This window comes from Staurois parvus, unplaced genomic scaffold, assembly GCF_062004578.1.
Source record: "Staurois parvus isolate SC_StPar_1 unplaced genomic scaffold, SC_StPar_1.0 ptg000562l, whole genome shotgun sequence".
Classification (NCBI taxonomy): domain Eukaryota; kingdom Metazoa; phylum Chordata; class Amphibia; order Anura; family Ranidae; genus Staurois; species Staurois parvus.
This window is the reverse complement of record NW_028318358.1, coordinates 3,519,968-3,992,500: the sequence shown is the minus strand read 5'-3', so window position 1 is coordinate 3,992,500 and position 472,533 is coordinate 3,519,968. Positions and strand designations below refer to the sequence as shown.

The 472,533-nt window shown below is 42.2% G+C and overlaps 2 protein-coding genes and 1 long non-coding RNA gene across 6 annotated transcripts in view; 1 reads left to right on the top strand and 2 right to left on the bottom strand.

Moving 5' to 3' along the window:
• LOC149450770 (uncharacterized) overlaps positions 1–37,707 on the bottom strand; it is a 50,817-nt gene extending 13,110 nt beyond the window's left edge. The window contains exons 1-4 of the mRNA XM_089691350.1: positions 37,585–37,707; positions 30,633–30,737; positions 27,839–27,965; positions 8,185–8,277 (exon numbers count right to left, since the gene is read on the bottom strand). Coding sequence (XP_089547476.1) covers positions 8,185–8,277; positions 27,839–27,965; positions 30,633–30,725 — 313 coding nt within the window. The 5' untranslated portion in view covers positions 30,726–30,737; positions 37,585–37,707. The remainder of the gene's footprint in view (positions 1–8,184; positions 8,278–27,838; positions 27,966–30,632; positions 30,738–37,584) is intronic.
• Positions 37,708–47,238: 9,531 nt separating this feature from the next.
• Positions 47,239–341,776, top strand: NCKAP1L (NCK associated protein 1 like). Of its 2 annotated transcripts, XM_089691400.1 has the most exons (31): positions 47,239–47,590; positions 80,316–80,426; positions 84,156–84,248; positions 85,858–85,914; positions 89,820–89,962; positions 93,740–93,830; positions 103,139–103,276; positions 103,672–103,720; positions 110,879–111,035; positions 116,309–116,365; positions 133,423–133,519; positions 133,786–133,895; positions 134,744–134,876; positions 136,821–136,902; positions 137,433–137,491; positions 143,845–143,990; positions 145,487–145,619; positions 152,341–152,460; positions 158,898–159,037; positions 161,580–161,711; positions 167,929–168,147; positions 171,791–171,927; positions 188,288–188,385; positions 215,488–215,581; positions 217,068–217,150; positions 219,411–219,491; positions 272,432–272,525; positions 277,729–277,845; positions 286,160–286,269; positions 301,847–301,936; positions 340,872–341,776. In XM_089691400.1, exons 1-31 carry the CDS (start codon positions 47,489–47,491, stop codon positions 340,989–340,991), a joined length of 3,393 nt encoding a protein of 1,130 aa, XP_089547526.1. In that variant the 5' UTR covers positions 47,239–47,488; the 3' UTR covers positions 340,992–341,776. The 2 variants fall into 2 exon arrangements, with proteins under 2 accessions (XP_089547526.1, XP_089547527.1); XM_089691401.1 differs by lacking the exons at positions 286,160–286,269; positions 301,847–301,936; positions 340,872–341,776 and adding an exon at positions 283,842–284,120.
• Positions 289,082–307,171, bottom strand: LOC149450769 (uncharacterized). 3 transcript variants are annotated; one of them, XR_016315204.1, is made up of 3 exons: positions 306,769–307,171; positions 305,645–305,782; positions 289,082–290,209 (listed from the first exon to the last, which is right to left on the bottom strand). It is a non-coding gene; the product is annotated as an uncharacterized LOC149450769 (long non-coding RNA). The 3 variants fall into 3 exon arrangements; XR_016315206.1 differs by lacking the exon at positions 289,082–290,209 and adding an exon at positions 304,455–304,574; XR_016315205.1 differs by lacking the exon at positions 289,082–290,209 and having other exon boundaries at positions 305,478–305,782.
• Positions 341,777–472,533: the final 130,757 nt, after the last annotated feature.

The window sequence follows — 472,533 nt, the reverse complement described above, 5'->3', positions numbered from 1 at the left end:
TAGTGATTGTCACTGTTTTTCAAAGACTCACACTGCTATCCATCTGCCAAACCTTCAACTTGATATCCCTCTAACAGCTTAACTTGCACATCTTTGTAAGGTGGCACACAGATGATTCTTTCCTTTTACAACAGGTGGAGGGAAAGAATCACTCGATTTCACTGTCAGTGTTGATGGGGCAGTGCCTCCTGCAGCGCTCTTGCATCCTGCCAGCATCCTGCCAGCAAGGAGACAGCCTTCCGGGACAGCAGAATACACTAAACGATCAACTTGGGTACAATCAGCCTGCCCATCCATGGATTGAAATTCAGTCTCTGCTGAACTGGCTGAATTTCAATCCATGTATGGCTGGCTTTAGAATACTTGACTATTCCTAATCATCTGCTCTAGTGATTTACCTTTTATCAGACAGATGCAGCATTACAAACTCATTTTTGAGCAAAGGATTCTTAGAGAAATATGGGCAAAGCTTTGTTGGCTATACTTCTATGGATCATGGGGGGTGCAGTTCATTCTGCACTCCTGTGACCTATTTTCAGCCAACAGTCGGGATCCACCCAGATACCTGAACCAGCAGCTGGCTTGGTTTCAGATGTGCTGCTAGGAGACTTAGTCACCAGCTGTGCCCCTCCAGCACTCACTGGAGGTGGTGGAAGTAGCTTGCTGAGTCATGACTGTTCAGAGCAGAGGGAGAACTGAGTGATCAGCAGACCGACCTTATCAGTGTAGAGGTAAGTAACTTTTCTACAATGGCTAACATAGGGGAGACGGCTCACCTAATTGGACTGCAGTGGCTTTGTTAGGTAAGCATTCTACAGTATAGAAAGCATAGGTGTTAGAAGTGGGGGTTGTGGGCCTGTTCAGTTTGATAGTTATGATAGATACCAGTTTTCAAGTTTAAGACTACAGCAACCACCACATTTTCTTTGATAGTGAGGATACATCAGATATGTCCAGGATATAGTTGATCCTAAACATGTAAAAAAAAAAAAAAAAAAAAATCGGTTGATCCACATTTCAGGTCCAACAATGCTGGGCTTAATATAGCTGGAAACCATTGGTGTTTTGTATTTGTTAATTAAGGGTTTGTTATAGAACATACAATAATTCTTCTGTCTGGTAAAAAGTCACAAAATATATCTCCAAAGACTTGTGAAAAAGTAAAGCATTCCCACTACATATGACATGTTCTAACAAGGGATTAGACCATTGCAATATGCATGTACTTGTATTCTGTTTGGAGTGATTGGGAACACACACGAAAATTAAAACCAATCCAAGATTGGGTCTATGCATACATTCCTTCAATAAATGCATGCAATGGTGGTCCAGGCATGCAAGATTTCCTTTAGTGAATTGAGATACCAGAGGAACGGACTCCAGAATACATTACCATTGTTCCTTTGCCAGACAATATGGGGTAGGGTGTGCATTATCAGAAAAATGTTGACCTGACTTTACTTTAAAGGCCTCTAACAAAATAGTATGAGAGATACATGTTCAAAGTATTGATCTGTTGGAATAGATACTTTCTGGCAGCCCAGCTTCAACACCTAATTTGTGCCTCCAAAAAGGTAGTTCCAAGGGAGCTAGCCCCCCCCCCCCCCCCCCATCCTTGTGGAACTGGAATGTGTGGAGGTAGATCCTAGCCTGGCCCTTCCATACTGGGTCACTAAACAGATCTATCCTAAACCATACCCCAGCGATCCACACAAAGGAGTTATGGAGGATATACAGAAGCTGTGGTATTTAGATCCAGTTATGGTGATTTACAACAGATCGGAAGGCAACACCATACTATATTGGAATTTAAAATTATTAAGGAGAGGGACCAAATTCCAAGAGATTGGGAGGATTGAGCATCTCCAAGAAAAAGTAGGACAATCAGCATAAAATGCCATTTCCCCTCCCCAGCAAGCCTCTGAAAGCAATTGAGTCTCCAACTGCTATTGCCAGGGGCTCCATAGGAAGAGTGAAGAGCAAGGGTGACAGGACCCCTACCATGTCACCCTAGCCAGTGTAAAAAATTCTGAACATTCATTGAACATATTGACTCGTGCGCATTAGGGGTGAGTACAGCAATCTATACCAATTTGCAAATGATGGGCCAAACTGAAAAACTGCCCATCTGTGTGGGTATTCAGAATCATATTAAAGGCTACTACTAGTACCAGCACCCCAGGTTTATCAGCTATAAAAAGCAAAAAGGTGGTGCAGTACCTTAGCATTAAATGGAGATGGGATATGCAGATTCAGTAGGACAGTATGCTATACATAAAAAGTGGGTAACTGGTGCTGTCCTGAAAGACTCCTGGAAAAGGAGTTACCGTAAGTAACTTGGCTTTTCCCCCCTGCAGTCTCAGGATAGCACCCTTGATGGGATAAGTGAGAGCACTTACCCATAGGGTGGGACCATCACTTGCAAAACCTTGCATCTGAAGGCCTGCTCTTACCAAGACCAGGTCAAGACTAGTGCTCAAAAGGTAATTGGATCAGGTAGCTGCTTTGCATATCTGTTCTGGAGTTGCACAAGCCAGTTCAGCGTATGTGGCCACCATAGCCTGGGTGAAGCGAGCTCCAGTGCCTTCTGGGACTCCTAGACCTATGGCCAGATATGCCCATCTATTTGACAGTCTCATCCATCTAGCCAAGGTGTGCCTAGAAGCCTTATAGCCCTCTCGCCTCTAAAGATATCAGGAAGTCAGATTCCTTTTTGTAGTATTCTCAGTCTTATCTAAATAGATGAATACCTCTTACCATCTAAAGTGTGAAATTTACTCTCTTGGTCACATGAAGGACTAGAAACAAACTTGGGTAAAAAAATTCTTGTCTGATGAAAACTCAAGGCCATCTTGGGTAAGAAGGCCAGGTCCATTGTAAATTGCTCCCTTCCTCCCAGTTTTTTTTTTTTTCAGATAGGGAAACATTGAAAGGGCTTCTCTCCTTGCTGTGGTAATAGCCACCAAAAATACTGTCTTGAGGGTCCATTTTCAGGGAACCTGAATCCAAAGGCTCAAAAACAAAACAAAAAAAAAAAACAGGGAACTTGTCAGTGCATTGAGCACTGCTGTCAGGTCCCATTTTGGAAATTGACACTCCCTTACTGGCTTTTGTCTGGTAAAAAACTTTTACAAGCTCATCCCTGGTCAAGGGTGACTCCAGAAATACTCCAAGTGCTGAGACCTGGAATTTCAGCATACTCTGCTAGCCCCTTGTCAGCCCCAGCCTGCAGGAATTCCAAGACTGAGGAAGTTTGGGCACACCATCTGTTAAGTTTCCAAACCTTAAAGTAGATTGAATGGGTCTCTTCCTTTCTACTCTATTTAGGAGGGTGGATACCACCATAGCAAAAAATTTCCTCAGCAGCTGTTTTTCAGAAGCCAGGCCACTAGATTACACCTGTACCTAGGGACATAGGACTGGACCCTGAAAGAAGATCCTCTTGGCATGGCAACATCTAGGGAGGACAAGTTGCCAGGGCCACGAGGGTCGAAAACCAGGCTCGCCTGGGCCAGTGTGGGGCTACCCGGATCAGGGATGTTTGCTCAGATCTGAACTATCAGAACCGCTGGCAACAAGGACACTGGGACCTTGGCATTCTACCCTGATGCAAATAGGTCTACAGATGGAGTCTCCCACCTCTGAGGATCTGGTAAACCTCTTGACTGAGCACTCACTGAATCCCTCAGCTACCTCGTGCTGAGTCTGCCACCTGGTTCAAATCCCCCTTCAGGTGGAAAGGGAGGCTACACTGGCCTCAGCCCAGCTGAGCATTCTGAGGCAAGGGCCCACAGTGCTTCATGTCCCTCCTTGTCTGACATATGCCACAACTGAGGTGGGGTCCAAAAGCACCCACACGTTGCTCCCAGCTGCTCCTGAAAGGCCACAAGGGCCTGTGACACCGCTTTCAGTTCAAGATCTGCCCACCTCCTCTGGTAGCCAAGAGACTTGCACCTGCACTCGCATCTGTAGTAACCTCCCTGGGGCCCATAACAGCCCCTGAGCCAAGTTGGTTGACCAGAGTACCTTTCACCGGGGGGGGGGGGGGGGGAACCCATACCAAGCAATCCATAGACTCATGCTGGCAATCCCAACTGTTCAAAATGAAAAGTTGTAGGGGCCACACATGCAGCCCTGCCCACTGCTGGGATGGGTGAGGTTAGGGGACCTAACAGACATGGATTCTCTTAAGGACACAGCCCGACTCCCTAGTAGCTGGCTGATTCCCCTGTCCAACTTAAGAAAACCTTCCTACCCGAGAAGAAAATTCTGAAGGGTGGAATCCAGCTTGTAACCAGGGTTCACCATCCTATGTGCAGGGACCATATGCCCCTTTAAGCCCCTTCCTCTGCTAGCACAATTCAGCCACACCCATATTCTGGCATGGCACATGCTATCTATATCCATTAGTCCCAGGTACGCCAGTGCTCCCAGAACAAGGTTCTGACACCCAAGATTGAACACAGATCCCACCTGTATGTATAGTAGCCATACAGACAATGGGTGTAAAAATGGCAGATGCAGTACACCAGCCCTAGAGCCATCACCTTTAGGCCCATTGAGAACAAAATATGGGAAAATGCTGGAATGTGGTAAAGGTACACATTTCAGTACACACTGCAGCCTGTTTACTTATGTATTTAGCACTTATATTTGCTTTTTGGCCTAGTTTTTCATTTCTGTGCCTAGTTTTACTAGTATCAGAGGCCATCTTCCCCTCCACAGGGTACAGCTTGAGCACCTCCAATCTTGAGTCACATGAGATTTTGCTCAAAAGCACCCCATGCCTTCCATCCAATGTGCTTGATGCTAGATTTAGAATATAAGATTGTAAACAGGCCAGTCATATTAACACTGGTATGTATCACTAATCAGTAGGGAGCATGAGCTTTTCCAATTACACAGCTGTAGTGGTGATGAGGGGGGGGTCAGAGTCCATGTGGGGGCTAACATACAGGAAGCACTGTTCAAAGAAGTGGTTTTTAGCAGTAGCTTACAAACAAGATTTGTATTTATGGATAAACCCAGAGAGGGGGGAGAACCCTGTACAACAGTGGTTCTCAACCTTCCTAATGCCGCGACCCTTTAATACAGTTCATGTTGTGGTGACCCCCAGCCATAAAATTATTTTTGTTGCTACTTGATAACTAATTTTGCAGTGGGGGGAGGAATAGTGCCCCATCGTTGGGGTCAGTGACACCAATGATGGGGCACTATTCCTCCTACTGACACCAATGATACTTACCTTGCCGACTCCTGCTCCAGCCTGGGCTTGCTCCCTCCCTCTCCCATCTACAGCCAGCATACCTGGCTGCAGCAGCACCATCTGCACGCTACAGACACTTACCTGTCAGCTGTCTTCCTTCTCTGGCCGCTCCCTTGCTCGATCTTTGCGCTGCTGCTCGGCTTCCCCTCCTTCACTGGTGAGGAGGCGGAGCTGTTGAGTGATCCCAGGGATGTGGCCAGATGACAGGGGTGGCATGTCATCCTGTGCACACATCGCGTCCAGGGAAATGTGGACGTATCTGCATGTGGGCGGACCTGCCTGGAGACTGAGGGGAGCGGTGTCTCGGTTCCTAAGACCATCGGAAATATGTGTTTTCCGATGGTCTTAGGAGACCTCTGTGATAGGGTTGTTCGACCCCCAAAGGGGTCGCGACCCACAGGTTGAGAACTGCTGCTGTACAATATACACTTACAAAAACTGGGCATAAAGGATTTTTTGGCATAAAACTGTTTAACCACCTGAATTTCTCCTCTGAACAGCAGCACAGACTGGGGAGAGGGAAATGTACTAGGAATTAATTAGGCTCTGCTGTATTGGCATGTGTCAATAGAGAACCAAGACAGGGAGAGGCCAAAGTTAACCACTTGCCGCCTAGCCACTGTAGATATACGGTGGCAGGGCAGCACTCGCAGGCAAAACCACGTTTTAAAACAGTGTGTTTTGTAAACAAATAGGGGGCGACCGCGAGGCGCGCTGCCGCCCTATCTGTCCCACCGATCACCACCGCAGATGTGAGTCGCCGGGTCACAGCTGGTCCTTAGCGGCTGTTTCCCGGCGATCGGCGGCAAACAGTGACAGACAGCACAGCTGCAGTAGCTGTGCTGTTTGTCACTTCCTTGTCAGCTCGAGGATGACCTGATCGAGAAAACAGTTTCTCTCAATCAGCCTTGTCCCATCCAGTACACACCCCCGCCCCCTAGTAAAACAGTCCCCTCACTCCTATAACCCTTCCCAGAATAAAGTTAACCCCTTCCTCCCCATTGCCATTAATACAGTGTCAGTTTTTTGTACTGATCACTGTATTAGTGTTTTTGGGGATGTCAGTGACCCCAAGTCAGTACCCCCAATGTCAGAATGTCCGCCGCAGTCCCGCCACAAGTCCCTGATCGCTGCCATAATTAGTATAAAAAACCCCCTAAAAATCCCAGTTCTTTCCCGCCATTTGTAAACGCTATAACTTTCACGTAAACCAGTTAATTTACACGTATTGGGTTTTTTTTTTTTTTAAGCAGATATGTCGCAGAATGCATTTTGGCAGAAATTTATGACTAAATTTGATTTTTGCATTTTTTTTACTGGACATGTTTTATAGCAAAAAGTCCAAAATATTGTTTTTTCCTCAAAATGGTCAGCTTTTTTTATAGCGCAAAAAATAAAACCGCACAGGCGATCAAATACCACCGAAAGCTCAATTTGTGGGAAAAAAAAAATGTAAATTTCATTTATGTACCGTATTGCATGACCGTGCAATTGTCCGTTAAACTAGCGCAGCGCTGTTTAGCAGAAAAATGGTGTAAATTGCAGTATTTATACCATAGTTTGTAGATGCTATAACTTCCACACAAAGCAATCAATATACACTCATTGGGATTTTTTTTTACCAAAAACATGTAGCAGAATACATTTTGGCCTAAATTTATAACCAACTTTGAGTTTACTATATATTTTTTATAGCTGAAAGTAAAAATATTGTTTTTCTTCAAAATGTTTGGCCTTTGTTTATAGCGTGAAAAATAAAAAGCGCACAGGTGATCAAATTACACCGAAAGAAAGCTCTATTTGTGTGAAAAAAAGGAAGTAAATTTCGTTTGGGTGCAGCATTGCATGACCGCGCAATTATCAGTTGAATTAGTGCAGCGCCGAGTAGCAAAAAGAGGCCTGGTCATTAAGGGGTAAATCCTCTGGAGCTCAAGTGGTTAATACATTCCTGTATTGCCACTACTTTACTATACAATCAGCCAGCTAGGTTTACCCTGATGCCTAGGCTGGATTGAAGTTACAATACTAGTGAGATCCTGGGATTAAAAATATGCTTAACAGTCCTTGAGAAGAGATTGTGCCTAGTGCTCTGCTACAGCTCCTCCATAGGAACACTCAAATTGAGCTTCATCCTGAACTGGAGTTACAGCAGAAATAAACAGTGCTTTTAGCGCACAAGAGGTCTAAGGATCAGAATGGGACAAACTGCTCCCTGCACTTTGTCCTCTGGGAGGGATAAAAAAAAAAAAAAAATTATATAAAAAGGTGATTTTAGACCAGTGTTTTCAACCAATGCACCCTTTAAAATCTGGCAGAATCTCAGGGTACCCCAGTCGAAAACTTAGACAAAACCCACCACTATATAGTTACAGGCCCATCAATACCAATACAAATACACTATTACATGAAACACCAATTGCCATGCTTGCAATTAAACCAGTCATGCTAGAAATGACTACAATCATAACAATTGCTGTACCTCATATGCCTCTCCTCACACCTGCATGTGCCTCCCAGCTTCTGACAAAAGCGCACCACACCAAATCTCCCAGGAACCACTACAGCGCATCAAAGAAAGCTGTGCATGTCCGACTGGCCCTTAGCAACTCAAAGTCATCGGTTGGCAGGATGTGGTCAGGAGGCCCACGCAGCTTTCCAAGCTGCCCGTGGTAGCAAGATACAAGCTGGAAGCAGTGGATCGACACCACTAATTAAAAAAGCTTAACCAAGTGGTGAAAAGAATCACTAGAGATGCCTGCCTAAGTTAAGCAATTTCTGGGTCATTTTGCTCTGGCACCCAGTTGAGAAACATTGCTTTAGGCAACATGGTGGTTTTTTTTTTTTTTTTTTTTTTTTTAAGTATGCTGGCATGCACCATGTGCATTTTACTTTTCTTCATCTTTATACAAACACTTTACCTTCTTCCCAGTTCTCTTCACATGGAGGGCTCTGCCATGTTGAAAGACTCTCTACTTTATGTTTTACGTCAGTTTCATAGTTCTCTCCAAATACTAAAAATAAAAAACATTAGTTTAACATGCTTTGGCAAAAACCTTCTGAAAGACAGCACATTAGATGTCTACACATTAGACTATACATTGAATTCTACTTAAACTTTATAGAAGCAGCCTAGCTTTGAAAAATACATATCTGGAAAGACTTGTGTCTGGGGAAGGCAGCTAATTACTACAAGTTTGACTTGTTACATGCAGATATTCTGTAGCACTGGCTTCAACAGTTCTTTCCCTGCACAGGCCATTCATACAGACTGGCCATTAAAATTACACACTTCACCCAACATCACCATTACTAAATCTACTTAGAGTAAACAAAAAAAAAAAAAAGAAAAAAAAAGAAAAAAAAAGAAGAAAACCCCACACATCACCCTGTAGACTTACCAGTAACAGCATTTCTACAAACTTTCCATGATGGCACACCTGTAATGAGTCTCCTCCCTACAGGAAACAATTTACAGCTGTTACAAGTCCTCTCCCTTCTGTTTAATAAAGTAACTACCAAAACCAACCCACAAGGGGAATTCTACATCAGCACTCAATTACTAGCTTGGGAGTTTTTTCCCCCCGCCCCCCAATAGGGTGGGAAGTAGGAAGGTTCATAGAAATGCAGTTACTGGTAAGTCTAATGGTTGTTTTTCTCCTATCACCTTCCAGGACAGTACACCTGAGAGGATAAGTAACCACAGGCCTACGTTGGGGTGAGAGCACAGCCTGTAACACTTTCCACCCAAGGCCAAGACTTGCTCCGAAAGCATTTTAATCCGGTAATGTTTCAAGAAGGGGTCTTCACTGGATGTGGTGGCTGCACTGCAAATCGGTTCCCTGCAGGAGTCCGCTTTTTTCACCCAAGATGTGGCCATAGCCCTGGTTGAGTCTTTACCTTTGCTGGTGCAGGAAACCTGAACTCTCATAAGCCAAGGCAATAGTTTGTCTGATCCAACTGGAGACCAAAGCCTTAGAGGCTTGAAGTCCCTTCCTTGGTCCAACATAAGAAATTAGATTGTCAGACCTAAAATCTTTGGCCCTATGCAGATAAGTGAGTAGACAACCTCTGCACATCAAGACTGGAATGTCTTTTGCGTTCCAGGGATCACAGAAGGAAGGCAAAGTTATTTCCAGTGTCCTATTGGATAAGGAAACAATTTTGGGCAGGTACAGTTCCAAGAAAAAGTATGTGAACCCCTTGGGATTGTGGAGTTTTGCATGAATTGGGCATAAAATGCGCTCTGAACGTCACAATAGAAGAACAGTCTGCTGAACATAATACTACACAAAATATAGTTGCCATGGTTTAATTGCACATAACATGTAAACATTCACAGTGAAGGGAGGAAAAAGTATGGGAACCTTTTAATAACTGGTTGACCCTCCTTTGGCAGCAATAACCTCAACCAAAAAGTTTCCTGTAGTTGCAGATCAGACCTGCACAACAATCTGGAGTAATTTTGGACCACTCCTTCACAAAATTGTTTCAGTGTAGCAATATTCTTGGGATGTCTGGTGTGAATTGCTCTTAAGGTCATGCCACAGCATTTCAATTGGGTTGAGGTCAGGACTGACTGGGCCACTCCAGAAGGCGTATTCTGTGCTGTTGCAGCCATTGTTTTGTTGAATTACTTGTATGCTTTGGGTCATTGTCCTGTTGCATCACCCATCCTCTGCAGAGCTTCAGTTGGCAGACAGATGGTTGTAAGTTTTCCTGCAAAATGTCTTGATAAACTCTGGAATTCATTTTCCCATCAATGACAATCCGTCCAGGCCCTGAGGCAACAAAGCAGCCCCAAACCATGATGCTCTCTCCGCCATGTTTTACAGTGGGGATGAGGTTGATGGTGTGCTGTGCCTTTTTTTCTCCACACATAGTGTTGTGTGTTCTTCCCAAACAACTCAATCTTGGTTTCATCTGTCCACAGTATATTTTGCCAGTAGTGCTGTGGAACATCCAGGTGCTCTTTCAAACATGCTGCAATATTCTTTGGACAGCAATGGCTTCCTCCGTGGCGTCCTCCCATGTACTCCATTCTTGTTTAATGTTTTCCTTCTTGGCACATGCTAACATTTTTGTTGACACATCTAGAGATTTCTGTAGGTCTTTAGCAGACACTCTGGGATTCTTCTTTACCTCATGCAGCATTCTGTGCTGTGCTCTTACAGTCATTTTTAAAGGACGACCACGCCTAGGGAGTGTAGCAACAGCGCTAAACTTTTTCCATTTGTAGACAGTGTCTTACTGTGGACACATGAACATAAAGGCTTTTGGAGATACTTTTGTAACCCTTTAGTGCTTCATGCAAGTCAACAATTCTTGATCGTAGGTCTTCTGAGAGCTCTTTTCTGTGAGGCATGGGTCACATCAGACAGTGCTTCTTGAAACCAGTAAACCCAAAACAGCTGTGTTTAAGGGCAGGACAGCTGTCAGCAACACATCCAATATCACACTGATTGGAGTCAAGGCTGGCTCAAATTAGCTCTGGGAGAAGTCATTAAGCTAGGGCCTTATATACTTTTTCCTCCCTGCACTGTGAATGTTTACATGTTATGTGCAATTAATACTACACAAACATTAGATGTTGCCATGGTTTATGTTCAGACTGAATGTCATCTAAGACACAATAGAAGAACAGAGCACATTTTATGCCCAATTCATGCAAAACTCCACGTAACCCCAAGGGGTTCACATACTTTTCCTTGCAACTGTACATGGGATCTGGCCTAAGGATGACTATGTAGCAGGAACAAAAGGTTCTTTAACCAACAAAAGTTTGATGTCTCCAACTCTTCTAGCCATGGTGATTGCCAACAAAAAAAAATTTTAATGTCAAAACTTAAAATGAACCTCTATTTGTTCAAAATGGTGCTTCGATAAGGCTTTGAGCACTCTGGTCAGAAAAACCTCTTGTGGCTGGGGTAATTGTTTCCCTGGACAACAAAAACCATTTAAAAGTTCTCTAGCTAATCTAGTATCAAGAAAAATTGAAAGTGCAGCAATTTGTACTTTCAGGGTACCAACTGCCACTCCTCTCTCAACACCATCCTGGAGAAACACCAGGATTATAGGAACAGAGAGGATACTTGTTTGCACCATAAACAAAAGATTTTCCATGCTTTAAGTAAATTTTCCTGGTTACAGGCTTTCTGCTTAGGAGGGTGCCCAGCTGTTCTTTCATACATCTGTATGTTTATGGATGAAAAGCAGACCCCCATGTATTTCAATGGGCTTGTGGGTATAAGTGGAAGAAAATTTTTTACATCAGTTTATTTTTTTTGAATGGAAGAAAACCCCATTCTGCAAACCCCCCCCCCCCCCCCGGAACGGACAAAAAACAGATGTCAACAGATTGTATGCAGCCCAGCAGGTCAGACGGGGGGGGGGGGGTGGGAAACTATCGAGCGACCCCCCCCCCCCAAACCATACCAGGCCACATGCCCTCAACATGGGGGTGCTCCCCCTCAAAGCACCTTGTCCCTATGTTTGTGGACAAGGGCCTCTTCCCCACAACCCTGGGCTGTGGGAGTGCTGGCAGGGGGCTTATTGGAATCTAGAAGCCCCCTTAGCAAGGCGGCCCCCAGATCTCACCCCTCCCCTATGTGAATGAGTATGGGGTACATTGTACTGCTACTCATTCACAAAAAGTGAGGGAAAAAAAAAAAAACTCCACTCCCAACTGCTCTGCTGGCTTAACAGTTTTATATGCAAGGGGCAGGGCCATCATGTATGTGCCCCATGTAATGTCACTGGGTGGCCCCACCCCTTACATATATAAGAACTGTCAAGCTAGCAGTGCAGTCAACTGCAGGAGCAGAGCCTTTTCTTTTTGGGTAGAGACAGGCAGCATGATTGATGTTGGATCTACTTTGACAAGTCCTTAAAGTGTAGTGTGAAAAGACAATCTTTGGGGGATATTTTTTTGAGTATGGGGTACATGGTACCGCTACTCATTCACACATGGTGAGGTGGGATCTGGGGGCCCCCTTGCCCAGGGTTGTGGGGAAGAGGCCCTTGTCCTCGTCAACATGGGGACAAGGCACTTTTTGGGAGGGTTTGAGTCCAGGAGAGCTTCCCTCTTCAAGGAGTCCTGAGGAAGGCAAGTTAGGGTGATCATTTACGGGGGCCTTGATGAGAACTCCAAGCGATAGCCCTCTTGTACTAGTTGGCAGATTTAGGCATGGAGATTCTCCCCCACTGGGAGGCAAAATGTGACAGGCAACCCCCTACCCTGATATTTTGTTTTAGTGCTGGTGTGGAAAACAGCAAATTGCTCCTTTGTCTTCCCCTTTTGTTGCCCCATTACTTTGGTTCCTTTTTGGAACTCTGATGGTTCCACCCTGAAGGGCCAAGAAAAAAAAAAAAAAAAAAAAAAAAAAAAAAAAAAAAGTTTCTCTTGGGTTTAACTGGGAATTTCTTCCCTTTGAGGACTTGGACAACATTGTCCAACACTGGGTGGCACAGCAGGGGGCCTTCAAAGGGGACCACAGTTTACCTTTCAAAGTTAAGTCACCTTCCCATGCTTTAACACAGATAGCACTTCTTGCATGAGTGAATGTTTTCACTCCCCCCCTCATGAAAGGCACTCACTGAGCCCAGATTTAGACTTTCCCAGTCACAGGTGCTGCCATCCTCTGCTCCATGAGGTGGAGCAGCCCGGTCTGCCAGATGACTGCTGTGAGCCACCCTGCTGTCCTCTGGCACCACTCACTTCATCATGCAGCTAGAAGATCCTGCTGATGCCAGAACAAGGCTTCGAGTGCATGCCCTCCTTCCAGCAATCCACTGAGTGCTGGAACCACGTGCGGGAAGAGAGCAGCCGGACAGCATTTCAACACTACAGCAACGGTCACACTTTCCTAGCACTAGAGCCAACTGTGGGCAACCTGTGAGAAGGAAGGAGCCAGCAGGTTAGTTCAACCCGCCCCAGCCTCCCTATGCCTGCCTCACAGGAGTACCATCCAACTATCCCTGGTCTTCTGGTCAAAAACCACAAATGTTCCGTTGTAGGGAGACATGCAATCAATACTGGAGAGCAAGGGGAAGGGAGGGAACAGCTGTAAATTGATTGTTTCCTGTAGGAAGGAGCCTCATGTGTGCCATCCTGGAAGGTAATAAGGAGAAAAACCAGAGTGATTTACCTGTAACAGTTTCCAGAACTTGAGATGGAGTTCCTCTCCTCCAATCAGGAAACAAATTGCCACTTGGTCTTAAGGCAGTCCCTCAGGCCCATGAACAGTTATCCATGAGAACCAAAAGACAGATCTGAATGACATATCAAACAAAACCCCAAATAATTTTAAATCCTAGGGTAGCAACGTGCTGTCCTGGGAGACTACTGGAAAGAGTTACCGGTAAGGCTAACTTTTTTTTTCCCCCAGTCTTCCAGGGCAGCCTTTGAGAGGATAAAGTATTCACCAGATTAGGGGCAGGGGAACCACTGCTTGGAGGACCTACCTCCTAAAGGCCTGGTCCTGGCTAGAAATGAGGTCCAGACTAATGCTGGACAAACAGTTAAGAACCTTGACCAGGTTGCCACCCTGCAGATTTACTCTGGGGTAGCACCTGCTTTTTCTGCCCACGTAGCCACTGAACCCCTGGTGGAGTGCGACTTTAGAACCTTTGGTGGAAGAAGTTGCATAATTCCACAGCATTCAATGATTGCTTGATCCACCAAGGTGTTTTTGGGTGCCTGCTTCCCTTTAAAATAGCATGAAGGCTTCTGAAGACCTAAAATTTGCTTGTAACCTCAAGGTATGTTAAACATCACTGGTCATCCAGGAGGCTCAGGTCTTGCTCCCTACTGTTGGGTGTGTGTTACAGAAGGAGGGCAACACTGTCTTGGGATTTGTGAAAGGCCAAGGCAACCTTTGGTGCAAAGCCTGGGTCTGTCTGCAAATGATTTTGTCTAAAATTCTTAGGAAAGACTTCTTCCCCGAGAGCCTGGATTTTCCCTATCCTGCGGGCCATGGGTATGGCCACTAGGAAGACTTCAGAGTTAAGCTGCATAGTAAGGCTTCCTGCAGCAGCTCAAATTGAGGTTTGAGGATACCGCTCTGCACTACCAATAAGTCCTGATTGGGACATTTCCTGGACTCAGTTTGTTCTTACCCACTGCCTTACAAAGGCTTGAAATGATAGGATCATGCAGAGAGTGCTCAGGGTAAACTGAGAGCTGCTATTTGTACCTTTAGAGTACTCAGCACAAGTCTTATAACCCCTGCTGCAAGAAGTCCAGAATCACTGGAGTGTTCATACTCAGTTTTCACAGCACCACAAGTTGAACTTTGCACACCTTTGTAAATGGCTCTGGTATTCGGTTTCCTAACATTCCGTAAGGTTGCCACAACCTTGTCTGAAAGACCTTTTGCCTTTAACTCTTCAGAAGCCAGGCTGTCCACTTGAAGTTTCCTGGCTTGAGGTGGTAAAGCCCATTCCACTTCAGATCTTCCCTGAGGTGATGCAGCCAAGGTTATTCTGTTGAAAGTGGGAGTTGCAAAAACCACACCCTTTTGGGCCAGAATGGAGTGAACAGAATATCCTGTCTAGTAGGAATTTGTTCTGAACTCTGGGGATCAGGTGAACTGGGGGAAAGGCGTTGTACTTCCTGAAATTCCAGGGATTCTGGAGGGCATTGATTGCTAGGGCTGGATCTTGTGGATTTAGTGAAGATCCACTTTTGTATTTCTGGTTGATGCAAAAAGATCCATTTCTGGCACCACCCAACGATCTGTAAGTTCCGCAAACACGTCCGGATACAGCTCCCATTCCCCTTGTGACAATTCTTGGTGACTAGAGAAAATCCGACACCTGGTTGTGATCCCTTTTAGGTGAGCTACCAACAGGGATAAAAAAAAAAAAAAAAAGTTCATTGCCCGCCAGCAAATCAGAAATCTTGATTAGAGGAGGGCTTCTGGTGCCCCTGTTTAGATGTGACTAATTGAATTGCCAGATAGGATCATGAGGTGGTGACCGCTCACCTGATCCTGAAAATAGGAAATGGCTTTTGCTACTGCCACAAGTTCCCTCCAATTTGAAGAGACCTGGGCTTCTTCTGGGGTCCATTTTCCTTGGGCTGGCTGCCCTCCTAGGTGGGCTCCCTAGCCCCACCTGCTTGCATCCGTCAGCCTTTGCAAAATTGGAAACCAGAGTAATCCCTGACAAAAAGGCGTGCAGTCTCTCCACCACCATAGTGCCCTCTTCACTGCTATTGGCAGACGTACCTTCCTGTCCAGGTCCTCCTGCCCTTGTACTTACAAGTAAGGAATCTAGATGGAACATGGCCCACTGAACAGCTGGAATCACAGATGCCAAACCCAATACAGACATGAGTTTAGATACTGGCTGATTGTTCTGTAGAGACCCCACTCGTCTGATTAGATTTTGAGCTCTTCTGGAAGCACTGTCTTCTGGTCTACTGACTAGAGATAGTATCCTAGAAACAGTGTGTTGAGTGGGACAAAGATTTGACTTGTCCATGTTGAAAATACATCTCAGGGATTGCAACCACTGTTGTGCTTGAACCAGGATTTTCTGTCAGCTGTGCTACCGTGTGGGCCACAAACAGGAGGCTGTCCAGATATGAAACCACTATCATGGGCTTCAACCTCGACGATGCTAGAGTCTCTGCTAGTACCTTTGTAAATATCTGTGATGAAGAGGAAAGATCAAAACGGGAAGCACGCTGCTCTGGAAATTACACTTTCCAGATCTCCATTGCCAGCCTCAATTTCTGAGAGTCTTCTCGAATGGGGACATTGAGGTAGGCATCCCTCAAGTCCATGGTTTCCATGAACACTTTGATAAAGAATGTTTAGGGGGGGGGGGAAAAAAAATTTTTTTTAACAGCTTCTTGACCACGAACATGGAATAAAACGCCTTTCCCCTTTCTTCCCTTGGAACTGGGATAAGCACTTCTTGGTCTACCCCCAGGAGGAGAGAGTGAGTGCTTGAGCCTTTTCAGGATCTCTAAAGTTTTGTCGGAAGAAATCTCTTGAAGGATAGTGTTGAACTCCAGAGCATAACCCTCAGTGATGAGGACATTCATTGGCTGTAATCTTCTGCCAATGGGGAAGGAAGGTAGCCAGCCTTCCTCCCACTGGTGTCCCAAAGTCACCATTTTGGGATTATGCCAGAAGAGCCAAACAACATTCCTCTTTGGTTTCTCCTTGTGACCAGTCCAGTGCTTTTGGCTGTTCCCCTGCTTTCTTCCTGTGGATGGTCCTGAAAACCTTCTGGAAAGGTTTTTTGCTTTTCTGCAGGGAAGGCCTCTTGTCTGCTGTTCTCTCCAAGGCCACATCCAAACCTGGCCCAAACAGCAGGTTTCCTGAAAAGAGAATATTACATAATTTTAACTTTGGCTAAAAACCTGGTCTGTGGGTATGGCATCAGAGAGCACTGTTAGAGCCCCTGCTCTTGTAGAGACTCAGCAGATGTATCCGAGTGACTGCTTTGAAGAGACCTGGCATGGAATTCAGAATCCCCTCCGTCAGAGGCATTCTTGTGATCCTATAACAGTCAACCAGAAACCCAGATTTCTGGTGACAGGTTGTAGCTTAGGTAGGTTTTAGGCTACCACGTTAGTCTCCAAGGCTCTTAAGGATTATCGCCTCTTATCCAAGCAGTCCTTAAAATGCCCCATGCCTTCAGAGACAAGTGCCAACTTTAGTCCTTCACATCATCCAAGGACAACTTAAATTTAGGGCCTTTCCTTTTCCTGCTCCAATTTCAAACTGGAAGTGTTTGCATCACTAGGCACCAGGCTAATTGCCCTGTCCACCGACATCCTGAGACCCTGAAGCCATCAATCCTGGTGAGGACTGACTTGCTGGAGAAGCCGAAGTTCTGATATCTGCAATCAGCTTCTTAAACTTTAAAAAAGGTAGGACATTTCCTCCTAGACTGATCCAAAGAAATTTGCATAAAGGGTGTGACTTTAACAAACTGACACTTTACAAAGCAGTTCCATGTGCTCCGTATGGATCTTTAGCCTACATTTTTCACAGTACTTTTTACCAATGTGCTTGGGCTGCTTCACCTGCCAAGGCATAAAATACAGGGGGCCCTGGTGGTCAAACAACTCACTGCCAGAAATGTGCACCGGATAAACAACCCTGCTTCCTGCTGTGCCCCAGACTGCTAGGTTTTCCTAAACAACCCAGGCACCAGTGGGTGTTTTTTCTAGGATTTTGGGTCTACCTGCTTCACGCCAGTACTAGTTTCCCCTGGAGCCTGTGTGGATGGCAGCTCAGTCATCCCTCTTGGGCTGTGTGGTTCTCACTGTCCCATGCAGCAGCTTCCACAAGTAGAACCAGCTGGCCTCCTCTCCCTGTGCCTTTAAGGGGTTGGGACCACTTCCCCTGGGTGCATGGCAATTATGCCATCCCGCCCTGTGACATTTCTGGGTCAAGCAGCTCCACCACCTACCAGGGCCGCCAAGGGGATATTCCACCACTGTCTCCACCACACCTGGGCTCAGAGGGAGTGGGAACAGATCACTCGCCACAGCCAAGGAGGGAGCAACACGGCCACCCATGCCGACCACCTCCACCAACTTTGTCAGCAAATTAAGCTGACCTCCAGAGCAGAGCTCTTCCCCCACAGGCAGCTCTTGCAAGATTGAGCCTCAGGCAACATGTCCCCTCCAGAGGAGGAAACAACTGGTCATGGGCCTGAGGGATCGGCTTAAAAAATGAAGTGGCAACTGGGGAAAGTGCCTTTGTATACATCTCGAGCAAGATTACTGTTCCCAAGTCTCATATGACCTGAAGAGCACATCACATTGTCTCCAGCAACTTTGTGTGGGTGATTAATACCAGTGTTTTTAGACAGATCCTGTCTAACAGAATTGCAGTAAAAGAATTAGCCAGGCAAGAGGTAGAGCTAAAATGTAGTGAGCAAATATGTCTCACTGTATGTATGTACAGTTAAAGTGTCATTAAACCCACAACCGTAAAATCAGTCTGTATATGCAGTAAAGCATGCTTGATATACTCACTGTGGAACCTAAAGGGCTAATCCTCTGCATTGAGTAAAAATGCTGCTTAATCCAAATTTGTTTTTCTTCACACATGGTAATGATTGTTACTAAAATAGGTTTCTCTTCTGCTTGATACTATGTTGCAGATAGTGGCTAATGTTTAACTCTTACTGATATGTGCAGCTGTAAAATGGCATAGTAAATTGTACAGAAATAAGGGAAACATTACTTAATAGGAATAGATTTACCGATTTCATACAGTACACGTGTAAAGCACTACATTAACAGATTTAAAATGATTCAAAATTACAAACGCCAAGCAAAAAAAAAACCCAATGTATTTCTGATAATGTGGTTATTATGGATCTGTATGGGGATTATAACAGTTACACATCCCATACACATTAAATGTTACCTTTTAAAATTAAAAATATGGATAAAATTAAATCTGGAGATTAACGGGGCTAATACGGTAACTTAACCCATTTTGGATAAGCAAATGCATGTAATTTTTCTATGGTACATTTTGTTGATACATACCCATATTCTTTTCTGAAATGAAATAGGATCCTTGGCATGTGTATCCACAATCCACCCATAATCTCATGTAGAAAAATGGCTATTCTCTTATCATAAACAAAGTGTTCCTAGGCATGTTTAACCATAACATTCCACCCATAATCCCCATATAGAAAAATTAAATATACCCATAATCTTTTCTGAAATGAAATATGATCCTTGGCATATTTATTTTTCTGAAAGGATTAGGTGTATAGTTTTTTTCCCCCCATGGGAGATTATAGGTGGAATATCATGGTTAAACATGCATAGGAACACATTTGACCTGTTTCTGATAAGTATATGGGAATAGCCATTTTTCTACATGGGGATTGTGAATACACATGCCAGGGACCATATTAACCAATCTCTATAATTCTAGGTATAGTTATTTTTCTACATGTGTTAACAATGATATTCCACCTAATATTAAACATGTAGAAAAATAACTATACCCATATTCTTAGGAGAAACTTGTCAAATATAGTCATTGACATGTATCTGCAATCATCCACTCATAATCCCACCTAGAAAAATGGCTATTCTCCTATTCACAGGGAAGTGAAATGTGTTCCTAGACATGTTTAATATTAGGTGGAATATCATTGTTAACACATGTCTAGGAACACATTTCACTTCCCTGTGAATAGGAGAATAGCCATTTTTCCAGGTGGGATTATGAGTGGATGATTGCAGATACATGTCAATGACTATATTTGACAAGTTTCTCCTAAGAATATGGGTATAGTTATTTTTCTATGGGGATTATGGGTGGATTTTTTTTTTTTTTTTTAAACATACCTAGGAACACATTTGACCCCTTTCTGATACAAATATGACAAGTTATTTTTGTACATGGGATTATGGGTGTATTAAGGTTGACACACATGGAAAGAACTGTATTTTACCTATTCCTGAAAAGATGGGCATTTTTAACCATGATATTCCACCCATTATGCCCAAGAATACATTTGACCTGTTTCAGATAATATGAAAATAGTTTGACATGGGGATTATAGGTGGAAGATTACAGATACAAGTCAAGAATGATATTTGAATTGTTTCCCTTAATATGAGAATAGCCATTTTTCTACATGGGGGATTATGGGTGGATGATTGCAGGTACACATGCCAAGGACCACATTTGACCCATTTCTCTTGAGAATATGGGTATGGTTATTTTTTCCTATGGGGATTATGGGTGGAATATCATGGTTAAACATGCCTGGGAACACATTTGACCCCTTTCTGATGAGAATAGCTATTTTCTACATGGGGATTATGGGTGTATTGAGGATACACATGGCAAGAACCATATTTCACCTATTTCCAAAAAGATTATGGACAGTTTTTTCTACATGGGGATCAAGTGTGGAATATCATGGTGAAACATTGCTAGGAACACATTTGACCCCTGATAAGAATGAGAATAGTTCTATTTCTACATTGGGATTATGGGTGGAATATTGTTTTTTAAATTCCTAGGAACACATTAGATCCCTTTGTGATATGAGAATAGTTATTTCTACATGGGGATTTTGGGTGTATTCTTGTGGATACAGCTGGCAAGAACCGTATTTGACCCATTCCTGAAAAGATTATGGGCATAATTTTGGGGAAAAAAAAAATTGGCACCCCTGCATTTGTCAGAAAATGCACCACTTCACTCAGAAATTTGTTGCAATGACATTTTGGCACTTTTTGTCATACCAATACAAATATAAACAAAGTAGAGAAACAGAAAGCCAAATCTAACATTCCACACAAAAAAACTCAATTGACTGAACAAACATTGGCACCCTCAATTTAATATTTAGTAGCACACCCCTTGGAAAAAAAAATAACTGAACTCAATCTTTTCTCATAACCATCAATGAGTTTTACACCTCTACTGGAATTTTGGACCCCTCTTTTCACCAGCTGTGCCAGGTATCTCAGATTGGAAGCCTCCTCTCCCCCCCCCCCCCCAAAACTGCTGTTCTGAGATTTCTTCCCAGGTGCTCTATGGGATTAAGATCTGGACTCACTGCTGGCCAGATAATTATTCTCCAGGGGTCAAATGTGTTCCTGGGCCTGTTTATAATTTTCTACCCATAATCCCCATGTAGAAAATATATACCCATAATTTCAGAAATGGGTAATATGGTTCTTGCCATATGTATCCACAATACATCATAATCCCCATGTAGAAAAACACCATCATATTTTTATCAGAAAGGGGTCAAATGTGTTCCTAGGCATGCTTAGCCATGATATGTCACCCATAATACCCATGCAGAAAATAGCTACTCCCATATTTTTATCAGAAAAAAAAAAGTCAAAGTGTTTGGCATGTTTACCATATTCCACTCATATTACCCATGTAGAAAAGAACTATACCTATAATTTCAGAAATAGGTCAAATATGGTCCTTGGCATGTGTATTCACAATACATCCATAATCCCCATGTAGAAAAATCATCATCAGAAACAGGTCAAAATGTGTTCCTAGGCATCAGGGGTGGACTAACCATTTGGAAACTTGGCCACTGCCTGAGGTCAGTAGGGCCCCATGAGATGCCCCTGGTAACTTTCATAGCTTTTTGAGTTTGGGCAAGGACACAGGGGCCCCATGATCCTATTGCCCAGGGCCCCATGAATTGTCAATCCGCCCCTGCTAGGCATGTTTAACCATGATATTCCACCCATAATCACCATGTACAAAAATAACTATACCCATATTCTTAGGAGAAACATGTCAAATATGACGTGTATCTGCAATTATCCACCCATAATCCTCATTTTTATTGGAAAGGGGTCAGATGTGTTCCTTGGCATCTTTAAAAAAAAAAATATTCCACCCATAATCCCCATGTAGAAAAAAAAAAAAAAAACCAAGTCACACTTACGGTAATGTCTTTTCCAGTAGTCTTTCAGGACAGCACCTTGAGACCTTGGCTCCTCCCCCTGAGGAAACACCTCCACCCAAAATAAAAAGCTCTCCACTCTCCTCCAACCTCAGTTCTTAAGCAACCATACCTCCGGTCACCTGGGGAGACAACATGACCATAATAAGACACTCGAATAGCCAAATATCAACACTGGGTGGGTAATTGGTGCTGTCTAGGAAAGACTACTGGAAAAGAAGTTACCGCAAGTGTAACTTTATTTTTCCCCTTTCGTCTTTCAGGACAGCACTTTGAGAGGATAAGAGCGTACTCTCCCCTTGGGCGGGCTAACTGCTTGCAGTACCTTACGTCCAAAGGCCTGCTCCTGCACCGAGACCAAGTCGAGTCTCTAATGCCTTACAAAATGTATCGTAGCTGGACCAGGTTGCTGCCCTGCAGATTTGTCTTGGGGAAGCACCTGCCAGCTCAGCCTGGGTAGTTGCTACTGCTTTGGTGGAATGCACCCCAATTCCCTCTGGGGCCTCTAGGCCCTCCGCTTGGTATGCACCTGCAATTGCCAGCTTTAACCTTCTGGCCAGTGTCCTTCTAGAAGCTCTTGCCCTTCCTAATCCCAGCGAAAGAAAAAAAGCAAAAAGATTCCGTGCTCCTAAACCCCTTTGTCTTTTCAAGGTACAGCAGCACGCACCTTCTAACATCTAATGTAGTCTCTCCTGAATTTTCCCAACCAGGTCAGAAAAAAAAAATAAAAAAATAAAAAAAAAAAAAAGGAGGGGTAGCACTATATCCTGCTCCCTCTGGAACCTCTGGGCCACCTTCGGAATGAAGGATGGGTCCGTCCTAAATACCACTATCTGAAAAAAACCTGTAAATAGGGGGCTCTGACTGATAGGGCTTCTAGCTCGCACACCTTCCTCGTTGTGGTAATCGCCACTAAAAGTGGTGTCTTAATTGTAAAGTCTCTTATCGGGCAGGGATCTAAGGGCTCAAACGGGGCCTTAATCAGTACCCCAAGCACTTTTGCCAAGTCCCACATTGGGAAAGGTCTGGACCCTGGAGGTCTGCCTTCTCAGGGCCTTAAAAAAAAAAAAAAAACCACAACACAAATCTCACTACCAAAGCCTCCCTGGCTAAGGGCGTCTCCAAAAACATGCTGAGGGCTGAAACCTGGCCCTTGAGCATGCTGATAGCAAGTCCCTTATTGGCTCCTGCTTGCAGAAACCCCAAAACTGATACCACGCTATGGGTTGCTACCGACGCCTTATCGCACCAAGCTGGAAAGCAACCCCAAATCCTGCTATGAATGGCCTGGGTCTCCTTCCTGCTAGCCAGCAGCGTAGCTACCAACTTGGTCAAAAGCCCCCCCCCCCCCACTTCCTTACGATCGCCTGAAACACTTCTGCATTTAGGGCCCATTTCGACTCTGAGCAGCGTCCTGCTCAGGAAATCTGCTGTCTGATTCAGTTCCCCTTTCAGGTGCACTGGAGGCAGGGAAGCCAGGTTTCTCTGCCCAGGATAAAACTACTACTGCTAGGGACCTGAGAGCCTTGCTCCTTGTCACTCCCTGTTTATATAAGCTACTGCCATAGCATTGTCCGTCATGATCTGCACGTGCTGGCCCCTGATCCTGTCTTGGAAGGAGCGGAGAGCCTCCCATACTGCCCTCAACTCCTTCCAATTCGAGGATTCTCCTTAGGGACCACTCCCCCTGAGCCACTGAGTCTTCTATGTGGGCTCCCCACACAAGAGCGCTGGCATCTGTCATAACCTCCCTGGTTACCGAAAACCACCACAACAGCCCCTGGGTCATGTTGGCCGACAAGTAGGCTATAACCGCAATCCCTCTTAGATGGATTGGAACCAATGCTTCTGTCAGTATCTTGGTAAAAGCCCTTGGGGAGGAGGATAGACCAAATGGCAGGGCCCTGAACTGCCAATGGCATACTCCTGCTCCCCCTTGTACTGCCAACCTGAGAAAGTGCTGTGAGGGTTCTGCGATGGGTACATGAAGGTATGCACCCCTTAAATCTATAGAGGCCATAAATGCTCCAGGCGAGAGTAGGGCTCCGATTGTAAAAAATAGAGTCCATGCAGCATTTTTTGTATCGCAACGATTTGTTTAGGGGTTTCAGGTTCAGAATCAGCCTGAAGGCTCCTGACTGCTTCTGAACCACAAATACATGGGAATAGAAACCCTTTCCCTTTTCTGCTTCTGGGACCTTGGCTAAGACCCTGATCCTCCAAGTCCCTCAGCAAGTCCATTAGGGCTGAGGCCCTTGCTGGGCCCCTTGGCAGGGCTGTCACCAAAAATCTTTCTGGTGGCAGTTCCAAAAACTCCAGCTGATAACCCCTTCTCACAAGGTCTAAAATAAGGGGCTGGAAACTGCCACTTCCCACTGTGGGAGAAAGGCCGCCAATCTTCCTCCCGCCCCCCTCCCCTGCCTCTTCCTCTCTGCCCCCAAAACCTTCTCTGTCCCTCTGACCTGAGGTCCTGTCTCTTTGCCAGGCGCGATCTCCAAGTCCCCACTCCTGCAGCTTCCTTTTTAGGGGGGACGGAAGGACTTTCCTGTCTGCCGTACGGTCTAGGACTTCCTCCAACCCCGGCCCAAACAGGAAATCCCCTGCAAAGGGGATGCCACACAACTTACACCTTCGACATGATATCACCCTGCCATGTTTTCAACCACAAGGCCCTCCTAGCTGAGTTTGTTAGGGCTGCTGACCTGGCCCCCAGCTTCACCAACTCTGCAGAAGCATCCGCAATATACCCCACACCTTGTAATAAGTTCTCAAATGAAGCCAGAATTTTCTCTTTGGGGGAGTCTGGCCACAATATGGGCCTGCAACTGTTAACTAGTACAGTAGATTTCTGGCCACGACAGTTGTGGCCATGGAAGGTTTGGTTTCAGATTTGACAGGGTGGAATCCAAAGCCTTTAAGGAGGGATTCTGCTCTCCTGTCTAACAAATTCGGCAAGACCCCCATATCCTCGAACGCCAGGTCAGTTTTCCTCACTGTTTGTGAAAAGGCTGCGTCGAGCTTGGGGTTTATTCCACACGGCCCCGGGATCCTCACTAAATGGAAACCTAAGAGCTCTAGAAAAGGGCTTCCTTTCTGGGTTCTGCCACTCTTCCTGGTGCATGAGATCTTAGCTGATACTATCAGGAAAAACTGCTTTTGTTCCTCTAATCCCTGGTACATTTGATAATGGAAGGACAAGGTCTTAGCTTCCTCCTTAATGTCTAAGGTTTCATATATGGCCCCTAAAAGGTCATCCATCTCCTCTAGGGATAATTTTTACCGAGATGGGCCCCTGAACTCATCTGAGGGACCCTCCCCAGCTGACTCCTCTTCCGATTGGGAATCCACAGAGGGTTCCTCATCCTCCCCTGTTACGAGGAGTTCCCTGCTCTGACTTGCTGAGGCCGGGGGGGGGGGGGAGGGGCTGTCTGGGGAACAGCCAACCTTTCCATGAGACTCTTGAAAGAGTTGAAGGTAATGGTCAGCTCCTTTACTGACCTGGTCACCCTGTTCTGGCCTCTCCTCCTTTACTAACCCTTCAATGCAAGGGCTGCAAAGAAGCTTCCTCCAAGATTCCTTTAAAACAGACTTGCAGGACGGGCATCTGCACTTAGGCGCCTGATGCCTAAGCTTCTCCCGGTCCTTGCCCTAAAAGACAAAAGGGAGCCTATCACTCCCCTGCGCCCCCCCCCCCCCCACACTTTCACGGCAGGGCCTAACACCCTCCGACAGGACCCTCCCCCTGCCCAAGAAGATCCTCTCACCAGAGGGTCCGAGAATACCCTAGGAGCTAGGGGCCACTAGGTAGGGGAGGACTCCTGAGTTACCTTACCTGAGACTGGCTGGTGTTGGCATGCCCTGGCCCTGTTTCTTCTGCTCCCGACATCCTTCCCAGGAGGGTGGTTGCCTGATGTGGTAGCCTGTCCCCCAGGCTGTTCTGCTCCGCCCTTTGAAATTCGCGCGCTGCGGTGTCAAGAGCTGCGGCTGGAAGCCGTGACCCTGAGAGAAGCCCCACCCCTTCCGCCGGAACTGCCGTCCCTGACATCTGGCCCGGCAAGCTCCATTGACAGCCAGCATGGGAAGGAGCGGGACTCCTCCCTGATCCTCAGCAGATCCCACTGTGGCCACCCCAACTCAGAGGGGGGCGGAGAGCAGGTACGTGCTACCCCGTCCCCCAGGGTGCACGCTCGCTGCACGGCAGCAGGCCCGGGGAGGATCACAGCTGGACACTCCGGCCTTCACTCCCTGCTGCCCCGAGTCTCCCAGCCGGCTCTCCGACCCTTGGCTCAGACCTAACCTGTGCCTGACAGCACCTTGAGCTTCCTCATGCGTCTCCCCACCGGAGGAAACACCTGAACTGACGTCGGAGGGGAGAGCTTTTTATTTTGGGTGGAGGGGTTTCCTCAGGTGGGGAGGAGCCGAGGTCTCAAGGTGCTGTCCTGAAAGACGAAAGGGGAAAATGTCTATTCTTATTCTTATAAGAAAAGGGGTCAAATCTGTGTTCCTGTGCATGTTTAACTGATATTCCACCCATAATCCCCATACAGAAAAACTATACCTATATTCTTAGGAGAACATGTCCAGTGTGGTCCTTGGTATGTGTATCTGCAATCATCCACCCATAATCCCCATGTAGAATTATGCCCATAATCTTTTCAGAAACAGGTCCAATACTGTTTGCCATGTGTATCTACAATACACCCATAATTCCCATGTAGAAAAACAACTATACCCATAATCATTTCAGAAATTGGTAAACATGATCCTTGGCATGTGTATCAATCCACCAATAATCCCCATCTAGAAAATACACTTATCAGAAAGGGGTCAAATGTGTTCATAGGCATGTTTAACCATGATATTCTACCCATAATCCCCATGTAGAAAAACTATACCCATAATCTTGTCATAGACAGATTAAATATGATCCTTGGCATGTGTATCCACAAAAATGCACCCATAATCCCCATGTAGAAAGTGATATCCATTTGCTTATCCAAAATAGGTTAAGTGTTACCATGATATTCCTATAATCCCCATATATAAAAGTAATTTTAACCAAAATTTTTATCTAAAACAAAAGTGAAATTTAATTTATATGGGATGTGCAACCATTATATTCCAGCTATAATCCCCATGAGAATCATTAATCACATCAGAAATGCATACTTTATCTTCATTTTTTTAAAAACATTTTTCCAGGTTCCTAATAAAAAAAAACAGTTGAAATTTAGTGCTATACATGTACTGTATAAAATCATTAAATCTATTCCCATTAATATATTGAGTCAAGTCTCCATTATTTCTGTATAATTTACTATGATGCCATTTTACAGCTGCACATATATCAGTAAGTGAAAAAGGTAAACAGCCACTACTACTTGCAACATAGTATCAAGCACTGCAGAAAAGAAACATTTGAGTAACAAAATTACTACCATATATATATCTAAACATATACTGACCTAATGAGTGTTGAGCCTTGCAGCCCATCATCCCAATATGCAGTTTAGTACATCCATTTTAAAGGGTAAAAATCATAAATACATTTTTTTTCCAGGGCAAGCAGGTTAGATGTGCAGTGGACAACACCACTGAAAACATCTGCATCACATTTGAGACCTACTGTCTGGTACTTGAGCACCAGTCTGGTTTGTGGAAACCTCTCAAACCAGCTGCAGATTAATGCTGTGCAAATCCAATCATTATAACCCATTAATTTTAGAATCAACGTACACTGCTTTAAGTCTTAAGGGGAAGGGGGAACTTGTGTCATGGAATAAACTTCTATCCAGACCCAAATATTCTAGACTGACAAGGACAGGGCTGTTCCATGGTTGCTGGGGTTAAAAGGTACCAAAGGCCAGCAGGTCTCAAACAAGGGTTTATGGCAAAGCAAGTATGTAACCACATTTTAGTATACTTTCACACAAATCTCTCTGCTTCCCCTCCAACAAAATATACAAGCTCACCATCCTTTAAAGCTGTGCTACAATACTAGGTCATACAGGAGCAGAATCCCCCCTTATTACAACAGTAAGGCATCTTAACTCATGTCATTGTTCAGTCCTTCACATTTTACCAGCAAAAAAGCAAACAAAAAATTGCACTATAAAATTCCTTTACCAGGGAGAGGCTCCAGGGTACATTTGTTCTCACAGGTCTCCATATGCAACTCAAGCTCTTTTTTTGGTACTCTGTGACGAGCATTGAATGGACAGATGGCCAGTCCTTTTGCCACTTCTTTATTGTTCTAGAAGATACACACAATATATAACATTATAAAATGGTTCACTTTTCAGTGTTTACAAGACAACCATGGGTCCATAAACAAAGGTTTATGGATCTACATCCCTATAACCATAGGTTTGTTAAAGCAGTACATAAGGCAGAGTAAAGAGGCCATTAAAAGAAAAGCAGCCTTTGTTGCAATATTTGTTTTCAATCCAAAGTATTCCTCTGTAGTACTTTGCACCTTACGCTAATGGCCAGCATCATTAGATCAACTTCATCTGAGCCCAGACTTTCCTGCACCTGCCTCAACCTGTGACTGGACAGTGAAAGAAAAAAGATAGTGACTAGATCTCAGCTTTAATATTCCTAATGCAGCTATACAACACTGCATGTTCTTAAATACCCTGCCACTTGCCCACCAAAATTACTTCTAATGTGCTTTTTAATTATGTGCAGCTACCAGTTAAAGAATACTCAGGCACCAACCTCTGTCTTCCAACCCAACACTCATACTTCAGATGCTCTTGTCCACAAGGAGATCTGGCATTGTGTGCCATCTATGAAGGAGGGCATTTTACATGAAAAATGCCTGCTGAAATCTACTACTACAATTTCCCAGGAGGGTGCAGACAGGCTTTACTGGCATTATGAGTGTCTAGGCTAGAAGACCTGAGGTGAGTAATTTACTATTTAAAGTGAGTGGTCATAGGAAAAAGGGTTCTATGAGGACAAATACAGATTGGGACTACCCCTACCCAAAAAATGGGCCCCAGAACCTCAGTTGCCAGACAACTAGGATCATTTTCACAGACTGAAAGTACCCTGGTTTGGGTCCAGTCCAAAACTATACCCTACTTTTTAGGTGCAGAGGGTGCATCAACCAGCATATACAAAAAGTTCCTGTTTCAGGCAGTTAACCAATGAATTCCTGACATGGTAGCTTCATTTTATGGAAAAATAGAATTGGGTATTCTCACTGAATATCAGTTAGGGACACTTTACTGACCAGTAATTTAACTGAGCACTAATCTAATGAAGGCATTTATGCCAGCCACTAATGAAGCAGGAAAATACTGACCTCAACAGAAATACCCACCAATATAATAGGAGCATTTACTCCAACTACCAATGTAAACTCATTTACAGGGACCAAAGCAACAGGAGGAATTTATATAGTGACCACCAATGTAAAATCAGGAGTTCACACTGACTAGATTTAACAGTGTAAGTGCCTTGAAAAAGTATTACACCTTGACATTTTCCACATTGTCATGTTACAACTAAACAAAATTATTGGGATTTTGTGATAGACCAACACAAAGTGGTACATATTTGGGAAGTGTAAGGAAAATTAAATTAACATTTTGCACAAATAAATTCTAAAAAGTGTGGCATGCATTTGTATTGAGCTCCCCTGAGTCAATACTGTGTAGAACCACCTTTTGCTGCAATTATAGCTGAAAGTCTTTGGGTAGGTCTCTACCAGATTTGCACAAAAAGCGACATTTTTGCTCATTCTTTGCAAAATAGCTCAAGCTCTGTCAGATTGGATGGAGAGTTTCTGAACAGCAATGGTCAAGTCTTGCAGCAAATTGCCAATTGGATTTAGGTCTGGACTTTGACTGGGCCATTCTAACATGAATATGCTTTGATCTAAAACATTTTATTGTAGCTCTGGCTGTATGTTTAGGGTTGTTGTCCTGGTGGAAGGTGAAACTCTGCCCCAGTCTGATTAAGAAAAGCATCCCCACAACATTATGCTACCACCACTACATTTCACAGTGGGGATGGTGTGTTCAGGGTGATGTGCAGTTTTAGTTTTCCACCATACAGCATTTTGCTTTTAGGCCAAAGTTCAATTTTGGTCTCATCTGATCAGAGCACCTTCTTCCACATGTTTGCTGTGTCCCCAACAAGGCTTCTCACAAACTGCAAATGGGACTGCTTATCGCTTTCAGCAATGGCTTTCTTGCCACTCTTCCATAAAGGCCAGATTTGTGGAGTGCACAACTAATAGTTGTCCTGTGGACAGATTGTCCCACCTGAGCTGTAGATCTCTGCAGTTCCTCCAGAGTTACCATGGGCCACTTGGCAGCTTCTCAGATTAATGCTCTCCTGGCTTGGCCTGTCAGTTTAGGTGGATGGCCATGTCATGGTAGGTTTGCAGTTGTGCCATACCTTTTCCATTTTTGGATGGATGGAACAGTGCTTCATGAGATGTTCAAAGCTTGGAATGTTTTTTTTTTTACCCAACCATGCTTTAAATTTATCCACAACTTTAGCCCTGACCTGTGGTGTTTTCCTTGGCCTTCATGATGCTGTTTGTTCACAAACCTGAGGGCTTCACAAAACAGCTGAATTTATACTGATTAAATTTGGGCGACTTCTAAAGGCAATTGGTTCCACTAGATTTTAACCAGTGGTATCAGAGTAAAGAGGGCTGAACACAAATGCACAGCACACTTCAGATATTCATTTGTCAAAAATTTAAACCCATTTATCATTTTCTGTCCTTCACAATTATGTGCCACTTTTGTTGGTCTATCACATGAAATCCCAATAAAATACATTTATGTTTTTAGTTATTTAAAAAAAAAAAAAGTGGAATGCAAGCTCTGTCCACCACTAGACAACACATTCTGTTGTAATCTACTTTTACATGAAGAGCAGAAAGTTAGACACTCACCACTTTGCACTTTACAATATGGAATGGAAAGCGGCTAGGGCGAATCATGTGGCTTTTGTCATATGGGCACTGGAGGAGATCTTCTGAATCCATTTGGCTAAAAGACTTCAGGGATGAAGGTCAAAATTAGTGAACTTTGTAACCGAGTGTTAAACTTACCCTTATTTCAAACACTATATAAGAGTGGCAGTACAGACCATGGTTGTGCCACAACTTTGAGCAGAAAATGGGGGGGAAAAAAAAAAAAAAAAAAAAAAAATCACAGAACTGTCAAGGCAAGTGTACCTTAGAATTACTTAACTCTATGAAGCCAAAATATCTGCCTACCTTAGGGAAGGTGTAAAACCCCCAAGCTTTTTGCTATCCATGCAATAGTAAGGGAGAGGAAAACTAAGCAGTGGCATACCAAGCAGTTGACAAACTAAGGTTCATGCTTGTGCAGATCAGGCACACAGAAAACTGTATGCATTCCCAACCCACAGGGAATACATGCTCCCAAATTCTAAATAGCACCCTCATGCATCAGCAAAATACCTGTGTTTTTGTTCACACAAAACCACATGGTGCTACAGCACCATATGGTTCTGTGCAGCACATTTGTGGGTAAGGCAGCCTATTGAAATAAATGGGTTACCCTATCCGCAGAACATGGGTCACACAAATGAGAACCCAAGCTAAGTCACTTTAAGAGAACACTTGCAAACAGAATAAAGGTGGTGTAATATTCACAAGAACCAAATTTATGTTTTCAGATGTTTACCGACTCATCAACTGAGGTACCGACCCTTTGTACTTTGTTATGATTCGCAGGCAGGCGTTCAGGAGAGGATTGTGTTAATGGTTGTGAAAAAAAAAAAAAAAAGTCTCAGACTGGTGTGATTTGCATTGTGGGATAACATGATTGGCTATTTATACCATGAGACTTTAGGAAAGTCAGTTTGTTACGGTTTGCATTTTTTGTGAAAAAGTGAGGGTATATGTTCCTCTCTTTCACATGAAGCTGGCTTCTGGAAAGGGGGGGTTCTTTTACTGTTGAAGAGGGCTTTCAGATTCTGATTCTCCCCCCCCCCCCCCCCATTTGCAGATGCCCACAACCACCAGGGGGAAAGAGGCCCTTGTCCTCAGCATGACGACAAGATGCTTTGCAAGGGGCTTCCCCCTGGAAATGTACTCCCCATGTTGAGGGCATGTACCAAATATGGTTGGGGGAGAGGGCAGGGCATAAGCCCACTCCCCCATTCCTTGTATGAAAAGGTCTGGTGTGGATTTTTGGGAGGACATAATGCTACTCTCCCCCCCCCCCCCCTTGATTTCTGCATGAGGTCCCCCTTAACCGATTCCCTGCCACCCTACAGCACAAATGCTGTAGGGCTGAGCAAAATCACACATGAGATTTTGAAGTTCTAGGTGGGGGGCATGTGTGTGCCCCCTACCCAGCTAGAGATTCCCTGCCAGCATCTGGCAATTGCTGAAACACTGACGGGGGAGAGGTCTATATGTAAATACAGATCTCTTCCCTGTCAGTTCCAGCATGCCACTTTGCTCTGCATAGCAGAGCAATACAAAGCAGCATGCTTACACAGTAAATCACAGCATACATAGTAAAACAGCACAGTTAACCCTTTGATTGTCCCAGATATTAACCCCTTCCTGCATGGTGTCAGTGCTCATTATTAGCACTGATCACTGTTAGTGTCACTGGGGATGTCAGTGGCAGTGTCAGAATGCCCACTGCAGTCCCGCTATAAGTCATTGATCTCCACCATTACGAGTAGAAAAAAAACCCAAAAAAATCAACGTTGTATATATACTGCCATTTGTAGATGCTATAACTTTCACATAAACCAATTGACATTGGGATTTATTTTTTATTTTATTTATTTTTTTAAGTGGAGACATGTAGCAGAATACATTTTGGCCTAAATTTGATTAAAATTTTACTGGCTATGTTTTATAGCAATAAGTAAAATATTTCTCTTGTCAAAATTGTTTTTATAGAAAACACAAAAAACCAATTGAAAACTGCAGAGATTATCAAACACCACTGAAAGCAAGCTCTATTTGTGGGGAAATAGAAAGGAATGCATTTAATTTGTAGTTATGAAGTTTAAAGTAATGCAGCACCGTATTGCAAAAAAAAAAAATGGCCTGGTCAGGAAGGGGGGAAAAAATCTTATAGTGGGCAAGTGGTTAAAATCCATACCAGACCCAATGGAAATATCAGACTGGTGGAGCCTGGTGCCCATTAACAGAATGCACCCTTGAGTTACACATACTACTGAAAGTATGAACTGTCCATTCAGTAGCTATGAAGTAGCCAAAAAAAATATATCCCTCTACTTGTGGGAGACAGATTACAATGTCTCACAATTATACAATGTATTGAATACATTGTAACATTTTATGCATTGTGTTCCTGTTAATGTATGGGTTACTAGACTCCAAATCATGTAGAGTTGGGAATAGCCGACAGAGGATGAAACATGCAGGGGTGTTGCCAAGATTGTTTAACACATATGTGCAGCAGCAAATAGGGTGACCTTTAACACCCAAATGCTGCATGTATGTGTCCATGGGCAGTACAGGTTTCTGTACTGAAGAGTACTCACCGCAAGCTTCCAGCACAGACAGAACTATCAGACAGCTCCTGGTCTGTAGTAATGATTGGAAGCTGACGGGACCAGCTCATGATCAAGTGACCACTGACAGCCAATCACAATAGTCACATGATCAGGCAGACCTTCCCACCTCCTTGGCATAATCGCCTAGTTAAAGATGCTCAGGTTGGGTAGAAAGGAGTTACTGTGGCACTTCCTAGGCTTACACTTGCCCACTTGTGGATGCAGGAAATGCACCTGTTCCCGCACTTGCAACCACGTGCAGTCAAATTGTACTGCTCTTATGAAACTTGCAGGGCTGCTATTCATTCCAAATGGTACCTTCATGCATCTCAGCCTAGTGTGTTTGCAGGTAGGGGAACCACAGGGAAATCACATGAGAAAAGATCATGCAGTTTCCTTGCGGCCACATTTTAAAAAGGTGCAAAAACTTTTTTCTGCGGGAAACATGGGTCACGCGGCCTGCAATAGTGTGAACCAAGCCTTAAAGTGGAACGTTAGACAACAAATTACTTCAGGTATAGCCATGTAAAACATTAACCACTTGCCTAATGGGCACTTTTACCCCCTCCCTGCCCAGGGCGATTTTCAGCTTTCAGTGCTGTCGCACTCTGAATGACAATTGTGCGGTAATGCAACACTATCCATATGAAATGGATCTGTCACACAGCTTTCTTTGGTGGTATTTAATAGTCACTGGATGTTTTATTTTTTGCACTTTAAACAAAAAAAGAAAAAAAGAAATCTGAAAAAAAGTTTGTTCCTTTTATAAAATTTTGCAAACTGGTAACTTTTCTCCTTCACTGATGTGCGTTGATGAGGCTGCACTGATAAGGAGGTACTGATATGCAGTACTGGTCACCAGTGCCCAGGGGAGGACTGACCATTTGGAAACTCAGGCACTGCCCAAGGGCCCAGGTCAGTAGGGGGCCCCATGAGATGCCCCTGGTACCCTTCATAGGCTTTTTTGAGTTTGGGCAAGGACACAGGGGCCTCATGATCCCCTACTGCCCAGGGGCCCTATGAGTTGTCAGTCCACCCGTCAGTGCTAATCTTCTCTGACTGCTGCCGGTTATTGGCAATACTTTCCTCACGCTGGGACAGCGTGAGGAAAGTGCTGCTGATAACCGACAACTATTTACTCTGATCTGTCATTGGACACAGATGATCATGTGGTAAAAAGCCACTGATTAGCTTTTTACCTCATCACATGATCAACTGTGTCCATAGGACACAACTATCATGGAGAGCACCAGGTGTGCATCGCTAGGTGCTTTCTGGGAAGACACATTACACCCTCCCATAACTAGACAACTGCACTGTAGCAGCCATGCAGCTGTAGCGCTGTTAGCAAGTGGTTAAACCTATGAGACTAATGTTTAAAATCCAGTATTGCATTGTCTCACCCTGCTATGTGCAGCCTTGCTTGCTATATTTTCAGCACTGTGCTGAGAATAGAAAGCTGTACGTGAGTCACTAGAGGCCAAACTACTGAAAGCCTCAAGATTTAATGCTGCTGAGGGGAGAGGGGAGAGGAGGAGGAGGAAGCAACAGAAAGGACACAAGACTGGTGAATAAGGACAGACTAAGGAAAGAAAATAAAAGCAGGAGAGGTGAGGACAAACTACAGTATACTGCAGGGTAGACAAAAGAATTAAGCTTATGAGCAGTTCTTATCCCTTGATCTTCGCTTCGTCTCCCTTAGCACTCTGCAGCTAGCCTTCCTCTATAGCTGAGCCAAGACATGCTGTACAATCAAGGCTGGAAATGCACATATTTTAAATTGCAGAAAATGCCAGTTTGAGACTGAGGGGGAGAATTCTCAATAAGGAAGTGAGAGCTTGGGCAAGAACAGGAGTAATGCTGGGGGCACTTTACAACACTAATTTTGGTAGCAAAGTTTTTTTGTTAAATATTTCAGATTTCTATAATAAAGTTCCACTCATCTTACCTCTGCCATTAGTGGAAGTTTATAATTTTTCTGTGAGTGGGTACAAGTTTTTGACAGGTACCTACTTCCACTATGTTTGGCTAGGGGAGAAGAATGGAAGTCCTTCCCCCACCTTACCTCCTGGTCCTTCTGTATTGTAATTGTACTGTCCCCCTGTATATGGTTAAGAACTTCTTAAACTGGTGGTGCTGTATAAATCCTGTAGTATAATAACCCTCGCAACCTTCTAATACATGTCATGTCCCAGGAGACTGCGGGATCATTGAGAAAGCACAGCACATCTCATACGTGCGCAGTGGGGAGCCAGCAAGAAGTCACAGCCTGCTTCCCAATCAAGATGGTGACACGTGACCCAAAGACCAGTGAAAAAACAGCCTGGGTTATGACAGCACTGGATCCCTGGGCTAGTAAGTCTGTATATTAACCACTTTAGCACTGCCCACTGTAGTTATACTGCAGACAGGCAGCCCTGTCAGCCAGCATTTCCAGGTATGGGGGGGGGGCGCACACCCACTATCCGATCTATGATGGGATTTGGTACAGCACAAGATGGGCAGCAGGTCCCAGACAATGATTGATGGCCTGGACCTGCTGATCAGCTTAGCAAAAAACAGAACAGAGCTCTGTTTACTAACAGGGCTCTGTACACTGAGCAGCCACATCGTTAGTAAGTAGTAACCCTTTGCTTGTCCCTAGATGTTAACCCCTTTATACAGTATTAGCACTGATCACTGTATTAGGGTCTCTATTGAAGTCACTGACCCTCCCAGCCAACGTTAGCTAACACCAGATTGCCCACCACAGTATCAGTCCCTCTATAAGTCAGTGATCATTACCAGTATAGTGCCAAAGTCACACACACACACACCATAGTTTGTAGAAGCTATAACTTTCACACAAACCAATATACACTTAAAGATTTCTATTTTTAACCAAAGATATGTAGCAGAATACATTCTAGCCTAACCTAAAAAAAAAAATTATATATATATATATTTTTGATTTATTGGATTGGGTTTATAACAAAGGAAAATATAGTCTCAAAATGTTCTTCTCATGTATATAAAAAAAAGTGGTGATCAAATATAAAAAAAACAAACATAGGTTTGTGTACAGTGTTACATGATTTCACAGCTGCCAGTTAAAGTGGTGTAATGCCAAATAAAATGCTGTGGTCATGAAGGGGGGGGGGGGGGGGGGGGGTACAACCTTCCGGCGCTTAACGCAAACCTCTGGCCGACCCCCCCTTGCCTCTTTCACCCCCGCCTCATCTTTCGGTGGTAGCTGCACATTTTAGATACTCACCCAGCCAGTGGATCCAACATTGTCCCCCTGAGATCCTCATGACCGACCACACCTCTGTCCCATGCCAACATCTTTTTGACATCTTCAATAGGCCCACCAGCTCTTTCTAGTTCAACAGGTGGGTGCCCTGACGACATGCTGATAGGCCACCCCCCCTTCCTTTCCTCTATGGAAGGCTATGCCTCTTGGGAGGTGTAACATACAGATCTCAGGAGGCACAGTGGGCAGTGTATGCATCATACACCTAAGGTTTATGTGCAAAGGGACAAAAAACACATACAAGATATAAGGCATGGAGAGAGTGGAAGGAAGTTGTGGAAGAGGCCAAAGGTCCACTTTAAGCGGTGGAATAAGACTTCAGTATTTGTATTCGCTTTTATAAATGCAAAAGTTCCTCTTCATAAGAGAGGTTAGTCAGCAACCCACCACCTCAGTGGGTGTGGCTTAATTCAAGGGGTCAGGGGTACATCTCACATAGACAGGGATCACATGTGCGCATTGGCAGACTGACCATTTGGAAACTCAGGCACTGCCCAAGGGCCCGGGGTCAGTAGGGGGCCCCATGAGATGCCCCTGATAGCTTTTTTCATAAGCTTTTTTGAGTTTGGGCAAGGACACAAGGGCCCCATGATCCCCTATTGCCCAGGGGCCCCATGAGTTGTCAGTCCGCCCCTGCATGTGCGCAACGCACAGACCAGCATACTTTTCTTTGACCACAAAGGCCAAAAACTATGCCCCTCCCCAGTACACGTCTCCGTCACTGGAGCTCAGCTACCACTGCAGTTACTAGTCCAGCAACGGGGTCATGTGACACATCAGCGAACACGAGGAGCCTCCCGCTGACCTGAGCTCCCCTGGTGGCTGACATGGGAATTACAGAACACTGAACTTGAGATGACCAGCACCACACACACTCACAAACCATGGGAACTATATCAGAGGAAAGCATACAGATATTGGACAGACGATAGAGGCCACACCGCCTTGTGATAGGAGAACACAAGGAACTGCATCCTGCGCCGCCTCCCCGGCCGTTCACCCGCCACATTACACAGAACCGGACCGGAGGCGTCCTCACCGTGTACGTCGGAGGAACCGAATCCCTGGGCAGCTATAGAAAGAGAGAGGAGTAGACTGTTGACCTGCCAATTCCTCTACATATAGTCTCCACCCGGAGCTTGTTACTTTAATTGGCTTTCCGAGTGTTACCGTAATTCTCACAGTAGCCGGCCAGTGCTGTGCCGTTATTACCCCGTCAACCCGTCCCCCCTGTCCACACCGGCCTAGCATCTGAGTGGAAAGTTTACGACGTACTGTCATAATCAAAATCTACCACTAGATGTCGTCCTAGCACCACTGTATTCGTACTGAGGGCTGCCACATGCTATTCCCTTCAATTTCCTACATGTAGAAATCTAAATTTTTATATCTATCCATCTATCTTATCTATCTATCTTATCTATCTATCTATCCATCTATCCATCTATCCATCTATCTATCTATCCATCTATCCATCTATCCTATCTATCCATCCATCCATCCATCCATCCATCTATCCTATCTATCCTATCTATCTTATCTATCTATCTATCCATCTATCCATCTATCCATCCATCCATCCATCCTATCTATCCTATCTATCTTATCTATCTTATCTATCTTATCTATCTATCTATCTATCTATCTATCTATCTATCTATCTATCTATCTATCTATCTATCTATGGGTTACCACCTTACCCCTTTAAAACTGAACACATATTAAGGATACAGGTTCTGTAGTTGATTAAGATAGTAATTAAGCTAACTTACTGCCTTTCCTTGCATTAACCACTTGCCCTCCAGAGATTTACCCCCCTTCCTGACCAGGCCATATTTTTTTTGCGATACGGCGCTTTGTTACATTAACTGACAATTGCGCAGTCATGCAACACTGCACCCAAATGAAATTTACGTCCTTTTTTTCCCACAAATAGAGCTTTCTTTTGGTGGTATTTATAAGCAAAAAAAGACTGACAGTTTTGAAAAAAACGATTTTTGACTTTTTGCTATGAAATATGTCCAGTAAAAAAATTAAAAAAATCTAATTTCATCATAAATTTAGGCCAAAATGTATTCTGCTACATGTCTTTGCTAGAAAAAAATCCCAATATGTGTAAATTAGTTGGCTTACATGAAAGTTAAAGTGTTCACAAATGGCGGTATATATACTGGAATTTTTTCTTTCAACTAGTAATGGCTGCGATCAAAGACTTATCGCGGGACTGTGACAGGCAGTCTGACACTGGAGTGAACTGACTGGGTGTCACTGACATCCCCAGTGACACCAATACAGTTATCAGTGCTAATAAAAAGCACACACTGTACTAATGGCACTGGGCAGGAAGGGGTTAACATGTGGGACAATCAAAGGGTTAACTGTGTGCTGTTTTACTATGAGGCTGTGTGCTGTGTTTCACTGTAAGCACACTGCTTTGTATGGCTCTGCTATGCAGAGCCATGCAAAGCAGCTGCAGGAGCATACAGGGGAGACATCTGTGTTGTTTATACACAGGTCTCTCCCCCATCGGAGATACTCGGCGATCACTGGGTGTGATTGACAGCTGAGGCCTCAAATGGCAGTGCAGGTAGGGGTGCTCCTGCCCCCTACCCGGAACTGCAAATCACACATATATATATATATATATATATATATATATATATACATATATGATTTTGCACACCTTGTGGTTTTTCAAATTTTTTAGGGAAAAATACACTTTAATGAATTTTATTGCACACAAACACAATATAATACCCAATTTTTTGGAAAAATGCAAAAGATGAAATTACACTGAATTAACCACTTGCCTATCGGGCACTTATACCCCATTCCTGCCCAGGCCAATTTTCAGCTTTCAGCTCTGTTGCACTTTGACAATTGCGCGGTCATGCAACATTATACCCATATGCAATTTTTATAATTTTTTTCTCACAAATAGAGCTTTCTTTTGGTGGTATTTACTTGCCACTGGGTGTTTTACTTTTTGTGCTATAAACAAAAAAAGAGCAAAATATTTGAAAAAAAAAAGTTTCCTTGTTTCTATTATAAAATTTTGCAAACGGGTAATTTTTCTCCTTCGCTGATGTGCGTTGATGAGGCAGCACTGATGGGCACTGATAGGCGGTACTGATAAGCTGCACTGATGGGAACTGATAGGCGGCACTGATAGGCAGCACTGATAGGTGGCACTGATTGGCACTGTTAGGCAGCACTAATGAGGTGGCACGGATAGGCAGCACTAATAGGTGGCACTGATGATGGGTACTGATAGGCGGCACTGATTGGCACAACTGCTGGGCACTGACTGGTCGCACTGCTGGGCAGCACTGACTGGCGGCACTGTTGGGCTGCACTGATAGGCACTGCTGGGCACAGGTGGGTGGCACTGCTGGGCACAGGTGGGCAGCACTGCTGGGCACAGGTGGGTGGCATCGCTGGACACAGATGGGTTGGCACTGCTGTGCACTTGTGGGCAGTGGTGAGTGGCACTGATGGGCTCCGATCATCAGGGCACTGATCATCAGTGCCCTGTTGATCGGTGCTGATCTCTGCTCTGACAACTGCTGGTTCTTGGCAGTACTTTCCTCACGATCTGACAGCGTATGAAAAGTGCAGTCGAGAACTGGCAATTGCATTTCCCGGTGATCAGCGTGTCATTGGACACGGCTGATCATGTGGTAAAAGGCCGCTGTGATTGACCTTTTACCACATCACGTGATCAGCTGTGTCCGTAGGACACATCGATCACAGAGATCACCAGGTGCGCGCCCCGGGGGCGCGCAGAAGAGCGCATTCTGGGAGGACGTCATATGATGCCCTCCCAGAACTGGCCAGCCACAGTGCAGTCGTCATTTGGCTATCTGCGGTCGGCAACTAGTTAATAGATACCTAACATGTCACGCTTTAAAATTGCTTATGCAATGGTGGCAAACTACGATACTTAAAATTCTCCATAGGCGACGCTTTTTAAATTTTTTACAGGTTATCAGTTTAGAGTTACATAGGAGGTTTGGCACTAGAATTATTGCTCTTGCTCTCACATTCACGATGATACCTCACATGTGTGATGCAATCAGTGTTTACATATGTGGGCAAGACTTACGCATGCGTTCGCATTTGCGCATGGGGCAAATTTAAAAAATGTATTTTACACTTTTATTTTTTTTTTTGTATTAACGTTATTTTTAGCACAAGGGATGAACAACATCCCTTGTGACAGCATGGGCCGTGACATCTTTAAGGAGAGATCTGGGGTCTGTTAGACCCCAAATCAATCCTGTGGCCTCCAACTGGTCTGATCGCCTGCTTTCCTCTAACGGCCAGGTAAACAGAAAGGTACAACCGGAAGTGACAAAATCCTTGTTGTTTCCAGGGTCACAGAGAGGGTGGATCAACTTGAGTTCCTCTCTCTCTGTGCTCTGCAGCCATCACCGTTGGCCGCAGCACTCCCAGGCTCCGCAACTGGAGGAGAGAGCCCAGGAAAGGCGGCAGCAGAAGAGGGAGGCATTGGAGGCAGTAGTGAAGTGGCTGTTCATCCACTTAAATCACAGGAAAGCCGGCTGGACATTCTGATACCGGGATGATACCTATAGCTGCAGTCATCATCCCGATATAACCACTGCTAACCGAAGACATCACATGACAGCCTTCGGTCGGCAAGTGGTTACCACTTCTGCACTAGAGGAAATATTTTCATTTTTTTGTACACGTGAAAATGTGCATTTTTGGCCATGAAATGACCTAAACCCCCAAGAACATTATATATTTTTTCTAAAAACAGAGGCCCTATATGATAAGCTGTTGCAATTTTCTTTTTGTTATGTTTCACGATATTTGCGCAACTGTTTATCAAATGCTTATTTTCATTGAAAAAATATAATAAAATGAATGTTAGTGCATGCAAACACAATATAGTAACCGATTGTTTAGGTAAAATATAAAAGAGGAAGTTTCATCAGGTAAACAGATATCAAACATGGCAAGTTTTAAAATTGCATGTGCTTGTGATTTCGTGAAAAACTATGGTACCCAAAAATCTCCATAGGCAACACTTTAAAAGCCATTAGGGCCCTTTCACACTGATGTGTTTTTGCTGTGCTTTTACCTTGCTAAGAACACAAGAAAAACGCAATATAATAATTCCCTTGAAATTCTATGGTACTGTTCACACCACTTTACTGCAGGTGCGCCATCAGCGAGAGGCATAGGTAGAAACCAATCAGGCTTTGTTACAGGACATATGTTCTGCAGGAGAAGGGTAAACATGAGTGATGCCACCACTGAAGTGGAGGTCAAGAGGCTGGCTGTGCTTTCTGGAAAGCATATCTGAATCACAAAACTAACACGTATGAATTCTTCCCGACACATACAATAGCACCATCCTGTCTTTGGACAATCAGCATCTACAGGTTCCATGGTGCCTGGATAAAGTTGTCTTAAAGTGTGAATGCAAGTGCTGGGGTATCTTCCTGACACATTAGAACTGAAGACATAGTTTGGATAAGCTACAAAACATTTTCAAACTTGCACAAAAAGTCCAGATGAATGTGGCTAACTGCTACTCACTATACCATTACCTGGAAGAATGAGAACCTTCACAGGCATTTTACTTTAAATAATAGGCTAAGAAAATGAAGAAATTCAAAACAAATATTTTCTTATTTTTATTACATACTATCACCAGTGCAGTACAGTATCATCATATAACTGGTGTGGTGGTGATCAGGGGCACTGACTGGTGACAGTATGTGGGAAGAAACATTTATATATATTTTTTAATTTTTTGTAACTTCTTTTTCTTTTTTTTACATTTCTTTTGCTATTTTTTTTAGCACACTGTAACCAGAGCAATATAATGTTACAATATTAACATTGTACTACTCTGGAGAAGTGATTAGGATTTTTTTTTTGTACATATTATTGCTTATACCAGTGAATTTCACTGGTATAAGCACTCATTTTTACTGAATTAAATTGATTAATTCAGTGTTTAGTATTGTGGACTGTGATTGGCCCTGTCTTTACCATGTGATCACTGTAACCAATCACAGAGGTCAACTCAGTACACAATGGATGGCATCAATGAAAGCCATCCACTGTGTATAACTGTCATGTGATCTGCTGTGATTGGTCACAGCGATCACATGGAACCAGCAGCAGACACAGTAGGTGAGAGAATGCACCCTTACTTTAAGTGGATACCACTTAAAGTGATTGTAAACCGTCACCCTGTAAAACAACTCATTCAGTTTAAAATAGAAATGAAAAGCAAAACACTTGTGTATAGAGTTAAAAAAAACATTATAAATACCCTTTTCCTTTTTTTTTTTGTAAGTGATCACATTCCCTCAGTTTTCAGCTGCGTGAGAGCTTGGGGAGGAGAAACAGCAGCATACTGATCTTCCCAGTGAATGGCTGTGCAGGTGGGGTGTGTCTGGATACATCTTATCATTGGAGGAGCGCACACTGAGTTGCCAGCATAGCTAGAGAACTGACCATTGTGTATTTGCCTGCTTAGCGTGGTCAGTTTTTATTAGGAAAGCAGAGGGACTGGCAGGAACACCAGGGATTTCACACAAAGGAAATAATACAAGGAGAACAGGATACTTTTCAATACAAGTATGTGGTACAGCAGGCACATATCAAGAATATGAAATGTTGGGTTTTTATATTCTTTAACCACTTTCTGACTGTCCACAGTACTTTTACTGCAGGCAGGCAAGTTGCGAGGGCAGGCCAGATGATGTACATGTATATGAAGTTCATGCATGAAGGTAAAAACCTTTAGTGTGTAGTCCCCCCCCCCCCCCAGCTCCCCTTAATACTTACCTGAGTTCAATCTTGATCCAGCGATGTGCGCAAGAGCAGCGGCAGGTTTCTCCCTCCTCAATGGCTCTTACAAGCAAATGGCTCACGCTGCTGTCAGTCATAGCCAGTGAGGCAGGGGTGGGACTGATAAAGCATAAAATAGTGGCAAGCGAGCGCCTGATTAAACAAAAGCAGCTGGCATTCAGGGTGAACCTCTGTATCTTCAAAATGGCTTGATAAATAAATAATGCAGCGCTAGAAGTTCATAAAGTGACAAATGCATATATCGTGAAGCGCCATCTTTGTCCCTGTAAGTATGCTGACAGCTGTTTTTGGATTCTTTCTTTTTGCTTTAACAATAAAAATACTACGCTATCAGCACTTTTCGTTTTGTGGCTTGTGTTTGCGAGCCATTTAAGGTGGAGAACATCCTCTTTTTGGCTATTTTGTCCTGTGGTGGAGAAGTATTATGGAGCTGTTCCTGTGTACTGAGAGTGAGGTCTGGAGTTATTCCTTGTATGCTGTCAGTGTGCCAGATGATTCCTTTTCCTTACCTGAACCTAGATGACCACCAAGGATAAATTATATACATGCGCAATATTATTGTGCTTCTGGTGAGTGCAATCACACTACAGATCCTTATCACAGAAGTCACGTGTACGGATTTCACGGAACATATCGGACTGTTTTCTGCATCTCCATATTTATATTGATTCTATTTATTTTCATTTTCAGTACTTTTAGTAATTATACACCAGTGTCACTATTGCTATTAAAGCCACAATTTTTACGTCAATAAATGATGGTACACTTTATTTATGTTGCGATCACTTTAGCGCCACTTTGCACTTCACTATATATGCATTTTCAATTTACGGACTTCTAGCGCTGCATTATTTATCAAGGGGTGGGACTGAGCCACACTTTGTGTGTCATGAATACACAGAGCTGGCTCGGGACCAAGCGAGAGGGGCCAGAAGTACTGGAAGGAGAGGATCAGGGCTGCTCTGTACAAAGCCAGTGCACAGAGCAGGTACAGTGCCTTGAGAAAGTATTCAGTACATTTTCCACATTTTGTCATGTTACAACCAAAAACATAAATGTATTTTATTGGGATTGTATGTAATAGACCAACACAAAGTGGCACATAATTGTGAAGTTGAAGGAAAATGATAAATGGTTTTCAATGTTTTACAAATAAATATCTGAAAATTGTAGCGTGCATTTATATTCAGCCCCCTTTATTCTGATATGCCTGACTAAAATCCAGTGGAACCAATTGCCTTCAGAAGTCACCTAATTAGTAAATAGATTCCACCTGTGTGTAATAATCTCAGTATAAATACAGCTGTTCTTTGAAGCTCTCAGAGGTTTGTTAGAGGACAGTAGTGAACAAACAGCATCATAAAGGTCAAGAAACACCACACAGGTCAGGAATAAAGTTGTGGAGAAGTTTAAAGCAGGGTTAGGTTATAAAAAAATATCCCAAGCTTTAAACATCACACGGAGCACTATTCAATCCATCATTCAAAAATGGAAAGTGTATGGCACAACTGCAAACCTACCAAGATATGGCTGTCCACCTAAACTGACAGGCTGGGCATGGAGAACATCAATCAGAGAAGCAGCCAAGAGGCCCATGGTAATTCTGGAGGAGCTGCAGAGATCCACAGCTCAGGTGGGAGAATCTGTCCACAGGACAACTATTAGTCGTGCACTCCACAAATCTCGCCTTTATGGAAGAGTGGCAAGAAGAAAGCCATTGTTGAAAGAAAGCCATAAGAATTCTCATTTGCAGTTTGTGAGAAGCCATGTGGGGGATACAGATGAGATGATGATCAGATGAGACCAAACTTTAACTTTTTTGTCCTAAAAGCAAAATGCTATCTGTGGCAGTAAACTAACACTGCACATCACCATGAACACATCATCCCCATCGTGAAACGTGGTGGCAGCATCATGTTGTGGGGATGCTTTTCTTCAGCAGGGACAGGGAAGCTGGTCAGAGTTGAAGGGAAGATGGATGGAGCCAAATACAGGGCAATCTTTGAAGAAAACCTGTTAAAAGTCTGCAAAAGACTTGAGACTGGGGAGGAGGTTCACCTTCCAGCAGGACAACAACCCTAAACAGCCAGAGCTACAATGGAATGGTTTAGATCAAAGCATATTCATGTGTTAGAATGGCCCAGTCAACGTCCAGACCTAAATCCAATTGAGAATCTGTGGCAAGACTTAAAAATTGCTGTTCACACCCACATGGAAGAAAAATATATTTGAAATACATTTTAATAATATTCTTCCCAAATATAATGCCATATATTTGAAATGCTACAATTTTGGCCATATATGCAGTAAATTTGAAATGTATTTTTAAAAATATTTTTCATATATTTCGTAATAACGCATTTCAACATGCAGTATATATATATTTAAAAATATTTTGAAATATATTGAATATGGCCAAAATCGTAGCATTTCAAATATATTTGGCAATATATTTGGGAAGAATATTTTTAAAATATATTTCAAATATATTTTTCTTCCACGTGGTCAGGCACTCTCCATCCAATCTGACAGAGCTTGAGTTATTTTGCAAAAAAGAATGGGCAAAAATTTCACTCTCTAAATGTGCAAAGCTGGTAAAGACATCCCCAAAAAGACTTGCAGCTGTAATTCCAGCGAAAGGTGGTTCTACCAAGTATTGATTCAGGGGGGCTAAATACAAATGCACACCACACTTTTCACATATTTATTTGTAAAAATTTGAAAACCATCTATCATTTTCCTTCCTATTCACAATTATGTGCCACTTTGTGTTGGTGTATCACAGGGGTCTCCAAACCTTCTAAACAAAGGGTCAGTTAACTGTCTATCAGACTCTAGGGGGGCCAGACTGTGAAAGTCAGAGTAGAAAATGTCCTGGCTTCACTGGGAGTAAACAATGCCCGATCTTTGGAATTAAGGGAGGAATCATACCCCATCATTGGTGTCAGTGGAAGGAATAGTTCCTCATCATTGGTGTCAGTAGGAGGAATTGTGGCCCATTGTTGATGTCATTGGAAGGATTTCTATCCTAGCACTGGTGTCAGTGAGAGGAATTGTGCTCTACTGTAAGTGTCAGTGGAATGAATAGTGCCCAACTGCTGGTGTCAGTGGGAGCAAGTGTGCCCTATCATTTGTGTTTTTGGAAGGAATTGTGCCCCATTGTAGGTATCAGAAAGAGAAATAGTGATACATCGTTGATGTTATTGGGAGGACATCATTGTTGGTGATTTTTGGTGGAATTGTAAGCCATCATTCGTCTAAATGGGTAGATTTGTGCCCCATTGTTGGTGTCATTAGCAGGAATGATGTACCAATGTTGGAGTCAGTGGATGGAACAGTGCCCCAAGGGCCTGATAAAACTATGCAAAGGGCCACATCCAGCCCCCGAGCCACAGTTTGGAGACCAGTGGTCTATCACATAAAATCCTAATAAAATATATTTACGTTTTTGGTTATAACATGACAAAATGTGGAAAATTTCAAGGGGTATGAATACTTTTTCAAGGCACTGTAATTATGACATGTTTGTTATTTTAATAAACAAAATTTTAGCTTCACAATGTCTTTAAAAAAATCGCTTTTTTTGAAAGTTAAGAATGTGCACTTTCTTCTTGGTGAGCTAGAATGGCACATAGTGTAGGTTTGTTTTATTTGCTACTCTTTAGAGGATACTTTTTGTCCCACAATGACAAGGAGGATAAAAGCACAGTAACATAGTCAATAATGTAAGCTTCATACGCAAGCTAAAACTGAGACCACAGGCAGATACAAAGAGGAAGTGGTATGAGTGAGAGGTACTCCGTCAGCTTCTGCATTTTGTGTCACTCTGTAAGTTTCTGTGTCAGTAGGTGTCTGAGACATTGTAAGCTAATGTCTAGATGACTAGTTTCTGACAAAAAGCAGAAGTTCCCTTAGAAACTTACATTCTGGGGTCCATTTGGACATTCATGAGCCTTCGGACAGATTGTCCTCATCACCGATGCATGTGGAGTCTGTGGTGATTGCTGGATTTTAATATATGAAGTTTTCAGAAGAGAAAATAAGATCACCTACAGAACAGAAGATAAGATAACTTTCCTTTGCTCAAGATGGCTTTGAGTTCTACATATCAACACAAACTGGCTGAAAAGCTCATGATACTAAATGACAGGGGAAAAGGAGTATTGATCCGAATCTATAACATCAAAAAGGTAAGACAGCCTTAACTAAAGTACCTGCTACTTTATAACATCATTTTTATTCTTGGCTTTGATATGCAGGGGTGTGGTAGGCTCTTAGGTTAGGTTCAGACACATGCTTGAAGAGGGTTACTTGGTGAGCATTTGTGACTATTATCAAGGACTTCAGGACCTCTGTGTCCAAAGGGGTTTAGTGAGTCTAGTGCCCCTCTGATCATGCTGAACAATTCTTTACTTTCATCTACATTTGTGACTTAAGGGAATTCAGCTTCTTACAACAGCTATGAATTCAACCAATGGTTTTTTTTTGTCTGTTTACTATATCTGTAAGGTAGAGCTGACAAAAAACCCAACTATGAGTAATACAAACTCCATAAGCAATCTTTTTGTAAACTCCTACTAAACAAATAAAATCCTGCCTAAAAACAGCCGTATTCTGTTACTCCCTTATAAAAATAGGAATCAGCAATTTGGATTCCTCTTCTCCTTTACTTTTATTGATATTTAAGGGGAGGTGGCTTTGATTTTTGTGTGTATTTGGCAACTTGGACCGACAAAGCTGATTACCAACTGTATAGGGGTAAAAGTGATCCTTATTATATCCTACATCATAACAATACATTATAACAAAATAACAGTAATAAGAGTGTTCAATTAAGTTAACATATATATGAGTGTCTTAGAGTAAGGTCTATTGCATTAGAAATGGCTATTATTACTAGGTGTATATAGAGATATGCACTTTTATTCTAAAACATATATAATATATATGGTGTTCAGTTGTTTTTGTTTGATCAGCTACATTTGACATGTGTTGGTCCACTGTGCACCATTGGGTGTTGCAGACTGGTCCACTATACATCATGAGTGTTGTGAACTGATAAGGGGTGTAGCATGTGCTAAGAAAACCCTATAAAAATGTGAACTGTAATCGACTTAATCAGAGCATCTGATGTGCAGGACATAGGTGCTCTCATACAGCTGTATTCTCACTAATAAACATATCATTTGGAGCTCTCGTTTGCAAGGTTGTTTATTTCAGGTTTAAAGCTGTGAAGTCTCCTAAACACAACTATGGGTGGTTTTAGTAAACTTGTGCTTTCATGCATAAACTTATAATGAATGTAATTAACATCCAGATAACTCTAAAATACACTGTGTCTATTACCTGCTTTTAATAATCAGTAGAGATGAGCGAATCGAAGTATCCGAAGTGGAATTCGAGTCGAATATCGGAAAAATTTCGATTCGTGCCGAATCCGAAAAATAGCCTAATTCGGACGCGCGAATCGAAATTTTTCAGAAAATGGCGGTGACATGTGCGGCGACGGAGCGGGGATGTCTGGGAAGGCGCGCAGACAAGGCGCGCTGACCCATAATGCATTCCTCAACTACATGTGATCGCATCAGCCAATCAGCAGCCAGCCAGCCAGCACTGTGTAATGGTCGAGCTATAAATAGCGGCCATTTTGGAATTCTTCATTTGCCTGCAGTCATTGAACAGAGGCAGACCGCTCTGTACTAGGGACAGGGACAGAGTTAGGGCCACAGAAACGATAATTGGGGACAGAGAAAAGTTACTTAGGGACAGAGAACCATTACTCAGGGACACAGACTTGTTAATGAGGGCCACAGAATCGTTATTTAGGGACAAAGAAACACTAGTTAGGGCCACAGAATTCATAATCAGGGACAGACAGAATTGTTACTCAGTGCCAGAGAATTGTTACTTAGGGCCACAGAAACGTTATTAGGGCCACAGAATTGTTACTCAGGGACAGACAGAATTGTTACTGAGTGCCAGAGAATTGTTACTTAGGGCCACAGAAACTTTAATTAGGGCCACAGAATTTTTACTCAGGGACAGACAGAATTGTTACTGAGTGCCAGAGAATTGTTACTCAGGGACAGACAGAATTGTTACTGAGTGCCAGAGAATTGTTACTTAGGGCCACAGAAACTTTACTTAGGGCCACAGAATTTTTACTCAGGGACAGACAGAATTGTTACTGAGTGCCAGAGAATTGTTACTCAGGGACAGACAGAATTGTTACTGAGTGCCAGAGAATTGTTACTTAGGGCCACAGAAACTTTACTTAGGGCCACAGAATTGTTACTCGCACAGACACAGAATTGTTACTCGCACAGACACAGAATTGTTACTGAAGGCCACAGAACTGTTACTTAGGGCCACAGAATTGTTACTCACACAGACACAGAATTGTTACTCGCACAGACACAGAACTGTTACTGAGGGCCACAGAACTGTTACTTAGGGCCACAGAATTGTTACTCGCACAGACACAGAATTGTTACTCAGGGCCACAGAACTGTTACTTAGGGACAAAGAAACGCTAGTTAGGGCCACAGAATTCATACTCAGGGACAGACAGAATTGTTACGGAGTGCCAGAGAATTGTTACTCTGGGCCACAGAAACTTTACTTAGGGCCACAGAATTTTTACTCAGGGACAGACAGAATTGTTACTGAGTGCCAGAGAATTGTTACTCAGGGACAGACAGAATTGTTACGGAGTGCCAGAGAATTGTTACTCAGGGCCACAGAAACTTTACTTAGGGCCACAGAATTTTTACTCAGGGACAGACAGAATTGTTACTGAGTGCCAGAGAATTGTTACTCAGGGACAGACAGAATTGTTACGGAGTGCCAGAGAATTGTTACTTAGGGCCACAGAAACTTTACTTAGGGCCACAGAATTGTTACTCGCACAGACACAGAATTGTTACTCGCACAGACACAGAACTGTTACTGAGGGCCACATAAACTTTACTTAGGGACAAAGAAACGCTAGTTAGGGCCACGGAATTCATACTCAGGGACAGACAGAATTGTTACGGAGTGCCAGAGAATTGTTACTCAGGGCCACAGAAACTTTACTTAGGGCCACAGAATTTTTACTCAGGGACAGACAGAATTGTTACTGAGTGCCAGAGAATTGTTACTCAGGGACAGACAGAATTGTTACGGAGTGTCAGAGAATTGTTACTCAGGGACAGACAGAATTGTTACTGAGTGCCAGAGAATTGTTACTTAGGGCCACAGAAACTTTAATTAGGGCCACAGAATTTTTACTCAGGGACAGACAGAATTGTTACTGAGTGCCAGAGAATTGTTACTCAGGGACAGACAGAATTGTTACTGAGTGCCAGAGAATTGTTACTTAGGGCCACAGAATTTTTACTCAGGGACAGACAGAATTGTTACTGAGTGCCAGAGAATTGTTACTCAGGGACAGACAGAATTGTTACTGAGTGCCAGAGAATTGTTACTCAGGGCCCCAGAAACTTTACTTAGGGCCACAGAATTTTTACTCAGGGACAGACAGAATTGTTACTGAGTGCCAGAGAATTGTTACTCAGGGACAGACAGAATTGTTACTGAGTGCCAGAGAATTGTTACTTAGGGCCACAGAAACTTTACTTAGGGCCACAGAATTGTTACTCGCACAGACACAGAATTGTTACTGAAGGCCACAGAACTGTTACTTAGGGCCACAGAATTGTTACTCGCACAGACACAGAATTGTTACTCGCACAGACACAGAACTGTTACTGAGGGCCACAGAACTGTTACTTAGGGCCACAGAATTGTTACTCGCACAGACACAGAATTGTTACTCAGGGCCACAGAACTGTTACTTAGGGACAAAGAAACGCTAGTTAGGGCCACAGAATTCATACTCAGGGACAGACAGAATTGTTACGGAGTGCCAGAGAATTGTTACTCAGGGCCACAGAAACTTTACTTAGGGCCACAGAATTTTTACTCAGGGACAGACAGAATTGTTACTGAGTGCCAGAGAATTGTTACTCAGGGACAGACAGAATTGTTACGGAGTGCCAGAGAATTGTTACTCAGGGACAGACAGAATTGTTACTGAGTGCCAGAGAATTGTTACTTAGGGCCACAGAAACTTTAATTAGGGCCACAGAATTTTTACTCAGGGACAGACAGAATTGTTACTGAGTGCCAGAGAATTGTTACTCAGGGACAGACAGAATTGTTACGGAGTGCCAGAGAATTGTTACTCAGGGCCACAGAAACTTTACTTAGGGCCACAGAATTTTTACTCAGGGACAGACAGAATTGTTACTGAGTGCCAGAGAATTGTTACTCAGGGACAGACAGAATTGTTACTGAGTGCCAGAGAATTGTTACTCAGGGCCACAGAAACTTTACTTAGGGCCACAGAAATTTTACTCAGGGACAGACAGAATTGTTACTGAGTGCCAGAGAATTGTTACTCAGGGACAGACAGAATTGTTACGGAGTGCCAGAGAATTGTTACTCAGGGACAGACAGAATTGTTACTGAGTGCCAGAGAATTGTTACTTAGGGCCACAGAAACTTTAATTAGGGCCACAGAATTTTTACTCAGGGACAGACAGAATTGTTACTGAGTGCCAGAGAATTGTTACTCAGGGACAGACAGAATTGTTACCGAGTGCCAGAGAATTGTTACTCAGGGACAGACAGAATTGTTACTGAGTGCCAGAGAATTGTTACTTAGGGCCACAGAAACTTTAATTAGGGCCACAGAATTTTTACTCAGGGACAGACAGAATTGTTACTGAGTGCCAGAGAATTGTTACTCAGGGACAGACAGAATTGTTACGGAGTGCCAGAGAATTGTTACTCAGGGCCACAGAAACTTTACTTAGGGCCACAGAATTTTTACTCAGGGACAGACAGAATTGTTACTGAGTGCCAGAGAATTGTTACTCAGGGACAGACAGAATTGTTACGGAGTGCCAGAGAATTGTTACTCAGGGACAGACAGAATTGTTACTGAGTGCCAGAGAATTGTTACTTAGGGCCACAGAAACTTTAATTAGGGCCACAGAATTTTTACTCAGGGACAGACAGAATTGTTACTGAGTGCCAGAGAATTGTTACTCAGGGACAGACAGAATTGTTACCGAGTGCCAGAGAATTGTTACTCAGGGACAGACAGAATTGTTACTGAGTGCCAGAGAATTGTTACTTAGGGCCACAGAAACTTTAATTAGGGCCACAGAATTTTTACTCAGGGACAGACAGAATTGTTACTGAGTGCCAGAGAATTGTTACTCAGGGACAGACAGAATTGTTACGGAGTGCCAGAGAATTGTTACTCAGGGCCACAGAAACTTTACTTAGGGCCACAGAATTTTTACTCAGGGACAGACAGAATTGTTACTGAGTGCCAGAGAATTGTTACTCAGGGACAGACAGAATTGTTACTGAGTGCCAGATAATTGTTACTCAGGGCCCCAGAAACTTTACTTAGGGCCACAGAATTTTTACTCAGGGACAGACAGAATTGTTACTGAGTGCCAGAGAATTGTTACTCAGGGACAGACAGAATTGTTACTGAGTGCCAGAGAATTGTTACTTAGGGCCACAGAAACTTTACTTAGGGCCACAGAATTGTTACTCGCACAGACACAGAATTGTTACTCGCACAGACACAGAATTGTTACTGAGGGCCACAGAACTGTTACTTGGGGCCACAGAAACGTTAATCAGGGACACAGAATTGTTACTGAGGGCCACAGAACTGTTACTTAGGGCCACAGAATTGTTACTCGCACAGACACAGAATTGTTACTCAGGGACACAGAATTGTTACTCAGGGACACATAATCGTTTAATTAAAGAGTATGTCAGACAACATGCAGAGGAGTGGCAGAGGAGGCAATGTTTTAGGAGCGAGCAGACGTGGCAGCAGAGGAAGGGGTCGAGGCAGCACTATTCGCAGCCAGAGGCCAGTGCTCCCGGTGTCATCCAGTGGTCGTGTCTCCACCGACAACCCTGCCGTCGTCGATTGGTTGGCTCGGTCGTCTTCCTCTTCCCAGGTCACCTCTGACACCTACAGCCAACGGTCGGTGGGTACGTCAGACACAACCGTTAGTTGGCATGGCCCGGGACCAAGCCCACTGAAATCACGTGTCCTCTACCTGCCCCTGTCCTTTGGTGTTCCCTCACCAAGCGAAGTATCGCATGCTGTGGGCTCAGCCCCACTGTACAGTGAGGAAGAGCTAACAGAGGGCGGTCAGGAACGGGGGGAGACATCCGCCTTTTCAGCAGCTAGGCGAAGAAGTAGTGGCGAGGAGAGTGGCCCGGTAGCCGGTCTAGAGACAGGTCTGTCTCCTGACCCAGACGCAGCCGAGGGGGCTAGTAGTGAGGCGGAGACCCTACTTGATGATGAGGAGGTTGATCGCACTTGGCAGCCTCGTCGTCATCAGGCAATTTCTTCCGCATCATCAGGAGAAGAGGGTGGCAGCTTGGCAGTGAGCGAAACAGTCGGTGGGTTGCCCAGGAGACAGCAGCAGGGTCGCAGCAGTGTCAGTGGAAGCAGTGTCAGTGGAGCCAAACGGCCACGGAGTAGAGCACCAGCTCCACTGCAGCCTACCACCACGGCCAGTAGTGGTGCCGGTGTGCACGGAGGAAGCAGCAGTCAGCCAGTGAGGAGTATCGGGGGCAAAGTTTCCTACTCGGCGGTGTGGCAATTTTTCGTCAAGCCGCCCGAGGAAGTAAACGTAGCCGTATGTCGACTATGTGGCAAGAAAGTCAAGCGTGGCCAGGGGGCCCATGTTGGGACTATTTGGGCCATGTTGGGACAATGGGAGACCTCCCATTGCTGCTGTCTCCATCGCCACACTCTGCCATGTGCCACTTTCAGGTCTCCTCACACACTGCTGGTGTGTTCAGTTTTTTGACATAGGGTGCTGGCAGATTACGGGCCTCCCATAGCTGCTGCCAGGCCCCTAATCTGCCATAGGCCCCTATATACCGCCTCCTCATGCTGCTGCCAGGTCCAGAGTCTGTCATGGGTCCCTGTACGGCCTCCCATTGCTGCTGTCTCCATCGCCACACTCTGCCATGTGCCACTTTCAGGTCTCCTCACACACTGCTGGTGTGTAGAATTTTTTGACATAGGGTGCTGGCAGATTATGGGCCTCCTATAGCTGCTGCCAGGCCCCTAATCTGCCATAGGCCCCTATATACCGCCTCCTCATGCTGCTGCCAGGTCCACAGTGTCTCATGCCATGTGCCACTTTCAGGTCTCCTCATACTGCTGGTGTGTTGAATTTTTTGACATAGGGTGCTGGCAGATTATGGGCCTCCTATAGCTGCTGCCAGGCCCCTAATCTGCCATAGGCCCCTATATACCGCTTCCTCATGCTGCTGCCAGGTCCAGAGTCTGTCATGGGTCCCTGTACGGCCTCCCATTGCTGCTGTCTCCATCGCCACACTCTGCCATGTGCCACTTTCAGGTCTCCTCACACACTGCTGGTGTGTAGAATTTTTTGACATAGGGTGCTGGCAGATTACGGGCCTCCCATTGCTGCTGCCAGGCCCCTAATCTGCCATGGGCCCCTATATACCGCCTCCTCATGCTGCTGCCAGGTCCAGAGTCTGTCATGGGTCCCTGTACGGCCTCCCATTGCTGCTGTCTCCATCGCCACACTCTGCCATGTGCCACTTTCAGGTCTCCTCACACACTGCTGGTGTGTAGACTTTTTTGACATAGGGTGCTGGCAGATTATGGGCCTCCCATAGCTGCTGCCAGGCCCCTAATCTGCCATGGGCCCCTATATACCGCCTCCTCATGCTGCTGCCAGGTCCACAGTGTCTCATGCCATGTGCCACTTTCAGGTCTCCTCACACTGCTGGTGTGTTGAATTTTTTGACATAGGGTGCTGGCAGATTATGGGCCTCCTATAGCTGCTGCCAGGCCCCTAATCTGCCATAGGCCCCTATATACCGCTTCCTCATGCTGCTGCCAGGTCCAGAGTCTCTCATGGGTCCCTGTACGGCCTCCCATTGCTGCTGTCTCCATCGCCACACTCTGCCATGTGCCACTTTCAGGTCTCCTCACACACTGCTGGTGTGTAGAATTTTTTGACATAGGGTGCTGGCAGATTATGGGCCTCCTATAGCTGCTGCCAGGCCCCTAATCTGCCATAGGCCCCTATATACCGCCTCCTCATGCTGCTGCCAGGTCCACAGTGTCTCATGCCATGTGCCACTTTCAGGTCTCCTCACACTGCTGGTGTGTAGAATTTTTTGACATAGGGTGCTGGCAGATTACGGGCCTCCCATAGCTGCTGCCAGGCCCCTAATCTGCCATGGGCCCCTATATACCGCCTCCTCATGCTGCTGCCAGGTCCAGAGTCTGTCATGGGTCCCTGTACGGCCTCCCATTGCTGCTGTCTCCATCGCCACACTCTGCCATGTGCCACTTTCAGGTCTCCTCACACACTGCTGGTGTGTAGAATTTTTTGACATAGGGTGCTGGCAGATTATGGGCCTCCCATAGCTGCTGCCAGGCCCCTAATCTGCCATGGGCCCCTATATACCGCCTCCTCATGCTGCTGCCAGGTCCACAGTGTCTCATGCCATGTGCCACTTTCAGGTCTCCTCACACTGCTGGTGTGTAGAATTTTTTGACATAGGGTGCTGGCAGATTATGGGCCTCCTATAGCTGCTGCCAGGCCCCTAATCTGCCATAGGCCCCTATATACCGCTTCCTCATGCTGCTGCCAGGTCCAGAGTCTGTCATGGGTCCCTGTACGGCCTCCCATTGCTGCTGTCTCCATCGCCACACTCTGCCATGTGCCACTTTCAGGTCTCCTCACACACTGCTGGTGTGTAGAATTTTTTGACATAGGGTGTTGGCAGATTACGGGCCTCCCATTGCTGCTGCCAGGCCCCTAATCTGCCATGGGCCCCTATATACCGCCTCCTCATGCTGCTGCCAGGTCCAGAGTCTGTCATGGGTCCCTGTACGGCCTCCCATTGCTGCTGTCTCCATCGCCACACTCTGCCATGTGCCACTTTCAGGTCTCCTCACACACTGCTGGTGTGTAGAATTTTTTGACATAGGGTGCTGGCAGATTACGGGCCTCCCATTGCTGCTGCCAGGCCCCTAATCTGCCATGGGCCCCTATATACCGCCTCCTCATGCTGCTGCCAGGTCCAGAGTCTGTCATGGGTCCCTGTACGGCCTCCCATTGCTGCTGTCTCCATCGCCACACTCTGCCATGTGCCACTTTCAGGTCTCCTCACACACTGCTGGTGTGTAGAATTTTTTGACATAGGGTGCTGGCAGATTATGGGCCTCCTATAGCTGCTGCCAGGCCCCTAATCTGCCATAGGCCCCTATATACCGCCTCCTCATGCTGCTGCCAGGTCCACAGTGTCTCATGCCATGTGCCACTTTCAGGTCTCCTCACACTGCTGGTGTGTTGAATTTTTTGACATAGGGTGCTGGCAGATTATGGGCCTCCTATAGCTGCTGCCAGGCCCCTAATCTGCCATAGGCCCCTATATACCGCTTCCTCATGCTGCTGCCAGGTCCAGAGTCTGTCATGGGTCCCTGTACGGCCTCCCATTGCTGCTGTCTCCATCGCCACACTCTGCCATGTGCCACTTTCAGGTCTCCTCACACACTGCTGGTGTGTAGAATTTTTTGACATAGGGTGCTGGCAGATTATGGGCCTCCCATAGCTGCTGCCAGGCCCCTAATCTGCCATGGGCCCCTATATACCGCCTCCTCATGCTGCTGCCAGGTCCAGAGTCTGTCATGGGTCCCTGTACGGCCTCCCATTGCTGCTGTCTCCATCGCCACACTCTGCCATGTGCCACTTTCAGGTCTCCTCACACACTGCTGGTGTGTAGAATTTTTTGACATAGGGTGCTGGCAGATTATGGGCCTCCCATAGCTGCTGCCAGGCCCCTAATCTGCCATGGGCCCCTATATACCGCCTCCTCATGCTGCTGCCAGGTCCACAGTGTCTCATGCCATGTGCCACTTTCAGGTCTCCTCACACTGCTGGTGTGTTGAATTTTTTGACATAGGGTGCTGGCAGATTATGGGCCTCCTATAGCTGCTGCCAGGCCCCTAATCTGCCATAGGCCCCTATATACCGCTTCCTCATGCTGCTGCCAGGTCCAGAGTCTCTCATGGGTCCCTGTACGGCCTCCCATTGCTGCTGTCTCCATCGCCACACTCTGCCATGTGCCACTTTCAGGTCTCCTCACACACTGCTGGTGTGTAGAATTTTTTGACATAGGGTGCTGGCAGATTATGGGCCTCCTATAGCTGCTGCCAGGCCCCTAATCTGCCATAGGCCCCTATATACCGCCTCCTCATGCTGCTGCCAGGTCCACAGTGTCTCATGCCATGTGCCACTTTCAGGTCTCCTCACACTGCTGGTGTGTTGAATTTTTTGACATAGGGTGCTGGCAGATTATGGGCCTCCTATAGCTGCTGCCAGGCCCCTAATCTGCCATAGGCCCCTATATACCGCTTCCTCATGCTGCTGCCAGGTCCAGAGTCTGTCATGGGTCCCTGTACGGCCTCCCATTGCTGCTGTCTCCATCGCCACACTCTGCCATGTGCCACTTTCAGGTCTCCTCACACACTGCTGGTGTGTAGAATTTTTTGACATAGGGTGTTGGCAGATTACGGGCCTCCCATTGCTGCTGCCAGGCCCCTAATCTGCCATGGGCCCCTATATACCGCCTCCTCATGCTGCTGCCAGGTCCAGAGTCTGTCATGGGTCCCTGTACGGCCTCCCATTGCTGCTGTCTCCATCGCCACACTCTGCCATGTGCCACTTTCAGGTCTCCTCACACACTGCTGGTGTGTAGAATTTTTTGACATAGGGTGTTGGCAGATTACGGGCCTCCCATTGCTGCTGCCAGGCCCCTAATCTGCCATGGGCCCCTATATACCGCCTCCTCATGCTGCTGCCAGGTCCAGAGTCTGTCATGGGTCCCTGTACGGCCTCCCATTGCTGCTGTCTCCATCGCCACACTCTGCCATGTGCCACTTTCAGGTCTCCTCACACACTGCTGGTGTGTAGAATTTTTTGACATAGGGTGCTGGCAGATTACGGGCCTCCCATTGCTGCTGCCAGGCCCCTAATCTGCCATGGGCCCCTATATACCGCCTCCTCATGCTGCTGCCAGGTCCAGAGTCTGTCATGGGTCCCTGTACGGCCTCCCATTGCTGCTGTCTCCATCGCCACACTCTGCCATGTGCCACTTTCAGGTCTCCTCACACACTGCTGGTGTGTAGAATTTTTTGACATAGGGTGCTGGCAGATTATGGGCCTCCCATAGCTGCTGCCAGGCCCCTAATCTGCCATGGGCCCCTATATACCGCCTCCTCATGCTGCTGCCAGGTCCACAGTGTCTCATGCCATGTGCCACTTTCAGGTCTCCTCACACTGCTGGTGTGTTGAATTTTTTGACATAGGGTGCTGGCAGATTATGGGCCTCCTATAGCTGCTGCCAGGCCCCTAATCTGCCATAGGCCCCTATATACCGCTTCCTCATGCTGCTGCCAGGTCCAGAGTCTCTCATGGGTCCCTGTACGGCCTCCCATTGCTGCTGTCTCCATCGCCACACTCTGCCATGTGCCACTTTCAGGTCTCCTCACACACTGCTGGTGTGTAGAATTTTTTGACATAGGGTGCTGGCAGATTACGGGCCTCCCATTGCTGCTGCCAGGCCCCTAATCTGCCATGGGCCCCTATATACCGCCTCCTCATGCTGCTGCCAGGTCCAGAGTCTGTCATGGGTCCCTGTACGGCCTCCCATTGCTGCTGTCTCCATCGCCACACTCTGCCATGTGCCACTTTCAGGTCTCCTCACACACTGCTGGTGTGTAGAATTTTTTGACATAGGGTGCTGGCAGATTATGGGCCTCCCATAGCTGCTGCCAGGCCCCTAATCTGCCATGGGCCCCTATATACCGCCTCCTCATGCTGCTGCCAGGTCCAGAGTCTGTCATGGGTCCCTGTACGGCCTCCCATTGCTGCTGTCTCCATCGCCACACTCTGCCATGTGCCACTTTCAGGTCTCCTCACACACTGCTGGTGTGTAGAATTTTTTGACATAGGGTGTTGGCAGATTACGGGCCTCCCATTGCTGCTGCCAGGCACGTAATCTGCCATGGGCCCCCGTACCGACTCCTCATGCTGTGACGTTGCAACAAGGTGGAATTCAACCCTACATATGTTAGACCGCCTTTACGAACAGCGAAAGGCCATCACCGATTTCCTGATGTTAAAAGCGGATAAAGGTACTCCCTGTGTAACTTAGATGTCAGCCATTGGCAGCTCATGCGTGACACCTGCACTTGCTCAGGCCCTTTGAGGAGGCCACGCTATTCGTGAGTCGGCAGGACTATGGGATGAACGACGTCATTCCTCTGTTGCACGTCCTGGAACAAATGCTGTTAACAATGGCTGGTCAGGGTGCGGTAGACGTGGCGCACAGATCTCAACGCCACATGACCCCTGTGGGGGCAGGACAGGAAGAAGAGGAGGAGGTAGAGGAGGACATTGGTGCTCAGGAATTATTGAGTGAAATGGGTGGTTTTTCCACTCAGCGGACAGGAGTGGAGGAGCAGGAGCATCTGGTAGAGGAGGAGGAGGAGGAGGAGACAGAGGACCCAGACGCACCGTGGCAGTATGCTGTGGAGATGGAGGCAGGGAGTCCGTCGCATTCCTTGGCACAAATGGCCCATAGCATGCTCGCTTGCTTGCGTAGCGACAGCCGAATAATAACCATCAGACAGAGGGATGACTTTTGGCTGTCCACCTTGTTGGACCCTCGCTACCGTTCAAAAATGGTGGCCTTTTTCACACCTGCTGAGAGGGAGGCCAAAATAACGTACTATAAAAACCACCTATGTAGTCAGCTGGTCTCTGCCTGTCTGCGCCAACGTCCATCCTCAGACACTGTGGGCCCTGTGCGCTCGCGTTCCGCTGCCATGGCAGCAGGGGAGGGGTGGGGTGGTAGGAGCAGTGGCAGCTCCACCAGCAGCGGCTGCCTCAGTCTGCAGTCGATGATGAGTAGCTTTCTTCACCAGCGCAGTGAGGAAACTACTAACCAGCCGCAGCAGCAGCAGCATCAGGTGGACCTGGAGCAGGACCTCAAACAACAGGCTTAGGCCTACTTGGACAGCACCCTGCCAACCGAGGTAGACAATCCCCTTGACTACTGGGCAACGAAACTTGACCTTTGGCCCCAACTAGCTGAATTTGCCCTTGAAAGGCTGTCATGCCTGGCCAGTAGCGTGGCATCGGAGCGCGTGTTTAGTGCGGCAGGAGGTATTGCAACTCCGCGGAGGACACGACTGTCCACCCAAAGTGTGGAGAGACTGACGTTTGTGAAAATGAATCAGGCGTGGATTAGTCTGGATTTCAAACCACCAGTTCCTGACACAACTGACTAAATCCGCCATGAATCATGCCCCAAACATGTGCCACTTTCAGGTCTCCTCACACTGCTGGTGTGTTCCATTTTTTGTCATAGGGTGCTGGCAGATTACGGGCCTCCCATAGCTGCTGCCAGGCCCCTAATCTGCCATGGGCCCCTATACCGCCTCCTCATGCTGCTGCCAAGTCCAGAGTCTCTCATGGGTCCCTGTACGGCCTCCCATTGCTGCTGTCTCCATCGCCACACTCTGCCATGTGCCACTTTCAGGTATCCTCACACTGCTGGTGTATTCCATTTTTTGTCATAGGGTGCTGGCAGATTACGGGCCTCCCATAGCTGCTGCCAGGCCCCTAATCTGCCATGGGCCCCTATACCGCCTCCTCATGCTGCTGCCAGGTCCAGAGTCTGTCATGGGTCCCTGTACGGCCTCCCATTGCTGCTGTCTCCATCGCCACACTCTGCCATGTGCCACTTTCAGGTCTCCTCACACTGCTGGTGGGTTCCATTTTTTGTCATAGGGTGCTGGCAGATTACGGGCCTCCCATAGCTGCTGCCAGGCCCCTAATCTGCCATGGGCCCCCGTACCGACTCCTCATGCTGCTGCCAGGCCCGTAATCTGTCATGGGCCCCTGTTGTCGCTTGTTGGCATATTCCGCTCGTTCAGATGCTCCTTCTCCTGCTACTCCTCTTCACGGATTCCGTCAGCAGTCTTTCTTGGAATCCGTTTCCAAGAGACAACAGTTTGCGAGCACGCACCAGACGGTGCAGAAACTGAACGTCCTCCTGTCCAAGTTGCTGCTGCCAGGCTCGTAATCTGTCATGCGCCCCTGTACCGCCTCCTCATGCTGCTGCCAGGTCCAGAGTGTGTCATGGGCCCCCGTACCGACTCCAAATGCTGCTGCCAGGCCCGTAATCTGTCATGGGCCCCTGTACCGCCTCCCCATGCTGCTGCCAGGTCCAGATTGTGTCATGGGTCCCTGTACGGCCTCCCATTGCTGCTGCCAGGCCCGTAATCTGCCATGGGCCCCCGTACCGACTCCTCATGCTGCTGCCAGGCCCGTAATCTGCCATGGGCCCCTGTACCGCCTCCTCATGCTGCTGCCAGGTCCAGAGTGTGTCATGGGTCCCTGTACGGCCTCCCATTGCTGCTGTCTCTATCGCCACACTCTGCCATGTGCCACTTTCAGGTCTCCTCACACTGCTGGTGGTTTCCATTTTTGTCATAGGGTGCTGTATGGCCTCCCATTGCTGCTGCCTCCACCGCCACACTGTGGCTCCACACTCTGGTTTTGGCCCCGTGACTGCCCAAATGAGTGAAGTGTGCGGTGATTCTAAGATCGACGGCACTCATCTGCATGTCATACTGCCTGACAGTATTATTTCTCTTCCCCAGCAGACTCCAAGGGCATTTAAATTAAAGGTACAGTGTTCAGCACTAATATTAAGTCTCTCTGAAGCCTAGAAACACCCTTTTTTAAGTTAAATTCACAGCGAATATATTCGACTCGAATCGAAATTTTTCTACGAATTCGCCGAATCAGTCGAATCGAATTTTTGAATACTTCGCTCATCTCTAATAATCAGCATCACTGCTGCAGTTTACAGCTATGGGTTCAAAGCGATATAGGAATAATTTACAGTGCCTTGAAAAAGTATTCATGCCCCTTGAAATTTTCCACATTTTGTCATGTTACAACCAAAAACATAAATGTATTTTATTGGGATTTTATGTGTCAGACCAACACAAAGTGGCACATAATTATGAAGTGGAAGGAAAATGATAAATGGTTTTCACAATCTTTTACAAATAAATATCTGAAAAGTGTGGCATGCATTTTGTATTCAGTCCCCTGAGCTCTGATACCCCTAACTAAAATCTAGTGGAACCAATTGCCTTCAGAAGTCACTTAATTAGTAAATAGAATCCACTTGTGTGTAATTTAATCTTAGTATAAATACAGCTGTTCTGTGAAGCCCCCAGAGATTTGTTAGAGAACATTAGTGAACAAACAGCATCATGAAGGCCAAGGAACACACCAGACAGGACAGGGATAAAGTTGTGGAGACGTTTAAGGCAGGGTTAGGTTATTAAAAAAATATCCAAAGCTTTGAACATCTCATAGAGCACTGTTCAATCCATCATCCAAAAATGGAAAGAGTATGGCACAACTGCAAACCTACCAAGACATGGCCGTCCACCTAAACTGACAGGTCGGGCAAGGAGAGCCTTAATCAGAGAAGCAGCCAAGAGGCCCATGGTAATTCTGGAGGAACTGCAGAGTTCCACAGCTCAGGTGGGAGAATCTGTCCACAGGACAACTATTAGTCGTGCACTCCACAAATCTCGCCTTCATGGAAGAGTGGCAAGAAGAAAGCCATTGTTGAAAGAAAGCCATACGAATTCTCGTTTGTAGTTTGCAAGAAGCCATGTGGAGGACACAGCAAACATGTGGAAAAAGGTGCTCTGGTCAGATGAGACCAAAAGTGAACTTTTTGGCCTAAATGCAAAACACTATGTGTGGCAGAAAACTAACACTGCACATCAGTCTAAACACACCATCCTCACCATGAAAAATGGTGGCAGCATCATGTTGTGGGGATGATTTTCTTCAGCAGGGACTGGGAAGCTGGTCAGAGTTGAAGGGAAGATGGATGGAACCAAATACAGGGCAATCTTAGAAGAAAACCTGTTAGAGTCTGCAAAAGACTTGAGACTGGGGGGCTAGGTTCACCTTCCAGCAGGACCACGGTCGTAAACATAAAGTCAGAGCTACAGCGGAATGGTTTAGATCAAAGCATATTCATGTGTTAGAATGGTCCAGTCAAAGTCCAGACCTAAATCTAATTGAGAATCTGTGGCAAGACTTGAAAATTGCTGTTCACAGACACTCTCCATCCAATCTGACAAAGCTTGGGCTATATAAGAAGAATGGGCAAAACATGTCACTCTCTAGATGTGCAAAGCTGGTAGAAACATCCCCAAAAAGACTTGCAGCTGTGGTTCTACAAAGTATTGACTTGGGGGCTGAATACAAATGCAGGCCACACTTTTAAGATACTTAGTATTAAAAAAAATTTAAAAAACATTTATCATTTTCCTTCCACTTCCCAATTATGTGCCACTTTTTGTTGTTTCTGTCACATAAAATCCCAATAAAATACATTTACGTTTTTGGTTGTAACGTGACAAAATGTGGAACATTTCAAGGGGTATGAATACTTTTTCAAGGTACTGTAGTTTGATTTTCTTCAGACTTTACTGCAGTGGAAATGATATAGCAGCTATATACTATATGTTGGTATATAGCAATTAATTTGTCCTCATCTGTTCAGGTATGCAGACAGCTGCAGGTATCAGCAGCTGGGAGAATACAACAGCTGGCAGGGGGGGATTCACCCAACCACACTATGTAGTGTGGATGGTTGAATGTAGTAATTTCTCTGTATGTCTGGCTAGCCTAAGACAGAAATCCTGCTGCTGATAAGTGGGCCATAGGAACCCTTTATGTTTTTACAGGATCATCTAAGGGTTTTGTTGCTTATACTGGAATATCCTTCCAAAAAATCTATGCTTGGCCCATGCATGCCTGTGTGTTTTTTGTGTGGCAGCAGCAAGTAGGACCAGTGGATCTTTTACTTGAAGTCAACCACAGGTCTAAAATGACAACAGGTTACGCTCTTCGTTTTTAAATAATTGGATGACAAGCCTCTGTTTGTGGTGGTAACTGAAGTATGCAGGGTAGCAACCAGGGGCGGACTGACAACTCATGGGGCCCCCGGGCAATAGGGGATCATGGGGCCCCTGTGTCCTTGCCCAAACTCAAAAAAGCCTATGAAAAAGGTACCAGGGGCATCTCATGGGGCCCCCTACTGACCCTGGGCCCTCGGGCAGTGCCGGGTCTCCAAATGGTCAGTCCGCCCCTGGTAGCAACAGGTTTGCTTTAACACACCTCTGTTTGCCATCAATACCCTTTTCCAGAAGTATTGAGTATTTTCTTCCACCTCAAGGCTAAACAGAGTGATGGGGACAAATGATAGGTAAAAGTAGAACTATAGGCAAAACTTTTTTTTTAGTTTTGGATAGAGTAGAAAGGGATTAGAACACTTGGCAGTTTTTTTTATTGCTGTCTGTACCCCCATTAGGGAGATTCACCCTCTCTATTTGTCCTGTTTACTATCGTCATTGAAAGTGGAAGTAAAAGAAACTCCCAAATTTTGAGTTGTCCCCAGAAAAGTAATAGAGGGGAAATCTTCCAATGGGGACACTAGTTCTGGTGACCTGGGGGCAAGGAATTCTTTTAACCACTTGCCCTCCAGAGGATTTGCCTCCTTCCTGACTAGGCCATTTTTTGCGATATGTCACTGCTTTATTTTAACTGACAATTGTGCGGTCATACAATGCTACACCAAAATAAAATTTATGTCCTTTTTTCCCTACAAATAGAGCTTTTTTTTGGTGGTATTTGATCACCTGTGCGTTTTTTATTTTTTGCGCTATAAACAAAAAAAGACTGACAATTTTGAAAAAAAAACAATATTTTTGACTTTTTGCTATAAAAAATATCCAGTGAAAAGAAATTTAAAAATCTAATTTCATCATAAATTTAGGCCTTATACTTGTAATGGCGGCAATCAGCGACTTATAGCGGGACTGCAGCAGGCATTCTGACACTTAGTGGGAACTGACTAACTGCCATTGACATCTCAATGACACTAATACAGTGATCAGTGATAGTAAAAAGCACTGACACTGTACTAATGACACTGGGCAGGAAGGGGTTAACATCTGGGGTGATCAAAGGGTTCACTGTGTGCTGGTTTACTATGTGTGCTGTGTGTGTTTTAGCAGTGCTGTGCAGTGCAGAGAAATACACGGCAGCATGTTATTGCTGGCAGGAGAGAGGCCTGTGTTGTTTACATCCGTAGCCACCAACGGCATCATGGAACACCATTGGTGGAACAGAAGTATTTGAACGCCCTGTGATTTTGCAAGATCCCCCACTTAAAAATCATGGAGGGGTCTGTAATTCACATTGTAGGTGCATTCCCACTCTGAGAGACAGAATTAAAAAAAAAATTCAGGAAATCATAATGTATGATTTTTAAAGCATTTATTTGTCTTGCACTGCTGAACATAAGTATTTGAACACCTAAAAAACAGCAAGAATTCTGGCTCTCAAAGACCTGTTACTGTGCCTTTAGAAAGTCCACCTCTACTCCACTCATTAATCTAACTTAGTAGCACCTGTCTGAGCTCTTTAAAGACACCTGTCCACCCCACAGTCAGTCAGATGCCAACTACTACCATGGGCAAGACCAATGAGCTGTCAAAAGACACCAGAGACAAAATTGTGGACCTCCACAAGGCTGGAAAGGGCTACGGGGCAATTGCCAAGCAGCTTGGTGAAAATAGATCAACTGTTGGAGCAATTGTTAGAAAATGGAAGAGGCTAAAGACGACTGTCAGTCTCCCTCGTACTGGGGCTCCATGCAAGATCTCACCTTGTGGGGTATCACTAAAGATAAGAAAGGTGAGGAATCAGCCCAGAACTACAAGGGAGGAGCTGGTCAATGACATGAAGAGAGCTGGGACCACAGTTTCAAAGGTCACTGTTGGTAGAACAGTACGCCGTCATGGTTTCAAATCATGCATTGCACGGAAGGTTCCCCTGCTCAAGTCATCACATGTCCAGGCTCGTCTGAAGTTTGCCAATGACCATCTGGATGATCCAGAGGAGGCATGGGAGAAATTCATGTGGTCAGATGAGACCAAAGTAGAACTTTTTCGTCTAAACGTCACTCGTCGTGTTTGAAGGAACAAGAAGGATGAGTTGCATCCCAAGAACACCATCCCTACTGTGAAGCATGGGGGTGGTAACATCATGCTTTGGGGGTGCTTTTCTGCGAAGGGGACAGGACGACTTCACTGTATTAAGGAGAGGATGAATGGGGCCATTTATTGTGAGATTTTGAGCAACAACCTCCTTCCCTCTGTCAGAGCATTGAAGATGGGTCGTGGCTGGGTCTTCCAACATGACAACAACCCGAAGCACACAGCCAGGATAACCAAGGAGTGGCTCCGTAAGAAGCATATCAGGGTTCTGGAGTGGCCTAGTCAGTCTCCAGACCAAAATCCAATAGAACCTCTTTGGAGGGAGTTGAAACTCCGTGTTGCTCAGCGACAGCCCCGAAACCTGACAGATCTAGAGAAGATCTGTGTGGAGGAGTGGGCCAAAATCCCTGTTGCAGTGTGTGCAAACCTGGTCAAGAACTACAGGAAACGTTTGACCTCTGTAATTGCAAACAAAGGCTTCTGTACCAAATATTAACACTGATTTTCTCAGGTGTTCAAATACTTATGTTCAGCAGTGCAAGACAAATAAATTCTTTAAAAATCATACAATGTGATTTCCTGATTTTTTTTTAATTCTGTCTCCCAGAGTGGGAATGCACCTACAATGTGAATTTCAGACCCCTCCATGATTTCTAAGTGGGAGAACTTGCAAAATCGCAGGGTGTTCAAATACTTCTGTTCCTCACTGTATATATATATATATATATATATATATATATATATCTGTGACTTTGCGCAAGCCCTGCCATCCTGTAGCAGTATTTCTGCTATAGGGTGGAGGGCAACTGGTTAATTTGTCAGAATTTCCTCTCACTTCGTGTTTTGGCTATGGGTCGGAAAGTGAAGGGAAGTTCCCCCAGGGGACACAGGGGTATCCCGAGGAAGTCATGAGTTGTTAGTGACGTAACGCGTAGGTACGCTGATACGCAGCTTCCGGTACGCGGTGATGCACTTCCGGCGTCGGACGCCATCTTGGCACACCCAGGAAGTCCCATACACATGCAGTACACCCATACTTCGGAGAGGAAGGGGGACTGCACAGTATGTGAGTGGCACTAATTTATAATTTATAAATATATAAATATAAATAAATTAATGTATTAAATATACTTTTTGGCTTACTAAATACTGCACTATGGAGGATCTCTTTTGTGGCTCACTGTGCTGGTGAAATATTATTCTGCAGATTATCCTACCTGAGAGACCTGGATACTTGTAGGAGACCAACTACAGGTGCCAGCCAGGTACCAGCCAGGATTGTAAAGGATCCAGGGTGATCCTGAAGGCTTTTTGGCCCCTAGGGGTCACCAGAAGGAGGTGAGGAGGCATTCTAGCCACAGTGGAAGAAATGTGCTGACACTGTCACAGATCTTACAACACCATTTGCACATTGCATGAGCATATCAAGCACCCATTTTTTATTATGGACTATCAGATTATTTAGTGTGTTTATTTGTGTTTTGTAGTGTGGTCACATTTGGCACTTATCACTTATTTGTCTTTATCCCTTTTTCGTAAGGGTCTTTGTCATTGTTTTTTGTTGTGGATATCACGTTTATAGGTCACCTAGGTGACCGTGGCACATTGTTTTTGGCACTGCATTGTGTGTTTATTTATGTACGTATACATTTTTGTTTATTTATTTGAATTACTGGGAGAAGCGCTGCACTATTTTTCATTATTTGTAATCCAGATTTATCATAGTGACTGGGCCTGAGTTCACACAGGAGCAGTGCAGTAAACCTCCCTGCATGAAGGCTTCCACCAGCTCCGGGTCCCAATCCCACTGTGGCTTCAGCTTGGTCTCCTCCTGCCTCTCCTATGGCTCTCTCCCCCCATCCTCCAGCAGTTCCAGCCATCCACTGGACCCCCACCTAACTGTACCAGATTGTCGATCCCTGCTGTCTAACAATGAAAAGCCACATCTCCTTTCCTTGCAGTGCTGACAGTATGGGCTAGGCGATTTCTGATTGATCAGCACCATCACATGGATCGCACAGCATTCCTGTTCAAATCACACGCAAATCTTTGCAGTGCGGTTTGAGCCCATTCATTTGCTCCAGTTCGAGTACTTAGCATCAGCACCGATACCAATGTTGATACCGGTATCAGTGCAAACCTAGGTAATGTCATGATTCTCATACAGAACTTTTAGTGATTGCCCCATCCATAGGATCTTTATTACAGTCACATGGTCTGAACCAGAGAACCTACCTGTGGACCCCAGTAGGTCTCATTGGGATTGTGCTGGTGGATCTGATCAGCATATCAAGTGCCATAGTTGTGACATCTGTGTATAAGTATATGGTACAAATAGGGAAAAATGAACTTGACATGGCCCTAACTTACAATACTGCTAAAGTGCAGACGACACTTGAACTTTCTGCTTATTGTCCTACCTTTACCTTATATCTATTGTGAATGCTGCTGCTGGACTTACCTTACCAAGCACTCAGTTTCTGCCACCCCTCTATGCCAGTCCCCACACTGGCCTCCGATCGTCCAATGAAAAAAATTAAAAATACCAACAAAAACACACAAAGCATCCACAACTCTGCCCCCAGCTACATTACCAACCTCATCTCAAAATATCAACTAAACCATCCTCTCTGCTCCTACCAAGCCTTCCTGCTCTACCTTCCTTGTCATTTCCTTCTATGCTTGCCTTCAAGATTTCTCCAGAGCAGGGGCGGATTGACCATTTGGAAACTCGGGCACTGCCCAAGGGCGCGGGGTCATTAGGGGGCCCCATGAGATTCCCCTGATACCTTTTCATAGGCTTTTTTGGGTGTTGTTTGAGTGTGGGCGAGGACACAGGGGCCCCATGATCCCCTATTGCCCGGGGGCCCCAAGAGTTGTCAGTCCGCCCCTGCTCCAGAGGCTCTTCTTCCTCTGCAACTCCCTATCCCAATCTCCTACTCTGCTGCCTTTAGGCAGCCATTAAAAGATCATCCCTTCAGGGAAGCCTATCCCACCTTCCCCACAAATAAACTGTGCCTTTACTGTCTCCATCAGCTGATCTTACACATCCAAAGCCTTTTGTATCACTTGCCCCGCCTTGTCCCACTTTATTTTCTAAAGAGATACACAAACTGTTGTATAAATCTTGTATTCCATTAATTGATTAATTAACGTCTTAGTATGGTACTTGGATTAATTCTTGTGGAACCCCTGGGATTCTAGGTCCATGCTATATAGGAATACTCAACTGCTTTTTTGTATAGTCACATTTATATTAAATAAATGTCTATGAGCTTTGTGTTTTTTCTCAGCATTCAATGGGTGTGATGAACACATTCTCATTTCCTGTCAGTTACATTCTGATTGTAGCTATGAGGAAGAGGAAGTGAAAAGCCCTGTGCAGTCAAGATACAGTCACTTCTTTCTCTGTCAAAGTGACAACACTTATATTTGATAATAATAGAAAATGATTCTTAAAAATGAATGACATTCTTTAAAAAACACAGGGACATTGTCTCTCAGCCAGTGTGCTTGACCTCTTTGGAGTCAGTTTGCGGCATTCAGTAATATCATCATTTTGTACCATTTATGAAATTGTTAACTGAAAATTTTATTTTCAATTCACCATTTTTTTCTAGCATGAGGTATTATTTATTATTTGTTGCATGTCCTGTTTGTTAACTAGAAAACACAATGAAACTATCTGAGCTGGGGGAAAAATAAATAATTCATTAGAATCAATATAGAATCATAAAAAGGAACACGACCTATAGTTGAATAACAATTTCATGGCAAGAAATGAGAAATGACTGCTTACTTATGCAATATATAGGTACATAAATTGGACCTGATTGTTAGTTACAAAAAAAAATCACAATACATGTAATTAATTGGTTTATGTGAAAGTTATAGCATCTACAAACAGCGGTATAAATACTGGAATTCTTATTTTTATTTTTTTTATACTAGTAATAGCGGCGATCAGCGACTTATAGTGGGACTGCGGAGGGCATTCTGACACAGGGAGGAACTAACTATCACTGATATCTCAATGACACTAATATGATGATCAGTGCTAATAAAAAGCACTGACACTGTACTAATGGCACTGGGCAGGAAGGGGTTAACATCTGGGGCAATCAAAGGGTTAACTGTGTGCTGGTTTACTATGTGTGCTGTGTGTGTTTTATTTGGGAAACATGCTGCTGTGTATTTCTCTGCTGACAGGAGAGAGGCCTGTGTTGTTTACACACAGGTCTCTCCCCTGTCAGTGTTATATTAAACCCAAAGCAAACATTTATTATATTGCAGTTTACCATTTTTTAGATGTGATGGATGCATCAGTTTTCTTTTTTAGGCTATCGTTTATCTTTTATTGTCAGCTGGTAATCTAGACAGTAAGTCTGTTGTTTTTCAACAGAACATGTTGTCCTGCAAGATGTAGCAGTTAGAAGGTTGAGTCAAACCAATTACCCGACAGGAATGCTTACAAAGGTCAGATTTAATTAACTGTATTTATGTAAAAACTTTATCCCAAATGGAAATCACGTTCGGGGCAATCCTCCATTCTCATCCCATAGTATACTGTATATAAGCGATGTTGTGATGTTTAGGCTTCCAATAGATTCCATACAGAGTGTATATAGGTTATGCTGGGCTGGGGCTTGTAGCTTTTCAGTCATCAAAACATGAAAGTACATGGCACATTACACAGCAGGTAAAGAGATTTCCAGATTGCTGCTGTTTTATAGGGTTATTATTAATGCACATGTTTTTCTTGCTGTTGAGAAAGTGGGCTTGACCCAAGTAAAGCATAGAATATTTCTTCTTGTCCATGGTACATGCTGTGTGATCATCCCCTAATTTTGTCCACCTGCATGTTTCTCCACATGGTGGTAGAAAAATCATCAGGAAAAACATAGAAAAGGTTCTAGGGTTGGTTCACACTATAGAAACACAGTGCAGATGCATTCCGGATGCATTTCTGCATGTGCATTTTTGACACTTTTTCTTTGTGTTCTGGTGCATTTTTTTAATGCATTTTGTGTGTTCTGGTGCGTTAAATAGGAACATGTAAGTTTCAGTGCATTTTTGGAGCTTTCTGGTGCGTTTTTGATGCGTTTTGATGCATTCTAGTACAGTTCTGTGCAGCCTCTTCTACTTTTTTTTCTGCATCCGGAACACACTGGAACCACAAGCACTGTGAACTATGATATCGACTTTCTGTGTGTTTTGGATGTAGAAAAAAAGCACACTGAAACATATGTAGTGTGAACTGGCCCTTAATGTCCCCCTTCTCTATCTACAAACAAAAAAATTCCTGGTGTACCACTTTAATTATTTTTGCACAATTGCACAGGATGGTTTGGAAGAAGCACAGAATGCTTTGTTCTTTTTTTAGAGAAGGAATTAAGAATTTTCATCTGTAGCCTAGTCTGCAGTTCTGGCATGAAAAGGACTCTGGGATTGATTTACTAAAACTGGAGAATGTCAAATCTGGTACAGATGTGCATGATAACCAATCAGCGTCCAACTTCAGCTTGTTCAATTAAGCTTTGACCAAACAAACCTGGATGCTGATTGGTTTCTGTGCAGAGCTGCACCAGATTTTGCATTCTCCAATTTTAGTAAATCAACTCCTCTGTGTCTGTGCTGCAGAGAAGACTTTTACCCAGTCACGGCTGCAGGAGGGACTCCTATTGCAGAACATAGAGCCGCCAGTGTTACGTCTCAATCCACTGGGCAGGGGAGGGGGGGGGGGGGGGGCACTGAGGATTTGAACTGCTAGAGACTCTGAAGAGAAGTGTGGAGGATTGTGAGAGGTGTAGTTTTTACAGATTGAACTGGCTTTTGATTTTAAAAGGGAAAGACTTGAGCAACCAGCGCCCCAAGGAGAGGAAATAAGCACAACTTGCAGAACAATTAATCCTGTTGCTGTGAAAGAGAGACTCAGTGGCAGCCAGAATGTCGGAGGATGTCCTGAATGCTGACTGAGCCTGCTGCTTGATTTCGGAGCTGGACACTGAGGACACTGCTTGGGGTACACTTTGCCAGTGAGCAGAAGGGGATCCCCTGCTGAAATAGAGTGATGAGGGGCCACTGGCCAACCCTGCATTACACCTTGATAAAAAATGGACAGAGTTGTCTGCAAGAATCATGGTGGCAGTGCCTACATCAGCTCTTAAAGGGACACAACCTTGAGCCTGGCACCATAACAGATGGACCCCAATGAGCTAGACAGCAGAAGGAATCCGGTATATGGCAACTATGTGGCAAATGAGGATCAGTGTTGATAAATGTAAGGTTGTGCACTTGGAGGCTAAGAATATGCATGCTTCATACATACTAGGGGGGTACAACTGGGGAAATCAATGTTGGAGAAGGATCTGGGAGTTCTGGTAGATCACAAGCTTAATAATGGCATGCAATGCCAAGCTGCAGTTACTAAATCATCTCTTGTATTAGAAGAGGTATAGGCTCCAAAGAGAGAGATCATTCTACCCCTGTACAAATCATTAGTAACACCTCATCTGGAATATGCAGTTCAGTTTTGGGCACCAATTCACAAAAAGAACATTGGTGAACTGGAGAAAGTACAGAGAAGGGCAAACAAACTGATAGGAGGCACAGAGGAGCTCAGCTATGAGGAAAGATTAGAGGAACTGAATATATTCTCTCTTGAGAAGAGGAGATTAAGGGGGGATATGATCAACATGTATAAATACATCAGTGGTTCATATAGTGAACTCAATATAGAGCTATTCGCCCTGAGGTCATCACAGAAGACAAAGGGGCACTCTTTACGTCTGGAGGAAAAGAAATGTAATCTCCAAACACGGAAAGGTTTCTTCACAGTGAGAGCTGTGAAAATGTGGAATAGACTCCCTCAAGAGTTGGTTCTGGCCAGCTCAGTGGATTGCTTTAAAAAAGTCCTGGATTCTTTCTTAGATACACAGAATATAACTGGATACTAACATTTATAGGTAAAGTTGATCCAGGGAATGTTATTATTATTATTATTATTATACAGTATTTATAAAGCGCCGATAGTTCACTCAGCGCTGTACATTACAAAGGGGGACAGAACATGTGACAGAACAATACCAATACAATGCAAAACATGAGGGGATCGAGTGCCCTGCTCTTTCGAGCTTACAATCTAGAAGGGACAGGATAGTGGTACAGGAGGAGATAGCTGTGGAGGATGGAGTGGTAGGAAGAGTGGAGGAGATCGGTCAAGTTAGCAGGGGGTAGGCTTCCCTGAAGAGATGGGTTTTCAGGGTGCGCCTAAAGGAGAGGAGAGTAGGTGATAATCTGATGGGTTGGGGAAGGGAGTTCCAGAGGATGGGTGACACCCTGGAGAAGTCCTGGAGGCGGGCATGGGAGGAGGAGACCAGGGAACTAGAGAGAAGGAGGTCTTGTGAGGAGCGGAGTGTGCGTGCTGGGCAGTACTTGGATATTAGGTCGGTGATGTAGTTCGGGGCAGTATGGTGGACAGCTTTGTACGTCAGTGTTAGGATTTTAAATTTGATCCGTTGCGCAATCGGAAGCCAGTGGAGGGATTGGCAGAGGGGGGTGGCGGAAACAGAGCGGTTGGAAAGGTGAATGAGTCTGGCAGCCGTATTCAGGTTTGACTGAAGCGGGGATAGCCAGCGGCGAGGCAGGCCAGTGATGAGGGAGTTGCAGTAGTCGAGCCGTGATATGATGAGGGAGTGGATGAGCTGTTTAGTGGTTTCTGGGGTTAGGAACGTGCGTATATATCCGATTGCCTCTCTGGGGATCAGGAAGGAATTTTTTCCCATGCAGGAGCAAATTGGATCGTGCTTTGCTGGGTTTTTTGCCTTCCTCTGGATCAACTGTGTGTATAGGATTATAACTTTTTTTTTCCTTATGTTTGAACTGGATGGACTTTTGTCTTTTTTTCAGCCAGACTAACTATCTAACTATGTAGCTATCATATTACTGACAGCTGAACTGTTATGATATATATCTACAGTATATCTCCCTCTAGTTAGAGTTTCCCAGTACAGGGTTCAGGAGGGGTTGTGTTCTATAACAATTATTATTTCTGCAGCATATTATTGCTATTGCTCAATCATTGCTGCAGATTTCACTTACCATTTATTAATTACAGTATATTTCCTCTTTTGTATACCCTTTTGCAATACTTTTTGTTATTACACAACCAGCTGCTGGCAACTTAACCAGCCATCCCTGGTGTCTGTGCACCTTGAGCCTTTGGGGTGAAGATTCCCCAGTCAGTCAGCTGTGTCAGCTTGCATGGTGCTGTTCAAAGAGGCATGGGCACAGGAACAGGGGACACATCAGTTGTTTATTTTGAGTTGTATCTCTGCACAACACTTACAGACACTTTGAATAATATTTGTTCAGAGAGATTGTGGCAATAGCTCCAGATTTGATAGAAGAACAGCCAGTTCTGTCCCAGCAGACATACATGAATTAAGCAGCAAAATGCATGAAGGATTTTAATTTTTTTATTCATGGGAGAAGATTCATTGTGGGAATATACTGATTATGTGTAATCGGTTTGATATTTTTAATTTGTGGCTATCCATTTTCCTCTGTTACTGACAGCTACATCCAAAGCCTGATAGCCACCCAAAACCTCCACAATTGATGGTTACATCCCACCCCACCCCACTTCCTGGAAAGGCTAGCTCTACACCTTTCTCTCATTGGTTTGACATTAACCATAGAAATTAGGGAAATGTAATTTTACTTTCTATAGTTTTAACATTTATATTAAGCAAACTAATACAGGAGGACTCTTAATTGGGGGTCATATAATTCTGGTAAGCCTCCCATTGTTGTACACTGAGGTGCTGTCTGGTTCATCATTAAGAAGTTTTGGTGGCGTTTCACATCCACATTTGTCATTTCCCTCATAATAGAAGAACCACTGAATTCACAATTTTTGGCTTCACATTTGGATTCCTTTATTTTTTCAATTTGTGGTGACACATAATAGTTTGATATATTTTCACTGCACTATTGTATTGCACATATATTTTAATTTAATTTAGCGCTGCACTGTTGTTTTGTGATGTTTATTATACTATGTGTTATGGTATCATGCTAGCTGCTATGTTTTTTACATCCAACGGAGTCCTTGCATGTTTTTTTTCAGAGGGATCTCAGCTGTGTGACCTTGTTGACTCCACACAGCTCCTTGTCAAAATCTTCTCTGACAAGCCTGAGCACATACACTGCACTCTCCATTTAAAGTGGTTCTAAAGGCAGAATATTTTTTTACCTTAATTAATTCTCTGTATTAAGGTAAAAAAACTTCTGCATGGAGCACCCCACCCTCTTATACTTACCTGAGCCCAATCTTGATCCAGTGGTGTGCACAAGAACACCAGCTCTCTCGGCTCTGTGCCTCCTCATTGGCTCAGACACAGCAGCAGGAGCCATTGGCGTAGGCAGGCCAGATGACGTACATGTATGTGTATATGACATTCATGCATGAAGGTAAAAAACCTCAGTGTGCAGTGTCCCCCACAGCCCCTCTAATACATACCTGAGCCTGATCACGTGCCATTGGCCCCCACTGCTGTCAGTCACAGCCAGTGACTGGGGTCAATGGACACACAGAGCGGGGCTCAGGAGCGAGCACACACAAGTGCCCCCGTAGCAATTGGCTGGCTAAGGGGGGCACTCGGTGGGGGGGGCTGGACCCAAGAAGAAAAGGATCAGGGCTGCTCTGTGAGAAACCATTGCACAGAGTAGGTAAATGTAACATGTTTGTAATTTTAATTTTAAAAAATTTAAGTGTTTACAATCACTTTAATACTATGGAAAATGTATGCATCAGAGTTATGTAGTATTTATATTTACCAGAAACAGACTTTTCCAGGGATGTTCCAGCTCAGAGCCACACAGTGTCGGTTTGAAATCTTAGTCATCCGCTGCATCCCCCCCAGTCTCCATAAACTTCAATGTAACGTGTGTCAATAGGTTGATTAGTTGTGGACAGGGGTTTTAGGGAAGCATCTAACAACTGGAAAATCTGGGATCCTTGGATTATACATTATGTACAAATTTCAACCTTCTACTCACCCCTCTCCCTACCAGTTATTTATTTATGTTGTCTCTTCTTCCTTTAGTCTTTCTTACCCTTTTTCCTTTTTGTTTCCGCCTTACTCTTCCTTTTCTCTCCCATTTACTACCCCAATCCCTATCCCATTGCTTACACATGCCATCACCCCACCCTGCACCATGTAGTTCAGTAACTATAGGGTCAATTCACTAAGAGTTAAATAACGACTGAAAAAATGCTGTAAAATAATGCATGCCGTAAATTTTTTGCAAAAGTACAGTTCACTAAGAATTTTGTGGTAAATAACTCATGCGGTAAAATATCGTTATTGCAGTAATTACAGCATATTTTCATGCAGAAATTTATCACATGGTAGTTGGTTGTTAAGGAAGCCATCCGCCTTGTCCTTAACAAGGGATGACTCTTCAGCTGTCAGCGGGTGTCCCACTGACAGCTGATTGTAAAAAAAACATGGCAGCAATTACAAATGATGAAAAAAACAGTGTGGGGCTCCCCCCCATCCATACCAGGCCCTTTGGGCCAGTCAAGTTCCTCTACTCCAAACTCGCTCATCCATGTCTTTATGGACCTTTGTGCACTGGTGCTGTCATGCTGGAACAGGTAGGGGCCATCCCTAAACTGTTCCCACAAAGTTGGAAGCATGAAATTCTCCAAAATGTCTTGGTATGCTGACATCTTAAGAGTTCCCTTCACTGGAACTAAGGGGCCAAGCCCAACCTCTGAAAAACAACCTCACACTATAATCCCCCTTCCACCAAACTTTACCCTTGGCACAACGCAGTCAAGTAAGGACCGCCCAACCCAGACAGGTCCATCAAATTAAAATAAACTTATATATGAGAATATATAAAATCGAGCGCAAAGTATGGATGTAGGTAGGGTAGCTGCTGGCACAAAAGGTACCTCGTGAACCTCCAGAGTAAAAAATAAAGCATGAAAGTGCAGCGCTACTTAAAACAATGATTACACTATGTTAGATCACATATAATTGTGGATCAGTAAAATGACTGCGTAAAGTTCATTAGATGTGCTAAATATGCATACAGTCTCCAACGTGTAAGGAGCCAGAAATAGTGAATATCAGAAACGACAAAAAATAGCCAAGTAATGCACTAACCAGATAGCGCATGTTAAAGCGCATGGGACATTTAAGACCTGTCCCTGGTACTCAGCCACTGTATCACTGGAGCCAGGAGATGTCATCTATAGGGTGACCACTAGATGTCATCTGTCCGGATGGAAGCTGTATCCAGCCACTGTATTAATGGATCAGGCGGGTGTCATCTATAGAGTGACCACTAGATGTCATCGGTTCCAAGAGGAGCTGTATCACTGATCCAGGGATGTCACTTGCAGATGTGTTCTTGCTAGGCACAGCCCCAGGACCTTCTGGATTACAGGCTCCCCAGAAATAAAGAGCCCGTGGAAAAAGGCCTCAAATAGTGTGATAACGTTTATTAAGGTCAATAAGCAATCAAAAAAGAACTTACTAACAAAGGTTCAGCTGCTCATAAACGGCCAGACCGGAGGTACATGTACACAGGATAAACATAGCTTGGCACTTCCCTAACGCGTATCGTGTAAGTACACATGATGTGTACTTACACATCATGTGTACTTACACGATACGCCTTAGGGAAGTGCCAAGCTATGTTTATCCTGTGTACATGTACCTCCGGTCTGGCCGTTTATGAGCAGCTGAACCTTTGTTAGTAAGTTCTTTTTTGATTGCTTATTGACCTTAATAAACGTTATCACACTATTTGAGGCCTTTTTCCACGGGCTCTTTATTTCTGGGGAGCCTGTAATCCAGAAGGTCCTGGGGCTGTGCCTAGCAAGAACACATCTGCAAGTGACATCCCTGGATCAGTGATACAGCTCCTCTTGGAACCGATGACATCTAGTGGTCACTCTATAGATGACACCCGCCTGATCCATTAATACAGTGGCTGGATACAGCTTCCATCCGGACAGATGACATCTAGTGGTCACCCTATAGATGACACCTTCTTGTTCCAGTGATACAGTGGCTGAGTACCAGGGACAGGTCTTAAATGTCCCATGCGCTTTAACATGCGCTATCTGGTTAGTGCATTACTTGGCTATTTTTTGTCGTTTCTGATATTCACTATTTCTGGCTCCTTACACGTTGGAGACTGTATGCATATTTAGCACATCTAATGAACTTTACGCAGTCATTTTACTGATCCACAATTATATGTGATCTAACATTGTGTAATCATTGTTTTAAGTAGCGCTGCACTTTCATGCTTTATTAGGTCCATCAAATTGCCATACAGAGAAGCGTGATTCATCACTCTAGAGGACACGTCTCCACTGCTCTAGAGTCCAGCGGTGGCGTGCTTTACACCACTGCATCTGAGACTTTGCATTGTACTTGGTGATGTAAGGCTTGGATGCAGCTGCTCAGCCATGGAAACCCATTCCATGAAGCTCTCTACGCACCGTTGTTGTGCTAATCTGAAGGTCACATGAACTTTGGAGGTCTTTAGCTATTGCCACTGCAAACAGTTGGCGACATCTGCACATTCTGTGCTTCAGCATGGGCTGACCCCTCTCTATCATTTTACATGGCCTACTGCTTTGTGGCTGAGTTGCTGTTCCCAGTTGCTTCCACTTTGTTATAATGCTGCTGACCGTGGAAAATTTAGTAGCAAGGAGATTTCACGGATGGACTTATTGCACAGGTAGCAACCTATCTTGGTACCACGCTTGAATTCACTGCACTCCTGAGAGCGACCCATTCTTCACAATGTTTGTAGAAGCAGTCTACATGCCTAGGTGCTTGATTTTATATACCTGTGACCATGGAGGTGATTGGAACACCTGAATCCAATGATTTGGAAGGGTGTGCAAATACTTTTTGCAATATAGTGTTTATATATATATATATATATATATATATATATATATATATATATATAATATATCTTTCTAAATACTTTGTTTTTATCCTTTTTTTATAAGTTATCATATACCCTTTGTTTTCAGCTGCATATTGTAAGCGCGAAAGAGCAGGGCCCTCAATCCCCTCATGTTTTGCATTGTATTGGTATTGTTCTGTCACATGTTCTGTCCCCCTTTGTAATGTACAGCGCTGAGTGAACTATTGGCGCTTTATAAATACTGTATAATAATAATATACCTAGAGAGCAGGGGGAGGAGAAGCAGCAGTACACTAAACTTTCCAGTGAATGGCTGTGTGCATGTTTGTGTGTGTGTGTGTTTGGGGGGTACAAGTCTAACCAATGGAGGAGAGTGGGCTGAGTTCTCAGCACAGCTAGAGAACTGACTATGCTATGCTCCCATGCCTGGTGTCATCAGTTTTTTAATAGGAAAGCAGAGGGACTGGCAGGAACATCAGGTATATCGCACAAAGAAAACAGAAACTTGTTCATACAAGTACAAGGTGCAACAGGCACATATCAGGAATATGAAATGTTGGGTTAACATATTCTTTAATTAGCTGTCTCATTAAACTACCCGAGTTTTAATGAAAAATAACAATTGTTTACCAATTAGCTCTACAAAATAATTGAATTATAACTACAGTAAATGTATTTTCTATTTTTTACAGACATGCTCAGATGCCAAAACAAAACCCCCCTTCTTCACAGACAAGTCAATGGAGTCATCTCTGAAATACATCAACAAGAAGTTTCCAAATATCGATGTCCGCAGCAGTACGGTAAATGCTTAAAAAGCCTCTAAACCAGAACTCGTCTAGAATTCAAATGTTGCCTCTTGCCTTCAGTAGACCGCAGCCCTTTTTTGAATTTTATCACATACAGATATTTTGTGAAACATAATTTTATCCAGATGTGGCATTTGGTTTCCTAAATTATAAAACAGTTGCTTGTTAAGTTACTTATTCATGTACACAAATTGCCATGCCAGCCAAATATTTGCCATCAAATAGTATGACAATCTGACTGTGTACAAACTCATTGGAAAAGCATATAAATGAAAACCAAGAGAACTGCTGGTAAGGCTGGAAATTTCTTGGTAATTCTGCTGGCAAGTGTTTTAAAAGATCCCCAATACTTTATGCATTGCAGGCACACTACAATGTCTGTATAAAGCCCCCTCCCTGACCACCCTATACTCACCAATCTAGTGCACCCTCACCACTACTTCTTCAATGGTTTGCTGCTGCGGAGGGAGAAAGTCACCTAGTCCTAAGATGCATAGGGCATTTTGATGACCACTGTGAAATAGAAAGTTACAGCAGCAGAGAACTGGAGAGGTATAAGTTGAAAATATAAGGTGGTTGGAGATGGGCTGAGTGGAAAAGGTGACAGGGTCTCTTTAAATGGTTAGGCTCCAGGTCTGTATTAACTGGGAACAAGCATGCAAACAAGCATGCAGGACTGGAGTTAATGTTTGCATGCCTGTTCTACTGTAGGTCAAGAACTTATTTGGTAGTAAAACAAAGATCAGAAAACCCCACAGCTTGTTTCTTTAATACAGTTCCCATAGTTCTACCTTCACATATTAATTTAAAAGTATCATTATTCATTAAGGCCTTTGCATAGAGGTGCCATTAGTATGTAATGTAAGTGTTCTCCAGAAATCACTAGTAAAAAATCTAGAAGGAAAGATGAGACCCTCATTTTAAAAATTTGCCATGGACAGGGGATATTTGCCTGCTAGCTTATTATGTTCAGAAATGATAAATTACAAAGCTTATATAAAACAAATTGGGTATTTCTATCTAATTATGCATAATGTTATTAAATAGTTTGAAAATATTTACACATATTTAGGGGCTACTTTCAGTAATGTAAATCAAGGGTCTCCAAACTTTCTAAGTAAAGAGCCAGTTTACTGTCCTTAAGGCTTTAGGGGGACCGGACTGTGGCCAGTGGGAGTAAAAAATGCCCTAGCAACAGTGGGCATAAACAATGCCCCATCATTGGTTTTAAAGGGTTGAAGAAGGCCTCATTGTTGGTATCAATGTGAAGAATAGTGCCATCGATGGTGTCAGTGGGAGGAATAGTGTACCATCATTGATGTCAGTTGGTGGAATAATGCCCCAAGGGCCAGATAAAGGCAAGCAAAAGACCAATTTGGAGACCACTTTTGTAAATGTCAGAAGAGGTAGAATGTTGTATGTGAGTTAGGAAAACACACACCAGACTCTATTTGCTATTTTTTGTTGCTTTATATAGATTGAAATATTAGGATATTTGGTTTACCTGTAAAATCCTTTTCTTGGAGTATATCACAGGACAGGGAGGACACATGACTACTTGGTGTTATTTGACCCCTTTAGGTGAATGGGCAATGACCAAAAAGGCAGGATCCCCCACCCTGGTATAACCCCTCTGAAATTAGTTTAGTTTCAGTTTTGTAGAAAGCAAAGAGGAATACAAGCAATAGGGGAGGAATCTTAATGTCCTGTTATGTACTCCAAGTGGAGGGTAAACCAAAAATCCTAATTTCTTAATTGTACATAACAGGATACAGGAGACATCACATACATTATATTGCCAAAAGTATTGGGACGCCTGCCATTATACGCACATGAATTTTAATGGCAACCCAGTCTTATTCCGTAGGTTTCAGTATTGAGTTGGCCCACTCTTTGCACCTACAACAGCTTCAACTCTTCTGGGAAGGCTGTCTACAAGGTTTAGGAGTGTGTCAACACAATTATTACCTTATATAATGCCAACAATTACTTTGTGTATACCTGGTGTAGCTATTGCATTATTAGGAGCCCATGCAACAGGCATATAGGGAAGATAGCAGGATGTAGGCTACCATTACATTTCAGCCTGTTGTTGAACTGCAAATCTAAAGATTTGGAGGCCATACTGGGACATGCAGTCCTAAAACAACTGGTTAATCACACTAAAGTATATGTGAACCTTCACCTTGTAAAACAACCCAATTAGTTTAAAATAGAATGAAAATCAAAACATTTGTGTGTGTGTGTATATATATATATATATATATATGTATTGACAAAAGTAATGGGACACCTGCCTTTAAACGCACATGAACTTTAATGGCATCCCACTCTTAGTCCATAGAGTTCAATAATGAGTTGGCCCACTCTTTGCAGCTATAAAAGCTATAAAACCTGTACTCTTCTGGGAAGGCTGTCCACAAGCTTTAGGAGTGTGTCTATGGGAATGTTTGACCATTCTTCCAGAAGTGCATTTGTGAGGTTAGGCACTGATGTTGGCTCACAGTCTTCACTCTACTTCATCCCAAAGGTGTTCTGTTCAGTTTAGGTAAGGACTCTGTTCAGGCCAGTCAAGTTCCTCCACCCTAAACTCACTTATCCATGTCTTTATGGACCTTGCTTTGTGCATTGGTGCGCAGTCATGTTGGAACAGGAAGTGGCCATCCCTAAACTGTTCTCAAAATTGGAAGCATGAAATTGTTCAAAATGTCTTGGTATGCTGATGGCTTAAGAGTTCCCTTCACTGGAACTAAGGGGCCAAGCCCAACTCCTGAAAAACAACCCCACACCATAATCCCCCCTCCACCAAAATTTACATTTGGCACAATGCAGTCAGGCAAGTACTCTTCTCCTGGCAACCACCAAACCCAGACACGTCCATCGAATTACCAGACAGAGAAGCCTGATTTGTCACTCCAGAGAATACATCTCCACTGTCTCCACTGCTCTAGAGTCGAGTGGCAGCGTGCTTTACGCCACTGCATCCGATGCTTAGCATTGCACTTAGTGATGTAAGGCTTGAATACAGCGGCTAGGCCATGGAAACCCATTTCATGAAGCTCTCTACACACTGTACTAATCTGAAGGCCACATGAAGTTTGGAGGTCTTTAGCTATTGCAGGCAGTTGACGACTTCTGCGCACTGTGCACTTCAGCATACGCTGACCCTGCTCTGTCATTTTTTGTGGCCTACCGCTTCATAGCTGAGTTGCCGTTGTTCCCAGTTGCTTCTACTTTATTATAATACCACTAACAGTTGACTGTGGAATATTTAGTAGCAAGGAAATGTCACAGATGGACTTATTCCACAGGTGGCAATCTATCATGGTACCATGCTTGATTTCACTGAGCTCCTAAGAGCGACCCATTCTTTCACAAATGTTTGTAGAAGCAGTCTGCATGCCTAGGTCCTTGATTTTATACACCTGTGGCCATGGAGGTAATGGAACACTTGAATCCAATGATTTTGAGGGGTGTCCCAATACTTTTGGCAGTATAGTGTATATATGACTACTTAGGACATCCCAAACACTGAATATGAGGGGTGGGCAACACGGCAGCAAGGCCAAAGACATTTTGCCCAAAGTGGGCAGAGGCATTAACATCTACCTGGTAGAACGTAGTAAACATGTGAAGAGAATAACTTGCACATTAGTAAATTGGGATATGATACACATAATCAATGTTAACCTAAAAAGACTATTTTTTCACTTTTGAATCCAGCAACATCTGGGTCCAGTGCACAAAGATAAAGTGGAGATTGTGAAATATCTGACTGGCTATTACCTGACCTTTGTGGATGTCATGGAATTCAGAGTAAGTAGTGACTGATATGTAATATTTATTTATTTTATGTTTGTTTTTAATTGCTTTCCCGCCACCTTATAGAAGAAATACTACGCTGCCATTGGCGGCCTCAGCTGTAGATCACCTTGTCCCGGCTGGTGATTCCCCGCCGGCACCCGGCAATCGCTGAGTATCACTGATGGGGGAGAGACTTTTATGTAAACAATACAGATCTCTCCTCTGTCAGCTCCTGACACAGTGAAAGACACACACAGCACACAGTAAAACAGCACACAGTTAACCCTTTGATCACCCCAGATGTTAACCCCTTCCTGCCCAGTGGCATTAGTACGGTGTCAGTGCTGTTTATTAGCACTGATCACTGTATTAGTGTCATTGGGATGTTAGTGACAGTTAGTCAGTTCCCTCCCAGTGTCAGAATGCCCGCTGATGTCCCGCAGTCCTGCCATAAGTCACTGGTCGCCGCCATTACTAGTATAAAGAAAAAAAAATTCCAGTATATATACCGCCAATTGTAGACGCTATAACTTTCACGTAAACCAATTGATTTACATGTATTGAGATTTATTTTTTAGCAAAGATATAGCAGAATACATTTTGGCCTAAATTTATGACAAAATTTTATTTTTTTAATTTTTTTACTGGACATGTTTAATAGCAAAAAGTCAAAAATATATTTTTTTTCTCAAAATTGTTAATTTGTTTATAGCGCAAAATATAAAAAATACATAGGCGATCAAATACCACTGAAAGAAAGCTCTATTTGTGGGAAAAAGGGACAAATTTCATTTGGGTGCAGCGTTGTATGACCACGCAATTTTCAGTTAAAGTAATGTAGCGCCGCATGGCAAAAAATGGCCAGGTCAGGAACGGGGGTAAATCCTCTGGAGGGCAAGTGGTTAATCAAGTGCACAGTTTTAGACTACAGATTAGTAGTAGTAGTAGTAGTAGTAGTAGTAGTAGTAATAGTAGTAGTAGTAGTAGTAGTAGCAGTAAAGCCAAACTCCATGCAGGTAGCTAAATACACTAATGAAATAAACATTATGGAACTCTTTTAGCTGCCAAAAGGTTTGTATTGCTATCCATGCATTTTCTACCACATCTCAAATACCTGATTTTTCTCTGATGCAATTAGGTTACGTTTACAGGTTAAGAAGTACCAGACTGATAAGCTCATTTTACTGTCACTTTGCTCTTTCCTCCTGTCAGCATGTCCCTTGTTACCGCATGAGCACTGCAGAACAGTTGACTGGCTCCTAGAGCCATCTCTCCCTCTTGTACTCCGAACTCTACTATACAGAGACTTCAAGAGGCTTGTTCCAAGTCAAATTCATGTACATTTTGAAAAGTAAATTTGTATATTTTATATTTGACTGGAGTTTAATACTAAAATTATTGCACAGACTATAAACATTTCTTTTGCAGCAATTTTGTTTTTATTGTACCGTCACTTCAGAAGCAGGGAAGAAAAGCTGTTTCTAACTAGCATTCTTACAACATTATTACTCAATAGCCACCAAAATGCAGGTTCCAGTAAACTGGCAGCTTCCTAATTGTACCTATTTAATGTACTTTCATTGTTTGTTGGTATTTATAACAGGACTTCTTGTCCCTGCAGGATCATGTCTATGAATTGCTGAATACTATTGATGCCTGCCAGTGTTACTTTGACATTGTAAGTTCAAGTTTTTTACACACATCAGTATATGTGGTGTCTTACGTGCAAGTATACACAAGTTGATAACAATCCAGTTCTATAAACAGTTTTGCTTTGCATGGTACACAGCAATACATTGACCCGCCAAAGGCTCCAGTTTTGATCATGTCAAAGCTTTAGTGCAGCTGTTCTCTCAACTGTATAAAAGGGACATTATGTGTAAAGAAAAATGGTGTCCGTTTATTGAGCACATAATTTGAATTATAAAAGTAGTGCTTACATTAAAGTGCACTTGTCATGAGAGAAATAAGAAGGCTACCCTGAGGTGAATTGTAGGATGCTTCTCACAACTACTAATCAGATTCATGCCTAACCTGGGAATTTTACAGATTGTGGAATTTTCCTAGTGGTTCTTTCTGTAAGTATTTTTACAGTGATCCTGTTAGGTGCTCCCTGTATTCTTGCTGCAGAGGATTACAGAGATTTTAGATTACAGTATACCCCAACTCTGGGATCACTTTTTATGTTACAATATGGGCCCCCAGCTAGTTAAAAAAATTTCAGCTCTGCAATATTCACCTCACTGGCATCATTCAACTTTCTTCCTCTTGGTTCAAGGTATCACCGGACTGCCCTTGAGGGGATGCCAACAAAGAGCCCTGTACTGTCATTGAATAGGGCAGGGAAAGGTGTTGATGTAAATATGTCAGCACCTCTCTCTGCATCATTACCAACTGTCCTCTACTAGAGAAGAGGCAAAGAGTAAGTAGTTTCCATTGCACATCTGTAAAAAGCAGTAGTACAATTCAGAGTGCCGAAAAAGGGACCTTCATGGCAGGATCACCAGGCATCACTTCAATGAAAGAAGCCAATTAAAAAAGATCAAAAATGACTTTTGGAACCGCCATAGCCTAGGCAGCACATATATCCTTTCCCATATTATTTTCCTGGTGATCTCAAGCCTTTGTTCACACTTTATATATATAACTTGTGTCTTAAACACTCCAGTCTGCCCAAGGCTGGGTCAGACAAGGAGATTCAAAAAAAGTTTTAACTCTAACAAATAAAGATTTAAAGAAACAATGTCACTTTGGTCATTCAGACAAAAGTGACAGGGTCTGGGTAAAGCCGCTGGTTGAAAAAAAAAAATATGAATCATGTATGGCCTGCCATACTTAGGTAAGTTCTCACTCTAATAATTGTAGGTAATCTTATGATGGATATTAGAGGTATGTCTGTGTTTTAGTGGGCAAGGTTGAGAAATTATTCCAATCTCAAAGAATGAGAGACTCAGTCATATAGGGAGAATGTCAGCAGCACACCGAGGAGCACCAAGGAGCACCAATATAGGTGATGTCACATGCCTGATGAAGGGATCCTGCAAGACTCCGAAACGTTGCATTGCTGTAACTATGTGATCGTTTATTAAAACTTTTGGACCCATATTGGTGATCCTTGTGTGCTGGTGACATTCTCCCTTGCTGATTCTATTCTGTTCCAGCTGACGGTCGCTGCAGCACCCACTTAAACACACAGCCATTTTTAACGCAGGAACGTGTGCGTTTGGACTGTACACTTGCATTCAAATAGTCATATTAGACTGTGGCTGGTGACAGATCCCTGGCCACTGGTAAAAGAAGACTTCTCAGGTGGGCAGTGGTAATTGTAACTGCTTGAAAAAGTGTTTTACCTTTATGACTGGACAGCAGTTTTTGTATTTTTAATGTTGTCTATAAGCTGGCCATACACTTGTAGAAATTGGTTAGAAATGTTTAATTCTAAGATTGTTTGTTTGATTTTCTAATCATTAGTGTGGTCAGATCAATGTTTGTTTTCAACCATGGTGGCAAGAAAATTAAACGGAGCACTCTAAAATATTTCTCTTGAATTAACAAATTTCTAACAGTGAATGTGGTTTTCATTTGGGAAATATACAACCAAGAAATGCCTTATTGTCTATATAGAGATCCTACAGGGGCAATCAAATGATAAACTATACGAGGCTTTGTGTCCCTATGCACCAAAAAGCCCGCTATACTATATTACAACTTTTATTGAGGACTTTTATATAATTGGTATGTTTAGACCTGCCATTATTAAGAACCCATAGAGCAAGGAGGAGCACCTATTTATATCACAGCACATGCAATCCCTATTTCCATAAGTGATAACAATATTAGTTTGCGTCAACACATACATATAAATAACACAGAAATAGCTTGTAATGTATAAATACCATGTTCCTTGGTTATCTTATCTCAGAGGAAAAAGGAGTAGAACTGTTGATGTCATAAGTAAAACAGATATAAAATAAAATATACAGTAAGCGCTCATCAATAGTGGCAGCAGCTGAACATACAGGAAAACGCATATAAAGTCCCACAATTCATATATATAAAAAAATGCAGCGCTAGAAAAAAGTGATAATAAAACACAGTCCAGTGAAAAAAGGTGCTCCGTATATCCTAGTGCAAGTGGTAAGGATTTACACTAACCAGATAGCGTAAATATATACGCATGTGTATATATATCTTGTAGAGTCCCCTTCTCCCATCAGATCTGGTCAAGTGAGTAGCCGGAAAAGGTAGATATCCTACGCCCTCTTGTGGTAAAAGAGTGGTCCAGCAGATCAGAACGATATCAATCAGAGTAAGCCTTCCCCTTTCACAGGAGTTGATAAGGAAATCCCTTGGGGCTGTAAAAGTTGAGGAAGCTCCTCACAGGGGACACAGGGAGACACTCATAGTGTAGTAGGTAAGGCTTTATTATGAAAACATGAGTGCACAGTAAACATAGGGTATAGGCAGGTATGGATGAACACACTGACCCCTTGGTATTAAAGATGGCTGCGGCCATCTTTAATACCAAGGGGTCAGTGTGTTCATCCATACCTGCCTATACCCTATGTTTACTGTGCACTCATGTTTTCATAATAAAGCCTTACCTACTACACTATGAGTGTCTCCCTGTGTCCCCTGTGAGGAGCTTCCTCAACTTTTACAGCCCCAAGGGATTTCCTTATCAACTCCTGTGAAAGGGGAAGGCTTACTCTGATTGATATCGTTCTGATCTGCTGGACCACTCTTTTACCACAAGAGGGCGTAGGATATCTACCTTTTCCGGCTACTCACTTGACCAGATCTGATGGGAGAAGGGGACTCTACAAGATATATATACACATGCGTATATATTTACGCTATCTGGTTAGTGTAAATCCTTACCACTTGCACTAGGATATACGGAGCACCTTTTTTCACTGGACTGTGTTTTATTATCACTTTTTTCTAGCGCTGCATTTTTTTATATACATAAGTAAAACACATCCCAACTCTTCTATAATGTTTATATCTTCCTCAATAGTGTCAACATAACTACTTCTCTTGCTACAGATATGTTGTACGGGTACACCCATCCACGTGGCAATAACTTACACCACTAATGGACAGGCCCCACACATCACCATATCCACCAAAAAATTCCTGGCTGGCTAATGGGATCATCATATATTGCGAACACTTTGCAACCCTCCTTGCCCCACAAAAATATTCAGGGAAAAAGTGACCATGTGCTCCCAAAAAACAGTCCTGTAAAGAAAAGAACCATAAATAATATACCCTGCATGTTTCGCTCAAAAGTAGAGCTTCGTCAGGGGTAAAGTATAGCGAAAAAAGTGAGCAAATATATCTTGTGATGTAATCTCCTGGCCACAAAAATGGGAAACTCCATTCTTTTCAAACTCAAATGTTACATGCAAACAAAATTTTTAAGTACATTTGAATGACATTCATTAAGCCATGGAATGTATTGAGAATTTTAGTACAAATACTTGCACGTTTGTTCAAAAATCTCCTAGTGTATGACCATCTTTAGAGACAAGATTACAATTGGTAAATAACATTATTTCCTGTGTGACAAACTTGCAGAATATAAATTACAACTTCACGAAGAGCTACCTGGACCTAATAGTGACATACTTCTCTGTCATCATGCTGATCTCAAGGATTGATGATCGAAAGTTACTTGTTGCTCTTTACAACTGCGCCTCTGAGATGCTGCAGGGTCAGAGGTAGGTAACACACAGCACATAGACTAAACATAAAACATGAATTAGGAAGAGGCAGAAATATACTTAGACATACACTGGAACATTCCTTCTGTCTTCTCACCAGATACCTTAAAATAACAGATGTGTCAATTCAAAAAAATATTAGACTTTTTATTTTTTATAAAGGAATACTTTCATAAATAAGCATTTAATGACAGGCACTAAATAGGTGTTAATTTTCATATGATGTTTCTTGGGCTTCAGTAAGCCAGTGAAATAAGTAGTAACATACTGAGATTTACTTTCTCTAATAGTGTTTGTTAGTGGTTTAAGGATCGGAGGAAAAGAGACATAAATTGTGAACTGGTGTGAGTGTTTGCATAATTAGGCACCCTACATTTTGGGACTCTCGGACTTCCAGTCTTTGGGCCTATTCTTGAGGAATGTACTTTTCCTCACTACCATTTACCTCCTCCTCCAACTAATTACTAGGTTCAAAAAAGAGCTACCTAAAAGCCCCCTTTTACTTATCTAACCCCATGGTCACTTGAAGCAACGGGTCCTGAGTTTCCTATCTTTTTCATTAAAGAGGAGATGGGTCACGTGGAGGGGACTAGTTGGTGGTGGGGACAAACTGTAGCACGGAATCACCAGTCTCCACTCAAGGAAGAGATTCGGGTGAAGGGAACTGTGACAGCAATTTAGTTAAGGCAGTATTAAACCCAAAAACAAGCTTACCAATCCTAAAATGTGATGGCTGTGTACTTTTCTTTTTTAGGCTTTTTCTATCTAATTTCACATGGTGATATGGCCAATAACACATTTACTATCTGAGGGCGTCTCCACTCTTGATGGAGGGACAACAGAGCCACCTTTGGGAAGCAGCATTGTCAATCTGTGCTAGATGCACCAACAAATTTAGATAAACTTGACTAAAAAAAATTAAGATGAATCCAGCTACCACTTTTTAAGCAATTACAGCAACCATTTTTTTGCCTTTTGGGGTATAGGCTTTAAATAAATGCATAAAAACTGGCCATTGTAAGCACCCCTGTCAGTGTTAAATATTTTTAACTCTCTAACTGTCACTTTTGTTGGACAGCTTGTTCTGTTAAAGATGTTGAACAATTACAGACTTTACTGACAGGATCATCAGGTGAAAATAAAGGAAAAAAGGGAGGCAATTGCAGCCACCAAATCTAATAATTGGTAAGCTGCTGTGATACATTTTTGGGTTTAATACAATTTTAAGCAAAGTAAAGATTTTAGTTTTTTAAAATCAAGAATGACAGTTGCTCAATATTTACATCTCAGTCAAATGCCATCAATTTTGGATTGTATGTGATGTGCCCATGCATTTTTACACGACAGTTTGGATATAAATATCTGCTTTAAATGAACCTGTCACTAATAGATTAAAACTAAGTACAGTCTGAAAAAGAAGTATACTTGGAGCAGAACTAAACCCTTCAATTTCCTAAAAACTGTTACGTTCAAGGTATACCTTGAACAATGCTGTCACAGTTGCTTCTGCCCTTTGCGAACTGTCAAACCATCAACAAACTGGTGCCATAACTGACCACAGGCAACTACAGTTCAAGCAGAGGCTAAGATAGGCAGCTTCTTGGCTGTAATAAATAGGAGGGTTTAGTTCCACTTTAACTGTCCAGTGGCTGGCGACTCTAATCTTCACTACCTTGCAGAGCTACAGTATGACCACTGTTGATATCCAATGGTTCCAGTTGTATCCGGGTCCCTCCTGCCAGCTCAGGTGTTCTGTAGTGAAATAATCATAATGGAAAGCACCAGCAGAGAACTCAACATCTGACAGGAGCCATAATTCTCTTACAAAGCAAAGATTGGAATAGTTTCCTGACGGAAGTTAGTGTCAGGGTCACCATAGGCAGATATTTTAAAGCCAGATGGTAACTGTATACTGTTATGGAAAATACATGGGCACATAACATCCAAAATTGATGGCATGTTGATTGAGATTTAAAAATTCAGCAACTGTCAATCTTGATAAAAACATATTTCGTGTCATTTTCTTTTATTTCTTGTCATTTTCATTTATTTTATTGAATTTAAAAGTGTAACTTTTAAAAAGAGCAAAATGACTTTTCCATAAATACAGCTGACAGTGGCTTATTTTCAGTAAACCTAGCCTGCAGCCTGAGAGTTTAATTTTTAATTATTATTTGCCACTAGGTAGTTAATGTGAAGCAGCTTTTCTCAACCAGGTTGCCCAGGCACCCTGGGGTGCCTTGAGGCTTCTTCAGGGGTGCCTTGGCAAAATGTCTAAAAATTGCCCAAAACTTGTATACAGGCCAGCAGGTGGAAAAAGCCTACTTTTTAGTTACACAAAGTCGCAAATTTTCATTGCACACCATTTAGGACCTTCTAGCCATCAGTGTCCTGACAACCAATGGCATCATCAGCTGATAATGAGGATGTCAGCTGCATGCACAGCATCCTAGTTTGACCCTCCCCTGCCCCTCTCCATCAGTGCTGGGATCACATTAGCTCAGTGATGGGGAAATACTGAGGGGGAAGAGAAATATTGGAATACTAGTCAGTACCAGTGTGCAAAAGTGTGTTTGCTCTGGAAGAATAAATCGCCTAACGTTGGGTGTCCTACATGTGTGGACGTTGCTGCGTTATATAAAACTATTAGAATAGGTTTTCACATTTTAGAATGGGGTGCCTTTTTAAAATTATGGATAGTCACGAGGCACCCTTTAAAATTATGGACAGTCTTGAGGCACCCCATTCTAAAATGGGGTGCCTCAAGATTGACCATAATTTTAAAGGGTGCCACGGGACTGTCCATAATCTTAAAGGGTGCCTTGATTGAAAAAAGGTTGAGAAACACTGGTGTTAGGAATAGCATTCCAGTACAGTACCACACTCCCACAACTGCTGCCCTGTACCACTTCAAGGTTTGATTAAAGGAAATAATTTGTCTGTTTTCTGTGCTGTCTATTGAAATTTCTATTGAAATGATGGCCAACAAATGCCACAGAATGTTTCAAACTGCTTATGACAGCTGTACTGTGTTGAATTGTGCTAATTCTGATCTTTAGAAGCAAAGCTAATCACACAAAGACATTTTCCAAAAAGCTTGAGAACCTTTTTGCCAAGGACAGTGGATTTTTCTGTTTTTATTGGAGAAGGGAAACCAAACTGCTCTTATTTATCAGTAAAATTATCAGTTTATGAAAAAAATAAAAATACATAAATGCTGCAGAGTAGGTGTGATGCTACAGCTTTCCCACATCTGCTCTAAGCCCAAGAACTGAGCGATCACATGACTATTGATTGCTCAGTTCTCAGTCTGTCAGTCACTGCTCTCCACTCTGCTCCTCCAGGTCTCACCTAAGCATTGGGCTGGAGATGGGGCAGGTACAGGTGGCTTCAGCTGTCAGCTGCATGCTGAGAGCCAGAATCAGCTGTCAATCAGGCAGCTGGGTGGATCCCAACAATATTGTCAGGATCCTTCCAGAGCCTGGGGATGCCCACTATAAACTGACTCTGAGTCACAGGAGAGCCAGAGTGCACTCCTGCAACCCACAAGAGAGAAAAAACCTTTGGCTATACTACTCTTTTAAAATTAAACACCAGGCAAACAGCTAAAAGCACAGGTGAAATACATATAAGGGAGCTGTTTTATGTGCCAGAGGATTTCTTTTACTGTCTACATTTTCCTGAGATTTAAATAGCTCTGCCACACAGCACACATGCTGTACCAAGACGATCCATTAAAACTACTAATGAGTTTTGGAAATACTTTCTCTGCAGTGAACCTTCATATGCACGGCTGGGACAAATGTTACTGGAGTATGACAACCCACTAAAAAAGCTAAGTGAAGAATTTGGACCTCATACTAAGGTAAGTATTCTTCTCCACTCTACTATTCCCCTGTGATGGCACAGTTTACCTAATCCATTTTCATGTTTTGTTGTATAAATGTTCATATTAAACGTCTGTGCTGTCTACCTAGAAAGGTATAGCTCAAATAATAAATTCACTCTCATGTATATGTAACCAAACACTTAAAAAACCATCGCCCAAAATCAAGTACACTTTCTTTATGTAAAAGTGAATAACCGATTGGCAAATCATTAAACATAATTTAAACTAAAGTTAAATAATAAAAAAATACAGCTTTAGGATTTGTTCCTTTAATGATCTGCCATTCAGTTATTCACATGTATATGAAGTAGGTGCACTTGATTTTAGGTGCATGTTTTATATGTTTTCACACACTGTATGTGTATAAGAATGTATGTGTGTGTGTGTGTATATATATATATATATATATATATATATATCTCAAAAAAATTAAAGTAACACTTTTTAAGCAGAGTATAACATCAAGTCAATTAAACCCCCGGGATATTGATCTGATCGGTTAAGTAGCAGAGGGGGTTGTTAATCAGTTTCAGCTGCTTTGGTGTTTAGATGGGCAACAATGAGGCAACCGCCCAAAACAGGAATGGGTTTGCAGGTGGAGACTGTGACGGGCGTGGTGTCAGACCCCCAGCCCTTCTCACCAACTTGTGACCGAAGGACTAGCCAATCTAAAACTGCGCTGTCACATGCGTAACAATCTTAGCAGTAACACTGTGATGTTTGAATAAGCGTCTGTATACACACTGTCACCGTAGGCAGATGTATGGAGAAGTTCAAAACACACAGTAGCGCTCTTCAGAGACAGGGATTCTTAGTTTGCATTAAAGAGCTTTAGAAACAGTTCAACACTTTTCAGGAAATAGGATTTATTACTAAAAAGGTCAAAATGGTGCAATAAAAATACTTACAGAAAAAGATGTAGCCAATATACAGTAAGGCAAAAAAGGTATTTAGTCAGCCACCAATTGTGCAAGTTCTCCCACTTAAAAAGATGAGAGAGGCCTGTAATTGGCATCATAGGTAGACCTCAACTATGAGAGACAAAATGAGAAAAAAAATCCAGACAATCACATTGGCTGATTTGGAAAGAATTTATTTGCAAATTATGGTGGAAAATAAGTATTTGGTCAATATCAAAAGTTCATCTCAATACTTTGGTATATATCCTTTGTTGGCAATGACAGAGGTCAAACGTTTCCTGTAAGTCTTCACAAGGTTGGCACACACTGTTGCTGATATGTTGGCCCATTCCTCCATGCAGATCTCCTCTAGATCAGTGATGTTTTGGGGCTGTCACTCCCCCGAACTTTCAACTCCCTCCAAAGGTTTTCTATGGGGTTAAGATCTGGAGACTGGCTAGGCCACTCCAGGACCTTGAAATGCTTCTTACGAAGCCACTCCTTCGTTGCCCGGGCGGTAAGTTTGGGATCATTGTTATGTTGGAAGACCCAGCCATGTTTCATCTTCAATGCCCTTGCTGATGGAAGGAGGTTTGCACTCAAAATCTCACGATACATGGTCCCATTCATTCTGTCCTGTACATGAATCAGTCGTCCTTGTCCCTTTGTGGAGAAACAGCCCCAAAGCATGATGTTGCCATCCCCATGCTTCACAGTAGGTATGGTGTTCTTTGGATGCAACTCAGCATTCTCTCTCCTTCAAACACGACGAGTTGTGTTTCTACCAAACAGTTCTATTTTGGTTTCATCTGACCATATGACATTTTCCCAATCCTCTTCTGGATCATCCAAATGCTCTCTAGCAAACTTCAGACGGGCCCGGACATGTACTGGCTTAAGCAGGGGGACACGTCTGGCACTGCAGGATCTGAGTCCCTGGCGGCGTAGTGTGTTACTGATGGTAGCCTTTATTACGTTTGTCCAGCTCTCTGCAGGTCATTCACTAGGTCCCCCCATGTGGTCCTGGGATTTTTGCTCACTGTTCTTGTGGTCATTTTTACCCCACGGGGTGAGATCTTGCGTGGAGCCCCAGATCGAGGGAGATTATCAGTGGTCTTGAATGTCTTCCATTTTCTAATTATTGCTCCCACAGTTGATTTGTTCACTTCAAGCTGCTTGCCTATTGCAGATTCAGTCTTCCCAGCCTGGTGCAGGTCTACAATTTTGTTTCTGGTGTCCTTCGACAGCTCTTTGGTCTTCAACATAGTGGAGTTTGGAGTGTGACTGTTTGAGGTTGTGGACAGGTGTCTTTTATACTGATAACAAGTTCAAACAGATGCCATTGATACAGGTAATGAGTGCAGGACAGAGGAGCCTCTTAAAGAAGAAGGTACAGGTCTATGAGAGTCAGAAATCTTGCTTGTTTGTAGGTGACCAAATACTTATTTTCCACCATAATTTGCAAATATATTCTTTTCAAATCAGCCAATGTGATTGTCTGGATTTTTTTTCTCATTTTGTCTCTCATAGTTGCGGTCTACCTATGATGCCAGTTACAGGCCTCTCTCATCTTTTTAACTGGGAGAACTTGCACAATTGGAGGCTGACTAAATACTTTTTTGCCCCACTGTATATATATATATAAATACAGAGAGCAATAACACAGCAGCGAGATAAATAAAGAAGTTTAAGACGGTAGAATACTTGTAGAAGTCCTGGTTTAAGCAGCGTTCAAGTGTCCTGAACAAAAGGGTACCGTTGCTCCCAAAGTTGGTTCCTGATGTTAAAAGGGAGATCTCTTCATCATCCTTCCCCAGGCATAACAGCCTTTTTCTAGGAACCCATCAGGATGTCTCCTTAAAGCAGAGAACCAATCGCCTCATTTGGGGAGGGGTGCTTAGGCGGGGAACTCAGGCTATGACCAAATCCCTCGCAGTTTATATTATGGTCAATAACCTTCCATAGGTACAAGTAGCATCCTATCCACTAGTAGGATAATATGCAGAATGATATTCTGAACGTCCAAACACCAAATATGACATATTTGCTTGGGCCGGTTAAGGAGATGTTGCTTTCTGCTCTCGTAATCGGGTAGACGTAATCTAGGGATGTAAGGTATCAGGTGACTCGCATTAAACTGACCTGTCTGAATATATGTTTTGTTTTATTGTATGTATTTCCTACAAGAAGTTATGAGATTGTATGAAAAACTGGTTTCCAAATGAGATGTATGTTTTACTGCTATTCCGGAATGCTTTCAAGTCCAGTGACTGGGAGGGTTATAGCTTTACGAGCAGCTCAGAGCAAGAGTCGGACAGACACCATGGCATCAGCTAATTGGGTTTACAACTATGAAGTGTATCCAGATGTGCCCTGTGCACTCTTGAACTCAGCCACACCAGACCACATGCCATTCAACAAAAAGGGGAGGGGGGGACTGATTTGGAGTGAGAATGACACAAGATAGAGGATCTTTAGCAAAATGGATGTTCGCGTCCATATTTGTACGTACGATTGCTACAGAGGCCACTGACATATTTTTCCCTACTCATCTTTTTTTACTAGTTTTGCATTTGGCTAGGGTCAGTGTCACTACTGGTAGCATGATGATCCCCAGGTTGCACAGGCAGTCCAACTCCTCCAGGATGGCACATCAATACGTGTCATTGCCAGAAGGTTTTCTGTTTCTCCCAGCACAGACTCAAGAGCATGGAGGAGATTCTAGGAGACATGCAGTTACTCTAGTAGAGCTGGACAGGGCCGTAGAAGGTCCTTAACCCATCAGGACCGGTATCTGCTCCAATGTGCAAGGAGAAACAGAATGAGCACTGCCAGAGCCCTATAAAGTGACCTCCAGCAAGCAACTGATGTGAATGTCTCTGACCAAACAATGAGAAACAGACTTAATGAAGGTGGCCTGAGGGCCCGATGTCCTTTGGTGGGCCCTGTGCTCACTGCTAAGCGCCAATGAGCTCGATTGGAATTTGCCATTGAACACCAGAATTGGCAGGTCCACCACTGGTGCGCTGTGCTTTTCACAGATGACAGCAGTTTCACCCTGAGCACTTGTGACAGATGTGAAAGGGTCTGGAGATGCCGTGGAGAACATTATGCTGCCTGTAATATCGTTCAGGCAGTGGGTCAATGATGGCCTTGGGAGGCATGTCCATGGAGGGATGCACAGACCTCTACAGGCTAGACAATGGCATCCCGACTGCCATTAGGTATCAGGATGAAATCCTTGGACCCATTGTGAGACCCTTCACTGGTGCAGGGGTTCTGGATTCCTCCTGGTACATGACAATGCCCAAACTCATGTGGCTGGAGTATGCAGGCAGTTCCTGGAGGATAAAGGAATTGATACCATTGAATGGGCCCCACGCTTGCCTGACCGAAATTCAGTAGAACACCTCTGGGATATCATGTCTTTTGATACAGTGTTCTGACTGATAAGTGAAGCTTTGCTGATCTTCCAGCCTTCACCTTTCTTGTGTAAAGAAATTATTTTCTTTCTCAGGCCTTGTGACATTTTTCTTCCATGTGGTGCCATTGCTGACAGCATGAAATGGTAAGGGGTTTTCTTTGTTAAGTTATGACCTTCTACACCCCGGTCACACCAAACCCGACTATGAAATTGTGCGACTTACAGTGAAGTCACACAATTTCAAAGTCGGATGACATGCTGATTTCAGGTGCGATTTGCAAGACATCTGACACAGATATCTATACAGATCGCACCAAAAGTACTACTTTAGAAATCAGTGCGGCTGCGACCAAGTTGGAACCGATATGACCGCTGTAATTGCGGACAATAGGGTGCGACTTGGCATGCAATTTGCAAGTCGCATGGCATGTAAATTGCATGCCAATTCGCATTCCAGTATGACTGGGGACTTATAATCAACTGTCTGCTGGACACCTGTTTAATGAATAATTAGACTCACCTGTAGTTAAATTCTTGTTAATTTGGATTTTGTTTTCTAAAATTTAGCTTTGCTTCTAAGACTTTCATTGGGGTGTATTCATTTTACAACATGGTCTTGAATGAATTTGTTAGGAAAAATATTTTTTTCTGTGTGCAAATGAAGAAATCTTGTTTGCAATCAATGGCCCGCATTTGTGGGTGTATTTTGTAGTATAGTGTCCCATAGAAAATGTTGATTCTGAAAGGAAAGTTAAGGTTTTCTGACAAATCTGTTGGGGTGTACTTCTTATACTGAGCACTGTATATATATGTATATCTCAATGGGGAAAAATATGCTGGATATCTATACTTATAAGGACTGGGTAATGTGTTAGGAACATAAGGATGCCCCATTGTTTGATGGAAATGAAAATTATCAACCTACAGAGGACTGAATTCAAAGACACCCTGAAAATCAAAGTGAAAAGATGATTCAGCAGACTAGTCCATTTTAATGAAGTTTCATTGCAGCAAGTCAGTACTCAGTAGTTTGTATGGCCCCCACGTGCTGGTATGCATGCCTGACAACGTCGGGACATGTTCCTAATGAGACGATGTATGTGCCCTGGGGTATTTCCTCTGAGATCTGGACAAGGGCATGATTGAACTCCTGGACAGTCTGAGGTGCAACCTGGTGGCGTTGGATGGACCGAAACATGATATCCCAGAGGTGTTCTATTGGATTTAGGTCAGGCAAGCGTGGGGACCATTCAATGGTATTAATTCCTTCATCCTCCAGGAACTGCCTGCATACTCTCGCCACATGAGGCCGGACATTGTTGTGCACCATGAGGAACCCAGGACCCACTACACCATCGTAGGGTCTGACAATGAGTCCAAAGATTTCATCCCAATACCTAATGGCAGTCAGTGTGCCATTGTCTAGCCTGTAGAGGTCTGCGCATCCTTCCATGGATATGCCTCCCCAGACTATCACTGATCCATCATCAAAACAGTCATGCTGAACGATGTTACAGGCAGCATAACATTCTCCATGGCTTCTCCAGACCCTTTCACGTCTGTCACATGTGCTCAGGGTGAACTTGCTGTCATCTGTAAAAAGCACAGGGTGCCAGTGGTGGGCCTACCAATTCTGGTGTTCAATGGCAAATGCCGATCGAGCTCTATGGTGCTGGGCAGTGTCTGTTTCTGATTGTTTCAGAGACATTCACACCAGTGACCTGCTGGAGGTCATTTTGTAGGGCTCTGGCAGTGCTCATCCTGTTCCACCTTGCACAATGGAGCAGATACCGGTCCTGCTGATAGGTTAAGGACCTACGGCCCTGTCCAGCTCTCCTAGAGTAACTGCCTGTCTCCTGGAATCTCCTCCATGTTCTTGAGACTGTGCTGGGAGACACAGAAAACCTTCTGGCAATGGCACATATTGATGTGTCATCCTGGAGGAGTTGGATTTCCTGTGCAACCGCTGTAAGGTGCAGGTATCGCCTCATGCTACCAGTAGTGACATTGACCCTAGCCAAATGTAAAACTAGTGAAAAACAGTCAGAATAGATGACTAGGGAAAAAATGTCAGTGGCTTCCACCTACTGTATAAAAGCATTCCTGTTTTGGGGGGCCGTCTCATTGTTGCCTATCTAGTGCACCTGTTGTTAATTTAATAAATACCAAAGCAGCTGAAACTGATTAACAACCCCCTCTGCTACTTAACTGACCAGATCAATATCCCAGGAGTTTACTTGACTTGATGCTATACTTTGATAAAAATGTGTTCCTTTAATTTTTTTGAGCAGTGTATATACAGTATACACTATACTTCATATTTAAAAAGAAGGACATTTTAATTGGACAAAAACTGCTCTAAATCATCAAATTTCTCTACTGTTTGTTTAACTTTGGTTTATATGTTACCTGTTGTAGTATGTATTCTAATAAATGTATGCAGCGCTAAAAGAATGACACATGTAACATAAGCAAATAAAGTTGCGCTAAACAGCGCTAAAGTAATTCAAGTGCAATGAATGGCTGTGGACGTTAACTGTGCAAGTGTTGAACTTAGTAATGCAGTAATATATATAAGCACATAAGTCCCAAACTTTATAGGGGGTGAAGGAAACGTGACTCCAGCGATGTATAAATAAGTGTATATTGCACTAACCAGATAGCGCAATATTATGTGCATTTGAGTACTTAAACCACTCCTGGTCCCCTGGGTATGGAAAGATGAGTATCCAAGGGTCAACTGGCCAACCGACCGAAAGACATGTTATCATATGGTCATCAATCTCCATGGATCAGGAATCACTCAGCCATCCACCAGGGGGATCACTCTCCAGGTAACAGGTATCGTATCTAACCACTAGGGGGACCACTCACAATGGCAGATGCAGAGCAGAACAAGAATCCACCTTGAAGGGGGGGGGGCTTGCAATCAAACGAGCCCAAACAGAAATTGCTAATACTGTAGTATTTTATTAATGGTTGGTTGCCAAGCAGAAGTAGATGCAAAAATTCAAAGCACTCACATTGTGGTCAAACAGCATTTAAGATGGCCACCGGCCTAACACGTGGCCTGTGCGGCGTGACGTCACCACCCTGGCTCCTCCCTAGCGCGTTTCATGCACCAGCACGTTACCCTTTGATAACGTGCTGGTGCACAAAACGCATTCCCCCAACCATTTAATATATTTTTTTGTAGAATTTCCAATCTTTCCTAGATTAACTAAATTGTAATACAAGGACTTAACTACCTATTCAACCATTTTTTATCCAACCAGATAGGCCCTTGCACAACATAGATGAAGGGGATAGTCTGGTAAGGCACCATGAGCTGAAAACTGGCTGCAGCATGTAGACCATGGCTACCTATTATTTTCTAGAGTTTCTTTTAGAAAACCCTGTCCCACCCTCCACACTGCTGGTTGAAAAGTTGAGCTAAGCTGCAAATCTAGATTGGATGCTCTTTTACATCCAATGCAGTTTTAGCAAAGTCTTAAGCTGGTCATACACATAGATTTTTTTCTGCAGACTGAATGGGACAGGTCCAACAGATTCCTCATGCCACATTACACAGCATGGACAAATGAATCACCTGCTGTAACCATTGTCTTTGACAGATAGCTGGCTAAATCTCTATCTAAATACCTAAACAGTGCCTGCATCTGATTGGATGCAAATGCTATTTGACAAACAATTTTCTGCCCGACTTCTTCAATTTTTCAGTTGAAGGATGTCAGGCAGGAGGAGGCCAACAGGACCATCCAATGAGCAGATATAGGCTGGTTCATCATGAACTCCATGTATAGCCATCTTTAGATCTTTAGGCCAGATTTGAAAAGTATAGGAAATAAATAGGTACTTTTGTAGGTAAAAAGATACAAACAAATAACATTTGATTTTGGTATATGTACACAGAAAATAAGCCAGCATTTGTTTGGAGTGGAGGTGTAAAAAGGATACCAACTGACTCCAGCAGCTTCTTTTGTTGTGTTGTTTCATGTGTGTCTCTGCAAAGCAAATTTCCAGGCTACACAAACACGCCAAAGTTAAAAACACAGCTTGGTCTTTATTTATTGTCTGTTTATGTCGCTTTGTCATATATTAAAACCCCTCATTTCTTTGTAACCCATTTTTTCCTCTATGGTTTGAAGTAGATTCTGTGTGAGTGCACTTTGAATGGACAAAAAAAAAAAAAGGAAAAATGCAACGTTTTTTCTAATGCAGCACACCACAACATAGTGTAGTGCATTACTGTGCTTTGTGGTGCTCTGCAATGCATGGGTATCAGAACTGTATTGCCTTGGTGAGTTCTGGTGCCACATCAGTAAGGATTTTTTTTTTACCAGAAATTCTCGGAGGTTGATGTGGCTTTTGCTCTGCAGCATTCACATTTTATGGCACTCTGTTGGTCTACTACTACCAAGCCAGTGAGCCAAGGCCCTGTTCATATGAGCATACAGTTTTTTTCCATGTATTACAGTCATCCAAGCAGTATATTATTCATCCATGCTGTGAAACAGGCACCCGTTCTAGACATTACTTCCAGATCCTGCCTCCCTTTTTCCTCTCTGCAGTTTGGCAATACAGGATCCGTGACCTGTCCCAATCTATGATTGGACAGTGAAGTATCAGCAGTACACTGATGTTGTTATAACTCTGCTCTCTCCTACTATCAATGTAAGATGAATAGCACTGTGCAATGCAGTAATCTGATTGGCTCCTGTAACTGGCTTTCCACTTACAGCTCTAGTGATATGAATTATAAGAGGCTTATATCAAGACAGATAGAAGTACTGAGCTGTGTGTAAAAATACATTTGGTTAGTTTTAATGAATTATGACAGGATTCAATGTTTTAAAAACTTCAGAGTTCAATTGTTTATAAATTATTACATAATTCCAAATGTTGTAAAATATTTCAGGCTCAGTTCAGTTGACCATTGTGTTTGTTTAATTGCATTTTAGAGTGTGACAGATGCTTTGAAGTCCATGCACTTTCTCTTCTGTCGGAAATCACAATCCGCAGATCAATGGAGAGGCAGCCAGCTCTTAAGTTTCCTTAGCAATCCCGCCGCTATGATTTCTCCCTCCACCTCAGATACGGTAAGACTGAGAAGTTTTCTTTTTTAATGAAGCACCAATATGTTGTGCAGCACTGTGCAGTTAGTGGGTTTAGATTTAAAATTTAGTGCATAACTTTTTGGCGCAGAGTTAAAAAATAGGGTAGTAAAAATAAGGAGTAGAAAGGGGGCTATAGAATTAGAGGTAACAGATGTCAGGATGGTCATAAAAGCAACCAGAGAGGTTTGAAAATAAAATGCTGCCATACATGGCTCAACTTTTGCCAAAAGTAAAATCACGTTAACATTTTGTTATACAAATGTTAATGTAAACATGTATATGATATATACAATTTGAATTTTAGGTTTATTTTGATATTTATGATAAATCTCAAACATACAATACTCATCTACTCTACATTGCTATGTCTTTTTTAGATGCCCTGTGAATGTTTATCTGTTGAGACAATGGAAAAATGGATCATAAGTAAGTTATTTATAAGCACTCCCTAAAGGAACCAATAACTCCTAATTGATAAAGGTCAAAACAAATCTTTACATCTAAATGCAGGTTTTGTAACTTTGGCATATGTTAGTAAAACTGTACATATCTTTGCCACTGCTTAGTGCAGCCTTTCTCAACCTTTTTAACATGGAGGAGCCCTTGAAATAACCTTCAGGTCTCAGGGAACCCCTGCCAAAAATTGCTATATCTACAGCTCAAGGTGCATTAGCATAGTGGTCTTTGGGAAGAATGCTCTCCTTACAGTAAGCTACAAAGATCTCTGGTGGCATTGGTTATATATCTGAGAGGCAGGAATTGGACACTGTTCAAACAACCCTTCGTGACCTCTGGGGGAACCCCTAGTGACATCTGGAGGAACTCTGGTTAAGAAAGGCTGGCTTAGTGCATTCAGTTAAATTATACCTTGTTTTTTTTCAGTGTACATTGAGCCCTCGATGTTAATGTATATCCCCTGACTTTTATGTATGAAAAGAAAACTGGCCAAAAATAGTAAAATATACATTTTTTTTAATTTTAGCTGTACATTTCTTGCCGTGCCCCTGACCCTACTACCAAAGAATAACCCAAAATAGGTTCTGCTCCTGATATTTATGGCAATACCACATTTGTGATAATTATAAAGAACAATGTGCGCTACCACAAAAAATATAGTGTAAAATGAGTTGCTGCAAAAGCACTTATAAGTGATCCCACACTCCATAAAATTAAAATTAAATAGAATAGTGTTGCTCTACTTGTACAATACAATAATGAAAAATAAATAAATAAACAGTGCCCAAGTGTAAAAAAAAGTATTTCAGTGCTACAAAACATCTTATCCAGTTATTGGATACTGTTGAGATTGGAAGTTGTCCGTTAATGTTAGTTACAGCAGATGTAAATTCTTTATATTCGATCATTGGTCATCATGATGCAGGGAAAGCTGTTAAGTGGGCCTTAAAGGAATTTAGTACTCTTTCTTATACCCAGCGAAAGGTTTTGATCGATTGTCTTGAATATTACCTTACCCATAACTATTTCTGATATGAGAACACTTATTTTAAACAGATTAGAGTAATTGCTATGGGTGCCCGTTTGCACCTAGTATAGCTAATTTATTTATGACAAAATGGGAGAGAGAAGCTATTTACATGGATAAGCCTGGTACGTTGAAGATGTACAAAAGATTAATAGATGATGTTATTATGGTATGGAAAGGTGATAAAGATACATTACTACCATTTCTTGAATGTTCGAATATGAATGAAAAAAAAATTGTTTTTTCCTGGGAGATGAATGTTAAAAATTAAATTTTTTGGATCTGGAAATTATGGTGGAACGAGATCACATACAGATGAAGAACTATTTCAAGACAGTAGATCGTTATGAATACATTCCCCTGAGTAGTTGTCATCATGCTTCCTGGCTTATGAATGTTCCCAAAGGACAATTTGTTCGATTGAGGAGAAATTGTACCAACAAGGATGATTATCAAGATCAAGCTAAGATGATAGGCCAGAAGTTTATTGAAAAAGGCTATGATGAGTCCTTTATACAAGAGAAAATACATGAGTTGGAGCAGTTACATACAGAAGATCTACCGTATTTTTCGCCGTATAAGACGCACTTTTTGTTCCCCAAAACTGGGGGGGAAATATCAGTGTGTCTTATAAGGCGAATATGGAGCGGCCGGTCCGGTATTTCCACTGCGGCCGTGTCAGAATACCGGGCCGGCCGCTCAGCTCTGCAGCGGGACCTTACCTGTTCCTCTATCCAGCGGCGTGCTGTCTTCCCGGCTTCTGTAGTGTGGGCACTGGGCATGGCAGCCGGGTGCCCAGTGCGCATGCGCAAGAAGCGGTGCTTTTTGTGAATGGTAAGGCGGTACCTGGGACACATGACAGATCCCAGAAGCCGCCGGACCAATCACAAAGCGCAAGTGCTTCTCGCTCATGCGCACTGGGCACCCGGCTGTCATGCCGAGTGCCATTACAGAAGCCGGGAAGACAGCGCGCGGCTGGATCGAGGAACAGGTAAGATCAAACAAAAACTCTGCGGAAGTAAGAGCGGGTACCTGTCAAATTCAGGTACCCGCTCCCCACCTCCCCAAAGGTCAGCAGTCATCTGTACTGTCCGCAGTCTCTGGTCATCCCTGTGCTGTCCGCAGTCTCTGGTCATCCCTGTGCTGTCCGCAGTCTCTGGTCATCCCTGTGCTGTCCGCAGTCTCTGGTCATCCCTGTGCTGTCCGCAGTCTCTGGTCATCCCTGTGATGTCCGCAGTCTCTGGTCATCTCCTGTACTGTGTCTGCACTCCATTAGAATTTTTTTTTTCCTGTTTTCTGCCTCTAAAACCTAGGTGCGTCTTATGGTCAGGTGCGTCTTATACGGCGAAAAATACGGTAATTAGGGATAATCCTGGAAGAATTGAACAAAGAGATGATTGCCCAATAATTTTGGATTATGGTATGCGCAACATAAAAAGATTGAGAAGATTTTTAATAACTATTGGTCGATACTTTTGGCTGATAAACATTTATCAAAGATTTTACCAGTTAATTGAAGTTTATTTATCGGAGAGCTGTGAGATTACAAAATCATGTATCAAAGAATGTGGTGAATCCCCCAAAGAAAAGTGAATTTTCTTTTTTCACTGGGAAGGAGTTATTTCCATGTAAAAGGTGTTTTAGTTGTTAAAGAACAAAGGGGCTTACTCATAAATGAGCCAGTTTTTTAGCAACAACTAATGGGAAGCAATATCAGATTAATGATTTTATTATGTGTAAAACTGAATGGTAGCGTATGCATTGGAATGTAGTTGTGGTATTCAGTATATTGGACAAACTAAAAGGCCCCTCTGGAAGAGAATCTGGGAACATGTCCAAAATATATCCAAAGGTTTTAAAAATCATAGTATATCTAGGCATTTTGCTACGGTTCATAATAGGGATCCATCTTGTTTAAAATTCTGGGGAATAGAGAAATACCATCCATATTGGAGGGGTAGTAACAGAATTCGGTCCCTGAGTCAGCATGAATTCTACTGGATATATGAGTTGCAGACTTTATATCCACTGGGCCATAACGTTGAATTTGACATTAATTGTTTTATTAGTGAAAAAAAAATTGCCTCCCTCTTATATATAACTATAGATTTTATAATTTTAATATATTTTAAATAGTATTATTATTATCATAATATCTTAATTTACTAAATATATTTTGGTTATTATTTATCTCAGAAGAGGTTTAGCTAATTATTATTTAATAGAAGTGTAATTTACTTTTTCGCCACTAGATGGGGTCATTACCTGATTTATATATTGGTCATTTTTTATATATTATATGTATATTTTTATTTTAGATCATATTTATGTAGTAAAGTTAATATATTATTTTAAATGTGTATGTTATTGAATTTTATCTGTGAAACAGTATGCTTGGACTGTATAGAGCTATGGTATAGTTACCTATGTGTTTATATTGGATGAGCATCACTGGGCGCACTCTCCCTGACGAAGCCATGTGGGTTATTGGCGTAACACGTGGGGTGGAGCTTAGTGACACCACTTCCGGTTACGGACCTGGGAACCGGAAGTTCAGAGTTTTCATTGTGGTATGCTGATGACGTGAATTTATTCTGATACATTGTCAGTGCAAACTTTCTTTTTCACAATTCATTCTTATTAAATGGTTTTACACTATTGGAGGCAGTTCTCTCTTCCTATATGCTGAGGCTGAGTGGGGAGGAGGTTCTTGTGGGTGATCGTTTAGAACCATCCTTGTTAATGTATAGTACAAGATCTTTGCTGCCATCTGGAGTCCGTTTATGGAATGACCATGCTTGTTAGACCTATGTTCATACATAGGTCCATTATTTGTGGTGAGCGGTTATCCTATTTCAGGTGGAAGGGCACTGAATTCATTTTGCGGTGCAGCACTATCATTGGAAGCACAAGAGTGTATTGCCTTTGGGCTGATTGAGCACTGAAAGACTTTTTTTACACTTGGGCACTGTTTATTTATTTATTATTATTATACTGTTCGAGTAGCGCAACACTATTCTATTTAATTTTTATTACCACATGTGTGCTTTGTTTTTTGTTTGCACCAGTGTTAGGGCCCAAAAACAATCATGCACACTTCAGTTTGTTTTATTTTATTCCACCTAAAATACACTAACGATTACTGGCATTGACGGTGGCACTAAATCTAAACAAAAATGAGTATAAAACCTTCTTTTTTTAATCCTACCTAAATACACTTACACTAACACTAGTACTGATGATAATAACACGGCAACTAATACTAACCTAGCCCAAGCCCTGATAGAGTTATTTTGTCTTTATTTATTATTATTTTACAGACTTTTTTTAATCACAGACTTCTTCTAGAAGAAAAAAGGATACAGTGGGAGGATTTACTACAACTGGAGCAGCTGTGTATAGTAACTAATCAGCTTTTATCTTCAGCCGGTTCAGTTAAAGTGGAACTATACTCACCTAGGCTCCAGCAATGCTGCTTCAATGAGCAACCTGTCTCGATCACCAGCTGCTTTCATTGGCCAGGCGAGGATGACATCACTACCACACATGTGCATGAAATCAGTCAGATTCTGCATTGCTGAATTTGTACAGTGAGCTCACTGTACAGGGGTGGATAGGCAGGTAAGTAATTTTAATGCAGAGGAGACAAAGCATATCTCTTCTGCATTAAAATTCCTGCCTGTTTGCCCATTTTTAATTGTGGCCTAAAGTTTCACTTTAAGCTTTAAAAATGATAGCTAGAAGCTGATGGGTTACTATGCACAGCTCCTCCAGATTCTGTCTGATCCAGTTTTGATAAATTTCTCCTAATGTATCTTTTCTGCCTGAGCCTGAGATCACACATCTGCGGTTCAAAATTGCTCCGTTTTGTACTGCAATACTGCCAGCGTGAATCTCATGCGGTTCTCCTTTACACGTGGGTCCCGTTGAACTTGGTTGCAATGCAAATTCGGATTGCACTGCTAAAACTTTACTTTTACTTTATGCAACCCCTTTAACAAGCAGTAAGTACATTTTAAAACAGGCCACTTCTGACCTCTCTAGCTGCTTATATTGTAAATTAATGCATTATTGAAGAACCTCAATGATTACAGCCAAGATTCTAAAGTCCAGACTTCAGCCATTTCTAACTGCTTAGGTAGGCTGCCAAAATTCTGGTGCAATTAAAAAAAATTAATAGCAAAAAAGCTGAGATTTCTTTGCTTTGGTTGTAAACTTTGAAGGTGAATTTCTCCTCAATGCCTATACCTACTGAAGTGATTAAGGGCTTTTTTGCAAAGTGCTTTTACTGCTTGAAAAAAAAAATTTGAAGGTGAATTTCTCCTCAATGCCTATTCCTACCGAAGTGATTAAGCGCTTGTTTGCAAAGTGCTTTTACTGCTTGTGCAGAATATGTTAATACTTTAGTCTGCATAGTCTGGGCACCTATTCACTTTAATATGGCAGTTTTCTGTCTCATGCAGGTAGAAAATAAATGAAAGGGAAAGAAGGACATTGGGTATCAACAGTGTTTTTGATTAATAATATACACAAAAGTACATGTACAAAATAAATATTACAGTATAACAATACCGTAAAAATATACAATTGGTAAATAATTCAATTTGATAAGCAGCCTTTGCTTGAGTTAATCTTAAACCTAGGAGAGGGAGACTCAGCAGGGAAATGTATGTTTACTGTCAGGAAGACAAAATTGTACATCTCTGTGTCAAATTACTGAAACTGGCAGTTTGTTGGGTAAAAGACTGGCCCTTTTGGATAACGTTATGTTTCCAGATCTCTAAACTAGAAGTCAAGGGCATTTGTTTATTCATCTGTATAAATCCTTTCCTCTAATCAATCTGTTTTACCTTTCATAATACTGATCTGCAGCCAAAATTCTTGAAATGCGACAGTAAACCTCATTCCAGATTAGAGTAGTGGTTCCAATGGGCTGTAGCGGTGACACTATAATAATGTTGTGGAAGTGTTGCCATTTCTGTTGTCTCCATTTCTCAAAGTGAAGGGGAAACCCTCCGTTGACATCTCCTTTTTTCAGCCTCTCATACCTACCCACAGATGTTGATTGGCAGCATAGCACCTCCCTTTGTTATTTCCATTAGGAGATTACGAGAACTGCTCTTCTCCGAGTGAACACATCAAATGTTACATATTTATGCCTTTACAGCAATACTTGCTGTTAGCATACAACTCTTAAAATAGGAGGCAGGCCAAGGCATTCATTTTGGATGAAAAATGTATGTAATTTTCAAAATTTGTTTTTTTTTTAGAAAAAATGTTTTAATGTTCCTACTAGTGTTTTTTTCTGTTATATTCTGATTCATTAATTTAAACTTCAAGAAAAGTGTTAATTCTGCTCCGGGAGAAAGGGTTGATAGGACAACTTCACCAAATGTACCACAAAGATCCATTGATATAGATATGTAGGAAACAAGATGGTCTGCAGTGAACAATCTTTAGATGTAACCATTGCTGGCATGAAGTCCTTTAGCACCCAAGGCGAAAAGGCTAAAGTGAACCCGCCTCCCCTGTTAGCTGAGCTGTGAGTACTTCAGTAGTATAGGTTGCAGATTCTGCCCTTTTTATGCTTGTTCCTGCTGAAGCACCCAAGTTGGCTGCCTCTTCTGCCTACTTCTTGGACCAGCCCTGGATGTAACTAGGATATAATAGAGTTCCCATTAAAATGAACCTATCCAAAACAAGTAAATAAAAACAAATATATTTTGCATAGCACCAATTCCAGACATTAATTAAAAATGTTAATGTAATCTCTAAAATCTAAAAACAAGCCTCTGCTAATAGCTAGCTGGTCAGTCCCTGCAGCTTCAATATGGATGGCAGGAGTGTCCCATGTGATCTGTCCAGAAGCTCAGCTAGCCCTGATCTTTTCAGGCTGTCCCAGAGAGTCAAGGTCTCCAAAAAGTAGATGAATCTCCACAGAGTGTTTGTAATGGAATGAATTCTGATGCTGCTGGCCAAGATAAGAACAAACTGCACTGCAATATAAGCTATTATTTATTACCACACGTTGAGTCTGCTCTGAGATATCATTTTATGTTTTGCATTACTGTGTAGTAACATAAAACTATTTATTTTCCTAGTTGGATTTCTGTTGTCACACAGTGTACTGAGCTCTCAACAGTCTTGCCTGGAGCTGTGGAAACAGGCTCTTCAAGGATCCCACTGCATCACACTGATCCGGGACGATGTCTTGCTAATACATCGTGTTACTGAGGACTTCTTTGGCAGTTTTAAAGGGTGTGTTAAAGTGCCCAGTGAAACAATTTTTGCTCCTTAGCGAAAGTATATATTCCTCCCTAGAGAAACAGCTTGTTTCTACCCAAAAGCTCTTGCTCATTAAACTCGGCAGTACTCTTTCCCCTCTGTCTAAAAACTTCAGAATCTTGGGAATTTTTACATTGTAATAAGTTACATAGATTTATTGTGCTAAAGGCATCTGATTGGAAAATTACCATTTGAAATCTTGAAATAACTATTCAGTAAACTAGACATTGTGCAACAACCTCATTTTCATAGTCTTACCTTCATATTCTTGTCATAGCAGTTTGCATTCTGTCTTCATATGACTGTGCAGTTCAATAGGCACCAGGCATTGACCATGTTACCTAGTGCACTCCATAATCTAACACACCTGGTCAGACAATCCCCATCTCCCTTCTCTTTCTCACTACTACATGATGAGAAGTATAACCATTATTAACCTTTGCCAGCATAGAGCTCTGGAGAGCAGGAAGTATGTTTTCGCAATAAGAAATACATTTTTAAAGTGTATGTAAACCCTAACAAAAACTTCTCTTTTTTGGTCTGTTTAGTACACCAGTGGAAGCATTTTGTTATATGAGTTTAATAAGTGCAAAACAATCTGTTGAACTTGTCAGAAATTCAGGGTTTTCCTGTGTCCTCTGAGAACTTCCTATATTATATAAAAAACCCCTCCTAGTCCTTATCTTGGACCACTGAACAATTAGTCTTTAGGTTGTAAAGGTCTCAGACTAGGAGTGGTTGGGTAGTTTAACAAAAAAAGATAAGTGGGCAGGGCTGACACCACTTATGCCACAAATAGACTGTGTATTATCAGCCCACAACAGGGATTTAGAGCTGAGTGCATTTCTGGGTGATCAGCAGGTATTCTTCTGTACTTGCAGTATCTTTAATATACATATATTGGGATTTTTTTTTTTTACCAAACACATTTTGGCCTACATTTGTGACTAACTTTGAGTTTATTGGATATTTTTTATAACCAAAAATGAAAAATATTGTTTTTTTTTCAAAATTGTTGGTTGGTTGTTGGTTTATAGCACACAAAGCAAAAACCACAGAGGTGATCAAATACTACGAAAAGAAAGCTCTATTTGTGTGAAAAAAAGGACATTCGTTTGGGTACAGCATTGCACGACTGCACAATTACCAGTTGAAATAGCGCAGTGCCAAACAGCAAAATATGGCCTGGTTATGAAGGGGGGTAAATCTTCCAGAGGGCGAGTGGTTAAAGGAATAAAACACATGAAAGGTGTATGTGCTGTACACCCCATACTGCATATGATTTGTTTTTCTATTTTGCCTTGACACACTCCAAGCAAAAAGCAGTTAAATAAGGTAACATATAGCAGGACTATAAAGAAGAAAAAAGTGTGAAACCTTTTTCACACTTGAAAGTAAGTATAGCCTTGGTTCTACATCTAAAAAACAAAACTATAAGCAGAGACTATACGTCATGTGAAGGGGTCGCATCTTCTATTTAGTACTGCATCTCTACATACAGTTAGGTCCATATATATTTGGACACAGGCACAATTTTCACACTTTTGACTCTGTATGCCACCAGAATAAATTAAAATGAAACAATCCAATGAATTTGAAGTGCAGACTTTCAGCTTTAAGTCAAGGGGTTGATCATAAATATCAAGTACAAATTTTAGGAACTGCAACCATTTTTATACAAAGTCCCTCCATTTTCAGGGGCTGAAATGTAATTGGACAAATTAATATAATCATAAATAAAATGTTCATTTTTAATATTTTGTTGAGAACCCTTTACTGGCAATGACTGCCTGAAGTCTGGAACCCATGAACATTACCAAAGACTGGGCTTCCTCCTTTCTGATGCTTTGCCAGGCTCTAACTGCAGCTGTCTTCAGTTGTTCTTTTTTTGTGGGACTTTCTGACTTTAGTTTTGCCTTCAGCAAGTGAAATGCATGCTCAGTTGGGTTGAGATCAGGTGATTGAATTGGCCATTGTAGAATATTCCACTTCTTTTCCTTCAAAAGCTCCTAGGTTACTTTTGCAGTGTGTTTTGGATCATTGTCCGTCTGTACTGTGAAGCGTTGTCCAATCAACTTTGCTGCATTTGGCTGAATCAGGGCTGACAATATATCTATAAACACTGCAGAATTCATCCTTCTGCTTCTGTCTTCTGTCACATCATCAATAAACACCAATGACCCAGTGCCACTGGAAGCCATGCATGCCCATGCCATCACACTGCCTCCACCATGTTTTACAGATGACGTTGTGTGCTTTGGATCATGAGCTGTTCCAAGCCTTCTCCACACTTTTTCTTCCCGTCATTCTAGTACAGATTAATCTTAGTTTCATCCATCCAAGAAATGCTTTTCTTGATTTTTTTTTAGCAAAGTCTAATGTGGCTTTTCTATTTTTCAGGCTTATGAATGGTTTGCACTTTGTGGAGAACCCTCTGTATTTTCTTTCGTGAAGTCTTCTCTTGATTGTAGACTTTGACAATGATACACACACCTCCTGGAGAGTGTCCTTCACTTGTCTGGGTGTTGTGAATGGGTATTTCTTTACCATAGAGAGGATCCTGCGATCATCCACCACCATTGTCTTCTGTGGACATCCATGCCTTTTTATGTTGCTGAGCTCACCAATGCGATCTTCTTTCCTCAGAATGTACCAAACTGTTGATTTAACCACTCCTAATGTTGCTGCTATCTCTCTGATGGATTTGTTTTGTTTTTTAAGCCTTACAATGGCCTGTTTCACTTGCATGGACATCTCCTTGAACGCATGATGTAGGTTCACAGCAATAGATTCCAAATGCAAATACCACACTTACAGTGAAGGAAATAAGTATTTGAACCCCTGCTAATTTTGAATGTTTGCCCACTCACAAAGAAATGATCAGTCTAAAAATTGAATGGTAGGTGTATTGTAACACTGAGAGACAGAATAGCAACAAAAAATTCAAAAGAAATGCATTTCTAACAACTTATGCACTGATTTGCATGTTCATGAGGGAAATAAGTATTTGATCCCCTTCAAAAAACATGACTTAGTACTTTGTGGCAAATCCCTTGTTGGCAATCACAGAGGTCAGACATTTCCTGTAGTTGGCCACCAGGTTTGCACACATCTCAGGAGGGATTTTGGCCCACTCCTCTTGGCAGATCCTCTCCAAGTCATTAAGGTTTGGTGGCTGATGTTTGGCAACTTGAACTTTCAGCTCCCTCCACAGATTTTCAATCGGATTAAGGTCTGGAGACTGGCTAGGCCACTCCAGGACCTTAATGTGCTTCTTCTTGAGCCATTCCTTTGTTGCCTTGGCCGTGTGTTTTGGGTCATTGTCATGCTGGAACACCCATCCACGACCCATTTTCAATGCCCTGGCTGAGGGAAGAAGGTTCTCACCCAAGATTTGACGGTACATTGCTCCGTCTGTCGTCCCTTTGATGCGGTGCAGTTGTCCTGTCCCCTTAGCAGAAACCCCCCCCCAAAGTAGAATGTTTCCACCACCATGTTTGACAGTTGGGATGGTGTGCTAGGGGTCATAGGCAGTATTCCTCCTCCTCCAAACACGGCAAGTTGCGTTAATGCCAAAGAGCTTGATTTTGGTCTCATCTGACCACAACGCTTTCAACTAGTCCTCCTCTGCATCATTCAGATGTTCAGTGGCAAACTTCAGACGGGCCTGGACATGTGCTTTCTTGAGCACAGGGAACTTGCGGCACTGCAGGATTTCAATTCTTGTCAGCGTAGTGTGTTACCAATTGTTTTCTTGGTGATTGTGGTCCCAGCTGCCTGGAGATCATTGACAAGATCCTCACGTGTAGTTCTGGGATGATTCCTCACTGTTCTCATGATCATTGACACTCCACGAGGTGAGATCTAGCATGGTGCACCAGACCTAGGGAGACTGACAAGTTATTTTGTGTTTCTTCCATTTGCGAATGATTGCACCAACTATTGTCACCTTCCCACCAAGCTGCTTGGCAATAGTTTGGTAGCCCAGTCCAGCCTTGTGTAGGTCTACAATCGTGTCCCTGACATTCTTGGACAGCTCTTTGGTCTTTGCCATGGTGGAAAGTTTGGAATCTGATTGTTTGATTGCTGGTAGCCAGAAATCCTGCTGAATGATAGGGGATCAAATACTTATTTCCCTTATGAACATGCAAATCAGTGCATAATTTGTTAGACATGCATTTCTTTTGATTTTTTTGTTGTTATTCTGTCTCTCAGTGTTACAATACACCTACTATTTGATTTTTAGGCTGATCATTTCTTTGTGAGTGGGCAAACATTCAAAATCAGCAGGGGATCAAATACTTATTTCCTTCACTGTAGAAACAACTCCAGACCTTTTACCTGTTTAATTGATGAAGAAATAACAAAGCAGTAGCCCGCACCTGGCCATGAAACAGCTTTTGATTCAGTTGTCCAATTACTTTTGCTCCCTTGAAAAAGGGGGGATGGCTAATCTTAAGAGCTGTAATTCCTAAACCCTTCCTCCAATTTGGATGTACATACCCTCAAATTAAACCTGAGAGTGTGCACTTTCAGCCCATATCCATTATATAACTATAGTTTGAATATGTTTTGGTGAATACCTGAAAAAATCTAAAATTGTGCCTGTGTCCAAATGGAACTAATGGACCTAACTGTAGGTACTTCAGGTGCAGTTCAAAAAACACTGCTGTAATTTTACCAGTGGTTTTGCACTATTGCCTGTCCTCCACAGTATAAAGCATGTATTGAAAAAAAATGTCAGGATCAACAGGTAAAACTAAACATAAAGAGAGGAAATATAAATAAATATACACACAGAGCAATGACCTATTTAAATGGAAGAATTGACATTGGAGTTACACTTTAATATTCCCCATATATATTTTTCTGGCAAATTCAATCATTTTCAGTTGTTAAAACAAATGATCAGATTACGGCAACCTTCCACCAATACTTCATATATACATAAATTTCTTCCTTGCTGTGTGTTTTGTGCACAGTAGTACACTTGAAATTGAAAGTAAACTCAATCAACAGTCATTTAGAAATATTCTAAACAAGATCATGTGTCAAAGATATATTTTATTTAACGTCCATTCATGCTAAATAGAGTGTACCACTTGCACGAGTCTATTGTCTCTAAAAAAAAAACTCTTGCTGACAATAATATCTGTTTGTACTATATTACATAAAGCACTTGTTTTCAATGTAATAGCAATACTTTGCATATTCAACCCTCCATTATATCCATTTTTTAAATTTAGGTATGGAAAACGTGTGGCTGATGTGAAGGAATGCAAAGAACATTTCATGACCCACAGGTCAGTATTTCTATGAGTTCTTTTTTGTCACTCAATTTTCTTCTAGAACATCTTTTATATATCCATTTATGTTCTGAGGAAACTCACAGCAGCAAGTGTCCGCTGTTCTATCGGCAACTCAAAATGTTGAATTTCCATCACTTTATGCACCTGTGACAATGATTTCTAGGATTTTATTACATAAAACTAAATGTTTTTACAGAAGGATAATGATGTGGTATAAGGTGTGGAATCCCATAAGGAATAATCAGTATTTACATTCCTTTGTTTTAGATCAGTGGTTCTCAACCTTTCTAACGCCGCGACCCCTTAATACAGTTCCTCATGTTGTGGTGACCCCCAACCATAAAATTATTTTCGTTGCTACTTCAGAACTGTAATTTTGCAGTGGGAGGAATAGTGCCCCATCATTGGTATCAGTGGGAGGAATAGTGTCCCATCATTGGTGTCAGTGGGAGGAATAGTGTCCCATCGTTGGTATCAGTGGGAGGAATAGTGCCCCATCATTGGTGTCAGTGGGAGGAATAGTGCCCCATCATTGGTGTCAGTGGGAGGAATAGTGCCCCATCATTGGTGTCAGTGGGAGGAATAGTGCCCCATCATTGGTATCAGTGGGAGGAATAGTGCCCCATCATTGGTGTCAGTGGGAGGAATAGTGCCCCATCATTGGTATCAGTGGGAGGAATAGTGCCCCATCATTGGTATCAGTGGGAGGAATAGTGTCCCATCGTTGGTATCAGTGGGAGGAATAGTGCCCCATCATTGGTGTCAGTGGGAGGAATAGTGCCCCATCATTGGTGTCAGTGGGAGGAATAGTGCCCCATCATTGGTATCAGTGGGAGGAATAGTGTCCCATCGTTGGTATCAGTGGGAGGAATAGTGCCCCATCATTGGTGTCAGTGGGAGGAATAGTGCCCCATCATTGGTGTCAGTGGGAGGAATAGTGCCCCATCATTGGTGTCAGTGGGAGGAATAGTGCCCCATCATTGGTGTCAGTGGGAGGAATAGTGCCCCATCATTGGTGTCAGTGGGAGGAATAGTGCCCCATCATTGGTGTCAGTGGGAGGAATAGTGCCCCATCACTGATGTCAGTGGGAGGAATAGTGTCCCATCGTTGGTATCAGTGGGAGGAATAGTGCCCCATCATTGGTGTCAGTGGGAGGAATAGTGCCCCATCGTTGGTGTCAGTGGGAGGAATAGTGCCCCATCATTGGTATCAGTGGGAGGAATAGTGCCCCATCGTTGGTGTCAGTGGGAGGAATAGTGTCCCATCATTGGTATCAGTGGGAGGAATAGTGTCCCATCATTGGTGTCAGTGGGAGGAATAGTGTCCCATCATTGGTGTCAGTGGGAGGAATAGTGCCCCATCATTGGTATCAGTGGGAGGAATAGTGTCCCATCATTGGTGTCAGTGGGAGGAATAGTGCTCCATCATTGGTGTCAGTGGGAGGAATAGTGCCCCATCATTGGTGTCAGTGGGAGGAATAGTGCCCCATCATTGGTGTCAGTGGGAGGAATAGTGCCCCATCATTGGTGTCAGTGGGAGGAATAGTGCCCCATCATTGGTGTCAGTGGGGGGAGGAATAGTGCCCCATCGTTGGTGTCAGTGGGAGGAATAGTGCCCAATCGTTGGTGTCAGTGGGAGGAATAGTGCCCCATCATTGGTGTCAGTGGGAGGAATAGTGCCCCATCATTGGTGTCAGTGGGAGGAATAGTGCCCCATCATTGGTGTCAGTGGGAGGAATAGTGCCCCATCATTGGTGTCAGTGGGAGGAATAGTGCCCCATCATTGGTATCAGTGGGAGGAATAGTGCCCCATCATTGGTATCAGTGGGAGGAATAGTGTCCCATCGTTGGTATCAGTGGGAGGAATAGTGCCCCATCATTGGTGTCAGTGGGAGGAATAGTGCCCCATCATTGGTGTCAGTGGGAGGAATAGTGCCCCATCATTGGTATCAGTGGGAGGAATAGTGTCCCATCGTTGGTATCAGTGGGAGGAATAGTGCCCCATCATTGGTGTCAGTGGGAGGAATAGTGCCCCATCATTGGTGTCAGTGGGAGGAATAGTGCCCCATCATTGGTGTCAGTGGGAGGAATAGTGCCCCATCATTGGTGTCAGTGGGAGGAATAGTGCCCCATCATTGGTGTCAGTGGGAGGAATAGTGCCCCATCATTGGTGTCAGTGGGAGGAATAGTGCCCCATCACTGATGTCAGTGGGAGGAATAGTGTCCCATCGTTGGTATCAGTGGGAGGAATAGTGCCCCATCATTGGTGTCAGTGGGAGGAATAGTGCCGCATCATTGGTGTCAGTGGGAGGAATAGTGCCCCATCATTGGTGTCAGTGGGAGGAATAGTGCCCCATCATTGGTGTCAGTGGGGGGAGGAATAGTGCCCCATCGTTGGTGTCAGTGGGAGGAATAGTGCCCCATCGTTGGTGTCAGTGGGAGGAATAGTGCCCCATCATTGGTGTCAGTGGGAGGAATAGTGCCCCATCATTGGTGTCAGTGGGAGGAATAGTGCCCCATCATTGGTGTCAGTGGGAGGAATAGTGCCCCATCATTGGTGTCAGTGGGAGGAATAGTGCCCCATCATTGGTATCAGTGGGAGGAATAGTGCCCCATCATTGGTATCAGTGGGAGGAATAGTGTCCCATCGTTGGTATCAGTGGGAGGAATTGTGCCCCATCATTGGTGTCAGTGGGAGGAATAGTGCCCCATCATTGGTGTCAGTGGGAGGAATAGTGCCCCATCATTGGTATCAGTGGGAGGAATAGTGTCCCATCGTTGGTATCAGTGGGAGGAATAGTGCCCCATCATTGGTGTCAGTGGGAGGAATAGTGCCCCATCATTGGTGTCAGTGGGAGGAATAGTGCCCCATCATTGGTGTCAGTGGGAGGAATAGTGCCCCATCATTGGTGTCAGTGGGAGGAATAGTGCCCCATCATTGGTGTCAGTGGGAGGAATAGTGCCCCATCATTGGTGTCAGTGGGAGGAATAGTGCCCCATCACTGATGTCAGTGGGAGGAATAGTGTCCCATCGTTGGTATCAGTGGGAGGAATAGTGCCCCATCATTGGTGTCAGTGGGAGGAATAGTGCCCCATCGTTGGTGTCAGTGGGAGGAATAGTGCCCCATCATTGGTATCAGTGGGAGGAATAGTGCCCCATCGTTGGTGTCAGTGGGAGGAATAGTGTCCCATCATTGGTATCAGTGGGAGGAATAGTGTCCCATCATTGGTGTCAGTGGGAGGAATAGTGTCCCATCATTGGTGTCAGTGGGAGGAATAGTGCCCCATCATTGGTATCAGTGGGAGGAATAGTGTCCCATCATTGGTGTCAGTGGGAGGAATAGTGCCCCATCATTGGTGTCAGTGGGAGGAATAGTGCCCCATCATTGGTGTCAGTGGGAGGAATAGTGCCCCATCATTGGTGTCAGTGGGAGGAATAGTGCCCCATCATTGGTGTCAGTGGGAGGAATAGTGCCCCATCATTGGTGTCAGTGGGGGGAGGAATAGTGCCCCATCGTTGGTGTCAGTGGGAGGAATAGTGCCCCATCGTTGGTGTCAGTGGGAGGAATAGTGCCCCATCATTGGTGTCAGTGGGAGGAATAGTGCCCCATCATTGGTGTCAGTGGGAGGAATAGTGCCCCATCATTGGTGTCAGTGGGAGGAATAGTGCCCCATCATTGGTGTCAGTGGGGGGAGGAATAGTGCCCCATCGTTGGTGTCAGTGGGAGGAATAGTGCCCCATCGTTGGTGTCAGTGGGAGAAATAGTGCCCCATCATTGGTGTCAGTGGGGGGAGGAATAGTGCCCCATCGTTGGTGTCAGTGGGGGGAGGAATAGTGCCCCATCGTTGGTGTCAGTGGGAGGAATAGTGCCCCATCATTGGTGTCAGTGGGAGGAATAGTGCCCCATCATTGGTGTCAGTGGGAGGAATAGTGCCCCATCATTGGTGTCAGTGGGGGGAGGAATAGTGCCCCATCGTTGGTGTCAGTGGGGGGAGGAATAGTGCCCCATCGTTGGTGTCAGTGGGAGGAATAGTGCCCCATCGTTGGTGTCAGTGGGAGGAATAGTGCCCCATCATTGGTGTCAGTGGGAGGAATAGTGCCCCATCATTGGTGTCAGTGGGAGGAATAGTGCCCCATCATTGGTGTCAGTGGGAGGAATAGTGCCCCATCATTGGTGTCAGTGGGAGGAATAGTGCCCCATCATTGGTGTCAGTGGGAGGAATAGTGCCCCATCATTGGTGTCAGTGGGAGGAATAGTGCCCCATCATTGGTGTCAGTGGGAGGAATAGTGCCCCATCATTGGTGTCAGTGGGGGGAGGAATAGTGCCCCATCGTTGGTGTCAGTGGGAGGAATAGTGCCCCATCGTTGGTGTCAGTGGGAGAAATAGTGCCCCATCATTGGTGTCAGTGGGGGGAGGAATAGTGCCCCATCGTTGGTGTCAGTGGGGGGAGGAATAGTGCCCCATCGTTGGTGTCAGTGGGAGGAATAGTGCCCCATCGTTGGTGTCAGTGGGAGAAATAGTGCCCCATCATTGGTGTCAGTGGGAGGAATAGTGTCCCATCATTGGTGTCAGTGGGAGGAATAGTGCCCCATCATTGGTGTCAGTGGGGGGAGGAATAGTGCCCCATCGTTGGTGTCAGTGGGAGGAATAGTGCCCCATCGTTGGTGTCAGTGGGAGGAATAGTGCCCCATCATTGGTGTCAGTGGGAGGAATAGTGCCCCATCATTGGTGTCAGTGGGAGGAATAGTGCCCCATCATTGGTGTCAGTGGGGGGAGGAATAGTGCCCCATCGTTGGTGTCAGTGGGGGGAGGAATAGTGCCCCATCGTTGGTGTCAGTGGGAGGAATAGTGCCCCATCGTTGGTGTCAGTGGGAGGAATAGTGCCCCATCATTGGTGTCAGTGGGAGGAATAGTGCCCCATCATTGGTGTCAGTGGGAGGAATAGTGCCCCATCATTGGTGTCAGTGGGAGGAATAGTGCCCCATCATTGGTGTCAGTGGGAGGAATAGTGCCCCATCATTGGTGTCAGTGGGGGGAGGAATAGTGCCCCATCGTTGGTGTCAGTGGGAGGAATAGTGCCCCATCGTTGGTGTCAGTGGGAGAAATAGTGCCCCATCATTGGTGTCAGTGGGGGGAGGAATAGTGCCCCATCGTTGGTGTCAGTGGGGGGAGGAATAGTGCCCCATCATTGGTGTCAGTGGGAGGAATAGTGCCCCATCGTTGGTGTCAGTGGGAGAAATAGTGCCCCATCATTGGTGTCAGTGGGGGGAGGAATAGTGCCCCATCGTTGGTGTCAGTGGGGGGAGGAATAGCGCCCCATCGTTGGTGTCAGTGGGGGGAGGAATAGTGCCCCATCGTTGGTATTAGTGACACAAATGATGGGGCACTATTCCTCCCACTGACACCAATGATACTTACCTTGCTGACCCCTGCTCCAGCCTGGGCTCGCTCTCTCACTTACCTGTCAGCTGTCTTCCTTCTCTGGCCTCTCCTCTTCACTCGTTCCTGCAGCTCCCTCGATCTTCTTAGATCTGCGCGCTCTGCCACTCGGCTCCTCCTCTCCAAGCTCCACCTCCTCGCCGGTGATTGGCCGCCTGTGTGCCTCTCCTGAGCTACAGTTCCGGTGGCCAATCAGCGGCGAGGAGGCGGAGCTGTTGAGTGATCCCGGAGGTGTGGCCAGGTTACAGGTGCAGCATATCATCCCGCCCACAGATCGCGAGACAGAGCAGCGGTGTCTCGGTTCCTAAGACCATCGGAAATATGTGTTTTCCGATGGTCTTAGGCGACCCCTGGGAAATGGGCCAAAGGGGCCCCGACCCCCAGGTTGAGAACCGCTGTTTTAGATCAAACAGAAGGATGATTACTAATTGCTTTTTTTGGGTGTGTGCATTTAGATGATATTTCCTAACTTAATAAGCTCAATAGCTTTATATTTTATTGAAATATAAGTGGTCTTGGGTTAAAAATCAGTCAAATAGGCGCCACCCAGCCTTATAAAATTAGATTTAATTAGATTTAAAATTATATTTATTCTTTCAAATAGTCTAAGCCTAATTCCCCCTTTTCCTCACCATACCAAGTAAACTCCTTGCATATTCAGATCAGCAGGTGACCTGGTGTGGCACCCATGGCCTTCGATGGCCTGGAAGGCCCTATTACACTAGTAGACTATTCTCCATAATTGAAAATCTGTCTTGGAAGAGGACAGGAGCACAACCTAGTTTGGTGCACACTACATCTGAGTCACTTGCTGGGGCATATTCAAAGGGGATGGTGGAGGGTTGTTGTTGGGCCAAGGGTATTAAAACATTTTACACATAATCCTACAAGTGCTAAAACTGTGAAAAAGTTTGTTTCAGCACTAGGGAGAGCTCTGGTCTAAATTAAAATGAGAGATGCCAGCTGTTTTCCAGCTGAAATTTTCGTCAAGTGCTCATTTATAATGTGGTTAAGGTTGCGCAGCATCTGAGTGGTAAATCTGCTGTAAAACATTTTATAACAAATGCGCTGATTTATGTTTTACTTATGCACCCCTAAGGTTTGGCCAATACTTATGTTTAGAGATGAGCGAATCGAACTCGGCGAAGTGGAATTCGTTTCGAATATTAGGAAAATTTCGATTCGAAAATTAGCAGACTTCGGATGCGCGAATCGAAATTTTTCCAAAAATGGCGGCGACATGTGCGGCGACGGAGCGGGGATCTCTGGGAAGGCGCGCAGACAAGGCGCGCTGACCCATAATGCATTCATTCATGACATGTGAACGCAGTAGCCAATCAGCAGCCAGCCAGCCAGCACTGTGTAATGGTGGAGCTATAAATTGCGGCCATCTTACAATTCTCCATTTGCCTCTGGTCATTCAAGAGAGACAGATCTCTCTGTATTAGGGACACAGAATCGTTACTTAGGGACACAGAACCGTTACTTAGGGACACAGAACCGTTACTTAGGGACACAGAACCGTTACTTAGGGACACAGAACCGTTACTTAGGGACACACAATCGTTACTTAGGGACACAGAACCGTTACTTAGGGACACAGAACCGTTACTTAGGGACACAGAATTGTTACTCAGGGACAGACACAGAATTGTTACTCAGGGACAGACACAGAATTGTTACTCAGGGACAGACACAGAATTGTTACTGAGGGACACAGAATTGTTACCGAGGGACACAGAATTGTTACCGAGGGACACAGAATTGTTACTGAGGGACACAGAATTGTTACTCAGGGACAGACACAGAATTGTTACTCAGGGACAGACACAGTATTGTTACTCAGGGACAGACACAGAATTGTTACTGAGGGACACAGAATTGTTACTGAGGGACACAGAATTGTTACTCAGGGACACAGAATTGTTACTCAGGGACAGACACAGAATTGTTACTCAGGGACAGACACAGAATTGTTACTCAGGGACAGACACAGAATTGTTACTCAGGGACAGACACAGAATTGTTACTGAGGGACAGACACAGAATTGTTACTGAGGGACACAGAATTGTTACTGAGGGACACAGAATTGTAACTGAGGGACACAGAATTGTTACTCAGGGACAGACACAGAATTGTTACTCAGGGACAGACACAGAATTGTTACTCAGGGACAGACACAGAATTGTTACTGAGGGACACAGAATTGTTACTGAGGGACACAGAATTGTTACTCAGGGACACAGAATTGTTACTCAGGGACAGACACAGAATTGTTACTGATGGACACAGAATTGTTACTGAGGGACACAGAATTGTTACTGAGGGACACAGAATTGTTACTCAGGGACAGACACAGAATTGTTACTGAGGGACACAGAATTGTTACTGAGGGACACAGAATCGTTACTCAGGGACACGGAATTGTTACTCAGGGACACAGAATTGTTACTCAGGGACACAGAATTGTTACTGAGGGACACAGAATTGTTACTGAGGGACACAGAATTGTTACTCAGGGACACAGAATTGTTACTCAGGGACACAGAATTGTTACTCAGGGACAGACACAGAATTGTTACTGAGGGACACAGAATTGTTACTGAGGGACACAGATATGTTACTCAGGGACAGACACAGAATTGTAACTGAGGGACACAGAATTGTTACTGAGGGACACAGAATTGTTACTCAGGGACACAGAATTGTTACTCAGGGACACAGAATTGTTACTCAGGGACAGACACAGAATTGTTACTGAGGGACACAGAATTGTTACTGAGGGACACAGAATTGTTACTCAGGGACACAGAATTGTTACTCAGGGACACAGAATTGTTACTGAGGGAGACAGAATTGTTACTGAGGGACACAGAATTGTTACTGAGGGACACGGAATTGTTACTCAGGGACACAGAATTGTTACTCAGGGACACAGAATTGTTACTCAGGGACAGACACAGAATTGTTACTGAGGGACACAGAATTGTTACTGAGGGACACAGAATTGTTACTCAGGGACAGACACAGAATTGTTACTGAGGGACACAGAATTGTTACTGAGGGACACAGAATTGTTACTGAGGGACACAGAATTGTTACTCAGGGACAGACACAGAATTGTTACTGAGGGACACAGAATTGTTACTGAGGGACACAGAATTGTTAGTCAGGGACACAGAATTGTTACTCGGGGACACAGAATTGTTACTCAGGGACACAGAATTGTTACTCAGGGACAGACACAGAATTGTTACTGAGGGACACAGAATTGTTACTGAGGGACACAGAATTGTTATTCAGGGACAGACACAGAATTGTTACTGAGGGACACAGAATTGTTACTCAGGGACAGACACAGAATTGTTACTGAGGGACACAGAATTGTTACTGAGGGACACAGAATTGTTACTGAGGGACACAGAATTGTTACTCAGGGACAGACACAGAATTGTTACTGAGGGACACAGAATTGTTACTGAGGGACACAGAATTGTTACTCAGGGACACAGAATTGTTACTCAGGGACAGACACAGAATTGTTACTGAGGGACACAGAATTGTTACTGAGGGACACAGAATTGTTACTCAGGGACAGACACAGAATTGTTACTGAGGGACACAGAATTGTTACTGAGGGACACAGAATTGTTACTCAGGGACACAGAATTGTTACTCAGGGACAGACACAGAATTGTTACTGAGGGACACAGAATTGTTACTGAGGGACACAGAATTGTTACTGAGGGACACAGAATTGTTACTCAGGGACACAGAATTGTTACTCAGGGACAGACACAGAATTGTTACTGAGGGACACAGAATTGTTACTCAGGGACAGACACAGAATTGTTACTGAGGGACACAGAATTGTTACTGAGGGACACAGAATTGTTACTGAGGGACACAGAATTGTTACTCTGGGACACAGAATTGTTACTGAGGGACACAGAATTGTTACTCAGGGACACAGAATTGTTACTCAGGGACAGACACAGAATTGTTACTGAGGGACACAGAATTGTTACTCAGGGACACAGAATCGTTGAATTAAAGAGTATGTCAGACAACATGCAGAGGAGTGGCAGAGGAGGCAATGTTTTAGGAGCGAGCAGACGTGGCAGCAGAGGAAGGGGTCGAGGCAGCACTAGTCGCAGCCAGAGGCCAGTGCTCCCGGTGTCATCCAGCGGTCGTGTCTCCACCGACAACCCTGCCGTCATCGATTGGTTGGCTCGGTCGTCTTCCTCTTCCCAGGTCACCTCTGACACCTACAGCCAACGGTCGGTGGGTACGTCAGACACAACCGTTAGTTGGCATGGCCCGGGAGCAAGCCCACTGAAATCACGTGTCCTCTACCTGCCCCTGTCCTTTGGTGTTCCCTCACCAAGCGAAGTATCGCATGCTGTGGGCTCAGCCCCACTGTACAGTGAGGAAGAGCTAACAGAGGGCGGTCAGGAACGGGGGGAGACATCCGCCTCTTCAGCAGCCAGGCGAAGAAGTACTGGCGAGGAGAGTGGCTCGGTAGCCGGTCTAGAGACAGGTCTGTCTCCTGACCCACACGCAGCCGAGGGGGCTAGTAGTGAGGTGGAGACCCTAATTGATGATGATGAGGCTGATCGCACTTGGCAGCCTCGTCGTCATCAGGCTATTGCTTCCGCATCATCAGGAGAAGAGGGTGCTAGCTTGGCAGCGAGCAAAACAGTCGGTGGGTTGCCCAGGAGGCAGCAGGGTCGCAGCAGTGTCAGTGGAGGCAAACGGCCACGGAGTAGAGCACCAGCTCCACTGCAGCCTACCACCACGGCCAGTAGTGGTGCCGGTGTGCACGGAGGAAGTAGCAGTCAGCCAGTGAGGAGTAGCGGGGGCAAAGTTTCCTACTCGGCGGTGTGGCAATTTTTCGTCAAGCCGCCCGAGGAAGTAAACGTAGCCGTATGTCGACTATGTGGCCAGAAAGTCAAGCGTGGCCAGGGGGCCCATGTTGGGACTACAGCGTTGCGGCAGCATATGCAGCGTCGCCATTTGGTGGCCTGGGAAAACCGTGATAAAGATACGGCGGTTCTGCCTGCCCCAGCCCCCGCTCCATCACCCGCTCCGTTACTTGCTCCGTCACCCGACGTCAATCGCCCTCTATCAGCCAGTCAAGGCTCCAACACCTCTGCTGAGGGGAGTTGTCGCTCGTTGGCATCTTCCGCTCGTTCAGATGCTCCTTCTCCTGCTACTCCTCTTCACGGATTCCGTCAGCAGTCTTTCTTGGAATCCGTTTCCAAGAGACAACAGTTTGCGAGCACGCACCCGACGGTGCAGAAGCTGAACGTCCTCCTGTCCAAGTTGCTGGTGCTGCAGTCCCTCCCTTTCCAAGTGGTGGACTCAGCACCTTTCCGAGAAATGATGGCTTGTGCCGCGCCGCGGTGGAGAGTGCCAAGCCGGCATTTCTTCGCCAAAATGGCAGTGCCAGCCCTGCATTCACATGTAGAAGAGATGGTGGGCCAGTCTTTGAGCATGTCGGTCTCTGCCAAAGTGCACGGCAGCGCCGACGTGTGGAGCTGTAACTACGGTCAGGGACAGTACATGTCATTTACGGCCCACTGGGTGAACGTGGTGCCGGCACAGCCGCACCAGCAACTTGGACAGGTCACGCCGCTTTTGCCTCCACGTTTGCACGTCCTTGGTCCGGCAAAGATGTCCGCCTCTACCACCTCTTCTTCCGCCGTGTCCTCAGCCGCCACCCCCGTGCCAAGTCCCATTACCCGACCCGTCCCATTTCCGAGAAATGATGGCTTGTGCCGCGCCGCGGTGGAGAGTGCCAAGCCGGCATTTCTTCGCCAAAATGGCAGTGCCAGCCCTGCATTCACATGTAGAAGAGATGGTGGGCCAGTCTTTGAGCATGTCGGTCTCTGCCAAAGTGCACGGCAGCGCCGACGTGTGGAGCTGTAACTACGGTCAGGGACAGTACATGTCATTTACGGCCCACTGGGTGAACGTGGTGCCGGCACAGCCGCACCAGCAACTTGGACAGGTCACGCCGCTTTTGCCTCCACGTTTGCACGTCCTTGGTCCGGCAAAGATGTCCGCCTCTACCACCTCTTCTTCCGCCGTGTCCTCAGCCGCCACCCCCGTGCCAAGTCCCATTACCCGACCGGCATATCACATGTGCAGGGCGCAACGGTGTCACGCTGTGCTGCACCTGGTATGCCTTGGCGAACGTAGTCACACAGGGGAGGAACTTCTGAGTGTAATGAACAGAGAAATCGACAGATGGCTGTCTCCGCGCAAACTGAAAATCGGAACCATGTTGACCGACAACGGAAAGAACATGGTGTCTGCTCTGCGTCAAGGAAGGTTGTGCCATGCGCCATGCATGGCTCACGTGTTCAATCTGGTTGTCAAGCGGTTCCTAAAATCCACCATCCCACTGCAAGACATCCTTAAAATGTCACGTAAACTTTGCATGCATTTCAGCCATTCCTACACCGCAAAGCACACCCTCCTTGAGCTGCAGCGGCAGAACGGAATTCCACAGCATCGCCTGATCTGCGACGTTGCAACAAGGTGGAATTCAACCCTACACATGTTAGACCGCCTTTACGAACAGCGAAAGGCCATCACCGATTTCCTGATGTTACAAGCGGATAAAGGTACTCCCCTGTGTAACTTCGATGTCAGCCATTGGCAGCTCATGCGTGACACCTGCCGCTTGCTCAGGCCCTTTGAGGAGGCCACGCTATTCGTGAGTCGGCAGGACTATGGGATGAACGACGTCATTCCTCTGTTGCACGTCCTGGAACAAATGCTGTTAACAATGGCTGGTCAGGGTGCGGTAGACGTGGCGCACAGATCTCAACGCCACATGACCCCTGCGGGGGCAGGACAGGAAGAAGAGGAGGAGGTAGAGGAGGACATTGGTGCTCAGGAATTATTGAGTGAAATGGGTGGTTTTTCCACTCAGCGGACAGGAGTGGAGGAGCAGGAGCATCTGGTAGAGGAGGAGGAGGAGACAGAGGACCCAGACGCACCGTGGCAGTATGCTGTGGAGATGGAGGCAGGGAGTCCCTCGCATTCCTTGGCACAAATGGCCCATAGCATGCTCGGTTGCTTGCGTAGCGACAGCCGAATAATAACCATCAGACAGAGGGATGACTTTTGGCTGTCCACCTTGTTGGACCCTCGCTACCATTCAAAAATGGTGGCCTTTTTCACACCTGCTGAGAGGGAGGCCAAAATAACGTACTATAAAAACCACCTATGTAGTCAGTTGGTCTCTGCCTTTCTGCGCCAACGTCCATCCTCAGACACGGCAGCAGGGGAGGGGTGGGGTGGTAGGAGCAGTGGCAGCTCCACCAGCAGCGGCTGCCACAGTCTGCAGTCGATGATGAGTAGCTTTCTTCACCAGCGCAGTGAGGAAACTACTAACCAGCCGCAGCAGCAGCAGCATCAGGTGGACCTGGAGCAGGACCTCAAACAACAGGCTTGGGCCTACTTGGACAGCACCCTGCCAACCGAGGTAGACAATCCCCTTGACTACTGGGCAACGAAACTTGACCTTTGGCCCCAACTAGCTGAATTTGCCCTTGAAAGGCTGTCATGCCCGGCCAGTAGCGTGGCATCGGAGCGCGTGTTTAGTGCGGCAGGAGGTATTGTAACTCCGCGGAGGACACGACTGTCCACCCAAAGTGTGGAGAGACTCACGTTTGTGAAAATGAATCAGGCGTGGATTAGTCTGGATTTCAAACCACCAGTTCCTGACACAACTGACTAAATCCGCCATGAATCATGCCCCAAACATGTGCCACTTTCAGGTCTCCTCACACTGCTGGTGTGTTCCATTTTGTCATAGGGTGCTGGCAGATTACGGGCCTCCCATTGCTGCTGCCAGGCCCGTAATCTGCCATGGGCCCCCGTACCGCCTCCTCATGCTGCTGCCAGGTCCACAGTGTCTCATGGGTCCCTGTACGGCCTCCCATTGCTGCTGTCTCCATCGCCACACTCTGCCATGTGCCACTTTCAGGTCTCCTCACACTGCTGGTGCTGTCCATTTTGTCATAGGGTGCTGGCAGATTACGGGCCTCCCATTGCTGCTGCCAGGCCTGTAATCTGCCATGGGCCCCTGTACCGCCTCCTCATGCTGCTGCCAGGTCCAGAGTGTCTCATGGGTCCCTGTACGGCCTCCCATTGCTGCTGTCTCCATCGCCACACTCTGCCATGTGCCACTTTCAGGTCTCCTCACACTGCTGGTGTGTTCCATTTTGTCATAGGGTGCTGGCAGATTACGGGCCTCCCATTGCTGCTGCCAGGCCCGTAATCTGCCATGGGCCCCCGTACCGCCTCCTCATGCTGCTGCCAGGTCCACAGTGTCTCATGGGTCCCTGTACGGCCTCCCATTGCTGCTGTCTCCATCGCCACACTCTGCCATGTGCCACTTTCAGGTCTCCTCACACTGCTGGTGCTGTCCATTTTGTCATAGGGTGCTGGCAGATTACGGGCCTCCCATTGCTGCTGCCAGGCCTGTAATCTGCCATGGGCCCCTGTACCGCCTCCTCATGCTGCTGCCAGGTCCAGAGTGTCTCATGGGTCCCTGTACGGCCTCCCATTGCTGCTGTCTCCATCGCCACACTCTGCCATGTGCCACTTTCAGGTCTCCTCACACTGCTGGTGTGTTCCATTTTGTCATAGGGTGCTGGCAGATTACGGGCCTCCCATTGCTGCTGCCAGGCCCGTAAACAGCCATGGGCCCCCGTACCGCCTCCTCATGCTGCTGCCAGGTCCAGAGTCTCTCATGGGTCCCTGTACGGCCTCCCATTGCTGCTGTCTCCATCGCCACACTCTGCCATGTGCCACTTTCAGGTCTCCTCACACTGCTGGTGTGTTCCATTTTGTCATAGGGTGCTGGCAGATTACGGGCCTCCCATTGCTGCTGCAAGGCCTGTAATCTGCCATGGGCCCCTGTACCGCCTCCTCATGCTGCTGCCAGGTCCAGAGTGTGTCATGGGTCCCTGTACGGCCTCCCATTGCTGCTGTCTCCATCGCCACACTCTGCCATGTGCCACTTTCAGGTCTCCTCACACTGCTGGTGCTGTCCATTTTGTCATAGGGTGCTGGCAGATTACGGGCCTCCCATTGCTGCTGCCAGGCCCGTAATCTGCCATGGGCCCCCGTACCGCCTCCTCATGCTGCTGCCAGGTCCAGAGTCTCTCATGTGTCCCTGTACGGCCTCCCATTGCTGCTGTCTCCATAGCCACACTCTGCCATGTGCCACTTTCAGGTCTCCTCACACTGCTGGTGTGTTCCATTTTGTCATAGGGTGCTGGCAGATTACGGGCCTCCCATTGCTGCTGCCAGGCCTGTAATCTGCCATGGGCCCCTGTACCGCCTCCTCATGCTGCTGCCAGGCCCGTAATCTGTCATGGGTCCCTGTACGGCCTCCCATTGCTGCTGTCTCCATCGCCACACTCTGCCATGTGCCACTTTCAGGTCTCCTCACACTGCTGGTGTGTTCCATTTTGTCATAGGGTGCTGGCAGATTACGGGCCTCCCATTGCTGCTGCCAGGCCCGTAATCTGCCATGGGCCCCCGTACCGCCTCCTCATGCTGCTGCCAGGTCCACAGTGTCTCATGGGTCCCTGTATGGCCTCCCATTGCTGCTGTCTCCATCGCCACACTCTGCCATGTGCCACTTTCAGGTCTCCTCACACTGCTGGTGCTGTCCATTTTGTCATAGGGTGCTGGCAGATTACGGGCCTCCCATTGCTGCTGCCAGGCCTGTAATCTGCCATGGGCCCCCGTACCGCCTCCTCATGCTGCTGCCAGGCCCGTAATCTGTCATGGGTCCCTGTACGGCCTCCCATTGCTGCTGTCTCCATCGCCACACTCTGCCATGTGCCACTTTCAGGTCTCCTCACACTGCTGGTGCTGTCCATTTTGTCATAGGGTGCTGGCAGATTACAGGCCTCCCATTGCTGCTGCCAGGCCTGTAATCTGCCATGGGCCCCTGTACCGCCTCCTCATGCTGCTGCCAGGTCCAGAGTGTCTCATGGGTCCCTGTACGGCCTCCCATTGCTGCTGTCTCCATCGCCACACTCTGCCATGTGCCACTTTCAGGTCTCCTCACACTGCTGGTGTGTTCCATTTTGTCATAGGGTGCTGGCAGATTACGGGCCTCCCATTGCTGCTGCCAGGCCCGTAATCTGCCATGGGCCCCCGTACCGCCTCCTCATGCTGCTGCCAGGTCCACAGTGTCTCATGGGTCCCTGTACGGCCTCCCATTGCTGCTGTCTCCATCGCCACACTCTGCCATGTGCCACTTTCAGGTCTCCTCACACTGCTGGTGCTGTCCATTTTGTCATAGGGTGCTGGCAGATTACGGGCCTCCCATTGCTGCTGCCAGGCCCGTAATCTGCCATGGGCCCCTGTACCGCCTCCTCATGCTGCTGCCAGGTCCAGAGTGTCTCATGGGTCCCTGTACGGCCTCCCATTGCTGCTGTCTCCATCGCCACACTCTGCCATGTGCCACTTTCAGGTCTCCTCACACTGCTGGTGCTGTCCATTTTGTCATAGGGTGCTGGCAGATTACGGGCCTCCCATTGCTGCTGCCAGGCCTGTAATCTGCCATGGGCCCCTGTACCGCCTCCTCATGCTGCTGCCAGGCCCGTAATCTGTCATGGGTCCCTGTACGGCCTCCCATTGCTGCTTTCTCCATCGCCACACTCTGCCATGTGCCACTTTCAGGTCTCCTCACACTGCTGGTGTGTTCCATTTTGTCATAGGGTGCTGGCAGATTACGGGCCTCCCATTGCTGCTGCCAGGCCCGTAATCTGCCATGGGCCCCCGTACCGCCTCCTCATGCTGCTGCCAGGTCCAGAGTGTGTCATGGGTCCCTGTACGGCCTCCCATTGCTGCTGTCTCCATTGCCACACTCTGCCATGTGCCACTTTCAGGTCTCCTCACACTGCTGGTGGGTTCCATTTTGTCATAGGGTGCTGTATGGCCTCCCATTGCTGCTGCCAGGCCTGTAATCTGCCATGGGCCCCCGTACCGACTCCTCATGCTGCTGCCAGGCCCGTAATCTGTCATGGGCCCCTGTACCGCCTCCTCATGCTGCTGCCAGGTCCAGAGTGTGTCATGGGTCCCTGTACGGCCTCCCATTGCTGCTGTCTCCATCGCCACACTCTGCCATGTGCCACTTTCAGGTCTCCTCACACTGCTGGTGGGTTCCATTTTTGTCATAGGGTGCTGTATGGCCTCCCATTGCTGCTTCCTCCACCGCCACACTGTGGCTCCACACTTTGGTTTTGGCCCCGTGACTGCCCAAATGAGTGAAGTGTGCGGTGATTCTAAGATCGACGGCACTCATCTGCATGTCATACTGACTGACAGTATTATTTCTCTTCCCCAGCAGACTCCAAGGGCATTTAAATTAAAGGTACAGTGTTCTGCACTAATATAAAGGCTCTCTGAAGCCTAGAAACACCCTTTTATAAGTTAAATTCGCAGCGAATATATTCGCCTCGAATCGAATTTATTCCTCGAATTCGCCGAATCAGCCGAATCGAATTTTTGAATACTTCGCTCATCTCTACTTATGTTACTTAGATAATGTTTTGTTTGATCCCTACAGTGGGCAGTTTCACCGTGCCAGACGCGCATACCTCAGGTCGGCAGTGAAGGAATTAGAAACCATTTTGTCCGATGAGCCAGGACTGCTGGGTCCAAAGGTAAGGTGTTCTAGAACAGAGGTTTTCAGAACTGTTCTCTGGCTTTAACCACAGTGCATGTTTTCTGGATGTCCTCTTAACAGCACGTGCAAAATATGGCTCTTTATTTTCAAAGTAGTGCTTTATCCTTCTGTGTCTCTGATAGGAAATCTACTATGTGTTGGTCATGAGTCCCAAGGTTAGGGTTGATACCTCATGTTCTAAACCCATGAGGTTAATTATATTTCCATTTAAGTATACTGAATTGATGACTCAATTTGTTTCAGGCTCTGTTTGCTTTTATGGCTTTATCCTTATGCCGGGATGAGATTAACTGGCTGGTACGGCATGCTGAGAATGTCACGAAGTCTAAGACTCCAGAAGACTACATAGATGTGTAAGAACAACTTGACTGTTACAGTTGTACCCTGCCTTCAACTACAGTACAATTTTTCTGCAGCTGAATGTGTAGTGGGATAGCAGGGGTTCACAAATTTCAGATAAATGTATACTGAGCACTGTAAAGACTCATCTACACAGACGTCAGAGTCAAAATAGGTCAAACGTGGTATACTTTCTGGTGCTCCTGGCTTGCCTTCAAGTTGCTCAAGTAGTTGCTTTAAAAAGGACATGTGATGTGGAACTTATGTCTAAAAAAGTCAAGTGGTGATAGGAGGCATAGTCATCAATGTGGCCTGCAGGCTCCCTGCAGCTGATTTTTTTTCACCAGAACTAATTTTCAGCGCTTTGTGTGTCTGCGTAGAGTGGCCATCTTGGCACAGGAGCAGGACTGTGTTTGATTAATGTCAGACCCACCCACATGATGACTGGTGATCACTCACTTAACCAGACTAGATGTCCCTAAAACACATCAAAACTGCACGTTTAGAGTATAAGTCCACTTTATACTCCTCCTGAGTTGATTTGAGCTGCTTCTAAGTTGCATTTTCATTCATGTTGACATGTATAAATAAAGAAAAGTGTCCATGACGCAAAGATCATTTACATGAGCCCAAAGGAATATTTGTGAATATGTCTGGTGTTTTTCAGCATGAAACAATGTGCTGAGAGCAAAGACTATTTCATAATTGAAAAATAAGCTGGTACCTTTTCTGTGGATCTGTAAAAAAACTTCCTGTAAACACAATATATGTGCAAGCTTTACTGATAATATCTACTGTATGTTCTGTCTATTATGCTTTTCTTGCCTATTATAATAAATTTTTTTGCATTAAATTATTTCAGCCATATAGCTGAGCTGATGTTTTCTATGGAGGAGATCCGGATGTTAGTCAAAAAACATGTGCCTATCATGCAGAAATACCATCTCCAGTATTTAGCAAAGTTTGATGCACTGATCCTCAGTGACATCATCCAGGTATGTAAACCATTAAGGAAAAGTATATATTAAAGGTTAAAATGTACCTTCCTTGAAAATGGAAAATCTGCTTTAACCCCCCCCTGCCCATCCCCTTCCCAAATACAAATAACTTGAGGAAAACTCTTAAAAAAATAAACTCGGCTCATGGTGTCTATTGTGATGATACCATGAATTACTGTTGCCTCCTGGGAAAGCTGGGCACTTAAAATCTCATGAGAATGCACTCCCGCAATGGGCTGAAAGGGCATTCTACTAATTTACATGACTTGCCCAAATATTCACCTGAAGATTTGACTAGAAATATGAAAAAAATCCAATGTACTAATAACATTTGGATGACATTCACTAATGCAACATTCGGTTATGCAAGATTTGCCCATCAGTTGCAGACATAATAAACGAGTAATCATCTTTATTTCATTTGAAAATAATTTTGCAATGGTTTGCATATGGTTTTTGTTCATGGTGTGTGTTTTTGTAGAGTCACAAAATAGATACAATGTGAAAAAATATTTTTTTTAATCTTCAAAAAAACGATGGCATGTTTTGAATCAGAAAAGTAATTTAGTGTTATTACAAATGGGAGAGATCATAGAACAAATCTGGCACATGAACACATACTAGATAAAAAGCATATTTTTTGTTTTATGTTATTTCTTTGGTTTGCATTGGAAACTAAATCATTTTTGCAATATTGCGAGAAGACAGCTTTTTTGGTCTGTTTTTCATTCGTGTTTGTTTTTGTAGGCTCATGTTAAAAATGCACACAATTTAGGAAAAAGACCTTTATTTAATTTGCAAATAATTTTACCATGCTTTGTATTATTGTAATTATTTGTTTAAGTTGCAACCAATCACAGAGCAAAATTGTCACTTTTACCTACAGTAGATTACATAAAATAAAATAATTTTTGCATTACCAAAAGCCTTGTTTGTTTAATAAATGATATACTGTATGTAGTAGTTCAGCATCACATGTAATAACAAAATTATCCCTGATTGAATAGGCCCATAGCTGAAATTTAAAGACTGCTTCGTTCATAAAAGGGTGTACAGGTGTGGGAGCTCAGGTGGTTAATAATGTTAAAGAGACCATTCATTTCAATAACAATCTTCCCATAATTCGTTATTACTGTTATGAGTGTTATTTACCTGTAAAACCCTTTCTTGTGTAGACATCCAAAAGTCCTTCTGCTGATGCCACCATCTTCAGTGTGATGTCAGCAGCCCCAGCAAACTCAGAGTGACAGTCTATCGTATTCCCCTTTGCTCCTTCCCTAGCAGCTACATAATTGTTTAAGGAAAAGAAAAGAATAAAGTGAGCATACTTTTTCTGTGCCTTTTCCTGCAATTTTGGAGACGGTGTCTCTAAAAATTATAAATTGCAGTGTGTATCAATTATATGTTATACATTTTTAGAGAATACAGAGGCTTTTTTTGTTAACAGAAAATACATACGGGATAATTGTATTGTGAAGTGTATACCTTTTTGGTATTTTACCTGAAAAGAAAATTGTATATGCAGTTGAACTGCATTTGTAAAAAGAGGGCCAGATTTCCATCACTGGAGCCCGTAGGTACACAGTCCTTAGTATTTAAAGCATCATCTCCCTGCTAGGATCAAGTGAAACACAGAACATTTTCTTGTTTTCCTCATCCTAGCTTTATTTATAAAACTACTTACATGCAGTATTGTCACAATATTTATTTTTTTCTGATGATGATTGAAGTGACCTGCCAATAACTGTTCTGGATAAAAGCTGCCTCTTTGTGTCAGTAGCCTATAGGCACAGGCCCACTGTGCCCAATCGTAAATCCATCCTTGAAAAAAAGAATGATATGTTTTTAAATCTAAAATAAATTGACTAGTCAGTTATCTGCTAATTAATGTTTAAATTGTTCTGGGTAACCACAAATCTGGTGTGTATAATTATCTTCTAGAATCTCACTGTTTGCCCAGAAGAGGAATCTGTGATAATGTCTTCATTTGTAAGCCATTTGTCTGCACTGAATGTAAAACAAGGTAACAAATCATTTGTAAATTCAGAATTTAAAAATGTTTTGCATTGTGTGTGAAATTTTGCATTAAAGAGGAACTCCAGGCTTACAGCTAAACACTTGCTTTCTTGCTTTTCTGTTCAGCTGCCAGTAGCAAGAAAAGGAAACTCTGTAAGTGCCAAGTCATTCTAGTAAGGGCTTATACATAGATAAGATCTGTCTCCCCACACCCATGTGACAGCACTGGGCCAATCACCAAGTACCAACACTGCTACATGGAGTGGGTCAAACGGCCCTCCATATAGGGGAGTACCAGGGAGTCCTTCACTCCCCATGGCTGAATGAAGCAGAAAGTGGGAAAAGCAAGTGTGGGTATGTGTTGCTGGGCAGGGGAAATTAAAGAAAACCTGTCCCTTCTCCTTGCGTAGGCAAAGCATAGGTTTGCTTTAAGGCCCACATTCACAATGAACCAGAAAACTGCATAGACACTCCTCAAAGTCATTTTAGAGCAACATGGTTTTCTCATTTCTTATACGCTTATATTCCCCACTGCAGTTGACAACAAAGAAACATTTGATTTTAAAGCCCTGAGACTTGACTGGTTCCGGCTCCAGGTAAGAACTTTGTGTGTGTGTATATAATACCATGAACAAACAGAAATGGACCGCCCTCTTGTTCATGTGAATAAATATATAAATGATCTATGCCCACATAAACTGTGCCAAATAATATATAACAATCCGCAAATTCAATAATAATACAATAAATATATGTGAGCATTACATATTACTAAAGTGCCTGATTCCAACAGAAACAAAATGCAAAATGATATACAAATTGTGCAAAAATATAAAAATGACCACCCATAAACTATGTACCAAACAATATATAACAATCCCAAAATTTAATAAACATGGCAATGAATAAATAAATATGAGCATTACATATTACTAAAATGCCTGATTCCAACAAAAACAAAGTGCAAAGTAATATACAAAGTATTGTGCACATGATTTATGTAAACATAATTTAATATATAACAAATGTCCATAAAAGGCGCTCTGTGCTCATAATCTGTAGCCTTGCTGCGCAAAGTAATGAAAAACACCCAAAGGATAAGTACTCTTCCTTCTCCGAAACAAAATCACACCGCACTCACCAGACTAAACTGACCTCTTTTCTCAAAGAAAGTCAAATGCGCATAGGGTAATCCAATTGGATTCTATACTCCAGCCGATACACTAAACACCCATTGATAATCCTTTCTTTATAAAGACTCTGCATGAAACTCCCTCATAGAGGGAAAAGGAAACTTCTCATGGTGTAGTAATTCTTATTTACTAAGAAAAACATTTATTAAGAAAAACACTTTGAAAATGCACTTACATACGTTAAAACTTTTCAGCAAATACAAATCTGCATAAAAACCTATGGAACGCCAATTTGCGTTCTACTGCCTGGAAGTGACGTATCAAGGTAGTCCTGCCCACTGCATTTCGTCAACAACATCTGATGTCATTGGACCCCTGATGAAACCAGACATTGCTCACAAAACGCACTGGGTGGGACTACCTTGACATGTCACTTCTGGGCAGTGGAACGCAGGTGGAATATTTAATCCAATTGGAATACCCTATGCGCATTTGACCTCTCTTTGAGAAAAGAGGTCAATTTAGTCTGGTGGGTGTGGTGTGATTTTGTTTGGATTTTGCTTGTCCTTTGGGTGTTTTTCACTACTGTGCATGGCACGACTACAGATTATGAGCACAGAGCACCTTTCATGGACATTTGTTATATATTAAATTATGTTTACATAACTATTTTGCACAATATTTTGTATATTATTTTGCACATTCATTAAATTGTTTATTGAATTTGCTGATTGTTATAGTTTGGCACATAGTTTATGTGGGTGTAGGTCATTTTATATTTTTGTATAATTTGCATATAATTTTTCACTTTGTTTTCGTTGGAATCAGGCACTTTAGTAATATGTAATGCTCACATTTATTTATTGTATTATTATTGAATTTGCGGATTGTTATATATAGTTTGGCACATAGTTTATGTGGGCGTAGGTCATTTTATATTTTTGTACAATTTGTATATCATTTTGCGCTTTGTTTTTGTTGGAATCAGGCACTTTAGTAATATGTAATGCTCACATTTATTTATTGTATTATTATTGAATTTGGGGATTGTTGTATATTGTTTGGCATGTAGTTTATGTGGGAGTAGGTCATTTCTATATTTTTTCACATAAACAACAGCATGATCCATTTTTGTTTGTGAATCTCGGTCTATGTTTGTGGGCTGGTTGAAGTGCAGATCTTAATTTTAGTTTACTTATTTTATATATAGAGAGTGTGGTCTCCTTTTTTATTTATCATATACCATGCCTATCAGTTGTCCAGTGCACCCTATCAAATACTGATACTGAGAAAGGCTAAGTTTGTTTGTTTTTTTAAAATAATAAATACATATCCTTTTTCAGGTAAAAAAAAAACGTGCATTTAATATTTTTTTTATGAGGGGCCATTTTGTTTTCAGCAGATCTTGGGTGCAATCTCAGCCTTCTGCAGACTCGCAGGATAGCTGTCTGCCTGTACCTCGTATGGGAAGGCAGTTACTGAATTGCAGGAAGAATCAATGAACTACTGGAGCACTCTCCAGCACCCTCTTAGTTCATTGAGAGCTACAAGCCACCAGCTTCAATGGTTGATGGTAGTTGTAGTTCATTCCTTCACAGAACTCTGTAAATGAATGATGTGGTCAGTGGGGGGGGGGGGGGGGGGGGGAGTCCTGCATGGCAATGTTCTCTTTTTAAATTGTGACAGTGGGTGTGTGGATAAGAGATACATGGTACATGGCCCTCTGTCACAACAGGGGGGAAGGGGTTGGCTACTTATTTAGTAATCTGAATATGGATGTGTTGAACAAATTATAAAGGCACGGATCAAGCACACATTATGGACCTTTAAGTTGCATTCAATGTATTCACCGTTGTTGCATAATCACATGGTTTGGATGCTTTAAGTCATATATGAGGTTATAGAGGTATATGCGCAGCACTATTTTATGACATGTCTTTTGTGTGAGGAAATGCATGTAAGTGTCAGCAGCACTGGTATACACAGGAATGTAAGGAGTTATTTGTTGTGATGAAGTTTTATTTGTACAAAAGGTGTGCAACTGTCTGGCTGCAATAACTTTTTATGACACTAGATGTCAGTAAAAGTAAATGGCATTTGTTTAGAACTGGTAACTTTGTTCATTGGATTTCATAGCCTGCTGTTAGGGAGACATATAAATAAACAATGTGCGCCATCGAAATTAAACAGCTCCACTGCAATGTTTGGCAATAATCACCATGGCTTTCAATAAAACAGGAAGCATACTGAGTGTTCATAATGGAAACAGATAAATTAAGGCATACATTAGTAAATCCCAGCTGAACAATGCAATTTCTTAGGGATAAAAGACAGGGCCACCACATGCCACATCTGGAGCACAAATTTGATCTATTCTGTGGCCATTACTGAGCAAGCATTAGCAGTCTAACAGCTGCTGTCTTTCTCTGAGATGCCTGTACATATATATGATAAGAGGGATTTTGGCACGCAACATAAAAAGGCCAAACTGCTTTCCTTCTAAAGTCTATAACCATGGATGCAAAGAGTTCTTTCCATATGTTTGGCAGACCGTGTGTACCTCTATGCTGATCATTACTAGGCCTAAACTGCTGTGTTGTTTCTAAAGTAAGCCTTAAGGTCAGGGGCGGACTGACAACTCATGGGGCCCCCAGGCAATAGGGGATCATGGGGCCCCTGTGCCCAAACTCAAAAAAGCTTATGAAAAAGGTACCAGGGGCATCTCATGGGGCCCCCTACTAACCCCGGGCCCTCGGGCAGTGCCCAAGTTTCCAAATGGTCAGTCTGCCCCTGCTTAAGGTTCATTCACACCATAACATGCATTATAGTAATGCACGCCAACACACACTATGTATTGTGTTGTAGTGTATTGCCAATCATTGCCACTAACACCCCCTCATCTACAGTGCACAGTAACATTCCTATACAACAGTCTACCTCACGGGTGTCAAACTGGCAGCCCTCCAGCTGTTGCCAAACTACAAGTCCCATGAGGCATTGTAAGATTGACAGTTACAAGCAAGACTCCCAAAGGCAGGGGCATGATGGGACTTGTAGTTTTGCAACAGCTGGAGGGCTGCCAGTTTGACACCCCTGTTCTACCAGAATGCACAGATTGAAATGCTCCATGTGTTGCAGTGTGCTGCTCTGCAAAAATTGCAGGACTTATCTTTTCATACGTTCAGATCCATTCAGAATTATTGGGCTACAAAATACAAAATGTCCCTTAAAGTGTTACTAAACCCACAACAGTAAAATCAGTCTGTATATGCAGTAAAGCATACTTGTTATACTCACTGTGGAACTTAAGGGGTTAATCCTCTGCAATGTGTAAAAATGCTGTTTGATCCTGTCTTTTCTGATCCTCCCCTTCTTCCAGTGTCCCCCTCTTATCTCCTGATAAGACATATCGTGTGGAGACACTCTGCACATGCTCAGTTTAGAGTGTATGGCTAGAGAGGATTTTTTTTCTTTTGGCGAATGCATGTGATCAACACAGGACCAATCAGCGCTGTCCTGACAGGGGGTCAGGGGTCCTGCAGCCTCATAGGATAATCAGAGGAGAATAAAAACTCCTGCTGCAAGCTTTAATCAGTGCTCATCTGGACACAGATAGAAGTCACAAGACTGCTATATACTGATGATGAGAAAAGGTATTTAGCAGTTTATATTTACTAAAATAATTGCAGTTCCATGTTCTGTGTACTGTGTGAGTCCAGATATAGTGAATGCAGGGTCCTGGGTTTAGTAACACTTTAAAGTGTTTTTTTTCACAAAACAGATGCAGTTAACATTACTTACATGTATTATCTTTTTTCAATAGATTTCTTCCTTTGAGTTTACATTTCAAGTTGTCCTCTGGCTGCGCTGACACACTCCCAAATCTATGTCTGCCCACCATGCCCTGGGACCAATGGAGTACCATATGAATCTCCCATATGTGTACACTCCAGCTATGTACTAAAACTCTGTATGAAGCCGCTGTGAGCAGAAGTAGAAGAGGCGTGGCTTTTACTATGTGTCCCTCTCATGCTATCTCTGTGTGTGGCACTCACAGTAGCTACATGTACAGTTGTAGTGCAGGTTTGAAGTACACACATACAGGAGACTCATACAAGACTCCATAGTGGCATAGTGGGCAAACATAAAATGGTAAGTGTGTCAGCATGGCCAGCGGACAACTTGATGGGTAAACTCAGTGAGGGAAATAAAAAAAAAAGATAATGCATGTAAGTAATGTTCTTTGTATCAGTTTTATGAAAAAAAAACCCAAAAACCTTTATAGTTATTTTAAAGCCTATTTAACGCCTCATCTTTTTTTTTACCTCTTTATAGTCTTGCATCCCTGCATGCTGTGATATGTTGCTAATTTTTGTTTTAACCACTTGCCTACTGGACACTCTTACCCCCTTCCTGCCCAGGCCAATTTTCAGCTTTCAGCGCTGTTGCACTTTGACAATTGCTCGGTCATACAACACTGTACCTAAACTACATTTATGTAATTTTTTTTTTGAGACAGGTAGAGCTTTCTTTTGGTGGTATTTAATCACCACTGTGCTTTTATTTTTTGCTAAACAAACTAAAAAAGACAATGTTTTGAAAAAAAAGTTTTTCTTAGTTTCTGTTGCAAAATTTTGTAAATAAGTAATTTTTTCCTTCACTGATGTGTGCTGATGAGACTGCACTGATAGGCGGCACTGATGCACACTGATGGGCACTAATAGGTGGCACTGATAGGCAGCACTGATAGATGGCACTGATAGGTGGCACTGATCTGTACTGACAGGCATCATTGATGGGTACTGAATGGCAGCACTGATAAGCGGAACTGACTGGCACTGATAGGTGGCACTGATGGGCACTGATAGACTGCACTGATGAGGAGACACTGATAGGTGGCACTGATGGGCACTGATAGGCAGCACTGACTGGCACTCATTGGTGGCACTGATAGGCGGCAGTGATGGGCACTGATAGGTGGCACTGATAGACGGCACTGAGTGGCACTGATAGGTGGCACTGATGGGTACTCATAGACTGCACTGATGAGGAGGCACTGACAAGCGGCACTGATGAGCATTGACAGGCATCACTAATGGGCACTGAAAGGCAGCTCTGATGGGCACTGATATGTGGCATTGATGGACACTGACTGGCGGCAATGATGGGCACTGAAAGGCAGCACTGATGGGGTTGCATTGATAATCAGGGCACTGATGATCAGTGCTCTGATTATCAGTGTAGATATCCCTCTGAGGAATGCCACTTACAGCCTCTCCTCACCTCACGCACTGTCAACATGAGAAGAGGACTGCTGATAACTGGCATTTCCTGTTTACATGTAATCAGCTCTGATTGGATAGAGCTGATCACATGGTAGAGCCTATGTCATCAGCTCTTTATGGCGATTGGTGTTCCACTGTGTTTGATGACATAGCTCACCACCGATCACTGAGGTGTCCCTAAACAAAACATGAGCTCCTCCAAATGACAGTCCCAGAGATGCATGTTATCTTGACATTGTACAGTAGCTACATAATTAGTAGAATAATCCCCAATAAATCAATGACATCCCCTGGAAAGATCACACGTGGATTTGGTTACTATTCAGGTTACTATTACTCACCACCGATCACTGAGGTGTCCCTAAACAAAACATGAGCTCCTCCAAATGATCACACATGGATTTGGTTACTATTCAGGTGAAATGGAAATTGTAAATCATAATATGTTCATACATATAAAAATTATGTTTGACTTGTTTGTTGTTATAACAGTTGATAGTATATTCAGTTTCCTCCATGTTTTGTTCCTAGGCATATACCAGTGTAGCTAAAGCCCCGCTATCTCTTCGAGACAATCAAGATCTTGGGAAAATTATGAATCTGATCATGTTTCACACCTGGATGCTGGACTCTGTAGAAGATATGATTATTGAGACCTCAGACCTCTCCATCTTTTGGTTGGCATTTCGTTACTGTGATCTTAGATTTTATCTTTTATTTGTATGACACTAGTGTTTCTAAATAAAATACAAATCAGGCAAGTAAAAAACAACACTTTTAAGGGCCTGAAGGATATATGAGAGCTGCATTTACTGTCTTTCTAAGTTGCATGCTCTAGAGCTGCCATTCATATGCTACCTATACCATCTAGGATAGTCATTCTCAACAACCTCAGGGTTCATGCAGAGGATACTGTTTTTTTTTTTTGTTTTTTTTTTAGCTTTTCTGCTGTTTGACCTCTGATCTGATGGTACCTTTTATAGTTCCAGGTCCAACACCACTTAGCAGAGCCTATGGCATGATACCAATTATCTTTATATTTGTTTGTATGGATGCCATTCTGACCACTGACCACAAATGTAAGGGGTAATTTTCTAATCACATAAGATTAATTACTTTTAGGAGGGGTTCCCTGAGACCTGAAAATTATTTCAAGCTTTCCTCTGGGGTACAAAGGCTCAGGGAGTCACTGACTTAGAACAAGCATTGGGCCATGTCTAAACTCTTGTCCTGTATACTTGTGATTCTCTAGGTCAGCCTTTTTCAACCTGGGTTCCCAGGCCCCCTGGGGTGCCTTGACGTTCCTTAAGCGGTGCCTTGGCAAAATTCCTAAAAATTGCCCAAGAATTGAATACTAGCCACCATGTGGATGAAGCCTGCCTTTTAGTTACACAAAGTTATAGGTTTTCAATATGCACCATTACAACCTTCTAGTCGCTGACAGCCGATGATGCCATCAGTTGATAAGGAGGATGTCGGTCGCCTGCACGACATCCTTGTTTGACCCTCTCCTGCCCCTCTGTCAGTAATGGGGTCAAATTAGCTGAGTGATAGAGAGAAACTGAGGGAGAGAAACACTGGAATACTATTCAGTATCTGTGTACAAAAGTGTTTTTTGCTTTGCAAGAATAAATCCCCTCTAAAATTGGGTGTCCTACATGTGTGAATGCTGCTGTTTTAGGTAAAACTATTAGAATAGATTTTTTTATATTTTAGAATGAGGTGCCTTGAGACTGTCCGTAATTTTAAAGGGTCCCTCAAGGTTGTTCATAACTTTAAAGGATGCCTTGGCTGAAAAAAGCTTGAGAAACACTGCACTAGGTAGTGAAGCTAGGCTCAGGATTACAGTTGTCAAATGTAAACACAACTATGCAACAGCATTTTCTGGATTATCATCAATGGTTCCCTTTAATTACTTATTTCGCATTCACAGGTCAAAATGCTTTTTTTTGCTGCTCTAGGTGCCAGATTGTCCTGCTGTCAGAATACAATGACACAATGGGGAGTATTGAATATATGGATGGGGCAATCAGTTCAGTTTTTTTCATTTATCCTGCTGGCTGAATGAATAAAACTGAGCCATGTATGGCCAGTTTAAGCAGAACAGCATGTATCAGGTGTTGTTTAATCTCTCTTTATCTTGTTAATGTTCTGATCTGTGTTGCTTTCTTAGTTTTCATATCCGCACATTTGAAAAGATGTTCTCGCTAACAATGGAAGAGCCCTCTGCTTTGCGTTACTCAATTTCATTTCCACTGGCCTGCTCTCACTTCTCGAATTGCACCCACGAGATGTGCCCAGAGGAGGTGAGATACCAAATTACTCTGTAACAACAGTAGCAACTAAATAGTCCTGTTGACCTTAATTGTTGTGTTCAGGTTACATTTTGTTTATCTTCCCATGTTATTGTTTGAAGCCCAGTTATCCTGTTAATTATGCATGAATTCCTTGTGGTTTCCAAAGGCTGAGGATTGTTTTAGATTACAAGCATATTTGTGGGGCCATTTCACTCCTGTCTGACCAACATGTACATGACTCCTTGTAGGCCTGTTGTGAAGCAGGTCATTAAATGCCTAGTCACAGTATTTAGTGCCAAATGGGACTCATAAATAGCCAATGGGGTAAATATTAAAATATATTAAGTTGGGTATAATCTCACCTTTATACGTCAGAAGGAATTGGCATATAATCACTACAGTATGGATCTTAAAAATAAGAGGTTTAAGGGCTTGTGTCAACAGGCTTTTTTTTGCTTCAGAACTGCTTATCTTCTCATACAAGTCCATAGAAAAGCAAACACAGGTTAACTGCACCTGAAATTAATGGTGTCAATAGCATACTGCATTTGCCCATCACAGCCCAACAACACAGGCCCTAAGTAAAATCAGTTGGATTACAGTTCTGATTAGGAAAATGTTTAGAGGTTAGGAGCAGGTCCAGGTTAGGTTTAGTTAAGTTGATGTTAACCTCATTAAGCCAGCAGGAGCTGGCTCTTTCAGTAGGTTGTAATGCCAAGGTAAAGAGGAGGGGCTCCCAGTCGTGTGGTTCTGTAATTGGATGCATAGTGCTGATGTTATCGGGAGCCCAGATTTCGATTGCCAGTAGTTGATCATGAGCTTTCCATGACATCTTGGTCACAGTTCTGGGGGAGTGTGTCCAAGAACAAGACAGCAATGCATATACTGTATGCAACAGCTGGGGGTTAATGTCCACCCTCCTTACTGCAACATACATACTGTATGTAGCTGTCTTAAGGGGGTAAAGTATAACTATAACCAAAACTTCTTTTTTTTTTTTTTAGAAAATAAAAGGGACTGGTTTTTATTGTCCGGTCCTCCCCTTTCGGGGACATATACAGTCATGGCCGAAATTGTTGGCACCCTTGATATTTCTCCAGGAAATCATGTATTTCTCACGAAACGTATTGCATTAACACATGTTTTGCTATACACATGTTTATTCCCTTTGTGTGTATTGGGACAAAACAAAAAAAGGGAGGAAAGAAAGCAAATTCGACATAATGTCACACAAACCTCCAAAAATGGGCTGGACAAAAGTATTGGCACCCTTTCACAACTGCGGATAAATAAGAATGTTACAAGCATGTGATGCTCCTGTAAACTCACCTGGGGCAAGTAACAGGTGTGGGCAATATAGAAATCACACCTGAAAGCAGATAAAAAGGAGAGACGTTCACTTAACCTTTGCATTGTGTGTCTGTCTGTGCCACACTAAGCATGGACAACAGAAAGAGGAGACGAGAACTGTCTGAGGACCTGAGAACCAAAATTGTGGCAAAATATCAACAATCTCAAGGTTACAAGTCCATCTCCAGAGAACTAGATTTGCCTTTGTCCACAGTGCGCAACATTATCAAGAAGTTTGCAACCCATGGCACTGTAGCTAATCTCCCTGGTCGTGGACGGATGAGGAAAATTGATGAAAGATTGCAACGCAGAATAGTCCGGATGGTGGATAAGCAGCCCCAAACATGTTCCAAAGACATTCAAGCTGTCCTGCAGGCTCAGGGAGCATCAGTGTCAGCGCGAACTATCCGTCGACATTTAAATGAAATGAAACGCTATGGCAGGAGACCCAGGAGGACCCCACTGCTGACACAGAGACATAAAAAAGCAAGACTACAGTTTGCCAAAATGTACTTGAGTAAGCCAAAAGCCTTCTGGGAAAACGTCTTGTGGACAGATGAGACCAAGATAGAGCTTTTCGGTAAAGCACATCATTCTACTGTTTACCGAAAACGGAATGAGGCCTACAAAGAACAAAACACAGTACCTACGGTAAAATATGGTGGAGGTTCAATGATGTTTTGGGGTTGTTTTGCTGCCTCTGGCACTGGGTGCCTTGACTGTGTGCAAGGCATCATGAAATCTGAGGATTACCAAAGGATTTTGGGTCGCACTGTAGGGCCCAGTGTCAGAAAGCTGGGTTTGCGTCCAAGATCCTGGGTCTTCCAGCAGGACAATGACCCCAAACATACGTCAAAAAGCACTCAGAAATGGATGGCAAAGAAGCGCTGGAGAGTTCTGAAGTGGCCAGCAATGAGCCCAGATCTAAATCCCATTGAACACCTGTGGAGAGATCTTAAAATTGCTGTTGGGAAAAGGTGTCCTTCCAATAAGAGAGACCTGGAGCTGTTTGCAAAGGAAGAGTGGTCCAAAATTCCGGGTGAGAGGTGTCAGAAGCTTATTGATGGTTATAGGAAGCGACTGATTTCAGTTATGTTTTCCAAAGGGTGTGCAACCAAATATTAAGTTAAGGGTGCCAATACTTTTGTCCAGCCCATTTTTGGGGTTTTGTGTGACATTATGTCATATTTGCTTTTCTGCCTCTGTTTTATATTTGTTCCAATACATACAAAGGGAATAAACATGTGTATAGCAAAACATGTGTTAATGCAATACCTTTTTTGTGTGAAATACTTGATTTTCAGGAAAAATATCAAGGGTGCCAACAATTTCGGCCATGACTGTAATATTGTAAGGCACAAAAATTGTTTACTTTCAAATCTTGTACACTCCTGTTTTTTTTATCTTAGCACACAATGAGTATGTGTAAACTTTTCCCACACCTAGCCAAGACTCCTGACAATACAGTGTGGTTTTTTGAATGGCATGTTTGATGAATATGGATCCTCAAAGAGAAAATTATTCTTTGTAGCTAAATTTGCCTATTGGAGAATAGGCACAAAATTAATATTCAATCTTTATTTGTAAATGATAGTCCAAAGAACATGAACATCAAATGCAATTATCCTTTAAACAGTCTTCATGAATCCCTTTAAACGGAATTCAAAGCGCATACAGTTAGGTCCATATATCCATATACCGTATATATATATTTGGACATAGGCCATAGGCACAATTTTCATACTTTTGGCTCTGTATGCCACCAAAATAGATTAAAATGAAACAATCCAAATGAATTTAAAGTGCAGACTTTCAGCTTTAATTCAAGGGGTTAAACATAGATATCAAGTACAAATTTTAGGAATTGCAACCATTTTTATACACAGTCCCTCCATTTTCAGGGGCTCAAATGTAATTTGACAAATGAATATAATCATAAATAAAATGTTCATTTTTAATATTTTGTTGAGAATCCTTTACTGACAATGACGGCCTGAAGTCTGGAACCCATGGACATTACCAAAGACTTGGTTTCCTCCTTTCTGATGCTTCGCCAGGTTCTAACTGCAACTGTCTTCAGTTGTTCTTTGTTTGTAGGTCTTTCTGCCTTTAGTTTTGCCTTCAGCAAGTGAAATGCATGCTCAATTGGGTTGAGATAAGGTGATTGACGTGGCCATTGCAGAATATTCCACTTCTTCTTTTCCATCAAAAACTCCTGGGTTGCTTTTGCAGTGTGTTTTGGATCATTGTCCATCTGTACTGTGAAGTGCCATCCAATCAACTTTGCTGCATTTGGCTGAATCTGAGCTGACAGTATATCTCTAAACACTGCAGAATTCATCCTGCTGCTTCTGTCACATCATCAATAAACACCGTTGTGTGCTTTGGATCATGAGCTGTTCCAAGCCTTCTCCACACTTTTTTCTTCCCATCCTTCTGGTACAGATTAATCTTAGTTTTATCCATCCAAAGAATTATTTTCCATAATTGGTCTGGCTTTTTTAGATGTTATTTGGCAAAGTCTAATCTGGTTTTTCTATTCGTCAAGCTTTTGAATGGTTTGCACCTTGTGGTGAACCCTCTGTATTTGCTCTCCTGAAGTCCTCTCTTGATTGTAGACTTTGACAATGATACACCCATCTCCTGGAGAGTGTCCTTCACTTGTCTGGATGTTGTGAATGGGTTTTCCTTTACTATAGAGAGGATTCTGTGATCATCCACCACCGTTGTCTTCCATGGACATCCATGCCTTTTTATGTTGCTGAGCTCACCAGTGCGATCTTCTTTCCTCAGAATGTACCAAATTGTTGATTTGGCCACTCCTAATGTTGCTGTTATCTCTCTGATGGATTTGTTTCATTTTTGAAGCCTTACAGTGGCCTGTTTAACTTGCATGGACAGTTCCTTTGAACGCATGATGTAGGTTCACAGCAGTAGATTCAAAATGCAAATAACACACTAAAAATAAACTCCAGACCTTTTACCTGCTTAATTGATGAAGAAATAATGAAGGAGTAGCCCACACCTGGCCAAGAAACAGCTTTTGATTCAATTGTCCAATTACTTTTGGTCCCTTTGAAGAACAGGGGATGGCTACTCTTAAAGCTGTAATTCCTAAACCCTTCCTCCAATTTGGATGTACATACCCTCAAATTAAACCTGAGAGTGTGCACTTTCAGCCCATATCCATTATATAACTATATCTTGAATATGTTTTGGTAAATACCTGGAAAAATCTAAAATTGTGCCTGTGTCCAAATATATATGGGCCTAGCTATATATAGCTCGGTAATCATTAAAGTAGATTTCCATGTTTCAACACACTTTAAATAATTTGTTTGGGCTGAGCTGACCCAAACAAACTATTTCCATTACTAAACAATGCAGCCGCTTTCTGTAATATACTGTTGTAGAATTAGCTACATACAGTAAATGGCATTGTGTTCTGGCAGCAGTCTTCCCATCTGCTAACAAAATGAAAAAGAATCAGCTTCCCTGCCATTTATCAATGAATACAAGCCTTGCTTTGATTAGCTAAGTTGGAAATCATGTCATCGCCTCTCCATCTCAGCCAATCAGAAGAAGATTTGCATTGATTATTAAAAATACAAGGCTCCTCCTGAATGACGGAAAAGCACTTAGCCTGACACTTCAACTCTGGCAACAGACGGGAAGGGACTCTTACTCCCTTTCCCTCCTAGATTGTAAGCTCCAAGGAGCAGGGCCCCCCTATCCCTCTTGTATTGAACTGTATTGTTGCTGTATTGTCTCCCGTTATATTGTAAAGCGCTGAGCAAACTGTTGGCGCTATATAAATCCTGTATAATAATAATAATAATACTGTATGCAGCTAATGCTACCACAATCCATTACAGCAGACACAGCGGCTACATTGTTCTGTAATGAAAATTGCCTGTCTGGCCCAGACGTAGAATTCTACTTTATTACATAATTTTAGTAAATGTATTTTTTAAATGAAAGTCATATAAGTACCTGAATTTGATCTGGTATCAGCCTCTTGCAGTATAGCAGAGCTGGAATGTGAGAGGAAGAAGCAGTACATGGAGTCAAATAGTTCATGTGGTGGCAATAAGCATGCTGATAGTAAAAGAAAACAGAGTGACAGAGAGATTAGCTCATCACTGTGCTGCTGCTCCTTTCATTGTGAGGAGGTGGGTAGAATGATGCTGACCATCAAATTGCGGATAATTAATGACATAGACAAAGTACTGTGGGAAAATCTCTGGATTGAAGGTAAATATTGCACCAAAAGCTGGTTTGATGTTTTATCTTTTAATTGTTTACTTTAATCTTGTTTTTTGGCTGGAGTTCTGCTTTAAATAATACCATGTGAAAAAATATATGGGCTTGCTAACCTGCTTCTGAAGCTTCTGGTTGTCTGGATGTCATGCTGATGATTTGGCTTCAAAACATCCTTATCCAATGACCTTGAACAAGTACAGAGATAGGACATTCTGCCTTTTCTCCATCTTTCATTTGCTGCATGCTTCTTTTGAGTTTTTAAATCACAAATGTTGAGGACAGATACAGACAGACAACAGTTTAAAAGTGAGCATTGGCAGTCTTTATATTTCTGTCACCATAGGTATATTTTAAATGTCACAGGCTGAGTATAATCAAAAAGGCATAGAGATAAGAGGAGCAGAGTGTTTTGCACCTACTAGGTCATGTCAGAAACCTTGTAGTCTAGGTATGCTGTGGGATGTAGCTTCAAACATATTTTGTCAGGCCTTAGCTAGCAGGTGACTACCAAAGCTGATTTTCTCTAAAGTAGAATGTAAAAGCAAGTCATAAAACTGATCTCCAGGCATATAAAATAACAATTAATGCAGTTATGTATGTAAAAAAAAGAATACAAAACATCTAATGTATTTTGAAATGTAGCTAGTGCACATCAATGAATTTGGTATCAGCCTCTTGTAATATTCTGCACAGCAGCACTTAGACTGGAAGGGGGAGAAGAATCATATGTGCTGCAAGCAATTGTGCTGGCAATGAAAAGCTGACGGGGCAAGAACAGAGTGAGAAGAGGGATGAGTACTGCTGCTCTTATGCTATCCTGCTATATGCTCAAGTCAGCAGCCTGGCAGCACTATCTACCAAGGCTGTGAACATTTCATAACTGGATAGACAAAATATATGAATTCTTGGGCTGGTAAACCATCTCCCATATGTATTTTAACTTTATATGTAGCCGTTTAAACAATCTGTATACATTCTCAGCTTTTCTGCACCATTGAAATGAATGTCTAAAGACAACTTACTTCTGTTTCACAGGACACTTAAAAGTGAAATATGTAAACACATGGGGCAATTCATGCAAGACAAACAGTAATGATGTTTTTTGTCTTATTTCCAGTACCCTCACCTGAGGAACTGCGGCTTGGGGCTCTGTAACAATTTTCTAGATGAAATAAGCAGACAGGCATCTGGTTGTATAATTGACATCTGTGCAGAGCAAAGTAATCTCAGCGAAAAGGTAACTTCCTAAATACACTGCTAATTTCAGATTAGGAGCTGGTGCATTTTTCTGCCTGAAAACTTTTGAGGATTTTTGTCATGTACCAGCATTCTGTATCTTGTACTGGATTGGCTAGTGCCTTATGAAGGGACTTGCTGAGTACCATCATTTCCCAAGTCTTGACAGAGCAAATAGGACAGAGGGTTTGAGTGTTAAATAGTTTTCTGCTTTTCACATGCCTATATCTATAGTTTTCTCCTCCATGTACATGCATGCCAAGATTTGCAGCATAAGTGACAATAACAGATTTTGAGACAAATTGTAATACCTCCAGGGAGACCATAGTTCAATGTTCACCAAGCGTTCAAAAATTTTCAATAGAAATCAAAAACAAGTAACAGAATCAATTGTCACAATTAACAGGCTATATATACAGTACAATATTCATGTACAAAGAGGTCAGAATAAGGCCCTGCACCCTCAATGCTTTGGAACCTTCATTAAGGGGGACTATTGGTAAGCCATTTCCCCTACATTTTTAAATGCCCTCACAGGTTAACCATATACATGCATCATGATGCTAGAAGTAACGCAATTTCTGCATCACTTACATCAGGGCTTGAAATTTCCAACCCGCCGGCTCGCCAATGGTGAGTGGAAATTATGGTGGGGGCGAGTGTGTTCCCCAGGGCCATCTTGCTGAGCAGGCTCGGAGCTCAGGCCAGATCTGTCATTGGCACTGGGAGCCATCAGAATGCTCAATAGCTCAGCGCAATGAAAGCAAAGCAAGGAGTGTGTTCTGTGCTCTCTGCCTCCCCTAGATTGCAGTACCCGGATCTGTGAGTGAACAACGAAGTACTGCAACTTTTTATGGGGGGGTGGTGGTGTGTGTGTGTGTTTGTATGTGTACATGTGTGTGTGTTTGTGTGTGTCTGTGTATGCATGTGCAATTGTACATGTGTCTGTGTGTATGTACATGTGTGTATCTGTACATGTCTCTGCGTGTATGTACATGTATCTGTGTGTGTACATGTACATGTGTGTGTTTGTGTGTATGTACGTACATGTGTATGTGTGTACATGTGTCTGTGTATGTATGTACATGTGTCTGTGCGTGTATATTTCTGTGTATGTACATATATCTGTGTGTCTGTACGTGCCTGTGTGTGTATACATGTGTGTGTACATGTGTCTCTGTGCGTGTGTGTACATGTTTCTGTGTGTGTGTTTGTACATGTCTGTGTGTGTGTACAGGTGTCTCTGTTTGTGTGTGTTTGTTGGTGGCGAGTAACTCTAAGGCCTGGCTAGTAGCTCAGGACGTGAAATTTTAAGCCCTGACTTACATTATGAGGAAAGGGACGTGTTCACCATTGGTTTCAGACAGACTATACTCTTGGTTGCCACACCCAAAATGATGGATGTGTGCGGGCACCTGTGACAATATTTGGACCACATACAGTAACAACCCTATATGAACAAGGATTAATACCATGGTCACTTTTTACTCACATGATTTAAATCATGTGAGTAAAGGAGATCACCAAGAAAAATATAAATATAGGCTTGTATAATAAAATAGTATGTATACAATGTATTAATTGTGTTTTGCTAATTCAAACATGTATCCTTTGGTATATCAAACCTATCATATAAAATCACACTTTATATAAATCAAAACAGTATTTAAAAATAACAAAGCTTAGGTTTCACTTTCTTCTTGATTTGAAGATGCATATACTGCAGGAGACTGCTTACTGGCTAACATCTTTGTTGAGAATATCATTCCTATCTGTTGTAACAATTGTGTGCAATATAGATATGGAGCTGTATGTACAGCCATCTTGTTAAGGCCTCAGTCATTTTGTTTTCATGAGCAGTGTTCTTACTCCAGTTGGAGGGGATGCGCAGGGAACAAAGGAAGCAGTTATTTAAACTGGAGGACCAAGAGAACAGAGAGAGAAGAAATAATCTAAGGATTAGGGGCCTCCCAGAGGATACATGAAGAGGATCTCCGGAAAAAATAAAAAAAAGTGTTTAACCCATTGATAGGTAGACCAGCCACAGACCCTCTAAAGATTGAGAAAATACATAGATTAGGACGCCCACCAGGAGTAACATCAGACACCCCTAGAAACATTATTGTTCGATTCCATCATTATGAAGACAGAGAAAGAATATGGAAAAAATTGCGGGAGACCCCAGAGATAAAATTTGGAGAAACAAAACTACAAGTCTTTGCAGACATTGCCTTGGAGACATTAGCTAGAAGAATATTACTGAAACTCTTACTGGATCAGTTGAGGGAAAAAAGAATTCAATATAATTGGGGATTCCCGGCATGTCTGATTGGGTGGAAAGACGGGAAATCAGCAAGGTTTAGATTCCCAGAACTTAGTGACTTTTGTGAAAAATTAGAACTGCAGAATGTGGGAATTGTGGGGTGGTCGGAGGGGTCAAATGAAAGTGAAAATGTAAGGTAAATAAAAGAGAAGTGGCAGCCGGTGGATAAAGAGAGAAGATAGACTGAATTGGGGGGGTGGGTCGGCGGGAAAGGAATGGGGGTTCTGGGAGATGAATTGTTGTCTCCCTCTTCCTTTTTTTTTTCTCCTCTCCCTCTTGCCCCCTCTCCATCACCCCCGTGTGGAATATCTAAAGGCAGCAGACCTGCCAAAAGTATCAAAAGAAAAATTAGTGTCTTTAGAACAAACTAGGAAGAAATTAATAAGGCCCTGAAGAATACAGCAGGAGGGAAGAGCCCAAGACCCAATTGGTATACAGTGGGGTATTATAAAAAATTTGCAGACCTATTGGTCTCTAAGTTTTGCACATATATGAATGCCTTAGGAGAGGGAATGGGAATAAGAGTAAAATTGCTGCAAGCGTATATATAACAATCATCCTAAAAGAAGGAAAGGATAACTCGCAATGTGCTAGCTATAGTCCTATATCACTTCTAAATACAGATACAAAACTGTTCGTGAAGGTGCTTGCTACGAGGTTAAAAGAGCTGATGTCTGAATGGATACATTTAAATCATGTGGGCTTTGTCCCAGAAAGGGAAAGGGAGGGATAATGGTTTAAGAACATTGCTTTTTTGCATAAGGCAAAGAGAAAAGATACAACATTAGTGTTAAAAAGGCATTTGATAGGGTAGACTGGGGGTTCATGATTAATACCCTGGAGGTTTTGGGAATAGGGATTAAGATGATGAGTTGGATAAAGGAGCTCTATAATGGCCCAACAGGGGTAGCTAACGTAAATGGGTTTCTCTCTGGGTTTTTTTAAGATGTACAATGGTACAAGATAGGGATGCCCCTATCCCCCTTATTATTTGTTATATCTCTGGAACCTTTGCTGGCAAAGGTAATAAAGAGTGTAGTTATTAGAGCATATGCTGATGATATACTGTTTTATATTGTGAACCCTGGCTTAACGCTACCTAACCTAATGACATTACTAAGTAGAGAGCTTTCAAACTTGAAAATAAATCGCAAAAATCAATGTTCCAAAGAAAGAGACGCGGATTTTACAAAAGGACTTCCCATTTTCATGGAGGGAGAAAGAATTAGGTTACCTAGGAGTAAAGTTGACTCCTTCTATAAAAAATATATACCAGGTTAACTATATCCCATTGATAAATGAAATAAAGGAGGAGCTTAGAAGATTCTCAAGGGGAAGGGTCTCTTGGATAGGGCGTATAAATTTGGTTAAACTGATAGTCCCAAAAATCCTATATAAATCCCATATGCTCCCAGTCCATAACCCAAGATCCTTCTTTGCGATAATAAAAAAATTAATACTTAAATATATATGGGCTAATAATAAACTGAGAATTTGGTAAGAACTTTTGTGTAATAAGAGAAAAAGGAGGATTAAATTTTCCCGATATTAAGAATTATTACACTGCGGTAATACTGTCACGAGTTGTAGACTGGACATATAATTCACAGGGGAAGAGTTGGGTTTAAATAGAAAGCACTTTAAGTAACACCTGACACTGACACAGGAGGTGTCAAGAGTATGGGATGGGCTACACAAACAAATGGGCTGGAAGTATAATTCACTGTTGATTCCCCTGGTGGGTACCGATTTTTTTCCCGCTGGGGAAAGATATTTAGGGTAATGGTTTAAAGATGCACGGTTGGGGGATATACGTAGTAGTTAGGGGAAGTTAGGCACTTTTCAAGACTTATATGGTAAAAAAATAAATAGATATTGGCATTAGATGAACTGAGATATTATCAATTCAGACATTTTCATTATCAATTAAGACATTTTGTTTCTAAGCTGCCTCAACCACTGAGGATGGCGGAGGACATGCTCCCATTCGAAAAGATATTAGGTTCTAGTATGGCTCCAAAACATGTTACTTCTGGCATATATAAGATTTTTACTGAATTGAGGGGGGTGGGTCCTCCGCTGTTCTTAGAGAAAAGGGAAGGGGAACTGGGAACAAAAATGAATGAATCACAGAAAAATAAAATGTTTAAATTAACACATGGGGTGATGAACATGATCACGGTGGAAATTAATTATAAATGTTTAACGAGATGGTATTTGACACCGAGTGTTGCACATAGACAATGAGTAGAAGTCTCACTGCTTTGTTGGAGGGGATGTGGATCTAAGGGAACAATTGCACATATATGGTGGGACTGTCCAAAAATACAGGGGTTTTGGCAAGATATAATGCAATTTATACAAGAGATACTAGAGATAACTATACAGAAGGACCCATGGGTGTGTGTTAGGGATCCGGGTATGACCAGAAATGTGTGGGAACACAGGTGTAGTCAGGGCTGGAGAGGTGGAATGGTCAGGCAGGCAGTTTGGTACTGTTAAGCACCACCTGGCGGCGTCTCTAGCAGCCCACAGCACGTGGTTCCTCAGGGCGTGGGGTCTAAGTCCCAAGCTGCTGGCAGACCTGGTAACAGGGAGAGATCCGTGCGGGATGGATGGATGGATCGTCTGGGTAGCGTAAGGCGTAGTCAGGCAGGCCAGGTCAGCAATGTGCGGGCAGCGAGGTACCGGAGGAGCAGGCAGAGAATGGTCAGGGTCACAAGCCGGGTTCAGTAACTCACGGGCAGCGCGGTAGAGAGGATCAGGCAGAAGGATGGTCAGGCAAGCCAGGGGTTAAACAGGAGACGGTCAGCAGGGTCAGGAACAATGCAGGGGTTGGCAACAGAAGATTCACAGGATACCAGGTACAGGGGCTCATGGGAAACAAACACCAAGGCCCTGATTGCAGGCCTGGTCCTGCTTAAATAGACCTCCTGCAATCAGCCTCAGGTGATGGCTTGATTGCAGGAGTGAGACCCTGGCTGCTGAAAGCACCCTCTTGTAGGAGATGGTACTGCAGCCCACAGAGCAAGTGAGCCACAGCACCACCAGTGGTGAGTCCATTCCTGACAGTGTGTTTATTTTATGTCCCTTGGTTGATGGTAAAACAAGAGCTTCTTACCAGGTTCTGTTCTCCCCTTTTCATTGTTATAAAAGGGGTATGGACAGAGAACAACTGCCAAATCATCCGGTTTAGGGGATGGGTGCTGGTCATCAAGTTTATGACCAAGTCCCAACTACAGTTTCATACTAATATTAATAACTTCCAGTATTTGCAGGTGGTATTCTAGCAACTGGCAGATTATTATTCATAATTATATTTCCAACCCAGGAATACCAAACACAGCGTACCTTGTCATCTCTGAGGCAGGAGACTGCTTGCTCCCCTTCCGTATGTGCTAGGGTAGTCATGTATGACCTTGATTTATTCGGTATGATATTCCCCATTTAAATATATACCTAATATTAATCTGTCCTGTTCCTGTTGAAGTCTATGAATTGTATGTGGAATTGTTAAGTTGTGGAATAGATGGTTTATGGTTTATGGCACGCTCTGCATTCCTAGAGCCTTAATGGCCTTACACATCATGTGTGACGGCTTGACTGTGTTATTATGGTTTTACGATAGGGAAGAGAAAGTGTTTTCCATAGTTCGTGGATACAGACATCCTGCCAAGACTAATTAGCTGGCATGCAGGCCTAGACTCTGGTGTCTATTGTGTTTTAATTAATATAAGAGGTTCTTTTGAAGTTCGTAACATGTTACAGCTACAAATTCCATAGTTTGCAAAGAGGGGGGTGGGGGGTTGGGGGTGGAGTAGGAACACTGCTCATGAAAACAAAATGACTAAGACCTTAACAAGGTGGCTGTTGTGTACAGCTCCATATCTATATTGCACACAATTGGCCCTGCATGGATTATCACAATGTATATAAAAAGAATCTGGTACTAAGTGCTTGGCATAAAACTAAATGAGGAATGTATCAGAGAAAGTCTCCATATTAGGGTCCTGAAACAAACTCCAGAAGAAATCCTGACAGAATCTGCTCATAACTTGTCTGTTAATTTTGTTGGCTCTGACTTTTAAATTGAATATCATGAATTCCATTTTCAGTTGCTTCCAAAGCACTGTGCTGCATCTATCAGCAAAGCCAGGAATAAGAAACTGAAAAGGCCACCCCCTAAGAAAATGGAGCCGGAGAGAGAAAAACCAGGCACAGAAAGCCAACGTAAAAATCGCAGCATGACTACTAAGTGAGTAAAAACCAAAGCAAGCAAATACACTACAAATACATTACTAATCTAACAATCTCATTGAACAGTAAAGTGATGTGATCCTAGCAGAAATGCTTTGCAAGTACCAGGCAATAGATAGTTCTCCCATATTGCAGGTAGTGGTGCCTGCACAAATTGCAGGCAGAGGTCAGTGAAGACTGAGACTGAGCTCTGCAGTCATTTGTGCAGCAGTTATTTTCTTATTTTGGGTCACATTCCTGTGCAATATTCTTTTGTCTCTTTTGGTCAGTTGACCATGTCAACCATGCTTATGCTTATCGCAGAATGTTTTCCTAGAAACTGTCAATGCCATCATAATGTTTGTTATTGTACCTCGTGACACGGCAAATAAATTGGCAAATTCAGTTAGAGAGGCACCAGCTAAGTGGACACCAACAATTTGTCCTCTTTGAAGCTCAGTAAGCTCTGATATGACTCCATTTTATTAGCAGTGCACACAGTGAAGTGAGGCTTCCTACCTGTTAGCTAGGTGTCTCATCACACAGCGGAAGCATTACATCACTTCCACTGTCACTGCAAAACATGTCGTCACTTTCACACCTGCAAATCATGTTGTTTCCATTCTCTGGCTAACCCCTGTATATCATAAAACTGAGAAAGTCAACTTATATACTGTATTTTGAATATGAATTTAGTCAAATTAGTACAAAAAATTGTAACAATGTCCACACTAAAACCAAAACAATGTTGACTGTCCACACTTCAATATTGGGCGGCACAGTGGCTTAGTGGTTAGCATGTCTGCCTTTCAGTAAATGGGTCATGGGTTTGATTCCCGACCATGGCGCCTCCTGCATGGAGTTTGCATGTTCTCCCTGTGCTTGCGTGGGTTTCCTCCCACACTCCAAAGACATGCTGGTAGGTTAATGGGATCCTGTCTAAATTGGCCCTAATATGTGTGTGTATGAATCTAAAGTTAGGGACCTTAGATTGTACACCTCTTTAGGGTTAGGGACTGATGTGAATGTTCAATATATATGTGTAAAGCGCTGTGTAAATTGACAGTGCTATATAAGTACCTGAAATAAATAATAAATAATTGAGAGCACAGAGAGACGAAGAGATGCATTTATAAAAAATTTGCAGAGCTATTCATCCTCAAACAGTATGCACATTAGATCTGTGTGGATTCTGGCAAAATTAAATATAACCGTGCTATTTTCTCTAGAGGTCAGATGAGCTTCAATCATAAAAACAGATTGAAACCGGAAAATACAGCATTATGTCACCTAGATGGAGCTGATTATAGGAATGAAATACAGTACTTATGTACTCTGATTGTCAGCTCAACAGTGCCCATAATGCAGTATTTTCTGAATTCGCTATTCTTATAATTGAAAAACATCCAACCTGATGAGAAAATCGTCTAGTAACATTCAATTTTGCCAGCATTCACACAGAACAAATGCACATGCAGTTTAGCAGAACGCATACCAATTTGTTTCTAAATACACCCCCAAGTTCATTGGTATAAAGTGGGTGTAAAGTCCAGAAAAGTGCAAAGAGGGTTTTTATAGCGTTCAGAGAGAATTTCCCAAATGGTTATCCACTAGTGAAAAATATACCAAGGAAATCTGTAGCTTGACTTTTCATATGGTGACTTTCCAGTGACTGGATGGTGATACAGATCTGCTGATTTTTTTACTGTAGCTATGTACTACTGGCTAGATAAATCTTTTATACATTTTGGTTGCTAGAAATGAGTGACAGATGTATGTGATCAATGTGAGTTTGGGATGGATATCTAGCCACATGTGTTCTGACTGATGATTGGTGTGGTGGGGCTACTAGTCATTAAGTCTAGTGTAGAGCATGGGAGTGAGTGCTTAGTTATGTTACTAGGTTGTTGTCTTTTGCATTGTGGTGCTAGTAAACATGTTTGTACCTGGAAACAAGAGGCAGAGAGTGACACCTCATATGACCCAAAAACAGACTGACTGTAAACTTAAATAAATCACTGGGGAAGAATAAAGGCTACCATTGATGAACTTCTGAAAAAGCTACCTGCCTGGCTGTCATTCCAATCCCCTTGTTTCAATATTGACCCAGAACGATATGCTGATAAGGAGTTCTATATTCTCTCTGACTGGGGCACTAGAAGTGTAGTTCAACAAGAGCTACTAAGTCATTGCAGAATTTATTCTATTGAAAATGATTTTACAATTTTAAGCACAAACAGCAAAGGCAGGTACACAATAATATAATTATATAATTAAAAATTAGATTAAAAATGGGTGAGATTGGTGGAAGTGCTCAAAGTTGGCTTAGAGGGGCTAAAAGTATAAATTCAGGCATTCTGTCAACTCACCTGTGACTCATATCACACCACACTTTTAATTTTGAATTATCTTTTTGATTGCAAGCACTATTCTATGTTGTAAATTGTTTATATTTAAAACCAAATGGTTTCATGTGATTGTATTTAAATTGTGCATGTGTTTGTTTTTGAACTTATATATTCCAATCATTATGTATATCTGCATATGTATTTTATTTGTAGCATGGACAAACTGCACTTGACCCTTAGTGAGTTCTCTATAGCGCTAAATCATGTCAGAAACATCATGGTATTCGATCATTTGGTCACTCCGGCAGAGTACCTAAGTTCCAACTTAGAGACAAGACTTAGTCGGTAAGTATTCTAAATGAAAATATGCAGTATGGGGATATGCTACCATGAGATTGTGTTTTTACTTCTGTTTTACTGTTTTTTTTCATATTGCTGTAATGAGTGATGGTTTTATCACCACTGTATACAATAAATGGATATGCTGTCCAAATTTTGTGTGCTCAAATACATGGCAGTTCAGTGACATTACACAGGCACATATTAGCCATTAAAGGTTATTAGTTTTTTATGCTTAAAATATGTGTAGCGAACAAAAATTGTTTTTGATTACAGCAGACCCTTTTCACTCAAAATGACATTTTAAAGTGGATCTGCCATTACAAAAATATGATTGCTGCCAATGTTTATCTGCTAATTCTGTGGCTGATGTGCTCATCTTATGGCTCCATTGTTCGCTGACCCAGAACAAGTCTGCAGGTTGGGTTTCCTGACTTTACTGACTGCCTGCCTGTTTCAGGTCAGTGACTTAATGTGGAAAGAATAAAGTGTATGACAGCTAAGGAAACAGAAACCTATGTTACAGCTGTGATTTCTTGATAACAGATTTATTTTAAAGTGAAACCCCACCTTTTCTCCTAATGAAAATAATATTATAGATGCTCCCCATTTGCACAGACCTAGTGGTTGCATTTAGGAGAAAGCAGCAGGATACATACATGTACAGAGACAGTTTTACACCTGTGTACAACAAGACTCAATGAATGAAACAATGTTGACATTAGCATAAAAAAAATGATTGTTTCAAAATTAATATGAGGGGCCTGTATGGAGTCATCTTGTATCCTAGGCCAGGCTGTGTTATATAAGGTTCTGACCTCTGCCTACATCAGAATTAATCAATTAAAATGCTCCTCCAAAATAGTGGTAAACCCAACTTTTGTCATTCAACTCTCAAATTTTAAGGCTTTACTGCCCACTGAAGTTCTAATTTTTAACAGCTGAACTATTGGGTCATATCTTCGAACCCGCAGAGGGCAGGTTTTGATCTCAGTTTAGCAAAAGTTGAGATCCTATACGCAGTCAGGGCCTATGATCCATCCAAGGGGTTCCCCATAAATTCCTATGGACAAATTGCCCATTACCATTACCATTTTAACCTTTGAAATGTTTTGACAGCATTTAGGGATACTATTTTTTCAATGGAATCACTTACTCAAACTTTTACAGCAATTTGTAGCCCTGTACCTGAGTTTGCACAGTGGTTCGTGTCAGCAACAAGCTTACAAAACAAACGCTCTGCTTTCTCCTCTAATGTTTACTTGCACATTGCTCAAAAAGAGTGATTTGTACCAGAGCACACCAACGTAATTATTATTATTATTGTTATACAGGATTTCTATAGCGCCAACAGTTTGCGCAGCGCTTTACAATATAAGGGATACAGTACAATTACAATACATTTCAGTACAGAAGGAAATGGAGGGCCCTGCTCATGGAGCTTACAATCTAAAGGAAGGGGGAGGTGATACAAAAGATGATAGGTGCGGAGGATGATCTGGTGGAGGTGATTCAAGTACAGTTCTTAGGTGGAGGTGGGGTAGGCTTCCCTGAAGAAGTGAGTTTTCAAAGATTGTCTAAAGGCAGACAGGGTGGGGGCTGACCGCACATGCTGTGGTAGGGAGTTCCAGAGGATGGGAGAGACTCTGGAGAAGTCCTGGAGGCGAGCGTGGGAGAAGGTGATGAGGCAGCTAGAGAGGAGGATATCATGGGAGGAGTGGAGTGGGCGATTTGGGCAGTATCTGTGGATGAGGTTGGTGATGTAGCTAGGGGCAGTGTTGTGGATGGCTTTGTAATGGTGTAGCACTAGTTTTACCTGTAAAAGGTACTAATTGCAGGGACAAGTTGCTCATTAACATCACCATTCCAACCTAAAACAAATGTTTTGGCAGCATCTAGGTATACTAACGTTTGTTTTTAGGTAAATATAAGTGTGTGGTATTCAAGCTGGAATATTTTATTGCTCAAGGCGTCAGCAACCTTTGGGCTTGCAATAACTTCTATTGGCTGCTTACATGACCTGTATTCCATTGTCCATTAAATATATTTACAAATACAAGTGTGACAGGTCATAGTTGAGTAGCACCTTGTCCTGAACAGGGATTACAACCTGAATGTAGTTTTGCTGTAATGAGGCTGTAGTAGTCAGCCTAAGCTGAATTTGTTTATTTCTTCATTTGGTCTTCCCCTAAACTCAGTGGAGCTGTGATTTCTCACTGCTGCCAGTAGGTGTCATTGGTATCTCTGATAATAGTATGAGATTCCACAGTAAGACTGAATTATGAATATTTTTGCATATTATTGGTGCATGCTGGGGGGAGCATAAATATTTGGAGCAGGCCTTTAGATCTTGTTCTTCTCCCAGGCTGTGGCCTGAGCGGGAGCTGCTGGACTGGTCTATCCTGCTAGGCCCATAGCCTGTGTGAGGCCTAACATGTGTGCTGGACTAGGAGATAGACCTGACATGAACCTGCCTGTTGATGACAGAAGCTGTGGCAAGATTGAGACCCAGGAGGAGGACCTTGCTGGAGAAAGCCAGGATGATGGCTGGTTTTCTCACAGGGGCCTGGTAACACTCTTGGACAGGATTCATGGAAGCCTAGGAAATGGTACAGAGGGCACTGGAACCAAAAAAGACAGAGAAGCCTGTTAGCCAGCTTAAGAGGTTATCTACAGGTTTGCTGGCTTAGACTGTGTACACTGTGTATCTGGACATGGATCTGGAGACGCCTGTATGTGCTACTTTGGGTATTTCGGATCCCTAACCTGTTCCTCCTGTGTGTAATGAGAAATAAAAAGACAGAAAGTGACCAGTGCCAAATGTTCTTTCAGTCGTCCATTTTAGCCATGGACTCAGCCCAGTGGTGAAATGCTGGCCCTCCCTGTATCCAGGGGTACTTCACCTGTTCCTGGAGGTTGGCGGGCTATAGCTGTACTTGACAGAAGGCTCATCAGTATAGGGATAATTATGGTGGTAACACCCTGGGCCAGTTTGTAAGTCAAAACTTTCATAAACGTTTTTACATCAGTTTGGGATATTTGTCTAAAGTGAATGACAAAGTGGAAGGTCCTTATATTGTTGGAGATAAATGTTATTGTGACTTTCCTGTAATTCAGCAGTTGCTTGCTGCCAGGAGAGAAGTCAAGGGATTAAAGAAATCTGAGAGAATTTGATAAAATTCATTGGGTCGCTCATCGGTGCCTGAAGTGATGTATATATCATTCATTTATCATTGAGAATCTCTGACTCTATTGTTATGTGAGTGAAATTTAACAGAAAAAAGGCTTACAGTGCCTCTTCCATGAGCTTCCATCAGTGGACGATTCAATCAGCGTAGCGAAGGGAGGAGACCCTTGCCCCATAACATCATTCACAGACAAAGGGATTTTCGGATTCATTACTGAAAGTAGGAGCTTTGGAGTTCACTACTTATCAAAATAAACTGCTGCCTCTCAGATCAAAAGGTTCCTGTGTCATTGTGAGAGTTTGCCACTAAACAGTATGAAATGCTGCTTCTGATCTCAAAACATTCATGTGTCATTGAGAGGTAATCGTGAAATTATGAAAAAATAAGGAGACAGGAATCTAATCTTTAAAAAATTACAGCAGACACATAAATGTTTACAGTGGTGTCTATGAAAGTGAATGTTCATGGAATTGTTGTCCATGGAAGTATATGTTCCCTAAAGAGGAAAATCCACCCAAAACAGAATTCCCCATTGTGGGTTGAGGAGGTAATATTTTATTTACTGCCCCATATACACTTGCAGTCTAGTGCCCTGGTGGGGAAAATTCCTCGCTCTCACCCTTGATCTGTGACAAGATCTCGACTAAAACCAAAACTACTCTTGTCACTGGATCCTGTCAATCATCCAAATCCATAATACATAATTAATAATAAAACTACTTTTGTTTTTGGAAGCCCTTTTGAATTCTCCATAGGAAAATATGCAGTGGCTGTGCTAGGATTGGAGTCTTGGACAAAACATAACATCCTTACTACAATCTGTTTGGCTGACATTCACTTATTTTTTTAAGTAATATCCTGTAGAACATGTCTACAGCATGCTGATATACCAATATACCAATATCCCATTATAGTTTATGTACAGCTGTGGCACTCTTGTCAGACAAGGGCTTAGATACAGTTGGTGATTTTTTTTTTTACTGTACAAATTAAAGCTGATGTTTAAAGTGCATGCCCTGGTTGATCCCTGCCCCCTTTATCAACATGCTAATCATATATTTAAATGAAACCTGTATTACTGTATTACATGTCATATTTTAGACCGAGTGACATGATTACTAGGTCTCTATGCCTCTCTATGCAATGCAAGCAGATCAGGGTTGGTGGGATGGGCCTGCAGAGTACTGTACATAGCTTCTTGAAAACATCTCATGCAGCATGCTGTCTCTGTACTACTCCCAAGAACTCTCGGCCCTGATGCAAGAAGTGGGCTGACTTTTGAGAGAAGTTAATCAAATGTCAAAATGCCTTGATGGGTGAATGCCAGTCTGGAGGAGTTGTCATTTCAAGGCAGGAAACATTTGCAGGAAGAATGCCCTAGGTAAGGCCTACATGTGATGCTGACTAGAGATGTTCATGACAGAAACATTTGTTTCATTTCAGATTTGTTTGTTAAGTTAATAATTTTGTTTCATCAAGTTTGAATAATTCATTTTTTGAATTTGTTTTGTATATTCGTTACTTTCAAATCAATTCAAAATTCAAATTCGAATTCAAAATCCAAATTTCAAAAGAAGGCTATATTTGTTCTTTTCTAATCTATTCTTTTCTAGTTTATTCTTTTATTTTCTGTTCTGTTCTATTCTTTTCTATGCTATTCCTTAATTTTCTATTCTATTCTATTATTTTCTATTCTATTCTTTGCTTTTCTCTTCTATTCTTTTATTTTCTATTCTTTGATAATCTTTTGTTTTCTATTCTGTTCTATTCTACTCTTTGTATTTGATTCATTTATTTTCTATTGTATTCTGTTTTATTCTATTCTGTTTTTTTATTCTTTTTTTCCTATTCTTTTCTATTCTATGATATTCTTTTATTTTCAATTCTGTTCTATTCTTGTCTATACTATTCTCTTCTGTTCTATTCTATTCCATTCTGTTTTCTTCTATTCTTTTTTATTCTAGTCTATTTTATTATATTCTAGTTTATCCTATTCTTTTCTATTAAGTAGCCTAAGTAGGAATCATCATCTTATACCTTACTTTTATACCTTACTGAATTTATTGCAGTATGTTTCTATTTTGAATTCAAATTCATGTTCAAATTAAAATTCTTTTTCGAAGTTTGCATTTGTATTTTTTTAGTGTTTTTCAGAGTTTACCTTTTTTTTATCAAAATTTTACTCCCACAAAATCTTTTGGCTCAAAAATGCTCATAAATGCTGAATGTCCATGGTTTGTAGAATTTTTCAGCTTTTATCAGCATTGGAGCATTTTCACAGCTAAAAAACTCCTCTTGAAACTCACTAGTTCTGGGTTGTTTTCCTGCCAAAAAACGCTGATTAAAGCCTGTGTGCATGAATACATAGGATAACATGCTGGGGAGTTTACTGGCTGTAGAAAACAAAATGCCAGAAACCAAAGACAGCAGCTGTAAAAATGTCCAGTGTACTGTATATGAGGCCTTAGTTGTACTTCCACTTAGGTAGTACCTTATGTTCATAAAGTCCCCATATGAACACATATGTACATTTAAATGAGTTTTGCATGTACACTATAACTAACATGTATTTTTTAATAATGTATACAAACTTGAAAATCATGGTACATTTTATATTGCATATCTGTACCTTTTTTATTCATCTGTTGTCCAAATTATTCTGAAAATCGTATTAGTGTTTTTGAGGAGGAACCTATTATATTAACATTGACACAGTTTCTGATAAAGATATCAATTACTTTCCATGAGATACTTTGCTGCAATTTTTCCTCCATGAAAGGAAATAATGTATTCACAAGCAATCAGGCAGGTGAACCATGTATGGGAATTTGGCCAGTCTTGAACAAGCTGGTCCACCAAAATACTGCATTTATATTCTTATTGGAAGAGAATAGCTTTCTGTACCCTGAAATGTATGTCTATAAAGTCACTGTTAGTGTAATGCAGGTTTGGGTAAATGCTGCATAAATACGATCAATTCAGGTAACTTTTGTATTAAGATAGTGGATCCTTTCATACAGATTTGTTCATTCTAGGGCCTTGGTACTGATAGTGAACTGGAATCCTGCCACACGTCAGGTTCAGCGTCCATCGGAGGTTTTAAGTGGGATGAGATCTTTTCTCAGCACATTGCAGTCTGTTGCTCATCTAGTGAATATTGATATTACACGTACTATCCGTAGCACGTTACTGCAGCAAACACAAGTGAATGATGCTAATGGAGAGCAGACTATCACCTCACTTTATACCAACTGGTAAGGATTTTTTTGTGCTGTGCTTCTAATTTGAAATGTTTTCCTGGCTTACAGAGCAGCTGCTAATATTACATTCAATAAGCATTCCCTGCCATACTACCTAGCCACCTCCTGCTGTCACTTTCAACTACTTCTCCATTCTATTCAATCTTTTGACACTGACTTCTACTTCTTAATAGTTCCATGCCTCTTTATTTGTGGAGAAGCTGAACTCCAAGTATGATCTTTATTGCATACTTACCAGTGGCGGACTGACAAGTCATGGGGTCCCCGGGCAATAGGGGATCATGGGACCCCTAAGTCCTCGCCCACACTCAAACCACACCCAGAAAAGCCTATGAAAGGTACTAGAGGCATCTCATGGGCCCTCTACTGACCCCGAGCCCTCGGGCAGTGCCCAAGTGCCCGAATAGTAAGTCCCCCCTGATACCTACATTGGTCCAGCTTGGACCAATGTTAGTATGCAAACCTCATACATGATGGGATGCTGGGGAAGCTGAAAAATTACTATATTATTTGTCGCTACTGCAGTGATAGCCATAATCTTCTGGGTCCTGTGCAAGAGTATTTCCTCTGAGCACTGACCAGAGGGTATTGCATACTTGGCACTGCCATTCACAGTATGCCAGGTATTTTTTTTTAACCGCTTCCGTGCTTCCCTATAGCAGAAATACTGCTACAGGGCGGCATGGGTGCGCAAAATCACGTATATATACGTGATTTTGCAGTTTCGGGTAGGGGGCACGCGTGCGTGACCTACCAGCGGCCTCGACTGTCAATCACCAGGTCGTGTCCAGTGATTTCCCACTAGCACCCAGCGATCTCTGAGGATTTCAGACCCGTATGTAAACAATACAAATCTCTCCCCTGTCAGCTCCTGTACACTGCTTTGTATGGCTTTGTTTGTTTGTACCACCATTTGTAAATGCTATAACTTTCACGTAAACCAATTAATTTACATGTATTGGAATTTTTTTTTAGCAAGGACATGTGGCAGAGTACATTTTGGCCTAAATTTATGACAAAATTAGATTTTTAAAAATTTTTTACTGGACATGTTTAATAGCAAAACGTCAAAAATATTGGATTTATTTTTTCAAAATTGTTGTTTTTTTTGTTTATAGCGCAAAAAATAAAACATGCACAAGAGATCAAATACCATCAAAAGAAAGCTCTATTTGTGAGAAAAAAAGGATGTAAATTTCATTTGGGTGCAGTGTTGCATGACCGTTCAATAGTCAGTTAAAATAATGCAGCGCTGTATCACAAAAAATGGCCTGGTCAGGAAGGGGGGGGGGGGGGTAAATTCTCTGGAGGGCAAGTGGTTAATAAATAGAAGGCATTCTCTGATAGGTCAAGGTGGATGACATCACTGCCCCTCCTCTCCATCTTTTTCAATCAGAGGATGCTTTGTATTAAAAAAAATGGAAAAAAAAGATGTTCTATGAATGGCCAGTGAGCAACCCCAGTGTTCTGTGTGTTGACGTGAGGCCGCTCACACAGAACCCCCGCAGGAACCAAAAGATTGCAGCTATCACTGTAGCAGGTCTGACTACTACAGTGATTGTCAGCTTCCACATCAGTCCCTCAGGTATGAGATATTCATACTTTCATTGTGCCAAGCTGGACCAATGTAAGTATGCAGTACAGCTAATTCCTGGAGTTCAGCTGTAACTCTTTCATCTAGAACGATTATGTAATTGCTTTTCTTATAGGCGAGTGACACAAGTCTTACAAATTATTACAAAAGATTAAGTCATTTCCAACCTTAGCTAATGTGAAACAAGATCAATGCTAGCCAGTAACAAATCAAAGTACTACCGTAAGTTCTCAAATAAAAAATTATGTCATGGGTGTGATGCTACGGGCAAGAAAAAGAAAGCAGTTAAAAAAGTATAGCAGAATATAATGTAAATGCCTGTGAATATTTTTAGCATAAAGCACACGAAAATCCCGCAGATGTATGCACTTCTGTCTGCTTTTGCTATGATTACACATCCTCAGGGGATCACATGTGGCTTAACCCCTTCCAGCAGAAGGTGGCCAATTAAAATGTCGTAACATTGGAGCTGTTACATGGGATTCCTGGTCATGTGATCGCTGTGATTGGCTGTTACAGTGATCACTTTGATTGGGAGACAAACAAGGCTGTATGCATATAAGTGGAACCTCAGTGTTGGAAAAGAAGTATGGGCTTATGAAAAAAATAAACCTACAGCTGCAGCATTGGTGTGATGGTGCAGCTTTCCCACGCAAGCTCTATGACTGAGAACTCAGTGGTCACGCAACTGCTGATTGCTCAGTTTTTGGCCTGGAGAGCGGTGACTGTCAGTCACCGCTCTCTGTCTGTTCCTTCAGCACTCACTGGAGTGCCAGAGTCGGGTACAGATGACTCTGGCTCTCAGCCATGCCAAAACATTGTACAAATTAGGCTACTTTCACACTGATCTGCAGCAAAAACGCATATGTGATTTTGCCACATTTGTACTGCATTTGCGGTGCTTTTTTTAATTTAACATGTGACTCAAAAACCGTTTTTGCTGTGTTTACCATTAATTTCAATGGAGAAGTGCACCAAAAATGCAGCAAGCAGAACTTTGAAACCTGCAACGGATCAGTGTGAAGAATTAAACAGGAATACATGGTCACACATTTTTCTTCCACTTTATTTTAACACAAAAGCGAAAGAAAAACAGATCAGTGTGAAAGCAGCCTATATCAAGTAATGTTTTTGTTCATAATAATGTGGTATATTTTTTTAAAGTGTATGTAAAACCAAAGTTGTATGAGTTTTGGTCAAAGTGAAAAAAATAATAAAACCCCTATCAGGTTTTTGTTGCTCCCCATGTCCCTGCTAAGAAGATTCACCCTCTATTTGTCATTGTCACTGGGATAGAAGGTGATTGGAGATCCAAAATGTTAGAGCTGTCACAAGAACATGAAATGAGGGTAAAGTTTCAAATGGTAACATCAGTCTAACATCCAGTTCGCACCATGCCCACACCTGAATTGCACAGGAACGCGCTGTGTGTTCCTGTGCAATTCACACCAAATGCAAAACATCTCCATTTGCGATCTGCTGTGGGTGTCAGTACAAAGGTAATGACATCCCAAACGCAGGTTGCAAACACAATACTTATGTGCCATGTGATCCGGTAGCATTGTGTTTTAAAAAGTAGAGCATGCACTACTTTTGGTGCAGTGTGGTGCGATTTTAGCCCATTCAAAATGAATGAGCTGACATTGCACTGCACAGACCCGCACATGAATCACACAGGAACGTACATCGCTTTCCTGTGCAATTCATGTACAGGTATGGTGTGAACTGGGTCTAAAAAGGGATTTCCCCACACTTTTCAGAGGTTTCCTCTTACTTCATATTGTAAATGTGCGACAAGAAAGGAAAGAGAATTTCCCTGTAAGGTCATAAACAGCAGAAAATAGCCAGACATTAGTTTTACCTCTTCTCTGCTCTATATTATACAGAAAAAAGTTTTAACTTTACATAAACTGACATTTCCATAGATTACAACTAAAGAGTTACTTTGAAAAATCATCTGAGTGTTCTAATTTATTGAATTACATTCTGGTGTTAAAACAAATCTACTACAGTGGAAATAATTGGATGTGTCTTTGCACCAAGGTACCTGGAGTGTCTTCTGCGTCAAGCCAGTACGGGATTAATAGTGTATTCTCCGACATTGAAATGTTTTACTGATCTACCAGCAGAACTGGGTGGAGAACATGGCCTTAATGCTGATGAGTACACAGATGTGTCAGGTGAGATCTCCAATAACCATCCATGGGTGGATTTTATATGTAACTGTAACTGTCACTTTGCTGTGTTGTATCAGTAGTCCTAATTGATAAAAGGTAAGATGACATACATACTGATAAGCTATACAATTTGGATTATCTTGGCCCTATTTTCTATAAGGCATTTGCAGGGCAGTGCTTAAGACAGCAATGTCCAAACTTTTCTCCCTTTGTCTGCCCACCAGCAGATCTTTGTCAATGGAGGAGCAGAGAATCTGCATTATTTGTGTACAAGGTCAGAAAATTAGGTGGAGGTCAGTTGTTGAGTGGTCAAACCGCAAAGTATGGTACCCTTAATTTTATTCTCACATTGAAGATATTAACACTGAAGTACAACAAATGTACAATGGTGGGAGATCTAGATACGGAAGTCTTGATGCAGAATTCCTCGTAAATTGTGGATGTGACAGTCTAGTTATTGAAATCCCAGACTGGAAGATGTAGTCAAAACTCAATGATGTATAGGTAGATCTGAGGGGACCAGACCTTTAGGACATTGACACAGAGCCTTGTTTGATAATGTTAAACAAAAGAAGAGAATGGTGAGAAGGCAGTGTCTGGAATGCCAAGTGAGTGCAGAAGGTCCAGTAGCAGAAGTTGATTGGTGTCAAATCTTGAGCAGCAGTTGCATAGAAGAAGGTTACAATAACCTTTGGTTTAGTGGACGTTTATCAGTTTTTAAGTGTTTTGTAAGTATTTTGTTGACTGAGCAGGATGAAGGAGGTTTAGAGGAGGTCAAGAAGTGAGTAAAAATTTTAGTTTGCTATAGACAAAGCCTTCAAGCAGTTTTGAACTGTATAGAAGAAGTCAAATCTGGTTCACTAGAGTGTAGAGAAGGGTCAAGAGAAGGTTTTTTTGTTAGTATAGGAACTATGATTGCTTATTTGAAGTCTAAAACAAAAACGTCTGTAGAGAGGGACAGATTATCAGTTCAATCAGTGTAGGCACCAGGGCAGAGGACGGGGCAGAGAAGACTGGGTCAAACAGAAAGATTGTGGAGAAACATAGGAGAGGGATTATTTTGTTTAGTGACTAGAATGAAGGCGCTGAGGGTAGTTAAATGTAGATGTGTGATGACTCAATTGGCCCATATTTGCTTTAGAACAGTTTTTGATATTATAGGCAGTGAAACAATGGTTGGGGCAGATGGAGTTAGCTTCAAAAGGACATCAAATGTAGCAAGAGGTTATACAGAAATGAGTACTTGGGAAGGTATGAATGTGAAAAACTAGTTTTGTTTGAGAGGAAATAAAATGGTGGAGTTTACATTTGTACTAAAGCCATTGGGTTGATTGACTAAAGGCAAAGGATGTCCCACAGCTTAGTAAATGCAGTGAAGTTTCACTTTGCAAAGAATACCCAACTACGTGCAAGGAAAATAAAAAAACATAATTTGTTCTTGCATATGATTGAATGATGGAGGTCAGCAGAGCACCACCTCATTCACTAAGCTTTGGGGATAATTTCCTTATAAAGTGCAACTTCCTTTGCAAAGTGAACAGTCTAATTGTCTTTTAGTATATCAATCCTGCAGTGTGTTTAGGACAGATTTTTCTCCACTCAAAGGCTACTTTTACCTTTAAGAAAACTAATAAGTGCACATATTTTCACAGGAATAAAAAAGCACATTTATAATTTTTTTCTACAGGAGCCTGCTAAGCATTGCACCCATGACAAGTGGATCACGGGTGCAATGCAGCCTCCTGAAGACACTTTCTCCAGATTTCTGCCTGTAACTTTGTATGGGTTTTCAGTTGGAAAGCTGGAGGATGTGTCAATAAACTATGAGCGTGCTGATTAACACAGTTATGGTCCATTGAGGACCACAAATCTGTCTGATGCAGTGGCTTATAGTTTATTCATTCACAGATCTCTGTGAACATTCCTGTGTGGGCAATGATAACTTGTAGTTATCAATGGACCATGAGTGCAGTAATCAATGTCCTCATAGTCCATTGACACTTCCTCTGAGCCCCACACAGCTATGTTGAATTTAAATGTACTAGGGGCTGTGTGGAGAGGAACCCTTGCACATTGTTATAGAGAGTGGATTCTGGGGGTGGGAAGCTTCTGCATAGGAACATGTTACACCCTAAATAAAGGTGTAATATGTAATGTGTTCCTGAAGGTGAACTTCACCTTTAATTAAAAAATGTCCTATTTTTACAGCAACACTCTATTTTCCACCTTATGTCACCAGCTAAGAAAGGTAGTATACCTTAGATGCTTCTGATAAGAGATATGTAATTTCTCTTTACTTTGAAAGAGAGCTGCAATGAAATGTCAGAATACAGCTAAGCTGCACATTCTGTTTTCATGCTCTGTTTATTAAAGGCCAACTCCATCTAAAGCTGATATTTTAGATGTAGATAGACTTCAATGAATTGAATGATCCCCTGGCTTTTAATATCCTCCTGGGTCTCCTCTAGTAATTTTTCAGCACTTTACTTTGTGTCTTTGTTCCCACGTGCAAGGCAATAAAAAGGGTTCTCTCACAGCGTAACTTCTCTCATTTTTTTTTTTATTTTATACTTCGATGGAGAATCTGTTAGAGGATTGTGGCATCATCTGGCGGTGCAATATGTACTGGTGTTAAGTAGATATGAACATTTTGTTGGTAGTTCACCACTGGATTTCCTAAGATATAAGAAGAACCTGGAAAATAAATTTTGCCAGCAACTGCCTAAAGAATAATATATTGATTTTGGATTTTGGAACGTTAGACTAGACATTAACCTGTCAATCCCACCCCTGGTTTATCACCTGGGTGAGGGTGAGACCATTTATGGTGCCACTTTGGGGACAAAAAGGATCAGCTCTGATGTCAGCAGTGAATTTGTTTCTGACAAAGGTTATACAACCTTTGTTGTATCAGTCTGTTGGGAAAGTTGCACAGTTGCAATGCAAAAGAGCCGGATTGCCAAATTGCTGCCACCTCTTAGTATCAGCTCGAGTTCTTTTCCAATGGAATACAGGAAGCTGATATCAAGACATATTGGTATCTATGCTACCAGCTTTTAGAAATACAGGTGATAAGTTTTGAATCGATGTATTAAGCAGATAAAAGCATATGTAAAATCACTAAAATGTTATATAAGCTTTAACATGTTAACATCATTTCAAAGGTCATTTCAATAAGTTTAAATCTCCAGATTTCATTAAAATATTACTTGGTGGCTTTGTTCCAAACTCATTAGGTTCTGGAAAGGGGTCAATGTCCTCTTTTACAAGGCTACACCCTAGGGACCCCTGCATAGTCTTATTAAATGACCAATACCTAACCTTTCAGGATGCACTCTGACGCTGATCTTTTTCATAATGCTGTCAGCTAAAATATCAATTGCACAAGCTTGGAAAACCACAACTGTTCCTCTATCTCTGGTCACAGCCAACATTTCCTGGAGTATGACTCATCTAAACTAGCCAGCATTGCGCAGACAGACAATCACCCATGGTATTGATTTATCCAATCAGTTACAAAGATCCAGCCATCTGGCATCTTGAAGTGACCCCCAAAGTGGTAACTGTAAAAAACCCCAGGTTTTATGCCCTACTACAATCCTAAGCTAACTTCTCTCAGACCTTCTTCTCTCCTTCCTCTTTTCTTTCTATCATCCTATCCTTTTAATAGTAGGTGCAGTGCTTTAGGGCTTGTTCACACTTGACTAAATTTCTAACTCTTACCAAATGCTCCTATAGCTTTAGTATGGCCATTAGAAAGGAGTTACTGAGCTTTAGTATAGGAGTGAGACTGGCTTTTTACAAATGTTAAAATCACTCCCCAAATGCCCTGTGTGCAGTTTTGAAGCGTTTTATAAGCATTTTACAATCGTTAAAATACACCACAAACACCTCTAAACTAAACAAAACTGTAATGTTGATACGCGCAGCAACCGCACCGCAAATGCCCCACAAACGCTGCCAGTGTGTTTGTGGATTGTCACCACAGACTTGAATAGGGGGCATTGAAAGGCTTGAAACTCCTCCAGACTCGACGTGAGGCTTCAATGTTGGAGCGACACGACGCTAACGCTTCATGTTTTGATAATGTGTGCTGCCCATATAATTTTTTACATAGGCATTTGAGGAGCGCTTGAAACATCCCTCAAACACCTGCTTTCAGTGCCAGTGTGAACTAGGCCTTAGGTCTCCATTATTGAGCGAGAAACTAGAAAGCGAGAAAAATTAAGTTTAACATTACTTATGGTGTTAAATTTACTGAGTAGATGTCATCCTATAACACATCTATTTATATTTTATGGTATGTAACACTCAATCTGGCGTGGGGTTCCCTCTAAAATCCATACCAGACCCTTATCCGAGCATGCAGCCCAGCAGGTCAGGAAAGGGGGGGGGGCAAGTGAGCACCCCTCCTCCTGAACCATACCAGGCCACATCCCTTCAGCATGAGGGGATATGAGGTGACATCACTGGGTGGCTCAGCCCCTTGGGTTATTTAAGAGCTGTCAGACAGCGGGTGCTTTTGACGGGAGTGGAGCTCTTTCTTTTTCTTCGGGTCGGCGGGGGCATTCATCGTGATTGACCTGGTAGGGATTGGGGGGGCCCATGCTGTTTTTTTCCACTAATTTTTTAATTTTTCATTTGCCGACAATAGGAACCCAGCTGACAGCTGATGACTTATCAGTTGTTAAGGACACAGCGGTTGCTCGTTCTTTAACCATTTGCCGCCCGCCCTATGGCCAAACGGCGGGCGGCAAATGTCATCAGCGTTCCGGGTGGACGCCATATGGCGTCCTCCCGCACATGCGCAGATTGTGCTCCTGCAGAGCGGCGCAGCGGTGCGATCTGTCACCGGCCGTGTACCTCGGACACGGCCGATGACAGATCTGAGTATCGGCCCCATTGCCGATACCATGTGACCTGCTGTGCCCACTCACAGCAGGTCACATGACAGTTGTATACAATGGATGGCTTCATTCATGCCATCCATTGTATACTAGTGTCTAGCTGTGAATGGTCACAGCTAATCACATGCACATGTCATGTGATTAGCTGTGGCCAAATCACAGCTAAGCACAAAAAAAAAAAAAAAAAAAAAAAAAAAAACCCTGAATGAATCGATGTCATGCTTATAGCAAAGTAATTGCTTATAGCAAAGTAATTCTTTGCTATTAGCTATTAGCAAATTGTGTAAAAAAAAAAAAAATACTGATCACTTCCCCAAAGTAGTACAATGTTACTATGGTAACATTGTGCTACTTTGGTCTTAGTGAAATATGAAAAAAAAAATCTTAAAAAAAAGAAAAAAAATTTAATATAAAATAATAAAAAAAATTAAAAAAAAAAAAATTTTTTTTTTCATAGTGTCCCTGATCACCGCCATGCCAGTTATATGATGATGCTGAACAGCACTGGTGACAATATGTAAAAAAGAAATAGTGAAACTAATTTTTTTAATTTTTTCATTTTCCGAAATATTATGACAAAAAAAATACAACTTCAAAAAACTCGCCATGCCTCTTATGAAGTACGTCGGCCTGTCTACTTTGCAAAAATGGGTAATTTGGGGGATAGCTGTACTGTTCTGACATTCTTGGACCTCAAGAAATTAGATTGGCTGTCAGTACTTCAGGATTGATCAATATTCAGATCTATACCATAGTTTGCGAACTCTATAACTTTCCTACAAACTAAAAATACATCCTAATTGGTTATTTTCACCAAAGACATGTAGCAGAATATATCTTGGCCTAAATTTATGAAGAACAATTATTTATTTGCAAACTTGTATAACAGAAACAAAGAAAAACTTTTTTTTTTTCAAAATTTTTGGTCTTTTTTTGTTAATTAAATACCACCAAAAGAAAGCTCTAGTTGTGTGAAGAAAATGATAAAATTTTAGTTTGGGTACAATGTTGTATGACCGCGCAATTGTCATTCCAAGTGTGAGAGCGCTGAAACCTGAAAACTGGCCTGGGCAGGAAGGTGTAAAATTGCCTGGTATTGAATTGGTTAAAAACCATGTTGTTTACCAGTTGAGGACATTGGCGGCTGACAGCTCCTTAGCAACTAACGTCACAAGGCACAAGAATCACAACACACAATTGCAAAATGCAAAAACACGCATAAAAAAGCAATACTTGCATTTTTGGTGCAGTTCCACTGAAGTCCATTACATGCAAAACACAATCTGATGTGGAAAAAAAGACCCTGACTAGATCCATAGGAAATCATGTTAAATGAACTGTAGTGCATTTCTTCAACCTGGAAATTGCACTGAAATCCACATACGTCTGTGCCTAGAGCAAAACATTCCATGCAACTAGCACTGGAGTACAGGTAGACTGGAAGTGGTTGCAACAATGCTATAAGGCTAGGTTGTGCACGTGGAAACACACACAAAATCATATGCTTTCCTAAAATGCACAAAAAATGCGCATCCCTTTTGCATGTGTGTGGCAGTGCCATTAATTCTTAATGGCACCTTGACCCACCCTGCTAATGCATGCACCAAAGCACATGGTATGAATGTGCCAAGCGTTTTGATGCACTTTAATGTAAAAAAAAAAAAAAGGGTCATGCGCTTCTTTTCTGTAATTTTTGCACCCAGAGCAGCCCATTGAAATGAATGAGCTGCCCTAAGCACGGCATACAAAATGTGTGCCCACCGTCGTAACTGCATAGCTTTGAACAGAGCCTGAATTTCTTGGAGTTTCAGTGACCTTCCATTCATTGCAATACATTTTTTTCCTATAAACAAATGCTAGAAATAATTCTTTAGCTGCTACAAAATCATCAGACATGGACCTTGGGTATTACATCTACTCTAAAACTGAAATCCAGCCTTACCTTCAGTCTTGCACAGATGTACAGGTTTGTAAGTAGGGGTTAGTAGCCCTTTAAAGGAAGCCCCACTCCTGGATGTCTCACGTTGGACTGTCTTTTTCTCTTATAAATCAGGAGCTGGGTGGGTTGAAGCCAGAAGGTTGATGGAAAGTTGTAGCCTGCAGGGAGCCACCATGTACAGTGGGTTCACCCAGTTCATATTCACAGAAAAACCTTTAAAGTGGCACATATTCACTATGTCCTGTGGGTAGGCACTGCTGTGTCACACATTTCACAGAGCCTGCCTTCTGAGCTACAGAGGTGCTGAGAGGAGGAGTTTCAGGAGGTGGAGTCAGTACAGGAATCGCTGCTTGGAGGGAGCAAGGTACCATTGGATATGTAGTCCTTAGAAATGTAAGTAACTAAAATGAATGAACAGAGGGAGAGTTGCAAAGCAGGCAGGGTATCCAGGAAGTTGTGGAAAGAAATGGCAAGCAGACAGGCAGCATTTACAGCATGAAAGGTGATATTTCAAGTGAGCTTATGTAGAGCTTCTCCTAAGGGAGCCGCTGTATATTAACTGGTTCTTTCCCAAAACTAATGAAGAAGCAGCTAGGCACACAACGACAGTTCATTCACTCCTGGCTCAGGAATCAGTCTAAGGGATGTCCTTTTTTGAAATTTTCTTGCTGAAGAACATGGAGAGGGAGAGGGGAGATAATGAGATACTCCATACTCCCTGAATATTTGCAGGAAGACTCTTCAACTTGTTAAAGTGGAAGTAAAGTCTTTTTTTATAACTTGTACCTACAGGTAAGTGTATAATAAAGCTTATCTGTAGGTACTTGCCCTGTTTAGGAGATAATCACACTGCATGCAGCCAGTTACATCACCAGCCCATACACTCTGCTCACTTCTCACAGTGTGCATTAGAAGTTGCAGCCAGTTGGATAGAACCCTCCCCATTTCCTGGCTGAAGGACATCCAGCATTATATAGCTCTTTTCTGTTCAACCTTACTGTCCCTGACCTGACACTTCCATTCACTGGCTTTCAATTCTTTCAATCATTATTATTATTATACAGGATTTATATAGCGCCAACAGTTTGCTCAGCGCTTTACAATATAACGGGAGACAATACAATCATGCAGGCTCAGCATCACATGTGGGTGTTACTTAGGCTGGTCTGCAGGCAAATACAGCCTGCTTAGGCATGCCCATTCCTCCATACTGAAATCCACAGATCAAATCTCTGCATAATTCCTCCACAGAGCAAGCCCCCTGCTTGCATCAGGTCTGAGGGCTTTTGATAGGAGTACCAAGACAGTGTGCTGTGTTTTTTTTCAGAAGCTATGTAAGGCACACTGCTGGCTCCTCCCACCAGCCATTATCTGTCTGCATTGCATAGAGCTGCGCAGAGACCTAGGGATGTCACTGGGTATACAATAAGGTATGTAATGAAAACTGAAATTATTTATTTTAAAAAATATTATTATTATATTGAGGAGGGGGAAAGGATGAGCCAGGGAAGGCAAATATAGGTAGATTAATCTTCACCTTTAAATGCTTTTTCTATTTGCCCAGAGTTTAGCTTAAACGTGAGTGTGACGTCTTCTGTTGGCAAGACTGCATGAGTCACCTGCAGTATAGTCTTTATCTTAACCTTTAAAAATCTGTTGGCATCAGTTTTAAAAGTAGTGGAATGGAATGTGGAGGCGTTACCTGAAGAAATCAGGTATATTTCTGCTGTTATTTTCTCATTCAGGTTAACAGAAACAACGTTTAAAGTGGAACCAGCATTAGATAGATTTTTTCATATTAAGTGCATGCATGCTAAGTAATGTGGAATACCTTCCTAACAATACTTACTCTGCATTTCTCATCCAAAGGACAGAATCAGATTCATGCACTATCCAAGGTCAGTGTATAATGTATTTTTTTTAGGACATAGATGCTTGTTCAGAGATGACACAATCATGTAAATCCTGGTGCTTGTGCAGATATTGGCTGAGCTAACAAAGGTCTGACCCACATCAGCCTGCTGTTGCAGCCTCTCACCTTGTGATTTCCTACAAAGTTACAGGTTGCAGTCTGATCAGTGGGGAGAGGAGACTAGGAATCCTTCCTTCCGCCTGCAGCTGACTGATATAGTATAATTTCAGCATAGGCAAAGTCATTTTCTAGAGCTCAAGATTGTTTTTTAATGATAAAAGGTAAAGCTTATTTTATAAACATATACTGTATGTATGTTTTAGTATATAGTGATGCCTGGAATGTATTCATGGAGTGGAAACCAAATTTATTAAATGGTCCATGTTAATCCCAAATAGCTTTTGCTTTGCGCAACCTCTGATACACAAGTCCCGAAGTCTGTCCTGGGGGAGATTGTCTCCACTAACCACCAATGCAAGGGACTCTTTCAACAACAGACCACCAATCTAATGGGACCCCTTGTGTGTGTGTGTGTGTGGGGGGGGGGGTCTGTTTCCTCCAATTGGCTCTTACTCAGAGCTCTCACTGAGTGTAATTTTAGCTCTCCACCCATTTTTCTGACCACTCAAACAAGCTTTAGAAGTTATGGACTCTGAAAGGCTGTAGAAGAGAGGATGCTGCAGATAAACAGGTACAACGTATTTAGGAGGATTTATTGCATCTCTGTGTATCACCTGAGTCCAGTCACTTCACTTGGTACAGTTGTGTTCAAAATAATAGCATTCAGACATCACTAACCTGATCAATCACTGTTTTTGGTAGAAATTATATTTCTACATGGCAAATAATTTACTAGCAGGTGTAGTAGAGTAATAGAAATCCAACAGACCCAACAGTCATGACATGCATGCTGCTGATTCTGTGTAATTGAATCACTAATTGAAAGGGGTATGTTCAAAATAATAGCAGTGTGGAGTTCTATTAGTGAGGTCATTCATTCTTTGAAAAACAGGTGGCAATTATTGCCCTTATTTAAGGAAGGAAGGCAGCAAATGTTGTACATGCTGGTTACAGTGCATTTCTCTCTGAAATTCTGAGGAAAATGGGTCATTCCAGACATTGTTCAGAAGAACAGCATACCTTGATTAAAAAGTTGATTGGAGAGGGGAAAACATATAAAGAAGTGCAGAAAATGATAGGCTGCTTAGCTAAAATGATCGCAAATGATTTAAAATGGCAACCAAAACCTGAAAGACGTGGAAGAATGCGAAAAACTACCATTCAAATGGATAGAAGAATAGCCAAAATGGCAAGGACTCAGCCAACAATCAGCTCCAGGAAGATCAAAGAAGGTGTAAAGTTCCCTGTGAGTACTGTTACAATTAGAAGATGCCTATGTGAAGCCAAGCTATCTGCAAGAAGCCCCCGCAAAGTCCCACTGTTGAAAAAAAGACGTACTGAAGAGGTTACAATTTGCCAAAGAGCACATTGACTGGCCTAAAGAGAAATGGCGCAACATTTTGTGGACTGATGAAAGTAAGATTGTTCTTTTTGGGTCTAGTGGCCGGAGACAGTTTGTCAGACGACCCCCAAACACTGAATTCAAGCCACAGTACACTGTGAAGACAGTGAAGCATGGTTGTGCAAGCATCACGATATGGGGATGTTTCTCATACTACGGTGTTGGACCTATTTATCACATACCAGGGATCATGGATCAGTTTGAATACATCAGAATACTTGAAGAGGTCATGCTGCCTTATGCTGAAGAGGAAATGCCCTTGAAATGGGTGTTCCAACAAGACAACGACCCCAAACACACCAGTAAACGTGCAACATCTTGGTTCCAGACCAACAAGATTGACGTTATGGAGTGGCCAGCCCAATCCCCGGATCTTAATCCAATAGAAAACTTGTGGGGTGACATCACAAATGCAGTTTCTGAGGCAAAACCAAGAAATATAGAAGAACTGTGGAATGTAGTCCAATTATCCTGGGCTGGAATACCTGTTCACAGGTGCCAGAAGTTGGTTGACTCCATGCAACACAGATGTACAGCAGTTCTCAGAAACAGTGCTTATACAACTAAATATTCATTAAGTGATTCAAAGGAAAGCAAAATCTTCAAACATTTTTCAGTTTATATAGTGAATGTTTGAGTTTGTAAAGAAGAATACAAACACTGCTATTTTTTTGAACAGTGTAATATTCACTTTTCTTAAATTTTTTTAGAGGAACAACACAAATTTGATATATTTTTCTTCATGTTTTGATTTGGAATAGAATGTGTAGTGTTCCCAATGCATTTGTGTGTATGGAAATAAAAGCTATTAGAAGGATTTTGAGCTTTATTCACTTTTTTCAACACTCTGCTATTATTTTGAACACAACTGTATATATAAGGGTTTACAAACGCTTTAAGAAAGGCTGCTCCAAGCACTAATCTGATACGGTCTCAAAGTCAGATTGTACTTAGCAATGGCAATTCTGTATAATTCTGATCATAGTATTGCTATATTGATAAATATTATCCCACTGAGGATCTAAATGCTAATACCGGTATTTGCTGGCAATTTATAATATCCAGTGTTTTATTTACTCATCTTATTTTAAAGAAAACCAAAAGCTCTTCCTAAAGCTTTGATAACCAATCGGATTCCAGAGCTTCCTCTGCAGTACAATCTTGTGGAAAATAACACTAGCAGACAACCACCCACCCCCTCCTATGATAAACAAGCAGAGACAGGCACTTTACTTGCTTTTTGTCAGATGCGGCGGTCCTGTATGCGAGCAGCATCCCCCAGAGCATGTTGCCATGGCGATGTTGCGGTCCCTCCTCTTTACTGAGTTTTAATTCCTGTCAAATGTTATTAGACTCTTGCATGTGATGGCAGAGCAGTAATTTCTGTTAATCTACTACACAGCAGAGAAATATATTTCAGGGATCACCAACCACTGGGATTCTCCAGCATCCAATTTAATTATTGATTTGTGGAATGCATTTCTGTGGAATGATTTAGCGATATTAGACGTTTCTATTTCTATTACACTGTGAGGTTATCAGCAGTAAACAAGGATTTTACAAGGCTTGCAGCCAAATGGCTCTTCCTAAATCAATTTACTATTCCAAAGATTTGAAAATTGGAAAGAAAGTTAATACGCTCATACTCTGGAGCTCTACATACACTGAGCTAAGAGTGTATTAAAGGTGATTTGACCCATCCTGCGCTGTAATAGGGCCCTTGAGTTGCTGCTGCACTTCGGGCACCTTCACACAGACTGCAGCCTATGGGTTTAATCCAATAGTTTACCATCATCACAGTCCTTGGCTTTCTGCCGAGCTGACATTGCTGCAGTCTGTGCAATGACATTACCAGATCTTGTAGTCAACAGGCTTCCATTTAAGTAATATGTTTGTCCTTGAACAGAGGCAGTTGTACAACGTTAAGGGTTGCATTTCATGCAATTCAATTAGCAATTCAAATGTGCTATTCAATGCATTTCTATGCACTGATGACCAGTTAGAGAATTCTGTGTAGTCTGCAGATTTTCCATTTTAAGCACTGCACAGTATATCTGTGGTCAAAAAGTAAAATCATATATTAATTTCCACATTGTATTACATTAATTTCTAGCCTACTCCTATAAATTTGAAAAAATGTTTGTAAACTTACTTTGTGAAGATCCCCACACATCTACCTTGAATTCTGTGACACGCATTCAACATGCCCTGTCAGTAGGCACTGCTGTGTCACACATTTCACAGAGCCTGCCTTCTGAACTACAGAGGTGCTGTGAGGAGGAGTTTCAGAAGGCAGAATCAGTACAGGAATCACTGCTTGCAGGCAGCAAGGGACCATGGGATATATAATCCTTAAAGCATAGCTCCACCCAGAAGGGGAAGTTGCGCTTTAATGCATTGTCCCCCGCTCCCCGTTAAGGAGGGGCGCCTTTGGGGAGCTGGTACCCGAATTTGACAAGTACCCGCTCAAACTTCCTCTGCGATCACCTAAGGCGATTGGGAAGTTGTCCTCCCCCCTCTCTCCCCGTAGTCTTCTGGGACACATGACAGGTCCCAGAAGACTACTCATGCATGCACAGACTGCACCCGGCTGTGAAGTCGCAAGCTGGTTGCCCACACTGACGATGCCGGCACCGGGGATGGTAGACAGCTGCAGAAACCAGCCGTGGCGAGGACACCGCTGGATCGTGTAACAGGTAAGTGTCTGTATTTTAAAAGTCAGCAGCTACGGGTTTTTTTTTGCTGCTGATTTTTTTTTTTTTAAATCATCTGGAACTCTGTTTTGAGTAACCAGCAGAGAAGCTGTAAAGCATGCAGGGATTCCAGAAAGTTGTGGGCAGAGATGGCCAGCAGACAGGCAGAACTCACAAAAAGTAAGCTTATTGGATTGTCAGAAATACTGTTTGGTTTTATTGCCATTACAATGCAGATGTTGTAATATGAAAGTGTATGCTGTGACTATAGAACTCCTTTCAATTTGAAATGTATTATATTTTGACATGGCTGAATAACTATATGTATCCAGGAACCAGAGTTTTTTTCATTTGTACAAATACTGTCATAGACAAAGTCTTTACGGCTTCTTTCAGACTTACCAGTCGTATAATTTAAAGCAGGCACATCAAATTTAGATGAAAGAGTGGGCCGATGACTAAGGACTCGTTCACACCATGGTGCAGAGACGTCAGTTTTTCTGCACGCGTTCTGCAAGGGCGCAACAAAATCAATTAATCTCTATGTGCCCTGTTCACACCACAACACTTGTAACACGTGCAGATTTTTTCTGTACAGGAATCTGCAACATGTATAAAAATCATTGCAGCTTGCATGAGTACTGATGTAAACTGATGTCTCTGCACGTTAATTTCCATTAGGAGGCAATATTATGTATACTGAGTGGTGCATCTATTTAATTCAGAAAGGATTATGGCACTTCGGAACACATTATAGTATAAATTGCAATTTACCATATTTAAAGCTGAACTCCAGGTATGATCTGTATTGTATACTTATGTTTGATTAGCTTGGACCAATGAATTATGCATATCTCATACCTGATGGACCACTAGGGAAGCTGACATCTACTGCCGCTATCTTCTGGGCCCTTTGCCGAGCAGCTTCACTCTCCACATTGACCACAGGAATCTCTCAGTCAGCACTGCCATCATACATAACATGACTTGTTTTTTTTTTTTTAATGAATATGAGGTAGAGAGGAGGGGTGGTAAAGTCACAATCCCCACCTCTTTCAATCAGCCTTGTAAAATAAATAAATACATGGTGTTCTGTGAATGGTGGTAGTGGTGAGTAAGCTGCTCGGTACAGGACTCAGAAGTAAGCAACTACTACAGTGATTGCCAGCTTCTCCATCGGGCCCTTGAATATGAGATATGTTTACTTACATTACAGCAAGCTAGACCAATATAAGTATGCAATACAGATCATACCTAGATTTCACCTTTAGTCCCAGAGAAAGGAACAACAAAACATTTCCTGAAGTATTTGGACCTGTGTATTATAACCTGTATAAACAGACCTGTGTTCCTATGGACCCATACTGTATATCCAAACCTTTGGGTTTCTGTCTGAAGATGACCTTCTACCTGCCATGTTGGCTGACTATAGTTTGTTCTGCTGCCAGACTATTCTATTTTAAATTTTGGTTTGCCTATGCGCCTGTCACAAGTGAGGCAAATCTGTAAACTGTATCTCAGCAATGCAGACCAAACCTACCTGTGGGTTTTCCTGGTGACTGGACTTGTTATTGGAAGCCCACATTTACCACCAATGACATATAGGATCCTCATTTACCCTTTACCCGCAGAGTGTAATGCATGTTGCAGGCTTGGATTTACTTTCTCACGCCAATTCTGGATTGGGTGTTTATCTCATGTCCATATCCTTGCCACTGATGGGGGTGCTGGGGATATTGGAAAACCTGTTCAGGTTGCTAATTCTCCCCTCCCCTCCCCTTGCACCGTTCGTCTCTTAAAACTTGTTAGGTTATGGTGCACTTAATAGATGTTCTTCCTTGATGACGAGTGGATCATGACAGCACATCTGACTGCCCTCTGATGTCTGTTGGCAGCTTAATACCGTAAATCTATCATGATATCCCATGAGAATTAACCTTTTGTTTATAGGTGACATAGGGATTTTATGATTCGTAACTAACCCTTACTTACCTGTCCTGTCCTAAATGCCACTTAATCCTCGTAATCAATATTTTAGCTGCATTGTACACAAGACTTTATAGAGACCTTCTGACACTATCACAAAGTGTTTAGCTCATATAGGAGGCAGAAAAATGAGCAATGTTATTGCTGCAGTGATGGCAGAACTTTTGTTTAAAAATATTAAATGATTTCAATTTGAACAAAATTCAATTTTAATGGAAAAAACCTCAGATGACAATGATGATAATGCCTCTCTTTTCCGGTTAAATTTGAGTAAATACTGTAGCCTCCCCTTTTACCATTAGTAGTGTGACTCTGTATTGACCTTGAATACAAATACTCATTACAGCTGTCACAATATAGTGAGCTCTAAAGGGAAATACATTTTTTGATTTAATTGTCTTGCTTTTGCTATCTCTTTATTTTAATGTTGATCTTCTGTAAAGCCATTATACAAAGCACAGTACCTTAATAGAATATCTGGCCAAGTATTCATTGCCTCTTAGAATGTTATAACAAAATATTTATTTAGTGAAGCATGAAGACAACCAACAAGATCATGAGTAGCACATACATTCACCAGCCACTTTATTAGGTACACCTGTTCAATTGCTTGGAAACACAAATTGCTAATCAGCCAATCACATGGCAGCAACACAATGCATTTAGGCATGTAGATGTGGTGAAGAGGACTTGCTGAAGTTCATACCGAGCATCAGAATGGGGAGGAAAGAGGATTTAAGTGACTGTGAACGTGGCATGGTTGTTGGTGCCATATGGACTGGCCTGAGTATTTCAAAAACTGCTGATCTGCTGGGATTTTCACACACAACCATCCCTAGGGTTTACAGAGAATGGTCCGAAAAATAGAAAATATCCAGTGAGCGGCAGCTGTGTGGACCAAAATGCCTTGTTGATGTCAGAGGTCAGAGGAGAATCTGTGGACTGGTTGCTGCGACATTCAGATGGTAGGGTCAGAATTTGGCGTAAACAACATGAAAGCATGAATCCATCCTGCCTTGTATGTATGGTTCAGGCTGGTGGTGGTGTAATGGTGTGAAGGGTTATTTTCTTGGCACTAGCAAGGTGTACCTAATAAAGTGGCTGGTGATAGTATATTCTAATTAGGTACATGCCCCTATTGCTGTTGCCTTCATTTGGTAAAGTACAGTTTTATTTTTTCATAGGAATCAGCGCTGAAGTTTTTTAATTTTTCAAATTTGTATTGAATACACCCCAAGGTTTTACAAGTATGCTTGCATGCATTATTTGTAAACTGCAATTTCAGAGTTTTTGAAAATAAAATGGTTCTGGTTTAACTCAAGAATTTAAGCCAGGTTTTACTAACCCTGTGCATGTATTCTACCATTTATATTGAAAATGTTCTTTTTATTCTTGCTTCTCCAGAAATGAAATCTTTGGCTGAGCTGATCGGTCCATACGGGATAAAGTTCCTGAGCGAGAACCTCATGTGGCACGTGACATCGCAGATTGCAGAGTTAAAGGTAACTCTTTGTTTCACTGTATTAAAGACAATGAGGCAACGTCTTTTTAGGATTTATGCAGGAGTAAATTACTATGAATGAACACCTGAATGAAAGAAGTATAATATATAATAATAACAATTTTAACAAGCTCTGTCTGCTTCTGAAAGATCTAAAAATGGCACTGTTGCAATAATTATAAAGAGCTGTTCTACAAAAGCTGCTGGGAAACCTGTAGTTTGCATTCTTCCTGTGCTGCTGCCAAACCCATTTCATACTCTGTATTTTTCTTAGCTTTGTCCTTACACTGCCTGTAGAAAATAGGCTTATATATAATATTACTCGGAGCAGTGGAAAACTAGATTAACCCATATCATTCCTTTAGGAATGACTTTGCATTGTTCTGGCTGTCCTTAAATTGCTGAATAGTGAAATCAGATTGTTTAATAGATACACATTGTACCTGTTCTACAGCCCCTCTTTTAAAATACAATGTATGTATGCATTTTTGTTAGTTGTATGCAGATATTTAATCTAGCAGCCTTTATACACACTAGGCGGAAATTGTTTATATAGTAAGTAAAATGTTCCTGGCTAAAGATGAATTTTGCTTTTTTCTTAGTTTTATACAATAAATTTGATGCTGTACTTTGATATAAATATGATCTATATATCTTGCAACTAAACTTGTTTTTTACATTGCCATTTGATATAATAAACCCGGAGTACCAACTTCAAGAGATCACCCTCTTTTATTACATTAAAGCAGTAGTAAAGTCTGCTTTTTTGTTTATACCTACAGGTGTAGGTAGAACAAATATCTCCTAAACGTGCACCGTTTGCGAGACATATACTTTAGCAGCTGGTGACATCACCGGCCCATATGCACTGCAATCTCAATGTAGAGCATGCCGTCCATTGAGAGTGCTGTGCTGCGGCTATCATGCATACTAGCACATTATAACATTAACCTGTAGGGGCCCAATTTTAATTTTTCTGCGGTTTACTACTGTTTTAAAATGAAGACAAAATGAATTTGAACCAATGCGTAAAAATATGTAGGCAAACAAAGTACCTGCAAGTGAGTGGCACCTTGCAGGCTCATATCAGTCTGTATCAATTGTATCAATATGAGGCAGAACAAACATGACCAATTTGGGCAAACAAGAAGAATATCCCTGGAGAGGGATCTCCTCCTCCACCCTGTCCCAGTGCAAATCTCAGGTGCTATGTTATTTGGGATGCTGCAATGGAATGGAAGGCAGCCTCTCTAAAAACTGAAGAAAAAGAAAATGATAAAGGGGTAAAATTAAGACACCATTCATTCTCTAATAAAGATAACGATAACACTAGACATTTCCTGAGAGTTAGGAGATCCATGGATCCCAAACCTTTTCGAACGACTTCACTTTGTCATTAAGAAGTGCAGAAAGTCCTTAATTTATCAAGATGCAAGATAGCTTAGCTTTGACCATATTGAGTGGTGATAATAGCTGACCTCCCGGATTGTGCGATGGTAATTTGTGCCGCTATGAATGTGAAGGAAATCAACCTCTTCATATGTCCAGGAGCTTCATGCATAGGATAGTCAAAATACCTTTCTGACTTAAATGTAATCAATATTTGTTTTCTATAATATGGTGGATGCAGAGTTTTTGTTTAGATTGACAGTGTACATCACAATCTACATGTAGGCAGGTGCAGTCTACATTCTCCATTGCAGATGGCGCCTGTCCAGAACAGCAGTGTAGCTGAGAGAGGATGCCAAGAGAAATTGGGTGTCTTTTTGATTTCCTTGGTAAACTGAAGCAGTCATCTGGTTGGCTATGCTGAATCCAGGTGACCTTGGTGGCCATCTTGGGTCACGCAGAGTCTTTTTAAGTGAAGGGTTTGGCTCTCATTTTGTGACTGGATAGTGCAGGGATAGGATACCCATCTGTCAGAAACAGTACTATCCGTAGGGAGAGGTTCCAGAGGAGTAGGGAAAGCATAAGGCCCTTTGGGTTGGACTGGCCAAGCTGCATTTCACTCTCCTTGCAGGCACTGTCTTCTGCTCGTGCAGATACACTTCTGACTCCCCACTCCAACTATTGTAAATGCCCCAGTTGGGTGAGCTTCCTTGCTGGGCTTGCTGTGCTGTTTACAAGTTCTGTAATACAACGGTTTCTGCAATCTGGGGCTCTGTGTATCTCTGCCACTGCACAACGCTGCACCTAACCAACATACAGCTGACTTAATATGGGGTACACAAATCATGTCTGCTAAATCCAACCCACTCAATGACACGGTTATGATGTGCTGCAGAGAGGGAGTGGACCAGAGAACATGTGAATCTATGTGCTGGAGATGGCCCTAAGTCTGCTGCAAAGAGTCACATGGGGCAGCTTGCAGAGGAAAAGAGGAAGTTAACAGCTTCTTCTGAGTCCACTGGTGGAGCATGTGCAATGGAGGTGCTGGAGATGGCCCTAAGTCTGATGCAAAGAGTCACATGGGGCAGCTTGCAGAGGAAAAGAGGAAGTTAACAGCTTCTTCTGAGTCCACTGGTGGAGCATGTGCAATGAAGGTGCTGGAGATGGCCCTAAGTCTGATGCAAAGAGTCACATGGGGCGGCTTGCAGAGGAAAAGAGGAAGTTAACAGCTTCTTCTGAGTCCACTGGTCTAAGGACTGGTAGTCTGCAATGTATTGAATTTTTTTTCTTGGGTGCAGTTATCCTTTAACCTCTTGCCGACCCTCTCACAGTAGATATACTGCGAGCGGGCGGCACAGCCAGGCACTGCGACATACCCGTATGTCTTGGTGTACTTCCTGGTTTGGCAGTGTGCATGTGTGCGTCCCCTGCTGACCCATGTTGTGACTGGACAGAGCATGGGTTTGTCAGAAGAGTACAGCCAATGAGTATGGCTGTACACCTGCTGTTCGGCTGTGGCCAAAAGACATGTGCAGAAAGGAAAAATTTGTTTAATTTTGTTTAGGGAATATTTGTTATGTTACTATTTTTGTTTCGTTATTCGTTTCAGAATTTGTTTAGTTTGTTTGTCTGTCTAACAGATTATGCACTGATTTGCATGTTCATGAGGGAAATAAGTATTTGATCCCCTTCACAAAACATGACTTAGTACTTGGTGGCAAATCCCTTGTTGGCAATCAGAGGTCAGACTTTTCCTGTAGTTGGCCACCAGGTTTGCACACATCTTAGGAGGGATTTTGGCCCACTCCTCTTGGCAGATCCTCTCCAAGTCATTAAGGTTTGGTGGCTGACATTTGGCAACTCGAACTTTCAGCTCCCTCCACAGATCGGATTAAAGTCTAGAGACTGGCTAGGCCACTCCAGGACCTTAATATGCGTCTTCTTGAGCCACTCCTTTATTGCTTTGGCCATGTGTTTTGGGTCATTGTCATGCTGGAACACCCATCCACGACCCATTTTCAATGCCCTGGCTGAGGGAAGAAGGTTCTCACCCAAGATTTGACGGTACATTGCTCCGTCTGTCGTCCCTTTGATGCGGTGCAGTTGTCCTGTCCCCTTAGCAGAAAAACACCCCCAAAGTAGAATGTTTCCACCACTATGTTTGACAGTTGGGATGGTGTTCTAGGGGTCATAGGCAGTATTCCTCCTCCTCCAAACACGGCAAGTTGAGTTAATGCCAAAGAGCTTGATTTTGGTCTCATCTGACCACAACCCTTTCAACTAGTCCTCTGCATCATTCAGATGTTCAGTGGCAAACTTCAGACGGGCCTGGACATGTGCTTTCTTGAGCACAGGGAACTTGCGGACACTGCAGGATTTCAATTCTTGTCAGCATAGTGTGTTACCAATTGTTTTCTTGGTGATTGTGGTCCCAGCTACTTGGAGATCATTGACAAGATCCTCACGTGTTGTTCTGGAATGATTCCTCACTGTTCTCATGATCATTGACACTCCACAAGGTGAGAGCTAGCATGGTGCACCAGACCTAGGGAGACTGACAAGTTATTTTGTGTTTCTTCCATTTGCGAATGATTGCACCAGCTATTGCCACCTTCTCACCAAGCTGCTTGGAAATAGTTTGGTAGCCCAGTCCAGCCTTGTGTAGGTCTACAATCTTGTCCCTGAAATTCTTGGACAGCTCTTTGGTCTTTGCCATGGTGGAGAGTTTGGAATCTGATTGTTGAAGGAAGAAGGTTCTCACCCAAGATTTGATGGTACATCGTCCCTTTGATGCGGTGCAGTTGTCCTGTCCACTTAGCAAAAAAAACAACCAAAGAAGAATGTTTCCACCATCATGTTTAACAGTTGGGATGGTTTTCTTGCGGTTATAGGCAGCATTCCTCCTCCTCCAAATACGGCGAGTTGAGTTGATGCCAAAGAGCTCGATTTTGGTCTCATCTGACCACAACACTTTCAACCAGTCCTCCTTTGCATCATTCAGATGTTCAGTGGCAAACTTCAGACAGGCCTGGACATGTGCTTTCTTGAGCAGAGGGACCTTGCAGGCACTACAGGATTTCAATCCCTGTCGGCGTAGTGTGTTACCAATTGTTTTCTTGGTGACTGTGGTCCCAGCTGCCTGGAGATCATTGACAAGAGCCTCACGTGTAGTCTTGGGATGATTCCTCACTGTTCTCATGGTTCTCATGATCATTGACACTCCATGAGGTGAGATCTTGCATGGTGCATTAGACCTAGGGAGACTGACAGTTGTTTTGTGTTTGTTCGGTTTGCGAATGATTGCACCAACTGTTGTCACCTTCTCACCAAACTGCTTGGCGATAGTTTGGTAGCCCAGTCCAGCCTTGTGTAGGTCTACAATCTTGTCCCTGACATCCTTAGACAGCTCTTTGGTCTTTGCCATGGTGGAGAGTTTGGAATCTGATTGTTTGATTGCTCCTGTGGACAGGTGTCTTTTATACAGGTAACAAAATGAGATCAGCAGCATTCCCTTTAAGAGACTGCTTCTAATCTTAGCTTGTTACCTGTATGAAAGACACCCGGTAGCCATAAATACTGCTGAATGATAGGGGATCAAATACTTATTTCCCTCATGAACATGCAAATCAGTACATAATTTGTTAGACATGCATTTCTTTTGAATTTTTTGTTGCTATTCTGTCTTTCAGTGGTACAGTACACCTACCATTCGATTTTTAGACTAATCATTTCTTTTTGAGTGGGCAAACATTCAAAATCAGAAGGGGATCAAATACTTATTTCCTTCACTATATATATATATATATATATATATATATATATATATATATAATGTATATAAATTTATAGCCCAATTGTCAGATTTTGAGCTGGGATTTCCAGGATTTTCAAGTGATATGAGTAGAATCACTCTTGGCAGACTTCTGACATATTCCTGGCCAGTGGTGGTAATGCCAAGCAGGGGTTTTCTGCTCCCCAGATACAAAAGAGTACAATAGCTGCATGTAGCAAGTCCTTTAATGCATTTAAAACATTTTATTGTTTGTCAACGATGACACCTCCTGCCAGACTCTGATCCACCCCAATGGTTAAGCTGGTAATGGTGTCAAAGGCATTGGAGGAGAAGGATCTGAGTTGGTGTAAGGTGTCGTTCTCCATTAGCAATAAATATTCTTGCTTGAAAGACAAACGGACTGTACAGCTATTGCACACCTTCCAGAATTTTCACCCTGACTTTTCATATCAGTAACAATAATAAACATCAGCTGTATAATAAAATGCATAAAACATGGGAATAATGGAACTATAAAACATTTGTTTTCAGTAACTTTGTATAAAGATGTTTATTTGCTTATCTTACTATTTCACTGCCTGAGGCATTTTAGAAATCATTGGGCCAACAGTTGAGTCAAGATACTGGAGAGCATCAAAATGAATTTTAATTTGCTTGTAACTCTGAAAAATGTATCATTCAACAATAGTGACATACATAGCCAATCTGTTTCTTTTTACAAAAATAGTAATCATTCTTAAAAAGTGATGTCTCTGTTTTTGTACTTTGTACTTTTTTGATAGCTATAGCTGAAAATGTACCCCAAGGAAAGCAATTTAACGTGTCCTGTTTTTTTCTTCACTTATTTGTCATGTGACATTTTCATTTTCTTCTGTAACACATTCAGAGTAATGCAGTGATACAAAAGACAATGGCTGCCTGCCAGTAAACGTGGCTACATCTTCATAGCAGGGGCAACAGATCAATAGACTGTAAACATTTTAGAGAACACAATGGAAGATCAATAGCGTGCTGCATTTTTTCTAATCACAAATGGAGGATTAATAGAATGTTTAATTTCATTATGACTTGAAAAGGCATGTCAATAACATTAGCTAGTGTAATTTGCAAAGTATAAGGTGTTTTGCTATTATGAAGTGATGTTATGTAGAGCTACTGCTACAGTTTTATAACTATTATAAACACAATAAATAATCTTAAAGTGTATGTACAGTAAACCATACCAATAAACAATTTCTTTAACTTTGCTCCCTTATGTTCTGTACAAGCGATATGTTTCTGATTTGCCATGTCGTGAGTTTTAGGTGAATCTGGTGGCTCAAGGTTTGCAGATCCAGCAATATCTCTCACCTTGACTATTGTAACTCCCTCCTCATTGGCCTACCTAATCGCAGGCTATCCCCTCTTCAGTCTATGAATGCTGCTGCCAGACTCATCCACCTTACTAACCGTTCTGTATCAGCCACGCCTCTCTGCCAATCCCTCCACTGGCTTCCAATTGCCCAACAGATAAAATTCAAAACATTAACAATGACACATAAAGAAATGTATAACTCCGTCCTAAATTACATCACCATTCTTGTCTCCAAATATCACCCAAACCGTACTCTCCAATCCTCGCATGACCTCCTGCTCTCTAGCTCCCTTGTCTCCTCCTCCATGCTCATCTGCAGGACTTCTCTAGAGCTTCCCCATCCTCTGGAACTCTCTACCCCAATTTCTCAGACTATCACCTACTCTGCTCGCTCTTGGGTGATCTCTGAAAACCTATCTCTTCAGGGAAGCCTATCCTGCCCTCAGCTAATAATGGAATCTTCTACTCTTCCTACCAGTCCATCCCCCACACTTACTACCTTTTGTACCACTAGCCCCTCCCTCCTAGATTGTAAGCTTCAAGGAGCAGGGCCCTCCTATCCCTCTTGTATTGAACTGTATTGTTGTTGTATTGTCTCCCTTTATATTGTAAAGCGCTGAGCAAATTGTTGGCGCTATATAAATCCTGCATAATAATAATAATATTTAAGGTGAAATTTGCTAGACTGAATTTTATTGCCCTGCATAACTGTTCATTTGTGGTTGGAATGACCAATAATGGAGTACCCTAGATTCCACACTATAAAAAAGGTAGGCCAGCAGGTATTAGTGTATGTTGGAGAGGAGAATTATATTGTGCTGCATTGCATCAAATTACTGTGGATTGCAGTGTGATGGGCTGCATATTCTTTTGTACTCCCCGAGTTCACAGTTAGGAGACCCAATAATCTATTTTATGGCTATGTTATTTTGTTTTATTATTTTTTTTATTATGTCAGTTTATCCATATGTTTTATTTTCTGCTAGCTTAAAAAATAGGCTGAGGTTTAGTGTTACACAGTTATTTTATTTATTTTGGTAGGTATATTTTATTCTCTGTTGCTATGACCTTTTTCCGGTCAGGGTACGCAACATACACTTGTTGCTGACACAAGCAAAATTGCCCTTTGTAGCACCATCATCACATACTTGTGTGTAAAATAGTATGCATCATAGCATCATATGTTTACCTCTCCCCTATTGCCAAAGCTACCATCACCAGCGCAGGCCTGTAGTGAGAGGCAGAGGTTCTGTAATTGAAGGTAGTAGATGCTAGCTGCAATATTTAGCATACAAGCATCTGCCAAAAAGCTTAAAGAGTAAAGAGAACCTTATATTTAGACATATGTAGATGGACAGGTACACTACAGTGGATATAAAAAGTGTCAGGTTTCTGTGATTGTAAAAAAATGAGACAAAAATAAATAATTTCAGAACTTTTTCCACATTTAATGTAACCTATAAACTGAAATCTTTTAAGTGGAGGGAAGTAAAAATAAAAAACTAAAATAATACGGTTGCATAATTGTGCACACCCTTAAACTAACACTTTGTTGAAGCACCTTTTGATTTTATTCCAGCACTCAGTCTTTTTGGGGTATGATCAGCATGGCACATCTCGACTTGGCAATATTTCCTTGCAAAAATCCTCCAAATCTGTCAGATTAAGAGGGCATCTCCTGTGCACAGCCCTCTTCAGATCACCTCACAGATTTTCAAACGGATTCAGGTTTGGGCTCTGGCTGGACCATTCCAAAACTTTAATCTTCTTCTGGTGAAGCCATTCCTTTGTTGATTTGGATGTATGCTTTGGGTTGTTGTCATGCTGAAAGATGAAGTTCCTCTTCATGTTCACCTTTCTAGAAGAAGCCTGCAGGTTTTGTGCCAATATTGACTGGTATTTGGAAATGTTCATAATTCCCCTTGACTAAGGCCCCAGTTCCAGCTGAAGAAAAACAGCCCCAAAGAATGATGTTGCCACCACCATGTTTCACTGTGGGTATGGTGTTCCTTTGGTGATGTTCAGTGTTGTTTTTGCGCCAAACATATCTTTTGGAATTATGGCCAAAAGTTCATCCTTGGTTTCATCAGACCATAACACAATTTCCCATATGCTTTTGGGAGACTTCAGATGTGTTTTTGCAAAATTTAGCCGGGCTTAGTTGTTTTTCATCCTAAGAAAAGGCTTACGTCTTTCCCATAGCCCAGACATATGAAGAATATGGGAGATTGTTGTCATATGTACCACACAGCCAGTACTTGCCAGATATTCCTGCAGCTCCTTTCATGTTGCTGTAGGCCTCTGGGAAGCGTTCCAGACCAGTTTTCTTCTCGTCTTTTAATCAATTTTGGAGGGACGTTCAGTTCTTGGTAATGTCACTGTTGCGTCATATTTTCTCTTTCACTTGATGATGACTGTGTTCACTGTGTTCCATGGTATATCTAATGCCTTGGAAATTCTTTTGTACCCTTCTCCTGACTGATACCTTTTAACATTGAGATCCCTCAGATGCTTTGGAAGTTCTTTGCAGACCATGTCTTTTGCTGTGGGATGCGACTAAGAAAATGTCAGGAAAGACCTACTAGAACAGCTGAACTTAATTTGGGGTTAATCAGAGGCACTTTAAATGATGGCAGGTGTGTACTGACTCCTATTTAACATGGTTTTGAATGTGATTGCTTAATTCTGAACACAGCTACATCCCCAGTTATAAGAGGGTGTGCACACTTATGCAACCACATTATTTTAGTTTTTTTATGTTTACTCTCCCTAATAAAATATTTCAGTTTGTTATTCAATTGAGTTGTACAGTTTATAGGTCACATTAAAGGTGGAAAAAGTTCAACCCTACCTCATTTGTTTTTGTCACGTACCTGATGGGAGACTGAATTGACGAGGTTGGCCTCACTTGTGTCACTAGCTGTGACCCCACTGAAGTTGGTACAGAGAGAGTCTAGGGACCAGGGGGACAAGAGCGCCAGAGGTTTGCTTGCGGCTCTTGCAGATGATGACCTTGGTAGGCAGGATATCCTCTGATTTGGGTACTGTAGCAATAGACCAGGCAGGTACAGTGGATTGCCAGATGCACAGCAGAGCCAGGTTTGTAGCCAGGACACTGGACTGGAGTGGAGTCATAGGATAGCCAGGGTCATAACAGTCGGGCAGCGCGGTACAGGATCAGGAGGAAAAGCCAAAGTCAGGATCAGAGCCGAAGTCAGGAACCGAGGGCAGGAGAGTACTCAGAATCGGGTCAGCAACAAGGCAACGAACAGGAGCAAGCAGGACACGGGGGGAGCTGTAGACCAGTGAGCACTGAATCTGGGTAGAGGCGCACCTTAAATAGCCCGTCTGGCGCCAATCTTCACCGTGCGTGTGTGCGTGCATGTGCGCAATCGCGCATTCCTGCGCGCCTGCGCACAACCGGCAATTCTTCTGCGGGATCTCTTTCGCACATGCGCGTTCCCTGATCGCGATTCTCCTTGCAGGAACTCTCTTACAGTTTTAAAGAAAAAAAAATGGGCTTTAATTAGTATTTTTTTTTCTAAAATGATAGTTTTGATAAACAGTTGCACAAATACCTTGTAAAAATTTATAAAAAATATAAAACAATTTCAACTACCATTTTTTATTTTAAAATGCCTCTGCATTCAAACAATATGTACTGTAATGTTTTGAATGTTTTCAGGCATTTTATAGCAAAAAATAAATATTTCACTTTTTTTACACACGATAAAATATGTGAGAGGGGAATTGGTTAATGAAACAGCCAAAAAAAATATCTTATGCTGTACACATAGGTGCTGCATATTGGTCTGGCTTATAGTCACATGATTTCTGCCAATTTGGGACTAACATTAGGTACTATTGCTAAAGACCATCAAGGGAATTCAGAAAAGCAGCAATATCACTCTCCTGGTGGTATGGCTCTTTTAATATGCCCTGTGTCTAATTTATGAAAGCCTTGTGCCAGTTTTGGTGCAGGCAGGGCCGTGGATAAGGGGATACCACCAGTCCTCCTGTACAGGGCCCAGGCCAGCAGGGGGCCCAGGCAGCTGGGTGAATCAAATGTGGACAGGGAGGTGATCAACAAAGCAGGGGGGCAATTACAGGAACCAATCCCCTGTATGGCTCTCTCTACAGCAGCTGAAAGCTGGCTTATTCTCCTCTCCTTCTGGCTGGCTGCATAGAGAGCCATACAGGCAGTTGGTTCCACTAAATCCCCCCCCCCCATCCCCCCACACACACACCCCCATCACCCTCCCTGTACACCATATGTTTCCCCCTGCTGCCCAGGCCCCCTGTGTGCCCCCATCCCCGCAGGGCTGCCGGCTTCCCTCTCCTTACCATCGGCAGCTGCAGGCACACAGTACGATCCTTCAGCATGGAGAATGTGAGAAGGGTCCGGTAAATATGACACATTTACCAGCCCCTTTCCTTCCTTAATGAACACAATGAGTGATTGGTACTGATCACTGACTGTGTTCATTCACAAATGAAGAATATTAATGTGTTTTTTTGTGGGGAGAGGGCTCTATCAGGTTAGTTGTATATGGCCCCATGGTTTCTAACAGCAGCCCTGGGTGCAGATATAGACCCATGTGCCAAATTCAGGTCGTTTTTACTACAGCTACTTTTAGAATCTGCCATTATGGCTGCAACAATTTCTAAAAAATGTAATGCCAGTTTACAAATAAGCAAACAGGCGGTAATGAAGATCAACTGAATGTTAGCACACAAGGGTGGTAGGTGTTGTGTGTTCATTGATTTTATTAATATATTTGTGTTTTACATTTACAGGATTGGTTGCTAGGACAAAGACTACCCTGTTCTAGCAACCAATGAGGCAGGTCACACACAACTGACAATGGGTTGATGAACTGACTAGTCCCCTATCAGTTCTGCTTTGCCTGTGATTTATAGTGGATGGTAATAGGTGGATCCATGGTCACTATTCAGTTAAATAGCTGCTTTGGAATCTACCCTCTGCCATCTGCTGTCAATCACAGGCTAGGTGGACCTGATGAAGAACTAGTCTTAGAGTTCCCCATCATGCCCCACCCACCCATCAATTCAGGGATACTGCATCTGTTGGGTGGGTGGAACCTGCTGGGGAACCCTGAGACTAGTTCCCCATCAGGTCCACCTAGCCTGTGATTGATAGCAGATTACAGAGGGTAGATTCCAAAGCAGCTATTTGACTGATTAGCAACCATGGACCAATATCTCTGATTGACAGCGGATAGCAGTGAGTGGAATTCAAATCTGCTGTTCAGTCTTTTAGTGACTTTTGGATCATTTATCTGTCTCTGACAGGTACATGGATTGGGTGCAATCACTGTTACTTTTGGTGCTGTGTTTAAACAGAATTCTATAGGGTGTCAATGACACCCTTTATGAATGAATGTCCAATAACTTTGCACCAGTCAGGTCGGTGGGTTCTAGAATGATGCAAAATTACCCATTGTAATTTGCCTTTTTATTAAAGTGGTTGTAAAGGCATATGTTTTTTTACTTTAGTGCATTCTCTGAATTAAAGTGCTACTAAAACCACATTAAAATCAGTCTGTGTATGCAGTAAAGCATGCTTGTTAGGCTTTGTTCACACCAATGCATTTTGTAGTGCTTTTTACAGAAACGCACTACAGTCCATTTAACATGGTTTCCTATGGAACATGTTCACATCTATGCTTTTTTCAGCTGCTGCATTTTTGGAAAGGGCTCAGGTGGCCCATGTGCAAGAACTCATATAATATTAAAAACTACAAATAGTACTGAAGTGTTTATCTATAATAAAGCATAAACATGGTTATTTAGATATTCAACGTGCATAACATAAAGAAGCATTAAAGTGATTGTAAAGATTCAGTTTTTCCCTAAAATAATACGTTATACTTACGTGCAATGGTCTCTTTCCTCTTCTTCTGGGGTCTGCTGCTGACATTTTCAGCTCCTCCTCCCTTCCGAGTGCCCCCATAGGAAGCTGCTTGCAATGGCGACACTTGTGCGGGATCGATCCCAAGCCAGGCTGTCTGTGTGTCCATAGACACAAACAGCGGTGGCCTGGCCCCACCCCCCACTCCCTCCTGTTGTTTGACAGCTGCTGGAGCCAATGGCTCCTACTGCTGCATCTGAGTCTTCCGTAAAACGCTGTTTGACTCTGACTTCTCTGATCCTCCCCTTCTTCTCATACCCCCCTCTTATCTCCTGATAAGAGTCACTTTGCACATGCTCAGTTTGGTGTCTATTGCTAGAGAGGTTTTTTTTTTGGGGGGGTGGGAGTGCATGTGTTCAGCACAGGATTAATCAGCACTGTCCAGAAAGAGGGTCAGGGGTCATGCAGCCTCATAGGACAGTCAGAGGGGAATGAAAACTCCTCTTACAAGAATAATCAGTGCTTTCCAGATACTAATAGAAGTCACAAGACTGCTATATACTGCTGATGAGAAAAGGTATTTAGCAGTTTGTATATACTAAATACATTTCATTTCTATGTTCTGTGTACTGTGGTAGATCAGATATAGTGAATGCAGGGTCCTGGGTTTAGTGACACTTAAAACTGTTACTGAACCCAGGACCCTGCATTCACTATATCTGGTCTCACACAGTATACAGAATATGGTAGTGCAATTATTTTAGTAAATATAAACTGCTAAATACCTTTTCTCATCAGCAGTATATAGCAGTCTTGTGATTTCTATCAGTGTCCTGCCGAGCACATGTTCAAGCTTATAGGAGGAGTTTTCATTCTGCTCTAGGAGGATGCAGGACCCCTGACCTCTGTCTGGATAGTGCTGATTGGCCCTGTGCTGTTCACATGCACTATCCAAAGAAAAAAAAAAACCTCTCTAGAAATAGACACCAAACTGAGCATGTGCAAAGTGACTCTTCTCAGGAGATAACAGGGGGGTATGAGAAGAAGGGGAGGATCAGAGAAGTCAGAGTCAAACAGCATTTGATGCAGAGTATTAACCCCTTAGGTTCCACAGTGAGTATAACAACCATGCTTTACTACATATACAGACTGAATTTACCGTTGTGGGTTTAGTAACGCTTTAAAGTAAAAAAACCTTCCATGATCAGCTCCCCCCCAGCCCTCCTCCTAAATACTTACCGATCCAGTGCTTTGCCCGAGAGCAGCAGCACTGCTCTTTCTCCCTCTTTCCTCACAAGACTCAGATGCAGCAGCAGGAGCCATTGGCTCCAGCGGCTGTAAATCAAATCCTGTAACGAGGGAGTGGGGGGCGGGGCCAGGTCACCCCTGTTTGTGTCTATGGACACACACACAGCCTGGCTCGGGATCGATCCCGCACAAGTGTCGCCATAGCAACCAGCTTGCTATTGGGGCACTCGGAAGGGAGGAGGAGCTGAGAGTGCCAGCAGCGGACCCCAGAAGAAGAGGAAAGAGACCATTGCACGTAAGTAAGTATAACGTATTATTTTAGGGAAAAACTGAATCTTTACAATCACTTTAATGTTTCTTTATGTTATGCACGTTGAATATCTAAATAACCATGTTTATGTTTTATTATAGATAAACAGTTCAGTACTATTTATAGTTTTTAATATCATATGAGTTCTTGCACATGGGCCACCTGAGCCTATTCAGTATGACTGAAGTTGTATTTCCTCTGTTCAGGTAGCCCAGGTGCACCACCATTACATGTATAACTGTACTCATGTATATGGTTTTGTCATGGTAAACATGAGTACAGAATAGGAGTGTTTGCAAACGTTTCTATTTTTTTCAAATGCTCATAGGTTGTAATATATATATATATATATATATATATATATATATATATATGCACATACACACATACATGAGTACTAGCCGTGCAACTATTCATGTTAATGACAGGCTATATGCTGCGTCTGGGCTCCCAGAGCAGAGGAAATATGGCTGTAGTTATGTTGAATGGGCTCAGATCAGGGGCGGACTGACAACTCATGGGGCCCCCGGGCAAAAGGGGATCATGGGGCCCCTATGTCCTTGCCCACACTCAAAAAAAGCCTATAAAAGGTACCAGGGGCATTTCATGGGGCCCCCTACTGACCCCGGGCCCTCGGGCAGTGCCCGAGTGCTCAAAAGGTCAGTCCGCCCCTGGCTCAGATGATCCATGTGCAAGAGCCCTATGTAAGCAGGCCATTTGTTTTAGCCTGTTACGTATACACATTACATTTCCCAGTTAATAGTGCTTAACAATGATTGCATATTACAAGTCATTTTTATATCAGTGCAAATATACCAGAATGCTTAGACTGAAAATATTAGGATGTCTAGGCTTTGTTGTTTTAGTATTTTTGCAGTAAGCATCCTAATTGAAGCTGTTGGGCATGCAGATAGCATTACAGAGGGTGACTACAATCTGAATCATGAAACTATGGAAACGCAAGCTATAAAATTGTGAGCTTCACATTAAAAATGACTTTCATGTAAACATTACCATAATAATGCAGAACACATTATACCTTCTCTTTAAGAAGAATTCCATTCTAAATGAATGTTTAGCAGTTAGTGACAGAGCGTTAAAATAAAGTGTGTTAACTGGATGCACTCTATTTCCTAGAATCACTAATATGTCCCTCGATGGTCTACATGAGGTCAGAGATGAGCAGTGATAGATCTGCTGGTTCTTGCTCAATTCATGCACTGCTGGGAAATGCTTAAATCCCCTTTCTGACTTGGCTGATGTATGGAGTCAGAGCACGGGAGTTGAAAGATTCATTTTTGTTTGTATGAAGGTGAAGACTGGCTATATATCTTGTACAGCTTGTAAAAATATGTGCCATAAGGAGCAGCACCAGTGCTTGAAAGTATCACTCTGTAGTTAAAGATACACTTCAAACTAAACTCCAAGTAGATATAAAAGACATAAATAAACCAGGCTCTGTATTCACTGTATATCAACAAATGTATTATTTGTAAATGCAGGCAGTATAAGTACCTGACTATGACTTGTTATCATCCTCTGGCAACCCCCTGTTACAGTGGAAATCAAACTGGGAGAAGAAGGGGCATCACAGGGAACCAACCAGTTGTGATGCAGTTCTCATATGCTTACAAAGAGCATTTTTACAGGAGGACAGAGCAGAGTGACAGGGGGATAGGCTCATTGGTTTGCTGCTTATCCTTTCACTGTCCAGTCACAGGCTGAGGGAGGGACAAGACCTGTTTGTATTGCTGGACATTGGCACAGAAAAATCAGGTCTCCTCCCCTGTCAGGGCTGTGTAAAATCATAGGACTGGATAGGCAGAAATACCGATCCTTTGGCAAGTAACACAGGTCCCTCGTATTTCATCTTTTATCTGTGTTTTTATGTGTTTTCTTAGAAGTCAGCTTTGTTACCAAAATGCAAACAAAATGATCTTCTCATTACGCAGCCTGCCTATGGTTGGGTAACCTTTCCAACATATGACATCCTGTTTTTCCTTAAGTCCATATTGTATTCATTGAGGTTGATTTACTAAAGGCAAATAGAAATTGCAAGGAACTGGCATGAGAGCTTAGTGAAAGCGGTGAAGTTTCACTTTGCAAAGAATACCCAATCATGTTTAAGGGGAATAAAAGAAACAGTACTTTTGCTTGCACATGATTGTATGATGAAAGTCAGCAAAGCTTCACCTCATTTACTATGCTCTGGGACAAATTTCCTTGCGAAGTGCAGCTCACCTTGCACAGTTTATTTGTCTTTAGCAAATAAATCCTCTTGTGTATGTGATGGACCTTGCCCTAGAGCAGGGGCCACCAAACCTAAACAAAGGGCCAATTTACTGTCCTTCAGTCTTTATATTATTTATATTAGTAGTAAGAATTATGCCCCATGTTGTTGTCAGTGGAAAAAGTAGTTGATGTTACTGGGAGAAACTGTGCCTCATTTCAGTTGCAGGAACAGTGCCCCAAGGGGAAGACAAAGGTAAGCAAAGGGCCGCATACAACCCACAGGCCACAGTTTGGAGACCACCACCCTAGAGAATAATGACTAGCTTGTACCCAGCTTAGGGCATGGGCATTATTTACTATGGCCAAACCCAAAGTATGCAAACTGACAGGAATTTGGATTTGTGGAAGAACACTTCATGACTAGATGGTTGCATTTAAAAATACCTCTCCTGCAAGTCTAAGCTGTAAGCAAAAGATTGCCCACAATGGAATGGACTGGTGCAACAGTAGTACTTGGATTAAAAAAAAACTGAAGCATTGAATAGGCAGGAATAAACTGACACCCATATTTTATCCCCTTAAACCCTTTGCAAATGCAGAAAAATACATATTGATAAGCCAGACATCCACTGTGCTCTTAACGTCTCGTTTGGGCTGACAACACACTGCCTTTGCTGCACTGAAGTCCCGGCCAACAGTGGATGCACTTCTTTGGGTGTATCTACCAGAAACTGCAACAAATTTACAAGGCTGGTGATCATGTCACAGGTATTAATAAAAGCTGTTTCTTGTTACAGGAACAAAAAAAATAAAAAATTCTTCCAGAAAGGAGAAGGATGTTCAGAGGCATAGATTGAAGCTTGTGGGCCCTGATGCAAAAGTTGACCTGTCCCCCCCACCCCACTACCACTCGCTGTTTCCGCCCCACGCCAAGATACTCCCACCATGTGCCAAGATTCTTTAAGTGACTAAAGATTTAAGCAGCTGACAGATGAAAATAAATTGCTCAATTACCCCATCAACACCGTCAATCTGCAGTAGGGAATCCCTACTGCGGAGCCATTGTGTTCTTCCACCTGGCTATAGCCGCTAGCAGCGATTGCATTTAAGAAAATCTGACAGGCTGGTTATACTGAAGTCTATTGATGGATCAATGAAAGAAAATTCTTCCTGTACACACTGCTCCCTCCTGTGCACATTACCCCACCAACCTGTATGCACTGCCCTCTCCTTTGCAAATTACCCCCTACCTGTACAGTGCTCCCTGTACATATTACCCCCTCCCCTTATACATTCCCCCCTCCCTGTACACACTGCTCCTTCCTGTACATATTACCCCTTCCCTGTAAAGACTGCCCCCTCCTGTGCGCATTATCCCCTCCCTATACACAGTGCCCCCTCCCTGTACATATTACCCCCTCGCTGTACACAATGCCCCGTCTGTACTCATTATCCCTCCTGTACACAATGCCCCCTCCTGTACATATTACCCCCTCCTGTACATATTACCCCCTCCCTGTACACCGTGCTCTCTTCTGTACATATTACCTCTTCCCTGTAAACACTTCCCCCTCCTGTATGCATTATCCCTAACTCTTTCCCTGAAGCTACAGTAATCGTAAAGCCATAAACCAGTCCTTCACTGTACTTCAAACGCATTCCGGGATAGCCGTAAAACACACATCCCATTTTAAAATCACTTTTCCATATAATTTCATATCTTAAGCTAGGAAATAATTACAATGAAGCAAAGCATATATTCGGATAGCTCAGTTTAATGTGAGTTGCCTGATATCTTACACCCCTAGTTGAAGTCTACAGGAGAGCAGAGAGCCATATAGTTCTAGCTGAAATAGTGAAATATGGCATGTTTGATGTCTGGACGTTCAGGATATCATTCTGCATATTAATCTACTAGTGGATAGGATGCTACATGTCCCTATGGAAGGTTATTGACCATGATATAAACAGCGAGGGATTTGGTCATAGCCTGAGTTCCCCGTCTAAAACACTCCTTCCCGAATGAGGCGATTGGTTCTCTGCTGTAAGGAGACACCCTGCTGGGTTCCTAGAAAAGAGGTTGTCAGTTTAGAGAAGCAAATTGAAGAATTCTCCCTTTTTAACATCAGGAACCAACTTTGGGAGAAAAGGCACCCTTTTGCTCTGACACTTGAAAGCTGCTTAAACCAAAGCTGACGGCAAGTATTCTACCTCTCTAAACTTCTTTCTGTTATCTCTCTGTTGTGGTATATATACTGGCTACATCTTGTTCTGTAAATACTTTTATTGCACCATTTTGACCTTTTTAGTAATAAATCCTATTATCTGAAAGAGTTGAACTGTTTCTAAAGCTCTTTAATGCAAACTAAGAATCCCTGTCTCTGAAGAGCGCTACTGTGTGTTTTTAAACCTCTATATACATCTGGCTGCAGTGACAGTGTGTATAGAGATGATTATTCAAACATCATAGTGTTATTGCTAATAATGGCGAGTTTACTCCTCTGTACAAAAAGGCGGTGGTGGCAGTGTGAAGAGTTAATTGCGTAATTAACCTGACCCAGTAACAATCGCTCTCAGGCTGCAGGTACATAGATTGTGGTCTATTAGCTGGAAAATCTTTGTGCAGGGTGCAGCTGAGTGTGGCATGGTTACCCCCTCCTGTACACAATGCCCCTTCCCTGTACATAGTAACCCCTCCCTGTACATATTACCCCCTCCTGTACACAATGACCCCTCTTGTACACAATGCCCCCTCCTGTACATAGTACCCCCTCCCTGCACACAATGCCCCCTTCTCTACATAATACCCCCTCCTGGTACATATTGCCCCCTCCTTCACATATTACCCTGCCTGTACACAATGCCCCCTCCCTGTACATATTACCCCTTCCTGTACACAGTGCCCGCTTCTGTACATATTACCTCCTCCTGTACACAATGCCCCCTCCCTGTACATATTACCCCCTCCTGTACACAATGCCCCCTTCCTGCACATAGTAACCCCTCCCTGTACATAGTAACCCCTCATGTACACAGTGCCCCCTTCTGTACATATTACCTCCTCTTGTACACAATGCTCCCTCTTGCCATTTCCCCCTCTCCCTGTACACATTACCTACCCTGCCCCCCCCGTCCATTGCCCCCTCCATGTACACACTGGCCCCCATCCCCCCCCCCTACACATTCTCTTCTTGCACTTGCACAGTGTCCTTAGAAATATGGCTGAGATGTTGCACCAATTACTGCTCAGGCTAGCAAGGGTTAAAGCTGATACTGTCTCATTGGGCTGTACACAGAAGATCCATGCATTCCAAAAGGAAGCTGTGAATCCAGCTTTCTCTGCTGACATTCCTGAGATCCTGGACTAATGTGCCAACCTGTCATCTCCCTGGAGTACACAGCAAGGAGAGCATAGCATAGCAATGCTACTGAGTCCCACAAGAAACCCCGACAGAGTAGTAGAAAATACTGATTGGAGGCTTCCCAGAAATGCGTCTGTTTCTTACCTGGGGCAGTCACAGCAGTAGTGATCCGAATATCTGTTACACAGAGCGGTTGCAAGTTTAGTGCAGAATCACTGTACTGGACCTGCAGCAATCGCCCGGGCCCCCTGAAGCATGGTGCGACCCCTGACGCTGCACCTATGGGGATGTTTGTGGGTAATGTCTGGACATGCATTTTGACAACTTCTTGGAATGACCTTAACTGCATGTAGTTTAGCCATATACATGGCAGAGGCCAGCAGTTTCAACCAATTCCAACCAGTTTTCACGTATGCATTGTGATTAAAATGGAGCCTTAATAAATGAACCCCAATATCTTAGACTAAGGAGACGAACAGAAGTGTCCAGAGGAAGCCAATGCAAACAAAAGGGTGTTCATATTTAAATCTGAGTGTATTGGCCTTGATAGCTGTGTTGTCTGCAAAATGTCAATCAGTTTTTCTATGGGCAATTTTAAAATCTTGCCAACTGCCGTGACGCATATGTGGCAGAAGGGCCTTAACATTTATGTGCCGCGCTTATGTGTCCATGGTGCTGTTGTGTGCTGAGATGCACATGCTCCTTGCACACGTCCAGCGTATTTACTTAGATACCACTGACAGCTCCCGGTCTTAATATTATTATTATACAGGATTTATATAGCGCCAACAGTTTGCTCAGCACTTTATAATATAAAGGGAGACAATACAGCAACAATACAGTTCAATACAAGAGGGTTAGGAGGGCCCTGCTCCTTGGAGCTTACAATCTAAGATTGTTTTGCTCACAATCAGAAATCAGTGCGAGGAGCTCCAGACCACGTGACTGCTGTGACAGCCCATCACACTGGTCACATGATCGGATGCTCCACCTCTGCCTCCCATCATTCATAACCCCATAAAGAGCCATCAGTGGGCGCTGATAGGGGGTTAAGGCAGAAATCCTCAGTTAAAGGTTAGAATAAGGGCAGAAAGGCAAACAGCAAGCAAATGGATGAGGATAAAACAGAGATTGTTGCATACCAGAGTTTTCCCTTAACTTTTCCAGGTTAGCAACAGGGTGTCCTGGGAAATTATTTAGAAATTTTAGCAGATTTGCCTTCACAGAATTCATTGTTTATACCATGAAAACTAGAAATTCTTCTGCTAAAAGCCAAACAACAAGAGTACAGAAAGTTCTTTTAGTACCGCAGTACTAGATATGATGATTGTGGAATAGAGGAGAAATTAGAGCTGCGCAGTGTGCATTTCTTCAGAGATTTCTAGCTGGCAAGTGTTACATAATTATATAGAAGTGTTTTAGGCTTTTTTGGCAGACCTTCCATTTTCAGCTACAAACAAAATTGGCAGCAATAATTCAGTGAAATCCAGTGACATAAACTAGCACATTCTAAAATGAGAAACAATTATCTTGTCAATAGATATATAAACAATAAACTATGTAATAATTAGAGTTTATTTTATTAATTGGTATAACTCTGTGTAACACTTTGAATAATATATACTGTGTATTGTTTATATGCTGTCTTTTTGCCAACAGATCTTAAAATATAATGGGGTTGATTTATTTAGCGAAAATAGACTGTGTACTTTGCAAGTGCAATTGCTCCAGAGCTTAGTAAATGAGGGGAAGCTCTGCTGACTTCCATCATCCAATTGTGTGCAAGCAAAAATGCTGCTTTTTAATTTTCCTAGCATGTGATTGGGTATTCTTTTTTAAAGTGAAGCTTTACCTAATTTACCAGCTCCTGCTGCAACTGCACTTGCAAAGTACACAGTCTACTAGGCTTTAATAAATCTACACCTATGCCTCTAAAATGCAGACACACAATAGTGCCCTTTTAATCATGGAAACTAAGTAACCTAACAATATGTCTTTGGACTGGGGGAGGAACTGAGTTTAGATACACTTTTACACAGATCATCATCTCCCTGTATAGTGTACATGTTAACACAAACTTCAGTTTACTTTATGTTCCTCATTCACAACTTATCTTCCTTCATACTTCAATCAAGAATCCAATAAGCCATGGTCAATTATGTCAATAATCCATTAAAATCCAAAGTCAGAGTTACTTTTCTTGCATCAGAGTCTTTTGTTAGGTGTCAGAGTCTCTTGTCAGGTGTCAGAGTCACCTGTTAGACTTACAGGGGTTAGACAAAAAAATGGAACCACTACATGATTTGCAGGTGTGAAAATGACACCATGTTTCCCATTGAAAGCAGAAGTGATGTAACATTCTTTTGTTTCCTTCTGGTGATGAGACCCCTAGCTAACAGGTGGGAAGCCTCAGTTTCCTCATTTACTTTGACCATGTCGACCACGCCTATGTATATCAGACGACTTTTTCCTGGAAACTGTACTTGCCGCCATAACCTTTCATACTGCACCTCACGACATGGCCAATAAATTGGTAACTTCAGTCATAGAGGCACCAGCTAAGTGGACATCAACAATTTTCCCTCTTTGAAGCTCCGTGAGCTGTGACATGACTCCATATTACTAGCAGTGCACACAGTGAATGGTGAAAGTGAGGCTTCCCACCTGTTAGCTTGGTGTCTCATCACACAGCGGAAGCAAAACAATGTTACATTAATTCCACTTTCAACGTGAAACATGTTGTCACTTTCATACTTGCAAATCATGTAGTATTTCCATTTTTTGTCTAACACCTGTAGTTGTCATTTGTCAGAGTCACATGTCAGCTGTCAAAGGCACCTGTCAGTTGCTAGGCAACAGAGTCAATAGTCAGTATCAGGTGTCAGAGTCAATCATCAGTATCAGAAATAAGAGTCAATAGTCAGTCAGGTTTCAGAGTCAACAGGCAGTTTCAGGTACGCAACCCTATGTTTTCATCTGTATTCCTTGAAGCCTTTAAATTCAAATGGTGGATATCCAATGATATATAAAAAATGTATGGCCTGATTTCTTCCACTGAGGATCTGAGTCTTTCCTCTATCAAATTATCACATAATGTGCCTCATCAAGAAACATCCAGATATCTCCAAATAAAACATTTTTGTGACTCAAACAATAGGTTCATCTTCAAATCTTGGACCCCTCACTTTCTTTGAACGTTCAAGTAAACTTGGCCCTACTACTAAAGGACCTTCTATGACAATATAGAATATACCTGCATTCTAGAGAAGTGGGCCCCTCTCCCACATTTGTATATTATTAAATGGGAAAATTATTTGGGTGAACCTATAGAAGAAAAAGACTGGCATCATATCTGGCATGCTATATATGTATGTCTTACCCTAGTCATTATTACTATTTATAATACTATACTCCCATGTATTTTAACCCCTTCACGCCTATGTGTAAAACAAATCTTAATGCTTAAGCAAAATTTTGCAATGTTGACATGTGTTAGTAAAACTGTACATATCATCACAACTACTTTGTACATCCAGGTGAATTATTCCTTGTTTTGTTTCAGGACAAATTGGGCTTTCATTTGGTGGTAAATGGTAATGGATATATCCTGATTTATTTTATCTTTATTATCAAAGGAAAACTGGCCCAAAATAGTAAAAAAAAATATATATTTTTTTAAATTTAGCTGTATGTTTCTTGTTACTAGAATGACCTACCACCAAAGAACAACCCAAAATAAATTTTCCAACTCTTGACGATCGCAGTGATACCATATACAGTTGTGTTCAAAATAATAGCAGTCAGACATCACTAACCTGATCAATCACTGTTTTTGGTAGAAATGATATTTCTACATGGCAAATAATTTACTAGCAGGTGTAGTAGAGTAATAGAAATCCAACAGACCCAACAGTCATGACATGCATGCTGCTGATTCCGTGTAATTGAATCACTAATTGAAAGGGGCATGTTCAAAATAATAGCAGTGTGGAGTTCTATTAGTGAGGTCATTCATTCTTTAAAAAACAGGTGGCAATTATTGCCTTTATTTAAGGAAGGAAGGCAGCAAATGTTGTACATGCTGGTTACAGTGAATTTCTCTCTGAAATTCTGAGGAAAATGGGTCGTTCCAGACATTGTTCAGAAGAACAGCGTACCTTGATTAAAAAGTTGATTGGAGAGGGGAAAACATATAATAAAGTGCAGAAAATGATAGGCTACTCAGCTAAAATGATAGCAAATGCTTTAAAATGGCAACCAAAACCTGAAAGACGTGGAAGAAAGCGAAAAACTACCATTCAAAAGGATAGAAGAATAGCCAAAATGGCATGGACTTAGCCAACAATCAGCTCCAGAAAGATCAAAGAAGGTGTAAAGTTACCTGTGAGTACTGTTACAATTAGAAGACACCTATGTGAAGCCAAGCTATCTACAAGAAGCCCCCGCAAAGTCCCACTGTTGAAAAAAAGACGTGCTGAAGAGGTTACAATTTGCCAAAGAGCACATTGACTGGCCTAAAGAGAAATGGTGCAACATTTTGTGGACTGATGAAAAATTGTTCTTTTTTCTTCAAACTTTACGGGGAGCCAGACTTGGGCTAGTGGGAGTAGAAAATGCCCTGGCAACGATGAGAGTAACAATGCTATAGGCTTGGTGGTCAGTGGGAGTAAAACCATTTTATCATAGGTGTTAGTAGGAAGAATAGTGCCCCATCATTGGCGTCAGCTAGAGAATAAATTCCTTGTCTTTGGTGTCAGTGGGAGGATTAGTACCCCATTGTTAGTGTCAGCGGGAGGAATAGCGCCACATCATTGGTGTCAGTGGGAGAATTAATTCCTTTTCTTTGGTGTCAGTGGGAAGAATAGTACCCCATTGCTGTTGTCAGTGGGAGGAATAGTGTCCCAAGGGCCAGATAAAGGCACGCAAAGGGCCACATCTGGCCCTCGGGCTGTAGTTTGGAGACCCCCGAGCTATAGTGAGACATTTCAGGGGCCCCTAAAACAGGAAAAAAAAGATAACAGGATGCGGAGCAATGGAGAGTAGAGGTGGAGTAACAAAAGTATCTGTGACTGACTCCTAATGCTAACTGTTCACTCTGACACTGCCTGTTTCTTCGACATTTAACAATAGATTTTGCAAAGTGACTATGACAAAGGACAACTGATTCTGACACCTGACATTTGACTCTGACTGTTGTTTAATGTATTATTGATGGGATCAACCATTGTTTGCTGGATACCTGATTGAAGTTTGAAGTAAGATGACAGAGGTTTTGTATGAGAAGTAAACTGTAGCATTTCCTAAAATGTTTGCCCCTCACTGCTTCTCACCTCCTTGTTACTTCCTACAACTTTACAATACTGCAATCAGAGTGTTCACAGATTTTATTAAATAATATATTGTTGCTGTACTGTATATTATGAAAATAATTTATTTATGTGGACTTGTGTAGTTACTGTGTGGTCTACTTTACCATACATTATAATATTATAGCAGGTCAGTGTATATAATTCTGTCCCTATTGCAGCTATTTTGTTCTACACTGAATTAACAAGTCTCTTGGTTTAATTATCCAGCCAAAAAGGTATTTAAGGACTAGGATGTACGGCTGTGGGTTTTAAAGGGGTTAAGTTTAGAGAATTAGGGTAAGGAGGTTGGGTTTATGAGTTAAAGTTCTAGAATAAAAGTTAGCCGATAACGTTTCAGGGCCTTCTCACCCCACATTTAGTCACATATGAGGCCCTTTGTGGAATCTTGATTGAAAGTGGAACACATAAGACTAAATCATTTGTCGATCACTAAAATGCATGAACATTTCCCCAATGTTTTATCCCTTTAAAGACCCTGAAAATACAGAAAAATATCTGTTGATTTGCCAGAAATGCACTCAGCTCTTAAACACTCAGCTGCTGAAAATGTACAGCATTTTCATGCACTGAGTGGTGCCAGCCCTGCCTAGTGTCTAGATAAACTACTCAATCACTCTCACTGTGTTCATATCCATAGGAAAAGAATAACTGACTTGTAGTCTAAAATAAGGACAGGGAGGGTGATATAGTCTTTTTAAGATTACAGAGACAGAGAGTGCAGAACAATTCAGAATTTATGTCAAGACCAACAATTATATGATTTTACAAAATTTATTTAGTGCCAACTGTTTGCACTGCTCTTTACAAAATAAAGGGTGACAGTACAGTTTCAATACAATTTAATACAAGAGGGCAATATTTTTTGCACTTACAGAAACAGATGTAATAAATCCTTTCCTTGGTATATTTAACAGACCAAAAGATAACAAATAAGAGAGGTTCATTGTTAGGATTTGCATACACTTTAAGGCAGAGGTTCTCAACCTTCTAAAGAGAGGGAGCCCTTTAAGTGATTTTGTAACCAGTTGTGAGCCACAACACAATGAAATGGTTCAGAATTTTTTTTTTCATTTTAAATGGCATAATGAACATTTTCCTCCTGTAGCCACTGATTGTTGGCAGGAGGAAAATGAAGAGGATCGGTTACTGTATATGCCACCCCCTCTGCCCCTCCATTCAAAGTGTAAAACAGACAGAGAGGTTGCGTGGGCCCCCTGGAGCATGGGTCGGGGTTGCCATTGTGACTCCTGATGCTACACCAATGGTTGGGGGGGTGGGGTGGTTAAACACATCTCTAATATGGGGTTTTACTGCTACCAAACCACAAACAAGCCCTTACTGTTCTGAGACCCTTATAAGGATGCTTTCACACTGATGTGCTACGGTTAATCTGCACCGCATGTGCAATGCAGTGCACCTGCAGCTTTCTTGTGGGTTAGCTGAGCTTTGCCATAGACTTCTATTATATCTTGCAGGTATAGTGCACTTTCAGAAAGCACACCAAACCTGCAGGATATAATAGAAGTGTGCTTCCCTGGTTTGAGGTCAAGGGCACATCATAGGGCTCCGATGGCCACATGTGGCTGACGGCCATAGGTTGAGCACTCCTGCTTTGAGGTAAATTAAGCAGATTTTCTAACTTTAGCACAGTTGCAATTGTTCATGGATAGCAGTTAAATTATTTAAATATGTTATACTTACCTGCTCTGTGTACTAGTTTTGAACAGAGCAGCCCAAACCCACCTCTTCTCAGATAATCCGCCAGTACTTCTGGCCCCTCCCCCCTGCTGAGTGCCCCCAGAGCAAGCTGCTTGCGTGCGTGCCCGCTCTGGAGCCACCTCTGTGTATGGCTCAATGTGGCTTAGTCCTGCCCCTCGCTCCCTCCTCACTGGCTGTTTTTAACAGCAGTGGGAGCCAATGGCTGCCGCTGCTGTGTCTTAGCCAGTGAGGACAGAGACCCGAGAGAGCCTTAGATCTTATGCACATCGCTGGATCAGGATTTGGTTAAGGTCAGTATTGGGGGAGTTGCACACTGATGTTTTTTTACCTTCATGTATTCTTAAAAAAAAACCTTTAGCATTTACAACCACTTTAATGTAAAATCAATATACATGAACTATGATAATTTGCATTGTATAACTAACTTTGGAATATGTTTTTTTTTTGTGTTCCAGAAATTGGTACTAGAGAACATGGATGTGCTGGTACAAATCAGATCAAACTTTAGCAATGCAGAGCTGATGCCATCATTGTTATCCAAGCTGAGCTGTAAGTCACGTTCATATTTGGATGTTTCCAGCAACAAGGGACTTGGCATAACAGATGTTCCTTTACTCTGCTTTTTCAGCCGACAGAACTACCATTTTGCTATTTTTTTTAATAAACTTCTGTAAGCAATTTAGAGATAATCAGTCACCTACAGAACTCTCTTGGGCATACAGCACTTCACTAATTAGAAAAAGGAACAGATTTTGGTCAAGTCAAACAATGAACAAAATAACATTACCATGTAATAATACACTTACTCTGGGTCATGCATAGTTGAGTAGTTGTCTACCGAATCCAGGCACTATTAGGTTGTGTGACTCCATACTGCTTTCATACAGTTGATAGGCTGCTCTCTGCGCTGCTCATTTATAAAAGTGCTTCAAAGCTGCTGATGTTCCACTCTTGTTACTTAGTAAAGACTGACTGCATTTAAGAAGTGATTTCTGCGTGATTAAAAGTAATTTCTGCTTTGTATAAAAATGATTTCTGCTGTTTATCAACCATGCAATATTTTCTCATATGTGACAGATTTACTTGAATATTTACAATTACATTTATTTAAAGTGTTACTAAACCCTTGACCCTGCATTCACTATATCTGGTCTCCCACAGTACACAGGACATGGAAGTGCAATTATTTTAGTAACTATAAACTGCTAAATACCTTTTCTCATCAGCAGTTAAAGCAGTCTTGTGACTTCTATCTGTGTCCAGCCCAGCACTAGCTAAAGCTTGTAGGAGGAGTTTTCTTTCTGCTCTAAGCATGAGTAAGCACGTGTTCATGTGAAACATGTCTACTGCTCCTCTGTCCTGTCTTGGAACTGTTATGTTCTTATCATATTGCATGTAAAGGATTCCAATAAAGGATTTCATCCACCACATTGCTGTTTGTGCGGCCAACCATTCTGTTTTTCCATTGGATCTGTGATCACTGGCACTCCAGTGAACACTGGAGGGTCAGAGAAGTGAGCCGGATTGCTGGTCAGTGAACACTGAGAACTGAGTGATCAGCAGTCTTTGATCATTCAATTCTCAGTCTTAGAAGTGGTGGGGGAAAGATGCTGCATTCACCTAGGTGAGTATAAATGTTTCTTTTTTTTCAAATCCTGAACTTGTCTTTTAAGTCCGTTCTCACACGTGTCTGTATTCCATTGCTATACATGTTAAACTGCAAAGGCGGGTCTCTCAGTCCAGTGTTTTCTGGAGAAAGGTATTCAAATTTCATTCACACTTCACTTCCAAATGTTGAAGAGTAAACAGCAGATTTTCTACAATTTTCAGATATACTTCTTAACTGGTTCTCTAGGATAGGTTAGAAGAGCTACTTTTGTGATATGCTACATATGCATATGACATTATTTGTCATGTGTTTCGAATGTTGTGCTATGACTGGTGATATATAATTTGTAATGTTAAATATAGATTTATATAATGTTATTGTGATATATGGTCAAGATTTGAATCCATGGATTTTTCACTTTCTTAGCTCCAGAAAACTTGCTGAAAAGGATGACCATTATTGGAGTGATTTTGTCTTTCCGCTCACTGGCCCTGGAAGGACTTAGAGAGGTAAATAGCATAAGAGATACAAGCATCTATTTATTTTTTTTTTCAGGTACTTATATAGCACCGTCAATTTACACAGCACTTTACATATACATTGTACATTCACATCAGTCCCTAACCCTCAAGGGGTATACAATCTAAGGTCCCTAACTCACATTCATACATACACATACCAGGGCCAATTTAGACAGGATCCATATAACCTAACAGCATGTCTTTGGAGTGTGGGAGGAAACCAGAGTACCTGGAGGAAACCCACGCAGACACAGGGAGAACATGCAAACTCCAGGCAGGTGGTGCCGTGGTTGGGATTTGAACCAATGACCCTAGTACTGCCAGGCAGAAGTGCTAACCATTTAGCCACTGTGCTGTCCTTAAAACTGTATTTTGTGGTCATGGCAATCATTTGGCTGTTAAAGACCACCATTTCCCAACTGTAAGAAACAGGAAGACTGTTAGGATGATAGTAAGCAGTGGGTGACACCTAGATCAAAGTCCCTGACCTCATAGCATTATACAGCTTCAGCCTTTGAAATCCATTATAGGCAACAATTCTAAAGGTTCTTGCACACAGGCCTAAAAAGGGGGCATTTTTAGGCACTCAGGAATGTTTTTATTGATTTGAATGCAGCCTATTGCTTTCAGTGGGCCTGTATAAACAGGTGCGTAAATATCAGTAGTGGCACATTACAGTTAAAAAAAAATCTGTGTTGCAAGCAAATATTTAGCATTGTGGGAGGTAGAAGAATTTTTACAAGCATTTATTGGGCAGGAACTTTCTGCCAGGAAGATTAGGTGTTCGTATATCAGTAGCATGTGCAAGGACCCTAGGAATGCAGCTGTAGTATACTGAAAAAAGTGCTGTGGCTCAGTGTCATTCTGCAACAGCCCACCAAGGAAGAGGCTTGATTTTTTCTTGCTTAAAGTGGAAAACCCCTTTAAATGCTGAAACACTAGTAGTAGTCTTGAGTTATGTTGTGGTTTGACACCTTCCAATCAGGGTCAGCTCTACCACTAGAGGAACTTGGTAGCTGCCTCAGACACACTGCTGCCTAGGGTACAGCCATGACCTCTGGTTTCTCTTAACTCCACCATTGCCATATCTAAGGAGGGGTGCTGTGGGGGGCTTTGCCCCCCCCCGAAGATTTCAGTTGACCCCCCCCCCCCAAGTCTTACCATGGACGTTGTGCCTGGATGCTGAGTGCTTTCCCCCTTCCCTACAATAAAGGCTGGGACAAGGAGAGAGCATCCTGGAGCAGTGAAGCCTACAAAGGAGAAATGACAGGAAAGAGCCAGGCTATGCTTTCCGCTCCTGTCAGTGGAGTGATCCTTCATAAAGGAGATGACACAGCATCGCTCTTACATCAGCATGTTCAGTGTTGGATTCAATCCCTGACTCCCTGCTGCCGAGAGATGAGCGGTCATTTGAGGAGATAGGGGGCTGGGTAATCAAATTGAGTACAGCCTGATCCAAGAGCGATCCTGTGTCATCTGCTGTATGGAGGATCACTCCACTTATAGGAGAGAGAGCAAAGCACAACCCGCACCTCTACCTGGTTTCCTGCCTGTAAGTTTGGAGGGGAGCTGACAGGCCCCGGGAACTGTTCTAGGATGGGGGGGTGGATTTTGTGCTAGGAGAGGAAGATTAGAGGGAGGGAATTGTGTTAGTAGGGGGAATTGTGCTAGAAGGGGGGATTGGGAAGGATTGTGCTAGGAGGGGGGGATTTGTGCTAGGAGGGGGATTTAGGTGGGGAGGAAGGATTTGTGCTTGCAAGGGTAATTTAGAGGAGGTTGTATTGGGAGGAGGAATTTAGGGGGAACTTGTCCTAGTAGGCGGGATTGGTGGGATTTATGCTAGGAGGGAGATTTGGGGGAGAGAATTTTTGCTAGGGTGGAAAATTTGAGCGGAAAGTGCTAGACTATTTTGCGTCCTAGGCAAGACCAGCTACATGCACCCACCCCCCATCCAAAAATAAATAAATACATAAATAAAACTTCACCCCTCCAAGCACACATCCTCTTTCCCCTCAAATTTTCCACCCTAGCACAAATTCTCTCCCCCAAAGCCGTGCTTCCAATGTACAAACTCTATGCAGTTGCAATTACATGTCATTATTTTGAATATGACAGAGAGTACTTTTGCACAAAATCATGGATTCTTTAGGACACAGTAAGCAAAGTTTTAGTCATTTATTTACAGTATAATCAGCCTAACAAACCTGTAATGTTAGATTGCATTATAGTTTTTTTTTATTTTTCATAGGTATTCACTAACCACTGCCCATATTTGATGAGCCCTATTGAATTTTTAAAGGATTTTGTCACCCCTGATCTTGACATTCAGGTATGATAATACATGTGTTTTTACAATAAATGGCATACTACAGTTTTTCCTATTTAACTTGCCCAAATTCTCAAGAAAATGTTCTAGTGCTCTTCTTTTGTATACATGACATAATCTCTTACCTATTTATAAATTTACACATCAGACTACAATCCCTCATCAAACTTTGTTGGCTAAAACCTGGCTTCCTCTTTGTAATCAATAAACTTTTATACAGAATGTGGCTCATATATTTGCAAATGCAGATTCTTGGAGCTGGGATGAGCTGGGTGAAAGGACGAAACCCAGGATTGGGTGGATCAGGAAGTACAGAGTCTTGGAGTGGAGTGTATTACTGTTTTACCTTCTTGTAAATATTTTGCCTACCTGTCTTTGTGGCATTGGTTTTCTTGCCATTATATACATTTTCCTTGGCAGCTGAGTCTCAAAAGTTGATATTGTGACTTGGCCAGAGGGGTAAAGGGTACAGTTAGCTTACTATATTTCTATATTCTCCACTAAATATTTTTAATTTGCATTAAACCGGAACTAAACCAATTGATTTAACAGTTAAATTCAACCTGTCACATTTACTTGTGCTCTCAACCCAACTGTCAAACCATCAAATGGCTGGTGTCATAACTGATCACATGTGCAGCATCATGGCAATTGCAGATCAAATAGAAGCTAAGACGGCAGCTTCCTTGACTATAAAGGATAGTAGGGTTGAGTTCCACTTTGAAGCCTGAAAAGGAAAGTTACTAAGTTTATAAACTATTATTCCTGTCATTTCTATGTCTATATTTTAAATAAACATTTAATACAAACATACTTCCATGCACCAGTGTGTGCAGTGCATGCTGGGCCTGTTAATAAGAAAGCTGAGCACTGGTTGTGCACTCTCCGAGTGTTCTGGCAGACTGATTAGGGACAACAATGTGGGGAGGAGGAGGTATTACCCTCTCCTGAGTCACGGTCAGCTGTGTATCTAACCTGAGATCCTGTTATTCGTGTTTTTACAGCACGTTCAATATCCAGATATCTTAAACCCTAGTGCTACAAAAGGTTTAATATAACTAGAGATGAGCGAATCGAACTTGGCGAAGTGGAATTTGTTTCGAAGATTAGGAAAAATTCAATTCGCGCCGAATCCGAAAATTTGCAGACTTCGGATGCGCGAATCAAAATTTTCCAAAAATGGCGGCGACCTGTGTGGCGACGGAGCGGGGATCTCTGGGAAGGCGCGCAGAAAAGGCGCGCTGACCCATAATGCATTCATTCATGACATGTGATCGCATTAGCCAATCAGCAGCCAGCCAGCCAGCACTGTGTAATGGTCGAGCTATAAATTGCGGCCATCTTACAATTCTCCATTAGCCTCCGGTCATTCAAGAGAGACAGACCTCTCTGTATTAGGGACAGAGTTAGGGCCAAAGAGACTTTAGGGCCACAGAATCGTTACTTAGGGACACAGAATTGTTACTCAGGGACACAGAATTCTTACTCAGGGACACAGAACTGTTACTCAGGGACACAGAATTGTTACTCAGGGACAGACACAGAATTGTTACTGAGGGACACAGAATTGTTACTGAGGGACACAGAATTGTTACTCAGGGACACAGAACTGTTACTCAGGGACACAGAATTGTTACTCAGGGACAGACACAGAATTGTTACTGAGGGACACAGAATTGTTACTGAGGGACACAGAATTGTTACTCAGGGACACAGAACTGTTACTCAGGGACACAGAATTGTTACTCAGGGATACAGAACTGTTACTCAGGGACACAGAATTGTTACTCAGGGACAAACACAGAATTGTTACTGAGGGACACAGAATTGTTACTGAGGGACACAGAATTGTTACTGAGGGACACAGAATTGTTACTCAGGGACAGACACAGAATTGTTACTGAGGGACACAGAATTGTTACTGAGGGACACAGAATTGTTACTCAGGGACACAGAATTGTTACTCAGGGACACAGAACTGTTACTCAGGGAAACAGCATTGTTACTCAGGGACACAGAACTGTTACTCAGGGACACAGAATTGTTACTCAGGGACAGACACAGAATTGTTACTGAGGGACACAGAATTGTTACTGAGGGACACAGAATTGTTACTCAGGGACAGACACAGAATTGTTACTGAGGGACACAGAATTGTTACTGAGGGACACAGAATTGTTACTGAGGGACACAGAATTGTTACTCAGGGACAGACACAGAATTGTTACTCAGGGACACAGAATTGTTACTGAGGGACACAGAATTGTTACTGAGGGACACAGAATTGTTACTCAGGGACAGACACAGAATTGTTACTGAGGGACACAGAATTGTTACTCAGGGACACAGAATTGTTACTCAGGGACACAGAATTGTTACTCAGGGACACAGAATTGTTACTCAGGGACAGACACAGAATTGTTACTGAGGGACACAGAATTGTTACTCAGGGACACAGAATTGTTACTCAGGGACACAGAACTGTTACTCAGGGACACAGAATTGTTACTCAGGGACACAGAACTGTTACTCAGGGACACAGAATTGTTACTCAGGGACAGACACAGAATTGTTACTGAGGGACACAGAATTGTTACTGAGGGACACAGAATTGTTACTGAGGGACACAGAATTGTTACTGAGGGACAGACACAGAATTGTTACTGAGGGACACAGAATTGTTACTGAGGGACACAGAATTGTTACTGAGGGACACAGAATTGTTACTCAGGGACACAGAATTGTTACTCAGGGACACAGAACTGTTACTCAGGGACACAGAATTGTTACTCAGGGACAGACACAGAATTGTTACTGAGGGACACAGAATTGTTACTGAGGGACACAGAATTGTTACTGAGGGACAAAGAATTGTTACTCAGGGACAGACACAGAATTGTTACTGAGGGACACAGAATTGTTACTGAGGGACACAGAATTGTTACTCAGGGACACAGAATTGTTACTCAGGGAAACAAAATTGTTACTCAGGGACACAGAACTGTTACTCAGGGACACAGAATTGTTACTCAGGGACACAGAACTGTTACTCAGGGACACAGAATTGTTACTCAGGGACAGACACAGAATTGTTACTGAGGGACACAGAATTGTTACTGAGGGACACAGAATTGTTACTCAGGGACAGACACAGAATTGTTACTGAGGGACACAGAATTGTTACTGAGGGACACAGAATTGTTACTCAGGGACACAGAACTGTTACTCAGGGACACAGAACTGTTACTCAGGGACAGAGAATTGTTACTCAGGGACAGACACAGAATTGTTACTGAGGGACACAGAATTGTTACTGAGGGACACAGAATTGTTACTCAGGGACAGACACAGAATTGTTACTGAGGGACACAGAATTGTTACTGAGGGACACAGAATTGTTACTCAGGGACACAGAATTGTTACTCAGGGACACAGAACTGTTACTCAGGGACACAGAATTGTTACTCAGGGACACAGAACTGTTACTCAGGGACACAGAATTGTTACTCAGGGACAGACACAGAATTGTTACTGAGGGACACAGAATTGTTACTGAGGGACACAGAATTGTTACTGAGGGACACAGAATTGTTACTCAGGGACACAGAATTGTTACTCAGGGACAGACACAGAATTGTTACTGAGGGACACAGAATTGTTACTGAGGGACACAGAATTGTTACTCAGGGACAGACACAGAATTGTTACTGAGGGACACAGAATTGTTACTGAGGGACACAGAATTGTTACTCAGGGACACAGAATTGTTACTCAGGGACACAGAATTGTTACTCAGGGACACAGAATTGTTACTCAGAGACAGACACAGAATTGTTACTGAGGGACACAGAATTGTTACTCAGGGACAGAGAATTGTTACTCAGGGACACAGAACTGTTACTCAGGGACACAGAATTGTTACTCAGGGACACAGAACTGTTACTCAGGGACACAGAATTGTTACTCAGGGACAGACACAGAATTGTTACTGAGGGACACAGAATTGTTACTGAGGGACACAGAATTGTTACTGAGGGACACAGAATTGTTACTGAGGGACAGACACAGAATTGTTACTGAGGGACACAGAATTGTTACTGAGGGACACAGAATTGTTACTCAGGGACAGACACAGAATTGTTACTCAGGGACACAGAATCGTTACTCAGGGACACAGAATCGTTGAATTAAAGAGTATGTCAGACAACACGCAGAGGAGTGGCAGAGGAGGCAATGTTTCAGGAGCGAGCAGACGTGGCAGCAGAGGAAGGGGTCGAGGCAGCACTAGTCGCAGCCAGAAGCCAGTGCTCCCGGTGTCATCCAGCGGTCGTGTCTCCACCGACAACCCTGCCGTCATCGATTGGTTGGCTCGGTCGTCTTCCTCTTCCCAGGTCACCTCTGACACCTACAGCCAACGGTCGGTGGGTCCGTCAGACACAACCGTTAGTTGGCATGGCCCGGGAGCAAGCCCACTGAAATCACGTGTCCTCTACCTGCCCCTGTCCTTTGGTGTTCCCTCACCAAGCGAAGTATCGCATGCTGTGGGCTCAGCCCCACTGTACAGTGAGGAAGAGCTAACAGAGGGCGGTCAGGAACAGGGGAGACATCCGCCTCTTCAGCAGCCAGGCGAAGAAGTACTGGCGAGGAGAGTGGCTCGGTAGCCGGTCTAGAGACAGGTCTGTCTCCTGACCCACACGCAGCCGAGGGGGCTAGTAGTGAGGCGGAGACCCTAATTGATGATGATGAGGCTGATCGCACTTGGCAGCCTCGTCGTCATCAGGCTATTGCTTCCGCATCATCAGGAGAAGAGGGTGCCAGCTTGGCAGCGAGCAAAACAGTCGGTGGGTTGCCCAGGAGGCAGCAGGGTCGCAGCAGTGTCAGTGGAGGCAAACGGCCACGGAGTAGAGCACCAGCTCCACTGCAGCCTACCACCACGGCCAGTAGTGGTGCCGGTGTGCACGGAGGAAGTAGCAGTCAGCCAGTGAGGAGTAGCGGGGGCAAAGTTTCCTACTCGGCGGTGTGGCAATTTTTCGTCAAGCCGCCCGAGGAAGTAAACCTAGCCGTATGTCGACTATGTGGCCAGAAAGTCAAGAGTGGCCAGGGGGCCCATGTCTCCATCGCCACACTCTGCCATGTGCCACTTTCAGGTCTCCTCACACTGCTGGTGGGTTCCATTTTGTCATAGGGTGCTGGCAGATTACGGGCCTCCCATTGCTGCTGCCAGGCCCGTAATCTGTCATGGGCCCCTGTACCGCCTCCTCATGCTGCTGCCAGGCCCGTAATCTGTCATGGGTCCCTGTACGGCCTCCCATTGCTGCTGTCTCCATCGCCACACTCTGCCATGTGCCACTTTCAGGTCTCCTCACACTGCTGGTGGGTTCCATTTTGTCATAGGGTGCTGGCAGATTACGGGCCTCCCATTGCTGCTGCCAGGCCCGTAATCTGTCATGGGCCCCTGTACCGCCTCCTCATGCTGCTGCCAGGTCCAGAGTGTGTCATGGGTCCCTGTACGGCCTCCCATTGCTGCTGTCTCCATCGCCACACTCTGCCATGTGCCACTTTCAGGTCTCCTCACACTGCTGGTGGGTTCCATTTTGTCATAGGGTGCTGGCAGATTACGGGCCTCCCATTGCTGCTGCCAGGCCCGTAATCTGTCATGGGCCCCTGTAGCGCCTCCTCATGCTGCTGCCAGGTCCAGAGTGTGTCATGGGTCCCTGTACGGCCTCCCATTGCTGCTGTCTCCATCGCCACACTCTGCCATGTGCCACTTTCAGGTCTCCTCACACTGCTGGTGGGTTCCATTTTGTCATAGGGTGCTGGCAGATTACGGGCCTCCCATTGCTGCTGCCAGGCCCGTAATCTGTCATGGGCCCCTGTACCGCCTCCTCATGCTGCTGCCAGGCCCGTAATCTGTCATGGGTCCCTGTACGGCCTCCCATTGCTGCTGTCTCCATCGCCACACTCTGCCATGTGCCACTTTCAGGTCTCCTCACACTGCTGGTGGGTTCCATTTTGTCATAGGGTGCTGGCAGATTACAGGCCTCCCATTGCTGCTGCCAGGCCCGTAATCTGTCATGGGCCCCTGTACCGCCTCCTCATGCTGCTGCCAGGCCCGTAATCTGTCATGGGTCCCTGTACGGCCTCCCATTGCTGCTGTCTCCATCGCCACACTCTGCCATGTGCCACTTTCAGGTCTCCTCACACTGCTGGTGGGTTCCATTTTGTCATAGGGTGCTGGCAGATTACGGGCCTCCCATTGCTGCTGCCAGGCCCGTAATCTGTCATGGGCCCCTGTACCGCCTCCTCATGCTGCTGCCAGGTCCAGAGTGTGTCATGGGTCCCTGTACGGCCTCCCATTGCTGCTGTCTCCATCGCCACACTCTGCCATGTGCCACTTTCAGGTCTCCTCACACTGCTGGTGGGTTCCATTTTGTCAAAGGGTGCTGGCAGATTACGGGCCTCCCATTGCTGCTGCCAGGCCCGTAATCTGCCATGGGCCCCTGTACCGCCTCCTCATGCTGCTGCCAGGTCCAGAGTGTGTCATGGGTCCCTGTACGGCCTCCCATTGCTGCTGTCTCCATCGCCACACTCTGCCATGTGCCACTTTCAGGTCTCCTCACACTGCTGGTGCTGTCCATTTTGTCATAGGGTGCTGGCAGATTACGGGCCTCCCATTGCTGCTGCCAAGCCCCTAATCTGTCATGGGCCCCCGTACCGCCTCCTCATGCTGCTGCCAGGCCCGTAATCTGTCATGGGTCCCTGTACGGCCTCCCATTGCTGCTGTCTCCATCGCCACACTCTGCCATGTGCCACTTTCAGGTCTCCTCACACTGCTGGTGGGTTCCATTTTGTCATAGGGTGCTGGCAGATTACGGGCCTCCCATTGCTGCTGCCAGGCCCGTAATCTGTCATGGGCCCCTGTACCGCCTCTTCATGCTGCTGCCAGGCCCGTAATCTGTCATGGGTCCCTGTACGGCCTCCCATTGCTGCTGTCTCCATTGCCACACTCTGCCATGTGCCACTTTCAGGTCTCCTCACACTGCTGGTGGGTTCCATTTTGTCATAGGGTGCTGGCAGATTACGGGCCTCCCATTGCTGCTGCCAGGCCCGTAATCTGTCATGGGCCCCTGTACCGCCTCCTCATGCTGCTGCCAGGCCCGTAATCTGTCATGGGTCCCTGTACGGCCTCCCATTGCTGCTGTCTCCATCGCCACACTCTGCCATGTGCCACTTTCAGGTCTCCTCACACTGCTGGTGGGTTCCATTTTGTCATAGGGTGCTGGCAGATTACGGGCCTCCCATTGCTGCTGCCAGGCCCGTAATCTGTCATGGGCCCCTGTACCGCCTCCTCATGCTGCTGCCAGGTCCAGAGTGTGTCATGGGTCCCTGTACGGCCTCCCATTGCTGCTGTCTCCATCGCCACACTCTGCCATGTGCCACTTTCAGGTCTCCTCACACTGCTGGTGGGTTCCATTTTGTCATAGGGTGCTGGCAGATTACGGGCCTCCCATTGCTGCTGCCAGGCCCGTAATCTGCCATGGGCCCCCGTACCGACTCCTCATGCTGCTGCCAGGTCCAGAGTGTCTCATGGGTCCCTGTACGGCCTCCATTGCTGCTGTCTCCATCGCCACACTCTGCCATGTGCCACTTTCAGGTCTCCTCACACTGCTGGTGGGTTCCATTTTGTCATAGGGTGCTGGCAGATTACGGGCCTCCCATTGCTGCTGCCAGGCCCGTAATCTGCCATGGGCCCCCGTACCGCCTCCTCATGCTGCTGCCAGGTCCAGAGTGTGTCATGGGTCCCTGTACGGCCTCCCATTGCTGCTGTCTCCATCGCCACACTCTGCCATGTGCCACTTTCAGGTCTCCTCACACTGCTGGTGGGTTCCATTTTGTCATAGGGTGCTGGCAGATTACGGGCCTCCCATTGCTGCTGCCAGGCCCGTAATCTGTCATGGGCCCCTGTACCGCCTCCTCATGCTGCTGCCAGGCCCGTAATCTGTCATGGGTCCCTGTACGGCCTCCCATTGCTGCTGTCTCCATCGCCACACTCTGCCATGTGCCACTTTCAGGTCTCCTCACACTGCTGTTGGTTTCCATTTTGTCATAGGGTGCTGGCAGATTACGGGCCTCCCATTGCTGCTGCCAGGCCCGTAATCTGCCATGGGCCCCCGTACCGACTCCTCATGCTGCTGCCAGGTCCAGAGTGTCTCATGGGTCCCTGTACGGCCTCCCATTGCTGCTGTCTCCATCGCCACACTCTGCCATGTGCCACTTTCAGGTCTCCTCACACTGCTGGTGGGTTCCATTTTGTCATAGGGTGCTGGCAGATTACGGGCCTCCCATTGCTGCTGCCAGGCCCGTAATCTGCCATGGGCCCCCGTACCGACTCCCCATGCTGCTGCCAGGTCCAGAGTGTCTCATGGGTCCCTGTACGGCCTCCCATTGCTGCTGTCTCCATCGCCACACTCTGCCATGTGCCACTTTCAGGTGTCCTCACACTGCTGGTGGGTTCCATTTTGTCATAGGGTGCTGGCAGATTACGGGCCTCCCATTGCTGCTGCCAGGCCCGTAATCTGCCATGGGCCCCCGTACCGCCTCCTCATGCTGCTGCCAGGTCCAGAGTGTCTCATGGGTCCCTGTACGGCCTCCCATTGCTGCTGTCTCCATCGCCACACTCTGCCATGTGCCACTTTCAGGTCTCCTCACACTGCTGGTGGGTTCCTTTTTGTCATAGGGTGCTGGCAGATTACGGGCCTCCCATTGCTGCTGCCAGGCCCGTAATCTGCCATGGTCCCCCGTACCGACTCCTCATGCTGTGACGTTGCAACAAGGTGGAATTCAACCCTACATATGTTAACCGCCTTTACGAACAGCGAAACGCCATCACCGATTTCCTGATGTTACAAGCGGATAAAGGTACTCCCCTGTGTAACTTAGATGTCAGCCATTGGCAGCTCATGCCTGACACCTGCCGCTTACTCAGGCCCTTTGAGGAGGCCACGCTATTCGTGAGTCGGCAGGACTATGGGATGAACGACGTCATTCCTCTGTTGCACGTCCTGGAACAAATGCTGTTAACAATGGCTGGTCAGGGTGCGGTAGACGTGGCGCACAGATCTCAACGCCACATGACCCCTGTGGGGGCAGGACAGGAAGAAGAGGAGGAGGTAGAGGAGGACATTGGTGCTCAGGAATTATTGAGTGAAATGGGTGGTTTTTCCACTCAGCGGACAGGAGTGGAGGAGCAGGAGCATCTGGTAGAGGAGGAGGAGGAGACAGAGGACCCAGACGCACTGTGGCAGTATGCTGTGGAGATGGAGGCAGGGAGTCCCTCGCATTCCTTGGCACAAATGGCCCATAGCATGCTCAGTTGCTTGCGTAGCGACAGCCGAATAATAACCATCAGACAGAGGGATGACTTTTGGCTGTCCACCTTGTTGGACCCTCGCTACCGTTCAAAAATGGTGGCCTTTTTCACACCTGCTGAGAGGGAGGCCAAAATAAAGTACTATAAAAACCTCCTATGTAGTCAGTTGGTCTCTGCCTTTCTGCGCCAATGTCCATCCTCAGACACTGTGGGCCCTGTGCGCTCGTGTTCCGCTGCCATGGCAGCAGGGGAGGGGCGGGGTGGTAGGAGCAGTGGCAGCTCCACCAGCAGCGGCTGCCTCAGTCTGCAGTCGATGATGAGTAGCTTTCTTCACCAGTGCAGTGAGGAAACTACTAACCAGCCGCAGCAGCAGCAGCATGAGGTGGACCTGGAGCAGGACCTCAAACAACAGGCTTGGGCCTACTTGGACAGCACCCTGCCAACCGAGGTAGACAATCCCCTTGACTACTGGGCAACGAAACTTGACCTTTGGCCCCAACTAGCTGAATTTGCCCTTGAAAGGCTGTCATGCCCGGCCAGTAGCGTGGCATCGGAGCGCGTGTTTAGTGCGGCAGGAGGTATTGTAACTCCGCGGAGGACACGACTGTCCACCCAAAGTGTGGAGAGACTCACGTTTGTGAAAATGAATCAGGCGTGGATTAGTCTGGATTTCAAACCACCAGTTCCTGACACAACTGACTAAATCCGCCATGAATCATGCCCCAAACATGTTATTATTTTTAACATAGGCCTCTGTATGGCCTTCAATTTAAGCTGCTTACGCTTCGCCACTCTGCCATGGGCCCCTGTACCACCTCCTCTTGCTGCTGCCAGGTCCAGAGTGTGTCATGGGTCCCTGTACGGCCTCCCATTGCTGCTGTCTCCATCGCCACACTCTGCCATGTGCCACTTTCAGGTCTCCTCACACTGCTGGTGGGTTCCATTTTGTCATAGGGTGCTGTATGGCCTCCCATTGCTGCTGCCTCCACCGCCACACTGTGGCTCCACACTCTGGTTTTGGCCCCGTGACTGCCCAAATGAGTGAAGTGTGCGGTGATTCTAAGATCGACGGCACTCATCTGCATGTCATACTGACTGACAGTATTATTTCTCTTCCCCAGCAGACTCCAAGGGCATTTAAATTAAAGGTACAGTGTTCTGCACTAATATAAAGGCTCTCTGAAGCCTAGAAACACCCTTTTTATAAGTTAAATTCGCAGCGAATATATTTGCCTCGAATCAAATTTATTCCTCGAATTCGCCGAATCAGCCGAATCGAATTTTTGAATACTTCGCTCATCTCTAAATATAACATATATTACATATATAATATACATATAATATTCAAAATTTCAGATATTCCTGACTAAAATATATCAATGTTTAATATCTTGAATATAATAAAGAAAGTATACCGTATGCAAAAAGTTTACACATTAGTGACCTAAAGGGAGTCTACGGCTTCAGAGCCTTATGTAAAGCACTCTCAGTATTTCTATAGACCAAGACCTTCAGTTAAGCTGATTTGAAAAATTCCAAAGGAGGGGATGGTGGTCTAACCGCCATAACACAATCTTGAAGATTTTATTTTCTGCTCATAATACAATGACAACTTATTTTATGAGACCTTCAGGAACTGTCTTCCCTGTATTGTGTGTTCTCTGTTATTTCACACTATTTATTTATATGACTGGTTGAAGCTGAATAACCTTGGAGATCAATTCAAGCAAACAGCAAGGTAGATTGATGTTAAGTACATAAGGAAAGGCACACATCTACACTGTGACTGACAACTTTTCTACGAGCACAGCGGACACAGACTGATGTATATGTACTCTGGGTGCCATCATTTATCATAATTTTTTTTCTAAATATCCTGAAAAGCAGGTTTTTGTGAACAGTTTCTGTAGCATTACCTGACCTCTAATGATTGCTAATGATCACACTTTGCTATGACCATCAACTATTGATTGTACAATTGGAGCATTTTATGATCATGCACGGCCATTCACAGATGATTGTACCTTACACAATTGGCTAGCTGCTGGATTGAAAATGTTGTGTGCTGTTTGCCCTTATGACAGCAATTTATATAGAATCTCTAGCTCTCATTGTTGCTCTGTGCCAAGATACTGAGGACAGATGTCCAGGTATTACACTATAATAGTTATCCAAACACATTATTTTATTTATGCTGATACCCACGCTCTCCACGACGATAGGTTATTTGTAATGGGAGTATGTATGAAAGTGCAAATGAACATTATGCTGTTTTTCTGCATTTTTCCACGCAACTAATGTATAGATTTGTTAGTGTTGTAACTGACACTTTAACCTCCCTAGCGGTCTGATTATGTCAGTATTTCTGTGCTCAAAGTGGTACATTGTTTTCAATGGAAATATGTTGTTTTTTTATTGTAGGCCTGTAATTCTTAGGAGTAACTCACTGAAATCTGTCCGAACAAGAGTCTAGTAAACATCCCGGGTATGATAAAATTTGAAACACGAAATCATAAATTATAATATAATAAATAATGATAAAAAATAATAATATAATAATAATAAATTTAATTCAATAATGTAATCAAACCAAAAACACTGAAATTTGAAATAGAGTGCCAAGTTTGCACATCACTGATCTTAGTTGCAGAATCGTTTTCAGTGTCTGCCGAATTTCCCCACAAATCATTATCACTCATTTATGCAAGTTGTTCTAATTTACTATCGCTGTTCTCTAGCTGGTCGAAAACCGCTTTTGACCTAAAGGGACGCTTTTTGGACGCCATGGACATTCTCAGTTTCCAGGCAGAGAGAACAGTAAAAATGCAGGCAGGACACGGGACAAAGTACTCGGGACAAAATGTATGTGAAATGCTTTGATACAGTAATGTTATACTATGAGATTTTAGTGTATTGAGTGAATGTCACATTTATACATTTTTGAATTTCCCGCTGGTTCTGTCCCCCGTACGTCCTATACGTCCCGACACTTGCTGGGAATGGAACCCGGAAGACGGATACCGGCATCAGCCGGATGAGATGGCCGAGGACGCTGCAAAGGGGACATCGCGGGATCGCAGGACAAGGTAAGTGATCGAGGGAATTCCTGAGCAATGCTGCAGGGTAATCCCGAGTGTAGCTCGGGGTTACCGCTTCTGGTACTGAAAGTTAACCCCAAGCTAGACTCGGGAATACCGCCAGGGGGGTTAATTATATTTTCCATTGGTATTTAATTCAAACTTTTTTTTAAGAAGTTTGTAAAACTAAGTTTTTCTGTTTCTTTTGATAGATATAGGAAGGGTTAGGCCTTGTTCACATGGGACATAATATATCGTACCCCTGTGCAGGGGTGTGTGTTCCATGCATCCCTATGCAGGCAGTCCTATTGGTGTCTGTTGGGACATAGTGGCTGCATAGACACAACCACTATGTCCCAATATGATATCTATGTGGGTGCAGTTGCAGTGGCATGTGAGTCCCTAAACGCAGTCAGCATGAGTTTGGTATCCATATCCACACATCTGTCATATTGGGACACAGTTGCTGTATCCGTGTAGGCTTTGTGTTCCAATAAACATCAAATGGACTGCCTGTATGGGGATGTGAAGAACACTGGTAAATTCCAGGTAAACATGCCCCTTTATTGGCATATGGTATTGCACCATTTTGTACTTGCCTGCTCTGAACAATAGTATTGCACAGAGTGGCCTGAACCCCCTCTTCTAGGGTCCCCCACCGGTGCTCTAGTCTCCTCTTCTTCTCAGTTCGTCACCATATGAAGCCACTTATTATGGGGGCGCACCTCTGGGCTCACACCCAAATCTGAAAGTGTGTGTCCATAGTCACACAGTGTGGTTTGGCACCACCCCATTACCTCTTAATGGGATTTGACTGACAGCAGCAGGAGCCAATGACTCCTGCTGCTCTCACTGAGTGCTGTGAGGAGAGGAAGAGAGCGCAGCACTGCTACACTTGGACACAGTTCTGGATAAAAATAGGATAAGGTGATCTCAACGGGGAAAAATATCATGCTGGATATCTATATTGATACGGACTGTGTAATGTGTTAGGAATGTAAGGATGCTCCATTGTTTGATGGAAATGAAAATTAGCAACCTACAGAGGACTGAATTCAAAGACACCCCAAAAATCTAAGTGAAAAAATTATGCAGCAGGCTAGTCCATTTTGCTGAAATTTGATTGCAGCAACTCAAAATGGTAGTTTGTATGGCCCCCATGTGCTTGTATGCATGCCTGACAACCTCTGGGTATGCTCCTAATGAGAGGACAGATGGTGTCCTGAGGTATTTCCTCCCAGATCTGGACCAGGGCATCACTAAGCTGCTGGACAGTCTGAAGTACAACCTGGAGGCATTGGATGGACTGAAACATGATATTTCAGAGGTTTTCTATTGGATTTAGGTCAGGCGAGTGTGGAGGCCATTCAATCATATCAATTCCTTCATCATCCAGGAACTGCCTGCATACTCTCGCCACATGAGGCCTGGCATTGTCATGCATCAGGAAGAACCCAAGACCGACCCACTGCACCAGCGTAGGGTCTGACAGTGGGTCCAAGGATTTCATCCCGATACCTAATGGCAGTCAGGGTGCCATTGTCTATCCTGTAGAGGTCTTTGCATCCCTCAATGGATATGCCTTCCCAGACCATCACTGACCTACCACCAAAATGGTCATGCTGAATGATGTTACAGGCAGCATAACATTCTCCATGGCTTCTCAAGACCCTTTCACATCTGTCACATGTGCTCAGGGTGAACCTGGTCTCATCTGTGAAAAGCACAGGGCGCCAGTGGCAGACCTGCCAATTCTGGTGTTCAGTGGCAAATGCCAATCAAGCTGTATGGTGCCGGGCAGTGAGCACAGGGCCCACTAGAGGACGTCAGGCCCTCAGGCCACCCTCATGAAGTCTGTTTCTGATTGTTTGGTCAGAAACATTATCACCAGTGGCCTGCTGGAGGTCATCTTGTTGGGCTCTGGCAGTGCTCATCCTGTTCCACAAAGGAGAAGATACCAGTCCTGCTGATGGGTTAAGAACCTTCTATGGTCCTGTCCAGCTCTCCTAGAGTAACTGCCTGTCTTGTGGAATCTGCTCCATGCTTTTGAGACTGTGCTGGGAGACACAGCAAACCTTCTGGCAATGGCACGTATTGATGTGCCATCCTGGAGGAGTTGGAATGGCTGTGCAACCTCTGTAGGGTCCAGGTATTATCTCATGCTAGCAGTAGTGACACTGACCCTAGCCAAATGTAAAAGTACTGAAAAATAGTCATAAAAGATGGGTAGGGAAAAAAATGTCAGTGGCCTCCACCTGTAAAACCATTCCTGTTTTGGGGGTTGTCTTGATGTTGCCCATCTAGTGCACCTGTTGTTAATTTCATTAACACCAAAGCAGCTGAAACCGATTAACAACTCCCTCTGCTACTTAACTGACTAGATCAATATCCCAGGGGTTTAATTGACTTGATGCTATACTCTAATTAAAAAGCGTTCCTTTGATTTTTTTTGAGCAGTATACATTTCAATTGTCATTATCAGATGTGATGATAAAGCTTACATGTTAAAACAGCGGAAAATGGCAGGGTTTTTTTAAAATGTAGAATTTATAAGGGACACATTTTATGCATTTTTATAGGGAGTCTATAGTAATTTTGAGCCAGGTTTGTTAATTATTATTATTTATTTATTAGGTTCATACATTTTAAAATATACAGTCTTTGTATATTTAATACATTAAACAGAGTTTATAGCGAGGACACTGGTAGCTGTCTGCTAATTTGAACAAAAACCTTTTATTAGTTCTCATCACATTAAATAATAATAAAAACGGATGAAATCACTACGTATTCTGTATTAGGCCTTACGTTTTCCCTTGTAATTTTCAAACATAATGCAAAAAGCGTTTTTGCACCGTGAAAAGGGTAATGCTTGGTGGAAAAGTCACAATGGCTTTTCACCTGTAATCTCCACAGTGAACCCTGTGGAGATACCTTATCAGAGTTCTCTGCTTTTTTTTTTAAAGCAACCATGTTGCCATTTTACAAATAAAATAAAAACACAATAGAAAAGCATTAACAAAGCATTCTCCTGTCCTGCTGCCTGTTACTGGAACTTTCACTCTGTTGGGGAGCTATGGCCCCAGGCAGAATCTTCACATCCAACAATTACATGTGTTGGATGCCTAGGCTCTCACTGTACACTGTGGTTCTATCTGTATGTCACTGCTGTGACTAAAGGAGGACCTGCCTGGGACATGAGTGTTTGTACACCTGTTTTGTACATCCCACTGAGTACTAGGACCCCAACTAAGTGTTAAGAAATGAGCAAATTTTATTGTAACTGATAAAAATAAAATCATAATTTAAAAATAGGAACAAATAGATCAAACTAAGAAATCAAATCAAAAGTTAAAGTAAAACATTTTAAAGGTTATTTATTACAAAATCTAATATACTGCTTCTGGTTTGTCATTTAAAACTGTATTAAACCCAAAAGCAAACATTTATTATATTTCAGCTTGTCATTTCTTAGATATGATGGCTGCATTTATTATTTGTTTTAGGCTCTCTTTCCTTTATTTTCACCTGGTGGTCCAGCCAGTAAGTCTGTTGTTTTTCAAAAGAACAAGCTCTCCAGCAGAATGTATCACTTACAGAGATGAGATAAACCATTTACTATTGATGGGGGGTGCTCTCAATAGTCAGATTTTGTTTTTTTATGTAAAACTGTAAGCCGTGTACCGGGGTGGGCTCCCCAGGATACAGTGTAGTCACAAACGAGGAAAGCAACTCCAACACCAGCTTTTGCCACAACAGAATTTTACATAGATGTGGCAAATAAACACAACCACAAATGCTGGAAACATACAATAAATTTACATACACCCAGCCCAAAGGCTGAGACCCTTGTGCTGCACAGCACGGCGCCCTCTGATGGATGAAGGTAGAAAGTGAAGTAATTTACCTACTGGCGGGCACAAATAAGCTGCAACACCTTACCTGTTATTACCCTAAAAGAGCAGGAATCAGTGTATGGGTGTGCGGTATGGGCTAGCCTGCGGTGCAGCACAACAGCTTACAATCTTACACAAATCTACAGTATTCCCTCTCCCATAACTGGTCCTGTAGCACATGCCTGAGTATTCCTTCTGAGCAAAACGCCAGTCTGGCTTGAGTTTGTGGGATTTTATCAGCTCTCCAATGTGAAATGTCACTTTAAGTTGTGGAGTCCTTTCAATAATCAGTAACAACACTTGTGGCCTGACACAAACAGAGACCCTAACTAACTAACTAACTATAGGCCTGGACTCAGTTTCAAGTTCTCAACAATGAAATGAGGTGCGTGCACAATCTTACTGACCCGGGTCTGCTTTGTATACGCTGGTGACTCTGAACAGAACAAATGTCTCTCCAACAAACATGCGGTCTTGCCGTATATGTTGTTTAGTTCATCTGCTCTCATTAGCCTTCCTGGCAGCAATCTCATCAGCCTTCCTGGCAGCAATCTCATCAGCCTTCCTGGCAGCAATCTCATCAGCTTCCTGGCAGCAATCTCATCAGCATTCCTGGCAGCATTCTCATCAGCTTCACTCAGCTCACACGGCCCCTTCATTCAGCATCGTCCAAACCATGGCTGCCGTCTCTTCTTCCTGTTCACTAAACTCCAACTCTGAGTGCAAAACCCCACCTCTTCATGAATATACAAATATCTATGCAGTCTGAGCCTGTGTTAGGAAAACAGTGACATCTTGTAGCTAAACCGCAGAATGTCAGTCAAAACATTAATTTACTTCCACACAAACAGTGTTCAAACAATGAGAGCTGTTTCCCCATCTCACAAAACCTTTATTCCAAAAGGAAAAAGGGTTTGCTGTAGCTGCTTATAAAGTATTAGCTGGAGTTTTGCCTCAATGTGTTAGTGTATTTAAATCTGCTAGTACTTCTAACACTCCCCTCTCCCCGACTGACAATGCTGCTGTCCAAAGGCACCCCCTATGCTCCTTCATCCAGAGTGGGGACAGTCTAATACTGGAGGTGTGTTACTGGCCAGATCACTAGGTGAAAAAAGAAAACAAATGCAGCCACTATATCATGATTGGTAAGCTGCAATATATTACATTTTTGCTTCTGGGTTTAAAATTGCTTTAAAGAATATATAAACCCAAGAACAAAACTGTAATATAGTGCAGCTTACCAGTCTTTAGATGTTATGGCTGAATGTATTTCCTTTTTTAGGCTTGTTTTCCTGTATTTTCATGTTGTGATCCTGCCAATAACACACTTCCTGTTCTAGTGTGACAATGCTCACTTGTACTTTTTCTAAGAGGGAGCTGCATTGTCACCCTAGGGCAAGAAGTGTGGTAGGACTACAGAACACCACCCTTGTCCTCATCTCTATACCATAAGCAAGATGTGTTAAAGAATTAACAGATAGATAAATGATAAGCACAGCACAAGTCAAGTGTACTAAAAACTATGAGCTTATTGGATTTCTGGTAGCTCTTTATTTGAACACATTGAAGACAATTATGGAGTAAATAAGAAAAGGTCAGTGCTTGGGGTTACATATTTTATTTTGAAGGTGGGCATCTGTCTAAAATGAAGAGAATACAAAAATGTGTATTGCTGATTTTCACATGGAGTTGTATTCAAAAATAATTTGTAGGAAAATTATATTCTCGCATAGAATGCCTTCCTTTTTCAAAATGTAATATTTCAGGCCCAATAAGTATCTTTTTTCTATAATACGATAATAAACTGACTTTAAAGAACAAACCTATTCTTTTTAAAGATATGATTGCTTGGAAAAAAATTTAATTTTTTATTATTGTTCTCTTTCCTTTTAGCTGATAAATGATAATGGTATTATCGCTATTACGTTCCAAAAAAGGAATGAAGGAAAATGTTACAATACAATTTACTGCTAGTGACGCAGTGACATTTTCCATCATAATCATGCATTCATTTTCTAGCATTTTGGTTTCTGTGGTTTCAATTGATTTAACAAATACACATTCTAGTCTTTTTACCAGTCTCCCACATCTCGCCTCATTTACCCTATTGATTTTAAAATAATAAGAAACGTTATTAGTATAATCATAGTTCATTAAGACAGTGTTGTGATTAAATATGGTTGCTATCTACGTAGAATTGGTCTGTAGAATGCAAAATGCAAGACCAACACCATTGAACCGGTAAATATCAACTAAAAGTAACTGGAGTACATGGCACAGCTTGTACCTATAAAGGGACAAATCCCTCTTTTATGCGAGGAAGCATTAACACAGCATCAGCATATTCTTGACTAAAGAGCATGTCAGGGTGTAAGAAATTCTGTATATAGTCCCACAGAACAGACAGTGCACAGTGCACAGTCCACATGTGTTATTCTTCTTGTTTCACTGCAACAGGAAACAGAAACTTTATTATTCAGAGAAAAGGTATAGAGTTTTACAGTACCATAGATGCAGCTACAAACCTTTAAACACTGCTATCTACTGGTTGAAGAATATATCTCTACTTAATACTGCTGTAGTTGAGGAAAACAATTCATAAACTCTGAATTCCAACACCCCCACTCAACAACTACTCCTTATATTAGTCCCATTTCTAATTTCAGTCCTATAAATCTGTGTCTTGTGGGCGGCTTTGATCCTCTTTTGTTTCTCATGGTTTGGAAGTCTTTACTTCTCATCGCATGAATCTGGCTCTGGTTTTAATGCTACATGAGCAACCTAGGACAGACGTTTGATTGGGATGTCTTTACTGCCTCTGATGGATTCCTGATTGAAGCCTCTTGTGGCCTGGATTCTTTTTTTACAGTATTTGGATGTCTGCATTAATTTCTGTGTCACTTTGTTGCTTGTCTTCATCTGACACTGATGTGGAATTGAAGCATTTGTGTTAGTTTATGAAATTTTGAACGCACTGAAGTTTCATCAAAAATTACGATTCTGCTGATGGTTACTTTGTTTGTGTCTTTTTGTGGAATTCTGTATCCCTTTTGAGATTCACTGTACCCTACAAATATACCTTCCTTTGCGCAAACTTCTCATTTTGTACGTTTTTCTTTTGAGATGTGCACATAGGCTTTGCTTCCAAAAACTTTTAGATGGTTCAAATTTTGGGCCTTTCCATTCCACAGTTCATATGGAGTTTTCTCAGTTGATTTTCCTGGTAGTTGATTTCGGAGAGAGCATGTGGTCATAATTGCCTTCCCCCAGTATCTGCATCAAACAGCATGGTTCTTCCACTCTCACAAAGATTAAGGTACATTCTTTCTGCAACCCCACTTTGTTCTGGGTTATATGGTACAGTAGTTTTAAATATTATGCCATACTTTCTCAAAATCGCCTGTATGTTATCACCTGTATATTCAGTTCCTTTGTCTGTGCACAATACACTCGTAATTTTGACAAATTTGTTGCTTACTTGAGCCGAATACTGTTCAAGTTTCTTTGGTGCTTCACTTTTATTGTATAGCAAATATTATTATTATACAGGATTTATATAGCGCCAAAAGTTTGCTCAGCACTTTACAATATAACGGGAGACGATACAGCAACAATACAGTTCAATAAAAGAGCTCCTTGGAGCTTACAATCTAAGAGGGAGGGGCTAGTGGTACAAAAGGTAATAACAGTGGGGGATGGACTGGTAGGAGGAGTAGAAGATTCCATTATCAGCTGAGGGCAGGATAGGCTTCCCTGAAGAGATACATTTTCAGAGATCCCCTAAAAGTGAGCAGAGTAGGCGATAGTCTGATACATTGGGGTAGAGAGTTCCAGAGGATGGGGGAAGCTTTGGAAAAGTCCTGGAGATGAGCATGGGAGGAAGAGACAAGGGAGCTAGAGAGCAGGAGGTCGTGCGAGGAGCGGAGAGTACAATTTGGGTGATATTTGGAGACAAGATTGGTGATGTAATTTGGGGTTATAAATGGCTTTATATGTTATTGTTAATGTTTTGAATTTTATCCGTTGGGCAATGGGAAGCCAGTGGAGGGATTGGCAGAGAGGGATGGCAGATACAGAATGGTTAGTAAGGTGGATGAGTCTGGCAGCAGCATTCATGATAGATTGAAGAGGGGATAGCCTGCGATGAGGTAGGCCAATGAGGAGGGAGTTACAATAGTCAAGGCGAGAGATAACAAGGGAGTGAATAAGTTGCTTAGTAGTTTCCGAGGTTAAAAATGGCTGTATCTTGGAGATGTTGTGGAGGTGAAGTCTACATGATTTGAACAGCAATTGGATTTGGGGCTGAAGGGACTGATGGGAGTCTAGCATTACACCTAGTACCCTGGCATGAGGGGAGGGACTGATGGTTGTATTATTGGTCTTGATGGAGAAGTCAGGGGAGGGGGCACGGACTGGAGGGAATACTAAGAGCTCAGTTTTGGAAAGATTGAGTTTGAGGAAATGGAGTGACATCCATGCCGATATGTCACTTAGTAGGTTAGTAATGCAAGAGGAGACTGAAGGGGTGAGGTGAGGAGTAGAAAGATAGATTTGTGTGCCATCAGCATAGAGATGAAGTGAATTTTACCTGGAGTAATCATCTATAAAAGTGAGAAAATACCTCTTCTTTTCTGGAGTCAATTTTCCATTGGACTACAAAGATATAAATGAGTTGAGTCCAGAGGTTTATTAGCTCTGCTGTTACTCTGCTTTGGAAAGGCTTTTCTTGTCATTTTTCCTTTTATACAGCTGGTGCATTTCTTTGTTTGATAACATGGATTAATTTGTATTCCATTTGCATAGTCATTCTCGAATAATTTCTTTATTATACCAGGACTTCTGTGCCCAAGTCGTCTGTGCCATGTGTGAACGCAGTTTGAATGTTTTCTCTCCTTGGCAGTATTAACCACATCATTGCAGTTCAGCTGATACAGTTCTCTGTAATTTTAGCCTTCGCAAGTAAGATATCCTCTTTTGTGATGGCACAACTGTCACCTTGGAAGGTCACTACATTGCCTTGTTTTGTGAGCTTCTTCAAAAGATTAGTTTTAAGAGCAGGGACATATAGGACATTTTTACAGGTATCTTTCTGGTGAAACTATGGGAAATAGGACAGTACAGAAACCGTCACCTATTCCTTCTGATTCCATTATTTATCCATTAGCTGTGGTGATGTTTTCTGTTTTACCATGGTCAAGGTGAATAAAGAAGTTTCTGTCTTTTGTCTTGTGAGTCGTAGCTCCTGAATCACCACACCATGATTTCAAACATGAGGTGCAATTTTTGGATTGAAAAACATATTCATTATCTAAAGGAAAATTAGTTTCTTCTTTCACACTTTTGGCCTTTTGTAATTTAGTTTGTTTTTGCATTCTAGCTTTCCAGATTCTGCAATCTGCTTTTAAATGACCCCATTTCTTTTACAAAATATTTACGCATTTCTTGTTGCATGTTACTGTTTGTTCGTATTTTTCATCTTTAAAGCAGACTCTGCGACAAAGGCACGATCACTATTAATCAATTCTGTTTTACGCTTATATTCATCCACAAGCTTGCCTTTAACATATTCCAATGTCAGTTCATCATCTAGACGTACATCGAGTGCTGTGACAAGCGTTTCATAACTTTCTGGTAAACCACTAAGCAATAGTGCTGTGACATGAAAATCTTTTATTGCTTCTCCTATACCTCTCAGACATTCAACCATTTGAAAGGCGTACCTTATGTAATCCTGCATATCCTGGCCTTTCATCAGCTTAATGTGGTATAGCTTTCTAATCAAGTACAGTTTATTGCTGACATTAGCTCTTTCATGCACCTTTTCCCACATTTCTTTAGCATTTTCACACTTACATATATTCTATGCTAAGACAGATTGTGCTTTGAGCTTTCTGATCTTTCTCTATCCACTCATCTGAAGGGTGTCCTGGCCTAACTTCATTTTACATTTACATTTCTCTTATTAGCAGCATTTTTATCTTGAATTTCCACGACTGGTAGTTCTGGTTTGTCAGATTTGTAAATTAAAGTTTTGTTGCAGCTGTGTTACTGGCCATTTTCTTTTATCCTGTTGCAGTCTTCTTTCTCTTGCTGTATCTTGTACCTATTTGCTGTAGCTTGCTATGACTGGGCCGTACCTGGTTCATAACCTGTTAGAAATTCTTCATATAGCCCTACAGAACAGACTGTGCACAGTCCACATGTGTTATTCTGCTTGCTCCACTGCAACGGAAACTTTATTATTCAGAGAAAAAGCATAGAGTTTTACAGTACCATAGATGCAGCTACAAAATTACAAACACTGCCATCCACTGGTTGAAGAGTATATCTCTACTTAATACTGAAGTAGTTGTTCTATAAAATACATGAACACTGTATTCCAACACAGGAAAACAGTTTTTTGTTTAAAATAAATAAAAAGGTAGTCTGTAAAGAAATTGGTAAGTGGTGATGTCTTATCTTTTAGCAGGATAGTAATCATGTCATACTTGCTAGGCTAGGTAAATATTTCTGCTGATCCTACTATGCAATAGAAAAATAACTATTGCTAAAACTATAAATATATGATATAAACAGTAATATTGGACTTCCTGTTTTTCTAAATACCCTTTGGAACATTTTGTAAATACAAACTGATCCTACCAGAAAATTATTGGATACTCAGTTCCTTTGATAGAGTGAGAGCACCCTTCCCTTTGCAATGCAAATCATCGCAGTGTTGTCACCATTGCTGCAATTGTAGCTGCGTGGATAGGGCTATCAGTGCAGCCTGCTTTCAGTAAACAGCCAAACCTATCTTTAACCATAGACCTTTAGATTGGTAGCAAATTGCACTATATGCAAGTATTAAGGGAAAAAAACATAAACCCCATGTTCATTCCCTATCATTTTTCCTTTCCTCCTTCTGCTTTTTTAACCCTGCTCTTCTCTGTCTCTTACTATAAACGAAGACATTGAATTGTGATGGTTAATCTGTAATGTGATATATTTGTTAAAGTAAGGGGTTCTATGGATTTTTTGATCATGCAATACTGCAGCTAGATGGTAGGTTTTCCTATTCCTTTCATTTAGAGTACATTGAAAAGTGGGTCCTCTTTAAGAAAATATTGTTGCACATACTGATTTAATTGTGTTTAAATAATGTTGTGTATAAAAATACTCTCCCCTGGGACTACCCATAGCCTCCACGATTATGCCTCCTTTTTGTGCGACACAAGTAGGAGTGGGTGGATGACAGATGGGATATCATGCTGTGAACTTGGGTTATCAGAACAAACTTTTTTCAGCATTCGTGACATCATCAGTGTGCAGCCCGTTTATTCCCTTTGTACAATTGCTTATAGAGTTCTCTTAGACGGGCATCTGATAGCAGCTGGAGAATCAGAGAAAAGAGCATTTTAGAGCGGCATGGATTACAGCTAATTCTATAAATAACAGAGCTCAACTCTTTGAGGATACGTGGGTGTAAGCCATCTGGTATAGGTGCTTTATTAATTCACCTTTATTTTTTCTCCTATTTTTGGACCATATAAATGTTGTGCCAGTAAGCATTTTCCTTTGTGTTTACATAGCTGAAGAATATTTTTTAAAAGATTTGCTTTCTTTCTGTCACCAGTGAGGAACTCAGAGTTATATTGTAAGTTGCCCAAATGCTCAGACATGGAATGTTTACTATTATTATATATTTAAAGAATTATCAGGGGGTTTGTCTTATTCTTTTTTTTATAATTATTCTAATTACCCTTTACAGATATTGTTATATTCTTTGAAACTTTCAAATGCTAACTATGTTCCTTTGTTTTTATAATTTTGAAATGCACCTTTTTTCATTTAGACTTTTAAACCTATTGCCCATGGAAATGTATTTTGAGGTGTGTTTGCATACACATTTCTGTACTGTGTTCTTTAATGAAAATACTCGATCCCAGTCTAAGTCATGGAGAGCAACTCCCAGCAATAGAAAACTTACTCTAATTTTCTTTATTTATAGCATGAAATCTCTCTTTAGTTTTCCCCTCAATGTCTGTAGGTTGACACTATGGATGGAAACAGTAGGGCTAACCTTATTGCTGCCCATGACAAAGTATAAGATAGAAACGGTCAGCAGCAATCCTTCTTCCTCTCACACAGACAGAGCCATTGTGAGAGGAAAGGGAAGGCTGGTGTTTACCACTTGTGATTGATGTGATTGGTTCACAATGAACATAAGGCACAGAGGCACTCAGATTGGCTCTTTTGATTTTGCTGTGATTTGCGCCGTCTAATAATGGCACAATCACCGGAATTGTAAGTGTGGCTGGTGTGCTCATGTGCATTGTAAGCAGCAATGTCATAAACATCCTCTCAGAAAAACAGGTCATGATCCTTGAAGTGGTTAGGGATCCCCACTTTTCCTTGTATTTTGTCATTGGTCCCCAATTAGACCAAAAGAGCTGGGACATCCCCAGCCCTACCCAGTAATTTGTCAACTCAGTCTACCACATGCCAAACCCTGGCAATAAAAAGAGACAGCAAGCTGCTTATTTGAGGCACGCAATTATTCAATCAGTCCTCCTGAGTATAGAATCCCCTAACTAGGCATTCCTGCATTACCCTCACCACCACTGCTAGATGGGCTGCTCTACCAGTTGTTAGGGATGGCATTGACATCTAGGACTGCCACCTCTGGGTTTGCCACCTGACATTCTTTTTCTGTGAGCCCCTGCTTCTTCTTCTTACTACAGCAACCCAGCTCCCTACTTGATCATCCTGAGTAACCTTCTCCACCTTTCACATAAACCCCGTTAACCGCTCGCTCAGTGAGCAGAAAACTTCTGTCAAGGTTGTCAGGTCTCCTCAGTGTTGCAATTTGCTCCTCCAGATTGCTAATATGAGTCTCCAGGAAGGAAACCCGATCACATCTGTCATGCAATATTCATCCTGGAACTGTTGTTTCATCTGTGTATACATTTGGCATGTTTAGCACTGAGCAAAACCTTTTTGTTAGCATTCATTATCCCAGTTACAATATTTATATAATTTGCATGAAGTTTAAAATGTTACTTACAGATTGGAGATTCCTTTTGTTTTAAACTCCTGTGTTTTAGCTCCACTTATTCCAATCAACTTGCTCAAAATCTCACTGCGAACAAGCTCAACTGTGAGTACAGCAGCTTCTTATATCACACCTGTAAACACTTGACCGCTCCCCTTAATTATTACACTGAAAGGAAAAAAACAGTGTTATTTGAGAAGTGGAAGAAAAGGACCTGAAAATAGCAGAGTCAAAAAAAGGAAACACTTGTTCCAAAAACTGTCACTTATTCATCAGTGTATCTTCTTCAGCAGTCAGGGTATTATGCTTAATGTGTGCAGGCTTAACCTCTTCACGTGGAGTGCACGCAAATGTGCGGCCTCTCAGCGTCTGGGCTTTGTCGCACATTTGCGTACAATTAAAATAAACATATGGCTGAGAGCGCGTGCCCTTCGTGTTTCCAGCACACATATCTGGTACTCATGGAAAGGTCCCGATCTCTTATCTCCTCTTGTGATCGGGACCTTTCCCCATCATGTGACCTCTGTGACAGCAAATCACGGAGGTCACATGACCCTAAAACCCCACTCGCCTCCCTTCGGAAACCCTTAAAGGGCCGGGAGATGCCGGCGACAAGGGGTTAAGCTACTCCTATTTTGTTAAATATTTTCAGACTTCTATTGCCAGACTATATCTTCTGCATTGTGGTCTATAGCAGTAATATTCAGAGGCACCAGGTGCAGGCACAAGATGCAGGGTATGTCACAGGCCATGAAGGCCCCTCTCCCTTCTTTTAGAGTTTCTCTTCTGCAGCTTGAGGCTGAACATTGCTCAGAGAGACTGGGCACAGAACAGCTCAGACATTAGAGCACAGGTGTCAAACACAAGGCCCACAGGCGAATCCAGCCCTCCAGGCCATTTCATGTGGCCCTTGCACCTCTCCTGCAGGTGCCCCCTTTTCTCCACCCCCACCTTGTCTCAGCAGTTGGCAGTAGAAAAGAGAATAGAACTCTTCTGCAAAATCCTGCACCTCTCAGTGCAGCTGCACCACCTCCTCATTTCTGCCTCCCCTGGTCTCAGCACTCAGCAGACTCTGGTAACTGACTATACTCTTCCTCTGATCCTTCTCCAGACTCTGCCCTTTCTGCTTTCCAGCTCTGTCCCCAAAGGGGGTGCATGGTGATGTTAGGCAGGGTGTGGCATTCTTGACATCTGATGTAATGGGGGTTGGGGTGCTCTGAACATCTAGTCTTACAGATACAACCTGCCCTTTGAGGGCAACCATAATGCTGATACGGCCCATGATGAAATGGAGTTTGACACCCCTGCATTAGAGAATGTTGTGCCCTATTAACAAAACAACTACACTTAAACATGAGACTTTTCTGCACAATCCCTCTGCCCCAAGGGCTATTAGCAATATCACTCATAATATAATGTAAAAGAAACAAGAACAATAATCTCAGAATGGGTATTTTCATAGCTTTTCCTGAATGTTCAGACATCAAGAGTTTTTATACAGGAATTCTGCAATGACTTTTAGCAAGTAAATTATTGTGTGACATCCCCCATTCTCCCCCAAGCATGGAAATACCACACAATCAGCCAACAAAGACAGTTTCAATGAAGGGGGGCTTTGTACAGCAAGTTCCTTGCATTAAACATATAAAACATTTACTTTTCTGAGAAACTAACTAAACTCAGGTCAGTCACTAACAAACAGGATGCCCCCAATGGGTTCCCCAAAACAAAAAGGCTGCACATGTACCTTTTTATGTTCTGTTAGCAGTCAGCCTTTTCACCCAGCAGCAGGCTTCCACAGCTGGAATAGAGAGAATGCCTTAAACTCACATGCTGTATATAAAGGTCTGTGCACAGATGAAATTTTTAATGAGGTCTGGCTACCATGTAAGATGTGGCTCTAGAAATGGAGGCTAATTCCTACTCAAGCTCCACAAAGGCTCCAGGTTGTTGTCACAGTATCAGTTGTCAATCCTGGAGCACATCACTAAGTAACCTAGGTGACACATATACACCATACACAATCCTTCCATGAATAACTAAATCACAGAAACAGCTGTTAAGTAGCACATAAAGCTTTGCACTAGAGCATCACTTGGCTTAATGGTTATTTATTTATCTTACAGCACTGTGGTCCTAGGTTTCTTCTTAGGACCTTCTTAGGACACTCTTCATAGCCTTTGTAGTTTGTAAATTTGCATGGGTTTATGTCGCATACCTGTATGCAGAGCCTGAAATAACGAAGGTGGCCTCTTGCACAGTTCCTGTCCAAGTAACCCTGGATAGTGAGACAGGGACTGCAGGGGCAAAATAAAGGCACTAGTGCCAAGGTGTAGCCACTCATAATATAATGAGCAAAGGTACGTTTGGAGAAGAAGGGGCACAGAATTTAATGAAAAGAACCTCTGTCCAACTGTTAAGCATGGGGTTGGATCAATCATGCTTTGGGGTTGTGTTGCAGCCAGTGGCACAGGGAACATCTCACGAGTAGAAGGAAAAATGGATTCAATAAAATTTCAGCAAATTTTGGATGGTAACTTGATGCCATCTGTGAAAAAGCTGAAGTTAAAGAGAGGATGGCTTCTACAAATGGATAATGATCCTAAACACACCTCGAAATCCACGGGGGATTACATCAAGAGGCGTAAACTGAAGGTTTTGCCATGGCCTTCACAATCTCCTGACCTCAACATAATTGAAAATCTATGGATAGACCTTAAAAGAGCAGTGCGTGACAGACAGCCCAGAAATCTCAAAGAACTGGAAGACTTTTGTAAGGAAGAATGGGCAAAGATACCTCAAACAAGAATTGAAAGACTCTTGGCTGGCTACAAAAAGCGTTTACAAGCTGTGATACTTGCCAAAGGGGGCAGTGCATGCTATAAATTCTGCAGGGTGCCCAAACTTTTGCAGATGCCATTTTTTTGTTTTCTGTTATTTTGAAAGTGTAAATGATGGAAATAAAATCTAACTTTTGTTGACATATTATAAGAATGTCTAATCTGTAATTTGATGCCTTTTGGAGATTTTTCCATCTTTCCTTGGCTTCTTTATGCACATTAATACAAATTTTTAGCTGGGGTGCCCAAACTTTCGATCCCCACTGTGTATATATATATATATATATATATATATATATGTATTTATATATACAAACACTATATTGCCAAAAGTAATGGGACACCCCTCCAAATCAGTCGTATTCAGTTGTTCTGATCATCTCCATGGCCATACTTGTATAAAATCAAGCACCTAGGCATGCAGATTGCATCTACAAACATTTGTGAAAGAATGGGTTGCTGTCAGGAGCTCAGTGCATTCAAGCATGGTACCGTGGTAGGTTGCCACTTGTACAATAAGTCCATCCTTGAAATTTCCTTGCTACTAAATATTACACGGTGAGCTGTTAGTGGTATTATAATAAAGTGGAAACAACTGGGAACAACAGCAAGTCAGCCACAAAGTGGTAGGCCACATAAAATGACAGATCAGGGTCAGTGCGCAGAATTCGCCAACTGTCTGCGGAGTCAATAACTAAAGACCTCCAAGCTTTGTGTGACCTTCAGATTTTCACAACAGTGCATAGAGAGCTTCATGGAATGGGTTTCCATGGCCAATCAGTTGAATTCAAGCCTTACATCACCAAGTGCAATGCAAAGCATTGGATGCAGTTGTGTAAAGCACCTCTGGACTTTAGAGCAGTGGAGACATGTTCTCTTGAGTGGCAAATCATGCTTCTTTGTCTGGAAATCCGATGAACGTGTCTGGATTTGGTGGTTGCCAGGAGAACAGTACTTGCCTGACTGCACTGTGCCAAATGTAGTTCCAGTGAAGGGAACGCCTAAGGCATCAGCATACCAAGACATGGATGAGCGATTTTGGGGTGGAGGAACTTGACTGGCCTAACCTAGACCTAAACCAGATAGAACACCTTTAGGATGAATTAGAGCGGAGACTGCGAGCCAGGCTTTCTCGTCCGACATCAGTACCTGACCTTACAAATGCGCTTCTGGAAGGATAGTCAAACGTTCCCATAGACACAGTCCTAAACCTTGGGGACAGCTTTCCCAGAAGAGTTGAAGCTGTTATAGCTGCAAAGGGTGGGCCAACCCAATATTGAACCCTACAGACTAAGACTGGGATGCCATTAATGTTCATGTGCGTGTAAAGGCAGACATCCCAATACATTTGGCAATATAGTGTGTGTCTGTATATATATGTATATATATCTATATATCTATATATAGATATATCTATATATATCTATATATATATATGAATGATGACTAAAAATTCAACTCCATTGCAAGAAGTTTTGGTTTTGGGTAATGTAGAGAAAGGTTTTTGCTGTCGCTTTCTCTGTTGGAGAGATTCACCTCAATTGTAGTCTTAGTTACCTCCATTGACTATACTGCCACCTACAGGAAGGTTGGACTCTGGCAAAACAAAAAACATTACGCCAGCCCAGTATTACCCCACATGACTGTTATGCCTAGTTTTTTGGAACAGTCCTAGGAGATTGCACACCTTTCCCCTAACTTTCGTTTGTTTTAGGCATTTGGGTCTTATAGAACTGTGACTACAAAGGACTTTCCATTACATTCTGTTTGAAAAACTGTCCTTTATGAGGAGTGAAAATTACATGTGGAAGTGTGGCTCTTGACTGACAATGTGGAAGAACCTTTTCCCTTTTCAATGGAATTTATTGACAGGTGGTCTCTGCCCACTGCAGGTACCCCAGTCATCCACCATAACCAACATAACACCAAGCATGTGTTTGATGTTCTTACCATTTCACTGACTTTCACTTGGATTCTATTCTAAGATGTCAGTTTGCGTTATCTGGTATAACTGACTGTCCTTTAGGCCTTATGCATGCTGGGTGTTTTCCCAGCTCTTCTAAACACCACTGTCCTGGCCGGAGAAAAGGAGCGTCAAAATGTGCCCAAAGTCATGTTTTTGCAGATGTGTTTAGGAATGTTTAAGTATGTCAAGCTCTTGGGTGTTCATTTAATTGGCCAGAATATTCATTTGTTCTAGCCACTGAAATTAATAAACACCTAAGCTCTTGATGCGTCTAGTGCTTAAGCATGTTTAGATGTTTACACACATTTAGACACTTCAGGCATTTTTTCTGGCAAAAAGCTGCTGGTCCTGAACACGCTGGCAGTGTTTTTTTTCCTGCCTCTAATTGCCCAACCTCTAAACACCTATAAACGCCTATGTGTGCATGAACATAAAGGCCAACATTGAGGGGCATTTAGAGACAGAAAAAAAAATCAGAAGATGTCTCTAAAAGCTGCGGTTAAAATGCCCAGCATGAGGCCTTTTGGAGTTGACTTTGATTTTGTGCATGCATGTCAGAGTGGATTAACACTCCAGAAAGAGACTGCTCTATCTTGATGTCAACCCTCAGCATTTGGAACAAATATCTATGGTATTATGTTTTTTAGCTGCAATAATCTCTTACAAGTAACTAAGCTTGCCTCTTGCACAAGTCTAACATCTTTTCATATGTGTAACACTGAGAATACTGTTAAGAAGCATTTCATTTACTCACCTTTTATTGTGGAATTCTCACTTTCTGATGTCCAGGGCTATGGGTGCTCCATCTAGCCTCCTGCTATTAACTTGTTGATTTATATCTAAGACATACCTTGTCTGTCCTAGCTTTCCTTCCCTGAAGTCAGGGGTTTGGTTGATAGGCTTACGCCTTTACACCACTAACTTTCTTTTGCTGACCAACCAAACTGTTAGTCTAAGTTACATTCCTGTTGATAAATTGTCATTACACCTTTTTTGTCCTCTACATTGTAAGTCAGGGCTCCTTGTTCATTTAAGTACTGGTTTCCTTATTTGAGATTGTTTTCCCTGGTCTGAAATATTGGTTTGATCCTTGGTGCCATCTCTCTTGAAATGTGCATTTTAGTACATTTGTCTACATCAAACCTTAACCTTCCTGGCGGCATTCCCGAGTGTAGCTCGGGCAAAGTTTCAGTACCACAAGCGGTAACCCCAAGCTACACTCGGGCTTACCATGCGGCTCTGCTCCGGGATCCCTCGATCACTTACCTTGTCCTTCGCTCCCGCGATGTCCCTCCTGCAGTGTCGCCGGCAATGTAATTCAGCGGATGCCGACATCTGTCATTTGGGTTCCGTCCCCTGCGAGCGTCGGGACATAAGGGGGACGGAATGGCGGGAAATTTGAAAATGACAAAAAGTGACATTCACTAAAATCACATAGTAAAACATTACTGTATCAAATCATTTCACATACATTTTGTCCCGAGTGCTTTGTCCTGTGCCCTGCCAGCATTTTTACTGTTCTTTCTGCCTGGAAACTGAGAAATGTCCATGGCGTTCAAAAAGTGTCCCTTTAAGTCAAAAGCGGTTTTAAACCGGCTAGAGAACAGCAATAGTAAATCAGAACCACTTGCAGAATTGAGTGATAATGATTTGTGGGGAAATTTGTTATCAGACACTGAAAACAATTTTGCGACTTTGCTCAGTGATGTGCGAACTTGGGTCTATATTTCAAATTTCAGTGTTTTTGGTTTGATTATATTATTTAATTAAATGTATTATTATTATTTTTTATGATTATTTATCAAATTATAATTTATGATTTCGTGTTTCAAGTTTTATCCTACCCGGGATGTTTACTAGACTCATGTTCAGACAGATTTCAGTGAGTTACTCCTAAAAATTACAGGCCTACAATAAAAAAAAACATGCAAAAAAATGTACCGCTTTGAGCACAGAAATATGGACATAATCATACCGCTAGGGAGGTTAAAGTGGTTGTAAAGGCTGAAGATTTTTTACCTTCATGAATTCTGTGCATGAAGGTAAAAAACCTTCTCCGTGCAACAACCCCCCCAGCCCCCCTAATACTCATCTGAGCCCCCTCTCGATCCAGTGATGTGCACTGGAGTCTCAGCTATCCCGGGACTCCCTCTTTTCATTGGCAGGGCCAAGCTGCAGCTCTGTGTGTGAATGGACACATGGAGCAATGGGTGCCCCCATAGCAAGCTGCTTGATGTGGGGCCATCCTACAGGAGAGCCTGCGGGGACCCAAGAAGAGGAGGATCCGGGCTGCTCTGTGCAAATCCACTGCACACAGCAGGTAAGTACAGGCATGTTTGTTATTTTTTCTTAAAAAATAATAATTTAGAATGACTTTAATTGAGGTTTTGATTCTAAGAAGATTTCATATCTTTTGGTTTTCTTACTGGTTTTGCCCACCCCTTAGTTGGATTGCTTTTGGACATCCCCCAAATGTCCAAGGCTTCTCACAGTTCTGTGTCACATCATTGGATGATCAAGAAAATAAAAGTTTTGTATGTACTTTAAAATCTGTGATTAAAATCCTGCCTTTATGTTATTGGCCTTATGTACTGCTTGCTGATAACACTGAAGCACAGCAGTTAGACGAGAGCTCATATGGGGGCTGGCTTAACACTTTTTTTGTTTTACCAGCGTTCAAAACTCCTGTAGGCAGCAGAATAACTAATATATCCAAAGCTTACTACAGTCCTGTGTACTTCAAGAGACTTCATGAAACCAGAGCTAATTTCATCGACAAAAATATTTTCGTAGACTAAATGAACACTATTAAAATAACAACAATAATAATAATAATAATAATAATGTCTACTAAAATACAACTAAAACTAAAACAATTCAGATGACTAAAATACGACTACAATTAAAATGGCATTTTAGTCAAAAGACTATAAGTAAAACTAAATGCAAATCTGACGTCAAAAATAACACTGCACTACCACGTAAAAAAAAGTAGGGGCATTTACTAAACTGCTGAAAGAAAAAAATGCAATGGCATTACAGCCAATAGAGTTTACAGATTTTGGTTTTTGTTCAAATTTTAAAGTTGCACTTTTGTTTGCCAAAAAGCAATATTTTTGTTTGTTTATGAAACTTGGTTTTATTTTTAAAGATGATATATATATATCACAACAGCTAAATCTGTGTCTGTAGTGCATGTTCAAACCTTAATACCATAAATAATAACATGTTATTAGATTTTTACTCCAGGAATATATAATGAGTTTGGCAATTCTAAAGAAATGCTTAAACAATGCATTACAATTTAACTAAATTAGATTTTAGCCGACTAAAATGTACTGGAGATTTCAGTCGACTAAAATATGACTAAAACTATAAAAATTCAGATGACTAAAACTAAAATGGCATTTTAGTCAAAAGACTATGACAAAAAACTGAATCGAAATTTGACATCAAAATTAACACTGCATGAAACAAATTTTACATTAAAGCGGAGCTCCATCCAAAAGGGGAAGTTCCACTTTAAGGACTGCTCCCCCACTCCCCATTAAGGATTGGCACCTTTGGGGGGCGGGGGGGGAGCGGGTACCCGAATGTGACAGGTACCCGCTCCCACCTCCGGTCTGATCGCCTAGGTGACCAGAAGTGGAAGGTGTCCTCCCTCCCTCCCTCCCTGTAGTCATTTGGGACACGTGACAGGTCCCAGAAGACTACAGGACCATTCATGAAGCGCAGCGCTACTCGTGTATGCACAGTGGGTACCTGGCTGTGAAGCCACAAGCTGTCACAGCCGGGTGCCCACACTGCAGATGCCGACGTCTAGAACACAGGACAGCCGGTGAAACAGGCTGCGGGGGACACACCGAGGGACAGGTAAGTGGCTGTTTTTTTAAGTCAGCAGCTACAGTTTTTGTAGCTGTTGACTTTTATTTTTTGACAAGGTGAGTGCAACTGCGCTTTAAGTACAAAAGTCCTATTTTATCAACCACCTTTAATCTGCTGCACTGAAAGTTTCAAGACAGTGGTTGGGGTTTAGAGCTATGAACCAAAAGGTCATGTTGCATTTTACAATACTCTTTTCCTTACATGTTAGAAGCGCTGGATGTGGTGAGGCAGTTGTTAAAGCAAACTCAAGGCAAAAATAAATATGTAGTGCATCTCTGCAATGCACTCACTTCTCCCCATATTTTATCACATTAAACATGCTGCAAGTACAGAAAAAAACTGTTGTAGCAGATATATACAGTAGTGTGTTACTCATCTTCACCCTCCTTCTCATCTTCATAACTTCTTCTTTTGCAAATGCAGGAGTACAGGAAGTTAGTCTTTCTGGCAATTGAACAGATATTTCATACATTTGTCAAACAGATATAACAAAGCACTATCCATGGTATATTTAGCATACCAAAAGGGAGTGAATATGAGAAGTTAATTGTTAGAGTTTTCATAAGGTTTAAAGTGATTGTAAAGCTTTCATTTTTTAAAATTAAAATAATAGACATGTCATATTTACCTGCTGTGTGCAATGGGTTCGCTAGAGCAACCCCGATCCTGCCTTTTTTCATGTCCCCTGTCAGCACTCCTGGCTCCTTCTCCCTTCTGAGTGCCCCCATAGGAAGCCTATTCTCGCCGCCCCCCTGCTACCTCATTACAGAATTTGATTGACAGCAGTGGGTACCATATCAATTTGTCATGTGAGGAGGGACAGAGCAGTCACAGAAGGTTTTACAACTACTTTAATGCATAGGAGAGGATAGGAGAACCAAGTATGGTTATGTTCATTTATTTTCAGTAAACAAGGTTATGGTTTTTACATTTTTTTAATTAGCAAACATGTCATTCTTACCTGCTCTGTGCCATGATTTTGCACAGAGCAGCCGTGATCCTCCTCTTCTCAGGTCCCCCGCAGGCAGGGCTGTGGATAAGGGGGTACCACCAGTCCTCCTGTACAGGGCCCAGAAGGGGGGCCCAGGCAGCTGGGTGATTTGGAATTGGGAAGGGAGGGTGATCGGCATGGTGGGGGTGCAATTACTGGAACTGATTCCCTGTATGGTTCTTTCTGCAGCAACTGAAAGCTGGCTTCTTCAACTTTTCCTCCAACTGGCTTTCAGCTGCTGCAGATAGAGCAATACAGGGGATTGGTTCCAGTAATTACCCCCCCACACCGCACCCATTACCCTCCCTGTGCACCATACATTTCTCCATGATGCCCAGGCCCCCCCCCCCTCCCTCAGTGCTGCTGTCACAATAGGATCCTTCAAGTGGAGGAAGGGTCTGGTAAATATGTCACATAAATGAACACAATGAGTGATTAGTACCAATCACTCACTGTGTTCATTCATAACTGAAGCATAGTAAACTGTTATTTTTTTTTTGGGGGGGGGAGGGCCCAGTCAGGTTGGCTGTTTGGGGCCACATGGTTTCTAACAGCAGCCCTGCTCACAGGTGCTCCTGGCCCCTTCCCCCACTGGGGACACTTGTGTATGCTCCCTCCTGAGCCGCCTCTGTGTGTCTATGAGATGCAAAGAATGCGGCACAGCTCGGCCCCCTACTCCATCCTCACAGGCTGTGATTGACAGCAGCAATGGCTTCCGCTGCTGTGTCTCAGACAGTGAGGAGGCAGAAACCTGGGAGAGCTTCTGCTCTTGTGCACATCGCTGGATGCGTATTGGGCTCAGGTGAGTATAAAGAGGGAAGGGGGAGCTGCACAGTGAATGTTTTTTACCTTCATGCATAGAATACATGAAGGTAAAAACACCTTCAGACTTTAGAACCACTTTAAGACATGGAACGCTACACAAAGTAACAAAAGGCTATATAGTGTGGCAGGGGTATTTGAATATCAAATATCACCGCTATCTTTGCATCACACCAGCGTCCATGTGGTAATGCTTGCTGCTGGTGTGAACAGGTCCTTTGGCAAATACACATTTGTGTTTTTCAGCTGTGTATGTGCATATGTCTGGAAAGTTTTTTTCACCATGCAACACTTGGTGTCGCTTCTTCTGACAACCAGCTTGAATTTCCCTACAGGTTTCCAATTTGGGCTGGCTGTGATAACCAATTAGCCAATGAAAAGTGACTTTCCCATTACTCACTGCTCACTGGCTGTTGCCTAATAATAGAATGGGAATATCTGTGCCATGAATCAAATGGGATTTGCACTGGTGACAAGTTTAATAGCACATTTGCAAGCCAACTGCTGCACATTGATGCTTCCAACAATCTGGGCAGCAAAGAAACATATATTAGAACATCAGGAAGAGCATCTCACCTCTTTTAGCCTATTTATTTACAATAAGGAATATACTTTCATTTTATGGTATGAACCACCTGCTGTTGTACATAATCTAAGCTTTCAAATGGGCTGCACAAATGTGTTTTCCCATAATAAGTTCCATGCCTGATCCATGCCTGCAGCTAACAGTGACATTGAGGATAAATGCCATACACTTCATTGGTTAGAACACTTTCCGTATGTCAATTAGCAATTCGATCGCTCAGTATACAAAGAACAATTGTCCTGTCATAAGATAACATGTGGAATATTGTGATACTGTACACATTTCCATCAGACAAGGCTTGGATAGCTTTAGTTCACTTCAATAAGAAGGAGCAATAGAAAGGTAAGGGAGCAAAGTGGATTCATATGTGAGTTTTCTGGCAGCTGCTGTTCTGTAGTCATCTAAAGGCGGAGTACGTCTCTTTGTACTAAAAAAGCCAGACCCTTTTATTAGGATGTCACTAGATGTTAATGCAATACCTTGCCTTGTAGAATATAGAAGTCCCTGGCTGTCATTTATATACACAGCAGAGAGGAGATACTGGATGTGCAAAGGTAAAAGGAAAACAAAAAGCTACAGTAAATGGGACAAAGAGCTGAGCAGCAGGGGAGTAACAAAATCTATTGCAGTCTATGCTGCCACTATTGTGCTGGGAGGAATGGGAGGACTTGACACTACTTAGTGCTCTGGTAGGAATGGAATTGGATGCTTTCTCTAAAGGTTTAAAGGGATATATTTAGGAGATCACTTTATTCCGATCACAAGTGAGAGCAGTTCTTTCATAAAACTTCATCCTTCATGTCAGTTGGAGTTGTTTTCCTAAAGGCTGCACAATTTGTAGGAAAGCTGCACTTTGCAAAGGAATTTTCCCCACAGGTTAGTGAATGTGGTAAAATTTCACTTTGCAAAGAATACCCAATCACATGCAAGGAAAATAAAAAACAGACATCAACCAAAGCTGCTCCAGGTGGTTAATATCAGTCTCCCACTGACCATGATAGGTGAAGGTGCATGCACAGCTCGTCTGTAGTAATACAGGAAAGAGGATTTGGAATCCGCTGCACTTCTTCCACTTTATTTAATGTTTTCATAAAAATATCACATACAGTGTCGGGAACAAAGAAAAGTTAACGCGTTTCGCACTTAGAACTAGCGCTTGCTCATAACCTCCCCTATGAGGTTGTGAGTAAGTGTTAGTTCTAAGCTCGAAACGCATTAACTTTTCTTTGTTCCCGATACTGTATGTGATATTTTTATGAAAACATTAAATAAAGTGGAAGAAATGCAGCAGATTCCAGATCCTCTTCTTTCCTGCATTACTACAAAATAAAAAACAGCATTTTGCTTGCACATAATTGGATCATGGAAGTCAGCTGAGCTTCATCTTATTCACTAAGCTCTGGGGAAAAGTCCCAAAGTGAAGAGGCTCTTTGCCTTTATTAAGTCAACCCTCTGACCACATACACACGATGTTCATATAGCACTCATGCAAAGACCATTGACTCACTTCATGGCCTTACATACTTCCACTCTCATCCCAATTTCTTTTCACTGAAACCAGATCTTGTACTGCCTCCCAGAGATATCAGCTTCTCTTATACCTTCAGATGTGTTCTTTTTATGAAGTATTCTTCCCTTTATCTCCAAAACGGTGCATGTAAAGTTACATGTGAAATTAAATTGAATTGTGCAATGACTGAAATGTGCATCGTTTTTTAAAATGCCATTGAAAAATATACCCATTCAATATGACAATCACCAATGACATTTTTTTAAAAATGTATTTATTTATTTATTTACCTGGGTAAATAACAGAGATGAATTGTTTCTAATCACAATAATTAAGGGCTGAAGATGTGTTTCTTGCATTGAGTTGCATTACATACAATAGATAAATGTGTTCATGACTAGGTATTTTTAGGGCACAGTTAATTTTCATTTCCTGCAACAGGCTCAAAATTAGTACAGTATTTTTCTTGCAGTTTTTAATTTGTTATAAGAAAGAGGTAGTTTTTTTCTGAAAATGAGCTTACGATTTTGTAATGCTGACATCTCCTATTGGATCACGTTTACAAAATGTGTTGAAAGACATAGGGGAGTATTATAAAGCAGCAAATATGTTCTTCACCAAACATTTACTGCAGGTGAATCAAAGACTGTATTTTAAATGGGAAGATACACATGCAGCAAATGTTTGGTGAATGTGTCACATTCCCTGCTTTATAAATATTCCCCATATTTAAAAACATTAAACATTGGACAAACATGTTCCCAAACTTTGAATCCATAAATATACTGCATCTGATCTCTAAATACAATAATTAGTGGATATTAGCGGTTCTTCTGAAAAGATACTAGTTACAGTAGGTACATTCAACAGGACTTGGTATTGTTGTGTAAATTTACACATATCTTACATGACTATTATTTGTAGTGTAGTCTTATACCGTGTTAGCTATCAATTAAAGTAGAATTAAGGGCAAAACTTTTAAAACATTTTTGGATAGAGTAAGGGAGGGTATAACCCCTGTCTGTTTTGTTTTTGTCATCTGTGTCCCTTTGGGTAAATTTCCCTTCACTTCCTGCCCCATAGTCTGAACAGAAGGTGAAAATAAATCCCTGGTTGCCACTGGGGTCATCAGAACTAGTGTCCCCATTGAAAAATTTCTCATTTATCCTTGTTCTGGTGTCAACCCAAGATTTTTTTTTTCACTGTCAGTGATTATGATAGACAGGACAAAAAAAGAGCATGAATCTTTCTAATGAAGACACAGACAGCAGTAAAAACCTGACAGGTGTTCTGATTCCTCTCCAGTCTATCCACATTAAAAAAAGGCTTTGCCTTTATTTCTAGTATACTTCTACTTTAAAGCAAAAGGTTTGGAGTTGAAGTGATGCTCTTTATTGGCTAATGTAAGTAATTAAACATGCAAGATTTGGGAACTCGTTAGGTTCCTTCATCAGTCGTTATAGTTCTGAAATTCATCATTTTAATTTGCAATACTGCAAGCAGCACATTTTCCACTAGAGAGCGCCACACACATGGAGATCTCTTTAAATACAGTAAGGAGCTTATTTGTAGCTACCTCTGCTTTATGCAGATTCATCAAGCTCAATTAAAACCACTAATGTAATGTTAAGCAAGAACAGTCATTATATGCCCTCTGTATTCACTTAAGTAATTATATGCAAAAATAACAACTGTAATTGAGCTCATCAGCCTGCTTTCAACGTCATGTTACTTAAGAAGAAAAATATATCAACTAGTAACGGAGGGAGGTACAGTTAGGTATCACTGGCAAAAATGTCACAATAATTTACCAACTGTTTTATGGATCAGTACTTCCAGTTTTCTCACCAGTTTTTTTACACTGTGTACTGGAAATGTGGCAACCTGTTGGAATAGTTATAATCTTCATGCACACTGGACATTTTTACAGCTGCTGTTTTTGGCTTTTGGTGTTTTTTTTCTACAGCCAGTAAATTCCCCAGCATGTTATCTTATGTGTCCATGCACACATAGGCTGTAATAAGCATTTTTTGGCAGAGGTGATTTTTGGCTGGAAAAAAACCCCAGAACTAGTGGGTTTTTAGAGGATTTTTTTAGCTGTAAAAATGCTCTAATGCTGAAAAACGCACATAATGCGTTATGATGTGGCAAACCAGCGTTTGTGTACTTTTTTTGAGCAAATTTTTTTGAGTTGAAAAACGCAAATGCAGAAAAACGCGGCTAAACTCTAATGCAAAAACGCTGATATACGCTGAAAAATTCACGTTTTTAACATGACTTTACACAGTCAATGCTACCAGTGTTATTAAAACGCCCAGTGTGCATGGAGCCTAATACTTTCATTCTGCTACACTAACTTAAACTGTTACTAAACCAAGGACCCTGCATTCACTAGTCTAGTCTCCCACAGTACACAGAACATGGAAATGCAAATATTGTAGTAAATATAAACATCTAAATACCTCAATATCTCATCAGCAGTTAGAGCAGTCTTGTGACTTCTATCAGTTTTCAGCAGAAGCACTGGTTAAATCTTGTAGGAGGGGTTTTCTCTAGAAGGATGCAGAACCCCTGACCTCTGGGCAGTGCTGTTTGGCCCTGTGCTGATCACGTGCACTTTCCCAAGAAAAAAAACCTCTCTAGCAATATATACCAAACTGAGCGTGTGCGGTGTCTCCACATGATATATCTTATCAGGAGATAAGAGGGGAGCACTGGAAGAAGAGGAGGATCAGAGAAGTCAGGATCAAACAGCATTTTTACACAATGCAGGGGATTAGCCCCTTAGGCTCCACAGTGAGTATAACAAGTATGCTTTACTGCATATACAGACTGATTTTACTTTTGTGGGTTTAGTAACACTTTAAGTTAGAAACTTGCATATAGAAAATCATGCTTATTTGCATGTGATATTTTATGTGCACCAGATAAAAAATGGTATATAATAATGATGTAAGCGTACACAGTTTATGTACTGTAGGGATGCTTGTAATGCTACTTACATTTATGATTGTTAATACGGTAAGATGCCATACCTTTTTGTTATACATGTATTGTTGCTGAGCTATCATGTGTGTTACGATCAGAGTTCATCCTTTAGATCCTATTTCTACTGTTGTTCTTAAATTAAAGTCTATCTAAATCCCTAAATAAAAAATGAAATATATTGCTTCACTGGTTTACCAGCCTTTAGATGGTGGTGGTTTTCTTTTTTTGGGCTTTTTTCTTACTTTAGTTTCACCTGGTGATCCTGCAGACAAACCACTTCCCATTTCTTTCATGCACTTCTCACCTTTATCTATGTAGGAAGCCATGATTGTCACACTAAATGTTAAAGGATAAGTTCGCCTTTCTACAAATAATAATAAATGCACATTTTTTTTGCAGGTAAAAAAATGTGCATTTTTATTTTTTGTTACAGGAGCCTGTAAAGCATTACACCAGCAATCAGCAGATAGCTGGTGCCATGCAGGTCTCTTGTAGATCTGACAGTATATCTGCTTCCTCGTACACCCTGTACGGGCAAGCCGATACTTCTGACAGGAAGCCGTGGTAGTTCATTGAGAACTACAAGCTGACAGCCTTTGGGATCATGTAACATGGTCCCAAAGGCGAACTCATCCTTTAAGGGTTCAAGCACACTGGGCAAAAAAATTGCTACTTATAAAGGCGTTTTGAGTTTTTACTTCAGCCTGTAGAAGCAGCTCTATGTTAACCTATGGAGTAGATTTACTAAAACTGGTGCACTCAGAATCTGGTGCAGCTGTGCATGGTAGCCAACTGGTAGCCAACATCAGCTTGTTCAATTAAAGTATAACTAAAAGCAAAACTTTTTTTAATATTGGATAGAGTGCAGAGGGATTAGAACACTTGTCACTTTTTATTGCTGTCTGTACCTCCATTAGGGAGATTTACATACATCCCAACTTTCTGAAATGGAAATGAGGGACACCTATTAGCAAATGTATGTTGGCATAGGACACACCCTCTGCCATTCCCTCCCCTATTTAAAGGGGAATTATACAAAAAAAAATATTGGTTAAACCCACAGGTAGTTTTTTGACCACTACTATTCCTTTTTATTGGCTTTGGGAATTTACAAATGCAGCAATTTAAAAATTGGATGAAAGGTTTAGCACTGTAATACACGTTTTGATAGATAAAAAATGCATTTTATATACACCTATATAGTTCAGACTAAAATGAGGGACAAATGATGAGAAAAGTGGGACAGAGGGAGTTTATTCCAAATGGGGGACAGTCCCTCAAAATCAGGGACAGTTGGGAGTTATGGATTATCCTCTGTATTTGATCTGTTTACCATTATCATTGAAAGTGAAAGTAAAAGAAAATCCCAAATTTTGGGTTGTCCCCAAAAAAGTAATAGAGGGGAAATGTTCCAATGGTGAGAATAGTTCTGGTGACCTGGGGGTCCCCAAGGAATACCCTTAATTTGCAAGATTACCTATTACTTTCTGTCTGGCTATGGGACAGGAAGTGAAGGTAAATCTCCACAATGGGACACAGATGGAGAAAAAAAATCTGATAAGGAATATAACCCCCGCCCCCTTTGCTCTATCCAAAATGAAAAAAAGTTTACCTATAGTTCTACTTTAAGCTTTGGCAATGAAAGCTGGAAGCTGATTGCTTTGTATGCAGAGTTGCACCAGATTTTGCACTCTACAGTTTTGGTAAATAACCCCCTATGTGTCCATGTACATTAGGGAGTTTACTGGTATATTTTCAGAGGAGTGTTTAGAGGCAGAAAAAAACCCCTTCAGAATCTCCTTTTTGAGAGGAGCTTTCAGGCAGGAAAAACGCTGTGTTTAGGAGCATTTGGCATTTTCAAGTGTACATTGAAAAATGAGACAAGGGGAATGTTTTGAAAAAAAAAATGGTTAGAAAAGCAAATGCCCATACACCCTCATAAGCTTTTGTATAATACGAGCCACCATGAGCATTTTCTGGCAGAGATTCTGGAAATTCTAATGCCACTAATGTGCATGGATTTTAAGTATTTCTTTCTTTATTGGAATAGGTGGTTTATAAAAGAAAGATAACATTATTTTGCTGTCTTTTCAGCTCATAGGAAGCGACAAGGACACTGCATTTCTGCAAGACCAACAGGTGTTTTCTGTAGTTGTTGAAAATGTTGTGGGCCTGAAAAAAAGAAAACTAATGCAGCCATCAGATTTAGGGACTGATAAGCTGCAATATATACATTTTTTGTTTGGGGATTTAGATATGCTTTAAAAATAAAGGAAAAAACAAAACAAAATAGGAGCCAAAACAATGAAAATGGAATGAAATTCCTTAGACACTAGTTATGGCTACATTTTAAAGCATGTTGTAGGAACCTCTGATCCTAAACTGTGACAGCTTGGACAGCCTGGAAAACAACATATCACTTTGATTAGCAGTCAGTCAGTGTGACGTGACCTAATTTTAGGGTTTGAGTGGGAGTAATAATTTGTGCTTCAGAGTACAGAACTGTTATTATACTGTTAGAATTGAAAGGTACTTTTTCTAAATAGTCCACATTTCTATAGTGAGTCTTGAATATATGGAATTAAAGTGATGTCACCTTTAGTTTTTATTAATCCCTTCTCAAGGCTCTTAAGAATTTAAAATAAAGTCACAAACTCGGCAGTGTAAAGTAATATTATGCTTCCTTCTCAATTTGCCTTGCCACTCTTAGGATTTAGCCATATTCCTATTGATGACCTTAATAATATGCTGCACGTGTTTGTTCAAACTGACTCAAAAATGTTTTCTAGACTAGTAACAAAGTTTTTATTTTTTTATTATATTGTTTTCAGCAAACTAACTTCTCTGTCATCCCCACTGTTCCTAAGCACTTCGCCAACACCACACCAACCACCACTGTACCTGCACGATTCTTTACCTGCTACTCGTGCATTTCTCTGCTTACTGCCAGTGTTCCCATGCATTTCTAATTTTTGTGCCTGTGCTTTCTCTACCAACTGTCACTGCATCCACGCTATTCTCAACTCATTTCAGCCAGGTATTTTCGGCCCACAGCTGCTACACCCATGCATTTCTTTTCCCATTACCCCTGCACTCTCACTGTTCTCAGTCCACTACAACTGCTCCCATGCACTTTGCCACTGCACACTTCTCCATCCATTGCCACTCTGCTACTGCACTTCTCACCCCACTGTCAATGCACCTATGTACTGGCCACCATTGTGTCCTCACCATTTTACCACAGACTGCCACTGCACCTTATCACTTCTCTGCCAATTGCCACTGCCCCTGCACACTTATCTTCCCACCTACATTTCATCACACACCACCACTGTGCTTACACACTTCTTTGACGACTACCAATGTGCCTGTGTACTTCTCTACTGTACTCTGTGTCTGAGTGATTTGAGTCTGTGATGTGGTGTGCATATGTAGGGGTCACCTTGCTGTATGTTAGTAGGTGGACCTGTTTATTGCTATATAGTTTATATGCAGCTCCTGTTCTTTTAGTTAAAGTGGTTTAAAAAGTTAATATTTTTCTTTAAAATAATAAATACATCATACTTACCTGCTCTGTGCAATGGTCTTGCACAGAGCAGCCTGATCCTCCTCTTCTCAGGTCCCCCGCTTGTTCTTCTAGCCCCTCTTCCTTGACACACAGAGCTTGGCTCAGTCCTGCCCCTGCTCCCTCCTCACTGGTTGTCTCAGCCAATGAGGAGAGAGAGAGACCCAGAAGAGCTGTTGCTCTCATGCACATCGCTGGATCGAGATCGGGTTCAGGAAAGTATTAGTGGGGCTGCAGGGGGAGCTGTAAACTGCATGTTGTTTACCTTCAGGCATAGAACCACTTCAATACTGTTCCTTCTGGTCTGGGATTCTATAGCTAGTTTTAGCTTAAGGCTCAATAACCAGTATAGGCAAGATCCAGGTTAGGAATCTGACAGCCCATTAAATAGTTAGAGGTCCAGTTGCATGGCAGATTAAAAGTTATTAGGGACTAAGATGCATAGTAGATAGACTGACTCAGTTCTAGCATCTAACCTTAGTTTCTGCTGGTGAGAAGCTGCTTTCCAGGCTGGTTGGAAAAGAGTTTGAGTATCTCTCCATCATCATTGTTCTGGTCTTCAGATTTTCACCGTCACAAATGATGAATCATGATCATCCTGAGAACTGGACTTTGCCGCAACATTCATCTGAAGGTATATTTTTAATAACTATGTACAGTGAGGAACAGAAGTATTTGAACCCTGCGATTTTGCAAGTTCTTCCACTTAGAAATCATGGAGGGGTCTGAAATTCACATTGTAGGTGCATTCCCACTCTGAGAGAAGGAATTAAAAAATAAAATTCAGGAAATCACATTATATGATTTTTAAAGAATTTATTTGTCTTGCACTGCTGAACATAACATGGTTTCAAATCATGCATTGCATGGGAGGTTCCCCTGCTCAAGTCATCACATGTCCAGGCCCGTCTGAAGTTTGCCAATGACCATCTGGATGATCCAGAGGAGGCATGGGAGAAAGTCATGTGGTCAGATGAGACCAAAGTAGAACTTTTTGGTCTAAACTTCACTCGTCGTGTTTGGGGGAAAAAGAAGGATGAGTTCCATCCCAAGAACACCATCCCTACTGTGAAGCATGGTGGTGGTAACATCATGCTTTGGGGTGCTTTTCTGTGAAGGGGACAGGACGACTGCACTGTATTAAGGAGAGGATGAATGGGGCCATTTATTGTGAGATTTTGAACAACCACCTCCTTCCCTCAGTCAGAGCATTGAAGATGGGTCGTGGCTGGGTCTTCCAACATGACAACGACCCAAAACACACAGCCAGGATAACCAAGGAGTGGCTCCGTAAGAAGCATATCAAGGTTCTGGAGTGGCCTAGCCAGTCTCCAGACCTAAATCCAATAGAACATCTTTGGAGGGAGCTGAAACTCCGTGTTGCTCAGCGACAGCCCCAGCCCCGAAACCTGACAGATCTAGAGGAGATCTGTGTGGAGGAGTGGGCCAAAATCTCTGTTTCAGTGTGTGCAAACCTGGTCAAGAACTACATGAAACGTTTGACCTCTGTGATTGCAAACAAAGGCTTCTGTACCAAATATTAACACTGATTTTCTCAGGTGTTCAAATACTTATGTTCAGCAGTGCAAGACAAATAAATTCTTTAAAAATCATACAATGTGATTTACTGAATTTTTTTTTAATTCTGTCTCACAGAGTGGGAATGCACCTACAATGTGAATTTCAGACCCCTCCATGATTTCTAAGTGGGAGAACTTGCAAAATTGCAGGGTGTTCAAATACTTCTGTTCCACACTGTATACCCACCACCTATCGGGCCCTTTGCTGATATTACCTGTTTGTACATTGGATATATATACTGTTATTAATTTCTTCTTATATAGAGCTTGTATTATATCTATACTGGTGTTCATCTATATACTTATATACTTAACTATAACATGGTTAATGTTATATGCTGGTTGCAGTAGTTCTGCTCCCATTTACTTTGATTGGATTACTGGGTAATTTCCCATGAATTTCCCTCTATTCACAGAGGCTGTGTTCTGAGTGACATTGCCAACTTTAATATCAAACCCGCACTTCCACTTAGCAAAGGTTCAGTTTTTTTATTTTTCTACAATTTTAGCATAATCTTCTATTTGGGGAGTCATTTATAATAACTTCCCCAAAAGAGGGCTACATAAGGATAGTAGAGAGTTTAACTAAATAGCACAACAAATTATTGAAGTTATTAATGTTGTTTTTTTAACAGATAAGAAACTGGTGACAAGCAGTGAGGATTAAAAATGGAAAAGGGAGTTGAGAATTAATTCACATTATCTACAACTTGTGTACATTTACCTGTATGCATTATATTAGTCTTGGATTCTGTTTGGAGTTGTAGGAGGTGGAGGAACTCTGTTAATAAATGGAAAACCCAATTAAAAAGGCAAATGTTCATAATACTGCACTGAGACTCGCAGAAGTGACACTTGACTGTACTTTGTGGCTCAAGTGCATACATTTCTAACACTCGACCTGTCTTTCAAAGTGCTATAAAATATGACCACAAAGCTGTGGTCTGCCATTGAAAATGTGCTAAAATAATATGATGCAATATTATTCCAGTGAGTAAATTAATGATGGAAGGCTATAATGTAAATGGAAGACACTAAGAGAATGTAGATTCAGGCAAGCTATCCTTGAAGTTTTATTTAAGGTGCATTTATGGACGCCAAGTCCAAGAATAATAAAATCAAATTGTTTTGTATGCTGATGGAAAATGTGTGCCTGTTAATGAACTGAGTTATTTTGGGCATGTATGTATATTTTCAATCTTTAAAGGCAAACATTTTGTTTTTAACTTTGGTTAGAGTGAGGAATGACTGGACCCTCTGCCAAAGTTGTATTGCTGTCTGTAACCCTATGGGGAGGATTTACTCCTGTATTTGTCCTAGTGACAAGAAGATGAATTTTAAATTTTAGTGTTGTCATTGAAGCAAATGGTAAGGGAAAGTCTTCCAATGGGGATACATGTTCCACTGACAACTTTCTATGGCATAAATTCCTCTCACTTTGGAGAGATTTCATCTCACTTCCTGGTGCATCGCCAAGACAGAAATCTCCCCAGCAGGACACAAGCAGCAAAACATATCCTGATTGGGGTTTAACTTCTCTAATCTGATTTTCCAAATGCTGTCACATATCTTTTCAGTTCGCCACTACATGTAGATCAACTCCCCTCAGGGTCCTGTGTCCTCAATGCAACTCAACTATAAAAATCAAAATACAGTAAGAACTGTCCTCTGGACTTCTATAGACCCAATTCTTAATGTAATAAACAAAAAAAATATAAGGCTGGAGTTCTGAATCTTGTGAAAGATTTGTTCAATTACACAAATTAAAATCACATACCTTGGTAAACAAAAAAATTCTGGATGGTTTGCTAACTGCTTACTGAGCCATCCTTCATGTATACTAATATCAACTTAAAATAATAAACTGCTGGAAGGGTCCATATCTTCAATGTATATAAATTATCAACATAAACAAATATTATGACCCATAAATGGGTGCTGTGCAGACAGGTGCACCTAAACCCTGAACCTGCTGTCTAGAGAAGCTGATACTCTAATCCTCACAAGTATTATGCTTACCTGTCTATGTGTGCCTCCACCAAGCTCTGCACTGTGCATTCTGGGATGAATGTTGGACGATCTTTCTATAGGAATAAATTGAGCTGGTTGAAAAAGTAGAGTTTGGACAGGGATACTCTTGAAAAAGAGGCTGCAGGGGACCCTCCTAGACGGTGTGTTTATATTACTGCATACAGCATGATCAGATTACCAGTCATATTTCTATGCACATCACTATACATATAAACATACACAAAAGCAATCCTACTCTATACACAAACTCATACAGTATATAATCCTGCACTATGCACATACACAAACACATGATACAGACACATGCAAATTTCCCTCTCCAAGCATTGGACCGAGGCTGATCATGCTCTGTGTAGATAAATTCCCTACTGGGGCAAAATCCTCCAGCACCTAAAGAAATTCAGCTTTACGTTATAAAGGTCTTAGAAGATCAAAGACTTAAATGCCTCATCAACCATTACCTCTGCACATGTTCTATCAGTAACATATTAATTGTGCTTCCCTAATTTTTTAAATCTTTTTTTTTCTCCCTCTGCATGCTTATTATTATCTTTTGTTTTCCAGGTCTCACCTACTTTTTTGCTAATGGGTTTCTGTATGGGTTTCTGTTATATGAACATGCTGTCTTTGGGAGCAGGGTCCACTGTAATTCTAGTAGCATGGCATTATTCTAAGTTGTGCAGCAGAGAACCTTCTTCATTTGGGAATAGGGTGTTGCCCCAGAAATTATAGGTTTATGTCCCCACAGATGTCAACTGGAAAGGCTGTTAAAGTTGAATTCCAGGTATGGATATTTTGACATTGGCTTAGCTTGGACCAATCTATTTATGAATATACAATTCCTGGTTGATCCCTGTAGAAGTTGGAAATCCCTGTAGTAGGCACAACTACTCCAGTGTTCCCCATTATCTTCCGCGTTCCATGCCAAGCAGTTGCCCTGCTGCTTACTGAACACAGGAGGTTGCCCACTCATTATGGGTGTCATTCAGAGATTGCTTTGCATTGTCCCAAGTGTTTTCTGATTGAATGAGGTGGAGATCATGGTGTCACCGCCTCTGTACCTCATCCAATCTGAGAATGCTTTGCCTTCATTGAGAAAATGCAAAGCAATCTCTGAGTGGCGCCTGTGCTTAGTGGACAACCTCCTGTATTTACAATGCAGTAGGGCAGCTGCTCAGCACAAGACTAGGAAGCAAATGGATATTACTGAAGCAGCGGTGTCTGCTACAGTGATTTCCACTTCCATGGGGACCCCAGAGATATGGTAAATGCATAGTTACATTGGTCCAAGCTGGACCAGTGTCACTATGTGAAAATATCAATACCTGGAATTCATCTTTATATGTTGCTGAACTGGATTAAAAAAAAAAAAAAGATTAAAGTAATCTTAGCAGTTCAGTGTTTGATTTTACTCATTGCCCTTGAGTTACTCTTTGAAATTTATAAAAGGCCGATGTTATTCTAAAATAGACTATCTCAATAAAATTAATAAGTATTTGGAAAGTACCAATGTGGTTTCTTTTAATTTACTGGTGTGAAAAGACTGAATATAATATTTAACCTTAAGGTATTGCATTCTAATTAATATTATAATTACAGCAAAATGTTTACTTGTGAAGTTTACAGATAAGGAAAAAATTGGTGTAAGACGATTAAAACTAAAAAACCCATTGCAATGTTCTGGACCCAGGACTTTTGGCAGCAGAATCATATGGATTGTGTCTACGGTGCTTGCATCGTGTGATACCATGCTGAGAGCTGCCTGGTGATGCGTGCACTGAGAGAAAACTTGACGTGACTAAGAGATAGCAGACATGTCTTGTCAGGGTCTGGAGTTTGAAGGAATACTAAACAGCTTGTCTTGCCTTATGCAGAATGCAGTTTTTTTCCATGCTGGAGATGTGCACAGGTAGCTTTTTTAAAGAATTTATGAGAAGAGTGTTAGGTAATAACTGACATCACATATCAGTGAGACATTTTCTAGAGATCAGTGATGTCATTTTTGACATAGTAAATCAGGATATTAAAGTCCTAGTGTCAAAACCTGTGGTAAAAAAATAAACATAACACAGATTATTTGTATGTGTCAAGGTAGAAAAACAACACATTGATTTACATTGCATTACGTTAGGTTCCAAAAAAAAGTTTATATAGTGTATTCACTGGCTGATTGGAACCTTTATACTAGTTAGTGACCAGAGTAATTATTTTTGCTTCTTGGCTGTGTTACTTTTCTAACCTCTAGTAAAAATGACTTGTGCCTGTACCTGTAATGGGAATAATTTATTAATAATACTGTTGGTCTTTCATCACCTCTACTTATTTTTATGAACAGCCCTAAACATAGCAGGCGCAATATGAAAACCCACAATTTGTAACATTTACTATGTTGTAATAAAGTTTTGAAATGTTAACATTGGTCCAACAGTGTCTTGGCAGGAAAAAAGTTCATCTTTCTTTTTTTGCCCTTGCTAATGTTCACATATTCGGGATGTGAAGCCTTAAGCAACCCCAACAATTGATATGCTCTTTACATCTGAACGGCCACATCTCCATTCTGCTTACAGCACATACTGTTGGGTGATATAGATGTTTGGCAAAGCACAATCATCCATTTGCATACTGCATACCCTGATTTGGGGTCCGGCCTTTCACTCCTTAGGTGATCTGTTTTTTTTTAATCTCCTTACAGATTTTGTTTAAATAGAACCCCAGTTATTTATGTGATCTGTGTAACATGACATGTCAATATGTAATTCTGCTTAGACAACCTTTCCACAGTAGTGTATGCTGTCATTGAGAATAACCAATAAGCAAAGTATATTCCACCTCCAACCAATGAGTGAGCACCACTATACTGATCATGTCTTGTGTGCGGTTTCCCTTACCTGTAAACCCACCAAAGTATCTACAGTGCTTCTGCTGTCACTAGTGCCTGAAACATGAAACACAAGTGCTATACAGTTCAGGGACATGCAATCTCAACATTTTTACTGGAAAGGCTGAATGGCACTGAATAAGGCTGCATAACAAAGAGACTCAAGGAAGAATATAAGTATTTGAGCAGCTGAACTGCACTCATGGCATCGGGGGGAATATATTAAAGGAAAATTGTACTAAAAGTAGTTTCTTTTATCATAGTTGACAATATTTTTAAAAAAAATCCAGGGACACCATTTTTTCTGTGCATCCAGCCAGCCATATCTATACCACACATCATTCTTTGTAACACTTCAGTACATGTATGTACCCCCCCAGCACACCTCTGCCACCAGTGCCCCCCCCAAAAGACCTTTGTACCCCCAGCACTCCTCTGCCACCAATGCCTCCTCGGCACACTTTGCCTCCAGTGCCTCCCAGTACACCTTTGTACCCTTCAGCACACATCTGCCAGCAATGGTCCTCAAGCAGACATCTGTACCCCCAGTATTCCTTTGCCATCAGTGCCACCCCAGCACATCTCTGTACCCTTCAACTCATCTCTACCTCCAATGTCCCCCCAGAACACCTCTTCCACCAATTCCCTTCCAGAATACCTCTGCTTCCAATGTCACCCAGCACACCTCTGCTTCCAATTCAAGCCAGCATGCCTCCCTCCCATGCACACCTCTGCCTCCAATGCCCTCTTCCCCAGCACACCTTTGCCTTCAATGTCCCTTCTCCCAGCAAACCTCTGTCTCCAATATCCAACTACATCCCACCCTAATGTCCAAAGCTGCCCTCTAACACAACCCTTCAGCTTAATACCCACCATCTGGGCATTTACCATCTTCTTGCTGCCTCTTTGGTGCTGGCGGATCAGGAAGGAGTACACGCTGAGGGTGTACATGAGAGGTTTGAGTCTACCCAGAATGTTATGTAGCTGTCTTGTACAGGCACTCCTAAGCTTTAGTTCAGAAGCCAGCATCTGCCCAGTAGAGATGCCCCTTTTTTCAGTACAGTGTACTGATGCACGCTGGAGGTGGAGAAGTAAGGTCCCGGACAGCACACCCCTATGTCACGATGGGCTACACTTAGCAAGCCTCGTGCTGTGCTCCCAGAACATAGCTCTGGACTCACCTGAGGTGGGAAATTTATCTGAAAAACAGGACTGTCCCAGCAAATCTGGAACAGTTGGCAGGTATACTTTACTGTCTAATACTTTGGATTTAAACAGACAATTTGGAAAATTATTGGATAACTGAGATATTTTTTTTTGTTTTTTTAGTTTACTAGCTGTTATGCTTTATCTGCATTTGCCAGATTGCACTCTTATGCTGAATTATTGCATCACTTTGTATAAACTATTTTGTAGTATAAATTAATATGAATTACCACGAAATAGCATCACAAAGACCAAATGCTTCCTTTGTCATATCCCGTGTGTTTCTGTCTAGCCTTAACTCTGGATTTCATCTTCTCGCTAGTGTGTGAAAAATAAATGCACAGTCTTTAGATGTTAATGGGTAATTGAATGTGTGCTGGCAGTTAATAGTAATGAACTAATTTTCCACTAGGCAGGTGGAAAAAAATAACCCCATGCAGCACATTACGATGGACCTGTTTCACTGTTTGTGATGTTATTCCATCCTATTACATGTTTGAGAGAAAACAATAGCACAGTATGATTTTTCCATCCCCAGCTGTCTGTAGCAGTGACTAGTAGATAATTAGTTTATGACCTCCTGGGGCAATTATTTCTTCTGCAGTTTGTGTTTTATTTATTTGTTTTCACTTTTGAAATGTTTATTGTTTCATTCAATAGAATTGAATGATTTGAAAAGTTATGTGCACCACTAACTTAACCCCATTCCTTGTTTCAGGTGACACTTAGTATATTCGAACTGGCAACATCAGCAGGTATTCCATGTGATGTGGACCCTCATTTGGTGGCAGCTTTATCAAACATGAAAACAGGTAAAACGTAATGGCATAGCAGACTGTAAATTGCAAGTATGTAAATTTTTTTTAAAGAGCACCTAAACTGTGAAATCTGTGCCTACAATAAGGTAAGCAGAGGTCAAAGAAATATTCACCGGTATTGCCTGTAGGCTCCCTGCTACTGATTTTGTTCTCCATTATTATGCTATGTTCTATACTGTATCTTGGAGATAGCTGTCTTGGTAGAAGAGCAGGTCTTTACTTTCTTATGTCAGAGCTGCCCCTGATTACTGGTGATCTGATGAAAGGCAGGGTTATGATTAAAAAGCAGCAAGAGAAGAGACGTGATCCACAGAATGAACGAAGCAGGGAGATCCTTGCACTGCAAGCTCTCAGGTACAACTTTTTCTCCAGCAAGGAGAACAGTGAGTATTGCAGTAGTGATATCGCCAAATCCTACTGCTTTCCTATTAAGGTTGTCAGTCACAGACACAGCGTCTTAGATGGTCACATACTACACATATACAGATATGAGACTTAAGACACAGAAGTGCCTAGACAGGGAAGTTTGCCAAGAACTACTAATTCTCAAAAACATTTAGGGCAAAGGGTACATTTTTCAGGGTACTTCTTAGGTACAATTAACACCACTAGATGTTCTCTGTACTATAGCAAATGCAGGGGTAATAATTTGATTCACTGCTCAACACGCTTTTTTTTGGCATAAGGTATTCCAATGGTTTTAAGGTAATTTTGGGGTGCTGATTCCAAATCTGGCATCAGTTTTTGTCTATCACATCAGGTTTTTGAGATATCAAATATTGCATTTTCAATCAAAACAGCAAATTTATGCTCATATACGAATAGCTATACAGGCATACATAAAAGAATAAGATAAGATACAATATACAATAATAATGAAACAAACATTTAATGAGCCGTAGCACAAAGTTGTGAGTGACTACATATCAATGTGAGTGAATGCATATTACCATGTAAGAATTGAATTGTGAAGATAAGAAAAATATGTACAAAAAGGTCATTCAGAATAGTAATGTTACATCTGCATAAATGACCTCTTCTTTGACGATTTCCGATGTACAGCTTGTGGAATGTCTCTGATCAAGGACCACAAGTAATCTGCCATCATGTTTGAGTCCCATCCGCCTTGGTAACGTTCTTCCATAACTTTAATGTCTTGATGAAAGCGTTCACCTTGCTCTTCGCTCACGTGACCCGTGTTCTCTGGAAACTGGGCCAAGTGACTATGTAAGTAGTGAACCTTGATGCTCATTCTAAATCCAAGTGCTTGGAAACTCAAGAGCAGCTCCTCCACAATCTCTCGATAGTTGTCCGCTTTCCTGTTCCCAAGGAAATTCCGCACCACATCAGAGAATGCATTCCAAGCTCTAGTCTCTGCCACAGTCATTGTTGTAACAAAGTGTGGATCCATGATGAGTGTTCTTATTTGAGGGCCATCAAATATTCCTGCCTTGTTCTTCTCGGCACTGAGACTTAAAAAGGTTGAACATATATAGCTGAAGCAGTCTCCAGTGTGATCAAGAGCTTTGACGAATTGCTTGATTAACCCAAGTTTTATGTGCAGTTGGGGAAATACAATTTTATTCCTATCAACCAGAGGCTCCTTCTGGATGTTCTTGTCACCAGGCATCAAGTTGATTCTTGGTGGCCAGTTCTTTTTAACACAGTGTTCTAATGTAGCCCTACTGTCCCAGTAGCACAGGAAACAAGGGTATTTGGTGTGACCTCCTTGCTGACCCAGCAGAAAATTAACCATTTTCATATCAACACAAATTACCCATCCATGAACATGGTATTCCAATCTATCCAGAACAATCTTGATGTTGGCATACTCATCTTTCATTTTTACAGAGTGTCCTATTGGGATTGAACCATATATATTTCTGTTGTGAAGTAACACACATTTCAAACTCCTTTTACTACTGTCAATAAAAAGTCTTCATTCACTTGAATCATATGTGGGCAGTCCCATATTGAGAAGAAGCCCTTCAACATCATTACAATAAACAAGTTGACCATCTGAATAGAAGTACTTTCACAGTGCTGCTTCTCTTTTATGATAAAAGGAGACACTAGTGCCAGGTCTGAGTAGTCCTTTCTCTTGCAGCCTGGAAGCCAACAATTCAGCAGACTGCTTTGGCAAATACAAATCTCTTACAAGATCATTTAATTCAGGCTGACTAAACAGAGAAATGTTATCACAATCTGCATCAGATGGTGTATATTTGATCTGAGCATCATCATCATTATCTGTAGAAGCAGGTAAACTGAGGGATTCAACATCAATCTCTGGTAGCTCAGTAAATACAGGCACAGGTATTTCTTTACAGTGCTCAACTGGTCGTCTGGCAAATGGGATATCTGGGTATTGTAAGTGTTGTTTGTTTTTCTTATTGAAACCTTTTACATTGACAAGGCAAAAGTAGCAGTTATCCAAATGGTTTGTAGGTTCTCTCCAAACCATTGGCACACCAAACTTTAGCTTAGCATTCCTTCCTTTAGACCATGATTGCAAAGTTTCAACACAAGTTTTACACATTTTGTGAGGAGCCCAATTTTTGTCTTGGTCTCCAAGTCGTACTTTAAAGTAGGCAGGATAAACCTTCTTGACAAAGGTATTGATGTTGCGCCTTTGATCCTGCAAAGTGAAGCTGCCACAGATGTAGCAGAAGATATCTGGGTCATTACTGCATTTTTTTGGATGTTGTAGCCATTGTTAGATCACGCCCTGCAGAAGGAAAATATTAAATAAATGTGGATATCTACATAAAAGGATATTATAAACACACTATCCTAAATATACAGCACCATATTTTAACACTAAAGCAGTCACTGACTCGCAACAACTTGCAATCATAAGTGACAAAGAGTTAATTTTGGGTAAAATCAATGAAAATGGGGTATGCCGATAGCATAAAAATGAGGTGTGATAGAGCAAATATGAGATTAGATTTGGAATCAGCACCCTGAAATTAGTCTAAAACAGCTGCAAACGTCCAGGCCAGAATTTTTTATATTTTTTTTTTTGTTGACCAGTGAATTGTGTGGAGTGTACCATGTTTGGCTGAAATGGAGGAGTTATGCCCCCAAGAATCCAATCAGTTTCTAGCTGTTTTCTAGTGCAGAAACTCCAATTTTCCTTTTTTTTCACTTTAAGGTCTCTGACTGAGTGTTTTATACCAGTTTCAAATCTATCATTATTTTCTATGGCGACTTCTAGCCGGGCAACAAAATTGCTATGAAATTGCTATGAAATAGCTGTTCCATTATTTGCAAGTCATTTTCCCATCTACAAAGATGCAAAAAAGGAAAACTTCAGTTTTAAAGCTAATTTTTGTAACCTCCATATATCCTGTATGTTGAAGCCCAACTGGACTTTCAGTTTAAATCAGCTAAATACATTCCAGGTGTATCAGTACAAAAGATGTGCAAAGTCTTACAGTTTGATTTCTTTAGAAAGCAGTCACAGCCTGAGTAAAAAAGCCTGTCCCATACCTGAATGCTGTTTAGGTAGACCCTTGCTCTCTGTGCTGAAACTTTGAAACTGTGCAATACAGCCCTGCTAAGTCAGAACTAGAGCTCTCTATTCCAGTGTTTCTCAATTTTTTCAGTCATGACACCCTTTGAAAGCATGCAAAATCTTGGAGGCGCCTTAGTCTAAAATGGGGTTTCGCACTAGAGTCCTCAGTCCCCCCCCCTTCACATCAAAGTTCTCAGTTCCCCTCCCCCCACCTTTTCACAAGAGAATCCTATTGTCCAGCCTTGTCACCCCACCATAGTTGTGGCAACATGGCAGGGGGCCGGAGGTGGAGCAGGTCCAGAAGAAGGTGAACTTTAGTCCCCTTCTGAGTATTGAGGCCTGCCCTGAAAGCTGCCCACCCTGGATTAGCGTCATGGGTGTGTATAATGCTGTCCATGTGCTAGTGGCCAGCCCGTCGGCTCCATGAAAAGGTAGAATGCTATGCAAAAATACCAGATACAGCGCAGCACCACTATCAACCCCAATCAACACACCAGCGATATGGAGCATCCTGACTGAGAAATGCTGTTCTAGTCAACAGGGAACATAATTGGAGAACTCTATCTCTGACTCAGATTGGATTACAAACACAGCTAGATGACTCAGAGAAAGGACATACACATTCTCTCGTAGCAGAAATGGATATTTGATCTGAAGAAGCAATCAACAAGTTCATAAGTAGTACTGGGCTTTCTTATTATAAGGTACAACATACTCTGCAAATACTATATCATGGAAGCACCATGTATTTATTGTTAATAAAAAAAAATTAAAGTGGTTCTGAAGGCTGAAGGTTTTTTTACCTTCATGCATTCTACCTGCCTAAGCTGCCTACTGCAATTTAAAGAGAAGTCTGCTATCTGCTTTCAGCCAGGACTTCAAAAGTGCTCAGCTAAGAGATCATCTAGCTGTCCTCAGTGTGAATAGTTCTAATTTTGGAGTATCCTACTAAATTCCGCATCCCCATCCCCATCCCCAGTCTATCCCCGGTTCTACAATAAAACTCGAAAAACAAACATCCCCTAGACTGGCCATTGAAGACAATGACCGAAAGAATGTGTGTACCTGGCTGTGGAAAATACTTTGTGCCTGGCTGTGGGGTGAAGAAAGGGGGAAACATGGGCAAAAATACAAGCGCCTCCTTCAGCGGTAGCACTACACAAATATCAATTCAGTTTGTGCTCAGTAACACCAGCTCTTGTTCATAATTGTTTGTTACATCAAATAGAGAGTGTACAAATTATAATATGTATACTCAGAATTAGAATTCAGTAGCTACAGAAACATATACTCATGGGTAGATTTGAAAATTACCAGCAAAAGCAAAACCAGCGAATTCCTTTTAAATTTTGTAATTGCCATTTTTAAAAATGTTATACGGTACCAGCTCACTTTACATCTAGTCGTGTCTCCTGTTTATCAGACTATGATATCTAATTTGTTAAAGTCATGGCTTCAATCACACAAGTATAGGTATATTATTCAGAGTGCTTGGGGCTTGGCATTTTGATAAAGGTCTTCTTTTATAATCTGATCAGTGTACTTCAATGTGTTAAATAAGAGAACATGTTAAGTAGTAGAATTAGATTGTTTTTTTCCCAATTTCTCGTTGAGCGTAGATATCTCTTAATGAGGCCCAGTGCTCTGTTGTTTACATGCATTACTATTCTTTCACAGAAAGTTCCTCTCTTGATGAAGAGTACAAAGTAGCCTGTCTGCTGCAGGTATTTCTGGCAGTGTCTCTCCCTCTGCTGGCCTCTGATCCCATGTCCTTCTACAGCATCGAAAATGATGGTAAGAAAGACTATTAGAAAAAGAAAAATGATTATAGGGCTGCTTTATCTATGTACATTTAAACTACTGCTGACTTTTTAGCACACAGACACAAACATTCCATTGTTTAAAAATGAGAATTCGTAAAGTTCATATGCACTAAGAATTATTAAAAAAAAATTAAAGTGTAAACCTCAGACATGAAAATTAGCAAAGCAGATTGCGATATACTATGTACTTGCATGAATTGAAAGCACTGAGTGTGGTTCTGCTGTGATCTCTCCTCTCTCTGCTGACTGCATGAGTCACTTCTGACTCCGGGCATAGCAGCCTAGAGGGAGACAGACCCCCACCCAACACATAGCAGTTGACTCAAGCCTGTGTAGAGAGAAGGAGTGACTCTTCTCTCCAAGCAGATATCAGATATTATTATTATACAGGATTTCTATACCGCTAACAGTTTGCTCAGCAGTTTAGATATCAGGGAACTCTATGCTCTAGCTTTGCAGTGTGTATAACATCAGATCCCCACCCCCTGCTGCTAGAACTGAGAAAAAAAATCCTTTCTTCTGTGTGCTTTTAAAACAGTCTACATAGGCAGTAGCTACAAATAAACAGGTACAACTTATGCAGGAGGATTTGTTTCATTTTTGTGAATCACCTGAGGCTAGGCACTTCCCTGGTTATATGTATACAAACATTTTAAAGTACAGAAAACCATACGTGAATGATATGTTTTTTTTAAAATATATATGGTATCTGTAAAGATTGCACATAAAGCAGCAATCAGGTAAATTATTTGGTTTAGTACAGTAAGTTTGCCAGATATCTGACATGTAAACATATTAGTAGTAATCCGGGTACGGTATATCCAATATTTGCTGTGGGATTTGTTAATGCAGATAACAGTGGGTTATGGATGTGGAAGGTGTATGTTGAAGGTAAGCACATCCCAGTGTATGGGTTTTTTAAACAATCGACCAAGTAAGGGGGAGACGAGGTGATGTGAGCAGCGGTATGGGGATCCTGGTTGGGTGGCAACAATAGGGAATGGAAGATTGGGGAGGGCCCAGGAGAGCTGATAGGGAAGTCATGGAGGTTGTGAATTTTTTAGCGAGTAGAAATGAACAGGTGGTGGGTGCCTAGGGATCTTCCCTCTCCATCCCAAAATGAACGCCTGCCTTTAATACTTGAGCATCTTACAGAACATTATAAGGGTAGTGAGGAGCCACTGCATAAGAGAGCATCATACTGGACATAGTAGAACCAAGTTCCCCAAAATTTGTGTTCCCCTGTGAAAGAAAATAGGTTCCTCCATTCACTGAATATAATAAAAACTGATGCTGCGCTACTATTATACTAGTATAATACTACTAGTATTGTTGCTGTACTGTCTCCCTTTATATTGTAAAGTGCTGAGCAATCTATTGGCACTATATAAATCCTGTATAATAATAATAATAATAAGTGAAAATCACACATAAAAATGTGACAAATAAATACACAAATAAATGTTCATGAACTAAACGATTGAATGAAGTGACCTAAAAAAATTGTGACCAATATACATATGTGAAATCATATAAATAAATGTCAATACATATATATTGTGAATACAGTACATATAGAAAAATATGCTACAAATTACATAAATATTGTGAATAAATAAAGTGCAAAGTCCCAATCAGTGGAGTCTTTTGGTGCATCACGGAGGGGACATCTGAGGTATTACTGCTAGGTGCAACTATTTGGAGCGTGCATGACCATTGCTGGTGTTTCATCCATGTAAGTGGATTTCCCTGCCCCAGTATCAAAGGGACATGCAAGGATACCATCGCTGAGCATATGCATTTGAAGCATGTATGACCCTTTATGGGTCATGGCTGGAGGTGAGCGCACACACTAGCTGGTGGAGGATTTTTTTTAGTGGTCACTGGTTGATCCACAGTTTATTGAGGATTTATACACTGATTGGGACTTTGCACTTTATTTTTCACAATATATATATACATTTTATATTTTTCTTTATGAATTCACAATATATATGTATTTACGTTTATTTATTTGATTTCACATATGTATATTGGTCACTATTTTTTTAGGTCACTTCATTCAATCGTTACGTTCATGAACAATTATTTGCGTACTTGTCACATTTTTGTGCGATTTTCACTTATAATTGCATTTTAGTGCTTTGTGGGGTATATAATAATATTTTTGTTGAGGTATTTTTTGAGTAGCACAGCATCAGTTTTATTATATTCATTTACACTGTTTGGATCCCGGTTGGGTGCTTGCTGCAGCTCTTGCACTTTAGGGGTAGCGGCAGTGCAGGAGGATTTTATATAAATTTTTCCTCCATTCAATGCGTTTCATAAATTTTTGGCTATTCACAGTGATATCGTAGGAGTGCTGGGTTGCTTCCACATCACAGGTGTGCAGCTGCTGGCTGCATTAATTAAGTGAGAGAGGGCAGTTTTTCTTGCTATGAAGTTGTGAAGTATAAAAGGGCAGGTCATGGGAAATGGTAAAAACTGACAATGTCACAAAAATAGAGCAGAAACAAGCCACCTAAAATGACACGAATAGCTGGTGTCATTATCATATCTCCGACTCACTTGTATAAGTGTGGATCCATAAACCCGGAATATGCATACTAGACAATATGGTAGTGTGACAAGAGCACCCCTACCTGAAAACAGAAGGTTACTAAATGATCCACGCGGAGTAATATGAATTCAAAAAATTCAGACAATACTTTATTTGATCACATAGATCATAAGGAGGTTAAACATGAGCACGGTGAACATGTCAAACAAATAAAATCATGTTAAAAAGCACTAGGCGTCTTCATTATAGGGTCATTCTAGCAAGTAGAGCACCATATATGGCAATATAGGGTAATGGTGAGGTAATTCTCCTAGATTTCTATGGATTTCCAGCTTATATTAGAGTGAGCCATGTATACAGCAGATATATTCCCAATATACGTCAGGAACCTCCTGGTATGTGAAAGCTGGAACACAAAAAATACACAATGTATGTATGAGAATATAGGAGCTAAATCGCATCCAGGCCTCACCAAGCCTCCCTCTACAGCAATAAGTGGACACTTCAATTACCTTCTCAGTTGTAAGACTGTCATACCCGCTTCTCAAATATAGGGACTTCCTGGGTAGCCACCCCAAGTGAAACAAAGTCCACAGTACCAAATGATTCTGGGAATATATATAAAAATATAAATGTATAGATCACAGGCATCAAGTAAACCCTGAAAACAAGGAACACAATATGGGTATATTACCATCAATGAAGATCAAGAAGACTCCCGTCGACTTGAAATAAGATCAGGTCCTTGGTGCTTGTTCAGAGGTGCATATGGGGGTGGGAAGCCAGGTAGTCACAATACGTAGATTCCAAACACATATAATATGTATGTAGCAGGCCGTGAGAACCTGAGTCTATATACCCAATAAAGGGTTTCCAAAAATTACTCAATCTGAGAAAATTGAAGCGGTTTCATTAGGATATGGCTATGTCACAGCATACAATGCCTGAATAGGATAGCGTGTATATATGTATATATATGTTATCCTCTGAAGAGGATTTCAAAACATTCCCCGTGTATACAGGGTAAATTAGGCCCATATGAGATGCCTTCTTAACTCCATATATGCTCTATAAATCTGGACAGCTGTAAGCTTAAATAACTTGCCACCGGTGGAAGATATATTCCCCTAGGGGATTGCCGTTTGCGAACCGCTGTAATAGTAGCCTTATGGTAGTTTTTCAGAGGGCCTCGTGCCTTCCTAGCAAGGAGGTGTGACACCGCCGTTCCTTCTCACCTCATGGGCGCTGCACCCTATGAAGACGCCGAGCGTAGTGACGTCAATACGTTGACGCGTTTCGTCCGCCAATCACCGCAGACTTCGTCAGAACTGGGAGGGGACTTCAGTCCTTTGCCTTATATGGTGCACTAATTGCATACCAAAGAGTCTCCACCTCGCCATCTTGTGTTGAAAGAGTATCACTACATTTGAAATATCCAAAGTGAATTAAAACACAAATATTAAATTTAAAGTGACTGCTGGCAATAAAAAGGAGAGACCATATTACTGTAAATCAGATCATCTTTAAAGAGGATAATGGAGAAGAATTATTATTATAGTAATTATCATTCAAATAGGGAGACATCAAGACAGGGTTCAACTTCCTAATTTTAATATTAATCTAGTTATTATAGGAGTTTAATATATAATGGGAATAGGAAGAATCACATAGTTAGATTCATACTTTGTCCAGATAGATCCATATTTCATTCCCATATATAGTTCCCCAGTACAGGTTATAACTCAAGATATGTTAAAGGTTCCAAAAAATTCAATTCAAAAAAACCCCAAAATTGAGTTCTGTGTTTAGTCCATATGGGACAAGTGCACCCAGGGTATAGATCCAGAACTTTTCTTTTTGTAGGAGGACTTTATCAAAGTCCCCCCGACGAGCTGAAATATTCAGCAGGAAAATCCCTTTCACTTTCAAACCTTCTGTTTTACCCCCGTGTACTTCTTTAAAGTGTTGTGCCAGTGGGTTCTCTTTCTCTCCCTTTCTTACATTCCTATTTTCGTTTCTGATATCTCTCAGATGTTCACCGATCCTAGTCCTGAGGTTCCTTTTCGTTTTTCCTATATACATCTTCTTGCATGGACATTCTATCATGTATATTATTCTGCTGCTGGAGCAATTAATAAAGCTTCGTATCTGAAATGCCTTAGATTTATCATTGTTAAAGAACTGATTAGACTTATGTACAAATGGACAAATTTGACAGTGGCCACATGGGAACATACCACATAGGCCGGTCCTCCTAGTTAACCAATTTCTTTGTGGTGCCCTCTGAAACTCTGATTGTACTAGTATATCATTTAAGTTCCGAGCTCTTTTTGCTACTATTTGGGGGCTCTCCCCTACCACTCTTGCTATCTGTGGATTTTGAGTTAGTAAGTACCAATGAGAGTCCAGGGCCTTCTTGACTTCACCCCATTGTTGTCCAAATTTAGTTATGAATCTTACCGGTTGATTTACCGAATTCGCCCCTGCCTTTGATTTTGATTTATTTATAAGCTCCTCTCTTGTTCTACCGAGGGCTCTTCACTACGCTCGGCGTCTTCATAGGGTGCGGCCCCATGAGGTGGGAAGGAACGGCGGTGTCACACCTCCTTGCTAGGAAGGCACGAGGCCCTCTGAAAAACTACCATAAGGCTACTATTACAGCGGTTCGCAAACGGCAATCCCCTAGGGGAATATATCTTCCACCGGTGGCAAGTTATTTAAGCTTACAGCTGTCCAGATTTATAGAGCATATATGGAGTTAAGAAGGCATCTCATATGGGCCTAATTTACCCTGTATACACGGGGAATGTTTTGAAATCCTCTTCAGAGGATAGCATATATATACATATATACACGCTATCCTATTCAGGCATTGTACGCTGTGACATAGCCATATCCTAATGAAACCGCTTCAATTTTCTCAGATTGAGTAATTTTTGGAAACCCTTTATTGGGTATATAGACTCAGGTTCTCACGGCCTGCTACATACATATTATATGTGTTTGGAATCTACGTATTGTGACTACCTGGCTTCCCACCCCCATATGCACCTCTGAACAAGCATCAAGGACCTGATCTTATTTCAAGTCGACGGGAATCTTCTTGATCTTCATTGATGGTAATATACCCATATTGTGTTCCTTGTTTTCAGGGTTTACTTGATGCCTGTGATCTATACATTTATATTTTTATATATATCCCCAGAATCATTTGGTACTGTGGACTTTGTTTCACTTGGGGTGGCTACCCAGGAAGTCCCTATATTTGAGAAGCGGGTATGACAGTCTTACAACTGAGAAGGTAATTGAAGTGTCCACTTATTGCTGTAGAGGGAGGCTTGGTGAGGCCTGGATGCGATTTAGCTCCTATATTCTCATACATACATTGTGTATTTTTTGTGTTCCAGCTTTCACATACCAGGAGGTTCCTGACGTATATTGGGAATATATCTGCTGTATACATGGCTCACTCTAATATAAGCTGGAAATCCATGGAAATCTAGGAGAATTACCTCACCATTACCCTATATTGCCATATATGGTGCTCTACTTGCTAGAATGACCCTATAATGAAGACGCCTAGTGCTTTTTAACATGATTTTATTTGATTGACATGTTCACCGTGCTCATGTTTAACCTCCTTATGATCTATGTGATCAAATAAAGTATTGTCTGAATTTTTTGAATTCATATTACTCCGCGTGGATCATTCAGTAACCTTCTGTTTTCAGGTAGGGGTGCTCTTGTCACACTACCATATTGTCTAGTAAAAACTGACAATGCTTGAGACACATTAAATGGTCTAACAATGTCTGTTAAATCTAAATTATGATTCGGCACTTATATTGATGGCAAGCTTGCAAAATATTTGGTTTTTATGATTAGTCATAATTAATTTTAATATGTGTAAGTGGTCTTTGACAAATGGTAGTATTTACTATTCTTCAATTATAGCTGAGACCAAAAGATATACAAGTTAAGCTGAAATAGTATATACCAGTTGAAAGTTGAGTAGACTATATTTAGATATAGTTGGTTAAAAGTATTTGGTAGTTATGTCAAGGTTATTAGAAGTGACTTACTATTACAGTATGTATTTTAATAGTATTTGTTTGTATTTAGTATACGTTTCTAACATTGATACATATATACATTGATATGTTCTTAAGCTATACTATACTTTAAATATAGCTGAGGGTTACGTCATTAGCTTATAATATTATTTACATCAGCATACATATGTTCCTGTCCATCAAACATCATATGTATAGTATCCCCTCCCTTTTATGAAATGGCTTTTCTAAGCAGTAATACTTTCCATAGAAGGTATTAAGATCACTAACTATGACGTACATTTGCCTCATAAAAGACCATCGGATAACGGACAGAGAGACACTCACTCACACACACACTTACAAGCTACATGACTCTTGCATACACACGTCTGAGAAGCTGCAACAGGTGCATACTGAGATCACTTCCGGCTACAATATAGTCACATCCGGCTTTTCCTTCTTCACAAAGTCAGAGAACGGACAAGGACATGGAGTATCGCACATGGCAAGGACAGCCATGACAGATAATGGTGACTTTGTTTTAAACGTTTGCTTGTCATTTTTACAGTAGTTTTATCTACATGGAACTGTTCATAATACGCTTTACATTGTTATTTGACACCATTGTGTGATAGAATAAAATCACACTTCATTTTTTATTTCAATGGCTCTTTCATTCATAATCGCCTCAAGACACTAGAAGAAGTATTATATGTGTCTAAAAATCCAACAATGTCACATAACCAGAAGATGGAGTATGTCTCTCTTGACTTGGCCGTATTCTAAGCATGTTTCTGGGGAGGCTCAGACTATATGATTTGTGGTGCGTTTTACCAATGGGTGAGAATTTTGAAAACAGCCTCCTGGTTCTTAGTACTATAGAGGTTTTATGTGCATAACAAAGTATTCTGTCTGTTTGCTCTGTTGTGAACGGAATTTGTAAATTTTTTTCCCGCTTAGTTAAGTATGTAGGTGTATATTATTGTATTATTGTATTGATCAAAGAGTGCATTAAGGAGACTGTGGGGTTCAAGTGGCTTGGTTGGGGAAAATGTTCATTAGTGCTATCATGCAATGATTCTTGTGTAATTGCAAGACAGAATGTCTAAGCCTTGGGGGTTTATGAACCCATATGAAGTGTAGAAAGGTATTGTTCAGAGTTTACAGGAAGAAGGCTGGAAATGTAATAAGTAAACATACCGCATCCCTCGAACCATGAGAAGAGTCTTGAATGCCGTTGGGTAAGGTCCCTTTTGATTTAGGGGCGGGGATGGGAGATTATTGCAAAAGTGGTAGAGAGATTCTGGGGGATCTTGGTGCCAAGATATTTAAGAACAATTGTAGACCCTTTGAAAGGTAAGTTAGCATTTAGGGTTATTTGTTTGTTGTGTTTCTAAAGCATGGTGCATCATAAACTATTGCCTTCCTTTTTTAATTAAAATACTTTTTCAACCTTTTTATACTTTATTGCATCTGCATGGCATTCACTAGTGTACATTTCTTGATCATGACAACAGTGAACCATACCTATATAATATGTGTTGAAATAAGTGATGTATTCTAACGAACTACGCGTTAAATTTCCCTTTGTTAGTGTTGGTTGACATGCTTCCCAAGGTAAATATTTAAGGACTGACCTTATATTTATCAAAATGTGTTTGTTTTTGCAGGATACAATAATAACAGCCATTGCCTGGCCAAAGCTATCATTCAAGTGTCTGCTGCATTCTTCACCATCTATCATAAGAATATAGAGACACACCTCAAAGAGTTCTTGCTGGTAAGCAGTTGTCATGGTATTTTATAAATATCACAGTTTAGTGTAATGTATTATTATTCAAAAATATTTTTTTAAATGGTCACTTAAAGAGGAATGCTTACACATAGCAAAACACTGGAAGCTTAGATTGCACTACAGATGCTAGGATTTTTTGTTCCAGGTGCAGGCCTATTCTCTATGTTATGCTTGCGGAGAAAGGGTAGACTATCCAGATTTCTCCATGTTGCATGATTAAACACAATGGGAGAACTCTTAAATTCTTTAACATAGAGGTTCAGTAACGTGTCTATGTTATGTGTCTTTTTATTGTAAAATAGCAATATTGCTTAACCGCTTTCCTGCCACCCTATAGCAAAAATACTGCTACAGGGCGGCAGGGATGCGCTAAATCACGTATACACACACACACACACACACACACACACACACACATATATATATATATATATATATATATATATGATTTTGCATTTCCGGGTAGTGCCCTACCCGCTCCGCCATTGGCGGCCTGAGCTGTCGACCACCGGGTCCCGGCCAGTGATTCACTGACGGGGGAGAGACCAGTATGTAAACAATACAGATCTCTCCCCTGTCAGCTGCTGCACATTGCTTTGTATGGCTCTGCTTACAGAGCCATACAAAGCAATGTGCTGAGACAGTGAAACACACACACAGCACACAGTAAAACAGCCTACAGCACACAGTTAACCCTTTGACCATCCCAGATGTTAACCCCTTCCTGCCCAGTGCCATTAGTACAGTGTCAGAGCTTTTTATTAGCACTGATCACTGTATTAGTGTCACTGGGGATGTCAGTGACAGTTAATCAGTTCCCCCCAGTGTCAGAATGCCCGCTGCAGTCCTGCTATAAGCCACTGATCACCACCATTACTAGAAAAAAAGAAAAGAAAATCCAGTATATATACCGCCATTTGTAGACGCTGTAACTTTCATGTAAACCAATTACACGTATTGGGATTTTTTTTAGCAATGACATGCAGCAGAATACATTTTGGCCTACACTTATAATGAAATTTGATTTTTTAATTTTTTTTACTGGACATGTTTTAATAGCAAAAATTAAAAATAAAAAACGCACAGGCGATCAAATAACACCAAAAGAAATCTCCATTTGTGGGGAAAAAAGGATATAAATTTAATTTGTGTGCAGCGTTGCATGACCGTGCAACTGTCAGTTAAAGTAACACAAAAAATGGCCTGGTCAGAAAGAGGGGTAAATCCTCTGGAGGGCAAGTGGTTAATATAATTCTTAAAAGTAAAAAGATCAACAGACCCTTAAATTAGCAATCTCCAGGTACATGATTGTGGCTTTATCTACTATCATGCTTGGGAAACCCAACACCCAAAGTACTTTATTATGGAAGTGCTATCTTGGAAGTTTGAGATTTGGCCTTCCCACTCCCAGCTCTCTATTGGTCAGTTAGGTTTAGGCTGCTTATCACAATTATGGTCCAGTAGAGAGAAGATTGGGTGGGGAGAAGGCAAGTAAAAGCGTTGACTTATTATTTTTTATTTGCATAAAGATAGCTCTGGGTTTTAAGAATAAGGATAATTATTTACTGGCCTAAAAAATTTCTTCATGCCAAATCATTAATGCTGATTATTGGATTATATGGAATTTTGTACATCAGGGAAGCCCTTGCTCTTAATATATATACGTAACTTGACTGTTTCCTCCTGGGGAAGACTGTAAAGTAACTTTAATTTAACTTACATATTCATTTACTATACCCTATTTACACATTGTTTTATAAGGTTTAGCAAGTGCTGATATATAGGCCAATTTCATTGGTCATTGTTGCCTTGTCATCACACCTATTTACTTTAATACCCTCTAGCTTCATGGTAATATTTGCAGTAAATCACTTTATTTCATTAAATGCTATTATAAGCCCATATACTGTACAAGACATTGCTTTTTTGCATCTTGTCATGACATCTGTAAATAATGTTTAAATTATTAGAATGCAATTAAAAAATATATGAAAACCGGACTATAACTAATTGCACAAAATTGGATTCCTGTACTGTAACTTAAAAGTAGACTGGAAAGCAATTAACAAAGCTAGAAAAATACCATAAAGCAATCCTCACGTTGTGAAACTTCTACTGATTAGAAAATGGACACTTTCTGTGATTAAACAGCAGTACCTCAGCACACATTGCTAGTGAATGTGAATGGCATAAATGCTTTTAGTGGAATGTTAAATGAAAGGCTGGGAACGTTGCAGGCCCTTGTATAAACAATTGCGCACAAGACAGAATAAATCAGCTGGAATAACACAGACCTACAAGTGAAGACAGCATTACACAATCCACATTACACACATCAATGCATACTTAGGTTATTATGAGAAATGCACTCCTGTAGAAAATGCGGCATCCCAGGTATGGTTACCCTGGGTTTACATCACAATGAATGTATTATAAATATTAACAATGTCTAGTGTTAACATACTTAGTTTAAATTAGTGTAGACAGATGATGAGGTAAATGTCTGCTAGGCCTATAATTCAGGCCTTCGGGCTTCAAGATGGATTGGAGAGCAATGGTGGTGTCAATGCTCATGTTCTATTTTAATACCACTTGTCAAAAATTCTCAGAGCTGTGTAATTTTCCATATTCCATATATTATCTGGCACAATGTATTAATATTTAAAATTCTGCAGACAGAGTTTGGGAACTCACCAGTTATTACCAGTATTAAAATTAGAAGCCATTTCTTATGGAACCTCAGTAAAATAACAAGAAACAAAGTATTGCTTTTGAGTTTATCAGGGAAAAGCCAGGATACAATTTGTCATATGTTTATATAAAATTTATTTTGGAGATAAATATTTTGATGTAAACCAGTCCAAAGGACAAATCCATATTAACTGATATAGAGAATATCCACAAAGGACAACTGATAGCCTAAAAGGGCAACTAAACTTGTTCTTCAATAAATCCCCTTCCCCCTAAGTGCAGTCTGGTTTCTTAAATACTTGCTCTCTGTTTTAGCAATCTTCATTTTGAGGTCCCACCTGATGCCACAAAAACATTTACAATGGCTGCTCTTCTTAGGCCTGAGTGTTTGCTCAGCTCCTCTAAATGCCTTTTCTTTTGGCAGGAGAAAAGCTGCTCAAAGCGGTTCTCCAGTCACCTTTGCAAAAGTTAAAAGTCAGCAGCTGCAAAAACTGTAGTTGCTGACTTTTAATATACAGCCACTCACCTGTCCTAGGATCCAGCTGTGTCCTCACCTGACCGGTTTCTTCACCGATCTTTGGCCCTCAGCGCCGGTATCTTAACTGTGGGCAGCTGGCTGTGACTGTTTGCAGCTTCACAGCCGGCTGCCCACTGTGCATGCACAAGACACGTTGCGCCTTGTGATGTGTGCGCCTTGTGACCTGTGACATGTCCCAGAGGACTGCAGGAGGGGGGGGGGGGTGGGAGAAGATTGCCTAGGCAATCCAAGCAGAAGTGGGAGCAAGTACTTGTCAAAACCAGTTACCTGCTCCTTCCCCAAAACATTAGTTGCCAAATATGTTGGGGTGAGAAGTAAACACAGTGGAATGTGGTAATAGTCACAGTTTGCACATGCGTTGATGTGCGTTTGACCGATCGGTGTTCATGTATTCTATTGGCCTGAAGATCCGTTTATTCTAGCCATTAGAATGCATTTACGTGAAGTGTCTATGCACACTTTTTTCTGCTCAAACACTCCTCTCTTGAATGCGCTGGTGTAAACGCTCCTCTCTTGAATGCGCTGGTGTAAACGCTCCTCTCTTGAATGCGCTGGTGTAAACGCTCCTCTCTTGAATGCGCTGGTGTAAACACTCCTCTCTTGAATGCGCTGGTGTAAACGCTCCTCTCTTGAATGCGCTGGTGTAAACGCTCCTCTCTTGAATGCGCTGGTGTAAACGCTCCTCTTTTGAAACACCTGTAAACACATGGACACATTGGCTAACAGACGCCAAACACCTGTAAAAGCAGAGTTTTTCTGCTCAGTGTGCAGGAGGCCTTAATGTGCTTGTACACCGTGGCCCTATTCACTCCTACCAGTGAGCTGTTTTCCAGCCTTCTTGGGGAACATGGCTTACTTAAAGTAATGAGTGGGACCACAGCATTGCTGCACAGTTCACTGGAAAAGGGAGGAAACAATATTTTCTGCATCCTCCGGTGGTGGCAGAGGCAGGTAATTTTCCAAGTCTTAGTGGAGTTCATGTAATGATGTAATAATCAGTGGCAATCATGTAATAATATGTGTGCTGCTCATTTCTGACATACTGTAAGCCTAGACTGCGGCATGATGCACCCAGTTTGGGTGGGGCATATAAATAACAGGCTGGTCTCACGGGAAATGGGCAGAATAAAAAAATATTGTTCTGCTCTGAAGCCTCTGGCATTGGAGCATGAAGAAGGTAAATGAACATTGTCACTATTTTTGTTTTTATTTAAAAATTCTGTAGCTCTGCTTTATTGCAGCAAGCTGCACATGTGTATTTGTGCAGTGGCGTCACTAGGGTTAGTGTCATCTGGTGCGACAGAGCATGGTGTCACCACCCCCCTCCATGGGCATAATACAATAAATAGCCAGAAATAGTGGACATGAAACAAGAGATGGTCAGAGAGTGCAGACATGATACAGAAGATGGTCAGAAGTTGCGGACATGCTACAGGAGATGATTACAGGCTGCAGGCATGATACAGGAGATAAGCAGAGACTGCGAACATACTACAGGAGATGATCGGAGACTGCAGAAATACTACAGGAGATGGTCAGAGACTGCAGACATAGTACAGGAGACGGTCGGAGACTGTAGACGTAGTACAGGAGATGGTCAGAGACTGTGGACATAGTACTGGAAATGGTAAAAGATGGTCAGAGACTGCAGACATACTACAGGAGATGGTCAGAGACTGCAGACATGGTGCAGGAGATGGTCAGAGATTGTGACCATAGCTGTGCTCACAATGACATGGGAGTCTTCAGCAATCATGGATAGATGGTGCAGGGCAGGGGTCCAGTCTCCCTATTAACCAGGGACTTGAGTGATGCCATACACAGTAGTGGGTGAAGGGGAGTGACTGTCTCTCTATCAGGGACCCTGTGTGCCTCACCTTCCTTGACAGCTGGCTATAATTCTTCCAGCACGGACATGGAGTGTTCCGAGTGGGCAGGTTATAGAGGGAGAAGGTGGAGAAAGTGACTGAGAAGGAAGCACACTATATGCACAATGATGGCTTCTCCTAGACTCATCCATCTGTTAAACAGCTCTTCAGCTGTACACTTATTCCCCGATCCCTCCCTCTGACAATGCAATGTGTCCCGGCACTCCTCTCTATGGAGAAGGCAGAGGCTGCAAGTCCTCCCAACCAGAATAAAACTCATTGTGTGATTGGGCTATCGCTGGTGCCCACTACTCCGTGCTGTGAAAGGTCAGGCGCCAGAGTAGAGAGCCCCGTGGAAGTGAATTAGCAGAGACAACTCTGTTCTGCAGGATGCTGACCCTCTACTGAAAGCAGACATTGCCCAAGTGCCCAAACACTGCCGTGATGCTGCCAAACATGGCGTCACTGACTCACTGTGTATGTGCCTGGTCTGCCGAAAATATCTGAGCCCAGTCGGCATTGGAACTGCCATATTTTTTATGAACTGCTGACGACACTGGTGTCACCCTTCTAGCAGGTGTCACCTGGGTGTGCACCCCCATGCCACTGTGGGGGTGGGGGGAAGGGTGCTTAAAGACAAATTCACTAAAGATGAACTTCTCTTCTAGAGTACATTCATACATACCTTATATACAAAATTAACAGGCCTAGCTCTGAGCAAGGGGGTTCGCCCCCGAAACGCAACAGATCAACCGGCTTGGTGGAGTTGCATGTGCACACATGACTCCTTCACACTGTGGCATCTTTTGGTTTTAACGCTATTTCATTTTCCACTTCTGTGAGTATCCATTTGGCATTTATCTTGTTTTATGCTCAATAAACTTCTGGTAATGCACTAAGTGTTTGCACCCTCCTGTTCTTTTTTTAGTTGATACAGGATTTCTTCATCTGAGGAGGGCTGCATTGGCTATGCATTCTCAGTGAAGTACATTACTCTCATTCCTGGTCCCGCTGACAGTAGTGGAACTCTGAGCGCTGGAAGTGTTAGTGGTGTGTGTGTACCTTAAATCCAGTATACTTATGGCCGGTCCCTTTGAGTGAAATCCTAATGTCCTGCACTGATGTTACTGATGATTTTCTGCAGTATCATACTGTGAGCCCAGGCACACATAGTGATGCACTCTGTATGAGGTGTCCATGACAGCCTATACTCACAGAAAGTGAGCTGAATGATGCTGACAGCCATTCAAGTCATAAGGACTGGTATTGAAGCTGACTTTCTGCAGGAAATAGCACAGGAGAGAGGGTGAATATTGCATTTTTATGTTTTTTTAAACCCTAAGCAATTTATATTGCACATGATTTTAGAAACTGGATTTCTGCTTCAATGCTCCAACTTTGACATTTTCCCCTTGAAATATCCAGTGTAAGTGACATGCAGAACCTGCCTATTGAGCATACCCTCTATCCTCACAAGGTAGCGAATGATAACTGAGAATTGTGAAGACCAATACAAAACCCTTAAGCTCCCGAGATTGTATGAACTGGAGATTTCCAACAAACAGGTGCAAAGAGTGATTTTTTTCCCACCACATTGCACCAGCAGCTCTACAAATCCTAGCTAGATCAATGACTTCAGGGTCAGTGGTGGAGGTATAGCCTTAGCTGCCAATGCTGCTTCCCTCCTTACAGATTATCTACACTCCTGGTTGTTATAATAATTTTACAGTAGCATTTGTCTAATTATTCTTTCCCACAAGACAGCCTTTATGTTTCTGCTTCTGACACTTTTTTTTACATATTTATCTATGAATGTTATTAAAAACTAATACTGGCTAATATTTCCTCCGGGTACTCGGGTTTCCTCCCACACTCCAAAGACATGCAGGTAGGTTAATTGGATCCTGTCTAAATTGTCCATACTATGTGTATGTATGAATGTGAGTTAGGGACCTTAGATTGTACACCCCTTGAAGGTTAGGGACTGATGTGAATGTACAATATATATATGTAAAGCGCTGCATAAATTGACGGCGCTATATAAGTACCTGAAATAAATATTTAAATAAATAAATAAATAAATAAAGTATACCAGATTTTAATTCAGGTTTACCAGTCAAGAGAAATACTGTAAATGGTTTGTGTTTTATTGAATAAATATATATTATGGGAACATCCATCACAAACAATAATTCAAGTATTAAGAACACATCGTAGATTAAAATAGGCTCATCAGTTGTGGTTACTGGTAATTTCAATGGATTGTTCTTCTTCGAAGGTGCTAATAAGACCCAAGAGAGTTATACTTCTACTGCTATAAGAGGCTTTGTTCTGTCCCTAGTGTTTTTATTGAAGAGTGTTTTTGAAGTCATCCCCTCAAGCTACAAAATATGTCTTATATTACAGATAGCACATTCTAGACATGGGAAGAGATAACTATAAAGGAATTAGGGCTTCTTATATGTTAAATTATCCTTGTGGATTCATTCACGTTCAGCAGGTGTGGGTTATATTTAAGTGTACTTATGCTAAAACATTATTCTACCATCAATAAATTAGTATACTGGTTATTCAGTCTTTGCTACACATTGTACTTTGACCTTTATGCAGTTTGACATGCAAGGAAACTCTCGACAATAAAATGATGTTGCTTTGCTTTATCTTCACTGCAAGACCTGCAAGTGCCTCAAAACCTGTTTTAGATTTGTATACCCCATTCACCTAGCCCTAGACTACACGGTACCTTGAAAGCTTTGTGACAAAACCCTGAAGCAAGATAAGGAAGCCTGCAATATGAACGTGATGTTTGATTGCAACTAGTTGAGTACTGATAATATATTGTTTAGAAGCAATAAAACAATATTCATATAACAGGGTGCTAGGCATGCAGTTAATGTAGTTCTCACTTTTCACCACTGAATTCCCCATCTGTCTATAGGTGTCCGTTTATGACACACAGAATAGCTGCGATTCAGAGGATCACAGCTATTCTCTGGTCATTCACAGTTTATGACACCCAGAAGAATATTTTCAGCCCTTCTCTGGAGATCTGTGTTCTCCCTCCAGATTCTCCAGCCCAGAGCTGGAGAATCGGAGGGACCGCAAACTAAGCAGAGATAATTTACCTCTGCTTAGTAAACTGATCTTTTACTGTAATCTCGTGAGATTATAGTAAAATCAGCCATTTTCCAGCGTTTTTAGACCGTTCTCCCTTCGTTTGGAGAACTGATCTACATATGCTTCATAAACGGCATTCACAGGAGAACTGTGTTCTCCTGAGAATGCCGGAGAACTGAGCAGCGATCTATTACTGCTGGTTCATAAACGGACGCCTTAGTTCCTTAAATGGAATTGTTAACTGGAATTGTTTCTTGCCTTCTGTTCTGTATTGGAGGGGGGGGGGCATGGCACAAATGTTCCCTGTGCCAAGTTTTCTTGAGATTTGGGAAGACATCTCTGAGACAAAGGGGTTGTATATAGCTCCTGTTGTGTCATATTAGGTGGTTTGCAGTGTGGTAGGGACAGAGTCCTGCTTGTGAGGGAGAGGTAACCCTAGCATTAAGGACAGCTACCTGTTGAGTAGGGATAGTTTAGGGATTTTCCTAGACATCTGTGGGGTCTGTTGGACATATGTGGCATCAGTTTTTCAACTGGCACAGGACACTTATCGGAGTTCCGCATGGTGCAATTCTGCAGACCACAGTGGCTAGGACACATCTCTTTGAGAAGGTCAACACCAAGAAACCTTATGGGTTCATGTTTCAGGAAGCAATCTCCTGTGTGTAAGCCCTGCATTACCATTCTACCTCAAGACTCATAGGTATATTGTATTATAGAATTGAACCTTGTAGGGAGAATACATCATTGTTGTAAGTGCTCATTTCTTTGCAAAAAACACTTAAGGAAAAAAGTTTTTTCCTGTCCCCTTTAAAGCACCACCAACATTCAAGAATGTTAAACATAAGGTCATACTCTTCCATATGCACAGGTAGCATGAACATGTAGAAAATTACACTATATATATATATATATATATATATATATATATATATATATATATATGTATATCAATATTGTAGTACGCCAGTCTGGGCAAGACTAAGAGGGGGTTTATTTCAGGGGATAGATACTTCCCATACAGCCCTTTCTATTAAACAGGTGAACTCGGAGAGACAGGGTTTGTTAGGCCTCATTCACACAGCCATAATAAAATGCCTATACAACAATTTTTTATTTATAAATCTGAATGCAGCTGCATTGTTTTCACTGAAGAAATTCACACAGCAAGGAATGCACTGTGTTCAGATCTGTAACCAAAAATCTGTATCAGAGGGCATGCGTACACACTTATGCTATTGAGAATAAGAATATGACAATCATTACACATTAAAAAATGGGTCTATTTACTTATCATTTACAGTGGAACTTTTGTTCCATGCTTAATGATCAGTAATATTGTTACAGCCATATTACAACCATATGAATGTAGGCTTATTGTATGGAGAAGAGAAAGCTGCAAGCCAGCATCCCAGGAAAAAGCTGTTAAACTGGACTGCCTAGAAGATGTTCATGTCTTGGCCTCTCTTCAGGTTGGTGAGCCTTGTACTTGTGGTACTACAAACTTGTATTGGGAAGCTTGTTTGTTCTGTAAATTCATGTACTAAAGAATAGGTTGTATTTGCTGACAAATAAAGCATACTATGTATGAATGTAGGCAGGACTCATAGAAGTCCTTGATTTCCTGGTATGCCCCAACATCGCCGTGATGACCCAAACCTATGGAGAGGCAGTTCCCACTGGGGTGTACACCTTTTATAAAACCATGGACAAAGTCCTTAGACACCATAAGGAGGAGGGCTTACCCGGATAACATCATCATTATTAGCTGAGTTTAAAAAAGGTCCAATTAGTCCTGAATGCCCTATGGAAGGTGAAGTTTAAGGTGAAAAGCACGATTGGTCTGAAAGAGGTCTATTATTTGGAGTACATAATAGGCAGAGGAATCATCAAACCCTAGCTGAATAAGCCATCCAAAATGGTCCCGTCTCCTCAGAAAAAAACTGGTACACTCTGCATCGTGAGATATTATAGATTTATTCCCCAACTTTGGGGGCAAGATTTTTTAAAGGGGGGGGGGTGATGGAGGACAGCAAAGTGGTGGTAGCAGGAGTGGAATACACTTCCCAAACCTCTGTCTGCCAGTGTTTCTTCCCATGCTTGTCCTTGTCTTTCTTCACAACAGCAAAAAGGCGGGAGAGTGGGCAGAAATAAGACATGCTGACATGTGTTCTGTATGTGTGCCCGCTGCTCTCACAAGGCACCCTCAGCAGCATGCATGCACTTGGCCTGCTGTACAACTGTGCTTGTATAGTCCTCTGATAAAAGCAAAATGGAAGTGGAATACTATACCAGCATGGTAGTAACAGCTTGTAGGTCACTACTATGTTTTTGCTGAATACCACAGCCATATTGTGATGTCAGAAACATGTCAACCTCAGCGATCCATGTTACTGTGCATGTTCGGTATACTACTTCCATACTGCTTTCGTTAGGGGGGCCTGTACATGCATACTAGAAAGCCTGAAGTATTGCAGCTGTATTCACACATGCGAAAGGCACAGAGCTGAGTCTGGAATAGGGTACCATAAATCTTGTCATCTCAATTGTCTCAGCTCTTTTAAGTGACACAACCACCTGCCATATTAGAAAGGAACCCAGATGTCATATAGGAAAACTCTAAGGTGATGTTATTCTTTAAAAATTGCCCATTCTAAGTACAATTGTTTTAATTCAACTACACAAACATTTTTTGTTTCTAACTAACTAATCTAATACTTGCTGTATATACGAGGGGTCTTCAAAAAGCGTCTGCACTTTTATATATATAATAGAGTTTAAAAAAATGCAAAACTTTTTGAAGAATCCTCGTGTGTATATACCGTATTTTCCGGCGTATAAGACGACTGGGCGTATAAGACGACCCCCCTACTTTTCCTGTTAAAATATAGGCTTTGGGCTATACTCGCCGTATAAGACTACCCCCCTCTACCAACCAATCACGGCAAGCGATGTACCAGTATTTTCTGTGCACACTGCATACAAAGCCTGCTTGGATTGGGTGGGTCAGCTCTCCCTGCCTGCCCAGCCCTCCCTGTCTCCAAGATGAGCTGAGAACTGCCACAGTTATTAATATATAATAATTAATGTTAATTACCGTATTTCCTGCAAGGTACTGCCTAGCTGACGCTTCTGCACATGTCTTCGGCAGCAGTAGACGATCGCTGATCACCATTCCTCACAGAACTGCATGAGACGTCGGATGCAGCCGTTCAGTGCTCGATTGAGCTTGACTGAAACTGTGATATGCAGAGAAGGGATACACATCGGGTAGCGGCAAGAAGACGCTTCTGCACATGTCACAGTTTCAGTCAAGCTCAATCGAGCACTGAACGGCTGCATCCGACGTCTCATGCAGTTCTGCGAGGAATGGTGATCAGCGATCGTCTACTGCTGCCGAAGACATGCGCAGAAGCGTCAGCTCGGAAGTACAGGTAAGGTTTCAGCACAACACCCGGCGTATAAGACGACCCCCGACTTTGTAGAAGATTTCCAGGGGTTAAAAAGTCGTCTTATACGCCGGAAAATACGGTATATAATATTTTTCAAGTTTTTGTCCGCTTGAAATACTTTACCTTTCCTGAAAAAAAAGTTGGTCCATGCAAACTTCAATACTGCTCACATAACAAGAGGCTGCAGTGGAGGATCTTGGGTCAAATTAGTTTAACCTCCCTTCAGCAAAAATGATTAGGTCAACTGGCTTTTGTTTGTGTGACTTTCATAAGATGGAGCACAGGGCAGTGTTTCTTCAGAAACAGTATATCAGTACTTCTGTCATCCATTAGCTGTAAATTGTTAACAAAACTTTACGTTAATGTTTGCTTATAGGGCCTCTTTAAATACAATTTGCATAAAATAAAAATGGAAATCATAGCTATAATACAATTTAATGTATAATATGGAAACCATATCTATCAAATAGAATGCTTTAAAAAATGTTGCAAAAGACAGAAAAGTTGGACATTAATCAAGCAATAAACAAATTCAAAGTGTATGTAATTATTTGTTATGTTTGCTCATTAATCATTGCAGAATTAAATTCACAGCTAATCTATTGAATTGGATTAATGCTTGACAGATTTCTTTCACTATACCACATAAAATAAACTCTTTAAAATTCATAAAAATATTGTGATGGCAATTTAGGATGCAAAAAATGATCACAGCTGAGAATCAATTACTGCATGTTCTAATCTCCTACAAGAATTTCTGATTACATTGGCAGAACAATAATAGTTATATTAAATTTCCTGGCAATAATTTGTACCTAAAACCCTTTTTTGCTGCTTGATGAAGTCGTATTGTTGTAAAATACTATTGACTTAATTAACGTATTATTATGTTGGAGTAAGTCATTGTGTGACATTTGTAATGACTGAAACTGACTTGATTTTAGAGCTGAAAACTATTTTTTGCTTGCAGGAATAATAATGATGTGGCATTAGACTGACCATGTGGCAGTGCAAATATGATGTTATGTTAATTGGAGATAATCTCTAGCAGTTTTGGTTTGACTGTATATCACTTCGTGGAAATGTCTGCTATTAAAACTGAACTTCAGGCAGATAGATAATGAAATCATTCTAGTACAATTGTGTGTTCCTTTTAAAATACTTAATTTATCTAAGGTCAAAACTTTTTCTTTTAGGTTTGGATAATGTTAGTGTCTGGTAAGAATTTCTGACAAGTTTTGATTTTTATCTGTCATTGATGTTGGGGAGATCCACCCTCTCTCTCTGTCTTGGTGACCACTATTGTGGTCCTTTGGTATCATAAGGGATTTGGAGTCCATGATCGCCCACCAATCCACTTTCTATGTACTGTTCTGTCCACATGACAGGAAGTAAAGGTTGTCTCCCCAGTAGGACAAAGATGGCAAAAAAACGACAATGGTTTAACCACTCCATACTCTATAGAAAAAATCAAGCTAGAATAAATACCTAAATTTGAAACTGTCACCAACTCACTCTGTCCACCACTATTAATAAACGTTTTGCCTGAAGTTGGACAAAATATGGTGGTATCTTATCCCTGACTGCTGGCTGAAAAATAAAGGAGGGGCAATACACAGATAAGTCATCAACTTTACGTTGTCTCTAGTTTTTGTGTTCTGTTAGCCCATGTGCACGCAGCAGAGCTGAGTCGGCTGCTAGTGTTACCCATCTGTGTTGTTCTGCTCCCCCTATTTCTAGACATACAGCCACAGGCCATAGGGACAAGAAGTGAGGTAAATTCTCAAACAGGGTTGGGGCAATAAAAACTTGACAGAAGTATGTGCTCCTCCCAAGTCTATCCAAAACAAAAAAAAATGGCTGGAATTGGGTTTTACCTGTCACAAGGAAAGTCATATAACTTGGCTGTGCTGTTTAAAATAATTTAGCTTTCTAGAGTTGCAAATCCATTGGCAAAGAAGAAGGCAGCACAAGCATGTTCACTGCAATTATGTATTTTGCTATTTTCCTGGAGTTAAGCTTAAAAGTCCAAATGCTTGAATACTGAATTATTCCTATTTTCACCATCAAGGATTTTTAAGCAAGCCAAATTCAAAAACAGCAGATCGGGATTTGCTGCCATCTAAACAAACATTTGATCTCCAGAGCCATATTTCCAGAGTTACAGTAATGACATATAGAGTTTTCCTATGCTAATGGAGGGATGTCACACACCCAGTAATGCCATGTTGTCACTTTTGCCAGACTGATTCCACAATGAAACAAAGGAATATCTGCGAATATATTAGATCATCTTTATAATACACTCTGCTAATAAAACTCACTTTTTCGTTTTAAATGCATAAATATTAAAACTAAAGTGCATAAATATTAAAACTAAATAATATGAATATAAATTTAAAATGTTTCTTTTTGGAACAGATTAAGCAGGGGACATATGTCCAATCCCAGTATGGGCTGTCACTCTAGAAATCATCTTTCTAATGTGTTATCTCAACTCTCACACAGAGTAGCACTTTACACATCTCACTTCGTAATTACTGAAATAGGATCCCACCAGCAACCCCTGAATAACCTGAAAGGGCTAGGAACGTTGCGCAAACTAAGTGAAATAAGGGATTTGGATGCCCTGTATGTGGAAGGTGGATGGAACTGGGAGGTAATCTGCAGATGTTTTGCTGCTGGAGTACTGGAAGATAAAAGGAAAACTCAAATACCAGTTTTGGGTGGCCTTCCCCTTTAAGAAAAGTTTTTAAAAAATTAAACACGCAAGTTTAAGGGAACACTTTCCGTTTATTTGGTAGGAATCATTGCTTTTCTACTTGGGAGTTCAGGCTTCCTCCAACATCTCTTGGCTTTATCACCTCAACTACCCCAATATGTATGGAGTAGATTGGAGAAGGAACTTACTAAATGGTGGCTTTTTGACCTTTCGTGCTTGAGGCAGATTAATTCCCTAAAAATAATAATTTTACCAAAGTTTTTGCATATTTTCGCTTGTTACCCATCATGATAAATTGTTTGGCACTGCTTCGGTTTCAATCGAAATTGACCTGCTACGTGTGAGCGACTAAGGAATATATAGACTGGCAAAAAAAGTATTGTACAATCGTGGGTGCCATGGTAGACTGGGGGCCCTTAACATGTGGTTATACTATCAGGAAACACAACTGACACAATTGCTGATTGTGTATTCCAAAATGGAAAGACTCAATTAGGTTACAATGGAAAAGCAGGCTATTCGACCTCTCTCAATTAACTTCCTTTTATGGCAACACCCAAGGCCTGCCCTCCAGTTATGGCCCCCTTCAATATATTATAATATATTATGGTTCTCAAGGTGATAAAGATGATCCTTCGTCTGAGATTGTTATATTTTGTAGCTCTTTCATGATTGTTTTATACTTAATAAAAAATATTGAGTGTCCCGGATTGTATGTTTTTTTTTTTTCTTTATGCCATCTCTCTTCTACTGTATGTTGATTAAAAAAAAGGGCTTTGATACTTTCTAAGTCACTTACCCTTATTGTATACAGTATGCAGATCTACAATTCTGACTTTCCTGAGTTTACTGGCTCCATGCTTATTGTGGGTCAGTGACTAAGAAAGTGTTGAAGCAAATGCCAGCCAGGATACTAGCAGCAGATACTTCAGCGCACAGCTAGTAATACTAGCCTCCATATTTCCTTCATTTTTATTTGTTCTTTCTGCTAAAAAATCTATTTATCAGAATTAAAATGTATATCTTTAAATGATCTAATAGATAGACTGTACAACAAAGTTGTTTTATACTATAATAAACAGTGAATTTAATTTTTGCTTGATGAACAGTGGACAGTAACTGACAAGGAGAGTGATAAACTTACTCATTCCTCTTATATGACCATTTTTTCCAGATGGCATCAGCAAGCCTGCTACACCTTGGAGAGGAAACAGACAAGCTAAAAGCCAAAAACCGAGAATCTGTTTTACTCCTGCTTCATTTGGTAAGTGTCATGCTGTTTGCTTGCACCCCATTGGCAGGAATTGCACTTAATCTGTAAAACCATCTAGTGCAAAGACGTTTGAAATACAGCTGTCACAGTAACTGGGCACTCCAGGACTGTATTTTCCTCTTTTCCGTCACTGAGAAAAGGATTATGTGATTTTATTCTAAGTTCACAATGGGAAACAATATCTCAATTATAATAGGATTAATAGGAGCTAATTCTGGATAAAGATGTTTTGCTCATCTGATGAATTTTTCCAAATAAAAGAAAACTAGGACGCTTTTGTTTAATACCATGCATTCAGAAATGTTATTTTACTAATAAACTGATTTAATTTGCTTTACTGTACTTTTAGTGCTGGTAATAAAGATTTATCAAATATATACCATATCATATAATGTTGCAGGAAAATGTTACCGCTGAATGAATTAAGGCTTCTCAGCCAGTGTGGTAAGAGGATACCCACAAAGAAGCATCCTGGCTTGGTTATTTTCATCTGTTGTAGAAGAAATGCAGGGACCTTTACCCTTATGCTAGGTACACGGTTTTTTTCGTTCAACCAAGCAAACCCAACTAAAAAAAAATGAGCGGTTGTTATACTAACTATGCAATGTTAGTACAGCAATCACCCCTGCTGAGATATTGTGTTCTGACAGGGGGACTGCCCCCTAAGCCCCGCCAGGACACACTGATCAGCACTCGCTGTAAGGGATTTCTGGCAAGAAGAATCGCGATTGGGAACACGCATGCGCGAAAGAGATCCCGCAGAAGAATCGCCGGTTGTGCGCAGGCATGCAGGAATGCGCGATCGCGCACATGCACGCACATGTGCACACGCACGGCGAAGATTGGCGCCAGACGGGCTATTTAAGGAGGGCCTCTGCTCAGGTTCAGTGCTGACTGGTCTTCAGCTCCCCCCTGTGTCCTGCTTGTTCCTGTACGATTCCTTTGTTGCTGACCCGGCTTGTTCCTGACCCGACTCCGATTACTCTCCTGCTCCTGGTTCCTGACTTCGGCTCTGCTCCTGACTTTGGCTTTTCCTTCTGATTCTGTACCGCGCTGCCCAACTGTTGATGACTCCGGCTATCCTATGACCCTGCTCCTGTCCTGTGTGCTGGCTACCTACCTTGCTCTGCTGCACATTGGGCACTACACAGAACCTGCTCTGTCTGCTATTACGGTGCCCAAATCAGAGGATACTCTGCCTACCAAGGTCACCACCTGCAAGAGCCGCAAGCAACAACCACTGGCACTTTTGTCCCCCTGATTTCTAGACTCCCTCTGTTCCAACCTCAGCGGGGTCAGGGCTAGTGACACAAGTGAGGCCGACCTTGTCAATTCAGTCTCCCATCAGGTACGTGACACTCACTGTCATTGGCTGCAAGCACTGATTGGATGCTGCTTTTCCAGCATGTTCGTTCGACAGAAGCCAATTGTGAGACCGGCTTCTGTTGGATAAGCACCTGTGCACATGGGCTGAAAGGTGGGCGGTTCCTGCTGATCCAACCATTTTCCGAAGCTTTTTGGCCTGTGTGTACAGAGCTTTTGTATGCTAATAGTGCAACCCTCACAGGCTACACCTTCACATTTGGCTTTTCCTTTAATTTGGCCTCCTCTTTTTATTAAAATCTCTACATTATTTGGCATTTTGAACTCTCTAATAACAAGACCCTTAAGTACAGATGGTCAGTAGCCTATATTGCCTATTTATGCCTTATGCCTATACATAATACAAACCCCATGTACTTCGGTGATAATGACAAATTTGCTTCTTACATTAGCAGTCAGCAGAGGTGGTCTTTGAAGTATTTCCTCATAGTAGTTGTCAATAAAAAAGGGCCACTTTCCATTGCTATTTAGTGAGGTACCCTCTTACATTGGTGTTCAGTGAAGACATGCCCCTACGCTAGTGTTTAGTAAAGTGCCTCTTTTCATTGTGTCTTGGGCTAATTGGGCTGCTTTATGCTGGTGGTGAGCTACAAATTGTCACTTTACATTGGTGGGCATGTAGTGCTCCCTTACACTGGTGGCTAAAAATGGTGCCCATAGTAAATATGAATTACTACCTGATTCCAGTAAGTGAAAATGTACAGGAATACAGATTTTTAAAAAAGTGAGTTTAAGGGCAAGTCCACACATCAGCAAGTAAAGTCAAGGGAGTTGATTTACTAAAGGCAAATAAACTGTTTACTTTGCAAGGGAGGTTGCCCTGGAATGAGATGAAGCTCTGCTGACTTCCATAATCCAATCATGTGCATGCAAAAATGCATTTTTTATTTTCCTTGCATGCGATTGGGCATTCTTCGCAAAGTGAAATTTTGCTCTGGGGCAAATTTCCTTGCAAGATGCAATTTTTTTTGCAAAGTGAATAGCCTTTTTGCCTATAGCAATTCAACTCTATTCAGCTAATCATTGAGCTGCTAATAATATTTATTAACATTGCATTACATTGAAAACATTGAAAACATTGAAAACATTTTCAAAATGTACCTTTGTTAGATTTGTGTTGATAACACATGTAGATAGAGTTTGCAGGCTTCTCATGAGGTTTTGGGTTATGGAATGCAGCCTAATTGATTCTCTGCAGCATTCTTCTTGCACTAGAGCATGTATAGACAAATTGCAGTTGGCTCTGCTATAGAAACACATTAGTTGTATTTTTTGCTGACTTAGATTTAGGCCCATCCATGATACTAACAAATACAGAAAATTATGTATAGGAATAACAAGGGTCACAAGAGGAAAACAAAGGTAAAAACAAGAGCTATTTGTTAGGGAGTCATTGATCCTTAAATATTTAAATGTTTATTTAAAAAGACACTGTAGAGCATGGTGACAGAGTCTCTGCAAAGGGTATCCCCTGACCCCCATATAGTCACCTCATATGTGCTCCCTTGAAGTTCCTAACTTCATTGTAGCTGGTGCTGAGATCGGCTGTATCATCCACTTGAGGGAATCGTGTGACATAATCCCCCGGTCAAGTAACAGTGCTCGGGTCCATTGATTGGATGCTGTGCCCAAACACCATCACCAGGGAGCAGATCACTTGCTCCTCTGTACCTGGAAATGCCAGGTACTCTTACCGGCTGTGGAGGAATAAGCAGCTGCGAGAGAGTGCAGCAGGGGCGGACTGACAACTCTTGGGGCCCCCGGGCAATAGGGGATCATGGGGCTCCTGTGTCCAAACTCAAAAAAGCCTATGAAAAAGGTACCAGGGGCATCTCATGGGGCCCCCTACTGACCCCGGGCCCTCGGGCAGTGCCTGAGTTTTCAAATGGTCAGTCCGCCCCTGGAGTGCAGGTAATATGAGAGTTGGGGTTGGTCCTTTCCAGTGACACTGTCAACTTGACCTGCATGGGCAAGCTGACATTGTCTTTTGAAGGTATAATTTGAAGGACAGCATGATATTTCCAAATAATATAAATCATACAGACCATGTAATATATATACTAAGAATTAATGGTATCCATATCCCTATTCACATACCCATACAACCCAACACACAGTATTGGGACTTTAAAGGCTACTGACAAATGTGTAATTAAACATTGTTTTCCTTTTATTTCATATAAAATGAATAAAAGATACATGGTTGCAGCCTATACAAAACCAAATGTGGTTAAAACTGCACAACATCTATTCCAGAAAAAAGACTGATATTAAATATATACACACAGTATGTGACAATCAATAATTTCCACTTACAGATAATGTAATACACAAATCTTCATCATTCAAAGATATAGTAACTGTTGCTTGTAATTTTGTTGGAACATAGGGACAATTGCTTCAGTTGATACATTTCTCAGAGAACTCTGCTTCATCAGGACAGTCATGTTGCATCTAAGGAAACACAGATGGTTCATAGTCCAAAAAGCTTGTCCCTCCCCACATTTTCACTAACATCATTGTGGACCCAGTGGGCACACAACTCAGTTGAGGTTAAGAGACTCATTCCAAAGAAGTGATGAAACAAAGAAGGCAAGACAGTCTTTTCACTTTTGATACCAAGAGGAGAGAGGGAGAGGCTCTGTCTGTGACTTGGAGGGGAAATGGTGACATCTCTTCCCTGGATTCGCAGTTAGTTAATAGGCTCTTGCACCATCACAAGAGAGCAGATCATAGCTATAGATATTCCTGTTGGATGCCACTACGAGGGAGCATAGGTAAGGTTAGTATATAGGGGTTGGGGTGGGGGGGGCCTTTCCAAAGACAATGTTACCCTTCCCTATGCCTATGGGCAAGGTGACAATGTCTTTTTAAGATATAAATTGATAGACAAAATGAAATTGAACTCCTTGTTGACAGTTGCCGCACCTAAAATCAAGGTATTATAAATGAGACAGAACTTTTCTGATTATCAAAATAATTTTATGTAATTTGTTTCTGCTGTAGCAGACCTACCAGATTTATCCAACTATATTTGATCCCAGGTTCTGATCCCTTAAGTGTACAAGTGTACCAGTAGCCAGGTACAAGGTATTTCTGTCTAGGGGTATCAAATCTCAATCTTCAGACAGTAACCAAACAGTGGTTGTTTTTTTGTTGTTGTTTTATTTGTTTTGGTGGAACTGGGATAGGGGTTGGTCAAAAAAAAAAAAGCTTTGGGATGCCCTGAAATAGGGAACTTGCTGAGGACACTATCTTGAAATAAAGGAACACCACAAGGCAGAGTTTTCCTGCACAAAAGAGTAGCAACAGCTTTCAGCATGGGGGGGGGGGGGTCCTCTACAGCGCAGCCCTGGCAGCTAGGTTTGGAACAGTCCCTCTATCCAGAAGGGGTGCACAAGCAACGGTCACACTCTCAAGATTCTCTGCGGTCTACTCACTGTGATCTGTGTCATAAGGTATGCTAGAAAGATCCACTCCGCTCTTGTATCCTAGAAAGATCCACTCTGGACTTTGCTTCGGCATTCCTGCGACTTCAAAAGGATGACTCTTCTGCTCCATGGTGAGCTAAAGACATCTGGGATTTCTTTGGGCCTCTCCTAAGCTTAGGAAGGTTTGACAGCATTTCCAAGCTGGGTCAATCTTCTGCCAGCGAAGGACCCTGCTACTCTCTGCTCTCACCCTTCTGCTCCTCAGCCCCCTAGTGGTCACTTGTCTCGAGCAGGGATTGGCTGAGTGTGTATACAGAGCCAGCTCAGACTCTACCCTATTCCTCACTATGTTTCCAGAAGATTCTGGAAAGAAAGGGGGAGACAGGCAAGCCTGCAGCTGCAGAACGCAGAGTAGGAAAAACACAATTATGTTTCTGCCAACGACAGAGCCAAAAAGCTAAATTTGCCTCACTTCTAGCATCTAATCTAGGAGAGTGCTACACTGCTATACAACAAGGAATGAAAACTATATAGAATGTTTCATATGTTGTGGAAGATAAAAATATAAGTGCCAAATGACAACCAGTCATGATTAAGTTTATGCAAGTTTATTCATTTTCCATGCCTACATAAAAAAGATTTAGATTTTTTCTATTCAGCCTTGCTTACATTGTCTGAGCTCCACTGTTAGGCACAGTTCACATTGATGCCTTTAAAAACATGTTTTGTTGTTTTTCATATTTCTTTTTTTCTTATTTTTTTTTTAATGAAAAAGATTTTCATTAAAAAATCCTGGATTTTTTGTGGTTTGAGCTAAGTGCATCTTCCATAGTGATTAATGGTAGCAAATGTAAAATTCAGAAGTACGAATGAACCTTCAGCTGTGAGGGTAAGAGATCCCCTGAGGTCAAACTGTTGTGATGTCAGCTGTCTGATTTCATTTTCATAGCGCGCAGTCATGGCCATAAACTCAGACAATTAAAAGGGCAGCAGCTGTCAGACTTCAGATGACCTTTGGCCAGTGACTCTCATTAAAGGAGAAATACAGGCAGAATTTTTTTATTTAAATGTGCTGTGTAACTTATTATTAACTCTCATGAGGTGTATACCACCTCCAGAGCTGCTGCCCTTTAATATTTACAGTTTCATTCATAGTGGATAACAGAACTTTTGCTTTACTTTTGGCCTGCTGAAGCTCTCATACAGAAAAGCCATAGTGTAATTTACAGTGAGGAACAGAAGTATTTGAACACCCTGCGATTTTGCAAGTTCTCCCACTTAGAAATCATGGAGGGGTCTGAAATTCACATTGTAGGTGCATTCCCACTCTGAGAGACAGAATTAAAAAAAAAATTCAGGAAATCACATTGTATTATTTTTAAAGAATTTAATTGTCTTGCACTGCTGAACATAGGTATTTGAACACCTGAGAAAATCAGTGTTAATATTTGGTACAGAAGCCTTTGTTTGCAATTACAGAGGTCAAACGTTTCCTGTAGATCTTGACCAGGTTTGCACACACTGCAACAGGGTTTTTAATTCACTGAGCTCCTGAGAGCGACCCATTCTTTCACAAATGTTTGTAGAAGCAGTCTGCATGCCTAGGTGCTTGATTTTATACACCTGCGGCCATGGATGGGATTGGAACACCTGAATCCAGTAATTTTGAGGGGTGTCCCAAATCTTTTGGCAATATAATGTATATCAAACCATGTATTAGGGAGAGGAGCCTTTGATGTAGCTTTGAGGAAATCATTGAGAGTACACAAATCCTTTATATCGCATGCTTTAGAAATACCTGAGCCACTTCAAGTTGGAACTGTTTCACCCCCCTGTCCAGTCCAGGCAATTTTTCAGTTTTGAGCACTGTCACACTTTGTATGACAATTACTCAGCCATACAACACTGTACCCCAACTGAATCTTTTAATTAAGACAACAAAGCTTTCTTTTGGTGGTATTTAACCATTTCATGCATGAATTATGAAAGCCACAGTCAGGATTATTTTCCTCAGTGTTTTTATTACTCTTTAGGCATGAAAATAAAAAATTGAACCATTTTGTCCACTTGTGTGTACTGCATGTATGTGAGTCTTTAACTGAAGACCTGACTCAGATGGTATATGTTCCACTATCCTTTAGGCCTTTCTATCATACTCTGCATTTGAGCTCTGCAAAATACAAAGACATTAAAGTGGTAGTGAAGCCTCCTGGAAAAAATAAAAAAATGGTCCATCTGCAGGTTTAACCACTTGCCTACCGGGCCAATTCTGGCATTTCGGTCAGACATGTAAAAATCTATTTTTATTGCTACAAAATTACTTAGAACCCCCAAACATTATATATTTTTTGAGCAGAGGTCCAAGAGAATATAATGGTGGGTGTTGTAATGTTTAAGTCACAAGATACTTGCGCATTTTCAAAAGCAAATTTTTTTAAAGAAAATACAGTTTAATAAATTTTAGTGAACAGAAACACAATATAGTACCCAACTGTTTGGTAAAATATAACATATGATGTTATTCTGAATAAATAGATACCTAACATGTCACACTTTAAAACTGCACACTCCCGAGGAACGGCAACAAACTATGGCACATTAAATTATCAATAGGTGACAATTTAAAAGCCTTTACAGGTTACTAGTTTAGAGTTACACAGGAGCTCTGGTGCTAGAATTATTGATTTTACTCTAACGTTCGCGGTGATACCTCACATGTGTGGTGCGATTTCCATTTACATATGAGTGCCTGTGTTTGCTTTTGCATGTGAGCACGAGGGGGCTTTTAAAAAAGTAATCCAGTGGCTGTATAGCTGCTGGGATTACTTTTACAATGAAGGGAATCACCAACTGTAAAAAATTATACCAATTGTAACCTTAACCATGAACTCAGTATAACCATCTCAATACCAGGACATATATGTACGTACTGCCATACTGAGGTGGTTAAGTCATATTGTACTAGTATGCGCCACATACTAGTAAATTACATAAAACGTGCCTGTACAGGGGACCATGAGCTGTTAGAGCTTCCCCAGGTCCCCAGCACTTCCATCTTCACTCGGTCTCCCTTCCAGGTTCCTTATCTTCAGCCTCTTGAATGTCCGGGCATGGGAGTCACACCACCCTTGGCACACAGAGCGGGCCATAAACGTGGTCTAAGCTGCGCATGCACAAACTCAGATCACATTAATGCTGACAGGAAGGGGGGCATTCATAATAGAAGAGAGCACAATGGTCTCTTTTGTTATAAAAACCCTGCCTCTCAGCAGTTTTAGAAATTTGAACTTTACTACCACTTTAACGTTTATTCACATAACGGAACTTATCTGCAAAAAATGATGTTTTTATTACGAAAACTGCCAATTGCATTCTAATAGCATGAATAAAATGATTTACAGCCAAATACGTTACTGCAGCTATATTATTTTCAATAAAAACAAAGTTGCAACTTGCAGTAATAGTATGAATTGTAGCTGAAATATAACTAGTGATGCATGATGTCCAGTTTAGTGGACAGATGAATAATTGTAATTTTCCTCCAATATAAAAACAATACTAGTAAAATCTAATTACAATATGTTCTTTAGGTGTTACTTGATGTTACCATATTTTTTTTTTAGCTCCTCCTGTAGAAGAATTGGCAAGATGTTTCTAAGCTGCTCAGCTTTTATGACTTTCCACTGGCCATCTTGGTTTTGAGAAATTTTTGTTGTACTTACAATGGCTGACCAGTGGGTGACAGAGTATGGAATGACTCACTAGCGTCCATTGTACAGGGTGATATGCAACTATACAATCATAAACCATGCAAATACAAGAAAACAGCTTTTAAATCACTGTCCACTGTAGTGACCACTATGCATGAAAGGGTTAATCACCACTCGCTTTTTTTAAATTATTTTTTGCTGTATAAATAAAAAAATGAACATTTTGAAAAACAAAAACAAATTTTTCTTAGTTTCGTTATAAAATTTTGCAAATAAATAATCTTTCTTCATAAATTTAGGCTAAAATGTATTCTGCTACATTTCTTTGGTAAAATAACCCAAATCAGTGTATATAATTTAGTCTGTGTCAAAGCTACAGAGTCTACAGACTATGGTGTATATATTTAAAAATGGATTAGTCCATATTTAAAAATTGATTAGTCCTGATGTCCGGACCAGTTATCTCTTAATATTATTTCTTAAGGCCCTAAAATGCCTTCGATAGTAGAAATATTCCCCAAATTACCCCTTTATAGACAGTAGACAGCCAAGGGTATTTAGTAAGAGGAATAATGAGGTTTTTAAAGTTTTTTTTTTGTCACAGTTCTCTGGAAACTGGAGACATTAAATGTGTTTTTATCACAAAGCTGTCATTTTAACAAGTTTTTTCCTAAACACAGCATAGGCATATTTACAATTACACCCCAATACATTTTATGCTATGCCTCCCGAGTATGGAAATACCACATGTGTGAAACTTTCACAGCATAGATACATAGAGGAGCCAAAATCCAAGGAGTACGTTTGGGCTTTTAAGAAGCATAATTTATGTGTAATATACATTTCTAATTTCCTGACCACCTATCATATTTCTTGAATCCATGGACAGGAGAAACACCCTCAAAATGACAACATTTTTGAAAAAAAATACTCCAAAGTTTGCCACAAATTTTGGAAAATGCAAAGAAAATAAAAAGCTATTTCTAACACACATCATAGGAACACGTAGAATTACATCCCAAAACACATTCTGCTAATCCTCTCGAGTATGGCGATACCACATATGTCAGATATTTTCACAACCTAGCCAAATAGAGGGGCCAAAAATCCAAAAAGCACCTTCAGGAGCCCTTCTACAGTAGGGGCATAAATTACACATCTAATTTCCTGACTACCTATTACATTTTTTGAGGCCCTAGGGCAGTGGGAACACCCATAAAATGACCATATTTTGGAAAGCAAACACCCCAATGTATTTTCTTAGAGGCATAGTGAGACTTTTGAAGGCCTACTTTTTTTTTTTTTAAAATGTGGAATAAAATGAAAATTTATTTTTTTTACACAAAGTTGTAAAATATGTCTAACCACAGCATTTGGCATACTTAAAATGACTACCCAAAACACATTCTACTATTTCTTCCACGTGTGGTGATACCACATGGGTGAGACTTTTTCAAAGCCGAACCACATAGAGAGGCCCAAAATCAAAGAAGCACCTTCAAAATGACCACATTTTGGAAAGTAAACACCACAAGGTATTTTTAGGAGGCATAGTGAGTCTTTTGAAAACTTCACTTTTTTGCCACTTTTTGGCGAAAATGTGTAAATAATTTTTTTTTTTTTTTACTCAAACAAACTGTACAGCATGGGCATACTTAGAACTACACCCTCCCAAGCGGCAGACTTTTTCACTATTTGGATTGTTTATGTACCAGACATTGTACCTTGTGTAAAAATCAACACAAATCAACCAATTGTGTAAAAACCAATGCACTGTAATGGCTGCCTCTGTACAAGCGGTCTTGGAATATAGCTTAGTGTAGCATCACCTATAGCAGTCCCCATCCCTATAAGCCAAGCAAGCTTAGCCTACTGGTATGTGGCTGCCCTTAGGAATGCCATGTTTACTGGCCAGTAAGTACAGGAGGCCAGAAGAAAGAAATAAACAAAAGAGTAGTTCCAGGAGTTCAGTTGTCTACAGGGGATGGCTAGGACTGGCGTCTCACAGGAAAGTTGTCAGCTGATGTGCAGATGGGACTGTTCAGATGGCAGGCAGAGACATGTTCAGTAAACAGGCAATGGATTGGTCCAGTCAGCAGGTAGAAATAGTTGTCAAGAAACAGGTCAGTACAGGCAGCAGGCAGAGGCAACACTGCATTGGTGTGGCATTGATCAGGAACACACACTGTTGCTGGCTGAAAAGATCTGGTGAGAATAAGACTTGCGTAGTGGCAATCAGGAACACTGTTGCTGGCTTACACTGGTCTGATGACACTCGAACTATTGTGGCAGCAACCAGGAACACTGCTGCTAACTTACACTCTTTTGGTGATACTGAGACTGGTGCGATGACAATCAGGGACACTGTTGATGGCTTACACTGGTGTAGTGACTCTGCAACTGGCGTGTCAGTGAAAAGGAACACTGTTGCTGGCATACACTGGTATGGTGACACTGGGACTAGTGTGGTGGTGATCAGGAAAACTGTTGCTTGCAGCGCTGGTCTGGTGTGGTGGCAATCAGGAACACTGGTTCAAGCTACACTGGTCTGGAGACACTGTGGCTGGTGTGGTGGTGATTGGAGAACTGTGACTGACTGCGCTTTTAGGGCTCTTCACATGTGAGGTTGGAGGATGGTAAAACCTTGTTTTTAAGCTGTGGATTTTACTGCTGTGGCAGAAATTATACCCCATCTGTGTGCACTGAATATCTACTCCCATAGCAAGCGGCTTGCTATGGGGGCAGACACAAAAGTGAAGGAGCCAGCACTGCCAGCGAGGAACCCCAGAAGAGGAGGTTTCATTGCACAGGGCAGGTAAGTATACCAAGGTTTAATACCACTTTAAAAAACTACAGAGGATATGTCTATGTAAAATTGGCCAGCAGCAAGACAGTCTTAATCAAGGATAATAGAACTAGCCAGTGTATGCTTAACTTTTATTTTAATTGTGGGAATAGGGGGAAGGGGGGTGGGGGGTTGAGGTAAATGGGAGTGCTATATTGTGAGCTGGTTTAGGTGCACACTATTCATATGGTCAGCAATGCTGTCCTTTAAGCACCTCAAATGCTCAAATGTGAAAAAAGGTCCTATTGACAAAAAAACACAAAAATCAAAAAGAACGTTGTGCTTCAGTGAGTAATGTAAGCATTTAGACTTCTAAAATCTTGTATACTATATGTTAGGTGCAGAAGCACATAACTCTTCATTGGTCTCTAATAATTACTTATTGCTATGCATCTATCCCAAATATAGCCAAATTGTCTCATGCAATACATGAATCTGTCATGAAAATATGGGTTGTTTTTAGCCACCATAATAAAATATTATTCCGTATTTTCTTAGAGTTGTTCTGTGCTTCTCATTCATACTTTTTTCCTTGCCGTCCTTTCGTCCTTACTCAAAAAAAATCCCCTTTTCTATGTTACTTCTCAATTTCCAGATTTATATTCGGGAAATGCACCCAGATTTACAGGCAGAAGCAATTTAAATGCAAATGCCTGCAGAGGTCCAGTGCTGCTAATGAGAGTGGACAGAGCTGATACTGTAGGAGGGAGCACATGTTAAGAGCTAATGCACTAGCCCCCATATCCTTGCTTAGGAAATTGGTGAGAGTTAGAAAGGTCCTTAATCTTGCCTGCCAGAGGGCTGAAAACATACTGCATCAGAGCGGGCCACCACAGAATGTTATTAGAAGATTGATAAAGACTATGCCAGACAATAAACACAAGGGAAGATGGATTAGCACAAATGTTGAACAGATACAGCTCAGTAGAGAACATTAACGGTTTTGTGCTTGGGTGGTACATAACCTTATATTTTGTACCATGGCTGTATGTAACTGCAAGCAAAATAGTAAGACTTTTATCACAAAAGGGTTTACAGTGAACCACTAGTAGAGAAAGTGGAAAACCCTTTCACAAGATTACTTTGTGCAAAGTTTGGAGTTCATGTGATACACTTTATCGGCCAATTTACAGTTATGTAAGACTAATTACTAAAGTTAAGCAAGTTTTTTTACTGGTCTGCATGAATGTTTAGTAAAGCCTAACTCCATGTTTACTTTCAGTGTAAAAAGTTTGTTTGCATCTTAAATAAATGATGCAGCCACTCTCAGTGCTGTGTAACCCTTTCACTGTCAGGTCTGTACAGCATATGGCCCTACAGCACTGCTTCCAGCTGGCTAAGTCCATACGCCATACGGACCTGCATTCCTCCTGTGCTTATACCAAAACTGTTCAGTAAACACCTCCGAACAAAATACCATATTTTTCGCTCCATAAGACACACCTGACCATAAGACGCACCTAGATTTTAGAGGTGGAAAACAAGAAAAATAAATATTCTGAACCAATTGACTGCAGACATAGTACAGGAGATGACCAGAGACTGCAGACACAGTACAGGAGATGACCAGAGACTGCAGACACAGTACAGGAGATGACCAGAGACTGTGGACACAGTACAGGAGATGACCAGAGACTGCAGACACAGTACAGGAGATGACCAGAGACTGCGGACACAGTACAGGGGATGACCAGAGACTGCAGACAGTGCAGGGGATGACCAGAGACTGCGGACAGTGCAGGGGATGACCAGAGACTGCGGACAGTATAGGGGATGACCAAGAGACTGCGGACAGTATAAGGGGTGACCAAGAGACTGCGGACAGTACAGGGGATGACCAGAGACTGCGGACAGTACAGGAGATGACCAGAGACTGCAAACAGTGCAGGGGATGACCAGAGACTGCGGACATGGTGCAGGAAATGACCAGAGACTGCAGACAGTGCAGGGGATGACCAGAGACTGCAGACCGTGCAGGGGATGACTAAGACTGCAGACCGTGCAGGGGATGACTAAGACTGCAGACAGTACAGGGGATGACTAAGAGACTGCAGACAGTACAGGGGATGACCAGAGACTGCAGACAGTACAGGGGATGACTAAGAGACTGCAGACAGTACAGGGGATGACTAAGAGACTGCTGACCCTTTGGGAAGGGAGGGGGAGTGGGTAGCTGAATTTGACAGGTACCCGCTCCCACTTCCACGGAGTTATCCTCCCTTTAGTGTGGGCACCCGGCTGTCAGCTGGGTACCCAGTGCGCATGCGCGAGAAGCGCTGTGTTTTGTGATTGGTCCGGCATCCTCTGGGACCTGTCATGTGTCCCAGAAGATGCCGTACCATTCTAAAGTGCAGCGCTTCTCGCACATGCGCACTGGGCACCCAGCTGTCACAGCCAAGAACCCACACTAAAGAAGCCGGCGCGGGAAGATTGCGCAGCACTGGACCGAGGAACAGGTAGGGTTCTACTGCAGAGAAGAGCTGAGCGGCCGGCCCTAGTATTCTGACCGGCTGCACCATATTTGCTCTATAAGACGCACTGAAAATTTCCCCGTTTTTTTGGGGGAAAAAAGTACGTCTTATTGAGTGAAAAATACGGTAACAGCTCTGATCATCAGATGACAATCCACTGATCAGAGCTATTCAACTAAAATGTGCCCCCCCCCTTCCCCTGCTGCTGCCGCTAATCCACTGGGATTCTCACCCCCATCACCTACAATTCTCCCTTGCCCACCTCACTAAACCTTGTAGCATCCATTTTTCCTTCCCCCTGCCTCCCCCCACACCCCCTTGCACCGATCCTGCCTACCGTCTCCTCTTGCAGCTTCAGACTGGTTTCCCTCCACTGCCCACCCGCTGGCTTTCTATGCTGCTGGGGAGCGGCAGATTAAAAAAAAAAAAAAAAAAGCGCATGCCCCTGCCACAGTTCTGACCCCCTCCTGTAGTGTCCCCCACCCAGCGATCCTCTGTCAATCTCATTGCAGTGCTGTCAGCTGGCTTTTCCTCCCTCTTAGGCATTCCGTGCATCTCCATGCAGGCTGTTCCATTGTCAATTGGGATGCAGCGACTGCTTGGTCTCCTGTTTGGACTCGCTGCTCCCAAGTTGACATCCAGGTGCATGTTCCTGAGTTTAACTGTCGGGGCCACGCACCCACATCCAAAAGAATCTCAGGTTGGGAGGAGCAACAACTGTCTCCCTGCAGCCGCTGCATCCCAATTGACATCAGTGGAACTGCCTGCATGGGGATGCATGGAATGCTTAAGCATCTCCATGCAGGTAAACATGGCCCTCCATGGGCATACACATTAGTATGCCTCATGTGAACAAGGCTTTTGTAGGAATTTAGCAGGAATTTTCTAAATTATGTTGTGTTTGTGTCCACTAATAATGATTTTATGGTATTTTTAGTGAAAATAACAATTTGATAAAGATTTGCGCAATTATTGCTGGGCTTAAAAAATCTGTAGCACATTTTCTTTATTCTACATGTTATATGCTTTCAGAAAACATATGGTGAAGTGAAAAATTATAACCTCCAGATTTTTTGAGTAAATTGTGTTTATTTACAGTTTTGTGCACCTTCAGTTTTTACCATCTCACAAATTTAAAATGTACAAACATTTGTTATTGATTAACTCTATACAGTTTACTTTTTATATGTAGTAGGAATTTAGCAGGAAATTTGTAAATTTTGCTGTGTTTGTGTGTGCAAATAAGAATGTTTAGCGGAAAAATAGTTTTCATAACATTTTGAGCAAATATCACGTGGCCTAAAAAAATCAGTATCACCTTCCTTTTATTCCACTGGTCATGTGCTTTTAGAAAATGTATGGTTTGGGAGGTAGTTCCCAAATGCTGCAAGCTGTAAGGGGAAAAAAAAAACCAATGGAAAAATTGCAACAATGGTCTGGCCACCTGAGTTTAAAAGTGGAATGTAGGGTCTGGCAGTGAAAGGGTTAAACTGCATGTAGCCTCTGCTATATACAGTGTATGGTGCTGTGTTCCAGCAGTGGTACAGGGACTTTCCATCAGCTGTCTGAACAAAGTTGAGCCATTCACAGGAATCCTTATATTGTTTATCATTGAATTCAAGGCTTCCTCTAATTGGCTGAGGTAGAGAGGCATGCAGATGATGTCATAATCTCCACAAGACGTCTTGTGAATGGCATAGAAGCACTCAGCTAGACTTGATTTTGTTCAGTAGCATACCAAAAGTACCTGTACAGCTGTTTAGCACTGAGTTCAGGAATGCAAGACTTCCTTGGATTGGCGGGGCAGACTTGATTTTATCTCGGCAGTAGACTGGAAGTCCCTGTACAGAACACAGCACTGTATACATTCAGGGCTGCTGTTAGAAACCACGGGCCCAATACAGCCAAATAAACACAGTTTACTATGCTTCAGTTAAGAATGAACACAGTGAGTGATCAATACTGATCATTCATTGATTTCATTCAGGAAAGGAAGGGGCTGGTAAATGTGACATATTCACTGGACCCTTCCCCCACTTTCCATCATGAAGGATACTATTGTGTGCTTGCAGCTGCCACTGGGAAGCAAAGAAGGGAAGCTGGAGGCACTGCGAGGCTGGGGGCATACAACATATGGCGCACAGGGAGGGTGATGGGTGTGGGATGGGGGAGCTATTACTAGAGCCTATTCCCTATATGGCTCTCTCTGCAGCAGCTGAAAGTCCAAAAAAAAAAATTTAAAAACAGTCAAAAATATATTATATCAACAAAACATGAAGCTGCAAAATTTCTTTTCATTTGCAAAAATAAGTGCTAGAAGATGACAAACATAAATTAACTGTATTAACCAATCTAACAGAAACAAAAAAAAAAGACAGAGTTACAAAACTCCACAGTGATCAGCAGCTGCCAGCTAGTTTGCAGTAAAGGACTGAGTCTGAGAAGAACAATGACAAGCAGCTCAGCTGCTACACTGGCCCCAGACACCCGGCATCTTTATCTGTCCTTTCTTCCTCCTTCTCTGCCGCTCTTCCCCTCAGCTGAAGGGTCATTCATAATGTGGCGGCGTACCACAATCAATCAGTATCTGCTCCCCTCACCCCGATCCTCCTCCTGACCCACCATCCTCCTAGGCTCGGCTCACCTCTGATGGCTCCTGCCGGGGTGCGGAGTCCAGGCTGCGACTCTCAGTGAGGACAGGCGACCCCCCCAACACTACACAGCTTCCCTCTCATACACATCAGGTCCTGATCATCCTACTCACATAGTGCAACCAGAGCACACCCCTGCCTATTGATTGGCTCCAGCTGTGTAGAAGATGGCAGAGCCAGCACTGGACATGTCCCATTCGGTCACTAGCTGGCTCCCTGTAACAGCTGGAGGATCGTGTGTGTACCAGAGATGTACGGACCGATCCTCTGATCAGAGACTGCTGACCGCCTGGGGTCCTGGGCTAATGTCATCATTTCCTATTCTAGGGGGAGCCGACACTTCACTGCTACATGGAATACTGTCATGTATATACAGGTGAAACTCGAAAAATTAGAATATCGTGCAAAAGTTCATTTATTTCAGTAATGCAACTTAAAAGTGAAACTAATATATGAGATAGACTCATTACATGCAAAGCAAGATAGTTCAAGCCGTGATTTGTCATAATTGTGATGATTATGGCTTACAGCTCATGAAAACCGAAAATCCACAATTTCAGAAAATTAGAATATTGTGAAAAGGTGCAATATTCTCGGCTCAAAGTGTCCCACTCTAATCAGCTAATTAAGCCATAACACCTGCAAAGGGTTTCTGAGCCTTTAAATGGTCTCTCAGTCTGGTTCAGTAGGAATCACAATCATGGGAAAGACTGCTGACCTGACAGTTGTGCAGAAAACCATCATTGACACCCTCCATAAGGATGGAAAGCCTCAAAAGGTAATTGTAAAAGAAGTTGGATGTTCCCAAAGTGCTGTATCAAAGCACATTAATAGAAAGCTATGTGGAAGGGAAAAGTGTGGAAGAAAAAGGTGCATAAGCAGCAGGGATGACCGCAGCCTGGAGAGGTTTGTCAGGAAAAGGCCATTCAAAAGTGTTGGGGACTTTCACAAGGAGTGGACTGAGGCTGGAGTCAGTGCATCAAGAGCCACCACACAAAGACGGATCCTGGACTTTGGCTTCAAATGTCGTATTCCTCTTGTCAAGCCACTCCTGAACAAACAACGTCAGAAGCGCCTTACCTGGGCTAAAGAAAAACAGATCTGGTCTGTTGCTCAGTGGTCCAAAGTCCTCTTTTCTGATGAGAGCAACTTTTGCATCTCATTTGGAAACCAAGGACCCAGAGTATGGAGGAAGAATGGAGAGGCACACACTGCAAGATGCTTGAAGTCCAGTGTAAAGTTTCCACAGTCTGTGTTGATTTGGGGAGCCATGTCATCTGCTGGTGTTGGTCCACTGTGCTTCATTAAGTCCAGGGTCAACGCAGCCGTCTACCAGGAGATTTTGGAGTACTTCATGCTTCCTTCCACAGACGAGCTTTATGGGGATGCTGATTTCATTTTCCAGCAGGACTTGGCACCTGCCCACACTGCCAAAAGCACCAAAACCTGGTTCAATGACCGTGGGATTACTGTGCTTGATTGGCCAGCAAACTCGCCTGACCTGAACCCCATAGAGAATCTATGGGGCATTGCCAAGAGAAAGATTAGAGACATGAGACCGAACAATGCAGAAGAGCTGAAGGCCGCTATTGAAGCATCCTGGTCTTCCATAACACCTCAGCAGTGCCACAGGCTGATAGCTTCCATGCCACGCCGCATTGAGGCAGTAATTGCTGCAAAAGGGGCCCAAACCAAGTACTGAGTACATATGCATGCTTATACTTTTCAGAGGTCCGATATTGTTCTATGTACAATCCTTGTTTTATTAATTGCATGTAAGATTCTAATTTTCTGAGATTGTGGATTTGGGGTTTTCATGAGCTGTAAGCCATAATCATCACAATTATGACAAATCACGGCTTGAACTATCTTGCTTTGCATGTAATGAGTCTATCTCATATATTAGTTTCACCTTTTAAGTTGCATTACTGAAATAAATTAACCTTTGCACGATATTCAAATTTTTTGAGTTTCACCTGTATATGTACTAAATGGTCATGTGTGTGGACAGGCTGTGAGACAATTGTGCAGAGTAAAGATACCATCATTCCCTTTGTATGAGAAGAGTGGGACTCTGCAGAGAAATTAAGAATTCATACAAGAGGTCCATAGGCCACACAGAGAAAGAACCAGCCTGTGCTGCGCCCAGGTTCCCCTAGGTGGCAGTGCTCCCTAGGCGGCTGCCTAGTTTGGCTAGTGGAAGCACCAGCCCTGGTGGTACCCCCTTATCCAAGGCCTTGTATACAGTATGTAGCTGATGGGCTGACACTAGACTCATCTTTTATTCCCCATTCACACCTGAGTGTTTTGCAGCTTGAAGCTCCAAAATGCTCAGGGAGAAAAAATAAATTATTCCCTATGGAGATAGTTCACATTTCTACTCCAAATCACCTGAAGCCAAAAGCCTGAAGCTTAAAAATGTTTTGGAGTTACTTTTTTAGCTCGATTCAGGCAGACTGGTGCACTTTTTTTTCTCCATAAACATGCATTGAAACATGCACTTTGAGCATTTTTTAGTGTTTTCTTGCGTGTTTTGAGCATTTTTCTGCTCAAATGGAATAATTAAAAAAATAAATAAAGAAATAAATATTAAATAATAGATAATGATAAATAAAAAGAATAAATAGATAATATATAATAATTAATATATCAATTAATTAACTAACCCCTTAATCCTAACCTGATCTGATTAGAGGGCTTTGGGATGCATTTAGAGAGTCCAGGAACCACTTGGAGAACAGGAGTGCCTGGCCAGTACAGTGTATGCCTGGGAAATGTTCTGTGAATGGGGAAACAGGACTGAGAACTTTCTATGACTGCTATGACAGAGCCTGGGAGCTGAACTGTACTGTGTGTGCCCAGAGAGTGTTATGCGGGAAGCCTGTGTTACAGGGTTCAGGGCTGCAAGAAGCTACAGGACTGTTGTTGTGAGCCGCTGACAACATGCTGTTGCCAGAGGATCTTATCTGCTAGGAAAAGTGTGCTGCATCTGAATTACATGCAGAACTGTGTGCAGGGACCAGGCTTTGGACTGCTGCTGTGCTGAGCTCTACTGTCTACAATGAGGGAGGAGAGACTTTGCTTCCATGCATTCCAGTTGCTTACAGTGACCACGTGTTCCAGCTACCTGCTAAAGCTGCAGAGAGCTGGCTTGAGAGGGAGGACCCTTTTGCCAACCACCAAGGGACCCCACAGTCAGTCAGTGGTGAGAGGCTTTCAGCCACCATCTTGTTTACTGAGAACTCCAAAGCAAGGACCCCATTGCCGGCAGACTCTACATAATCTCACTGGCCAGTGGTTAGGAAGGGCATCTCTGCATCAGGTAGTAGGTAGGCTGTATTGCCTTTGCAAGTGCCCTTGTGTTGCTGTACTGTGTTGGATTGTCATTAATCTGCAATCACAATCCAGTATCGCTCACTAGCCCTGCCTAGTGTAGGTTTTTGCACCAGTTGCTTCCCAGGCAGAGGTGTTGAATGAACAGTGACACCCTGTGAATTGTGTCAAGGTATTGTGCCAAGGTATTGTGAACAAGGTATCAACATTGCTATATCTTAAACTATTGTTAAATAACCCATTCCTTTCCAGGGCATTGCCGATAAAAAAAGCCCCTTTAAACCTTCAATGTGTGTCAGTGTTGTTGGGTTCAGGAACGGGGTGCATCATCACAGGTGCAGAGCAGAATACAATACAATTCAGCGGCTCCTTTGGGAGTGAGCACTACAAAAGTGAAAGTGACCATGGAGTTACACTTTAAATTCCTTTTGGTCCTGTCAATTTCTGCTCCTCCTGAGGCCTTCTTTTAATATGGTGACAGGGCTTTTCCACTGACTCTCAATGCTGAGACAGCAGTCAACATCTTCTGCTGGTTGAGTTACAGCTTCTTTAACCATATTGCAGCTAAAACCTGCTTCATTAATGCTATTTGCAACCTAAAAGCGGAGTTCCACCCAAAAGGGAAAGTTCCGCTTTAATGCTTTGTCCCCCGCTTCCCCATTAAGGATTGGCACCTTTGGGAGTGGGGGGGGGCAGGTACCCAAATTTGACAGGTACCCACTTCCACTGCGATCGCCTAGGCGACTATGGGGCCATTCACAAAGCACAGCGCTTCTCGCACATGCGCAGTGGGCACCTGGCTGTGAAGCCGCAAGCTGTCACAGCCGGGTGCCCACACTGAAGATGCCGGCACCAGGGAGAGAAGATGGCAGTGAAATCAGTGGTGGTGAGGACACTGCTGGACCGAGGGACAGGTAAGTGGCTGTATTTTAAAAGTCAGCGGCTACAGTTTTTGTAGCTGCTGACTTTTATTATTTTTTTTTTTTCAACAGACCTGGCCTACAGGAATAATATCACTGAGACAGGAGCTATGATGTACTAGTGACATTAGAGTGGGTACATGTAGACAGGAAGTGCCTCAAGGGACTGAAGTCGATCTGTAAGCTATGGACCTGTCAAAACTATCAGCGCTGCTTTGCCAGCACTAAGAACTAACACACTGGCCATGGTAGAACTAACCCTGAGTATGACTTCACCTTTCAGCCACAAAAGCAATCACTAACCTAAACTTATTGGGGTTGATTTACTAAAGGCAAAAAGGTTGTTCACTTTGCAAGGGTATTTAGTGTATTTGCCCATAGTATAGCGAATTAAGTGAACCTCTGCTGAATTCATCCAACCATGTGCAATCATAAATGTATTTTTTTTTTTTTACCTTTTCATTACATACGATTGGGTAGTCTTTGCAAAATGAAAGTTTGGCACAGTCACTAAGTTAAAGGAAATTATCTTCCAAAAAAAAAATTTGGCTTCCAAAGTGAACAGCCTGTTTGCTTTTAGTAAATAAACTACATTTTTTCTACCTTTCTATCAAATGTTACAAGAAACCACATGCAATTGTGCTCATGTCATGTCATGTCTACCAGACAAATGTGATGCACTTTTTACTGGTCCTTTTCAAGTAGAACTATTAACAATTTTGCTGCAACTAACCTTCTAATGTGCACTCAGACTAACCCTGTATATACTGACTTCTGCCTTTAAATGTATTTTTAACTTAGAAATCAGTTATGACAAGACCTACTACCAACACCTGTACTTATCGCTAGTATCTCTATGATCCACTCTCTTTAATCTAAATGTCTATAATTTCAGAGTTTTAATAATCTCTGAAAATATTTTAGAGATGTTTATCTTAACTCCTTCCTCCTTAATGATCCTATTGCTACAATGACTATCAAAATGTATATTTGCTTTTGTGTCACCTGACATACTATAGCTGTATCACAAACCATACATATAATATTCTACACTGTATGAACTATTATTAGGCAAGTTGTGTTTTAAAAATGAATTTCATTATTGAACAACTACAGTGCTCTTGGTGAATCCAAAATGTTAATAAACCTCAAAACTGAATGTTTAAGAAAGTAAAAGTGAGGTTTTTGGCTCTCTTAGGACAATATCTATGTGTGCAAACTTATTGGGCGACTATTTTGGGCAGAATTATTATGCAACTAAATGAAAAATGAAAATTTTTCCATCTCACTTGTTAGTTTTCATCTGTTAAAGTGATAATAATAAACAAACAACTCAAAATTTAAAAACAAACATTTCTGACATTTAAAAGAAAAAAAAATTCAGTGACCAATATAGCCACCCTTCTTTCAACAGTCATAAGGCTTCCATTAATGTAGTCGATCAGTTTCTTGATCTGTTGTCGAATAACTTTTTGTGCAGCAGTAACCCCAGACACTGTTCAGAGAGGTGTTCTGTTTTCCTTCACTGTAAATCTCCCTTTTTAGAGGGGAGTCTTCTTGAAAGGTGCAGACTTTTTCTTGTACCACTGCTTGAAGAAAGTGTCTTCTAAATACTGGCAGTAGGTTTGGGATTTGATTTTGAGCCCATCTTCAACACCAAAAAGGTCCAACTAGCTCATCTGTAAAGATACCAGCCCATACCAGTACCCCACCTCCACCTTGTCGAAGTGGAGCTCTGTGCCCGGTACTGATCCAGCCATGGGCCCATCCATCTGGTCCGTCAACAGTCAGTATCATCTCATCAGTCCATAAAACCTTTGAAAAATCTGTCTTCAGATTTATTTCTTGGCTGCATCTTGATTTTTCAACTTATGTGTCTTGTTCAGTGGTGGTTGGGTTTCAGCCTCCATTACCTTTGCCATGCCTCTAAGCACTGAACACCTTGTACTTCTGGGCACTCCAGGTAGGTTGCAGTTCTGAAATATGACAGCACTGGAGCATAATGGGTTCCTGATAGCTCATGTTTGAGTCTTCAGAAATACTTGGTAGTTAATTTGTGTCTTTTTTTCTCAACACCTTTCTTGCAACCCTGTTGACTATTTGCAACAAAATGCTTGATGGTTCTCTGATCACGCTCCAATATCATAGACATTTCTATGCTGCATCGCTCTGAAATACTTTTTACAATTTTTGACTTTTCAGAATCAGTTAAATCTCTTTTTTGGCTCATTTTGCCTGAGGAAAAGAAGCTGCCAAATAATTATGTACACCTTGATATAGGGTGTTGACCTCATTAGGTCACACCCTCCTTCATTACACAAATACACATCAATCCAATAAGCATTCAAATTTATACAGCTTGGTGTTGGACAATATGCATACAAATTATTTGGTCAAAATACTCACTTGCCTAATAATTGTGCACACAGTGTGTAAATCCCACTAAATTTAATGGCTATTTTTGGAAGTGTGCAGGTCTCGCTCTGGCTGCACTGTAATATATCTACATCGATACTTATTTTATTACTTGTCAAACTGTAAATACTTTTACCTCATCCTGTCTGTTTTTAAACAACACTTAAGTGTCTCTGCTGCTAGGTTACAATGAAGAATGTTTCAGACAGGATAAGGTTAAAAAAAATCATCTCAGTGTTGAAAATGAATCAGATATATGGAAATACTCTGACATTTCTTCCAAAGTATCCAGGATGCTGCTAGGAGACAGAAGGGAAATGTTCTGTGCTGAAGTAAAAAACATGCACATTTTATTGTGCACGGAGTATCATATACTATAATTAGGAACACTGAGCACATGCATTACTTAATAATCCTAAGAGCCCTCTCAGACAATGGTCTTCCACATGTGATACAGGATAGTTAATACAGTACACATAGAAGACATGCACATGCGTCATTTACAGAAAAGGATATAACAATGCATGATATATTAAATGGAAACCTGGAGGGGAAGCAAGGTACTTTCTATATATGGTAAGGGTCACCATATTCATGGGCATGGCTAAAAATTACACTTGATAGCAGAACTCTTGATTTTTTTAAAGCTTAGTATACTCAGCAAGTGGGCATTGATATTATAATTTAGTAGCTGGTCTGGGAAATTTTAAATGAAAATGGCAATGACCTCATCTCTGAGAATCAGCAAACATCACAAGCCAAGAGGTCTAAGGAGAAATAACAGTTGGACATATATGAATCTTGTCCATTCCCCACAGTTTCCTCTGAAGCTGGTTCCATAGGCATCTAAGGTTGCTGTTTGAAGCTAATTCACCCATTACTGTGAATTAATTCCTCTAAAAAAACAGCTAATGGTCAAAACTTATTTGTTAGAGGGTAAGCTCAGATACACATACTGATCACCCTTCTCAGTGATATGAGGGAGAGAAATCCAAAGCTCAGAATGGCAGGCTAATGAATAGCATGATTACTCCCAGTGCCAACACAAAGGCACATGGTAGTGTGTCACCAGTCTAGCAGTAGAAATGTGCATGTGCAGTTAGTTGCTGCGGAATGAGCTTTAGGTTTTCCCTTACTCTTGCCACATAACTGAAAAGGTGAGCAGTAGCTTCATCGATGGCCCTAGGATTTCTTTTGTTGGACTGAGCAAACAAATGCCCTTGTAATAGCGGGGTTGCTGAGGTGGAAAGATACTAGTACTTTGGTAATTTTAACAATGCTGAACAATATAACTGGAGAATATCTTAATAGTATGGTTGTGGTTAAGTTTAAAGGCCAAGGTCACCTTTTCAGGCAGAATTTAACAATAAATAGAAGCTTTTTATTTTATTACAGGTACTTATATGGTGCAGTCAATTTACACAGCTCTTTACCTATATTGTACATTCACGTCAGTCCCTAACCTGAAAGGAGCTTACAATCTAAGGTTCCTAATTCACATTCATATACTTGTGTGTGGGAAGAATTACAGGCACAGGGAGAAAATTTAAACTCTAGGTAGGTAGTGCTTTGTTTGGGATTGGAATCAACGCTCCTGGTACTACTTGGCGGAAGAACTAATCACTTAGCCGCTGTGCCTTTTCTTATGGTCTTTCTGCCCAAGCCATCCCAATGTTCTGATCTCTCACTTACCTAGTCCATGGTAGCCTTGCTTTTCAAAATTTTAAAAGATGGATTCTGAGCCCTGGCTTCCTATAACAGTATGTGAACATCAAAGAAACTTCACATACCATCATGCACTGCCTTACTGCAGCATAGTCTAGGGCATGTTTTACCTCTCTGGACCATGCCTCCCTCATTACTGGTTTTAAAAAGCACTACAGCACTGGGCTTAACTAAAGTAGGGACGATATAGGTGGTATAAATCTCATGGAGGTGGGCAGGAGCTGCGTGTAATTTAATAAGGTTGTCTGCTGAAAAACATCCTCAGTCTACTAACAGCTCTGGCATCCTACAGGATGGCTACCAGGTAGACATGGAGGAGTTTTTTATAACAGAAAGCAGAGGCCAAGGTGATGCCTGCTCCAGAACATAGGGACAGCTTTTCCTTTTCTGCAACAGAGGTACATTAATGGTATATTGGTACACAGAGAGAGAGAGAGAGAAAGTACTTTAGCCCTAAAGGCTAAGTTCACCTTTTTTTCCCCTAGAGGTAGGGTTAGGGGACCTATTAACAAAAGTTATGGTTAATCCTAGTCTTCCAAAAAGGTTATTGATCAGAATGAGGGTTATGGTCAACTAATGTTCCACTAATGATGGATTGTGCTCTATATATTCATAGGACATATAGGCGCAGCAAAAATTGCCTGTTTCTTTTGTCAAAAATGTTTGCACAGCATCTATGCTAGCTTTTAAAGGCTTTTAAATCAGCATACTGCTATGGTGGGTCTTTTTAGATTTCCTGGAACCTGTCAGGAGAGTGTAAACACTCCTGTTCTTTGACAGCTGCTGGTCTCATTCCAGCATCCTGGTTTTGGCTTTGATGCTTTTTCCCTGTCTGTCTCTCTGCAAGGTAATAGATGTGGCCAGTCTCTGGGTGGAGACCAAACCTGATTTAAGCCAGCCAAGCCTGCAGTCTCATGCTTGTGATATTGCTTTTAACATATGCTGCAAGCTACCTGTTTGTCTACCCTACCTTTGGATTCCCTCATTGATGACCTCGGATTGAATATAGAGTATTCTCTGAACGCTGCCTGCCTTTTAACTAAGGATTGACCCTGACTATTCTGAACCTTGCCTGCCTTGTAACTGGAGTGTCATTGAACCACTCTGCCTGTCTGCCAACTGTAAGTACCTGTTTGCTTTGCTTATTTCATGCCTGCCCCAGCGTGGTAGTCAGCTATAGTGCCTGACCATCTGTGTTAGGGGTAAACAGTACATTATCACAAGCCTTTAACAAGAAATTATTTTTCTGTGAAGATGGACTCTAGAGGCTCTTTTATTTACTAAGATTTGCAAAATGACACACCAAGTCCAAGAACTGTCTGTGCATGTAAATGCACCTCCAGTAACGCAGGAACCAGAGCCCAAGGTTCAGCTGCCTGATTGTTTTTATGGTGGCCTCCATATGGTTTTCCAACTTTAAAAACAGTTGTATGCTATACTTTAAGCTTAGGCCATGCTCTTCTGGTTCTGAAGTGGGTTGACTTGGTTATTACATGGTTGCAGGGGGACCCCCAGTCTTGGGCTTTTTGTCTCCTAGAGAAGACCCAGCCTGAGGGTCAGTTGAAGTATTTTTCAAGGCCCTGGTTTTCCTCACTATTATGATACTGACTGTGCCCACTAAGCAGAAACTAACCTTAGGTCACTATATCAGGGTAAATGCAGTTTTGAACAATACTGTTTTGATTTCCGCCGCTGGGCACCTGAATGAGGGTGAAATGACCCAGCTCTAAGAATCCAGTTCAGGTTAAGCTTATCAGACTACCCTGAACCAAATTTGCCATGGAAGCCATGGAAGTCATCATCTGTATAGACAGGCATTTCTGGGAAAAGCGTACTGAGAGGGATGTTTCTTTAGCCCCTGGTATGCTGTCCAATTCTTCTTCATAAGACCTTCCTGAGCCCTCTCAACCTCTCCAGGAACAGGAGCCCATGAAAATTGGTGCTACTCATTTATCCTCTGTAACAACCACGGCCCCTGTGTCGCCAGCTTCCCCAATAAGCTAGGAAACACCTCTAGTCTAGTATGGGTGGGGTCTGTTTTTTTAGACTATTTGTTCCCACACAAATTCGTTTTGCCACATTCTGTCGTCACCTCGGTTGATTCTGGTGCTGTTAGCAATTTCATTTATAGCGACCATCTACAGATTCCCTTGACTAAAGTGCACAAACCCCTTTTAGTCTTAGCTGTTGATAACTCTCCCTTGTCCATGGGCCTGGTCACCTTGTGCACTGTACTTATTACTCTGACCATTGGGGAATTCCATAGCGAGACAATCAGCTACTTGATAACATCTCCTGCCTATCCCCTTATCTTAGGTTACCCTTGGCTTAAACTTCAAAATCCACACATAGACTGGGCTACTGGAAAGATTAGATCATGATCCCAGACTTGCCACCAGAACTGCATTAAAACTGCTGACCAGTTGCCTATTCGTAACTCTTGTGTGGCTAATACCAATCACTTGCCTTTATTACAGTCCTATTCAGAGCTTGATTATGGTAACTTTTCCAAGTGTGACTCTACATTACTTAACCATTTGCCTTTTTATGACTCTGTTGTAGTAGAAGATACTGACAAGTTTATTGAATCCTCTACAGGCCACCTCTCCAGTCACAGTCTGAATCTTTTCCTCCTAGAGACTGAACTTACCCACTGTCTCGCAGCTTTGAGCCCTGTTTGATAACTATAAATATTGATAAATATTTTACCTCCAGCACAAATAATAGGGGCCTTTTCACCTTACCTTTTGTACTGTATTTTAAATGCTTAGTCTAGTGCTCCTCCCAATTTACCTCCTGAAAAACTGTTTGTTCCCCTCCACCTTAGGCTTAAAGTGCTTTCATAAGCACATGACGCTAAGATGGCCATGGGCTTTGGCGGCCCTTTCTCCAAAAATCCAAATTAAAAGGTATGCGCTAATAACAAACTTATACAAAAGTGTATATCATCATTCAAAAAACATTAGTGTTTTAAATAAATTATAGTGTCCAAACATAAATTGGTGTCCAAAAAAAAATATATATCTTCAGTGACTTGAACCAATTGTGAGAAATCCACCACCAAAGGAGATTAAATGAACTCACCAGAGCTAATGGCTGGTCAGATAATAAACCAGCAACAGCGCTTGTGCTCTGGGAGCAATGAACCCGATGTCCAAATAGATATGGTGATGTTTCAGATACTTCCAGATAATAATAATCACAGCCAAACAACTTTGCAGCCCAAGCTCTTATGATGAACTTCTCCACTCTTTCTCAAACCTCCATGAGAGCATGCAGTACACTCAGGGACAAAAAAGAGAACATAATGGTGCAATACGTTTTTTTCATTTATCTCTTTAATAAAAAAGGTATAAGGAAACTCACAAACAAGGTGTCCAACAGACACCAGCTTCAATCGCAAAAAAGGGTTGAGATACAGTTAACGCTCACCGCGGATCTCTCCCATACATCACAGACCAGCAAGGCTCTCTAACGTCCACATCAAGTAGGCTACGCCCAACCGGTTTCGTCACACCAACGTCATCAAGGGGCGTCGGTGTGACGAAACCGGTTGGGCGTAGCCTACTTGATGTGGACGTTAGAGAGCCTTGCTGGTCTGTGCTGTATGGGAGAGATCTGCGGTGAGCGTTAACTGTATCTCAACCCTTTTTTGCGATTGAAGCTGGTGTCTGTTGGACACCTTGTTTGTGAGTTTCCTTATACCTTTTTTATTAAAGAGATAAATGAAAAAAACGTATTGCACCATTATGTTCTCTTTTTTGTCCCTGAGTGTACTGCATGCTCTCATGGAGGTATGAGACAGAGTGGAGAAGTTCATCATAAGAGCTTGGGCTGCAAAGTTGTTTGGCTGTGATTATTATCTGGAAGTATCTGAAACATCACCATATCTATTTGGACATCGGGTTCATTGCTCACAGAGCACAAGCGCTGTTGCTGGTTTATTATCTGACCAGCCATTAGCTCTGGTGAGTTCATTTAATCTCCTTTGGTGGTGGATTTCTCACAATTGGTTCAAGTCACTGAAGATATATATATTTTTTTGGACACTAATTTATGTTTGGACACTATAATTTATTTAAAACACTAATGTTTTTTGGATGATGATATACACTTTTGTATAAGTTTGTTATTAGCGCATACCTTTTAATTTGGATTATTGTTGCCAAAATTTATTTTGGGTGGGATATGCTGCTGACACTTTGGTGTTTTTTGTAAGTGGCGCTTTTTTCTTTTTTAATTTGGTATTGGTTGTAACTTTCTCCAAAAAGACTCCTGTTCCTATGTAAAAGCTTTTAAAACGTGTGCTCGCTGTAAGTCCTCAAAAGTCGAGCCCCCTGGATTGTCCCTAGACACCCTTGCACGCACATCCAGGCTAACTTGTCCTATAGTTCTGCTATAAATCTGTATTTGGTGTTTTCCTTGTATATGTAGTACTACCCCCTTAGGAGTCATTCAAGATTTGGGTCCCCCTATAGTCTTGCACAGCCAGGCAACAAACATTTTCTCAAACTTGCACTACGGATACACTGAAAAGTCCTTGAGCTTGTTTTGTTTTTGTTTTATTTAGGGTATTGAACTTAAATAGGGTAAGGGGTGTATAGAATGCCCAAGGAACAGTAAACTGAGGACAACTTCCTGACAACTATGTACGTCCAAGGATAGAACTTCTCATCTTGGAGAACTCTGCAGCCTCTCCTAGTGTACTACCCCAGAGGGCTCCTCTTCTCATACAGCTATCTGGAGGAAATCCCTGAGCAAGGGGATCCAGTGGCTGCTACTTGAAAGGTTTACCAGTCCCGGGTATGGAGCTAGTCAGGTTTCCCACTAGAATGTTCTCCCCCCTTATCTGGCCCAGGGAGTGTAGGATTACTCACTCAGTCCTTTTATTTGAGCTAATGGGTTGGTGGCTGCCTTCAGGCCTTCTGCTGGGCTCGCTCCTTCCCTGGCTCCACAGGTGGTCCTCACTCTGGGGCCTGGTGAGGCTGAGTGATCCTCCTTTTCGAGTACTAGCCTGTAGGTAGGCCCCTTCCCTCTGGGCCCCCTCCCAGGCTCCTACTTCTTAGCCTCTCTCACATCTTCCACCAAAACTCTCCTGCTGCTGAGCAGGCTCAGTCACACTTAAGGGCTGCCCTGGCCCCATGCCAAGCCTCCTGCTTGAGAATTGGCCAGAGTCCTCTAAGTGTGCAGGCCAGCCCCTCCTCACCCCCACCCATTGCCTCTAGAATCTTCTCCAAGTTTCTAGAACAGGGGAAGGTATCAGAGAACTGACCTGCAGAACCTCTCAGCACTGACCTAAAGTTGACCCTGCTGACTATAGCCCAAGCTGCTACTCAGCCTCTCTAACTAAAAAACCTAGCTTGCTCCCCCTAGCTAACTAGAGGGGCGCTACATATATTTTTGAAGATAGCTGAAAAAGTTCCATAAATTTGCCACAGAACTTCGCTTTTGTCTATTTTCTCATACAAGACTGGGTTAGCTTGAAAGGCTACAGACATATGAGGAGCATTCATGTCGAAGTTATACATCTGACAAAATCTTCTCTTTTCCTATTCTTCCAAAATAAAACGGATAATTAATTTCCAATAAAGTTAAATAATTTAAGTATTTTCTGTTTGCTTGGTTAGGTTTGCTCAGCAAAGCCAATTACATAGCTAATTCGGTGTGGGTGTTTTTTCAGCACTCAGAGCTGATGTGCACTCGCTGTGACAGATGTAATGAAGTTTGGACCTATTTTTGAGCAGCTCTGTATTATCACAGTGGGGATGAGAATGACCAAAGCTGTCTAAATCAATACATGTATTTACCAACCCTTGCTTCATTTGTCTGTCTATGAAGACACATGATAATTCCTATTACCCATTTACTCTGGAATAAACATGGTCCAGAGGGAAATATAGTGGATTCTCATCAATGCATAGCAGGGGCTTCATATTAAGCACATTCTATCCTTGCAACAATTATTATTGTCTCATTACTCGGTATTCCATTCATATGTCAAACTTATAGATGCTTAGTTTTCCATCTGTACAATATGTTTTCTATAACAGACTTCTGTTGTTGACTAAAGAAATTATATCTTCAGTTACTGCATCATTAAAGTGAAGAAATATCCAATCTCTGGGCGCTAGCTTCCATGCATTACTATTGTAGCACATTCGAAATGAGGACTAGTCCCAAAGCTGCTCTGATAAACTTTAGGAGTATTATGTATTTTGTCTTGCATCATTAAAGTCAAACCTAAAGTACACAGATGATAGATTACAGCGCCTGCTTACCAGATAGATTTAGGCAGTACAGTGCATGCTCGGTGGTGCTACAAAGTGTAATGTAAACCAATGGAAGGTAAGTTTAAACAGCAACTTAAAAATTAGATTGTGCCCTTTTTCACAGGTCTTGGTTTGTACAGTTCTAGCACTAACTGACCTGTGTCCTTTCAAAAGTGTCAGACCATCCATCAGTGGCACTACAGCATTAACCCCTTGCCTACCAGGCACTTATACCCCCTTCCTTACCAGGCCAATTTTCAGCTTTCAGCGCTGCCGCACTTTGATTGACAATTGCGCCGTCATGCAACATTGTACCCATATGAAATTTTGATCATTTTTTTCTCACAAATAGAGCTTTCTTTTGGTGGTATTTAATCGCCACTGGGCGCTTTACTTTTTGCGCTATAAATTAAAAAAAGTGCAAAAAATTTGAAAAAAAAAAAAAAGTTTATTTGTTTCTTTTATAAAATTTTTCAAACAGGTATTTTTTCTTCTTCACTGATTTGCGTTGATGAGGCGGCACTGATGGGCACTGATAGGCGGCACTGATGGGCACTGATAGGCAGCACTAAAGGGCACTGATAGGCAGTACTAATGAGGTGGCACGGATAGGCGGCACTGATAGACAGCACTAATTAGGGGTCATGGATAGGCGGCACTGATATGCAGCACTGATAGGCGGCACTGATAGGTGACACTGATTATGGGTACTGATAGACGGCACTGACTGGCATCACTTCTGGGCACTGACTGGCGGCACTGACTGGCACAACCCCTGGGCACTGACTGGTGGCACTGACTGGCAGCACTGCTGGGCTGCACTGGTGGGCGGCACTGGTGGGCACCACTGGTGGGTGGGCACAGGTGGGTGGCACTGGTGGGCACAGGTGGGTGGCACTGGTGGGCACAGGTGGGTGGGCACAGGTGGGTGGCACTGCTGGCACATGTAGGTGGCACTTCTGGGCACAGGTAGGTGGCACTGCAGAGTGGCACAGGTGGGGGCACTGCTGGGCACAGGTGGGGGCACTGCTGGGCATGGGTGGGCGGGGCTAGTGGGCGCACTGCTGGGAGGAACTTGCGGGGGTCACTGCTGGGCACCGATCATCAGGGCACTGATCATCTCATCAGGGCACTGATCATCAGTGCCCTGATGATCGGTGCCGATCCCCGCTCTGACAACTGCCGGTTCTCGGCAGTACTTTCCTCACGATCTGACAGCGTGAGGAAAGTGCAGCCGAGAACCGGCACTTGCATTTTCCTGTGATCAGCGTGTCATTGGACACCGCTGATCACGTGGTAAAAGGCCGGTGGGATCGGCCTTTCACCACATCTCGTGATCAGCTGTGTCCGTAGGACACAGCGATCACGGAGATCGCCGGGTGCGCGCCCCCTGGGGCGCGCAGGAGAGCGCGTTCTGGGAGGACGTCATATGACGTCCACCCAGAACTAGCCGTCCGCGGTGCAGCCGTCATTCGGCTATGCGCGGTCGGCAAGTGGTTAATAGAAATGATACAAATTTTAACAAGGCCACCTTGCTTCACACAAAGGTTGCATCAATTGGTTAGGAAAGACAAAATATTACATACATAACCAGGGCTTGCCCAGGTTCGATCCATCTAGGGTTTGGCAAATCTTGTTTGAAATTCAGCCATTTATAGGGCTAACAGGAAAACTAATGTAAAAAAAGGCATGGGAAGCGGTACTGCCAACTAAGGAGGGGACATGTATCTTTGCAAAAATACATATTTAAAAATACCGGGGATTTTTTCTATGACTTTGAGGACTACATTGAAGAAACAATACTTTAAATAACATGCTTGGGAATGCCTTAAAACTTTATGAGGTGTTAAGTAAAAATATGGTTTCACAGCTATTCACAGCAACAGCAGTGCATATTAGGCCTCAAAATTATGTTTTTTTTCTTTTACAATTAGCTCTGTTTACATACAAAAACAAAACCCAGTCTGACTCATTTCAGTTTGGAAAAAAGCTTTTATGCACGTAGTTTTAGCAGGATTACATACTTTTTCACCAAGCAGTAATATGCCATGGTAGACATTGGACAGTATTTCACACTGGCTGTCTGTTCTTTCTAATACAAAACTGTCCTGCCACTATCCAGGACTCTTATTAAGAATAAAGAGACCACATATAATGCTATTCTGAGTCCATGGCTTTTTTTGTGCCCCCTTCAATAGTGAGCAGACTGGTTTATCCAAAGGCCCTTGTATTGGTCCTTCTAAGCTTGCTGGCCAAAGTTCAAAGGATGTGTAGTGCATTAAGGTTTAAAAAACCTCTCCCAGGAAAATTAATCAGGACCACACATCTTGAACCCATAGGATTTGCCTGAACACATGGTAGCAGTGCACCCGAACCTCATCGCTAGTAACATATTTTCTTCCAAGGATCAAGTCAGAAAGACCCGCATATGACTACCACTAAGCCTGTTCAGGACCAAAGTATTACATTATTACATTAATTGGCCCTGCTTCTAATTATAGTATTTTACTGGAATTAACCTTTTATTTCACTAACTATTCTAAGTAAACTCCACATGATAACTCCACATGTGGGATTTGTCCTGCATAGGTTATGATTTTTGTTCCAGACCTGACATGGCAAAATACTAAACTATGCATAACCTATTAACCAACTAAAAGCTGAAATACAGGAAGTTATAAAAGGCACAAATTAAAGCAGCTCTATAATAATTGATACATATTTACATGTAGTTTTTATACGCAAGTACCTGAATTTGACTTGGCATCAGCCTCTTGCAGTCTATTGTACATTCTGTATAGCAGAGCTCAGAGGTGAGAAGAGGCACAAGGAACAAATCATGTTTGCTGCAGTGCAGGGAGCATTAATGATAGGAAGGGAGAGCAGAGTGACAGAACTATGGGCATATCTGTGTGCTGCTTATCCTTTCAATGTCTGGTCACTGGGTGGGGAAGGACCTGTAATTGAATGTGAAGCTGCAGCATCTTATAGGACAGGACTGTGCTTGAGGCAGAGCTGTGTAAGTCTCAGGAGTAGATGTACCAAAATATAAAATCTTGGGGTTAAAATCTTTTTCAAGTAATTACAGACCTGTTAGTTTAACTTCTATAGTTGGGAAAATACTGGAGAGTTTAATGAAAGACCACATAGATGAGTTCTTGCTGGAAAAAAAATATTTTAAGCAACAGACATCATGGATTCATGAAAGGCAGAAGTTGTCAAACAAATCTGATTTCTTTTTATGAGGAGGTGAGCAAAACCTTGGGCAGAGGGTTGTGGCGGTGGACGTGGTATACTTGGATTTTGCAAATGCGTTTGACACAGTTCCCCACACACGGCTAATGTGTAAGGTAAAGTCTACAGGCTTGGAAAAATCCATATGTAAATGGATAGAAAACTGGCTAAAGATCGTATTCAAAGAGTAGTGGTTAATGATTCATACTCTGAATGGTCTAGGGTTGTCAGTGGTGTACCCCAAGGTTCAGTGTTGGGATCCTTACTTTTTAATATATTTAGAAACGATATAGGGTCTGGGATTATAAATACATTTCAGTCTTTGCAGATGAGACCAAGCTGTGTAGTGGAATAATGTCCTTACAGGATGTCTTCAACTTACAAGCCGACCTCAATGCACTGTGTAATTGGGCAACTATGTGGAAAATGAGGTTTAAGGTTGATAAATGTAAGGTTATGCACTTGGAGGCTAAGAATATGCATGTATCATACATACTGGGGTGCGGGGGAATCGATGGTAGAGAAGGATCTGGGAGTTCTGGTAGATAACAAGCTTAATAATGGCATGCAATGCCAAGCTGCGGTTTGTAAAGCGAGCACAATCCTCTTTTATTAAAAGAAGTATAGACACCACAGAGAGAGATATCATTTTACCCCTGTACAAATCATTAGTAAGACCTCATCTGGAATATGCAGTTCAGTTTTGGGCACCAATTCACAAAAAGAACATTGGGGAACTGGAGAAAGTACAGAGAAGGTCAACCAAACTGATAAGAGGTATGGAGGAGCTCAGCCATGAGGAAAGATTAGAGGAACTGAATGTATTCTCTCTTGAGAAGAGGAGAGTAAGGGGGGATATGATCAACATGTATAAATACATCAGTGGTTCATATAGTGAACTTGGTGTAGAGCTATTCACCCTGAGGTCAACACAGAGGACAAGGGGGCACTCTTTACATCTGGAGGAAAAAAAATGTAATCTCCAAACATGGAAAGGTTTCTTCACAGTGAGAGCTGTGAAAATGTGGAATAGACTCCCTCAAGAGTTGGTTCTGGACAGCTCAGTGGATTGTTTTAAAAAAGGCCTGAATTCTTTCTTGGATACACAGAATATAACTGGATACTAACATTCATAGATAAAGTTGATCCAGGGAATATCCGATTGCCTCTTGGAGGATCAGAAAGGAATTTTTCCCCTGCAGGAGCAAATTGGATCATGCTTTGCTGTTTTTTTTTCCTTCCTCTGGATCAACTGTGGGTGTAGGATTTTTTTTTTTTCTTAATGGTTGAACTGGATGGACTTTTGTCTTTTTTCAGCCAGACTAACTATGTAACAAATCGTTTAGCAGGTATAACACCTTTCATGTATATACTGCTTTTGTTTATTCAGTTATATGCCTGGGATTAAGCTTTAAGACATATATTTTTGCATGTGTGCAATAAAAATATATGGTTAAAAAAGAGATAGTGTTTGTCGGTGGAGTCCGTGTGAACTGAGTTCAACCATAGGAATCAGTTATGTGCTAAGAAAGGACAATGAAAGATCTATCATTGGTACAGAATGCTGCTGTGTTCTGACAGCTGTCACAATACTACCCATGTTCTAGAGCAACAGACACAGTAATCACAGCCACTCTTCCTCATTTTTTATTCAAAATAAAGTGAGATATCACAAAACCAGTTGTAACACTCATGTTAAGTATAAATGAAAAAATCTAACTGCGGGCAGCTAAAAAAAAATGCAAGTGACATGCACTGATCTATCTTCAGGAACTGATGATCTACGGTAATTCAATGTATGTTTTTGTACACCACAATGTGTACACTTTAAGGGCTCTTTCACACTAGCTTTTCCCTTTGAATAGCCATTCACGTCTATCTTGGACCAATATGCATATGCCATACCTGTGTGACCACTGTGGAAGCAGAGAATAACTGTAATAGTTTATGTTACTACAGTGTTCGCTGCTGTCTTCCATGTCCCAGGCTGAGAAGCTGTCCTGCTGCTTAGTGACCACATGGGGTCGCTTGGCATGGGCACCTTGCATTGTTTGCAATTAATGCAAGACATTAATCTCTGATTGGATGAGGTGAATAGGTGGAGCGGTGATATCATGTTCCCCACCTTGCCCAATCAGAGACTGCTATGTATTAAATGAGAAAAATGCAAGGCATTTTGTGACTGCCTTCATTCTAAGTGAGTGACCCCTTGTGCTTACTATGCAGCAGGGCAGCCGCATGGGACCTGGAAGACAGCAGCGATCACTGTAGTAGCAGAGACTACTACAGTGATTCCCTGCTTTTACAGTGGTCCCACAGGCATGGCGTATGCATACTTAAGCTGGGTACACCCTCATTTTTTTATTCATCTCAGCATGTTGAACGAAAAAAACCTGACAGATCGCTCTACCAACACAAGCAATGTTTTTGTTATTTTATTGAATTCGGACAGCAGGGATGGCCAACCCTTAAAGAATTCATAGATCAGCTCTTGCAGCCATTGGCTGAAAGCACTGATTGGAAGCTGGTTTACCAGCATGTCCCTTTGACATAAGCTGGTCTGATTACCACCTTTTGTCAGAGCGACAGCTATATACAATGACCGAAAGCTGGCCGGTTCCTGCTTAACTGGACAATTTTCTGCCAGAGTGTAATCAACTTTACATTGGTAACTATGCTATAAAATCCATACCTGGAGTTCAGCATTAGGCAATGCAGCTTGGTCCAGAACATGCCCCAAGCTGTGAATGGTCAACAATGTAGCACAATGAGATCATCCTTGTGTAATTCTTTTCTGTAAGCATGTCCACAATGTTAGATAAACAGTACAGTGCAAAGCATTAGGGCTCGTTCACACTTGGCTGTTTTACCAACGCTTGCCAAACGCCCCTATAGCGTTTGGCAAGCGTTGGTCCGGCGTTTGCGGAGCGGTTTTTAACGCTCGGCAAACGCTCCGCAAAAGCCGCATGCGCGGTTTAGCGGCGGTTGCTAGGAGTTTGCTGAGCATTAATAATGCCCCACAAACGCCCTGCAACCGCGTCGCAACCGCAAGGCGTTTGCGGAGCGGCACCATAGACGAGAATAGGAGGCTTCAAAGCCTCCTGACTCAACCAGAGGCGTCCGTTTTGCTGCGACGTGACGCAAACGCTCCCGTTAGAACAGCACCATGTGCTGTAATGTGCAGAATTGGCAGAGGCGTTTGGGAAGCAGTAAAAACGCTTCCCAAATGCCTCTCTGCTGCCTGCACACAACGCTAGTGTGAACGTAGCCTTAGAGACCTGTTTGGGTCAAATTGCTGCCTTTCCTTCTCCCCAACGGGGAGTTGTGCTTCAAATTAAATGTATGTGCTGCCACCCAACCACCAGACTGCCCAATACAGGAGACAGAGGAACAAGCCCACTTAACTCATGTGACCATGACAATAATTTCTGCAAAAATGTATGTATGAGATATGTGGACATTTTTAAATATTATTGCTGCAGGGGATCCAGGGGGTTGGGGGACTAGGCTGCAAATTGGGAGCATAAAGTGGAATTGAGTTTTAAACTATCTTTTAATTTGCCAGCATAAATATAATTCTTCTAGGGTTCACACCTTACAGCATAGTTAACAAAAAAAGAAAAAAATTGCATCAAGTAACTGCATTACAAGTCATTGCTAGCTTGTTTTGTAACAGTAAATTGGTGCAAACGGATTGGCTGGTGCTTACAAGGAAACCTCTGCTTGTCCTCTCTGGGGGCAACTAGAAGTTTTCAATTACATCAGTTAATCTGATTACTGGCAAGTTGAGTCTCTTAAGGACTGGTAAAGATTTCTCTCCATGGTTTAATTGTTCTAACTTCTATTTGATAGAGCATGTGTCATGAGAAATGTATGGGGCTAACACTAGTGGCTTCCTTTATTTTCCTGACTATTTCGCTTCACAACTTTTGGGTAGGGGACCTGAAACAAGCACACTTTAAATGAGTGTCTGAAAAATTTCTGAATTTCTTATCTCTATAGCTGTTCCAGCTCAGCAATTCATGAGGCATGCAAAGCAATGGAACAGTGTAATAACCAGGAAACTAACATTCTCAAAAAGAGAGGTCAGAAGTGGTAGACTACCTAATTTTAGTGATGTTATCCAGTTGTCTGGTTGTCATACTGATCTAATGGCATTGATACTTACTAAATTACTGATCTGCAGCACGTAGTCAATTAGCTCACTACCCAGCTCTGCATGCTTATGCAAGGTTGCTTCTCCTACTCTTGGCAACTGAATGGATTGGCAGATTTGAAATAAAAGTGAGTATGTGGTGCTGGGAAAGTTGGCTTGAAGCAAACCACCTGGTATGGTCTGCATGAGTTTATGTGGTTGCTGGTAACAGGTTTCCTTTAATCCATTAATGTTAGATTTTTTTTGTAATTTGTCCATAAGTATAATTCTCAATTCCGTTCATGGCCAGTGGTGCACTATACATTTACTCCTGTGCTTGTCCAGTAAGACACTACACATTAACGTTTCCAAATTAAGTGATCATATCATTTTGTTTCTTACAGATTGTTGAAGAATCTTCATTTTTAACTGTGGACATGCTGGAATCCTGCTTTCCTTATGTGTTGCTCCGAAATTCTTACCATGAAGTCCATCGCACTTTTCCAACTATGATAGCCTCCTGATTGCATGTGCCATTATTTGCTTGATGAGAGCAAGCACTATGCGAGTGTAGAAGGCAGTGTTCATGACTGTCTTGCCTCCACTCCACCTTCCCAGCATGTATTAGATGAAGAAATGAACAACAAGTACCAAGTCCTGGTACTTATAAGAAAAAACTGCCACTCAGGTTAATGTGATCAGCAGTGCCATAAGGTCCATTTCTACATTCTTCTGCAGCAAGTTTGTGGAATAATGTTATCATATTCTCTATAACTCCCACTGTGTAAGAGCTGGAATGATTATTTTGCTCTATCACTTTTAATAACAAGCCAGCCAAAACAGTGTTTTCAGCGAATGTTAAGGCAAAATAATAACATCGGAACACAAAGGATTCTGCTGCCAATTATAACCGCCTGCAGCTAAAGTAAATCACATACTGCATTGCTTTTAAAATGCCAAAGTTGTCCTTGTTTTCTTGTATTCTCATTTGTTTTTCTGGACACTTCACTGAAATCCGACTTGCCCAGCCACATTTACTAAATAATACACATTGTACTAGCGCAGAAAAGGTGCAGGAGAGATCAATGATGAGATGAAGTAGAAAGTGGCATTTTAGGAAGGCAGAAATGTCACCGCTGTTATCAGGTTATTATTGCTGTTCAGTCATTTGTTAGTGTGCATCATTGCTACATTTGACTCATGTTTGAGATGTTTTTTTCACCTGTATTCGCAAGTACTAACCTCGGAAGGCTGTCATAAAGTGTTGTCTTGCATCATCTGTCTAATAGTAAAATATTATTCTGACAAAGTGGTTTATTTCTTAATTTTTTAATATAACTTCACATGTATAAAAATAGTGATAGAAATATGTGTGTGGCAAAGAGCAGAGGATTAGCTAAAATACTCCTGGGTCTAGTGGATCATACGAAATACAAAGACCTTTGAGGGTCTTGTTCTTTGAGATAAGTGTTGATAAAATGAGATAAAGTTTCTTCCTTTTCAGAAAGCCTTAGGGCTTGTTCACACTTTGTGTAATGACCTACATTTTCCTGCACTGGATAAACTCAGGTCACTGCTGGTGCACAAATGTTTTCTATGTGCCCTGTTCACACCGCTGTGCTGGTGTGATGTGTGGTGCGGTGCAGTATGGAAAAATGCAGCATGATTTTCTGTATACACTAGATGGCACCCCATGTCACAACAGATCAATGCAACACACTGAAGTGCCACTATGTGACACTTCGAATAAAGCTGGAAAATAAACATAAAAAAGCAGTGTAATGAGCTGAAGCTCACGTTGCACAGCTCACTACTGGAGTCTACAGTTCACTAGCCTGCGTGGTAAAAAGCAACGGTTTACCTGGTATGATAGTGTGAACATAGCCTTATACTGTAAATCTACAAAAATGTTAAACAACAAAAGTAGTATGGAGAAACACATGTGACGGTACAATATTCTGTACAGTGTGTAATCTGGGCATACAGTCAGTACATAGGGATATGTCCTTTTAAATTTGAATGAAAGAAAACAGGTAAATACATAGTGTAAGTACATATATGTGAACTGTTTTGACCTAGTGAAAAGTCCCCAGTTATGTTCAGCCAAACTTGTGATCCAAACAGTCCTGCCAGACATCAAAAGCAGGCCCTGGACCCCTCTGTGAACTACACTGCAGTTAAGTAAACCTGTACTAGAAACATGAAAGTAACCATTGCTGACTGCTCTCCAAAATGCTAGCTGCCTGGCTTTTATGATGATACCATGCTTTTAGAGTAAAATACACGTAACAAATATGCAACTGAAGAGTTTTTATTTTACTCTGTCTTTGCTTACCCTCTGCTTTTTCTCATAGAAAACTGAAGCCACAGACAGTCAAGAAGCTAACATTTCAACAGAAGGTTGGCAGTGGTCTAGACCAGCCTTTTTCAACCAAGGTGCCTTCAGGTTTCTTCAGGGGTGCCTTGACAAAATGCATAAGAATTGCCCAAAAATTGTGTACAAGCCAGCAGGTGGATCAAGCCTGCCTTTTAGTTACACAAACCACAGGTTTTCATTGTGCACCATTACAACCTTCTAGCTGCTGGGAACATAACAACCATTGGCTTCATCAGTTGATAAGAAGGACATTGGGCACCAGCACAGGATCCTTACTTTCCCCTTCCCTGTCCCTCTCCATAAGCTCTGGGATCACATTAGCTGAGTGAGACAGAGAAACTGAAGGATAAGAGAAACAATGGAATACTAGTCAGTACCAGTGTGCAAAAGTGTATTTGCTTTGAACGAATAAATCACATCTAACATTGGGTGTCCTACATGTGCAGATGTTGCTGTGTTCTGTAAAACTATTTGTTTAGTTTTTTACATTTGTAATGGGTGCCTCAAGATTGTATAGCATTTTAAAGGGTGCCTTGTCTGAAAAAAGGTTGAGAAACACTGGTCTAGACTGTCTAGGTATTTGTCTCAGAATGAGTTTCCTTTGAAGTTAAAGTTTAGGTATGGAAGTTTTTACATAGTTACATTGATTCCAACATAAGTATATACAATATGTGCCATACTGTGGAAGTTGGAAATCACTGTAATGGGCACTGCTACTGCAGTGATCACTTCTAGCGTCTGGGGTCCAGAGCCTATGTAAAAATTGCTATATCTAAACTTCAGTTTTAAACAATACAGCTTGGCTCTGGATCAACCCCAGCCTGTAAGTGGACAAAAAAGGAGCAGAAGCACGCCAATGAGGTCCTGTCTGTGCTCCCTCTCCTGTAACAACATCAGTTCTTTTAAAAGCATTTGAGCCCTTTTTTGTTCAGTATGCTGTCCCTTCCTCTCATGTTCTAACTACTTCTCTTCAGGAAATTACATTAAGCTAACAAAAAGTTAAATTCAAACCCATATGTTAGTTCTATATAAGTGCATTTAACAACTTTCTAATAAATACATATGTGGATTAAATATTTAATATACCTGGATTTCACTTTTAAAGTAAACCAGTGTACAGGCTATGCATAATTTACATGTGGGTTAGATGAAGCGTGGTGCAGTGGTGGCATTAAACACAGTCAAGTTGCAGTAAATGAAATATTGCAGAACACGTAAAACAGTACAACAAGTGGGGAGGCACCAGGAAACAACGGTTTAAGCAGAAAGTAAGCTGTGTATAGACCCGAGCTGAGACAGCGCCTTTTCAGGAGAGTGGAATGTGCCCTGGCCAACTCAAAGGATGATCTTTTTGAGATTCAGATGAAGGCCCTAAGATTTTTGTCTTCCTCTGGAACCTCTCCCTAGTCTGTCCCTGAGAGATGGGTGCTTTGTCCCTACGCTTGCCACTTCGCAAATGCACACCAAAACCCGGGGGTAAAGATTAAAAAAGAGACTCTGCGTGATCCAAGATGGCCACCAGGGTCACTGGATCCAGCCAACTGGAAAGCTGCCCCTGAGGACCGAGGGAGTAGAGAAACCTAGTTTCTTTTCACTCCTCCCTCCAGTTGCATTGCTGTTCCGGATGAGTGCAACCTGCAGTGGAGAATGAAGACTGCATCTGCTTACATACGTATAAGCATCTTGGAGAAATTTAGCTTCAATTTTTACAACAGAGGCTCTAAATCCTTATCTCTTTTCCTAAGGCTGCATCCACAGCTGAACAGAGTGATTTTCAAGTGTTTTCCAGTATTTTTTTTTTAGCATTTTCACTCAGTTTTGCACGTGTATGATCATTTCAGAAGTGTTTTCAAACATTTTACATGTCTAATCAAGCTTCATATGTTTTTGTATTAGCCAATAGAAAGCATTACAGGCTAAAAAAAAGCCTGAAAAGAACACACAAGAATGCTCAATGTGTGCATTTTCAGGTGTGAAAATGCCTGCAAGCAGTGCTTCCTGAACCTCCTCCTCTCAGCACCTCTGTAGTTCAGAATGTGCGCTCTGTGAAATGTGCAACACAGCAGTGCCTACTCACAGGGTATAGTGAATACAAGTCGGAATTTGAGGAAGTAAATGTGTGGGAATCATCACACGGTGCGTTTACAGACTTCAAGGTCATTCAGAGTAATATGTGTAGGATGGAAATAATTGAAATATAATGTAGAAATATATGATTTTACATTTTGACCAGGTACTCTTAAAAAGTAGAAATATATGCAAAACTTTTTTTTTCCTTTTTGACAGAGCATGGGAGGGTTTATAACCCTTGACAATTTTTTTTTTTGCTATGTGTCCCATTTCCGAGATCTCCTTTCACTTCCTATCCCATGGTCAGACAGGAAGAGAGGAAATCCCTGCAAATTAAGGCAATCCCTTGGGGACCCCCAGGTCACTAGGAATAGTGTCCCCATTGGAAGACTTTTTTACTTTTCTGGGGACAACCCAAAATTTTAGATTTTCTTTTACTATCACTTTCAATGAATGGTAAAAAGTACAAATGGGGAGGGTAAATCTCCTTAATGGGGGCACAGGTAGCAATAAAAACTGACACGTGTTTTATCCCTTTCCACACTATCCAAATCTAAAAAAAAAACATTTTGCCTTAGTTATACTTTAAAGCTGGCCATCAGGCACAAAAGCTCTCATTTAAATTAATTCCTCAATAGCTAATAAAGATATAACTTGGTTTGAAAAGTGCACCAAATACCTTTTCAAACCTAAATATTACCTTTAACAAACCAGTGACATCATCATTGTGCTGTATATAGCTTGTGCTGAAAGGAGAGCTGTGGGAGAAGACCCAGCTCCAGAACAGCCCCTGGTGCCAAAAACTAGCATATGGTTTCTTCTTCACTTCCCACAATTATACTATATTATTTATCAAACCTTGTAACACGTTCTATTTCATTTTAGTATAATGATATCTTTAAAGTGCAAATATCACAAAACTCCATAATGCTGCAAATTGCAACTTTTAGTTTTAAAATTACATATAATATATTTCAGCATTTAGGAATTGACTACAAATAACTTGTTCTATCTACACATGAATTTCTTCATCTTCCATTACTGCTCTGAATAGATTTGTTTATTAACGATATCCCTAGATGAATTATCACTTTCATTAAATGAGTGCTAATGAGAGCCAGCCGATTAAGCTGTCAAGTGGTGACCTGTTAGTTTTCATGGCATTGATTAGTGCTAAAGGAATCAGGGATTTTGGTAATAGGTAACTCAGGATACAGTCACCAGAATCCCTTTTTAACATAAGAATGTGTAATTGTGTGTAGCTCCGGCTACAATGAATGTGGTAAATTATTTTCAAAATAGAGCACCTCCCTTGAACCAGAGGAAGTGGATGGGTGAAATTGTCATTAGGCATTCTTTAAATTGACTACTCACTGTCTAGAAACCTATGAATGCTCAGTCAGGTTTCATTTCCTGCTACCATACTAAAACATTGGACATTATTTCTCTTTTCTTACTGGCACATACAATAACGCAAAGCAGACAAAGGTAAATTGTTTTTCGCTTTGCTATTTTAATCATGGATAATTGGACTATATAACAAGTACTGCACCATTAAAAGTGTCTGGGCAATGGTCCAACACAAAGGACCTTGCTCCATGCCACACACAGCCTTTCTCCTGAAAACATCTAAGTTGGCTCCACTGCGTGGGTATAATGTAAACCAGCCCAGGGTTTGACTTTAAAGCACACGTTCTCTAAAAGTAAACCTGCCCTTTTAACATATTTTCAAATGAAAACATGGTACCACCACACTAAGGTTTATCAAAAGACAAAAAAATAAATAAAAATATTGTTATTCCCCAAATACAAAGAGCAAAATGTTGGCAAATGTTGGCAAATACCAAAACTATCAATTAAAAAAATATCTGTAATATAGTGTGTGTGTGTGTATATATATATATATATATGAACACACATATATATATACAGTATATATATATATATATATATATACACTATATTGCCAAAAGTATTGAGACGCTTGCCTTTTACATGCTCATGAACTATAATGGCATCCCAGTCTTGGTCTGTAGGATTCAATATTGAGTTGCAGCTAGAACAGCTTCAACTCTTCTGGGAAGGCTGTCCACAAGGTTTAGGAGTGTGTCTATGGGAATGTCTGACCATTCTTCCAGAAGCTCATTTGTGAGGTCAGGCACTGATGTCGGACGAGAAGGCTTGGCTTGCAGATTTTGTTCTAATTCATCCCAAAGGTGTTCTATTGGGTTGAGGTCAGGACTTTGAGCAGGCCAGTCACGTTCCTCCACCCCAAACTCACTCATCCATGTCTTTATAGACCTTGCTTTATTGCGCAGTCATGTTGGAACAGGGAAGGGGCTATCCCCAAACTGTTTCCACAAAGTTGGGAGCATGAAAATGTCCAAATATGTCTTGCTATGCTGACACCTTAACAGTTCCTTTCACTGGAACTAAGGGGCCAAGCCCAACCTCTGAAAAACAACCGCACACCATAATCCCCCTCCACCAAACTTTACACTTGGCACAGTGCAGTCAGTTAAGTACCGTGCTCCTGGCAACTGCCAAACCCAGACACGTCCTTCAGATTGTCAGACAGAGAAGCGTGATTCGTCACTCCAGAGAACACGTCTCCACTGCTCTAGAGTCCAGTGGTGGCGTGCTTTACACCACTGCATCCAATGCTTTGCATTTCATTTGGTGATGTAAGGCTTTGATGCAGCTGTTTGGCCATGGAAACCATTCCATGAAGCTCTCTACACACTGTTGTGGGGCTAATCTGAAGGCCACATGAAGTTTGGAGGTCTTTAGCTATTGACTGTGCAGACAGTTGGCGACTTCTGCGCAATGTGCGCTTCAGCAGGCACTGACCCTGCTCTGTCATTTTACGTGGCCTACCACTTTGTGGCTGAGTTGCTGTTGATCCCAGTTGCTTCCACTTTGTTATAATACCACTAACAGTTGACTGTGGAAAATTTAGTAGCAAGGAAATTTCACGGCTGGACTTATTGCACAGGTGGCAATCTATCACGGTACCATACTTAAATTCACTGAGCTCCTGAGAGCGACCCATTCTTTCATAAATGTTTGTAGAAGCAGTCTGCATGCCTAGGTGCTTTATTTTATACTAAACAATATGGTAGTGTGACAAGAACACCCCTACCTAAAAAAGCAGGTTACTAGATGATCCACGCGGAGTAATATGAATTCAAGAGAATTTTTAACAATACTTTATTTGATCACATAGATCATAGGGAGGTTAAACATAAGCACGGTGTACATATGAAAAAAATAATAAAATCATGTTAAAAAACACTTAGCGTCTTCAATTTAGGGTCATCTTAGCAAATAGAGCACCATATAAGGCAGAGTTGTGTAATGATGCGATAGTTATCCTGGATTTCCGTGGGTTTCCCACTTAAATTCGAGTAAACCATGTGTTCAACAGATGTGTTCCCCATATATGTCAGGGACCTCCTGGATTGTAAGAGCTGGAACACAAAAATACATAATGTATGTATAGGAATATGAAAACCAATTCACATCCAAAAATCACCAGGCCTCCCTCCACATTAGTCAATGGATACTACTATTACCTTCTCAATAATGAGACTATCATGCCCGCTTCTCAAATGTAGGGACTTCCTGGATAGCCACCCCAAGTAAAACAAGGTCCACAGTACCAAATGATTCTGAGGATATATATAGAGAAAAATGATAAATATATAGATCATAGGCATCAAGTGACCCCGAAAACAAAACACACACAAAATGTGGATATATTACCATCAATAAAGATCAAGAAGACTCCTGTCAACTTGAAATAGGATCAGGTCCTTGATGCTTTTTCAAAAATACATATGGGGGTGAGGAGCCAGGTAGTCACAGTGCGTGGATTCCAAACAAATATATAATGTGTATGTAGCATATAGCAGGCCGTAGATACCTGAGTTTAATATACCCAATACAGGGTTTCCAAAAATTGCTCAATTAGAGAAGGTTATTGCCGTTTTATAAGGATGTGGCTATGTCACAGCAAAAAATGCCTGAATAGGATAGCGTATATATATATATATATATACATGTAGATTATCCTCCAAAGAGGGTTTCCAAAAAATTCCCAGAGTATACAGGGTAAATTAGGCCCATAAAATATGCCCTATTGCCACCATATAGGCTCTATAAATCTCAACAGCCGTAAGCTTTAAATAACTTGCCACCGGTGGAAGGTATGTTACCCTGAGGGACCTGATCCTATTTCAAGTTGACAGGAGTCTTCTTGATCTTTATTGATGGTAATATATCCACATTTTGTGTGTGTTTTGTTTTCGGGGTCACTTGATGCCTATGATCTATATATTTATCATTTTTCTCTATATATATCCTCAGAATCATTTGGTACTGTGGACCTTGTTTTACTTGGGGTGGCTATCCAGGAAGTCCCTACATTTGAAAAGCGGGCATGATAGTCTCATTATTGAGAAGGTAATAGTAGTATCCATTGACTAATGTGGAGGGAGGCCTGGTGATTTTTGGATGTGAATTGGTTTTCATATTCCTATACATACATTATGTATTTTTGTGTTCCAGCTCTTACATTCCAGGAGGTCCCTGACATATATGGGGAACACATCTGTTGAACACATGGTTTACTCGAATTTAAGTGGGAAACCCACGGAAATCCAGGATAACTATCGCATCATTACACAACTCTGCCTTATATGGTGCTCTATTTGCTAAGATGACCCTAAATTGAAGACGCTAAGTGTTTTTTAACATGATTTTATTATTTTTTTCATATGTACACCGTGCTTATGTTTAACCTCCCTATGATCTATGTGATCAAATAAAGTATTGTTAAAAATTCTCTTGAATTCATATTACTCCGCGTGGATCATCTAGTAACCTGCTTTTTTAGGTAGGGGTGTTCTTGTCACACTACCATATTGTTTAGTATGTAGTTTTTGGGTTTTTGTATCCACACTTATACAAGTGAGTCGGAGATATGCTAATGACACCGGTAATTTGTGTCATTTTTGGTGGCCTGTTTTTGCTTTATTGTTGTGCTTTATTTTATACACATGTGGCTATGGAGGTGATTGGAACGCCTGAATCCAATATATATACAGTGCTCGGTATAAATGAGTACACCCCAACAGATTTGTCAGAAAACCTTTACTTTTCTTTTAGCATCAATATTTTCTATGGGACACTATACTACAAAATACTCCCACAAATGAGGGCCAATGAATGCAAACAAGATTTGTTAATTTGCACACACAAAATGTGATTTTCCTAACAAATTAATTCAAGAACATGTTGCAAAAATAAATACACCCCAATAAAAGTCTTAGAAGCAACGCTAAATTTTAGGCAATAAAATTCTAATTAACATGAATTCAACTACTGCCAAGTCTAATTATTCATTAAACAGGTGTCCGGCAGGTGTACAGCAACCCCTTCCCATTTCATGCTTTCAGTATTGACACCACATGGAAGAGAAATGTCACAAAGCCTGAGAAACAAAATAATTTAATTACAAAAGAAAGGTGAAGGCTCCAAGAAGATCAGCAAAGCTTTAGTTATCAGTCAGAATACTATAGCAAAGGTGTTAAAGAAATTTAACAAAGATGGAACTGCAACCATCTCACAGAGACATCTAGGCCATCCATGGAAGCTAACACCTTGACAGGAGCGTCTTCTGATGAGAAAGGTTGAAGAAAATCGCCATGCAAGTTCACTGCAGTTAGCTAAAGAACCAGAAAGCCAAACTGGGGTGATTGTTTCCCCGTAACACAATATGGCGTACACTGCAGAGGAATGGCATGCATGGGTGTCATTCACAAAGGAAGTCTATCCTAAAGCCCATGCACAAAAAAGCCTGCCTAGAATTTGCCAGGGCGCATGCTTAAAAAAGAAGAACTACTGGGACTCTGTACTCTGGATTGATGAGACCAAAATAAATGTTTTGGGGACGGATGGCTTCAAAACTGTATGGCGTCGCAAAGGTGAGGAGTACAAAAAAAATGCATGGTGCCTACAGTGAAACATGGTGGTGGCAGTTTCCTTCTATGGGGTTGCATGAGTACTGCGTGTGTCAGGGAGCTGCATTTCATTGGTGATATTATGAATTCACACATGTACTGCTCTATTTTGAAAGAGAAGTTGCTACCATCACTGTAAACAATATTCATCTGTACTATCTTCCATGCCATGTATGACTGCTAATTGACACTGCTGTGCTATATGGTAATCTATACTGCTTTCAAAATCCACCTCTAACTGAAGCTGATTCATTACTATCAATGTTCTTATTCATACTTTTTGCTGCTTCCAAAATCTTTAGCTCTGTCCGTATTACAATGATGTTTATTTTGCTCTTATTGTCTAACCCAAATTTATTATCTGATCCTAATCTTTACAACTCTGCCCTCCTCCTTTTTTGTCTCATGTAGTCCTCCTTTGGTGTGAGAAATTTGCCATGCTAGACATGTGTCTCTCCTATGCATTCCTAATTGATTAATTGGCAATACCCCCACCCAACTCAGTATACATTTAGGCCTTCCTTAGGGAGGCACAGCCAGGGGTAGCATTGGCAACTATCTTCATGGATAAAGCATTAACCTTGGATTAAGTATTGGGCATTGCGAAAGCACAAAGCGAGAAGCCAAAGCAGACAACTCCAAATACTAAGCAGACTACAGGTGACCTGTTTTCCAATCCAGCTTTTTCATCTCTTACCCATTCTGCTTCTTCATCTCACCACTCTGTAACATGCACTCCTTACTCCTCCTTCTCACAGTTGTGTCCTCTCTCTTCAAACTCTCTTTCCTTCACCCCTTTTCTCCACCCCACAGCTTATATATATATATATATATATATATCACCCTCACTCTTGCCTTCACCTTATTACTGCACTCATCAACTCCTGCTAATCCTGAACCCACATACTAATAAAACTTCCAGGACACTGGGACCTGTCCCTCCATATAAATCATTCTCCCATATTACCTCTCACCCTTCTGCTTCTCCTGACATCTGGAGACATTTCCCCAAATCCTGGGCTGCCATCTTTTTCCTTTGACCAACAGACTTAGCACCCCTTATCCTTTAACAGCGGCTGCAATCCCCACAATCTGGTTACTATTCCTCTTCCGCCCTTTGGCATGCCCGCTCTGTCTGTAATAAACTCACCTCTGTCCATGAGCTTTTTATCACAAACTCATTTAACCTACTTGTAGTTACGGATACCTTGCTTCGCGAATCTGACTTTCCCTCTTCTGCTGCCCTCTCCCATGGTGGTCTCCTCTGGACTCACTGTCCCAGGCCTAGTGGACAGAAAGGAGGTGGAATTGGAATCCTCCTATCCCCTCAAAGCACTTTTCAGATCCTTCATTCACCTCCCTCTCTGTCCCTCTTCTCATTTGAAGTTCACTGTATTCGACTATTCTCTCCAGTTTCTTTAAGAATTGCTGTAAATCTCCAGGACTGGTATCAAGCTTCCTTGATGACTTCTCTGCCTGGCTATCTTACTTTCTCTCTTCTGAAATCCCCACAATCCTTCTCGGTGACTTCAACATCCCTGTTAATCTTAACACTCCTGCTACTTTTAACTTCTGAGCCTAACCACTTCTTTTGTCCTAAAACAATGGACACATGCTTCTACTCACTCTAAAGGTAATTGCCTCGACCTTGTATTCACCTACCTATGCACTCCTTTCAAACTCAACAACTTTCCTTTTCCTCTCTCTGATCACTTCCTTATTAGCTTCACCCTCTCCTTGGCTTACTCCTTGTCTTCCGACTACCGAACATTTACCCGTAGAAATCTTTGCTATCTTAACCCTTCTCTTCTTTTTTCTGTAACAGAAATATCAGCCCTGTCCTGCCCCAACCTGTCCACTTCTGTCTACAACAGTTCATTGTCATCAACCCTGGACACATTGGCCCCCCTCACTACACACAGAATTAGGCCCCGACCGCTACAGCCCTGGCAAACAGACAATACCAGATGCCTCAAAAACCGTAGCCGTGCTCTTGAGCATTTATGGTGTAAGACTAAGACCCAGCAAGGCTTCAACCAATACTAATCTGCCCTTCAAAAATACAATTCCTGTCTCCACACTGCCAAACAGACCTTTTTTTATCACTCTCATTAACACCCTCTCATGCAGTCCCTGTCACCTCTTTTCTACCTTTAACTCTCTACTTAGTCCTTCATTACCTCCACCCACTAACTCACTCGTTCAAAAAAAATGAGGAAGGGTTGTAACAGCGCAAACACTGCAAAGTCCTGGGAAATAATAGTATGGGGTGATAGTGGTATTTGTGGCTACTGTATGAAACCTACGTGTGGCACTGAGGGCAAAGCTTCCAAATAAGCTGTAGCAAACTCTGTAGATGAGAAAAGGAGAGAAGTGCCTCTAAGTGCAATAAGTCTCTTTATTCAAGTCTAACTGTAGAAACACTCACATGTGTGAAGTAATGTTAAGCATAAAAACCGTGGTTAACAATAGTTAACGGTGGGGTGGTAGCCCGGGTGAAGAGCCGTCATCTTACTGCGATGTGGGGAGGTCAGCTGCTTGAAAAAGGAGCACACTTCTGCCTTCCACGGCCAGCGCATGCTCCGAAACGCGTCGCAGTGCACCTTGGGATCTGACGTCATCACGGCCACGCCGCCGCTGCGCTCCAGCATGCGTTCCATCCGGCTCTGAGGGAGGACGTGCACGCTGGCCGGCCTCACCGCTGTTCCCCTCCAGACACCACGCTGTTCCAGCCGAGAGCTGCCCTCCCCACATCGCAGTAAGATGACGGCTTCGTGATGAGATCTCCACGGTACAGATATCTCCCTTACCCTACACTCCTCAATCAATACTTCCCTTGTTTAACCCAGCTACTATAGAGGAAGTTTGTAAACTTTTTTCTAAAGCCCACTTAACCACCTGTCCCCTGGACCCTGATCCCTCGCAAATACTACGGTCACCCTCTGGCTCTATCCTTTGCTCTTTAACTCATATCCTCAGTCTCTCTTTCTACTGGCATCTTTCCGAACTCTCTAAAACATGTGCTAGTCATTCCCATATTTAAAAAGGCCTCGCTGGACCCCACCAATCTTAGCATCCTAAGACTCTCTTTTAACTCCAAACTCCTTGAACATCTAGTCTACAACCAGCTGAGCTGCCACCTCATTGAGAATAACCTTCTTGATCCCCTTCAGTTTGGAGTTCTCCCACAACACTCCACAGAAACTGCTCTCCTAAAACTCACAAACAAATTACTAACAGCTAAAACCAATGGTCACTTATCCGTACTCTTACTCTTGGACCTCTCCACTGCCTTTAATACAGTTGACCATCCCCTCCTCCTCAAAAAACTCTATTTACTTGGCCTCCGTGACTGTACTCTCTGTTGGTTCAAATCTTGCCTCTCACTGCATCTTCAGTGTCACAACTCTACTTCCTCCTCTCCTACTCCTTTTACTGTCAGGGTCCCCAAAGGTTCTGTCCTTGGACCTCTCCTATTCTCATTCTACACTTCTTCCTTGGGTCAGCTGATAGCTTCCCATGGTTTCAAATACCATTTCTATGCTGATGTCTGACAAATATATCTCTCTATTCCTCAGCTCACCCTATCAGTTTCCTCACGTATCATTGATTTACTAACAGACATATCAGACTGGATGTCTAATATTTGATAATATTTCCTTCCCCACATGCCTCTTCTGCTGATCTCTCAGTCAAGATCAATAGCATAATTATCATCCCATCCCCACATTCTAGGGGTAACCCTGGATTCTGAACTATCCTTTCAGGCCCACATCCAATCCCTGTCCAAATCATGCTGCCTCAACCTCCGCAACATCTCCAGATTACGCCCCTTTTTAACCAATGATACCACAAAGCTTCTAATTCACTCCCTGGTTATCTCTCACCTTGACTACTGCAACTCCCTCCTCATTGGCTTACCTTTACATAGGCTATTCCCCCCTCTAGTCCATCCTGAATGCTGCTGCCAGACTCATCCACCTTACCAACCGTTCAGTGTCTGCCACCCCTCTCTGCCAATCCCTCCACTGGCTTCCACTCGCACAACAAATAAAATTCAAAATACTAACAACAACTTACAAAGCCATCCACAACTCTGTCTCCAGCTACATCACCAACCTGGTCTCAAAATATCAACAAAACCGTTCTCTTCAATCCTCCCAAGACCTTCTGCTTTCTAGTTCCTGTTTAACCTCCTCCCATGCTCACCTCCAGGACTTCTTCCGAGCTTCTCCCATCCTATGGAAGTCCCTTCCCCAATCTGTCAGACTATCTCCTAATCTATCCACCTTTAGACGATCCCTGAAAACCCTTCTCTTTAAAGAAGCCTATCCTGCTTCTAACTAGTAAACTGCTTTTTATTTCCTCCATCTTTTTTTCTTTATTTTATGTTTTAAAATGATCAAGGAAAATAGTTAATCTCTTTCTGTTGTACAGAAAATAAAATAAATATATTTAGAAATATCATTTAGTGAAAATTTAAATAGAAATTTAGTTTAAAAAGGAACCAGTATCTTCTTTGGGATAAAACTTTCAATACCTTAACCTGCTGGCCTTGCCGTAGATTATAGACATACGCTTTATTAAATGAATTGCCTTAATAATAACCTTTAAGATTCCTTGATGACCCTCACTCAACATAAAAGACTATTTCTATTCCCAATTTCTTGTATGCAGTGGTCTGTGACACATCTGCTGAACAGAAGACTAGTCTTGACAAGTCATTCAAAGTCTGAAAATCCCAAGATTTTAGACAACAAATTCTTCAGTCATTTTTTCTGCAGTGTCTTCTAGTATAAAATATTGCAAAATGTTAAGAGTGAACAATTCCTCTATACAGGCTTCATGTACCTGTGACAATAATGAAAATCACAGTTCCTCTCTAGAGATCTCTCAGGTCATTTTTATTCTTGTGGAGAATGCGCTGTCAGAGACATTTCTCAGGTGTAATAGAAGAAGAAAAAGAATTTTCATGCACTGTTAACTTTAAACTTGAAGCAGGTGTACTATGGGGATACCGCTGTATAGGCTAACCTGTCTTGTTGCTGCCAAGTGCTTGCATTAATTCTGTTGACATGTCCTGGAGCATGTGGGGGGTGGTGTTCTGCATGTATTAACTTATATTACATTTCATTCCCTAGCGTAAGATCATTTCTGTTTGATAAAGGATACATTCGAATATTTTCTTGTTGATTTAACATTTACAATAATTTTCTTTGCTTTGAATTTAGACAAAATGTAGAAACTGAAATTACTCAGGAGGCTTGTAGCAAAATCAAGTCTATAAGATAAGGGAGTCTATGTTAGGCTGTTCAAACATCTGTAGTATGTACTGGCTGACAACTTTATTAGTAACAGAAAATATTCCAGCTGATTTTACTAACTGATAGATAAAATAAAATAAAGGAAAAAAAATAGATACAATCGTATTTTTACGGCAGTCAATATGCTGTTTCTAACCTGCGTTATGTATATGCTCACCTGAATGGTATTTCTAGCATGCCTTACATTTGTAGCAGGCCATAGTTGATGTAAAGTGAAGGAAATAAAAATTAAGCTACTTGTAGTTGTTAATCACCTTGGCCCCATTTTGCATGGGAGTTTGGAGTCTGCTCTGAATGCTAAACAGCAGGACACTGGGCATGGCACTCTGAACATAAATTACTCCCATTGTTTTTTGACCTTCAGTTGATAAAATTACCCAACAAATATTTCTGTCCCTATTGATTAAAACCATTGTGTTCCATTTCTCTTTGTAATGCTGTGGCTCCTCAGTCTTCCAATAGGTCAATGCTTCTCAGCTCCAGATACTTATTAGCTTCAACTCTATTAAACTATTTGAGGTCCAAAAACTGAATGGCAGACACTTCCTATGGTGACCCAGACTCAGAGGTGGTTACATTTCTTCAAGGCCCACTCACAATTGTTTTCTATGTATTATGTTCTAGGAGACTAAACAAAAAATGGAGTGTCACAGTCTGCATGGGGAGAACATGTAGGTAGGCGGAATTTAATCAATGTCAGGGTTAAAGCTGGGCCAAGAGGAAGTGGGTAAATGATACTGGTCATCATCTAGTGAGTTCATCTAGTGTGAGAAAAAAATTTAGTGAGTAGGGAACCTCTGGACTGAAGGTGAATATTGTAGCGAGAGCTGGTTTTGTTATTTTTCATTTAAGGGCTAATCTTTTTTATTATGTTATTTTTGTCTAGATTTCTGTTTAACCCCTTGACGCCGACGTAACACAAATATGCGGCCTCACAAAACTGGGCTTTTTTTTCGGTGGGGCCGAAAATTTGCTTACCTGTCTTTCTGCTGGGAGTGCGCCGCACGGCGCGCTCCCAGCACAAAGACCGCGGTGTCACTAAGAGCCACAGGTCCTGTTCTAACGATCGGGACCCAGGACTCCCCATTCCGAGTCACATGGTCGCTTTTATAGCCTCTGATTGGCTATCAATGTGATCAGTCACCGTACAGCCCGGCCCCCTTTTTTTTTTTCTCTCTTAATGAATGGAGGAAAGAGATACATTGTATCTCTCTAACTCCTGGCATAGAGCGGAAAAAATGTTTGTAAAAAAATAAAATAAAATAAATAAATATTGAAAAATAAAAGAAAAAATAAAGAAAAAATATCTAGATCAAGGAAGTTTGATCTAGTTCAGTGCCAGAGTAAGTGTTTGGGTCAAGGTCAGGGTCAACGGTCAAGGTCAAAAGGTCAGGGTCAAATGTCAGGATTAGAAAAAATTGGTATCAGTGTCAGTGTCAGTGTGTTAGGTAAAAAAAAACAAACAAAACAAAATGTGCACTATTGTTTCTGGGCTGTACTACGGGTACAAACAACAAATAACATACACATATATGATATCACTGCAATCGTCAAGAGCTGGAAAATTTATTTTGGGTCGCTCTTTGATGGTAGGTTATGGTAGAAACACACAGCTAAATTTAAAATAATGTTTTTTTTTTACTATTTTGGGCCAGGTTTCCTTTGATAATAAAAAAAAAATCAGGAGATACTGTATCATGACCATTTACCATTGAATGAATTCCCAATTTGTCCTGAAAAAAACAAGGTATAATTCACCTGGATGTACAAAGTAGTTGTGATGATAGGTACAGTTTTACTAACACATGTCAACGTTGCAAAACTGTGCTTAGGCATTTAGATTTGTTTTACCCTTAGGCATGAATGGGTTAAACATATGAAAACAGAAAAAGCTGTATCCACAAGCTAGCAAAATATTCTATGTGGAACAAATTGTCCTTAAAAGTGAGCCAGATTAATAAGGACACAAACGTCTTAAGGACACAAACTTCTGTACACTAACATATTAGCATACTCCGCCATGCCCCATTAGGTAAACAGGGCCCTAGAGGGCATTGTGGATAAGCAGATGCACATGCCTGGAAACAGGAGATAAATATGTATTTAGGGTGGACCCAACAGAGGTAGTCAAAGACAACAGTGAAGAAGGAGCAGAGAAGGTGGCAAGGACCACCAAACCACAGCCAACCACTCAAATGTCTTCCAAACAGCCAACTAAAATGCAGATATCCAACCAGCTGATGGACTGCACTGCAGCTAAGTCCCTGACCCAAGTCCTAAGTTAATAAACTATAACCATATACCATAAGCAAACCCTTGTTAATTTTTGATAATTAGTGTGGTCCTAGAGATGTAAACTGTCATTTTAGCAATAGGTTCTGACATCATGTAATGTGTTGCAGGTCAAAATGTTGAGTATTTACAACATACTATGCACTGCAGACTATTTCCTAATCGTGCTCCTTATTTTTAAATATGAACTATGGTATTCATGGTGGTAGTCTATGTGCTCCCAGAGGAATGTGTAACATGTCCTCTAGAGCCAGAGAAGACTTACCTAGCATAACTCCAAACACAAGCACTAACAAGTCATGCTATCCTCATTTTCTCAATCTCACCTTTGACCGTGCAAAGAGAGACAAAAAACATCTACTATTAATGGTACTTGGGGGGATATATTGGAAATACTGTCCTAAACCATACAAATGGTCAGAAAATAATATCTAATGTCAGCTTTAAAGTGGTAGTGTATAAAGCTTACCTGGAAGGAAGGCCGGGGGAAGATGGAAGCCTCTGCAGCGGTAACAGATCACTGCTGAAGGGCTTCGTATTAAGGTAAGTCCTACATAATGTGCTAGTATGCAATGCATACTAGCACATTATGACATTACCTTGCAGGGTTTTTATTTCCTGCAGCTTACTGCCACTTTAATACATGTAGCTGTAGTCTAGTTGTTGAGTAGTTGTCCTCACAAAGTATATCCCTCCTTCTCAGTGAATTCATTTTATTGCTTACAATGTACTTTGACCTGTGCTGAATTCTTAGTAGAATTTAATTTGAACAGTTATATGGAAATTCTGCAAGTCAGCTAATCTCAAGTGCTTAAAATTTGTCTAGACCTGCTTCTTGAATGGAATCCCAGACATATTGAACAGGTTTTTTTTGTGCTTAGAACATGTGTATTATAATAAGTACAATTTTTCCCAAATAAAAACTACATGTACTGTTAGAATTTTGCTCATTGGAGAAAAAGTTTCTGTCCTGCTTCTTGGAATTTTCTCATCATTGCAGTGAAAAACAATAATCGATTATAACCATGAGAAAATCGAACAAACATTCTGAAATTGAAATTCAACTAGTACGTGGCACGATTTAGCTACAATTGTAGATAGGGCTAGTTTTAAAAGTCCTCAGGTGTTACAAATCTTTATGAAGCGTAATATTGTTTTATTAGTAAGCAAGGTGCTACGCTAATTAAAGATAATCCTGGATTAATGTTTCAGTGTGAATAAAGAAGGTAACAAAGACGGATTAGCTGGTACGAATCAGCCAATGTATGCTACAATTAAACAATGTAATTCTTTAGCTTTGACAGTATGTTTGTGTATGTGTTTTTTCATTTGCTATTTTTACCTTGCATATATGAACTAGAAAGTGGCAACCTATAAACTCCTTCGAGGATTAAGACATGCCCTACATGATAGGCAGCAAATATAAAGAATAATGATATGTTCTCAGTTTTTGTCACAACAATATTAAACTACAAAATAAGGGAAGGCAGACAGGAAAATAGAAGTGAATCTATTAATCAGCGACTTCTATGGCAGCTGCATTTATTAAACATAATTTCTGAACATATGATTTCTCCACAGCTGATACAAATTTGTCAGACGTAGTAAAATGCATCAAATAATGGAAGTGCTAGAAGAACCTTCATATGTGACCCAACAAAACTTTTATGCAATTCAATTAGTACCATTGTAGGCAGCATGGAAAAGTCTAGGTATGTGAAAAGATGACAAAGGCCAAAGTGGTGGGATGCTTTGATGAATTATTTTGTCACATGCCCTTAATGTATACGCAAACAGATAAGAGAAAACATTTCAGAATATGTGATATAATCTTGTTTTTTAATAAACAGGTAATCACGTTCTATGTCCTTAAACGAAATGCTAGAACCCAGTGTGCAACATCAGCATGCTGCAACTTAGTCATTGTAAATAAAATGTTCCAATGTTCCAAGGTCTAGCAAGGTGAAAAAAGTCTTTATAAAATGTTTGTGAGTCAATCTGTAATTTCTAGGTCATAAATGATTTTACTAAAGGTTCTCTTCTTACAGGGTTACACATAACATACAGTGAATGTAATGGTAGACACATTCTTTATGAATGAGAAAACTATGAGACAGAGTCTCAGACATTGCAGACATACAACAGAACACAATCAAAGACTATGGGCATGCTACAGATGATGGCCAAAGGCTGCAAACAAGCTATAGAAGTTACTAGAGAATGGGGAATCGTACACTGGAGACACATTACATGAGGCTGCTAAAGATTACTGCTATTACAGCCCTGTGCTCCCTACAGCTTCCTTTAAAATTATTTTTGCCACATTTGATATTTCTCTCAGCAAGCTACATTATAAAGAATCAGAAGGGAAAAAAGATAATGGGAAAGAAAAACGACAAGCCATTTACCTACCAGAAGGCAGTGTAAAGAACATTTTAACTTTTCTGGCCTGAGCAGCCACCGAAGCAAGGTGAAACAGACTACTGTAGTCTGCAGGGACCACAAGGACACACATTACACATTAAGTGGGAAAGCGCAGTGATTTCTTGACCTAGAGGTGTACAGTATGTGATACATTTTAAGAGTTTTCACTGCTTTTTAATGACGAGAGTCACTTATTATGACCTCTGTCCTGGCCTAGGGAAGCCACCTTTCCTGAATTAAGAAAGACATGGGATGAAGTACAGTAGGTCATCAGTTCATAGGTTAAAGAAAAAAGAAAGAAATATCTGTAGGATCCTGTATTGTAGATCACGGAATATCAAGCAAAATTTTATCAACACTGGAGAGCTAACACTGACCACTGGGCTCACTGAATCTTTGTAACGCCTTTCTGAAGCAAGTTATCATTAGCTAAACTCATAGGTCAAAAGGCTTGTGAACTCTGACAAAAAATGTTCTCATCAGGTTGATATTTGATGATACAATTCCTTGAAATGTAGATTTTCTTTTTCAAATATGATTTGCATGGTTGATATGTGTTGTTTCATGCCACCAGAAATACCTTGAAGTGGGGGATATATCCGCATTTTATACATATTTTCTATCCTCAGGACTAAATATTAAAGGTAAAGGTTAAATATTACATAGTAAAAAGAAAGATGTAAACGAGCGCACCTATAAAGAATAAATAGCAGCTGAACATAAGGTAACCAAACCCCCTAAAAACCAATATATCATAAAAATGCAGCGCTATGAGTAGATGAGGAACTGATACATATACAATAAATAGAGGAATTAGTCCATGTAGCAGTTGATAATAATAAATATAAAGTGACTTCAAGTGCTCTCCTTTAATTCGTATTCAGGCGTTGTGCGGAATGGTGCAGAAGAAATGCACACTCACCAGAACGCACAGATAAATGAGCGTTTGTATAACATATATTCCCCTCTGGATCGCTAGGAAAAGGTCTGTGATGCGATAACCACCCTCCAGGACTCCTGGGTGCTCCTGCCTGTTCCCTCAAAAGGTGGCTTGCGGACTTCTCCTTACAACACGCCCTTGTCCAGTGAATGGATGAGTTGCTGAAAAATTGATGCTCCCCAGGGGAGTCAAGACAAGGACATACCCATAGTGTAGTAGGTGATAAAAGAATTTATTCGTATAGTAAGCTACTCGATGATATACAGCTGTATATAAAAGCAGATTATGGACTAACCGTCCAGATTGAAAGATGGCCGCCGGAGCTCCACGATGCTCCGACGGCGTGACGTCACGGCGTTCTTGGCTCCTCCTACGCGTTTCGTGCGCACGCACGTCGTCTGGGGGGAATTGCCAGTGAACGCCGAGCCGTGCGTCGTCCTTATATATGCTAGGCGCATGCGCATTACAACGGCGCCATATTTTGGAAGTCTAAGCCAACATCTTTTTATGGCTTATTGGGAGGAGTTTTTAATCTATGCTAGAGAGTGGCCGGAGTTAGTATTTTATAAAAGATTTATCGATGACGTGTTTTTATTATGGAATGGGGAGGAGGAGTCCCTGCATAACTTTTTTAAAACACTTAACGATAACACGCTTAATATTGAATTTAGTTACACATTTAGTACTACAGATATACATTTCCTGGACTTGACTCTATTAAATGATAATGGGAGGATTATCACTAAGTCCTTTTTCAAAAAAACTGACAGGAATAGTTTCATCCCGCTGGAAAGTTGCCATCACCCAGCGTGGCTAGCAAACATTCCGAAAGGTCAGCTTACGAGAATTCGAAGGAACTGTACAGAACTTGATACTTATTATGCACAGGCCGAGGTTTTAAAAACTAAGTTTGTGGAAAAGGGATACCCCCAACATAGAATTAATGAAACTATCCAGCAAGTGGCCAATATAAATAGATCTGCTTTACTAGAAGATAAAAGGACGACTAATAAGTCATTGTCTTGCCCTTTCCTAACTACATATTCTATACAACATGGGGCCATTAAACATATCATTAATAAAAATTGGAATGTTTTGTTGGCAGACCCTGTCTTATCTAAAATTCTTCCAGAAAGACCAGAAGTGATTTATAAAAAAGCTATGGCATTGAGACATCGACTAGCACCAAATGTTATCAACCCTCCAAACAATATTTCTATTGCACCAAACATTAAAGGTTTCTTTCCATGCAATAAGTGTGTTATCTGCAAAACTAATAATGTACGGAAACAGAAAATATATGATTTCTCCTCATGCACGACAGGGAGAACATATAAGATAGATAAATGTATCACGTGTTACAGTAAAAATGTGGTTTATCTTCTTGAATGCTCTTGTAAACTCCAGTATGTGGGACGCACTACTAGACGTTTACGCGATAGACTGAGAGAGCATGTTAGTAACATCAAAAAGGGGTACAAAGACCACTCTCTATCTTATCATTTTAAAAGGAAACATAATAATGATCCTTCATCTCTACGGTTTGTTGGGATAGACATAATACAATCTCACTGGAGGGGGATAAATAGACTTCGGGGGGTTTCACGACTTGAAACACGCTGGATATATGAGCTCCAGACCCTATACCCTAAAGGTCATAATATAGACATAGACTTAAATTGTTTCATTAATAACAGTTAAAAGTCTATGGACTATATATACTTTGATCGTTATTTGGATAGAGTGGTTCAGGATGATGTTATTCTATTCTATTCTATTCTATCTTGGTATCAATAGGACTTCTATGCCAGATATTGTTACAGACCAATACCGAATGTGGATTGGCATAATGTGTATATTTATAGGCACCGTTTTCAACTTTTTAGTAAAAATGTTCTTATATGTTTTATATGTTTTAATTGCATAACATGGGATACACTATATATGTTTTATTAATAAATTGTATTCTGCATTTTTTGTATTGTATGTATATTCTTAGTCGCGTTTTATATGCTAGTGCCACATATAAGACATTGCACCCTATTCGTTTCCCATATTTACTAGGCTAACTAGAGTATTTACTAATTGATCCCTGGATTCCAAAATACTTAATGTTATGGAACCATATGTGTACATTCAACAATGATGGCTGGTCGACTACATGCACTGTTGTTATGACAGTGAATGTAGAGAATAGAGCTAACGAAAAATGGCGCCCGCTCCAGTATCCAGCCGTCTGTTGGCTTAGACTTCCAAAATATGGCGCCGTTGTAATGCGCATGCGCCTAGCATATATAAGGACGACGCACGGCTCGGCGTTCACTGGCAATTCCCCCCAGACGACGTGCGTGCGCACGAAACGCGTAGGAGGAGCCAAGAACGCCGTGACGTCACGCCGTCGGAGCATCGTGGAGCTCCGGCGGCCATCTTTCAATCTGGACGGTTAGTCCATAATCTGCTTTTATATACAGCTGTATATCATCGAGTAGCTTACTATACGAATAAATTCTTTTATCACCTACTACACTATGGGTATGTCCTTGTCTTGACTCCCCTGGGGAGCATCAATTTTTCAGCAACTCATCCATTCACTGGACAAGGGCGTGTTGTAAGGAGAAGTCCGCAAGCCACCTTTTGAGGGAACAGGCAGGAGCACCCAGGAGTCCTGGAGGGTGGTTATCGCATCACAGACCTTTTCCTAGCGATCCAGAGGGGAATATATGTTATACAAACGCTCATTTATCTGTGCGTTCTGGTGAGTGTGCATTTCTTCTGCACCATTCCGCACAACGCCTGAATACGAATTAAAGGAGAGCACTTGAAGTCACTTTATATTTATTATTATCAACTGCTACATGGACTAATTCCTCTATTTATTGTATATGTATCAGTTCCTCATCTACTCATAGCGCTGCATTTTTATGATATATTGGTTAAATATTACATATTTCTGTCATACAGTATTTTCCACCATTATCTGGGTACGAACTCAAGACTTATTTTCACTTGTCAGTGGGCAGTAAAAAAAGACATATAAGCTGAGGGTTTACCACCATCCAACCGCTCATCTTAAAATAACACGATAGGTGGATGAAGTGTAGTACCACAGTCGAATGTAACCCATTCAAGTGAATGGGACTGCACAGCAACTGCGAATCAAACACTAGGCTTGTGATTGCAGCACGGTTTTCCTATCCAATGAGATGGGATGGCTTAAAAAAAACATTCAAGAGGCACTATTGTAGCGCAATTCCCCACGCTGGTGTAAGGGTTCCTTTTGTCAGAGTTGGTGAACTCTCTGGGTTGATGTCCAGCACTCTGAGCTGATCCAGATGAGCTTCAACATCATTAGTCAACAGTAGACTAGCCCCCTGGAAAGAGGCAGGAATTCCCCTCCTCCAGTCTAACAGAACATAGGCATGAGAGGTGGCTTGATCCTTTTTCATGAACAGTATGAATACTATCACTGTTCTTCAATCCAGGCATTTCTGGGAATGTTGGCCACTATGCTCAACTGTAGCCAGCCATTTTGCTCCTCCCACTACTGGGTGGCAGCAGCAGGATCTCCATCGCCTGAACAGGAAAATCATGGAATTTTCATCAAACATTAAACAACACTTTTGGAAGATAAATTAGTAGTAAATTATACTCTCTAATGTGTAGAGCAATGTACTAAGCCTGGGCAAAGTCTGAATACTAAGTAGGAATGCACTGAAATATCGGCGGCCGAAATGTATCATCTAAAAATAGTGTTATTGGCATTTTGCAGATAGGAAAAAAGGTGGCGATAATGGCCACTGAAAACGCGTGATTTTTCAACTTTTATACCACAATTTTGCTGCACTTGTACTACATTTAGGGTGCGTTTTCATAGGTCATGTGACAAAAAAAAGCATCAAAACGCAACACATGTGCTTTTTTGATGAGTTTTCAATGTATTTCAGGCCTGGTTCACACAATGTAGTTCGTGTTTTGTCCGTTTCAGTGATTTTTGCAGTGCATTTTGCGTTTTTTTTTTAAACTGGGCAGATTGAAGCTGGGTAGATTAAAAATGCAAAACACATCAAAAATGCGGCAAACGCGTGCACACGCATAAACAATGCCCTACATGCATTTTCTGCAGTGTCTCCATTGAAGTCTATTGAACCAACAATGCAATGTTTTGCATTTAAAAAAGTCCCTGACCCTTTCCAAAAACGCAGCAGCTTAAAAAAGCATAGATGTGAACATGTCCCATAGGAAACCATGTTAAATGAACTGTAGTGCGTTTCTGCAAAAAGCCCTAAAAACACATTGGTGTGAACCAGGCCTCAATGGGAGGTGCGGTTTTGGTGTGTTTTTTTTTTTAACTCGCAAAATATGCACAAAACATAAGTCAAGCAGGATTTTAATACCTCAAGGGAAGCGCAAGTGAAGGCATACATTGAATTTAAAGTGCTGCAAAAATTACTCAGTGTGAAAGAGCCTATTGGTGCTGAAAGTAAATTCAGATTCATTTCAATTGATGATATTAATTAAAAAGCCGAATATATATACAATTATATATATATAAAAATATATGTTTACAAAACTGTCCATTTTGGTTTCGGTTTTTGGCCAAAAGCATTCTGAATTTTCGGTTTCGGTTTTGGTTCAGGAATTTTCATTTCGGTTCATCACTAATACTAAGGTCACTTTTTTCCCTGCATGTTGACCGCTACCTCTGCACCTAAAAGTGTCTGACTGACCAATTTAATATGAACTATGATGGCCAGCTTAGAAGGCCCATCCTGGTGGTGAAGCAGTCTTTGCTCAATGAGGGGGATTTGTAATGCACAACATAGATTCATGTTCCTTCCTTGGACAGTCCTGAAAGGCAACAGTAATGGCAGAAAAGCAACACAGGGTCACAGTTTCTAAAGCTGGAGTATCTTAGTAGTAATGCCCTAAAATACAGATTTTATAAAATTGTACACATTCAAAATAAAAAATGACCACTACTGGCCTACATATTTAAAGTATCTTATTAAATAGAAAAAATTAAACTTTTTGTCTTTCCTTTTCCTTCATGTATGCTCTACTGAATGCTGTACAGGATCTACTCTTGTCACCTTAAGCTTCAGAACATCTCCAAACAACTCCACAAAGCTAACAATTACCTCCCTTGTTATCTCACGCCTCAACCATTGCAACTCTCTCCTTGTTGGCCTACCTTTATACACTCTTTCCCCCATTAGGTCTATCATGGTTGCTGCTGTCAGACTTATCCACTTTACCGATCATTCATTGTCTGCCACCCTTCTCTGCCAATCCCTCCACTGGGTTCTGTTTGTCAAATAAAATTCAAAATACTAAAAACAACATACAAAACCATCCATAACTCAATCCCAAGCTACATAACCAACCTCATTCCAAAATATCACCCAAACTGTCCTATTTGCTTCTACCAAGGTCTCCTGCTCTCTAGGTCCCTTGTCTTCTAATCCCATGTTCACCTCCTGGATTTCTTCGGAGCCTCTCCTTATGCTCTAGAACTCTCATACCCCAACCTGTCTGACTGTCTCCTACTCTGTTTGCCTGAAAACTCATATCTTCAGGGAAGATTATCCTACCTCCAGCTAATAAACTGTACTTTATTCTCTCCTTCAGCTTATCCCCACACTGTTTTAATTGTTGTATCACTTGACCCTCCCTTATTATTATTTATTTCAGGTACTTATATAGCGCCATCAATTTACGCAGCACTTTACATATATACTGTATATTGTACATTCACATCAGTCCCTAACCCTCAAGGGGTGTACAATCTATGGTCCCTAACTCACATTCATACATACACATACTAGGGCCAATTTAGACAGGATCCAATTCACCTACCAGCATGTCTTTGGATTGTGGATGGAAACCGGAGTACCCTGAGGAAACCCACGCAGGCACAGGGAGAACATGCAAACTCCAGGCAGATGGTACCGTGGTTGGGATTCGAACCAACGGCCCTAGCACTGCCAGGCCCTTTTAAGATAGTATGCGGTCACGAGTAGGGCCTCTGAACCTGCTTGTACTGAATTGCATTGTAACTGTATTGTCTCCCTATATTTTGTAAAACGCTGTGTTGTCGGCACTGTATAAATCCTTTATAATAATAATGTCTTCAGTCCATGATAAAAACTTGCCATTTTCTATCTAAAAAATGACTAAACCTCTAAACTATTATAAATCACATTTGATTGAGATGATTTTAGAGAAAAGACTTCAATTTTGCTTTGTACAAGCTTACAAAATGGCGCTTCACATAAAATATAGACTAGTTATTTGTATCATTGTATGTTCCTTCTGTTATTTCACAGATTATTAAAGTAAATATGCAGATTTGTACTAGTATGACTACTGACTGGTGAACATATATTTTCCTGCATAGATAGAGCTAAAGTGGCTGTAAATGATCAAGCTTTTTTACCTTCATGCATTGTATGCATGAAGGTAAAAAGCCTTCTGTGTGCAGCAACCCCCCTAATACTTACCTGAGCCCCCCCTGTAGCAATCGTGCACACAGAGATGGATGCAAACCTACATTTTGGCAAAGGCTTCCATCTTCTATCATTCTCTACTCCCAAATCAGTTTCCCTCATCCCCCCTCCCTCTCTATTGAGTGACACGTGGTCCCTGGAAGCTGAGTTCAAAAAGGCATCAAGGCCCAGTGGGAGAGCTCATGGCTATAAACCCCAATTAGCCTGGCCCCCATATGTCTGCGAGACTCTGCTTGGAAAAGGATTGTAAAACCATAAGCCAAGTCCTTCTCAAACTCAAAGACATTCCAGGTAGTCGTAAACCAGACTTACATTTAAAAAAACAGTTTTCCATATAATTTTATATCTCCAAATAGGAAATAATTACACAAACATGGAGCACATATTCGGATGGCTCACTTTAATACAAATTGCCTGATATATTACACCCCAAAGCTGACAGCTCCAGGAGAGCAGAAAATGACATCTCCTTAACCGTCCCAGCAGGTATGTCGTATTTCATATCTAGACGTTCAGCAGATGATTCTGCGTACTACCCGTGGGTAGAATGTTTAATGTACCTAGGAAAAGTTATTGACCATAGTATAATTTGTGAGGGCTTTGGTCAGAGCCTGAGCTTCCCGCCTACAACTCCCTCCTCAAATGAGACGATTGGTTCTCTGCTTCAGGGAGACGCTCTGCTGAGATCCTAGAAAAAGGCTGTTATGCTTGGAGTTAGGCAGAGCTAAGCTGAGTTGAGCTAAGTTGACGATTCTCCCTTGTAACATAGGAACCAACTTTGGGAGATGGCCTTTTTGCTCTGAAACTTGAAAGCTGCTTAAACCAAGGCTTTTGGCAAGTACTTTATCTATCTAAATTCCTTTCTGTTATCTCTTTGCTGTGTTATTGTATCTGTAAATATATATATATATATATATATATATATATATATATATATTGGCTACATCTTTTTCTGTAAATATTTGTTATTGCACCCTTTTGACCGTTTTGTAATAAATCTTACTTTCTGAAAGTGTTGAATTGTTTCTATAGCTCTTTAATGCAAACTAAGAATCCCTGCCTCTGAAGAGCATGTCAGGGCAGGGCTGTGGAACGGACAGGTAGGCCTAGTGGCAGGGTAACGCACTGGCTGACGACAACCACCACCAACAGACCGAAGTCCCTCAGGGCGCGGAGTCTAAGTCCCAGGCTGCCCTTCACCAGGGCCCCTGATGGTGGGGATGGACTTGACGCAGCCAGGAACCAGGTCGCGGCCCCCGAGACACCCCGGCTGCGGTAATGGCCGCCGCCAATGGCGTGTAGCTGGTGAGAATGACAATAGCGTAGTCAGGCAAGCTGGGTTGACAACAACGGGACAAAACGGTACAGAACAGTAGACAGAGAATCACAGGTCACGGGCCGGGTTCAGCAACGGAAGGTCAGATCGAAGGAAAACACAGAGAATGGTCTTAATCACAAGCCGAGTCAGAATACCAGAAGAGTCACGAGCGTATACACAGAGCTGTAGGAAGACAAAGACACAAGACACAAGTGTAAAGAGCATGTGCGGGCCACAGGCTTATATGTCATCAGCCACACCCCTCTGGGGGATGGACCTCAGAGACCTGAAGGCATAAAAGGATTCCCACCATGCACAGCAGAATCCAAGATGGACGCCAGCACATGGAGTAAAAAAACTTCAGGGAAAAGGTAGGACCTTGACAGAGCACTATTGTATGTGTTTTAAACTTCCGTATATCTCTGCCTGTGGTGACAGTGGTATACAGACGCTTATGCAAACATCATAGTGTTATTGCTGATATTGCCAAGCTTCCTCTTTCTCTGTACAAAAAGGAGGTGGTGGCAGTGTGAAGGATTAATTGCGTAATTAACCTAACCCACTAACAATTGCTCCCAGGCTGCATGTATACAGATTGTGGTCCCTTAGCTGGAAAATCTTTGTGCAGGGTGCAGCTGGGCGTGGCATTGTTACGCACGTGACAGCACGGTTTTAGATTGGCTAGTCCTTCGGTCAGGAGTTTGGTGAGAAGGGCTGGGGTCTGACGCCGCGATCGTCACACATCCCCTCAATCCAGTGAGGTGCATGCGAGTAGCAGCTCTGCTGGCACTCTCCCTCCTCATTGGCTGAGACAGCAGCAACAGCCATTGGCTCCTTCTGCTGTCGATCACAGACAGTGAGTCAAAGAGGAGAGAGAGAGGCTGAGGCCAAGACTTTCTCTGTGTGTGGATGGACACACAGAGCAGCGGCTCAGGATCGAGTCTGCTTGGGAGCCCCCATAGCAAGCTGCTTGCTCTGTGAGCACTCGGCAGGAGGAAGAGGCCAGGAATGCCAGCGGGGGACCTGAGAAGAGGAGGATTGGGGCTGCTCTGTGCAAAACCATTGCACAGAGCAGGTAAGCATAACTTGTTTGTTATTCTTTAAGAAATTGCCTTTAATATCACTTTAAATATTCACATACAACCATATTAATCAAATTCTTTGATCAGTTTGTTTAATCTTTCATGTGTTGCACATTATATAAATTTGTTTTATATATTTGAATGAGGACCTGGTCTGTATCTCGGCCAAATGTGATATCATGACAATACATTTTTGTACAGTTTATTCATTCACAATATGTAAAAGTATTTATACTCATTGCATCTTTTTGTACTAAAAAAATTTTCAATGGGAAAAACAAAAAAAAATATAAAAAAATACAACAAAATGGCTGCCTATATGCTACTTTTCAAAAAGAAAGAGCACAATTGTTATTGTTCACACTACTGTATATATGTGCAGTGGTCTGCAATGGAGAAATGGACATGATGTGAACAATAACGTTCACTGTATTTAAACCCCCTACAAGAACTATTTTTATAGAGTACACTTACCTAAGAATAAAAAAAACCATTCTACATTACATTAGTTTGGAATCCTGAAATATAATACTGATACAAATTTGGTTGTGGAATCATTATTTTACTGTGAAATCATTTCTGTAAGAATTTGAAAATAAATTGATCTGGAATTTTTCCTGCAAACTTATATTTTTTGTTGCATGCTGGGCAAAAATATCATAAAATTTTACTAATGTGTTGCAAAACTTGCTAACTACATTTTTGAAGTTGAAAACTTATTTTGCTGAGGTACTAACAATTGGATTTTTGACCATCTCAATATCACCCCAATATGCTCAAAACATATTACAATATGAATGCAAAATGTGAAAAACATACAATATACAGAAACCCCAAAAATTATAAATAATAAAAAAAATAAAAAATATAAAAACAATTAGTTCACTCGTGTCCAAAAGTAAAAGTCATTCCAAACTCTGATTCCAATATGGATTTTTTTTTTCCGGATCTTTATTGCCGAGCCCTCCAATTGGATCCCAAAGAAAATATGAACCTCCAAAAAAAAAAGGAAAATTCATATAGTGCATTAACTTTATAAAATAAATAAATAAATACCAATAATTCAAAACAATATGCACTGTGCAACTTCAAAAGATTCAAACGTGACCTTATAAATGAAAGGTGAACACAGTGTAGCAACCGTGATTGTGAGTCACTCTGTGAGTATAAATAATCCAAGTGACTATTCAGTGTGAACCTCTATAGTGTAAGGAGTAAATACCCTTATCAAAACAACCATAAAACATGCCTTAATATCGCAAGAGGAATATTCTCCAAGATCCAACAAACTCCTTCCCAGTTTGAGTAACACTCTTTATGATGTCATCACAGCCTCATATAACCTTCTCCTAGATGTCATCATGGCCTTAATGGAAGTACTCCATAGTACTCACAGCACCCATGCCCCCTGCTGCAGTGCTTTTCCTGATTCCTTTCATGTGTGTTTTTTATTTATATATATATATATATATATATATATATACATATATATAAATAAAAACTGGTCTGGGAGGCTGCCAAGAGGCATACAGCAACAATAAAGGAACTGCAGGAATATCTGGCAAGTAATGGCTGTGTGGTACATGTGACAACAATCTCCCATATTTTTCATATGTCTGGGCTATGGGGTAGAGTGGCAAAACGGAAGCCTTTTCTTACAAAGAAAAACATCCAAGCCTGGCTAAATTTTGCAAAAACACATCTGAAGTCTCCCAAAAGCATGTGGGAAAATGTGAAACCAAGGTTGAACTTTTTGGCCATAATTCCAAAAGATATGTTTGATACAAAAACAGCACTTCACATCACCAAAAGAACACCATACCCACTGTGAAGCATGGTGGTGGCAGCATCATGCTGTGGGGCTGTTTTTCTTCAGCTCAAACTGGGGCCTTAGTCAAGGTAGAGGGAATTATGAACAGTTCCTAATACCAGTCAATATTGGCACAAAACCTTCAGGCTTCTGCTAGAAAGCTGAACATGAAGAGGAACGTCATCTTTCAGCAGAACAACGACCCAAAGCATACATCCAAATCAACAAAGGAATGGCTTCACCAGAAGAAGATTAAAGTTTTGAAATGGCCCAGCCAGAGTCAAGACCTGAATCCAATCTGTTTTTGCAAGGAAGAGTGGGCAAATATTGCCAAGTCAAGATGTGCCATGCTGATAGACTCATTCCCAAAAAGACTGAGTGCTGTAATAAAATCAAAAGATGCTTCAACAAAGTATTAGTTTAAGGGTGTGCACACTTATGCAACCATGTTATTTTAGTTTTTTATTTTTACTTCCCTCCACCTAAAAGATTTCAGTTTGTTGTTCAACTGACTTGTACAGTTTATAGTTTACATTAAAGGTGGAAAAAGTTCTGAAATGATTCATCTTTGACTCATTGTATTACATCACAGAAACCTGACAGTTTAACAGGGTGTGTAGTCTTTTTATATCCACTGTATCTCTCAGGAGCCTTACTGATTTTTCATCCCACATGTGATTTCAGCCAAAATGACCGCCCCTCTACCTCCTGTCTCCACTGCACAAAAGTAGGCTATACAGAGCAGTCCTGTGGCCTCTAGTGGCTAGAGGAGAAAACTGCAGCCAATACTCCTTCAGAGACACACAGAGCATGGCCGGCCAGACCAAACAGCACACTGCCCCCAGTGGCCACTGGGAAATGACCAGACAGTCAGATTTTTAAAAAGCACTGCAAATGTAAACTTACCATTCCCGCCGCAGGGCAACTTTCAAGGATTCGATCCCCCTTACATCTGGGGTCCACCCCCGTAGACCTGTATAGCACCCTGCTGGAAAGCACCTTGCTCGAAACAAATATCGCACAAGGTTCCAGTACACAGGGCCCAGTGCCGCAAGGCTGCATTACAGGAAAACCTTGAGGATTCTTCTCTCCTATGCAACAAGGCTTGGGTACCATCCATCTTAGCTAACAGCTTTCCATTATGTGATATGAAATTTACATTTAGTGTTTGTGACCAGGCCATGTAAGTGCTGTCCCGCTGTGCTCTACCCAAAGTCCTTTTCAACACCAATCTTCTTAGTGGCAAAAAAGTCTGAAAAATGTGGAAAAAAAGTTACTTATTTTCAGGATATATACTGTATACATAGACTGTATACAACATCACAGAAGGGTGAGGTGCACATCGGTGATAACTCCCAGTGCCAAGCAATCAGGCCTTTCCAAAGACGAAATATATAAAGAAAAAGAGAAAGGATTGCTGAACTTTACATTTTTATATGAAAAAAGTGTTATATATAAAAAATACAAAGTAAAAAATTCAGTGCTCAACAATCAGTTTCGGGTTATGTTGGTGGCGCCCTTCTTCAGATCAGAACACATCCAACTATATAAACATATGCAGTGAGGAACAGAAGTATTTGAACACCCTGCGATTTTGCAAGTTCTCCCACTTAAAAATCATGGAGGGGTCTGAAATTCACATTGTAGGTGCATTCCCACTCTGAGAGACAGAATTAAAAAAAAAATCAGGAAATCACATTGTATGATTTTTAAAAAATTTATTTGTCTTGCACTGCTGAACATAAGTATTTGAACACCTAAGAAACAGCAAGAATTCTGTCTCTCAAAGACCTGTTACTGTGCCTTTAAAAAATCCACCTCTACTCCACTAATTAATCTAACTTAGTAGCACCTGTGCGAGCTCTTTAAAGACACCTGTCTACCCCACAGTCAGTCAGACGCCAACTACTACCATGGGCAAGACCAAAGAGCTGTCAAAGGACACCAGAGACAACATTGTGGACCTCCACAAGGCTGGAAAGGGCTACGGGGCAATTGCCAAGCAGTTTGGTGAAAATAGATCAACTGTTAGAGCAATTGTTAGAAAATGGAAGAGGCTAAAGACGACTGTCAGTCTCCCTCGGACTGGGGCTCCATGCAAGATCTCACTTCGTGGGGTATCACTGATGATAAGAAAGGTGAGGAATCAGCCCAGAACTACAAGGGAGGAGCTGGTCAATGACATGAAGAGAGCTGGGACCACAGTTTCAAAGGCCACTGTCGGTAGAACACTACGCCGTCATGGTTTCAAATCATGCATTGCACGCAAGGTTCCCCTGCTCAAGTCATCACATGTCCAGGCCCGTCTGAAGTTTGCCAATGACCATCTGGATGATCCAGAGAAGGCACGGGAGAAAGTCATGTGGTCAGATGAGACCAAAGTAGAACTTTTTGGTCTAAACTTCACTCCTCGTGTTTGGAGGAAAAAGAAGGATGAGTTGCATCCCAAGAACACCATCCCTACTGTGAAGCATGGGGGTGGTAACATCATGCTTTGGGGGTGCTTTTCTGCGAAGGGGACAGGACGACTGCACTGTATTAAGGAGAGGATGAATGGGGCCATTTATTGTGAGATTTTGAGCAACAACCTCCTTCCCTCAGTCAGAGCATTGAAGATGGGTCATGGCTGGGTATTCCAACATGACAACGACCCGAAGCACACAGCCAGGATAACCAAGGAGTGGCTCCGTAAAAAGCATATCAAGGTTCTGGAGTGGCCTAGCCAGTCTCCAGACCTAAATCCAATAGAACATCTTTGGAGGGAGCTGAAACTCTGTGTTGCTCAGCGACAGCCACGAAACCTGACAGATCTAGAGATCTGTGTGGAGGAGTGGGCCAAAATCCCTGTTGCAGTGTGTGCAAACCTGGTCAAGAACTACAGGAAACGTTTGACCTCTGTAATTGCAAACAAAGGCTTCTGTACCAAATATTAACACTGATTTTCTCAGGTGTTCAAATACTTATGTTCAGCAGTGCAAGACAAATAAATTCTTTAAAAATCATACAATGTGATTTCCTGAATTTTTTTTGTTAATTCTGTTTCTCAGAGTGCGAATGCACCTACAATGTGAATTTCAGACCCCTCCATGATTTCTAAGTGGGAGAACTTGCAAAATCGCAGGGTGTTCAAATACTTCTGTTCCTCACTGTATATATCTATATCTATCTATCTATCTATCTATATATATATCAATGTTTTCAACTCTGGTCCTCAAGTACTCACAACAGGTCAAGATTTTAGGATTTCTCTCAGATGAAATAGCAAATAGCTTTTACTTACTGAGCCAGTGATAGGGATTAATCACATGTGAAAGATGAAAGAAAACCTGAAAACATGACTGTTGGAGGTAACAGTTTTACAAGGTTTTATACACTGCTATGAGTTGAACACAACATAAAAGTGAATTCACTTTGAATCTACATTGCTCTGCCCCTTGTAATCCAATAGTGTCTTTTTAAATTATACACTAAATTGAATCCACACCAAATACCTGCCATTTCCCTGCATTCCTGCAGATTCCGGACCATGCTAAAGCATCCCTTTATCTTCTAATTAGACCTACAGGATGCCATGCTGATGCATGGCCTGACTGTACATCTATAGTCAGCTTAGGTGATACACCCCTACTCAGTTTGACTGACAGCAAGAACTGGCTGGGTGCCTCCTTTCTAATCTTGCCCCCTGCCATGCAAAAGAGGGCTCTTAATGAAGCTGTTGTGGTCATGAGAATGCTAAATAAAATTTATTTTTAAGCTAATTGACAGCATTTTACAGTTTGAATTGAGTTTTTTCCATATGCAGAGGTGCATATAATTTGATAGCCTGCTTGGAAATCTCTTTACATAAGATTTAACAATATTACCTAGAATAGAAAATTCCATTCTTTTCATACATTATTGGCTGTTTTATATGCCATTCATAGCCAGAAATACGTTAAAATTCCTGAAGCTTTGCACTTTTCTTATCTGTATTTGTAAAACTCAATACGGTTGAGTAAAAAATATGTACCTAGCAAATGAAGCTGTGTTCACTATGAATGCCCGGCCATGTGCAGGGGAAACAATGATTTTGCCTTGCACTTGATTAGAAGTTACAAATGAACACAACTTCATTTTGTCAACATTGTCTGATATTTTAGTTAATCAGTCCCATTGCATTTTTTATTCTTGTTAAAATGCACATGACTGCCAGGAAGGGCATTGTCAGGGCAGGGCTGTGGAACGGACAGGTAGGCCTAGTGGCAGGGTAACGCACTGGCTGACGACAACCACCACCAACAGACCGAAGTCCCTCAGGGCGCGGAGTCTAAGTCCCAGGCTGCCCTTCACCAGGGCCCCTGATGGTGGGGATGGACTTGACGCAGCCAGGAACCAGGTCGCGGCCCCCGAGACACCCCGGCTACGGTAATGGCTGCCGCCAATGGCGTGTAGCTGGTGAGAATGACAATAGCGTACTCAGGCAAGCTGGGTCAACAACAACGGGACAAAACAGTACAGAACAGTAGACAGAGAATCACAGGTCACGGGCCGGGTTCAGCAATGGAAGGTCAGATCGAAGGAAAACACAGAGAATGGTCTAGTCACAAGCCGAGTCAAATACCAGAAGAGTCACAAGCATATACACAGAGCTGTAGCAAGACAAAGACACAAGACACAAGTGCAAAGAGCATGTGCGGATCACAGGCTTATATGTACTCAGCCACACCCCTCTGGGGGATGGACCTCAGAGACCTGAAGGCATAAAAGCTTCCCACCATGCTCAGCATAAATCCAAGATGGATGCCAGCACATGGAGTAACATAACCTCTGGGAAAAGGTAGGACCTTGACAGTACCTCCTCCTCAAGGGCCCTTCCCCCTCCGCGGCTCAACACAAGGTTTCTGAGGAAAGCGGGTATGAAAAGCGCGGAGGAGGGCAGGAGCATGGACATTCGCGGAAGGAACCCAGGAACGCTCCTCGGGACCATAACCGCGCCAATGAACCAGGAACTGTAATCGACCGTGCACCAATCGAGAGTCCAGGATCCGGCTCACCTCATACTCCTCATGACCGTCAACCCGAATGGGACGGGGCCGAGGCAGAGAGGTAGTGAAGCGATTGCAGATCAGAGGTTTCAACAGTGATACATGAAAGATATTGGAGATCCACACCCCAGGTGGAAGGGCAAGGGCATAGGCCACCGGATTCACCTTGCGGAGAATGCGAAAAGGACCGACAAAACGGGGAGCTAGTTTGGGTGTGGGCACCCGAAGATTGAGGTTACGAGTAGACAACCACACCCGATCGCCGACCTGGTATGAAGGAGCGGGCAACCGTCTGCGATCAGCCTGGAACTTCTGACGCTGAGCCGAGTCCCTCAAAGCCCTCTGGATCTGCCCCCATGAAGAACGCAGGGCAGCAAGATGGTTCTCCACAGCCGGAATGTCCTGTGGTGAGAACCTCTCAGGTAATACCGCGGGTTGGTACCCATAGTTGGCCATGAAGGGAGACATCCCGGAGGAGGAGTTGACCGCTGAGTTCCTGGCAAACTCTGCCCAAGGCAGGAGATCGGCCCAATCGTCCTGATGGTCCGAGATATAACACCGAAGGAATTGTTCTAAGGCCTGATTGGAACACTCCGCAGCCCTATTGGACTGCGGGTGGTAGGCTGAGGAAAAGGAGAGACTAATACCCAACTGGGAGCAGAAGGCGCGCCAGAATCTGGACACGAACTGACTCCCGCGGTCCGAGACAATCACCTTGGGCAACCCATGCAGGCGAAAAATCTCCCTGGAAAAGACCGTGGCCAGTTCTTGCGCTGTTGGTAATTTCCTGAGTGGAATACAATGGCACATTTTGGAAAAACGATCGACGACCATGAGAATGACCGTATGACCCCGAGACACAGGGAGGTCTACAATAAAGTCCATGCCCAGGTGTGACCAAGGACGCTCCCCATTGGGAATGGGTTGCAGAAGACCCATTGGAAGATGCCGTGGAGATTTATTCTGGGCACAGATCGAACATGCCGCTACATAAGAGGCGATGTCGGCACGGAGAGTTGGCCACCAGAACAATCGAGAGACGACCCAAGACAACTGGTTCCTCCCCGGATGCCTGGCAGTTTTGGAGTTATGTTAAGTACGCAGCAGACGGGTGCGCAACCCCTCGGGTACAAAACATCTACCCTCCGGTCTCTCGGGAGTAGCGTCAGTTTGAGCCGCCAAAATCTGCTCCCCAAGGGGAGAAGTCAGACTGGTGCGAATGGCAGCCAGGATCTGATCTGGAGGTATGACCGAGGCTGGCTCAGAGTCCTCCCTGGACAACTCAGAGTATTGCCGCGATAATGCATCAGCCCTGACATTCTTGGAACCAGGCAAATAGGAGACCACATAGTTGAACCGCGACAAAAACAAGGCCCATCTGGCCTGACGGGGTGTCAATCTTTTGGCCTCCGAAAGATAAGTCAGGTTCTTATGATCGGTAAGAATGAGGACCGGAACCGCGGAGCCCTCGAGCAGGTGCCTCCATTCCTTGAGAGCCAGAATGATTGCCAACAACTCCCTATCTCCAATCTGGTAGTTGCACTCTGCAGAGGAAAGCTTCCTGGAGTAGAACCCACAGGGAAGTAGGAGTCCATCGGGCGACCGACGTTGAGACAGGAGAGCGCCTACTCCAGTCTCGGATGCATCGACCTCAAGGACGAAGGGCAATCCAGGATTGGGATGAGACAGTATCGGAGCCGAAGCGAAGGCGGATTTCAGAGCCTCGAATGCTACGATGGCCTCGGATGACCACTCGTGAGGATTACTGCCCTTCTTGGTTAGGTCTGAGAGAGGCTTTGCCAGCGTGGAGAAGTTCCTGATGAACTTCCGATAGTAGTTGGCAAAACCCAAAAAACGCTGAATAGGCCGAAGACCATTGGGACGAGGCCACTGCAGAACCGCCGAAACCTTCTGAGGGTCCATGGAGAATCCCTCCGCAGATATGATGTAGCCTAAAAAGGCAACTTGGGATCGATGGAATTCACACTTCTCAAGTTTACAAAAAAGTTCGTTCTCACGTAATCGTTGCAGCACCTGCTTGACATCCTGGATATGGGACTCCATGGAGGCAGAGTAAACCAGGATGTCATCCAAGTAAACTACCACGCACTGCTGCAACAAGTCACGAAGGACATCATTTATGAATTCCTGAAAAACTGCGGGCGCGTTACACAACCCGAAGGGCATCACCAGGTATTCGTAGTGGCCGGTTCTGGTGTTAAACGCGGTCTTCCACTCATCCCCCTGTTTGATCCGTACGAGGTTGTACGCCGCCCTAAGGTCAAGTTTGGTAAAGACTGTTGCCCCCTTAAGGCGGTCGAACAACTCAGTAATCAAGGGAATCGGGTATGCATTCTTAGTGGTGATTCGATTGAGACCCCTATAATCAATGCAGGGCCTCAATTCACCACCCTTCTTCTTTACAAAGAAAAAGCCCGCTCCAGCTGGGGAAGTAGACTTACGAATGTGCCCCCGGGAAAGCGCATCCGCAACGTACTCCTCCATGGCCTTATTCTCCGCAACCGAGAGAGGATACACCCTGCCACGTGGAGGAGTGGCACCGGGTTGCAAGGATATGGCGCAGTCGTAAGGACGATGAGCAGGTAAGGCACCAGCGCGTACCTTATCAAACACGTCCTGGTACTCCCCATAATCAGTGGGCAACGCAGAGTCCGAGGAGGCACACAACACCTTAACCGGCCCACGGATGCACCCGGCCCCACACTGTGGAGACCACGAGAGAATCTCGGCAGTTTGCCAATTGAAGGTTGGATTGTGCATCTGGAGCCAGGGATATCCCAAAACCACCGAATAGTGCGGAGAAGAAATCACCTGGAAACAGGCCAACTCCCTGTGAACAGCCCCAATAGCTACTTCAACTGGCATAGTCTCGTGGGTAACTTGCGGTGGTTGCAGGGGCCTGCCATCTATCGCCTCGAGAACCAATGGGGTAACTCGAGCCTGCAGGGGAATGGAGTGCTGGGCAGCAAACGAGCTGTCCATAAACAACCCGCCGGCCCCAGAATCTACCAACGCCTGGGCCGTCCCCGAGCCCTCCGCCCAAGAGAGGACAACGGTGATCAGTGGCTTATCTCTGCGGAAAGCCGGGGACGAGGAGACTCCACCCAAGATCTGTCCCCGACAGGATCTCAGGTGCGAGTGTTTCCCGGACGGACCGGACAGGACCGCCGAAAGTGCCCACCAAGACCACAGTACAGGCAGCGACCCTCCTGACGCCGAGCGGCCCGCTCTCCCTCGGAAAGGCGAGCAAACCCCAGCTGCATGGGCTCACCACCAGACAAGCCATCCCCAGGAGGCGTGGGAGGAGAGGGAGGAATGGGAGGGACAGAAAACGCAGGTGCCAGTCGATTGGAAGGCCTCCGAAGGCGTTCCTTGAGTGAAGGCCTCTCCCTGAGCCTGGTATCAATCAAGATCAGGAAGGAAATTAGTGCTTCCAGCTCCACAGGCAATTCCTTATGTCAGGGCTCCCAGGTATGACCAGAGATGTGTGACTGATGCAGGGAAACGCAGACTTCAGAAATGTGATAAACAATATAATTTATTAACACTAACCATACAAACATAAACGCAGGGCAATACTAAACATAATACAGTGCAAACAAACCAAACCAACCACCCACAGATAACAGTACATACAAGCAAGCGTCGTCAGGCAGGCCGGGTCAATATCAATTGGGCAGGTAGGTACGGGGGGAGCAAGCAGAGAATGGTCGGGGTCACAGGCCAGGTTCAGCAGGTAGCAAGCAGCGAGGTACAGAGGGTCAGACAGAGGGGTGGTCAGGGTCACAAGCCAGGATCAGAGCAGGAGAAGTCAGCAGCAGTTCAGATCAGGGTCAGCAAAGGAACAGAAACAGGATGCAGGACAGATACAGGGCCCAGGACAAACACAACACCAAGGCAGAGTCTGCAAGTCTGGCCATCCCTTAAATACCCCAGTATCATCAGTTCCAGGTGTTAGCTGGCTGAAAGGTTGAGTCTCTGATTGCTGGGAGCACCCGCTGGCCAGCCCTGGTACTGCAGATCAAAAGGCAGGTGAGTCCCACCATTGCTGGCCAGTCCATTCCTAACAGTACCCCCCCCTCAAGGAGCGGCCTCAGGACGCTCCAAACAGTCCTAGCTGGGCAAAATGTTCCACCGCCCGGGTCTGGCAACTGGCGGGATAGCAAAGACTGGCACACCGGGCAGGACTCCGGGCAGCGGCACACCGGGCTGGACTCCGGGCAGCGGCACATCGAGCAGAGGCACTCCGGGCAGAGGCACACCGGGCTGGACTCCGGGCAGCGGCACATCGAGCAGAGGCACTCCGGGCAGAGGCACACCGGGCAGAGGCACATCGGGCAGGACTCCGGGCAGAGGCACATCGGGCAGAGGCACATCGGGCAGAGGCACATCGGGCAGGACTCCGGGCAGAGGCACACCGGGCAGAGGCACATCGGGCAGGACTCCGGGCAGAGGCACATCGGGCAGAGGCACATCGGGCAGGACTCCGGGCAGAGGCACATCGGATTACCAGGCGAAGCAGCAGGCACCGGGCCCCCGGGCGGGGCGACAGGCACCGGGCCCCCGGGCGGGGCGACAGGCACCGGGCCCCCGGGCGGGGCGACAGGCACCGGGCCCCCGGGCGGGGCGACAGGCACCGGGCCCCCGGGCGGAGCGGCAGGCACCGGGCCCCCGGGCGGGGCGGCAGGCACCGGGCCCCCGGGCGGGGCGGCAGGCACCGGGCCCCCGGGCGGGGCGGCAGGCACCGGGCCCCCGGGCGGGGCGGCAGGCACCGGGCCCCCGGGCGGAGCGGCAGGCACCGGGCCCCCGGGCGGAGCGACAGGCATCGTGCCCCCAGGCGGGGCGACAGGCATCGTGCCCCCAGGCGGGGCGACAGGCATCGTGCCCCCAGGCGGGGCGACAGGCATCGTGCCCCCAGGCGGAGCGGCGGGCGCCGGACCCCCAGGTGGAGCGACAGGTCTCGGGCCCTCAGGCGGAGCGGCGGGCGCCGGACCCCCAGGAGGAGCGACAGGTCTCGGGCCCTCAGGCGGAGCGGCGGGCGCCGGACCCCCAGGTGGAGCGACAGGTCTCGGGCCCATAGGCGGAGCGGCGGGCGCCGGACCCCCAGATGGAGCGACAGGTCTCGGGCCCTCAGGCGGAGCAGCGGGCGCCGGACCCCCAGATGGAGCGGCAGGTCTCGGGCCCTCAGGCGGAGCGGCGGGCGCCGGACCCCCAGATGGAGCGACAGGTCTCGGGCCCTCAGGCGGAGCGGCGGGCGCCGGACCCCCAGATGGAGCGACAGGTCTCGGGCCCTCAGGCGGAGCGGCGGGCGCCGGACCCCCAGATGGAGCGACAGGTCTCGGGCCCTCAGGCGGAGCGACAGGTCTCGGGCCCCCAGGCGGGGCGGCGGGCGCCGGATCCCCAGGCGGAGCGGCGGGCGCTGGACCCCCAAGCGGAGCAACAGGTCTCGGGCCCCCAGGCGGAGCGGCGGGCACCGAGTCACCAGGCACGACAGTGGGCTCCGAGTCAACTGGTATGACCGCAGGCACTGGGTCAGACATTGTATGGTCTGGCTGGACAGCGGGCATCGGGTCACCAGGCATCAGGTCATTTGGCTCGACAGCGGGCACCGCGTCATCTGGCAAGGCAGTGGGCTCCGAGTCAACTGGTATGACCGCGGGCACTGGGTCAGACATTGGATCGTCTGACCGGACAGCGGGCATCGGGTCACCAGGCATCAGGTCATTTGGCTCGACCGCGGGCACCGCGTCATCTGGCAAGGCAGTGGGCTCCGAGTCAACTGGTATGACCGCAGGCACTGGGTCAGACATTGTATGGTCTGGCTGGACAGTGGGCATCGGGTCACCAGGCATCAGGTCATTTGGCTCGACAGCGGGCACCGCGTCATCTGGCAAGGCAGTGGGCTCCAAGTCAACTGGTATGACCGCGGGCACTGGGTCAGACATTGGATCGTCTGACTGGACAGCGGGTACTGGGTCACCAGGCATCAGGTCATTTGGCTCGACAGCGGGCACCGCGTCATCTGGCAAGGCAGTGGGCTCCGAGTCAACTGGTATGACCGCGGGCACTGGGTCAGACATTGGATCGTCTGACCGGACAGCGGGCATCGGGTCACCAGGCATCAGGTCATTTGGCTCGACAGCGGGCACCGCGTCATCCGGCAAGGCAGTGGGCTCCGAGTCAACTGGTATGACCGCGGGCACTGGGTCAGACATTGGATCGTCTGACTGGACAGCGGGCACTGGGTCACCAGGCATCAGGTCATTTGGCTCGACAGCGGGCACCGCGTCATCTGGCAAGGCAGTGGGCTCCGAGTCAACAGGCACGACAGTGAGCACCGGGGCATCAGGTACCGGATTGTCTGGCTCGACAGCGGGCATCGGGTCACCAGGTATGACAGCGGGCACTGGGTCACCAGGCATCAGGTCATTTGGCTTGTCAGCGGGCACCGCGTCATCTGGCAAGGCAGTGGGCACCGGGTCACCAGGCATTGGATCGTCTGGCTCGACAGCGGGCATCGGGTCACCAGGTATGACAGCGGGCACTGGGTCACCAGGTCATTTGGCTTGCCAGCGGGCACCGCGTCATCTGGCAAGGCAGTGGGCACTGGGTCACCAGATATGACAGCGGGCTCTGAGTCAATTGGCACGACAGCGGGCACTGGATCAGGTACCGGATCATCTGGATCAACAGCGGGCATCGAGTCAACTGGCCTAATAGGATCGTCGGGCTGGATCAGTTCATCATGCTGAGTAGCGGCATCAGGCTGAATGCAGGCTTCAGGCTGAAGAGAGGCTTCAGGCTGAAGAGAGGCTTCCGGCTGAAGAGAGGCATCCGGCTGAAGAGAGGCATCCGGCTGAAGAGAGGCATCCGGCTGAAGAGAGGCATCCGGCTGAAGAGAGGCATCCGGCTGAAGAGAGGCATCCGGCTGAAGAGAGGCATCCGGCTGAAGAGAGGCATCCGGCCGAGTAGAGGCTTCAGGCCGAGTAGAGGCTTCAGGCTGAGTAGAGGCATCAGTCTGAACCACGGAAGGCAGGCTCACCGGTTTGGATACTGGCAGGATGGTATTGGTTGGAAAGAATTTTCGCTTTTTTCTGGTTTTAACTACTGGAGCACTGCAAGTAAACGCAGGTCTGCAAACGAATGGAGCAGCTGGAGACAGAGAAAAACTGGAGGATGGAACAGGAGAGGGAGCAGTTGTTACAGAGGGCTCTTTTACAGGGTTAAAGGCAGGATAGGTGCAGCGAGTGGGAACAGGGTACTGACATGCGGTAGATAGCAGGGCAGGAGGAGCTGGTGGGAATACAGGAGTAGAGTTAGAAGCAGGACTGGGTCTTTGTAAGCTGACTGAGGCTGGGTGCAACAAATCTGTCCATGTCTGCAGTAGGGGTTGAACAAAGCTGAGCTTACACAAAGCCTGTCTGGTCAATGACTGCACTGCGTTGATACAATCTCTTAGTGTCTGTGGTGAACATGTGGAGTAACGCTCCAAAAGGTAACCCACATCATCCTCTAATAACCACACCAGGGACTCTACCTGGTCTGCACTAAATGGTGGCAAAAATTCATCCCTGCATTCGGGGGAACCAGATGAAACCAACTCTGCACAAACCTCAATCAATGGCTGCACCTCCGAGAACACTGTGCCCTGATCTACTAGAACATGAGCGAGCCGTATACATTCTAGCAATTCATCCCGGGTATACTCCTTCAGCGTTTGATAAGCATACTCCCTGTCATCAAACACTAGCAGATATAAATACTCAACCTCCTCAAGATCCATCCTTCCCATCAACAAGCCAAGATGGCTTCCCTGTGCAGCCACTTCTGGTCAGGATTGGCCTTGGTGTAATGTCAGGGCTCCCAGGTGTGACCAGAGGTGTGTGACTGAAGCAGGGAAACGCAGACCTCAGATATGTTATAAACAATATAATTTATTAACACTAACCATACAAACATAAACGCAGGGCAATACTAAACATAATACAGTGCAAACAAACCAAACCAACCACCCACAGATAACAGTACATACAAGCAAGCGTCGTCAGGCAGGCCGGGTCAATATCAATTGGGCAGGTAGGTACGGGGGGAGCAAGCAGAGAATGGTCGGGGTCACAGGCCAGGTTCAGCAGGTAGCAAGCAGCGAGGTACAGAGGGTCAGACAGAGGGGTGGTCAGGGTCACAAGCCAGGATCAGAGCAGGAGAAGTCAGCAGCAGTTCAGATCAGGGTCAGCAAAGGAACAGAAACAGGATGCAGGACAGATACAGGGCCCAGGACAAACACAACACCAAGGCAGAGTCTGCAAGTCTGGCCATCCCTTAAATACCCCAGTATCATCAGTTCCAGGTGTTAGCTGGCTGAAAGGTTGAGTCTCTGATTGCTGGGAGCACCCGCTGGCCAGCCCTGGTACTGCAGATCAAAAGGCAGGTGAGTCCCACCATTGCTGGCCAGTCCATTCCTAACACCTTGGCTGCGATCTCGTCCTTCAATGCATCAGAAAGGCCCTGAGAAAACGCAGCCACCAGAGCCTCATTGTTCCAACCCACCTCTGCTGCCAGGGTACGAAACTCTATGGCGTACTCGGCAACGGTCCGTGAACCCTGATGCATAGACATGAGCAGCTTGGCAGCCGAGGCGGAGCGAGCCGGTACGTCGAATACCCTTTGGAAGGCATCGACAAAACCGGAAAACTCGTGAATCACTGGGTCATTCCTCTCCCATAAGGGATTCGCCCAGGCCAAGGCCTTGTCTGAGAGTAGCGATATTAGGAAACCCACCTTTGACCTCTCAGTCGGAAAAGCGTGGGGTATTAATTCGAAGTAAATCCCCACCTGGTTGAGGAAACCACGACACTGACTTGGCTCACCCCCAAAGCGCTGTGGAAGAGGGGCTGAACCGGTCATACCTCTGGGCGCTGCGGGTACCGCAGCAGCCGCGGCGGTAGGCGCAACCAGCGGAACAGCAGCGGGAGCGACCACCGGAGTGACAACCGGCCTAATAACACCAGGAGTAAGGTGCGCGGTGCGTGCCAACAGAGTTTGCAACGCCTGAGCGAACTGATCCAACAGGAGATCCTGTTAATCCAATCTGGCGACCAACATTGGAAGTGAAGGCGTACCTGCACCGTCAGGATTCATGGCACTTGTGTAATGTCAGGGCAGGGCTGTGGAACGGACAGGTAGGCCTAGTGGCAGGGTAACGCACTGGCTGACGACAACCACCACCAACAGACCGAAGTCCCTCAGGGCGCGGAGTCTAAGTCCCAGGCTGCCCTTCACCAGGGCCCCTGATGGTGGGGATGGACTTGACGCAGCCAGGAACCAGGTCGCGGCCCCCGAGACACCCCGGCTGCGGTAATGGCCGCCGCCAATGGCGTGTAGCTGGTGAGAATGACAATAGCGTACTCAGGCAAGCTGGGTCAACAACAACGGGACAAAACAGTACAGAACAGTAGACAGAGAATCACAGGTCACGGGCCGGGTTCAGCAACGGAAGGTCAGATCGAAGGAAAACACAGAGAATGGTCTAGTCACAAGCCAAGTCAAATACCAGAAGAGTCACGAGCATATACACAGAGCTGTAGCAAGACAAAGACACAAGACACAAGTGCAAAGAGCTTGTGCGGATCACAGGCTTATATGTACTCAGCCACACCCCTCTGGGGGATGAACCTCAGAGACCTGAAGGCATAAAAGCTTCCCACCATGCTCAGCATAAATCCAAGATGGATGCCAGCACATGGAGTAACATAACCTCTGGGAAAAGGTAGGACCTTGACAGGCATGCTCCTCTCGACGGACTTCTGTACACAGGCTAATACATGTTCCCTCTTGTGCTCACAGAAATTGGGCACATGCTAATGCGCATGCACACATACATTGGTGCTTGTACCCAGCGGTGTATTTACCACAACGCAAACAAGGCGTTTACCTAGAGTGGCAATTTTTAGGGGGGTCAACACTCTCCCCCAGAAGAAGGGACCTGGTGAGCAGCGGCGGACACAGGGATGGACTGACATCTCATGGGGCCCCCGGGCAATAGGGGATCATGGGGCCCCTGTGGTCCTTGCCCAAACTCAAAAAAGCCTATGCAAAAGGTACCAGGGGCATCTCATGGGGCACCCTACTGACCCCGGGCCCTCGGGCAGTTTTCAAATGGTCAGTCTGCCCCTGGGTGGACTGACCCATGCAGGGCCACCATCTGAGGGGTACAACCGGTACTCCTGTAGGGGGTCCAGACAGCAGGAAGATCGGTGTGGTGGGGGAGGGCACTTGTAGAACAATGCCCTGTGTATATATCCCTCCAGCAGCTGAAAGCTGGTTTCTCCCCCTCTCCCTCCTGCCAGCTTTCTGTTGCTGGAGGGAGAGACAGACCTGTCTGGATCGAGGGGTGCCCTAGTGTTCCTGAGTGGCCGCTGAGCTCCTTCCCCCACCCACACTCAGAGCTGGGACCAGGGGAAAGCCTAGAGCAGGGAGAGGAGAAGTGGCGGAGAGGAGAGGTGGGAGGAGGTGAGCTGTGTTGTGTTCTCTGGGCTCTCCCTCCTGTTGTCCATCCAGCACATGAGAGGATTACTGATAGATTGTATAGGACTGCACACACACACCCTACCTCCTCCAAGGGCTGCTCATCTCTGGGCATCAGGAAATGTGGGTAGGGGGTGGTAATCATACTGTGTGTGTGTGTGTGTGTGTGTGTGTGTGTGTGTGTGTGTGTGTTTGTAGTCCCATACGATCCAGTGATCCTGGGGATTTTTTTTTTCGGGGGGGGGGGGGGGGGCAGTGGTATTTGCTAGGAGGAATGGGGTGAATATGTGCTAGGGAGAGAGAGAAATAAAGAGAGAGAGAGTGAAGGAGAAAGAAAGAGAGAGAGTCATATATACTGTATATATATATATACTGTATATATATATATATATATATATATATATATATTTATGTATATACACACACACTCATTGAACTCTCTCATTCTCTCATTGGGGGGGGCAATTTTTGCATTGCCTAGGGCAGCACAAAACCTAAATACACCACTGCTTGTACCCTCGTGTGCTCTGGCGCTCACGTGCACTTGTTATAGATGCTGGCTCCAAACGGGCTACTGCTCAGGATCAGTGCTGCTTTGTCTTCAGCCTCCTGTGTATCCCATATTCCTGTGATCCTGTATCCTGATTCCAGTTGCTGACCCAGATTGTCCTGACTACCCCCTGAACTCCGCCAGCATCGACCTTGGTTTGTCCTCTGACCTTCACTTCTGTCTGTTCCATTGGCTTCTGCTCCACTGATCGGCTTCCAGACCTGCCTTGTACCTAGACCACGCTTCTGTCTGTGCCCTGTATCTGATGCGTCTTGCCTGTGTATGACTTAGCCTGTCTGACACTGCTACTTACCTGTTGCTACTGGTACCTGCCTACCACTTCGCTGTTCCTGCCGATCTACAGTCTGCTACCAGTCACTGTCTCATCTGCCTGCTGTCGCCAGTACCAGTCTCTTCATTCTGCTGCCCAGCTGCCTGCAAATCTGCCTGCCTTACTGAAGACACCTGACGACGTCACCTGCCCAGCATGGACACCTGCTCTGCTGCTAGCAAGGCTTACAAACGCTCATGCCACTTTGCACTCTTGCGCCTTCTGTTTACATTACCAGGGGCCCCGAGTCAGGGGTGTAAGAGAGACCTTCCTCATCATATCAGGCTCTGCTGCCAGGTATGTGATAATGACAAAGCACACAGTCTTTTCCCATGTAAGTGACATCCACAGGTAGTGTTCATTAGTATAGTGCGCAGAGGAGTGTGTACTGCAGAGTACAGTATTATCAATGTAAAGTGGCAGGCACATTTTTTGTCTTTCGGCTTGAAGGTGACTCACATGTCCCACTTTTATACAGAACTTCATGTAATACAGGTAATTGGGTGTAATTTTATCCAGAGCGAAAGTGTAAGGCAGGTGGCATGCCGCAGCTTGATATGACACAGCACACTGAGCAGGAAATGGAATGATAGATCAACAATTAGAATCGTAATCGGTGCACACAGACAACAAAACAAGAACAGGTTGCTTATGGGAAATCATGCTGGTATTTAAAGTGGATCTATGGTGCGTGATCTAGAAATTTGGTACTGATGCTACAGCCTCATAAAAGCTGAATTACATTATATCATAACTATTCTTACTCATAGGAAATAAGTAAAATTCCCCCTCCTATTTTTTCCAGCAGATAGCACTGCAGTTTTAAAATTACGGGTGGCAAACTAGTCTACCAGCAACTGGTCCTGTCATTTAAGCAGGTCTATGGCCATATTCAGTGAAGATTGCAGTTTCTAAATTGTTCATTTTCAATTCATTAACCCACAAAAACAAAAAAAATCCTTTTTCAGTTCTTCATTGGAATGAATTCTGTATTAGGGATAGGGAAATGGATTATCAAAGTTTAACTTTAATTGCCTAACTACAACTTATTATTATTAATATTATTATTATTATTATACAGGCAGTGGTGTATTTAGGTTTCGTACTGCCCTAGGGAACACAAAAATCATCTCCCCCCCAGCCCCCACGGAGAGACCCTGACACTGACAAACACCCCCACGAAGAGAGCCTGACTTTGACAAACAACACCCTAACCCCCCCAACCCACTCCCAAGAGAGCTTTTACTACTACCTTCCCCCATACACTGGCACCCCCCCCAACCCCTGCAAGAGAGAAGACCCTCACCTTCGCAGCTCCGGACATCCCTGGGAACAAGAGTCGGGCTCTGCATCCACCATGAAGCAGCCCGCAGCCTCTCTCAGATCCCACCTGGTCCCCATGCTGCGTGTATCCCTTCTTCTATCCCTTCTTTCGGGGCCCCCTGAAAAATGCCACTGCCCCCCCTGAAAGATGCTGCTGCCCCCCCTGAAAGATGCCACCCTAGGCAAATGCCTTGTTTGCCTTGTGGTAAATACACCCCTGTATACAGGATTTATATAGCGCTAGCAGTTTGTGCAGTGCTTTACAACATGAGGGCAGACAGTACAGTAACAAAACAATTCAATACAGGAGGCATCAGAGGGCCCTGTTCATTAAAGCTTAGTATCTAAAAGGGAGTGTCAGAAGGTAGTAACTGTGGAGGAAGAGCTGATGGAGAAAATAAAAGTATGGTTGTTGATAGGCTTCTTTAATGAGAAGAATTTTCATAGATCGCCTAAAAGTGGACAGTATAGTCAGAGATAGTTGGACAGACTGGGGTTGAGAGTTCCAGAGGATGGTAGAGACTCGATTGACGTCCTAGAGTCAAGGAGGTGACAAGGGAGCTAGAGAGCAGGAAGTCTTGGGAGGAGTGAAGAGAAGGAATTGGTTGGTATTTGGAAAGTAGTAAAGTGATATAGCTGGGAGCAGAGTTGTGGTTGGCTTTGCAAGTTGGTGTTAGTACTTTGAGTTAATTTGTTGCGTGAGTGGAAGCCAATGGAGGGATTAGCAGAGATGGGTAGCAGACACTGAATGATTGGTAAGGTGAATGAGTCTGGTAGCAGCATGTATGATGATACTGAAAGGGGGGATAGCCTATGTAAAGGTAATCAAATGAGGAAGGAATTGCAGTAGTTGAGGTGAGTGATAACCAGGAAGTGACTCAGAGGGTTTGTGGTGTCATTGGTTAAGAAGGGGTGTATTTTGGAGATGTTGCAGAAGTTGATGAGAGATCAGAATCCAGGATTACACCTAGCACCCTAGCATACTGGGAAGGGTTGATAGTTGTGCCATTGATCTTGACAGAGAAGTCAGAGGAAGGAGCACAGCGGGGAGGAAATATTATGAGCTCGATTTTGTATAGATTGAACCTAGAACCCATGGCAAAGGGCTGATCACCAGGGATCCTGCTGACAATAGAACCACAATGCATAGAGGCACATCTGATTTTTCAGTTAATCATCTAGCTTTATTGTACATGACCATGGTAGTTCACTGGTAACCTGCCCCTTAACCCACTTCTGTCCACCACCACAAATCTCATTCTCGGAGCCCTCAAGGAAGACACATTACTCTCAAGTGGAGTTTAAATGACCGCAGCAACCTTTTATTATAAATAACACACATATTTAAATGCAAATGAAATAACAAGAAATCATAATATATCAGACCAGATAAGGCTAGACATACTTGAAGGAAGCATATGTAAATACCTGAATAGGCTTATGCCTGAAAGAAGTTATTTATGGTACGCCCCTAGCCGCAAAACACTGCCTCAGATGTCAGCTGACCTCAGACAAATCCTAGTCCTAGTCACAATGAGCTGACTGGACCGATTATGGGACATCAACTGAAGATGGACTGATTAGGGGACATCAACTGAAGATGGGTCCCCAACCGTTTTCCAAAAACACCAGCTTAAACCACTTTCAAGGACTTCAAACTGCCAATACTTGCTATGGCCTACATTCAGACTGCGCTGATGACTGCAGATCTCTAAAGCTTTCCTTACTCCTCCCCACAGACAAATAGAGCTTCTGCCTATTAGTCCATTTTTCTGACCAATTCAGGAAAGTGACCACTGATTACATTCTAACAGACATTGAACACACACAAAAAAATAAAAAATAAAAAACATCAAACAGGGTAAATCAATACTAAAAAAATAATAATATAATAAATAATACAAAAACTTTTAATAAATATAATATACAGTCAGGTCCATAAATATTGGGACATCGACACAATTCTAACATTTTTGGCTCTATACACCACCACAATGGATTTGAAATGAAACAAACAAAATGTGCGTTAACTGCAGACTGTCAGCTTTAATTTGAGGGTATTTACATCCAAATCAGGTGAACGGTGTAGGAATTACAACAGTTTGCATATGTGCCTCCCACTTGTTAAGGGACCAAAAATAATGGGACAGAATAATAATCATAAATCAAACTTTCACTTTTTAATACTTGGTTGCAAATCCTTTGCAGTCAATTACAGCCTGAAGTCTGGAATGCATAGACATCACCAGACGCTGGGTTTCATCCCTGGTGATACTCTGCCAGGCCTCTACTGCAACTGTCTTCAGTTCCTTCTTGTTCTTGGGGCATTTTCCCTTCAGTTTTGTCTTCAGCAAGTGAAATGCATGCTCAATCGGATTCAGGTCAGGTGATTGACTTGGCCATTGCATAACATTCCACTTCTTTCCCTTAAAAAACTCTTTGGTTGCTTTTGCAGTATGCTTTGGGTCATTGTCCATCTGCACTGTGAAGCGGCGTCCAATCATTTGTGAAGCATTTGGCTGAATATGAGCAGATAATATTGCCCAAAACACTTCAGAATTCATCCTGCTGCTTTTGTCAGCAGTCACATCATCAATAAATACAAGAGAACCAGTTCCATTGGCAGCCATACATGCCCACGCCATGACACTACCACCACCATGCTTCACTGATGAGGTGGTATGCTTAGGATCATGAGCAGTTCCTTTCCTTCTCCATACTCTTCTCTTCCCATCACTCTGGTACAAGTTGATCTTAGTCTCATCTGTCCATAGGATGTTGTTCCATAACTGTGAAGGCTTTTTTAGATGTCGTTTGGCAAACTCTAATCTGGCCTTCCTGTTTTTGAGGCTCACCAATGGTTTAGATCTTGTGGTGAACCCTCTGTATTCACTCTGGTGAAGTCTTCTCTTGATTATTGACTTTGACACACATACACCTACCTCCTGGAGAGTGTTCTTGATCTGGCCAACTGTTGTGAAGGGTGTTTTCTTCACCAGGGAAAGAATTCTTTGATCATCCACCACAGTTGTTTTCCGTTGTCTTCCGGGTCTTTTAGTGTTGCTGTTGAGTTCACCGGTGCGTTCCTTCTTTTTAAGAATGTTCCAAACAGTTGTTTTGGCCACGCCTAATGTTTTTGCTATCTCTCTGATGGGTTTGTTTTGTTTTTTCAGCGTAATGATGGCTTGCTTCACTGATAGTGACAGCTCTTTGGATCTCATCTTGAGAGTTGACAGCAACAGATTTCAAATGCAAATAGCACACTTGAAATGAACTCTGGACCTTTTATCTGCTCATTGTAATTGGGATAATGGGGGAATAACACACACCTGGCCATGGAACAGCTGAGAAGCCAATTGTCCCATTACTTTTGGTCCCTTAAAAAGTGGGAGGCACATATGCAAACTGTTGTAATTCCTACACCGTTCACCTGATTTGGATGTAAATAGCCTCAAATTAAAGCTGACAGTCTGCAGTTAAAGCACATTTTGTTTGTTTCATTTCAAATCCATTGTGGTGGTGTATAGAGCCAAAAATGTTATAATTGTGTCGATGTCCCAATATTTATGGACCTGACTGTAAATTGAATAGTCCCACTCCAACAAAATAATTATTGAGATGAATATGGTGAGCAGAGTTAAATTAAAAAGTCCTTATTCAAAGACCCTTGACCCGTGCTCATACCTGTTTGTGCTCAGATCACATACCACACTCACCAGATAATGGTGAAAAAAATGCCTTAATCATGGGTTTTGGAATCATAGACCCATTCAATTTAGCCTCCAATCACCAGGTTTAGGTGGAACTCCCCCAATGCAGGTATAGATATATGCCTCAGAACTCCAAACCGTGGTAAAAACCATCCTCCAACCTCCAGGATGACCAGAGATCAAAAAAGAGGTCTATAGGCTCACATGTCACATAAGGGCTTCTCCTGCTAATGCATTCTGGACTGCTGGGTGCATGGTGATCCAAGACCAGTCTGATAATTTTTTTTGAGTATTGATTTGCGCTGTTTGATGTTTTTTATTGTTATTTTTAAGGAGTAGCAGCATCTATTTAGGAATTATTTCAGTATTTTTGGAGCTGGTGATTTTTTGTATATATTGAACACTCACAACCTTGGTCTCCTTCCAGCCAGTCATTCTGCCCTACACTTATTTCCCTTTTTTCATAGATGTGAGCGTATATTTAAAGTAGTATTATTAAACTAATAAAGATCTTGGACCTTTACGGTCTAGGTACAGACTGTTTAGCTTCTGACGATATTTACTTCGTATATGGTTGGGGAATATATCCATCTGAAATTACTCTTTTGCTCTGGACGATCTCTTTCCTTATGGTTTACTTTTCCTGCATTCATTTGTGATGTTATTTTGTTATGTGGTTATATTGTCCTCTTGACTTTATTTCTTTATGTCAATGTTGCTATGGTTTTGACCTGATTATTTGAAATAAAAACATTGAAATTTAAAGCAGTATTAAAGTAAAAAAAATTTTTTTTTTCCTAATTTAGATAAAAATAACAATTTAAAATAACTCACATGCAGTACATTTTACAATCTCCTCATTGGAGCTTCCTTTTTCAATTGTCTCCTGGCTGCGCCTCTATATTCCTGTTACCTCTGTGCCCCCTGTGCTGCCGGGACCTATAGAGTCCTGTGCAGGGGCAGACTGACCATTCGAGCACTCGGGCACTGCCCGAGGGCCCGGGGTCAGTAGGGGGCCCCATGAAATGCCCCTGGTACCTTTTTTGTAGGCTTTTTTGAGTGTGGGCAAGGACACAGGGGCCCTATGATCCCCTATTGCCCGGGGCCCCATGAGTTGTCAGTCCCCTGGTCCCATGTGAGTCTCTGCAACATTTGCACTCCCGCTCTGTACTACAACTCTATATGCAGGCTTTCAGATTACTGCACACTCAGCCAATGCAGGAGAGCAATTGGAAGACAGCGACCAATCATTGTCACCATAAAACAGGAATTGCCTGCACAAGGGTCTTTATGGCAGGATGCCTAGGAAAAATTTTATTAAAGCTGTACATTGAAAAAAATTATTTATATTTATTTATAAATACTTTTGAAATTATGTCTATGTAAACCCTAATGATGAATTTCTCTCATTTGATCTTTTTTTTACCATACCAATGAAAATGTTTTGTTAAAGCTATTTGATAAATGCCAAAAAAAACCCTGTTGATTCTCCCAGAAATCAACTCAGCTGTTTCCAAAAATGCCAGCTTGAACCACCTTCAGGAACCTCAAACCTCCAATACTTGCTACTACGTGATGAGGGAGGGGAGTTCTGTAGTCCTAACATACTTTCTGTCCTACAGTGAGAGTGCTGCCCCTTCAGTACAAGGAGTGAGCTATGTCACCCTAGGGCAGGAACTGTGCTACAGGGAAGATTGTCAGGTGAAAATAAACGAGAAAGGTTAAAAAAGGAAATAAATGCAGCCATCACATTTAAGGACTGGTAAGCTGCAATATGTAAAAGATTCGTCCTTATGTTTTTGATACATTTTAATATGTTAAAGCTGAATTCAAGATAAGCAAATATTGTCTAAATACAAGAGGCATACTGTATGTATCCTTAATGAAATCTTTCTGTATTTCTTCCAGATCTGTGCAGTAATCCAGTTTGAAACTTTGGGTCTATGTATAAAAATCAGCTGTGTGAATATTTCAATTACTCATACAGGCTTCAGAAATCTTTGCTGTACTTTTATTCCCTAGGATCACCAGTGTCATCTAGCAGTAATGTATTTTTTCACTATTGAAATATTTCAGGAAGAAAATACTGCATTATTGCCACTAGTGGCACCGATGATCCTAAGGAAATAAATCTATTAGGAAAATTACAGACAGACTACGTTTGAGTCTCTATGAATGATTGACATATTTGGATGGCAATTTTTTTAATACAGAGACCTGTTTTCCTGTTTGCAGGAGATCCTTGTAATATAGACCAGTCACCACTGCTCGCTCCTTGTGCAGGTTGAATAGTTTTCTATGCGTTCCTCCTGTAGTTTTTGGCAGGCAGTCTGTAATGAGTGGAGCCTGCTGGCCTCCCACAGCTCTGTTTATGTATAGCACAGTGATGATGTCACTGAAACTTTTACAAGGTGATATCTGGGTTTCCAAAGGCTTTTGGAGCAAACAAAATGGTTTTGTATCCTTTGTGGCTGTTGAGAAATATATTTATTTCAATTTGTTTGTGCCTGGAGTTCAGCTTTAAAGATGATATGAGATGTTAGTTTAGATCTACTTGAAGAAACTCTAGCATAAATATGAATTTTAAAACCCTGCAACTAACCTACAATGTGCTAAATTGGACTTATAAGGGATTTTTACTAGTGAATATTTGGGGGATAATATTGACTACATTTCTAATTCCTTACAGAATGCATTTCCATAGCTCCAGCAGCTGTACATGGCTCCTGCAATGTGACCTGGATAATGGCTCATTATGAATTGATCTTCCTTCTTTGTAAATGTTACTTTTTCTGTGTAAACCTGTCGTGATATTGCTTCACTTATGTGTGCTAATCCCACAAGTAAAAGCTACCAGCTCTTCCCTACTAAGCTTCATGTCACACGTGATTCTGTTGCTGGTGAAAAAATTGCCAGTGGCAGAATTGCTAAGACCTTTTTGACACCTGTGGCCATGCACGCTGCCCCTCTGAAAAGCAATCTGCAGGTTATTGCTGGTATGATGGGGTTATGAAGTACCTGCCCCATGGAAAATGAATCAGAATTAAGGTGATTCTAAAGGATTATGTTTTAATGAAAAAAAATTACAGCCATGTTGTACTTAAGTGCTCTGTGCAAAAGTTTTGCATAGAGCAGCTCCAATCCTCCTCTTCTGAGGTTACCCCCCCCCCCCCCTGCTTCATCCCACATAGAGCATGGCTCAGCTTCGTCCCTGCTCCCTCCTCACTTTCTGTGATTGACAGCAGTGGGAGCCAATGGCTGTCTCCTAACCAGTGAGGTGGGAGAGCGCAGAGAGAGCTGCTGCTCATGTGCACATCGCTGGATTGAGATCAGGCTCAGGTAAGTATTTATGGGGGGCTGAGGGAGGGGAGCTGCATGCAGAAGGTTTTCTGCCTTAATACATAGAATACATTAAGGCATTAATGTAAAAAATCCTGCCTTTAGAATCACTTTTAGTGTCCACTGGGTAAGGTGGGAGCCTATAGTACTTCTCTAGTGTGAAGGGACCAAAGGGGCCCAGTACCTCCTGCATCGAGCTGTGCTATCTTGTCTGATGGAGGGCTGGGGAGCTATAGAGGGCGCAGTGTTAAGCACCCCTTGGTAATGGAGACCAGCGGAGCTCTTGGTATCAATATGGGTGTGGGACTTCACTGTGAGTGTGAGATGGGGAAACAGCTCTCATTGTTTGAATACTGTTTGTGTGCAGTAAATTATTGTGTGGAGTAAATTAATGTTTTGACTGACATTCTGCGGTTTAGCCATAAGATGTCACTGTTTTTCTAACACAGGCTCAGACTGCATAGATATTTGTATATTCATGAAGAGGTGGGGTTTTCACACAGAGTTGGGGTTTTAGTGAACAGGAAGAGGAGACTGCAGCCATGTTTTGGACGATGCTGAATGCAGGGGCCATGTGAGCTGAGAATCCGATGACATCCAGGTGTGAAAGCGTCCCTCACTAACCAGAGATTGCTGCCAGGAAGGCTGATGAGAGCAGAGGAACTAAGCAACATTTGTTCTGTTCAGAGTCACCAGCGGATGCAAAGCAGACCCTGGTCGGTAAGATCGTGCACGCACCTCATTTCAGTGTTGGCGCCCAGAGACTGAGTCCAGGCCGATAGTTAATTAGTTAGGGTCTCTGTTTGTGTCAGGCCGCAAGTGTTGGTACTGATTATTGGAAGGACTCCACCACTTAAAGTGACATTTCACATTGGAGAGCTGATAAAATCCTACAAACTCAAGCCAGACTGGCGTTTTGCTCAGAAGGAATACTCAGGCACGTGCTACAGGACCAGTTATGGGAGAGGGAATACTGTAGATTTGTGTAAGATTATAAGCTTTTGTGCTGCACCACAGACTAGCCCATACCATACACCCATACACTGATTCCTGCTCTTTTAGGGTAATAACAGGTAAGGTGTGGCAGCTTATTTGTGCCCGCCAGTAGGTAAATTACTTCACTTTCTACCTTCATCCATCAGAAGGCGCCGTGCTGTGCAGCACAAGGGTCTCAGCCTTTGGGCTGTGTGTATGTAAATTTATTGTATGTTTCCAGCATTTGTGGTTGTGTTTATTTGCCACATCTAAGTAAAATTCTGTTGTGGCAAAAGCTGGTGTTGGGGTTGCTCTCCTCGTTCGTGACTTCACTGTATCCTGGGGAGCCCACCCCGGTACACGGCTTACATGAGAACAGGAACTGGGCCACAACACCACTTGTTTTTACTACATAAGCATATCACTTTATGGACTAGGACTTTTAGCTGAGACTGTAACCAGGCTGCAAGGCCAGCAAAATTTATACACTGGCACATTTTATTTATTTTTATTCACGTTTGTCACTGCACTTCATATGTGTGTCTTTTTTCCACTGAGTCACACCATAGGAGCCACTTGAAAGATTTCAGGGTTCTTTTCCCAGTAGTTGCCCTGCAGCCAAGCACATGAACACAGTCACTCTTTGTCTCAATAAACAGTTCAAGGGTGTTCTTTTTGGTGTTTATTTTTGGGGTAACTTGGATAGGGATGGGGGATTGAGTGGAATACTCCAGGACTATGTACAAATAAGAGACACTATAATCCAAGTCCTTGCACAAGTAAAATAGTGGACAAAGTGTTGTAGCAGTAGCAGATTAATCCTCCTCACTGGACAGACCATGTAAAGTCCTTTCACTAAGAATTAAATAGACTGAGATCTTCACACACACAGCTGACTCTCTAGCGCCAGAGGGGTGGCAACTGCATACAGTCTCTTGGATCTCTCACAACTGTCTGTACTCATAATATCTTCAGATGATTGGCTGCTGCCTTCCAATGCCTTCCAGACACTTTCTCCAAGAGATACCAGGCTAAACCCACAGATGACAAGCTCTTCAGTCAGCTTCAGCATCTTCCAGCAAAACCCGCCCCCCCCCCAGCTCACCCAGATCAGCAAACACATGGCAGGTGGCCTGGGGGCAATCATCACCCCCAGACTGTGATCTCCTTCACAGGGACAAGGCAATACTGTTTTAGGTTTATACAGTTTCACAACACCTTCTGAGTAATATTCCCACAGGGATTGGCCAAGACATTATTATTATTCCTGTTGTCCATTTTCCTTACTCCACACATGTTAGGCAGGAGGAGTAACCAAATCTGCAGCCTGTGAAACAAAGAACAGACCTAACCACTCACAAACAGTCACACTGATTTCACTGAGCCAAAACTAAATTTGCCTACCAACAAATGCAGTTCCACTGCACGCAGGGAGCCAGAGCTAAATTTACCTAACAACAACAATGCAGTTCAGCTGGATACAGTGAGCCAGAACTAAATTTACCTAAACCTAGAACCTATCTAGGAGAGTAGGATGCAGGTTTTCAGGCCAGCTCTTAAGTTTAGGGAGATGATGTGTGGTTCCTAGGTTCCTTTATCCTCTGTCTGGAAGACAGTTTTCGGGAGAGCCCCTACCCTGGTACTTTGTGGGCAACTTTGGCTAGTCAGGAGGAGAATAGTCTACCAGGCTTTTTAGCTAAGTGGACCAGAGTGCCATGCCCAGTTAAGAGTCTTGCACCTCAGGGGTCAGAGAGGTCCTACTTCTTCAGGAGGGGATCATTGATGCACTCTGTGCACTTTTTTATGTGTGTTCACAGACAGTTCCTTAGTTCACATGCTAATTAGTTTTGGCACACTGCACTACAGGCTCAACAAATGAGCATACACACAGTATGTGCACGTGAGTTAGGGACCTTAGAGTTTAAGCTTCTTGAAAGCAGGGACAGATATGAATACAATACAGTATATATGGAAAGTGCAGTGTAATTTATCAGTACTATATAAATGCCTGTAATAAACAATGTTGTTAGACATCATATAACACATCTTGGGCTCAGAAGGCTATATTGTAAGCTTTGAAATACGTTTATTATTTTGTGTAACTTTAAGAACAGTATTCTGTGGATTTTATGGCAGGTCCACTTTAAATCAAGGTAATTCAAGGTTTACTGCAATATTTAACTGAGGAAATAACATTGCCTTTATGGATGTGGTGTGAATATGAAGCTTGAGTTTCTTTGTGAAAGCTGTTTTATGATGACAGGCTGCAATTATAGCTGAATGTGTCTGTTAGGAGAAAAACTATTAAATTGCACCAATTTAGATGATTTTTTTTTTTGCTAGAGTTGTCTATTTCTCTTTATGATAGACTTTGAAAGCAGAACTTTATGTAGCTCTAAAATGTTTTATACATAAGTAAAGATTACCGATACAAATGTTAAAAAAGATAGGAAGAGCCTGCAGTTATTGTCATTCATTGGAAAGTTGTCTCTTATGACATGCAAGCATGGAAGAAAAACAAAAGTTTTCTAGTAGGATTTTCACGGGTAGAAGTGAAGAAAATAGTTAAGTGATGGGGTTAGTTATAATTTACATACAGTATTTTTTATAAAGTACAGTATTTTCTTAAAGCTGATTTGCAAAAACATATTACAAAAATATTGTAAACCTATATAAAATGTATATTTACATATACAGTATCTTTCAAGTACTTAATTCTGTCAAGCTCTGCACTGTAGGACTCAGGACTGCTAGAAGGACTGGCAGCACCCCCTCTCAGTCTCTTCTGATGATAAAGTTTAAGGGACTCTGAATGTAGGTTACAGCTTAGGTCTGTGCATAGCATCTGATATCTTATGCAATATATGGTATACAAGTAAGAATACCCCAACTACATACACTCAAACATCATGCACAAATAATCTAATTCACAAAACCAGGGAGAACCTCTAAATCAAAAATGATTGCCTTAAAGTGGAACTTCACCTGAAAAGAGAAGTTACACTTTTTCTAATTCCCCCCTGACTCCCAGACATTTTTGGAAGTTTTTTTTTTTTTAAGGAATGGCAACCTATTTCTGTCAGGAACCCACCCTCAGAACCGTTATTGCAATTCTATAGATGGGCATCTTGCCATGAGCCAATTCTTGACCAGAAACTGATGCTAGAATATTAGTAACTGGGGAGGTGGGGTTGGAGGGGCACGACAGTTTTAGAAAATGCACTTGTTGCATTTCATGACATTTTATAGATGTTATAGTTCAGGTTTAATACACATTTAGAGTGCCAAAAATATTACTGTTAGTTTTAGGTATGAGGTATTGTGACTACCTTTGAAATTTTAGCTTATAACATCCTACCAGCTACTGAATTTGTACCTCTTCCTGGACATGTTTACAGGAGCATGCGCAGTACAATGAATGAATACAATGAACAGTCCAGCCTTATTCAACTGGGGTGCTATGGCACCCTGGAATGCCTTCTTGGTTCTTTAGTGGTGCCTTAAGACAATGCCTAAAAATTGGCCAAACTTTGTCAACAAGCCAGTGAGTGGATCAAGACCACCTTTTTTGTTTCAGAAAGCCACCGGTTTTATTGTGCCGCATTACAACCTTGGGCACTGTGCGGGCCAGCCTCTGACATCCTAATAATTGATTATGTCATTGCCTAAAAGAAGAAACGCTGAAATAATAGTCAGTAACCGTGTGTAAAGGTATATTTGCTTTGTAAGAATAAATCACTTCTAATTTTGGGTGTCCTACTTGTGTGGATGTTTCTACATTATGTAAAACTGTAAATTTAGCTGTTTTACATTTTAGAATGGGATGCCTCAAGATTGTACATCATTTTAAAGGGTGTCTTGACTGAAAAAAGGTTGAGAAACATTGGTACATTCCATGGAATCAGGTACCAAGATAACATAACTCCTGTACGTATGCCCCAATGGTCAAAGCAAAATGACAGTGGACCTGGAAAAAGAGGCAGATAACATGGCACCAGTGGGGATGGAAGGGATGTGGGAACCTTGGACCTCACATGGCTGGAGAAGAGCACATTCAAGGGTAAGTGTGTCATATTGTACAAGTATGCTGTGCACATTATGGCAAATTCTGCCTCTCCCACCCTGGTTTACTTCCCCTTTACAGTATCCAATGAGGTTTATATACCACCAAATGGAAAACACAATCCTATCTGAATTCCAGTTTTAAAGTACTGTATAACTATGCTGATATACTTGTTTTCACTATTGCAATGTACTGTAAAATTACTGCTATTTTATTGGGCAAACTCATATCCATAGGTATAAATGGTACCACACAATAATACATGTAATAGGGTAAAAACAGACAGAAAAAAAAATGCAACAAAGTGAATATACAAGCACATCTAAAAACCATGCATGTCAAGTCTTATATTTTAGAGAGACACCCAACTGCCTATCCTCTCCCAGTCACCTGGAGCTTCTTACTCATCTCCTGGGTATTTGAAATAAGTCCAACACTGCAGAGCCTCACTCATGATTCATTGCCAGCTGAGCCCATTGATTGTCCTTAGCTCAGAGAGTGGCATTACAGGTTGCATGGTACCAGTAGGGATCACATGGGAAAGCATAATTACATTCAATAGTGGGTTACAGCCAAAAAATTAGAGGGGGGGGGGAATGCCTGTTTCTAGGCTCCCTACCTTCATGGGACTGTGTCAGCATTAGGGGATTTCAAGAGCCTTCACACCTGTCACATGTACCTGTGAGGGCTGACATGTGACGAAAAGGTCAGGTGCTATAGGTCAGCTAAAGATCAGGTGATCTTTTGAAACGTTCTGGAAGGACATTTTTCCCTAGTTAACCCCTTGGTGCTGACTCCTCCTAGCCCTTTAAGGGGTTTCTGATGTCAGGTGGTGGGGCGGGGTTTAGGGTCATTTGACCGTCGTGATTGGCTGTCACAGCGGTTACATGATCAGAAAGCTCCCAAGCACCCCCAGCACAGTGACTGTGATGTCACCGGTAGTTACTGAACACGGGAGCCCATGTAATGCCTCTGTAACTTTAAGAGCTGTTCCCTGCCAGCTGGAAAAGTTTAAGGTTGTGTTTAGTATATAAAATATTAAAAAATATTATTTTTTTTACTGTAAATATTTCAGTCCTGTTTTTTTATAGATTTATAAAAAAAGCAAATAATATCAGGTAAAATGTAGACATTTGCATTATTCTATTCATTTTTCCGAGAAGAAGGAGCAATTTAAAACAAATAATATCAGGTAAAATGTAGACATTTGCATTATTCTATTTATTTTTGCGAGCGGAAGGAGCACTTTCGTGACCTACTCTATATCTTTATGTATGGATGGTGCACATTAAAACTTCTCTTCTTGCCTGTAGGGTGTTATCTTCAGTAGATATTCTTAGATCTGCATGGTAATCCTGGATGTGATTCCCAGCATCTGTTTTAATTTGCATTACGCAACTTTGTAAGTCTTCTCAAAATTTTTTTTTATGGTGCATTAAAGCTGAACTCTGAGAATTACACAAAAACTACCCTTAAATTTTCATTAAATCTAAGGGTAGAGGAATAAGCTGTAATTCCATATGTCTCACTCCAGCAGGCTTCGGTGGTCACCTCTTCTCCCTGACGCTCTGGGTTGTGGGCAGTCCCTCACTGTCCTCATGTACTGTGTAAGGTTATTGGCCCTGCATTGCATGTAATGACATCAGTGTGTGACCACTCTCAGGAGCACCTTAGAGAAGTGGCTTCAGGGAATCAATCGTAGAGATGGTGAGAGTCTGCTGGAGCAAGGAATAAAGCATGTATTACACCTTCTTGCTTTACCCAATGAGCATTCAACCCTTGCAATGTGGGGAAGATAGGGCACTGTAGTGTACGTGCAATTCCTGGAGTTCTGTTTTAAGCCACATCCAAATTAACCTATTTAATGACACCTTATTTAAATTCTTGTCATCCTATGAAGTATTTTCCCTGGTTGACATCTCTAAAGAACAGTACTGCATACACACAAATGTGGACAAGGAATAAATAGCAGATCCAGGAACTCCAGTCTTTTGCCACTTACAGGGTTTGCTGTTACATACAGCAACAGCTACTGAACCCCGTACTGACCACTTTAAATAGAAAACATCTTGGTACCACAAAAATGTCTACCCAAAACTAGAAGGAACAATTGGTGCTAAGCAGTGACACTGAAGAGGTTAAAAGGGAAAGCAAGAACTTGAATCATCTTCTGTCACTGATACTTCTCTTTTTCCAATTAAAATAATTAAGTGGTTTTCTTTGTAATTATATTACTGCAAGCATTGTCAAGCAGAAAAGAAAGGTTAACTCATGTGGAGCTCAAGGGACTTGCAGCGTTAACAGAGAGAGCTGAGTACTTAATATAGATAGTAGCAACTTTTTGAATTAATGGAGTACATCTATGATAAAAACACTGAATTTTCTCCCCGAGGATATTTGCTGCATAAAGGTTAAAATGTATTAACTCTACATCATTATATATTGTAATGCATGCTGATACCAGTGCTAATAATCACTCTATGTTTGAAAAGATTGGTTAATGATGCAGAGAGATCCATTTCGCCTACCTACTGAAATGTCACCCATCAGTAAAAAGTTGAGAAGAGGTTCCATGGTTGTTCATGCCATAATTCAGGTTTTGTTTGCAGATTAATGTAAACCTATAATCTTTTTTTAATCTAGAAGAAACACAAGTAATACAACATTACAAAAAATTACTATAAAAGTACCTGTTTGTTAGATGGAATGTACAAGGACATGAAGGCAGCTATGGTTATCTTATAGTATTATATATATATATATATATATATATATATATATGTATATATGATGTTTATCCATATTTTATTTAATGTATTTTATTGATTTAGGAAACCAATTCATGTCTAGTTTCAGTTATTTTAAATGTAACCAGTTTTATATAAAGCTTCAAAGGGTCCTGTGACATTTTTCACTTTAGAAGAACTTGTTTTTGCATTAAGTTACATATAAATTACTTTTAGTTCTTTTAAATTTTTGTTGTTGTTTTTTTATCTAGTTCTAGTGTTGTGGAAATTATGCAAATTAGTTTTTCAATGTTATAGTTACAGGTGTTGCATTATTCAAATAAAAGGTGTTCATGGATTATTTCTGCCATAAATATGCATACAATAAAAAACGGACCTGAACTAACATGGATCTAGTAAAAATATAAATTGCAGCGCTATAAATTATATAATCAAACGTCCCGTCTAAATAAGCAGCATGTAGCCATAAATAACCAATAATATTTAAATTAAAAGTGACAGTCTATATAGTGATAGGTGTTCCTCTTTAAATCCGTGCTGGTGTTCCAAGTGTTATAGAAAGATTATGCACTCACCAGATGCACAATGTAAATGTGCATTATGACAAATCAGCAGAAGCCTCCTTTAAGGGTCTGGTCTGGGATGGAGAAAATCCTCCTCCTAGGAGGGGCCAAGACGCCGTGATGTCATGCCGCCGGAGCCACGTGGAGGCCCGGCGGCCATCTTTCATTCTGGATGAGCTTGCTCGATCCAGCCATCCCAAAGATTCCAGAGAAGGGAGATCCTGTATTCAGGCACCTGCACCTATCCATCCCTTAAAGGGACATCTGTCCGTGTTTTCCTGACCATGAGGGAGGATATTCTCCATCCCAGATCAGACCCTTAAAGGAGGCTTCTGCTGATTTGTCATAGTGCACATTTACATTGTGCATCTGGTGAGTGTATAATCTCTCTAAAACACTTGGAACACCACCAAGGATTTAAAGAGGAACACCTATCACTATATAGACTGTCACTTTTAATTTAAATATTATTGGTTATTTATGGCTACATGCTGCTTATTTAGACTGGATGTTTGATTATATAATTTATAGTGCTGCACTTTATATTTTTACTGTTTTTCTTATAAGGTTTTATTTAGGTTACCTTGAGTGCCACAGCTGCTTTTCTAAGAGCGCTCGCTTATTTTACTTTATTTTACTAACATGGATGTAGGCTTATGTAAACAGATGATCAACCCTTATCTGTCCAGCTATAGACATACATTATGGTTCAATCTGCATGAATTTGAAAAACTGACAGATGGATCTAGACTGAAAGCCCGTGTGAAAGGGGCCTTACTCAACATCAGGCTATTTGTGGGCATATAATGCCTTGAGAAACTATTCATACCCCTTGAATTTTTGTAATGTTACAACCAAAAATGTAAATGTATTTTATTGGGATTTTATGTGATAGACCAACACAAAGTGGGACATAATTGTGAAGTGGAAGGAAAGTGATAAACGGTTTTTAAAATGTTTTACAAATAAATTTCTGAAAAGTGCGACATGCATAGTTTTCAGCCCCCTTTACTCTAATACCGCTAACTAAAATCTAGTAGAACCATTTGCCTTCAGAAGTCACCTAATTAATAAACAGAGTCAACTTGTGTGTAATTTAATCTCAGTATAAATACAGCTGTTCTGTGAAGCCCTCATAGGCTTGTTAGAGAACATTAGTGAACAAACAACATTATAAAGGCCAAGAAACACATCTGACAGCAGGGTATGAAACAATGTCTTCTATTGTTCTACTCCAGCCTTGCATATCTGATAAAAGTCACTGGTTGTGCATGACCATTTGGAATAACTAGTTCTTCTCATGGCCAGGTTGGTGTTAATGAACAGGGAAAATAGTGTTGCATTTACAATGCAGCTGAAAGTTATCAACATTTGAATTGTCCATTTTGAGTATAGGATCTATCTATCTATCTATCTATCTATCTATCTATCTATCTATCTATCACAAGCTGTGGAGCATAAAGGACCTGCATTGACTTTTACCTTGATCTACCCATAGATGGTATTGGTGCCCATAAGAATTGATCAGAGCATCCCTCTCACTGAAGCAGACCTTCTCAGCTGAGGTGTATGGAAATGGACTGCAGATCTACTCCAAGTACACTCACAGCATACACCTTTTATGTGGCAAATAGATGGGATGCACCTGTAGGGATCTGCTGCCCTCGACTGTCTATAAGCGGCTGTGCTGCTGAATGTTCACAGAGATTATTTATGTAAATCACTTCTTGCCTCTGTGAGTCTAGGCCAGAAAACCCAAGGAGGAAGTGAAAAGGGGGAGAGTAAAGCATAGATAGAGACTGACCCATGTGGACTTATACACATGGGGGCTGCTACTGCAACTGAATTTTCACCCAGACCAGTAGCAGAAGCTATTATACAAGTATTCCTATGTTCTATTAGTTTGGCTGTAGCTGCTCATAACTTATTGAGTGTGTACAGTCATGGCCAAAAATATTTGCACCCCTGCATTTCAGTCAGGTAATGCACCACTTCGCCCAGAAAATCGTTGCAATTACAAATGTTTAGGCATTCTTGTGTTTATTTCTTTTGTTTGTACTGGTATGACACAAAAAAAGTGGAGAAACAAAAAGCCAAATATAACACATTCCATGCAAAACACCAACAGACTGGAAAAAATTATTGGCACCTTCTCAAAATTGTAAGAAATAATTGCAGTCCAAGTTTGTGATGCTCCTCTAATTTGTAATTAAACTCACTTTTATAGATTAACAAACTGACACAATCTTTCTGTTGTAAGTCTCTGTGTGCCACGTGGAGAAGAAAAAGAGCAGCAAAGAATTGTCTGAGGATTTGAGAACAAAAATTGTGGAAAAGCATTGACAATCTGAAGGTTGCAAGTCCATCTCCAGAGATCTTAATGTTCCTGTGTCCACTGTACGCAAGATTGTCAAGAAGTTTTACCTTCAGGCACAGGGTACAACTGTGTCAGCTCGCACTATACGTTACCATCTGAAAGAAAAGGGACATTATAGTAGGAGACCCAGGAGGACTCCGCTGCTGACACAGAAACATAAAAAAGTCAGATTGGACTTTTCCAAAACTTACCTGAGGAAGCCAAAATCTTCTTGGGAGAATGTGTTGTAGACAGACAAAACAAAATTACAGCTTTTTGGTAAAACCCATCATTCTACTGTTTCAGAAAAGGCAATGAGGCCTTTAAAGAAAAGAATACAGTCCCTCCAGTCAAACATACTGGAAGTTCACTGATGGTTTGGGGTTGCTTTGCTGCTTCAGGCACTGGATGTCTTGACAATGTGCATGGCATTATGAAATCTGAAGACTGCAAAAGAATTCTGCGGTGCAATGTAGGGCCCAGTGTCAGAAAGTTGGGTCTCCATCAGAGATTCATGGGTCTTACAGCAGGACAATGACCCAAAGCACACCTCAAAAAGCACCAAGAAGTGGTTTAAGACAGAGCTCTGGAGAGTACTGAACTGGATCTGGAACTGGCCAGCAATGAGTCCAGATCTCAATTCCATAGAGCACGTGGGGAGTGATCTCAAAATAGCAATTGGGAAAAGGAACGTTTCCAATCTGAGAGACTTGGAGCAGTTGGCGAAAGAAGAGTGGTCCAAAATTCCAGTAGAGAGGTGTAAGAAACTCATTGATGGTTACAGGAAGCGATTGATTTCAGCTATTTTTTCCAAGGGGTGTGCTACCAAATATTAAATTGAGGGTGCTAATAATTTTGTCCAGTCCATTTTTGGAGTGTCAGATTCGGCTTTTTGCTTCTCCACTTTTTTGTGTCATAACAAAACAAACAAAATAAATAAACATGAGAATGCCTAAACATTTGTAATTTCAACAATTTTCTGGGCAAAGTGGTGCATTATCTGACAGAAATGCAGGGGTGCCAATATTTTTGGCCATGACTGTATCTAAATCCTTCTGATAGACTTATCTGTGTCCTATTGTTATTAACTCAAATGCACAGTGCCAGATAGCTAGGTCTATTATGTGTATGTAGTGGTCATCTTGATGTATGTTGGTGAGAACCTGTTTATTGCAATAGAGTTTATATACAGCTCCTGTTATTTCAGTTATCCCTGCCCCTTCTGGTCTGGGATTCTATAGCTAGTTTTAACTTAGGGATCGATAACTACTGTAGGCTAGATCCAGATTAGGCATCCAATGGCCACGTCTTGTAGTTAAAGGTCTGGTTGCATGTCAGATTAGAAACTACTAGGGAGGGATTAAAGCACAGAGTGGATAAACTAATTCTGAGTTCCAGTGCTATGTCACAGTTTTTATGTATGAGAAGTTGTGTTGCAGGCTGGTTGGACAACAGTTGGAGGATCTCCTCTTCACCACTAAACTTGTCTTTAGGTCTCCAAAACAAAGACAAACACTGCAACTTGATAATCTTCAGGAGTCCCTGCAACTGGACTTTGCTGCAACATTCATCTGGAGGTATCTCTGTTAATAGCTATACTGTATATTCCCTGGTATATGTGCACAATTCTCTTGTTGGCCCTTTGCTGATAATACCTGTTTGTACATCGGACGTGTGTACTTTTATTTATCTTTTCTTATATAAAGCTTGTATTATTTTTATACTGGTGTGCATCTCCAGTATACACTTATGGTTAATGTTATTTGCGGGTTGCAGTAGTTCCTCTGCTCCCTATTACTTTGATTATGTCAGGAAAGGTGCGCAGAAGAGTAGTTTGTGGCCAATTCGGAGATGTGCATGCTCATGCCTGGAATTGTGAATGGATGCATGAGTGCCCACATATGCCAGGCAGGCTATTTAAGCTGCACTAGGGCCTTGGATCCTCGCCATTTGATCTATTACATTTCCTAAATATCTGCTACCCGTTCCTGAGTTGACTCCCTGTTACTGATTTGATCTGCTCCTGACTCCTGCTTGAACACTGCCTGTACCAACCCCTGGCTTGTCTTTGGATTTCACTTCTGCCTGCTCCATCTACTTATCCGCCCTTCTGCCTGCTGTTACCAACCCTGGTCTGACTTTGACCATTCTTCTGCCTGTCATTTGCATTTTGATCTGCCCTTCAGTTGCTGACCAGATCTGCCTGACCCCACTTACCTGCATCTGAGGCCTCTGACCTGTGCCTATTTTCTGTTCCGGCCTTCCAGCAATGCACAGCCTGCTCTTCGGCAATGCATAGCCTGCTGTTCAGCAACGCACAGCCTGCTCTTTGGCAATGCACAGCCTGCTCTTCAGTGACACACGCAATTCTCTCCAGCATGCTGCAGTGGAAGACCAGTCAGGCACTTGTGCCCACTCTGTGCTTAGGTGCTTCTGTCACTTTACCAGGTTTCCTGAGCCAGGATATAAGAGAAGCCTACCTCCACATGTCAGACTCCACCACCAGGTATGTTACAGGTTAGGTTACTGGTTAATTTCCCAGGAAGGGAATCCCCTCTGTTCACAGAGGCCCTGTCCTGTGTGGAGGTACTACCAACTTTATTATCAAACCCCTTCTTCTACTTAGCAAAGGTTCTGGTTGTCTTATTTAGTTACAGATCTAGATCACTATCTTGTTTGGGGAGTGTGGTTTCCTTCTAACAACCCCCCCCCCAAAGAGTGCTAAACACCTTCCATGCAGCAAGGCATGCTGCACTGGTATCTCTATAGAACTACATGTCTCAGCATGTGGGGAAACAGCTTCTATTGCATTGTACAGAGATATAATTAAAACATGTTTCAGGCACTTAGGTGGGAGAAGAAATTGAAGACTTACCAGAGCACAGCACATCAATCCAAATACTGACAGGCTCTGCAGAATATGTTAAGTTGTACACCAAAAAATGAAAAAAAAAACACACGTGAATCCTACATGAAAATGAGACTTTGAAAAGAGCAAATAAAGGAGGTTCTGCAAGACTAAGGGGAGGAACAGGCCAGAAAAGGCAATGGCGAATGTGAGATCAATATGGAGGGGCACATAGACAGAGTGGAGCTGCATTGTTGTTTGACTGAAGGATGCTGGGTATTCTTTCCAGAAAATTCAGGCAAAGAATCCCATTCTTGGGATGTGGTGGAAAAAATGACTATACCCCTAGCATTGTAGTTTTTCCTGATCTATTCCAACCTTTTTACAGACTATTCTTGTCTACATATATGCACTCCAACAATGGTTGTACAGTATTTATTTTTTCAGGAGAGGTTTCTTGATTGTGGCAACAGTGACCCATGGTTTTATAATGGGTAAAACATCCATCTGTAGTCTCATTGGACATCTGGGTGACAACTCAAAATCATAATTGGAAGTCAGGGACAGAATTTTGTCCCGCTACCACAAGAAGTACCTGAAAAAGGACATTATTGGGAACTTGTTAAGATGCAACTCTGGGTAAAATTTGAGTACAGCTAAAGGCAAAACTTTTTTATTTACTTTTTGAAAGGAGTGGAGAGAGATTAAAACACCTGTGAAGTTTTTATTGCTGTCTGTGCCCCCGTTAGGGAGATCTAGCCTCTATTTGTCATGTTTACCATTATCATGAAATTTAAAGTAAAAGAAAAACCCACATTTTGGGTTGTCCCCACAAGAGTAACAGAGAGGAAACCTTTCAGTAGGGACACTAGCTCTGCTGACCATGGAGATAATCAGGGATCCCATTTGGAGGAATTTTCCCTCATTTCCTGTTTTGGCAATTGGACTGGAGGTGAAAGGAAATCTTCCCAATGGGACACATATGGCAAAACTTAAACTGACAGGGGTTTTAAACTACCTTACTCTATCCAAAAATGTTAAAAAACGTTTTGACTTAAGTTCTACTTTGGTCTCTTCTGCAATAAAAAGCCTTGCCATTAGCAATTATTTTAGGCAAGGTTCCACTTATTTTAGGGTAGAGGATTAAGGGGCAATACAGTAAAATTTTTTTCAAAGGACAGTTGGGAGCTGTGCACCAAAGGCACAAGAATCAAACCCTTTCCTTGCGTTTATATAGAGCTTTCACTGAATATGACAACATAGTTAAAAAGCTTCTAGTATCCTTACAGAATTTTGTTGAATAAAGTGAATTATAGATTGCAGCTGTTTTGCCGATGTAAGCAGAAATTCTATGACCTAAATGTACGTATCTCAGAGTGCTTCTTACAGACTACAAAATAAATTACATAATGTTATATTTTTAAAACCTAATTCTGTGCCATTTCCCAAGGCTTAAGATAACAAAACTGTCCTTTGTTAGAAAGTGTTGCATTCTGGCATGAATATTGCCATGCTGGGAAGTAATTTGATCTAACAGCATCGGGATGATAATAATAAAAGCTATCTTTCCAAGCACACAATTCCTAGGTTTAGAAACTGCTGATTTGTCCTAAAAAATATGGGGGTATACGTAGGACAGGACTCTGTCAAAAGTTTTCATATATAAGCACCAAGACTGCTAAAATGAAGCACTGAAGGTCACATGATTTTCTAGTTTCTGTTATTATGTACTGTATACTTTCCAGTTCTATACAATACTTTCCAACTCAGGTTGGCAATTCTCCCTTATTAAAAAGTAAGCACATTTTTTCAGTAAAATCTGTTTTTTCCAGTGCCCCAGTGAAAATCACAGTTTTCCTTCTTGTTACTAAAGTAAAAAGCATTTCTAAAACTAAAACAGCCCCTTAAACCTAACTCTCCCCAACTTAAACACTTTGACTAACATAAGGCGCTGAATCTGAACTCAAACCGCTAAATACACAAGTAAAATACATGTAAGGGAGCAGATTTACCTGCGAGAGGATTAGTACAGTTTTCTTATCCTTTTCAACATAGAGGAACCCTTGAAATAACTTTCTGGCTTCAAAGAACCCCTACTAATAATTAGTATATCTACAACAATGTTACATTAGTGTGATGCTCAATGGGAAGAATGCTCACTTGTGATCATTGGGAAGAATTACCCTTATAGATAGTTAAATTATTGGTGTCGGAGGGAAATTATCTGAGAAGCAGAAATTGCTTATTGCTCAAGGAACCCCCAGCAACCTCTGGAGGAACTCTAGAGTTTCATAAAACCCTAGTTGAGAAACTCTGGATTAGTGTCTCTATCAGGGGCAGAGGAGAAGGCATGATATTTCTGTTGCAAAAAAAAAAACCTTCAAAAGTACAAACAAAATTACCATTCTCTTCGTCAGTGAGCAGGATCTGCAGATGTTAATGATGATTTCCTTGTATATCTCTAAATGATAATTTCTTTCATTGTACATTAAGAGCTGACTTTTTTTATTTTGTCTATCAAAAGGAGGCTGCTCATTAAATGGGTTGAATATGGAAGTTTGGGTCAGGTGTAATGGCAGAAAGTGCAAGAGTACACATCAGATACAGTGGTAGCTAGTGCAAGAGGGTGTGTTGCGTGAAGGGTGGCAAGTTCCAGAGTGTGCATTTGGTGAAAGAGCATGCAATGGATGCGGTGGTGGCTAGTGCAAGAGTGTACGTCAGATGCAATGGGTGCTATTGCAAGAGTGTATATGCAGGTGCAGTGGTGGCTAGTGTACTTTGGGTGCAGCTTGTGCAAGAGTGCTTATCATGTGCAGTGGCGGCAAGTGCAAGAGTGCACATCAAATGCTAGTCACTGTCTTGGAATAAGAATTTAGGATGTAAACTCAAATTTTTCAGACTTCATTGGATGAAAGCATATTCCTGGTTAATGTCAGCAACACCAGTACCCTTATTTTATCCTCACTCATTACAAAGAAAAAAATAATTGAGTCACATGGGTATTGATGTTCAGATTTGGGGTGTATGGCAACAAATAAATATTGTTTCTTGACATGTGTCTTCAAAGGAAAACTGACAAGAGAGAAATATGGGGCTGCCAGCTTTGTTTTAAGATACTGGTGGGCCCATAGCAAATATCTCATAGGCCATCCGTCTTTCGTTCTTCCTTTTTTTTCCCCCCAAAATAAAGTTTATTGAACAAAGGAAATAAATGGGGGGATACAGAGATTAGGGGGGGATACATAACATCTAGAATAAGAGCATTTTCTTAAATGCCAAACAACAGTTAATTGCAATAATAACACTGTTCAACAGGTAAAAAGTTTTGGGCATAAAATTAGCTAATCTTACATAATTTTGGGGTGCTGAAAACGAAAATGACCCTAAAAAATGTTGATTGGCTCTAGTTTCCATGATATATTCACCCATCTAATGACGTAAGCCATTCAAAATTATGATGCAACTTCAGCTGCATATTGCGCAATTGATACTGATGACCAATAGAAAATTGCATGTATACTGAGATGATGCAATATTAGCCTTTAATTGCATCACTTCACTGCATAAAAGCTGCAGTATCTGTAGCTGATTGTAGTTCGACAGCGTCTTTACATTTCGTTTTATGCTTATATAGGCTACTCAGTAATGCCTCAAACTTGTGTGAATAAAGCAGATAATTTCTGCTATATCTGCGGTGAAATAACTTTTATCTCACAAAAAAGGAGGATAACAGGAATGATTAAGAAAGCCTACAACTTGTATTTTGGCTGCAAGATAGGAGACCAGGACAAGAGCTGGGCACCACATATATGCTGCAATTCTTGTGGGACGGCACTGGAGCAATGGTTGAATGGAAAAAAGGCATCTATGCCTTTCGCTGTGCCAATGATTTGGAGAGAGCCAACAGATCATGTTAGTAATTGTTACTTTTGTATGGTGCCTCCAATTGTAAAAGGGCTAAATAAGAAGAAAAAGTTATCTGTGCACTATCCAAATATTCCATCGGCAATACGTCCAGTTCCTCATGGAGAGGGGCTACCAATTCCTAAAGCACCAGAATCCTTCGTGGTTGAGTCAAGTGAGGAAGAACCTGAAGCGTGTAGTCACGTGCAGTTGTAAGAGATAGCCCTTTCCTCGAATACAAGAGAAAAGCCAAGAGAAGCAAAACCGACACAAACTGAAGACAAAACTAGTGAGAATCCTAAGTATTAAAATGATTCAACTTAGCTTATGGCTATAATTTTTCTTGGTAATCCTATGCAATATATTATGCCATTTAGGCTTTGTTATGTAGTCAATATCACTTGCTTTATATTTGTGGAAAGACATCTATCTATATAATTATTGTGCATTATGTAGTCATTACGCCTATAGTAGAAAACTTTCCGTTTACAGAAAAACTAGAGCCAATTGACAAATTTCATTGTTATATTTGAACTCAGAATGTGAAATTCATTAAGAAATGGATCCTTTTGTGTCCAAAACTGGCAAAAAATAAAAAATTGTTGAACAGTGTAACACAATATCTCTAATGGCACTTGAATACTAAACATGTGGAAGTGTAAAGATAAGAATAAAAAGGGGATGTTCCTCAAACAAAAAAATCAAACTAGTTTTAGAGTATTTATCTATATATCACCTGTAGTGCATAAAATATGGTTGGAGGCAGAAAAGTCAACTTGTTTATATAACTGTAAGTTTGACTCATCAAACTTAGAGTTGTTTATAGGTTAGTTTAGTCAGATATTCGGCAAGTATTGTATCTTTATGTGATAGGTTTGCTATAGATGTCCTAAAGGACTACAAAGACTTGTACGAGGCCTGCAGCAACAAGTCTCAGAGGCGCGACAAAGAAGAAAAAAAAAAAGGGGGGGGGTGAATTTATCATCATCAGCTGATTGGTATGCCATTATTTCATTATTTCTTCGTGTAGCTATGCATTTATGTTCGTGAGGAAGTTATGGGTGCGAGTAGTGTTCTGTAGTGTAAATTGAAGTGTGGGGACTATTCTGTCACATCCTTTGGTGTAGAACTTCCAGTAGAAGGAGGTAGTCTCCCAGGGGTCTGGAGAGTAATGTATGTGTTTCGGGTTACTAATCTAGTTCCATTTCTATGGGGGGTTTCTCATTTCCCAGAGATAGTCCTCAGAAGTTTGAAAGTGGAGCCAGCACGCCCAAGTTGACGAAAATTTAGATGGCGCGTCTTTTGATACAGAAATTAGTTCCTCCATTCCTGCTGTTTTGTTTATCCGTTTGTACCAGTCGGATATGGATGGGGTTCTAGAAGTCCCCCAAAGTGACGGTATGCACATTTTGGCTGCATTCACCATCATCATGGCAAGAGAATTACAGTAAGGGGATGAAGGGGAAGAGGTGTAGTGGAGAAAGTATTGTGCTGGGGTGAATTCAAATGGGTGGGTGGTTACCTGAATCCTTCATTCATATACCTCTTTCCAAAATGGTTGAATGAGTGGGCAATCCCACCAAATGTGTTGGAGAGTCCCTTTTTTCTCGGTGGCATCTCCACCACTGGTCAGAAATGGTTGAGTCAAATTTGTGAAGAAATGAAGGCGTGCGATACCACCGTGATAGCATTTTATAGTTATTTTCCTGAATAGAGACATTGATGGATCCTTTGTGAACGTGGTGGCATATTTGTTCTCAGGTTTCTTCGGTTAGGTCTAGACGTAAATCATGAGCCAAAATTTTACATGTTTTCCCTGTGTCTGCAGATTTGTGTGTCCATAGTAGAGTTTGTATGTTGGAGATGACGTTCTGTAGAGGTTTTTTTGTAGAACATAATTTGTCAAAGGGGGTAAGGGAACTTGAAATAGGCCCTGAGCTTTGTATGGCTATAGCCAAGTGTGTAAGTTGCATGTATTTCCAGGGTAAAATTTGAGAATCGGGCCATTGAGTTTTGATGTGGTCAATGTCAAGGATGGAGTCTGCTGTAAAGAAGTGATGAAGTCTAAACACTGTCTGGTGTTTCTCCGAAGAAGAAGTGATCAGTCATTCCCGGTTGGAAGTCTGGGTTCATTAATATAGGAGTCATCGGGCCTGGCACTTTTGATATTCTCAATGTGGAGCAAGTTGTTTTGAAGCATTATAGGGTTGGGCCTATCAATGGGTGATCTTTCAAATAAGTAGTGATGTGGCGATGGTGTAGCCAAGGAGCGGAGCTTATGGGTGTCTCAGAGAAAGAGTTTTCTAAATTAAGTCTTTAGTCTGATGATGGATATTCCAGTCTATTATACGGGCTTGATGGGATGCCCAATAGTAGAACTGGATGTTTGGGAGACCTATTCCTCCTTTGGGTTTGGGTGCTGTGAATTGGTCATAGCTAATTCTCCTGTTGTTTCCTGAGAAAGACAGAGCAGACTTGTTTATATGATGGAAAGAAAGAGGTTGGCAGTTTAATCGGTATAGTTTGAGGGAGATATATAAAACAGGGTAGGACATTCATTGTAATAATCGCAGCACACCCAAACCATGAACAGATGGGATTGGACCAGCACTTTAGGTCTTCTGTTATCGGGTGAAGGTTTGGTGAATAATTCTTTGAGTAAAGATCTGTTAGTTTGGTGGGCAACTGGATTCCCACATAAGTGATTGCTTCAGATTGCCAGGTAAAGGGGAAATTTTGCTGGCATTGTGTGACCTGTGCCGATGGTAAGGTTATGTCTTCCTTTTATTCTTCTTGCTGTAATACTAAATTCAAGCCCATGGACACAGATGTGCTTTAGCCACTTCTTGATCGAATGATGGTTACAGCACAGTTGTCCAGTTCTACGAGGGCATCCTATGTCCTTTGGACACAGCTGATCACATGACATGGTAAAGGTCCAATCACAGCAGCTTTTTACCACATAATCAGCTGTGTCCAATCGCAGCTGATCACCATGTAAATACACTTGCCGGTTATCAGCAGTACTTTCCTCGTGAGGAAAGTACTGCCGATAACTGGCAACTGTGAAAGGAGATGGCTACACTGATAATCAGGGCACTGATTATCAGAGCAGCCCCAAAAAATGCCTATCAGTGCTGCCCATTAGTGCCTATCAGTGCTGCCTATCAGTGCCCAGCAGTGCTGCCAAACTATGCCCAGCAGTGCTGCCAATCTGTGCCGTTAGTCAGTGCCCTTCAGTGCTGCCTATTAGTGCCCATCATAGCCTCCTCATCAATGCCCACCAGTGCCGCCTCAACAGTGCAGCCTTTCGGTGCCCATCAATGCTGCCTATCAGTGCCACCTCAACGCACGTCAGTGAAGGAGAAAAACTACCTGTTTTTCAAAATGTTATAATAGCAACTTTTTCAGTCTTTTTTTGTTTGTTTAGGAAAAAATAAAAACCCCAGTGGTGATTAAATACCACCAAAAGAAAGCTATATTTGTGTGAACAAATTATAAAAATGTCATATGGGTAGAGTGTTGCATGACCGCACAATTGTCATTCAAAGTGTGACAGCGCTGAAACCTGAAAATTGGCCTGGGCATTAAGGGGGTAAAAATGCCCAATAGGCAAGTGGTTAAAGTAAGCATGTCATGAGAAAAAAATGGCTCACTCATTTGGAAAATGTTCAATCAAGAAAATGCTAACTTGCTTACTACCTTCTGATCATTCAGATTTTCTCTCCTCACCACTGACCCTCTAGCTTTAATACTTTCTGTTTTCTCCAAGTAAAATTCAAAACACACAGACCAAATGGAGTTTATCCTGCTGTCAGCTGCACTGTCAAACCTTCCTGTCAACAGTGCTTTTTAATTTTAACATTTACCTGTCTCCTTCCCAAGTCTCAGTGCATGGAAAGATGTCAGCTCCCTCAAGCCCTACCTTCATCTTCCCTTTCCTGTACTTTTCAGCCCAGCAGCAGCAGGGTCAATTCAACAGAGACTGGACAGAAATTCTAATCCTTTAAAACTGGACAGAGATTCTAACCCTTCCCTAATTTAATACTGATTTATTGCTAGAATTCGACTGAAGAATCCTTAGTGTAGGTACAGCTTTTTGCCCAACCACTGGGGTTCAATTTTCCTTACCAGAGATAAGGTATTTACATTTTACTTTAACTTTTACCTTCAGATTGTCAATTAAACTGGAATTTTAACCATTTTTTTTTCTTTGGATAAAATGGTGAGGAATGTCTGTCATATTTAATTTCTGTCTGTGTACCCATTCTTCAGATCAACAACCATGAAGGATGGATAATTTCTTTTTAATTTAAATCAATCAGCTACATCTTGGAACCATTTAGTGCAACTATTTTCGGAAAAATGCAATCTTCACAGGCAAACAATTTTAATATATGCTGATTATAGCATTACATATATGTTCATCAGAAGGCAGCACAGAGCAATGAAGATGTGCAGTAGCAACCCATAGCAACAAGAACATCAATTGCACCTTCAGTAAATTCCTGAAACATGTGGTTTTAACACTTATGCTGCCAGGTACGTACAGTGTACAGACCTACAGCCAGGAGCAAATGCTTCCACTAGGCAAACTAGGCAGCCGCCTAGGGCGCACTACCACCTAGGGGCGCCTGGGCACAGTACAGGTCTGCACTCTATCTGTGTGGGACACTGCCACATCATGCATGATCCTTCAGCTGAGGGGAGGGGCAGCAGAACTGGAGGAAGAAAGGATAGAGGAAGATGCCGGGTGTCTGAAGCCAGTGTAGCAGCTGAGTTGTCGCACCTTCCAGTGTTCCTCGCAGACTCAGTGCCTTACTGCAAGCCGGCTGGCAACTGCTGAACACTGTGGAGTTCCAGCCCTTCTCTTTCCATTCATCAGCGGAGAAGGAAACGTGCATGAGGAAGAAGGTAATGTCTGACTCTGATGTCTCGTGTCTGTGTGAGTGTGACCTGGCCAGCCAGCCATCCATCATATGTGCAATGTGTCAGTGAGTGATGACATCATCATGATCCCACAGCCTGCTTTTCTAGGGCCTGCTGATCTGTGTCATTGTTGGTGGTGGTGTGTTGTGTCGGATCTGTCACTGTGGGGGATCACTCAGTTAAGGTGTTCTCTGCGTGTGTGTGTGGGCTGGGCTTCCTGCTGTCACAATGTTTTATCTCCCCCCATTGCCTGGGGAATTCCAGCCTGGGAACAGTCAGAGCAATCATATGGCACTTATTTTTGCAAATTAGATGTTTTTTAGCAGTTTCATGTTTTGTTGATTTATTATTTTCTACTGTTTTTAATTTTTGTGTGTGTGTATGTGTGTGTGTGTGTGTGTGGGGAAGGGTGGGGGGGGGGGGGCGTAAGTAGCTGGTCTTGCCTTGGGTGCAAAATATTCTGGCACCAGCCCTGCCTACAGCACTGCTTCCAGCTGGCCAGGTCCATATGCCTTACAGACCTGACATTCCTCCTTAAAGTGGTTCTAAAGACTCAAGGTTCTTTTCCTTCATGCAATCTATGCATGAAGGTTAAAAAACCTTCCGTGTGCAGCCCACCCATCCCACCCCCAGTCCTTATCTGAGCCCCCTCCGATCCAGCGATGTTCTCGAGAGCCTCTGCTGTCTGGGGACCAGGGCAAGGACAAGGGGTGGGTGGGAGGGGTGGCTGGCCTGGGCGCAATAGTTTACTGTAGGAATGGAGGTGCCTTCCTTCTGTTACAAGGTTGACAGGAGGGTGCAGTTTGGAATCTTTGCCCTGAGTGCTGAATGACCTTGTCCCGCCACTGCTGGGGACTCTTCCTCCTCTTTGGCTGAGAAAGCAGTGTATTGGCTCCTTCTGCTGTCTATCACAGCTAGTGGGCCAATGAGAAGGGGGGCATGGCCAAGCCATGGCTCTATATGTATTATGGACATATAGAGCAGCGGCTCTAGGATGAGCATGTAACGGTGCCCCCAGGGCAAGTGGCTTTCCCTGGGGGCACTGCTCGAGAGGGAGGAGCACTGACAGGGAATCGAAAAGAAGTAGATCAGGGCTGCTTTGTGCAACATCACTGCACAGAGCAGGTAAGTATAGACATGTTTGTTATTTAAAGAAAAAACAAAGCTTTAGTGTTACTTTAAGCTGTAAGTTCATGGTCATTTCATTCCCATTGATGTCAATTGGGATGTAGCAACTCTCAGGAACACAGCCGCTGCCCCCAATTTGACATCCATGTGGGTCCATGTGCATGTCCCTGAGCTCACATTGTCTGTGTTTGGGTCCGTGCCCCCACATGAATGTCAGATTGGGAGCAGCGGCTATGACCATGCAGCTGCTGCATCCCAATTGACAATAATGGGACTGCCTGCATGGAGATGCGTAGAACACCTGTGCATCCCCATGCTTGTAAACACAGCCATTGATGGGCATACACCCCATGTAAATGGGCCTTAGTAGGAATTTAGCAGGTATTTTGTAGGTTATGTTGTGTTTGTGTCCACTAATAATGATTTTAGTGTATTTTTATTGAAAATAGAGATTTGATAAACACTTGTGCAGCTATTGCGGGGCCTAAAAAATCTGAAGCACTTTTTTTTATCCTACAGGCCATGTGCTTTCAATAAAATGTATGGCTTGGGGGTCTTTTACAAACTCTGAAAGATGTAAGTGAAAAATGATAGCCTACATATTTTAATATACACTTTTACGTACCATCAGTTTGCACCATTTCACAAAAAGGTGCAAAATAAAATTTTCAAATATTTTTTATTTATTAACTCAATCCAGTTTTAGCTTTTATATTTAGTAGGTATTTAGCAGACATTTTGTAAGTTTTTCTGTGTTTGTGTCCTCAAATTATGAATTTGTGTATTTTTAGTGAAAATATTATTTTTCTAAACATTAGTGCAAAGATTACAGGGCCTAAAAAATCAGTAGCACCTTCTTTTTATTCTACTGGTCATATGCTTTCAGAAAAAGTATTGTTTGAAGGATCTTTCAAAACTCTGAAAGCTGTAAGGGAAATATTTGGAAAAATTGCAAACATTGTCTGGCCATCTAAGTTTTAAAGTGAAGTGCAGAGCTTGGCAGTGAAAGGGTTAAAGTATAAGCTTGATACAGTGCACTTGTTGATTGGTCTGTTGGTTGTCATGACAATTCTACCAAAGAATGTCCTTGGGGCTGTACCAAAATATAATAAGTGGAAAATGTCTTGCTGTGCTGTGGACTGATGAATTGGTAGGCATGTTTGGCATAACCTGAGGACAACATTTCAGAGAAACATTATACCACCAACTGTGAAGCATGGTGATGGAACCTTAAATAATGTAAAGAGAATGCATTTTTTGTGTGTGCATTTTACAGTTACATGTTGTTTCTTAATAACAGTGAAATGTTCAAAAAACTTAAAGAAAAAAATGTATACTGTCTGCTGTGACATGCCGCAGTTTTCTATTTTGATCCATTTTTTTCCTATGCTCCAAAACATCAAATAGCAAAATTACATACCAAAAAATGGGAAAAAAAGACAAATGCAAAACCAATTTAAAAACTAAAAAAGTTTTCTTTTTTGCCTTTTTTTTTAATATAGTTTGTTATTATTTTGTTATTTCAGGTTTTTAGACAAAATAGTCCAAATAGACACTAAAAATGTATGGGAAAAGTGCAGTACATTTTTTCTGATTTTTTAAAGGTATTATTATTTAACAGTAAGCCATACCCACAAAAAATAAACCCATGAATGCAAAATGATTATGTACTATCATTTAATTTTCAAGCTGTAATTTGGATATCACGCATACACTATATTGCCAAAAGTATTGGAATTCCTGCCTCTACATGCACACAAACTTTAACCTCCCTAACGGTATGATTATTTCAGATTTTTGGTGCTGAAAGCGGTACCATTATTTTGTATGGAAATATGTAGTTTTTTTATTGTAGGCTGTAATATTTAGGAATAACTCACTGAAATCTGTCCGAACAAGAGTCTATTAAACATCCCCGGTATGATAAAATTTGAAACACAAAATCATAAATTATAATTTAATAAATAATCATAAAAAATAATAATCTAATAATACATTTAATTCAATAATATAATCAAACCAAAAACACTGTAATTTGAAATATAGCGCCAAGTTCGCACATCACTGAGCAAAGTCGCAAAATTGTTTTCAGTGTCTGATGACGAATTTCTCCACGAATCATTATCACTCAATTCTGCAAGTGGTTCTGATTTACTATCGCTGTTCTCTAGCTGATCTAACCCCGCTTTTTACCTAAAGGGACCCTTTTTGGACGCCATGGACTTTTCTAAGTTTCCAGGCAGAAAAAACAGTCAAAATGCAGACAGGGGACAGGACAGAGCACTAGGGACAAAATGTATGTGAAATGGGTTGAAACAGCAATGTTTTACTATGTAAAATTCGTTTTGAAAAAAATGAAATTTTTTAAAAATTTTCAAATTTTCCGCCACCAGCGGCGGCGCCCGTACGTCCCAACGTCACAGGGACCGGAACACAGAAGCCGGATGCCGGCATCAGCCGAAAGAGATGGCCGGGGACGCTGCAGGGGACACATCGCGGGAGCGTAGGACAAGGTAAGCTCTGCAGGGACTCCCTATGCAGCGCCGCATGGTAAGCCCGAGTGTAGCTCGGGGTTACCGCTTTTGGTACAGAAACTTTACCCCGAGCTACACTCGGGAATACCGCCAGGGAGGTTAATGGCATCCCAGTCTTAGTTTGTAGGGTTCAACATTGAGTTGACCCATGCTTTGCCACTATAACAGCTTCAACTCTTCTGGGAAGGCTGTCAACAAGGTTTAGGAATGTGTCTTTGAGAATGTTTGACCATTCTTCTAGAAGCAAATTTGTGAGGTCAGGAACTGCTGTCGGACGAGAAGGCCTGGCTTGCAGTCTCTGCTCTAATTTATCCCAAAGGTGTTCTATTGGGTTGAGGTCAGGATTCTGTGCAGGCCAGTCAAGCTCCTCCACCCCAGACTTGCTCATCCATGTCTTTATAGAGCTTGCTTTGTACACTGGTGCGCATGTTGGAACAGAAAAGGGCCATCCTCAAATGGTTCCCACAAAGTTGGGGTTTATGAAATTGTCCAAAATGTCTTGGTATGTTGATGCCTTAACAGTTCCCTTCACTGGAACTAAGGGGCCAAGCCCAACCCCTGAAAAACAACCCCACACCATAATCCCCCCTCCACCAAACTGTACACTCGGCACAATGCAGTCAGGCAAGTACCATTCTCATTGCAACTGCCAAACCCAGTCCATAGGATTGCCAGACAGAGAAGCGTGATTCGTCACTCTAGAGAACCACTTCCACTTTGTTATAATACCACTAACAGTTGATTGTGGAATATTTAGTAGCAAGGAAATTTCACGGATGGGCTTATTGCACAAGCTTCAACCTATCACGGTACCAAGCTTGAATTCACTGAACTCCTGAGAGTGACCCATTCTTTCACAAATGTTTGTAGAAGCAGTCTGCATGTCTAGGTGCTTGATTTTATACACCTGTGGACATGGAGGTGATTGGAACCTGAATCCAATGATTTGGATGGGTGCCTCAATACTTTTGGCAATATAGTATATCTGTCTGGATGGCTGCCTCAAGAAACTTTTTGTATAGACATATAAATATTTTCCATACAATCATGCATGGAACAAGCTTGCTTTGCAGAAGTTCCAACTGTCCTTCTATTGCAATTTCTTCATCAGTGAGAATTATTGCTGACACTTCACGTGCATGTCCAAGGGTGGTGCCTGCACCTTTCCTACACATTCCCACACCCTAGATGGTGGGTGGAATAGGATGTGTGGGGCCTGTGTGGAGGTCAGACACACATTGCCCTGTGGACAAGCAATTCTGATAGCATACTGGATCCCTGCTGACAGCAGATGAGGCATAGTTGTTAAGGTCACTGTGGCCACCTGCTCCTTAACAACCAGTTATACTGGGCTGTTCAGTTTACATGCTGCTGTCAGCAAGGAAGCTCACTGTCAGCAAATGAGTCATAGTAGCCCACTCCTTAACAAGCTATTCACAAATCAATTTGGATCATTCATTAGTTCAGATGCTTTAAATATCTGAATAAAACAAATTAATTTTGTTTTTTCATTATAATTTATTTTGGATTTTTTGAACTTCCTTACTATTGTTATTCAGATATTCTGACACATCCATATCTCCAAATACGAAAATTATGTACGAATTGGAATTTGTAACAAAACAAACCATACATGTCTATCAGCCATTATTCTATGTCCTCATCTACCAATGGTCTGCTCACTTCCTCTGCATCCTTTACCCACTCATTGCCACTCTGCTGCTGCCCTGCCATAAGGTGGCCCTGACCAACAAAGAGGTCATTATGAAGTTGAGGTAAAAAGCAGGTACTCAAAACCCCACCTTCCACAACCACTCCTGCCTGCTGCCTCTATTTCCTAATATACATAAAATTAATAGAAAGAGTGCCAATTATCTTAATGGGAGCCTAAGATGGTGAAGGCAGCCTCTCTTACTGCTCCAGTTCAAGCACCCCTAAATAGTGAGACAAAGGGGGAGATTGACTAAAGCTGGTTTACTCTTGTGCACCGCTGCATGGTAGCCAATCAGCTTCTAACGTCAGCTTGTTCAATTAAGCTTTAGCAATAAAACCTGTAAACTGATTGGCATCCATGCAGAAGTGCACGAGATACTGAGTGAACCAGCTTTAGTGAATAAACCACCCAGGGATGAAGGATTTGGCATATGTGCCAGTGGATGTTGATGCCATTGGAACTCATGGAACCTGTCTTAGTGTTGCTGTATTGAGTGTGCACACATTCCCAGGTACATGCCGCAAGATGCGCATATGGATGTGCCTGTCCACAGATAAGAAAAAACATGCATACATGCATGAGCACCTGCACATGTATGTATGCATGTGCAGGTGCCCATGCAGGGATCCTGCCATGTGGACTAGTTTGATCTTCCTGGCAGAGATAATCTGGATATCAATATAAAATACAATGGCTAAAGTATGCAACAGCAAGCAATTAAAAATATTGAAAGTCACAACATAAATAACTTTTCTGATACATATTAAAAAGCAAATGACATTTTTTGACAATGCACCATAGTTTCCCTTGAACTAACCTACCTTGCACTGACTGCTAAATTCTTTAAGGTGCCCTAGTGATGAGGGGATTGCTATGCAACACATTAGAAGATATATGTACATCTTGTGTTAGGGGGATGAATGCACTAAGTTTCCAAATGTTGCTAGGAAACCTAAGCTCCAGAAGGGGATTGTGAGGTTAATTACTAACAGTAATCATAAGCAGTTCCCAAGAATGTAAAAGAAAACCTTAGCAGAAATGCTGAAAAAATAAGCTTCCCAGTAGCAGTCAAGTGTTGGGTGTGCAGATACACACCATCCTAGGGAACCTGTGCCATCTGCTGGGTTCTTCAACATGATAGGTAACCTTCATCATTTGTGCTGTACTTAGCCTATGCAGTGGGGCAGAGGAGGCCTACTGAAAACAACTGAAACACTGTGTTATGAGGGGGAATAGAGTCAGGACTGTATTAGGTTTTTCTGACCTGTACAATCACCCTGAGAAGCTTCAATAAGTAACGTCAGAACCAGGGGCGGATTGACCATTTGGAAACTCGGGCACTGCCCAAGTGCCCGGGGTCAGTAGGGGGCCCCATGAGATGCCCCTGGTACCTATTTCATAGGCTTTTTTGAGTTTGGGCAAGGACACAGGGGCCCCATGATCGCCTATTGCCCGGGGGCCCCATGAGTTGTCAGTCTGCCCCTGGCCAGAACTGAGCTGTTAGTGTCAGTTTAACAGTCCAGTCCTGCAAAGTGCAGGAGACCACCCCAAGCACAGCACCCAAGGTGTGGGCCTTTTCTGACTCTTCTAACCCCGATAGCAAAATTAACTGCTGAGTAGACCTTACTAGTTGTCCTTACCCATCGCTTTCGTCCAGGAGACACCCTGCATTGCAAGGGAGGACTTATATAGCAGAAAACCTGTACAGCAGTCTTTCCAAGCAGCAGGATTTCAAAGGACAATGTGAGTGCTTCTACTTTCACCTCCCAAATGCTATAGGTGAGAGGCAGCCAGGTACATTACCCAGCTAGCGTTGCGGGAGGGACAGCTTCTGCCAAACTTCACCCCTGTGTGGGATAGTTTTGTGCTAATGTGCCAGTGCTGGGATCAGTATTAGAATCGCTTTGCCAGTCTGTTGAAAGTAATTTCCCCAGGAAACAGTCTGGTGTTTGTGCTAAGAAGACAGCATAGCCACAGTGGTCCTTAGAATTGTTTCTATACTTTTCACCCCCCCAAAGCCTACAACAGAGATAGTAGCTGAGTGAAATATTCAGCTAGGTTCCAGAGGGACAGCATACTGTTATCTTTCACCCTTGTTGGGGAATTCTCTGTTGAAACCAGGTGCACTGGCATTTTCTACTTAGGAGACATAGAGCTTCTGCATACAGTTGGGACTTTGCTCTTTCTACTAAGGGGACATAGAGCTCCTGTATACAGTTGGGGCTTTGCGATTTCTACTAAGGGGACATAGAGCTCCTGCATACAGTTGGGACTTTGCTATTTCTACTAAGGGGACATAGAGCTCCTAAAGGCTAATGGGATATTCACTATTGATCCATTAAAGTGATTCTAAAGGTTCATTTTTTTTTGTAAAATAACAAACATGTCTATACTTATCTACTGTGTGTAGTGGTTTTGCACAGAGCAGCCTGGATCCTCCTCTTCTCGGGTCCCCTGCTGGTTCTCCTGGCTCCTCCTGTCTGTTAGGTGCCCTCACAGCAAGCAGCTTGCTATGTGAGCATGCGCTGCTCCATGTGTCCATTCACACACAGAACCGCAGCTTGGCTCAACCCCCCCTCCTCATTGGCTGACTGCCTGTGATTGACAGCAGCTGGAGCCAATGGCTCCCACTTTCTGTCTCAGTCAATGAGGAGACAGAGACCCAGGGCAGCTTAGGCTGTCATTCACATCGCTGGATTGCAATGAGGTTCAGGTAAATATTAAATGGCTGGGGGGGATGCAGCACACAGAAGTTTTTTTTTACCTTTATGCATAGAATGCATGAATTAAAAAAACCTTCAGCCTTTACAACCACTTGAAGGACTGACATTGTTCCTGAGGGAGCACAGTCTAGAATCCATTTTTGCTGCAAGCTGTACATAGAGAACTTGTCCTTCAATTTGTTGCTTAACTTGGTTTGGACATCCCATGATCCCTTATCTCCATCCAAGTTATATTCCCCCAATAATATATAAAAACAAGCCCAAGGACTGGTTTTCTGACTGTGTGTCCCTGCAGAAAATGCATTTTTCCTGGCTGTGCAGACAAAGGGGGACCCAAAATTAAGCGTCTCCTTAGGGGGTAGAGCTACAACAGGATTATCCCAATTTTCCAAAATCCGTTGTCACCATATAAAGAAAAATAAAAATGATGCAGTATGCTTAGGAAGCCTTTTATTTAAAAGATATTTAGGCTGAGAGGAATATGGAGGCTGACCAACTTTTGAAAATATTAGTTGCCTGGCATTTATTGTGATTGTCCAGCCTCAGTGCCCTCTAAGTCACAAGCTGAAACAGACTCATTAGATCAGCATGGCAAAAAGTAAGCAAAACACATTTACAGTGGAAGAATAACATAACTACAGCTATTCTTAAAAAGATTCCCTCCCTCCTCCTACCTAAACGTTATAAAAAAAGATCTGTGTACTAACCTATTGTTAATCTCTGGTCACATAATCCTGCAGCCTCTGCTCTCCTATGTTAGTGAGCAGCTGCTGCTGTGGAAAAGAGGGAGCGCTGACAATGCCATGGGAGCCTATGGGTGATGTCATGGTTCCTAGAACAGATGTTCTCAAGCATTCCCTTATACAGAAATGCAGGAATGGAGCAGAAAGAAATAGGTAAGTACACAGGTTTTTTTTAATACAGATTAAGCAGGATAGGTAGGAGAAAGTAGAAGGGAGATTTTTAAGAATAGTTATGGTTACAATTTTCTTCCAAGTTAATACAAAAGCACAAATCAGTGTACTTATTATTTGCTTATGTGGAATAAAGCAACAAGTTCACTTTAAAGCCGATGCATGCAGTAACTTATACTTACGTTCCCTTCATACCCCACTAGCTTGTTCAAAGACAGTAGCCAGAAAAAGAAGCACTGTAAAATAGCAAAGTCAATCATAGTCGGAGCTTACACAGGGTTGAGGGCTCTCTCTCCATCTGCATGTGCTGGCCCGAGCAACCAATCACCGGCACAGTCACTTGGGAGAAAATGCAGTCATGTGCTCCCATATATCTGGAACTAACAGGTATTGTCTTCTCTCCTGGTAGTGAATGGAGTGGCAGGGCAGCATAGAGAAGGTACGTATATGGGAAGATTTTAGATTTTTTTGTTTTGCCCTGTCTTAGTAAAGAACAGGTATATGTTATGTGATTTGTGCTTTGTATTAGATATATTTTGCCTATTTTTTTTCCATCTAAAGGCTTCATTAATTTTATTGGTCTCTTCCAAATTTGTTTACACAGTCTTCCTTTCATTTTCCTCATTACAGTAAGGAAAAAAGAAAGGGACATTTATAGGGAAAACACTGCATTAATGGGAGACTACCGTATTTTTCACCGTATAAGACGCACTTTTTCTTCCCCAAAACTGGGGGGGAAATGTCAGTGCGTCTTATAAGGCGAATATGGAGCGGCCGGTCCGGTATTTCCACCGCGGCCGTGTCAGAATACCGGGCCGGCCGCTCAGCTCTGCAGCGGGACCTTACCTGTTCCTCTATCCAGCAGCGTGCTGTCTTCCCGGCTTCTGTAGTGTGGGCACTGGGCATGACAGCCAGGTGCCCAGTGCGGTGCTTTTTGTGAATGGTAAGGCGGTACCTGGGACACATGACAGATCCCAGAAGCCGCCGGACCAATCACAAAGCGCAAGTGCTTCTCGCTCATGCGCACTGGGCACCCGGCTGTCATGCCGAGCACCATTACAGAAGCCGGGAAGACAGCGCGCGGCTGGATCGAGGAACAGGTAAGATCAAACAAAAACTCTGCAAAAGTAAGAGCGGGTACCTGTCAAATTCAGGTACCCGCTCCCCACCTCCCCAAAGGTCAGCAGTCATCTGTACTGTCCGCAGTCTCTGGTCATCCCTGTGCTGTCCGCAGTCTCTGGTCATCCCTGTGCTGTCCGCAGTCTCTGGTCATCCCTGTGCTGTCCGCAGTCTCTGGTCATCCCTGTGCTGTCCTCAGTCTCTGGTCATCCCTGTGCTGTCCGCAGTCTCTGGTCATCTCCTGTACTGTGTCTGCAGTCCATTAGTTCAGAATTTTTTTTTCCTGTTTTCTGCCTCTAAAACCTAGGTGCGTCTTATGGTCAGGTGCGTCTTATACGGCGAAAAATACGGTACCTTCAGATAACAGTAAAGAATTTTTGTACTTAGCTTTCAGGTCCTTAAGTTTGGCCATGACTTTTAATAAGAGCAGATTAATATGCTGTTTGAGTAGACCTGAAAGTTTCTTCATGAATAGTAAAATACAGATGAGAGTTCCTGGTCTGCAGAATCAACGGCTCTAGTTTTGGTAACCCCAATTTAAAACAAAAGAGGGGTTTTAAACACCAGGGAACCACATGTGCTCAAACTATAGGCCAGGAAGTATATTATGATTCTCATAGCTGGATTTGCCACTAGGCACTGTGAGCTTGTACTTGTAGGCAGCAGAGGTAAAGAGCCAACTTTTCACTATACAGTTACTGGTTCATCATTCATTCCTATGGGCTTGCAGATGAAAAGAGATGATCATGTGTTTACATTCACCTATATCTGTGTCTGTTCAGGTACTTTTTTTTAACCACTTGACCTCTGGAAGGTTTTACCCCCCCCCCCCCCCATGACCAGGGCAGTTTTTTTTTGCTATTCAGCACTGTGCTACTTTAACCCCTCAATGGCAGTGCCTCCCGGTCCTTTAAGAGGTTTCTGATGGCAGGAGATGGGGTGGGGTTCCTGATCGAAAAGTAGATCGCAAGTAGAGATTGGGAGCTATCCATTAGCCGCAACTGTGCCCAGTTTACATTCTGGTACGCATATATGCAACCTCTCGGCGTTAAGGCCCACCCGCCGAGAAGTTAACTGGCAATTTATCGGTCATATAATACTGTACACAAATAAATGCATATTTTTTTTCACACAAAAGAACTTTCTTTTGCTGGTATTTAATCACCACTGGGGTTTTTAATGTTTGCTATAGAAAAAAAAAAATACAGAAAATTTTGAAACAAAAAACTCACATTTTTCCTAGTTTCTTTTATAAATAAATAAAAATAATCTTTCTTCAAAAATTTAAACCCAAATGTGTTCTGCTACATTTCTTCAATAAAAATAACCAATACCAGTGTATATTATTTAGATTGTGTGAAAGGTATAGAGTCTGCAAACTATGGAATATACAGTAAATATGAAAATTGATCAATCCAGATACTGCATACTGAAGGCCTATCTCATTTCTTGAGGCCCTAAAAGGCCAGGATAGTAAAAATATCCCTCAAATGACCCCTTTTTGGAAAGTAGACAGTCCAAGGTATTTATTTTTTGGAAAATTAAGAAATTAAATAAAAAATTTTCACAATTTTTTTAACATACTGTCACCCAGGGGTGGACTGACCATTTGGAAACTTGGGCACTGCGCGAGGGCCCGGGGTGTTGTGGGCTTTTGAATCATGTCTCAAGAATATGACTCTTCTCAAGACATAATGTTATATAGCAAACAGCTCAGCAGAACCGTATGTTAAGAGTTAATTTTGTCTTGGTTGAACCTTCAAGAATTCTAGTTAAAGAACTGAAGAGAACAGGGAATTAAGACTTTTCCAAGACAATGGGACTGTTTAAACTGTCAACAAGGACTATTTGTATATGGAAGTGAGAAGAATGCATCTACAGAAAGTCAAACACATAGGACTCTGACTTGTAAACATTTCAACAATAATGAGACGGGAACTCAACTGTTTGAAAGCTTAACCAAAACCTGTAGAGTGTGATGAACCAACAAACCTCTGAAACTATTACCATCTACTATTGTTCACCAAGGGTGAAAGCATTAACAATTGTTTACCATGAGTCCAATACAAGGGCTAGGCAAACAGAGAATTTTTTTCCCCTACACAGAGGAAATGTTGATGCTGAAACCAAGAGGTGAAATTCAGGACATTTAAGTCTAAAAGTTCACTGTATATCATTACAAAAATGTATTACAAAAACAGATTATAAATAAGATGTCATAGACTTTAAACACCATTGAATACTCAGCAATGGGAACTATATATATCACTAAACTTGAGTATTGAGATGATGGGAAGTAAGATGTATTATAAACTAGCATTAGTTACATGTCTTATCAGGAAACAAACAGGATGGTATTTCAAATAGGAATAACTGAATATACACCTATATTCCATGGTCCCTATTTAGAATAATATAGGTATGATCACTGCTATATCTGGAAAGAGCCGTATATTTCATTCCTGAAATTACCTGAAGATTCCACCCAAGATATGAGTCATCTCAAATACTCACATTGTTCTGTGATACATGACCGCCACCTGGCGGGCAGGTGAGAAATAGCTTATGTACACACATTTCTCAACTAGCCAATCAGGAAGCCTGGTGGGAAGGTATCTTAGAACAATGGACTAGTGGATATAAAAAGCCCATGTGTTTTGACATAAAAGAAAACCTCATGAAAAGAAGAAAAACCCTCATAAAGACCTCATGGAAAGACCTGACATCTGAAGAAGATCTCTGCTGAAATAACTACTCTTCCATCTTTTCAAACTTCCTAAAACTTTAAACCTCTAAACTTATAACTTCCTACATTCTCCCCTATTGAATCTATCACTTGCCTATATATCAGTCTAAAGGCGTTCCACTGCCAGCTAAATCCACGGGAGAGCTGCCTAGTCTGACGTCCGGGTGTGGTGAGATGTTTATTTGATTTGTATTCATTACTTTCTCTGTTGTGTAGAATCATAAAAATTACCGTAGTGTATTACAACAATATTGGATAGTTAGATATATGTAGTCAGATACTGTGTTACTGTTAAAAAAAAATTGTTTATTGCCATATTATAAATTTTTCCATATTTCATAATTTATTGAATATTAATAACCAGAGTATCATATATCAAGGGCTTACTTCTTGCAAGCCTATGGCCACGGCATGTAAGAATATAACCTTTGAGATATTCGAAATTATTAATTATTAATAAATTTAATAAATATCATATCATTTAAATTTGTGATTGATGTAATTAGTTAGAGACATTATTAGTGTGTCTTACATTGGTAGGATATATTTTTGATTGTGTGTACCAATATTCATTTATCACCAGTCTTTTGTGTTTTGTGTTAATATATATATAATTTTTGTACATAAATAAATTTTTATATTTATCTATTATAAGGCAAATTTTGTGTGTATGGTACGAAATCATATTGGCTAGAAGAATTCAAGGTATAATAATAAGTGGTGATCAAATTATCAAGGTGTCCAAATTATTGGTTTACTAAATATTTGCCGTATTTTAACGGCTGGAGGCACTGTAATATTTCATCTAAGGGAAAGGGACACGCCCTTTATAAATAATATATATCCTTACATAAACCACCACAACAGGGGTCAGTAGGGGGCCCCATGAAATGCCCCTGGTACCCTTTTCATAGGTTTTTTTTAGTTTGGGCAAGGACACAGGGGCCATGGACATACTGTCATCAGAGTGGTGTGGTTCAATGTCAACACAGAGACACTGTACTACTCTGGGGGGTGATTAGAGATTTTTTTTACACTATTAATGCTTATAACAGCTATGATTACTGTTATAAGCAATAGTTTTAACTGTCATGAATGGTTTTAATTCATGACAGCTTAGTTACTATTGTGATGCTCTGATTGGCTGTGTGATAGCTGTGGGCCAATCACAGCATCACAACAGTAAAAAAGCTGCCATGAATGGAAGCCATTCATGATAGTTTTGTTTACATTGCAGTCATGTGATAGCAATGATTAGTCAGAGATGAAATGATACCCCGGCTGCCATGATCTGCTGAGTCTACTGGATACAGTGATCATGGGTTTGTGCCGCTGTGCGCACCAGGAGGCACACTAGTGCATGCTAGTTCGCATGTGCTAGCCTGCAGCTGCTGCCCATATGATGTAAATGTAAGTGGACAGAAAGTGGTTAAACGGAATAAGGCTGTGTTCGTTTCCATTTAGACAGATCTGAATGGATGTAAACAGATGCCATCCATTTACATCTGTTCTATTTACGAATGTCTAGTTCACACCAGAATCACACAGGAATGTGGTCCTCTGCAATTCCTGTGCATTCCCTTGCACTGCACATTGGAACACACAAAGAGTAATGAATGCACTACTTTTGAAAAGCGCATCGCTCAAACCCTATAATGCGTTTGGGGTGCCATTAACAATGTATTGGCAACCCGCATCAGATCACATCCTAGATTGTAAGCTCTAACGAGCTGGCCCCTCTGTTTCCTCTTGTACCAAATTGTATTGTAACTTTAATGTCTACCTTCATTTTGTAAAGTGCTGCGCAAACTGTTGGCACTATATAAATCCTGTATTATAATAATCACAAACACAGTGCATTTTGAATGCGATATGGGAAAAACAGACAGAACAAGGCTTTCCAGCACTGCGTTCTGGTGTGAACCGGGCCTAAGACGAGGCATTTTCTGTTTATACTTTTATGATTGGTTTCTACAACAACTAAAAAGCAAAAAGGATGTAAAAACAGATATAAACTGAACTGAACTGAAGGCAGATGTGAAAATTGATGTAAACTGATATAACCTAAATCCGTATTCATCATTTGCTTCTTATCAAAATACATGAGTGAACTGATGTTGCCTGTGTGAAAGGACCCAAAGTGGATGTTCTTTGCAGCTATGGAGGAATATACTTATATGAAAGTGTTTCTACCTGGAGTTCAGCTTTAAATGGTTTGTCTCAAACCTTTAACTGTCACTTTTGCTGGACAGCCTGGTCTGTTAAAGTTTTAGTTCACCTTTATAGAAAAAATGTAAATGTGACAGTGCTAACCAATCAGAATCCATCTTATCTATCCTGGGAGCACCAAGAGAACACAGATCTGAAGTCCCTGCAACGCTGGAGTGGCTACTGGGGTGCTGACAGCTGGTCAACCCAGGAGGTAAGTACAGCACTGGGAGTGGAGGGTGTCTGGTGTTAGTTCACCTTTTTATTACATTTTTCTTTTTTGGTTTAATATCTCTGTAAGGTTTACTGAAGTGAACGTAGAATGTATGCAAATGTCTGCAAATAAATTACGCATCAATCACATGTACTAACCCTTTTAAATCATTGATTCTGTGATTAATAGTGCCACTTCAGCTGATCTCACCTGACAGTCCTCAGCTTATTTTGAAGTTGCAAGCAGATGCTAGCATGCATTATCATAGGAAATCTGGATAAATAACTAAGTGGTTGAAGAGACTTTCACTATTCAGAATCCACCTACATAATTCTCCATCCTGATAATCCATCATTCTTTACGTGCTTTTTCTGATGCTGTGTCACCTAGCAAAATGACACTTTTTTTTTTTAAGAGACAGTGCCAAAGAACACATTTCATCTGCTATAATAAGTTTATTATATAAGTCCACCCCCTGTTATTGAAAAGCTTCTATTGTTTTAGGACAGGTAAGCTTTGATCACAGAGGAAAACAGATGGCTTTGCAGCTATTAACATATCTCAGCGGTAGCAGAGCCTGGAATAAAAATGCCCATGTGAGATCAAACTTCATAATGCACAGGGCATGACAATAGCTGTACCCAATTTTTAACTTGTCACATTTTGTAGTTAAAGGGGACCATTTGTAAAAGCTATAAAAGCTACTAATAATATTTATACATAGACATACACTGTACATGCAGTTAACAAGATGTCACATTAAACTGAACCTCTCCATAACTTTACCTGCCTGCATGAAAACAGTTATTACTTGTCACTGTATATGACAAAAAAATATAATCCCCTTCCTCCAAATAAAACATTTCATTGGAGAGCAGTAATTAAACTGACTCTGTCAGCACAGGGTCACATTTAAAGAATGGCATAACAGTAATAATAGATGTTCTATATTTACTTCTCTGCAGCCGGTGTGTTAAAATGTTGCCCCTTCGCTGCTTACATTCTACTGCATGTATTTCATATCTCTTAGATTGTAAACTCCAAGGAGCAGGGCCCTCCTAACCCTCTTGTATTGAACTGTATTGTTGCTGTATTGTCTCCCGTTATATTGTAAAGCACTGAGCAAACGGCGCTATATAAATGCTGTATAATAATAATATTTCCGGGTGTGTGGAAGACTGTACCTGCTGCCCCACTGTATGCTGTGGTTTCTCCCATCAACTTGTGGGCAGGGCCTAAGGTGCCCTAGTGGGGACACTGTAACTGCACTCACTAATGCCAAACCATAGGCAGGAGCTGTGGGCAGGTGAAATTAACATTAAAGCGGTACTCTAGACTTAAAATAATGTAAGTGAAAAAAAATGCTGCACTACATATATAGAAAATGTACAATTCCTATACAATAACTAAAAAAAACAGACCAGTGAAATAAAAAAAACAGAGATGCGACTCAAACGAATACTATTCAAAAAATTAATTAAACAATTACAAAACAAAGTCCAATAAATTAAATGTTCTTCTGTGAACCCTCCTTGAGATAACAACCACCATGTGCAACTGTCACAGAACTCCAGTGCAAAACATCCTCCACCATAAATCTGCTCACCTCCAGCAGTGTGACCTCACATTATACAATGTTTTGGTCTAACTGCTCATTTGGTCCCAAATATATGGACTCTGTAGATCAATTTGCTGAAAAATAACTCCCAGGATGCTCTCTCCAGATAACCACCTTAATGTCAGCCATATTCCTCATAAACAAAAGCTCAACATAGCGCTTTATCCTTTAAAACCTTTTATTGAACTTTCCCGCACCAGGTATGATGAACATCCAGTAATTTACTAATTATGCACAAGATGGCAGTATCATCCCCAGCAGAATAGACCCATCCAGCCTCCAAAATGTCACTAGCCCAGTGTTTAATGCAAGGCAAAGCATGGGCCCTATATATAGATATTTTATTGTAGACCAATTCGACATGTGGTAATATATGCTGACCGGCGCCATCTTTTTGAAGATCAGAAAAGAAAAACACTACCAGAAAAGAAAAACACTACCAGAACGAAACATCATTCATAAGCTGTAATAAAAAACTACAAAAAAACCTGATTACGTCACCAGTCCACCATCTATATCCATAAAAGTCATACAAAATAGGATGCTCATCACACTAACACAAGGATGCATATAGCAATGGTTAATTTGTTAAAAAATTAGATAAACCGCTAAAATATAAATTAAATAATGAATAAAAGCTCTGATTCAAAATAAGATTTAACCAATTAAATAAAAAATATATTAAAAAAATCACTAATGAAGCAGTTCAGGTCAATTTCCCTATTCATCCCCCTAGGGGGCAAGGTTTGAAATTCATAAATCCAAAAGGACTCTTTTACTCAGCTCTCTTACTTTATTATCACCCCTCCAATTCTTTTTTTACACTTCAATACCCCAGAAGGTCAAACCTGAGCAATCCTTATTATGCACATCCAAAAAATGCCTAGAAACATAGCGTTTAGGAAATCCCTTGATAATAATGCGGACATGTTCTTGAATCCTATCCTTAAGCATTCTTTTGGTGCATCCAACATATTGAAGCCCACAGGGACAGAATAAACCATACACTACTCCTGCTGTATTACATGATATAAAATCTTTAATCTGGTATACCCTCCCTGTTGCAGAACTGCTAAAACAATCCCTTCATTTGTTCACACACTTCACCCTTGTACAGCTGTAACACCGTCCGCAAGCGTAAAAACCTTTTCCTTCAAAGAATGTAAATCCCTGCTTCTTGGGGGGGTCCACCACATTATGCACTAATTTATCCATCAGAGTGGGGGCTTTTTTATATATAAACCTAGGGGTGTCCATTAACAAAGGACCAAGTTGTTTATCTAATTTAAGTAAAGGCCAGTATTGTTTCACAATCCGCTCAACCTGTCTAAATTGGATATTATAATCCAAAATGACTGGTGCCCCTTCCATCGCTTTTACTCTGCAAGCCTTATCCATAAGTAGGTGTTCTCTGTTTAGAGACCCTGCTTCTTCCCTTGCACTCTCTATAAAACCTGACTCATAGCCTTTTGAAACAAACCTTTTGGCCAATGCATGGGACTGAACACTATAGTCTGACTCCTTACTACAGTTCCTCATCAGTCTTATGAATTGGCCCCTTGGGACATTTATAAGCCACAGTCTATGATGACAGCTATTATTATATTATTATTATACAGTATTTATAAAGCGCCAATAGTTCACTCAGCGCTGTACATTACAAAGGGGGACAGAAGATGTGACAGAACAATACCAATACAATGCAAAACATGAGGGGATCGAGGGCCCTGCTCTTTCAAGCGTATGACTAGGTATATATGCATTTCTGCCAGTGCTTTTAAAAAGCGTAACCATCCTGAAACCACTTGTATCTTTAAAGAGTTCTAAATCAAAAAATGTATCCGTGTGGTACTCCATGCCCTTGTTAGACTAATGTTCCCATTGTTAACGTTCATCCTATTTATCATCCCCTCTAGGTCACATACAGTCCCATCCCAAAGGATGATTAAATCGTCTATGAACCTACTATATAAACTGAGGGAGGGAGAACTATTGGTGAGAACTTCCTCTTCTTCCCATTGCCTGAATGCAGGAAATCTGTGTTCCCAGCAATTCCCTGGGCACTTACAGCATCCAGCCTTGTCTAGCTGCAGCAGCTTTCAATCTCTCATAGACTTTTAAAGGCTGCTGGGAGCTAGGCTGAATGGTGCATCTGTGTCTTCCACCCGCACCTAAACACTGGACTCATAGGCACAGGGGCTAAACGCTCAGTGTGCATGAGGTCTTACATGAAAGTGAACAATACCATGGACATAGTATCCTATTAACATGAATTAAAAAAAATTATAAATAATCAGCTCAGACAGAGGGAACTGTGTCATAGTTTTTAAACCTACAAATCCCACAGTTATGGAGATAGCTCTGAGACACATACATATAACTCAGTCACTAGCTTTTGAATAATTCAAAATGAAGGAAGGGAGAGCCTCACATCATAAAAGCCAACTTCTAATTTATTAAAGCCAAATGATGAGCAGACTGTTCACCTCGTGCGATGACAGTCCCAATGCATTTCACTCCTCACAGTAAATTAATCAAAAGATAAGAGTGCATAGGCAACCACCATTCCTACACCCAGATCCAGTCACTAGCTATATAACAAAAAGATGATGTATACAAACATAATACAACACATATTTAAAATTAAAAACCCTTCCCTTCAGGGCATGTATTTATAACTCTTGTATTAATTAAATTAGTACTGTGCAGCATATAGCAGATTAACAGTTAATTATCTTGCCTATGTACCTGATTGGTTTCCAGATAGTCCGAAAACGCAATACAATCAAGCTAGCAATGAGCCGTGAAAATAACTGGGTGCTGAATGTGTGCTAATAAGATCAAGGGTAACTCAATAGAGTCATAGCCAGCTCCAGATTGAATGTGCTAATAATAGGATGATAGTCCTCCTTGCCAAAAACCAGGTACTTAGAAATTAACTGAAAGTAGTATCCTTTTTGCTGGCAATTGTATAATGTTCAGTGTGAGAAGCTCAACTAGATGTACACATATGCTTGTATATACAGTATATAGAGATACACAGGGGCAGACTGACAACTCATGGGGCCCCCAGGCAATAGGGGATCATGGGGCCCCTGTGTCCTTGCCCAAACTCAAAAAAGCCTATGAAAAAGGTACCAGGGGCATCTCATGGGGCCCCCTATGGACCCCAGGCCCTCGGGTGGTGCCCGAGTTTCCAAATGGTCAGTCCGCCCCTGGAGATACACCTGCAACTATTTAATAGCTCCACAAGTTATGTGCTTATTCTAGGACGTTCCACTCAATTAGCTATATACCAGGGGTTACTGCTCTAGAAGTCTGGGGGATGACATTAAGTAGGTGCAGAATAACACTCCTGTAAAGAAGTCTGACAGGCTCATAGATGTACCTCATATTGCTGAAACACCAAACACCTGGACTCCATAGAAGCATATAGGGTGGCGGGTTCCCAGACTCTCCCATGCCTAATGTGCCATCTCAGATACTCACATGGAGAGTGTAAGCTAGCTCCCTGTTACTCCAGCAGAAGAGACCTTGGTGTGTCATCAATCTGCCAAACCTGTCTTTGGGAAATGTGTGCTGGGCTGGTAACCTAGTCTGGTATCAAAATGCTCCCAACTGGGATTTTCTCAAAGGGGTAGCATGGCCTGAATACAGCTGCTGTTGTTGAGGCTAAATACAACCTACCCATCCTTTCAATCTCTTCCCAACCACACCAGCACTGCACTCTATATGTCCAGCCTTGTGTTCTAGGGAAAAAGAACAATCCCGCCTCTAGTTGCTGTCCATAGGATGTGCTAGACCATGAAGCTCGCTTGCCCTAAAGAGGAATGCTACTTCTGAGCTGGATAGGAAAGGGAGCAGAGAGGGAGGATGAGATCCATCCCTAACAGGTTCACTTATACATAACATACATATAGAAGCACTCACCATCAATACACTTTGTGCTACATCATACTGTGTAAAAACAATTTATACCAAGATCATATACAACATAAATATTAATAAATTATAATGAATTCTTTAATTGATTTAACAAATTAGCAAATTAACATGTCGGGCAAATTTGTTATAGTCTTTAGGATGCAACCTAGATTCTTTTTTCGTATCTTATTTCAAATTACAGATTGGAAAATCTAAAAATATACCACACAGGCAAAGATGTATGCTTGTTTAACATAGTGTACTCATTCTCAGAGTCTAATTACTGTTATTGGACATGCCAACCATAATTAGTGTACACCCAAAAGTGTATCAAATTTGGACCCAAAGTGGTCTCAAAACAACAAGGGGTCACATAATTCAGTGAAACCAATCATTGGGACAAATGTAAAGAGAATTTAAAAGGTTAAAAAGCTTACCAACACTATATCTGGTGGATATTAGAAACATCCTGCTCAACATTATTTCAAAATGTGGCCCATATCAAGCTACAGATCCCCTTGTGATAGCAAGAGGCATGATGAAAAGTGTGCTATTCATCAGCATGATGCAGATAAGGCTGGAAGAATGGTGAGAATAAGCACAACATTTACAACCGTGGCTATAGAATTTTGTTAACATGTTTTACTCACAGCTCTGAGGTCTTCCACCTCAAACAAGCTGTGAGGGTTGGCAAAATTCCTGACTACATCACCTCCCCTTATGGTATAAATAAACAGAGCCATACATCGCTTCCTTCACCATGTACAAATTTTATTGAAAAGGCAGCAACAGAGACATAGTATAGACATAGACCTATTCCACGGTAGCTGCCTGGCAACCATGGATATAATAGATTTGTCTTGGCTGCCTGGCTATTATGGCTATTCAGTAGTACTATTTGTCTTGAAACACCATAGAGTTCTCAACCCTTTCCTAAAAGCCATTGGCTTTAGTCTTTTGGTAGAAATCTTTCAGGCACCAATAATTGTAGGAGCGTTAACCTTTCATCGCTGCAGCTGTACATTACTGAAATGGCAGGAAGACCACAACAAGATGAATTCTTATTTCAGGATCCTTATTTTAAAGGAAAACAAAGATAGGTATTTTCAGCTGAGTCTGTTCTGAGTCCAATCAGAGTTTAAAATTAATAGTCACATGTAGCACCCCCATGACCCCTGGAGGCATGATGGTGCTCCCAGTGACATGAAGAATGACATTTCACCTCAGGGTGTAGATCACTTATGCAATAGTAGGATGTGAACAGATGGGCACCAGTCACTTTAAGATGCCACAAAAATTAGTTTATTGCTCACACTCAAAACTGCAGGGAGAGAAGGTAGGGGCACAGGACACCCATGAACCAGCAAACTCCAAAAGGGGAAACAAAAGTTCTTACAGTCTTCACAGATAGAGAACCTTAAAGCCAACCCAGTATTCTGTGATTGTAACTCCTGACTTGTTAAATCAGCTGCCAGCACCCTGGGGAGTAGACTCCATACTCCAGTGAGGTTGAAGCTTCACATCCAAGCTTCTCTGGCCCCTCATCACTTTTGGAGGTCTTCCTTGGCTTCTCATGGAGACCAGAAGTCCAGGCCTTTGCCCAGCCATATGGGCAATATCTCATGCAGCAGGCCTAAGAGGTTTCAGCAGCCAAACACACTCTCCCCCTGGCAAGAGGTCCAGGGGAGAACAGGCTGCCTTCGCAGGGCACTACGTGAATATTTCAACTCTCTTACAACATGTGATAGTAGCAAGGAAGCACATAATGGTTGGTCAGGGATAGATAAATATTCATAACACTGGTTAGTGTAGCTCTCATACTATTGCCTGCAGCAGCAGAGCCACCTGATGGCAGTAGGACACACAGTAACCAGAACCTAGGAGAAACCTAAGAAAGCTGTACTATCAAATCAGCTAAGATGGCTGCAGCTTAGCACCACTAAATTTAGATAGACATTCCTGTTTATGGCAGGATGACTACACATGGCTAAAGATAAAGCAACTTATATCCATATATATAAAAGTTTGTGATTTAATTGTCTTACTACAACCTTGGCATTCTTAATGCAATTATAGTATTCTGACCCTCCCACTTAGCACTAACTTTCTTTACTGTCACTGGAATAAGGTCAGTATCCACGGAACATATAACTACCAAACATGGCTGGATCCACAGAGTTTGGCCCCAACGTCCCTTACAATATCACAAAGTGAAACACCAAAGTAGGTGGGACTTTTAAAGTGCAGACATACATTTTTGACACCGATTACTTAAAAACTCATATAATTTAATCTACAATGTCCTCTAAGAAAGGCAAATACAATATCATGGAAATATAAATACCACAAATTATTGTGATCATTTCACAGTTTGCCCACATGGCCTACAGCCTTCAGCATCATGCTCTTTATGATTCTTATTTGCTTAAAAGGTATAACTTATTATATTGAGTGCTGACCGAGTTAGGGAAGGGGGCAGATACACAACACGAATTGTGGGCTCATAACCCCACTTGCTCAGGCTCCGTGAAAAAGTAAAGGAAACTTCAATAGCTTTTTAGCTAAACTTTAAAGAGATGTCAACTGTGTAGGCCTCACAGCATCTTAGAGACCAGACTAGGTGGGGATCCCCAGCTGACTAAAGTCAGGGGAGTTAGGGGGTCTGGTTGAAGAATCTTGTGGTTCCCAAAGTGGACGTAATTCCTGGATTTGAGTTACATATCCAACTGAAAAGAGGACAAGCAGCACTCTTCTTATACTCTTCACCCATCAGTAGGTTTATACCAGTGGACATCCCACGGGCAGAAGCAAACAAACAAAGTTTGCTAAAATCACAATGTTATATAGTTGACCAGGAGAGGGTGTGCTTTTTTTTAACAAAGTTGTTTTGCTCCAGAAATAATAAATTGTGTTTTTTATGATATTACTTGATGGAAAGCTGATGTTTTTCATATGTATATGATCCCCTTTCTTTGTTAATTCAAAATAAATTCAGTACTAGTAATGTCACAAAGTGTGCACATATTTATGCATGAATACTATTAAAAACTGTTTTCCACAAGTTAACTTTTAATTTATGTGGCCCTTTAACTACAGAACATTACTGAACTGGCTGTGTGGAGAAGAGGAGGCAGCTTGTTCAGATTGCATAATGTTGAGTCCTTTGAAGCAGAGCAGGCCCTGGCAGCTGGAAAACTTTGATAAACACATAGGATATTTCCTTACCTACAGCCACACAATGTCATTTGCATCACAGCAGGTAACACATTAGCGGAGAAATGAGAGGGTGAGCAGACAACAACTGGGGGTTTTCTTTCCTTCAATTTATATTTTAATTCTTTTAGTAATGATGGCAGAAGCAAAGAGATCCTCAACATTTTCATTTAAAAGGAACTTTCATATTTCTTCTTAAAATATTTAACCACTTGAGTTTCCAAGCCTTTGAGTGATGACACAGTTCCTCACATTATACCTTTTAGCATTTGTAGCCTACTCTAATGTATTATATATTGTTTTTCAGAACAGAGAGAGAAGGCTTTACATTGGTAGCATCTTTGAAAACATATTTTTATTTCCTTGGTTTTTATTGAGAATTATTATTATACAGGATTTATATAGCGCCAACAGTTTGCTCAGTGCTTTACAATATAACGGGAGACAATACAGCAACAATACTGTTCAATACAAGAGGGATATGAGGGCCCTGCTCCTCGGAGCTTACAATCTAGGATGATAATGAACAGTAAAATAATGAAAAAAAAAAACAAAACATTTTCCTATATCTTTCAATTCAAAATGTATGTAATTTGCACAAACCCATATATTTACCCCAAAATATAATCATTGGGGTCTGCTGATCATACATTAGTTTAACTTCAATTAAGTCAGTTTGGTGAAGGCACACTTTGGCACGACAATGTAGGGTTGCGATTGCTAAATAATCCAAATGAAATTGCATTCACTTCCAATAGCTTTTGAAAGAGCTTTTGAGAGCGAATGCACGTTATCCAAATCATCCAACATCATTTTTGGGATCTGGGGAGATAGTTTGTGCGTGTATGTATATATACACTGCTCAAAAAAATTAAAGGAACACTTTTTAATCAGAGTATAGCATCAAGTTAATTAAACTCCTGGGATATTGATCTAGTTAGTTAAGTAGCAGAGGGGGTTGTTAATCAGTTTCAGCTGCTTTGGTGTTAATGAAATTAACAACAGGCACACTAGATGGGCAACAATGAGATGACTCCCAAAACAGGAATGGTTTTACAGTTAGAGGCCACTGACATTTTTTTCCCTACTCATCTTTTCTGACTGTTTTTCACTAGTTTTGCATTTGACTAGGGTCAGTGTCACTACTGGTAGCATGAGGTGATACCTGGACCCTACAGAGGTTGCACAGGTAGTTCAACTCCTTCAGGATGCAACATCAATACATGCCATTGCCAGAAGGTTTGCTGTATCTCCCAGAACAGTCTCAAGAGCATGGAGGAGATTCCCGGAGACAGACAGTTAATCTAGGAGAGCTGAACAGGGCTGTAGAAGGTCCTTCACCCATTAGCAAGACCAGTATCTGTGCAAGGAGGAACAGGATGTGCACTGCCAGAGCCCTACAAAATGACCTCCAGCAGTCCACTGGTGTGAATATCTTTGACCAAACAATCAGAAACATACTCCATGAGGGTGGCCTGAGGGCCTGACATTCTATAGTGAACCCTGTGCTCACTGCCAGGCACCATAGAGTTCGATAGTTAGTAATGTAACTAGGGGCTGAGTTGTGGATGGCTTTATCAGTTGTTGTAAGTATCTTGAATTTTATTTGTTGGGTGAGTGGGTGCCAGAGGAGGGATTGGAAAAGAGCGGTGGCAGACACTGAATGGTTGGTAAGGTGGATGAGTCTGGCAGCGGCATTCATGATGGACTGGAGTGGGGATAGCTTATACAAAGGAAAGCCAGCAAGAATGGAGTTGCAGTAGTCAAGGCGGGAGATGACCAGGGAGTGAGTTAGAAGCTTTGTGGTGTCATTGGTTAGGAAGGGGCGTATCTTGGAGATGTTGTGGTGGTTGAGGCGGCAAGCTTTGGACAGAGATTGGATGTGGGGTGAAAGGATAGTTCAGAGTCCAGGATTACACCTAGCACCCTGGTATGTGAGGACGGGTTGATGGTTGAGCCATTGATTTTGACAGAGAAGTCAGTGGAAGGGGCACATCAGGGAGGAAATATTATGAGCTCAGTTTTGGATAGATTCATTTTCATGAAATGGTGTGACATCCAGGCTGATATGTCTGTTAGTAGATTAGTGATGCATGAAGAGACTGATGGAGTGAGCTGAGGGGTAGATCAGCATAGAAATGGTATTGAAAGCCATGGGAGGCAAGAAAGGAGGTGTAGATTGAGAATAGGAGGGGTCCCAGAACAGAACCTTGAGGAACCCCAACATAAAGGAAGAGGAGAAGAGGAAGTAGAATTGTAAGTGACACTGAAGGTGCAGTGAGATAGGCAGGATGAGAACCAACAAAGGTCACAGAGACCAAAGGAGTAGAGTTTTTTGAGGAGGAGGGAAGTGGTCCACTGTGTCAAAGGCAGCAGACAGGTCAAGGAGTAGGAGTACACAATAGTGTCCATAGATTTTAGCCATTAGCAGATCGTTTGTAAGTTTGAGGAGAGCAGTTTCCATGGAGTGCTGAGAGAGAAATCCAGACTGAAGAGAATCAAGAAGGTTATTCTCACGGAGGTGGTTGCTCAGCTGGTTGTAGACCAGGATTTCAAGGAGTTTGGAGGTAAAGGGGATTAAGGAGATGGGTCATAGTTTGTTAAGATTGGTGGGGTCTAGTGAGGGTTTTTTAAATGTGGGGGTGACTAGTGCATGTTTTAGAGAATTGGGGAAGATGTCAGAAGAGAGGGAGAGATTGAAGATGTGAGTTAGATAGCGTAGGATAGAGCCAGAAGGAGCCAGTAGCATTTGTGATGGAACAGTGTCCAGGGGGCATGTGGTTAGGTGCACGTTATAAAAAGTTTAGCAACCTTGTCTACAGTAGTGGGGATGAATGCGGGAAGTAGTGATTATCCCTGTGGATGTGAAGTGTTAAGTAGGGGAGGTATCTGTGCGTCGGAGATCTCCTCATGAAATATTTTTCTTTTCTTTTTGAAGTGATTGACGATCTCCTGGGTAGTGAGTGAATTAGTGGGTGGAGGCAGTGGAGGATGAAGAAGAGAGTTGAAGGTAGAGAAGAGTTGAAGGGGACTGGATGAGAAGGTGTTAATAAGAGTAATGAAATAGGTCTGCTTGGCAGTGTGGAGGCAGGAATAGTTTTTCTGGAGTCCAAATATATACTGGTTGAAGTCATTCTGAGACTTAGTCTTACGCCACAGACACTCAAGAGTGCGGCTATGTTTTTTAAGACCTCTGGTGTCATCTGTTTGCCAAGGTTGTAGGGGTCAGGGCCGGCCTGTGTATGTAGTGAGGGGGCAAACTTGTCTAGGGAGGATGACAGTGAACTGTTGTTGACAGAAATGGCTATATATGGGCAGGACAGGGATGATATTTTGTCATAGTGGTGGTCAGTATCAGAATAGGAGAAGAGAAGGGTTGAGGTAGCGAAGGTTTCTATGGGTAAATGTTAGGTGGTTGGAGGGAGAGGAAGTGGGAGATAGGGAGAAAGTGAAGCGAATAGGGTGGTGATCAGAGAGTGGGAGAGGGTTGTTGGAGAGGTTGCTCGGAGTGCATAGATGGGAGAATACAAGGTCAAGGGTGTTGCTATTGGAGTGAGTAAAAGCCTGTATCCATTGCTTCAGGTAAAAAGAGGGGGCTAGATTAGGAGGTTTAGAAGTAGTAGGAGTGTTAGCATTAAAAGAGATGTTAAAGTCACCAAGAATGATTGTGGGGATTTCAGATGAGAGAAAGAAGGGTAGCCAGGCAGAGAAGTCATCAAGGAAGGTAGATACCGGTCCAGGGGCCCAGTAGATCACAGCAATTCTTAGAGAAACAGGAGAGAATACACGTATACAATGTGCCTCAAAAGAGGAGAGTGTCAGAGAGGGAGGTGGTGAAACACCTGATAAGTGCTCTGTGGGGCCAGGAGGATTCCTACACCACCTCCCTTCTATGCACTGGGTCTGGGAGAATGAGTCCAGAGAAGGCCGCCATGGGAAAGGGAAGCAGGGGAAGCAGTGTCAGAATCATGTTGAGATGGGAGAAAATTTGGGTTCTAGTGAGCACCAATGTCTTTGGTTTGATATTAGCTAATTCAAGGAAACAGGAGGTGTAGATGACAGGGAAGAGTATAAGAATAGACAAAATGAGGCCAAACACATTATCATTGCTGCCAAAGCACAGAAAGAGGAGGAAATTGCTAACTCTATTGAGAAAGGAGATAAAACCTTTTTTTAGGTACATTACTGATAGAAAGAAAAAATATTATGGGGACACTAAAATGAAAACACCTATGTAGAGGGAGGCCTGGATGTAGCAAACAACTTAAACAATTACTTTTGTTCAGTCTTCTCAGAAATAAATTATACTAACAATAATAAGTTGGGAAATCATATTGGTTCTAGTAATGATGGCTAATTTTTAGGAGGTAGCAGAGGAACTGGCTCAGTTAAAGATTAATAAAGCAATGGGCCCTGATGGTAGAGTTCTAAGAGAACTTCGAGATATAGTTGTTGGACCATTACCTGATCTTTTTAATCAATCTCTTCTAACAGGAGAAGTTCTCCATTACTGGCGGACAGCTAACATTGTACCTATCCACAAGAAGGGCAGCAAGGTAGAAACTGGCAATTACAGGTCAGTGAGTTTAAAGTGTTACTAAACTCAGGACCCTACATTCACTATATCTGGTCTCCCACAGTACACAGAACATGGAAATGCAATTATTTTAGTAAATATAAACTGCTAAATAACTTTTCTCATTAGCACTTAGAACAGTCTTGGGACTTCTACCAGTGTACAGCTGAGCACTGGTTAAGGCTTGTAGGAGGAGTTGTCATTCTTCTCTCACTGCCCTATGAGATTGCATAATCCCTGACCCTCTGTCTGCACTGTGCTGATTGGCTCTCTGCTGATCACATACACCCTCCCAAGAAAAAGAAAAAACTCTCTAGCAATATACACCAAACTGAGCATGTGCAGACTGTCCCCGAGTCAGTGTTCTATCAGAAGATAAAATGGGGACCGTGGAAGAAGGGGAGGATCAGAGAGGACAGGATCAAACATCTTTTTACACAATGCAGAGGATTACCCCCTCAAGTTCCACAGTGAGTATAACAAGCATGCTTTACTGCATATACAGACTGATATTACTGTTGTGGGATTAGTAACACTTTAACATCGGTTCTAGTCAAGTTAATGGAATCACTCCTGAAAAGAAGGATCATTGATCACTTCAAAACACACAACTTGCTGGATCCGAAGCAGCATGGCTTTACTAAGGGCAGATCATGCCAGAATATGCCGATTGGATTTTTTTTACTATATTACCAATGTTTTGGACCAGGGTGGTGCTGTGGACAAAGCATATCTTGATTTCAGAAAGGCATTTGATACAGTTCCACATAATGATCTAATACAAAAGTTGTACAAGCTAGGACTTAGCCTTTGGATGGTTCAGTGGATATGCAGCTGGCTAAAGGATAGATACCAGAGTTTGGTTGTAAATGGGGTTCACTCGGAACAGAGATCAGTCATTAGTTGTGTAATACAAGGCTGTGCACTAGGTCCTGTTCTATTTAATCTATATGTAAGTGATATAACTGAATGTTTGTTGGGTAAAGCATGTCTTTTTGCTGAAGACACAAAAGGTAGGTAATAGGGTTGAAATCCCTGGAGGTGTATGTAACATGGAGCATAATTTGGCATTGTTGGAAGATTGGCCAAAAAAGTGTAGCTTGAAGTTATATATATACTGCACATTGAAATGCGCTTTTTATATATTTCAAAATATATGAAAAATATTTTTAAAAATATATATTTTTTAAATATATTCTTCAGATTTTTTTTTAACATATAAAAAAGCTAATTTAATGTATATTTTTACATATATTTGTAAATGTATTCCAATAATGTAGATTTGGACTTTTAAAGACATACAGTATATTTGAAATATATTTTGTAATCAATATGCATTTCAACATGCAGTACAAATATATATATATTGTGAGAACTAGCATCAAATGGTAGAGTTTTTCCAGCACACAGCCACTCGCTTTATTCTTTTTTAAATGCCTTTTAGCCCAATTTTATTTAAAAGAAAGTTCCACAAAATGCTTCCCACGCAGGGGTATCCACCAGCAAACAAATGAAACAAATAATCAGCCTCCTGGCTTATACACAGATTTCTGCTGCTCTGGTCTTCCACTTTAGGCTCACAGCTGTCTCCTACAGATTCCTTCCAAAAAGGCTTTTAGCACACAGCTAGCAGCCTCTTGCTGCTCTGGCTCCCACCTCTCCTCGGTGGAGCTCTCCCAACTCCCAGGCAGCAACCTCCTGTCTGCCGGGGAGGAGCCCAGAACCCTAGTCAGGTTATTATTTAAAGCCATGCACACACCTGCACCATTAGTGTTCTGGGGGTTCAGAAAACAGGGACCCAGGATTGGAGATTTCATCCCTCCCAGATCTCTTTGAAATCTCCAGGCTCCAGATCCCAAAACAGACTTTACAGAAAAATGAGGAAACTGAAAAACCAGTTTCCTCTGCATTATGTAAACCCTCTGGAGCCCCTCAACCTGTTTAGTTGAGAATCCTGGGGTATAACCTTGATTCTCACTGTGAGAGTGCCCAGAACTGCCAAATTCCCCCCCCCCTTGTTTCGACCCAGAAGGGGGTGGAACACACAATCCTAAACTCCTTGCTTTAGCCCCTCTGTGCCGGCTATCACCTGCAAAGGTCCAATCCTGTCGGACTTCATTTTCATCAAAGGGAGATGCAGGGGCGGACTGACAACTCATGGGGCGCCTGGGCAATAGGGGATCATGGGGCCTCTGTGTCCTTGCCCACACTCAAACCACACCCAAAAAAGCCTATGAAATGTACCAGGGGGATCTAATGGGGCCCCTACTGACCCCAGGCCCTCGGGCAGTGCCCGAGTTCCCAAATGGTCAGTCCGCCCCTGGGGAGACGCTACTCGCTGTCCTGAGAGGTGACTTCCCCTGTCTCCCCTTGCTTGGGCTCTACGACATCCCCGTGCCTTTTTACAAGTACGCTTCCAAAAGCGCAGTCTTTCTAATTTCCTTGAGACTAGACTAGTCCTTTTACCATTAGAGGGTTTACAAATCTTGGTACCCTTTGTAACCCGAAGTTGACTCCTAAGTTTTAAGTGCCAGGTACCCGTAACGTTACAACGTGCTCCCTCAATTTCCTCTAGACCACCCCTTTTTGCTTTATTTAATTTTGAAGGGGTTATATTTTTAAACCCTTTGGAAAGACGTGGGCTCTTTTATTTGGGATTCAAACTCTTTTAATGCCACCTTGTTAAGCTTTGGGCCAGTTCCCTTAGACCAGGGGTGGGAAACTGCAGCTCTCCAGCTGTTGCAGGACTACAAGTTCCATCATGCCTCTGCAAGTCATAGCTGTAACTGTCAGTTTTGTAATGTTGCAATGCCTCATGGGAAATGTAGTTCCACAACAGCTGGAAAGCCGCAGTTTGCCCACCCCTGCCTTAGACCTTTCATTCTTAAAACTTGGGAGTTTCCTGGAAATATTTCCCAGAATGACCTTCCTGAACCTGTGGGGGGCCTATTACTATACTCTTAACCTTTCTTGTGTCTGTTAAGCACTCATTACCTCTTTCAGGATGACCAGCTACCATGTCAACTTGACTACCTGGTCTGCCATTCTTTTTGTTATCACACACAGTAACCAATCAAAATTCACCAATGCTTTGCCTTTTTTATCATTATCAAAAATAATACTTTTGTCAGAGCTCATTTCGCTAGTAATTGGCAGGGCAGTGTCTGGAGAGAAATTGCACACAGTGGAGTGGATGTCTCCCATGGAAACTTCACTATCCACTGCCTTCACTGTCACAAAAGACTCTGCCAGCAACTGTCCTGACACCAAACCATCCTTACATAATTCATAATACATAATATGACATCACATATACCTGTGTCTTCTGGCACTTCTGACCAAACCTCTGTCCTGTCCAACAATACTCCGGTGTGCCTCTCATACAGAGCACTGCTATGAGGCAACCCAGCAATGCATGAAAGACAATTTTCAATTTTACCAAAAAGGACGGCATCACAAAATTCCTATATTGGCCACCTTTGTATTGTATAGCCTGTAATACCCAGCTCCAATTAGCAGTACTCCGCTGTACCAGCTCTCCTGAACACGGAAGAGACAGTAAGGTATACACTGGTTGTACAGTCCAAAAGGCCAACATTTCCCTCAGTAGTTCTGTTATAAAAAGACAGCCCGATTCTACACATAAGACCTTCCTGGGGTTCTTCATGTTCCTGGGGACATGGACACACTCATTTACTGATGCTTCAGAGGTGGTGCTTCTTAAAGAGGCTTCCTCCCTACTGGAGGTACCCAATACAATAACTTGGTGCTCTCCCAGAGCGCAACCAGGTGTGGGATTCACCAAAATACTCTGAGGCTCAGAGTTAATGAACTGTTCCAGGTCTTCTCTATGGATATCAGCGTGGTGTACCACACCCTGAACTCCTTTATGGGCTGTGGGCAAAACGTCTGCTGAGCGTTCATCCTCAATAGTGCCTTTTATCAGCGGAGGGTTAATTTTGGCAGCGACAGTTGCGCCCTGGACTAATAGCTGATCCACAGTCCCTCTATTCAGCACAGCAGAAACCATGTCCACCCCATTGTTACCCACCAAGGCCTCTTTCATTAAAGCTAACAAGCTTGTTGCCCATCTGTCCCAGTCCATCTTCTCTGTGCTCCCATCAGAGGTACTACGCAGTACCGCTCCAACCACCGAAGGAGACACAGAGGGACAGAGTGGCTCTGTATCAGACCTGTCAGGAACCATCGCGACGCATGGGTCTACACATGCGTAGGTGTCTGCCGAGACGTATAGGTGGCAGGGCACTAGGACCCAGGCGTACCTGTCGTCTGGACAGTACTAGACAGGCACTAGGACCCAGGCTACGCCTGTCAGGTGCAGGGCGGCCTATTTAAGCTAGCCCTGCACAGACACTTGTTGCCGAATGGTCTTTGTATCCTGTTACCTGTGTGTGAGTACTTCTGATCTGGATTGTTTTGACCTTGTTGCCTTCTCCCGTCCTGACCCCTTGGCTTGCCTGACTCTGCTCCCGGATGTTCCCGTTTAGATCTGACCTCCTGGTATTGACCCTGCGTGTGACCCGACTATCCTTTGCCTACCGTTTTGTACCTTACCGATCCTCTAGTTATCGTCCCGGCCTGCATGACTCTGATTTAGCTCATCCATCCATCCACCCCGCAGGGATCACTAGGCTCCCTTACATCAGACTCCTAGCTCCCTGGAGCCCCTGTCAGACTCCTCTACCCCTGTTGGAGATACCTGGTAGTTGCGACCTGGTACCGGAGCGCTCCAAGTCCATCCCCACCATCAGGGTCCCTGGTGAACAAGTGCTCCGGTGCTTAGACTCCGCACGCTGGGGAGGCTCTACCGGGGGACTGATAGAGGTGCTGTCAGGCGGTCCCTTACAAGACCCATTACCCATATCACACTGGGAAACTACATTTCTAGGCACAGAAGGTTGCAATTTCATACTCTCACCACCGTGAACTAGTGGCGCATCGTTCTCTACATAAACGTTTGCATTAGTGAACTGCATTAACCCATCATTATGAAGATGTTCATACATTTTAGATTCATCATTGACAGACTGAAATAACAAATTCTCATCACTCTGGTCCACCAGAGCAACACCATAGTTATCCTGGGTTACCTTAACCACCGTTGCTAGGGGAGATAACACATATTGCTTAGTGGTCACCCCTACTACATTTAATTCAGCATTCTGTTTATATGATATTGGTACAACCCCAATATCAGTACACTTCACATTGACATTTTTATCCTCATGACTACTGATTTTTACACCCGCATTTTTAACCCTTGCCTCCCCACTAAGCAGAGCATTGTACAGAGGCAAGCCTTTCTCAAGATTACCCGCAGTGGGTTTCCCAACTGGGAGTACCCCAAATTAATAGAAGAGAGCCTCAAAGTCAGTCTCGTTAATCACTACATTAGTATCTCCCATTTTTAACCCTTGCCTCCCCACTAAACAGAGCATTGTACAGAGGCAAGCCTTTCTCAAGATTACCCGCAGTGGGTTTCCCAACTGGGAGTACCCCAAATTTATAGCAGAGAGTCTCAAAGTCAGTCTCGTTAATCACTACATTAGTATCTCCCACATTTATCTCAGCAGTACCAGTCTTACCCACCACTGCAACAGGCTTCACCATCTTCACTTGAGTGAGTGGGATCTGGATATTTCCTGTTATCTTCTCTGCTTGGCTTTGGCCAGCCAGTTCATCCATGCAGCTATAGGATGATATTGTGGCAGACACTTCTGACTCCTTGGCACCCCCTTCAGGCACAACAGGTACTGTTGCCAGAGGTGGCTGCCAACATTTTTAAACAAGAATCTGGGCTTGCAGATGAAGACTTTTGCCCAGTAGCACCATCATCAGCGGTATTCCATAATCTGGGGCAGGTAAGAATACCATGCCCAAACTGACCACATTCCAGGCACGGTGCATTTCCACACATATCTTTCTTGGACACTGAACCACATCTCCTTTGTAGCCCGTTCTCCTGGTTGGAAGGCTTTCTCCTGTTGCTGTGGGAGATGGCACTCTTCCAGCTGAACTTTGTGGGTTCTTCCAGATGCGCTGAACTCTCTCTCTCTCATCTCTGTGTTGCCACAATCCTCTGCAGATGACACTTCTCTCACAAGGTCCACAGGCCTGAGGTCACAGGTGTTGCTATGGGCAACCACATTCTTCTGAAACTTTTGGGCAGCCTGTTGCTTATTTCTGGAACTCCAAGCAGGCTTCCCAATTGCATACCCAGACCTTTGTCTGGTTCTGTCACCTTGTACTAGAAGCTGGGATAAAGGGAACTTTGAGACAGTGTGCCCCCATTCACTGCACCGGAAACAGTGTTCTTGCAGCAGTATCTTCATCGGACTTCCAACACTGCATCCTCTTTCAAGCTTAGGATTCTGCACAAAGAAAGCTGGTTTCCTTTCACCAGCGTTGCCAGGGGCAACAGCATGCACTTCTCCTTTAACTGGGTTCACTGCTGCCAGCAGGTGCTGACCCCACTCCACAGCTGACTCAAAAACTGGGGGATCTTCCCGCCTTAATGTAATTGCCTCATCCTTCCAGTCACTCCACAACAATTTTACACAGTCCAGCAACACCATAGAACACTGTCTCTTTAAGGCAAGTTCCTTTTGTTCTTGCAGGTTCTCCTCACCTGCACACATAGAAAGTTCAGACTCATGCACCAAACACAGTTCAACAAATGAACTTACTTTATTGCAGGAATCTCTAGTTCTGCCCACATCGTCCACCATATGTGAGAACTAGCATCAAATGGTAGAGTTTTTCCAGCACACAGCCACTCGCTTTATTCTTTTTTAAAGGCCTTAAACACAGATTTCTGCTTCTCTGGCCTTTCACTTTAGGCTCACAGCTGTCTCCTACAGACTCCTTCCAAAATGGCTTTTAGCACACAGCTAGCAGCCTCTTGCTGCTCTGGCTCCCACCTCTCCTCGGTGGAGCTCTCCTGACTCCAAGGCAGCGAACTCCTGTCTGCTGGGGTGGAGCCCAGAACCCTAGTCAGGTTATTATTTAAAGCCCTGCACACACCTCTACCATCAGTGTGCTGGGGGTTCAGAAAACAGGAACCCAGGATTGGAGATTTCATCCCTCCCAGATCTCTTTGAAATCTCCAGGCTCCAGATCCTAAAACAGACTTTACAGAAAAATGAGGAAACTGAAAAACCAGTTTCCTCTGCATTATGTAAACCCTCTGGAGCCCCTCAACCTGTTTAGTTGAGAATCCTGGGGTATAACCTTGACTCTCACTGTTAGAGTGCCCAGAATTGCCACTATATATATATATATATATATATTTTGAAATATATTGACTATGGCCAAAATTGTAGCATTTCAAATATATGTAAAAATATTTGGGAAGAATATTTTTAAAATATATTTCAAATACATTTTTATTCCATGTGGGGGCCAGAGCCCAGAGCTCAATCCGATCAAAAATCTGTGGGGTGATCTGAAGAGGGCTGTGCACAGGAGATGCCCTCGCAATCTGACAGATTTGGAGTGTTTTTGAAAAGGAAGAGTGGGCAAATATTGCCAAGTCAAAATGTACCATGCTGATAGACTCATACCCAAAAAGACTGAGTGCTGTAATAAAATCAAAAGGTGCTTCAACAAAGTATTAGTTTAAGGGTTTGACACTTACTTATGCAACCATATTATTTTAGTTTTTTATTTGTACTTCCCTCCACCTAAAAGATTTCAGTTTGTTGTTCAACTGACATGTACAGTTTACAGGTTACATTAAAGGTGGAAAAAGTTCTGAAATTATTATCTTTGTCTCATTTTATTACATCACAGAAACCTGACATTTTAACAGGAATGTGTAGACTTTTTATACCCACTGTATATATATATATATATATATATATATACACACACACACACACTGTGTATCATGACCTGGTTCACCTGCTGGTGGATCTCTGGGCAGAAAGCTGTAGTTTTAGTGTCCATCAGCAGGTGTCTCCCAGCAGGTTCCAGCAATCAGCTCCACCTGGCTACACCTGGTGAAAGGGTAAAAGGGTACTTAAGTTTCACCTCTGCTATTGATCCTTGCATCAGTGTTTTGATTGCCATGTTTGCTGCCAGATCCTTATGCCTGTTATCCTGCTCCTGAGCTAGCCTTCCATTCTGTACCCTGCTGCTTATTTCTACTCCCCTTATTCCAGTACCCTGTCCTGATTCCCCCTGCCCTTGCTCCTGGTATTTCCATCTTACCCAAGCTTCCCATCTTGTATATATTTTGTACATATTGCATCTAGTTAGTTTCTTGAGTTTCTGCATTTTGGTATGTAGGTTTGATTTTTCATGCATTCTCATGTTTTTTTTCTTCTGGTGTGTCCTAATCCTTCACTGTAAATAAATCTAACTTTATTGATTAATATATATATATATATATATATACATATACACTGTATGTATGGGTTGGTCTCAGATTCTGTGTCTAGCTACATATATCTGGTCAACCCAGCTGCTGACTCCTGACACTATATATATATACATAATACACATACATACTTTTTTTACCTTTTTTTTTCATGGGGATCTTGATCTGGTCAGTGGAGACCTTATCCAGATCCCCCATGCAGCTGTGCAGCAACAGATCACTTTTTAGAGTTATCTACTGTAACCTAAATCAGCCAGCAATATATCACTATAGCAGTAGTCTATTTGTGCATAGAGATACCGGACAGAGCTGCACCAGCCTCTGAGGATACAGATATTTAACTTTCTGCAGACATATGCTTTTATAACACATTCCCAGTTGCTATACTGGCCAGAAGTGTGTGTATTTTGTAAAGAGGACTGTTAGCTTTCTTTTCAAATCTTTTTTTTATTGAAGTTTTGTATAAAAGTACAAAATACAAGTACAAAAACAAGGTTCAGGACAGACTATAAATACATACATCTCTTGATCAACACCACAACTCAATTGCAGTTTTAAGGTTGCTATGGCAGGCATAAAACAACCCTTGGCCAAGGGCAATATATACATCAATTACAAATTGCATTAGGTGGAGATCATGTATCCAATCCAAATGTGTACAAATATGGCCTAATGTACATGCATAACAGTAATGTACTAGTATTTGTCATAGGAAACCCAGATGTACGGGCCCACCTGAACCAAACCTCACAAAGATCTTCGTAAACCAAACAAAAAAAAGAAGGGAGAGAAGAGTCAAACAAAGAGGGTGCCAAGAGGTAGGAGAGAAAAGCAGAAAGTAAGAAATGAAGCAACCCTAAAGGGGGAAGTAAACAGAGATTGTTGATGACCACCTCACATTCAAGTCAATCCAGCAGTATTATTTAACAGAAATATCTCAGACCATCGGGACCATTTCGCTTCAAATTTCCCCATTGACTGATGTGTAACTGCTAAAACCCTCTCACAGACATAATGGGGTTTATTTACTAAAGCTGGAGAGTCCAAAATCAGACTCACTTCTGCATAGAAACCAATCAGCTTCCAGGTTTCATTGCCAAAGCTTCATTGAACAAGCTGAGGTTAGAAGCTGATTGGTTTCTATGCAGAAGGGAGTCTGATTTTGGACTCTCCAGCTTTAGTAAATAAACCCCAATGTGTCTGTACTCTGTGAGTCACTTCTAAAATGGAAGGAATGTTTGATGATTTCCATTTAGTGGTAAAAGCCAGTCTAGCGGCAATCAGGATATGACCTATTATAGTTTTGTGCTTTTTTGGGAAAAGGTTCAAGGTGATATTGAGTAAAGCCAAACCCAGTGTCGGATTAGCTTTTATACCCGACACCCTTGAAATAAGAACAAAGATTTCCTGCCAAAACATCTGTAGGCAAGGGCACTTCCACATGATATGGAGAATGTTCCCTTCACCGCCACAATTTCTCCAACACAGTGGAGACACATTAGAGTACATTTTAGACAGTCTATATGGGGTTAGATAACTTCGATGCAATAGTTTCAGGGAGCAATCCCAGTGACTGGTACTACTAGTGATACTCAAACTGCTACTCATAGCTTGTTCCCATTCATCTCGTGTGAAGGAGCTTTGTAAATCTCTTTCCCATTTTCCCACACAACTTGGCATAGCTAGGTCATTATTATAGTGAAGAAATTTATAGAACCAGGAAATTCCATTTTTCAATCTAATAGGGTTAGTAATAGTTTGCCATAGTTTAGAGTCTATATCCAGCCGTGTCTTTGGGCTAGTCCCAAGGTATCCTTTAATCTGAAAGAAGGGGTATAGTCCTTTACTCGGGACAGAGTTTCCTATGTCATTGAAAGTGTAGTAACCAAGGTCTCTTAATGGTTTAGTATTGAGGTTTGGAATGAAGTGTTCGTAAGCAGAAAGAGGGATATTAATTTGAAGTTTAGGGGTTACATTAGATACTGTATTTAGACCTATTATCCAGGCTTCCAAAGTTGTAGTGATGGATAGAAGATAGGTAGTTAATAGCTTAGGGGTAACCAATCTAGCTAGAAGAAGCGCCCTTAAATCTTTATTGGGGACTACATTCTGTTCTATTTGAACCCATAGCTTGTCTGAGGGGGCAAACCATGTCGGGAGTTGGTCTAGTATAGATGCATAATGGTACACCTATTCCTCCTTTGGACTTATGTTTGGTAAGGGACGCAAATGGAACTCACGGTTTCCTCCCCTTCCAGACAAATCATTTTATAGCTACCTCGAGTTTATGGAAATAGGGCCTAGGGATGAGGATCGGGATTGTTCTAAAGTAATACAATATTTTAGGGAATATCAACATCTTGAATGCTGCTATTCTACCAATCAGTGAAGTTTCAAATTTGTCAATTCTCTGCATCTCCAAAATAGTGGACTGATATAATGTTTTGAAATTGTTTCTAAAGGTATGTGAAGATGGGACTGAGATGCAGATACCCAGATAGTCTAGTTTCTTGTTGGTCCAATGATAGGGGAATGAGTCCTTAAGAGAGCTCAGAGGACCTTTCCTTATGGCGACTGGGAGGGCGCAAGATTTTGTGATATTAAGTTTGTAATATGATACTTCGCTAAATGACTGCAGAGAGGTTGAAATTTCTGAGAGAGACGTCGCAGGGTCAGTGACTGTTAGGATTACATCGTCCGTGAACAGACCAATTTTGTGAGAAGTGGACGCTACTTAGTTACCCGAGATTCGTGGATTGTTTCTAATCTCAGTCGCTGAGGGTTCCATCACCAATGAAAAGATGATGGGGGATAGAGGGCAACCCTGTCGAGTGCCATTAGTGATATTAAAGGGAGTGGACAGGGCATTGGATGTTGATACTTGAGCTTAAGGAACTGAATATAACGCCAAGATGACGGATTTTTGTAAGGCCATTAATACCAAATTTAGTTAAAGTAGCATCTAGATATTGCCAATGGACTCTGTCAAATGCCTTTTCGGCATCTAGTGTCAAGAACACCGCCTGAAGCCCCTTTGACTCAACCAAATGCATCAGATTAAGGATCCTGCAAGTCCCATCTGCAGCCTGTCTGGCTTTTACAAAACCCACCTGGTCAGCTTGGATGAGGAGAGGAGTAATATTTAGTAATCGAGTCACTAAGATTTTGGCATATATTTTAAGATCTGTGTTTAGCAGGGAAATTGGTCTGAAATTTTGAAGGCAGTCAGGAGTTTTCCCCGGTTTAGGTAGAGTAACGATAATAGCCCTCAACATTTCAGGTGGAAATGTGGATGTAGACACTGCTTCGTCGAAAGTACTCTTAAGATGCGGAACTAATATACATTGGAATTCTTTGTAATATTCTGCAGTGAAGCCATCCGCCCCCCCCGTGATTTAACTTTAGGCAGGGCATTAATAGCCGCACTTATTTCGTTTTCCAGAATTGGTAGATTGAGCCCTTTCAATTTTTGCTGTGTTAATTTAGGTAATGGTAGATTATGTAAGAATTTATGGATCAACTCAGGAGTAGGTTGAGGAGTAGTAGGATCCTCTTTAAGATTATATAATTGGGAATAATAGGATCAGAACGTGGCTGCTATTTTATTAGGATGATAAGTGGGCTTGTTCGACACAGGGTCCAGAATGGACACTAATTTGGATTTAGATTGTCTAGTAGCCAGGTATCTCGCCAGCATTTTACCTGCTTTATTCCCTTGTGTGTAAAAAGTTGGCTTGGCTTTTTTCAAATTTGAGGCATGTCGCCATGCCATAATAGTCCTAAATTCAAGTCTAGCTTTTTGGAGATCCTGCATCACGGTAGGAGATAATGATTGTTTGTGGAATTGTTCTAACCTAGTTATTTTGTCAACCATGTCTAAAAATATTTTGTTCCTATCCCGCCTTGCCTGGGAGGCCAGTTTCAAAAGTAAACCTCCACAAAATGCTTTATGAGCACACCATGTACTAAATACATTTACAGTATGAGAGGAGTTAATATCAAAGAATTCTTGTAAAGCTGCAGTAAGAGTGGAACGGGAAGCTGGATTATAATACATAGATATGTCATTGCACCATAAAAATACAGGGGAAAATTTTAAGGACTCCTCAATGCATAGTGAGATAGGTGCACGGTCCAACCAGGTCATAGTGTGGATTTCAACCTTAGAGACATTCTGTAGTAGCTGAATATCCGTCAAAAAAAGGTCTATTCTCGAATAAGATTTGTGGGGTGCAGAATATATATATGTATAGTCTCTTTCAGATGCGTGCAGACATCTCCAGGGATCATATACAGTCAGGTCCATAAATATTGGGACATCGACACAATTATAACATTTTTGGCTCTATACACCACCACAATGGATTTGAAATGAAACAAACAAGATGTGCTTTAACTGCAGACTGTCAGCTTTAATTTGAGGGTATTTACATCCAAATCAGGTGAACGGTGTAGGAATTACAACAGTTTGCATATGTGCCTCCCACTTATTAAGGGACCAAAAGTAATGGGACAATTGGCTTCTCAGCCGTTCCATGGCCAGGTGTGTGTTATTTCCTCATTATCCCAATTACAATGAGCAGATAAAAGGTCCAGAGTTCATTTCAAGTGTGCTATTTGCATTTGGAATCTGTTGCTGTCAACTCTCAAGATGAGATCCAAAGAGCTGTCACTATCAGTGAAGCAAGCCATCATTAGGCTGAAAAAACAAAACAAACCCATCAGAGAGATAGCAGAAACATTAGGCATGGCCAAAACAACTGTTTGGAACATTCTTAAAAAGAAGGAACGCACCGGTGAGCTCAGCAACACCAAAAGACCCGGAAGACCACGGAAAACAACTGTGGTGGATGACCGAAGAATTCTTTCCCTGGTGAAGAAAACACCCTTCACAACAGTTGGCCAGATCAAGAACACTCTCCAGGAGGTAGGTGTATGTTTGTCAAAGTCAATAATCAAGAGAAGACTTCACCAGAGTGAATACAGAAGGTTCACCACAAGATGTAAACCATTGGTGAGCCTCAAAAACAGGAAGGCCAGATTAGAGTTTGCCAAACGACATCTAAAAAAGCCTTCAAAGTTCTGGAACAACATCCTATGGACAGATGAGACCAAGATCAACTTGTACCAGAGTGATGGGAAGAGAGAGTATGGAGAAGGAAAGGAACTGCTCATTATCCTAAGCATACCACCTCATCAGTGAAGCATGGTGGTGGTACTGTCATGGCGTGGGCATGTATGGCTGCCAATGGAACTGGTTCTCTTGTATTTATTGATGATGTGACTGCTGACAAAAGCAGTAGGATGAATTCTGAAGTGTTTCGGGCAATATTATCTGCTCATATTCAGCCAAATGCTTCAGAACTCATTGGACGCCGCTTCACAGTGCAGATGGACAATGACCCAAAGCATACTGCAAAAGCAACCAAAGAGTTTTTTAAGGGAAAAAAGTGGAATGTTATGCAATGGCCAAGTCAATCACCTGACCTGAATCCGATTGAGCATGCATTTCACTTGCTGAAGACAAAACTGAAGGGAAAATGCCCCAAGAACAAGCAGGAACTGAAGACAGTTGCAGTAGAGGCCTGGCAGAGCATCACCAGGGATGAAACCCAGCGTCTGGTGATGTCTATGCGTTCCAGACTTCAGGCTGTAATTGACTGCAAAGGATTTGCAACCAAGTATTAAAAAGTGAAAGTTTGATTTATGATTATTATTCTGTCCCATTACTTATGGTCCCTTAACAAGTGGGAGGCACATATGCAAACTGTTGTAATTCCTACACCGTTCACCTGATTTGGATGTAAATACCCTCAAATTAAAGCTGACAGTCTGCAGTTAAAGCACATCTTGTTCGTATCATTTCAAATCCATTGTGGTGGTGTATAGAGCCAAAAATGTTAGAATTGTGTCGATGTCCCAATATTTATGGACCTGACTGTAGATTGGCTTCAGAAATCACATTAGTTAAGGAGTGTCTTAAGCTGCAGGAAGGATGTGAGATATCTAAGGAATTATTGATAATAGCATTGAAGTCTCCACAGAATAAGAGGAATCCCTTCTGGATTTTAGCCACTTTTTTCCGTAGAGAGTCGAAAAAATGGATTTGATGCATGTTAGGAGCATAGAGGTTGACTATGGTATAGGTGATATTATTAATTTCGCACACAATGATCAGGTATCTACCTTTGCTATCAGACTCTAGGGGCTAACAGCGAGAATGTGACAGAATTGCAAACTGCTATAAGGACACCACATTTTTTATCAGGACCATTGGACATAAAAATATGTTGAAATAAGTGGTGTGAGCATCGTGGCATTTTAGTAGATGTGAAATGGGTTTCTTGGACACAGACCACATCTCCAGCCAACCGTTGTGCTTCTCTCCACAGAGTGGCGTTTGAACGGCCTATTAAGGCCATGGGTGTTCATGGAAATTATTTTCAAAACCTTGATGGAGTTAGGAAAGATGAAGAAAGGTTGCCCTCATGTGGTGTAATTAGGAAATGCATAGAGGCGTAGGTAAACCAAATGAGTAATCTTACATGGATCAAGGTATTCCAGCGGGGGGAAAAAGGTATCGCCCACTCAAAGTGAAGGGAAGTCAATGAGTGATTATCCCATATTTTTCTGGTCAGGATGCTTTGTGAAAACAAATTTAGGAGAAGAGAGAGAAAAACTTGTAACGAATCAAACATAACAGGTAGCGTGATACTTTGTGTGAAATTAATCACTACAATGGATGGGGGGTTCAGAGCTGAGAAACGCAGCACATTAAATTGCAATCCAAGTGCACAGCGGGTATGCAGCGAAAAATTAGGGGGCATGGAGAAACAGCTTCATGGCACATCAACCTGCCGCTTGTTCCCAGTCAGGGGTAATTTTCCTGGGTGAAGCCTTAGAAGGCGCTGGTGTTTCATCTGTAGGTAGAAGGCCCCATTTTTGGGCTAATTGGAATCCCTCCTCTTCAGAGTTGACTGTAATCACACGGTTATCTTTAGAGATAAGCAATTTAGTAGGGAAACCCCACTGATATTTGATGTCGTTGTTGCGTAACAATTTCGTGAAGGAGAGCAATTTTTTGTGGGCTAATATGGTATGCTGTGAGAGGTCAGTGAATAAAGAGATCCCAGTATAGGGTGCAGGCAGTGGAGAATTTTTCCGCGCAAATAGCATTAATTCCTCCTTGACGTGATAAAAGTTTGGGGGGAAGGGAGATCTGTTACCTGGTTTTAACATGTATCCACTCTCATTTGCAGGCCAGATGCCCCCCCCCTAACCCCAGCAGCCTTCTGGGACACTTCACAAGTACCAGAAGACTGTGGCTCATTCACAAAGCGCAGCAAGCTTCACTTCCGGTTCTCGTGTGAGGACATTGCTGGACATGTAAATGCCCTTATATTAAAAGTCAGTAGCATTTGTGGCTACTGATTTTTAATTTTTTGGAGGGAGCCTGGATCTCCTCTTTAAAGTGGAACTACATTGCATCTGAGAACCACAAACCAAAAACTTTATTTAATTCATTTTTAATATTCAAAGCAAACTCACCTATCCATTCATGTCTCCATGCTTTATTTTACTTAGAAAGCACTTTGAAAAACACCCTCTAGCATTTCTGGCTGTGGCCATCTTGAATAAGGGCAGATGATTCATGTAGCATTTACTTCACAAGCATGCAGGCAGGAGGGTGTGCTTAGCTGAGAAAACTTCTCCTTCCATCCTGATGACTGCTGGGATGTATGAAATACTTTGCCTAGGCATGGAAAGCAGGAAATAACTGAAGAAATATGAAAAAAAGTTTAAAATAAGCAAATATACTACACTTTCCTATCTATTTACTAATGCTAGCAGCATAAGGATTAAAAATAATTGATGTTGATATGATGAGTGAAGTTCTGCTTTAAAGTAAAAGCCCTCTCAAATTCTAAGACTAAACCTACTTCCACCTCCATTTTAAGCCTATTCTACCCTGTAAAAGAAAAGATGTCTATACTTACCTATTTTGAAACAGCTCCACTGTTGCTGCCTCTCCTCTATACAGAAGCCGGCGATGGAACATGATCATGTGACCAGACAGAGTCTTCAGAATAGGTAAGTATAGACAACTTTCTTTTACAGGGCAGGAATGGGGATGGGAGCAGGTTTAGGCTTAATTAGAATTTGACGGGAGTTCCACTTTAAAATACTGTTTTAGAGATGAAAGCTAACAGAAGCCCCCCACTGAAAATTCATTATTTTGTTGGGTTGGATAAAGCTGCAGGCAACCTGTGTACACTATTATACATATATTTGCAGTGTTGATGTTGAAGAAAAAGGCTTCAGCAAACGGGAAAGCTTGTGATTTAAGGTGGGGACGGTGATGTGTGTATGCCACTGTTCACTAATGTTTTGGGATTGTTTTTGCCATTGACCAACAATGTTGCAGGTTTGATTTAGGAGTCGCTTACACTGCTACTGACCACCAATGAAGGGGTTGGGGGTTCAAAATACCACTGACCACCAATGATTGTGGGATTGCTTTAGGAAGGGGCAGGTTAAAGTGCCACTGACTGCCAATGACTGGGATTTTTGTTTTCTTGGATGGGGGCTAAAGTGTTTTGGTTTATCCATGATATTTCGTCATTGCACACAATGCAATTTCAGTTTAACTGAAGACTTCAGTGGGAAACTGAGAAAACCTAACAACCTCAATACCAGCAAATTTCTTAATTTGCGAAAATTGTGCCAAGAAATAAGATCACCCTGGGGGGTCCACATTCCAAAAAGGGATGAGGTGGTTAAAATCACTTTGTGAATTCCTTTTATTCCTCCAGAAAAGCAGATGTAAATGTATGGCATGTACGTAGTAGATGTCTGACAAATGCAAAATAAACACATGGTAGTATATGGCTCCAGCAAACTGTCTTTATGTAGTAGAAACTTTTACTTGTTCAATTAAAAAAGTCATAAGGAATGTTTCAAGGCCACACAAAGTCCCATCATCTGAAAAGTGACAAAACTATTGACAATTCTGTGTGACTGTTTAATTATGAACAAATAAAAAGTTCTACTGCTTAAAAGTGTGACTGTGTTTTATCCTGTTGTGTGATTGAATAGACACCTATCCTATCACTTCAGCACTCATCAGCCACAAAGCGGTCAAAGATGCAAAGCCACCAGCAATCCAAATAGATGCATTTCATGTGTTTATTGTGAAGACAGCATTAAATACACTGTAAGGTATAGGGAACTGATGTTTCAGGGCCTCACAGATCCCTTTCTCAAGGTAGCAATAAACACATGAAATGCATCAATAACCCTCTTTTGGGGGGAGGGGTTAGGAGAAATGGCCATCCCCAAACAGGACCAACCTGTAAGTAAATAAGAGAACCAAAGCCCTTGCTGAGTGAAATAGTGGACAGTGCCTCCCAGAACAGGGCCTCTGTGGACAGAGAGGATCCCCCTACTGTGAAATGAAAGCATCTGTTACCCCAACATTTCATATTCCTGGTATGTGCCTGTTGTACCATGTACTTGTATTAAAAATTATACTGTTCTCTTTGTATGGCTTCCTTTGTGTGAAACACCTGGTGATCCTTCAAGTCCCCCTGCTTTCTAAGTGACCACATTATGCATGAAAGCTCATCCATGCCAACATGGTCAGTTTTCTGGCTGAGCTGGGAGCAGAGCCTACCTTTCCTCCTATGATCAGACTTGTGCTGACATGGCCCCAAGTGCACAGCCATTCACTGGGTAGATCAGTGTACCACTGCTTCTCCACCTCCAGCTCTCTAATCCCCTTATGCAGCTGAAGTTACATGATCACTTATAAAAGATGAAAAAAAATATGTTGTTTATATATATTTATATATATATATATATAAATGTTTTGCCTTTCATTTCTGTTTTAAATTGAAATGTGTTCACATGTACTTTAATCAGTAATCTACACAAATTAATTGGGAGCAGAAGAGCTACTGCACCAGCATATAATATTAGCCATAAGTATATCAATGTGCACCATTATAGAAATAATACAAGATTTATCTAAGAAAATCTTAATAACAGTATGTAAATTGAATATACAAACAGGTCGGAAAAAGGGCCTGACAGGAGTCCTGGTGTAATTGTGCACATATACCCAGGTATATACAATGATTAATACAGATACTGCCATATCAATTTTGCAGCAAGGACCAGTTGCAGGTGCCCCTTAGGATGATTCAGCATCTGTTTTTCCTGTGTCAGAGAACCGAAGACAAGATCCACAGTCATGGGGGTATTCTTCAACAGGTGTCCAACCAGCCTGGAATGGAACTTCTCACTGGCAGGAACTGTAGTGTGGCAATAATAGTCTTTGCTTCTGATATGAGATAAAATACAACAGCATCAGCATTAGCAGCTCCTGTATGTAAAAGACCATGTGGCTCAGTTCTCTGCCTCTCTCTTTAGTTCCTCCTCCTTCTGGGGTTTCAAAGCCCCTCCCTGAGACAGGAAGTGTTAACACATAAGTATACATACATGAACATTGTGATATTAACAGCTAACAGTAGATGGCAACAGTTCCCTACACATATATATGAAGTGCTGGTGACTTCACATCTTTAGATTGTGAAATCAGTCAATTACATCTTAAACACCCATGTACACTTGTCCTTGTTGCGAAAAATCAATTTTAAAGTCAAAGGCAACAGCACTATATGATCTCTGTGGGTGTTTTTTTTTGTACTATATCCCTCGGACTCAGAAGTTGGATGTGATACACATTTTAAAGTGCTTATTTTATGACATCACATGAGATGGCATGTTTAGGAGGAATGCCCTGAATTAACTTATAGTGTCATTTTTGTATAACACCACTATTTTTTGAACCCTTACACTGTTAGTGACTCAAAAATCAAAAATAGGGACAGGAATATGCACATTTTTCACTGTTAATGTATTTATTTGCATACATTACCGATTATGTTTGCTCTTTTAATATGGAGGAAAGTTCAACTTTTGACCCAAATTCAAATATATTTTGCCACAAATATTAATCATTTTTTAAACCGTTTTTATTTGCTTCTATTTTTTGGCATACGCAAACATTTACTATCAAATTGTGCAATACACATTATTCATATAGACAGCTTAAAATAAGTTAATTAAATGATCATACAATTCCTTTTAGGCTTATGCTTATCATGGCTAGACAAAACAATGGGCAAAGCACATTGTTTTCTATTTCCACCAGCCACAATATGTTGAATGTGCTTATAGTAGAATAACAGAAATTCCACAGCTCAGTGTTTTTCATAGATAAATTGCCCTCTGTTGAATTGATATTCTAATCTGACATTTAATTTGAATCCCTTTCTAATCTAAATAACTCTCCGGTTTCTCTTTATCTGGCAGATTAAATTGTTGGCTTGCTTTCAGAACAAATGTAACGTTCTAAGCCAACATGATCAATCCCATTCTGACTTAATAACAGTCACGTACTACTGCACTTGAAAAAAACATATAAACAAAAAAAAAAAAACAAGAGGTAGAAAAATAGTAATGCAAGGATTAAATGGATTGTTTTCTCTCTAGGGATCATGGTGAAATGTCACCCTCATTCACTATATAATCCTAAAACAGTATAAAGCTTAAGAGCAATATGTAACAATTTCAATGACATGAAACAGATCATTACACCTACCCTAAGTCAATGGCAGTTGGTCTTAAAAGAAGACACTTCTTGGAAGGAACACAGGCTTAGCATAACTTGCCAGTATTCAAACCTGCTCCCATGCTGTCACTGTGATATTTCTAAACATTAGCCCCAGCTGGCAGATCCATCTATCATGATGTATAGCAATGGGCACTTTTCACAGATCTATGGATTCTGATTTTCTACATTACCATTCCCTGCACAAATATGTAAGCACAGACACAATGGTATTTTTGATGCATATAGAAAAGGACCAGGCTTACCAGTGGAGAACAAGAAAATTGTTTTTTTTTGTACCAATTTCACATGGGAAGTATGCATGACATATATATGTATGACACATAATTCCAGAAATCCATTAAGGTAACACTTTTAATTTGCATGCCTAGTAAAATAAAAGAAAAGGCACAGGAAATTGCTTAAAGTGTGTCTAAGGCCAACACCTTAGTTTTTAGTTTTGGACAAATCAGTGACGGGATAGACCCTTGCCAGTTTTTTATGACTGTCTGTGTCCCTGTTAGGTTTGTCATCTGGATTGAAGGTTAGCATAAATCTAAAATGTTGAGATATCACCATAAGAGGAATACAGGGAAAATCTTACAATGAGAACAAATCTTCTGGTAATAGCTGTTTAAGAGGTAATTTCCCTCAACTTTCTGATGTGTCTTTAAAGGGAATAGGTAAAACTCCTGAAAGTTTATTTATTTATTTATAATTGCCATCTGCATCCCATTGAAGAGATTTCCCTTGGCACAAGAGGAAGTAAAAGGAAATCTCCCTAAAGTAAGGCAAATCACCTCTCTCAGTGAGAACAAAGGTTCTCATTTGAAAATTTTCATTTTTTTTCTCATCTGGATACAACTTTTTGGATCGTCAGCCACTATTATTCTCAATGACAGCGGTTACCAGGACAAAATAGAGAAAGTGATTCTCTTTCGTGGGAATACAGACAGCAATAAAAACATAATAGGGGTTCTAAAATCTCATACTATCCTATTTAATTTCAATTTGGTTAAGTTTGAACAAAGTTTGGATTTTTTTTTTTGTGTACAGACTTATTGTGGATGGTACAAAGAAATTGTGCAAAAGCCACAGTATATTGTATATAGTCAAAAAGATTATATAGTAAGAATATAAAAAAATCTAATTTTATTGTATCTCAACACTATGCAGTATAAAAAAACTGAACAAAAATTAAAATATTTTTTTGAAAAAGTTATCTCCCAACATGGGAGTATAAAAGAAGGCACTTACAGATCTTGTAAGCATAATAATATCAGACAGATTGCATCTGTCAAAGTTAAACACATATACATACAGCGGTATGTCATGGAAGAAATAAAATCAGTGATCAATAGAGCAACTACCCAACAAAGTAGGATCAGTCAGAAGAGGGAAGACGATACATGAACCATGGGTCCCATTTAGCATCAAATCTTGGTTTTAATTTGTGAATCATATGAAAAATTTGTTCCATCAGCATAATAGCATCCATTCTGGAAATAATTTTTGGAAACGGTACAAATAGTGACTTCCACTACTAAGCTATTACCCACTGCATAGCAACACATAAGGTATGTATCAACTGCAGAGGGCAAGGAAGATCAGGGATGATACAGAATAGCAAACACTGAGATTACGTTAATATAATCTGTTAACCAGCCAATTTAGAGGCAAGATCAAAAAGCTCAGCCCAAAGAGATAGTTTATCACAGCTCCAGTAAATATGCAGAAATGATCCAACCTGAGAGGAAGCCAAACATCGAAGGGAAGGCTGAGGATAAAGATCAGAGAGTTGGAGTGGGGTATATTACCATCTAGTGAATAGTGTGAGAGCCATATCATGGACTGTTAGTGATTTGGTACATTTTCTAAGATTTGTCCACATGACATGCCACTCATGCTCCGTGAATTGCTCTCCAAGTTACTCCTCCCATTTAAGCATATATAGAAATTTATGGGAGGTGACATCTAAGGTCAGACATTGATACATAGTTGAAATCAACCCCTTACCGCAAGAGTGCGTGAAACAAATATTTTCATACATAGCGTAGGAGTCAGATGAGGTTAAAGCATAATGAGTGGTGTAAAAATGTTTGATTTGTAAAATATTGATAACATTCAGAGTCAGGAATATTCTTTGATTGTTGGAGATGTGAAAAGGAGATAAATGATGAGCCCTCTTGAAGATGTGACAAATGAATGATTGCACGGGCACTCCACCAGTGAAAGTCACCAGGTCTGAAGAATATGCTGCTACAAATCTCGAGTCACCCAAAAATGAAGACCCTGAGGAAATTGTAGAAAATAAACTATATTTATCCTTATATAGGTGACGTTCGAGCACCTGACCTACTGCAATGTGATGTTTCAATAAATCCTGAACCAAAGTGCCATTAGAAGACCAGGCCACAAAAGACCAGGTGAAATATATGGTACAATACAATAACTTTCAAATCTAAGCCATGGCACCCTGGAATCAGGAATATTCTATTGAGCTAGTTGCGTTAGCCGAGAGGCCAGGTAATAAAGCCAAAATTGAGGGACGCCCAGACCTCTTTGCCTATGACAGCGATAAATGACCAGTCTGGAATATCTAGGTGGTGTATTATGCCATATAAATTTATTTAAATCAGATTGAATTTGGGTTAAATAAGCCTTAGATAGTCTGATAGGTAGAGCTCTGAACAATTATAGCAGTTCAGGAGAATGGTCATCTTAACAGCAACCACCGTTCTGAGAAACCATATGCAGAAAGATTACCACAATTTAAGCAGTTGTCTAATCTAATCTTAGAGGGACAGTTACAATGAAACAATTGGAGAATTTAGATAGGACATCTAAAAGATTAGGCAGGGATACAATAGGTTGGTGTCATGTTTCACATGACTGTCATATTGACTGTCATATGCCTTTAAGAGTTTCTATATTTTTTTTCTGCTCCTCCCTTTCCTTTGGTTTAGTTAATGGTGTATAGATAGCCCTCCCCCTTTCCCAGAAATGCATTGCAGCTCTAGCCTCATGTCATGAAGCAGGAAACATTATGATCTTTTGATCTATTGAATGTTCATTGTTGTAAGATTCTCTCAGTTTATGGAATAAACTTCACAAGATCTACAAGATGTCTTATTGATTGAATCACTGACTGTGGTATCCAACTGAGGTTGAAGTTATTGCTATCTCATCACAACTGTAAGTTACAGAGATCACACTATCAATGCTTAGATTGGAGAGAACAGTTGGGTAACAAAAGTAACACATCATCTGCGTATATACATAATTTAAAACGGTCATTTCCCTTCACATATTCTTTGATATCAGGGTGAAGTAAGATAGCTGATGCCAAGGGTTCCATCACTAAAGCAAAAGAAGGATCAAGAAATACTGAGTTACAGCCAGGTAGGTATATGCATGTTTTGGGTTGTATATATAGAGCTTCAAAGCCATGAAGGAACTCTCCTCTAAAGCCATAATGGTGTAGAAGTAAGGACAAGTAATTCCAGGTGATACTGTCAAAAGCTTTGTTAATGTCAAGGCTCAGTAATAGAACTTTAGAAATCAGGTTAGCATCTTGAATCACATTTGTTGCCAATCGGATGTTGTCTGTAATCTGTCTATTAGGGATAAAGCTTGATTGAAAAGGTGAAGTAACAGTGGAAATAACAGAGGCAAGTCTATCTGCTAAAATCCTACTGAAAGTTTCAGGTCATTATTAACCACAGAAACATGGAAAGTTTGAGGGAGAGAGTGATCTTTGTTTGGTTTGGGAAGGGGAGACATATTGGAAAGTAACATTTCATCTGGAAAAGAATGACCTTAGTAACACATAGTTTAATAAACTAAATAAGGAGAGAAGACGGGGCAAATTTTTTTAAAAGTAACTAGATGTAGAGCCATCAGGGACCTAGAGCAGAGGCTTTTTTAGGAGATTTAATGATGGCTTATACTTCTGTGGCCGTGATTGGAGCATTAAGGTTCGTAAGCT

Coding starts and splice junctions, on each gene's coding strand:
- NCKAP1L (XM_089691400.1), top strand. CDS start 47,489: ATGGCTTTGAGTTCTACATATCAACACAAACTGGCTGAAAAGCTCATG. Junction 133,520..133,785: donor CAGGACTGCTGGGTCCAAAG/GTAAGGTGTTCT, acceptor AATTTGTTTCAG/GCTCTGTTTGCTTTTATGGC. Junction 286,270..301,846: donor ACCTCAAAGAGTTCTTGCTG/GTAAGCAGTTGT, acceptor CATTTTTTCCAG/ATGGCATCAGCAAGCCTGCT.